This window comes from Cinclus cinclus, chromosome 1, assembly GCF_963662255.1.
Source record: "Cinclus cinclus chromosome 1, bCinCin1.1, whole genome shotgun sequence".
Classification (NCBI taxonomy): Eukaryota; Metazoa; Chordata; class Aves; order Passeriformes; family Cinclidae; genus Cinclus; species Cinclus cinclus.
In genome coordinates, this window is record NC_085046.1 from 36,854,956 (window position 1) to 37,431,671 (window position 576,716).

The 576,716-nt window shown below is 36.6% G+C and overlaps 1 protein-coding gene across 1 annotated transcript; it reads right to left on the minus strand.

Annotated features, from left to right (window-relative positions):
• Positions 1-33,095: 33,095 nt before the first annotated feature.
• ZNF385D (zinc finger protein 385D) lies at positions 33,096-439,945 on the minus strand. Its single transcript, XM_062508742.1, has 9 exons — positions 439,843-439,945; positions 358,367-358,645; positions 163,957-164,099; positions 124,014-124,124; positions 95,441-95,603; positions 41,495-41,728; positions 39,381-39,559; positions 37,928-38,029; positions 33,096-33,782 (listed from the first exon to the last, which is right to left on the minus strand). The coding sequence occupies exons 1-9, from the start codon at positions 439,943-439,945 to the stop codon at positions 33,549-33,551; spliced, it is 1,548 nt and encodes a 515-aa protein (XP_062364726.1). The 3' UTR covers positions 33,096-33,548.
• Between the last annotated feature and the right edge of the window lie 136,771 nt (positions 439,946-576,716).

Sequence of the window (576,716 nt, forward strand, 5' to 3'; positions counted from 1 at the left end):
AAAAAACACCCACCCAACAATTACTGCAGATTTTCAGAGACCTACATCACCCATGAACCATGATAACAGCCAATAAAATGGTGTCAAACTCAGCCAGACCCATGTTCTGCCAAAAAAAAAAAAAAAAAAAAATAAGAACATATATGGATGGCTTCACAGAACATCAAGTCTTAAATTAATGCAGCTATCAGTGCACCCAACAGAGTTGGATCATGCTGCGAGGGACTGGGAAACAGCTCCGCACATCCTGGCTCTGATGTTTACTTGCCTACAGTGAGCTTAAATCCCACTGCTTTAAATTGACAAAGGCTCAAGTCTCAACAGTCATGGAGCCAACTGCTGGAAGCAAAGGAATTTACAAGGCGAGATTTATATGTAATATTTATAGAAATGTATTTGTGTGATATTATAAACATTCATATGTATTTATTTAAAAGGAACCAGGGATTTTAATTCATCTCTTCTCCATGGACAGCAGCAGCAAATGTAAAATAGAAAATCAGGTTACACCATTTGTACTTTTTCACAAAAAATAATCTTGTTGAAACTATGTAATTTTCATCAGCCACAGCCAGATCTAAGGTAAGGAACTCAAGTTTGCTCCTTCTGATAAAAGAAGAAACCACAATAAAAGCAGCTTGCTGGCATAATATATTCAATACTGTTACTAGTATAAGCACATCTACTTAATAATCAGTTGACCTAGTGGTTTTTTTAAAATTAAATATTAAAATTAATTTAATGTCTCTGGAATATGAGAACAGAAACCACTACAAATTAGATCAAGACCACTTTTTTTTTTTTTTAATGTGGTACTGGGTGAAGGAACTGTTATGAATTTAATAAAAAGTCAAAATTAAAAACATAGAAACACATTTCACTGAGCGAATAAATTCCTGAATTTTCTGTATTAAAGAACTGAAAGAGGGATATTTAAAGTCAGAAACAAGAGGTTTACATATTTTATTTCTATAGCATTGACTATGAACTCATGCCTATAGAGAACACAAAAGAAGTCAGTCCCTGCTCTAAATATATTGCAGAAGGTAGTCTTTACCTCTGTAACTGATTGCACATGGCACAATGTGAACAGTTCTGTTTTCAGAACTGAATCAGAACTAGGATACTGAGCATTAACAGAATCTTTAGTTCAGCCAGAAAATTCATAGTAGTTTTAGTGACTTTTGTTTGGTGCATAAAAACTCAAAGTTATTTTCAATAAAGGGTCAAAAGGAAATTAAGTTTGTTTTATGGAAACTAGACCCACAAGAAATTAACACTTTTTCCTAATATTTTTACACAAATTAATGGTCTGCACAATCCTTTTACTCAATCATCTTTTGTCCTGAGACTGTAGCACTAAATTGTAATGCAGGCATAATATTATTATAAGTGCCAGAAAGTTTTAACTATGAATTATTGTAATACATCTCTGTCTAGCAACAAGTTATTGTTCTCTTCTTGTATGATGGTAAAATTTTAAAGCAAAAAAAAAAAATTAAAATCCAAGAAACATGAACTGATATTTACTCTTGCTTTTCCACAGACAAGCTTTTTTTTTCTTTTTTTTTGTTAGTAGGAACTTAAAAAGATTTTTGGAGGGGGAACAACTTGCATAGTGAATACAAAATTTAAAATAAAAAAACAACTTTCAGAATTACAGAAATTTACCTTTCACAACACACTCAATAATAACCTGTGGATATTCAAGGCTCTGTGAGCAGCAGACCTTAAAACAGTTTTGAATAAAGAGAGGTATGAATTAAAACAATTTATTGTCATCACTGTGACCAGATCAAAAAGGAAGAATTCTACATAAATGTGCCTTCAAATTCACAAGTATCAGGGAAAAGAAAGACTTTTTCTTCAATTAATAAAATGTTCATTTCTACTCTCAAATGATCTGTCAAGACCAGCTGCCTTTTGCCTCAGGAGCTAAATTCAGTTCAGCAATAACTGCATTAGGAAAGACTTCCTAATTCATCAGTTACATTTGTAGTCCAAAAAAAGAGAGATAATGGGACCTGACCTAGCTTCCCTAATGTTAAAGGATCAAGCCTGCCTGCTGCACTTGGCTTGAAACTGATCCTCCACTAGTCAAGGCCAGGGCTGCGATCCCTAATTCAGCTTGAAGAATATTCCCATGGAACCCAAATTTCCGCAGGTGGGTGCTGCCTGTGTCCTAAATATGCATAGAAATAGGATCTCGTCTCATGATAGCCTCATACCAGATCTTTGGAAGAACATATGTAGGGGGCACCTTGCAGGGAATTCCCACCCAATGACTCACTCATACTCTTCACTTTCAAATTCTTTAAAGAATCCTGGCTCCTCTAATGGGCTCTGAAATGCTGTGAGGGCCTTAGGCATATGGAAACCATTGGCTATCTCATGATATGTTTTTCCTGCAATTTTTTTTTTTTTTTTTTTTTTTTTTTTTAGTTTCTTCCTGGCACAGCACTTTTAGTAGATCTTTTCCCCTTCTTCATAACCCAGCAAAATAAGTCTTGGTACTATGACACCAGAAGAGGGAAAACAAGGCCAGGGACTGAAATTCATTATCATCAATTATAATATTCTTCCCTTGAGGTCTCAATTAAAAAGAGAAAAAGGTATTACAGGAAAAAAAAAAAAAGAGCAAAAAAGTATCAGAGGAAATATTTAAAGCTGAACTTTATTTTTGGTCTTGCTGTTCTATTCCCAGGTTTGTCACAGATTTTAAAGAAATCCTGCCAGCTAATATTGCTGAAGAATGTTTTATAAATATTATCTAATTCCTTCCCTATTCTTGCCTCTTCCAACACAGCTGGAATAGTACATGTTCTTGTTCATAAATAATTTCTTCTTGTTTTAGAAAATATACTTAAAACATATGTTTATTACTTATTAAAGAAATACAATGGAGCACATAGATAAATAATTACAAACCAAATTATAGTCATATATTGATGTCAATCTCACAGGCTGACTTTGTTCACTGGCCAACCACACTGAAATTAAGGGGGAGAATTGACAGAAATCATCAAGATTTCTTGCCTGGATCTTTCTGAGAAGCACTGAAGCCCTGGCTATGTTCTAAAGCAGGTTCTACAAAGGGGAAAATTTATCATGAGACAATGAGTTTGAAAGTTCTGAGATTTTTTTTACATTTTTCTTCCTCACCTACTCTAACCTCCATTTTGTCTTGCCCTGCCTATTTTTGTGGCTTTTTTTTTTTAGTTTGTCATCAACAACTTCCCCTTCCTTAATAATTTCTTCAGGTCTATAGCATGAACATCACCACCAAGAAAGGCTTTTTTCTTACATTGTCACATCCAGAGGGATATCTTACTGTCAAACATCACAAAAAGAATTGGTCTTTTTTCTCTCTTTCCATGTTTAAACTCTGCTATCATGCATGAAATATCTGTTTGTCTTCAGCATTACTCCATCCATAATTGTTCAAAATGATGCCCAAAACATCACTGCTGTGGTAGGCCTTGAAACTCTGCCGTTCCTCTTGAGTATTCTGCCATAGGGAATATTTGTAATTGGAAGAATCTCACTAGCTATACCAATTTTCCATGGCCCAGAAGATTCAGAGTCTAAATGCATGTCTTGCATAAATTTTGACTGAATGTGAAGAGGTGATTTTGGATTATACAAGCAGTGATTGGATTACGTCATTCTCCCTATGTATTTTTCCTCATGCCTCTCTTCTCTTCTCTTCCACCGAAACTTGTGCACCAATTTCTTCCATAACATATTCATGATACTCCCAGGCATCCTCTAGGCTAAGGGGGACGTTTACGTATGTACTTCTGAAAATGTTTTTCCCTTCTGTGTTTAATGGTGCCTCCACCAATGTTTGCACAAATATTGATTACTCTTAAACAGTAATTAATAGCCTGAACCATAACAAATAAATATTTGTTCCTTTTACCATCTATATGCTAGAGATATCTCTAGCTGATCTTACAACCCTAAATTCACCATGAACAAAGCAGTGGCTTTTTTTTCAATCAGCTGACTATAGATTTCTGTTTCTGTAGCTTGGGGTTAAACTTGAAGTCTGATAACTTTTAAAAATACCCATTTATTTATGCCAAGTTTAGTGATGACATTGGGAGACAGAATATAACCTAAGGAAAGGCATTTTTTTGAATCACAGATAACAGATTGAACTAAGAAAAGACAGTAAAAGGTATATTTCAAAGGTGTGAAACTTGTTCTACAGAATCTGGTCTGGGAGAGAAAGCCACCACAAAGCATGTGGCCAGGAATCAGCCAGAAGCCCAATCCAAACCTGCTCAATCTGAGGTGCCAATGGTGTACTGACTTCTGATTGTGTGAACAACCTCCCTCATACTTAAAATTGGCTGAAGATATGAATGGAGTGGTCAAGACTATGTTATTTCTCATCCATTCAAGGGGAATTTGGCCTGCCTGACATCTACAGGAAAATACTGGTTTTATTTGGTTTTGGTTTTACTTTTAATTTAGAGTTATCAAAACATTTTTTTCTTTCTGAAATCAAACTTTTTTTTGTTTGTTTGTTTTTTCTTCTCAGAAATTAATCCTCAGAGCTGTTAGATACCTGTAGAAATCATGGTTAGTTTTTGGTAACAATTTGACCATTCAAAACATACACTGTTACTACACTTCCATGAAAATGCTGGGAATCCAAATACGTTATTTATAATTCTAATTTTTAATAGGTTAAGCTACACAAAATGACTCTATGATTCTGTTAAAAAAAATAAAAGAGTATATCAATCACGTATCTAAAGGATCATTTGTACTTGAAATTTACTGTGAATAGACCATATTCCTAAAGAATGGCAGTGATTTCTGCAGATCACTGTATCACTTGTAGTTTACTCAGCTGGTTCCATTCCAAATAACCTTTCAGTACTGCTGATTTTAAAAACAGATAACATTTTAAAAGAAAAACAATAGTAACAATAACATTTCTCAATTTCTAAATTTTCAGGTTCCACAAATTCTTTTTCTCGCCTCACACATTGACAGGAATAAAGATTTGCAAAAGCCAGCATAAATGTAGAAAAAAATTATCAAAACAGATTTTTCAAGCTAAATGAAAGAGCAAAATTAAAAGCAAGGAGAACTTATTAGTTGTGCCTCTAGTAAATAATGGAATTGCACAAATGCTATCTATCCACCTTAGCAGCAAAGTTGAAGATATTATTTCCATATCCCTGTTTAATAACACCATCAGGACTCATTTCAGATGCAGATCTTTTCCCTTTGTTTCAGTTTTCCAGACATTGAAAAAGTCTGCTGTTTCTACTTGCAAGAACATGTTTAATTATCCAGCCATTATGTCAACATCACTTTTAATTTAGTTTTATTTTTTTGTATTGTAAGCTTAGGTCTAAGTACTTGCTGACATCAGTCTTAGTCCTTTTCTCACTTCTATTTTTAACATCCACATCGAATGCAATTAATAAAGCCCATCAATAGCTTGTGTAATTTTTCTGAACAACTGTTTAATTCTCTTGAGTTTATCTGGGCTTCCCTGCTAAATTTACTTTCAGTTTCCAAATTCTAGTGACTACTAACAGTTTGCTTTAATATATGATCCCTTCTTGAGAAAGCTTTTCATGGGTTTGTACTGAAATAATCTACTGGCTTTTCCCATTCATCCAGCTTTGCAGTGATTTGTGAGATGAGACACCACAAAGATTGCTTCAGGGATACTACCTTTTCATCCTTCTGCTGGTGAGCATCTGTGAGAATAAAGCCCACGTGAGAACAGATCACAAACCACAAGCTGTCACATGCCCCCTGTGATCTCCATCTGCTGCAGAGTTCATTGCAGCTTTCTCTATTTCTTCCTTAAACAGTGACAAATAATGTGAAATTTTTGTCCATATTTTTTTAATATACGTAAGATGATTTCTCCTATCCTTGATCTCAGCACAAGCTCCCCAGCATCACAGTTTTCTGCCTTTTCAGATTGCACCTAAAAGGCTCAGCTCCTTTCTTACTTTCCACATTGCTACACCAAGTCTTTCCTCTCTTGTCACTCTTGTCACAATATACAGGTTTTGACACAACAATAAGTTCTTGATAGCAGAAGCTCATGATTTGCTGCATTTTAGTTAGCACTCTGCAGAGTGAAGAAGTGCTCCTGTGCTGAGACTTCACAAAACTGAAGTTCCGCATAAGAAAGTTAAAAACTTAACAGGTCTGCCTGCCTCCTAAAACATTTTCTCAAAGACACTGCTTTTATCAGCTCAGCTCAACATGCAAAGATCAGATCAGAGCAGGAACTCAGACTCTCTTCCTGTTACATGTATATGTATATATATATATCTATATATATAGACAGATAGATATAGATATATATATACACAAATATTGAATTCAGATTCATTGTTGTAAATGTGATCTGTTATTCAGTGCATATATAAAATAAACACACAAACATCAATGGATATCAACAGCAATGTCCATAAAAAATTCCACAGAGAAAATACGTGGATTAGACTATTTGTTATGTTTTGCTCTAAAGTTTTCCCCAAGGTCCTTCCCACAATATGCTCAAAGGAATGGATAATTTTCCATTATCCTTCCTTTATCGGACACATTTCACTAAAGCTCTTCATAATTCAATCTTCAGGGATTCTCAAACATTTGATAAGATGCACAGTTTTTCACCATCTCTTCTTTAATTTTTTTTCCTCTTGAATAGAACCAATACGAGCAGTGCTTGTCATTTGTTATTAATGGAATTCAGTGAAACACAAAAGAACAGGATAACTTCCACCATGTTATCAACTTAAGAAATCCATATACCTGACAGGAGATACTAAACATCTGGAAAAAAAGAAAATGTTTTGGAGAAGACCTAATTTCACAATGATTCAGGTGCATATCTGGAGATATGAGCAAACTATTCAATGTATGACACAATATCATACAGTATAATTTCCTGGGGTAGGGTCCCTAAAACCTTTAATTTTAGGCAAAAGATATGCAGACGCGTAGGATACCATTAGACAATTTTTGTTTTCTTGTTTGGTTTTTTTGCTTTGCAGTCACTGGCATTTCTTTTGCATAGGTTTCCTCTAAATTCTGTGGGCTTATCTGCATTTTTTAATATAATCTTAACAACTTCAGAGAAAGGCACAGGTTTTCATTTGCAGTTTTGATGAAGGAGAAATGTGAGAAAAAGGCTTCGTATCATCATCATTATACTTGCTCCAAAGAGCCAGAAAATTCCCCTCTGGATATCTGAGATTTGGAAAGTGCAGTTCTTCCCAGTGGGTAAGCAGGAAACTTGGCAAGTCCCTGCACTAAGCAGTCCTCAGTATCTGTCTCCTGTCTGTGCTCACTGCTCAACTCCCCATCTTTTCTAAAATTGTTCTCATAGGAAAAAAAAATTACACAACAAGAAAAGATTAAGCTCTCAATATCAGGTATGATAAAAGAACCTCAACGAACTATGGAAGATTGCTATTAATATCTTTATGCTAATTTTCTTATGAAACAGCAGGAAATGTAGAAACAATTAAACATCAGCATAATATCAAAAGGGTTAAGTCTACAATATTTGTGCCCAAGCTTACTTTTTCTTTTTTTTTTTAATGAAAAAAAGGTGCCTTATTTTTATATTCACATTTACCAGTAAATAGGCAAATAGATGACAAACCGTATGTTAGACAAAAATATAAAGAAGGCAGAAGTTCCTCCTGAGATGTTAAGGAATACCCAAAGAGCAAAGTCTGGGGACATGCAGCCTTGCCATTATTTTTGACACAACTCTTGAAGCCATCTGTTTGTAGCCAAGTACATGAATACAGCAACAGCTTGGTGACTTCCAGAACAAAGTCCTCAGGTTGGAATCAGCATAACAAGTGACTACAGGCAGAGTGCATATCTAGAAACACAACAAAGGCATGTATTAGAGATGGGACTGGTTTGGTTTCTAAAGTATGCTTACTACTACTCCCAGTCCTCAGATTTTCTTTTTCTAATTAAGGCACCATAATACGCTTTGGATTAACACACGTGTCTCTATAGAGTTGCAGCCATGCTAGGGATTTTAATGCACATATAAGATGTGCAAGGCCTTCCTGTTATATTAAACTTATATAACACACACTAGGAAGTATTTGAAATATATAACTAAATTCTTTTCTCCTCTCCTTGTTTTATTTTTCGAGTTTTCTGGGATAGAGCAGCTGCTTGACTTTTTTAGTTTTGGGTGAATCCCAAGAAAAGGATTACTGCAATATTTAGGAAGAAACTGGTGTAAAAGGCAGTCATTTATGCACTCCTTGGCCCACTCTTAGGGTACTCAGTCACTCAGAGCATCTGACAGATGTGTCATTCAGGTCTTTTTTATGTGCTTTAAAATGCTGAATGAAACACAGGCTGGTCCTGATTGATGCAGAGCAGAACATCCTAAGCAGATACCTCTGTAACAGAGTTAGGCACTCAGCCTAACTCCCCCATCTGTAAGCATAGCCACACTCAGGCATGATAAAAAACAGTACTCAGGATCACACTGAGACCCTCACAGACCCTCCATGAAACAAGGGATTGCCATCCTCTTTTTTTTGGTAATCAGGGTTCTTTTCAAACCTCATAGAAACACACTTTCTTGTTCACATACTGAAGACTTTCAACCTGAACCATAGTTTAAAAATCTTTTTCTTTCCCCCATTTTGAGATTAGTACTTCCCTGTGACTAATTTAAGCAGGATTTACCCATCCTTCCTCTTTAATGGAAGTATCTAAGCTGTTATACCTCACTGTTCATAGATTCCTCTTCTCTGTTCATTTTTATCCCTGCTATGGGAATGCCACCTGTTATTCTTCAAGCAGCTGTGTCTTTTTCCAAACCTGCTCATGAGGATACAGCACATCAGGGTGCAGTATACATGCCATAAGTATGGTTTGAATTACATATCAAAACTCTCATGAGAGAATAATTTGTCAGGAAAACCCTTGTCAGGTCTCACAACTGTCAAGAGGACCACAAAAGTCCACAATTCTAAAGAGTCTAGTGGTAGAAAGATAGATACAGTTCTGTTGACCTGTGGTAGTACTCATTCATCTCTGGACTTATACAACTTACTGCAAAGCAAATAGGGTAAAATAGTATCACAAAATCTTCTTTATGTGATTATGAGAGAGCTCATCTATTCTAGTTGTGCCTTTCCCATCATAAGCTAGCCAGATGCTTGAATAAAAATGTTGATTTCAGATACCATATCAGGTTCATTGATACTGAGTTACTTCATCTAGTAGTATTGGTTTGTGTTGTGGTCACTACTTGAATTTATAGAAGATTTTGCCATGTAAAATCCAAAAACCAATACAGAAGTGCATCCTGTTGCTGAGAGCCCAACAGGACCCAAAAGGTGATTCTGCAGGACTGCATCACTAGGCCTCTGCCTCTGTTTGCACCCATATGGTGCAGCACAGAGGGGCAACCTCCTGACTTCGCAGGTGACCATGCACTGGAAGAGATTTCCCAGAGAGGTGATGGAGTCTCCCTCACTGGAGATATTCAAGAACTATCTGGATATACTCCTGTTCTATGAGCTCTAGGATGACCATGCTTGAGCAGGGATGTTGAAGCAGATGCCCCATTGTGGGTCCCTTCCAACCTGACCCATCCTGTGGGTAGAGCTGATGGTGTCTGTATTGCAACAGGTGCTTGTATCCACAGGCTGTGTGGGTGCAGTCATTTAGCACTTTTGGACTTCTGAAGTCAGTCCTGGTAGAACTTAGAGATTATTTGTTGTAAGTCTTCAGCCATGTCATCTGTCATGTATGCGCACTCAGACCCGCTAACACTGCATTTCTTTATGAAGCAAACTGGGCTCAACAGAAGAAAATAAAAACCAAAACCAAACAAATTATACTTTCCAGTTTTCAGAGAGGTTTTCTCATTTGAATAGATGTGGAGTATGTGGGCAGGAGCCTCCCATCTACTTTTACTGCAGTAGGGAGATGAGCAGGACAGCAGCCATCCCCCACACCCAGGGCTTCAGCTGTGTGGGTTTGGGGCCAGCATTCAAACCACACAGCTGGTGGACTTAAAGGAAGCTGTAATGAGGAGAGCAAGTGTCAGCCCCAGAATAGGGTGCCCCTCTGCAACTTTTTTGGGAGGTAGTTGTAAGTGAAGGATTTCTCACACTCGGATCCTTCCTAAGCTGCGGTGCAGCAGCGTCTCAGCTGGGGTGCAAGGTGTCCATCTAAACCCAGTCCTTGACCTGTGGACCAGCCCCCCAGCCTAGCCACAGGCATGCTTTGTCACTGCAACACGGGCTCTCAGCTGAGCCTGGCAGCCATTCCCAGGCCTGCAGGATTGTGCTTGGCTTCCCACTCCCCTCCCTTTGCAGGATGGTCTGCCGTGCTTCTCGCAGACAGCAGTCTGCAGCACAAAGGTACAAAAGAGCACAGGAGAAGAGATGGGGAATTGCAGGAGCTTTCTATATATTATCACATATTTAAAACAAAAAATTACCATTATCTGATACACTGAATATTTTAGTGCTGGCCAAAAATGAGTGAGACAAGCTCTTTCTATTCATCTGCTAATAAATGCTGCACACTGTTATTCACGAGACCAGAGAGAACACATTTTATACACATAGCCCTTGGGTGATAAAATCACCAGTCACTATGCATGTATAACGCTTGTGAACATCACTGTAACCCCATATGTTCTCAGGTCTTAAAGGCACCATGTGAATAAGCCCTGGGAGGGCTTGGCTGGTCATAGCCAATTATGACCGAGAAGGTCGTAAATCGACACACAAACACAGGTCTATTAAAAAGCTATTAGATCATCTACATCAGCCATTCAGCTGTTCTGAAACTGGACTTGGGCAAACAAGTGTGTAGTCTGATGCCCAAACAATCGTCATTCAGCTGTCCTTTTCCCACAGAGAGATCCTGACCTGCTCCAGAGGCTCTCCAGGGATGGAGCTGTTGCACAACATACAGACGTTGTATGTAGCCTCTCTCCAAGTCATTTACAATTACTCACCCCTCACAACCTTAACCGGAATCTAGAACATGCATATTTCTTCTGCTTTATATCAGGAACATTTTCAGGTGACATTTGAGCAAGTTGCTGTAATCAAACGTTAACTCCCTTATGGACAGAGATAGCAATGATCTGGTACAACACGCCTGGGTCTATAACTTCTCACTAACTAGTATTTTGTAACAGTTTACCTTCCCAGCACTAGACAGAAGAGTGGAGGCAGACCTCCAGGCTAATGAGGTGCAAAGTTGTCTCCTAAATATGAAGTCAAGAGTCCAGAGACCTTCCTTGCACCCTTGCCAGAAGACTAAGTGGAACAGAGAAAAGAAGTACTGATAACATGGGTAGAGCAGCAAATATGGAATGATGGCCCTGGGTTGTGTTCATGCTGCCAGCACCGCAATCACAACTTGATGTCCAAACACTGAACTTGTGCTGCTGCTCTGTGTTGGAACGCCTCATTAAATCTGAACTCTGCCATCCTTTCTGCTGCAAGTCTTTTTGTGAGGACTTTGCTCAGTTCTCAATCATACTGACAAGGTAAAAGTGCCTTCCATTCTCTATAAATTTTTGTAGGTACTGGGTGACTTCCTCTGCTTTTTATATTTTAATTGCTTTGTCAAAAAGAGTAATTCAGGGCCTTTTAGAAAATTCCCAGGGTGGTTTCACCACAGTTCCACACACGACCTCTTCTCCTCTCAGAGAATTGCAAGAGTGACTTTTTTCCTTACAGCACCAAAACACTTGTATGCTTCACCTCTTTCATTCTTGTCTCTGGATGATTGCATGGCCTTGCCTGTGTTCTGTTTGTCCAAGGAGGAAAAGAAAAGGTCACTGTCTCAATCTGTACATCTCAACCTTTTACAAGTATTGAAACTCAAAGCAAAGTATGCTTTTAAAATAATATATTTCTGCAAAGGTGAACAAGAGTCAGCTAGTGCACTTATCCTTTTCCTTTAGTTTCAGGGATTTGAATTCAAATTACTCATTCTGCCACCTTGTCTAGATTAATGAAGCTGAATAGAGAAAACTTTAAGAGAGATTATTAACTTTTTACTGAGAGTGGATGAAGTTCATGGTCCCACACTAGACCTTGCCTTCTGCACTAATGATAGTGATTTATCTCTGATGTTTCATTATTTAAAGAGAGTTTGCCATCCAAATGCATGGCAATGAATTTGAGTGAAAGACTTGACTCTGTAAGACAGAATGTACAACTAGCACCGCTTCAAGAAAATAAACTCAACTTTATAACAGGAAAATATTTAAGGATTTTCTTCTAGTCATTTGTATTGTAGATCAGCAGCTGACTCTGTGTGGGATCCTTGTTTCAGTACATGCTTTAATTGTGCAAGTGCTTTTTAGCTTGACATAAACAGCAGGCTATTAGGAAAGTTTGCAAAAAAATCTTTTAGACCCTATCAAAGTGCTTTCCAAGTTTCAGTTTACTCCTTTTTTCCAAGTCTGAGAAGCAGACCATAGCTAATACCTACGATTTCTTCAAAGTAGCTTTTGGATTTATCCTTTGCTTCTTGTGCCATCCAACAAATTCTTCTCCTTATAAAGTCCACTTCCAATGCAACACGTGTTTGCTATCCCAGGGTGACTTTATGATGCTCATATCCCCAGCTGTCTGTTCTGTTTATTCTGAATATTGAGTTCTGCACCTTTAAAATTAGATCTGAGAGCAAAGTGGAGGGGAGAGAAGGAAGAGCTCTGGAAATTTTTTTGTACCTGTATTCAAAACAAAGAGATAACAGCTTCAGGTCTCTCTCTCGGTACATGTTGTCTGCAGCACAGAGAGGGAGCAGGAGAGAACCCTTTCACTTTTAGTTTTTTTAGGTAGCTGAGGCAGAGAAGTTCCTGGGCTTTGGCTTTCCTTTTCCTTGGAAGTCTTCAATCCTTCTCTGGACTGAATGCCCAGAAGAACACAGAGCTCATGCTTGTGGCCCACCAGGGCTGGGATGTGGCATTTATCAGCCCAGGACAGACCGATAAGAGACTGAGCCAGCCAAGCTACACCCCATGACAAGGACTTTCTGAATTTGCCATCTCTTCAGAACAGAGAGAGGTTCCATTATTAAACATTATTTATTTTTTCATGTTTGTGAGTACTTTGCTTGTTAAATAAACAGGTTTTTTTCACTTTTCTTGAAAGAGATTTAGGTCTCCCAAACCAGTGGAAGGAGGGGCTGCTTGAATTTGCTTTCTATAGGTACCCCATTCAGAGGCTTCCTCCCATATCTGTCCCAAACCAGGACAGCTGCTAAATTTGCCTTCACAGAAGGCTAGGGATGAAGGAGATAAAATCTTGACCTCTATCTGCAAAATGATCTTGTCTTCTCAGGTTAGACCATAAAACTAGACTTCACATACTGCTTTTCACTAACCAGACTTGAAGGCTGGTAGTATGCTCCCTCTCTCAAAAATAAATGAAAAAAGGCTGATCAAGGCTCATTTAGGTTTCCTTTTTACATCTTCCAAAACTAGAAGGTGCTCAGCAAAGTTAATTATTCAAAGGACTGAAGCCACAGAGATAGTTCAGGTGTACATGTAAGTTAGCAACTGCTCAAAAGCATGAGAGGAAATAGTTCTGTCTCTAACAAATATCCCACACTTATACCAAATAATAGTGTAGAAACTACCTCAGTGCATTTGCCTGATACAGGATCACAGAGCATCTTCCCTTCCCTAAGTAAATAACTTTAGCATTTGCATTTCAGTTAAACATTTTCACAGGTCTCGTCTCTTGCACATTCAGAGTAATTATAGAAAGTTTATACAAGCCTGAGCCTAGAGCAGTGGGACTAGAGTTTTACTTACTTAGCTTTAGAGGGTCTTTGCTCCTGCCCCTCTACCTTTCAAGCAGGTGTGAAGCAGTGTGCAGAAGCCTTGTTTCAGGAGCCTGGAGTACTTCATTTGAGCCTCTGTTGACTCAAAAGTGGTTTTACAAGATTGCCAAGGAGTTTTCCAGTTCAGTGTAGCTGCACCTTTGAAAGGTTTAGCCCTAAGTGTCTAAAATACTTATTTTCCTGAATGGTAATATTTTCAATGAGGGGAAATTACCTCTTCTTATGAATAAAAAAAATAGACTTAATTTCTGTCATTTATTTTCCATCTTTTAGCATCTCTAATTGTGCTGTCTTCCAACATCACCACAAAAATTTCTAAAATCCCCTCTGGCTTTTCCCTAGACCTGGAATTTTCAAATTTAAAAATCCCTTTTTGATCCTATATTCCAGTCTGGGACAAGTAAATAACCCTCGGTGAGTAAATGTGGTGCTAAGAGCCAGTCAGCCAGTCCATAGCTTCCCTGCTGTTTCCCACAGGTTCCTGCCAGTGTCTGATATCACCTTATCACCACTGTGATAGATTGAAGCATTGTCTCAGTTGGTGAGAGCATGGTGCTGCTAATGTCAAGATCACACATTTGATCCCCATTCGGGCCATTCACTTAAAGAATTGGACTTCATGATCCTTGTGGGTCCCTTCCAACTCCGAATATTCTGTGATCCTGTGTTATTCCCTGCAGCTTTCCCACCTGTGGTCTAATTTCAAGTTGTCTGAACAGAATAATATCAAACAGAAAATTGAGGGACCCTTGATGCTCATTAGGAAAACATGAATATTTCATTTATTCTCCTCAGTATGCCCTTTTCACTTTACTGAAAGTACATTAGGAACTCATGTGAAGGTTCACAACATCCCTGCTCCAACTGCTGCCCAATCCAGCCACATCTTAATGATTCCCTTTCTCTTACCACCCTGATTCATGCCTTCAGAAACAGTTAATTTAGTTGCCCCAATATATTTTTGTATTTTGCTTTCTTCTCCCCTCCCCTTTCTGCCCTGAATTGACAGGCTTGTGTTCTTGACAGCTGAAGAACAGTTCAAGTTCTACTAGGGAAGGCCACACCTCAAACCCAAACCCCTTGACCATTACAGCATTTTTGTGAAAGCAGGTGACATGAAAGAAATTTGTTGATGTGAGTCCAAGAAGTAAACTGTGTTCCATATATACATATTCTGAGCTATACTTTAAATGTCACATAATTTTAAATTTGTATATAACTGGAATTTTTCTCCCTGCAGTTTATACGTTTGCATTATGCATTTATGTAGAATGCATTTAGCCAGGAATAATCCTTTGAAATTCTCATCTTTATTCCACAGGGGAAAATTATGGACTGGCTTCTACTTACACAAATCTAGAAACAGTCATCTGAGTTACTTTATAATTTAACTCCTTAATTTGAAACTAAACTTTACTCCACGTTCTTACCTTTTTTTAAAGTTTGATTGATGGGTTTAAAATCATCCTGTAACTATTGTTTTTCATTAATATTTTTATTGAATGTCTTTGCATTTTTTCTTTCTTTTTTTTTTTTTCTGATTACACTGTGTGTGTTAATTTTAATTCTGGCTACCTTTTACAAGATGCTACAGAATTACTTTTTTTTAAGTCTCATTCTGTTCAACATCAATTCCTTAAATACTCAACAGCTGCATTTTCTGCAACAGTTTCTCATTTATGATGGCACACTTTCCTCTGCAGGAAATATTTTCCTGAATTTAATACTTACCCCATCTTCGTAAATCTTGAAGTGTGTATTTTCACACTTCTAGTCCATTTGCATACTTGTAATCTACCTTCCAAATTTATGAAATATTTGGTAAATAATCTCATAATATATTTAACTTCTCAGTCTTTGCAAAAATACCAAAACAAAACTGAAATTTACTATTTGTATGCACCAGTAAGATATATATTCTTGTATCTGATACTTCACAAAGGGATGTTCTAACTTTTCTGTGCAGCCAAGTTTCAGCAACTTCACATCTTTTGTGGAAGCATGTTAAAAAAAATAGTAACGAAGCCATCTCCCCATTATTTCCTATGAGGACTTTGGCAAAAGCAGCCCCAGGTATTCAAAACAAACCTGAGGGGTGCAAGCACTATTGACAGGATCAGTGAAAAAAACCCCTGCTTTCAACATACAGTTTGGAAGGAAGAGCTAGAAGTTGAGAAAACCCAGAAACGATTGTATTATTCTAGTTTTCTACATACCATTCCTATCTATTTCTTTCTACCAATTAATTCGTATCTACTTTTATTCCCTATCCAGCTATCCCCTGCTGTTCATGCACACTGCCTCACTACTACCAGCACTTGCAGTTAGACAGCTTGTTGATCTATTTTTGCCACAGGCCATTATTGAATTTCATTTTTACAACTGGCCAACACCCACCAACCCCACCACCAAAAATATTTTTGAAGAAAAGCTATCCAAACAGAAAGCAGCTAAAAATGCTTTCAGCTGATGCTCTCACATCTCCCAGGATATCAGGGATTTCAGCACCAAAGGGACAGGCAGACCACCTGGCCTGTCCTTGCTGTCACAGACATTAAGATATATTACCCAACTAATATAATGTTTTTGAAGGTTTTCAGTGTCCACTAGTACTCATGCTTATTTCCATTTCAGTATTACTGATATAAGGAGAAAAGAACAGTCCTTTTAAGGTGTACACAAAGTAAATAATATGAGATAGTCTTCTCTTGGTTATAGCAGACATGGATCTGTCGTGTATAAGCTTTAATGCACAGGTGTTACAGTGAAGACAGCGCTACTGTCACTGAGGGTGAATCCAACGGGTGAGAAAATAAATCCATCTAACAAATTCATTGTGGTAGCAATGTCCCACAATATTACATCTTCAAAAATACTGACCTTTTTTCCAATCTTCTATTTCTTCCACTGGAGGTAGGCATGTCCTGCTCAGCTCCTGTCTCCCCTGGAACTCAGCTACACAAACCCTCCTGGCCTTCCACGGCCACCAGCAGCCAGTTTAAGCAGTGAGTATTCAACAGCAACCTTTGCTTTATATTTTATCTACCTTTCAGATATTACGGGGGACTTACCAAGAGTGAAAGCTTACAAATATGGAAAAGGGGAAGTGGTACAACTCATTGAACCAAACCTTCTAGAATACACAGGGCTCAGGAGAACAGGGCAGAAAAAAAATGACAGAGAATATCTAACGTTATTTTAAAATTTCATGGTCCTTCACTTGAAGGTCAGAACCATGAACAAATGCTCTCTAGGGCTATAGAGAGTCCCTAATATTTCTTCCACAGAAAATAGACACAATACTTAACAACAACTATTATGGCTTCAAAAGGTGCAGTCCCCTAAGGATCTCTTGCTTTCAAAAACAATTAAACTACTTGATTTTCATTCCTGGCATTGTGCAGCTCCTCAGGAGTTAGGGCAGGTGACCTGTTTTATCTGAGTCACCAGCCTAAATCAATTCCAATCCCACTGATCTGATTTATTCCAAAACTTCTCTTCACAGTACAGATCAACCGCAGGTCTGAATGAAATTCTTTTTTATCAAACTGTCCTGGAAACTCGAAGTAAGGAAGCAAATTTGTATCTACCAGTCTTAAAAACTCCTTCAGGTTCTAAGGTCTGTGGTCATTTAGTCTTATGGCCTTAATGGAACAGAAGATTTTCTGTAAAGTCATAAAATAAAGCACTTTGTATATAAAGTGCACAAAGCCTTCAACAAATTACATCCCTCCTTATCTTCCATCTGTATAAGCTACAATACAATGCTCATTTCCATTTACTAAATGGATATGGCTATAATTTTTTTAAAATGGTACATGGTTTGTTTTTATTTTATCTGTGTGCGAAGTAGGAGTAATTTAATTGACATTAAAACAGCAGTCACTTGCTATCCAGCAAAACAAATTGTACAGCCTATTCCTTGTATACTGCTTATTAGTTTCCTTGGTAACTTGTAATCATTTGCCTTTCTAAAACAGATGAGATGTCAACAAATATGTACTGTAGTAGTGGTTTGATACATCAAAAAAAAAAAAGTGCTGTAATGGCAGCATAGTAAATCTTAACATGAAAACTTAATGGCCACATTAGTGACATAATATCCATAGTTTCGGGTTCATGCTGCTCACCATTGCATACTTGTGCTTCATAGCATGGTTGTGACTTGTAGTAGTACATGAATGTTCACTGGAAGGTACATTCTCCAAATTCACCTCCAGACTAAACATTTAAAAGCAATCATTTAAAAGCAGTGCACTGTTACAGGAACCAGGGCAGTTCACTGACAAGAGAAAAGATCTAGGGAAGTTATTCTCTTCCTTTATTTGCCACTTGTGCAGCCATACCTGGAATGCTTCAACCAGTCTGGGTCCCCACTAACGACAAATATGAGCATACCACAAGGATTTTGGTGTAGGGTGTAGACAACATGGCACACAAGAGAACAAATTTGCTTGGCCTGTAGAAAAGCCTAATGGGGGGTACTGAATTCTTGATACTCAGAGTCAAGATACTCTTTTCAGAAGTGCATAATAAAATGTCAAGAGGCAGTGTATACTGACAGTAAGATATTTTTAAAAGTCTTAAGGAAAAAAAAAATCCAAAAGCACACAATGATTAAGCTCTGAACCAGGTTGTCTAGAGACGCTGTGGACTTTCCAATGCTGGAGACTTCTAAAACTCAGCTGGACAGAGACCCATAAAACTTGATCTAACTTTCAAGATATCCTTGCTTTGAGTTGGACTTGATGACCTACCATGATTCAAACTAAATTATTTTATGATTTCATGGTTGAATATTGGCAACTGCAGATAGGCCTTTGGCATCTTTAGAGTTAAGCAGCAGCTGAAGAGGGATTTTAGTTTGCAGTGATTATGTATGTATGGGGGTGGTAGGGGAAGTGTAACTATGTAATGCCTGTTGGGACCTATGTTTCAGTTTCCAAAATCTTAAGTGATTACTTCAATTGTGCTGCCTTGTACATCTGCTGTGAAAATCACTGCAGGAGTCTGACACGCCTGTAGCACCTGTTACACCTGTAACTAAGATGATGAGGACAAAAGCAGGTTCTAATATCTCTAAATGGCTAACTACTGCATGTTTATCTCAAAATTACACTTGCATCTTACAAATGGCTCATCAGCATTTGAAAGAAGAAAACCATGACTGATCTACAGACCAGATACCTGACTACGTATCCCAATACCTTTCTTTTCCCCAATATTTCAACAAGTAAGGCATTGCTGGCATGTTTTTAGTGATGAACTAGCTGTAGTTTGCAGAAACAAGTGAGACTAGGCAAGCTTCTAGTAGCAACAGCTAAACCAGGAAACACAGAATGAACAGAGGAAAATAAATAATGAGGAAAGGAAGCTAAGGAAATATATTAATTCCAGGGAGACCACCACCAATATCTGATGTGGTTAAGATAGGTCAATATTGGGCAGAATCACATGCTTTTAATTAAATGGGGAAATAACAAGAATAACTTTCCACAGCTACCAGACATGAACTTTCAGTAGTTTATTTAATCCATATTAAATAATTTGCTGCCTTACTTATCTGTGTTTTAAATCTCCATGTTGCCAAAAGTTTAGTGATTTGTGAGCCAAGTGGGATAAAAGCAAGAGCATTTTCTCTGCCTCTGTGCACACAGATGAATTACACACCCACACGTGCCAGTCCCTCTAGGCTTATTTATGGACACCCCTGGGAAGATCATCTGAGACCTCTGAAACTCTGGTCACCCCCTCTGCTCTCTAACACTACTTAGAACAGAACATACAGAGCAGAACACATAACACTGTCAAAACCTCTGGAGATTTTAGCAGCCAGGCCATAATAGTGGGATCCAAGAAAAGGAGCTAAATATTTAGGAGGAGATTTGAGCAGAATTTTGGCAATCCTTAAACAAACAATTTTGATCCCCAAAATTCCTCCTCTCGAGCTCAGCAAATGCTTGAATAATACAAGTGCACGCGTTCCCTCCCGAAAATTATCCTGGCCATTACAGGTGTATTGACAATGTTGATGCATAGTCTTATGCTAATCTATGCTTAAAGCTTTTCCAGATTTCAGAATATTAATTTAAATAAATATAACTTCAATAATATATAAAATATCAAAGTCAAAACAGGAAGAAGCCATATCCATATGCTGGCTAATTCGGCACCTCCTAACACAAATTTTACAACCTAGTGTCTCTCTTGGGAATCAAGAAGTGTACCCCAAATGACATCTTGCTAAGAGCAGAGACACTGCATTTTCAGCCCACTTTTCTTTGGACAGACCCCTAATAAAACACTGTCTATCCTACAAAGAAATTTTTCCTGCTACTGGATTGAATGTTTTCCAGGACAGTACCAGCAAAGAAATTTTTCCTAAGCAGTGGTGTCACCAGCACAGATTATTTAGCTCTGTGATTTTGGAAGAAGGTAAAGAAAGGCACAAACACAAATCAGGAAAATCTAGTTTAGGAAGATGGTAAGGAGTTCTAGGGGCAGCTGGAAAACTGGAATAAATTCTTCAGGGGACAGGGAGTTCCATGACTATGAATGTAAACATTTTCTTTCATGTTATTTGTATGGGAAATATTATTTGGGCAATATTACCAAATGGAAGTATTTTGGTATTTATAGTGGGCTGAGCATGCTAGTCGGTGTATTACTTAAGCCCAGTAACTGGTGGTAAGACATCAGTTTCATGACAGTCTTGTCACCAAATAGGATCTTAAACCAGATCCTAAGCTCCATAGCATTTACTCAGAGCCCATTCTTAGTGACAGAACAACCTTGAGCAATTTCCCAGCATCAGGAACAGTCAACATACAAAGCTGGATCTGCATGGTGCCTACTCTAGGCTAGGATTACTCCACCATAACCTATCACAAAGTGTAACAGACTGGAAAAAGGTGAGGGTAAGAACACACTAACACAGCAATTCAGCTCTGTGACAGCTACAACAGGATGTTCATCCTACCAAAATCAGTATTGGGACACACTACTTTGTGCTTTGGTCACCCCAAGATACTTAGGCCAAATAAGGAAGATTCCATCCACCACACCTCACTCAAGCAAAAACTCAACGCAATTGGTACATCCTGTTTCTATAAAATAGTATTAAGCTATTATAATTTCTTTTAGAACGACACAAAACTCTCAACAGCTACATAGTTTAGAAAATAAGAGTTTTTTGCATGATGAAATTATTTAATTTGTAGGAGTTTGATGTCAAAGCAGAGAAAAGTAGAAATAGCAGTTCTCAGAAAATTTTATAACCACTGTCTCTCTGGTAAGACAGGAGATGTTACAGTAGAATATGACCATTTTTAACATGGGTCATCTCTCTGATTATGATTTTAAAATAACATTTTTATCCCAAACTCTGTGTCAGATCTCAGCCACCAAAAATTGCTATAGGCCTAGAAAAATAATGAGGCTATGCTTATTTAAAACAAGTAAGAGTCTAGCCCTGAGCTTTCAAACCAAACAGCCTCAGCTTTTAGAAGAGACTGAAAAAGCTCCCTACAAAAAATGAAAGCAGTATTTCTATCCAACAGCTCTGTGCAGTGGAAGGAAACACCTGACTTCTGAAAGTTCTAGATAATTGTTTCTCACATCAGGATTTTTTTGAGATGCTGAAAGATAGGATAAACTCTCTTACCTAGGAGACACTGGGTGGTGTTGGAAGAAAGGAGGACATACCACTCTTCTCAGAAAACTTTTATAAGCCAAATATAATTTATACTTCAGATTTGCTCCTATTGTCCTCAACAAACTTCTACATTTGCTTCAGCCTTCTGCTTCTTTATTTTAGCCTGATGATCCCATGCTGCAAATGCTAGTGTTTCACTGAATTGCTGGGTAGGGGGAGAAGGACTCAACCACCTTGGCTCTATCATTCTTTATTAATCTATGTTAACATATACATTATGGCTGGCTGCAACCTTTGGATCCCAGCACCCCCAGCCCTGGGGAGCAGCCCACTCTTCTTGACCTTGCTAAAACAGAGTGGGAGCTTGGAGAGTTTTGGATACCTTAATTTTTGATTAAAATTAAAAAATCAAATCAAAATAAAACAAAACATGCACACCTCCAAAACACCACAAAAAAAAAAAAATCCTCTAATTCAAGCTTTTATCTAATGCGCTTGATCTAATAAAATCTTCATTGCAAAAAAAATTCTTCAATTTAAGGCTGAAACTAAACTTTCTAAGGAATATATTTAGGGGTTTTTTTTCCACCCTCATCTTGCATATGGAAGACTCAGTTCCATCACTGTGCTCTACCACATCCTGGATTTCGTGTAGCTTGCCTCCTGCCCTGAACTAAACAACAACTTGCTTATACAAGATTAATTTATGACATACAACATTTGCTTAAATTTTTGACCAATTTCAGACTCATATAGCACAGATGCCTACCTCTCATTTATGATCCAATGTTTCCTTTGCAGTCTGTGGGGAAAATGAGCACTTTCAGTGTGCAATTCATCTCATCCTATAGTAGACTTTTCATAGAGAGCAGCTCTAAATCTACATGTAGTGAAAGCTGAAGTTAGAGGTGCACACATTTACACCGCTGTGTATAGTAATGAAGGAATCAATTCACCTACCAATAAACCAGAGGCTGGGGAACTGCTTTAGTGTCTACCAGCTTTACCAAAGTCCTAGCACAAGCTCGGGTCTCTAGACAGGGTCAGATGAACTTGAACCTCATATCTCAGATGGCCAGTCTGTCCCTTTCTTTCTCATGACAAATTGCAAAAGCTTCTCAGGCTATGCTGGGATGCAATGAAAATACCTTTAAGACTTGTCTTCTACCATAAAATGAAATTCTTATTTTATGATAACAGAGAGCTTTTAGGCACCAATACAGCAAAAATAAGTAAGAAATGGCCAGGCTGTAAAATAGCCAATTTGTAAAATGGCCAAATTATTAACCATGCTCTGCATAACTCTGAAATACAGTTTTCCATTAACACATGTAATAATCTATAAAGATTTTGAATTTAATTGCTCTTATACTTAAGATGCTCAAATGAAAGATAAAACAGTGGACTAAATAACTGTAAATCTACAAATGTTGCAGTATTTTTTTATTAATAACTCCGTCAGAATTGTATTTAACAATAATTAAGAAGTCAGAAACTAAAAGTGGTTTGGCCTCGGTTGAAATAAAAACAGAAGGCTTACCTTTTTCAGCCAAAACATTTTGGATTACATGTTTGTACTGCAGTCACACAAAGCTTTTAACTCTGTAAAATATTTTGAACATGCTTCATTTGGAAGAACATTCTAAATCAACTAATAACATATTGAACATATTGCTGAGTTGACTCATAGGTTTTGGGGTTTTTTGGCAGAGAGAAGTTGTTTGGTTTTTGTGGTTCTGTTCAGGGATTTTTTTGGTTAATTGCAAAATATGGGATTGAGCAGAGACCAAAAATGTATCTGCAGTGTGGCACAGCATGACACTTATAGCCGGTTCCTTCTTGAAAAGTGTAAATCTGTGACTTTTTGGCAGAGGAAGGCTTGAAAAAGTAAAGGCAGGCAGGTGTCAAGGGGCAATTTATTTACCCAATTAGAAGCTAATCCTGAGTTGAATGTTAAGTGTTAAGAATCACATCACAGACTTGTGCAGTAACTTCAATAAAGTCTGTATTTTTTTGTTGAGCTTTGGAACTCTACAGCTTAACAGAATGGCTTCTTACCCACCTAGTACAGTCATACAACATATAGGCACTCCTACACTGAGGAACACAATTCGCAGGATTCAGCAACCTCAGCAGAGTCTGAAATGAGTGAATAGCTAAAAGGGCTTTATTTTGACTTTACTCCCTTATTCTGATGCAGGGATTTGATCACAGGTATCTGTCTCCCTATGGGATGATCTGCCCTAAAGTCCTAAGTCAGTTGTGGCCCAAAACAAAAGATGAGCAAGTCTTAAGTAGTTGCTAAACTCTGCATGTTTTCATTAATTCAGCGAACTAGACACACATTGTTGCTTTCAGCGCTGTTAAATATTTACACTCATCTGATTTTTTTAAAAGCACGAACTGTGCTTAGCAACTGATTGTGACAGATGTATTTTGACATGAGATTGTCTAGGAAAACTGTACTGACTCCTATTTCAGCAAGGATACTACAGACGCTTTCAGTTGACATGCAGTGTCCAAAAAAACCACCACGAAACATATGTATTTATGCTCAGATTTGGAACAATTTTCTTACTATTATGTGGATACAGAGATAAAATAGACCCTGGGCAATATTCAGAAATCTTTTTCCTATGACATGTCAGCCCCAATGTTTTGTGTATTTCTCTTCCCAACTTATTAAGTCACAAGTAAAGTGCTTAATATATTTTGGGGCAGCACATTCAAGTATGCTCAGAGAGAAAAGGGAACTGACTTGCTGACTAGTGCACTGTGCCCAGTTATCTGCTGCCACAGCAAGTGTGGCACAGAACCTCATTCATAACCAAGAGAGAGCCCATCTGAGGATCACCTCAGCTGACACCTTTACTGTGTTTTAACACTTACAAGTAACTTAATTTCCAGAGAATTTTCACAAGTGAGTTTATAGACATTAATTCAATTATTTATGCTTGAAGACCTTTGTGCCTTGAATAGCTTTCTTCTTTTTACAATGGTTACCACTATTTCCATCCCATCATAGAAGGAGCAACTGGATCTCTTTCACGCTCAGCCTTCCATCCTTATTCTAACCATATAAGTTTTGTTATATTTTTTCTCATCCCTCATGTCTTTTTTGAAAAGATTTAATTACTCTTTATTATAAATCAGTGAAGCTGTCAAAATACAAAATTTTTATTCTGTGGTGGTATAATGTAGAGTATAGCTCAATTAACATTTTTTAAAATTTTATTCTTAACAGCTTTATTAAATTCACAGCTCATTGCCACAAATGGTAATACCTGTACATTGTGCTCTTCAGTTGTTTACAGCTACTTAGTGGTTATTAGAGTCTAAATACATAATTGTCCCTTTCTTATGGAGTTACACCTCCTTTCTATTATATCAGTTCTCAAAGTCGTTCTGTTCTTCTGGAAAATATTATGTTCTTTTCTCTATTGATGATAGCTCCTAATATGCATTATCAAAGAACTTCAAGAGCACTTTTTTAAATTGTGTGCTAAATCAGCAGTGAAGCCAGATGCAACTTAAAACTGCCTTCTACTTTCTCTCCCCACCCTAACACAATTCTTCTAACACTCTAACCCATACAGACTTCAGTTAGCTTCTTTCAAAATTATTTGAACTTACATACCACCAATTTAACAATTTTTATGGATCAGAGTCTCAAATACTTCAGCAAATCTGGAGCAATTAATCTACACTTACCTAATGAAGAAATTACTACAGTTTGATAATTTTATTTCACCTAACTTACCTTTAGAGGACTCCACTGTATTCTAGTCAACTGCCTTTTTCCACATGCTTGATGAATGACCTTTAAAAAGCCCTCAGGAAGCTATCAGGTCTTTCACATAGTAAGGTATAATTGCTCCAGTCACCTCCCTCCACCCTTTTTTAATTAGAGATATTATATTGACTATTTATCAGTCAAAATTACTATTACAAACTACCAGACCATAAAATTTTACTCTGGGACTTATAAAAATGTCATCTAAATTTACACTGTTTTTGAAGTGAGTGGATCAGGGACAGTTTCTGTAAAAGTGTCAGTACTTGATGGTACTACTCACAGTAAATTAGTGTCCAGTAATTTAACTGTGGCTTGCATTACTAAATAAAGGGCTTATGCTGGTTATCTGTAAGCACTGGGAAGTGTATTTCATTACCCTCTTAAATAACTTGGTCTCAGGTTGGAAATCTTTCACTGCAATGTTGGAGATTGTCCATAGCTGGAGGAACATTGTTCAAGAATAGTAACAATCTTCTCCAATTCTCAATAGTTGTAGTGCATTTTGGACGGTTAAACTTGTTCTCACACTTGGGTTCAGAAAGAACCTCCCTACATTTAATTTCCAGAACTATTACCCTCTCTGCCACTTGCTGTTGAACTCACTTGGATGTTCTCCTGAAGATTCTTTGGGACATCATATAAGGTGTGTGCTCTTAATCTCCAGTACTTTTCACTGGGTCCTGGTAGATTTTGAGGTTTTTAAATCCAAATTTAAAGAGTTAAATGAGTTAATGGCATTGAGTAGATGATTTGCATGCTGTTGCTGATTAAATATCTATTGCATGGGATAGTGGTCCATTGCATCCCATCTCAAAGAGCAGAACTGAAGAGTTTTTGAAGTATTTTCTGCCTCTATGAAGTTCCTGACAGTCAAATGGAACATGGGTATCAATAAAACATGAACGGCTAATTTACTTCCCACCCCCCCCCTACTGCTTTTCACAGCTTTCACATAAGGAGGTGAAAAAAGCCCTAGGTTTTTATTCCAAGAATTCATTTCCCATGAAAAATACCCCAGTGGATAACAGAGAGCCTTCTACATTTAGGGAGAAGGCTTAATTATAGCACAACCAACAAAATTGGCTTCAGTGTTCACCATTTAAAGCAGCCAAAGCTGCAATGTGGGACTTAATCCAGGACTTCAGTCACATGGTTCAATTATGCCACTGAAGGGGATAAAGGGGTACTGTATTATACACCCATCTTATACAGACCATAAAGTGGGTGTTTTGGTTTTTCTCTTAAGTGCTTCTTGCAGTGTCCCATGCTGCTGAGTCACAAAATGTGATTTAGCAGAAGGATTGGAGGGAAGTAAATCTGTGTTTGTGCAGAGAGGCAATACATGTGCCAGCATTTGTTGACTACATGGTGGCTTTACTGTGAGTCATTGGATAAAGAACTACAGCTGTTTCCATCTCCTTTCTGAAACTATTAAAACAGCAGAACAAGAAAGAAATAGGTATTTTTCTCTTTGACTGACATGTGGACTTCAGCAAACTGGTAGCACTTGAGAAACTGCAGGAAGAAAACAAGTGACCCAACTTGAGGATCATTACATTTTCATTTTTAATTCCTTTGTTCTCTTTCTGGGTACCAAAACTGACATGAATAGTTTTATTCCAATGGAAAAATCAGATTCAGGTAGCAGTTTGACTGGCAATAATATCATGGCAAGTCTACATTGAAAATATATCTGGAGGAAAGATTACCCTTTTGGGCAGGTAGAGGGGAGGAAATCGTCCCCCACACTGAAGCACTGGTTAAAAACCCTTAATTCAAGACTTCAAATTTACATAGTCTGTGTTATAAATACAACAGAATGACAGCTTTAAGAACCTTTGCCTCTCCCCTTCAAGCCACCAGACAGTTTAGAGAGAGTTCAAACAGGCTGTTACAAAGACATAGCTTTGCCTATATTCTCTCATCTCCCACTTTGTTGTGCCACAAACAAATGTCTGCACTTGACAGATTGTGTTTTGAACTGTCAGTTTTCACCTGATACACGTCTCAGTGAGAACAGTCCCCATGGTAAATGCCAGCCACAAACCACAAGCAGAGAAAGGGCTGACATTGTTAACAAATGCTATAGGCATTTTTAGTGAGATAATGGTTTGTGGGTTTTTTTACTGAGCATAAGAAACAACATTTAAATTAGATTAAAACTTTAAAGGATCTCAAAAGATGAATATTTCAGGAAAGTATGAGAGGATAAAGAGTGTTATAAAACTCTAGATTAAGTAAAGAACGCGGCAGTATAGACATTCTCTCTTCACAACATTTTATCATTACTGTGGCTCTGCTGCTTTAAATTCTTTATTCAATTTATTGACCCTGATTAAATGGCCCAACAGTGGCCTTGATGATTACATACTTCTTAAATGTATATTTAATTTTATGAATTCTGTTCATTCATATGAGAGACAAGACAGTGAATAAATAAACATAGAAGAAAAATCAAATTGCAATAAAACAAAAAAGTATGGACATCCTTCCTGGACACCCAAGTGTTGACAAAACATAGTGATGTCTTGGCTAGTGTGAACAGACCTGAAGACCTGCAATACCAAGGAAAATTATTTTGTCTTTTAATTGAGTGTCCAGTAACCACACAGTGATTATTATTAACTATGCTTGTTTCTAATCATAGGTGTCAAATCCTCGATTTCTGCTGTGAGCAGGAAAAATGTCAGTGTATTGACAGTGTGCCTAGTGTGAAGACCATTGCTACAATGTCACTGTGGTATCTAATCCAAAGAATATCTTCTGAGTTCTTCTTTCTCATCAAGCTTATTTCAAAGTTAAGATCTCATGATCTTCAAGGTCTCCACTTTCTATCCAGGAACTCTTCAATGTCCCAGCTTGTTCATAACTCAGAAGTTCCATTTAAGAACATTGTACAGGGAAAAAGGGTCAAATTATTCTACCAATTTCTTTACATTGACTCTTTCAATTCTTATTTCACCACCCAAACATTGTCCCAGCATGAAGCTGACCACATGAACCAGGCAGCCGTTAATCATGTTTCATGCTCAGCCAAGCTTCTTTATCAAAGTATCAATACTGAATCAGAGTTGAATGACACATAATTGCAGTACACAGCATGACTGCAAAAGGCCTCATCCACTAAGGGCAAAAAATTGCCTCTATTGAAATCAAAGATTTTTGCAACTGCTATCAGGAGTCTCAAAGTTAAGAGCATTATGGTTTTCATTCCATTGTTAATTTTGGTCTGGAGTACAGACTCTTTCTGCTGCTGACATTTCAGGTCAGGCTATGTAATAATCACCTTCCAGATAGTTACATTTACTCCGAAACGGTCCTGAATTTTAATAAACCTGTAGAAGTGAGAGGCCATAAAGCTCTCGTCCTTGGCTAAACCCTTTACTGTGTGTTTGAGATTTCAACTAGTTTAAGATAGGATTTATCAGTATTAATTTCTTTTAGTCACGTACTGATTTCCAGCACAGAATCTTATGTATGATCCATTGGCTCTAAAGGAATGGCTCTTAGAGATAAACAATGAGAACAGGAGAAGATGTGATGTCAAAAAAATACTTAACATTTCACATAGTACAGGCTCACATTTTCACATGCATCCTGATAAACAGGGAGCCCACTCTTATTTTCTTGGGTGCTTTGGGAGGTTAGTGTCTTGAATCCTGACCTGTGCTGAAGTCAGTTTTAGAAATGAAAATTCAGACACCTGTTAGTAAAAAGAACAGATTTCTTATTTTTGTGAGTTAACCCCAAAACCAGGATACTTATAAAGTGGTCTAGGTTCTGACTTCATCTGTTTTCAAAATTATTTGTGCAACCAAATAATTTGAGTGTTTGTGCTTCACATCTACCCAAATAATGTTACAGTTGTGAAAACCTTTTTAGATCTTGCTCCTCAGTGTTGGTCTAATGTTCATAAAATCCTGTTTATTTTTGGTAAAAAAAAAAAAAAAGATATCAAATTAGAAATTCCCCAGGATGCTTTGAAGAGACTCTAAAAAGCTATGTGCTTACTGGGACTAAAAGGCAGAAACAGGGGCTTCTAAGCAGCATGACTTCACTTTTCAGGGAATATGGGGCCAATACACTACTGTATCTTTGGCAATGAAAACAGAAGTGACTAAAGGCAGATCCGTTCAGTTATGGTATTCTTGATGTAAATGGAAGATAATGAAGTGAGACATTAAATTTACCAACAGCATCCTTGCATTGGTTCAACATCTAGGAAGTATTTTAAACTTTTAAAATATAGAGCCAATTGTGTTATTTCAGTACTTAAATGACAGATATAATTCTTCTAGTTATATTAGCTTTATTTAGCTATTCTTAATTTAGTATACTTTTATATAATTTATCTTAAAATAAGGAGGTATACTTTTCAAATACAATATTTCTTGACATGGTCAGTCTTTTTTTTTCATTTTAGATCATCATATTTATTCCATTTGCTTGCTGACCTCCCACGCCAGCTTTTACAGCAGTTTTCAAGAAGGTAACTAATTCAGAGCAATGACCATCCTTCAGAACAAAGGTTTGAAGTCACAGATAGTTGGAAAAATGAAGATAGCATAAAAATATAAATATATATATATATATATATATACCTCCCACAAAAATACCATCTCTTCGGGTCAGAATAGAGTAGTTATTCTTTAACACTTTGAATAGAACTTAAGAAAACATCCCTGAACCTGACTGTTTTTCTGAGTTAATTACCCAGCCACTTCCCCGCAAGGCTGATTTCACACTCTTATTCCAGTGAGTGACTGTGTCTTCGATGCAATGGTCTGCTTCCTTGTGCTTTAGGCTTCCTCTTGGCCCTGGAGTGCTATGGTAATATGAAACATGATGGCATTTTTTCCTTTAATAGTGCTCTCCACACTGGATGCAATGACAAGTAGGTGTAAAGTGTCTTCTGTTTGCTACCTCCTCTGTCATCTGCTGTGGATGTACCTTGACCAGAAGTTCTCTTTGCCCCATCAGATTGCTGTGCCAGTATTTTCCTTAACAGATACATACATACATACATATATATATATATATATGTATGTATATCTATCTATCTATCTATCTATCTATCTATCTATCTATCTATCTATCTATCTAATAGAGTAATAGAACTGTTGTGCTGATGTCCTGGGCATGTTGGCTTGTTACTGACCAAGAGGAGGGTGGAGCAGCAAGGCACAGAAAATCCACTATACATTCTAACATTTAGGCTTTATCCTTTATTAGGTAGTGAGTAAGAGACAAAAAGAACTGAGTTTGTTGTTTACAGCTGAACTTTAAAAGAGATTTGCGTGAACAAAAACTTGTTCCATAGAGCACTGTGACAAAAGAGGTCCAAGAAAACTGAAAGTGTCATTGCAAATTAGCTGATGTAAGTAGTTGGAATGACACTCTTTTACTTCTAGCAAAATTTATATGAGCTCTGCCCTTAGTACTGTGCCTCCATACATGCCACAGGCCATTTTTTGGCAAGGATCAGCCTGTTGATTTTGATGGCATCACAACAACATGGCAGGATGTACAGCAGTTGTCCATGCACCAGAAGGTTGTGCATAAGAGCCTTCAGGATATTTGTCTATCTCTCATTTTCCCATCTGCCTGCTTCCTCATGGGGAAAAGATAGCCTGCCCAGATCTTCCACCTTCCCAAAATGTGGGTACTCCTCTGCTCCTTTAGCAAGAACTTACACAGGCTCTTACAAAAGGCTCTGGAAACAAGAGGTGGTTCATGGAGCACAGTTTTAAAGCTGCTGCCCTTTGCGAGGAGGAATCTGAGTGTAGCTGGCAATGGCACTACAGTTTCTGCAAACAGATGGAAGGTTGAAAGTAGGCTTAAAAGACCAAGTCCACTGCATCTTACTATCTCATGTACCCAAATAAAATGAAACATTTTATAAATTGAGTGTGAGGAGCAGGTTTTGAAGGCTGGCTTATTTGCTGCCTCTTTACTGGGAGCTGTAGAGTAGAGAGCCCTTTTAAATGTCAGCCCCTAGTTATTTAGATGTCTAAACTTGGCTTCAGGAACTTACTCATACTGTTGTTTTGAAAGTTAGGCCAAAGCAATCCAGCTGGTAATTAGCCCTGGAATTACCATAATGTCTTTTTCATGGCTACATAGCTGTGAATTAAATATAAACAAAAGCTCATTTCATTTCAAGGCACAAACGTTTGCAAATAAACTGGATGAAATACAAATACATAATATAGAACTTATTTTCATACTTCTAGATAAATAAATGCATCTCTTTGGAATTCTTTGGACACAGATATCCATGGAACCTCTTCTTTCTCTCTCTTTATATATTTTTTATAAAATCTAAATGAGGAGAGGTTTTAAAAATGGCAAATACGAATGTATATGGAAGGCTCACCAATGAACTGCAAGTCAAAAGTGCTGTATATTCCCATCCTCTATATCTCCCACATGTCTGCATTAACCACAGGCAGCATTATATAACAACCACATGGTCAATATTTTACGTTACTGCCTTTTAATAAAATCTTTCAAACAATTTCCCCATCTAAACTTAAATTATGCTTTTAAATTTTATTCTGCCTAAATGTACAGTAGGCATTTCACTTAGCTACACATCAGAGTGGTTGCATGAGACTCAGCAGCACACTCCAAAATATTAATAGATACTTTTCAGCTCCCTATGGGAAAAAGCAGGCAGCAAGGATCAGATTCAAGAAGTCTATTTTTTTTCTCTGTTGTTTGTTACTTACCACTTAATGACCCACATGTGAAATCAATGGTTATATAATTATTTATATAGTACATTTTCTGTTTATAAGTTATTTTTCTTACTCTAACATATATACAATATATCTATATATACCCCTGATAAATCTTACTTTAAAGGGACACAGTCAACCCCTTTAAGCCTCACAGTAAATACATAAGGCTTTAAGCTGTCCATATATAATGGTCAGCTACAGAATTCAAGGGTCCCTTGAGATCCTAAAAGTTGTATTTGTTCCAAACCCATGATGTGCAGTTATCTCATAATATGTATCTCATGTGTCACTGTTTACATTTTATAGGTATATTAAGACATTTTATATCACATCAGTAGGAAATAAAACAAGGGAGTAAGACTGATGCTAAGACTAAGCCTATTGCAAAAAATATTACCTGCATCTACAGACACTCCCACTGGTGTGATATAAAATAAATATATGCCGTTCTTGGGATGAAATTCTGGCTACACTGCAGTCAGAAGGAACTTTAAACTGACTTAAATGAGACCAGGATTTCTCTTCTGTTTTTCATTTGTCAGTTAAGACTCTGTAACTGATTTGTGTCTTCCCTCTGCTTATCACTGAAGTCTCAAGCGTGTTTCATGACAAGAACATATTTTTGTTTTCACTGTCATGTATTAAACATTGATCTATCCTGTATGTATTACACTCTTTGAATAAACACACAGTGTACACACACATTTTCAGTTAAATAAAGGTTTGACCCATCCTGTGTACAGTATCTGAATTATTTTTCCCCCACTAGCTCTTCTTTATCACTTTCTTTGCCCTAACCTAGATTATTTTCATCCTTTTTTGAGTGAGGAAAACTTTGCTCACTAGGAACAGCTCCACGTTATTATAATAATTTTTGACTACTTACCAAAGTGACATAATTTTGTTCATTTTATCTTTTGCAACTCAGTTAGAAACCTAGTGGCATAGATAGAGACACAATACTACTGTTTTACAAGACATCTATTGTATCTACTTTTGTTCTGATAAATACCCAGTAACTGCTGATTTGGCAGGAGGATTGGTAAGGGTACTACTATTCACAGTGTTTCTTTTTTTTTTTTTCCTTCTTCTTTAATCTACAGAATAAAGTATTTTATATACATTGGAACCAGTTAATGCCCTTTAGACAAATTTGTAAGTTGTTTCATAAAGCAGGAAAGACATTGCAGGGAAATATGTGCCAAAATGCACAGTCAAAAGGCTTTGTAAGTTTTATATGTCACTACAAGTCAATGCTGGAGATCAGTTCTACAACGATCAATGCTCAAGAGAAATGTTCTCATCTGGAGAAAATACTGCCCTTTTCCCCTCTTAGAATTTGTTCAGTTCTCTATCAAAAGTTCTGGCTCTTCATATATACTTTAAACTATAAATAAACACTGCATAGTTCAATGTTCTTTTTTTTTGTTTTGTTTGTTTGTTTCTTTTGATTTGAAAAATTATTGCAGTACAATGAATTCCTGTTTGGAGTTCAGTAAGGAGCAAACAGCACAGGAGTGTGGGTGGTCCTTATAGGCCCAGGAGCTGGTCGTAGGAGTGCTGGAGGAAGTGCTGAAGTCTGGAAAAGGGTGGCTGCTGGGGCTGTGCGAAGACTGAAGGGGGAATTCACAGCCACAGCAGCAGCTGCTGCTGCAGCTGCCAGCGGATTTGGTAAGATTCGTGGGGTCATCGGCTTTGAAGGTTCCTTTGAAAATACTAATTTTACCTGTGGGGAAGAAGAGAAAACAAACAAACAGACACAGATAATTTGTTCACATTAGCTACACGAGAGGGAGCTTGATTTAAGATTATACGTGCAAAATCAAGCAAGAGAGGCCTCGTGGTGTCTACTGACTCAGTGAGCTACGGACTTGTAAACAGGTGATACGACCTCACCTACTGGACAAGGTACAAGGATTTGGTTGGGGACAAAGAGTTCCAGTGTTCACACCTTATTGATGACACTCATAATTTAATATGAGGTTAGAAATCAGAGCAAATCTAAAACGGGCCGAGGGAATCTGCACCTAAGTAAAGCTGCATGTACCCTGCATCAATTAAACAGGAAAAAATCAGATATCAATTAATAGATCTCCATCTGGACATCTTAATGTAGAGACCAGAGCAGAATGAAAATGTATCCTAATCCCTGATTTTACAAAGTACTTTTGTTTTAATCATTAGGATGTGGGTTCTACTTAAAATTAAGATCTCCATATAGCTCCTCTTCATTTACTGCTGCTTCTAATAGCAAGCAAATAAACCAATCTTATCTTTCATGAGTTATGAAAATCTCTCATGTTTCATGTTTTAAATGGGTTTTGCCCCATATAATTTTTCCGCATCTTCAATGTCTTCAACAGTTTTCCACTAAGACAATGTTCATTCTTACAAGGATTATGAAAACCTTGATATTTTGGATATTTTAAAGTACTATTCTGTCAAACTATGATATTTCTGTTCCTGTCACTGAGGTTTCTTAAAAAAAAATTAAAAATCATGACATGATTTTAAATCTTGTGGACTACCAAATACAAATCAAAACCCCCCCTCATTTAGAGTTTCCTTAAAAAGGAAAAAACCCAAACCCTGAAGTTTCTCCAAGACTGAAAATATTCACAAGAGGTCCAGTAATATTTAAGAACATTTACATTTGGGATGCATACATATGACCATCAGAGTAGTCTCAATGGATTTCTGCAGTTTTCAGTGGAATTTCAAGTTTCTGATGAGACGCCAGGAGCCTGAATACCTTTGCAGTCCTGTTTTTTATAACTCTGAGATAAGATTAGAAACTTCATTTACTGACAAAGATAAGTTCCCATTGTCTCTGATGGACTTTTGGTGGGTCTGGGTCCTAGCATGACCTGAGGCCTCTTGCAAAGGGCGAAAACCTGAATACACAGTATTGAATATACAGAATATATGTACTGTGCTGTGGTACATCTCAGTCTTAGTATGGACACTTTCCACTTATAATGAAACACAATTTCTTATTCTTGACTTGAAAGGGATTTTCAAGTAATTAACTTGCACAATATCACTGACATTTTCAACTCAGCAGAACCCTAGTGAGTAAATCATCAGAAAGTAAGGACAGCAGTACTCTGGCATGAACCACAATTGAGTTTCATGATTACACTATCACCATATTCCAAAAGATGTGATGGTTCTTTACTTGCCAGAAGGATAGAGAAGTTTTATTTTTCTGAATACCTGCTGGCAACACTGCTGGCTTCCAGGTCCTTTAAAGTTCTGGAAGAAATTCTCAGATCAAGCCAAATTCTTTAATTCTCTTAACAAAAGATACAATAGAGAGTAGATAGGGAATTTATAAAATTTCCTATAATGTCTATGAAAAGCAATGATCTGATCTTTTCTTTGTTCAGTGTTACACCAACTGATCCAAGCTGTCTTGTTCCTTTGCTGAGCATATGACTTTTTCCTCCCTCCTTATATTTTTTAATGAATACCTTTTACAACCTTATTTAGAACAGAATAAAACCCAAGACCAACCAACCAAACAATACTACAAAACAAAACAGAAAACACCCACCCAAACAAACAACAAAAAAAATACCAAAACAATCCTGAGGAAAATGAAGGAAAAAAAAAAGTAGCCCTGAGTACAAAATACTCTTTGGTCTAGAGTTCCCAGTGAAGGATGTTTTTTGTAATAGCTATTTTATTGTGTAAATTTTGGACTATAAAATGCTTAATAACCTTTTTCTCTCCAGTGCAGTATTTAAAACTTGTTCCACAGTTGTGGCTTGAAAAAACACCAAGTCCCAACACTGCAAAACTTCTTAAAATCTGAAATATCACTGTGGGAATTTATAAAGCGTCTATCTCTGAAGGATGTAAATCTAGAACAGACAGAGAATATAATCTACAAATGATATTGAAAACATGGTAAAAGAAGGTTTTTGGTCTAGAAAAGCTATGAAAATGTAGCATGCTCTTTTTTGAGCTTCTGTAGACAAAATTGGTGATGCCCACACACGTCTTGTGTCATGAAGAACAAAGGTCTCATGTGGCTGTTTTTATTAAAAGGCTAAGGTTTTCTTTCTATTCTTGAAGGAATCAGGTACTTCTAATCTAGTTAGATAGCTTTTCAGTTAACTTATCAACATGGTCCTGGTTTCAAGGTAACTGCAAAACGAATAATATTTAGCATATACAGTACCTTGCACCTTCATTTCTAACTACTAATTAACTCAGATCAACATTAGAGTAAAGTAGCAATTATTTGTTTCATTTCCAATGAAGTAAGATATGTGACAAATAACTTGAAATATAAATGGGTAGCATCCTGGTTTCAGCTAGAGAGAGTGAGTAAAGAAAAATTAAAGAAAGAGCACTAAATTAAAGGTGAACTTAGAATATCTCTGGCTTGTTGCTGTGCCACTTTGCACTTCAAGTGACAACATTTCCCACAGTTTTTATATTCAAAACCAAAAAGGCTACATGGAGAACTGGTGTCTCCTTCCTTATTGAAGCCACAGTTCTACTGCACATATCTGTTCATTTATTCCTAACTCGTTTTCTCCTTCTTAAATATCTTTTGCCTCTTTGATGCCCTCTGGCCTGACCTGTATATTGTGAGCAATTGGGACTGAGGGAGCAGGAAAAGGACACACTGCCGTTTTTATCTTGAACCTTGGCTGGAGTTTTCAGAAATCACCATTACATAAATTGGTAGAGAACTGTGCACAGCAACAACAACAATAATGTAATGGTTGTTTTTATCCCTTGAAAAACAATGAATTTCTTAAAGGAATAATAATCCTGTCAGAAAGGCTTTCCTGATTCCATATCTTACTTACCCCATTATATATTGTCTATTCCTTTCAGTATAGTTTGTATTGGAGACCCTGATGTTTATTGTGGATTACTGAGAACCCCCATGGGGCTATTTCCCTATTAGTGGATCTATCAGAATGGGGCACTACTTTAGTCTACTGAATCCTGCACAGACATGCCACTCATGAGGGCTGCCCCAGCAAGGACCCAGTTTCTGCTATCAAGAGCTTGAACTGAGTAAAGTAATCAGAAATGGATTTTCACAGCTGAAAAATACCCAAACAACCCACCTCCATATTGTGCCTGCATCAGAGAAGAGGGTCAAGGCATAAGAGGCTAATCTCTGTGAGGACAATGAATCAACATCCTCCCTCTGCCAGAAGCATTTATAAACCCTTACAAAGGAGGACGTATAACATTCATGAAGTTTAACTGATGGAGAAGATAAATGGCAGATGTTTCATTATCCCACCCACAATATAAGCTGATTCTTAACTAGTGGTAGCATCCTAGAGGATTTTTTTAATTAAAAAGTAAACCTTTTTCTCAGCTTTTAGAGCTGGTAAGAATAGTGTTTCAGATAGTTTATTCTGTCTGTTGGAAATTTGACCAGAACCATGCTGAAACAGTTGAATGAAAGAAGAGACAGGTCTTGTACTTGTTTCACTTATTATCTCAACAATTCTCTAAATAAGGACAGAATGAATGGTTTATATTTTATAGAGTTCTATTTAGTTATTTCATCACTATTGTCCTTGGTGAAAACTGGAAAAATCCTGTTTGACATCTGGAGGCTTTTTCCATCTCTTGCTCTCTAATGCCCTTTGAAAACAAGCTTCTTTTCTGAGGTTATTTAGAGTAGCTACAAAAGCAAGGGTCCACAGGTTGTAGTAAACACCCTTCAAAGTATATAAAAAATCCCTTGTGTGCTTCCACTGGCTCCTTCATGTATTTGATACCCCAATAGCTTACACTCTTTACTTCTAAACATTTTTCCAGTTATGTTTTCCAAAAATCCTAGTCAATAGGATTCAAATAAAAATGAAATAAAAAGAGTGATTGTCTTACCCCCAGAGGATGTGTTCCCTTTTGGAGTTTGTTGTAAGGGCTGTATTTAGGTTTAGGCGGCTTCCCAGCAGCTCTGTCTTTGTGCCTTCTACTGCTTATGTGCTGTTAAAATATATTTTGGGGTGGGGGAAGAGGGGAAAGAAAACAAAGGGTGATAGTGTCACAACAGATCACTTCAGATTCTGCTTTACACAAGGTTACTGCTCCACTACTAAAGGGTTTTGCTCTAAAACAGCATTACTTTGACTAATGCAATAATGAAAGGGAATAACCTCTCTGGAAATTTGAAGGATCTTTTGTGCACCACATATTGGGACTGTAATTTTCATCAGTCCTAAGTTCAACTCTGCTTCTACTGCAGTTAAATATTTTCCCACCTTTTCTAACTTCAGCAGGATTTGAGTCAGGTTAGACAGAAGCCTTTGAAAAACTCCCCCTAGCTCTATAAAGCATCCGTCAAGTTCAATCCACTGCTGATAGAAAGTTTTTAAATAATATTAGATAGTAAAGCATCCCCTATATGGGGAAGAATATAAGGTCATAAAATTGTTTAAATTCCTAAGCTGCCTGGAGATCCTTCCGAGGTACTTATATATCAAACTAAGTGACAGTGAAAAAAAATGCATGACATCCATTATCTTCTTCATAAGATCCATGAGATTTTAAAGGTATCTTTCTACACAGATTATCTTGCAGTAAATATAGAAGTAAGAGACCTTTTTCAGAATTGTGTTTTTATATTGATTTTCATTTTCAAAAGAATGATCACAATAAAATGACATAGAACTGTTCATGTTTTCCTGAAACCAGAAGAATGGATATTGCATTTGTCCATTATTTAATTCAACTTATTTTTTAAAAAGTTCCTTAACAAGTAGCTAATTCCAATAGGCATATGGAATTAAACCAAGTGTTTTTCAGAAAGCTTTGATCATCCAAAGAATGACTGAACATAACTTAGTGTAATTGCAATTTAGAAGTTATGGTTCTTAGAGCAAAACCTTGATAAAAACATTAGACATCCTCTCCATCCCTCCATCCTCTCCATCTCCATCCATTCTAACTGGTTTACTCAGTGTTCTGTGGAAGTACTGACTGCACCCACCTTCACGTGTTTGTCAAGGCAAATATCATGCAGTACATGAAATGACAGAGTTTATTTGCTCAGGACAATTTAGCAGTCTAAAGACAGATGTAATGCGTTGCAGCTTAGACCTTCTATAACTCTTTACCAAATGCATATAATTGAGAGTTTTTGAGAAGATATATTCCATGCAAAGGAAAATCATAATCAAAAAAAACCCCATACAGCGTGGCCAAATACAATGGACAAAACTGTAAGTTCCATTTGGACACAAACTCTTATATTGACATGTGCTGACTGTATTGGTACTTTACTACCATGAAAACAAAGAACAGCCAAAGATTCTCCCTCTACAATCTGGGTGAGTACCTGTTTCAGTTGTGTCTCAGAGTTTACGTGCACATCACATATTTCACAGTGAAATGTTTTGTTCTGAAGGCCTGTGCTTCCTTTATTCACAGGTCCTTTGCCTTTTACGCCTGCCCGGGGAAAGGCTTTTATGGTTCCACTTCCATTCCGAGCTTCCAGCATAGTTTTGTGCTTAGTCCCTGGAGACAATAGAAATGGGAAACAAAACCAACTTTGGCAATTGGGTTACATTCATTGTTTTATTTTCTTTTTAAAATAAAATCATATGAGCCTCAGCTTTGCGCCATCTGCTCTCCTTGGAATAGATAGACTGTGTTGGTCTGTATCAGAATCATACTAATGTAACAGTGTTTCACACCTGATATTTAGTTACTAAATTACATACCTATAGGTAATGCACTAGAACAAAGCAGCCACACCAGAAAGTAGCAGCACAATCAGATATCCTGATGCGAAGTTAAAAGCGTTTGACTTTTCTCATTAACTCCCGCTGCTAATAAGACCTGAATTGTAGTTGCAAAAGACAAGTAATTTAGCTATTAAAGATGTAGTTGGCTTTGATTTGTAGTCCTCCTGAATAGATTGATAAACAGTAGGTCTAGGCAGCTTACAATTAAATCTGTAATTAACTAATTACTCTCCAAACCAGAAAGGAGCAGAGGTTCCTGGAAGCAACCTATGGATCATTAATGTCCTGGACAGAAACCAAAACATGTGAGAAATATTTATGTGAGAAAAATGCACTTGCTTTTTTTTCTTTTTTTTTTTTTTTCTTTGTAAATAGAGGTTGGGTAAAGAGCAATGATGTTCTGTTGCTGCACCTTTATTCAGACTGAATAATTTCTTACACTCTTGACCCCCACACAGGTAGTTTGTGATGATAATGGAACAACTACTGCTTCCAGAGCCACTGCTCCACTCTAATTGCTGTGTGCCTCCACAGAGACTTTTTTAAAAAAAATGCATGCGTGTGAGCACACACACTGTTTATCAGCACAGGCAGCAAACACTTGGAAGGTTGTGTTTAAATATTCAGAATAGTGTTTAGACTCTCAGCCTGATCAGAATATTTAGAATCTAATTCTCATTAAAAGTGTACTGCTTGAAGTTGAACTTTCACCAGTTGAAGATCTAGTGTATAGTAAACAGCATTCAAACAGCGTGATGGAATTTTGTTTCTCATGAATTCCAAGAATTTATAATTCCATTCTAATTCGAGTTCTATAGATATGCCAAAGTTATTCCTTTTTAAATTGTATCATAAAACCATTGATCACTTTGCTTTAGGTATATTATCACTGTGTCTACATTTCAAGCTAAGGTTCTCTTTCTGTCTCTTAACTCTACTTACCCTTGATAAGAGGTAGCCCCTGACATCCAAAATCAGGAACTTTCTGTAAGATGGCTATAGGTGGTCACTACCACCATATCAAATCCCAAAATCTTTTAACCCCACCCACCACAGAGCCAGTCAATAACATGTGTAAAATAGTGGCTGTGAATGGTGGCTCTCTGCTACTGGAACTTACTGATGCTACTAGCTCTAATGACAAGAAAAATTTAAAACTAAGACAGATGGAGGTAGACATTTACCCGTTCAACTCTCATGCAGCACCTGCTATCTGTTGATGAAAACAAAGGGGAAATATACATAATTTTAACAAATTATTTATTAACAGACAATATGGAGCTAAGAACTCTAACTCCCATAATGGAACTTGACTGATGCTCCCTCTTTCAGCCTTAATTTCTTATATTTCAAACAAACTAATGACATTCATATTCAGTTTGCTAGCTGGCACAAACAAAACTGTGCAAACTCTTAATACCAAAGGTAATGAAGTAGAGTTGTCATTTAGTTTGAGAAGGTTTTGAAGCTGCAAAAGCTAAAATGTAAGAAAATCTGCAACTTGCAATAAATTCCTCTCTTTTTTAAAAAAATCTCTTTGCCTGTAATGTTTATACTTTAATAGTTAATGAATCCCATGTAATCGCCAGTTTTCTGCCACCTCCTTGTCCCCTGCTGCAAGAAATCTAATCTATTCAGGGGAAGATAATTGCAGCACTCTTGAGACAGAAGGAAAAAAAAGGCAGCAAGCACTGCTCCATCTCACCACTGTTGTGCGCCTCCAGCTGTGAGGCAGAGTTGACAGCGACTTTGCATAGTGAACAATACAGCAGTCTTTTTGCTTTTTCTTCCTCAGTCTCAACGGAAGGGCAAGTGCTGCTGCTAGTGGCTGTTGTGGGGATCTTCTCCACTTTAGAGGTGATCTCAGTTGTCATAACACTGCTTTTCCGGATTTCCACGGTTGTCGTCGTTGATATTGCTGGTGTCCCTGTGTTAGTGTCTGTGGGCAAAGAGAGGAGATGGAAAGAAATTAAACCAACCAACCAACCAACCAACCAACCAACCAACCAACCAAAAAAATCGTGTGACCTTTGTGTGTGCTTGTTGACATCCCAATGCTGTGGTGACAGAGAGGCCGATTGTTCTGGTGATGGTTTGACTAATGGTGATGAACTAAACCTGACCTTTTTCTTTGTATTTCTTGTGGTTACAAAATACAGTACTCCCATGTACTGAAAAACCATGTGTTGTCTCCTGCAGACACACAGTTCTGCTCACACAGAACTCATAAACTGAACAAAAAGGTCATTAAGACTATAATGTACAACAGAAGAAAAATGCAATATAAGAAGTAATGTAAATGACCAGCACAACCAGCAGTTAAAATTTATACACACAACTTCAATGCATAAACACCATAGTAACACATAATGCTTATGCTGATTGAGTACCCAAGCTAAAGTTTTAACATCTTGTGCTAATAAAACTAAAATGAAGAAATTGTCCTTTATATCTGGTAAAAAAAATTAAATTGATACTTCACTTGAATTTCCCCAGCACCAACACTAAAGGAATGAAAGTAATTATAAATACACAGTATGCATTGTTATCCATTATTACATAATAATGATACATGCTAATAACAGTAACTAAATAAGCAGTGTTCTACATCTGAGACCTAAACAAACACTAATAAGATTTTTATTCTGCTATCAGTAGTATTTTTTGGAAAGACTAGAAGCAAGAAACATACCTAAATCAGGAAACCTAGTTCTTGCACCTAAGAACTTGTGCTTTTCCTGTAGTTCTCAAATCAAAGGGAGAGAAAACACACAATGATATTGGAGTTTGAATAATTTATGCATGATGTTTTGATATGGCAGCATCATGTGGTTTTTAATACTTAGCAGGGTGGAGGACAGCAAAATCCAGCAGTGAGGGCAGTGAAGAAGATGGCAGGTAGGGGACATGAGAAGGAGACAAAGGACAGGAGCTGTTCTACCTTTGCAGCATTTTATTTTATCATACTAAGCCTACTGAGCATTAGCTTTAATAATAATTTTTAAAAAAAATCTTAGTTACTTTACTGAGATATGCCTGGATTTGGGTACTTTCCAGAATAGCTCATTTTGGTTTCAGACATCACTTGGTGTTAGTGATGCTCTACCTGTACTATGCTTTATTTATTGCCTCCCATCAGAATAGACAAAATAGCAATTCTTTCACTTATAGAGCTAAGTACATACTCTGATGCAGAAGGGACACAACTACCTGATACCACAGTGGTGTAACTAGTACTGTTCAAAAACTTTGTTAATGAAGAATGTTCCTAATAGCTTAGCAGGGAATATCAAACTGGAAGCAAGCCAAACACACTGAGAAACCTGATTCAAAACAAGGTTAACGCCTTGAAGAAACAGTTTAGAAAATCAGATGCTTTTCAGTAAAGACAGTTACAGGAATCCTCACTCAATAGGTTTAATCTGATCTATTAACACAGAATGATGAACAACAAGCTTAGTACTGCATTTGGGTAAGTTTTATTGTTTATTTCATTTTGACTGTTTTCTTTGTTTATTTGCTTGGTCTTCAGAAAAATCTTTCCAGTAGCAGACATGATGAACACAGATCTCTTCTATCATTTGCTGTAAAACAGGTCCCCACAACACTGAAGTACAAAGCAAAAGATTTAGGAGGTATTTCTCCTCCTCTGGTCAGCTCTGGAGGCCCTGTGTCCAGCAATGTCAAAAAAAAAACAAAACCAAAATTACTTGCTTTGCTCTTAATCTAAACATAATACAAATGCAAAGCAACAAGAGAGGGTTTGTGATGGAGAGAGCCAAACTAAATTAGAGGTTTAGAAAACATGAAATGTGAATATGGAAGAAAAAGGGCGAGCACTGAGAATGTTTTTCATATCTGTAGAAGGTAGCTAAAAAAAAGAGAATATACTCTTCTCCCTCATCCCTTCTAGTAGAACAAGGAGTATTGGATTACATCAAGAGAGACTTAGATTAGATGTGAGGAAATTCTTTATATTATGAAGCCTGGGAATAGCCTACCTACACAGATCCAGAAACATTTCCTACCAAGGGACTTGAAGCTGGCTGAACAAATATCTACACAAATATGATTCCCTTTCAGTCAGTGGGAATATGATCCTTTAAGCTCTATTAAGTTCTATACATTGTGTATTTTGCAATGTTTCTACATACTCTCCCAGAGGCTTTTTAAAAATTATCATTCATAAACCCAAGAGAGTAGAGGTTTTAATTTGAATATTCTAGGCATTGACAGGCATTAAAGCATGTAGTAAAAATAAAGTCCCATTCAAGGTCAAATCGCAAAGAGAGCCTGAAGGTTGTCATTTTCTGAAGGTGCTGGGGATGTCAAATATCACTGCAGAAGGAATGGTGTTACCTTGCTGAATAGTCTCTTTTAATTGATGATTTTCTTAAAAATGATGTTTCAAAATAAAAAAAGTATTTTGAAATATTAAGCCTTTTGTTGGGAAACTGATGAAAAGAATAAAGCCCTGTGGAAGACCTGTCCACAAAACTGTAGAGTTAGTCACTCCTTTCCCATTCCAGGGAATCCACTGAATGTTTGCTTTCCTTCAGTCAAGAATTGCTGCAGTGAAATTATTTTCCTCAAAAGCCCACTCCCAGCCCAAACCCAGTTGCTTTATAAGCATCAACACTGCTTTTAAAACATCAGTTTCTGCATCCTGGTATGATTGTGCAGTAGGCTTAGCCAAAGTACTCTCTTGGTGACATGGAAGGCAAAGGACAGATGGCCCGGGGGGGGGGGGGGGGAAGGGACATTAACATTCTCTCAGGATTGGTGGCAAAGTTGGTGCTGATTCTAATCTTTCAGGAAATTAGATAGCTACATCAATCACCACTGCCAGCTTTGCAGTGTAAGGGTCGGTATTTAGCCCTAAGCAAATTATGGATGATAATTTCTTTACTTTCCATAGGAGAACTCGAAGCAATCAATGAAATAAAAAGAAGAAAAAAAAAAGCTGAAATAACAGTAGATTTTATTCTGCTTCAAGTGCTGGCCTTCTGTATGTATGTTGATCTAGTATTTCACCATGTAATTATTTTAAAGCGAAAAGACAATACACTCAATTATACTAGCTGTTTTGGAAATTTTGAGGTTATTTTGATATGCATGAATGAAAGTAGCATAGTATTTAAAAATTAAAAATGGTAAATGTCATCAGCATATTCTTCATCTCAAAAAATAATCAAAGTTCAGTGCATATATTCTGCATTTTTACGAGGTGCCCTATATGAACACACTTTATATTCTACTAATGCAAATACATTGACATTAGAACATAAATAGAAAACCATTGAAGTTCACCATGTAAAATCCATGACACATTTAAAGATGCAAAGCTGCTCATCCTCATATAAAGTTTAGAATTTTCAGCAGAGATTAAGGATAAAACATTTAAAAAGCTGTCAAGTAAGCTTACAAAGAGGCAATTCAATTTCTTTTCTCACAAGAACTTTTAACCTAACCAGCATGGGTGTCTTTGAATATATTAAAATGTTGCTGCCTGTCCACAGTTCATTGCCCTGAATACAGGGTTCAGTATTAAAGGTATAAGGGATTAAAAAAAAAAAAAAACAAAGAAAAACAACACCAAAAGGAAGTCAGAATTCATTTGAGTTCATGCCTTGTAGGCTGAGTCAGCATTTCTTAACACTATATTATGACAGTGCTTTAAGAACTATTTCAATTTTAAATACCCTAAAATTGAGCTGGAAATTCAGCCACAGTCAAATGGAAGATTTGTTTCTGTTGATGCAGGCTTGCAGCACTGTGCTATTTTCATACCAGCAGCTCACAGCAAATATTCATTATTGGAACTCTCACTGCTTGGCTTTGGTATAGAAGTTGATTGCTGATATTGTATGGAACTGGGCTCTAGTAGCAAAAAAAAAAAAAAAAAAAAAAAAAAAAGGAACACTTCAGGATTCACAGTAATCCATTTGTGTTAATGGTCTTAATATAGCAACAGAATAAAAACTACAAATATAAAAATATTACATTACAATCTAAGCTTGGTCGCTGGCAAAATCAAAGGTCTATTTTAACAAGAGACAAAGACAAGAGACAAGGACAAGTGAAGTAATATTCAGTGAGAACTGACTTCTTTGAGTACTACAGATACCATGGTTCAAGTGAAACACTGCATTGTGATTAAGGTTCTTCTAAGTAAGCAGGATTAATTTTATATCCCAGCTATAACATTAATGAACTTTCTTTAGACTGAAGCAAAAAGAAAATTACAGATAATGTTTTTCTTCTGAGCATGTGAAAGTCTCACTCATCAGTTCCTGCTACTAAGCCTAAGAATTTCTTATCCTGAAGCTATAAATAGACCCACTGAGAGAAATGTACTCTGACTTCAAACAAATCACAAATATTTATGACCATGTTTTTTCTTCCGCAATCTCAAGTGGCATACATTTAAATATATCTGATTTAGCATATACCCATGCATTCTAGTCTCATTTAAATCAAACTTTGCCTTTGGCACAAAAGGATTGAGCATTTGGCCCATAATGCTGTTCAGGAAAAATAATAAACAACAAAGCAACCCCAAAAAACCCAACAACTGTGCCCCTGCAAAAGGTAAAAAACACTATTTTTCATGACAAACAGAACTTGATATGAAATATTTCACTATATAAGACCTCTTAGTATTGCAGAAACATCATCAGCTGGCTATCTCATAACAATGATGACTAAGAACTCAGTCCTCGGTTTCCTTGGGCTGCTTTGAAAACCCCATTTTCCAGGACTTCTATGGTAACTACATTTGAAGATAAGACTTAATTCCTTTGAAATCTATAAATATAATAGTGGAGTACACCAAAACCAAAGTACCATTCCCCCAAAATTTATGACTGACAGATATTTTTGTGCTTGCCTGATTTTCTGTTCTCATATATTGAAACATAAACATGTGTGATAACACATCCACTGGCTCCAGAACATAAACAAAATACTGTGAAGAACTTTGACTCAAACATATCAACTTCTTATCCTTTACATGTGCAGAATACAAACTTGCATATTTTGTGGTCGGTGGATATCTGGCCCTTTACAATATATTGTACAAAAAGTTATTTTGGTATCACATTAGCAAAAATCCAGTCATTAGACTTAGTTTTACATTCAAAACCTGGATTCAATCTATTTATTATAGATACACACTTCTCATAATAGTTATTTACTTGGAGAGATATAAGCCTATTTTTAGAAGGGCCATATAAATTTTCTCTAAAAAGATTATTACATCATGATTTAGAGACACGGGTACCAAACATCACAGTGTTTTGTGGTGGTGGGGTTTTTTTTGTTTGCTTTTTTTTTGTTTGTTTGTTTTTTTTGGTTTTTTTGTATAAAAGACCAAAACAATTGACAGCTGTGCAATTCATCACTTTATGGTCACCTTCAGTGGCACAATATGAAATATTGGAAACCATGGTGTTCACCTGATCTTCTACGGGATAGATACCAATTACTAGGCAATAATGGAAGAGTCAAGAGCTCTGAAGTAATAAGCAAAGCTGTGTATGACCAACCAGGAACAGTATTTGAAAATTTTTGATGAGCTGTTAGTTTTGAACTTGTTTCTGTAGACTTTTTTAAATGGCTGTTTACCTTTTTTGTCTCCCTTTCCTTGTAACTACCCTGGCTCGTCAGTACTTTCTCAGTCAAGTTCCTTGCAAACTTTCCTTGTCTAGGTGTCTATCAAAATTAGTTTTATTATCCCAAAAGTGGGAGTCTGAACATGTCTAAGATATTGGCCAAGCTTTTGCTCAAATGTACCAAACAAGCATTACTGAGAAACTGAAAGACTGCAAGGATTCCCAGAATGAGTATGAAAAGCAAATACCAGGAATTTTTTTGCATTGTAATTGGATTAGCAATGACCTTAGTATTTTGACGAGTCCCTGATTTTTAACACTTAAATAAATAATATTATACACAGTGTTCATCACTCAGAAGATGAAGAAACAACTGGCTACACAACAAGTGACTTCATTTTACTGCTGCCTCTAATCCATGCTTCCCAGCGACATGCCTTGGTGGTGATTTGATGGCAGGGAGACAGAAACAGGATGTACAGTGACAAAAGGTGTCCACAGAGAGAGCAATGGTGAAAAGGAAGTCGCAAACTTCATATATTTTATCTGTGGATATTTTCCTCTAGTTAAACTCAATTCTGTCAAGTCCTCAGATGATCTTCTTCATTAATTAGAAGTACAAAATTTTCTAATGAAATTATACCTAATTTTTACTAGCAGTTCTCGTGGTTTATAGCACAGTTCATTCATCTTGAACAGGAGGAACCACAGAGGGACAATTGCATTCCTGTTGAGGTTAATTGAATGGAGCTGGCAGCAACGGCAGCAGCTGGGGGGTATAAGGTCTTTGGAAAGCAAAGGAAGTAGGTGGGGAAATGTCACACTGTGTCTGGGTTTTGGGTTCTTAGGAAAATGTAGCTGAGAAAAACATGACTGGAAGGTAAGGAAATGATTAGGAGAAACCATTTCTTTTTCAGGTCGTTTAAGGGATGTTTGGTGATGACTGAGTTTGGAGACTGAACTGTCCTTATGATTGTATAGATTTTTCCTCAGTGAGGCAGAAGATTGCCTTTCACTAGCTATGAGTTAAAGGGTCCTCGTGCAAAGAGCTGCTGGCCGAAATTACTTTCACAGTTTAATGATTGGGAACTCTGTAGTGAAAATTTGATTTGAAACCAGGACAAAGTGTTTGCTTAAGAGGTGGAGCTCACACTCAAATGGAAAGAGAAGTTTTGCATGCCTGAGGCTATGCTGACAAACTGCTACCAGTTTTACATCTGCATGCACCTCAGTATGCATTTCCCAGCTTTTAAGTAAAAGTAAACATAATAAAAAATATACTTGCAGCTAATCTTAGTGCATAAGTAGAAATTGAGCACCAGTTCAGTTTATCACCACTAAAAACCAAATAACTGGGAAAAGCTAAAAACCCAACAAGAAAAAGGTTTTGTAAGATATCCTACAGTAAAATTAATTTGCCTTGAATGTCTCTTTCTGGAGGCCAATGTGCACAGCAGTCTCCATCTGTATTGTCATCCTCTCTGCTCCTCCAAAGCAGGTCAGCTGCACATGAACTGCCTGTTGCTGCTTGGCTTGTATTGAACACCAGACTTCCCAGGGAATATCTGGGTGATTCAGCTTCATACAGAAGTCATCCAGAGACAGCCACAGCAGTGGAAAGGAATGACTGTATTCCCAGGAACATCCTTGGCACTGTGTGAATAACTAGCACAGACAGTAGTCCAAAATAACGTTTAAAAACAGGGCCTGCATAAGTGCCAAGGTCCAGGTGGCATGAGTTATACCCAGTCAGTACTGGATACAGTATTACCCCAAGGAGAATTCAGGGAGCGACTTTTCTCTGTGTCAGTAACAGCAATGACTTCAAAGTATTGCTTTACTACCCAACAACCCATTAGAGCTTTAACTCACACCATGTACCTGGGAGAGGAGATTGCTCTTACCAAGGTCAATAAGTAACTATGATTTGGTTTCTGACTCCTACTCCTGCTGCCCCACACACTTACCATGCAGACATGGGGAAGGAAGCAGCAGACAAGCTATTCTCTTTCACTTTGCACCGTCAGTGATGCAGTGATGGAAGAGAGTTTTGAAAGGGCCTCTCCTGAATTCCCCTTCTCTTTAACAGGGAAAGCTCAGTCTGGGCTATACACTGCTGGAAACTGAGAGGTATTTTTCACAAAATAAGTAGGCTAGCAAAGCCTATTTAAAACTTGATATCAAAAACAATTTACAGTGGAATGTCTCCCCAGCAATCTGTCACCAAAAACAAAGAAGCATGGAGAAGTATTAATCACCAGCAGAAGAAGAGAAAATACATTGCTTTCATTAATCAGATGGAACAAGGAAAGAATAAGTGAACTGCGCTGCAGATTGTAAAGGATTGCTCTCCATTTTAAGCAGGTAGTTGCTTTTTTTGTTGTTGTTTTTGCATTTTAAGTGTGTTGAATGTCCTCTTTAAAAGCTCCATCTAAATGCTAAGCTTCAAAACACATTTATTGTCAGAGAATTCCTAGTAGTAAATTAAAATAACTGGAATATAACTCAGAATTTCTAAAAAGTCTGACTTCTGACTGCTATTGCAAGTGTAATATCTCATGGCATTCCCCTGTCTTGAATTCAGGAATAATTAAAGCTATCCCTTTTACAGCAGCTTACTTCTTTTACTGGAGAGCACTGAACTAGTAAATCTGATTTTGGCAAAGCATGAAGTTGTGTCTAACATAAGAATTGCCACTTGCAGTACCAGAATCACAATTGTATAACTTTTCTCAGTAGAGAGAAGGCAGGGAGAACAGTGAGAAGAAGTCTTTCAGATATCTGTATTTTAACGCATTTTAAGTAGAGCTCATGGGGGATGTGTTCCACGGACTGATCAGCAATGACTTCACTACAAAACACCTGCACTTCCTGAAGTAGCTGAGATACTGAATGCTCACATTTGGAAGAACAAATTTCACAAGGAATTGAGGAGTACAGGAGATAGTGGTATTATTACCATTACTTAGTCTTTGGGGTAAATAATTGTTTTGATTTTCCTGGTATCCCATTTAGATTTTGTTAGTCTTCTTCAGTCCAATGTTTTTACAAGGAATTCTTCCCTTGACTGATCACATATGGTTGATAGCATATTTTCTAAATTGACAAGAGTACTCTTTCTACAAGAATAGCAAGTGAGTGGTTGAGTGCCAGGGAAAAGAAAACCTTTTACAATTTTCTGTCTCTGGAAGAATCTCTTACTAGTCACAGCTGCAGTTACTACGACTGTCTATTAAACTTGTTCTTATATCTCCACCAGGGTCCATAATCTAAAATAAATTATTTTACTACTGTCTGCATGCCCTCTTCTCCTTCCCCTCTCCAACCCACCACAGGTCACTTCAGGGCTGGGGCTGAAACAAAGGGTTTATGAAACACCCTGTCTCATCATTACAATTAACATTGAATGATGTTTATAGAGGGTTTCACAGACAATACAGACCATAATTTCTAAATAATTTGTCATCACAGTTCTTGGTATAATTTACAGGGTTTGGGTTGTTTTTTTCTTACTTTTTTAAATAAAACAATTATTTTGTATAACATGAGCCATCTACATTGTCTCTCATGTGCCAGTCATTCCTCTGCCTTCAGGCAGACTGCTACCAACTGAACTATTAGTCTAATAATATTAGCTGACAGAAGAAACATATTTAGTAAACCACAGTAAGGCTGGATAAATGGTTCTGGGATAAGGCAAAGACCAACAGAAACCTGTCTACTTCAACATTTAATGAGCTCCCTTTCATCAAATGCTGTCTTTGTCAGAAGGGACTGAATCAACCCTTCTTGTCTCTTCCAGTAGTGCTCCCTGACACCATCCAAACATATCCAACAGAGAGGTTATTAGTACTTTGCTGTTAGGGGTGTTTATCTAGTCAATACAATAATTTTACCAGGCAAGCTCTCCACAGAAGCAAAATGCAAGAAGTGATGTTTTCCTAGCCCAAAGCTGTTCTCATTAATTATATAAAGCCTTCAGCACACAAGAGAACAGTAAAAATCAAAAAGTATTTCCTTGTGGCTCATTTCATAGATATCATTCCTACTTTCAAAGCTTATAGAATCAAATATATATTTGATTTAACCAATTACACACAAAACAATGATGGGTTTGTATTTTAGGATACAAAACTAGCAGAATAGGCTTTACAGGAAATGACTGCTCTTAGTTTACAGTGACAACAGAAGAGAGTAGCTGCATATTAATGGAAATCAGTACCAAAATGGCAGCACAAGACTAGCTGTAGCAAATATTTGAAGGTTCTGGATGAGGTATTTAGTTCTTGCTCTGCTTTGTCCTTTTCATACATATCCTTTTGTAAGGCTGCTATTAAATGCCAATGTTATCTTGAAAATTATACGTGACATACATTAATACTTATAATGACATAATGAATTAGTCAGAAGGTTTGGTCCAGTACTTGCAAAGTAAAGGTAAATGCATTGTAAAAGTGTGGTTCTTAGGCAATTAGCCACAGGCAAAGTGAGTGCTCCAATCTGTTCAGAACAAATATCATGGAGGGATATTTGGAGAAAACAATCTTGAGCAAGAGGATCAGGACTGATAATAATTGAAAACTCTGCTAGTTCTGTTCATTTTTTTTTCCCCAAGCAGGAAAAGGTATTAATGACCATAATTACAGTTTTGACTAATTTCTTCAGTAAACCTAAATTGTCATTCTCTTCATGTGCCACATTTTTCTTTGTATGCAGCTCTTTCCCTAACAACATAACACTGTAGCAACAAAAAGGTTTCAGCTTCCCTTCTAAACGTGGCTGTAAATACTACACCACTTACAAGATCATACCGAAGCTTCCTCTGTTAAATTTTTTCCTTTCTTGTACGTGATAGTTATTCAAACATCACCAGATCTGACATCTTTCAGACCCAGCATTATCTGCTAGAAAAGAGAAGAAGAGGAAATAGAAGTTTTCTTTATCAGGGTAATATACTATTGTGCTAGTTCCTTATTTTTTATTGTCATATCTCTCTCTTATATACGCTAAAATGGAGAAAAATGTACAAATAAGAGTCCATGAAAGAACCAATACAAGCCCAGATATTGGAAAATAGCCCTCATTTGTAGCTATTTTATGAATAATTGTATGTATTTTTCATATTCATGTTTACATGGAGTCTAGGTGAATAGGTGCAATCTGCCTGCCTCAACAGCCTTTAGGCATATAAATATTTGTTAAGGAGCATGTAAATTTGAAGGATTACAGAACTGCAACAATCATCATTCCACAGCCACACCTTCACTCAGTTTAGCACTATGACTTTTCTTTTAAAAGTGGAATTTTTAGTATTTCTATTGACATCAGGTCTTATGTCAAGAAATCCAGTTCAAAGCCCTGCTGAAGAGCAGAATACACCAGGAGCGGGGAAAAGTATTAGCAACTGGATAATACAATTAAGAGCAATAACCCAGAATAATTCTGTGTAAGGTCTGAGGGACTACCAGAGGGATGATGATGTGGAGTGCATTTTACCACCTCTTGCTTACTCCTACTTTAGTATGTAGCAAATAATTTAAAAAAAAATGCAATCAGTTTTTCAAATTTTTCAGAGGAAACCAGCTGCACATAAAACCAAAAAAGTGATTTGGTTGAAAAATACGGAATTAAGGCCTTTGGGGGTTTTTTTGTATTAGCTTTCATAAACCTTGGTTAAAAGTTGCAGTATGACTGCATTAGTAGAGTAACAGCAGCTGCAACAACAAACTTCTGAACACCCTTCACTTTCTGCAGTATCCAATACAAAGACATTTAAACATCTCTGTAGCACTGACAGACTATATTAGATTCTTGAGCTTTTACAGTTGCTACCATTCCATACAGAGAAAATTACAAATGGATTTCTTAGGATCACTTTGCATCACACAGCATTTTAAAAACCTTAGCAGAGGTTATGAATGATAATAGCACTGCTTTTCTGAAACAAAAATTCAGATATGTCATTCTCTGAAATTTCAATATATGCTATGAAATGGAGGTTTCAACCTTTGAGGCAATTCCAGTGTTTTAATTTGCAAAAACTAGAAATGATTATTTGCAATGCAAAGAATTTGGCCAACACTAGCACAACAAGTTTGCTTACATAATGCTTGTGCATTAGTCATTTGGCAGGCAGGTAGGGAGCTTACTTTCCTCTCCTTCAGAAAATCTACATAAATTGTGACCTTGTAAACCGAAGGAGATATGGGTACACATACCTAGAATATTTTTTATTTTTTCATGAGTGGGAGAGAAAGACTGTAAGTTAATCAGAAAAAAAGAATACTGGTTCCTTCCTCTCAAAGCCTCTGAGCTGTAGACCAAGTGAATCTATAGATCAACACATCCCTTAACGCATGACCGTGAGAAAAATGTATACACTTGTACAGCTGTAAGATTTTTGTGAAATGGAAAACGAGAAGGTGGGAAAAAGCTCAAAGCAGCAGCTCCAGGCTTCCACTGCCATACAACCATTAGCAAAAAACCTTGTGGCCTCACTCTTCTCCAAAAGGCTACACATTGGCTCCCCTCCCTCACAAAGTATAATCATACCAGTACAACCCAAATATATTACATTTACAGTATACAGAATTGAAACAAAAGCTTTACCAATAATTTGGAAAATTGAAGGGATTTGAGGCATTTGGCTTCAAAATAAGCCTTCCATCAGTTTTCCCAGAAAGCTACTTTACTGTGCTTCCCAAATTTGTTTACTGTACAACATGCAGATATCTGATACCTTGCATGTCCAGGTAACAGTGAAACCAAGATTTTTAAAGGCTGTGCATTGTTCACAAACATATAGAGCAGAAAGCACCTCTATCTGTCAATCCCATGGCAGGAAATAACTGTGGACAAACACCTTAATATTCACTACTCTAAAATGAATTGTCCTGACAAAAGAGGTGAAGATCAGGGTGGATAAGATAACTCATTCAGTGGGGAAAGTGTTTTGTATCATCAATAAAATTCTGCAGGAATAGAGAGTCCATAAGTCAATCGTAAACATCACAACTCAGAGGTGGCAAGCAGTGCTCCAAAACTATGTTTTTATAAACTTTTTTATATTGCTTTCATACATTTATCATAAGAAATTCAGGTAAAGATTAAGCAGGTAAACAATGTGGCAATCTAGACACAATTCCCATCAAAACAACCCCAAATCCCTTCACTCCTTTTAACCTTAGTTTACATGTGTTTTTAAAGTAAGGTAGAGATTATATTTCAACACTTCAAATGCTGCAGCATGCAGTAGTAGATGCAGTTTTGAGGTCTTATGAGAATCCTTAGAAATACATTACAAAAATTAGATTTCCCAATTTTATATGCTGTGCTAAAATGTCATTGAGGAAGAGTAGAGCTGCCATTAGCTATGAGAACAATGCATTCAGTGCTTTTTAGTATAAGCAGTCCTCAAAGGTAAAAAAATATTTGAAAATACGGCCCAAAAATGTGAAGGCCTAAGGGTCAGTTATAAGTTGCTAACCACCTATAGCAGCACAGGCAGCTTGAAACTAAGTAAGGGTAGTAAAGTCAAAATGGAACCATTAAAGCAAATAACCAGAATGGCTACCTTTCTTTCTAGTTGTAATTTTAATATTTATAGTCTTAAGGGAAATAAATTCTACAGGTTGAGGGTTTTTTCCCCAAAGCTCTTTTTATATATTTCTGTGTGCCCTTTTATGTCTTGTCTGACTACTTTCCTACTTAAGGAAAGCCCAATAAAAATCCTCATATAATAAGCAAACAAGCAACCACCTAAAGTTCACTTACTGTCCATTTCAACAAGTAATCTTTTCTTTGTCTTCATTAGGCTGTAACCTCTTATACTTCATTAACAACAGGACTTAGTGATGCCAGAAAAGATGATCTGGACTAAAATGCCTTCTAGTCTGTGCTCTTTCATGATCTAAAGACACAGCCCACAATAATTGACATTCCAACCCACATTAGGTAAGACTGTCACTATACATGGAATTTCTTCTAACATTCTATCCTAGAAGGAATCTAAGTTCCAAGATGGAACTTGCCCAGCCTTGAGAAAGTTGTGAATACTGGTTTCAGCCTTCCAACCTCCTCTCTTAAATAGTTTGCACCACATCTTACATCTCTAGCTTCATTGCAAGATTGTGAATGGAACTTTTCTCAGGAAAGAGTCATAGCTTTAAGTCATTAAGTGCACAGACTTGAGAGCTACCAAGCAGGGTTTTCTAACATATTAATCACAGATTTGTCAACTCATCAGTGATCTCTCTGCAGTCTTAAGTTTTTCACTATTTTCACAAAAATAAATGTTATTGGACTGGAAAGCGTCCATGTTTGGTAACATCTTTCTTTTTGTGACTTCGGGCTGTAACAGCTGTTTCAAATGTCAGCAGATAGGGCAGAATTAAAAAGGATAGACAATGTGGACAAGGGAATTGCAGATCTAACCTATTTGTGCCTAATGCCAAGAAATCTGCAGATGGGTAGCTGTTTATCAATTCTCTCATCTAAATTTATTAATACTTTTATTATTCCAAATATGCAGCTGCCACAATGCCACATAAGATGAGTCTGATAAAGCAATCTCTGCTGTACAGGGATACTGAAAAAATGTCACATAACAATTGACATCCCAGGAAGAGCAAGTTTTAGCAAAATATTCAGGTAATTGGTGTTTTAAAAAATAACTTTGAAGTTAATTTTCTATGCTATGTAGAGGACACCCATCTAGAATATTTCTCTCGAATACATAGTTAACAAAAAGACCCAGGCTCCTCATTTCATTGCATAGGTGAAAGTCTTTTGTCAGCTGATTGCACCATACTTCTGGCTGCCAAGTTATCCTCTGAACACATTTCATGACCTAAGCCATTCCTTAATTCTAATCACTAAAACTAGACAAGTATTTTTTATGATCTCCCTTTTGCTCAGGTGGCATGATATATTGCTGCAGTGATTTGGCTAAGTTTCCCACTGATAACACTGGTCTAAGACATGACACAATCAATTTCCCTCCAAGTATCATCATGAGTGCTTGCACTCCCCAATCACTACAGGCTGTGTTGCAATATAGAGTTCTGATTACTGTGCTACTTTGTTCAAATGCAGGTTAAGACCACAAAAGAGAACTTTTCTGTAAGTAGCATCAAAAAATAGAAGAAGATAAATTGTTCTTGCAACCACAGATCTATGAAAAAGTCCCAAAAACGGGATGTTGCCATAGATCCCTTCCACAGAAATAGTGTATTTTCATATAGTTTTGTATGTCAGATTATAATTACTGAAACGAACCAGTTCAATTTAAGAGAGTATGACAATACCATTAGGCCTAAATTATGACCAGCTTCTTCTAAAATATAATTTCTCATACCTGTTAGCATGCTTCATGTAGTTCTTTATACATGGAGTTTTTCTCCAAATCAAATACTTCAACAATGTTATCTTCTAAAAGAAGAAAATAAATAATGCCAGCATCCAGACAATAAAAAAACAATCTGCATGCATGATGGAGGGGAACAAATGGTAAATATTCTTTTGCTGTTTCAAGCTCAAGAGGAAATATTTGCAAAAATACAGAAAATCTAATGAGTTTGGAAATTATGCAAAGTATCTCAGCTTTGCTCTTATAAACTGGAAACATGTTTAGCTCAGAACTTTATCTACTCAGCCTTTAAAAAAATTCCATTACTCTTGTCTGGATATACACTGCTTCTTTCCCCTTTGAACTTGAAGGCCTTTAATGCTTCTTTCCTTTTAGATGCTCTTCTTTTTTTCTAGTCTAACAGCTCACAGTAATTCACAGTCTGCTGCTTTATGACCAAAGTCTTGCACTGCACTGGCTTGTATCACCAGTATCAGCAGCTGCTGTTAAATCACCTGTCAAATTTGCAAAATTCTCACTTAATTTACCCAGAATTCCAGACTCGCACTTTTTTGTCTCTGTGTCTGTTCATGTTGTTTACACAAGGATTCTGTTGGGACCACTGGCAAACCAGCTTGAACTTCATGCACAGATGATCCTGTAAAACCAACTGCCTCTTCACTAGGAAAAAGGGAACTGAGGAAAATTCTAGGTTGATGTTTTATGTACTGGGTTGCATAAACCATTGATTCTTGTTTGAAGAAAACTTTGCATTTGGAATATCAAACTGGAAAGCCAACAGTCTGACTTATTGTGTAGATTTTTTACAAATTCATTCATTACTCTGAAATATACTTACCTGTCTTGAAAATTATTTTATCACTTTTCACACATGGAACACAAATTGGTTTACATGAGCACTATGCCAATTTCTATGAAAAATCATTCAATACTGTAGATCAAATAATGATAATAAAATCTTGCAAATTGTGCTTATGGAATTTCAGCCAAAAATGGTGGGTTTTAATGTAATATCTACTCCAGACCAGAATGTCTAGAGAGTCAAAGAGATATAATGGAAACTATTTTCATTAGTTATGGCAGCTATACATGAGGTCTCTTCCGTATTAGCAACAGACCTCTACAATTAGATAATTAGAGGAATACAAGGGATGCTTTGGGTCAGAGATTTTTTTTTCACCCACATGAATAGAAGAGCTGTGTAATCACGTAATTTAATTCTTAAATCACGTAACCAAGTATGTTCTTCTTGGGTACCATTGCTCTAAGAGGTGACTGAAAGCTGAAAATCCTTCAACATTTTCTCAGTTTACTCTCCCTTTAAACATGACTGGATTGAAATCCAGATCTGCCAGACCGAATCAATTATATGAAATTCAAGGTGAAAAGCCTCAGGTTTGGTTTGCAATCGCTACTGTGAGTTCTGAAGATAAATCTTTCAGAATAGTTCACGGAGAAATTGATTAGCTACAAATTCACTCTAGTAAATGCCTATGACAAAGAGCTCTATTGATCTTTAACATCAAGCTATTTGTTTTGAGTGCCCACTCCAGCTGCACAGTCTAGGAAGCTGCATTATTTTATGCACAGGCACAGAAATGTGCATGCCCACACACCTTAATGTTTTAATATTACAGAAAAACTTTTACTGCCTCCCCAGTGCATTTTGTTCTGCAAGGAAGACAGATTTTAACAACTGAGAGTGATTTTCACCTCCACTTTTACATGTTCATGCTAAACCCTCTGCAAAAAAAATGATAGCAAAATGTATAAAGCAACTCCGTTTGTGAATCTGTCTGTTAAGGTCACACCTCACTGCCTAGTCTGTGAAATGTTAAATTGTTTACCTGCATGAAGAAAATACCATTTGTTATTTTAAATAACTATATTTTGTCTGGTTTTATATTAATGGATTAACTTGCCAGTTTTCCTAACTGTTTTACTTTGAGCACTCTTATCCACATGCATGACAGCAAAAATTAACTATTCTATAATTGAATACCCGTAACCTATTAACCTCATTTAGGAAAAAGGTTCAAGCTGACAGAATAGCAGGAGTAGTAATACCCACAACATTTATTTCCTGATTGTTTTTAGAAAGAAGTATTGACTATGATATTACAACTGTAAGCAAAACTAACACAGGTATAGTGCAGTTTGCAATGTCAGTCTCTTTCTGTACTAGCTGTTGAAGGAAGTGGTTTCATTGTTTTTTTAATTCCCAGTGCTCCAGCAGTGGTGAGTCACTTCAGCTCTCGATGACAGAGGGATCTTCTAGCTCATTTTAAGGGACATACTCACTAGACTTTGTGAACTTTAAGTTTCTTGACAAAACTGCATCAAATCTACTTTTTCTAAGGTGTTTTTTGTTTTGTTTGTTTTGTTTTGTTTTGTTTTGTTTTGTTTTGTTTTTTGAGAGTTGATGGCCAGTAGGGGGGTTTCTCATGACTGAAGCACAAAATCTGGGTTCTGTGATTGTGTACCTATAAACAAGTTGTATGAAGTCCGAACAAATACATCTAAAGCTAAGTAAAGACAACCTTTTTATAAAAGGACTTTCCTTGCATGTATACATGATACTTTGGTACTTCACATAAATGTATGTCTGCAGGATTGTGGAAAAAGAAGTCACCATTCCAGCAGGCTTAGATCTTCATTTGCACAGCTTAGTCTGTATTACCAAGCTTGTTTACATGCCTCTGTAGGATTTATGCTGCCCCCTGAGAATATTTAGAAAATGTGGAAGAAGATGTGCTGTGAGCAGTACAGAGTAAAAAATCTGGAAGGCTATTTAAGGGAAGCAGGCTTTATGGAGAGATTTTAAGAGGCAAAGGATATGAGGGTTATCTAGCACATATGAAGAGACAGCTGTTTCAAGAACAGAAGTTAAATAAAAAAGTCAACACAAAAATAGCATGGAACAAGACAAAGGAATTTCCTAGAACACAATTTTCACAGAAGCCTAGGGCTGTAAGCATTCAACAGGCAAGAAAACAAAGACTGAAGACCAATTTAATATTTTTGCTGGAAAACTTTTGATCACAGACTTTAAAAATTACATCTGTATGACAGGAGATCTGTCATTTGTACAACATTGCATCACATGTTTGTCTTCACTATTCAGGGGAGGAATAGAGTAGAGTAGCAGAGTCAAAAATGCGGCTTACTATTGTGTCCAGAGAAGAATGTAAAATACAGGAACTCCACTTTGAGAAAACATTTACATTGCCATTAAAAGAAAAAAAGGAATAAAAAGCCTCCTCCAAACCTTTCATTTATGTTCGTGCATTTCACATACAAAAGTTATCTTAAATCACACTTTCACTTCCATTTTGATTATTACTCAGACACAGTAGTGACTGTATTGTTGGATGTTTCTATATCAACATGTATTGCATGTAGTGCCAGAATGATTTGCCTGATTGAGAAGATATCAATGTCATTAACAATCTTCACCTCTGAATATACAGACATTTTTCTATAAAGAACTTTCATACATCATATAAAGAAGTTGGAGGTATTTGACATTAAATATCAGGTACAGCAGGATAATTTGCTTTCCCAAAGATAAGGTACATGTTTCCTTGAAAATTTATAGAGAAATATGCCAACATTTTGGAGCAACTATTTTTTTTTTAAATTAAGCTCTCAGCTGATAATTTAAATTACTTGTAAAGACAAAATAACAGATGCTTCGATCAATAAGTGAGCAAAGAATTTTCTGCAAAATAACAAATGTTGTAAGGAGAATTTGAAATTAATTTCTCACAGTTTAAAAAAAATATCACAAATGCTTTAATGGTCTATAAATACATTTCTCAGGTGTCTGAAGCTCGAATAAAAAACAGTCATTAATGGGCCACTAAAAAACACCGTAAGTTCTTTATGGTAACAACACTCCGAAAAAATTTTCCTTGAGATTGTACTTCTTCCTTACTGAATACATCAATTATTCTATCTAGGCATCAAATTTGGCTTAATCACCACCTCTTCTCTCAAGCATTGATTTTACTTTGTTTAGAAAAGCGCAAAACTTACTCCTTTGTTACCCAAGAAGCAATCTAGTGGACTTATTGACACAAATTTAATGCAGCAAAATAGAGAATTTTACTCCCTGATCAGTAAAGAAAAAAAAAATAACAAAACAAAAAAATCACCAAACATTTTGGAGTGAGATACAAAAATATTTAAATAGCATCTTAATTTCAGAAAACTGCAAAGATGAAATTATGCACATAATTACAATTTCTAGTTATTTTAAGAAGTGAAAGCTGCTGACGAATTTTGTTAATTTACTCATTCAGAGAGAATTTGGCAATCTGGAGAAATGCTTATTCCTTTATTTAAGCTAGTCCTTTTTGAAATAAGGTGAAAACCAAATCTACTTAAGTACAAAGAGTACAGGGAATTTACAGAAGCAAGGATAATCAAAATACTGCAATAGTATGTTAGTGAATGCAAAGGACATACTTTTGAGTAAGACTCATAGTATTATTGTGAGAAGGATATTCAGGAGGTCTTTTAATTTAGCAAATAAATTATGTATGTCTCAGAAAAGGAAGGATTAAGAGTTATCATAAAGTGACTAGAACACCCTCAAAAATTCCAGTTAAAATTTACTAATACAGGACTCTATATTGCACGTGATCCTTCATATTTTTTTCTAGTCTCATTGGATGATTTTTGTCACACTTATGGGTAGATGTCACTAAACCTTTAAAAAGAAAGTAGAAGGCAAGAAAGAATGCACAGGGAGTTTTCCCACAAGTCTTGCTATTAATATAAATCTGAGTTTGGTTTAGGCATTTGTTCCTGCCCCTTGGAAGCTGATATTCCAGTATCCTTCTTAAGAGTGCTGCCCAATTGAAATCTTTACCCCTTATCATCCATAGAGCTGTGGATGCCCTCTCCACTTCCACTTTAATGGCTAACAGATGTCAAGTTCTTCTCTCTAGACTGCAAGTCTTAAGACAGTGATCATTCTTCTACAAATCCTAAGAAGGGATTTCATGGATCACTCGAGAACACTATTAATAATGACTTGCACATGTTGACTCACTTCTTATTGAATATATTCTAAAGTCCTGTGAAAATCAGTATTTTCAGTCCAATACATTTACGTAAATCATACTTTGAGGTTCATTACGGCCTTACAAACATCTGGACAAGAAAGCATAAACTAATCAGCATTAAAGAGATTCAGAGCATACTACTAATGAAGAACATGCCTAATATATACTTGGAGTGCATATTTTACAGCTGACAATGGGGTTTGACGAGGATAGCATCTTTTCTTTTATGCCAGAAGGACTTACCAGTTACTTTGTTCTCCTGGCAAAACAATTTTAACTTCAAAAGCAGCTATCAATATTTCAATTCTATCTGTATTCCTGCTTGCATGAAGTGACCAAGCTAACTCTGATATTAAAATGCCACTCTTTTCTAGAACCAGTCCTGTGTGTGATGTTACTCTGCCCACGTTATCCACACGTGGGTATTTCAATCACTCACAGATGCAAAGACATTAATTAAGCCAGCTCACTTTTGGCAGAGAGAATGGTCAGATATTACACTGAATTGCAAGATCTGTCAGTGGGTCTTAAAAACAAAATTGGCTCAGTTGAAAATGAAAAATACATTTAACTCCTACATATGTGTTACAATCTGGCTTGCTCGGCCCAGGCATTTGATGGTGGATATAGGAAACAAAATGTTAATCTGTCCTACACAGTGTAGTCATATTCTCAGCCTGGAAGTGTTTGATTGAACATTGTACTTTCCAGCAATCAATCATGACCAAGGAAGTTAAAACTCAGAAGGTAAGATGGTATATACATATATGTATACACACACACACACACACACACACATATGTCTTACATGCTAATACAAGTGATGGAAATATAAACCAATATAAACTGATGTAAAAATACATTTCTGAAAATCTGGCAGTTTTCAACTGAAGCCTGTGGAATGGACTACTTGTTTTTATTACCTGTCCATAGTATACCTGTTCCTGTAATACAATTAATATCAGAGCGGTTCCGGTCATTTTAAAACAAAGCACCATCTGTTCAGTGTAAAGAGACTACAATATCTTTCCTAGACTAAGACTATCTCAACAAGCATGTCAAATCCAAACTATATTTTAAACTTTCAGAAAGATTTACATGGTTCTAGTTCCGGTTATCTCATATTCCCAGTGGGAGGTGCATCACAGCTAGAGGATCAGTCTGGAATTTAGGTTCCGTGACTTTTCATGAGATCATTAAATGTTTGGAGTCTGAGATGAGAAATAATAGTACAAATAGATAATAAGAAGGTTAAAAAGTATAAAATTTTAATGGAAATAATATTATTCAAATATTTATTTTATTTGCTGCAAGAAGAGATCACACTGAGCATATTACATGTATATAGTTAAAACTAATTTTGAAATAACATAAGGATTATTCTCTGTACACCTGTATATAGATAATTAGGTCCTGTATCAGCACTTTCAATATTAGAAATAAGAGAAGCACACTGAACAAATGTTTTACCTCATTTCTGTTATTAGATGATTTTATGGAAGACTTGGCATTAATTCCCATGAACTTTTCACTGTGCAGTCACCTATCATTTTGTCAAAATCACATCTATTATATTATTTCTTTCCCACAATCAAGAAACCTGCTCTAAGTTGAGATAGCCTTTAGACATCTCTGGGGAAGACATACTTTTATGCATTCTAATTTGCTGGACACACACGCTCAGCTATACTGGCAAGCAGCCCTATTGCCTACAAAATTAGAACAACTGAGATATATGCTGCTCCTTCATTTTACACATGGTTAAAGATTTACTTTATGTATGTGAAATTTGCTCTTTATCCAAAATGGGCAAATGAAAGGTAATGTCAATATTGATGTAGTTCAAAGAGGGAGGGAGCAAAGTGGTCAGTACATAAACCTTTTCCTGATGAATTCCTACAGAATTTCTTTTTTTCTGGTGTCTGTCTGGCTGAACTACCTAGGAGTTAGCTTGCTATGGCAAACTAGTCCTTTGGCAGTTTAAACAATTTTGCCATTGACATAAAAAATAATCCTTTTTTTGGATGTTGTTCATAAGAAACATACAAATGTTTACAGCAAGAGGCAGGTGTGCCATTCAGCAGTAATTTCTCAGTGCATTTTTTTAAATGGAGAAGAGACAGCACTTCCCAACACATCTTGTTTGACAGAAGAGAAGCCTTATGAACATTTCTTAAATACTAATTAAATTTTCATTTTCTTTTTGTCTTTGATAGCCACAACTTGACATTTATAATTCTTCAAAGCTATCTGTTACTTCCTTATCATGATCATCCAACAAAAAATGACATTTTAAACATTTTTTAATGCTAAATTGTTGAGGTTTTGGAGACACTTATACAATTGCTTCACTGCTGGCAATTTCTTACTGATATGTTTATTAGAGCACTGTGGTTAAAAATTACTGCATAGCTGAAACATATTTCCTCCCCCCCAGTCTTGGTATAATTTGATTGTTTTGAAAGCTCAGAACAAGTACAGTAAAGTCACTTTCTGATGGGTAATTCTGTCTTCCATGAGTCTGGTTATTTAACAGATTTTTAGTTTCTGATTAAAACTTGAATAAAATTATGTGCTTAGTGAAACTTTACACTGAGCAACATAAGTTTCATCATGGATAGCTGATGATTTATCTTTAATGTAGGCATTTACTTGAAAGAAGACAGAAAAATGCTCATAAAATAAGAGGAAAGAGTAAATTATATTTGTCCAGTCTATATTAAAAGATGTAAGCTCAAGCATACAAATGTGCTAGAGTACAAAGTTGATGAAAAAGTTATGTAATAAGAACAGAAATAAAATGGACTTGTTAATACTTTGATTACAGTGTATGACTGAGTTTCCAAATACCTTTCCTGGAACTCAGGAAGTAAGAGCTGGGCTGTTCTACACATTCAAATTAGATACATTTTGAAATTAAAAATCCCATGGCTCATATGACCCTCATAATAAGCAATAAATATAGTGACTCTGAAATAAACAGGAAATGGGTCTGAGAAAACTTGTAAGCTATTTGCAACGAAGTTTGGAGAGGAAAGATAGTCCTGTAATTCAAGCATTTTGTTCGTTTTTCCAGACAAGATAAAGACAATTACATGAACAGAGCCCCTCTAATAAATTTCAAAAACAGACATTTTTTCTGTAACGAGTGGGGGGAGGGATCTGAGACATAGAGAGACACTCCCCAGAGTTTCTTGCAGCAAACAGCCTGGTTTATTGTATTGTTTCCTCTTTTATAGGAGTCAAAAGTCCCTCATCCAGACACCTGATTGATCTGGTTTTGGTACCTCCTAGCTCCCTGACCAATGGTGTCTGCAGCCCAGGGTGGAACACGATTGGGTGAAATCCCTGTTTGGATTTGAATATAACCTATCATTATGTTATTTAATAGCCAAATTAATTGTCCAGTACAAGCCAGCTTGTACTGCCACATTTTCTTGCACTTTTGATAATCTCATCCCTTTCTCTGTCTGCTTATGTCTCTCACCCAGATCTGTATATAGTATTTAAACTTCTTCAGATCTCCAAAGAGCAATGGTTTGCCAAAATAGTCCCCAAAGAACCACAGCCAGAGATATTTAATTCCATTCTTTCAAATGTGAAACAATGAAATTTCTCCACAAAAATACCCAGTCTAAAATGCAGGAAAGTCAAGAAACAATGAATTTAAAAAACCCATCCTTTCATCACTACTTTGATATAAACAGGAATTTCATACCACTTTAAAAGAACATGTGGTCCACCCAGAGCGATGTTCTGTCTTCAGCAGCAGCTGGCACTTTCAGCATGAAAGCAGAACCAAATAAAAATGCCAAATCAAAACTAAACAAAAAATCTATAGCCCTCAACATTTTGGAACGGAGATCATGATATTGTGCCTAGAAGCTCAATGCTCAAAAATAACTTTTGTTTCAAATCTAGCTAAACTGTTATTAGACAATAGCTTTTAACACATCCAACATGTACTTTTTAAACCTCTTTCAAACAAGTCTTAGGTCTAGCCCCACCATTTTTAAGGTAGTCCCCTGAGGTGCAGCCAGTTCTATAACGAAAAAATTTTGCCTGCATAAATACTTAAAAAAATTGCTCAGCTAAAATAGAAAACTACAACAAGCCAAACTCAAGACTGTGGCTTTAAACTAGTCAGAGCTAGACAGAAAATGTCTTAGCCTTCAACACAATATTTTCATTTAGGATAATTGAGAGAATATAGAGCAAGTAATCTTATGTGACACCATCAGCAAGGCAACACAATTCTATTAAGGAGGACAGCCTCCAGAAGCAGTATAGTTTTTAAACCAGTCTATTCCCAATGAGAAATGAGGCATTGGCAGAATGCTAGAATGCCAGGATGCATAGAGAGCAATAGAGAACTTGAAAGGAGCACGAGACGGTGAGAATTGTCAACTAACAGAAACAAGAATGACACTTTCTGGAATGGGAAAATCTCTTTGTACTAACTAGAAACTAACCAACAATGAGAAAAATCTTCCCTACGTTCACTTCTTATTCCCTTACATCTTATTTCAACTATGGCTGTTATGTTCCATTGCACCCTAATGTAAGGGCATTTACCATCAACTCAGTAAATTTTTAGTGGATTGTAAAGACTAAACAATTATGGAGTTACTGGGTATCCACTTCTTCTGATTCTAAAACAGATTTGTTCCTTGAGTTCCTGGCTCCATTTGCATTCCCTGATTTTACTCCACGGACGGTTCTGAGGAAATGGTGAAGATATGGAGTATAAAATGACTCATCAATGTGGTCTGACCACTGAAATGATAATTCAGATGCAGTTTGGGCGTGAAAGAAGCACATGAAAACATCATAGCTTTTTCTGACAGACTTGAATTTGATTGCTAAAACTTTTAGGTAAAGGAAGTTCTGGTATTTCACATGCTAGGTTGGGGTTGCCTACTATCCATTTCCATCCCACAATACTCGATCAATCTGAGAGTCTGTTCAGGGGCACATGCTCAGAGCAAGCCTCACACACCCCAAAACCTCAGCCAAAATTGGTATGAGGCCTCCACCTCACAGTCCCTTTGAGGGCAGCAGCCTAGGTCCCTAGACCCCATCCATGTTTCCTGAAGGAAATTAGCTACATCAACTCAACACCATTTCACACACACATCTGTTAAATATACAGCTGTACCTGCATAAATCAGCAATGCAGACTGTATTTTCTATAAGTTTCTCACAATGGTGACTCTGTCTGACTCTGTGACTGTTCAGCTTAACCTGCTGAAAAATTATCTTTTCAATAAGACTTTAACTCTTTATGGAAAGGATAAATAATAAGATATTTATATATACACACATATATACAAAAAGTTGCACAATTTCTGAGGATTTTTAGAAGCCATTTTTTCAGACCATTTAAAGCAAAAATGAAAATGATTAAGACAGATTTGTAGCTGAAATACTCTGCATGAAGTAAATTAGGAACCAAATCAAGCCATGTTTACCATTGTTTATAATATTCTGATAGCACTAGATGACCAGGAATTACATTTTAACACTCATCACTTGGTATCTACCCTTTTTACCACAACCTTATCACAGGATTTGAAGTGCCTTTATTTTCACCACCTTAGAAAACTGAAAAATAACTTTGCCCAAAGAGCTTTCTTAGTTTAGTCTTAGTTTCACCAGGCTTTCTGCATATGTGACTCCTCTGAACATGAGTCATTCTAGTTTAGCTTTTTGTGAACCTTTTAAATCTGTCTTTTTAAGGCCATCGATTATGCATGTGCTCAAAATTGCATACAGCTGTCCAAACACAATCTTAAAAGCCCCTTGGAGTATTAAAATAATTTTTCCTGCACTGCACTTTATCCTCCTCTTTAACACTAACAGTGTTCTGTTTGCTTTTTTATCTTCACTTATGTGCAATACTGAGGTTGATTCCTTGATTGTTTACTGTCACATGCAGATATTACTCATTTGTGTTTGGCAGGATGTGCCTGTTAGTGCATATCCTCACTGTTCTAAATCTACTGCTCCTCTCTTTCACAATGACCTGCTTAAAGATACAAATTAAATTTTCTCGCTAAAGTTTCATAATAAAATGATTCTTCAAAAATAATTCTTCTATATTAAAGGCCTGACATAATTGGCCTGACATAGTTTTTGCTTTTTAGAGGAAGTCTTGCTTTGATTTATAGCATTGGACACAACTACTTGTTTTGTTTTATTTGCATGTTACATCATGACGCAAATCAAAAAGTTATTATTTTGGTGTACAACTAAGCTAACAACCACCTTCCTAGAGCAAGTTCCCTCATGCTGCTAAAAATTATTTTAGGCACAAACATTTTGGCAAACATAGGTGCAATGAGCTCAATCAATCAATACAATGAAAGCTTGGAGAAAAGGTTGTGGTTTTTTGCTGTTTGGCTTGGTTGTTTTTTGGCTTGTTTTTTTTTTTTTGTTTTTTTTTTTTCCACCTAAGTATAACCAGTTATGTAATTTTGCAGTTACAAAGGCAGAAGAGGAACACAGAAATGACTGGACATTAGTCTTCAAAGCTGGTATGGGGTTAATTTTGGTGATGATGAGATTTGAAACATAAAGAGGCCTATTTCATCTGGGGAATGAAAATCCCCTTTCAGACTTTAAAAGGCTATTGGGCAAGACACTAACAATTCTTATTAGAATAAATGCAATCCATGATGCAAAGCTTCATTCTAATTATTTGTTTAGTTTAATCATAATTGTTGAAAAATCAGGAATGACAAACATTGCCTAATGTTAGGCTGAAAGATGTACATTTTTTTTCATGAAAACAAAGAGTAAATCACAAAACCCTACAAGTTATTTATCAAAAAGGAAATATAATATTAACTAATTCATTAATCTTGAATTAGTAAATTACTTTCTTCTTCATAACTATAAAAGTGAATAATTTCATTCTGATTTTGATTTTCTTGGAAACGTAAATATGAAACCAGAAGTTTCAAAACTGGTAACACACCATACAACAAATAAAATTAAATGAAAATATATAACTTTAATTTTGCATCTGGATACAGCTTTCTAGAGGCTTACAGAAAACTGTACTGGATTTTAATTTATGTCCAATAAATAATTTTTCATATGTTCTCAACTTAGCTTTCTAAACTTTCATTTTTAAGTGTTCAGAGTTGTGTTAGAGTCTGAAGAGATCTATCTCTGATAAGCTGAGGACAAGAAAAGGGCATGACAGCGGTAAGAGCTGCAGCTGACAATGCAAAAGGAGGATAGTGTATAGCAAATGTGCATGAGAGCACAATGGGAAAAAACTCTTATAGAAATATTTCCTGTAACCCATCTTTGATATCTCTGACCAAAAACACCTTTAAGAGTAGGAGAGAGAAGCAGTGTTCACAAACTCTTTTTAGAAGTGTGATAACTAAGACAAATGGTTCTGCAGTTAGCCATCAACATTAGTATCCTTTCCAAAAAGGATTTTCAATAGCCTAGTGATGACTAATAATGCTACCATGATGCACAAGAAACCATAAGCAACATCATGTGTTCAGATAAAAGGGAAAAGAGAAAGTGGAAGATCAGGAAGGTCTGAGCACCCTTTGCATTCTCTCTGTAGCCCAGAACTACTACTGCTCAGACAAAAGACTGAAACATGGACCTGAATGAACGTATCCTTTCTGTTGCTGGATCACTTCCTTCAGATGCTGATAAATTAAAGGAATCCATACTACTCCTTTGTAATGATTTGTCTCTTTCAAAAATAATTACTAACACCTTTTGACTCACTCTTTGGGGTCTACACCATATGTGGTATATAGCCAAATTAAGACTATCAAATTAATTGACAGAGAAAAGGATGTCAGATTTTTACTCTTTTAGGACCTTTGCTCTCCAGTGACTTGTCAGTTTGAGATGACATGCTGTCAAAAACTTCTAAATCTTCAGTGTTCACTAAAAAAATCCAATAAGGACTGGTGTCTCTCGTGTGCCAGTGAAATAAGTATTCACTTTTAAACAAGCTATCTTAGGAGATAGTTGTGACCATAATATCAACAAATACAGTGGAAAATATGGCCCTGAATTCCAACTTCTAGAGACAGTTATTAACAAAGGAGACAAAATCTAAAATTCAATTTTACTAGGTGCACCTCTGTTCCAGTACTTCTATTTTTTCATGCAGATTTAAATTCAGAATGCAAGGCTTTATCTTTCTGTGGTTCTAATGAGAAAAGCAGACAATCTAGGTCTTCTACATGAATATTTAGTCGAAGAGAAAAGAACTTTTTTTTTCTTTTTATTGTTTTTTAAAGAAATGTCATTCTCACCTTAGAGAGCATCAAATGAGATGCTTACAAGATATGAAACCACAAATTTCAATTGGAAGTTTAATATCTTTTAAAATGCTCCCAATAATAACCCTTTGGCAAAAAACTTACTCCCAGTACAGCTGCATTGGGTTTGTTTGGTTTGTGGTTTTGTGGTTTTTTTCCTCTCCAGATGGTGGGTCATTAGAACTCTCCTGGATAACCTTTTTACAAATTGCATGTTTTCATACTCCCTATTGATCTTTAATGAATAATCATCTAAATGGTCTAGAGACCTACCAAGAACTGCTGTTAGCTCTCTTCATGTCTTTTTCACCATAGAAGTTTAAACATCAAGAGATTTAATTAATGTTAGAAGGATTTCCCCCCCATGGCCTAAAATCTATATGGCTTATTTTCCCTTCTGACTCCCTAGTCCTGGTAGAATGGTTCTGGAAATAACTTACCCTTAGCAATATTTGCATAGTCTGCCAGGAAACTTTCAGCATGAAAGTCATAGAGAGAGAAGAATAATCAATTAACACTTGCTAGGAATACTCTTTCTCCTTTCTCTAGGAGACTGAAGCTGAATCATTACTTGACCATATTCTGTTATATTTACCAAATGCAATTACACAGAGAGAATGCATTCAATTTTTCAAGTATTTTTTGGCCATTTTAGGAAGATATTATTATGAATGTCATAACCAGCCATTACTTATGACATTTTAAATTGCATTGTTCTTTGAATGAGCACTAATAGTTTAGAATGTTAAAGCCAATATACACAGATGAAATAAATTTCAAAGTGAATGGAAACAATATTGTGTTGATGCACCTTGCGGAGAAAAACAAACTGAAAAAGCTACACATCAATAGTAGATTTTTTTTTTTTCCTTTAGAGGACAAGGATATTGGAGTAAAATTATGTATCCAGAACAAGAATATTGGATTAAAAAATGTATTTGTTAAAATGTCAACATTTCAATTTCTGAATGTCTTCAGACAGGTGAGAGGTGAAATGGATTAATCCCTATTTCTACATTTGTTTCATTTTCTTTCTTCCTTTACACTTACTGTGCATATAAATTCTGCATCTGAATAGCATTAATGGCAGCCTTCTTGTATCTAAGCACACTAACACAGGATGATTTCTGAATTCAAGTGAAGACATATTCAGAAGCTGATATTTTTTAGCTGAGGAAATCACAGCCAGAACGTTTCTCTGTAAAAGGAACAAAATAGACAGAAATGGGGCAGAAACCAGCATTAATTTCACACGTATGTCAAAAAAGAATATTTTGCTGTTTTTCTTAGCCCACACAACTTAAACTTGTTGAACCTCTTAGATAAACTGATAATTTTCAGTAATAACCTGTGGTAATCTTGGTGCTTTGAAAGGAGCTGGCAGGCAGGATCATGTGAGATACTGCAGTCTTGCTCTGCTCTTTGGATAAAATGTAAATATGACATCTCAGTAACTACCCTATGGAAAACAGTTTTATGTCAATACAATGGAAATTAAGCACTGCATTAAAGTTTTAATTTTTAACGACGTTTCATAATTTTTCATTTATTATTTGATTTCTCGTGATATTTTAAAAAATATTTTCACTTTCTGTATTGGATTACAGAAGAATATTTAAATGGAGCACCCTTGGTTCTAGAATGCCTTTAGTGAAACATGGAACATCTTATGGTCTTGAAAACTTACACATGGAAAAATAAACATGTTGGTTAAGAATACACTGGCAATAGTCAGAAACAACAGTAAACTCATCCAATCAATATCAAAGCTGTAAGCAATAACCTGGACAGCACTGATGAATACGTTTTCAACAGCAAAAGTCCTAGATCTTGGACGAGAGTAGACTAACTTATTTTATAATAACAGGAAGACAAAAGTCAGTACAGGTTTACAAAAGTCAGTAGAGGTTTCTCACTTTGTTACTGTTTGTAAGGAAGCAACTCTCATGAATGAAATCCACTTTCATTTCCCTGAGAGCATTTTGTTCAGAATAATTCCACTTTTACTGAAGTAAATCAGTAATTCCTGAACTCAAACCAAACCAAAAAAATTCCCCACCCTAAGAAAATTAAAATCAATATCAACAATAACTAGAAAGAAGTGTATATAAGAATGACCAAAAACTGAAGGGAATATCTTTAATGCAGAAGTGTTAGAACAATGATAGTTCCCATGGAACCATTCCAAAAGAAAAAAAAACAGAGGGGAGAAAAAAAGGAGATGGGTTCAGGAGTCCTAATTTATATATCTTAGAGTAAAAAATTATTTATAATTATAATTATAATAATATTTATAATATATAATATATAATATATATTATTTAATAATAATAATAAGAAGAAGAAGAATAAGAAGAAGAAGTGTATTAAAGAGTGACAGTGTCCATAAACATTTCCATAACATGGGAGTAAATCTAATTAATGCACAAGTTTTCATTAAGTCAACTAAGTTAGTAAGAGTTCTGAAGGAACTGGCACCTTTATTTGTATACGTCCATACTCAAAGAAACGAACTAGATACAGAGACTTAAAACCAAATTATACATTCTGCCTACATGCTTTTTTCTCATCCTTCTGTGATATTTTTTATATAGTAAAAATCATAAACAAATTCTTGGCCCTAAGCATTTAAAGTTCTTAGCAAATACAAAATTATAGTTTTCTACTTTTAACATTTTAAGTCACCAAATGGTAAACAGGAACGTTATGAATATAATTAAGAAAGTTCCTGAAGCTATTCAGAGATTACTCTTCTACAGAATCTGCAAGAAAAACTGTTGATTTTGGCTTAGCTGAGAGCTCCCTGTACTTCTTATGTCAAGCTAAAGATAATAGATGAAAAGGCTGCATATGTATACAAGGAGCTTGGGAGGGAAACAGATGCTTTAAATTGGTCTCTCTGAAGCACTAAGAGTGCAGATGGGAAGTACACTATTAAAACATAGCCATTATATTACTTTTACTATCTCTGGTCTGAAAGAAACAGAGGTCAGGTAAGGACTAACTTGTTTGGTGATGCACTCAAAGCAAACATTAACCCACCCAGGGTTAATAAAACATGCTTAGAAACCATTTTACAGTAAAATATACTACATAATAAGCTGAAAATAGCTTGTAACAGCTGTGAAGCATAAGAGGGATAGCAGCCCCTGAACCTGGTGTCCTGGCTGACACTCCAAAAGCAGCATGCTTTCACCACCAAAGCTGGTGGAAGGTAGAGGGTGAAGGCATCTGAAATGAAATATGTATTTCAGGAATAAGAAAGAGGCAGAAATCACACAGACAAAAGCTCAAATTTGATTCTCATTCATATTTAAATTAAACTAACATGGTTATTAAAGCTACAGTAATAGTGTTGGGTTTACTTAAATTAACAGATAAGTGTTTCAATGTCATCAATATTCATTGGAGTAAAAAAATAAGATAAAAAAAACAAACGAAAGCAACCAACCAAAAAAACCCAAACCAAACCAAGCCAAACCAAACCAAACCAAACCAAACCAAACCAAATCAAAAAACCCAAACCAACAATAAAAGCCACAACTGAGTATGTTGTCCATGAACACCTTGTCCATCACCAATTGCCTACATCTGAACATTCTCCCATAGGAGCTGGAAAAAGATGGCAGGTTTATGTGAACTCTTCTGGGGAATTGCATTACAGCGAGATCAAACGCTCCCTAGAAGACATTATTTTATTCAACTGACTACAAAATTTGTTCCCTTCAAAGAAACTCAAATAGTCTCATCTTGGGTAAGATGAATTCAAACACAAGTATGAGATTTACTTGGCATATTTGTGTTGATTATTTTTTCATTCCTTTATTTGTTCTGAAAAAGTAGGGAATTGAATTGTTATATGGATTGAATGGAACATTAAACATGTAAATTGAAACGGACCTTAGATACCAATATGTCACTGCAGTCGACCATTGTCATTTGGCCATTGTTTACCCTTCCATCCTCTTCCCACCTCAAAGCATAAAATCCCATTTATATAGTTACTCTTAGGAAGCTTATAAATACAAGTGTATCTCTCTCTCAAACTATAAGTTCTATTTGGATAAAAATAACATTAGCAACTCTTACAATTTAAAGGACTTTCAGTGAAAATTCACTGAGTATTTGCAGACATGCTGGGCAAAGAGCATTTTAACAGAAATTATTTTCTTATCAGGAAAAATACAGTAAATGCAATATACTTCAAAAACATCCAAAAATTCTTGCATTGTTAGTGAAGTTCATGAATTTCCTGTAAACAATGGTTTTACTCTTCAATAGAGTTAGATAAAAAAGTCAAGAAAAAGTAGAATCTTACCTAGAAAATTCTAAACTACTTTTCCAAATTTTTTTTGCTTAGTATTCCTCAGAACAGTAGGAGACAGACACACACCTACACTGTTAAAATCTTGACATATCTATTCTTCTTCTACATTTACTTCTATAAAAACCTTTGAAAATTATTCTAAAGCAAATTTTTTAACCACCATAACTACATGTCTTGAGGGCTGAATTCTCATTCTTCTATTAACTTCCCTTTAAAATTTAAAAATCTAGAAATCTGAGTAAAATACAGTAAGAAACATTAAAATCTGACTTCACTGAAATAAATTAAAATTTCCACAGAAATACAATATTTTTAATGAAGGTTTTCAGCTTACTTAAAATAGATATTTTGAAATTAACATATTATTCTTATTAATAATTCTCTTCAGGCACAGGTATTTCCATACTGACCACAACTTCATGAAAAATGTAAGCCATGTTTATAGCTTCCTCACCTCACTTACATTTTCTAAATGAAGAACCATTTTTGTGTCCCTGATTATGGGAGATCTATCTACTGATGAAGAATTGAAAAATGCATTATAAACCATTATATTTTCAAGCTTTGCTCACCTTTTGAATACATATTTCATATTTGAAATGTAAAGGTATATGGACCAAGGTAATCTTGAAAAGTAAGTAACTTCAAAATCATACTGGGACTGTAATTGTAGATAAATTGAAGCAGTTGCACAGTCATAAACAGTAATTAACTTATTTCCAATAAGACTATTTGACTTATATATGGATCCATTATAAGCTAAAAATCAGATGCAATATAATAGCATGTTATCAGCATCAATTATAAGAGGTCTGATGAATCTTTAATTGTTTTATTCTGTGAAACACAAGAAAGGGAAAAGGTGATTCTGGCACATGATTCTGAGGAGCTGAGGAATGCTAAAAAACTAGGGTGTCTTTGAAATAGAGATAAAAGATGAAAAAAAGCTTTAAAAATGGTTAAGTTCAGACTTAGGTCCTTAAATATCACAATTCCAAAGTCTAAGTCATGCTACTAGACAGAATTATATTATCAAATTCCATCATGCCATTTGCTCCATACTTGCTCATTTAAAACACAGTTTACAGATTTGTTTCTATTCAGGCATATCCCTACACAGAATAAAAATAACACATCAAAATAACAACCATTTAAAGCTAATTAATGACACTTATTCTAAATAGACATTTGCCAATTTTTGCTTTTATTATAGAAGACGAATCATTAACTATCAAAACACTATGACAATGATAACAACAACAACAACAAAAAAGTCATATGGTAGTTGCTTTTAAAACTCCAGAAGTGAGACTGTCACCACCTATCAAAAGCAAATAAGAAAAATACATTTGTTTTTCAACCTAAACTAGTAGAAATTATGATTTTAGCATTGTTATACCTTACTGGAAACAGTCTTTGTAGTTATTATGTACTTATTAAAATTCTAAATTAGTTTTTTTGGTGCTGAGAAAAAAAGTTCCAAATAAAATCCACTCAGAAAGTCACAATTCCCCTGGAAAATAATTTTCCTGTAAGGATGTTGTTTTGATGTTAGCTGCTAATTAATGCTAACCTGAAACAACTCCTCCCCCCACAACCCAAACAATTCACCACCCCGCCAAAAAAAATAGGAGCAATATATTGGTACAATTATGAAGCCTAGATTCATGTGCATAATATTTAATGTGCAGCACCCATTAAAATTGAGGTCAAGGAAAAAATCTTAACACAAATCCTAGATTAATGCGCATAATATTTAATGTGCAGCACCCATTAAAATTGAGGTCAAGCAAAAACTCCTAACACAAATCCAGATGCATATTTTCAAAATGACACTTAAAAGCAAGAATATTGAATAATAAAGCAAACAAACAAGAAACCCCTGTCATATTCACATCCAAACCAGCCAAAATTTAAATTCATTCATCTTATTTCTGACGTAGACGGGTAATTCTTGTACTTATTCTTTAACTTGACTGTATTGTCATGGATGGCTGAACAGCAGAGAGGTGTTCTGATATGTGAATAGAATATGAGAACAGAGCAGAAAGAGCACAATTGATGAGTGCAAAGACTGTAAACTCATTTTCCTGAATATGACTTTTAATTTAGTTAGACACATGAGCAAAGTACTTGAAAAGTCATATCAATGCTCAGCAACTTTCAGATGATTACCAAGTGGCCTAATTTTGTATTAACATTAGAAAAAGAAATTGATTTACAGTGGAAGACTATTTGCTGTAGCAGTTAATACTAAATTTGCATGCCTCTATAATTTACTTCACTTATGGCTGTCTCTTATATTAATATTCATTATAAAAGTCCTCTGCTAATATTGCTAGATTTGACAGGAATGCATTAGGTATGACAAATGCTTTATAATGTGCTCAGACAATATTAATACAAGCAGAACTTCTGATAATTGCTGTTACTTTAATAGAAAGATTTCCTTTTTTAATTTGAATTTACCCTGTTCTTTCTTCTTCCAATCTTTTTGCTAATGCAAGTTTTGATAACTATACATCAGACAGAATCATTCCAAAGCTCAACTTTGGAGAGCTAGACCACGTGAAAAACTGAACCAATACAGTCCTTTCAGGAATACTAAAGTACAAAAATTACTATGATATTTTGTTTGGAGGAAGGATGTGATCTCTATTTTATGTTAGAGTAAACAAATTTTTCCTCCTTAGGAGATGACTCGATCATGAAAGTTCCTTATCCATATGTGCTCTAAGACAGCAGTCAGAATGTTTACTAGCATAAAGTAGAATGAATCTGGCTGCCAGGTTTTCTACTGTTTTGCACAACTGCTACAATATTTGACTGGAGAAATAGGGCCTGAAGTTTCAGCAACTACATAAATAATGTACTGCCATAAATGACATTCAAATATTGCAACATATGTATATAATCATATTAGTCTGTAAGGTCATACTGCGAAGATACCCATTTAAAAAACACCCCCCAAAACTACCAATATTTACAGTATACTAATGTAACACGGTAGAATCCATAATTCAGCATTTATAAGAAATTATATAATAATCATAGCTCAATTTCAGCAATATGTTCATTAATTCATTCAGAACAAAACAGTAAAAACTAAGTTGTTGCAGAATGGTTCTACCAGTATTTTTTGCTATCATTGCTATTAGTGTACTTTGTCCGCAGGCAGAATTGCCAGAAATTGACACCAAGAACATCAGAATCAACTCTCAATTTCTTGCTTTCTGAGGCACTAGTATGATATATTTTAATAGTCTGAGGTGCCAGAGTTCTCCAGATAAATATTTGCCATGTTCATTTATAAAAAGAGACATAGTTTAAAGCTCTGCTTTCTAAAAACCCAAACTCCAACTCATCTTTGCAACAAATATTCAGGGAAAATATTTTCATTCCTGATATTAATGGATATACTGATATCTGATATCAATATTTCTGCTATTAAAAAGGTAATTAATTGAAGCAATAAATCTGTTTGTCTACCTAAAGTCCAATGTTTGAAATGCAGGATGTATACCTATTGTAGAACTAATATGTTCATGGTGCACAGCAAAGCATTTTGACAGCCTCATAAAAACTCATGAAAACTGAATAGAAGAAAGAAGAATGTTTTTGTAGCACCATTTTAAAGCAGGCAATTCAATTTGCTACACTGTGATACATTAGTTATTTTCTTTGTATAAAAGTTGCCATTGTTGGGATTTGTGAGGGCTGGTAAACCCTCCTTCTCAGAGAGGCCACAGTCCCTTCCTCTATGGAGACAGAAATGTGCATGGTTTGGCAGAAGATATGGCACAGAACCAGTGCCCCAAATCCATTTTGACACAGATCTGTTGGGAGGTATACAAAAAATAGAAATAAAAATACCAGACAGGCAGTTTCTGCACTTTATCTAAATCCTGAAGTACTTCATAGTTTTCCTTTGGTGGTTTCAGTGACTCTGTACAACATAGATACCAAATAGGTAATGTTCCAACCTCCTAACTTATAACAGGAACTTGAGGATTTCCTCCCTCAATTCCACTAGGTTTTCTTCCCACTTTTATATGTGAAAGTGTCCCAGCTTTCTGGGCTTTTATTTCCCACTTTGATAATCCTAGTGCCAATCAATATACTACTAACATAATTTCTTTGAATTGAAATTGGATAACACATTCTATTAGCCCAGAAATTCCCTATTTATTCAACTCATAACATTATGTGAACCAGAGATGATTGGTAAATATACATTTATACAATGGGCACTGCGGAAATTCTCTTTAAACCTCTCCCTGACTTTTTGCTAAATTCTACCAATGGTAATCAAAACTTTTTGATGCACTTAAAACAAACATTCCATTCAGAAACTCTTGATTAAATAAATTTCAGCAGTAAATCTTGGAGGATTCTTCTTCAGGGCACATGCTCCTTACATTTACAAAACTTCACAAGCAGTCTATTAATAATTGTACTCTGATGAGTTTCAGCATTTCTTTTTAAAGCTGGAAGCTATGTGTTTGACATTGTAAATATGTCTGATGTAGAAGACAGGCAAGCTTTTTCCATAAAGTGAGAAAACAATAAAAGAAGCTGTATACGACTGCATTGTTAATAAAGTCCTGTGTAACTTTATCAGAATTTTTCATTTCCTAAGATGAAAGAGGAATCTTCTGTAGATCACACTGTTGCTTCCCTAGTCAGTAGATAAGATAGGGTAAAAATGTGTTCCAAATAATTAATGCAATTTGACTTAGAGAATCACGGAATGGGCAGGTTGGAAAGGACCTTAAAGATCCTCTTGTTCGAACCCCATTACCATGCGTTATTATTTCCCATAAGATTTTTTTTTTCTAAGCTAAAAAAAAAAATAGGTTGGCGAAGAACAACTCTTTTACAAAAGCACAACTGTTCATATCGGAATGAAAAAATTGGGGTATCAGTTTCATTATTCTGACATCAGTCAACCATCCAGTACCACAGAGATGCATCTTCTTTCCCTGTCCACACTGTACAACTTCAAACCAAATTCAGCTTCTGGAAGCCTCTTGGGTGATGATCACACTGAAGTTAAAGTAAACTAAGGAAATTCTTAAACTGTCTGTGAAATGAATACTTAAGTCTCCTAACACTTCTGGTCAATTTATGAACTTTATTTTTCAGACAAGGAGATGAAGCAGGTAGTAATATATTAGGTTAACTACAAATACTAAAAATAAATGTCTTGGCTCATTAGAGACATATGTCTCATTGGAGACATATTAAAAACCAAACCTAAATATGAATTAAATTAAAAAAAAAAAAGCAAAAGCAAAAAAAAAACCCAAAAAAACCCACCCACATCAAATGTACTGCAAAACTTCCTTCCTCTGGTAAGATATTAAATCTTGTCTCTTGATTCAGATGCTGCCTAAGTATATAGTAATGACCTTGAGAATGATAAGCATTCTCTTGAAAGCTGTACTGAAGGACTGGGTAGGTAAAAGGTGGGCTCAGGCACTGGAAAGCACTCCCTGCCAGCCATAAAGCACATGTGCACACAATAGCTGCAGCCCAGAGCATGGTGACACACTGCTAAAGGAAGATAAATGAACTCCCAAATATGTAAGGCTAGGAATGCCAACAATGTATCTCATGAGGTCCAAAATGACAGGTATCTTGACTCATTCAGTGTCCTGTCCACAGCACATGAGGAAGAGAAAATCACTTAAGTTCTAAAGTAGCACAGCTGCATGTAAGTGCAGGAAAAGAGAAACTGTTCTTTCCAACTTTCTGGTTTGGCTGTTGGTTTTTTATGAATTTGTTGAGATTGGCAGCTGCTTGGTTGATTGCCTTTTTTTTTTTCCTCATAAACAGCAGTCAGTAACAAACTCAATTAAAGAAATACAGGCAGAGGCTGAAGATAATGCAAAATATAATGACCCACTCTGCATGAACTAGATTAGTATCCACAACACTTGGATTTTTTTCCCCTGAATATTCTCATTTCAGAGGTTTACTTTGAAGTGTCCTGTAAAGTGAAGTTTTGCATTTTTGAAAATCTCTTTAAAGTACTGCAAAGACTCTTACCTGAAGGAAACAATGAGACAGATTTCCAGTTACAGATGGTTCTTCAAGACTATTACTGATCAACAAAAATGGAGCAGTTGACAACCACACTGTTAGTGCCAATTAGTAGGAGTGGGCTAATTCAAAATTCCATTAATTTTCTTCCTTTGTTTAAAGTGAGCTAGGAATTGTGAAAAGCTTAAACCAAAATGACAGTGGATGACAGTCATGAAGTAAGCTTCACAGTTGTGAAAGAAGACAACCAGGGACCTTTCTTTGGAGCTAGACAAAAATAACTGGATAATTAAAAGGCAGTACAGTAACAACTTGGCATTTGTGAACAGCTATCACAGTGGACAACTTGAAGAATCCCCTGGCACAGGAAAAACAGGATGAGAATCTCAAATTCTGTGCAGTGAGACAAAAGTTAAAACTGAAAAATTATTAACAACAGAAAAGTGTTGACTAATGGATTAAATTTGCAATAGCAGGCTGAGTAAACTTCCTTTAAATTTACCCAAACATATTAGTTAAGTAACTACCAATAGATATATAACTAATTATGTATTGTGAATATTCAGCTAAATGGCTGCTTGCCTTCTAAACACTTCACATAGCCTTACTCAGTCCCCTGACTTTGAATCAAGAAGGCACTCAGATATGTGCAAAAAACTTGAAAAATTGATGGAGCCCTTGTGCAAGTAGAGGATGCCACCCTGAATCTGGTAGTAATTTGTAAGTATGAATTTTACTTCTACTTCAGTAGTTTCCATACTATTCTTCTGTTCATCATGAGTATAATTCACCTTCTCCATGCAGTAATGTGGCTACCACTCTCACTGGTGATACTTGAAGCAGGAGCTTCAGGACCCAGCACACAATACAGACCTAAGGTAGGCAATCTACAGTGAGCAGAAAGCAGCAGGAATGAAAGCCCTTTTATTTTCCCTCTTTATCTTCATAAATAAGTATCTGACCACCCAGGTATCATGCCTGAATTTGCACTTAAACAAAATTATCTACCTGACTTGTGGTGGATCCATCTTATAGAAGGATCTTGTAGATTAGTGTGCATGAATTTTCATGAGGGAAGTGTCGGTCATAAACTCGAGGTAACAAAGCCGATTGTTATTGTTAGAAGTTCCCAAATGTTAGCAGTTTGAAATAAAAGAGCTGATTGGCATTGTGAGATCCTGCCAGCCGTGCTATTGATCTGCACAGAAGCTTTGCCCAGGCAGCATGCTCCCCAGGCTGTGAGCATTGCCACCCCTATGCACACACACACCCCAGATGTGTCCTCAAGACCGATCTATTAAATCGTGCTGCTGAAGTTCACTCACACCAGCCATACTCCGGGAGGGAAATAATGCACTAAGCCTTGCCCAAGCCATTGCCCTTGCCCTGTGTCTGGTGCCATAACAAGAACTAACAACCACAAAGCACATGCAAGAAAAGCATAATAAGGCAAGATCGGCAAAATCCGCCACATATTTCAAACTCCCTATGTATTGTCATCAATAGCTGCTGATACTTTCTTGTATGTCAAAGCAAGAAAAAATAGTGAGGCATTTTCCCTACTGGGAAATACAGGTTTTATTCAGGGCAACTGCTTCAAGCAAATTCAACTGGATAGCCAGTAGTGGGTAATCTATTGATGCAACTTTCAGAAGGATCTGGTAAGACAATGCTAAAAACTTGCAGCCGTTAAATCAGCAGAGCAGAAAATGAACCAGAGATAGTAAAAAGTAAAGTATAGCAAAGGAAGGGATTAAAACTGCATGGCAGCACTCTCAGGAATCTACTGATAAGGTGAATGAATTAAAGAGTTATTTTGAGTGCTCTAATTTAAGAAAATGGTTATTTTCAAGCAGAAAGGAGATAATTTGAAAAGTATGATAAAAAATAGTCTGATTTCTTAAATTTGCTTTCTCTCTAATACTTGGCTGGAAACATGGTTTACTCAAAGTAATGTAACTGCCTGTGCTTTGATCAGTGCAGATCTACTGGATTAAATAACTAAATCCTTCTGAATCATCTAAAATGCTCATTAGAGGTTCTAAAACTAATCAGAGGTGGAACAAGGATGTGGAACAAGTAAGTGAAAGCAGTACTAAATTCTGATTGAAAGTAAGAATGCACAAAAGTTTGCAACTTGGGATTTAAAACATGAATTTTAATTCTCAATTAAAAATTTAGTAATGACAAAAAAAACTCCAAACAAACAAACAAACAAACAAACAAAAAAAACCAAAAAACAAAAACCACCACTGAAGTAGCTATACCAATAGAAAGAAATTAGTCTTCCAGAGTAATTAAACATCTTCAATTATCTGGCGTCAATTTTGTGACATAATTAAGGGTACTGAGACAGGGTACAGTGAGCTTTGCTCCATAAAGCCTTTGTTTTTTTGAAAAAAAACTACACCAACAACTATGTTTTTCTATGGTTTTCTTAATCAAGCACTATTCATTTGTCCAGTCCCGTACAAAAACCAGAAAGATAAAATTGTACGACCTTAGTAGGAGTTATTTTAAAAATCAGTTCTTGAGCTTTGAAAATGTTATGTCGCTTGACTGATGTCAAATTGGTCTCGTATTTCAATTTAAGTACTATAATATTTGCTACTTGGAAGACTTCATTACAGATGGTCTCAAATGTGTAACACACACGATCTGCTGCCTCTAAGCAGCAAAACCTTTTTTTCTGGGTGTGATAATGAAAGCAAAAAAATTCATTTGAAGCCTGAAATACTTATGTCTACAATTTACTATGACATAAACCAGGATATTTTCCAGAGGACTTTCATTATTGATTCCTGAGTTAAACCTAGTAGCTTCATTCAAATGAATACCAGAATCCCACATGAAGTGTTGTATATCTTAGAATCCTTTTGACAATTATGTAAATTTTATCTTGATTGTAGAATAAGGGTAACTATCTCTGGATACTGTCACATCTCCCAAATAATAGGGTTTTTTTTACTGTAAGGTTGTTTTCTTCATGCTAGTTTTTACAGACTGCAATCATAATATTTCTTAAATTCTCTGATAAATACTCAGTTGAATGCATCTATCTCATTAGGTCTTTCACTATTAAACCATTCTTAAGTAGTTGCATTAGATCTTCCTCAAATTTCCATTCTAGTTGATGCCATTCTTTGGGGGGGAAAAAAAATCAATTCATTTACAGTAATAAGATAAGCCAAAATCTTTATAACCCTCCATCATGCTCAAAAAACGTTTTAATTCCACAAGGCTGTCTGGAAATATCAATACACCAGTGGTTCCTATGTAGTAGATATTTAGCCATGTACTCCAAAGTCAACTTTATCTTCACATTAAGTTCCCCCAGCTTTTCAATAAATTCCATATGGTTATTTTCTGTATTAAAACCATTTGATGTACTGAATCTACAGCTCATTTTTTTATTACTTGCCCAAAATTCTAGGTTTTGTGCCATTTGTGAAGACTTTATAATTGCTTGCAGGTAACAGATGATGTAAGATTATATTATAATTAAGATTTTATTCCAAAAGGATTTCAATAGAATATTTCTACACCCATTTGTATTTCAAGATTGCTTTCCAAGGCCTATAATTAGCAGGCTTAAATCCACTTAATGTGTTCCATATTCATTCTGTAGTATTCCAGTATCTTACAAAATTTTTAACTTCTGCGCTTTCTAGAGCCATGAAAACACAAAGCACCCTTTACTTACCTTTTTTCAATCAAATATGTAATCTCATATAAACAATTTTAGGTAGAAAAGTATAGCTTTCTCTCAATTCATATACATTGTCATTATATAATTGATCTAGTTTACTTCAGTACTCTATTTCCCTGCCAGCTGCTGCTTTATTTTTCAGGAGATTAGTGTCAGGCTGATAGACCTATAAGTGCTAGATTCATCCTGTTTACCTTTTGTGAATATTGACACAACATTAGCTTTCTTCTAGTCCTCTGGCTTTTCTACAGTGCCTATAACGAACAGAAAAACAGAAGAGCTTATCCAGAACGCTCTTTATCTGCTTCTTTTAAAACAATACGCAAGTTTTCCTGATCTGTAATTTAGTATTTCTGGTTAAATACACTAGATCTTACCATTAGTATAGAAAGAATTAAAACATAAACATCATCATTAAGTTTACATGAATAAAATGCATTTGTCCCCTCTCAAATTAAATCTAAGACACAGTTCCTTGGTCCAATTACTCTTAAAAGTCCCTTTTTTTTTCCCTTTGATGAATCTCTATTTATTTTTGTAGACATTTTTTCCTATAATATAATTTCCTATAATTTTACAGTTCTTAATTTCAATTTGCATAAATTTTTCTAGCTCCTTTAATTCGAATTAAATTATGGATATGACATAAAACCAGAGCTTTAATACAGAGACTGTTATTAGATATAGCAAAGTGGAGTACAGAATGCACAAAGATGAAATGAGAAGCACAGAATAATTCTTCAAAACATTTGAAACCTTATATGAATCTTGAGAATAAGAGACTGAACATACCTATTCTAAAACTACAGGTGTGGCCTGCCTGAACTTTAACCTATAAGCAAACCACTTGGTGTATGGAAAACTACATTAAGTCTAAGAAATAGAGAGTTCAGGTGCATGAAGACAAACTGCATGTTTGCTTTCCTCCTCAAACAGATTTTACAGCCACAGCCATGCTTTGTCTCAGGATAACTTGACACTTGCTGAAGATATCTTAATAAAGTTTAGCCTAAATTTCAGCTAATTTAGATGAGTTACAAATGCAGTGGTAGCAAACCTTAAAACAACTAGAAGTTAAGTGAATTTTTGTATTTTGCCATGTATTCACTAATTCAAAACATAGTAATTTCTTTTTCTTCAGGGATAAGAGGGAAAATGGCAGGAAGACAGAAATTTGGTCCCGTCGGATATTTACTTTGTTTGACTGGTAGAAAATATAAAATGATTTTTTATGATGTCTAACTCCTTTAATACAGCAGAGTGGAAGGTATATTTTAGCAAAAGAATGACACAGTAGGGAGGAATTTCACCTACAAGAGCTCCCTAACTAAGGAAATAAATCACTGATCAGCACAGACTTGAACACATTATTGAAAATAGTCCAATACCAAATGGAAGAAAGAATAAATAGAATTGTTGCACAATTAAATTGTTCTTCCTGTTCTTACAATAGATTTTAATACTACTTGCTTTAGGCCTTTTTCTGAAAGCACCTACTACATGTACATAGAATAATCTGTTTCTAGAAATTATTTCTGCTGCACTGAGTTCTTGTCACATGAATGGCAAATGAAATGCCAATGACTGGGTAAAGCAGATTTCCCTACATTTATTAATAGAATTCTTGCAGCTACGGCTGTCTTTAGATCCCTCTGGACAGTGCTATGAGGGAATCATGTAACAAAGGCTCCGACATTCAGCACAGTACATTTACCCATATGCTTAACCACACTCTCCAGTTTTCTTGATTTTAGCATGACATGAACATGACATGATCCACAAAAGAAAATAATCTAAGCAAGCTCTAAAGCACCTTTGTAGATTTCATTATTCTTGCCTTAAAAAAAAATCCAGTCCTCAACAGATAACCGACTACCTCCTAATTTTGCCATGTTCAGCCAGTATGATGTCAGCTTGAAACAAGATGGATCACTTGAATGAAGACCTACCTTTTGTTGCACTCAAAACAGACCTTCTCATTTGAAAAATTCCATAGTTGCAAAAACTCACCACCTATCTGAGCACACTGGATCATGAAGTCACTAGTCCATTTCAAATTTGTCCATAAACAAATACTCAATAGCAACAGGCTTCTGAAACTGAGGTTTTGCAGTAAAAACTTGAAAAGAAAGCTAGGACTGCAATGATTTTTTTGAAAGCTTGCTGGCTAGAACTGAGGTGTCTTTGGAAGCCATCCTTCTAGATAGTGTCAATGCCCTTCCCAACATAACAACAAAACACACCATACAGAACATGTCATGCAGCAGCTATGTGCTGTGGCGCTTGATTTGCAGCAGTACTGATGAATAACTTATAAACGGACACCTAGCGAACACAGGATTACTCCCAAGATTTCCAATTGTTACTACTTTGGGCATATGCGGTCAAGCTGACTTTTCCCTTAGATAGAATGAAAGACTCTACTCAATATTACAATAGAAAAAGCTTTTCAGAGCTCTGAACAATACCATTGTCAGTATTGGACTTTGATATGGATTAAATAGGCTGATACAGATGTTGTGACTGACAGCAGTTTCCAACTGCAGCATTATTCAAGCATAAAATTGCTGTGAAGGCAATCACAATCAAAAGCAGCTGGGTCCACACAAAACACATGTTCATATGATGAAGCTCTCAGCATATGTGGATGCAAGCAAAGAAGGATTTTATTTCCCATTCACGATCAATTGAGGCACCCATATAAATTACAGTAATTTTTATATCGTCATTTAGCTACACTCTGAAAGAAAGAAAAAGCTCTAGTTCTACACAGAGATCAAAAGGGAAGCTATTGTCTTCCAAATTACCATCAAGCTCTAATACAAAATTGGTACAACAGTCTGTGGAATGCTGATAACATTTAGTGCTGCAGTTAGCTACAGGTTGTCTGAAGTATGGCAAAGTCAAAGCATAGATGATTTAAAGTGAAAGAAGGTATTGCACAGTTATATTTTGCTGGTTTGGGTTGAATTTTCCAGGCGTGTGTTAAAGACAATCGGTAGTTGTGAAATAGTAATTTCTAATTTCCAAGTAAATGACAAGATAATTAAAAAATAAGAACATCTCTTTCAGACTACAGCTTCTTTTAAAGATTTTTCATTCAAACAAAATTAAAGAAACTATTCAACTTTAGGAACTGGGTGATTGGGAAGTGATCCATGAAGACTGATAGCATGCTTTGAAATTCATCTGTGTTCTGCTAATCACCAATCAATTGCTTTCCTTTATTATTTCACATTTGCAACTTCTGAATGCTCCACGCAAAATAGCATAAACAAGTAAATATGAGGTAAAAACCCCTATAAATTCAAACTTCAAGGTCATTGTTTCATTTTGCTGTGTACTAAAACATTGACTTGCAAAAAAAAAAAAAAAAACAATTTACATCCAGTATCTCTCAAGCCTGAATCCAGAGTTAGCCTGTTAATTTTGTTGTGCCTTAAGCAATGCTCAAATGATCTGAAGAAATCACTTGCTGAAACAAAAGCACACTTTATGATAAAATAAAGCAGATGGAAACAAACCAACTAAGTTAAACAAACAGACTGCACTGAATTGTATTCCTAGATTAAACATCCTTAATATAATAATTGCATATACAAGGGTAACCACAGCCTAAACTGTAAAAGCAAATTGCACACTGGGAGCATACAGTAAATTGTTTCTGTGTACACCAGCAGATTTGGAATAGTATTAAATACTATTTTGAATTTTAAATACAGCTGACATTGGTATTATTGCTAGAAATAGAATTTCTTTTAGTTAGAAAAGATTACAGACAAACCTGCTGCCTATAGAAATGCTAATAAATAGACAATGTTAATATTATAAATACAGCAGTATATCTTCTTAAGCTTTCATTAAGAAATGGAAATTTAGGGTAGTTTGGCATTAGGAAAAAAGGATTAAAGAAGTAACTTGTAGAGAAAAAATATTAAATATAATAATAAAATAGGGTAAGTACACCAAGAAAAAACAGAAATAATCCAGTATTTCTTAATATATGAAAACCATCATAAACGTGAAAGCCTAGCCATTTCCAAAATGTATGTTTATTACAAACAGCTGAATGTAAGGGAGATAAAATTAAATTGAAAATAAAAGGAAAATATGAGATATGAGGAGATATGAGGAAAATTATTTTCATTTTTAATGGGACTTCATTTCTATTACAGATTCTGGAACTGAATCAGGAACTGCACAGATGCATCTGTGTACAGAACTAATGTAACACATTAAAGGATAAAAGTAAACAAGCAAGGTGTGTTAATGCATGGCATTGGAGGCAAAAACAGGTAAGTACTACTCAGAGTAGGGCAAATATTGTAATCAAACATGCAGATACATATTAATATAAATAGTACTAGTCAATTATATGTTGTCCATCTATAAATATTCACACAAACAAGATTTCATTCGAGCACTGTGTTTGAAAACTTTTCCCTACAATTTAGGACAGAAATTCTTAAATAAAGCAGTACCTACTAACAACAAAGAGCCTCTAGACTCTTTACTAGAAACCTGAAAGAGACACAATGGTCTTATAAGGGCAAGGTCATTCACATCACAACCAAACCAACCAAAATCAGGAATCTCTGAACTAGGAGACCAGAATAAAGGAGTATGGAAGGACAACTTTTCCTTGGTCAGAGGAAGTTTGGGTCAGAGAATGCCTAAACAAACTTGACATCCACAAGCCCATGGGCCGTGGCAGGATGTATCCATGGGTGCTGAGAGAGCCAGAGAACACCACAGCTAGGCTGCTCACAATCTTTGAAAAGTCACAGAGAAAAGGAGAGGTGCCTGAAGGCTGGAAGAAAGCAAATGTCACCCTGGTCTTCCAAGAGGGCAAGAAGGGAGACCCAAGGAACTACCAGCCACTCAGCCTCAGGCCAATCTCTGGAAACGTGATGGAGAACCTCAATCTGGAGGCCATCTCTATCCACATGGATGACAAGAAGCTGATCAGGAATAGTCAGTGTATATTCACTGAAGGTAAATAAATCATGCTTGACCAACCTGACTGTTTTCTACAGTATAACAAATAGCTGGGTAAATGAGGGGAGAGCAGCAGTTATTGCCTACCTTGACTTCAGCAAGGCTTCCAACACTTCTCTTGACAACATTCTCATAGACAAACTCAGGAGGAATGGAGCAGATGATTGGACAGGTGTGTGGATTGAGAACTGGCTAAGCCAGAGGGTTATATTCAGTAGGACAGGGTCTGATTGGAGGACTGTCACTACTGGTGTTCCCAAGGTTCACTACTGGCCCCAGTACTGTTTAACTTGTTCATCAATTACTTGGATGAAGGGGGAGATGCTTCCCCAGCAAGATCACTGACAACACAAAGCTGGAAGAAGTGGCCGATACCTCAGAGGGCTGTGCAGCCCTTCAGAAGGACTTATGGGCAGAGAATATTCTGAAATTCAACAAAGGCAAATGCAGCTCCTGCATCAGGGGAAGAATAACCCCATGCACCAGCACAAGCTGAAAAGCGTGCACTGCAAAGATGGACCTGGTGGTCCAGGAGTACAGAAATCTCTCCATGAGCCAACAGTACATCCTGGGAGCCAAGGACACAAATGGTGTCCTGGGGCACATTAGGAAGAGCATTGCCAGCAGAGCAAAGAATGTGATCCTGCCTCTCTACTCAGCCCTGGTGAAGACACATATGAAATTATGTGTTCAGTTCTGGCTCCTCTGTACAAGAGAGACATGGAGCTCCTGGAGAAGGTCCAGAGAAAGGCAGCAAATATGATTTAAGGGACTGGAGCATCTCCCTTATGAGGAACAGCTGAGAGAGTTGGGTCTCTTCATCTTTGAGAAGAGATGACTGAGAGGGGACCTCATCAATGTTTATGTATATCTGAAGGGTGGGTGCCAAGAGGATGGAGCCAGGCTCTTCTTGGTGATGCCAAGCAGTAGGAAAAGAAGCAATGGGCAGAACATGATGCACAGGAGATTCCATCTGAATGTGAGGAAGAACTTTTTCCTGTGCAGGTAACTAATATTGCCCAATATTTTCTAGTCTTCATTTATGACGCAGACAATGGGGCAGAGTGCACCTTCAGCAAGTTTGCCGATGACTGAAAACTGGGATGAGGGCCTGATACACCAGATGGATGGGTTGCCATTCAGAGGGTACTGGACTGATTGGAGAAATTGTACAACAATTTCGAAGTCCCTTGAAATTCAGTGAAGGAAAGCACAAAAGTCCCATAACTGGGAAGCCATAACCCTACACATCAGTCTGGGCTGGAGGCTAAGCATCTGGAAAGCAGCTTTGTGAAGAAGGACTTGGAACCCTGAAGGGCACCGCTTGAAAAATAAACCAGCAGTGTATATAAATAAATACCTGATGAGGTCAGGGAATATAAAATACATAAACTCTTTTAATTGGTGCTCAGTGACAGGAAAAGACACAACAGCCAGAAACTGAAATACAGGACAGTGGACTGAAACACAAGAAAAATTTCTTTGCTCTTCTTTAAGAGTAGTCAAACCAGACGGCTGCCCAGTAAAAGGTTGTGAAGGTACTCAAAACTCAACAGAAAAATATATTCAGCGTCCTGCTGAGGCTGACTCTGCTTTGACCTGTAGGGCGGCCTTGACAATCTTCAGACATCCATAATGATGTCCCTTCACACAAACGCAAAAATTCTGTGATCCTCTGGCATTTTGGCTGCCTAACTCCTACATGTCTTTTTAAACCTTTCCATTTCATACCATCTACATTTCTTCCTCCTGCAAAGTTTACCCTGAACTACCACATCATTTCCGATTGCTTTCTCCCCCTGCCTTCACTTTTATGTCCAAGACCTTGCCTGAATGACTATTCTCTCCCATTCCAACTGCTCTCAATTTCATAGTTCTCCCAATTGGACTGAAATTGCTGTTTCAGGAGTTTCATCTGCTAACCAGAAATATCCTATCACTTCTTAGACAAAAAGAAAAAAAAAGAATTTTAGAGGGGTAACAACAATAAAGAAACCAAAATTTTTTACACAGAAGAATTTTCATATGAGTCAGTGAAAAAAAAGTAAACAAAGAGATCTTATGCCTTTGCCAATACTGCTACCCACACGTTTAATGTGTAGTATCTGAAAAAAACCCAACCCTCTTCCTTTTCCTTATAATCCATCCCTCAGTATTTTCATTTCTTGTGATGCCTTTATCACTCAAACACATTTATGTTACCAGTCCTTTCAACACCTTCCTGTTACATTTACAGTGTCTATTCCTTAAGTTGTTTCTCATCTTATGTGAAGCTGTAAGCTTTTTAGGACAGGCACCAGTGTTTTGTTCTCTGACAGCACAGGGGTCTCTTAGCTGTTAAGGCTGTACTGGTGATAGATGATCTTGACTGTGCCTTGGCACAGGTACACACTTTTCCTGCTCATCACATTTTTGTCTGTTTTTGACAGCTGTTTATTACATTTAAGTACCTAGGATTCAAGGCACAGTGTATAACATACAAAAGCAGCATAAAAGACTTTGCCATATTGATGGCTCCTAATGACATGTTTTTTCCCCTTTGAAAGGTCTATTCCTTCTGTTCCCTTGATACCAAATGATCTAACTGAATTCTCTGCTGAATAAACAAACAAATAAATAAGAAGCAGCCCAAATATTCAAGCCTTAATTTCTGATAATGTGGTCATGGAGTGTCCTGCTTAACTTCACATAGCTTTGGAAAAAATGAATATTTAGACATATGCAACAACTGGAGGGACATAATTTTATATGGATATAATATTGGTGATTCAATCTATTTTCCAAAAATCCAAGTGCAGGACAATGACTTTACTGGACATGTATTTTAATTAGAATGATAGAATGCACTCTATCTAAATATATTTCAGTGCTCTAAAGTATCAGTCCTTACAGCTGAAGATACGAAGTAGCTTTTTGAAGAAAACCTTCCTTTTCAGAAAGGAGGAGCAATTTGCAAAGGTATCAAAGACAGTTTAACAATTTGCTATCAGGGAGTCTGTATGTGCGTGTGCTAATATACAGAATGAAATGCACTTTTACTGTCACATCTGAATTGGAGAATCAAGAAATACTGAAATCTGGTTTGTATAATGCCATAAATTAGGCTTCTCCTTGTAATGCTCATGTTTTATGTTTTTCTGTCCTGACCGCCTGTGTAACATAAAAATTGGTAAATACAGATGAAATAAGTGTGTTAAATAGTAGATATGATAAAAAAGTTCTCACATCTTGAGAATGGCACTGCCATTACATCACTGGCAATATAACTCTTCATGACGTTTTATTGCTCTCAAGGTCTTTTGAGTTCAAGCACTCTAATAATTCTAAAAAGATGGTTAAAAGGGAAGGAAAAAAAAGACTTTTACAGAATGTGCAAAATAATCTCATATTTGTGTGTTTTCTCTTTAACACATAATTTAAACAACAGGAATCATATGTGAGAGGTTTTAAGGAGTTAGATTATACTGTGAGCTGCACAGTGTCAATAACACATGCTGGCACCACACCTAACAAAAAAGTTCCAGAATAAGAAACATAGCAAAACTGCTTTAACCCTTGAATCAGTTTGCATACTATGTGATTTTTTTCACAATCCTTATTGCATAGCAGTACAGATTTCCTGATGGTGTGTGGTCTGCTGTAGCTGCTAAGGGTACACAGAGCCAGTGATCTGAAGTTGTGACCAATGTGCTGTGACTGACATGCAATTCAGCATTTAACCACTGCTGTAGATGCTATATAAGAAGTGATATGTACTTGACCCTATCCTCAGTGCATTTAGGATCAACTATTAATCCTCAGCAGACAGGTTTAAAATGCTGTAGAAAAATCTTTTGTTCCAAATGATCACAAGTACATGAACTTCATAACTTTCTTGTAGTTAGGAAAGATTAGTTTATGATTTATATTAATCAGTACAACTTCTCCCTGAGAACTTACTATCAGGATGTTTGACTTTTACAGTAATAATTTCCAAATGTAGAAACTCACACAGTGCAGTATATTTGGATGTTCAGAATAATTTTGCCCTTAAAAGTTCTATGAAGCAAATACAGGACACAGAACAACCAGAAAGGAAATAAAATCCAATTTATGAAAATTTTGACTTGTCAGAGTCGACAGAAAATTTCATCTTTTTGGCTACCAAACTTTTTTTTCCCTTCACCATGTGTACATGCTTGACAAAGGATAATTTACACCAAGCATTTTATTCTGTTGCCAGTCACATCAACGCTGACCTGCAATAACTGCCTCTGGATGGAACTGCCTGCCTTACTTTGAATACCACTGGTTGAATAGGGCTTTTGGCAGAAGTTGAATATGGCTCTCAATATTTTAAGAAATTGTAAGATTTTTGGTCTTTTGTCAATTAACATCAATATGTATCTTTTAGAACCCCAATTAAGGTCAGTATTTCTAACATAAAATAAATATATGGATATGTATACCTACACATATGTTTACACACATTCTCTGAAATTAATCTAGGAATTCACAACCACTGTGTAAAGCTGAAGAAACTCCAGCATAAGCCATTGCTTATGTGTGCATCTGGATTTCTGATATTTTCTTATTTATGCTGATATAAATCTGATTTGGACTACTGATCTTGGATACAGGTCATGACATGACATATATGACAGTTCATATATCTCTTGTCAGGGATCTAATTCAAAGCTTGATAGAAGAACTCAGATTGGTTTTAAGACACGTTGGAAAATCTTTCGAACTTACACAGTATAAGACAAAACCTTTTGAATAATACAGTTTAAAACTTTAAAAGATCTTTCTTTTCTTCAGTTATTGTCTTCAACCTTTAAATCATATTTGGTAAACAATAAATTACTGTTTTCACACAACATCTTCCTTCCTGTTCTGAATATCTCAACAGCACAAGTAACTTTTAAAAGCATTTATATGTTCAGAAACACATATTTGCCCAAATAACTTTTGGCATCGCTCCTATTCTCCCATACTTAATTTCTTTCATCACACAAAACCTCTAAGAATATTTTCTTTTCTTTTCTTGTGGTAACAAAGACCAAAACAATGTAGCAGATAGTTCTTAAAGTCATCCCATTATAATTAGTGTATAAATATCCATTAAAAAGCATATGCTGTCTATAATAGTGAATTATAACTAAGATAAACATACTTATATAGAAAGATAGACATAATGTTATCTGTCTATAACTAATGTAGTAAAAATTAATCTACAAAAAAGTACCTCACATACCTGCAAGGTACTTTTCTCTTGTATTATAGTTGCTTACTGCACATCCACTTACAATGCTAAACTTACTGGATCATAAATGGTTCCAAATGAGCAGTTTTCAGCATCAGTAGGTACATCTCTGATGTTTCACAGCTTTGACTTTTTTGGTTTTTTCCCATGGTTATTTTTGCCTTGCTTCAGGAGAGGGACTGGTTATGCCTAAATATACAAACAGTATCCCTTCATACAGAAGAGCAGTCATACCTTGTGAGACCCTAGACTACCTCTCAATGACCTTACAATCTTCCTTTGAAATTTCCAACAATAGCTGCACATTTAAAATGCAATGTCAACCAAACCCTGTTGACTTTAAAAGTATGTAGATTTTATTTGCAAAGGGGTAACTTTTACCCACACAATAATTTAAACACTATTATTTCAGTGTGAAGACTCTTTTAAGCAGAATAATTGGCATCAATTGCACTTACCTGATTGTGTGAAATAGAGGTTATACAGCTCTCTTCCATTTCAAAACCATGCAATAGCCATTTTAAAAAAATAATGCAATGTTTGAAATTTATGGAAACTAGGTTTTCACTGAGAATGCTTTCTAAGAGGCTTCTAGACACAAATAGTGCAATTTGTTACACTGCGGTTAAAAGAAATATGCCATATATAATTATTGATAGAGAGATAGTGCATACAGACCAGGAGGTTTAGATCAGTTGATATGTTAATCAAGTAATGAGTATTGCATTCCATTGTAAAAAGAATGTCAAGCCTCTTTTCACTAAGAGAAATCAGCTACATGACTATCAGACTCTCACCGGCCTACTGAAAGAGCTTAAAGAAAACAATATCACACAGAAAGATGGATCAAGCATGAATCAATGTGGCAAGCACATAGGCAAACAGACATGGAATAAAACAAGAGAAAAAAAAAATACAAACTGAACCAAAACCAAAACCAAACAAAACCAACAAAGATTGTCGCTTAACCTGTTTTGTCAGAGCTGGTATTGATGGTATTGGTAGTGATGGAAGTGAAGGTAGTCTTTGCGCTGTCCTTGGTAGTAACAGATTTCTGCTTATTTTTCATGGCTTCCAGTGCTTTGAGCTTCTTGGCATGTTTAGTGCCTTTGTAGTGGGCCGCAGCCTGGCTCTACAAAGGAGAACAAAATGAACCATGCAATCAGGCTCATTTCTAAACTGGCATTCTCTGTATTAGTACAAATACAGACTACCTTTCAATAATGGGTACCACTTACATTATCCAAGAAGTGACCAAACAGAAAATTAAAATTAGAATGATGCTTGGAAAACAATGGATAAAGTACTAGAGCAATGCAAATTCAATAAATACAGTACATCACTGTATAACAGTAGATTACTTTCAGACCAAAATTAGGTTATTTTAGTCTACCTTGCTACCATTAGTTGTTCTATTAAATTTATGTTGCTTCCACATGAAAAAAAAATGATTCTCAGGCAACAGGGAGGATGGCACTCTTCTCCCGGTAGCTTTGTACTTTTCCAGTTTGTATTTCAAACTAGAATTTTTGTCAAAGATTCCTTCAAAGAACAGTTTACTACTAATAGTGGTATCAGCAACTTCTCAGCAAAGACTGACAGTAAAAAACAAACAAAAAATACTCCAGTCCAAAACTAAAGCCCAAACAAAAAAAGTAAAATATAAAACACACCCTTCAAAGCCCATCACTGAAGACTTAACTGAATGTGAGGCAGACATATAATTATCTGGCTTCTTAAAAATAAATAAATGTTGGGTTTTGGTTTTTTTTTTCTTTTTTTACTTGTTTTGTTTTTTTTTTTTTAAGGAGGATTACTTTTGTTCACCTGCTACAAAAGGTAGTGTTTGAAATTCAAAGCCAGGAGCAGCCTTTCAAAGGAGAAAGCTCCCACAAATCTTGTCACATTCCCAATATACAACTATTGTTAAATACTGCTGAAGCAAAAAAAGATTTGTATATGCACTGCTATTAAAATTAATGCATTACTTTGCAAATAACTTTATTATTTCAAGATTTATTAGTAAATTTATTCATTTAATATATGTGCAAGCAAATTTTAAGATTAGTATTTGAACTATTAAATTAAACTTTATACAAAAAAACACTTAACTTTGGATATTCAGAATATCAGATTTTAATTCTTCACTAATTATTTAATGTTTTATAAGAAAGACAATATTTCAGTTGATAAATGTAGAATATGAAAATTTGCTTATATCTTTCCTTTTGAACTTCAAACTTTATGGAAAGCAATTCCTTTACTACTTGGAAGAGAAGTTAAGAGTTTAGAAAAGTAGTCAGTATCTAGCTATTAAAGAATTGAAAAAACAAAAGGCAACAATTATGGGTCAGCTCCAGGACCCATAATAATCAGTACTTTCTTTTTAGAAAACATGAAACAATAGAAGATACTTAGAACATAAAAGAAAGGTAAATGCTTTCTATTGTCCAATCAGAAGAATCAAAACATATATATGGAATTTAGTGGCTACAAACCTAAAATATCGAATAGAATAAAAAGGCACAGTCGTTCCAATCACTAAGGTTCTCATGCAGGTAGAAGAATCCTGCATTATCTGGCATTTATTAGTCATAGACAGTTATTTAATGCTATTTGTTGTACTGAATTTTTGGGAGAGGAGTTCTAGTGACTATCACTCCAAGGTTGGCTAGAGGGAATGATGACTTTCAGCTTACATGAAAAGTCTTGATTCCTTCCAGATGCCTGAGATTTAGAAAGCATAACGTGAGTTGGAGGCGAGTGGGAGACCTTCTCTAAAATCAATTAACAATTTATGTGTAAGTGTATACGTGCATGGATGTATACACACGCACAAACACTCTTGGATATTGAGATGCATCATTCAGTTTGGTTGAAAAGCCAGTTTCTCTATACATAAAATAATGTAAACATTGTATTAGGTACCCTTATTGAAAGAACACTGGACAGTGAAGTTTTTAATTAGAAACAACTTAAACAGAAACAGCACAATCATGCACCTTTTACAATTCTCAACACATAACATTGAGACATACTGTAAGCCAAATACAAACAGTCAGAGGATGTTAATTATAATCCAACAGAAAGACCAGTATTAAGTTACAACGACGCATTAAAAATGACATAATACTGTACACCCTTGTGTTGCTATCATGTCAACTATTTTTAGAGTATGTAGTCAAATTTAATCATCAGTTAACTTCAGATTCTGACTGCACTTTTTTTCCCTAAGTGTCACTATTCAAAAATCTGAAACATATTCATAACATGGTCCCTAATACTGAATTACAAATGCTGATATTAGTTTGATACAAATCTCAACTTTTTTCACAGAATTGTTGGCAGAGGACCCCAAGTTTAATTCTCCTGCATCCAACAGCTCTCTCAAAATTCTCACAGCTATAGTTCCACAAACCTCAAGTTGTATGATGAAGGAATATATAATGAGGGCCTATGTAGAAATCTGTGACCTTTTCATTGCTCTGAAATATAGGAATGAAATTGCTCTAAAGTGGAAACACATTGCTCAAATTTACAGGTATGATTGCAGATATGATGGCTGCTACACAGAGCTGTCCATAACTCACTTCCCACAGAGTACTGCCAGATTACCCAGCCTCTACTTAAATAAAATCTTTAAGTCTTTTTGTTTCAAAGTTTAAATCTCCTTCCTCTGTGGGGACAATGAAGCCATCTGAGCTTGTTTCAATATAACTGCAGCTGGCATGTTAATGAGAGTTATATGTGAGAGCAAACAGATTGCTCCTAAGATGAAGTTTTACAGCTGAACTGGAACCCTAATTAAAAAAAAAAAAAAAAAGTCTGTCATTATCTTTCCTTGCAGGAGTAAGATGTAGGAGATGCAAAAATATCCATAAATATATTTTTCAGCAAAAAATGTAAAATATGATATCTCACTGAATCATTTCTTACAGCCATAAGAGGACCAAAATCATCCCTACTGCTTAAATAGCTTTTACTTGTAGCCTATAAAATTTGTTGCTTAAAGAGTATTTACTTGTAGGATGAATACAAAAACAAGATAGATCATAAAATATAATTATTCCCAACTTTCATGCCAAATAAAGCAATAATAGGAGAAAGTAGAAGAATGAAAAACAAGTTAGTACTAGTTTTCGCTGCTAACCTTGATGCTTAACTGAATGAAGAGACTGTACCCTTTCAGAAAGCTGAGAAGGGTTTCCTCCTGGAGCACTTTTACAAAAGAATACATTAGCAGAATACTTTAGGAAAGAGCTTACTTTCTGCCTTCATCAGAGTTTCCATGTTTGATGTACAGAATTAATCCTAGCACTGGGAAGACAAGTCACTGTTACCTAACATCAGTGATGAAGCATGAGAAATATATGAAATATTGCTGGTGTAATGTTACAGAGAACTTTAGGGAACCATATCTATTCTTAAAAAAAGACATCCAACATGAAAGTAATAATTATTTTATTGTTTATTATAATAATATATAATTATGAAAGCTTTAAATAATATGAAATATAGTGATAAAATTAGATAACTAATATAATTATACAAATATATAATGTAGGAATAATAATTTTTATTTTTAATTTGTATCTATGTCGAAAACTCAAGGATCCTTAAATAAATTCTGAGGACCCTGATTCTGAAAATTACATGTCAACAAACTTTGTTCTGTGGGAACTACTTCAATGAAGTGGCAAGATGTCTACTAGCAAATCACTTTTCAATGCTATTTGTAATGACTTCCTGCCTATTTGAGCAGTACAAGTCAATTTAAACTTCTCCTAATATTTTCCTCTGGTTCCTTGCACCAGTGTTGAATAATTAGGGACCTTTCTAACCCATATATTTTATAACCTTGACAAATTGCTCAAATATAAAAAGGGATTTATCTATAAAATCTGTCTGTATATTTGTTATAACCACCCAGATAAACATACTATAAAAGAATAAAAATATTCTATGCAGATGTGACCAGTTAGAAAATAGAGCTGTAGTATAAACACTCAGCTGTATTCTCTTTGCTTAAGTGCAGTATTGTACCACAATCACCATCAGGACATCATATTACCAAGCAAACTGCAATGTGTAAAATACACTGAGAAAGATGAAATGTTTTAAACAATCCAGACAGTATTCTCTTACAATTACAGTCAACATATCTACATGGAAGTCTTCAACATAAGTTTGTGTGCCTGAGTAATGTATTTCAGTGGATTATATGCCTTCTCACTTATGTTCTTTAGGCATTGGTCCAACAAAAAATCGTGCTTTGTTTTTGCATTGAGACAAAAAAAAGGTCTCGTCCTATTCTCAGAAAGTTTTTAACTTTGCAGTACTGCATCTTCTTTGTGCTATCCCTCCTGATCCACCTCATGTTGCCATTCTTCTTATAGACTGTTTTCCTGCCTTAATCATTCCCTCTAGGCAATGCCTTCATAATGAAAGCCACTTCAAATAAAAGAAACCTTTTGCAAAAGGTGTAGTGAATATGTTCCACTGATTCTTCCTCGCAAAATTAAATCAAACTATGTCTTTCTCATTTCACAATAAATTTTGAAAGATGTTTATTGTGAAGAGTGTCCTCCTGCATCCTTTTATCTGGCTACCTAGCAGCAAGGCTGCAGTCTGTCTCTACCCTAAGAAAGTACAAAACAAGAGTTGAGAGTGCTGGAAAGTCTTTTCTGTCTCTCTGGGACTTCAGAAATTCATGTCATCTTCCCATCTTTTTTTTTTTTTTTTTTTTTTAATTATTAGCTACTGGATGGTAGCTACATCACCCGTGCTATTACTCTCAATACAATAGTAGTAATTTTGGCTAATAGATCTGCAACTGTTCTCAGGATTCCCCATAACAAAAAGCTCTCAAGCAACAACAAAAAAATTAGATTCCCAGTTCAAGCTAATACTGTCAGTGAGCTGGGCAAGAAAGCCTCTGTCCTTGATGAAGTCAGGGAAATTGCTTATGTCTATCACACATCATAATCTCTGAGTACAAATATTTTCCTATAGTTGGCCTGTCAATAAGTATTTGAAAAATAATTTTGCTAATGTCCTAAGCACATAAGAAAGTCATAAAATCCAAATGACCTTTTTATTTTTGGAACAAGCATGTCTTTTTTTTTTTTTTTTTTTCTAGTGACTCCAAAGCCTGGACAGCCAGTGATGACAGCATTGCCCAGGGAAGGTTGCAGTAGGCAGCAGAGACATCTGTATTCTACCAGTTATGTGCCATTCACACGACCAGAGCTGATCTCTATGGAACTTCTCCAGTAAGTAAACTGGAGAACTTTACAGGGAGAAAGTCTAACAGCCCTGAGATACCCAGCACCTGGTTCAGCTTAAAGCAGGGCTCTAACAGTGAGGAACAGCTAAAACATTTTTCAGAGGATTGTGCAGTCCTTTTCACAGAGATGTAGTTATTTAGTAGGTAAGCTTTTACATGAAGCTGTATTAAACTGAAAAAAAAAAAAAACCAAACCAAAAAAACCCAAAAACAAAACCCCCGCTTTCTTACAAGGCCCTCTATTTTGTTTGCCCAGTGATTGCACATGGGAAATTCAGGATTACACACATGTCCTCTACCTACCCAGTAGAAAGCAGAAAAACTCCAGAGACTTTAGCAGTTTCACAGACACTGTACATGAAACAACTAATTACCTATACAAGCCTTTGCAGAATAGTAGATCAAGTGAAAACATGTAAATCTTAAACATGATGTTAACATGATGACATGTTTCATATTGAACGAGTATCCTAATTTCTGCCTGATACATACAAATTCAATCTGCAGTCAATTACGATGCAGATAAACATTGTCTATCATTATTTCTACCTTCTGCTGAGCCTACCTTTATCTTCTGAGTTGTGTCACTTAAATTTTTTTTGCACAGTCTACCACAACATAACTCTGTAATCTAATTACTTCATTCACTCAGACATAATTGTGGTACTAACACCAAGGACATGTGCAATATGACTTCTTTCAGATATGTTCTGAGAGAAAGCTTTTACCTGCTAAACTATGATCAATCAATTCACCCCTTTCTGGAAAACCAAATATGCAATAACAGGTCAAGGACCACAAAGTCTTTTCTGTAGAAAAAAAATGCAAAATGATTATCCATTATTATGGCAGAATAAAATATCCCAATATGTTATTCCCCAGGTATTTATCTTTCTATGTAAAGAAAACTTCCTCTTTCTACTCCCTCTTCTCCTTCCTAAAGCATTTATTCAGTATACTCATGAATGTACCCTGCGACTCACTGATCAGAGTGAATGACTGCTTCCTGAGCTCACTAGCACCCTTGCATAATTAATCTGCTCTACCCCACTCCCTGTTCTTGGGCTTCTTCCAGAGTCATTTCTATAATGGTGAGAGATTGCACCTGGCAAGAGCCTGCATCACATTGTGAAAGACTGGCAACACCATTCTTATGGTAAAATCATCCATACTATAGTAAAATCAATTTCATTTTCATTATAAAATTATGACAAGGAATATAATATTTTCATTATGGAAAGCAAAACTTGTTTTATCTTGGTCATATGAAGAAGGTCAAAATTTCCTACTTAACTTCGCTTTTTCCATAAGGCAGTATTTTTATGACCATACATCTGCTTGTACTGTAAACTGCCATTGAGTGTAGCATTACCTGAAATTATTTAGGCAAAATTGCAAACATTTGCCTGAATACAACACACAGCATTCTGAGACAACATACACTGTGTCAAAATATATATACTGAAGGGAAGATAACTGAAGTAATCAATCAGTTCCCATAACTGGCATTTTTCTTTTAAGGACACCAGTACTTCATACAGCACAACAAAATTTTGTTACGTGCTAAAATACAATAAACAGGCTGTTCATTTTGCCATCTATTTTATCCTTTCTATTGTTAAGAAAGAGAAGTTTTAAGCTTATTTTGACAAGGTTATCAAGTTTTAGAGTCTGGAACTTTATATATTCTCTCTTCCAAAGCAATACGGTTGTTTAGGGGGGTGTTCATGAAATATGGTCCTTTGAAAACTGCTTTCATCAATAAAATTAACTTTTATATTTAATCTCATCTTTACTGCATTAAGTGGCAGCATAATTTATTTTGCCCATAGCAAGTCTTATTGCAGTTAGAGTTCTTAGAGAATATTAAACTAATTTTGTTTTTTTTTCATTTAGATTAACACAGTAATTGATCTCAGATTATATTAGAATGATATACCAAAAAAAGTTAATCTATACACACTGCTATGAGCTATACATATCATTCAATAAAGCATGTATTAATTTGTCTTAGTAAATATTATATACATGCCTCCAATTTTGAATCTGGAACTGACATATTCCAAATTGAGAACTTGTGTAAATGAGATATGCCACTGTTATTTTGTAGAAAAGTACCCCAGCTTCCTTGCACTAGCAGTGCACACCACCACCTATTTTTTATACATTGTATTAATAATGTAAATGTAGTTCAATATTCAAGTTATACAAAAATGATGCTTATTTCAAAACAATGGACGTTGTTAAACTTAACATCAATTTTCTGAATAGTCTTGAAAAGTTCAGGTTTTTTTGGTGTCATCAAAAGAATGACAGCGTTGGGTATGGAGCCAGCATCTGTTTGAATCTGAGTTGGTTCACAACAGCTAATTGGAGTCAAGGGTCCACACATGCACTTACCTGCCCAGACACTCATTTAGCTTAGAAACTTTTCACTGTTTCAACAAAACCCACTTGATTCCCTCAGCATGCATCCTGTGAATTTTATAACTAAAGAAAGTTGAGTAGGTGGGTTTAGAGTACCTTGTCTGAGTGTTTTCACCTGCTTTCTGTTGCCAAGGAAACTATTTCTGTCTGTTTACATTCACAGTAAACATTGAATTCTAAGTTTCTGATATTTTTGGACTGAAGCACAGCATCATGGAACCATAGTGGTCAGACACAGTTACTACAGGAAATTTCATGGAAAACAGGAAAAGTTTAAAAAGTGCATATTTAATTATTAATTCCTTATGATTTGAACTTTATATTTGAAATTGCAAACAAGTTAATTTGACCTCTATATACAAAATCATAGAAGAGAGTACAGAGAGTTATCGTAACTGCTCCTACAAACAATCTTATTGGAATCACTGTTTTTAATACTACAATTACTAGAAGCTTTTCAAGTTTCAGTTTTGTGTTCAGAAAAATGTTGATGCAATTTTCTGATTCTTTCATTAAAATACACAGGTACACAGATTTCAATTTGTATTTCCGTAATTATTTTAATGTAAATATTTCCAATGTCCTTTAAATCAGCTCCTACCCATAAGCAGAAATTCAAAACCCACAATTAGAAGCATAAACGCTCAAATTTACTGATTACAACTCTATTTTATATGTCAGCTTGACTGTAGGTTCCCACGTTAAATCTCCAGCGTTCTTATAGAAGGCTGTAAACATATGTAAAATATGTGAAGTTTTGTGTTCACTGAAACAGAAAAGTTTGCATAGATGTGCCAAGACTGTTAATTTAAGGATGGAAGAGTTTATAGATCCTTTCATTATCTTCATATCTCAAAAGGAACCCAAGCCTTCCTTCTGCAGAAGCATCCATATAGAGGCAAAGTGTTGCCTTGGAATAAAAGAACCCTCAGCCCACTAGCTGTTTGCTTATTTAGACACATTTTGTATATCTAAAAGAATCCTATTCAAGTAATTTGCTCAAAACGTCCCAGTTTAGGTGTATCCATAGGACTTCTGTCTCTCTAGACAGAAATACATGTTACATTAATAAAAAAGGGAAAATAAGTTAAATTAATAAATGCTGTTACCTGCTAGAAACAAAAGTATTTTTTTAATGTAATGAATCAATATAAACAGAACATAAACAGCTAAGTGGCAATAAAATCTGCTGCCATACCATGGAAGTAAATTTGCATCAAAAAGTAGATTTGTCTAAACAATTAGCCAGGGAGAAAATATTTTGAGAAAAAAATTCAAATATCTAGAGGGAACAAAAGTTTATAAGGCATAGGAACTTGAAGATCGGTCTGTCTACAATACAGTTATATTTATTCCTCTACATATTTTTGTTTTGCCTTGTTTTCAATAATCCTTAGGTAATTCTGTGAACACATTCAGGGCCTCAGTGAAGCCCACAAATACTGTATGTACCTACAAGGTTTGTCAGTACACTTCTACCAACTATCACAGGGTCAGAGCCTTAGTGGTTTGAATCATTACCTTAAGACAGAGCACACAGACCTGCTTGTGAAGAAGTAATTAAATCTTCGATTAAAGTTAGTCATTAAATAAATTAATATGTTGGTTCTTAAAGTAATACATACATGTGGATAGATCAAGTTGTTTCAAAAGTAGTGGAGGGTGAAAACTGGGGTTTATTTAAGAGACATGTAGGATGCTGTACTATTATCAATACAGAAATGGCAATGACACATTCCAGTACAAAGCTGACAGGTTAGAATCTTTTACTCCTCTAAGCTGTTAGGTTCCATGTAGGAAGCCACCGTTAATGATATCAAATAGTATGCAAAACTTAATGAGATGTTCTGACATCACTTACTGCTTACACTGCAGTTATATTTTGTCTCCTTCCTACAAACCTTTCTACTTAACTGATGTTACACTGAAATCTGAAAATCAGTTGTTGTTTTTTTTTTTTTCCATTGAACAAAACCAAATATTTATTGAAGCTAAAAGAAACAGGCTACAATCCCACAAATTTTAAAGAATAAGAATAGTCCCTCTGAAATCAACAGGACATTTTAGATGTTGAAGTTTTATAAGACAAGTGTCTCAGAGATGTTCTATATTTCTACACTGGCTTTAATGTTTCATCTCCTCTAGTCAAGCACAGGTTATCAGGTTCAAAACTGGAACAGCTATATGAAACCATAACGTGAATAACATAAAAAATGGTTAAACTAGACATGTATAAAAGCCCTTTCTGATTTTAAAATCTAAGACATATGTTTGGGCAGAGATTACTTACAGAGTGAAAATTCCAAACGGTACAGAAATTTAATGCTGAGACTCCAAAGCCTTTGGAGCAGGCAGACCTCTTCATATCTTTTCACAAAATTAATTAACAAATTTATTTGTTCTTTCTTGTTTTTATGTTGTTCTCACTTATGCTATGGCAGGGCTAAGGAAAAGATAGCATGTCTTCCCTGGTCACTAAAAAATTACTTTCAGAAAACTGATTGCTTTAGTAAAAGCAATTTCTGAAATATTTCTGAAAGTAAACTATTTCTGAATCTTTTTTGAATTAAATGGAAATAGGAATCTTTAACTTCACTTCCAATGATGAACTGAAATGTGAATAGCTCTCAGTTTACATTTGTGACATCTCACTGCTGGGATAATTAGGATACCTCAGAGTGCTTTGCAGCACCCCAAATCTATATGATGGAACACATTGTACTGGAAACTTCCCTCTAAATAAAGACAGAACTTTCAACAAGGAAATCTCCATGCGGGTTTCTAAGCTGGTGGTGTACATTTGGGGTGTATGGATGGTTTGAACTGATTTGGGCTCAGTGAGCTTCAGGATGCTTTATGGAGTTCAATGACCACTGAGTACAGGAGAAGCAGCAATATGGGACACCTATGGTTTTACACCCATAGTGTTATAACTTTTGAAACTGATCCCTAAAAAGTTTCTTAGTATGTTATGATTCACATTATTATTAAAGTTCTTTTTCCCTTGGGTATGTATTAATGACTTACTTTTTGCAAATAAATTGCACAAATATGATTAGCTTTTGCAAATTGCTCCTTATTCTGTTACTGGTAAGTAATTTTTATAATTCTGCAGTGTAAACAGATGCTATTTTCCGCTACATATTCAACCATAATCAGCTAATTCAATGTGTTAAAAACAACAAAAGATCTTCAAGAATGAGCTATTTGCTTCAATATTCCAACTTCCTTTGAAATCTATGTTTAAATCACCCATGATAGGAAGTTGGCAAATTACTGCATAAGCCCTCTTGCAAAAGATGGGCTTTAGTTAATTTATTCAGATCCCAGCTGTGTTCTGTTACCTTCCTAATAGGCATGTTATCCATCATATTGATCCAAAAAGTTATTTTTTGACCAAAGCTAATATGCTTCATTACTTTTCCTGTAACAGAACAATATTTGGGCATGAGTTTTACAACTGTTCAACATTCATGCTTATGAAATCATTATACACCAAAATCTAGAAACAATGAACCATGATATTTTCCTTTCCCTTTGGAAATGGCAAGGACTTCCTTGCTATGAAAAAGAGAAAAACAAAACCAAAACAGAAAGCAAACATGTTAAGTTTAGATTGTGTGGGTGAAATCCTGGCACCACTGAAGTCAACAGAAATGTTGACATTTATTTCACTTGGACTGGCAAGTGCAATACTCCATCTGGACACAGTGTGAAGAGTCTAAAGATGGATGGACAGCCTTTGACTAAGCCAACAAAACCAAATGTATATCACAAAACACATCAGCTGAGGAAAAAAACTTGCGTTTTCACCAAAAAAGTGTCATAAGCAACTTAGTATATGCTAAACACTTATCCTCACTGTAGCATTTGTTTGAGTAATTGCACCATCTTGGTTAACACTGTATACTAATAATCAGATGCTACTGGTGTCTCATGTATAAATACATACAACAAAATAAGGAAAAATAAAAGTTAAGGATGTCATAACAATTTAGCTCAAGTGGAAATGACTTTGTTTGTTTTTCTGCTCTTTTTTACCAGGTTTTACTTAACACTGCTAGAGACGACCCCAGGAATATTGCCCATTTCTTATATATTTTAACAAACCTGTTTGAGGAAGGTAGTTGCATGTTTGTGTATATATATGTTTATATAGTTACATACAGCATGGGAAGGATGCCATCTTACCATAAATATAATATTAGATGGAAAGCTTTCCAGTGTGGAGTACACTTGAGACATATATATATATATACATACATATATGTATGTATCTGTATCTCCAGCAAACATCCAGTTATAACAGACTCACAGTTTTGTCAGAGAGATATAATCCATTGTCCTTTTCCTAGTGGGTTGCAAATAATTTGTGCAGTAGTGTATGGACAGATATAAAGACACAATGCATTTCAGAAGCACCACATAATGATATCTAGGAAGTACAACATCAGAAGAAGGCAGGTAATCATTAGAACTCTCAGTCTTAACTGAACTTGTGAGACTAATTTTCCATTTTAGATAATATCTTACTTTTGATCCCAGAGCTAGATTACATCTGAGTCCATCTCATAATAAAAATACAAGTAAATGTAATAAAAATAAATAGAATTACTTGATTTATCTCCCAAAGACTATGCTTTATAGTATAATTAATTTCAAAAATGTCTGTGATTCTGACATGAATGAACCTTAGACTGAGAAAATGAGGACTCTACCTTGTAAAGACCTTAAGGGTGTGAGTTCAGACTATGGATTTGGAAGGGTAATAGTAGACAGCAAATGTTGTGACTGCAAAAGAAAGGACTTGCAAGTGTAAGCTCCTATGATTTATCAAGTTATGACAAATATTGCCAGTTATATGCAAGTTAGCTGCCTGAGACAAATTAGCTGGCCTGAGATAAGACGACATTCCCAGGGCATCTTCCTGGTTTTCAGAGTTAATGGCTGGAACCATGACATCCCTGTGCCCGTGTATGTCAGTCTCCTCAGAGCCTTGTGAGGCCTCCACTGCCAGCTCTGGATGATGTGCCTCTGGGTGCCACCTACTCCACCAGCCACATCACAGAATTGGAATGGTTTGGGTTGTAAATGATCTTAAAGATCTATTTCCAGCAGCCATGACAAGGCCAGGGACACCTTCCCCTACACCAGATTATGCAAAATCCCATCCAGCCTGGCCTTGAACGCTTCCAGGGATGGGCCATCCACAACTTCTCTATTCAAGTGCATCATCACCCTCAGAGTAAAGGATTTCTTTCTAGTATCTGATCTAAACTTGATTTGTCTCAGTTTAAAGCCACCCTTTCTAGTTCTGTCACTAGGACTTATTCCCTTGTAAATAATCCCTTCCCAGCTCTCTTGTAGGCCCCCTTCTGGCACTGGAAGACTGCAGTAAGGTCCTTCCAGAACCTTCTCTACTCCAGACTGAACAGCCCTAACTCTCTCATCCTGTCTTGATAGGAGAGGTGCTCCAGCTCTCTGAACACTTTCATGGCCCTCCTCTGGACTTACCCACTCCAGCAAGTCCATGTCTTTCTCCTGATGGATGTCCTTCTCCTCTTCTCCCAAAGCTGGACACAGCACTCCACTTAACAGAGTGGACAGAGGGGCAGAATATCGACCTGCTGCCCACCCTGCTTTTGGTACAGCCCAGGATTCAGCGGCCTGCCTAGGCTACAAGTACACATTGAAGAGTCATGCTGAGCTCCTCATCCACCAGGATCCCAATTTTTCTGTATTCCTCACAGGCTACCTGTCCTTCCTTCCACTTTGTAGGCTTCTTTTTTGTGTTTTGCATTTCAAGTACAAACTAGATATTACCTCCAGCTGAGAGGTTTAAGATGCATTAGCACCTTCAGGCTTACAGAAGACAAATCTAGCAGGTTACTTTAGACAAACAACTGGCCAGGAATAAAACTGGGAGCTTTCAGGCTAAGCCAAAGTGTTGACTAGTCCAAATATGGTAGGAGGACAAGCAGTGACCTGCTAACAATGGATTTAATCTATAGCCAAAGTGTTTATTCAGTCATGTGCAAATATCTTTCAGTAAGTCAAACAGGTTTAGGAATATGGGTGCAAACCACACCCCCACCCCCACCCTGACATATTACAGGAGAGAACCTCTACCTCCTTTATCTGATCAGACAGACCACATCATTGGTCCTGCACATTACCACAAGAGGCAGCAACAGAATTTAAACTCTATGTTTGCTGAAAATGTGCAGATGTGGCACTTGGGGATACTGTTTAGTTGGGCTTGATGGTCTTTGAGGTCTTTTCCAGATTTAGTGAATCTAGGATTCTGTGATATTATGTCTGAATGTGTAGCTATTTACAGTGCAAGAATTTCAGAAAATGACTTGATGTTAATGATAAAATCATCATCCCATTGATTTATCCTTTGGTGCTGATAAAAGAGAATTATGCTTCTCCCCAGCCAAAGGTCCTCAAGGGCCAACCCATCACTTAATCGGTTACAAGTTATCATCACTTATCAGGTTGAAAATGCATCTTTGCGCACACCAAAATAGCTTGCAGTGAAACACCAGGAGCCCCTGGCTTGTCCTAAATGTAATTAATGTTCTATTAACAACATACTGAAATGGCACAAGCCGCTGTTACCCAGTCAGCCAAGGCAAATCCTGCTTCATAGCCACAGTTCAAACCCTTCAGTTCGTTGTGAATATAGATACTAAATTAAAAATGCATATTTAGAACTGGTGGGACCTCTTTTTATAGAAAAAAGGAATCATGCCTGCAATATACACAGATTCTTATGGCTGCAGCAATCAGTTTCAATACTTGAATTAAAATTCATCGTCCAATTACTCTAGGTTGCTATACCTCCTCAATGAGAATCAATGTCCTACTATTTGGGTCAGGAGCAGCCGTAACAAATTGCCAACACGAGGACATCAGTAGGGGTGGGGGAAGGGAAGGTAAATATTTTTTGCCTTCACTTTCCCATTCAGGAAATACAGAAATAGACATCTTTTGGATACAAGTAGACTTTCTGAGAAAGATGATATACAATCTTTGCTAATTTTGAAAACCCAGATTTAAATCAGTTATCCATTTAATCTATTCTAGAACCGCTTCTTTCATTATTCCTTACTGCAATACCAGAAAAAGGCTGACAGAATTCACCCACCTCAACTTTTGTATAGGTTTTATTAGTGAGTGAGAAAAAAATATTAATTAAGGCTGACTTTGGAGAGGATCTGAATCTCAAGTAAACCAACTGAAGAATATTTGGGTGACAAACCTCCTCCCAGTTCACAGAAAGAAAATGGCTTGCACTGGCCAGGGTCATGTATTTCAAGTTTCTGTCTTCAAGCCTTTCTACTCTCTGGACTTGGACATAATGTTTTCTTGGATTTCAACCACCACCTTTATGATCATTCAGCATTAGTAGCTCCTGGATGGCTCTAATTGTTCTCCTACTTTGCTGCCTGAAATTTTCCATTTCTCAAATCACCCCTTTCTGTCACTGTATCCCAAATGTTAATCATGAACTATGCCAGACTGAGAGTCTCATTTTTTTTCCACATATTGATCTCCTACTCTGCATCATTGCTCCCATTACTCAATATTTTTATTTGTTTCATCTCCTATATAGCTCCTTCTTCCTCTTGCATGCCTCAGGAAAACACACCTCAGTGTCTGGAACAGAACCTTTGTTCTGCACTGTCACTGCAGTGACACTCCTCATGATCCCTACTGCTGAATGCCACTGCATCTGCTTCTTTCTTCTGAATGTGTGTCCTCTCCTTACTTCTTGCCTTTTTTTTTTTTTTTGATGCAGCACCACCTCCAACAGCACTAATTTAGCACACAAGAAACTAATAAGCCTACAAATATCCCAGTCTTCTCCCTGTGTCTTATTCCTCCCTGGCTTACCTTGCTAGTAAAGGCCCATTTCATCAATCAAAACATAGAGCTCAAACTCTAGAAGAGTAGCCAAAATACTTCTGCACCATTTTTATGCATGATGCACGTTATCTTAGCTTTTCTGTGGAGGAAGTTTCATTCTTACAGGCTTTTCAAGCCCTGAAGAGATACAGATTAGGCATGTCAAATAATTTTGGAATAAAGAAATCCTTGGCCCTGAGAATTACACAAAAGAAAATACTGTTAAACACATAAAAAACCCTCAAAAACTTTATTCCTCCAGTGTCCAAAATGTTAATTATTTCAATATAGTTCATGTTTTCTGACATCTTCAGACATTCTTACTCATTTATTACTGCTTCTCAGAATGTGTTTACATTAGAAATCTACTTTATTACAACCGTTTATCCCTACATATGAATCTGGTATGAAAAACATGCTAGAGAATAAATTGAAGATTGACAGGTAACTTGTGATGGGCTATTTGGCTAGAATTGTGTTAGTGAAAACCCATTAAAAATCTATTCAATAACAAAAAAATAATTTTCTGTCCTGTCATTATAACAAATTATAAGAGTCTTTGAAAAGGCAATGTAGGTCGATGTACCTGTAAAATATAAATTGTACCACGTGCTCAGATTAATTACTAAACCATAAAAATAAACAGCTTGTCACTTTGGAAGAACAACTCCTATGCAAGTGATGAAATTCTGTATTTGGCAAACAAGATATTTAAGCAGACAGAATATAAGGACTGAGGCTTAGTGATTATTTGATTTGCAATTTGACGCTTTTACATTGATTTAAAAAGAAACAAAACATCTGAGCAAATATCCCATAGTTTTAAAATTACTGCACATAGAATTGTCTTATTCAATGATGAGATTTAGACATGTTTTGTATTGTGATGAAGACTAAGGTGAGAGATAATAATGTTGAAGTATCTACAGCTAATGAAAACATAACACCTTGTATTGGGTGGCATGCCTCATGGCAAAAAAGCAATACATCACTGTCCTGAAAATGACCAGCAGGAATAGAAAAATGAGCCATTGCTAATTAAGCCTTTTATGTACAAACATGATTGCTAATCAAATCTTTATTACCCCACACTGTCACATTCTTTCTTCCTCATTTACACTTCATCCTGTAATCCTTGAAGTATCAGCTTTATAATTGTCTTATAGGTTGTGTTTTTCTGATGTGTGAAAGGATTAGCTGGTGACAATGACTATTTAGAAAAGATACCTAAAATAAAAAAGCGACCATAGATGAAAAAAGAATGGTACAATTAAACTACATCTAGTCATTCTGATAGCTAATTAAAAGTCATATTTAAATTACTAGCAAAACATAAGATGCTTCCTCAAGATGAAAGAAATTTCATGTCTTGTGTCATTTGAAAACTACCTTTATTAAAAGGAAAAAAAGTGTTATCCAGTAATGACCACAGTATAAAAATAATTCAGTAAAGAAAGGAATTTAGATTTTAATTATTTAGTTGCTATGAAATTTGCTATACAACCTTCATATAAATTGAATACTGAAGATAAATATTACCCTAACCAAATATTTGATTAAAATCCAACAAAATAAACTTTTCAAAAATTCTGGGCTAGCATATAAGAATACTAAATTTCTACTAATGGAGTACCACATAACAATTCCATTTTTAATTCCAATAATTATAATTATTGCAATATTTTTACAATAAAGTGAGAAAGAACATAAGATATTTGAAACAGAAAAGCATTCCTCTTCTATCATGTAGGGAAAGATCAACTGAACTTATTATTTTTGTCACAGAAATAAAAAAAATCAAAGCAAGCACTGACAATTTCAATACTCTAAATGTAAATTAAAATACTTCAGACAAAAGGCTTGAAGGCAAGTGATTCTCCCACCAAGGGATGATTTTCACTTGTCTCCAGGTGTAACATTATGTGCACTGATGGGCTGATCAACAGAACAGAACATCTCCCCAGCTGTAATCAGGAGTGATTGATGGTTAGGACAAAAAAGTTGATTATCATGACAAGTCCGCTGATGCAGAGAAAATAGGCTATGCCAGGGAAAGGATAAAACCTGTTCAGAAACTACCTTATAAAATCTCCTTTCTACGGGATAAAAAGAAACATTTATACCTATCAAAAATTGCTAATATAAATTAATTCAGTACATTTGCTATGCATTCGTATCTAAAGTTATCCCACCACAACACAGTGATACCTGTCTAAATACCAAACAGACTAAATCCTTGTATTTTTAAAATCATACTTTGTGGTCAGACAATTATGTATATGAATGTATCTGAGTGGTCTACCCATAGACTATTACCTCAGTTTAAATACATGATTTGAATTAATAATTCAAATTTCAAAGTCCATGAGGGACTTAGGTGTAAGTCCCATATTAAAGTCTTTGCTGAAAAGAAGTCAGTCCCTTTTAACCACCTAAAACCTTGAAAGACTTCACTTTCAATTGAAAAAATTGAAAAAAAATAAAAATGCACAAGTGTAGGCAATATGCCCTCAAAAGTATAGTTCAAATGCGTGATTTTTTTCTTCCAATGTAAAGCATTAAAAAGGAGGTATTGGGTTGCACTTCCACTCCTTCAGAGTATAAGGCTCCCAGCTGTTAGCTGTGATGTAAGTAAGTACACACAATAGCAATATCTCTCGAGACTATAAAAGACAAGAGAGGAGTGATAAAAGGACTCAGGAACTGAAAAAGTCAGGCCTGGATGTTCTGAAGTGGAATTTGTTTATGTGAGGGGCAGTTGTGTTTAATAGCAATCCTTTCAAAAAGAAACATTATATTTGCTCCAAGAAGAGGCTGCACAGATACAGTAAAGAAGAATATATTACAGGTATCTAAGGGAGTGCAAATTTACTGACCAAAAAGAGAAAAAAAAACAACGAAAAACTGTGTCCAGAGTCTGTGTAACATTACTTGGAAAGATTTTATGGGTGTTGGAAGAGAGTATCATCAACCAAAGCCAAGTATAAGTGCAACTTTACTCTTAATGCATTTTTAAAAGAAATTATTGCGAGGGTGTGGGAGGGAGAGGGGTGTATTGATAAAATAATAAAATTTGCTGGACATTTTCGTCACTTGCTCTTTCTGTAACCCAGACTGGCATATACTCCTGTCTGTGTGTTGTTGGTTCTTTTTTATGTCCTTATCATTGCCTGAGAATGTGAACCAGGAGTCACTGCTTGGTACCTGGAAGAGGCAATGTTTTGCCACTTCTACAGTGAAATCTGTTACCTTCACCTACTATTAATAATCCAGAATCTCAGGTTCTCCACTGTATTAATTCTTATTTTAAAAAAATAAATGTGAAAGTAAGAACTTAAAACAGACCCAAAAATGCTAGATGAAGATTTCACAACTAAGAGTTTAAATTTTTTCTTTCCTTGAAGTGAGGGCTTGCATATAGAAAGCGGTTTCTGTAAGGGCTCCCCCAGCACGTTTATTCTTAAATTTCAATTGCTTGTTAGAGCTGACTGACTTGGCACATTAACTGAAGAAGGTGACAGGGAAAAAAATGCCTCAAACACAAGTAAGTGTAGGGCAAAAAGTGTAGAGAATTCTCTCCTTGTTGCTTAAACAGGCAGATTTTTCCACAAATGTCACAATACAGAACTGGAAGAGAATTCCTTTTCCCTATTTTATACTATCTTTTCACCTGTTTATACTAATTCCCTCATGTATAAAATGCTATTTTTCAATGTACAGTTAAAAAAATACTAAGCATTGCCTTCTTTCCCACAGTTCAAGCCAAAAACTTGAAAAGCCAAAACAAAGAAGTTCTGGTTAGCCTCTACCTGCCCAACTTTAGCATTTGAATTTCATTCACATATTCCTCCACCAGGCACAAAATCTTTCTGACTCTACTGCAACCCAAAGAATGCAGGCACAGGACCAAATCCATTAAAACAACTGAAAACATATTTGTAATTTGCTTGGAAGTCATCTTGGTGACTAGCAGATAATCCCCTGAAAGCAGATTTTGGAAGATCAATGACCTATTGGACCATTTAGGCCTGCTTGCTTCCTCCCAGTATAATTTTTTCTGATACATGCTTATATATTAATGTAATAATTTCTGAGAGAAAGGAAATTTCTGACAGTAACACACATAGATGTGGAGTCAGGTTGCTTTTATTTCAGACTTTCTGTCTTATTAACTGCTATCACCACTGATAGCAGTGGTGCCTTTCCTTCAGCTTTTTGCAGTTCTGAGATCCATACGCACCTAAAGTTAAAAGTCAGCCCCAAAAGGGCAAATACTGCAACCATTCTCCTCACTGCCACAAGCAGAAACCTTTTAAACTAATTTGACTTCATATTCCACAGTCAGAATGCCGGTCATTAATCTTTTTCAATTTATAAACAGGACTATCAGAGAGAGCAATTGCCTAGTCACATATCACTTCTGGCAAACTCTAGTAATTTAAAAGAGATGTCAAACCTTCTGCACAGTTGACTTGTTTTATCAAAATAAGTAAGAGCTTTTAAAATGAAATAACCTAATAGGACAAGCAGAGGTAGGAAGCAAGAACTGCCAAATGAAAATAAAAAAAAGTTTGTTTGACATAATCTAAGTCCTACACAGCAACACCTGATGATCAGCTGAATGTTTTAATTTCTCCAGGATCATGTTTCTATAGTGATTCTGATATTCAGCTGACATGGACCTTAGACATTTCTCCTTAACCCTGCTTGTTCAGGGACCAGGTAGCTGAAAGCATTAGATTTTCCTTTCTGCTGGATATATAGAGTAGTTTAGGTTAGAAAAGACCTTTAAGATTGTTGAGTCCAACAGTTAACCCATCATTGCCAAGTCCCTAAGTACAACTTATACCCATCTTGACCGTGAAGGATGGTGACCCAACCACTTCCCTTGGGAGCCTGTTCCAGTGCTTCATTTAGACACTCCCTCTTCCACTACCACTGCTGTGTGTGGCTAGAGAGTGAATTTTGAGAGGAAAGTGTAAGTCTTGTAACATGAACGTAGTGAACACCAAAGGCACTCCCTCTTTCCCCACCAGCAACCGCCTAAGAAAACAGCTGACAGTAAGAACATTCTTTCTTAAAATTCAGTTACTTAAAACCTTTTTCTTTCCTACTGCCTTCTTGACCCCAGGCAATGTCCCTGCAGGCTTGACACCCCCAGGCTCCTCCGTGTTCTAGGACAGTACCGATTTTCTAGACCAAAAAAGGAGGCGATGAGGACAAGGAGTATCAAGAGTTTGTGTAGTGAGTTTGTCTAGCAAGCTCCGCAGCTCGCTCACCACACAGAGACCACTCACAGCAGTTACTGAGGGTCACGCAGAATGTTTAGATTGCTGCCAATGCTTAAGAGGTAAAGGAATAGTCACAACCTTATGATATCAGTCAGAGGACTCAGTTCGACACCAAAAGTACTCCAAAAGTACTCTGGAGTTCAAACATCAAAAGTACTTCAAAGCTAGACAAGGTACTCTGTCAGATATGAATAATTTCTGCTTCTAGGTTGTATAGATTCATAAAAGTACTGTATAGAAAGTGAAAATAATGGGACAAGTACTTTAGACAACAAAAAGAAATTATTTATATTTTCTATTTAAGCACTTTAGAAATGCTTTTAGAAAGTGGAGGTTGTGTCAAAATTTATTACTACTCTTAAATTCAGATTATTCTGGATTTCATAATTTATAAATTAAGTTACTTATTTCCTACATGAAAAAGGTTACATATAAGTAAATAAGGATTATTTTCTTTCAAAATTAATATTAAAAAATGAAAATAAAAATCTTAAAAGAAGTTTGAACGCTCTCTATTGGAAAGACCAGAGTTGCACAAGATCTGACTGCAAATCATATTACAATCTTTAAAACTGTGGTCTAGGAAAGAGGAGGTAATGCTTCTAAAATATGCAGGCTAAGCCTATAAAAACAGACTCCACTGAATATCATACCGGGCAGAGGATATAGCAGGTTGTTTTCAAAATTTTTCATGTAAGCAATGCAAATGCATAAGATTCAGTGCTGTTTGGTTAGACTACTGGAATGCCAAAAAATCAAGTAATTAAATACTTTGTTAGCAGTTCTTTACTGTTTCTGCATTGTATTGATGCAAATGCCAGATATCCCATAGAAATCTGCACTCTAATCATTTTCTGTGATTACTTGCTGCTTTTTAGAGTGAATACCACAGACCAATACCTCTGGAAAAACATCCACTTTGAGTATATTTCCATTCTGACTCATATAATGATCTCAAATAAATAGCATGTTCAATTCTGTAACTGGAATCAGTATTTGTTTCTCCCTACTTTAACTCCATAGTACAGGAAAGATGGTGCATTATTAGAAAAAAGTAGCATATATATAGAGAGACAGTTACAGAAATATATAAATTATATATATACATGAATAAGTTTGATCTGGATGAACTTTTATGCTTATTCATGTACAACTGCTGCAATGAATACTGTACCCTTGTATAGTAATACTGATTTTAAGGGGATGCTGAGCATCTGTAAATATTTGCACAAAATAATTTTCCTTATAGAACCATGCTGATTAATTAATATAACACAGGCACATTGGTTTGGAATGACAAAAAATAAAATAGCCCAAGATAATCAATCAGTTGATCGATCAATCAATCAATAAAAGTACTTGATGGCTAATACCTGCCTAAAATGACTTTGCTTAAAAAAGATGAGCACTATAATTCAAGCAGAAATTATTTGGCTTATACCAAACCAGAATTCTAAACCTCTAGCTTAATTATAAATCTGAATCTAACCCATAATTGGAAGGGCAACAAAACATGCAAAGAATAAGACCCTGTGATTATAGCCACAAACAGAACAGGGATTGAGGCAAATAGCACTGATTGCTTCAAATACCTTTTAAGCATATCTCTGCAAATTCACCAACAACAGATCTCAAATCAGAAGGGTGAAATGCTAAATAATTTATAGCATTTAACTGTACCGGTCTTTCGTAGTTCTTAATGGACCAATATTTTAAAGTTCCCCTCTCTTTGCAAAACAGAGGCCACATGCCAGGTGTGAATGTCATTGGGAATGCATGAGGAAATCTCTATTATATCTTCCGAACTACAGAGAGAGATTTGTAAATTAGTCAACCAGATGTCATAATAGTCTCTCTCTCAGGTGTGGGATTACATCCACCATCTCTTGTCCAGCCTCAGAAACAGGTGACTAATTTGTGAATACCCTCTGCCAACAGGCACCCCTCAACTGTCCCAACATTTCCTTCTAGAACTTCACTACCATTACAGGAAAAATTGTTTCACGAAGCAGACCAACAAAAAAATCTTCTATTAAATCAAATTAATCTGAAGAATTAGTCACATTCATTTATCTATCAAAACCAAGGGAAACAAAGACCAATTGGCCACTAAACTATTAATAACTCCCTTTCAGGTATGGAAAGTTAACTATATTTTCCTGGTATTTTTTGATGTACATCTATCCAGTTCTTTCTGCTTTTCCTAGCTGAGTGAATTTTTTTCATGCTTTGTCATACTAGTGGATGTGTTCTAAATTCTGCAACTAATTATGCTTTTGTTGAACTGTGATGACCACTGTAAAAAGTAACTCTTTACCTGAGGCATTGCCAGTTTCAGCTCATATAATCAAACCAGTTTGAGATGAAAGGGACCTTTTAAAGGTCATTTAGTTTAGTACCTCTGCAAGAAGCAGGGATATCTTGAACTAGATCAGGTTGCTCAGAGGTCAGTTCAACCTGACCTTGGATATTTCCAGGAATAAGGCATCAACCTCTTTGGGAAACCTGTTCCAGTGTTCTATCAACATCATTTTAATAAACTTACTTGTTATGCCCAATGTAATTGACCCTCCTTCAGCTTAAAACCATTATCTTTTGTCCAAAAGTTTGTTCCTATCTTTCTTCTAGGCCACAGTGATCTGTACTGCATTCCCTTCTCCAGGATGAACAATTCTAACTCTCTCAGCTTCTCCTCACAGGAGAGATGCTCAAGCCCACTGATCATCCTGGTGTCCCTCCTCTGGAAGTGCTCCAACAGGTCCACGTCTTTCCTGTGCTAAGGATCCCAGTGCTGGACACAATGCTCAAGGTGGGGTTTCACAAGAGTAGAGCAGAGGAGAACCCCTTCCCTTGACCTGCTGCCCACACTGCTTTGGATGCCACCCAAGACTTGTTTGGCTTTCTGGACTGCAGGTGCATATGGTTGGGTCATGTCCAGCCTCTCATCCACAAGCACCTCCCATCCTTCTTGGTAGGGCTGCTCTTGAATATTTGCTGTGGAATACTTACTTATCTCAGATTTGGGGGAAAAAATGTCATGTAGAGGATTAGATGGGTGAGGTTTTTCTTTCTTTTTTTCCGCATTAGCAATCATATTTGGATTATGATTCGTAATGCCATTAAGCTCAACATCTACTCATTTTAGTACTTGTGCCTTTACTTTTTCCAGTCTAAGCACAATAGTTCATGCTTTTATTTACTGCGCTTGTCAGAATTCCAGACTTTTTTCTTCAACTAGAGATAATTTTGGACTGAGATCTGGAACTTACCATCATCCATCAAGAAGCTGCCACCCTTCATCTAGATGTCATCCACAAAACTGGAGTATGTACACTCTATTCTATCAGGCACATTGCTAATGAAAAATTAGAGTAGCAGTTAACATGGAAGAGACTCTTGCAGATCCTGACTTGTTGTGACCTGTTATTTTGACAGGAAACTGTCAGCAGCTACTCTTACTCTTCATACCGTTGTGCAACCAACTTTTAATAATATCACCTGGACCACATTCCCTACTGACTTGACAGGACTGTCACATAGGACTGTATAAACTACTGTTAAAGCCAAAATATGTCACATCTATTTATTCCCTATTATCCATTAGGCCAATTACCCTGTCAAAGGACAAAATTAAATTCATTTGACATGATTTGTTCTTGACAAATTCATGTTGACTCTTTATTATCACCTTATTATACACTAGACCCTTACAAGTTGATACATTAATCTTTTATTCTAGATATCAAGCATATCCTAAATAGCAAATTAGTCCACTGGTCCTGTTTCTTTCCCCATAGAAAGTTATAATGATAGTAAAATACTGCAGTTATATTGCATTCGCATCCTCAAAAAAGTCCTTCACTGTTGTTTTAATGGAAGTCCACCTTTTGAATCCTGACAAATACATATAGAGCTATAGAGATGAAGAAAATAAAGTAGAAAACTAACAAATAAGGAGTGATGAGCATCCCTGATTTGGTGGGAAATATTACTACTGTTGCTATTTAAGTCAAACAACAATTTCTGGCTCATGTAATTGGAAATATTTTTAAAGTGTATCATAAGGGAATTCAAGTCCTGTAAACACATCAGAATGCTGCCCAACCTTTCTTTTCTTTAAAAGCAAACTGGGTCATCACTCAGCCATCTTGTTAAATCAGAGGGAAGAAAAAGGTAATCCCTCTGCAAAATGACGACCTTGTTTACAGATACTGATAACTATATAAATTCATCAAATAATCTCATGGGCAAAAGAAGATCAAATAGTCAAGGCAGGAAAATTCAGTTAGTGCTTTTTTTCTCTTTTTTTCCAGGCCATAAGCAGAAAATTTACTCCTACAGCTACCTATAGGCACCTGAATTATCCTACTGAAATCAGCTAGACTACATTTTACAGATGCTTTTAGATCTTAAAGATATAGATTTAATGTTTACTACAAAGCAAGCATTTACTGCAATGGCTCTCAGCAGCTGCCAACATCTAAGTGGCAACATAGGCACTTGCAGCTAAGCATATATTTAAATGTTTCACCCTAGATTGAATGCACAATATGAGTCTAAATGATATATTTAGATGCCCCTGGAAAAAAAAAAAGGCTTGAAATGGACTACACAAACCTACTTCTGCTGTTCTAATGTTTTTGCTCAGTATGGAGAGACTTTGGTTATTTGCACATTCCTCCCTTCCCTTGTAGGAGGTTTATTTTAAAAAGAAATACTGAACACACAGCTGTTATGAAGATTCATAGATAACTCCTTTACAAAAAAGCTAAATGATTTTAGATTATTTTTTTCTCATATTTTTAAAATGTGATTTTAGTACCATGTAACCAGAAAAAAAGAGCTCTGCTGTTCTTAAAGAAATCTCTATCTAAAGGGAGAAAATTGTATATTCTATGTAAAAAAGAAAAATCCCACGGACCTGTTTTATTGTAAACATTTTCATAATATTGTTGTACACCAGGAAAATGGAATTTCTATTCATTACTCTCTGATAAAACCTATCTCCCACATCTAAAAATAGAGACATATTGGTACAATAGACACAAAACCTAGGTTCCTAGACAGAAAAGTTATTTATTGCTGTTATGGATTTAAATTGTGTTCAACAAAATATGATGAAAATGAAAGGCAGAAATTGAGTAAATGAAAACTTTTTCATGATAATAGGAGAAAGAATTACAATGTGTGTGCTTGCATTCATAGTAGAGTTATCAAAAAATGATAGCTAACAGCTCTTTTTTGTCAAAGCATTTTTTCCTTTGAATCCCAATATTAAATCTTGAGTTTATTATATTTTTCCTTCAGACACAGGTGGACAATTCAAAATTACCTAAGCAATGTAGGAAATAGCTCTGCCTATTCCCCTCACATTGCAGAAAAACATTTTTAAACTGTAGTGGAACTCAAACTAGAGACTATTTCTTGAACAACTCAGCTGATCACTTTGTGATTTTCAGCAGTAATAACTATAAGCACTGGAATAAGAAGACACCATCATAAAGATATCCACAAATTGCTTCTGTGTGGTAGTGAAATGGGGAGAGATATCATTCCAGGTTAATCAATGGGTAGATTTTGGATCATAATCTCTCCATCAATCAACACTGTGGTTGCCTTAAAACTTAGGTGACTAGTAAAAGAGGAAAATGAAACATACTAATCAAGGTCTCCCCATTCTGTAAAGATGATGTTGATCTATTAGAGAGAGAGGAGCATTAAAACAGCCTTCTGAACAGTGTCAGCTATTTGAGTTCAAGACTCTAACACCTGAAGGTGTGAAAGGACAGATAAATATCAACTAGTCTTCCAAGAGTTTCCTGTGAACAGTTTAAATTAATAGATGTCTTCTGAAACCATTTTTTTGGACACTGTAGATGGTTCTGAAAACGGCCTCTGCTTCTTCCCTCTCTCTTCTTTAGAATCCTTTCTAAGAGCTGCAGAAAAGGAGCAGTATGGGATCAGAGTAAACCTTTGGGTAAAAAGTATCTGTGTCCACTTATACTTTGTTTCTGGGTAGAAGGGTTTTTACTTCAAACATTTTATTCTGAAAAAAGGCCTAGACCTTCTCAGCAGGAAAATTTTCCACTCCACATATCAATCCAAGTCGTGCAACTACTGATGACTAAGTAACTTTACTGATGTGTTAATCTTGACTTTTGTCTAGATCTTTTTGCAGACAAACAAATCCTCTTTGAAAGGAGGTGTTTCACTCTGGTATGTAACACTGAAGTATTCGATCTCTCAACTATACTGTGTTCAGTGTGGCATGCTTTTCCCTGAGACAAAGCTGAAAAATTTGATTGATAAATTGAGCTGCTCGGTTGGTAAGATCCACTGTGGCCCAGAAGTCTCCATCATCCCCTCCTCATGAATGACTCAGTATCCACAGTCCTAATTTTGGCATCTGGCTTCTAAATGGAAAAGCCTAATTTGACTCTTCTATTTTTATCTCTGAGGGAAATGACCATTCCAGAGAGAGTACTGTCCCTCCTTGCACCACTCTTTGAGAATTATGTCAGTGTTATAAGAGAAGGTGTCCATTCAGTAAATGAACTAAATAACCTGGAGTAATCAGTTAAATTAAATATGTGATGCTGACTGGTCCAGAAATTGTGACAGAGATATTTTTGAAATTATTACCAAGGGATAAAATGCTGAGGGGAATGAAAAGAGCTGCAATGTTTTCACTCCCAGATGGGAAATCCCTAAAATTAGGCTTCAAGTTTCAATTTAAGTTTCTGACAAGCTCATGGCTTTGATAAATAATCAATAAACTAAAATTAGTACAAACTGTATATAAATAGCTGCCTTTAAAGAGTCAGAAGTACACGAGAATTATTTCACTTCTCCTTATGTCTAGAATTAGGAAGGAACCTCATGGACACTTTTGGTTTGACCTCATTCTAAGTTAAACCATTTTATTACTGACAGAAGTAATTTCCATATTTAAATTATATAGTGAATTAAAGACAGGTGAAGATTAGTTCCCACTAGCAATGCCCGTGTGAAGAAACTTCCTGAAGAGCCTAGAACGGCAGGAAAAAATACATTGTACTATGTCAGGTTTGGTATTCATGCACAGTGATTCTGAGAAGGAAATAGAAGAGCTAAAACCTAGGAGGCTTTTCTGTGACACACCAGGTATTACATGGCAAGGAGCACCACAGCACAGCTCCCTTGGGTAATTATGGGAGACTAGTTTCCTCAGCATATTAGAGACCATCTCCAGTTCAGCTTGTTCTGTTTCGTTGCTGGAAGAGCAAGAGGATGCAAGGCATGAGCCAGCTGAAGGTAAACATAACCAGGACTGCTAGAAGAATTAGAATTCAGCAAATATACCAGTGTTATTAGCAGTAATGGATCAGACAATTTTTCCTGTTTACACTCAGGGCAGCAGAACCAAAGTTGATGGGCTTACAGGGATATATTGGCAGGGAAAATCTGGCTGGGTGTATAATCACTGCCAAGCCATTGTGCTTATTTGAAACATCCTACAGCCTTTTCATCTGCTCAGCAACAAACTGAAATCACAACATTTCATTTAGGTTCAATTTCTGAAAATTATGGCACATCCCAAAAGATAAGTACATATTTCTAATCTTATACAACATGATTGACTTACATCAGAATTGAATCTCAGCTGGCAAATGTTGCATGATATGATTTGCTTTCTTCGATGTGGAAGAGGAACTCCAAATGTATGATTTATTACAGCTTTTTGAATTGGGTCCATCTGTGAAAAGAGAAGACGAAAAATAAAAAGCTTTTGCTGTTCCACCGTGTGCTATGTTATCTAAAATCTCAAAACAGGTTCTGTATCCTGCCATACCATGATCTACAGAAAACTAGTATTTTTCTTCGAAAATGAGTATTTCTTATTCATGCAGTTATACAAAGAGTTTATGCAGAAAGAAACAAAGAAAAGTGTCATTAACTTTCTTGAAAAACATATCTTTAGTTCAATTTTATATGCACCAATCTCCCTTTACTGAAGAAAGTTATAAGCTGCAAATACTGAACAGGTTTACTTATCCAAACACCAATTTGTGATTTTCACATCAGAGAAAAGCTAGCTCAATAAATAAAACAATAATATTTTAAATAAAAACACTAAGAAAAGGATTAATGATAATGTGAAAGAATATTATGCCCATATAATTTCAAAATAGGACACAATACCTCAGTATTATAATATAATAATAATAATAATAATAATAATAATAATAATAATAATAATATTTCATGAACCAATAAATTAATCTCTTCCTTGAAACAACACCTACACAACTTGCAAAATATATGAATCCTCCAAAGATTATTTTCACAGTCATTTGGAGGAAACTATTTTGAATAAACTCTGCTTTAAGGATGAATTTGGACTTCTATGAAAAGCATTATTCTGAGTTAACTTCTACCAGGACACTGATCTGATATTGTCCACAAGTCATGGTCTCTATAAAAAAAAAAGAAAGTACCATTTTGGCAGAGAACTTCACAAAAACTACTTGAGGGACTGCTTTACTTGGAGGATTGAAATCACTTTCCCCAAATTAATTAAACAAAATTCTTCTTATTTCTTTTCACAAAAAACATTTGACATATGCTTTAAAAGTCTGGTAATAGCTTTGCAGCAACTTGGTTAAGCTGCTGATATATCTTTAAATTGTTTTTTTTAAATTCATATATTTTGACTAATTCTGATAACCAGTATTCACAGAGCATAATCAGTGTGTGCCATGAAAAAGACCCCATCTTTCTCCATTCCCATGTCTCCATAATTCACTATTTTCTGGCAAAGGGTTATTTGATAAATAAAGAATCAGAGCTTCTCCTTAGAGTAATCAATTATTCATGAAAGCTGTAATGGTAGAAAGTCATGGCCTGTATTGCAGTGAATCCAGAACAGATCACTACAGAATTTTTCCATCACCTGACAGCTGTTCAGTGTCAAATATAAAGTAGATCTTTAAATTAATTCCCGCCGAAAAGAAAATAAGATTGGTTAAAAAAATAAAAATTAAAAACACAGACACACAGGAACCCCCCCAAACAAACCAAGGAAGACAGCAGAGCTTTACAGAATGGCAAAATGATCTGGAAAAAATTCTCAGTTTAAGCATCTTTAATTTGATGTGAAATACCTCGTACATTTGTGTATTGACCAGCATAAAAGAACACCAAACCCACCTAGAAATGAGGGATGCCACTGTACATAACCCCAAAATAACACTGATGACTAAGGGCAGAGTATATCAAGCTCTGAAAAATGACAGCAAGTCGTGTAAGATTTTCTGCAGTGATCAAACCGTGCTCTAGGAACATTCATTTTACTGAGTAACATGGTCTTGAAAAAGCCTATGATCCAAAAATACTGTGCTATAGATGAAAAAAGACACCCACTACATAGGAAAGTAAATAAATTTTAACAGCTGTTCTTTTTTTAGACTGCTCCACTGAGAGGTGTACACTTATGCCAGCAGAATCGATAGACCTTTATCTTGTTATTTTTAACACTAAAGCATTACACGGTCTTAACTGATGCTAACTCTGTGTTGTTTAAGTTTGGAGAAATTCTGTTCCTTTTGCCACTGCAAAAAAAGGTCTAAAGCAATTAGGGAAACCGGAAGTTCATATACACGGATAAGTGAGCACAGGGTAACAAGAAATTGTGTATTCTGTGATCCAGTGTAACTGTTTGGGTTCATGTTAACCACAGCTGTGAGATTCTTTACAGAGCTTCTCTGTTCACTTCCTCAAGGTGTGGCACTTGTCAGATTATGTGAGATAATGGCCTTCAGTGTTACCATGATAATCTTTTGCCACTATCACAAGAGTGCCCATTATCTCACAGTGACTTGAGAAAGCCAACAACGAAGTGCTCTAAGGGTTAAATAAAAGGTATTATGATGGTGCATAAGATGGAAAGACTAATTTTTTTAAACTGGATTTACTCATCTTCAGAGTAAGTATTCTAGTTCTAAATGAGGTTGGATTTCTGAGGCAACCAATGTATACATATTGAGAATGAGACAAAATATTTTTTAGAATTATAAAGATCATGAATATGTGGAATAGTTGCTCTATGTAATATTTAATTTTGTCTCATGGAAAAAACGTGTGGTTTGTTTCTAATAAGACCACATATTTGCTCTTGTTTATCTGCTGATAGAGTAACCCATCAGCACCCTTCCCTTTGAGCTATTAAAGATGTTGACTTCTAGGTATACAACTGCATGACATTACTGTGAATAGGATGATTTGTATTTGTGGCTCTAAATGAAGACGTGTTCTGGATAGTTATCAAATAAATTAAGAAAATCTACTTCCAAATAATAATCCCTTCTCTGCCAGTTCATAGAATCATAGAATTGTTTGTGTTGGAAAGCACCTCACAGATCATGTATTTTCCAACCCCCTGACATGGGCAGGGACACATTCCACTAGACCAGGTTCTTCAAAGCCCCATCCAGCCTGGCCTTGAACACTTCCAGGGATGGGAGAATTGTTCTTTGCTACTGTAAAGCATAGTTAAAACTTAAAAACTTAGCACCAGATTCTAATAAAGATGGGACAGAACGCTTGAGGTGTATTTAACATAATTATTTTTCCCTGCAGATTTCATTTGGGAAACATCACCAATCCATGAACTCCAAATAAACACCAAAAAAAGCATTAGATAAGCCTCCACAAGTTTTATGCAGGAAATCTGAGAGGCGACAGGATACTTAGGTACAGTGTGATAAGGACTCAGATCTCACAGATACTGGAAAACAGAGAGGAGACCTGCTGAGAGTCAGAGGAATATAGCTAGCTGATTGCAGAAAATAGAGAGCAAGAATTGCAGGGAAATATAAAGAGAGAAATAATATAATATAGGTGAGATAATCAGGAAGCGGTGAGATACTTTAATGCATCTCCAAGTACTTTGAGGCTTACTGAACATTACTAATCACACATATACATTCTATTTCAAATTATGTAAGTGGTGTGCACTTTCAAAATAAAGGTTATTACGAAAAACTTTGACAAAATCTGCTTTTTACTCATTACTAGTGCTATCTAGATTTTATTTCTTAGATGAAACTCATTTATTCTCATTTAAAGTGAAGGACAGAGAAGTTTGCAGTTCACATGAAAGATTATCATTCAGATGTAAAAACTGTGCAGAAGACCAAGGCTGTCAAGATGTCCCTTTACTTCCCCTTGAAAATATATTTGCATTGTAAGTTACAACACAAAGAGAGTTTGCTCTGAGAGCTGCACTGTGTTTGACTTGTCCATCACCTTTTGATTTCTACTCTCCAGCACCAGGAATTTTCTATATGTTACACTATTCCATGTGGTCAGTCTAGGGATAGCACTGTGCTCAAGGTTTACTGCAAACCACAAGATGACTATTAGATTGACCAGTGAAGATAAATATATAAGTTAATTTGACTCATTTTTTTGTTTCAATACATGCACACCAATAACATTGTCTGTGTTTTAATTATTCAAGAAGATATTTGTGGCAAGATGACATGATTCATATTCTTTGATCAAATACTCTACTCCCTTCCCAAAATCTTCAGGAATTTACCATAATTTGGGAAAATCCAGGCTTAAATGAAGGGCATGATAGAACTTGGCCCCTTACTTCATAATCTTAGTTTTGACCCCATCACTATAAGGTGATTTTGCTTGTTTTAAATTCAGTCCTGCCAGACCTATGATATTAGCTGTGTTCCTTGTTCTTGCACTTATTATAGAGAATGAAAATGCTCTTTATTTTGTGGACTGAAGATGAAAGAAGTGTCTGTTGCATGACCTTTTCTGGAGGAAATGCCTACCACAAAATCACCAAGAAGCGGACCTGGGAGAACCCTTGTTATCCTACCTGCCTGGGACACTTTTCCAGAATCACGATAGCTGCTATCCTTGAAGGCTTTCTCTAGCCAAGTCTTCATCTCATTAAATTTTCAGTAAATATCTGTTAATGCAGAACCTGGGATGGTATATTTTACATGCAGAGAAATCTGATCCTTTGGAAAGTAAATCTTACATATTTGCCACAAATAATTTCTGAGTGTTTTTGCATGCATGTGTGTTTTTGTGTGCGTATAGAACTTTTTTATGCTGAAGCTGAAATTCAAACACCGAATTTCAAGAAATTTTTAATATATATAATTTTGCTTACTTTCTTTTCTGTGACTTCTCATCCCAGGGGCATAAGAATATGCTTAAGTTAAAAACAACAACAAAACAAGAGCAAAGGAAAGAATGCAAGTTTGATCCACAAAGGCTCAAATCACAAAAGGGATATAAAACAAAGGGACTTATTTTTTAATTTTGTATTAAAGCTGAAAGGTATGATATGAGCATTTCAGACGCTTGAGGTCTGCAGTAAATTAATTGAAATTCACTAAGGTCTATAAATAAAAGCATCCAGGTCAAAGGATAAGACCATGTGGATACCTAAAACCTGTTCAGAGAATATGGTAGGTCTAAAGCAATCAAATAAGTAAGAAAGTATTTTTACCTCAAGACCAAAGAAATTAGCTGAAAAAGATTGACTCAGATCACTATGGTCTTATAGAAAGTAAGCAGGAAATCATGTCAGGTCATTGAAGCTCTCAGGAAAAAATTGCTGTAGACCATTTTAGAAGTAATTTAAAAAAAAATACTTTCCAAAAGACTGACTTCCATTACTAGAACAGCTAAGTGAATTCAGTGGCACAGGTACCACTACCACCTGCCAGAACCTCTTAAAATACAGATCCTAACATATTTGATAATAATATTACAATTGATATTTGGCTTATTTGGCCCAATGTTATACTTACTAATATATATGTTTGTAGAAATCCAGACCGATGGCAAGAAACCAGTCATAAATATATAATTATATACATATAATTGCAATAATAATATACAATTACTCATAATTCCTTTAATGTTATTTTTATTGTAACATTACACTGTGTTAGGGTTGTAACATTGATAAGAAATAAAGATATCTCAGTGTGGGCTCCTTTCATTCATTCTCTTATGTTCCAACAAACAGTGAAATTATTAAGACCGTTGGAAGCAGTTTAAATCCTGCATCAATCTTTACCATTACCAAGCAAAAATCCCAAAATATCACATCCTCTACGTTATATTTATTGCTCAACCTGACCCATTTTTCAAACTGCATGAGCGATGCAGTTTTAGCACCAACCAGTTTAAACATAAAACTGCCTACTTGATTATTATTGTGCCATACTTATAGAAACACAGAAAAGTTAAGCTATAAGAATGCTCCTCAATGGTGCAGTCACTACCATTCATAGCTCAGGACTCCTAGATCCAGCAATTTTCTCACAGCATTAATTTGACTGTTTTGAATTGAAAACTGATCAGTTCCTCTCTCATCTCAGTGGCATCAAGAATTCAGTCATTTCTTCTGCAGGCATTCAGGTCAATTGGAGAGATGCAGCAACATTATATTAGATACACTACCAAGTAGTATTATTATTTATGCAGAAAGTTAGATATTTTGGAGAACTCCTGGACTTTTAGACTTATATTGGCTGTATAGACTGCCCATGTCATGGGCACTGTGCAGCTGAGTAGGACCTACCACTTCTCCAAGAGATACTTGGGATCTACTGCAGTTGCATTTTCAAGCAGCACAAAGCATGTCCAACAGGTCTAAAAACTTCCAGGAAAAACAAGAAGTACTATGTGTCACATACTGCTGTTCATTTCTGCGTGTGCACAGCAATCCCAACACTCATAAAAATATTTATTAACTATGAACATTAAAAAAAAAAAAAAAGCTCTGTGCAGAACAAGATGCTTTCCAGAAGTGTTAGACCTATAACTTACAACCTACCTGACACATTCTTAATATCCTGGTGACCATGTCAGAAGCAGAACAGTTCAACAACAGCTTAGCAATTTGATCCTAAGTATATTTGACATTCTACATTTCCATACGAAGTAAGTCCCATTGTTAGAGTTGGCACTTCAGGGCTGTTTTTTTCCAAAAAAACCCCAGTAATCTGTGAATAAGAATCTTATAATCTAACTAAAGAACACAATTCAAAAGGAATGATGGGAAAAGTTTAGTAAGCATAATTAAACACACACACACACAAAATGTTCAATATTTTGGTTTCATGTACGAATAAAACAATGTCAAAGAGTTAGAATACACGTTCTAGATGTGCTACCATGCATGGCTTATCCTTTTACAGCCAATTTATTCAGTATTGCCCTAGTAATTATGGTGAATAATTATGCAGAGTTCAACTCAGCACTGCCCATCTTTTCTTAGTACCTACCAATTCTGTTATTGTCAATGAAAGAGGGCAGAACTAACTTGATGCTTTCCATGTACATAAACGGAAGTATTGTTCATCCTTGTTAAATATAACATAATTCATATAAAATACCAATAATGTGCAATACTTACAGAATAATTGCTTTTCTTTTAAAAAGTGGTATCTATTAAAAAGAAAATTGCTGTAACATCCCAAAGAATGCAATGAGTAACTCGAGGAGTGCTTCAGAATGAATTCACAAAGTAAACTTTTTATTCTTTTACTGAAATTGTGTAAGAGTGTTCTTTTTTTCTTTTTCTAAAGGAGCTGTTTAATTCTAGCAGTTGTCTAGTCACCTTTCTGATGTGACTCTAACATTTCTTCCCTTCTTTTTGCTATTTTTTTTTCTTGTAGATTTTTCCACTTGCAAATGAGATGCTGAAGCAGCAGCAGTATTTCTGGCAAGCTGCTTGAATATACAGAAACCAGTCAGAGCAAAAGGATTTGCATTCACAGTGGTACTGCACACAAATACTATAACCACAGAGAGATTATGCAAATCCTTATACTCTGATTGTCTAATAATGGTTGTCAGTCAAAAGACAAGAATTTGCATATGCTAAGGCTAGCGAGAAATAATCACACAGTGATTATGCTAATCAAACACACTAAACAACATGTGAAGGACTGTCAAACTGGAACAAATCTGTGTTTGTGTGCTAAATACAGAAACACACAGGACTAACAGAATATTAAGGTTGCAGATCAAGCCCTTAAAAACATGAAATGCATATAAAGCCTTAATTTGACATATTTATGAATTTATATTTTCAAAATATGTTTACATCTTTTTCTCAAAAAGTTTTGGCTTTGGTCTGCTTAGAAGATGGACAATACACAACTAATGAGCAACTGCTCGATTGCTGTCCTCGTGTTTTGTCCAAGAGGTTCAATGAATAACCCTAAAACTCATACACTATATAAAACTGAAACCTCACTCCCAGTGGGAATTATCAGCCTATTCACTGGCTCTCCTACAGTCGTCATTGGCCCAGGATGTGAGTAGTTCACAAGTATGATTGACTTGTTTTGAAAGCCTTTTTTTTAGATAAGAGATAGTATTTTCTCAGAAATAAAGAACAAAAACTGTACACCAGTTCCAGTTCCTCAACTTAGTATATCGGACAGTACTTACTATTATACTTCCTTTCCTATGCTCCCCACACAGTTCCTGATTCCAGATACATCTGTGAAGGGGCTACACAGACTAAACACAACTTTACAACAGCAAGTTGGACTTAGAATTCATAAAGTTGTCTGGGAAATGCTTAAGTTAAGCAACTTGCTTAACATCTCTCAGAAAAACTCTCTGGGGTGGTATTCAACTGATTTTCTAAAATGGGACAGTCCTTACTTTAGTCCTACCTATTCAAAATATGCTTTCTGGTTTATGCAACAAACAGAGCAAAAAAAGCATGGATAATAATCTTCTCAACTGTGAAATCATGATTGATACTAAGTGCTTATCCAAAGGAAAATTCTACCAGACCGATAAGATTCTTCCAAAGACGAGAAATGAAAGGCAACCAAACGTGGCATGTTTATCATACTGCTCCATTATCTACTGGACAGCACTCCATACAATTGCAGCATAAGAAACAGACCAACATGAAACAGATCACCTTGAAATTGAGAGAATTACTCATTGCACTTCTAGTAGGCATTAACAAAGTAGTATGCAAAGAAAGGGTGGATTTCTTCTTTTATTCTTCTCTTAAGTGAGCAGAGGCAGATGGTAAAAATATGATTAAACCCAAAACAATTGCTTAAAACAAAAAGACATAAATGTTATAGTCTCCCTAAAGATATCGCTAAAGGTACCAATAAAGATAAAAACCTAAGGTTCACAAACATCATTTGTTTTCTGAGACCCACCAAGAACAAAGTAAAAATGAGCTCATGAGAAAAAGCATACATTTTAAAAAGTTAAGGACATTTTCATGTTTGTGTTCAAGAGTTTGGAACAAAAGATTGGCAGAGGGTTGGCAACCCTAATGAGGGTTGCACAACAAATTCCTAATAGCATCATTCATATGTGAATATATCTCAGAAAACTGTACCATGTGTTACAACTGGTACTTAATAATAGTGAGTCTTTCTAATCACAGCAAAAAGAAAAGCTGGATGTGTGCCAGACAGAGAACTGGCACAGAGGCACTTGATTCACTCTTTCAAGTGAATTGCTTACAAGTATCAGGGTGCAAAGTGGTCTCTGAAAACTACTACATCCTTTTCAGAAAAGTGACTGCCTATGTATGTGTTTAAGAACTGAGAAAATTCTGGAATGCAAAATTCCTGTTCATGCTGCTATGCTTTTTTAGCCTATCTAAGCAATTCTTCTTATTTACCATTTTTACTCTGTTCTATAACTGGAAGTTTTAAAGAGATATATTCTTAACCTTAAAAAAATCATGGTATGCTTCAGACACTATTAAAATACTCTATCAAATATATAATTTTATAACATTCCAACATATTTAAAAATCTTAGTTTGTTAAGGTTTAACACTGGGAGTATAAGCCATACTTGAAGAATCAGAAAATAAACTAAAAGGGACCCCAACACATAATTTAATCCATACATCCCATTATAAAAGGAAAAAATTGTTATGGGGACAGAATACTTTTATCCCAGGTTCTGGTGGTCAATACTTGAGTGACCAAGCGTTTTCAGGAAGCAAAGGCTAAAATATAGCAGTTGAATGTTGAAGAGAAAGGTATTTCCCAGATTCTCATTTTATAATTGTTTCAGTGTAAAACACTTCAACATTTCTATTGAAACATTTTACAAAGCTGCTCTGCTTGTTTAGCCACTATAATTCTGACAACCACTTACAACGGAGTAATCAGAAAATTACTGCATTGTTCTCTTGGCTTTTAATAGATGTCTGTCTTTCTTCCAAAGCCGGTACAAGTACTTCAGGTGGAAGCAGAAGTATTTGCTGGCATAATTATTTGACTACAGGAGTGCCTCTGGTTTGCTCTTTTTTTTTTCCCCACTCCCCTCTCTTGAAAAAGTTCTACTCTCCTCTTTACAAAAATTCCAGGATATAAATCCATGTGACCAACTGTTATAATTGTGCCCCACATCTGGGGATTCAAGACAATTTTATTGAAATTAATTGCACCAGCAGCACTCAGTACATGAAAATAATGCTCTTCACACTCTTCACATAAGGATGCTGAAGGGCTATATTTTGCACATGCAGCTGAATACACCCTTACAATAGCTAATGGTTAAGTATGAAGGTAAATTATGTGCATGGCTATATTCATAGCCCTCACACAGATCACTTAAGAGCATTATATCTCCTTGCATGAAAATAATACTTCAACTTTGCTCGGATCGTGGATTATGGACCACAGGAGAAGTCATTAACCTGCTTACTCCCTCCATAACATGATTAGCTCTGAACCCTCCCTGACTTTTTAACCAGGATAAGACTGAGCATTCAGGTTACTCACTTCCACTGAGAAAGAGAAGAATATGAAATTGGAAAATGGAAAAAAATATGCAATTTCTTGATATAGTTTAAGAACTTACATATTAACGTAAACAAATCTTGCTCTTCTTAATAACAATGAATATAAAAACAACATTAGAATTTGGCACTGAGCTGAGCAAGATCCCAAGAAGATGAGGGAAAGAAGATGATCCCAAGTAGAAGAAAGAAGTAGTCAAAGGTGATTTGCATTTTAATAAAGTATTTCTAGCTGAAAAATTAACATCAACCTGATTTCTTCTTCAGATTTTTTAGGAAACAGAAAGCAGGAGAAGATAGAAAGAATTTAGAAATAAATGGATACTATTATATTACTAACCCAACTCCCTACCAAATGAAATACCTCATTTTCTTCAGAATAAAAAAAAAACAAGACTGCCTTCCATTTTGATGAAAAGTATCACACTTATACCTTCAGTGGGTACCCACATTGTGACTGTACTTTTCCAGTAATTTTCCAAAGATTACCGCTGAGATTCATTCCAACTCTCCGGTCAGTCTTAGTGACTAAATCATTAGTGCAATCCGGAGTGCATTGAACAGCTGTGGAGAATATAGTTATGGCTCATTCAGTACTTGAAGTGCTTTAATCCCTTCCTACCCATCTCTGAAATGTGATCCATTAAATAATTCTCAGCATGTTTTTATATCATTTGGAAAAAGATGAAACGTTAACAGTGTACTTTTCCATGCAATTTCATCCTTGAAGTTTTATCCGAGTGATATATCAAAATTAAAATTTAGAAAAAGGTATTGCCAGGGAAGTACCAGTCTGACCCTGAGTTCTGAGTTTTCTGTAGATCAAAACAGAACTAAATGAAACAAAGGAAGGAAGGAAACCTGTTTTTACATGTGTGAATGCAGAAATACCTGCCTACGAGTTCAAGTTACCTTAAAACAGGATTAAAGTGGCAATCTCTCCTCCTTCCAAGAGTCTACTACTGTAAAATAAGTAATAATAATATTAAAATAAAATAAGTAATAATTAACATTACTACAAAGACCAAAGAGCCTGTGGTTTCTGGCACAACTTTGGTAACTTTTGCTTTTGTGAAAGGAAGCTATCACAAGGTGATAGACATTCATTTTTTACTGTCATGGCAGAGTGTACTGGTTTGGACTAGTTCATGAATTTTCTTGAATCCTCTGATTGTTTAAATTTGCTTCATGTTGATTTTGATCTTTATATGATTTTAAGTCAAGCGAACTCCAACTGTATGCCCAAATCAGCTCTGTCTACACTGGTGATATACAGATCCTGACACACAGAAGTTAGTCAGAGGTTCATTGACCAGGTGAGGACTGTGGGCTGTAGTCCAGGGAGTAAGAAGGGATGTTCTGTGTTCCTCCAGGCTGGAATCTCAAATGAGCTAATACATGCAGCTGGCAACCAGAATTTAGATAAACATGCATGGATGAAGCAGCTAAACACTGAGCTGCTGCAGGCAAGCAGCACTGGTAGTTCTTCCATCTCCTCAGCTGACCCCCACCAGCAGGACAGCATCACTTCACATTAAGTGAAACTGTGGTGTCCGTTGAGTCTTTAGAACTGATGAAGCTGAAAAGGATTTTGTGTATGTTATGAACTTAAACACAATAGGAAGTCTCATCTGAGTATCTCCCTTTGCAAAGACCATTTACAGACAGGTAATTAACATGAAAACTGAGCTGTACCAGAACTTTTGGCAAATTCACTTGCTCTTATGCACAGCCTTATGATCTTGCACTAGACAGCACACGCATAATTGATTCAAGATCATCCATGTCTGGAGTATCTATGGATGTGAATACAGGCAATTTCATTGCCTGTGAACTGTGCAGTTGTTGTCTGCAAATGAAGTACTTAAGGACATCTGCACTGCTAGCATATCTTTTCAGAAAAGAAACTCCATGACGCACAAATAGCCCAGCTTTGATTATTTTGAAGGTTTCACTTCTTTTACACTGTTTGAATTTTATGGATATAATAAGGGTGCATTGTGTCCACTTTTATAGTTAAAGTTCTGTCCTGGAGATAACTAAAAGAAAGAATAGGTATGAGGGACCTGATAAGATAACAGAAACTAATGAAAGCACTCTGAAAAAGTGAAGACATAAAAAGTGCAGTGCAAATCTCCACAAGGTTTGCTCCTGTCACTGGTCCTGTTTTCTATTTGATTAATTATCTGTGATTATAAAAACAACATCACCAATGAAAACATCATTCCTACCACTACTGTAAAGTTTTTATACTGATGTAATATTAGAGATGAGTCCTGTACCCCATGACTTACTCCTGCTTATCTTTACACTCTGATGGAACAGGTGCAAACCAAGGCTTGACCTTGGACCACAGCTTTGACATTTATGATTAGATCTTAACACATACTGCACACATTCCCGGACCAGGATTAATCATTAATGATCAGGATCTTTGTGACACACTTAAGAGGCCAGGAAATACTATCCTCATCTTACATATAGGAACTGAGAGTAAGTAATGGTTCAAGGTCACTGTGGAGGTCTGGGCCTGAATGAAGAGCTGAAGCCATCACCTCTTCCATCAGCTCCTTCTTGCTAGAAGCAGAAGAGCAGAGCAGCATTCTTGGTCAACCCTCACTATGCCTTGTGTCTTTTGGTTCTGGTTCCAAAAGACAGTCTGACTTTTACCACAGCAGCTCTCAGAAACAAGCAGTTCTTCTATGGGATAGGATAACTAAAAAAGTACTTCAGAAGCAGCTGCAAACTAGTGCTCCAACCCTTCTTCTTTTCCTGTGTCTTCTTAAAAAGTGCTGCTGCCTTTTTGGGCACTACTGAGAAAATTATGTGTTATCTCCTTGCAATTTGCAGAACAGATTTCCTCTGCAGTGACTGTGCCTGTAGCTTGAAAGAAGTGGAAAGCAGGAGACTCAATACAGAAATAAAACCAAATGTTGATTTGTTATGTTGAAATGGACTTGTGTATGTTTTTCATTCCACACACACTAAATCCATGTAATTAAAAAAGGCATAAATGCAATCACTAATGTGAATTAAAGATTGGAAAGGTTTTTTTTATTCTTTCCCCCTCCACAAAATTTTGGGTCCACACTCACATGAGGAAACACACAGCACATTTGCAGCATGCAGCAGTGTCATCCGACCCCGAAAAATCCAGTATGTTCTTGAGAAACATCATGTTTACAAACACTATTCCTGAACCATTGTTATTCAAAGAACTGCTTTTAGTTTTCCTTTCAGATTTATGATTATTGAAATGGCATTACCAGTGCAAATTTTCTCTCTGTGAGCTCTTGCCTTTCTCATTGTTAACTGCAACTGGAAGTTTAACAACTTAAGTAGCATTATGCACTTACCAGGATGGGGATTTGTCACATCAGTTTTATAAGGATAAGACAATACTACACCAAAGGCACACACTCAACACAGGGTTACATCAACTTTTGCTGATCAAATCCAAAGAAAAACAAGTCAAAAACCCCCATGTGGCAAAAGCTGTTCTGATACCAGGCTGGTCAGGTTTCTCAACTGTTGACATCAGACCTGGACTCAAGTAGAACCTGCTATTTCCTGGCTGATGTCTGCAAAACCAGCAACTTATCTAATCTGCTTCTGTCTGATACTAGTATCTGAATTTGTATTTTTGACTCTATGATTTTAATGTAAAAATCAGAATGACATCTGGCCTCCATAGAAACCAGGCAGAAAATGAATGTGCTTTCCTTAGTATGCTTTGATCACCTCGCTAATGGCGGTCAATTACTATGCAAATATCCAGTAATTGCACCAGTCAAAAGCAAAACATGTTAAAAAAGGCACTTTAAAAAAACCTCAACAAACCACAAACAAAGTAAAACCTAGGAATCCCCAAGTCAAACCAGAAATGAGAAATGACTAGTGCAAGGCACATGTTAATTATTAAGAAACAGGGAAAACTGTTTCAGTCTACATTTTCAAAACCTATGCTGTTTACACTGATGTAAATACAAAAGAGCAAAGCTACAACTTTAAACTGGCACATCGTAAGTCCTATGTTTCTATAATTATGCTTTTGCTGTCTAAGATTAATCAGGGTAGTTAATGATGCAAAAAATTACATTTATAATCCAGTCTGAATACAGCTGTACTGCAAGCTATGATCTAAGTGCCATTAAGGTAAATGGAATTAATGGGCTGTCCCTGGCAATTTTTATATCTATCAGTTACTAATTAACATTCTTCTGCAAAGAGTAATTTATGGGGGAAAAATACAAACAGAAGCAATAATGTTAAAACTTGCAACACAGAGCGGTCACAGGGTAGCTGTGCAGCTGTAATAGACAATGTGTTGTGCTCATTTCAACAGAGAACAAGAAAGTGCCAACTGGCACTGCAATCAGTAAAATCTTTTATGTTAAGTAATTTTATTTTATATTACAGCAAATTATTACTGCCAAGGATGAACTTTTGTGAGAAATCTCAACTTCAGCTAATAATGGAAGGACTGAGCAGAAGCAGCAGTAAAAGCTTGGTAGTTAAATTAGCTACTAAGAAAAATGAGCACTGTGTGTTATTTTTGTAGATAACATAGCACATTTTCTGCTCCCAGCTTGATTACTGATTTTATGCATTCAGCATTTCCATTAGTTTTAAAAGTGTTCCTGTAAAACCTTTACCACAATCTTATTGTAGCTCCCTTGTATTCCTGATGTTATGACACAAAAAGCACTGCATAACTCTTTTGGGTCCCTTTTGAAATCCTCCTTGCCTTCTTTCCTATGAACCTATGCACCATCACGTCACATACCAGGAACAAATAGTAGGGAATAAATCTTATGGTGGACACAAAAAAAAAAAAAAAAAAAAAAAAAGGCCAGAGGATATTACGTGCCTCCTCTTTTTTAAAACAAAACAATTTAAAAAAACCCAAAAACATACTAACAGAAAAACAGCCAAACCCCTCAAAACACTCATCCCCCTGCCTGCAAAAATGCCCCTGGGAAAAGGAAGACACAGAAATGGATGGTAGAATCAAAATCAAAATCTAATGGTGGCTGCTGCCTCTGAAAAGTACTCCCCAAACTAATGACAGTAGCAGTTAGTGGTTTTAAAGGAATATCAAGATATTTAGATTTAGTTACAGGACAAAAACCAACTCATTAATCATTCTGAGTTTATACTTACAAAAATCCAGCTTAGAGTTAATCCTTCAAATCCCTGGTAACAGTATTATTCCAAGTAAACATCATCGAATTAGGCTGATTTTAATCTTCCCAGACCCTTGCCAAAAATGGTATATAACTACAACAAGCTATATTACTACCAAAGATGGTAAAAATAATATTACTGGTATTTATATAAGTGAGATTCATTATGTAATAATGGCATTCCTTCAGTTTCATACTTATTTCTAATGTCAATCACGATGAATCTTGAGTTTATAATACCAGCATGACAATTCACACTAACCACAATTTATTCCCTTCAAATTGAAGTTGCAAAGCAACACTTAAGATATTTGCATTTTATTATAACTTAGTCAGTAAGATGCCAGTGATAAAAAACATTCTAACTTCAGAATTTATGAACAGACACTTTGAACATACTGTAGATAATTATCCAATAAGAATTTAATTAATTCACAAATACTTAGTGCAATTTATCACATGGGGGGAAAAAACCCCTGAATTCTTGAGAGCAGTAATTACACTGCTATCAAAAATATGTTGTACACTGGTAAGAATTCCATTCTAGTGCTGTAGGAATAAGTGCTAAGCATTTTAGCATGCTCTCTTGTGTATAACCTCTCCTCCTTTTGTCACTCCACTATGATGCTCCCAAAATACAGAATTGCCTGTCTGGACTGTGGAGCTTTAGGTAGAAGGGCAAGAGAAGTTTGTTAGAATAAAATATTGATTCAGAAAAGTTGATAAGCTTGCAGAAAAAAAGAAAGAAAAGTCTATAAACCCAGCATCAAAAAACACAACAGACCTAGTGAATTTGCTGCTTCAAGAGCACAAAGAGAAATACATAATTTCTTTTTTTTTTTTTTTCAGAGGGAATTGAATGAGATAATAGATAAATCCCATCAGTATGGATCTGACTGCATTGCAGTAAATGATAAAGTCGGTGTCCAATATTTTCACTACAGAGGCTGGCACATTTGCAATATAACTAAAAATACGACATATAATGTCTATTCAAATCGATGCTTTTAAAAAAATTATTTTAATGCTTTTGATTACAAAGTGTATTCAGATGGAGAAAAACCACAACCACAAAACAAGCCACCACCACACACTTTAAAGCTTTTCTCTGGTGCTCTCTATGCTAGTGCATTAAGCATGTTATTGCAGGGTCTAGCTGTGCTCCTGTAATGAAGGTTTTGGCAGAGTTCCCCACTGTAACCTCTTTGTTTAGGAATTTATTAACATATTGAATGATATGCTTTTGCTCTGGACTTTATAGAAAGGAAAGGAAGCTCCTTTTTAAGGGAGTATTTATTGACCTAAAATCAAAGCAAATGGAAACATCATGTAAAACTATCTTCAAACACCATGTCAAAGACAAATATTTTTGTAATGTAAAAGAAAGATAAGTAAGACAATTACATGATAATATGGTTCAATCGCTTTAGTTATTTGCTTTTAATAGTGAATATTATGTTAGCAATAGGGCTGAACTGACTGTTCTGACAGTGGAGCTCTGTCTTTTAGTCATCTATAATGAAATGTGCTAATTCACCAGAAGTTGCTGCTAGCAGGTCATTGTGCATACCTTTGATGTGCAAATTCATGCTTAAATACTTTGAAGACTTAAGGCCTAAAGTCCAAACTGGATCCTCAGCAATTTATCCATCCTTTGGTGGTTTATCTGAATGTTGTCTTTGAGAACTCTTCCAAGAGCTGGACAAAGTGTAATTCTGTAGTGTATTCAGTGTGAAAAGCAGGTTTTCAGCTAGTGGATAAGCTGGAAAGAGTCTTCATTATCCTTACCTACATTATGGGCTTGTTGCCATGATGTTTCAACCAATGTGAGACAATGAGATCATTGCACTTCCAATGGTTTCACAGTCCTTCGAATGTTGCTATGAACACCTAATTTTTACACTTAATAATCTTAAGTAATTAAATAAGGCATTATCAGTTTGCATTACATATGGTGGTAGACTGATGTTTTATGGCTAATTTGCATTTGTCAAAATAAATTTTAAAAAGTTCATTTTGTGTTACACTACAAAAACATAGATGTAATTGTAGGAGTAAAAACAAATCATAATTCAGCAATAAATCTGCTAAATTAAGCAATTTTATTATGTTAGGATGATAGTTCAAGGTAGTGGCAGCTAAGCACTGGAATGGATGGGTGAAAGAACTCATGGTCAATAAGCCCCAAAAAAGTCCTGTAAAGGATAAAATTCCTCAGGGTATACAAGAGCTTCCATCTCAGACCTACTGTTTATGCATCTACTACTTATTCTTTTACTGAGCTAGAGCTCTGCGTTAGTCATTAAGAAACCAGGGAAACTGTCATTCTATGCATCTAAGTTTGCCTCTTCGAAAAACAGTCTAAAAAAATTATTTCCTCAATATATGTTCCTTGGGGAGAGTTGCAATTACTCATAAATGCACCCCTGAGGTGACAAGCACTTTGGTTTTCACTTTTTTCTGGGTGGGTGCAAATAACTCAAAAAACCTGAATCTCACTGCTGCCATAGCTGTTACACTACACCTATAGATACTGACCAGTTCAAAGTCCTTTCAGGTGCCCATGCCAGAATCCAGTAAGAGGCCTCAAAGAGTTCCTCAACAGCAAAGGGACATCTCTTGACAAAAGGTTCACACAAGTCAAGAGAACCATTCAGCCTACCCAACGTCTGTAGATTTGACTTTTAGGTTTACCTTGGTGCTTCTTAGAGAGTCCAGTTACCTGTTTGGAAGCGATATGTAACCCCAGGTATAACCTGGCAGGCAGCTAAACACCACACAGCTGTTTGCTCCCCCAGTGAGATGGGGGAATGAATAGAAAAAAAAAAACCAAAAACAAAAGAACCCCAAACCAAACAAAAAGCAACCACCAAAAAACCCCAAAACAAAACAAAAAAGCAAACAAAACAGAGGGGCAGAGATATATACAGCTCAACAGGACAGAAAAGGAAGGCCAATTAATAATAAAGGTAAAATAATACACAAAATCAGTGATGCACAATTCATCTGCTGACTGATGCCTAACCTGCCCCCAAGAAGCAAGCTTCCCTGCCCCGAAGAACTCCTCTCAGTTTTGTTGTTCAGAATGATGCCATATGGTATGGAATATCCTTTTGACCAGCTGTGTCAGCTGTCCCAGCTGTGTCCCCTAACTTCTCATGCATCCCCAGCCTCCTTGTTGACACAATGATGTGACAAACTGAAAAATCTCTGACTCAGTGTCAGCACTGCTCTGCAACAACCAAAACATTGGTGCGTCATCAACATTTTTCTCATTCTAAATCCAAAATGCAGCACTGTACTATGAGGAAGAAAATTAGTTCTACCATAGCTGAAACCGGGTCACTGAGCCAGGAGAGAAAAGGTTTCCTCCTGTACTTTTCCTCCTAAACTTTCCCTGACAACGTGTCAAAGTATTTGTTCTCTTTTCCCCGATGTTTTCTCTCTAAGCAGGATTTTTTAATGTCTTAAATATTTTTTTGCTCTTGGATGCTGGCCTTTAACAAGACAAGCATGTTAACTGAGATGGCAATGGGAACATCAATATTTTCTTGTGACAAGCTCATCATTTTTTCTGTCAGAGGCTTCAATATACTTTCTAGAGATAAAGTGTATATCCTTCATTGTTTTCTTCAATGCCTATTCCTCCCTTGAAGCTTCATTTGATTTCATTATTAGCAGCCAGAATAATATCAGGCAGGTAATCTTAAATATAATATTCATACAAAATAACATTGCTTCTCCACAGCCTTATATAAAATTTCCTGTTCCAAAGCATTTGTGATTGATTTCCAGTTGTGCCTTTTTATCTTCCTATTCTTCTTTTTTTTTTTTTAAGCGTTTTTCATAAACTGGGAAGTGTGCATAAACATGTTTAAATGACAACAGATCAAACAATTTTCCAATGCTACTATATTACTGAAGGGTTACTTGGAAAGAAGTGGCACCAACATACTGTATCCTGTGTTTAAATCTGTTTTAGTCACATTTTCTGCTGACAGTTGCTCTTTTTTGCCATCCAGTGTTTACACTGTTGAATGACAGAAGTCCACTTTTGCTACTGCAGGAGACAAATAGTTCCTATTAATATTGAAGTCAGACTTTCTATTCTTCATCAGCAGCTAGCACTTTAGCTCATAGATTTACAGGAAAAATATCACTGAAGAGATCCCAAGGTCTGTGAGTGCAAATACCAATTCCATTTTGAGAGATGTAGAATTCTCCCTATCCCTTCTGACTCACCACCTATAATGATTTGAATATTTAGTATATCTCTCTTCCTCCTGTTTGTCAGCTATGATACCAAAATCAGACAAAATTCAGGGGGCTTTGCTCATTCTGAGCTTGTTCCTGCTGGACAAAGAGTTTTAATTACCTAGAGGGTTGGACAGTGGCACTGTCACATTATTGGTACTGATGAGGTGGAGCCTGGAGGAAGATCTGGTAGACTAGGAACTCATTTTGAAGATGAGGAACTGAAGGGTGTCATATGAAAACATATTAATGAAGTTATTAAGAAGGAAAATGGGCATTCTGCTGTGACATTCAGAAGGAAGAAAGCATAATCCTAGAGCTTCTTAACTGCCTCACAAGAACATAAGAAACCCATAGCTCAGAGGTACAGTACTTCATATGCACAAATGTAGTAAATGTGCAGACTGACAGAAGACTCTCAAGATTTTATTTTAATGTTCTTGGAGGAAGAGGAAAATTGCCTTAGGGTCAGAACTGCCTGTTCCTTCATTCTTCTGTCTACTGTTCTCTATACAGTTTCTTGCAAGGCACCTCTTTTCCAAACAGGCTTTTATCACAATCACCTTGTCTAGTTTACTCGTAATGAAAAATTTAAGAGACACGCATTACTCCTTCCTTTCTCACTTAGATGGCCTGATTGGGGGGGCGTGGGGGAGGGTGGAACTCTGTGATTACATAATTCCCATCTTGTTCTCTCATCTAGCAATGCCTGCATTTATTTCAGTAGAGACCAAGGGATTCTTTTTTTAATAGAAATACAAAGTGGATATAAAATAAATCCAGCTGTACTAATATTAGATCAGAATTCACTCCATATTAGCTTCTGGACAATACATTTGAGCTAAGAAGAAGATGCCATCACAATTTTTTGGTGTAACATCTTTTTGTCCCAACTCATGTTCTCTAAGAACAGTAGATGCATTTAGCCATTTCATGTAACAAAGCAGATGATACGCTGCTTTCTTCAGGGACTAGCATGATAAAGCAAATGCATAATGGTAGCTCAAATGTAAAATACAGTTTGCTGAGTCTCACTTCAGAATGATACACTTAAAATACCTATATCATAATTTCTATACTAATTCTTTCTCAATGAAAGAATTTTCTTGTAATGGGTTCTGCCAAAATAGTATAATTTATGACCCAGCTAGAATATGCCTAATTTATGACACCCTAAACCTAAACTCCAGTAATATTCTGGATAGAAAAGTGTAAACTAGATCCTACAGAATTTATTTGCTGTCAATTCACTATTTTTTCCAGCAAAAAATGATTTGATTAGCTATTTCATTGTTTTCATTCAGTTGTCTTTACTTGGTGCAGCCATTAACAACAGCATTTAACAAATCCTTGTTCCAGAAAAGATGTATGACTTCTGTTTGAGGCTGCAGCAATACTAGGAAGTTATAATGGACACAGATACAAACCTGTAACACTTTAACTACTACATAGTAAAAATATGTACAGTTAAATATAATACCATGCCCTCATTTTCCTCTGGCCACAGGTACTCAGAAATATACTATTTGTTAACAGATTCTGCTAACCTTTTAAAATTAAAAATATATGAAACAGAATATAATTAGTTATAGCCAATATTACTACTAAAAAATTGCTCAGAAATATGTAGTTTGTCTATCTAAACCTTTAGGTCATTTCCAGACTATGTAAGAATATTTGGTATCTCTGAGCAGTGGAGATTATTTAGTTAAATCGCCTCAAAATGATGGGTGCTACATTTGAGGGACTGACAATGACCCATTTTTGGATGTCCACCTCACATCATAGTCTTGTGTTTGAAAGGAAATGGCAGCTCCCTAATCCCACTGCAGAAAAGTGCCTGCAGTAAGCAGATATCACACAGTCTAGAGGAATCCAGGTCAATCTCCCGCTCAAACACTTATCTCCTGTGGGACATGAAATAAATGCCAATGTCTTTCCACCTCAATTAAGCCATCAAAGAGAAAATAAGGTACACATGGTGCTGAAGTATACAGTCATTGAAGACTGAAACCAGAACAACTAGCAACATATTTTGCAAACCAACAGGGAGATGTTTATCCCCATCTCTTTGCAGAAAAATATGTTACAAGAATGGATTCTCCTGGAGACCTTGGCTATTTCTGCCAATGTATTTAGTAATAAAAAGACAAGTAAATTTCTTATCCGAAAGCCTACAGAAAGGGAGAACACAGTTTGTTGCTTGAATTTATATGGCCATGCCAAACTCACACTGTGATAAATTTAAATTTTCTGTGTGGATGGATATCTAAAAAAGGAGGGTATTTGCATCACCCACTGCAGTGGCCTCTACTCCCTAGCCTTGTGCATTAGTCTTTAAACAACCCACTGCTGGGTGCTAAGAGAGCTGATAGGGTTGGCACCTTACAGACACGACAGCCATTTGCAGTGAATAATAACAGCATCAGAAGGGAATATTCTATCAGGGGTTAGGACAACACAACTCAGTTTTACTGTGAAGGAAAATAACAGGAATGCACACCCATACCAATACATAAAAGATAAACCTCCAAAATTTTAATAGCAATGTTATTAAACTGCAGAAAAATAGGTTAATCAAAGGAATTCAATTTCATGCAATGTCAAAAGAAGACATCATTTTGCATCAGATGTTTTGGCAAGCAGAATGCAGACTAAATTCTGAGCTCTAATTGTAAGCTTCTCCCTCACAGTGTGAATTTTCCAAACTGAACATCTCACTGTCTATTTGAAGCATTCAACCAGTATACATTCTGCTCAAGCAACTGTGTGAATGTTAAAAAACTGTATATAAGCATTAGTAATTTATCTTGCTTTCAAGGCACCAAACCATTGGAAATAACTATTCCTCAATTTAATGCTGAAATGTAATTTCAATTACTAAGAAGCAGTCTTTTCTTGATGAAAAAACAATTTTAAATATCCAACAGGGAATAATGTCACAATTTAATATAAACCACAAATTTTCATCCCTACTTTATTGCTACTCCTGTTTTATCACCATACAGAGACACCAACAGGATTTAAATTTCACTCATACATCCAAGTTTGGACAGAACCTACTCAGTGTTCCTAGATCTCAGTCCTAAGGTTCATAACCTCACTTGAGAGCTGTCCTTTGGACAGGAGGCAGTTCAACCCATATGTTTGGTATCTTTTTTTACTCCTGCTTTCCATCCTCCTACATTTGTGTATAAAATTTTAGCCAGAGATGAACCAAGAGTATGAGCACTGGAAATCAGATTTTAGCTCTCTGAAGTAAAATAGCAACAATGAAATAAATACAAACTTAGGAAAAGCATGTCTTAAACACAGATCCACCTTAGAACACCACAGTATATTTTTTATAAAACTTTCTTAATTCTAATCTCATACTTTACTCATTTTGTTTGATCCCTGTGTTCCATCCAGAGCTGAATGCTGAAGGGGATGGTGGGGGGTAGGAATGAGGAGGGGAAGGAGAAAAGGGGAACTGAAGCTTGTTGTTCTAAGACAAAATATTACTTCTCCCTATCAACCTTGCTTTGTTTGAGCCAGAGTATTCAGCAGCATTTCAGGCTGGACAAAATCCTTCTGGCTTTGTTTCTTCAACACCTCCCTTTCATGGTTCCTTATCTCCTCTAAACACAATAGTCTTAGTCTCTGCTTTGCTGTCAAGTCTTTAGAATGCACAAGGGGGTTTAGTTTTAGAAAACATTTCTGGAAGACATCTGTTCCACCTCCTTTGTTCTCAAAGCCATGTTATCCAGCAGCATTGTCCAGACTCTCACACCAGGTTTTGGCCAATGAAATTTTGAGTGTCTTCTGGGATGAAGAGTCCACAGAGGAAAAACAGTATAGTGCTTGACCACAGTTAGTGTGAAAATTTTTTTCCTGAGTTATAACCAGTATTTCCCATGTCAACTGGCTACTTTGAGTTTAGCATTTTAAGACAGCACAGTCGGTATAGAATTTATTGAAGATAAGTGTCTCTTGCAAATGATTAATGTCATCCCTGGTAAGCATCTCAGATGGGATTAGTTGGTTTCTGTGGCTACCCATCGTCTGTGTTACTCTGGGAAGAGCTGAATGGCTATTTCAGATGGGACACTTTGCTTTTAGACATCAATTTCGGTCAGATACGCCTCATCCACTCTAGCTTAAATTTCTGAAAGGTCACAGAATGATTTGTTTATATCCTCCTATGCTAGGGGTTCAGAAGCGTACCTTGACACACGCTTGAACTGTCAAATATGTAGAGATGAAAGAACCAAACCCCACTTCTTTTTGTCTTTATATTGGAATGGTCACAAGTTAAATATCTCAAACCTTATTAAAGTAGTTCAATATACTAATTTGCAGCATTGATCTTTAAAATGGCATTATAATTTTGGCAAATAATTTTATTTAATAGCAGTAAATTTCTAGCTGAAAGTAAAGAAAATTCTGGCAATTTATTTCAACATTATTTTTTCACTCAGAACCAAAACTATATCTCTATTTCTTCCAAGTAAACGCCAGACAAAAACCTATGGCAGTCTAATTGCCTGTTCTTTCTACCATTAAGTTTATTGACCTCTACCACCTTCCTTTTTAAATCATTGCATGAATGTTCATTTGAGGTCTAATACACAATTGAATTAAGCCATTTGTCTTCATAAATCAAATATACTAATTTGCTTCATTGTTTAATTCAGTTCCTTAAAATTGATTAGAAGGCCAAATCTGAATATATTCAAAATAATTCATCTAACCATGCGTCTAAGAAGGAGCCAACAGGCAGTGATTGCAATAAAAGTGAGATATGAAAACCAAGTCAAGAAAATCTCAGTATTTAGAGCCATGTACTTCCAGGGAAAACACTGTAATAGGGGCAAAAATCATAGGAAAGGAGAACTATTCAGGAGAAAAGGAGAAAGGAGAACTAGAAAGACCTGTATATTTCTTTAGTAAATCAATTCCATACAAACTTCTTAAAATTTTAAAATGCTTACTTTAATGCTTTATTTTCACTTGTTTATCCAGAGATGGATGTGTGAGGCTGTGTAACAGATTAAACAATAAAAACAGGATTTACCTCTAATTTTATTTTTTTTTCTTTAATCTGGATAGAGCAAAGAAAAAAATGTCTTTAGGAATTAAGGCACTAATTTTGCCTTAAGCATAGCTGTGATAGATGTTCACATTAAAACAAAAATTAGGTGATAGTATCAAGCAGTCATCACTGTCAAACCCTGACCACCCAATACTGATAAATATTTTGTAGCATTTAGGGAGAAAAGATAAGGGATTAGTAACTCATATCTACATTGGATAGAAGCATAAAAACTTTTATATGGTAGATAACTGTAAACCTTGACACTTTTCAGATTCTTCAGGCACATTTTGTTTCCCAAGCCTTCTGTGAATATTGGCCTTGTTTTCAAAACACAACCAGAGCATGAAAACAGAGCCTTAAGGGCATGTATGCACTATCACTCCCTGTTAGAGAAATGGGAAGTAAATCAGAGCACAAGAAGGGAGAAATCCCTTTCCTACAGTAAGAAAAAGCTTAAACAGGCCCGAGGAATTGTCATTAGCTAATGGGGATGAACAATCTGCAGAACCAGTCAAGAAGCATTTTGCTGAAGTTACTGATCTCTGTCAGCCTGCTTAGATTGTTCACACCAAAGAGTGCAGACACTTTCAGATAAGGGAATCAACTGAAAATTAAGCAAATGACCAATAGTCACAGACCTTCTCAGTAATTTGTAAAGCAGGGACTGGTAGGAATTACATCGTAAGATAAAAGAAGTATGGTAAAGCCAAATTTAAGTTACTCAGGGTTGACCTCTTTTGTGCAAAAATAATGACTAATAAATGAGATTAAATAAAACCTAAGGATGTGTTTTAAAAGACTATAGTGTCAATTTGAACCTTAGGGTTGAAACTTTAGACTAAATGAAACAGACAACAAATAGGCTACTTCAGGCTGAGAAAACATCATGAGAAGAAAAACAGTGTGTGGCTATCCTAGCATCTGGAGTTGGAGCTGGCTACAAACAACATTTAAATTAATTCCCATGATCATTGGAAGTCCACACAATCTCCTGTTACCACACAGAATTTCTTCAAGTTCAAATACCACCTGAATGCTGCTGTCTGTAAGACTGGTAACTTTTATCCAATAAAACACCAATTCCTTTAGGAATCTTCCCTATCAGCCAGATTGTTCTTCCTCAACAAAACCTTGTCTAAGACTTGATGTTTCTCTCTCATCCTATGCTTTGAACGACCAGAAACAAATAATGGAAACCAAAGTTTCATTTTATACTATTACATGACAAAAGCCTAGTAAGACAGTAAGTATTGAGGATAGCTCAGAAGCCTGAAATAATGCAGGCTTATCACCAGCTGTAGCTGTCTAAAAAAAAAAAATCTGCTTAAAACCCTGCATAGGTTAAAGACTTAAATGTTGTCAATGACAGCTAAAGACCAAGGCAGATGATTGCTAATCCTCCTCTTATTTAAAAGAAGCTATAGGCTAAATAATACATTATTTCAGTATTAAGTGGCTATTTGCTCTACTGATTAATCTTCTGTCTTACTGAAGAACTTAACAAACGATATTTAACTACTGAACCCGAAGATGGTCTTCACAACCTTTCTCCTGCTATGTTTTAGTCTGCAGAAGTAATATTTTAAGAAACATAAATATGTTATGCTCCTGTTTTATTGGGAGTCAAACTTGTATTAAGCAGAAATACTAATCAAATCACCAAAGGAGTGAATAAGGATGAGAATCCTAGCACATTTTATACATTGCATATTCTGTGTTTTTGAGTACAGAGTTGGTTATGTTTTGCCCTTTTCTCATTGAACTAAAAGACCAGTTTTAATTTCACAAAAATTTACAATTCCTTGATTGTTTGTATTAAAAGTTAATTATTTGCTTCTATTAATACAAATGCCATTACACAGAGTTTTGTTTTTTGTGCTTTCACCTGAGCTGTTTAAGGGACTCTACATTTAGCATCTCACAGAGAACCCTGTACCATCAGGGTCTGCATCAAATTTATGTGCCATATCAGCACAGCAGCTTCTAAAAAAATTGGAAGGTCTTTTTAAATTGTGGCAGTGGTTTGTGAAGAAATAGCTAAAGGAGATAATTCTGAATGAAATAAAACTTTTCCCAATCAACTGAATGGGGAATGTTGGGTTCTAACAAGTGAATGAAAGCACAAACTTACCTTCAGATCCATAGTTTTTCTGCAATTCATTGTAATCCAAAACAGACATTTCTTCAGGTTTTAGAAACTCAGCCAGTTTGAAGAGAATAGGAGATGTCGTTTTTATGACTTTAAGTAGGAGAGTGGAATACACAGGACTTGCTGAAGTAGACTTTACCTTTATTATTTTGTTTAATGGAAAATGAAGGCAGTTCAGACCCAAAATATATGCTATCTTCTCTAGCACAGGAGTTTATGAAAAAATCCTCCTTTATCAGGGAATCCTTACTGAAGAACAGAGTGAACAGCTGTGCTGCTCTAACATTTTAAAGTATCTAAGGATTTGTTCTTAAAGAAGGATTCTCTCTGATTTCAGACACATGGACTCTTTCTAATTATGTGCTTGCTTATAGTTCAGTTTGAGACATATTTTCAGTAAGCACCAAGGTAATATCTCTCTTTTCATTCAAATTTAGAAGAAAAACATAATTAGATTTCAAATAGCTTCCCTAAAAACAAAAATAGAGATTCAGAGATAACAAACTTGTCTCAAAAACTTTCAGGAGACAATAAGTTCCTAGGAAAAGCTCATAAGTAAAAAGAGAAGACCTGTTCCTGCAAGGAACCAGGACAGAAGGAGTCTTTAAGTATAAACTGGGAATTTAAACTCACTTAGTAGGGTTTCCACCATTACTTTTATGGGGGGGGGGGGGTGTGTGTTCATCCTAAGCAAATGTGTCTTTCAAATACCTGATCTCAGATAGTTCTCTTTTCTTGAAAACCATCCACTCGTCTTCACACCTCTCTTCCTTGCCAAATGCCACAGAGCCAGTATTTGCCAATCCTTTGGAAATGGCAGTCTCCTCTCCTCTCCTCTCCTCTCCTCTCCTCTCCTCTCCTCTCCTCTCCTCTCCTCTCCTCTCCTCTCCTCTCCTCTCCTCTCCTCTCCTCTCCTCTCCTCTCCTCTCCTCTCCTCTCCTCTCCTCTCCTCTCCTCTCCTCTCCTCTCCTCTCCTCTCCTCTCCTCTGTTACTTCCTAACACCAACAACAGCTTTTGCTGCTTCCCAGAGCTGATAGTGCCGTTTGGGAGGGCACTGCTATAATAAACTCAGGCATCACCCCTCTGATTTATCTTGGTCATCTGAGTCCCAGCAACACCAATAATAAAATAGGTTGGATCCATTAACAAATCAGTCCATTACAAATACAAAATATGAGTAAGGCCATGTACATTTTTTTCCTTCATCCACTTCCAGCTCCCACGAGCATAGCACCTTAAAAATAGTACTTAAGCTTCTACTGTTTATAGTTCAAAGTCAAAGTTCATATGTTCTCATCTCTTCCTACTACTTAGATTACCCAAGGAAATTTTCCTCTGCTTGGTTATATTAGGCTCTGTCTGGGGAAGGGAATGAGAAAACTCAAATTAGCACATTAGTAATTAAAATAAACAAACTCTCCTGCTGATTCCATCCAGTTAAGTATGTTACCTCATGGGGGGCTAGCACATGCCAAGACAACACATTTGGCTCAAGAACTTCCTAAAATATACCTCACTGAAGGCACACTCTGGCAAGCATTGCTACTTGTGTTCTCAGCTCTTCTGGTCTTCTGTAACTTGTCAGAGCAGGTACAGATAATGCTTGGCTTGGTCCTGGCATTTTAATTTTTAACAAAACATGGACATGGTGGGCTACAGATAAGCTTAATGAAAACTGGACCTGAACAAAAGAATTAACAGATGCAGATTTACACAGTTTCTATTTTCTTGACAAATATTCCAGAAGTAAATAGATACTGCTCCCCTAAATATTCTTTAAGCATTCCTTTCACAAGCCTACTATGTTCAACTTCAGGAATTCTTTCCATGGTCTCCATTCATTAGAACTAGTCTCTCTGACATTCAAACATCCTGGCAGTTTCACGGTAGTAAATTACTGAAAGAAACTTATCCTGGACAGTTTTGCAGCAGCCTTTACACCATCTCTAAAGGTAATTAAGAACACCTCTTCCCTACATAAATTTATTCTTTTACCTGCCATTCTCCTTCACTTGTAGACTATACAGTCTTCTGTTGTGAGTCATTAAGACAGCTTTTGCATTTAGTTCTAAATATAATTGTTTTTATCATGTAAGGAAGCTGCACAATCTATTTAATTTTTTTTTTTTACATTTTCTTATAAAATGTATAAGTGTAATGTGTCATCTAAAACCTTTTACTTGTGAAATCCCAAAATATTAATTCTGGATAAAATATAACATTTGCTATAAAAATTCTGATTTGTATTCTCTGAAATAGTAGGAATTTCATACTCATCTGTTTTATATAAATCACTTAATTTAAAAGAGAACTGATTTCCTGAGAAATACAAGGTTTTTGTACTCTTCTTTAATGAATTATTTTGATTACTAATTTAATCTATATGAATATTACCACAGTATTACTTTAAGCATGCACTAGAGCCAAAAGGAATGATGCCAGGAAAAACACAATTGCATGAGAATCTGGAATTCTATGTCCAATTTTACAGTATAAGTCCAACACATGAACCCTTGGATGTATTTTCTCTTATCAAAAAATATTAGGATAAAATAAATTAGACAGGACATGGACTTTAGAGAAATATTTTATCAGAGAGAGCAAAATGAAAAGACTCTAGAGAAATGGTTTCTTCAGCATGTGCTTTTTACCAGCCCAAACTACTGAGAGTAAAAAGAATAGAAAAGAGTCTCAAATTTTCCATTATCATAAAGGATAAAAGCATGCATCCTTGTGCCTTAAACAGTACAAGCACTTTTACGACATGCAATGAATAAACAATTAGTGAAGTAATTGTGTTTAGGAGTGCATTGAGTCTGTGTGAAATTGCCTGTCATGGACACCCATGCTTTTTTCAAGATATCTTTGAAATGCCTAACAGCAAATTGGAGGCTGTTTAAAGAAAAAACAGATAGTTATTAATCTATGTTAGAAACACAAGTGTACCTAAGGTTCAAAAAAATTCATGCCTTACTTTAAATGTCTGTCTCATCAACAGAAATAACAGTGGTTTTGGAATTTTATAACTTTTTTCATCCTCAGACTACAGTAATAAAATCATTGCTTTAAGTAATTCCTTTTCACTTTAATTGCAGCTTTTTAAAAACATGCTAATAACCATCCATATTTAAACTGTAGATTTTATGAGTTATACTTATTATGCGAACCATTAAATTTTTATAGTCTTTGCAGAATAAAATAACCATTGATCTTTTTCATCTGAGTGCTATTAAGGCAAAGGGAGTAAACATCAACTGATTAAAACATTATTTAAAATGTTTTACAAAATGCGTTATAAAATTTAGTTTTAAGTCATTTTACTCATCAAGACTTGACAAATCTGAAGAGTACTTCATTTAATTTCCTTTATTAAAATGTTTTGCATTCAAAGGAAAAGCCCGAGGGACCCTCAGCCCCCATAAAAGGCTGGGCTGTTGCCTTTGCTTTGGCTACTATGACTTCCCAACAGCAAGTTGGCTGGCAATGCAGTGCCCCCCAGCAAATGTGTAAGGCAGGACAAGATGACTCAGAAAGTCTATTCTTTCCCTCTTTCTAATCACCAGTTAAACAACTATGAGGTATTTAGATCCTATTGATTGCTTCAGGAACAAGAAAACAATTAAGTGTATTTTAAAAATACACTGAAAACAAAGTTGTATGTCATTTTTGGGTATGTATAGTCCTTTCCCCAGAGATCACTTTCAGCCTGCAACACTGCTTATGAAAATGTCTTCACATTTATATTACATGGCCTACTGTGTGGCCATTTATATAATAGCAGAGTTATGAGCCTGTACAAATGGTGTTTGTGGCTGAGACCTATTTATGGACATGAGAATTGGTGGAGAAAAGTTAGAGGTCCATATATTCTCATGTGACAGGAAGGAGCAGCACAAACATCTTTTCCTCAGAGACAAGGTGCTGAATCACTGGAGAGTCATACACTGTGAAAAAAATCCTGAAAAACTGTGAGCTATCAGAGGATGGAAGTGCATGTACTATAAGGTCATCTTCAGCAACAGCTACATCTTACCTGCACCCAAAAAGTATATACAATCTGCAGGTGGCCAAATGACCACCAGCACTGAGGTGTCCATAAGGACGTTGAATGAGCCCATGGAACAAAACAGAGAGAGATGGTAGGTGCAGAAGGCCAAACAGGCAAGGCTATTTCACACATACTTCCAAAAAAATAAATCTTCAAGATAAATCAAGGCAGATTAACCAAAGACTCACATTACACTCAAAAAACTGGACAGCAACCAGGAAATGGGTATTTTATTTGCATCCACATTACAGTTACAGAGATTATTTCAATGATAGGTATTATAATGTTCAGCAAGGTGAAATGACAAAAAACATAGGCCATCTTAAGACAACCTTAAAATTTGCTTCCCAGGAGAACACACACCCTAGAAACCTGAATTCCTTCAGTAAGGAATCATGGAAGGTCAGAGCACCCTTGATACAAATTTAACTCAAATAAAACTTTAAAATTTATATTTTTAGGGTATCTACACACTTGTACTCTACAAACTCCTTGAAGGTCTCAAGGCTACGGTATTCTATGTGATGGGAAGTGACAACTGCTCACCATAAGCATAGGAGACTGCTGATTCCCTAATTGGAACATAATCCTAAAACTGTTCAAATAAGTTGTGGTAAATCAGAGTGAGAATGGTTTGTGTTGATAGGAACCTGTAAAGATCATCAGGCCCAATCTCCTTCTGCTGGCAAGAACATAATTCACCAGATCAAGTTGTTCAAAGTCCCACCAAACATGACCTTGAACATTTTCAATTATGGGCATCTGCAACTTAATATTGTTAATAATATCTTGATATAAAACAACTTAATATCTTTAAGATCTTCATTAATGACATCGACAGAGGGATTGAGTACACTCTTAGCAAGTTGGCAGATGACACCAATCTGAGTGGTACTGTTGACACACCTGGAGGACAGGGAGACCTAGACAGGATGGAGAAGTGGGCCTATGGGAGTCTCATGAGGTTTAACAAGACCAAGAACAAAGTGCTGCAGCTGGGTCAGGGAAACCCCCAATATCAGCATAGGCTGGGGATGAACAGATCGAGAGCAGCAGTGTTGACAAGGACTTGTGGGTGGTGTGGTGGTTGACAAGAAGCTGGACATGACCCAGCAGCGCGTGCTCAAAGCACTGAGATCCAGTCTTATCCTGGGCTGCATCCAAAACAACGTGGCCAGCAGGGCCAGGGAAGGAATTCTGCCCCTCTGCTCCCCTCTGGTAAGACCCCACCCAGAGCACTGCATCCAGTTCTGGGGTCCTCAGCACGGGAAGGACTTCTTGGAGTGAGTCCAGAGAGGGACACCAAGTTGATCAGAGTCATGGAGCATCTCTCCTGAGAGGAAAGGCTGACAGAATCATGATTGTTCAACCTGGAAAAGAAAAGGCTTCAGGATGACCTAATTGTGGCCTTCCAGGCTTTCCTACTTACAGGAAAGATCAGACAAGACTATTTACAAGAACATATAGTGACAGGACAGGGAGGAATGGGCTCAGAATGAAAGAGGTTTAGATTTGATATTAGGAAAAAAATATTTATTGTAAGGGTGGTGAGGCAATGGATCAGGTTTCCCCATGGGAGTTATTCAAGGCCAAATTTGATGAGGCTCTGAGCAACCTGGTCTAGTTGAAGGTGTTCCTGCCCACAGCAGAAGGGTTAGAACTAGATGATCTTCAAGGTTTCCTTTCAGCCCAATTAATTCTATTATCATATGTCTCTGGACAAATTGTTCCAATGTGTCACCACTCGCATAGTAAACAATTTCTTCCAATGTAAAGCTACCCTCACTCTTTTTAAAAACATTTCTCCTTGTACTAACAGTAAAAACTCTCTCCCCATCTTTCTTGTAAGTATGTTTAAGTAATGTTGGACCACAATAAGGTCACCCCAGAGCTTTTTCTTCTCCAGACTGAGCAATCCCATTTCTCTCAAGTCTTTCCTCATAGGAGAGGTGATCCACTGCCTGATAATTTTCCTGACCCTCCTCAGAACCTGCTTTAATATGTCACAGTCTTTTGTTGGGGACCTTAGAACAGGATGCTGTACTCCATGTGGGGTTGTATGAGAGTAGAATAGAGAACAACCTCCACTGACCTAATGGCCATACTGCTTTTGATGCAGCCCCAGGTAAAATTATCTTTCTGGGCTGCAAGCCCACATTGCCAGGTCATAATCAATTTTTCATGCATCAATACCCCAAAGTTCTTCTCCACTGGGCTGCTCTCAATACTTGGAGACCCCAGTCTGTACTAATATGAGAGACAGTTCTGACCTTGGACTTCGTGAGCTTCACATGGGCCCAATGGAAGCAATTCCAAACACAGACCAGGAGCGCTGCTAAAACATAACATAATTCTAAGAGAAAGATAAGAAAAATTTTGCTGTTTTCTGGCTATAAACTTGCAGATGGCCCAACCACAACTTGCAAATAGAGGAAAAAAAAACTTAAAGGAGTTTGCAAAGGGACTAAGTTCAGATGCTCCTTAACAGTTCATCAAGTCCAGAGAACATAACAGCAACGACTCTGGAGACAGGACCCAGGGACCTGTAACACTACAAACAGAAATAACATCCATGCAGTCACAGGTGACCATGTTTCAGGAACACTCATTTTGACCAGGTCAAAATATAAACTCTTCTCCCTGTGCATGACATAGAGCGTAGACCCTACGTAAGAACAGGCAGAGTATGCCTAGAGACCTGGATCCAGCCTAATTTGACTCAAAACTAGAAAAAGACAAAAAGCTTAATTTCATTATGTCTCCTGAGCTTTAAATCTTTCCTCTGCATCAGGAAATCAGTGTTTTACTGGTATTTCAAACAGAACCCAGGGTGTAGCTTAAGTGTATGGGACATAAATCTGGCCAAATAAAATGACTGAATATTTCATTCTGATGTTGATTCATTCCTCTTTTGCAAGCACCAAATAAAAACATCTGAATTGCCAGGATTTTCTTGTATTTGCTCATTTCCTAATTCCTCTACCTTTCCTACAGACTTAATTAAACATTCTGGGCAGCAATGAAAATGTTATTATAATAAAGAATTCCTGAATCCAGCCATTATTTTTGTATTGTTCCTTATTTTCAATAACATTCAGCTAAATAGCAATAGAAACATAGACTGTAAAGAAGACTATAGCCATCTTACAATTCAACTGCAGTGCTATGTAAGGAAAGGAGAAAGTCAAACCCTTAATTCCTAGATACCTAGAAACAAGCAATTACTCAAAGATTGGTCCCAGAAGCAATAATCCCCTCTGTCTGTCAAATTAAAACTTTGGTGCACTACATTTCTCCACCTGGTAAAGGACCTTCTCATGGAAATAACATTAAAAATCAACACAAACCATATTTTAACTGCCAGTTCTTCTATATAGGCAATATTCCATTTTAATTCACATCAGACTTAGGTCATAGTGTTGTTGCCTGATTATTGTCTTCTGGAAACAAAGCATTCTGACAGCATGTCATCACTACCCAACTTAAAAGGATTTTATACGATAAAGAAAAATAGTATTGTTATGCTACTCTGCTCAATTAAGTCAGAAAGCATAAAACAAAGCCCTTATGTAGTGACATACAAAAACAGACTTTATTTTGTAAATTTCAGGCCAATAATGTTTAAAAAACTAGCATATATTTCGGAGTCCTCCTCCAGTCTTCACTATCCAAATACTACTCCTTATTCATAACATCTAGAAAATTGGCACATCATTTCTGCAGCACATATCTCTCTTTTAGATAAAATAACTACCCAGGACAAGAGCCTAAGGAAAAGATTTTTTAAATCTCTTCTGACAGCTTTCTGACAGGTTTTCTCTGCATTTCCTGACATAATCCTTCCCAGAAGTACTTTTCAGCAAGCAGGTTTTCTACACTGCCCATTTCTATCAGCCATCTGGCCACAACAGGGGAAGACTATACCTGCAAACACAAGCTCCTTCTCTATAAATAGAGAGGGCAGCCTTTTATGCTGCCCTAGAAGCTGCTAGGTTGCTGCACAGGGTGGTTTTCAGGAAGCAAGGAGTGCCACATTGACACTCTAACCCAAGCTGCCACTGGAGCCCCAACATATGGGCAATGGACCCTGTTATCTCCTCCTCCTCCTTTCCCATAACCAGGGGAAGGTGAAGTAGGAAGCTCTTAATGGTACACCTGAGGCTATTAGCATAGAAGAAACAAACAGGAAAACCAGGGAAGCGAACAAGGATTGCAAGGATATGGATCATGAGAAATATATCTGTAGAGTAACAGTTCACTTGCCATCCATGTTTAGTACAACTCTGGCATTGCCACTGTTCTTCCAAGTGATACTTTTCTAGTCAAAATTGTAGTGACGCTTTTTTCCAAAGGATGTTTATTTGGGAAGCTATCTATTAGCAACAATGCTTCCATTTGGAGTTAGGGATGGAGCTTTTCAAGCAACACTCTTTCTGCTTTCAAGTATTTATTCAGATCTTTTACAATGTGTACATTTTCCATTATAGATTATGCTTATAGTACAAAGTGTGATAAACTATTTTTTAGAATTTTTTCAGAAAAATTGTGAGCATAAATTTCAAAGAATAAATAAAGAAGGAGTGCAATGCACTGTCCAATTTTCTACCTTGTAATGGCAAATGTCCTGCATTTTTAACTTCAAATTCTGTCTCCTGCTCAAGAGGCCGAAGTATACAATTCTGAGAGCTTTGGAAACAGGCAAAACTTAAGTTTCTGATGCATCTGTGCTTCGGAGATTGCAAAAAAGGTCTACATGAGATTTTTCTCTGTCATAGGGCCCATCAGCTTAGGGCTGATGCTGATGTCTTGAAAAAATAAGGATCTTCTCTTTCATTAGAGACCCATCAATATTTTTGTACAAGTTAATTAACTTCTAGACTTTGATGCTTTGTGAAATTTCTCTGGAACACACCATCGGCTCATGAACAGCATATGCACATTCACATGCAATGACCAGTACATGTTTAGTACAACTGTTAAAGTTTGCATCTCTACGAACTAATTCTTAGAAATACACAGACTTAAAACTTCTCCCTCTGAAAATGAAATGCAGGAGCATAACAAATGTTTGCTAAATGATCTCAAACAGAAGACTTTCAGAACAATTTAATTATTTTTCTATTCCTCTTAAAATTTTCAAACTATATTTTAAAAAGCTACATAAGCATTTTTTAATAGTCATAATTTCTCTCTGATTAAATAAAATTTAGCCATTTAAAATCCCATCGGTTGATTCATCTTATTAGATCAGATAAACTTGCAGTGAACCTGGAATTCTTCAGGGTCTGCTCCAGTGGGCTGTTTTCAGTTTAAACAGCTGTGTTGTTACAATTTCCTTTTACATGTGACTTGAGGGTACCCATTTGCCTCACAATTAAGAGCATAGCACCTACAAATGTTCAGCTAACCAGATTGTTAATTGCTATGTTTGCTTGACACATTCTTGTATAAATAGAAAATGTTCCTCCTGAAACTGAATGGTTTGAAGGCTCAAACCGTTATCTTCCTGACTTTTCTCAGGTTACTCAGTTTTTAACTTTTCCCTCTACTCTCTCTCCGGGGATATTACTGGTAAAGGCTTGCATACTCCACACTATCTCTTCTAGTCAATGAAAGCTTTTGCCTTTGTAGAAATCAGTGACAAACGTTTTCTTCAGAGGCACCCATTATAAACTGACTTTCTTTTAGAGCAAAGCCATCAGTAACAATAAAGAAATCTTATGTTTGTAATAAACTGAAATAGAGTGAAAAATGTTATAAAATACACTTAACTAGGATTATTTGCAATACTTATTATTATTATTTGGCTTTATTAGTTCTTATGTACATGCCTGACTTTCTCCACTGGTAAGTTGTTTTTGCTTTCACCTCTCCTAATATTTCTATCCAGTTCATCTGAATCCTCAAATTCCCTGAAGATTGTCTTTAGATAAAATTAGAAGCATAAGTGCTTAATAAATGGGAGCATTCCTCTGTAAACATACAATACAATGTCAGCACTTCTGTCATCTGATTTCTGAGTGGAATTCAATGTATAAGCTGTGAATAGCTTATGACCTGTCCCATAATGTGGGATTCATCTAAATGTAGATGCAGCTGAGCCAGTCCCTCATTATAGTCTGAATAGATGAATGAGAACTTTCAGGGTTCACTTCACTTCATGCCAAAGTAGACATACAGCTTGTATTCCAAGCTAGCTTTGTGCATTTTCATCCATGCATAACTTGGAGAAATTGCTGATTTTTCTCCATTATATTTTGTGAAGAAGCTTAGGCTGATTAGCTCAGATGCCTATGTCCATCACAACCAAACTTTTGTGCTAATTAAGATTGACAGAGAGTACTTATTTTCTCTGAAACATGTCTGAACTTTCATTCAAGTTTCCTCTTGGTCACACTGTTCTCAAGTGAAGATGTTGAAAACTGGCCAATAAATGGCCAGAATTCTAGACTTCCCTCTCACCTTTTGGGAAGTAGTCCAGACATGATGCCAAACATGTGTTCCTGTGAAACTGTGTGGGGATCAAGAGGTCTTTAGAAATCCATTTCCTATCAATCTATGACCCTGATGTCTCAGTCAAGGGAAAATGCTAATTTATTGACAATATGAGAGAGAACGTCCAGTCCAGGTGTTCTGTTATGGACCACTTGCTTGACCTGGGTTTAGTAATAGAGCATAAACGATTCTCCTCTGACACTGTGTAGGATTGTCAGTGAAGTCTATGAAGCATCATCAACAGCTGCATTTGATTGTGAAGAGGCATATTTACAAAGATAATTTTTTGATTAAGCACTTTTTTTCTGTCTCATATTCACAGACTGAAGTCCCTGTCAGAAGTTTTAGGTCTAACATGATGTGTGGGTTCCCTTCTTTTTGGGCTGATAACAGTCAGCAGCATATGTGTCCCCACAAGTTTCATTGGCTTTGGAGAGAATTTCTGGAACTGTGCAGAACTACTCAGCTAGTCTATACATTTGGAGGTTGCTGCAAATCATCCCTGGCATACGAGCTAAACATAGCAGCGTTCAATAATGTGCTGTTCACAAAGAAAATGGGAACACGGAGGATGATGCTGCATGTCAGGACGCATGATGAGAAGGCAGAGGTCACTTTGCAAGGCAGGTGACAGAAGGTCTGATGATAACATCCTCACACTCAGGACTGCCAAAGATGGACTTGGTAGATGGTCACACATCACAGGAAGCAGTATTTTGCATGGGACCAGACTTCAGAGTGCTGTTAAAAAGGGCTTCAAATCTCACTCCTGAAAACCAGGCTCACTTTACCAGTGCTCTTGGCAAATTATATGCTTCTAAGATAATGTTCAGGAATAACACGGTTTTGATACGAGTCTATTTTTACTCTCCTACTTCCAAATTAATATGAGCATGACTTATCCACCCCTCCCTCAAAATAATTATAGTAGCAAAGCAGTCTGTGTAAGAAGAAAGAAACTGAAAATTTATAGAGTAACACAGGATTAACAATTATTAACATTCATCATTAAAATTCCATTTCAGTTATATAATGAAACAATTAGCAAAACAATCTGAAGACTCTGAACCATGGAAAATCCTGAGTGAAAAAAATACAAGAAATTCTAATAGATATCTTTTAAAAATTCATCTTGCCTACTGTATTAACTACAAACAGTGATCACAAGGCACAACCAGTTAAAAGACTTCAACTCTAAAGTACACTAAAAAGTCTGAAGTATTCATTTCATTAGGGTTATCAGTAGCTTGGTTAAACTCAGCATACTTTAAAACCCGCAGAATACAAGCATACTTTGTAAACTTAATGAAGTTTACTTGCCATAGTAGTTCATTGATATATTGCTTCTGTGCCTTTTAAGACTTGTAGCTTGTAGTTTCTTTGTTAATGCTGTGAATTTCTTGAATTTAGGATTGCATAAATAGTTTTGACAATTAGCTTATTTGAATTACTTTACAGCAAAATTAACATCTATAAAAGGTAAAAAATAAACATTTAATTACATAAATTGGCTATTGATTGCTATAAATTGTTTCTAGAATGTACATGTTCTTCATGTTATTTTACTACTCTTAATTATTTTAATTAAGATTTCTGCATGTCAATTAGAATTGAAAATGGAAATGGAGAATTCCACTCCCTCTGTGTCTCTCAAAGTAGGTAAGCACATATGTTCTTAAGAGGTTTTTATGTATATTGAGTATCTGTAAATAAGGAAAAGAGCATCCAAAAGTAATTGAAAAGGGGCATAATTCTACAAAGTCAAAATTAACATAAAACCAATGTAGACTTTTTTTTTTCCAGAGCATTAATTATTTCAGCCTGAAACAGGAAAACTGGAACATTGATGACATCTGTCAGTAAAATAATTAAAATACTAAGAAGGAATGGGATTTCTATAATCATACATAGCATGACTAAGTAAAACAAAAAAGAGAGAAAAATTTTCTCCTAGAAAAACTAGGAGAAATCTGTCCTAGTTTAAACCTAAGACATGAGAAATAACACATCTTACCCTGAAAAAAATACCCTGGATTGTTTGCTATTGAATAACTCATACAGCAGATAACACTGTTCTTACTCTTACTTTATTTGCCCCAACAGAGTTTTCTTCTTTAGGCTCTGTAAATTTTTAGTACTTCTCAGGAAGTGTGTTGGAGATGGGATGTGGAGTCCCATTGCTCTGAAACTTTCCCTCTCTGAGAGTTGCAGCGAACTGTAAGTTAGTGAAGCTCTGCACATCCTAAATTACTGTGGGAACTTCACAAGCCCTGGGATGGAATATGGCCTGAAACTTTATTGAGTGTCGCTCGGGATCATATAATTTTTTTTTTCCTTCTACATTTCTTCTGACTAACACTCAAGTGGGCTTCAATTTACGGCCTATCAGCATGTCTGAAAGAGCTATTTGGCCCTCAGTAAGGGAGAGGACATTCCAGGTTTAATGGAGTACATAAAATTCTGCTTTGTGCCCTCTTGAGTCTCCCATGGAAGCTGTTGCTCGGTGTAGCTGTTGGGAGTGTACTTACTGCATTGAAGTTGGGGAAGAGATTCACTGCTGCGGCTGTGTCCAGAGGAAAAGGGAGGAACGGCTTAATATCCAGCGATGGCTGCAAGGGTGGTGCCGGAGGACGCACAAGGGCTGGAAGAGCAGGGCTCTGGCATGTACCACCTACATGTACAGAGAGACAGAAGGCATTCAGCAAGTGATATTATTAGCAGGGGGTGGGATAAAAGCCAGCACGCACACACCCACGCAAACACAACTACAATAAAAAGACAATGTTGGATCAAACAAATACATTTTGACTTGTCCGAAAATGACTGCATTACTGAAAAAAAGCACAGCTGACTCAATTATTGAGTTGGTTATAATTCTTTGCCAGCAACTGCTTCAGGTTTCAGTCTGTCGCGATTAGAATTACCTTATAAACCATTTATTTCCATGGACAAGCTGGAACTACAGTTTACCATATGTCTAACTTCCCTTGAAAGCTTCAGCTAGTCTCATTCTCTTATAATTTCAGTGTTCCATCCCTACCCTGTTGCTCAGCCCTTCAAAGGCAGATTACTCAAAAAGATAAAGAGCAACTTGCTACTCAGCTCAGCAAAAGTCATCTTATTTGAGGACTTCTAATATTTTTATTTAAATGCTCAGTCATGGAGCCAACATCTTCCATTTCAACCAAAACCTCACAAACACAACATACCTTGCTGCCTCAACAGTTGATCAATACGAATCTAAACATAACAGTTTCAGGAGCCACTGAAATTCTGTTTATGGGAAAGTACCGATGAACACTTTCTGCTCTTTGCAAGGGGTGGAGCTGATTCACTCTGTGCAGCAGAAAGCTCCTCCCAGCTAACCACCAGCTCTGTGGGAATGTAATGTAAATGAAGAAATCCTCTTGCATACCAATAAGGCACTACCTTTTTGCAGTGGACCCTATTTTGCTTATTTGTTTGCTCCTGCCCAGAGCCAGCTACAAGCTGGAAGGATCCAAGTTCATTCTCTACTTTCAGTGTCTCCTATATTGGTTGCATTCCAAAATGTCAATTCCATGTTAATTAAAGACTATTTGGATCCTAGGAAACTGTTAAAATGTGCCAGTGTTCTTCTAATCTGAGAGGCAGGCAACAGACTGTAAAGACCTGCTGGTAAGAGTCCAAGAAACATTGAAAAAAAATGAAAGGGGAGTTTTACCCTACTCACTGAGCAGAGACACAGGCAGACAGATCAACAGAGGGAGATACCCAAAATCTCTTTCTTTTTTTCCTCTCATACACACAGATATTTCATTAGAAAAGTTGCACGCATCCTTTAAGTGCACAAATATAAAGTCATCAGAATGATATATGAAACTGCTCCATATTTGGCCAGCAAACCTGCTAACAAGGTTTGTCATGTTACCCCATTGAATTGAGGGCTAAAAACACAGGACTTAATTAACCAGTTGTAGAAGATCATCCAAGCTGTGCTTCTAGGTATAAAATCAGCTGGAGCCAAATTTTGAAGGCTGTATTTTTTGCCAACTTCCCACTCCTCTGTGAAGCGTTTCACTATGAATCACTAGTAAATTAAAGGTAGTGGATTAGGGATCACTGCAATCTTGTGGTAGTTTTTATACCCAAGAATAACTGCCATTTTGGGGGTAGTTTCTACATTGTACCTCAATGTAAGAGTGTATAAGAAATCAAAAGCCTTTGAATGAAGCAGCTGAGGATACAGGCAAAAGCAGAGTGCAAGCAGCATAGAATTATCAAGTATTTGATTGCCATTGCTTTGGCAATTGCCACATTCCCATGACATTATTACAAAAACACTGTAAAAATAAATCTGACAGGTCAGAATGATGACAAGGTAGTGTTAAACATGCCAATCATACTACCTTGGAATAGGAAAGACCCATAAAGGTACTTTTTAAAATGCTGGAAATCCTTAGCTTCTCTTATATAAAACTTTCACACATCATGAAAGGAAGAAGTCACTCTTTGTAAAGAAAATAATACAGATTGCACCTGAGATTGTACAGAATCACAGAAATTTCAAGGTGAGCATTTGCCTGGTAATAGTAAAGAGTTTGAGGCTAATCATTCTGTGACTCACAAATACAAATGCAAACTGGACTGAGAAATGTCACTTGTGCTTGGAGACACAGCTCATTGGGTGTATTATCTCAGTGCTATGGAGAAGAGCTTCACAGGTTCAGATTACCTAAAGCCAGCAGCATTATTGTCCCAAACTCATCTAAGATACCAAGCCATGGAGGATGAAATTTTTCTATTCTTTGATCCTTTTCTGTGGCATGACTCGGCACTCACGCACCTGCTGCTGCCAGCCAGTGAGATGCAAAGCCATCTGGGGACGAGAACAAGCTTTAAATGGAAAAATCCAGCCAGCTCTGCAGGACCTTGGCTGGAACTCAGAGCCTCTGGAACAGACTTTAAAATCTACCACAGTCCTGGCTACAGTGGCACAGAAAATTAGTATGTTGAGGAGCACAGCTGCTCTCTGTTTTTTCAATAGTGTCAGACATGTCCCTAAATGATGGAGCATGTGAGAGGCATCAGGAAATCTGAGCCTTTGCTTAAAAAAAATTCTCTAATGTTTACGGCTGCAAAAATTAACTTCTCTTTCCATTTAACATGCACAGAGTCATAGTCTAGAATCTGCAACAGAAAAACTGAAGCAATGGCAAACATTTTTGTGACTCAGCTTAGCTTGGACAACCTTTGAGAATGCCAGTGTTAACTGTTTCACACCTAAACCATTAGCAGAGGGACAGAGAGGTGTAGAAACCCACTGGGAAGAGATCTTTAAGAGTGCACACAGATAAATTCCTGGTGTTACAGAATGTTGGATTACAGTGAAGGACCATAAAATTTACTTATGACGGTCTTGGTGTTGTGTAGGATAAGTTTCTCCACAAAGACCTCCAAGGCATTCCCTGAGCAGACGCAGCACTGCTGATCAATGCACAGTGAGGGTGAAGGTTCAATATCAGTCTTTCTACAAGCATTCTACCACCAAGGTTTGGATAATATTGACCAATAAAACCAGGATAAAATCCCACAACACTGATAGGTTTTGTCCACAGCCTGTGTTCAGTATTATTTTTATTACCTGAAGTTCACACAGATAACATAGTTTTCATGAGGAGTGTGCTACAATTATTTAAAATGGCAGGATAAAAAAGTATTTTTTTAATTTCAGTCTTACAAGTTAGTGATGTTGGAGTCTCATGTCTTTCTAAAGAGGACGAGAATCAGATTCTAAATGGGAGATAAATGTTCAGACATTTGAGAAATTCATGTCAATATTGTTATACTAATTTTCTTTGTAGGGAGACCAAGAATACCACAACTTGAAAGCTAATTGGCCTAGCATTTCGACCAAGTTTGAAGTAATAATTTGCTTCTTCAATTTTCAGACAATTTAAATCACACAGGCAAGATAATCTCTTGAACAGAGGCACTGGCTATACATCCAAAGTAAGTGTGAGCATAAAAGTTTGGGGAAAAGCTTGCAACAAACCTTTGCCCCTTACTATATCACATGGAAACTGTTTTTGAGAACTCCTCCAATGTGCAATTTTGCACAGGGATCCAGTTCTGTGTCTCCAGCTGGGACTAGACATTTTGCCCTACCACTGGATAATCTGGTTTGCAATACTGGGCACAGGCAGCCCACGTGCTACAAAGCCTTGTGCACAACATGAGGTTCATGCTCTTGGTGACACAGCCCAGTCAAGTGGGTTCTCCTGAAACCACTGGTGACATGAACTACATCACCACAAGACCTTTCTTGCCTGGACCAAGGGAATAAGACAGAAACAGAGGAAGAGATGATTCCCACCCGTTGTGCCTCAAACTGTCCATTCCATAAGGAATTGACACATTTTATTTGTTTTGAGTATGAGTGGGAGCAAATACTGGTGTTGGACCTTTTCCTTGCTTCCCTTCTACCCCATTTTGACTTTAAAGAGCATGTTTCACTATGGAACTGAAATAGATTTTAAAATGAGAATAATTCTTAAAAAAAAAAAAAAAGAACCATGTGTCATTAAAATGCTAAAGTTTTAATCTTATTTTAACAGTTTTTTTGGGGTTTTTTTTGTTTTTTTTTAGTGACAATTCTTTACAAAAAGTTTACACATTCTGGAGGAAATTTTGCTTTCAATGAAACAGCACTGACTGAAAAGAAAGATTCCCACGTAAATTTTTGTGCCCAGTTCACCCAAAACTTTCCTTGGATTGGCGTTAGGTGAAGATTATAAACTGTTGTAAGTACTGACCCTAAAATCTGGATTATGAGAATCACAAAGATTGAATATGCACAAAGGAAACCAAACAAAATAGCCCTAGATTAAGCAGACATCATAAAGCAGGGTGATTTTTAATACAGGATAATAAACAGTAAGTTTCCTTAATGTTTTTCAAGCAGGCCAAGATCCTCACTCTTCAGGTTCCCTAACAAGCAGGTCAACAAGTTTGCAACCACCTATTATTACATTTTGTGACTTAGCTATAGAGAAAGTTATGTTACATCTTTCTTTGCATAGTCCTTCCTCATGCACACCCTCATTCCCAATCCTTCAAGTTTAAACTCAACTGCAGATTTAGTTTCCAGAAAAAGAATTACAAGATGCATTAACAAATAAAAGTCTCTACTAAGGAAGAATCTAGCTCAGTTTTTGCAGACACAAAAATGTAGATAATTTTTTGCAATGCATTTGAAACTTGGAGGAATGTAAACTGGGCAGAAACTCTAAACTAATACCCCATTAATCTAAATCTTTTGCAGTTGTTCCATCACTAGCTATTACCACCATAAACACTGAGTGAAAAAGCAAATCTCTGCAGAATTTTATTTTCATTCCTTCATTACCTTGCAATTTTTTCCTTCTGCCCACGTGCACGACTGTTTTGAATACAGCAACGACACTAAATTAATGTACCCTTTCCCTTCCTTCCTAGAGTCTGAATTGGTTTTCAGGATCATAAAGTGGTTTCTCTAAAATATGGATATTTCCATGTTTTATACCCCATCTAACACCTCTCTTAATATTTCCATGATAACTTGGCTGAGGTCAAAAAAATATACACATTCTGCCTTGGCAAAAGCTCAGAGAACCTTTCACCTGGTATGACTCAGTGGAGAAGCTGGGAAAGCACCACACATTTCCAACTGAAAAACTGACTTCTAGGAGGCTTTAAAAGAACTTCAAAAGCTATCATTAATATTTTTTATATAGGATCATAATATCTACAGTGCACATGCAGTAAGCATTAAAATATATCCTTGAGACCCTGAGACAAAACAGGAACTTTCATAGAAAATTTTCAAGAACACTGACTCAGCTATTTTAAAGTATAAAAGGGAAAGGATATGTGGGTATCTTATGGTCTAGCTTATAAATATTAATAAGCTTACATTTGGATAACTGAATATTAGCTAGAACTTTTAATTTGTTATGAATTAAGTTTGCCAGTGGGCCAAAGAAAAGGTATATTTGGAGGGATTTTTTCAAAAAGGCAATAAAAACACAGGCATTTAAGAACAGCAGGCTATCCATGGTGAAGAATGCTATTTCACGATATAAAATACCAGGTATCACATTTATGTTTTCAGGGAATTTGATAAAATAGGAAATTTCAAGACATCCAAAACCAAATGAATAAACTTCTCTGGGATCTAACAGACAAAACATGACATGAATCGTAGATGTGGCTTTTGAGATTTAGTTTAACTAATTTGTCATGGACCATAGTCACTAGGATACTACTTTTTATCACTGTATTGTAATCTTCATTTTTACTACAGATAATTTTCTCAAAAACTGCTGAATAGTTTCTTTAAAGGTAAATTCAGTTCCATAATGAGTAATAACAGTGATTTAACCTCGCATGGAAAAATGAGCCTCATTTAATCACCAAACTACTTGTTTGAATTCATTGTAATAAAGTGGCTATAATATGAATACAGAAAGTTAGCTAACATGCAACATCTATCTTTTATGTGCATAGAGGTAAACTTTTGATTTTGAATACTTATTTTTAATGTTACATATTATTATATATGAACTGAAAGGAGATTAGGTGCAAACAAATCCTGTCAATTGAGAATTTATTGCTCAGAAAATCTATTTTCTGACCATTTATAGTCTTAGAACCCTCAGCTTCTTGAAAGGGTTTTTTAATCATTTTTAGTGGTTTGTTTATTTTTTAAAATTTATTTATTTTAGAAGGGGAAATGAGAATTCTAAAGTGCTTTTGACTTCTGTATTTTTCAAAGACTTTTTGGAGACTGCTTTCATTATTTAATAATCTCAAAAAAAAAATTAAAAAACACAACAGACATATTTAAACATAGCGCTTTTACAAATAATCATTCTTAGGTCCAGAAAAGAAAGAAAAGACCCAACTGTATTAAATATTTGAAGCCCATTTGAAAAGAAGAACCTTCAAAATGGGAGTCCAATCACACCAGCCTCAATCCTACTGGCTCTTCTGAGACAGCTTGAGGATCAAGTTCACTGTGTGGCCATACAAGCTTCCCTTTCACAGGTGCTGCTGTTAGCAGCGTCACTTTGAAGAGGAAGAATGCAATACTGTCTCAGCTGTGGAAATCTGGGAGTAATCGAGTTTTCAGTTCATTGGCCAAACCAAAAAACCAGAGAAAATTAGGGGGGGGGGGGGGGAGAGGAAACCCCACCACTGTGTCAGCTGAAACTCTTCTTTCACCTAAAATGACACTCTATGGCTCCTACTTAGATACTTAACTGTTTTTATTATTTAAATATTGGCAAATTTCAAACATCCAGATCCAAACAATTCAAAATGACTCATTACAAAAATATTTTCTTCCCTTTATTTTTCCAGATTGGCACAAATCAGTACCCACTGTTTATTTATAGACAGAATTTTTCAGCACATACACTGTTCACCTGGAAAGTTTGAATCAACTCTGGTCATTTGCTGCTATTCAAAGTATTATTTTTTTCTAGAGAAAATATTTATTCTCTGGTTCCTGCAAAGTGGGCTAGTTTAGAAAAATACTTCTTATTAATTTTAGAAGCTTGCAGCTATGCATCATATATTGTTTTTTAAAGTCCTTTCATACATACTGACATTTTGAAACATCTAAGATCATATATCCCAATAATTTTGATTGGAAAATGTACTCCTCTAGGTGTACAGAGGAGTAAATTTTTCTTTTCATTATGCAGAAACCTGTGAAACTACTATTATGATGCTAGACTGGGAAAATGCAGAGACAATTTGCTTGGGTACTCTGATAGCCATTATCTTCTGTCATTATTTCCTTTATTTTATTAAACAAGCTCAGATTTCTGCTCCCATTTTGCTACCCTTTTGCCTCCTCTTCCTTCATCATCTGCATTACAGGAAGGTGGGCCCACATTACAGACAATGAAGCCCAGTCTGACTGAATGGCATTAAAGTGCTCAGCATTGTGCAGACTTTATCCAACACAGGCCACAAGGCTAATTAATGTCAGAGTCCCCATTAACTCCACAAAGTATCACCTCTTTTGCCCCATATCTAAAACATGCTCTGGACCCCAGGAAACACTCTACTGAATAAAATACTGGTGTGTTTTGTTTTGTTTTTACATAAGAGCTACTGAAAAACCATGATCTGAACTTCAGTATTTAACACTGTCAAGCAAGGAATTCATCTAAGTAGGGGCCACATCTTACATGGATTTTAAATTGCACAAGGGCAGATACTTAGCTTTTTATTTTAGCAACATGACCTACCTAATCAAGCTCTTTAGAGTCCTTTGGGCTTTTACTGCAGTTGGTCAGACAAATTTGGATTTTATTTTTTTCCCCATTGGAAACTGTTGGATCACTGAAAGTTAAATGTTCCAGAATGAATGTTCCACTTTCTCTAAAGTTCTGCCTGCTTCTAGTATAAGAAAACAACTAGAAATTTTCTACTTTGGTCAGCATGCTTTTTACCAACTACCCATATCAAGCACCAACCATGCCAAGTACCAGAGAATCAGAAAGCCCATGACTAGAGGTCAAGGCTTTGGAGAAGACAAACTAGAATGCCCATGAACCTCAGCTCTCCTCCCTCTTGAGAATGGAGGAGCTTTTAATGTTTGTTTACCTTATAAAAAAAAAAAAATCAAATATTAAGTACCCAGCAGGCTTGCATTTGTCTCTATGCAATTCCAGAGTTAATTCTCTGGACTCTTCTATCTGGCAGGAGATTATCCCAATTTTTCGGTTAGGAACCTAGGACAGACAGCAAAACTCATCTCAAACCTTACAGGGGAATCTGTGGCAGACAAAGAACTTGACATCTAGGTCCTCAGATTTAGTGCTCTGAGCACTGCAATATCCTCTCCTGGTTGTAGGCCAACAGCAAACTGAACGTGCTTTTGCTTAGACATGAATGATCTCACAGACAATGTCAAAACTTGTTCTTCAGCACCAGAAATGCTAGAGGGAAGAGGAGTTCACCAATGAGTCTACACCTGCACTAATAATTCTCTTTTCTTTTGGAAAACTACGTATCCCCACCTCTATTTTACAGTTTCCTCCTATACTGCTCATGTTTTATAATATTTTCTACTTTCTTGGGTAAGAAAGTTAATCCAAGGAAGTGAAACACCTATCTTGCACAGACTGAGCTAGAAATGCACAGAGACATTTCTGCCACCATGCAGTAATGTCAAGGCAGAAAAGAAGGCTGAGAAAGGACCTCATCAATGTGTTGGAAGGGAGGGTGACAACAGCAGGAAGTTGGGTTCTGCTCAGTGGTGCCAAGTAATAGGACAAGAGGCAATGGGCAGAAGCTGATGCACAAGAAGTTCTAGGTGAACATGAGGAAAAACTTCTTTACTGTTTGGGTGACTGAGCGCTGGAACAGATTTTTCAGAAATTGTGGACTCTCCCTGTGCTCTAGGATGACCCTGCTTGAGTAGGGAGATTGGACCAGATTACTCACTGTGTTCCCTTCTAACCTGACTCATCCTGTGATTCTGTATAAAAACAGGTTTCCCTTTTCTTTTCTTGATGATCTTGGCTAGTTATTCCCACATAAAGCAGCTACCCTAGTGTAACTTCCAGCCTCCAGTAGAAAGATTTAATTTCAAACTCAAGCTAAGGTGGGAAAAGTGGGTGTTTTCAGAGGAATGACGTTAGAGGAAGGGCACAGTGTTGCTACAAATGCACATTACCCCAAAACTGCATGCACAGTGTTTCTCGACACCTTTCAGCCTGTAAACATATTTTGTGACAGTATTGAACAGATTGCATCATTATTTACTGACATAGTGTGGATGTCTCCTAACCAATGGGTCAGTATGTGATTTGTAGCCTCTACTGGAGAGATACTAGATCTTACCAGATCATGTCCAGCAAAAATGTGGCTACAAACTAACTGGATCTAAACATTGAAACACAAGGAAGAAACTGCTGAAGGCCATTAAGATGCATCCCATAGCATGCTCCCCTGAGGTCACAGTCTCCTGCTAGATCCTAACCACAAAGACTCAAAAAACCTCCACCATAAATAAATAAGCTAAACAAAAATACAAGCATAAGCCAAGTATTATAAAAATCGCATTAATTTTAAAGCTTTACACTTTTTGACATTTAAAAATGTCTTTGACCTGGCATATTCTGAAGTTGGACTTTTCTGATGGTTTTATAAAGGTCATGTTTATGGTATAATGAGTGCAAATTTCCAAGGGTTATTAATCAGAGCACTGTATTGCAAACAGATTTTCAAAGAATTTTTCATTTTTATGAATATATTGAATATGATGAATACATTATCAGCTTTAAAAGCGCTATTTTTCAAAAGCATGCTTGAGGAAGAAATAACGATTAACTTCTGGTGTCTTTACTCAAAATGAAACAAGCATATGACTGAGATGAATATGCAACTAATGTCATGAAATGGACACACTCCACTAGTAAACTCTATGAAGATAGTTCTGTGTAGCAGTGCATCTTCTATTTATCACAAACAATTCAATTTAGCATTAATAATTCACTGGAAAGCGTTTTTACACATTTATAACTGCACAGTGCAAAGTAAGTGGAACTTAATGACAAGTTAATGTTTCTAGGGTACCATTTTACTCTTCTGCTAGCTGTCACATCCCTGTTGCTTTACTGAATAACAGGTAGATCAGCTTCAGAAAGTGAAGAACTAAAGGAGAAGGATGGCAGAATCCAAGCCAAAAGAGCAGAGTCAAAGACAGCTGCACAGAGGGAATGGAAGAGAAGGAAAGAGAGAGAGATGCATTGAGAAAAAATTGACAGAAAGCCTGTAGTTTTACAGCTGTGCTTGGCTGTTGGTCTTACAGGTAGCACACACAACTGACATAAAAATACCTCTGTCAACCTGTGCCAGTGTTGCATAGCCTGGACCATGATTCCCTTCTCAATAACAGGTAACTCAGAGTTGCCTGCCTATGTGTGTGTATGTATGTATGTATGTATGTATGTATGTGACAAAAACACATACTTATTGACATAAAAATCACATTTTTCACTTTTCTTTCCTATGAACAAGGGCATAAATGCTTGCACAACACATCAGAAACTACCACAGTCTCAAAAGTTTTGATTCACAAAAATCCCCCAACGCATGTATGTTTAAAACTATTATGCCTATGATTTTAGGCAGGTGAAAGAATAAGTGGAAAAATTAGAATGGAACCAAAAGCACAGAATTTACTTATGCATAGTATCCCCTGCCGCAGTAGATAGAAGTGAGTTTTACAGGACATAAATAACTTTTCAGTTCAGGGTGGTTTGAAAGACACTTAATAAGAAAAATTATAGATCATACCATAATTTCTCCTGTATGTATCTATTCCTTAATTAAAAACACTCCAAGTTATTTGGCTAAGAAACTTTTCCCAACAATGAAATATCTCAACTCCCACTCTGAATGAAATACCTGAAGTTCTTACAGAAAATTAAACCAAAACAGCAACCAGAAATGTTTTTCTATCTCAGGATGCAAAGACAGAAGAAAAGCCTATTAAATCACATGGCCCAGTTGTCTCTAAACTCCAACCCATTACTTTTCATAAAACTTCTACTATACATTATTGAAATCAAACAAGTTCAGTCCTCAGGAGTTACAGCTGTTTGTGCAAAAAAGCAAGAGCCTGAGGCTCTGTGACCAAGAATTTCTGGAAAAAGAAATTGATGCAAAACCGAAATTCTCCTATCAGGCAACCCATGCTTTGTATTAAGAAGCAAAGAAAAAGCAGACAGTGCTTGGCAGTTTGCTGCCCCCACAGAGACAGGGAAAGAGAGGGATAAAATATTTAGTCAAATGTTAAGTTTGAACCTCCCTAGGACAGAATTTTATACCATCTCAAATCACATATGCACTGTGTCAGCCATGACTATACCCCGGATTTTCATCAGCAGGCAATAATAAAAAAAGTCAGTTGTCCCAGGGAGAGAAAAATATCCCTATCTTCTGCTAAGTACCCAAGTACTTGAAGATTAGATTAGAGTCACTCCCTTTAGCATTAAGCAACAGAGATCAGCTTACATCCTAATGGAGTTGTGCCATCAGATGTTGTTTCCTTGCCCCACTGCCAAAAACTTCAGGTTCAAGTTGAACACTCACACAACACAAAAGCGTGACCACAACACAGCAACCTTCCAGCACGAAGAGATGAGGAATTCACCAGGAATTTGCAGATCAACCCTGACTTGCTATAAACTTTTGCTGTCCTGATAAACCAATCCGCCATTCTTCATCTGTCTGAAAAAAGCTAGGGGTGCAAATGATCAGCAGTTCTGCTCTGCAGGACAGGGCTTTGAATTCAGCAAGGGAACTATGAAAGGAGAGCTGCTGCTGATAGAGCACAAAACCCTGAAGACAGTGCTGAGGGCAAGGAGTTCACATCTAATTTGGGAGAGGGAAAAGTGGAGGGGAAAGAAGGGGAAGTAAGATGGCAGAAGGCAAAACAAGACTGGATATAAAAGAATGGGATGTTGGAAATCAATGGGAGAAATTCGAATGTCAGCCAGAATCGATTAAACTGTTGTCTTCTGGAAATTCTATATCCAGTCACAGATTTAATTTTAATGAAGTTTAAATAGGACTTGTTATAGCATACTTAAATAGTAGTAATTGTGTGACTCTACTGTATCGACAAATTACATCTTCGCCAAATATTATTTAGTGGAATCACATGCTGCTCTTGTGCAGTTCAAATGATTTTACCTTTCCCTCCCCCTTTTTAAACAGAGATAAACATGTCATATGATAAGCTGGAACATAGTTAACACAGAATTAGCTGTTAATTCACAGTAAATGCTGGTGAGTAAATGCTTTTATTTCCATTGAAAAACTGTGTAATTGTGCTTCTACATGCATAGCTACAATAAAAAAGGCAAAAAAAAAAAGTAAAAAGGAAGTACAAATTCCAAGGGACTGACGCCATAGCCCAAGCAGGGTACCTTCATTCTCACTAACAGATCCCAGCCATGACCCTTCAGCAGCAGGGAAAACACAAAGCACACTATATTGAATTCACTTTTATAAACCTTTTTATTCCCTGTCATAAAGGACCAGTTTGAAACCATGTTTTAATAATCCTTAAATCAGGCTGTAGGTTTGCACATGCCACTGCAATTACAAAGTTACAGATAATTTATTCTTCTGTGCTAATTTGGCTGGTGCTTTACTTCAAGATGCAATTGCTTGTGGACAAGAAGAGAAAACTGCAAAATTTAAACTTTTTCTGTGTGGCAAAGCTCTGTCAGAATTTATCTTCTCTTCAGATCTACATGGAAGCTACACTTCCACACATAATCTAGAAACAAATTCTGTTTAAAGTTCCCAAAATTGAAAGAAATCAAGATCTGTATTTTAATCAAATGCCCATATTGAAGTCTGCTTTGTAAGTCCTCAGTGCCTCAGGGGAATGTCCCAGTAGCTGGGCTGTTGACTAACTGGGAAGACTTGCACAATGATACTATTTTAGAGCAGTTTAGATTTGTGTAAATGTGTATTCACTTCACGGAGGAATTTAGCTTGTGTTTCCAGCAGCCCACAAAAATCCCTTGACCTCAGGGCTAGTGTTTTTCTGGGGAAGTGAATACGTTCTTTTACAGTGGAGAAGTTCTAACAAAATGGCTATTTATTAAAAAAGGACTATGAAAACTTCAATTCTGGCAAGCTTGTACCTGATGGAGGTGATTTAGGTAAATGTTTTGAGGGCTAGAATATGTGACAGTTATTAGGTTGACTGTCCTTCTTTTCACACTTGGGAAAATACTGGCAGGTCTGTTTTTCAAATTTCTACATAAATATGCCTATAATTAAAAAAAAATAGGTTTTCAAGCAAGAAAAAATTATCTCCTGTCATTCTCTATAGGTGGGGCAAAAACACTTCTGCTTTTGCAGACAAGACACAAAGGACAAAAGAAATTTTTGTCCTATTTTCCAGAAACACAGGCATGTCAAGCCAAATTTATCTAATCCATGACATGTTGGACGCTCCAGGCTGCATCCATGGAAATAGATAAAAGCTTGTCCTCCACAGATTTAATGAATGGGAATCCCTGCCCTTGGCTAATAGAAATCGTTCTTGGTGGTGGATAATTCTATCGATTACAATCCAGTTACATTTACAAAAGTACACATAAGAATTTTCTGTAAAACAGCACAAACTGTGGGCCAAAAAAACGTAAGCTGCAAATGTAAGCTGCAAATGCAAGAGTAATATGTATACATTTCTTTAAGCTGTATGACATTATGATTTTTCAGTTTTTTACATATCCTAATGTTCCTTAAGTATGTTTTACTATCACATGACATAAAATTATTCCATGAAAAATCCACATGTGATTATTCACTCTATTCAGAGCTTTTTCCTCATGCAAAAAGCAAATAAATTTTTATAGGTTCTGACACATATTGTGCTATAAGGTTTCCTGAGTCAAACATACAACTTATATCTGTAAACAGAAGACTCGGACCAGTAGACTGGGTATCTTGGTTACCATTTGATATGGACAAAATTCTAAAATGAAGAAATACCAGCAAACGAAACAAAAACTCCACAAGGAAAACCACCCCCTGCAGGGGTATGAAAGGTGGCAAGGAGAGGTCTGCATACCAATGTGTTGATTTCACTGCTGGCTAGAGATACCAAGGCATGGTCAAAGGGACAAATACTATTCATGTGCATTTTTGCATAATCCAGGAACAGCCTGAATCCCTCTCTAAAGAAAAAGAAATATGATAAACTCTCAAGTGATAGTACCTTTCCTGGACTCTCTTTAGTCAGCCTGCCTATGTTCTGGTCCTCTATCAAGCCTTCTTAAAATTTTATAGCCCCTGTTCCAGGAATCAAACACAGGAAAATATTATAAAATATTTAAATAAGTTTTTAGGGAGAGCCCTGCTTGTCCAAACAATCTCACAACTCAAAATATTTACTTCTAGCACTATATAACTATTAAAATTTTACTGTGTGTGTATCAAAAATCAAATTAGGCATTCAGTGATTTTGCCCTCATAGTTATTAATTGTCTATACTTCAGTATTTCTTGAACTAACTCTAAATATATATTGAAACAGGCCTAGGATAAAAGCAATCCACCTCAAACATTTCAGTTTGTTGTAGTCAAAGATTATTTCTCATCTATCTTCTTCCTACGGTGTTCAAAAAAAATCAAGCCTTGGGCATTAGATGCTAAAAGTTACTCCACAGGAAAAAAGTCTCAGTTGACATGTTTTATTTTATTTTTAAGGCTTTCTCTGCTGGAGAAGCAAAATAAAATAAAAGAAATAACTTTGATTCTGTTGCATTACACAGTTATTTGAGAGATACTAAAGGAAATGTGGGTTTTTGAAAGGCATTTCTACCAAGTCTCATAACCATGATAAAATAGAATACAGTACCAAGAGGAGAAAAATTCCAGTGCACACTTTTCTGATAATGCACATAGATCAGAAGGATCAGGATCTTGCAGCTTCACTATTTTAAGTCAATCTATTATAATTCCAGATGTTGTTGACTTTACTATATATATATATATGTAAATATTTGCTCTGATCCATGTTAAGTGACTGCATTGCTTTGCTTCAATTTTATGAAGACCTAATCAAATTCAACTTCTTTGCACCACAGCATTTGACAAATTTCTAATATTTTCATTACTTTTTCACATTAAAAATGGATGAGTAATGCCTCAATTTAGTCAACAGACTTTTATCCAATTGAATTTTGTGTCAAGTGTTTCAGGTAATTTCCCAATATGGTTTTATGACTCGAGTTAACAAGTCCCGCCTCTACAAAAACTAAAACCTTTGAATTTTAATGAATTTAGGATATTAATCTGATCTGAAGAACCTTAGAAAAACCTAGGAAAGAAGGAGGACAATGCAAGAGCAAAGAGCCTTTAATGGAACCGTGTGTTGACAAGCTAGATGCCTCCTCCCATCCTCCCACTCCACTGCTAAGGAGTGAAGGGAGCCGCACATACTGTAATCATCTTTGCTTTCCATAAGAGGTAATCTTACAATACATTTCCAAGAACGAAATTATATTAAACCAGTGTAGTGAGCCAACCAATTGTCAGATTGCTATAGAAATGCAAGGATTTACTAAGCAACAGACAAACCTCAATCCTACAAATACTTTAGCACATATTTAACTATTACAATCCCTCACATCAGTGCAACAACATCACAAAAGTTAATTATTTTTTAATTCACAAGTGCATGTAGGAGTGGGGTCCATCTCTTATTTGCATGATTCAATCTGACTAAATATTCAAAATGTTCCATAACAGTTTTAAACAAAGAGATCTACTATTTTACTAAAAAGGAATTAAAAATTTACCAAGTGTACTGAATTTGAAGGATGAATCAAAAACCCAAATACTCAATCCACAACACTATATACAAGAGAATTTGCTTGTATAACCCAGAATTTGGCACTGTTTTCTTTAAGAACAAAACAAACACACAAAGTACCAAGATACAGAAGAGAAATGCATGATGAAACTATAAACATCAGATGAAAATGAAAATACTCTAAGTACATTGCCAAAGATGCAAGAAGGCGTCTATCTCTTCTTTCTGGCACTATTAAAGAAAAGTCAGAACAATTCCAGGGGCAGGAACACACTTCCTGTATCTAGAAATGGAACTAAAATATTCCCATATCTTATTAAAAAAACACAGTGTATTGAGAAGAAGCAGCCTCTGTCTCTATATGATTCCAGTGGCTTAAGGAGAGTTACACTGTGCATTAGCTAGAGCTGAACTACTAAAGGGCAATTATTGCAGCACACTGAATCTGCTTAATTAGAGGTATCAGTTCAAGTAATGAGGCAGTTTTGCATGCAAGCCTCTAAGAAACCTGAAACCAAACACAGCTTGCTTGTGTAAGGGTTGCATTCCAGAGCTTAAGCTCAAGCCAGTTCTACAGATCTAGAGTTGCAACTAAACATAAATCACCTGATTCACAGCAGAATGTTTTGGGCTTGTTAACCTGAAACGCTGAGAAAATTTCAGCAACGTTGGCCAAACCATGACAAAATTCAAGATTCTGAACAAACTTTTTCAGCCTTAAACCACAGATGCTGGCACAGTTCTGTTGTCTGCGTATCTGCATTGGGCAGGGACCTCAAGGGTTCTGTTCTTCTAAAGGTGAAGGGGTATCTGTAGCTTCACTGATCTGTTGTCTTTGTTTCTGCTTTACAGAAAGACTAGATTTATCATCTAAGAAAAAATCCCCAAACCTGTATTTCTGGCTATTCTGTTTCACTTGGACAGTATATGCAGTAATCTTGTCTAAATATAGATAAAATTTAAATGGGAGGTGATAAGGTTTCTTTATTACACTCTTCAGACAGCTAAATTATACTTAAAATACATTGACAAAACCTAGAGCACAGACAGCTGTTTCATGTTGCTATGTAGTTCCGTTGCTATCACATGGCAAAAAAATTTACTTTTTTTTCCTTACTTTAACTGACCATTTAAGTTCACAGAAAGCATCAAATGACCAAGGTGTTCATCTGCATGAATATTTACAGTTCCAAAAGTTGCAAAAGTAAAATAAATCTGTGTCCAAGGTCAAGCACCAGCTGTATTAACAGAACTCTTATGAAGTTCTAAAAGTTGCATGCAGAAGAACTTTGCAGCAGGAAAACAAAATAAAATAATGCAGAGTTCATCTTTAGGTTGCTACACGAGGAACTTTTCAACGTATTTTTGTAGAGATTGCCAAGACCAAGCCTGGTCATGCTACTAAACTGGTAAAGTCAGACTACCAAGACTGGTGGAAACCCAAGAACAGCATAAAAAGACTAAAAAAGCCAGTGTAATTCAGTGTCTGACAGCATGAAGTAAGTCGTCTACTTGCTGAGAATTTGGTTCCCACCAAATATCCATTTCTTGCATTTAAAAGATGCTCCAGTGTTTCCCTACAACTTCCTCTACAGATGTAAGCAAGTTGGTTTTAGCCCAAACAAAAAAATAAAATTAAAAAAAACCTACAACCAGAAAGCCCACTGTGTTAGGATTACCACCTCAGATGATTTCAGGACTCTTTCTGCTCATTGGAAGATAGAAAAAGCTGGCATGAGCTGTTTCTTAGAGCGATCACACACTGAAAAACCCATGTAAAGCAGAAAATGCACATTCACACCCAAGGGGACTAGAAAGTCATTTTTTGTTCATGGAAATCTTTTTTTGAGAATATTTTCTTAAGCTTGTGCTCTTGCTCTAACAGCATGGGCAATGGTCATGGACATTGGACATGTTTTTGTACAAGATCTTATCTATTTCCCCCTAAAATTCACTATAAATTCCAAATTTGCTATGTATTATAGTAGTACAATGTTATTTGGCCTTTCCAAAATGACACATTCAAAAGTCAAACTCAAATTCTAATTATAATTTACAGTTTCCTTGTCACTAGAAACTATTACCCATATACAATTTTAATACATGGCCATTCAGTAGCTCCAGATACACAACTGCAAATGTCAGAATCCTGCACACTAGAAATGAACTTCTCCCACATGCAGCTTTTTCTGGCTGAGCTACAAACCCACAGAAATGATAGCTTGATATGATTTGTGGTCAGAAACTTCAACAGAGCTGTATGAGACGATGTTCAAGGAAAAATGTTAAGCCTCTTCTTCTAGTGAGGGGGTGGGGAAGATAAGAAACCCCAGACTTTTCTTTTTGCTGCTCTTCTACTTAACTAATGCTGTCTGTTAACAGAAGTAGAATCACCACAAACTACTAAACTGTTCATTGAATTATCTTGATCTTTCTTAATGGTATTGCCAATACTGTGCCTTAATGAGGCAAAAAAGAGGTCCAAGTTCAACAAGGCATGGGAATGGTTGCCCCCAGGAAACTAAATAAAACTAAAATAAAAATAGGACTATTGTGAATTAAGAAATAATCTACATAACTTGTACATAACCAGGAAAGCTTGCAAGCCACCATCCTACACACATATGTGAATTCCTTGCAAATGTAAACCCAAGAGGGAATTGTTTTGTGCCTAGGAGTGTATAGAACTAAATAGTCCAGTTGACTTAAGAATGTCATACTATCCTTATTGGCATAGATGACACAGTAACAGAAATTAATAAGAACAATAATGACTATATGTGTTTACAGTAGAAAGCTGCATGTTAAGCTTATAGAAAAGAGGGTTTTGGTTTTAAAAGACCTCTTGGAAAAACAAAACAAAAAAGAGGGTAACTTTCCTTGCGTGTTGATGCCTAAGCCTTTGTATGGGAACCATCAAAGCTGAGGTGGACAAGGGAATGATGGAGTCTTGCCCCACAGGTGCTCAGAGTTCCTCTAGCATGGTGAGACCTGCAGGACCCCATTCCCTCCTGCACACGTATCTTCCCATAGGTGGGACTCCCCACACAAGGCCAATATAATTGAAATTATCCAACCACCCAATCTCAGATTTCCATCACATTCATTGCCCCTTCCGGAAGAGGTACAGGGAACAGCTATTTAAAGAGGATCTGCAACCCAAACTAGAGCTAAATCCTTCACTGGATCATGCTGCCTCCACCTCAGACCCACTGCGCAGATGGCTGCCTGAGTTTGACTATGCTGCTGCTGATCAGTTTTAAGATTTTAAAGAGCATTTAACTTGAATTTGAAATGACTGGAGACATTAAACACAACTGTCATATACTATTTGGCAGTCACCTTAATTAGAGTAGGCTTACTTTAATATTTCTAGCACAGCTGAAACTCTGACTTTTCTGGGGGCCATGGAAGTTTCCCAGGATGTTAGGTCCAGTAAATGAAATTGAGTCCAAACAAACCTGTCAGCACAGTCCAACACTTCTCGCAATTCATTACAAATAATAATTTCTTTCTGAAACCTCCTTCTTCTTTATGAATACATCTGACCCAGTAAAAAACAATATCAGTGAGGAAAGCTCAATTTTTTTCCGAAAGATCCTTGAACTTGCAAGAGCTTTTTTTTGATACCTGCTAGAGGTTGCCATCTTTACATTATACCTACAGTTTTCAAAAGATGACAAACTTCTTTCAAACCAAATACTAGCCTTAACTAATTCACTACCACAAGCAGCTCCCTATATTATTTACCAGAACAGAATCTATCTACAGAGACAGAAATCTTGCAAAACTGGAAATCTGCCTATCACAGGCACCTCTCAAAGATTTCTTTAAAAATTAACTTATTTATTATGGTAAATATTCTCTGACAGCATTAACCATCTACTGCTGTGAACATCGAGAAAGGGCTAACAATTTATAATTACCATTATTTCTTCTTATCTTTGTGATTTGGAAGGTATCAGCTCAGCTGGAGTCTCTCAAAAAGATATTTGATATAAAATATTCATAATTCATTTGACTATATACTGAGGTCAGATGGCAATATTTCTGTTTGCAGATGAATCTAAACTGAGCTTTGTATTGCTGAAAATGTGCTGGCATAGCTTTTAACATAAAAACCCTCCTATAATAAAGTACAATAAAGTATCATGCAATTTTTATCTTTGTGAGTGCTTCTGTGAAGAAATGTTCCTACTAGAAATGCACAAAAAACTTATACAAATATTGTTAGAATAAACTGAGGGATATTTTTAGGAATATTAATTGTTAATGTTTTTCAGTGCTAAGTGTCATCAAAGACTGCCTATGTGAGACAGTTCTGTTCTTTTTTTCATCTCTACACTGAATTTTTTGGATGCATTTAGCTTTCTTTTTTTCTAAAAATAGGGCAGAGCAAAGTAAATATAACAATAAAAATAAGAAGCAAAAATAATTTAATGTTCTACACATCTGCATTTTCTTCCTGAAATCTATGGAGTGTTCTGGGTGTCCACAGCGACATAAGGCATCATCTTTCATGGCCTTCAGAATGATAATTTCAGAGTATTTAAATATTTTTTCTTTCCTGTGTGTTGATGATAGCACGTGATGACAATTCTGCTTCAAGCTAATGGAAAAACAGAGCAGTTTTGTTTGGTCGTCTTGAAGAGCTTGTGAAGGGTGGTGCTGTCACTACCATTTTACTGCAGCACCAGCAGGCCACCCCACTTTACCTTCTGCCTGCCTGCCTTCCTCTGCCAGCAGAGTCTACACACATTTCACACGCTCTAAGTCTTTCCACAACCACATGTTGATTGTATCTACGTTGCTGGAGAGATTTGCAGTGTTGCTTTGATTGTTTTTTAATGTGTTTTTCAGCTTTTCCATGTTTGTGCATTACGTTCGGTAAGTTCATTCACGTGAAGGAACATATCTGTAGGGACATTTGGGTAGTAATGTCCTTCTTCAGGGCCACCGATCCTTTCAACCTTGAAAGCCTGCATGCTTTCATGCAGGTAACCTACTGCATGCATTGTTAGTGTGTAGAGCTCAATGCTAATATGGATGGGCTGCTAATTAACATTGAGTAGGTTTGTCAGCTATATCTATGTAAGAATATATATATATGTTCTACAAAAAATACTGCAAATGACTGGGAGAAAAAGAAAAAAAAAAGAAAGACAAAAGGGAAAACCTTTTTTTTTAGGAGTTGATCCAAGTAATGAAATTTTTTTTCCTCAACTGAATTGAAAAAAAGAGACTTGTTATTTTGAAACCTTCCTTAATGAAGAAATAATGGAGAGAGAAAAATCATACTATGTAGAACAATGCAATTTCCAAGTACTCAGGGCTACTAAGATCTAAGCCTAAGAATCTAAATTCGTTGTTAGGAGGCTGTTGCAACTGCCCTAGCCCTGCATGTAGAGAGGAGGACCAAACAACCAGTTTTGCAAAGCAGACAGACTGCGGTCAGGATTGGCGAGACAAATGTTTGTAAATTATTACATCATGTCTTTAGTGCTGAAATCATGTAAGCATATGAGAAATAATACAGTTCAGTGGCTTTATAGTACCCATGTTCATGTGGCTACCATGCCCTCAGTCAGAAGGAAACAAAAAGCAAAAGGATTTAAATATATCCTTACATATGTATTCACAAATTTTTATGGCCTGTTTGGCTTGTTAGAATTTGTCCTTTACAAACACAGCAATTGCAAAGTTAAATAGGAGATTATGTAAAGTTTTAAGTATGTCTGCAAAGTTATTATTTTTTTCTATGCTACCTAAAAGTAGATAAGTCATACAGCTTTCACTGTTGAAAAATCTGCTTCTTACAGCAGCACAACTTACCAGCAATAATAGAAAAAACAGAGAAACAGTGTGCTTGCTACATAATAGTCACATATCTGACAAACTGAATGCACCTGTTACATTGCTGGTTTTGACAGGAGGTGAGTGGATTTGCTATCACAGGTAAATACCAGCAAACAAAACCTAATTTGCTAAACATTGCACTATAGAGACAGTAGACCCTCAGGTCACTACTGAAAAATGACTTGGCTTAGCAAAAAGAGCACTGATACTCCTTGAAGTGCCAAGACTGCCTTCCTCTCCACCTGCTCCTTCCTTTTGCATTCACAGTCGCAGATCTGGTCAAGTTTCTGTGTTTTTTGACTTGGTTTTCTGTGTTTTTTGTTTTGTGGGTTTTTTTTTATTCAGTATTGATCCTTAGCACAACGATGGGCAACAATATTGGAAAACACAGCCATTATCTCCCTCTATCTTCATAACTTACTACACTGCATAGTAAACAAACTGAGTAAACAAGGTCAACAAGAACAAAAGAAGCTCAGGAAATTTTCATGGCTTTCATTTGAATGAATTGTCCATCTGCTTTTTCAATTACAACATAAAAGTAAATAAATAAATAAGAGAACCACTATGAAATAATACTCAAAGAGAAAATTAAGCCTAGCCTTCTTTTGTTCTCAAGAAAGCAGTTTTAATATTCAGAGGGGGTTTTCTAGTATAAATCTGTTTTTTAGTTTCAGTCTTGTTTTCTGATGGAGAGAACTGGGGAAGAGACTGCTGGTTTGCAATGTAATAAAGAGAACACATAAACAACACACAATATAAAAATTACCAGTATGAGCCAAAGCCCTTTGAGACTCTAAGCATACGCTAAAATTTCAAACAGCTACGCCTAGAGTTAGCAGACATTCACAGTCTCCTTTTTGTATCTCCTGCAACTGCTACAGAGATGAAGATACTATACATTATCAAACCCCAGGAGCTTTTCAAGCTTTACTTGAAAAGCAAGTTTTACATTATGGTTTTAAATTCTGAAACCTGCAGGGACTACAAAACAGAGTAAATTAGTTGGCCTGGTAAAAGAGCCAGGACGTTACCCCATAGGGATGAAAGAATTTCTCATGATTTCCAAACAACTCGTTCAGCCAGCTAGCAGAGGTATAAAAAAAAAAATAGATTGATCTAACCCCACTTTTTAAAAATAGATGGGGGTAGGTGGAGAGAAAGAAGAAAAAAGGAGAAAAAAAATGCAGTGAGAGAAAGAGTACTTTTGTTTAAACACCAGATAAGGACTCAAGATGTCTTACCATTTTTTCAAACCTGAAAAAAGTTTTGAATTGGATATTATTTTAAGCATCAAAAGAGACAGAACTGTAGTATCACAGATGTTAATAAGAGGCAAGCGTGTATAGTAATTAAACTTTCATAAGACCTTCCCTTACAATTCCAATCAGAAATTGCAGTCACATTTTCATATTTTACATTTGATCCAGACCCTTGCCAACTACTTTAAGCTGTCACACCATGCTTAAGATTGCAGTAACTCTTTATGTTGCACATATACACAGAAAAAAAAATGTCTAAGAGGAGTATGATCATGAGTGTAAGACTGATGAGCTGAAGGAAGTGGTCAACAAAATGAGCAAGAAGACCTAAGCATATGAGCACATGAGTCAGTAATGCAGTTTTGTGTATTAGATTTTTCACCCTTAAGTAGATGTCTCAAAGAAGTGTTGCTAAAATAACTGAGCATACAGGCTGACCTATAGAATGGGGTTTTGCCATATAATGACTTAGCCCTACAATAGAGGAAAGCTTCTTCCCACTTTCATCCCCCGCAATTTAATTCAAGTGCAATCTCAGCCACTTCAAACTTTGGTATTTCTCTCTTTTACTGCATTTTTTTCTGAATGTTACCAATCATCTGTGCAATTTCAGCTGCAAAACTAATCTTTGCAGTATATTACATGTAATATCTCCTTTTTAAAAACTGAAGCCCTTATGACCTCCATTGTATCTCAAGAACTTTTCATGATCTACTGGCAAATTGAAATATTTCCTTTTCCCAGTCCAAATATATTTCTCCTTTTTCAAATACCACCATCTTCCTTAGTGCAATGAGAGGCAAAATCTTTAAAGGGTTTCCTGTAACCCGATTAACATTTTTGTAATTGCAAGAATTTCTAGAATTGCCACTAGCTTATGAAGCAAAATCAAAATAACATATAAGGATATTTGCACACAGGCACAGAGACAGATCAGCCGTATGACAAATAAAATACAGTCAAAGGCTCTCATTATTTTAAAGTATTTTGTAAAAATGTGTATGTGTTGCCTTTTAGGAAAAAGAAAGAAAACAGATGTATGATATCACAATTCTGTCACTCACAAGAAAAGTTACACTTGGAACGACTTTTTTTTGTCTGTGAAATGGCAAAAGGACCTTTTACTTAAGGCAGCCTACTGGATATATTTAGAGGCATTTCAAATGAACAGTTTCTGTAACAGAAACTAAAAGGGTACAGTCTAGCACAGAGCAGTTTCTGTAAGTTCAAACTTTTTTTTTTGTATTGCTGTTATGTATACATGCATTAATGATTATTCAGTGCTTCAAGATATAAACTTCACTACCCAGGAGGCTGTAATGTTCCAAATATAAACATCAGGCTCATGCAGTTTTCAAGATCCTATACATTGGCTTGCTCAGCTGAATTCTTCTGTCACACACAGCATCCATTATATATTAACTACACTTTCTTATTGCAGATGGTTGGTGATAAAACACAGTTAGTAGTCCAGTATCTGTGCTTCTGGAAACATTTTAAAGGAACAGTCTTATCAACACCAATTCATCCTATTTTAAAGAAAAACAGAAATGGTACTAAAGACCTCCACAGTATCTAACCTAGAAGGAAATATAACCTCCTAAAACAAACCTGGAACTAAATATTTTCATTGAAACAAAGAAAAACAAAACAAAAAAACCCAACCTCTGTTTCAGCAGTTGGTCAGTTGGTTTGTACTATCTATGTTTTCTTTAAAGAGGTGATGAGATTTGGGGCACTGGGGGGGGGGGGTGGGGGGGAAGTATTCTTTTCATTCCATGACTCATTCAGCATGAATCTCTTAAAGAAAGTGCTCCAGAAATAAAAAGTGATATTCAGAATAGTAGCATGTATTCAGATGAACTACTACACTCTGCAACATTGACTGAAAAAACCCTGAAAATTAAAACAGCTGCCACACTAACAGAAATTTTACGGCATTTTGAGGCAAAAACTATTTGTTTGTTTCCCTTAATGTCATATATAGTAATTTCCATGCCAATATATTAATTTCCTGTATAATGTGAAACACTGAGAACAGAAGTTACTTAAAACAGTAATGGGTTCAGAGGAGGCAGGGAGGGAAGGAAAAAAAAAAAAAACAACAGAAAAAAATCAAGGTACAGCATTAATCTTTTTCCCCTCTCCCCTTTTTTTGTAAATTTTAATTTTAGAGTTTTTTGGGTAGTGCTTTTTCAGTAAGGCCAAAGTACGAGGGCAGAGAATTTTTTTTTTTTTTTTTTTTTTTTTTGGTGCTGGGGGTGAAGGATTGTCTTTGCTCTCAGTTCCAGCCAGGTTCCCTGAGCCCTCAGGACCCGTGCTCGCTATCCCAGAACTGCAACATCACTGCGGCATTTCCCTCGGCTCGACGGCCGTGGTGCCTGGAGCGGTGCAGGACACACGGCAGCAGCTCTGCCCCTTCCCTGGCCATGAACACTTCCACCTGCCCTGGCCACACTGGCCACCCGAGCCCCAGGGCCGGCCGCGGGACCACTGCACTCCAGGACAAGCCAGCTCCCGTGGCCGGCTGCGCTGCCAGGCCCGGGAGGCGCAGCCATGGCCAGGTGGCCAAGCCAAGGTGACGGTGGCCAGTGGGGCCATTAAAGGTGGAGGTGCAGGTCTGAGCATTAGCCACAGCAGAGCCCTCACATTGAGCAGGACTAGGGGAGGCTCCCCCTCAGCAGCGTTCAACATCAGCGCCGTGGCACCGAGAGCCATCCACCACTCCGTTCCTCCTCTCGGAACTGCTGAGAATGGTCACGGCTGACGTTTATCTTATGCTAAATTATTAACTTGGCGATAAATGCAGGCACAAGATGCTCTGAGGTACATATGTACGTTCTTAAATGCAAAACGTCTCCGTCTGATAACACTCAACAGAAATTCATTATTTTCATTGGCTTTTGGCTTGCTCTATAAACATACTACATCATTTTGTAGGATTTATTACTATTATTATTAAAATTCCATATTCCTTTTCAATTTGAAATGATGAATGTAAAATCAATACAATAAGTAACAAATGTATCCACGGTGACCAAACAACAAACTCAAAAAGCACAGCACGGTGAGTGAAAATTAGCAGTTCTTAAAACAACTACATCACAAGTCAGTTGCAATGTAAAAGAAAGGCTCATGAATTTAGACGAGTTACAATGAGTTTAATTCTTTGAAGGCTCAGCTCAAATAGTAAAATATTCATAGTAGGATGTAAGATAAAAGTGGAATATCTTCTTGGAGGCTACAGCTTTAAAGAGAGAGAGAAACATGACAAATTCCTGAATTTAGCAACTTCTATCTCTGATAGTTAAAAAACTCCCTTCACTCACTAACACTTGCTCTATAACAATAATACTGTTAGAAGATTAGACCATACTTTCTGTGGTAACTGTTTTCAGTATTTTTTCAGCCTTAATTCTGCACACACACATTCCCACTATGCCGCCTTACATCAGCAGCAATTAGACAAAAAGGCCCAGAAAAGCAAACAAGATGTGCACAAACATACAGAAATGCTTTTTCTTCCCTTTCTATACTTAAGTGGCCCAGTAGTTGCATGTATGGATTAAAATAAACCCAACCCCCAAAAAACCTACAGAATTCTTCATTAATATTTAAAGGAAAGTATATTTTTTTCTTAGAAAAAATAAAATTCCAAAATTGTCTATGTGATGGTTGTAGCTATTTGAAAACAAAGTAAGTGTACAATGTATGCTGTCAAGCTTTCGTCTGGCTCAGTGCGATACTGCTTTGTGCAGTAACAAGAACAGGTGAGATTACAGATGTTCTGGCTTCTCACTGAGAATGTGAGAAAATACCCAGAATAACCACAGGTAAACACTATCCCCCAGCTCATGCGTTCTTTTGCAAAAGACAGGAACAAGAACATTCATTTAAAACAATATTGAAGGAAACTTCAGACTGAACACAGCAGAGAACCTGCCTAGCAGAAACTTTCAGCTCTGCTCTGAGAAGTGAAATTTCCTACAAAGCAGAGAGAAAGCACAGTACAGTTTTTTCCATTTAAAAACCTAGGTTGCACCAAAGAACAAATAAGCATATGATACAGCAATTTTTATTTTTTTTTTCCAAAGGAACACCAAAAAAAAAAGTTTGATCACCATTACATGTTTCTGAAAAATATAGACTGGAAAAAAAATAAAAATTAAATACCATGCAGCTAACATATACCTAGTACCCTAACTCTATAACTTCAGGAAGCTACAACTTCTAATCCCACACAAGAAAATCTGATTGTCCAAAAAAAAGAATAAAATAAAACCCAAAAAACCAAACAAACAGAAGAAAAAAATAAAAACCAGAAACAACACTCCATCTTGCACTTGCAATGCTGTTAAAGGTAGAAAAATACCAGAAAGAAATGAATAACAAATAAACCTGGTTTTTTAATGGTGAAGACACTTAATCTAAATTACTCAAACCTAAAACCATAATGCTTGCCTATTCTTCCTCAGTCTTTTGAAAATGTAGTAAAGCTAAAACACTGAAAATTTATTTTTGAAAGCAATGCTGAATAGTTCTGACAACTTGACCCATTTGTATATTTTTTTTTTCTGCTAGGACAGTTTGCATCTAAATCTATCAGCTTTCAAAACTGATGCATTTCACTGTTAAAGACAAATCATACGTACATACATAATCTTTAATTTTAGGAAAATAAGATAGTGCTTAGCATGGCACAAAGCATAGTACTTTTTGACAGGGCTGAGAATATTACAAAAGTTCTTCTCTTAAAGCTTGAAGTGAACTCCTGATTCAATATTTAATGCAACTGAGAAAGCTGCTGAATGTCCCAGAAATCCTCCGACTCCCTGCTCTCTGTTCATTCCAACTATTATGCTGCTATAAATTAACAGACTAGATGAGATTTCAAGCAGTCAAGAATAGCATTTTTCCATCACACCATGAAAATCTCTATTTTGTTTTCTTTGCTCCTTTACAGCACTAACTTGCAGCATGATATTGCAATTGTACATCCCAGCCCAGTACTGCAGCGTTACGTTGCTTAGACATAGCTCTACACTCCAGCATGTTTTTAGGGTATGCAGCTAGCTCAGCTGTAAGCCGAAGGAAGATTTCCATCAAGCAACAAAACTAAACTCTGCACAAACATTTAACAGCTCCAAGACCCCTAAAGGCTTAAAATAACGTTTAATCTGTGGCACATTACAAGCAAAGTCCACACCGGTGATGTGCACAATGCAGAGTGCTCGGCAATCGCAGCACTGCAAATAAAACATTGCTTCACCTTTGTACCTTTGCATTCTTCAAACTAAAAGCTGAATGAAATACTGAGGTTGCCTGTGCCTCCCCAGCACTGACAGTGCAGTAGCAGCTCGTCCATTACATTAAGTTCGTCTAAAACTTCCCATGCCTCACAAGCATTTCTCATCCCTCTCGGCAGATGAAACACAAGTTCATTTAAAACAAATCTAGCACGAGTTCATCTTATCTAGCTTGTTTTTCAAACCGCTAGAACTACGCAGTAGCCCACTCAAACAGAAAATTTCCCAGACAATGGAATCCTTTCAAACTGCACAGCCGGCAGGATTCCCCAGTTGTCAGTTTTAGGTGCGTGCCAGCACAAAATGTTCTTGAATCTGAAATCTGTAATAATCACTCCTATTGATAATGTGAGCAGAAGCAGAATTACATCACGGTTAACACTTACCAAAATACATTATGTTTCTCATTAATCATGCAGTCAGGATCCCACCGCTGTGTATTCAGCATTAGCTCCTGCACAGGGCTGACATGTAAAACAGAGCTTTTTCATTCTACATTATGTGGAAATTTCCCAGCACGAGAAGCGTGAGAGAGCAGTGTGCCTCCTCAGGATGAGCGCTTTGCAGGCAGTCTTATCCCTGATACAATCCCTGTCTGATTTAGCGTTTACTCCAGCTGCATGCTGCACTGCCCATTCTTACTGTAATCTGACTCCTCCTTCTGATGTCCTTGCTGTGCCTGTGACATCAGGACTAAGAGTACTACAAACAGATCTTTTCTTTAACGGGCTCGCAATGACATGTTCTTATATCCTGGTTAACCTAACTCTGGTTTGCACAAAAAAAAAATTAAGCCCTTCTAAAATTGTACAGGCTTTTTTTTTTTTCTTTCCTTTTCTTGGCAGTAAACGCATTTAGTGACATAACGTGCTCAATTACATAATAGATGGGAAAGACAAAGCGTATATTGTTAGTGCATTTTTCTTTGAAGGGCAGGCTCCAGGAGAAGCTTTGAGTGCCTCAGTACCCCAACTTGAATAGAAGATAAAGATGTTTGGCACTTTGCAAGATCATGTACACCTAAGACTTTTTTTTTAATAGTTCCATTTCAATAACAAATTTCAATCCAAATGTTGGATAAAGACAAGTCTGTTTCTATTTTTAAAAAGCAACTGGCAAATAGGTAGCTCAATTTCAATACAGCTGATTTTTAAACTACAATTTCTTCACCTGAATAACAAAGCGTGAGGACAGGAGATACACAACAACGAGGATCTGTAATGGAGTTTACAACCTTTCACCCTTCAGGTCTCTAGTTGCTTTCTGGCCCAGGTTGATAAGTCATTAGCAGCTGGTAGGTATTTTATTGTTCTGTGGCAAATGGAATGGTCCTAGGTTTGTTGTAAATAGGTCCCCATACAATCCCTGCTGCTATACGAACTAGTAGCAGCTTCAGAGGAAGAAAGACCAAAGAAAAACCACAATAATGTCCACCATGTACATGGCAGTGCCTCAGCATGGGTCGGACTACACACCAGTGCAGCAGTGTGGCAAAGACAATGCGGTCTGTATTTATGCACGTATGTCTCTTCTCTGAATCAATAGAGGACTTTGGTTTCCTGCTGTCAGTCTGGCATGTATCAGTGATAATACACTTATACTAAATAAAGGTAAAAAATAATGGACAGCATGCTGAAGCGTTTATTTCATTATAATAGTATCTAATGGGATGAAGGCTCTCATTCTACAGGAAAGAGGATGACAGGTATAATTCATTTAAAGCTCCGTTTATTTGTAAAACCACCATACAATAAGTACTGTTTCATGAGGTCCAATCACTTTGGACTAAATTATCACAGCAGCACAGCAGCCAAGGAATAGTCCAGTTGCAGTAGCAGAGGTAAGAGCCCTGGTGTGCAGTGCTTCTATGCATCTCAGCAAGTCCTCTGCAGCATTGCCCTCATGAGGTTTCATGCTACCTGTATGAATGCTACTGAGATTAAACACTGAGGGCATACTGGGGCATCAGTTTCAGTCCTGTCCCTCACCAGCAGTCCCACAGCTACACATTTCTGATACCTAGCCTTTCTCAATGCCCTTTCTTATTTCAACTGTCCCTAGGAAGAGGCAAGCCCTGAAACGAGAGGTCCATAGTACACAAAAACTCCAAAATAAGCTTTGCTTCACAACTGAAAAGCACAGTGCAGGAGTGCATTTCGAGGCCATGGTGCACAAGGGAGGAAGATCAAAACTTCTTGTGACCAACAGTGTAAGCTGAGCAAATCTTAAATCACAGTGAAGAAATGTCTAAAAATCCCTGAAGAAAAAAAGAAGCTGTCTAGAAATCATGGCCTATGTTTCAACTATGCAGTGAGGACAGCAAGTAACAGAGGGTATTCACAGCACATTCCTTTCCTTTATTTCATCATTACAATGCTCATTTGCTTCTACAATAGAGGAAAGGACACCTCGCTATAGGGAAAAATACCATCCTCAAAGACTGCTTTAAAATATCTCAGCTGAAACATTCTAATGTTCTCTGAGCTGTAGGTATAAGCTACTATCAGGAGCCTTCTGCAGAACAAGCATTCCCTCCTCTCCCTTCACGGAGAGTAAAAGCTCAGAGAATCAATTCTCTGTGAAATCCTTCAGCTCCTTTTCCAGCTCTGAAGTGCTTTTGCGAAGGCACTGCGTGACGTCCTTTAAGACAGCCTGCACCCAGGCATAGCATTTGCCTGTTAAGCTGCATTTACCCTATTGGAAAAAAAAAAAAAAGCTTGGGGTTATTCTGCCAGGAGTCAGACTCTGGAAGATGTAGGCTAACTCTGGTCTCAACATTCCACCAAACCAATATGCCTCCTGATTCTTGCCAGGTATGTAAGGCTTATGTCTGTGCTATTAGTGCTCAGGCAAGGACCATGCTGCCTTTAAACAGCCCTTCTTGAAATGGCTGTTGTGTTACAATACCTGTACCAGTTTGGTAAGTCAGATCCTCAGGAAATTTAAACACCAAAGATCCACATGTTCTGACTCTCACATTCTCCACTACTTGATTCTGAATGTTACGTCCACTTTTGTTTTGCTCTGTAGGATGTAAAACAAGAAGGACAATCTCCCACCTTTTTGCATCTTGCATGTGTTCTGAGAGTAAGTATACAATTAAAGTAACCAGAGAAAATAAAACAAGAACTTTAATTTCTTTTCATTTCAACTACAGAAATGCAAGGTAGGAGGGAAAATCACTGGGAAACTTTCACAGCCAAAATTCACATCCTCCATGACAAACTCTGCTTTCACTTACACACATACAACACTATTAAGCTGCAATAAGAAGTAGGGTTTCCAAGCTGTCACTGTCAGTGAAAGCAAGGCTTAGTTTAGTAGTTGCAATTCCAAAAGGCTGGTGTTTCAATGTAAGCATTGAGGATTCTGCTGAAAACAGCTGTAGGGAAGTACAGTCACGAGCAGCAAACACTTATGTGTGCCTGGAGATCAGAGTAGGCCCAGGCTGGGCATGCAGGATCATGCAGAATGAATGAGCAAAGTAGTCCATGATGTCAGCATGGTGCAACTCCCAACCATCAACAAGCTGGCACAAGCTAACCAACATTTAACTTTGCTACAGATGCCAGTCAATTGCAAAATTATAATATTTTCATGCATACTTTCATTTAGAAAAACAAAACGCCCCCAAACCCTTGTGATTTAACAATAGCATAAACATAACAAGAAAAAAAATTACCTTCTCCTAAACCAGCAAGCCCTCATCCTTATTTCTAAAAATAGAAGCAACTTCTGATCCTTGAAATCCTCTTTCCAACAGCCTGTTCCTTTTTTTTCATAATAGCATCTCTGCCTTGAGTTCTTCTTCCCTTTCTCACCTTGGTAAAAGCTTTGTCACAAAGGGCAGATTTTCAAAATGCAGAACAACCCACAAGATACCACCTCCTTGGAATAAACAAAAAGCAGGTAGCACACATGGCCCAGAAGTACAGCACATACCCTACATTTCTCCAGACGTGGGAAAGCTGCAGGTTATTACCCACACCTGACTTGGTCTAGAGCCAGAGGGCCACTTCATGAACTAGCTCCTCTGTTCTGTGCTTTCTACTGATTTTTATCTATCCACTGATTTACACAATGCCTCCACAGTAAGTATTAAAGCAACTGAGTCAAGTCTGTTACAGACACTAATTAATATTTAATATTAATGCACCCAGTTAATTCCCTAGGATTCCTGGAAAACCCTCTTCCAGTCTTGAACGTTCCCAGGAGACAACTAATATTAGATTTATACCCAAACTTCTACCAGTTAGCTTTGAGGAATATCAGTTAGTGAGGCTGACCACAGATCATCTCTTGCAAATGCAGAACCAGATCAAGGAACTCTTTGCTGGCAGAAGTGTAATAATGGTCAAAAAATACACTAGTGACACAACATTTTGAGTCGTGTAGTAGGCTAAAAGATCTCATACATCTCAGAGGTTTCCAGATTTTCCTAAAATAGCTTTTGTCTACTGCACAGAGACAGCTATTTAGAACAAAAACTTACTGTGGAAACATTCATTTCTGAAAATAAGATGGGTGAAACAATCCCTATCACACTTGGCCTAATGAGTCATCAAATACATTCCCAAACTAAAAGATTTTTGCAAGTGAAGTGGGTCTAGAATTTCCACATAATTTGGAAATTTATATATTGAAGTTATTTTATTCCTATTAGTGATGACAGTGCAGAAAGAAAGAACAGCAAAACAGCCACGGTTTTGTAAGCCTCTAAAAGTAATTGAAAATGTTTCCAAGCACACATATATTTATGTGCCTCAAATCAAATATACTAAATACATCAGCTAGAAGTTTGGTTTGTTTTTATTTTGAAGCCATCTGGAGCAGTTTAAGACATACTACACAATAATGCAGATTTTGTGATTCATTACTGATCTCCTGAGGTTACACTAAAGGATAAGAAGGGAAGGAGCAAGTTACATTTGTATATTTTAAACAACCACAGAGCCTCATCTTCGGTTTTGAACATTCTTCACAGGCTAAAACTGCCAAATGTGTTTTTTACCCTTGACTCAGAAGTGTCACTTCTGGAAATGTGAAATATTTGTCACCATGAATACCATTTAACTGCAGCAGTACCCGAAGGAACTCTGTACCACAACACGCGAATACAACTGGAGGAACTTAATTAATCTTCCTGTCACTTCCATGATGCTTTTCATTAGTTTAGCTGCTATCTGATCAACTGCTCCTTTCTCTATTGGAAATGGCTAACCAGAACCTCCTATAAAAGCGTTTTCAAGAGGTAAACAGGCTCACTTTTGATTCTGAGTGCCTTTACAAAGCTTTGCCAAGGAGACTTTATCAGTTCAGTAACAGTACTTACAGCACTGCTCTTTTTAAGTAACTGGGATTTTCTACATACACAGCTTAAGAAATATAAATAGAACAATATGTTGTTTTTTTTTAAATACTAGCCTTTTTTCTAAGCTTAAAGCTAATACTTCTGGTATTTTGTAGTCTGAACATAGATAACATATAGCAATTGAAAGGTCATATTCTACTGAATTTCCTTTCCATAGGCATGGATAGTTATTAAACAAAATAAGCAGAATGTAGCAAACAAAACCAAACACACATTTTAGGCACTGTTGCAGCTAATTGTTTCACTGAATGCCCACTCTGGTCATCTTCTGCTCCTAAGCATGGAACAAGATTTAAGTTAATAAATGTGAATGAATACACCACTGGTGCAAAAGCTTCTTTGACTATGTATATTTATAACTATTTTAAATGGAAATACGGTCTTAATTGCAAACAACAAGACAGAGAAGCTTGTTTGAATGCATGTAAAATGTATTTTCAAAAACACCCACAGACAAAATGTAATTTTTTTCACTCAAAAATGAAAACTGGAATTGATGACAACACAATGTCCAACAAGCATAATCCTTCCTTGCTCCCTCTTCCCCTTTTATTTCTGTACTGCTTTGACTAGAATTTGTCAAACACATGGGGTTTGAGCATATCACAAGCAGACAATTCACTCATGTAAGGTGAGCAATTAATTAACGGTTCATATTTTCTGTCCATCTTTCTAACACTTCCTAAAGTCTTGTAGGCTCATCACCACATCCAGATATTGCATTCTCACAATTTAAAAATTTAAGTTTATAAATCCAGATGTTGTACTAAAAAATTTTGTACAGATTTCACACTTGGGATTTTTTTATTTTTGCACTCTGATTTAAAGGATGTGTCTGTTCATTTATGAATGGATGCATTTTGCAGTTCTGATTACACCATCAATTGGCCAAATATATGCACTTCTATTATTTCTATAATAATTTTTATCAATCAACTTTTAAGTCTCAAGTAAAAAGCTAGATAGTATATAGTGAAATAATCTACTTACTCTGCCTGCTTTGCCTGTGTCTGATTACAATAAAATAACAGTTTATTCCATTATTTATTAGAGATCACCTAATTTTTTTTTAAATGATAAAACAATTACTGCACAGGTATCAGCCTATATGTTAAGGTTCGAATGTTTGGGTTTGCTTGTTTGTTTGTTTTTTGGAGGGGTGGTGGGTTCATGGGTGGGGTTTTCGTACCCAAAAAGTTGTTGGGTGCTTTTTTCTTTAACAAGGTGCATCAAAGAACTGGAGACTTCCTCAGCAGACCATTTAGGGCTCTTGTGTGAAAATTGTCCAGGACTATTGGTTTTTAATAGTCTTTAGTCCAAGCCGTTGCTGCTTTACATCTTGCTTTCTTTCCTCCAGGCCTTTCAGAAAGTGCCTTAGCACACTCATTACACGGAGACAGCATCAGGTTTTTTTCAAAATATAGGATAAAAATATTTTTTTTACCACTTATGGTGCTTTCAAACCACCCATAGCAATCTTACTATCTCCATCTAGTGGCTCATATGATTAGAATTTTTGCTATTAATATGCTAAAACCTTTTTATTGTCCTTTGCTTTGCCAACTAGATTTTTCATTTCTTGTTTCCAGCTTTCCCTATAAATTTTCCACACTTCTTACTTCTAATTTATATTGATTAATATTTTATTCCTCTTTTATACTTTTATTCCAAGTTGTGTTTTAATTTCTAGTTGCTCTGCTAATTTTGTGGCTGAACCAGGAAAGAATTTTAATTAAAAGTTTGCCATTTTCTGAACATGAAATAACTTTTTTAGTCATCTAGTGACCTCTAGTTATCTAATGCAGCATCAATTTTCATCCCAAGGTTTTTTAGGTCTTTTCTTCCCAAACATTTCTGCTTCTAATTTTCCTATAAGAAACAAAATATAATGAAACACAAAATCTGTAACAGATTTTATTTGTATTCTGTTTGCTCCTATAGAATACCGGCAAAAAAAAAAAAAAAAACAAAAAACCTCCCTTTCCATACCCTTGAGTTCCTAAATGGATCAATGGGAGCATGGCTGAAGTGTAGACCCGCAGTCAGGAATGGACATGAACAGTGCCAGCTGCACAACATTACAACTTCACTCCTGCTTTGGGGAGCTGAGATTCTTTTGCAGCACCCAAAGCGATTGCAGGTGACAGCATCACATTTGCAACTGAGAAGAGTCAGGAGCTTAAGGCATGTCCTGCTTTAGCTACTTTAAGAGACAGCACCTCAGCTAAAGCACTCAGTGCTACACACACCTGAGGCAGCTCATCCCATGGTAAATTGTAATCTGAGAGGAAGAAATTTCATCTCTAGTGGTATAGAAACAGTTAAACTCATCTCATAGAAAACACTATTGGCTGCACTTGAATTCCTCTTTCATATTCAAGGAAAAGCTGTTTTAGCTGAAACTATCAAAAGAAATGCAAGCCATAGGTGGGTAACAAGCGGTATCTCAGAATGCACCATGCAAAAAGGGGATAGGTCACAATGGCAGCAGGCAAGACACTAATTTGAGGCTATAAAAGGATGCAAGTTATAGCAGAGTATCCAACTTTTTATGAGATTTTTAAAAAATCTGTATTGGATCTATTTGCACCAGCATTGAGTTTAATAGGCCTGTCCAGGTGTAAGCATTTTGTAATTCCACACATGCAAGTTCCACAGCAGAGTGCAAGAAACAACTTGTTAGGAAGTGAAAATATCAGCAATTTCTCGCTTTAGGTGGGATTTGACTCAGAGGTTTTATGTGTCTATATGGGTGCCTACCTGCAATCTGGATGTCTAATTTCTCATCCGAGTCAAAGCAGATCAAACTGATGTAGACAGCAAAGTCAGAAGAGTTACTTATTACATCTGGAAATAGACAACACCTTTGGGTGGCCAAGCAGCTCTCCAAGCTCCATTAACTGTATTGACTGGAGTGTCACCAATCCAAAGGGGAGCTTAGACACTTAGCTCACTCCTGGATACCTACACACAGACCCACACATGTGGACACATACACACTCTGACAGCTGAATCCCAGACAAGGCTTCCAAATCCCTTAAAGGATCTGGCACGCCTGCAGATCACCCATATCCACTGAAATTCAGCTCCATCTTGGATCATCACAGCAACTACCAACTGCACTCAGCAGCACTAAGCAGCACTTCAGAACAGAACATGAGAAACACCTGCAAGTGAAACAAGCATATAATTTATTCAAGAAGAATTGAATTAGCTCCTAAGGAATTAACTATAAATTAGCTTCCTCAGTGAGTGGGGAAATTTCCTGGGCTCTTAAATGACCCCAGAGTGCCTCAGTATTTCACTCTGTGCAAAAAAAATAGAAGCGTGTCTTAAAAATATCAGACAGAAAAAAGTACGATTCTTGAATGACCAAGCTCTCATCCTACAATAATCAGGGTCTGCTAAAATCCCTGTATTTTGACTTAAAATATTTTAACTTAAATTATCCATGCTTACCTTTAAGAAAAAAATGAAAGCACGTCACAAAGTTGTTGTTAGGTGATATAGACATTTAATGTTAACAGTGAACAGAAAAAGAATGTTAAAATCATCCAGAAACTATTTATTTCTTCTAATTTCAAATGCTCCAATACTCTTCTCCCATTTGAAATAGGAGGGTGTAACTGCTTCTTAACATCTTTCCAAGAGTGTTCAAATACAATCCTACCTGCTTTATAATAATTAACAGTAAAAGGAGTGTTTTCATCTCTGTTCCCTTCTTTTGATCTTATTGACAGAGACTTCTGCCACTCTAATATAGAATGTCATGTACAGCAAAGAATTCCTGTCTGTATCTGTTCCTTTCTTGTTACATCTCTTTTCTGTACAGATTCCTTTTGATCTGCCCTACCTCTGAATTAATTCATCAGATTTGAAAACACCCTGCCATAATAGCAGCCTATAAGTAATTCTGTTTCCCACAGCTGAACAAAAACACTGTATCCCAAAGCCATATACTCTCTTGAACATGGACTTTTTGGGGTCTATCTCAATACAAATACTTCACAGTTTATTTATGCCAATGTATTTAGAAAATTAATAACTTTGAAATTCAACAGCTTAAATAGAATATTGTGGCTATTTTTAGATAATTCAGTGATTTTTAGTTTGCTGCTCAGTAATACTTATAATAAACCTAGTTACTCTAGGTGCCTAAATATATAAGTAAGTATATAGAGACAGAAAATTCTGGTCTAAGCCCTTAAAGAATTTTTTTCTTCTCTGCACTATAAAGACAAACAGAATACAACAGATGAAGATGTATCTTATAGCTTCACTTCATATTTCTACAGCTCATTACAGCTGAAAGAATTTCAACTAGGTTTGAAAGCCCCAGCCATATCTCTTCAGTCTCTGTACATATGAGACACCAGTTCCAAGTGTACTGACTGTTTCTGGATCCATCTTATGCAGGAGAACCATGTTATGTCAATACCATAATAGCCTGGAAGCATTAATGGAGGAAGAGCTGGTTGTAGGGGGTCTGTATCTCTGCCCAGCCCTGAGGAAATGTCTGCTGATAGAACAGAAGATTCAGGATGGTGTAGTGGACTTCTACGCTCACTTCTCCTGCAGATCCTGTATTTTCTCGGAATACAGGAAGGTGATTGTCATTTTGTGAACATTTATGTTCTGACTGCTCAGAGTTGACTGCAATGCAAAAGTGACTTCTAGTTCATCTGAGGGTTGCATTAATTTGGCAGTTTAGTTTTGTGCAATGGAAAACTGCATCACTGACAGAAAAGATTTCATAGAAAAGAGTGTAAGAAACAGAAGGCTCAGTAAAATCATTTAATGCAGAAGTCTGCAGTGCCTATTTTATCCCACTAAAGATATTTTATCATGTTCTCTAAGTTTCTGATACTTTTTTGTACCGGTACACTTTTCATTACTTATCTACCACTTCCTTCCTTAATCGCTGTCCACCAGAGCATTTAATTAAGTAATTATTTTTTACCAAGAGTAACTGTCTATACGTTAAAATCCACTGGGCCATGCTCCATCTTCATTTACATCCTTTAAAACCAATGACTTTAAGAACAAATTCAGGAAGTACCGAGCACGAGGTAGTGCACTGTTGCATAAAGCATATATGCATGCTAATATACACACATATTTATATTCAGCCTTGTACACACAGACATTCATGCAGTGTAACAGGACAATGCTAGATGCTTTCTCAAGTGTATAATTAACTTGCTACACAGGTCAAAAGCCACACTAGGATTCCAGTTTCCTCTTTTTTCATGCTCATTCCTCCTCATCAAGGCGATTTATTTTTCATCACTGAATATGAAACCAATCAAAGGGTAGAATTAGGTGTGATAAAATTTGCACTCTATTGTGCTACTTTTTACTTCCTATTCAGTATGCCAGAGACATTTGATTAGAAGAAGTTAAATTATAATGCTGAACATTTTAGCTCATTACAGTATGATAAGTGTTAGGAATTGCTCTTAGTAAAGCCACAGCAGGTTCATGTTCATTGCTGCTCAGCATAAAAAAAGTCATGATTGGCTCTTGCTCTGTCTTCTGGGCCTCATAACTGCTCTGGTCAGATTAGGAATCTATTTTCACTGAATATCCCAAACAATGCATAGGGTAAGAATAAAAGTGAACCATGGTTTTAATGAGGGTCCTCTGAGATGGTCTTCCCCTGGATAAAGGTCCAGTGAAACCATCTGAGAGTTGGGAAGATTAGCTCCAGATACAGTTAGCCAGCAATTCTGCAGGCGATGCAAGACTTGTGCCTTTTATGCAAGTATTACTGTCCACAGTTCCACAGAATGTGCTTTACCTCTCATCATCACCCATTCACCATAGGAATCAGGACCACTGTATCCTAGACACCTGCTGAGTACTTCAAGCTTGTCATTTTATCAGCTTCTGTCTGATGCTGCGAATGTTTTAAATAAGGACTCCATCAGAGTAAACAATAAAAGACAAATCTCCAAGTTAGGTGTCTTAACGTCAATGTGTCACCAAAGATAGGCAAGACCAAAGGAAAAATACTTAGTCTGAATCAAGACAATTAAAACTGTCCCCAACGTCCATGTACTGGTTGCTTGTTTTTTGTTTTTTTTTTCCCAGAGCTAAAAATGCAAGCTCATTATTAGAATACAATTTTTAACTGAGAAAATGTATCACAAAATGGATGTACAGCTTCCTGCTAATAGAAATTTTTGTTATTAGCAATAAGATGGGAGTGTGAGTTATTCATAGGTGCCTCAATAAATGGAAACACAATATATTGATATTTTAAAAAGAATTATTATTGACTTTTCACAGGAGTTATAGATTTTGATATAAAATTAAAAAATTAGAGATTCAGCTAAGTTTGAAGCAATAATAATCACAAAAAAAGCAGTTTTGAAGCTTCAAGGTATCATTCAAATTTCAGGGTTTCTTTAGAAGAAAGATACAAAAAATAATACATAACATCATTCAAATAGCAAACTAAAAAAAAAAAAAAAAAAAAAATTTTTCTTTACATGTTATGTGAGTGCTTAATCTGGTTTCCCAGTTCAGAAACAGAAGAACTGGTGGTTCGGTCCTCCTGTTGCTCATATTACATATTTCATATTTTTTCTGCTATAGTCTTTTGCCCTTTTGTAAAGAGTCATTTTAAACTTTTCATTGAATATTTTCTAAGGGAGGTCAGATCCGAGAGGCTACGAATGGATTAGCCTTTGATCTTCCTTCCTTGACTAACGTGTATTAAAGCCTGCCAGGAGATTTTCTAGAATGACAGATGCAAGACTGACTGAACAAGAAACACCTCTTACTTGAAAGGGGGACTTCACATGAGTTTCAATAGTTTTCACCTAGGAATTGCAAAATTTGTAATATACAGAGCTTTAAGAAAGGCAGATGTTAAGTACTACTACTACAACTACACATATGTACATATTTTTGAATGCACCTAAAAAGCCAAATTATGAGATAATAAGGGCATATTACATGAGTCATCAGAGCATGTACATTCCAAGAGGGATAATTAGTAATTTCTGATGACTAGCTAAATACTATAAATAGCATTTCACTGTCATTTCAGGGTTGCAACATGACACTTATAGAACAAATAAATCCTTAAAAGAGGGACAGTTTAACTGTAAAGTTTCTCCATAGGAAGCATCACTACACAAATAGCTTTCTCCCTTTTTAATCCTAAGTAGACACCCTTTCAACTGAGCAAGGTAAATGACCCTCACTCATCACCAGTAAAATATTTTTTGCCACCTTTTGAGATACTTCCCCCATCAGTGCCAAGATATGCTTCACAGAACTAATCTTTCTGTAACCTGACTGAAGTCCTAATTTACCAGACTTGAGACACTCATAATATAAAAGGATCAAAGGACATAAGCATTTATGATACAATATTAATACTTTCACAAGAGCTGTTGTAGTTTCTATGAGCTGATTTTATGAGACAAGAAATAGTATATCCTTGTTTTGTAGATGAAATGTGGGTTTAAAATATAATAAGAGGGATTAGTTAGTGGCACAAAAAAAGGCTGGATCCCTGGAGTTCTTGGCTCTGTGGCAGCATTTGGCTCATAACATCTCCCATCACATGAACAAAAAGCAACTGTGAGGAAGTGTATATAAAACTTGTACTAATCACTCTTGATGCAGAAAGAGTATATGAAAATGAATTATTATTTTTAAGAAAACACTAACTCACATTTTCCTTGCACTGTATTCACAAGACAAAAATAGGTCATTTTCTCCTCATATAGATTTTGTAGGATTATCAAAGTTACATTGGGGTGAACTTGACCCAAATTGTGTCAGGAACAGGGTTGTGCTGCTAATAAAGGTAAAGGTCTATTCACTATGACACTATTGAGTAGTTTAGAAAAAAGTCTTGTAAACAACTGTTGTCAGCTTTCAAATGTAATTTTATAAAATTCATGTGGCCTTCAGACATGCTACACTTTCATCCTTATCACTACATTAAATCACCCTGCCAATAATGTCTTTTGGAGGAATTTGAATTCTTCAGGCTTGAATTTAATTACATTATATAAACTAGAAAATATCTTCAGCATAGTTTGAGGGAATAACTTATTTTGAAAATTGTTAAGTTCCATTTTGTCTAAAATATTTATATTTTGATAACTTCAATCTGCTGCATATAGCATTTATTGATCTTTCTCAGTAATCCACTTTCAATATAATGCATTCTATTTATTTCCCATAAACCCTTGACTATGTTTGGCTGTATTCCGACACAGCTTTTAAAGAACAAATAAATTAATGTGGTTTTGAGAGCATAAATATTTTCTTTTATAACAATTATAAGATAGAAAAATGCATCCTTACACGTATTTTTTTTTCTTTCTTCTGGACACTACTTTAGTCCACATGTTGGAGCATAGCAGTATTAAAATTTTTCACAGAAAAAATATATTTATGTCGTCTGCTATCTGCATATGGAAGTTTTTTCTTTCTATACTATGACTCATTTACTTCACAATTTGACTCATTCAGTAAATGTTTTGCTCCTGTTTTTTTTTTCTTTTTTTTTTGTTTGGGTTTTTTTTTTGTTTATTTTGTAAGGAATTTGAACGTATTTCCAGGAGCTCTCTTTTTGACTCGTGGCCTGATTTCTGTCTCCTCCTTAGTCTTCCATCCCCAATCATTTTCCCTTCTCTCTCACACTTACACCTATGGCATGTTAACTGCATTTTCAGAAACTATCAAAGTATACTTTTCCCTCTCATATTTTCTTCACAGAACACATCTTTAGATGTGAAAGCTTTTTACAGCCAGTTAAACCAAGATTCCCTTCCACCTGCACTCAAATAAAGCTCTTGAAGTACATGAACATCCAGTTCTAATTAGGAGGGGAGGATTGCAACCAACTATTTAATAGAATTTTATAATCTATCTAATAAAAAAAACCATAATTTAATAAAAAAGTACATATATGTGACAAACGCAGATAGATTTTCACATCCTAATTCCTAAAGTTTGGGAAACCGGATCAGTTTAAAAAAATTTTAAAAAAAAGAAAAAAAGAAAAAAAAAAAAGAAAAAAAAGAAAAATCTTGCTTGATGTTGGCAATGGGTAAATGTTTCCAGCATGCAGTATCTGTGGCAAACTCTCCTGTAAGCATCCAGTGTGCCTACACAAAAACATTGCCATGAGAACTTTTTTCAGTACCATCCCTTATCAAGGCCTGGCTTTAAATTGCATTGTTTCAAGTAAAAGCATCCTGCTAATATTTTGCTATTTTCTAAAGATAATAAATCTCCCCTATCAACACCTCAGCAAATCCCCCAGTCAGATTCCTGGTAGGGTGGATCTCAGCTAAGCAACAGAAATGAAGGTTTACTACACTCTCAGTGTGGGTAATTTTTTCAGCTGGATGTTCCCATGGAGTAAATAGTGTTCAGCTGTACACCACATCTGCTCTGTAACAAACATGTCCAAGAGGGGACATGGGCTTGGCCAGAAAGGGCATGTTTTGAACAGTTTTGGATTCTACTTCATTTCCAATGGCTAAAGTATATGCCAGAGAGTTTTGGAAGCTCCCAGAGAAGTGGAGCATACAGATGAGCAAACATATCAGTATGCCTAATAAACAGATTCCATTGCAAATATTGACATTCAAGTATTCTTTATGCTTTGGGGGATTGTGTTGCTCCATGAAGAGTTTGATAATTTAAAAGAAAATCCCCACTTTCACAGGCTTCAAGCAATTTAAAGGCAAAATCTTCAGTTTCCACAGCATTAAAAATCAAAAAGTCATGTGAAACAAATTCAAATAAATAAAAATAAACTTGCCCTTTAATTTTTTTTCAAGTTTTGTATTTATATTAAATCCTGGATTATGCTTTTACTTTATCTGAGCTAGGTCCTTTTACAGAAGATATGCAATAGCTACTGTTTGAAACATAATTTCAAAGTTTGCAGTCAGAATACACTGTGAAGAAATACAACACAGTCTTGTTTTTGGACAACAGTCTAAAATTGCTTCCAACAGTAAGCAGGGGTATATAATTTTAAGTTTATTTGCATATGAAGACATGAAAGACTCCGTCTCCCCCTTTCTTCAAGAACTTGACTACTTAATTTCTGTTGACAGCCCCCAGAAATGCCCAGGTGGCTTATAACAGCCAAGGCACAGTCTTTGCACATAGATAGTTGCCATGGGAATAACCACAGAATTCTTTGGCAAAGTCTGCCTCAGTCCCTACTTGTACTCTGTGCAAAGAGGGAGCTGATGGCACCCACAAAGTGGCCTGTCACTTCCAAGTAACACAGTTCTTTTGAATAACTAACATATTTGGAAAATAATCATGACACTGAGTTGCAGATTCTCAGTCATGACCTGACTCTCTGTATATGATTGTGGTTTAAACAACTTCAGCAAAATAGTCTTTGTGAGCCTGGGTCAGAAACAAAACCCTCTGAAGGACATCAGCTGCCTTTGGTGGGTCATCTCGTGTCAGGTGCTACAACTCCTGATGGGTTGACACAAGGACTATATCAGCTCCAATGAGGATACAAGCACAAACTTCTGACAAAATCTTTTTAATTAAGAAATGGACTAATGCATGAAAATCATCCTTTAAACGAAACTTACACAAACAAGTCCTTCATTTAAGGTTGCTCAAATGTACAGATTAACCCAACTGTTAGTGGGGGTTTTTTGCCTACCCCCTCTAATTATCATATTAGAAAAATATTTTTGCCATCATCTCAGGTCATTTCAGGTCATATTCACCTTCACTATGACTGGATCTATAAGGTCTCCAAAAAGAATCAATTTGGTATGCATTTTTATAGTGTTTTCAAAGACAGAGAACAGAAACATTGGACTTGCTGCCTTTTTAAACCTCCATGGCTGAAGTCATGCTATTGCATGACCTCTGCCTCTACTTCCAAGTACTCTCCAAGAGCATAGGATATAAAATGTAATTTAAGATATGCAACAAAATGCAAAAATGGACCATAATCTATAATCAAAAATTCCCAGAAGTAATTGTTCAAAGTAGTCAGGAAGGCTCACATAGATGGCTTTTATCCTCATTCTCTAAAAACAAAAACTTTATTAACTGGAGACTGATAAAATAGTATATGCATTGAGTAGCTTCAAAAATTGCTGTTAGTACCAGCAAGTCAATTGGTCAAAAGATATGGGAAAAACTTATGTTTATAGGCTGTGATATATGGAACCAAACATAGAGGACTTGAAAGCAAACAGTGAAATTAACAATAACATGGCGTGTCTGTTTAGTGATGACCACAGAGAGGGATTAACATCCATCACAGACTTCTGCTCTTGTGCAGAACATAGCCAGCAGAGTAATCCAGAGATATGCCTTCCAATAGGAAAAGACATGGAGAGAGAGAGAGCAGGGGGAAAAAAAATGGCAAGCCCAAAAGACTTTCAAATATTGTTTTGGAAAAGGCAGAAAAGACGATTTATTAAATACAAGCACAGATGAGAGTGCCTCCAGGGACCAGATTTATAATAATTACTACCTCTACTGACAGCTTCTTGCCTTTTAAACTTTGAAGAAAAGGATGTGGGAGAAGGTCACACAGAAGAACACATTTGTCATCCAAGATGCTGTCCTCCATTTCTATGATAAAATAATTTCTCTAACAATACATTGCAAAGCAATGGACTTCAGTTCCCAAATTATGTTCTGTTAACATGAATCATACTGGAAAAGTGCACTCATTCATTTCCTCCCCTTTCAGGCTCACAATTGTTTCTACAACTACTTCATTTACATGAATTTTTGTTTTGTGCTCATGTGAAAAAACCCAAAACCCTCAAACCCCCAGAAACAAAAGCACTAGGACAAGCAAGTGAAATACTGTACAAAAAAAATTTGCAACAGCCTCTCTCTATTATGCTTGCTTTCTGTCACAAGCTGTTTGGCAGCATACAGTCAGGACTGTGGTGCTCATGTGCTGCTATTGGAATGATCTCTTTTCTGGCCTTTAGTCTTCTGTCTCAGGAGAGGTGTCTCCCAGGGAAAGTGTCTCACAAAAAATGTTCAGTTTACCATGCATAAATTATACTCAGGTAGACAAATGCCACACTTGCTCTAGGAGCCCAAATTTCCTGGTTTTACTTCCCATTCTCAATTTAACAATAACGCTAATGCTACATCATATTTCACTGTGCTGGATGCAGTTGCTGAAAGAATATCTATTAAATTAGCAGAAACTAAATGATTAACGCAGTATTGATTGAAAAGAAGTTTGTGAGTAGAGAGTTGCCAAGTCCTTGGTTTCCACACCTTATCAACAGTCAGGTCTCAGAGATTCATTTGATGCCTCATACACATCAACTACCTCATTCATACTTAAACAAGACTTAGGGTAGGTTCTTCAAACAGAACAAGGTACTGAGGATAAAATATGTGTCCAGAAAAAGAAATTATTTTTCCCTGTGCTGGAATCTTCCATATAATCACTTGTATTCTGCCCACCTGACCGCACACCAAGAGTTCATTAGCTTTATATGCAATGCTCTTATTCCTATTCATAAAGCTGTGCAAGGATTCAATACAAATACACTTTGTGTGTATGTATAACCCATCTGTAACTCATCTCGAATTTAAGAATCACCTCTGTATTCCCATATGACATCAATGAGCCAGACTGAGCAAACCATTTTAGAGCAGCCATAGGAATGCTTTTAGCTGTGTGATAACGATTAAGAATATAATCCAAAGTGGCTGCCACACTGCAAGACACAGTCGCTTCTGACAACTTTTCTGTTGTTGCTTATATGCAGCCACCACTACTTTCAAACACTCTTTTTCTTAAAAAGGGAAAGAGGAAAAATTTAAAAAAAAAAAAAAAAAAAGAAGAAGAATTAGATCAAACACTTTTTAAATTTCACTTCCAGTCTGGGTCTACCATGAAAGCCCCAGTCAGCTTCAAAGCCACAACCTAAGAAGAATCATCTTTTACCCTGACAAAAGTTAGATATAGGGATATGGACTTGAAGGAATTTTTCAAGGCCACTTTCTATATCTGAGAAGTTAAAGCTGTTCCCGAAATAATTTGATTGACATGCATAGACTGAAAATATAGATGGTAGGCAAGTCTTAGAGAATACATTTTTGCCCCTAGCAGATGTTATAGACCTTGCTATGGACTTATCAGGATTACCAGACTAATTTAGCTGGCAATCTATATCTTTTGTACAGGTGCTTATCAGTCTGGCAGAAGAGTATTATCACTTAGTACAAGTTTGGGTATTAACAGCTAGCAGTTCTTTAGAGCATATTTTTTTCTAGAACCAGGTTGATTTTGGTTTTTCTATCTTATTAAGTAGACAACAACATATAATTTTTTAACATAAATTTCCCAATTGTAAAGTTTCCACTGAATTCTCTTAAATCAGCTTTCCAGAGCATGGCAATTATTTTTAATACTTCTTCTCTAGTTTCTACTTTTTATCTGATACTCTCACCCTGATTAATATAAAGTTGCAAGCAACAGACAAGTAGAGCTAAACTGAAGCTAAGAGTGGGTTTCTTAGTTCCTAATTCAGCTGAGTTTATGAATTTCAACAAATATTCTGAATTGGAAGAGACCCACAAGGATCATCAAAGTCCTGGGCCTGCACAGGACATCCCTAATAATCACTCCATGTGCCTGAGAGCGTTACCCAAACACTTCTTGAACTCTGTCAGGCTTGGTGCTGTGACCACTTCCCTGGGGACCTGTTCCAGTGCCCAGCCACCCTCTGGGGGAAAAATATTTTCTTGATATCCAAACTACACCTTCAGGCCATTCCCTTGGGTGCTGTCACTGGTCACCAGAGAGAAGAGATCAGTGCTTTGAAGAGAGCAAAAAGCTCCTTGTGGTGACAGCAAAAATCCATGCTGAAGATGCACCAGCATTTATCCCTGCCATCTGATATTACGTTATAGCCTGTACAGCTTGTCATGAGTTTCTTTGGAGACTAGAAAGACACTACTTTCAATTTTGAGAAATTCCCAAAGTGTAATGCATGTGTAGCCATATGAGTGCTACTGTTGATACCTGTCGGTGACACACAGCTGAGTTTCTACAGGAAACAGCTGAAATTTCTGCTTCTTCAACCAGGTTTTCATATATCTACCATTATATATATATATTTAAATATATAACTTCAACTCCATTGTTTCTCATCACCAATGGCATTATATTTTATGTACATACACATGCTCATCTATTTATAGATATGAGGAAGTGAAATTCGTATCAAACATGAAGGTAGAACATTTTGGTCTGACCACTGTTCATAGTCGATAAAATGATGTCACTAATCTTTCATTGGTGCTGCCTTAGATTATGAAACAAAAGTCTAATTTCAAAAAACATACAACCTGCCCATTAGACAGATTTTAATGCTTTAATGTGAGAGTCTGCACTTCACCAGATGCCTTAAAAACACTTTCAGCCAGTATATTATCTCAGAATCAAGCTTATCTGGTACACTAATGTGAGGAACAAACCACCGTTTAAAATGCCTCCTATTGTGCAACAGTGGTGTTCTGAAATAGTACTGCAACAGCTACCAGAGAATAATAAGGCTATTTATATCTTTAGTGCTTGATAACTCGTAAAACTAAGTTACATCTAAGTAATTTGGGGGGCATTAAAGCTTTTCAGTGTCTGCAGAATAAAAGTATGCTAATGAACTAAACAATTTTTTTGCATGTAAAAATGAACGTTATCTTTCAAACCAGAACCAAATTCCCTAGCTAAATCTCTGAATATAATTTCCTGAGCTTGTGTGAAGTACTCCTTTATGTATGATTATTATTTTAGTAGCTCTGCTAAAAAAGTAAATCTCTTACATTCATTAAAAACTAATAGTTGCCTTTTAAGCACATTAGTGCAAATGTATTTATCCCTATCACAAGGTATCAGGCTATGCTTTGCCAATTCATTATCAGAAAAGAGTCCAATTTGTCCTTTAAAAAAAAATGAAGTTTTGTTTATTCAGTTATATTTTTAAAATTAACTCCAAGAGCAATTGTAAAATGTAAAGTAAACTTCATGTACTGTTACTTTTGAATCTCCAACAAGCAGAATTTTTAACTGAGTTTTGCATTTTTTAAAGAAAAAAAAGTGATTATCCTCAAATGCACACAGCTTCTGCCCCACAATTCCTTTAGATGCATTAGCATGTATTATTTTCTCCAGCATTTGGACAAACTCCTTTCCTAATTTCTGCCTTTCCAAGCTACCTGGCATTTAGCAAAAGGCCCAAAACCAGCAAAGTACCTCAATGCTTCAAGAATATCAGGAATAGATGTAATACACCTCTATGAAACAGAAAAGCAAAACACCATCTATACTCCACTACAGAATATATTTGAAATATGAACAGAGAAAATGCATAACATCAATTAATTGTTAAAGGAGTCTCTGTGTCAAAGGGCCAGCCTGAAGATGAATATTGGGTATTTTGATCCTCAGACACCAGGTGAGTTGTTGCCCTGACTCCCTTGGGCCGTACTTGAAACTGCTGCACTCCAGACATTTAAAGGGAGTTTCCTTTAGTTATTATAACTTATGAAAACTGAAAGTCGATTATTTTATGACATCTATATAGACTATTTCTTTTAAAACTAAATTCCAGCATGTTACTCAGAACTCTGAACAGATCTACTTTGTTAGCTGTCACCATTAAGAGACACAAGGCAAGCTGAATAATGGCATCAGAAACTGACTCCTTACATTAGGAAAATCAGCGCTTCAGATAAATGTATACAAACATGCAACTAACAAATGTTATGGAGTTTAAATGCACAATTAATGAAATGTTTGATGCCTGGGTTATTCATACCCTGCACAATTTCTATGGAAAGCTATGGATGTGGTACAGACTGTAAAATTAAGAGAACAGTTGTACAATCGATCCTCTTATTGATTTTAGAAGACTGATAGCAGTCTTGAAAAGCTGAGAAGAAGGAAGCCACGGAAGTCAGAGAAATGGACTAACGAAACACAGTAATAATCTGAGAGAAGTCAGTGAAACAGAAAGATTGTGCATCCTCTGATAAGCAGCACAAGACAGGTTACAAGCGCCAAAAGGGGAAGGCAAGGGAACTCTCATCCCTTGTAAATCAATTTACAATAAAGTAAAATGCTTGCTATGCCTGCTGCTCAGAGCAGTGTGGGACCTCCCTTACACAAGTGGCTTCAGGCTTCCACTGTGAGGTCTAGCATCTCACAGAGCAGGGTCTGCCAGCAGTAATGCTCCCCTGGGTCTAAGACCAAGATTTGCCTCAACAATCCTAAGCAACGCAAAGGAAACTATTTCACCTCAGGGAAAATATGTTAAGGCTACCGAGATTGTTTTATTTCTTCATATCACAGATTTTCCCAAATTTGGCAGTCAAGGCTGTAAATTTCTGCTTTGCTTGAATTCAAAGTGTCTAGTTTTTTACCCATAAAACTTGATTAGTGCGAAAAATGAAGACTGCTCAACTGGAAAATACAACAGCTGAAAAATTAACTGGATCAGCTTGTTTCCCAAGAGGCAGAGCACTGTGGACTGACAAACCACAAGAGCCTGAGAGCCAGTCAAAGTCACAGGAATGGCAATATGCTTTCGACCAAGCAGCAGGAATTAGCTTGAGGATGGATTTATCAAGCCCTGAGGAAAGTGTTCCCTACCAGTTGTAGCTTCATCCCTTTGATAACTTTCAAATAAAATGAACCAGACACGCTGAATAAAAAAATTTGCAATGAGGGGACTTGCAGCACCATTACTTTACCTCCTTTGCTCAGGAGGGAAGAGATACAGCATTTTCTAGTTTCTTCACAGTTATAAACACAATTTATTTCTTGTCCCAGCTAACCTCTCCTTATGTCCCCTGTTGGTCCTCCCTAAACTGTATGTTAGGGATAACAATGCTGGAAATGCTGTGCTTCAACTTTAACCCCAACTTTGACAAGTACAGAAAAATTCTATAATGATTCAAGGCATGATCAGAAGGACTTGACTTACCCACTGTGGCAGGATGCCAGATGCCACCAAAGCTGCTCTAACACTCCCCTCCTCAGGTAGATGGGGAGAGAAAATACAGGGAAAGGCTTGTGGTCAAGATAAGGACAGGGAGAGATCACTCACCAGATACTCCCATGGAGGAAACAGACTTGAGTCAGTGACATTAGTTTAACTTATTACCAATCAAACCAGAATAAGACAATAAAACCAAATCATAAAAGACCTTCTCGGGCTTAACTTTACTCCATACTTTCTCTACTTCCTCCAGCCCCAGTGGCACACAGGGAGGGGGAATAAGAGCTGTGGTCAGTTCAGCACACCTTATCTCTGCCACTCCTTCCTGACGGGGAGGACTCCTCACAGTCTTCACCACAAGATGCAGGTGAACCCTCATGTGCCTGGCAGTATCTCCTTCCCTTTCTTCTTCACAGACCTTGATGTCTGCAGAGCTGTTTCTCACACATATTCTCACTCCTCTCTGTGGTTACAGCAGCTCCTGACCAGATTCCCCCCGGGGGAAACTGGGTCTACTGAACACAGGGCAAACTTCTAGCAGCTTCTCAAAGAAGCAACCCCTTTACCCAACCCCACCTTCTCCAGAGAAGCCCAAAACAACCTCTCATTTTCAGGTTTACAGGAAGCAGCTTCATAGGGAATTGCTACTTACAGACAGCACTACTAAGAAGCCTAAGTGTAAGATAACTTTTAAAATGTAATTAATGTCCTTTTGTTTTGTTTTTTTTTTCCTAATCTACATCTTCACAAAGGAGCAAAAATTTAAATGTTGCTATTACTCATTATCTTCAGGTCTGATAATTTGGTTTGTATGAGGAATTTTCTGTATGGTGTGCATTGAATCAAATAACTTGATGATCACCTTGTCTGAGCTTCATTTAGGTAAATGTTAGGAATGCAAAGTTTTAAATTTGCTTTTCTCTAATGATAGCCAGAGACCGTATTTCCACAAGATATTCAAAGCCTAGGGCTTAAACTACCATGAAGTAGAATGAAGAGAGGAAAAAAACAACAAGCAGATATAATAAAAAGTCTTACATATATGACCTTATAGTCCAGTTGAGAGAAAAATTATTTTATTGTTTAGGCCATAAAATAGTCGTCAGTGTGTGATATCTGGGACCCCAATATCAGATTCCATGGCTTATTTGTATTTTTCTTTATATTTCATTCCTTCTTGTTCCTTAATTTGTCACCTGTCTTTGGATATCTATGGAGTATTTCTTGACGTTAAAAATAGAAACAGAAGTCTGCCTGTATTTGGTGTGTTACAACTGAATTCTAACTTGCTCTTTTTCATCAAACTATAAGGTATCAGGAGCAGCAATTCTCATCTGAACAGAAGAATCACTTAAACATCAAGGACATTTGAAGGTGCTGTGGAAGTAATTTTAAAGATAACAGAGAAACTCTTCAGTATTCTCAAATTTTTATTGTGACCCTGAGCCTATTTTAACAGAGAGAAAGAAGAAGGTATCTGTCAATCTAAATGGGAATAGGACAGGACCCCAGGGAGGATTCTAAGTTCTGCATGTTTTTCCTATTGAATCAATTTGAAGTCTTTCATTTCTGTAGTAAGTTACATATATTTTCAAATAGTGTTGCATGTCATACGCACATATACAGAAGATAAGAAACCAAACAAAAAAGTGGACAGACTTATATCTCAAAATGCAACCCGAATAAAATCTCCACTTCCAACATAACTCAGACCAATGACACCTTCATCTGGTAACCAGAATATAGCTGCATTATAAAACTTGGTTTTAAAATAATGGAAGCTTAGTGGACTTGAATTATGCTAAATCAAGGATTTGGGACAAAGTAATTTCATCATCTTATTTTCAAGTTTGAGATTAAATAATATTTGAAACACAGCTAGTATAATTGTTGGATAATTATTAAGACTGGATATTCCAGGAAACCCTGCCAGTAATCAAAGATCAGCATTCTCGTAACACTGAAGTTTTCCAGTATAAATGCTGTAATAAGGATTTCTTTGGCTGGCATAACAGGACTTGGAACAAATGGGTAACTTTACATAGAAAAGAGTACCTCAAAGTTTAATCAGCTTTCCCTCCATTCTCAAGCTTTACTGCTCCTATTTATCCATAATGTCCTATTTGGAAAGTATTTAGTCCAATAAATTCAACAATATTGCACTCAGAAATTATTTATCCCTAATTTACCACACCATTATTTTCTCCTCAGTGCTCCTCTTTGCCCCCACATCTGTGATCACCTTGGCATTTCTAGAAATTGCATTTTACTACATTAATTTAATAAAGAGCAATTCAATTAAGTGATATAGTGAGATTGCTCCTTTTTCTTATACACATGTTAAATATTACCAATAAGAAGTGTTCTGCTGTATTTTATGAGGGTCTACACTTATACCATGAACTCACATAAAAAAAATATAGAAAGATAAAGACTCATGCAATTTGAAAGGCTTGTCCCTTTCTTATATTCCGCTTTGGAAATATTCACCATATTTCTATAGCATAATGATCTACCTGTTTTGCAAGGATTACGAGTTTATTTTCCTTACAGTATGACTTCAAAATGACAGTAACAATTTCAAAATGTCAAATGAAAAAAAAAATAAATCTAAAACGCCCAAAATCATAATTTTTTTAAAATGAAAACTGGAAAATGCTTTAAAGACATCTAAATAAATCTCTAGATCTAAATCTCTAGAGTTAAACATTCTGACATTGTGAAACAAGTAAAAAGGCTTTCCAAGCATTTTTAAACACAGTTTTTCTAAATTAAATTTACAGGCCTTTCATTACCTGTTTTACTGATTCAAACTAATACTAAAATTCTTCTGAGGAAACAATGAGCTTTTCTTGTAGGTTCTGTAGTCCACACCTTGTGCAACTAAGGATCACGACCTTTCCTCTGAATGGTCTCAGTGAAATACTGAGAGCATTGTAAAATTTTTTACTTATTGTGAATAGAAGTGTTCTTAAATTTTATGCTTGCAAAAACTATTAACAGACAGAAATTTCAATAAAACCCAGACCATAGGAATTTTAGGGAACCTTTCATGGAATTAAACCACATTTCCTACTCTAGTTTAGTGATTTTGTCAACTGTTATCCAACTAATATAGAATTCATATGTAGAATCAGGAAACACAACAAGACATTACCCTATCAGAAGAATTCAGTGCAGGACCCACCCAGAGGGAAACTGGCTGAAGACTTTTTATCTTTCTACAGTTCTTGACATTCTGGCTGGACTCCTTAAGAAATATAATTCAAGTATAAATGCCACAAAACCAAGCTTACAGAATTTGCAAGGCTTTTGAAATCTGGGTCTCAAATCATCCTCTGGAGCCTCTCATTAAGTAACACATGGAATAATCTATTATTACATGTTCAAGGCAATTTTATTCAGAATACAGAATCATGTGTTTTAATTTACAAATATTAGATGTCAATCCTTTTCTTAGGAGTCCTTTATATTGCCTAAACAACCAAGGATGGTATAAACATGTTAGATGCTCACTATATAAACGACAGTGGTGAGAAATGAAAGCACAGGCAGCCATGCAACCATTTGTTTAGAAGACTCAATTACCACTTTCATACTGAACTTGATTCAGTACCATTTCTGACAATGTTTCCTATTGTTGCAGCTCAAAATTTATAGGGAAGGAGCTTTCACTTTTCACTAAATGGACCCAAACTTGTAGACCTGCTGTCACTTTAAAATCATGCAGTCAAGGAGAACGTTTAAGCAACAGACACTTTCAAATAAATAATGCAAAGCACTTGAAGCTACCAATGTGGCTGGCAGAGATGGAGTACTGTTTACATAGCCTGTCTGGCCTGACTCAGTGAACATATTAGGCTTTGTATGCAGTACAGACAAATAAAGAACACAAGGAATTGCAGCCCTACCTCAGGAAAGCTATTCTTAGGGAAATACACTTAATTTTTTTTCAGTATTTATTGCTTTTGTAGTTACACCCCCTATCTAATTAAACCATGAGGACAAAATAAAGTTAACTTTGAATTAGTTAAGCTTATGATGAATAATTAGGCTGGTATCACCCCCTCTCTCAAGTCTGCTCTCTTAACCAAATCAAAGGAGGTGATTGTCCCACTCTACTTTGCATTGGTGCAGTCTCACCTCAAGTCCTGTATGCAGTTTTGGGCATCACAATATAAGAAAGATACAAGGCTATTAGAGTGTCCAAAAGGAGGACTACAAAGATGGTGAAGGGTCTGGAGAGGAAGCCATATTACCATAAGGCTACTTGCCTTGGAAAAGAGGAACCTGAGGGGAGACCTAATATATGTCTACAGTATCCTAACAAGTGGAAGCAGAGTAGCAGGCAAGTGACAGGGCCATGCCATGATGCTATGTCAGGGGAGGTTTAGATTGTATTTGAAAAAGGTTCTTCACCCAGAGGGCATTTTTGAGAAAACACAGCAGACCCTGTTTGCCTCAGTACCTCATATGCTATCCTGACAGTGTCTGTTTACTGAATCAGTATGGGAACCCCATACTCTTATTGCCTAAAATGTAACAGGTAAGCTCTTTTAACAAGTCACTTGTGTCTTTAATATTATATGCTCATGTTCATAACACTCACTGAAGCTGCAAATACCCAATGCTTAAATAATACCGTATCATACAGCCTTGAGATGTCATTGTAGATAATATTTTAACATTTTATTTAGCATCACTCACGTTTCAATGCTTTAAAATTGATGATTAAAAAATCAGTATCAAACCACAAGAGCTCTTTGCCTGTGATCTATTCAAGTTCATGTCACATACATGTGTATTCTACTAGATTTTAATGGAATTTTCTCTATTTTAACATATGTGGCTGAAATGTGGAAGGAAAACTAAAACAGAAGTAAGCATTGACTAGTAACCAGTGAGCAACAACAGTGTGAGTAACTGGGACTCTAATAATGTGAATTATTCAAGATCAGAACGTGTGTGCATTAAAAGGCAGCATAACATCTTGCTAATTGTCCAGGAGGCATAAGTTCCAATTTTCTCTAGGCAATACATAAATTTGGTTGGGTCAACAAAAGCTCTGCATGGAAGATGACACATTTAAATTTAGAATTCTTGCTCCATAATTGAAAAGTGAAATGGAATAACAATTCATTTGCCTATAGCCAAGTTTTCTCCCATTTCTAACCCTAGTGAAACTCAAAACTGTCTTCCTTCATGTCACAGGTCAGAGCTTCCCATGACACTTAATAAATTAGGGAAGGATATGCCTATATAGGAATGGGAACAGAGAAAGAATGGTGCATTTCCACAACTGTACCTTTCATACTGTGATCATGTGTGCATGTAAAACCAGATGATCAGAGCGGCCACTTGTAGGACTGGAATCGCACCACAGGGCATGACTTTGAGGAAGGTGATTAGAATTCTGTTAACATTGAGCAAGAAAATCGTGAGCTAACACAAACACTCTATGCCACAGTTTTCCTAAAGCAGAAAAATCTGCCTTTTCACTTTGCTGACTCATGTCATAGCTGAACAGAATAATTACTTCTCTGAAAGCACAGCTGGGATGGAAAAAGGACCTGAAGTCTGATCTAGTCAAATCCATTTCCTGCAAAGCTTTGGCAGCATTCTGGCCTAAGTAGCTGCCTATCCCCAGTATAGTTTCATCTCCATGCTGAGAGAGATCAGTCAAAGCCATGTCACCATGAAAGGAAGCCTTAACAGAAATTTGGAGGTTTTTTGCTCAGAAATTCTTTATTTTCACTATCTCACTTTGTGGAAGTACTGAAAGTATAAAAATTCACTTAGATTGGTACTGAGATGAACACTTGTTGTATGTTTCAACTGCTCAACTCCTACTAACAATAAGAGGAGACATTCCAGTGAGAACTGATACAAAACTACAGTATAATCATAATAAAATAGACTACTGTCAACATGAGTTATTTTTTGATGACAGGTGCCCACAATTCACATTTTTGCCTGCAACAGCAGCAAGGAAACCCTTCCCTCTCTGTGGGACTGCCTCCCACCTAAACCAGGATGAAACTACATGCTGGGAGTTACTACTCTTCTCCTGAAAACTGATTCAGATTCATCCTGCAATAACCTCAATGTCTCATTCAGTTTCAGCATAAGATTAAATATTTTCCTTAGTTAAGGAAAACAAATATTCATAATAAATGTGTTGTGCTCATCCTTGGAGATTTTCAAGGTCTAAAAGCTGTGAGCAACCCAGTCAGATCTCATAGCTTTTTGTCTTTTTAACCTCTCTCTGCTTCAGACCTCTAGAGGCCCTTTCCAACCTGAATTATCCTTAAAAATTGATAGGTCTAATGGATTAAAACTGAATATGGCAGACGTTCTTGGAAACTAAATGAATGATTTTTTAGACAAAGCAGAATCATCAAGGCAACTACAAGTGCTCTTTCTACTCTTTATTCTCATCACGTCTTGCTTTAAATTATTGTAATTGCCTGCAGTAGAAAATTTGTCCTAGTACGTGCATACAAGTCAAATCCCAGTCAGAAACTCCTCTGTACAGCAGATGAATATTCATCATGAATGCATTTATGAAGCAACTCTTCACAAATATTTGTTTCCCAAGGTGAGTTTCCAAAGCCCCCCCAACCACTAAAGTTATGAAATATCTCAGAATCAAGACTTGTTTGTATTGCAGTGCTTGTTAAGGCAGTAGCAGGACCTGCCTCCATAGAGAAGCTATTGCAAAATGCTACTGCTTTCACCACACAGTAACTCTGTTGTGCCAACACTGACCCACATGCAGGATTGTTCATGTGCAACTTAATCTTTGCTCACTCCTAAAGCACCAGGACGTCCTGAGTACCTCCCTGACAAGGCCCTTGCTCCCACCTAAGGGTCAGCACCGATGAGCACCAAGAGGAAAAAATTCAGAAATAAAGAGGAGTTATTTTGTAGTAAACGTTAGCCCAGAAACATAGAAAACTAAATAATTAATGACACATTGTGCATTTACTCTACAGTGAGGTAATACAATAACAGCAAGATGGGAGACAACACATTTAGAGATAGCATTATATACCATTCTGTCTTATGTAAGCCATTTATAGAGGCACATTATTCACAGCTATTTCTCTCTGTGCATTTTTAATTGTTTTGTTTACATGATAAAATGTGACTCGCAGCTTGAACTAAGATAAAAAAGTAATTCTTTATATAAGCCATAATTAAAATGAGCAGAATTTGTGGCAATGACAGTTACCAGTGAAAGGTAATGGTTCAGCAAAAATCAATCAGGTGAAAAATTAGCTAGCTATTAAGAGGAAATAACTTAATGCTATTGCTAAATTCAAAGTAGCAGGTTTGAATAGGAGTTTTCTTTACTACCAAAGGAATAATAAGGAGGAATTTTTCCCATACCAGTCATCAAAGTTACCATCTATTGCTTTGATGCCTGCTCCCTGACTACCATGCCCAATACAAGTCCCCAAAAAAATTTTTACTTGATCCAGTCTGTCAAAACTGTCAAGAGTCTTATGATTCTAGCTATACAAACAGTAAAGCGACAGTTAGAACAAAAAGGACAACTGTAGACTTGCTTCATGTTTTTTCTATTTGGTCTACAACCTACAATACCAGACTCATAAAAGGAAAGTGGATATTAGAGACCTCACAAATTATTTTCATATAGGGTCCTGTGACAGCATAGAGAAAAACATGGTTTTCACACTGAGAATCCTTAGTATTTCCAGTGCCAGTTCTGAATTATGGTTTGAGCTTTGATCTTTTTTTTCTTATCCATAAGAGGACAAAATTTATCTACGTTCACAAAAGCAGTCTGGAAATTTTAATGCAAAGTTATTTTCCAGTGGGAAGAAAAGCCATTTCTGCAAAGCCACCAATTTCAGAAAGACAAGTCTTCTTTCGTGATGGGAGAAACTTAAATCCCAACTATTTCTTACTCTAAACTGGGAGTTGTTAAGGGGGAAAGTGTCACAATTATTTTCTTGGTCATCTACTTGTGAAAAAAAAGAGCTTGTAAATAGGCCAAAAGCCTAGAAAAATTATGTAGAAATTGTCAGATTTCATAAACATAAAAATACATGAATAACAATTCTAGTAACAACCACAGAAGATAAAGTCCACTTAATTGTCTCCTTTTTTCCCCCCCCCCGGTATTCCTTTTATATTGGAGAATCATATTTATCTTTTTTTAATAAATTTGCAAAAGAAAAAAGCAAACAACTCCACATTTTTTAACAGAGCTGGTTTTCTTCTCTGAGTAGTATCAACTATATTATCAGACCTTTCACCAACATTTGACCACAAGAATCACCAGTTGCCCTGAGTTACTTCCACAGAATCTGTCCAAAAGAACAGAAAATGACTGTATAGGCCCCTTTCACTCACATAAATTCTAAAAGTTTATTATTGCCACTTCTCCATCTCTGCAGCTATCAAGTGAGAAGCAGCAAAAAGTTCTGTTCTGTCTTTCTTATTATTCTGCTCTTGGAAGAAGTGGCTAGAAAAGCTGATGAGACAACAGAACTGGAAAACCAGGGGATGACAGAAAATACCTAGACTTATCTTTTGCATAAAAAGAATTTACTCAGTGCCAAGCAAAATGAGAAACTAAAGGAGCTTTGAAACAGGTTTGAAAATACAAAACCAAAACAAAGCAGTAAACCAACCCTCCTCTTACCAAGTAGAAAGAGAACCACATGAAGGGAATTTCCTCCTCCAGAGCATTCCCTAGCAAAAATGAATGTCTGCTCTCAGAACAATAAGACAGTCCATACCTTCAGATGACATTTATGTCACACCACCATTGGTTTGGCACATAATTACAGGTCAAACAAATTTCTGTTTCTGTCTGGGGCTGATCAGATGTTTTTTGCCCCTTATTATAAAACTGGAATTGGCAAGCAATGCTGGCAATCACTGCTTTCCCATTTAATTACTGCAACTCATCTAGGAATGCAGCCACAGATCCTGAAAATGTTCCAACTGGTACAAAAGCCTCCCTGCTTAGCAACAGGGATACAATAAACGGGATCATCTGAGTGCTACACTTTCTGCGCGTGCTCTCTACACAATTAAGGATCCAGCCTGTTCATTTGTGCAAAGACACTCTGGAGACTCTAACTGCCACAAGAGCTGCACCCATGTGATCTTTTTTACAAGGCATAAAAGCTACTTAAGAATTCCTTACTACTTGTGCCTAGTGTTACTTGAATTAACCCTAATTATGCACTTTACTTAAGGCGCCCATCTATAAATCAGCAAATGGATACAAACAAAATTCTCCAAAGCATAACTGTGATCTGCTGCTACTACAGAAAGAAAATATGATTTTCTTCACATTTTATGATGAAGTGTTTGCTGCTGTGTAGGCACAGACACACACCTATGTACGTGTGATTGTCTTAGTATCAGCTATCAAAAAAAAATAAATCCAAGTAAAATAAATAAAAACCAAAACTTACCACTTGTATTTTGTACGTCCAAATGGATTATACTGATGCTCACAGCCAAGAAATTGTTTGCATTTATTTAGTGTGATAAATTCACTCCACTTGCACATAGTTATCTCATAATTTTCTTTTACAAATTGTACAATATTGTAACAGGACATAAGATTACTTGGTAACAGTCAGTATCTGATTAGAACATGGTGAGAAATTGCTGTAAGCAGTTACGAAAGCCTTAGGTTACTTTTATCCACACCTTACTCCCTCCCCCAAAAAACTCCCTTGAAGCCAATTAGGAGCAAATTGCCCATCAAAGCAAGACTCTCCATGCATTTAACTCAGGTGTGTAATTCCTGTCTCCTCTTTCAATATCCTGGCAATCTACTTTTAAATTCCAAGGGAAATGTAAAAAAAAAAAAAATCATCTTTAAGGTCCCAAGAGCTTTTTGTCTCTGCATATGTATAAAGCATTGTTTACAATCCATGCAACTGAATACACATCTTCCTCTGATTTGACACCTTGCAACCATGGATATGGAAGTCCTCTGCTCTATTCAGTAGGAAACATGATCACAAGGCAATAATTTACAAGACCTGAAAATAGATCAGTGAAAGCTATTATTCTCCTAACAGTGTATTCCTAACCGAAAAAGTTACCATGGAGCAAAGGCGTCAATAGAGCATTCAAATACCAAACACCATCTCAAAACAGTGACTGCAGAGACAGCAGACATTATAGCACAATCAAGTTCTTTTCAATCTGCGGTGATTTCCTCAGTCCATTGCTCAGAAAACTCCTCTCTGTTGCTATTTCAAATATCTTAGAGACTTCTATCTTCTTTTTCTCAGTATATTTTCCTATTTTTAGTTTTCAACTCAGGGCCAGGTTTAGCTGTCACTTCCACAACATGCAATAATCCTTAACAAAAAGGGGACACAAACTTATAATGCTGACTGCAACATTTCTATAGTGACCTGGAGCAGAGCACTCTAATTATGACTAAAAATAATGGGCTTATCAAACATTCTCTCATATCTGTAACATCCCCAAGCATTGCCAGTCCCTATATAACCTGTCAGATTTTTGATAATCCAGACAGAACCACTATGAAACCACAGGTTTATTCATGCCATCGAGTGTAAAAGGCACCCACATCAACTCACCTATATCTGTGAAAGAAAAAAATCTAGGGTGGTGGAGGAAGAAAGGCATCCCACAGCCTTCAGATAAGCATAAAAATCTCTTTTGTAAGTTATTTTCGTTCTTGAGTTGAACCATGCCTATGAAAATATTGACCAGTTAATATTCACCCCCAAATAATTACAGCTAGCATTCAGTTCTCTGAAATGCTTGATAAAGTACAGTTTCCATGTACTTTTAAAGACATGTTTCTGGGTCTTAAATAAAATTCCAGGACTGCCAAATTCTTGCTGAAACCTCAGGTCAAGGAAACTGTTCAGTTTTAACTTAACATCTCTTTGAACAATGTCAAGAACATCACAAAGTGCCAAACCAACTAGTGCTGCATGAAGCTGATAAGAAAAAGATAGAACATTCATGCAAAAATCAAGTTAGAAATCAATAGGGGAGCCTGGATTTAAACTGAAAATAATTTCTATAGCTCAGCTGTTAATATCAGTGGGAACCTGGAAGCTTATTGCCATGTGCTTTCTCAGGATAAGCTCTGAGACTCACTTGTTGCATGTCTTCACATCTTCTCCTGGCTTGTACTCAAGAGTGGAGATTATAAGTAATTGTTTTCTTGGACATGGGACCAAGTTTTCCCTCATGCCTTCAGTTACTCTTGTCTAGCTGAAGGCACCAACCAGAACATCAATAGCTTTGGCAGCAACAAAAAGAAAATTCCTCAGGCATGAAAGGCCGGCCAGCAGAGCTCTTTCTCCCATCACCATGCCACAATGGCACCCAGCACATGATGACTCACTCACATATTTCTTCTGCATGTCAGGGGCCAAGCAGTGAGGAGCCAGATCCAGACAACATTTAAGGCACTGCTGAGCATACTCTGAGCTATACAAGAAGTCAAGGTAGAAGAAATAAGAACATTTAGCCTCTTTCGCCCTTGCAGTCCTGTCAAGTATTTCTAGTACATAGAGGGCACAGGTAACGGTAAGAATAATTCATTTCATAATTCTGATTTCCATTATACTATTCTTTAACAAAGTCTACTATTTCAACTCCGTCACAAGATCATCTGGAAATTAGCTGCAGGTTGCAAATAATTTGAAAAATCACTTCAGGGTTTTAGTGAAATACTCGGATACTTAAGCAAGCATGTCTAATGCTTTGGGCAGTTAAAATATTTGGCCCAAGGACATGCATATTTGCAAAGAACTTCATATCATCACTGTGTTTGGTGCTTGTGACAAATCAGCAAAAGTTAGCTCACAGTAAAAAATAAGTAGTATCTCTTTTTGCATCAACATTGGGGACTAACAAATTTCTCCACAGTGCTACTGTCAAAATAATTAAACAGGTTCAAAGCAATTATTAACACAATTACCATTTCCAACAAAGTGAAAATTACTTGGGTTTTCTGTGCAGACCTGTGAGTGTTCATGTATACATTTTCTTTGAAACAAGTTAATGAACTCTTAGGAGTTCAAGGTAAGTGCTGAATCAAATTTATTCAAGCCTGCTCTCTTTTAATTTATTACCTGTGAAAGGACTGAATTTTACTTGGCAGTCATTATTAAACTTTATTACTATTATTATTATTAAATAGAATGTTCCTTTACCTTATAGGATTTTCATATAGACAAGATATAAGAGTGTACCAATGTTACATGTGAGATGGGTATTGTGGAAGACCCACCATAATGGGTTCATCATAATCAATTACAATTGCCCCACAGTCCAAGGAACTGTGTCCATCTACATGTCTGTTGCAGAAGCATTTCTAGACAATGATAATAATAAATTTGCTGACTCCATTTCTGCATTTTGCATGTTGAGCTTGTCCATATGCTCTTTGTTTCAATTCACTTGGTATTACAGCTGTCCTTCTCCAGAGATCAATGCTAGTTCTATGTATATAGATTTATAGATGTATAAAGATTAATTTTCCGCCCCAAGAAAATCAGTTTGCACAGTCAAAAACAATATTCCGGTGCTGAGATAGAAGACTCTATATGGTATCACAACAGAAAGCTCCAAATCCACAGATGGCTTCTTTCCAAAGAGTGGGTTGCAAAATGCACATGAAGAAAACAACACCTATACATGATCTAAAGCAGGTTATCTCACTGCATGACCTAAAGTTGCTACAGTAATCAGTCTAGTCAGTCCCCTGTGGAAGAGTGTTGTTTCCTTTTATTGAAAATCAACTTATGAAAATAGACTCAAGAGAACCATACATCACACCTGCAGTGAAGTTGTCATTCTAATGTGCAATCGTTAGTCATTTCAATACCTCATGATTCATAGTACAAAAAAGTGCAATTTTAGTTGAGGATGCTATGTATGAATTGCATTCCAGTCATTATCAAATGGCATTTTTCTGAACATCAGTGCAAATCATGAAGTGGAAAGTCAGTGACAAAAATTTAAATCCTGGTTATGTTATTATATTGAGGCAGAAGACCTTTCTTGCGCTACATATTTATCTGCATTCCAAATTAAGGCTAAAGATAACTAGAATGCAAAATAATTTCCCAAAACTATCAAACAATATTAAATAGCTATTAGCATTAAATTGACCTAAAAATGGTCACATTAGGAACTGCAATAAAAAGGATAAGTTTACAAATAGAATTTAAATTTTTGTTACAGTCCTTTTTAAAGACACCACACAACACTAGGTTGTGGTTAAAACACAGAAATGATGGGTTCCTCATACTGGACACCATGGTGCTAACATTCAGGACTGCTTGAGAAATTGCCTGGGTGCTTATAGCAAGCAGTAGCAACTATTTGGAGGCAGATGACATGGCACATCAAAGGATGATGGAATACTGTATTCTTTATATGGGTAATGAACTGGCTGAGAAGTGAGATTACAGGTTACAGCTGAGCTCTACATGCACTGATGATACAGGAGATTTGAGTTACCTGCCTAATGTCATCTGGGAAACAGTCATCAGATTCTGAAGTGTATACTAAGTCTCTATACACACACACAAGTATTTTCTTATCATGTTATTTATAGAGTTGGGAATTTTATATTAAGGGTAATGTTAAACCTCTCCCACTGCACAGATTTAGCTCACAAAGCCATATTTGACACTCCATCTGTTTTTCATAAATTATGCTACCTGCTTGTTCTTAGAACTTCTTTCAGCCTGATAAGGAAAACACATCAGCAAGCTGATTAATGACATTCCCCCTTTTAATTTTCCAGTTCCCATGTATTTGAACAATACAGAAAAGGTTGAGCTACAAAACACAACATAAACACATGCTATTCAAAGTAATCCCTCTGTCTTATTTCTGTAAGCTTTCACAATTAAAAACCAACAAAATAAGTCTAAAAGTTTGTTCTGCCTATTGTTGCAAATACTTCTTTGTCAATAATCTTATTACAGAATTATGCTGCCCTTCTTAATTGTTACATTCATCACTAAGATAAACATGGGAAATTATTGTAGCCCAAATGCCACTTTTCTAGGCAGTCTGTTAATTGCTGGCAAGTGTTAATTCTTGTGCCCGTGTACTGCTGAGGTTGGCCCCACACCTGCAGCATCTCTTCAGGTAAAATACTCAGATTCTCTTCTCATGGGAACTGGACACATGGAGGGGACACTAATCTGGGTCCATGTTAGAGTAAATGAGGGGTCAGAAGGCAGAAGCTGCTGTTGCTGCCCACAGGAGGACCCAAGTATTGGGAACACTTCTGGATCTTCCCCATTGCACTCACTCTTCCTGTAACGCAGCTGCTTAAAAGGTCAGCTTTCCCAGGTAAGGGTTCTCAGAACTGTGCTACTACCCTTTCTGTGTCCTGTTTCCTCAGTGTGTCAGAAAAAAATGTTATCTCAAAGTATTTATGCTTTCTCAAATAATTGCAAATCTATGCTTTTTAACTTCTCTTTTCCTCAAAGACTAAGATTTTAGTTCTGGAACATGAGCCAGACCCTTACTTCAAGTTCACTAACAGACTGATCTTCATTGTTTAGGTGTGTGTGAGTGTGTTAATAAGAATTAATAAACTGGGTCTTTATGCTGTCTTTAATGTATTGCCAAGGCAGAAATATGGAAAATGAGACAAGGTAATAATATAATTAATTTAAAATATTATTGTAGACCCAAAAATAGAACCCACATTCCTCTGCCATATAATATAGGAATTGATCTAGCAGGGAATTTTAAAACTGGTTTAAATAACTAGGAATTCATTAGGTATTCTATACTAAATATGACCTTCACAGTACATAAGTGTTTTAGTGTTTATCTTTAAAAGTAGTAATTTTCCTTCCTAATTAATCTATCTTATATTCTGACTTGTTAACGACATACATATATAAATTAGTGAAATTCAGAAGTGTTGGCAATCTCATGGGAAAAAAACCAAAAACAACACCGCTATTTTTTTTTTTTTTTTACTAAACTGTTCAAAGTAAGAAGAGAATGAAAAGTAATTATCATCCAGACAATCTTTACTGAACTGGAAACTTAGAATCTTTTTGATTAGGCAATTACTAGTTATGGACCAGGCACAGTTAATGGTGTGTACATATATATTGGTGTTATCTTTATAGATATATAGAGATATATATATGCATATGCATACATTGATACCTTTTTTGACTTTGAATTTTTTGACTTATTCTTAAAGCCTGTGACATCTCTAGAAAACTCTTTTCCTCTCTTCAATAAAATAGCTTTCATCTGGTAATCTGTGTAATTTACCAAGTAAAAAAAGTCAAACTTATTTTCAACATATTTTGTTGGAAAAATGATGAAAATCAATTCTGCCATCACTTTCTCACACAAACTGCACTGTTCTTGTCACAGATTAAATGTCTGGCCTTTCTGATTGCCAGGTACTAGTTATTCAATGGTAAAATGGCCTTCAGGTCAGCTATGTTGGTCTGCCATTACATCACTTAGCCAAAATATTCAGTGTTTATTCTTGTTTGAATTCCTTTCACACCTGTAAAATACTTTATTTTTAAGTGTTCTGGTTAAATCATTGATAGTCAGTATTTGCTTGACTTGCTAACTTTTTACCCCCCATCCCACTGTGCTTATCAGCTTAGCTAAAATCTGGCAAACATTGTGCTATGGCATCTACTATCAAAGAACAGGAATGTGCTTTTCAGATTTTATGAAGGTATTTCCTCTCCTCCCCCCTCCTCCCTCTGAAGACATTTCTGTCATTTAGTGATTTCTGCCTTCAAGCTTCAAAGAAATTGTGATTCCTCTAAGCTAGTGATAAAAATATCCACATTTACTTTTAGAGGATCTGCACCAAATAGATCTGTAGCATAAAAGCTCCTCAGCAACTGATTAATTTTATTTAACTAAATCCAGATTAGCATTACAGATAAATAAAATAATTACCATGCAAAGTTAAATTCCCTTAGATTAACCCTGATGACACAAAAAAGTTTGTATGATTTCAAAGAAAAACTAAGTCAGATGGGTATGAAATATTGTGAGAGATTTTAAAATGATTATTTTTTTAAAAACTGTAGGTTTTCTTAAAGATGTAATTTTAAAAATACACTAACAAACAGCAGGAATACAGTTATTTACAAATAATTGATTATATCACTATTCAATATTTGTGAGATTAAGGCCAGAGTTTTGGGCTCTATTTTTCTTTATTGTGCAGAAAACTGGTCCAGGTCAGCCATTATATTAATACATAAAAACATGCAAAGCAAAGCTTTGCATACAAAAAAGCCCACTTTTGCATCTTTCTGGAAGATGTCTGTTTTGTCCTGTCTGTTCAGGACAAAAAAGAAAATAAAGAAAAGAAAACTGTGCAAAAATGAAATCTCTTAAACAATTTCACATTGACTGAATTTCAGAATGCAATAAGGAACACAATACTAATCACAGAGAAAGCACTTTCCCAAAATAAAAGCTCATTTAAATGAACTATTCTTTGAATTAATAAAATTTTAAGATAACCTTTTCCTTGTTAAATAAAAGGCTAGAATCTTATTGTTTATTTGCTTGTTTGTGTGCTTCATTATGAAGTAAATACTGTGTGTGTGGAAAAAAACTAAATGGATCTTTAAGTAAAGTAAAGGAAATTTGACAGCTAAATAACATTTTAAACTGAAATCTCTTATTTGAGCAATAATCTGAACATTAGGAAGATATATTTTCTCCAGCTCCTTTCCAGCTTCATTAGGAAATCTTTTGGGCACATTATAATAAGGAGGGATTTTCTTCACAGCTTTGGGAGGTTTTTTCCCACCAGGCTGCTATCAAGATTTCCCAGGAAAATACACACATTAGGAAGGACTCTGTGTGCATTGCTCTGGCTATTGCTACAGGTGAGGTCTTATTCCAGTGCTGTGATTTTGTTTCCTCTTATTCCCCATATCCACACTCTTTAGAATGGAAAGCAAAAGTTCTCAGTCCTCTTCCCACTGCAGTGAAATTGAGCTTATTGCTAAGGAAATTAGAAACCTTCAAAATATACTCTCAAAATGAAGACCAGTTTAATCCTGCCAGGAGAACCCCATTAGGTAGGACATGCAGCAAGGACTTCAGAGGAATAAGAACTAAAATATCAAGCATACAAAAATGAGCTTAATGACACAAGTAAACAGGAATATTAAATCACATTTCCACTTTTCATCATAGCATCTTCATATCTCTTTCTAAAAACTATTTTGGAAAGTGCAAGCATTACTACTTTTAGGTAACATGCTGCAGCATGTAACATCTTATGCCCATAATTTTTATATGTTCTTAAACAAATAAACAGATATTATATGTGTGTGTATATGCATAAAATCAATAGAAAAGAGACCCTATCTGAAATTTATTTTTTAAAAAGTAAACAAAATATGACTCAATAAATTTGCTACCAGCAGTGGTAAATAGCTGGCTTGACAGAACTATGAAGTTGCTTAAGGGCAAAGCTTACCAGTTACTTGTACTTCTCAGAGAGACTTTACCATTACAACTTTAAGTAGGTAGTATATAAAACAAAGTCCTTTCCAAACCGAGCATGATTTTTTTCCTTTCACCTTTGGGTAAAGAGGGAATAGGCTTAGTCTCCAACGTAAATCTGAGAGTCATATAGGGTTTTTTTCCCAGCCAAGAAGCCACACTGGTTACCACTCACACATTTTCCTTACTATGGCTATGATCCCTTTTTAAAATGAAGCATCCCTTGCAGGCTTAAAAGAAGGATATAACCAAGTGTTCATAAGGCTGTGGAAACTGCATCACTGTTTAAGTCATTTATGTGTTAAAGCATTTTAATGCTCAAATACCTGTAAGCTTTATTAAAAGTCAATGCAATTTCCTGTGATATCCTGACCACTGTTCAGAATTATTTATATATAGGTGTCTGTGGATATGTATTTATGTATTTTTGTAGGCTCACAGAAGACTCTTACTGTACTGCTAAGCAGCTGTTGGCCACTCATGTTAGTAACAAAGATTTGTCTTCTTTTTTTCTTCACTGTATTATCATACAAAGTGGAGAAGATTTGTTCCTAAGTTAAAAAAGAAATTCCTAAGTAAAAATTCCTGGTTATTGCACTTTAATTAGCCCAAGCTGATGATTTGAAAAAGGAGAAGCAGTACAACAACAGATTGGTATAGAGGTAGAAATCTTAAAAATATCTTCAAAGTACTTAAATTAGATGTAAGAAAGTCAGGAATTACTACAATTTTTATTACACTGAAAATGCTGTAAGTGGGAACAATATACATTATCCGTTAAAATATTGACTCTAGACTATATACCAATGAATACAAAAGAGAGTAAAAAACCCCCATGTGTTAGTTGTGCAGCCTGAAGGACTGTGTCCTAAATATTTTGCAACTATGAACAGTGAATCAATTCAAGGTTCTATAGTTAAAAACTGGTTTTGTTAATTCCAAGATATGGATTCCTCATGATTTTTCACAATGAAGAGATTATACAAAACCAGTGATATGCTCACGTCCATTCATCCTTGGAGAGATACTGTAGTAGTGGTCTCATAACAGCTCAAAAATTTATCATGAAAAATGACAGCCCAGCTGGTAATTTCAGAGAAAAATAAAGCAGTATATCACTATGAAAGTTAAATCCTTTTTTGTCGATGATGAAGATCAAAATCCTATTCAGGACTATGGATCACTACCTTCTTAGTTTATTCATTGCTAGCACATTTAGTATATAGAAAATAAGATCATAAAATAATCTTCTATTTCAAGTCACATTAGCTTATTTAATCCAATGTCATTTTGCCTAGTGGAAAGAGGATTTCTTTTTTTCAAGACCATAGCAGAAACTGGTGGTGACTTCCATAACTTCACCTTAATACATTTTATATGAGGATATTAAAGTTGAAATCCCAAAACTTTCATTTAGATATAGACTTTTTGCAACAAAAGTTGCATTCTTTTTGTAATTTTGTTTTGAAAGATTACAATATTATCCTGAAATAACCATGAAACCTTTCCAAGTCTGAAAAGTTCTAGCTAAAATTTTAAACTCACTACCTATTTAACTAATACCTCTAACTGTAAATAAGAGATGGAGTTTTAACTTTTTTTTTTCTTAAAGGGTATATCTTCTTCTCTTGCTTTATACTTGTTAATATTTACCCATAGCATAAAATCATTAATCCACTAAGGTTATTCATGAAACCTATGTGCTGATCTAAATAATAAAACACAGCTACCCACCTGCTCTTTGGCTGATTTGGGGGAATTTCTAGGTATTGGGTTTCTTCAACTGGAAAAGTCGCTAGCTGAAATAGAATTCAGCTGCCTGTGATGAAAAATAAGTGTGTTTGGAGATTTAAGCTGTTCCTGACAGACTCTTTACACAAAGATAGTACTTCTTGTGTAATGGGCAATAATAAGCATAATGGTTCTAACGTGTCATGAACTCAAACATAAAAGCCCCAAATACAGTGTCTCTAACACTAGGACTACCATTTTATTCGGGCTTTTTTTTTTTTCACTATTACTATTATCTTAAAAATTATTCTTTCAGCTCAAAACACCACTGCCTAATGGATAGATTGCCTTATTAAGCCAATGTAAATTTGTGTGATAGTGGGATCACATTGTTATAAAATTAAATGGACAAAAGTACATGTGCCACATCAATTTTATGTCTATATCTAACTGAATTTTAATGCATACATATATGCATGAAAAAGATAGGTGAATGAACCAAGCTACAGAACATCCTGATCATACCAAGATTCCGAACAGGAAAAATGTTCTCCTTATTCTCTTACAATAAGGAGAATTTTTCCTCTTTTCTGAGATGCTAATTCTTCTAGCTCAGATGAAAGTCGTTGTTCAAGCACATAACTCACTGGGATTCCAGTATACTGGGTATTAATCCTGGTTTACCTATGCACTTAACACACTTGTGCCTAAATTTATCATCTCTGCCATGCTTGCACAACATGGCATTTCTTATCTGCCTCACAGCACTGTTGCAGGGATTAATTAGCCATGTTTAAAATTATTCCAGTGCTTAAAATCTCTACTGAGGGCAAGTGGCAACTGCAACCACTAATTATCCATACAAACATGCACTGTTTTTTAATTTTCACCTGAAAATTTCTCAGCTTCAGTAGGCTGACAGCTTTTTCTGTCCAGAAAGTATATACCAATAAACCTATAGAAGTCTTTCAAATATAATGTATTATAATTTATTGAAATAAGGTAAAAAAAACCCCTCTCCTCTAACATTACAGCCCATCATAGCAAGTAAATACATTTCATTGTCTTCTTTATGATATATTTGATGCTGTGCATAATGATGATAAAACCCTCAAATAACCCAATAACCACACCAACCTGAAACACTAAAGAAAACAAAGAATACCCAAAGTTCTATTTTTGAGATCAAAATTGAGACCAAGAATTTAGCATATTTGACTTTTGGAAGGGGCAAAATGCATGATTTTTTTTTTCACCCAGACACATTTCAATGTGGTTTAGTGTGGTCTAAATACAAAAGTAGATGAATGTTTCCTATTCTGGGTATATCCAAACATCTCTCTGCCTCAAACGCTAAAAATCTTAACAATTATCTGTTGATTTCACAATCTTGTAATGAATGCATAAAATCATAGCACAAGTAAAGGCCATATCAGATCCTGACAGCAAGCAGTTTTCCAACTGAAACACAAGCAGTATCATTACAGTTTTTCTGCTTGAAAGCTATAAAAGTATTCCTCAAGAGAAAATAACATTACCAAAGTGAAGATAATCCCTCAGAAACGCTAAACAGCCAGTTGCCAGTTGCCTAGAATGCTTTTTGCATAAATTATCAGAATCTATGCTGTCTGTACACATCAAAGTTTTTTTTAAGTTCTACTATGTGGGCATTTTTTTAGTGGTCCCATATGCACAGGAGTATTTTTCTGCAAATGGATGCAAGATCTGGTCTCCCAGATGCAATATATCTTTTCTAGTCTGGTATGCCTCTGGGTAAAGGTGATACTCTACAGCTGGTACTGTACCACCCTTCTCTTTCCCGTCTCATAAGGCATAAAAATAGATAAAAAACATCCATATGTGCTAAAAAGATACTTACATAAAAGCTTGCAGAAAGAGCACAGACCAACTGGACAGAATAGAAATTTGGCAGGCATTAAGTGGTCTTCTTGCATGTGCACTTTGCTCATTCCCTGTGCTATTTCCGGGCTTCTGATTTGGTGGAGAAAACACGGGTAACAATGAAAATCTCACTAAGAAATATTTTTAATGGTTGGGGCACACAGACCATCAGAGGCCCTCTCTAGGCTACCGGTGTTCTTACATGTGTGTTCAACACGTCCTTATTTTAATTATCACAGCAAGACAAACAGCTTGATTTTACAAGCCTACACACACATGAGTTGTGCATCCAAATAATGATACAAGACTAATTACTTAAATTTAGTTTTCAAAAACATACTTGTTGTTCATAAACAGAAAAAAATTCTTTCACCGCAGACTGAATAAAGAGATTGTGTCTCAATTATTTATATGCTTTGGATTTATCATATTTTTACCTTAATAATTTATCAGATTTCCACCAAATCTATATTTATACGGGTTAACCTTACTTTGCAATGAGTCCCTCCTCTGTTTCTGAATGTCTCATTTCTCTCCTCTTTATTAATCCCTTTTACTACTAAAGTTTGGGATGCTCAAAGTGGAGTAATTCCAGATATAAATCCAATATCATGGTTCAGTTACAACACAGCATGTCCAAGTGTAATTTATTTGCTTTACTGTGTGTCCATTTCATGTTAATTCTCTTTTATCTAAACATTTATAGAAAGAGGGGGCTTGGACCTTTTCTTATTTTTTTTAATTTTTATTTTGTGACCTAACAAATTTCAAATGTATTTGCAGTTCTCAATTAACCTTCCCCTAGAAATAGGTGCTTATTAGATAATCATATTCCTCCCCATTGCCACAATTACCTTTAGAACTTTCTAATTTATCAAAAATATTTTTCAGGTTTTTATCTTGGGAAATAGATTATTCTAATTATCTGCCTTCTGCATTTCTCTAAGCAGTTTTTATGCCACTTCAATTTTAAGTCATATAAACAAAATGGGTGGAGTCTACTTACAGCAACTCTGCCATGATCTTATGTTTAAATCAGTGTGAATAGTGAAAGAAAAAGTAATATAAATTTTTAAGAGTCAATACTTTCAAAGCATTTTTCCTATGTGTGCATTTAAAATTTTAGAAGATTAAGCCATAAGAAGAGCTTTCCCAATACTTTATTACACATTGGTTTATTCCTTCTGTCAATAACCTGTAAAAGTGGTTAATCTAAGAGTCTTATCCTATTTTATTGTCCTGAAGGAATGGAAGAAAAAAAAAAAAGTTATGCATTTCAAAGATTTAAAATCCTAGTCCTTAAGAAAAACATTTTTAAGAGAAACCAGTGCCCACCTGCAGCTTGTATTTACATTTGTTTGAATAATAAAAATAGCACCACGACCATATCCAGTCTCTACACTTGAGAGCTCACTCACTTTTACAGTGAATATACTGCAACACTAACACAGACAACAGATCTATGAAAAGATGTACTACAAAGGAAATTTTAGTTCACAAATGGCCTGACTCCTGAAGGTAAACAAGCTTTATAAAAGGAAGAGAAGCAGGAAAAATTCCTATTGTATTAAAAGGTACACAAAAGTACTGGCATACACATTCTATAATGCCAAGAGGAAACAATGACATTCAGAAGAAAAAGACAGCTTAAACAGCACACCAGTGATCTGGCCACAAAACAACAAAAAAACAAAAAACAAAACAAAACAAAAAAAAAACAACAAAAAAACCAAAAAACCAAAACAACAACAACAAAAAACAAGCAACAACAAAAAAAAACCCAAAACAAACAAAAAGAAACAAAACAAGAAAAAAAACCCGAACAAAATAAAAAGCTGAACACATTTCCATTAGTGCAGTAATCTATGTAATTTTACAGCATATGCTGAGGTTGCAGCTGAAGCACTGTGTTTGTCAACTTTATGTCTGGCAGCTTTTCTGGTTTCCTTCTGTGTAGTTATAGGTGCTGACCCTACTGCTGGAAGAAGAAGATAAGGAAAATGTTTTAATCCGAACATTAATTATTAAAATTTGTACCGTAAACAAATATTTTAGGAAACTAAGTTTTCCAAACAGATTCTTTTCTTTGCCCTTACTCCCCAGTTATGCCACTTAAAGCAGTCAATGACTGTGCATTGTTTCTAATGCAAGGCAACTTTTTAAGGCAAAAACCTTGCATTATGCATGGATACTGCAATGGGACACTGCATAGTTACATTTCATGAGCTGGGGAGATGGTAGAGTAAGACCATACAAAACTGCAGAACAGAAAAGCAAATATACTTTTTCTAGAAATACCTTTGTGAAGGTACAGTTGGATCAACTGTCATTTAATTTTTGTGCATCCTCTTCAGCCTTTCCTCAAGGGAAATTGATGCAGTAATAAGGAAAGAAAATTACATGGCAGTAGGCAAAAATATGTAAAACGCACATTATAAACAACAGTGGTGGCCACCCAGTGTCAGAACAGCAGATCTCAACCCCAAGCACCTTGTCAAGCAGCAAAGAAAAGCCATTATGATAATATTTTGCTGCTGGAAACAGTGACCTAAGGTGTTTAGTGTCAATGATACAAGGATATTTATAAACCAAAGAAGCCTTCAACCTAGTTCTCTAATCTTCAAGGAATATTGAGTGATGTTATTATATTCCCAAAGGAGAATTCGCCTTATCCTGTAATTTTGCTTTACATTTATTCCTTCAAAAAAATTATTTTCAGGTAAAAACTATTGAAAAGACATTTCCATAAAACCTCATGGGGTGAAAATATTGTCCCAAGCATTACTGAAAACAAAGTGAGTGAGGTAATAGAATTATTATGGTCATTCCTGTACTTCTATAAGAAATGGACAGTGTTCACTTCAGCCATATGAGGAATAATTGCACTGAAGTTCAGGTGTTTTCACAGACATAAGGAGGGGGCAGGAACAAAAACAAGCAGAAAAAGATACCACCAAGAAAAGCCCCCACAACCAAGCCTAAGAAACCGACCTTGTCTTCTTTGCCATACTAAGATGACAGAAGTACAACCTGTCAGTAGTGCTTGTTCTCCCCTTCTCTTAAATCACAGTGGATCTGTACTTTACCCCTTGTTAAGGTGCAGGGACTCCACAGCTGTGGCATGTTCCAGCCATCCATGTGTTCCATTAATCCGTAATATCCATTAAAATCTAGCCATATGGGTCAATATTTAACCCATCATTTTATCGTTCTCCATTGAAATCTCTTCCCACATCCTTATTGTCTCATGGCTGTGTTCCAGAGCTTTCTTGCTTTCTTCTGTGCTCCGATTTCTTGGCTTCTCCAGCTGGCCACATCCCAGCTCTGATCCCATATAGCTCAGCATTTAGTATTTAATTCCTGCTTTTTGTGCTTTCCCCCTCAGGTGAACATGCTACAGTATTTGATCTGCCCTCCTTTACATCATCAAGGATCAAGAGTTCAGATCTCCTCTCACTTACATCAGAGGACATTACTAACAATGGATCTAACTGAATCTCACTCCTGTCTATTTAATATGTACATTAAATTTTAGCTTACAAGACCCACAGAGGCAGGCTGTAGACTAATTTATGTTTAATTAAAACTTTTTTACCACTACAGAGTTAATACATGGTGGAAGATTATTAACTGAAAGATTATAAACTGAAAAAAATGGTGCTACGTCCATTTTCTTAAACTTGAAATTTATTTCAAACACCCAAAGCAGCTGCAGGAACATGCACTGTCAATATATGAATAGCAGTGATCATGATCAGAATGTTGGGAATTTGCAAAAGGAAAAAACAAAAATAAAGCTTGCCAAGCAAGATCTTTGGAGTTAAATTAGCAGTATTTTTTTTTTTTTTTACAAGAAAACAGAGGAATTACAGAGCCACGAGACAGGTTAGAAAGCAATATTCCCTTTTCATTAATGATGTGATGCTTGTCAGATCAGCTTTGTTCCCATCTCCCATGAAAAACCTATTTCACAGTCTAGTATTTAAGAGCATTCTAGACATTATCAACATCAGGACTTTGCAGTTTTGCTGGCTAAAAAGAGAAATGAATGCAGCAAGTCCAGGCAGCCTACATATATGGTATCCTGAAAGGGAAAAAAATTCAACTAAATTTTATTCAAAAAATTCCATACAAATGGCATATTATCTATTCAGGCATCCACCTATCAGAGCAATAACCCTCTTCTCCGTTTTTCCATGTGCTATCATCATAGCATCTTGTGTGTATTTAAATTTGAAGCTTGCATGACTGTTTTTCCATAAACTCTCTGCCAAAAAAAAGATTCAGTCCAGCAACATGACCCTTTCTTTTTCTTATCTGAACTTTAGAATGGCTATTCAAACCAACATCCTTCATATGAAATTTCCAAGCCAGACAAGAGGTTTAAGACAAAGGAAAACACAACACAGTATGAACATTTTAATGGCTGCTAAAAAGGGAAGATCAGCAGTGTCTCAAGCTGCTATGCTACAAGAAGATAGCAAGTAATATGAATTGAAACTACACTGTAATATAATGTTCCTGTGGCTCCATCCCACTTTAACTGTTTCTGCCATACAAGGAAATTGTGATCCATCTGTTGGATAGACACTTAAGGAAAATGACTCCTTGCAGGAATCAGAGACTATTTGTATGGGTGGTATTTAAGGTCCTACAGCTTTAGCTGGGTGTGTTGACACAAAATGACATTTTAAAGGAGTAATATTAGCCTAGCAGGAGTTACATAAAACAAAGTATTCTTCATCTTTTTATCACTGTTTCAGTATGCAGTAAAAAACAAATTAAACAGATATTTTTAGTACCTTTTGTGTGATGCATAACAATGATAGAAGCAGATTTATACTAACTCATAAGGACAAGATTAAGGCAACAAAAACAGACTATTAGACCTATAATATCAAGACTTACTACCACTGTTTGTGGGTAAATCTATTTCTACCAGGACTAGGGTCAGTGTAAAAATAGTAATGCAAACACATAGCTTCATACAGCCTTCAACAGCCCTGTTCTAAAATAAGTTCCAACAATTTAAAACATATCAGCTACAAAATAGATTTGAATGTCATGGTTTCTTAACCACAATGTCCTACAAATGGTTTCACACGCCATGAAATCCTAAATTGCTTTAACATACACAAAATAGGTAAGCACACCTTTCAGCTTATGAGGGCCAATTCAGACAGCCTTCTAAATTTGGATAGAAATTGTAAAGTAATTTATTCTTGAATTAGATAGAATTAGCTACAAGAAGCTGAAAGCTACCTCAGATACCTACCCTAAAACACTACTCTTGCTCTGGGTTATGGTTGTGGTGTTTTTTAAAACATTGATGCTTGCCTGTAAAAAATCCAGCATCTGTCATTTCCCCACTTTCCAAATATGAACATTCTCCTGTCTGTCTTTTTATTTCTGTGGGGCTCTGAACTTACAGGGACTTAAATACATTTCCAAGCTGTGTAGGCAGGGACCTGCTGCACTCGATACAACCCTCACTTCAACAAGTAATTTGTGCTGTATACAGCCAGATATCCTCCACCTTATATATGCACCATTAAACAGAAACTTAATTAATCAATATTGTTATAATAAACATGGTGCCATTTCAAAACACGGAGATAACCACTGCTTTAATGAAGCATTAGAAATGCTCAAAAGCAATACAAGTTTGCTTACTTTATTATCACAAGTAGTGTTAAAACCAAAGGAAAACAAGAATTTGTTCCAGTTTGCACTTCATAAATTAATTAATAATATTAAGCATTAGTCTGAACACAAAAGAGCAATCCTTATTTTAAAAGATTTTATTTTTTTTCTGTACAACACAGAATTCAGAAAAAACAAATTCAGATTTTGAAGTGTTCTGTGATCTGAGATAAACTTGTACAAAACTTTCCAACACCAGATTGTTATTAGGTTCCTGTAGCAAATCAAAGCATCAATAAAATTACTACTTCTCCTTAAAAAGTGATTAAAAGTAAAGCAGATCAAAGATCTAGAGTAGCAGATACCTCATGCATTTTAAGGAAGCTGATCCAGAGGTTTTGTCTCAGTCAAGGACATCAAGATAAAATAAGTCCCTTTGCTAACTTTAATAGAAATTGAACCATATGATTAAAACCATACATATTTTTAGATTTTGAACTGACCTTTTCTTTTATTCATCTGTTTCAACACAGCAGATCTGCCAGGGTAACCTCCAATCTCACCAGCCTTGTCTGACTCACCTTTAGAACCATCTTTATGTAGCCATCCCAATGAATGACTTTATCTAGCAGGAGCCCTCTGGGCTTCTTCTTCAGACAAACAAAAGTATTCTTGAGTACAACCAGGTCTCCTAGGTTTTTTTCCTGAGGCCAGAGACAGTTCTGGAGTTTCCTCTGCAGATGCCCACTCCCCCTTTTCCTAACTAAATCACAAGATTAAAAACCTGGCTAAAAACCTACTCACAGAGATGAGTACTCACCAATTACAGTAGTTAACAATATGCAGGCACCCATTTAACACATCAACACACATACATAACCCTTCCCACCCCATTTCTTTGTACTTTAAAGTAAAATATTTTAAAACGTTTTCCTCTTTCATCTGCTTGCCAGCTTTTGGTGGCTCTTGAAAATGCAATATCACAGATATCTAGGGAAAAGTTTAATTCTATCCACAACTAAAGCAGTTTCAATTTTACACTACTGAAGAAACAAAAAACTTGCCAGGTGTTGCATCTTAACAGATTACATTTTGCTTTTAAATCCACTTTTTTGATTAATTGAACGGAGCCCTCTGCATAAGCAGAAATGTAACTCCACAGATACTACGGCCATATCTGATTTCAGAGACAAATTATTGCTTCTAGCAATTTATCATAAAGGCACTGATGGCAGCGTCATATTTAAGGTCACATTGAGGCTTATATATTTCTTTTTCAAAAGTTGAAGATTGAATTCTGGTTTAATATTTAACGCAATACATTCAGAACACAGATCGATCTTCTGTAATGTTTGCTTATTAGGGTGCTTCCTTTCATGCTTAGGAAATGCATTAAAATAAAATATATCTTTAAAAGCCATTTCATTAAAATGTCAGTGTTCATGTCAGTCTCAATAGCTAATGAACTACAGACTACGAGTTCCAGACAGCTGGACAAATATTTTTAGGCAGAGCGCTCTTGCAAATTTTAAGCACAGAGAAGGGCTTCATTTTCTAAAGAGAAACTACCCAATTATTTCCATCATTTGATGCTGCCTTCTTAGCTCCAAACCTCTTATGCCAGTGATTTTTGACCTCAGATGGTTTTTTACTCTCTTCTTACCCAGATCTCAGCAGTATTTCTCCAAATGAACCAGCACAGAAATATTTAAAAGATGCTGGGGTGAAAGCTGCTAAGGAGCAGAACTGCAAGAAGGTCCCCTGCAGTCACTCCTTCTACTCACTTATGTCCCACTGCCAGTTTTTATTTCCTAATTAGAGTTTTTCCATTCCTTACAGACTATGTTTATTTCCACATTTCATGTTTACACCAGGAAACATTGGAAAGATGAGGCAAATGACAGACTGTGAATAGAAGATGGGGATGAAGGGAGAGAAATGCTGGGAAAGCACAGGTGGACTGTGTGGAAATTTCCAAGGCAATGAGATTTCTGGTAGTAAAGAGAGATTTTTGAAAACTGCATCAAAGATCTATATAATAGCAACTCATGAACAGAATGGAGCTGATGCATCACAGCCAGAAAAGCAGGGGAAGGAAGAAAGATATATCTGAGGGCCAGTGCTATTATAACAATAATAAAATTACAAAGAACAGCTGACTCACAAAAATGACATTATCTAAACATAAACAGCAAAATCCATGCCAGCCTTTATTTCCTTAGTTTCCTTCACCTAACGCTTTCAACTGACTCATTTAGCAAACCTCAGCTGACTCCCAGTTTCAAAATGAGAGACACCTCCACCAAAATCACATCAAAATAACAACACTAATCTTCCACCTTCCCATTTTCTGAACTACTGTCACATAGGTACCTTCTGCTGATCCCATATCCTCATTTCTAGTCAGAATTACAGTAGAAGCCTACAATTCTTTTTAATAGAACATATAATTGTAAATAAAAATGCTCAAGAACAAAATATATGCTCTCTGTTAAAGAACATATAACCACACCAGGCCAACAATCCTTCCACCTGGAGATCTGATTGCCTTTTATGGTTGTTTACAGAAAATGCACATTTAGACACTCCAAGTTAGCTTGCAGAAGAGCCATATGTACTGTTAATTAATATTACATTCCCTCCTGCCTTCTGAATGTCACACCCAGCTCTGTAATGAGATTCATAACAAGTAAACAAATATAACATACAAGAAGAAATGGCCGAACATGCTCTTTTAGTCAGAATTTTTCCAGGTGCAAAGGCTAGTCTTGGAATGAAATGTTCTTTTGCAGCTTTCCAAAACCAGAGGAGGCATTTTCAAAGCCGTGCCCATCAGTTGCCTCTCTCAACCATGGTACCACACCTCTGCTAAACCCAACCCAGCTCTAGAGGCAGCTGGAGGGGAGTGGAACTGGCAGCTGCCTGCCTTCAGCTGGCAGGGAATCAAGAGAGCTGCTGAAACCATTTTGATGCAATTTCAGTGAAAAAGTACAGTAGTGTAGCTTTTTCCCCAACTGGTAAGTATTGGGGAAAATATATTTTCCCCAAGAGGAAAGCCAAGAGAGAAGCAAAGAAAAAGCAAAACAAGCAAAAAAACCCAGCTCTAATATTTGCCCTGTATGTAACATGTATACCCCAATATTGTAAAAGCAGAAGAACTTATTACACAACAGACCAAAACCAATAAATATATTTCTTTCAATATTGAGTGAACACATCACTTATTGCACTTCCCTGGTCAAAGAAACCTGCAGACAATAAAGCAAGTCAATCTTAATATTATTCCCCTATGAATACCAACAACCTTCTGATATGTTTTCTAAGACAGTGCTCAAATTTTTGTCTTTCTACAGCTTTAACTAAACAAAATTCCCAATTAATGAATTTGGCATATGTCAGCATTATTTCTTTTCTGCCTTTTGACACCTAGCATATACAACTTTATATATCAGTAGTCTGGTCCCCTTTATTATGCCATGGAAAGAAATGCTGGTTACACTTCAAATTTTAGCAAATGGTTTTTGGATACCAGTATGGTGAAACTACTGTAATGGTTCAAGTCAAAAACTTTCCCTAAAGCACTAATTAAATGTCATTACTCCTTCCTCAGAAAACAAAAATAATAAAAGCTGCATGTAGAGTGCTCTTAAAGTTAGTTCTCTGGGTTTATAATGAATCCATAAGAGTTCTTTTGCAAAAGTTATAATATGAATACCAAAAGCAAATCACAGGATGTGAGCATGTGAGCCATCACCCTGATCAACAAAAGAAAAAAGTGTCTGAAAGTGAGATGTGATTCATAACCCAAAGACAAATCCTAAGGGAGCTCAAGATGTCCTAATAATGGTATAAAGTGTTTGCAGCCCATTATGAAGAACCTCTTCTAATATTAAAGCTTTGATCTGTGAGATGTTAATTCAGTGAAAATAGCTTTTACACTGCCCTGACAGCAGAATGTCTGACAACTGCATCAGCAAGATGTGCTAAAGATTACATATGATGTGTACAAGGGAGGCAGAGACAGTGGTAGTGACTTACTTTTATCAGCATTAATTTAGGATAACAAACTTTCTCTGCATCTAAGACCTAACAGCTGAATGAGTACTGTGGCATTTGCTCAGAAACTTCAGTATCCTCCACCAGAAGCAATTTCAAGCTAAGGAAATGAAGTATAGAGGACAGTTACAGGAGCTAAAGGCAAAAGCTGAAAAATTAAACGAAAAGGCTAATTACCAGTGTCCAGCAGTCTTATTAGAAAGGTGTCTCGAAACAGCTTTCGCTGGGAAGCCTCACCAGGGAACAAGAAAAAGTATACATTTACAATGTCAGCAGCTCCAAAACAAGAGAAACTGCAACTTCTCCTGTGGAATGGGTAGAGGGAGAATAAAATCACAATTCCAAATGGTTTTGTCAAACTGAAGTCACACCCTGAAATCAACAAGCCATTCAGCAAAAGCGTGTTTGAGGAGATCAGTTTTTCTGGAGAAGACAAACGCACAAGCACCAAATGCCAAAAAATGAGTAGTTACTGCAGTTTCACAGTAAGCAGTATATGAATGCAAATCAGTAATGCAACACTGTTCCAAAAAATGCAAACCTGATTTTTTGGATTTATCAATGGGCATGGAATTCATGACAACTGGAATGAAATCTGTAAACTTTGTTGGTTACTGATGGAATTCTTTATCTAAAACAGGGATCTACAATAGAACTCCTGAGAAGGAATTAAGGTTTTAGAACTTGCAAACACTTAAATGATCTTGGAAAGACATGACCATTTATCTCCTCATCATAAAATCTTATGAGAAATATCATGAGATCTTTCTTCATGTCAGAGCCATTTCCACATGTCAGTCTACAGAAGCAGGAAAAGAATAATTGTTTACATCTGGCAAAAAGACCTAGGGTTAATACCAGGAGTATCTTTCTAATGATTACAGCAATTAAAAACTGCAGCATGGCAAAGCACTACTTTGGAATCTACTCAGCCACAGGTACTTAAGAACAGCACAGTGAGCTCCTGAAACAGATGGTGTCATTATACTTTCTTCAGTCTGAACACAAGGGATTGAGCTAGGTGAACCTCATGGCCATTCTAAATCTGCACTCTCAGTCCTGCAGGCCAGCCAGGAAAACAGACTTCTGACACTGTCTGAGGTTACCTTAATTCCTGAGGCTCTTTCATTGCATCAAGAGCATGCATAGAAGATAGGAAAATGCCTATAATACTAGCAAGTAGCTTCCAGTAAGACCACACAGGTCCCCTATCTGGATATCGTAGCTAATATAACTATTCACAGATGTGCTTATTGTGAATAATGGATCTTAGCAAACTTTTGTATTCTGACAAGACTTACTTATTTTTATGAGTGTAAACAAACGGTACAGAAAAGTGCAAATGAGACAAGTTAAAGTGGTATGGCTGGGATGCAGGTTTTATTGATACAAAATGTTTGAGCCTCTTTCCTTCTCTCCAACACGACACAAAAAAACATAAGAGAGTTCTTCAGTGATATGTCGATTGGATATTTCCAATCAGCTACTACATTTATTTATTTATTTATTTACTTGGGGGAAAGTAAATGTAATTACATAATAAACAACCTTTTACTGCAGATAGCAAGGCAACCATCATGCTCTTCAAAACACAGGACAAAAAGTAGTCTCACTATGCCAAAAAGCTCTAGTTTTTGTTTGCCTCCCTTTAAGCAAAAACTAAGCAAGAAACTAATTAGCCTCTGTGCAGTCATTTATACTCTCACTCCCATCTACATTTACATACACCATCAATACAGTACTATACTCTGAAAACTGGGGTGTCAGCTTTTCATTCTTTCTGGGATATTTTTTTTTCCACTTCCTTTCCTTTTACATAAAAATATATCACTTTTAAAACATGTCAAAACGTTCTCATTTGGCTCATGCAAAGTGGCACTAACAAGACAGTCATCTGATGGGGTAATTTGCTCCTTAGCTGATTAAAAAAACATATCACAAATACAATAGAAAAAAAACACCACATTTTGCTGCCTGCCAAGACCTATCACTTAAATGAATACAGTCCTTTTGACACAGAATAGTTAATTTTCATAAATTATTACTGACTGAATGTAGAGTTACCCCAGTGACAGAATGTACTGTCATGAGAAAACACAAGGGATCCATTTATTGCTATCTTTGTATTTACATTGCTAACTTTCTGCTACCTTTGCAACTGTTGCTGCCTTCACAGTTAATATAACAGTTTTACAATGAAAAGCATGGATTAACATAGTACAAAGTTAAAAGGGAAGTGGCCTGTATTTTATTCTTATTTAATACTCAAGAATCTTGACTAGTTAGTCAGAACACCATTACTGAAATGAGTTAATGTTTTATAGTCTTTATATAGGAATTATTGGTTATAGATAGAAATCTCAGATATAACTTTCTATATTGAAAAATCCTTCAGTAGCCACTGCAGTAATGCAGCACTGTTTTAATTTTAAAAAGTCCATCTTTATATAAGAAAAACAGATATATTTTTTCAAATTTGCTTTTATATAAGTAACTTTGTGACAATCCCACAAAGTAGTAAAAAATACCAAACTTCATAAACCATTCCTTTTCATGCTCAGTCTTTAATCCTGATCTTCATAGAAATCACCACGATAAAACAGGATTTGACAATCTCAGCATACTTCACCTACTAAGAGGATGACTGAGAACAATTACAGAAAGGAACACAATCTCCTCTTCCTCAGGTCCTTTATCTAGTCTGTTTTCATACTGTTGAGAGCCATAATAAAGTATTAATCCCCCAAATATGTTGTGCTATTGAGTCACTCTGTTAACATAGCCCTGTATGGCAGTGGTAAGATTCAAAAGTGTAAGATGTACAAGTCAGTCAAAAACCAACTGCAGCAGGAACAGCAAGGGACATCACACAACATGTGATATATTAACCACTTCGAAAGAATTGAAAAAAAAATGTACAAGACCAAAAATTAGGAAAATATTAACAGCATTTATTGCCAAGAAATTATACTTTAAAGCCATTTAGGCAGTCATATTTTTAAAATACATTAATATGAATATTTCTGTATATTTGCTATTTGGATTCATTATCAAGAATTCTTCATTATTTAGATGTGCATGCTTTTGTAGATCTGCAAAAATTCCACACCTATTTATTTTTGTATATGTGAGGACTAAGGGCATGAGGAATAAGACAGGAATAGTAGATAGCAAGTAGACCCTTGTCACAATAGCTGCATTTGCTGTTTGTCTTCATTTGACTTATATCAGCCATGTCAGGGAATTTTACACAATTTTTTTATATTAAAACCTATCCTCATTAAAAGTGCATTCTGAAAACGTTATTGAAGGTAGTCTGGAAGTGACTGATGAGCTCTTCATTTCCTACAATATTAAAGAAATGCCAGCAGAACACCCTATGTATCATCAGCAGATTAAACTGTAAGTAGATAAGGATGATTTCCTAATCCATATGGTTAGATTTATGTCGCTGATTTGAAAATATAAGATATCTTTCCTGCAAAAAATCCTATTACTTACTGCTTAATGATATAACAAAATGGCTAGGCTATGGGAAAAGATATTGAATCACTTTTAAATCCTCTGATGCTGCAGATGTATTTCTCTCGCGTTTTAAAAAAATGATGTATTTTGTGGTTTCATTCTTAATTCTCGGGTTTGTAATGTTTTTTCATTGTGCTGCTACTTGGGTAGAGAGGATGCATTCTCTTGATGTGTCAAGAGTCACGGCAATGACACAGTAGGACTTTTCTTGAAGATTTCTTATTGCTGTTATTCATGGTTAAAGTACCCCAGGACCAAAATCATCCCAGAGGAGCATAGAAATTATGAGTTCCTGCCTACAGTGGGTGCCAAAGTTACTATGCTGTTGGCTGTGAAGACTCCAGCTTCCTACTTTGTGTTCTCAATAGCAAAGGGTTGAAGGAGTAATGGGGAAATTTGAGAAAAGGACTTATTCTGAGAAAAGCCACCACCGTTTAATCATGTGGACACCCTGAAAATACAAAGAAACTACAGAAAAATGTTATTGGTACTTCCAGCAGAATAAATCACACAATTCTTTAAAGTAAAGCAGTTTGAACTGTTTGGAGTGAAAAAATTTCAGATATGTTTATTTTAATACTGTTTCCATTTTGGTGACTTTTTTAATGCTGCTATAAATTGACCATTTTTACAGTAAAAGTAAACCCACTTTACCATTACCTGCTTCAGTTCTTTTAAATGAACAGTAGGGGGGAAGAAGCTACCAAACAAAAAGTAACAGTTTTTTCCACATAGAAACTATGTGCTTTGTTTAACTTTCTGTACTTTCCCTCTCTGCTCTGTTTCTATGCAAAGCAATCACACTAATTCAGCAACAAACTGCATTTCTGTAAAATGAGGCAATCTCACATCCCCATTTCCCAACATCCTCTCCAAGTACTAAGCCTTACTGCCTCCCTTGCTCTGGTGTTCACATTCATCACATCTCTTGCCCAGATGGAATGGAAAATTTATAAACCCTGAAACTACAAAAGATCTGTTCATTTTCTACCAAATCTGTTCCCTGATCCAATTCACCACGGGACTGCACAAAACCTGGTGTCTGTACATAATACCTAGCTGAAGTAGATAAGCAAAAGGAAGGTCAAACCATTTCTGTCCATAGAAGAGTTCTTTCTTATAATATTTGCTACACTCTCCATAATGGTCTTGTTCTGGTGGGACCTAGATCACCAAGTGCTGTAATCTAAATGAAGTTTCTGGACTAAGTAGGCATCTTAATAATGTCATAAAACCAAATTATTATTTTTATTCTGGTATAATGTGATAAATGCTTTAGAATAGCCACACAGTTAAAGCATGCACTCTAATTTAGCAATAACAACATTTTTTTAGCCACAAAACGTATTTCTACTCTCTAATTAATTATTCCAAAAACCTAGATAAGGAAAAGGGAGAGTAAAGTTATATTTCCCCTGTTGAGGGAAAAGTTATATTTTGAGTGAGTCTGTGGACAAAAGGCCAGATTGACTTCTGCCTCTATCCTTCTGCATCACTTCTGTGAAGGGCATAGATTACAGCAAGGTGCAAAACTCCACTGTGTGGGTGAAAGGATGAGTTGATGGCCCCAGCTACTGAGGGACAGGGGTACTCAGTGACAAATCCCTTCTGCTTTGGCACGTCTATAGTGGTATTTGTGAATACCTAAGGAAACAGATTTTTGTTTGTTTTGTTATTATTATTATAATTATAAAATATCTGCATTGCAGTGCCAAAGAAATGAATAAGCGGATATTTTGTAAAGGAAGGGAAAGGCTTTGTTAGTCTGCTAATAAGCAAGCCATACAGCTGTCATTTATGCTTCAGTCTTTCTAAAGATCCATATGCTTAAAAGTTTCTATTATCTTATTGCTGCTTTGAAGAAGACTTATTTTCATGAAGTTAAATATCCAAAACCTTAATTTCACACTTTAATTTGTTTTCTTTCTTTAAAATAGAACACCATAATAATTTCCTCAATTAAATACTTACTTAATTGTCACAAAGCTTTCCAAATTGTATAAAGCTTTCCAAACCTTTAAGCAACATCGACTTTGTTTTGTTTAATCATCTAGATAGCAAACAGCCATTTCTTATCACTTAATAGGGTTAGCTTGTAAATCACAGTTGGTACTCTAAAGGGTTCAAACTCTATTAAAATAGTTCAATGTTAGCCATTAAAGTATGTCCTGCAGATGGCTGAGTAATTTGTTTTTCCATTTTGTTCTTCTGGTACATAACTTTTAATTTGTTTACTTTTCCTCCCTCTTGAAATTTAGAAAAACATATTCACACATTCTCAACACTAGTTTAAGCAACCACTTTTTCACATAATTTATTATAATGCTTTCTATTTTTAGAAACAATTCAGTTAAAATACATTTCCAAATGTTAATTTAGCTTCATCTATGAAAAAGACAGATTTTTTTTTTTTTACAAAACTCAGAGACAAAGGTTATGACCTGCCTCACGGCATGCCTGCTATACTCACTGATATAGCCAGCAACGAAACCAAAGAATCTTTTCATTATAATTTCAAGAAAATTTCCTGCCACTTAGACAGTCTATTAAAAGTTCTCAGGCCATTTCAATGTAATCCCAAACAAACCACTGCATTCTCCTTTATTTCAAATTTCCCTTCGAGATCAGCTTGCCACACCACATCCTTTAGTACAGGCCCTAAGCGATTTTTTTTTTAAATACATATTCTGTTAAAACTTGATTATTTTATGCTTTTTCTGTAACAAGCTCTTCCGAGGGTTTAAAAAAGGTCTCAAAAATATACTATGCTCAAATATGAATTTTATATCATGTGCGAAGTGCTGCATTTCACAAGGCACCAAAAGTTTTCAAGTGCACTTGTTATCTTGTGTCAGGTGCAACCTCTTCTGAGAAACAAAAATGAAACATCTTTTACCTTTACAATAGAGACACTTTAGACCGTGCAGATGTATAGGGTTCATAAAGTCCCTTCAGCAAAAATCACGGGGGAATTTTGAAAATGCATTCCTCCCTCTTCTCTTGTGCAACCAAGCTCAACCTCGTCTAATTTGAAGTGCTGAAGTGTAAATGAATGGATTGTCATGAGACATGCATAGATTCTTAGTTTTAATAAGAAAATCTCAGCACTTTTGTAATTTTCTTAAAAAGCTAATCTATTTAACAACATCTGGAATTACAAAAAAACTATAAATCCCATATTTCAAATTATAAATGTCTGGAATTTGTGTTTTTTGAATGCTATAATTATATTTGCCAACTAGAACAACAGAAAAAAAAACCAAACCAAACCAAACCAAACCAAAAAAACAAAAAGAACAACAACAAAAAAGCAACAATAACCACAGAACTATTACAAGCACAGGTGATAGCTATCTTTCCTTTATCTTCAAATAATATTTGATACTAGCAAAGAATGTCTGGGTCTAGAAGAAAACACTAAAAGTTGATAAATAAAAATCTGATAAAAAGCCTTAGTCTTTTGCAATATGAACACAGTTTCTCAAGGATCTATCAACTGTAAAAGAAAAAAAAAAGTGAATTTTTGGGAGGATAGGACATAAGCCTGGACAGAATATTTCTGTTCAGGTGACTCAACTAATTAACATTCATTTACTGTGAGAGCACCGTATTTAGAATATATGGTCCCTACAGTACACTCCTTTCCTGTTCTTGTGAAATGAAAAGTTTCTTCAATCTCTTTTGTTTTTGTCTTTTGTTTCTTTCAGCTTTTCTTCTCTTCCTGCTCAGAAGATGAAAGTTCAATTTGGCACCAGATGAGAAGTTGAGCAAGGATTTAATTTTTTAAACACTGCATGCATTAGAAATAGAGATTTGATGTAAGCTTTCTTTTGAATTGGCATGGGTAATCCTTTTCCTTGCTCTACACAGATTTTTTTCTAGAAAATAGGAAAAAAATAATACATCACATTTCTGGTAGGAAAAAAATGGTCATTAATTAGCTCAATCAGGAATATCTGGAATATCTAGTTTGGGGTCAAGGTCACAGAGGCCTCTCCTGTATCTCCTCTCTGAAGAATTACCATTCCTTGTACACCGTCTGCTTTTTCAGATCTCATCTCTTTTTTCAATTTGGAACTGATGTTATGATAAAATACTTGTGTAGTAAGGATACAAACAATAGAGAAAACAGTGCCAGTACTGATTTTCTATATATCCACTAAGGAAAGAAGAACCAAAAGCACTACTGAGATGGAGTAACATGATTTACTTTAAGAAAATAAATGAGATTTTAGAGATATAAAGACCTAGCAACCTTAAGCAAGTTTATCTCATGATTTTCCACAATATATTAGGATGCAGAGTTGGCACCAACACATGCAGACTAATGAATTAAGCTGAATCAGGGTTCTGGAAATACTATTTTTGATTTGGACTTTCTTCAGCTGTTTAATTCAGTTTCTCTACCTGGTCCTAACAAAAAAAAAAAAAATACAAACAAACAAACGAACAAACAAAAAAAAGAGTAAAACAAACCCACTAAAAACCAAAACCCACAAAACCAAAAAAAGCCTCTTTAGCTGAACTGCTTAAAATGCCTACATCAAAAGAACTCTACAGAAGCCAAACACTCCATTTACTTCACTTTAAATTTCATTGAAGAACTCTAATGGGTATAAATATACCTGATAGAAAGAAGAGGCCAGCAAGCTGTTTGAAAATGGAATTCCTTTGAATCTAAGAACATATTCAAAGCAGCAAAACTTCAAACTGTGCAAACAGAAGAGGAACAATCTAAAGCCATTGTTTACCTTGAATACAATGAAACATTTAGAAACTTTCTATGGCAATTCTTATGATAACTTATTTTGTTTTTAATTAAGATACAGTCTATTTTTCTTTATCTCCTATTTTGCCAATTTTCATCATTAAATTTTACAGTTCATCCCATTGCATGTTTTCTGGAACAAACTATCAAGAATAAATGAAATTATTTGCTTATAATGTGTCATAATAAACTTTTCAAGAAAAATCTCTGATTTGACACTACACAATGATAGTATCTAAAGCATATCTATGACCTCAATTCAGTGTGGTTTGGCAAGATAGTAATTCATCTTTGATCTCTGATACACTTCAGTATCTTCATTTTATTGCATTTGCTTTATTTTCTTTCATGTTATTACAGCTTTTTTTGAAACACATTCAGAAAAGTATAATACTCAAGCTAAATTCAGTCACCAGTGTGGAAGACACACGTGCAAATCCACAAACCCTAATGCTAGCAAGACCACATTCCATTTACACACATAAAGGACAGACTAAAAACAAAAATAAGAACAAACAAAGAGGGAGATTCCATTTCAAATATCAAGATGAGAAATGCTTCATGATTAATTGAAAATGCAAAACTTGATGCTGCAGAATCGGTAGGAAATTAATTTTTCTGCTATAAACTCTTGCTAGTGTTTATGATGTCACTGCTAAAGGCAAGGACATTCTGACCTGTCCCATGTTCTCAAAAAATGATTCTTTAAAATATTCAACAAATCAATATCAATTTAATTATGGAAACAGAAAGCTCTTTTAGACTTATGCAGTTTACTTTTAAAGTATCTCCTGTGATAAATATAAATCAATGTATGTTTTTCTTCTGACCTATTTCAAATATTTGAAAAAAAAACTACCTGGCAAAGCAAATTTAAATTCTTAAAATATATGTTGAGAGAAGATCTTTTAGTTCAATCATCTCCATAAGCCTCAATTCACCTGAATTTTCTCTAAAAATGTTAAACAAAACTAGCAGATGCAACTTCATTATGTCCCACATCTTCTTCTAATTAAAAAACAAAAGAGGAAATGTTTATCTTTTAAAAAGAGGAAATGTTTATGTTTCTTCATCCACCAAAGTCTTTGTGATACAAGATCTCACTTCATCATGTTATCTGAATTATAGCACTATCTCTCCCTGCTGGGACTCTGGTGTGGAACAACAATGTCAGCATGAACCCTTTACTGAGTTTAGCTTTCTGGTCATGTTATCACAAATTGGTTTGAGTACACAGCCTGAAAAAATGGAGAATGACAAATCAAACAACCCTCAAGGGAGCGGAAAGCTTTAGTAGCTTCTTGCCTGTCAACCAGTTATTATAAGATGATGACAAACAGCACTACATTGGTAACTTTCCTAGACTTTTGAACCATGCTTTGGAACAGATTAACTAGGGATAGTATTTTAAAAGTCAGAGGTCTCAAAAGATAAAAATCATACTAACAAGTCCACTAAGATTAGAAGATAATTGCTTTTATGAAAAATGAAAATTAATGATAGTCAAAGACTTCCAAAACAAGTTGAAGGCTCTGCTAGCTCTGGAGCAACAATGATCTTTCGGTCTGGTTGTGCATTTCCTTACCCCAGTGTTAAAACTAAGGCAATAATTATTTTTCTTCCAAACTATCTCTTTTTTGAAAAAAAATATATTCAAGCGGACAACTGCTTTTCTGACTTTTGAGTTTTAATTTTCATATTACATGGAAGTAATAAAAATGCACAGTAAAGATAACAGAAATTCTGCATACGTGCAAAGTCAACACCAGGAGAAATGTATTCTATTGTAGAAACATTTTCTTTTCCTTTTAAAATTTTAATCCTTTTTTTTTTTTCCTACAGCAGCTATGGAATATGGGCTCCCTCCAGTGGCAAAATTAACATTTAAAAATCTTCACACTTGTTTATGTGTTTAATTGTATAGCCTAATAAACAAAATAACAGCACACACATCGCAGGCTGAGAGTTCAAAGCCTTTTTAGGATAGGGGGATTAATTTACTTTTCTTTTTTTCTTTCCAATAATATAATATATAGGCAGCATTTTTAATCACTATATTAATGCCTACAAAGATACAACATCTGTGTAGATACAAAATCTACATGTTCCAAAGAACACTTTTCAAGATTTTAGTTTCAAAACAAACTATTCCCTCCATAAAACTTAGCTGTTCAGCCAGGCTAGACTTTCTGGGAATTTGGGAAATTTATGAGCCTTATATTTTATCATTTGCATTTTTAAAAAAAATCTACATAGTATCATGTTATACAGGGTATGATTAGCATCTCAGAAAGGTGTATTACAAATTGACAAAATGAATTTTTTAGTGAAGAGGGGGACATATCTTCCAGTTTTGGCTCAGATCTGCTCTGTTCCTAACCATCCCAGAATGCACAGCACACTTTCATTCTTAGAGCAGTATCAATTCAAGATACTGTGTTTAATTTACATGAAGGTTGTTAGGTTTTATTCCAGAGACAAAGCAGCTTACAGTAAAGCTGCTACCTTTGGCTACACTTGCCTGATTTGCTCACTATGAAATGCTTCTATTTATGTGTTTTGCTGCATCATGGCTACATTTTCCATTCCAATTTATTTTGTGATGTTTACTGTTCTCTCTACACTACACAATATCATATCCCTAGCAAAGATAGTGACTGAAATAAGCCAACTTGGTGAATGTCTGACTGCTTGGAACCACAGAGGAGTTAAGCCAGTAGGGAGTTAATCACTTACATGTATTCTCAATTTTAAATCATCTTACTTAAGGACAACCTCAGCTCAGAACTACTAGATTTTTAACCTCATAACTGTGGGCTGGACTAAATAAATTTCAACGGTCCCTTCTAACCCAAAGTGTTCTATGATTGTAAATATAAAAGACTGGAACAGATATTCATTAAAACTCATCACAAGACTCCCATATAGGTGAAATCATTAAGTCATGAAAATTAGCGCTAACTTGTCACAATCAGGTTGCGTCTCCAGGGAGTCCTCTCCTGCAAAAGAACCTCAATGCTGAAATGGTACTTTTCATACAAGGAAATGGAAACCTTGAAGATACAACTTCCTTTAATCTTACAGTCTGTTTTTTGGCTACTATGAAGCAAAATTCTTGGGGAAAAACAATTAAACGTGTATTGGCATGACGAAGTATCTGTATAAGAGAATAAACTAAATACAGGTGAGTAAAGCAAGATACGGGTAGACCTAATCTGTCTAAATTCTAAAGAATCATAAATTCAAGAATTCCAGCATTCCTTGCAGAATAATGTCACCTCAGTTGTGACTTGTTTTGTTGCATTGTTCCAAATAATTTAGCTATTTGCTAAGGGGGAAGAGAACAAAATGTCAATACATACAGAATGAATGTATCAGGAAACCAGCAGGGAGCCCTTTTATGTTGCTCTCTTTTCCTGAGAATCCTTTTTGGCTTCTGCTCTGCAAGGCATGTCCAGTAACTCCCTCACCAGCCTTTGAAATCAGTGCTCAAAAATCACTCATAGGAGACAAATCTGAGAGCTGGCATTTGTTGGACCATTCTCCCAAACTTTCCCACAATGGCAGACCCAATGCCACATAGCAACTGCAGCAACACAAGGTCTGAATGATCCTCTCCCACACCAAGTCAGATTTCAAAATTATTTTGCCAGAGGGCTCCAAATTACCAGCTGGGTGATGCACAGTCAAGCAGAAAAATGAAGGTCCTCAGAAACTTTGTGAGGAGCGTATGTTATCGTCCACCTTTCCTTAGAACAATAAGCACGTGGAAGCTTCTGCAAGACTCTGGGGGAAAAAAAAAGAAACTATACCAGGAGCTAACTGCAGAGATGGAGTTGGGTTTCCCCTGCAAACCACAGACAAGGCACAGGAGGTTAAAATGTAGCAACATTCCTCCAGACAAGCACAAGGATGAAGCTCAGAGAATAAAAGCACAGGATGATGCTGAAGCTCTCCAACCACAAATCACAAATGGTCAAGTATGGATCACTGAAAAATCAAAGCTTGGTGTCTGGCTAAAACTGGTTTTAGAGCAACACAGAGAGAACAAAAAATTGGTATATGATATATGTAAAATACCCTAAATGCTGTGAAAATAACAAGAAGGTATAAGACTGTACAAAGAATAAAAAGAAAGAAAGAAAGAACAGAAAGGAAGGAATGGCTTCAAACACACCCTCCAGTAAAGAAACACCATACTTGCTTTATTTGTGAATGTCTTTCCTCGCCATCAGAAAAGGACAATATCTACTTTTTAATTTGCCATTTAGCACGTTTTTTTCACTGCAGGACAATGCTCATCATTAATGTACCCTTTTTTTGTATAGTATTGGACTAATCACATAAGAACTTTAAAAATAGGTGAATATACATGTTTCTATTTTGCTCCTGTCTTCCCATCCTGATTGGTTTCCCAACACCAAGTTACATTACACTTCAGCACAGCAAGAGATTTAATGAGAGCACAAATGCATTCATTCATTTGTGAAATACTTGGAGGTACCATGAGACTTCTCTTTTTTTTCCCCTTGGTTTCCTTTCTAGGGGTGAGATACCACCCGTCACTTATAAATCTCAGTCTGCTGCTGGGACTCCATTAACATGCCCTTGAAAGAAGGACTGGTATTAGGAGGCCTTGTATTTAGGAAATAACTTCCTGTAATTCCACTTTCAATTTCTTTGCAACATGGCCTGAATGCTTCATGCTTTATGGACTCAGGACGTGGAGAGCTGCAATTGGATTATGTTTCCTGTAGCTCCCTACTACTTTCCTATAGCTTGATTGGAAGACTCAACCAGGAAAAAAACAGTGATGATATACAACGAGTTTCTGTGACCAGAAAATAAAACCACTGGCTCATAGGAAAGACAGGGAAAGAATAGTCCATGAGATATATCTACCTGTGTAATTCACATGAAATCAGTGAGTCAAGTAATGTAAAATTGCAAAAGGCTATAGTGCTTTATGGCCTTTAATATAATTTGTTCTGTATGCTTAAGTAACAAATGCACAATCTATTCTTCAGAACAAAATATTATTTCATTTTCATACATTTTCTACTATTATGATTTTTTATCTGAATTGAAGCTCTTTGGTTTTTTGCTTTAGGTGCATTTTTTGGGGTTTTGATGGCGAGTGGATTGTTTCTCTTTTTTTGTTTTTTTTTTTGCAATGAAAAAGCGAAACTCTATGAACTTTGTGCCAAAATTCAGTTTTACCTCCATGAACTACCTTCATTAATTTATACTGAATTCTTGATTTGCCTTAGTTACTCCCCAAAATACAACAAACAAGAACTCAAATACCCATATGTTACCTAGCATCCTGATGGCTTAAGCACTTCTCTAATAAGCAGAAGACTACATTTTTTTTCCTCAGAAGCAGTACAGTACACAAACAATCAAATAAACAAGTTAGAATAAGATTTGGTGTGCAGTCATGTTAACTGTCATCCTCAATAAAGATTACTAAGGATGCACCTTGTTTTTCATTCATTAATTAAAATCGATAATTACTAACTTCTTCCTACATCACAGAAGGACTAAAAGAAATTTTGGAAGTCAAAATACAATTTTGTACTTCTTTCTTCACACAGGAACAACGGAGATATTGTATTAATACAGTGTTGCTAGAACAGAGACTAGCACTCTTTGTAGTGATTACAGTTATCAGTGAGGAAAATCTGCTTTGAGTCAAATGAGCATTTAAGTATCATATGCATAGCAGATTGGCTTTAGAATTGGAATTGCAGGTGCTTTATTGCAACAGTGCCCAGTATTAAAAACGCATTGAAGACATTATACCCTCAGGTCTCTCGGGGGTAGAAGCAGAGAAACTCTTAGATGATGAATTCTCAGCACATGTAGGGGGAGAGAGGTCACTACATGCTCTGGCTGTGGGCACTTAAGGGACAGTGTAGAGAAACCCTGTACATGAATTTGTTCTGCACGTGCTCTATCCAGCCAGAAGCTATGTTGCCCCATCAACACCTGATTCAGTACATCTCACTTATTACCTTGGGCTTTACTTCTATGCAAACTATGGCTATGACTTCTGTTTGACTCTAAAAATAAGTAGAACAACTTTCTATCTATTTGCATTCAAAACCATCACAGGGGCATCCTACTTGGCTCCTAAAGCTTTGAGAACTCTGCTTCATACAAGAAAGTTTCTTTTAGTTTCACTGAAACAAAGAGCTCAATAATCTGATGAAACTTCTCTTTCTTTCAGCATATAGAACTGAAAAAAATCGGTATTAATATTAATGTAACAGTCCATACATGAAGAGAAGGTACGAAGGGAGAGCATTCAATGAGAAAATATAGGTCACTGTTCTCACTGTATTTTAATCATCTAATGGTTATTATCTCTTGACTATTTAAGACATAAAATTTTACAAATGTCTTACAAATAAAGCACTCATTAAATGGTATTTATTTTTCTGTGATAAAATTCAACTGATTAAAAGATGCAAAATTTTGAGTAGACAAGAAATATTATGAAACAGATTCTTTAGGTTTAAGAAATTTAAGAAATTAAGTCAACATACCTACCATTCTTACTTTCAAATGTTATAATCTATAGCTATATAAAACTATAGAAAAAGAATCAGTAAGTAACTAATAGTTAGGGTAGATTACATTTCAATAGTGTATGATCTATTTTACTGAGACATGTACCACATCACATATTTCATCCTTGTACACAAATCAATGGGTGTTCATAGATTTTTTTCTAAAAAAAATATAAAGGGTATTGGTATTCCATGAAAGCCACCTATTAATCCAAGTTAAAACCTCAAATATTTGCCTTTCTGCCCAGAGATTAGAATGCATTCTTCATGGGGATTAGTAATTCTGCTTTTTTCTTTGATCACAATGTAAATTCATTGTAGACTTATACCTCATAATGATCTGTCTGTTAAGTTTTTCTCTTCAGTAGCTGTTAAAATTAAGAGAGGATTTGTTGGTGGGTTATTTTTATTCACAACCACATTAATGCAAGTCCTAAACTAATCAATTTGCATTATGTAGCCTTTCATGCAGTTTGCACAGATTTGCAGCTTGGTTGCTTTATCTAGTCTCATGCCCGTGAGACAGCTGTTAGGCATTTAGCTAATCTAATTCTAATCCCCAGGGGATTCTGCTGTGTCCATGGAAAGTTAGATGCATGGACCACAGTTTACCGTCTGAAGTAGCTAAAAATGTCACTCCTATTTAATTTTTTCTTTATGATTTTGGATTCAAAATTTTTCTGAAGAGGTTCATTAGAGCTGTCTGAATAATCACAGTGTAACAGCTATTGGCTCAGCTTTGTTTCTCATTTTGATTTTCGCATGGGCGCGTTTAAAATCTCTTGCATCTTTCAAACCTATCATGCCGATTTCAAGGGGTAGTAAGCAAAGATTTTTTAGAGTATATTCAACCTACGCAAAAGCGATAAAGCACTTTCTGCACAGTTGTTTTGTTTCTCCTGTCATTTAATTTTTTTCCTCTTCTCTTTCTTATGATACTTAGAGAAATAAGGGGAGAAGAAAGGATTATACCTTTCCTTGTGATTGTGTTCCTGCCAACAGATTTTATCTGCAAAAGACCATTCAGCTTTCTCATTTAAATTCACAGCCCCTAGATGACTAAACTTAATTGGCAAGAAGTCAAGAAACATAATTGTTTAAATTATGAACATTTCTAAAAACAGTGCATTATGATGAAAGTCATCTATTTATATTGTGCCATTTCATTATGATTGTACTTTCAATGGATATTTTATCTCGTTAAAAAAAGTAAAGTAAAAGCCTGACAAAAATGAAGCAGATTAATCTGCTGAATACTAAAAATTTCCAAAGCAAATTTATTTTTAACATAGGAAGTAAATTTCGATTTTTAACAGTTAAATGCATTTTTTCCTAATGCTATTTATATACTTGAATGCATGGCTGCTTGACAGATAATAAACAAACTTATATTTATACAAGAGGCCAAGATAAAGAACGAGCTCTATAATGATCGATAAAAATTCTGCCTCTGATCTTCAGTGAACAGCTTGCTTTAATAATGAAATCACAAACTATAAATGATAAAGATCATAGGCTGGCAGAAGATTGTGCTCCCACTTAAATTAATGACAAAACTGTCCAGACCATCTCTGGCCCCATCTAGCTGGGTCACAGCCTGGCCTTAATCAAATCTCACTTTTATGAAATAGCTGGCTTGAGCTGACCTCACACATTTTCCTTTGTAATCCAATGTGCCTAGCAAAGGTTGATGTCAGTCTCTCACTGGTTAGTGAGGTTCTTAAGATGTGTATACTTGTTGTACACCCTTGCTCAGACTCGTTCAGCTTTGGGCATGAATTTAGCAGTGAGTCATAGAGAGAGGGCGATTTCACTCCCCTCTGCACCACTGGGCAAGGGCAGAGAGCCATGTCTGTGCTGCTGGGCTGCAACATATCTATGCTGATTAGACCCTTGGAAAAAGGTTTAAGAGGATGAGGAAAAAGCAGAAATGAACCAGACAGAAGGAGCACCAACTTTATCTGTCTCTTTCCCACAGGGACTTGTCTTTGTTTATATTTTCAACCCTAGTTTGTATGGAAATCAGACTCTGATGTGGAGAGCTGCAGGAGCCCAGAACAAAGCTTTCCTTAAACAGTCTAATCCATGTTTTCTCTTCTACCAGTTTGGACAAAGTCTTCTTCCCATTTTCAAATACAGGCCAGAAAAATAACTGACCTTCAGTTAGTTGAACAATAATCTGGATGCCCTCAGTGTTAGTGGATGAATTCAGAAGTGGTACTCCGCATGTCCTGTGTATATGGGCTTCAACGATCAACATCTGCTTGGGACTGTTAAATATTCCTACAGCTGCCTCCACTATCAGCGAGAATTTCTTACACCTGTGAAGATCTTCACTGTTTCTGAAACACTGAATGTACCCACCCCTGGACCATGCCAGTCTGCTCTGCTTCCTAACAAGACACAGGGCCAGCCAAACAACATATGCTACTTCTGTCCTGCTAGTATTTGCTAACCAGATGGTATTCAAAGAATGCAAGTAAGTGATGATTTCTGTTCATCCATCTGTCCTGAAATTCTCACAGATTGAAATGAGTACACTTTCCATCTCTAAGCATTAGCATTCAGTGAAGTATAAGTTAGCTCTTCCAAAATAATTTTACGGTCAGGAATACACCCTATAAGCAAGAATACTCACAGAAAAGTAAATAAATATTCCCCTCCTATACTTGATTTATTTCCTTGCAATACAGCTGCTTTGCAGCATTACTTAGAATTCTGAGGTCAGCTGGATACTGTTGGTACTAGATTGCTATTTACAATTTTACTCTGCTGGTCTTATTCAAAACAAGTAAAACCATCAAAATTATTTTCAAAGTAAGCCATTATGACTAATATTTCAAACACTAAAACATTTTATCTCAGTTTTACTTCCCCCTTTATATTGCTTAAATACTTCAATTAGGAGAAAGCCAGGAATATCCATGCAAAACATAGAATTTTATTTAAAAAAATGGACACATGGACATCCTTCAGCTGGGCTTTAATCTCTGTCCTTTATATCTGTTAAATATTACAGAAAACATATCCCTCTTCCAAGGTCAGCGTCTTCTACAAAAACTTTAGCTGATTCATATTTGGATTTACAATTGAAATTATTTATTTTAATAAACTTATTCCAATCAAATTTGTAAATCAATAGTCAACTAATAGCAGAGATCTTCACACAACAGCTGATTAACTGCTTTCATTTTATAGGTACGAGTTCCCAATGCCTGCTTGAATTGCCACCTAATCCTAACTGATCTTTGTCTTTGCAGAGCTTGGATTTGAAATTGTTTTAATGAAAAGATGGAGCTGTTCAGCTTCCTTTTTCAACACTTATATTAATTTTCCTTTTCCGCCTTCCTTGGATCCAAAATAGATTTATGGGAAGAGAAACTAATAAATAAATGTTACCTTTAAAAATTGCTTCAGCAATTTCTTGGCTCTTAATTTTTAGTGATTTTGTTCCAAGTCTCCATCAAAAAAGTGGTTTTCTCTTACATTTTTAAGCTTTGCATAGTCTCTAAGGCAATTTCATGAATTTTCAATTGTCAAAACAAATTAAATATCTAAATATTCAGCTTAATATGCATGAGATACATTCTGGTGCTTTTCACTTTTTTAGTTCTTTGAAGTTTTTTACTTTCCCACTTTTGTTTGGAAAGATGTGGTATACCATCCCCCAGGAACATAAACAGAATAAGAATGGGTTTTATATCAGTCTGAGCATTAGAATATCAGAAAAATAATTTTAGGAAGAACAAATTAAAGAATTGGCTTTTTCTTTTTTTTCTGAGCTTATACAATTACTTTCCATTATTTAATGCAGCTGTGAAAATTTGCCATCATAGTAGGGAAAATATTTCATCCTTCTGAATTGTCAGTGGGTCAATTAAAATTTGAAAAAGTCCTTCTGAAATTGGAATTTTAGTAAATACTATTCTAAGAGTTACTGTACTCACATGTAGGCATATAAAATATATGTAATTTCTATACTATCTTAAAAGTCAAATATTTCTTCTTTACCATCTTTATGCTTTTACTTCCAACTATACTTGCAAAGCTAATTGACTGGTATACTAATCTTTATTCTTTGGCTGAACAAACACAAAGATGAAGAAAAGACCTAAGGAACAACATTTTACTCCAATGAGGTTCTCTTTTCACTCTCTTCTTCAGCTCATCTTGTCATTAGAGTCCTTTATATGGATAAAAATAGCACATTTATACATGGAAAAATAAACACATCTTTTACTAGAAATTATAAAACTTCTGGTGTCTAAAATGTTTAAAGATTAAAACTTATTTTATTTTATGCATGGAAAAAATGGAAATTAAGATTACAGTTAATAATTAATATGTAGAGAGCTACAATCAACATAAATTAATTTTTAATTATTAGATTTTTATATATAATTTTCTTAAAATTGCCATTACAGCAGTCTGTCTGACAAACTGTTACCACTTCAAATTCTTTACTATTTAACCATTGCTTAGTTATTAAAAGAAAATCAGTTTGATGCTTTAATTTGGGTATCCATTGGACAAGCAACAAAACTATCTCTAAACTGAATTCCACAACTCTCTGCACCTGGTAGTAACTGGGAACTATTAACCAATGGACACTGAATAGTTCATACCTCTAGAGACAGCTTTACCCACTCTACAGAATTCTCTTTCCTGTGGTATCAACAATTAACACTGATCATTTCAAAAATCATGAAATTCAATCAAAACTCCATATGCAACAAAGTGCTCAAGTGCAGAGAACATTAAACTGGAGTATGCTAGAGTACACTTAAGAGTCTCAAGCAAATGGAATACATTTTTCCTGACAGCCCAGTGAGTGTAACAGGCAGATTTTCAAACACTTTAGCAGGTCACACAATGGTTTCATAAGAGGAGATTCAAAGCAAAAATTTTATAAATGCATTTTAATAGGTGCTCCAAAATACAGATAAATGTTTTGTGTAATTAGCAAAAGGAGATAAGTTTGATGTAAACTGAAAATCAGCTCCTTTTTTAATTTTCAAAGCAGCTAGGTGTCCTTCATAGCCCAAAGGTGGATCTTTGAGCATCCAAATAACTTTTAAAATCTGGCAAAGTACCCAAGTCTGCCACTCTTTCATAAAATTAAGAAGTGAGGAGTTTCCAAATGCTTTTCCTTTCCACAGGTTGTAAGATATGAAATAATCACAATCTGAGAATTTAAATGCCCTGGGTACCCATCTCCTCTGTTGGTAATTTAGCACAACCTTTTTGAAAGGATATCAGGCAATGGATACTAGGCAAAGATAAAGGATACTTTTTCCTCTCAGTGCAGTAAGAGCCCACCTTTGTATTCTTGCAACAAGGAGAGTACATGTTAAGCACCAGGAAAAACTTTGTTTTCTCATGATGTAAGAAAGAATTAACTGTTTTTGAGCCTTAAATGAGGTGGCTATACCTTGAAACTCTCTGCAGGGAGGTAGCTACCCAGTAAGTGCACAGTAGGCATACTGCTGCTCAGGATGTTTCAATGTCATTGCTGGAAGTGGTAATGATATATGATGATGTATCTGGGCTGGCAGCTGAGGAATAGAGACAAATACTTGTCTGTACAATTCCTGTGCATGCACAACCTATGGCACTATATTATACATCAAATGCTTTGGCCTGAGCCAAATTGAGAATGATATACAGCAAGTATTGATGATACCTGACAGTTCAGCAAATCTGTATTTTGGTCCTTTAAGAAAACTGAGAGCAGTTTCTAAGATCCTGCACCAGAATTCAAGAAAAAGGTTTATTCACTAGCAGCTAACATTACCATTATGAAAAACAATAAGTAATTATAGAGTATACTTGGTGTTTTCAGGGAAAAGTGTACCAGAAAATTTAGCCAACAAGGGCAACAAACCTTTCAACACTTACAAAAATAATTAAATGTTTGGAAAAAATCTCATTGCTTTGCCCTAGCAGAGCTTTTCCAAATATTTCTGCCTAATGCTGAATATAACATGGGACTGAGGCTCACATATTTTCATACATTTAAATTTAAGTAGATTTTGTCTTGATAGAGAAGGTGAGGGAAGGAGATCCAAAAACAATTTAAATCAGATGAAGATAGACATTATATGAGATTTTCAAAATCTACTTTAAGCTCATGTATGCACCCCTCAATATATTTGAATTTGAAATAAAAATACTCCAGTGATGCAACTAGCTTACATGATTAACTAAATTTTATGCAAAATACACAGCTCTACTTGAGGGTAAAAAATAAGCTGGAAAATGTCAAGAAGGCAGCTTCTGTCAGATAATTGTAGGTCTGCTGCTTAACCAGCAGAATAAAAAATTCAGGGCAAATCATATGTCTTCATATTTGAAACGCTATTTAGGTCTTTGATGTTATCGCAGGAGTAAACAGGATGCTTTTATTTCATTGGCAAAGTATACACTTGTCCTTAACAACAACAGAAATATTAACCTTGCATTTTAAATATTAAATAAAAATATGCAAACACAAGGTATTTTTCTCCTATGAAAAGACAGACAATGTTCTTGCACGTAAATTGGACTTTTTCTGATGAAGAATATTTCTACAGAGATAAACACTAGGAGTGATAAGACTCCAATAAAATCCTATTTTACAGATCTTAATAAAGAAATTTCATTTTGTAAATCTATTCTTTTAATCAGAACATCCTCAAAATTACAAAGCTTTTGTTTGTTTTCACAAAAGTTCATAGTTTTGTATATTTGACTGGAAGTTTCATGTAAATTATTTTTTTAATATGGGAAATTAAGAGATACAGGAACTGTACAAACACAGGTCTATCACAGATCTACCCAACAGGATTTAAATTATGAATTGCAAGAACATTTTTATACTAGAGGAAGTGACAAAGTGATTGATTTGACATGCATTTATAAAAAGATAGAGGGAAATTTCCACGCCTAATGTCATGTTCCAGAGAAACTGAAGACTTCATAGCATCGCTCTCTTTACAGTCAGCTTGAACAACACTTTTCTAGTCAAGATAAGAGACTATGAATTTTAAAGGAAAAAGAATAAAAATGCCCCACAAATCTCACTGTCTCTTGGGAGGATTTTCCTAAACTTCTATAACTTTAGTTATGACTATTCCTTGGTGTTTTTAAGTTTCATATTTTGTTATCTCTCTTTCTTGAATTGAACAATAGGATAAACTCTACAAGTTGAAAGGCATGATCTTAATATAAAGGGTCACATAAGCAAATCAAGTCAAAAAGTGAAGCAAGAGTCTGTCATTGATATTAAAAAAAAATCAACACTGTTGCAAGTACTTAGAGGGCTTCTTAATTTTAAAATATTTTATTTGGAAGATAATGACATTTTATGCATTCAGGGCAACATTATTGACATTTTGGTACATTGATAACTAGTTATAGTATTGTGAAAAGGAGAATATTTGGGATGCTATTTTCCATCATCAACACCTTCTAATGCCAGGTTCTCAATGAACAAAATGCATTGCTGCTTTGCAGTTATATAGTTTTCAGAATACAGTCAACAATTCCATGGTGAAGAAGGTGTATTTCATTTCATTTACAAACTCTCTGAGCTGCCACACCCGGATAAATCAAAATTTGTCCCGTTCTGCTGTTTGGGTGGGCATTTACTTCTTAAGGGATAAAAATAAGCCTTTCAAGCACACAGTGAGGAGTGTAAGCCAATACCACATTCTGCCTTACTGAACTCATCAACTGTTCTCTCAGCTCAAGTAAAAAGGTCCTCTAATAGCTTAAATAACTCTATGACATATTCTCCCACAACATCCTTCTCTGTAAATTGGAAAGAGATGGATTCAATGAGTGGACTGTTAGATGGACAAAGGTGCTGGTTGCACAGTCACATCCTTAGGGTAGTGGTCAACAGTTCAGAGCCCCAGTGGACACCAGCAACAAGCAGTGTCCCTCACGGGTCCTTATTGGGAACAGTGTTATTTAATACCTTCAATAATGACAGAGATAAAGGGATCAAATGCACCCTCCACAAATTTCCAGATGACACAAATATAAGTGCTGTCATTGGGACACCTAAAGGATGGAATGACATCCAGAGGGATTTGGATAAATGAGAAATGGCAAGGTGCTGTACCTACACTTATATTTTAAGTACTGGTAGTGGAGGAGTCATGATCTTAAACTTTAACCTACAGCCCTTAAAACTCTAGCATTCAGTCTTTAGGAGAACTGGTTTAAGCTAGAGTTCTTAAGACTAAACACATCATGCAAAATTAGTTATAACCAATTTTCATATAAAAAGTGGCATCACGAATATTACTTACAACCCTTAAGACTGTTATAAATTAGCTGAAATTATGATTGTAGCTATTATTGGTAGGATTAAATTTCCCTGCCTTAAATCCTTTTTATGTGTGGTCCATCATCTGTGCAAAGATCAACAATAATTAAATAATGATCTAAGAGTTCATTGTGGTCTGTAATCTATATTACCTGTAAAGAGCAGTTAGAGCAAGTACTTAAAAAAGAGAGTCAGTTGATAATCATGGATATTTGACTGACTCCCACAACGTCTAAACGCAAGCTCCGATTGCCAGCTCCATCTCACAGCCAGTTTCTGATGTAAATAACAGGTCGGGGACAGTGTTCTGCTTCGAACTGAGCAACAGGAAGCTAGATACTTGTGCCCAAAACATCACCTGACCAGCTAAGCTGTAGTATCACTATGCAGGTTCAAAAAGATAAATAAAAACATATTTTAAAGATTCATAAGAAAAGCGGGCTTCTCGAAAAATTACAAATTAGGGTGGGGATCTTCTTCTTATTTTATTAGGCTTCAAAAGGAAATAAAATATCATGGCAGAAACATAAATCGGGCATAAAGAGATAACCACTTATTTCAGGAATTGAGGATAGATTTTGTCAGATAAATTTCTCAGTGGTTCATTTCCATGAAAAAGGTTATCTTTCAATAAGTTAATGACTAGGCATTGGAAGGACTGCATTATTATTCCTTACTCAGGTGATAATGTGAGAGTCCTTTGTGAATTCCTAGACTTAGGACAACTCGTAATATGTACAGCGCACTTTCAGAAAGAAAGAACAAAATAAAACACTCATCAAGATCAGAAACCAATATCCAATTTATTTTCTACATCAAAATGGAAAAGTAGGTATTTAAATATAAGCCTTAATACCTAGGTATTAAGAGACTGTTTTTTCCTGAATTTATATCAGCACCACTGGTGTCTTTTTTCATACTTCTACAGGCCCAGACCCTAAAGCTTTGTGTTATACAGATCATTTTTCCATATGAAGAATGGTCAGTCTAGTATTGCAAGATTCTCTGTAACTAACACAAGAAAAGAAGCCTATCAATCCCAGAGAGCATGATTTGATAAATTCTAAATGTTAGAAGCATCTGGGCAATTACAGAGCAAAAGATTTGTATTAGCATATGTGCTTCCTGCTCATGCCAAGGATTTTTTGAAGACGCAAATGTCAAGTGGAGGTTTGATGATAGCTGGGAATGTCTTTAGGACACTGTCATAGCTGTCACACGGTTTAAAAATATAAAGGTACCACAGACAGGATAGGCAAAGTTGTTGATCTTGGAAGCATGGAGTTCTCTCCTAAGTATTATAGGTATGATCTGTCAGTCTCCTATCCACATCTGAAACAGTTATCAGGGATTCAGTTTATCCTGTGAGGACCTATTTAAGTATGGGAATGGAACCTAAGGCTGTGAAGTGTTCATTTGGTCAGAGAGAAGGAGGCTGCCAAGAGATGAGGTGCTGCAGGAAATCATGAAGAATGAATGGCTGTGAGTAAGGAGCAGGCCTGAGGGAATTGGTTTGTGGATCAATCTGCTTCAATATTTCATCTATTTTAATCTGTAGCAGCCATTTCCTTATTAAACACATTAATTAAATAGGGGTTCCTGGTTTCAGCATCACAGAATTTTGGAACTACAGTAGAATGTGTCAAGAGCTTGGAGCATCTGATCTCTACAGGAGTGTAAACTTCACTCATTTCTGTTTCTGTTCCTTCTTACACTTACTCATGGAAGAATACAGTCTGCACCAACATATTTTTACTCCTTTTCCTCCAAGAAAGAAATCAAATGAAGGACTTAAGCACACAGATTTTCCCACATGTGAGTAAATGCATTTCATCCCTGTGATTCTAAACCTATTCCAAACAGACACCAGCCAAAGATATCAGCCTTTACAAAGATAAAGAGCGGCCAAGGCAAGGGATGCCAAAATAAAAATCTTTCACTATCATTGAATTACAATTTGTTAAAATGAAACTATTTCACAAAAACAAGCCTAAAATTAAACAACATTAATTGCAAATCCACCTGGCTTCTTATAGAATTACTTAACTTCTTTCCATGCTTCCATAGGCCTATGCAAGGCATGTGAGGAATCTCTCCAAGATTGTTGTGTCCCAGAACCAGCTCTCTCCCAAGTTCACATCTTCACAGGTAGCTGGCTCCTAATTTACATTAAAACATTTTGATTCTACAGAGTCACAGACCATTACCAGAATCCTATCACATATGGAACATAATGCATCTTCATATATAAAATGGTATTATTTATATTTATGCAATGCACATAAATAAGAAATAACCTGATACTGTGATTGTAGCATGGCTTAAAATAAACTGAGTTGCATGGATTTCAACCAGTACCAGGCAGTGCAAAAGTGGTGTCAGAAACCCAAGGAAGCAGTAGAGCACACTGCACTTGAATTAAAAAACAAGGAAAAACCAGAGATCAAGCAGGTAGAATGTCTAGAAAAAAAAACTGTCATTACTTCATACATTGCAACCACTTTCCTGAAAATACCTGCATGATTTGTATAAATCCATGAAGAGAAAACACATAATTTGCTGCCAGGAAAATAACATTTTGATATAATTTGATAAAATTTTGAAGTATCAGGAATTTTTTTTTTTTTTTTTTAGGAGCAGTGCAAAATTTTACAAGGGATAGGGGGACAAAGTTCACTTCTGTCTACACCATAGTAATCAAAATGCATTTGTATCTGTTTTCAGTACAACCCCTCCATATCCAGTACCACATTAAATACTGGTTTATATATATATATATATACATATATATGTGTGTGTATAAATTGATAGATAGTAACTAATGGATCTGCAGTTTGGAAGTACATACTCCTTAGTAATGTAAAACACAGGGCCAGAGACAAGAACAACAGAAATCTTGTAGAAGTAATGGAAGGATTATGACTGCATAAAGACCATTAGAGGCAGACAGAAACAAGTAACCAACATATTTATTCAGCCATTCAATGGCTTTATTGGACACAATGAATTGAGGTGAACTCAGAGATCACTATGAGGATGTCCTGTCCTATGGTTAGCATTCATCTAGTTTTCCTATACTCCAGCTCTCCCTGAAATCCTGATCCTAGAATATTTTGAAAATACACATTTGTTCAGAGTATCAAAAAATCAGATACCCTTGAAAAACTGATGCTCCTGCATGACAATCAGTTTTGGACATGACCCCAGCACACACAGCCAGGACCTCGTGGTGCAGGACAACTACTGTACATGGACTTGATGCACACACATGAATGACAATGCCAAGAGTTTCAGGTCTGTTAGTAATCCCAGGCAGTTTTATGGGAGCCAGTCACAAAGCACAAAACCTGGCAACCTCTGCAGAGTATTCAGGGGACCCTTTGATGCACTGTGCGTGTGGGGGGAAACAAATGGAAGATGGAACAGAGACCACAGCAGAAGAAGGTGATGGATCCATTACTGTCACCATTCTTCACCAATAATTTTGGGTTTGCATAAGCAAAATATTTTGTGTCTTTTCTTTTCTGGTCACAAATTTTTCTCCTTAATTTCTCTATTTACAGGTGTTTCAGAGCACCCTTATGACCACAGAATATATTCAGAAGTTTGCAAACAGATATTTCTGCTTTCCTTCCATTGCCACTTGCAAATGTCAGGCATTGAGACCATCTGGTACAAATTCTGTTAACAATCATCAATGGCTTTGATTACCAGTAACTGCAGAGGCTCAATGTGAGTTAAAAGAATAACTGAAGTTCTCTTCAAGATCACTGATTTTGAGGATGCTTGAGAAACAATATATCTTAGTAATGTATCCAATTCGAGATGTAGGCTGAATGGTTGAGATTTTTTTTTTTTTAATGCCATGATCTGAAATACATTTGAGATGATACTCTAATCAAGGCTCAGAAAATAACTTAATCAAATGCCTTTCTTAGAAAATAAAACTAACAAAAGATGAGATTGATTAAATTTTAGAGACTCTGTTGAAAATTAAGGCTATTCAAAGTAATTTGGAGACAGAACTCTTGAGATTGTAAATGTTAGTTTAAGAAAAGTTTCTGTTGCTAAGAGACTAACAACAAGATGTCTATGTAATAAAAGTATCTCTGATATATCAAGAATAAAATGGCTTGATTAAATTAAAAATGAATGCTAATTAATATACCTAACATCAAATAAAGTTAGATTAATTCAAGAGTTGTAACAGTGCCAGAAACTTGTCCTGATGGCAAGATAGTTGCAGTCTTAGTTTTCTTCAGAGCACATTCTCTAGCTGCCTTTCATTCCCACCCCCAGTAAGCTAACCACTTGTTCATATATATATGTACATATAAAGGTCATCCTTCTCCTCTGCCAGACAAGAAAGCTCTCATATAATTGTTTTCAGGAGACTAATTTATATTCCAAAATAATACTTGGAAGAAATTTCAGAACATGCAAAGAAATTATGCTCTTTTGTTACAGCTGCAAGATATTTTGAATTTTATCTATCTCAGAACTGTGAGTAGATAACAGCCTTTCCTTCAATTTATCAGCTTTATCCTCTGTAGCACCAAAAACCTTGGGCAGTGAAACTGATAGAAACCAAGTAATTCTTTCCTAGCACACGTCACATTTAAAGCCAGGAAATAAACTGTGAGAGGATTCAGTTCCTTGACATTCCAAATTCATTCAATTCCTGGAATTCCAAATCTAATTACTATGAACCTATTTCGATGTATAGGAAGATAGGTGTTTAAAATGGTAGATAAAAAAAATCTTTCCCCAAATTTAAGAATGTTATTTAAGATGTCAATTTCAGTGTACACTTTGAGTACATACACATACAGTTGACTACTTACACACCAGCATTTACTGGTCCAGCAGTAACGAAGTTGAGCCACAGGAATGCTAGTAATTTTTATATCTCCCACATCTTATAGACTTCTTTAGATGAGTGTCCTAATTTTAAAAGGTCAGCCAACAATTATATATTACAACAAATTTGTGCTATCATGTGAAGCAGGTGAAATAGTCAATTTTTTTGTGTGTTGAAATGTCAATGAAGAGAGAGTATTAAAACCAGGGAAATGTTTATTAAAGACATGAATTAAAACAGATGCCTATTAACTGTTTGTCTGTTCATATACACTTGCCAACCCCATGGACAGAAGCATTCTCAAGTGATTCCAGCACATCAGTCCTTTTTTCAATTACTGTTATTGATTTAAAGGGTACTTCTATACAGGTTAAAGATTTATACAGCTGTATCATGCAAGAGGTGCTGAACCAAGTCAGTCTAATGACAGGGACCCTGAAATGTCTTTTGTGTTAATGGATATCATTCCAGTACTCTGCTTTTGAAAAACCATAAAATAAAACCCTATACAGTGACATAAAAGATGGACTTTGATAAAAAGGATATCATGTCTAGTATGAACAGATATATAGAGCATGCCAAATGGACCGTAAAATGTACCCATTCAGGTCCAGCCTATGGAAACTCCACAAGAAAATGGGCATATCATATTGCATTACTCTCAGTCAGCACAAGTAAAAGTACCATAGACTACACTTGGCTCCTCCATTTGTTCTTCACAGAAAGAAAACTGATCAATGAACTACTTATCAATCCTGAACAATATAAATCTGCTGAATTCAACAGAGCTGTTGTGAAAGACTCTCGAATAGGACAAATGACGGAGATAAAGATTTACTGGCTGGTCATCAAGGACCTCCCATATCAGAAGCAATAGTGACTTATCACAGATAAACACCTTGCTAAAATGTTTCAAGTAAGCCTGTGAGAGAACTGTCTGTTGATATGGGAACTATGCTTTATGCAACTAGAGCTGTAATGCAGCTCAACATAATAGTGCTTTGAATTCAAGTTCTCAACAGGCCCCATGAAACCAACTATCAAGACCTGTCAGATCTAACTGTAATGGTTTTCTACAAAGTGAAGTTCTCTACAGAATTTTATCCATGTGAGAACACCTACTCTTAGAGAGCAATTTTATGTATATAAAACATAAATGATGAGACACATACATTCTTTACATGAGATATATATAATACACCTACACATAATTTTTGTTATTTTCGTCTCATGTAAAGGACTCAAGTTCATAAGGGACATATTTTAGTTTTGATTTTGGTGCTGACTGACATTCCCTTTTGTTTGAAACACATATTACTCCTTTGCATTCCCATTTGTATTTGCACTGTTTCTGTCATGTGGTAAAGTAAATAAGAGAGGAGCCTGATTGCAAATGTTAAGACTATAAACCATGTCTCTGGGTTATTTATGCTACCCGCAGTGCATGGCAGTGCATGAGGAGAATGTGCAACAACAACTGCTCTAATATGCAGCACCAGAGGAATGAAAAGGAGACAGGAACAACTGTCTGGGGAATAAATGCTGGAGGAAGCATTAAGAAATAAGAAGATAGAGAAGAAATAAGGAAGAAATAAGGATAGAGAAAAAGATAAGCAGAATATACGTAGAAAGAGTAGTCTCCAGATGGAGTTAAAAACAAATCACAGATTGCATAGTCCTGCTCATAAAAGCAACAAACATCCTCTATGTTACACTACTGCTAAGAGTAGGCCAGGAAGAGCTCTGAAACAGAAACCTCAGTGCAGATCACAAGCTGATTATGCCGTTATTAGGGCAAGATGAGACTACATGAAAAGAAGATGTATAAAGAACTTTCATAGTTTCAAAGGTCAAGTCAGCATCCCAATAATATGCTGGAGTAATTTAGCTTTTTGCAGTATTCTCTTCTAATCACAAAGGCGCAGAATGTCCCAAAGTAAGCAAATATATATGCAAGAGCTCTTTCTCTTCAATACAGTGCTGTACAACTCAACAAGCATCACAGATGTAATGCCTTTAATTATAGAGGTTTCCACTAAATCTCTTACACATGGTCTGGAAAATTTATTCCACAATGAAATTTTTCTTTATACAGCAAGTTCCTTCCATGTATTTGGTATTTCCACTACCTCCAAAGGCAATGAATCATATCACAATCATTAAAACTCTAGTTTTCAATTTTTCTTAACCTAGGAAACGTTATGGAGATATATGGTACTCTTAACTAGCATTCCTTTTCAGCACCCTACCTACCTTTCAGCAACCCACACAGACTCCTCAATAAAAAAGCAATTTATCACCTTCTCTTCCTTACAAAACAGTTCCCTGAGTTGTCCAAGTCATAAAATGCAGTCTTGCAAGAGTATCCAACAGATGGGTAGAGAGTTCTTGATAGAAGCAAATTTGAAATCTGAGTATTGGCCTGTTCATGTTGTAGTTGAAAATTATAGCTGTATATTAGGTACTCTCCCAAGTTACTTCTCAACTTCTTGATTATTCTGTGCCTTAAAAGATGTGGTACCATCTGATGGGTAGTTCTTAGTTCACTGTGCAACTGAGGACCGTTATAGGGAGAAGAAAAATCCTATATACATATTTCAAAAATCAAGAGTAAGATTCAATAGCATGTGTAGAATCAGAAATTAATGTAAAGTGATGTTAACCAAATTTAATCTCTTTTAATCATGTGGAGAGAGACAGTGAAGCATTAATATTTCATTATTTATTATGTAAAATAAAGGTTTTACCCAGTGCTATGTAGCCTGGAGCCACACTGACAAAATAACAAATAGCTCTAAAATTGTAGATGCTATCTTTTTTGGCACCCAGATACCACTTAAAATCTTAGTTGTCTTCTGTGTGTAATATCCAGGTTTTTAATTCCCTTATGAAAATACCAAATATTTGCTTGCATTTGAATAAGCTAGCTCTATTCAACATTCCTTACTCGTTATTTTAATCATGAAAAAGCCTATTGAACTCAATGGGTGTTTGAGTGAAGAATGCTGATCAGAGTCCTTGGAAACAGTTAAAAAGGTCTCTACAAAAAAATAATTACAAGTTATACTCTGCTGAAAGGCTATGCCAAAGATTGTTTTTCTACTAATATAAAACATCTTCTAAAAAAACTTTATGTAGCAAGGACCTTTAAAAGAAAAAAAAAGGCCCACATTATTGCTTGCAGCAGCAGAAATACACCTATCATATTTATTAGTTTACAAATGGCATCCTCAAGGTACGTCACTGCATTTTAAAGATAAATACTTTTCAAAATATTTGAAATGTGGAGTGAGGCAAAGTGAATCTGAATTATGCTGAATACCTTTTGCGTATGAGCACCTCTGTGTTACTGCCCACTACTGCAGGGTATGACTTCAAAACATCAAGCGTGGATCATTGTAGAAATTTTTCCCTTCCTCTGATTTCCTCACTGTAGGTGGTGTATTACATGAAGTTCATACTGTGATAAGTTGACTCTATTCAAGAGCTAAATGTCAATACTGACTTCAGTGATGTGAGAATTTTTTCTCATGCTTACCACGGGATAAAACTTCTAATGAGGATAGATCTATGCACACAAGGCAAGAAAGTGGAATAAGAAAGTCAATGGCTCTGAGCCTTAATGCTGCTTCATTAGGAGAGCAACAGATTAATCACATTAAATGTGTTCATGTGTTGCTTGTAGGTATGTTTGCTCACATACGCTGTACTGAGACGTTCTGATTATTATGCCCGGGAACAAGACCTTGGGGATATCTGGTAGAATTTGATCAACTGTGAGTACCACCACAATTAGACTTTCAGATTTGGCAAGAAGCTCTCCTTTTGAAATCACCAAGCTATTGTAGGCAAAAAACAAAATACCAGCATGATCAACTATGGGAAAAGACATAATTTCTGGGCAAAACTATACAACTTCCACTGAGTAAGGGTAATTTTTAGGCTGTGATCTATGCTAGCCTCCTCTGTCTTAAAAAAGCTTCAGAAACAGAACACAATTAAACCATCAAGCTGTGACTGTAGTTATCTGAGGGCTGGACAACTGTGTCTGATGATATGTAGTAATGGGCATGCAAATAAAAATAAAACAGGATAAATATTTTCTTGATTAATTATATCACATACTGATAATGCTTCAAGCTAAGGGTCTTGGGAATCAAAAGAGCAGAGTTGTTGACAAGTGTGGCTGGAGTTAATGTGATTCTATAAATATGAAATGGTGCTGAGTTACATCTATCAACAGTTATCTCTGCTTGAATATTTCAGAATGTCAAAGAGTATACTAGTAACTGTAGGTGAAAAAAAAGCAATAAAACTTGGCATTGAAAAAGCTCACACACTATCTGTCCATATTTCACTAAGAATTGCTTTAGAAATCTTGAACTACTGGTCTACCATGCAGAGAACTGTTGTGCCTACCCTTTAATAAATAAAAAAATAAATAAAAGAGAATTCCCAGAACTGCTCCAGCTGAGTTACCAGCGTTTTCCCTAAGTCATTATTGTATTCCTTATATCCCAGAGGACAAGTATGTGTCTGGGGACATGCATAATAGATAAGACAACAAAAAATTTGAAGTAGACTACATTATCTGATGACAAGCAGCAATGATTAGAAAGTTCAGAGATCTAGCATACAGTAATCATTTAATGACTGTTATAATTTCCCATCCTCTTCATCTTCATATATGAAACATACATGTCCTGCATGAGTTACTATTCATCAATCCACCAGATACAAATTTAAACTGCAAAAAGGCTATCTCTAAGTCTAATTTACTATTTACTATTTATTCTGGAGTGTTTAGAGCAAATACTATGAACCCAGACTTTTCTGAATCATTATAACATTAAGGATGGTATAGTCTTGTTTAAAAAAAAATGCTATTCTGTATATGTATCCATAATAATATGTGACATTAACTGTCACAACACAAAAAAAGCTATCAAAATGCTGAGAGTCAAATTTACTCTGATGCAAATAGCTAGTGTTTACTAAAGAAAGTATAAATCCATTTGCTAAACTTGGGGCTTTCTCAACAAACATGCTTAATTTTCTTTAAAGTAAATGTTCAGAATGAATAAAATAGTTTAATGGCAATTTAAGCACAGAATGCTAGTGCAATATAGTGGTCAAAGTAAGGCTCGCAGACTGATGCATTTTGTTCCACACAGATTTACAAGGATATCATTAAATATTATTTCATTTCATGACAGGAAGCATGATAATGTTGAAAATTCAATCAGGTTTCTTTGTCAAATAAACAAGAATTTTAACATGCTGCTGCCAAAAATCAGTGAAGCATAGTATTGCACTCAGCAAACAGCTAGATTCTAATGTTCTGTCTGGCTGAGAACAACAGAAAATATCTCAAATGTCACATTACCTGTTTTTTTCACTGCACCCCATACAGAATAAATCAAGAAAAATGACATTAAAAATGTATTAATGAAGAAAACCCACCCTTTTTCCAAATTCCTGCACTTTTCCTTTTATAGTCTCACACATTAACTTACCCAACAGCATTGCACTCACTGCTAATGAAAAGAAAGCAGGCAGTACAAATCTTCTTAAGCCTCCCGTGGCAAGAAAACTATTACAGAATGAACAGAAGAAAGTCTCTGGAGCCTTTCCGTTGTCTGCTTGTTCTACAAAAGGCAGTAAGGATCACGCTGAGAAGTGTCAAAGCTGAATAAACCACTAGCAATTGGGTTTAAACCCTTTGGGTTGTTGGTCCTTCTTAGATGAAGGACCAAAAAACAGTATGTGAGAAACAATGCACAATCTACCAGAGGCTGTAGCCAAGCTTGCAATATAGACAAAGAAACAGTTTGCTTCTAAAGGTTTGCAAGGGAGGGCTTGTCACAGGACATTAATTCAAGCAAGCTGCTGTTGCATCAAACCAGTGCATCTATATAGAGTTAATCCAAAGCTTTTCATGTTGCATTTGAGGTGTTTGGCTGCTGTGGACTGGAGACCCTGGGTTTGGTGTCACTGAAGAACAGGAGAGATCTCTTCTCTTCCCTTTTACATTAAAATGCATAGTTAGCATCTAGAAACCACGTGGTAAATGGTGGGATCTTTTTCTCAAGCTTTATTATGATATGCAAATGACATCTAATACGGCACATTTGAATAAAACTACTCTCCTTGCCTTTGCTGTAGGTAAACTTACATATAAAGGAGTTTTAAATGAGAAAATATAGAGGACTTTCTTCTAAAACCATCACAAACAGTAGGGGGAGGACTTGACCATAAGTAGGCAACACTGGATTTTAATGACTATTTTAGGAAATAATCAAGAAGAATGATGGTAAATCCATATTTCTTTCATTATTTTTCCATAACCTTGTAGTCAATGTTGATAGCTGAAGAAAAAAACTGATTTATAGAATTAGTATTTGTCTTTGACAATCTACTGTATAGAAATATTGAGCATCTTATGTTCTTTTGAACTATGCAATTGTAACTTTTTATAAAAGCTTAAACCTTTACTGGCAATGCTTTAGAACTTCCTTTGTAACAGGACTTTACTTTTTCAAATAAAGGCTTTGTTTATTCAAAAACAAATTATGGATAACTATGAAAATGAATACAATACAGCCTATATATTATTAACAAGTCTTAACTTGTTAGAAATGAGTTTTACCCTAGTCACGTATTTTCATTTTTTCTCCTCAAAGGTACATATATTTTGTTTGTAATCTAACATGGTGCGATTTGAACCGATGATGATATTAACTAGAACAGTCCATATTTTCCTCCCAGCTTATCATAAAAGACACTGAAAAGACACTTCTTAGTGTTAGGCTAGACTCTTCCTGTGCCTATCGCCTGCTGTGCATTACTCTCAGCTATTCATGTAATACATTCTATTGATCCTAATTGTATTTGCCTGTGCAAATAATCACGGCACTATTCACAATTTCCATTTCTGTTCATTCTTTGACATGCCTATAGAACAAGACTGTGCCTTTACCTGCCACACTGTCTTACCACAAAACCACATCTTACCATGGTTTTATGAATATTTAGAGAAAGACCAGGAGCAGAAACTGGGTCATGCATGGATATTTTTCTAATTTAGCACTGGCCTCTCTGTAGGTTCTTTACAATAGGTCTCATCTTGCAAAGTTTTGACATTATTGATTCTTTGATTTTTAGTCAATTATGCTACATAAGATGAAACAGAGAAATAGAGAGGAATGAGTTTCTCCAGTACACAATGGCAAGAACAATTAGCTAGTTGCTAGCAAGATGAAGAAGAGGACTACCGCTCTGGCCCACGCGAACACCACAGCAAGAAACAGCATTAATATTAACCCAAATATTGGTTAAAATGTCAATTAGTGCAAGAATATTTTGTGATGACAACTGATGGACTACAAATAGGAAAACCTTCCATCATAAATCACAGCCAACTGAGTGCCAGTCAAACAGTAATTAAGTTTCAGTCATTATTTAATGTCTTCATAGCAGAGCGTGAATGGCAGACCTTATTGCAAAGGAAGTTGAACTATGCTGTTCTACAGCAGAACGTGCTAGGGAGTGGATTCCACCACCTTTGCACTGTTAAAATAGCAATTTACTCTAAGCTATACTAGTCACTTAAGCCGTTCAAAGCAGATCACTTGTGACTGTATCTCCTGGGTGCTAGAATATCACAAATCCCTTTCTGATATTTTTCTACCTAACTCCTTGTGATGGACGATCTACAGAATGCATATTCCCTGGTGATATCAGATAATAAAAACGTTGAGGAGAATATATAGAATAAGTCAATCATGCTGCTTTGTTACATTAAATGCAATTAAATAAACAACGTATTGCACCACAAATGTCCTTAACTGAAAAAAAATCAGCTTAAAATGCAAATAAACATATAAAAAAATACAAATTTTGTCATCATTTCATGCCACTGAACTTGACTTAATTTGGATGCAATTTTAGTTTGGAAACGAAGAACATTTTAGGCCTTATTCTTCCTTAGTGTAAATAACAACAATATGCATACAAGTAGGAGCATACAAGTAGGGGTGGGGAAGTCCTTCTAACACTATTCAACCAGATAGAACAAGGCTTGAAAGAACTATGAGAAGATGCTTTTATTAGGACTTAAAAAAACCCCAAATACTAATTATTTGTCTCTTAACCTATTACTGATGGTAGCCTGATGAAACAATAAACTAATTCATATGCCTTTTTCTTTCAATCTTCCTGTAGTTAATTCATTCTGGATGCTAGCTTCCCAAAAGTAGTACAGTGACACTCCAAGAAGGACTCATTCTTGTAAACCTAAAGCTCCATGTTCTTAGTGGCTGAACTACTGCCCCCGGTCTTTGCAGTAGGAAGATTTAGATCCTTCCTTGAGCAATATGCTAAACTCCAACTGTTCTGCTGTTTGGAAAAGAGCCCATAAGGATACTGGGGGCAAGAAAAAAAGAAAGGACAGGGACAAAAAATATTAGAAAACAGATTAAGTGCTTTTCATTATTACTACATCCATTATTGTGAGCAGGGCTTGCACGGTTGGCATCAAAGCCTTTTCTGCTCCTCACACCACCCCACCTGCAACTGGGCTGGGGGTGTGCAAGAAACCAGGAGGGGACAGGGCAGGGACAGCTGCCTCCAACTGACCCAAGGGACATTCCGTACCATACAGCTTCATGCTCAGTATATATAAGCTGGGGGAAAAGGAGGATGGGAGGTTCATTCAGAGTAATTGCTTTTGCCTTCCAAGTAGCCACTACATGTGATGGAGTCCTGCTCTCCTGGAGATGGCTGAATATCAGCCTGCCCAAAGCTTATTTTTCTTTGCTTTACTTATGTGTGCAGGTTTTGCTTTACCTATAAAACTGTCTTTATTTCAGCCCATGAGTTTTCTCACTGATATTCTTCTGATCCTCTCCAGCAGCTGTGAAGTGCTTATCTGCCCCCTGGGGTTAAACCACCATATTTAGCAAGATGTTTGTAGTACAGTGAAGGTAAAGGCTCATGGGAAATTTGCTATTGTGTGTAATTTTTGTTTGCACATGTATGAACTTCTTTTTAGTGTAGACATGCAGAACTTACTTGACTTAAATCCGTATGTAGGAAATTCATTATACTTGTCAGCAGGTGATACCACATGCTTAGACTTACTTTTGAGATCTTTGAACTCTCAGATCAGTAATACAGTTAGTGCATAGACTCTCTGTACCACTAAGGAGGAACACAACTATAATTTAGCATTATATTTAAAACTGGAATCAAAATTTGGGAATCCAATCATTGAAGAAGCCTTTTCCCACACAAAACTCTGACAGGATATTCAGTCCAGCAGCTACATTTTAAAATGTGCAAACCATGCTTGGAATAATGCATTTAATCTCACACATTGAGATTCATTGTCTCTAGTCCACATATCAATAGATTTCCATTATTCACCCATCACTTATATATTCAAAGATGTACTGAATTTTCTAGTAAGGGCTATATACAAAAAACAAATAGTTAAACACAATCATCAAACAGAAATCCATAGAGGGCCAGATAATCAACTGATTAAAATAGGTGGGGAGTATTAAATCAGCAAACCTGCTATTCTCTTTGAACATATTTATCCAAAGTAACAAAAATATCCCTTCACAGCCAGCACCACTAAACAGAAAGCTAATGGGACTTAAAAAGCAAGCCTCTCCTGTTTTAAAAAGGCAAATAATTTGCCAGCAGTTAGAGATGGAACACTATATTTCCAAGATGGATCTCATACAGGATGAATTAAATAGATGCTTTTGTCTGCATTGAACAGTCAGAATTTTACATTCAGTACGTATTTATCAAAATTAAGGAAGAGTTTGAATAATGATTTGAGAGAGAAAGGTCTGGCTAAAAATCAACATTGGTTCTCTAATGAAGACTTAAAGGAAATTACAAATTACATCCTTTTGCAATTTTAAATCACCTTTCATGGGAAAAAACAACATGAATAAAAACAGTTTTGAGACAATTCCTATATAAGTGTTAACCTTCAGATTATATATTTGCTATACATTTCTTGGAATGCACTAATCAATGCATTTTCATCTATAAGACTCTCAAGAAATCCAGCCTGCTTTCTAGAAATCAACTAGATAATGAATCAAGTCCTCACAGCTTTTAGCAACTTGAAACTATTGTAGAGCAGCTGTTAGAACATGCCATTTCTTTGATCTTACACACACAGACAAAAGACGAGTGAACAAAAGAAGCAATATCAAATTAATATTTAAAATATGTGTATATTGCCCAGCTCAAGCTGCTATTGGGACTTTTTTGTCCCAGTTATAATTTTAGGACAATGGCTAAGAGGAAAGTGGTTTCTTCACTGTGAGAACATTCCATCACAAAATGTAGTTTCCAGACCTTTCACTTTACTTATTATACTCTAAATTAACAGCAAAACTAAAACTTGTCTTCTGGTAAAGTGACCAAGTCAATGGAGATGGTAAAGATGACATAGCTTTGACTAAATCCCAAAAACTCTTATGTGTATTTTGGCCTAATATTTACGCTGATATTCTTGATGCTCTCAAGTCTTGGAAGATAATTTTTTTTAAAGTTTCAGAAAAGACACACCAATCACTTTCAATCACAAGGGTTGTTAGTTCACTGAAATAATTTGACTATTTCTTTCCTCAAACTATATCTACTTTCTTGTATTCTGATTGACTATACATGTCTGATTTGCACAAGTTAATTTTTAAATAACTGCATAATGTGCTATTCCCTTTACTGTGATTGCCTAAAACCTATCATTAGCCAATCAAAGAGCAAGGATCTGCACAATCACTCTGGGATATTTTTCAGTAACTGCTCTGTGAATATGCAATTTTCCTTCACTATGCAAATTTCACAAACATATTCCTAAGGCTCTGATTGGACCTGTGGTTCAGAATTTTAAAGTTCTTATCCATGGTTCCGTAGAAACTTTCCTATTCCTCAAAATTCTAGATGCTTCAGAATATGCAAAAAAGAGAAAAATAACCGGGAAAAAACAAACAAACAAACAAACAAAAAAACAACAAAACAAAACATAAAAAGAAGACTTCCATGCTTAAATATGAGAAGACTCTGTTAGAAGAACTCTAGGTTCAGGCTCTCAGTTACAAAGGATAATCACCATAGTGCCTGCAAAATAATCACTAGTGCATGCACATGAAAGAACAGAACACAACCCCTCCTAATGCCAATTATCTTAACAATAAAAACAAAAGAAAAATTAAAACAATCTATAGAGAAACATATTTTTTAAACATCTGAGGTCTCTCTCAGGTCCAAAATGTATGTAGACTTTGCCAATGACTTAAACAGAAAGATTGCTATAGCTTTTCCTTCAGTTTCTTTACTCTACAAATCAGCTACCTAGCTGGCCCAAAGCAACTGTCCAACTATGTTGACTTACTGAATTTTTAACAGAATATATGAAACTATGTGGCAACAATTTACTTATTTTTATCTAGTAGAGAGAATATCTCTAATACCATTCTGTCAGCTGTTAGCAGATTTTGTCATGACTATGGACACTGACTAGAACTTAAAAGCAATATTATTTTGGTACTGGGCAGTTGTATAAATTTGACAAAAATCTCATACTTCCTTGGATGCAAATATTTTACTGAAGTATACATAGCATCACATATTTTTATAGCATGTTTAATTTGACATTATCCTAAACTTACTTTGAAACTATTTATGAGACAGGTGGTTTGAAAAAATGATGGAAGAAATAGATAGGAAACCCTGATTATTAATGCCAGTGTTGACATCCACAATGGAACAAGCTGATAAAAACCTATGGAATAATAACTCCAGATCTCCTGGGGATTTTACAGCTAGTACCTGGTATATACAGTGACAACATTAACAGTTGGAAATAAGTGAGCATGAGCATTTTCATGTCCAGCCATATGCATTTTGAGCACTGTTTACAGGAAACACCATGACAACCTAGAGTACTGCAGTAACTGTTCCCAAAGGCATGGTAATCATGCCATTTCATGGGGAGAGCATCCAAACTGAAAGAGTGCTATAAATCATAGTACTTTTAAGATAAAAATAATGAAAAAACATATTCCTGGTTTTATGAGATATTCTCCTTTCAGAACTAAGAACAAACATAATCTATTACACCTCAGAGCCACAAACACTGACAAATGTGCAAGAATTTTGGAGGTAAATATCACAACAGATACATCCACCCTAGCAACAAAAAAATGCCTGTTTTCATTCGTGGTGAGCACTTAGTCCAGATGAAATACCAACAAGAAGCCTCAAAGGATGAAGAGAAAAGGTCTGAGAATAAATTCAAAGTTTTTTGATTATTAATGCAAAGCTAGAAATTGCAGCTCAGCCTAAATATATCTCATCTTAGAAAAAAAGAAAGATGGACCCCTTAGATTATTATAACAGATCAGTACATAGGTATGTTGATAGAAATGTCTTAATTTGAAAGTTTTTACAGGTCTGAAGGGAATTCATTGATAATATTTAATAACCATCCCATATGTTGCCAGCCACTGAAAATGAAGACAGAAGGTTTTGACCTACACAGAGAAGAATGAATTGCTAGAAAATTTCAAAATTGTTTGTGTTAATTTCTTCTCCAGCTGAAACATTATGGCTAAAACAGACTTGGAATACTCATTAATTTTCTATGGAATGTATTTTAGACTCTAATTTCATTCTAATCTGGAATCCAGCATTTACACCCTGATTTTTTTTCTATGAAATAGAATTTGTGGTTTTCATCCAGGTCTCACATGATTCTGCTTCCTTAGGGACTGTCCAAAACAATGCTGTTCATTATGGAAGAGTCAAGTGACTCAAAGTCAAGTTAAACTGGCAGTTATGTCATTTAAATAATTGCATCTTTAACTCACTGAAATAGTCTATTTATTGGGATTTAAAATGAAAAACAAAAAAAAAGTTATTTTTACAATTTTTTAACAGGAAATCAATTTAACAGCTTTGCTCACACCAGCTGTGGTTATAATTTTTCATATCTTAAGTTTCTCAAAAAAGGAACTATTCATCATGCTGGCTATATATATCTGCTTAAAACACCACTTTTGCAGAATGTCTGCAAGATACAACACAGCCTTTACACACTTTTGTCTGTCTTAAACTTCATCAAGTTTTCTAGTGAAATGCGATTTAATAAGATTGACGTTGCACAGAAATAGAAGAAAACGTGTTTCAAATTTTTCAAACAAGTTTTTGCGAGATATCTTGCACATCATGTTAAATAAGGAATAGACTCTGAGTAACAATTTTGAGCTTTATTACTTAGATAAAGAATTTGTATGTTTGCTTAGCCTCCATTTGGCACACAGGGCCAGAGGCTGACTAACATCATAGTTAAAATAGTTATTCAAGAGCCCTGTTGGTACAGTCAAAAAACCTTACACAAGATAAAACCTGTATGTCAGGATTATAATTATTAACATTTTGAAAGAGAACGGAGAAAAACCCACAGTCTTGAAATCTTTTGCAGCAAAGTCTTAACTACTTGCCATGGTAACGGCTCAAAAGGAGAGAAAAAATGTGTTCAGTTTTGGGCCCCTCAGTACAAGAAAGACTTTGAGGTGTTGAGGTGTGTCCAAAGAGAGCAATGGAGGTGGTGAAGGGTATGGAGCACAAGTTTTATGAAAAGTGGATGAGGGAGGTTAAGCCTGGAGGAATGGAGGCTTAGTGGGGACCTCACTGCTCTGTGCAACAGTCTGAAAGGAGGGTGTAGAAGATGGGGATTAGTACCTTCCCTAAAGTAACAAGAAGTAGGACAAGAAGGAATGACCTCAAGCTGTGCCAGGTTTAGACTGAATATTAGGAAAATGTCCTTCACTGAACAGGTTGTCAATCATTGGAACAGCCTGCCCTGGGAAGTGGTTGAGTCGCCATCCCTGGAAGTTCAAAAAACACCATGTAGCACTTAGGGATGTGGACTTGGCAGTGGTCTTAGAGGTCTTTGAGAACTTCAAGGATTCAGATTTTATGAAAATAAGGCAGCACTACCGTGTGAATTGAAGTGCAGTGCTTACACTGCACACATTGCTAAAAACATTTGGATTGGTCAATTACTTTTATGTAAGCTTTTCTGATACTCATGAAAAATTACATTCTTTATGGTGTTCACAAACCACAGCAAAGCTCTTGTAATGTGTACCCTAACTACACAGTACGCAGAGGCTTCACCAGTGATACTTTTATTTACATCTCTAAGAGCATGAAAGACTTTTTCTTTTAATCACTGCAGGTGGGTAAGCTCCCAATATCAAAGGCAGAAAATATGCTGGCACATAATACAAGAACACAAGTAATATTTAGACCAAATGCAAAATAAAACACCAAACAGCAAGGAAAATTCTTCTTTTCCTCTAGTAAAAAGCTGAAATAAATTTATTTTAAGGCAGAGGGATACGGTAGAGGAGGTGACCTCATGTTCTGACAATGATAATACATAGAATAACATCAGAGGTCTTTTCTATTATATTTTGTGTAGTCATCTGTCCTGTTTCATAACCTCATCTGGTCTGCAAGGTTAATGGTAGCCTATCTAATTCATCCCATTGCATCCTCCAGCCAGATTCAGTCTGAACTTGAGTTCACAGCATGTAAAATTCACTTTACTATTTTTAATGTAAATGGAAAAGTGTGCCTATTCTGGAAAAGAAAGTTACTCTTAGGACTTGATCAAAAACATAAACTAGAAATCTTGCCAACAACACTAGCAGCATTCTATCACTGGATAAACTAAAGTAAACATTAGGCCATCATGTATTTTATCTCCTCCAATAGATTTGCTGATTTATAAAAGGTGGAAATTTATATTTTCTCTCTTTTTATGTTACTATAATTATTCAGATCCTATTTAGAAAAACTGAAAATCCTGCAACTGTGTCAAAACAATATTACTAGATTTTAAAACTATGCGATCCCAAAGAAAATTTAAGAAACAACCATCTTTGCAATTTTTTTTTCTTTCAAATATGAGTCTAATATTCTCTGCCAAATTGGCAAAAACATGACATGAACTCAGCAGTGCAAATTTGTTATAAAATAAAATGCTTTCTTTCTTTTAGCTATGCTACATTGCCTTCACTATTATTGCTTAAATAATAATGAACATTTCTCCCTTTTCTGTCTCATCTCTAGTCACTTCTTGTGATGAAACCTGTCAAACTTCTCAAACGTGTTTTTGCTGACACTGATACCAGAAAAAGCATTTGCTGGTTTAGTCAGAATATTACAAATGACCTTTCAGGTATCTGATGGAATTATATTCAGATTTTTATCTCTTAATTTCCTTTTCAAATTCAAAATGATTTGCAGAGGTTAAGTACTGAAGCATTAACAAAATGCACTGTAATCTGTCACTCTGCACTATGCTGCAATTTTCTCTGCCAATACGCTATCTTAAAATTGCTACTTTGGATTTTTTTTCTTTTTCAAATCTGACCAATACTCTCCTCTCCTGCATCGGTGCTACAAACATTATAGCACCTCCTGTGTAAAAACCACTCCCATTGCAATATGACAGGTCTACTAGAATGTGATTTTTCAGGCCCTGCAAGTTTATCTGAAAACAAAAAGAAAATCAAGACGCCTCTTTCCTGTGATGTCATGAAGAGTTCTGCCAGGTCCAGTCAGGAGTTCAATAGGCTGAAGAAAGCTCAAATCATTGCAGGACTGACTATGTAATGTGGCAGAAAGAAAAAGTACAAGAGAATGTCTGCAGAGTAGATTCTTCCCTCTAAGAAGCTGTTTCAGGACTTTCACTTTAATTGCAATTAGCATTTATATTGCTGTACTGTCCAGTGTCTTTAATCAAGGCTGCAGCTCTCTTGAGAATGAATCTCTAAATAAAGTCAGTCTCTGTCCTGAACAAATTATCTAATTTGAGATAAAGCATCAACAAGGGAGTGACAGAGAGAAGTATGACAGCACAGCACTGTGACTGTATAGAACAGTAACAGAGCTACAAGTTCATTTTGATGATTTACAAATGTTTGAATGTTCAACTGTTATTCTTTGAAAAAAAACTTCTTATAAACAAGCCTCTCTATCTCCAAAAGACTGCAAAATTTAGACATCTTCCTGGTAGTCAACTAATTTCAGAATTCCAGATGGTGTTAGAGAAAAAGATGGAGGAGGATCAGAGTAAATGTTGCAATTCTACTTCAAGCTGAAGCACCTTTTGCAACTGGATGCAGATGTAAGTCTAAAATTGATGGAGGGAGGCACCCTAGGTGAGTAGAACTTATGCAAATGAATAGGCAAATAACAGACAAGAACAGATACACAATAATCATATCTAATTGTTAAAAAGTCTCCATAATGAAGATGAAGTGCAGGAACAGGAATAAGACCAGGAAGTCAGGTTCTTGTTTAAAATAGAGGAAGAATGTGGAGCAGCTGAAGGAAGTGGCATTAATTCTTGTAACTAGAAATTAAAGAGTTGCAATAATAAATTAAAATATAATAAGGAATGTATGTAGGGACAGAAATAGAGGCCAGAATTTAGAATCCTTAGGTCAGAAACCAGATAGTCAAATAGTCTCAAAGTATATACAGTAAGCATGCAATAACAGTGAATATTTAGGGAACAGAAAAAAATTTCCAAGCATCATGTACATTCTCACTGTGCAGCTCTGCTGGAGAGATGATTTAGGGTCAAATCAACATAGAGGAGTAGAGAAGGACAAAATTTCAATATATATTTAATGAATTTATGTCATAACTTCCTATTTAATTTGTGCCTGAAATGTGCCAGCACTTTCTTGATTTAAACAAGCCTAGGATGCAATGTATTTGGTGTAGGATTCTTAATTTGTCCCAAGATACTTTCGGGAAAGTGTTTGTCTCCAAGCCTCTCCAAACTCCCTTCCTTCTGCTCCCACTTGATGGATCATGCATTACTGCAATGTCTCAGGAGACAAATAAAGCCCTGGAGCTGAGGACATATAGTCTACCAAATTTAAAGTCTTTATCTTCTGTATCCCCTTTTTGATGTGCCGTGTCTTTGTAAAAAGGTGAATACATTTTCATACTAGAACATGTTCATGCTAGAACATGGTCTGTTATGGACATTACCATACACAAACAATAATATTGCATGCATTTGCTGATTATTCTGATTTTTCCTTTCAACAGGAACTTTGTAACTTTTAGCCCAATTATTATCTCTGTCTCACTGCTACCCTATTTTTTTTAATATTAAATTGGATCTGTCTATGTGTGTGGTGCATGTTGATATTTAACAAAAAATTTATGACTTAAGCAGAGGAAGCAAGCAGAGATTTATCAACTTCTACCATGAAAAAATAACCTACTTACTTAAAGAAATAAAGAGATAAGCCCCTGATCCTCCTTTCCAGAACAGTGTGTCACACCAAATGACTAGATACCAACTAACAAATTGTTTCATTGGGTAGACTGAATTTAGTACATTAATTACTCTATCAAGGCCAGTACAGATAGTGCTGAAGACTTGATGATCACAAAGTACGATATAGATAAAAATTATTAAAACACAAATATTGTCATTTCATTAAAACTTTCAATTAAAATGTAAAACATTCAGTGCCAAACAAGCTTGCATAGGAAAATGTAAATATTATAATTTATTTTTGAAGGTCCATTTTTTTTGTTCTTTAGTGCCTTATGAACAGGTGTCCAGGGTAGATATGGATGAATATCATATCAAAGTTTAGAAAGGAATAGTGGTCCATTTATTAGAGTTCATGCATTAAAATATTTTAGAATTTAAACATTTTAGAACATAGGTTCCAAACTTCTTTAAGTGACAGCACTGTGTTCAGGCAAGGAGTATGACAAGTACCTCTATCAGAAGCACAGTAAATACAATGATAAATTGCTCCACGTGGTTTGTTGCAACTTAACCACTCCTAATTTTTACCACTGTGGTTACAATTAAATTCTCAAGTGTCATTTATGGTACATGGAGATATTTATGCTCCTAACCTGTGAATATTTTTAAAACATTTATTGGTATATAAATGTCAGGTGCCTCCTTTACAGTTTCAACTATCAACCATTTCACAAACTATTTAAAGGAAGAGGCTAAATTTTGAAAAATACTTTCTTCAGTTTGAGTGGGCTATTGGCACAGTTGTACTTACTTGCAGCTGTAAGGATGACTCAATTATTTTCAAAAGAGCATTTATACATAGATTCACAATTACTGTGCTATAAATAATATCATCCTAATGGGCTGTTTAGCACTGCTTTCTCATTCATTGAAGGTGGTGGACAGAAGAACAGACAAGTTAATGGAACACTTAGTTCTGCAGCTGAAATAGTTTAGATAACGCTTAAATTATAATACATTTTCATTGAAAGAAAAATTTTAAAAACTATATGGCTCATTTGAAAAGGCTAAATAATTCCTCACAACAGCAAATCAAATTCTTCTTTCAACAGCACTAATTTTTTTTTCACTCCCCACAAAGCACAAGAATAAAAGAGATAAGGAAATATGTCTAGTATAATATTAAAGAGAAAATCCAAGTAAATTACACTAGGAGCCCTAAAGAAAGCAGGCCATTTAAACAGAAAGTTCGTGAAGTTCTTCTGAGAAAATGCACAATATGATTTTACTTTTTGCATTAAGATGCAGTTCATCTAACAAAAAGAAAATCTCCCTCTTTTTCCAAAGTACCAGATATTCTACTTGATTTCCCAGTATGGACTTGTTAAGGGTTTAAATCACCAGGAGTTTTGTATTTTTTTAAATGGAATTATATCACACATTTCTTTTTTATGATTGCACAAGGGGACCTCTTTTGCCCTTCATTACTCAAATAGACTGTATGATTTGAGGTTGTGCAAGCTTCAACATCGATATAATATTTAAAAATATTTCAAAGAAGACTGCAAATCAACCCTATTTTTGAAGAAAACTATTTCATACTATTTGAAAGACATAAACTGTCACATATATTAATTATTGATTTTTGTGCATCATTAAATCTGCCATTTTAGTTACAGTAAATATAATTTTTCACCCACCACAAAACAATACCTAAAAGGACTGCAATATTTTCAACAGAAATACTTGGGTTTGCCTTTATAATACAACTGTCTACATGACCATGGTAATATAATACTGCCATAAATTCTGAAGCTGTCAGCATTCACAAGTGAAATATTAGGCCCTGTCACTAAGTGGTTTTAAACACCTTTTTTTTTTTTTTTGATGCAATCTAATCTGAAGATTCTGCATATCTCTGTGAGCTTTTTAATTTTTTTTTTTTTTGTCCTGGCATATTGTCCTAGATATGCTGATTGTGACTGCTGATCTGGCTTGTTTACCAGAAACACATTTGTATTATTAATTTTCTTCTCAAAAGAATTGCATGCAAAATAATTTGAAATTCTGAGATATTAAAACTGAAATGATTTCAAGAAAGCCTTACTTTAAGTTTTGTATATCAGTAGCTGGAATATTTCAAAGCTAAATAAACTATCTCAGCCTTGCCAGATAATCACATCACGTCTAAAGCCCTCTCTGAACAAGAAATTGTCAAGGATTTCTCATCTCTGCTTTTCTTCTTGTTTTATTTTCCTTCTACACTTCCTCCCTATTTTCTAAATCTGGGCCAAAAATTTTACTAATATTTTAACACTGCTTTTTAAATTAAGAACCACAGCCAAAAAAAAAAAAAAAGGAATGTTATATTCTCCATAAAGCAGCCAAAAAGCACACTAGCTTAAATAAACATTAAACATTTATCAGAGTTTCAGCATACGATGATGAAAAATTAGAAATTTCAAAGTCATTCTAAAAATAAATAAGGCATTTAATTCACTCTATCAATTATTTTTCTCCTTCTATCAGCTAGCTGAGGGGTTGGATTCTTTTCAGTTACACACCTTAAAAAGCAAATGGCATATATTCCACTTCCCAATTGGCACAGTTACAGTAATTGCGCAGCAATTTGATAAGAAAAGATCATTTATGTGGTGTGGGTTATAATGAAAATAACCTCATTTAAAGTATTTTCAAACACAAAAGAGAGAAAATAAATTAACTCTAATTTATGGTGGAAATGTAGTACTGCTGATTATCAAGAGTAATGTGACTTTAGAAAATTGGGCAAACAGAACACCCTGTTCTTCTAGGAAACCTCCTCATCTTAAATGTCATTCTCTAGCCACAAACAGAAGTCCAGCCCTTTAGTGCAGCTGATACCAAAAGATTTGCCAGTGTACACACCTCAAAACCCAAGCTGAAGATATGGACAAGACTTTTGTAACACCCTAACATGGCTGCTCAGATCACTTCTCACTATGGATTAATTCCAGTTTACATGCTGCAAGAACTCATTTTTGGTCACTTCCTAACGGGCTCCAAGAAGTGCACCTTCAAATATATATTTAGTGATTTCTCCTGAAAGTCTTTCTAATGCATTTTGTATTTTCACTTGATGTGTGTTTATAAGTGAGATAGAATTTACAAGAAAGCTTAAGAGTGACCTCAGCAGTTACAGAGGAAATTATTTTCCCCATTATCAATGATCACATTGCTACACAACAGCAATTTTGCCAAATAGGAATCGGTTTGATTGACGTGAGCTATCCCGGATTATTGGGTCATTCATCCAACTCCATCCACTGCTCCGTACCTTTTGGAAATTACTCTAATGTTTCTAAATGGCTAAAAAGCGTTCCAAAAGTGTCACACTCTCAACTCAAAGCAAAAATACACTGACTTCCAGAGCAAGGCTCTGTCATTTGCTTAAACATGGCTTTCTAACCAAATACTTTAACACCTTTCATGGCTCCTTTGCCGGTAAACATATGTGAAATCTGTCATTGTCAATTCTGCTGAAGATTTGGAGAGAAAACTGAGTTCAGTTAAACAGCAGGAAGATTTGGGACAGGACCAGTTGAATTTTTTGTCTCTGTTCTCCCACAAACTGCACTAGACCCCATAGCACTGGGCTGCTGTGGTGCCCATTCATCTTCACCAAACAACCTGCTGACTTTTTCCTTGTGACCTGACTTCTTGACAGCAAGACTACATGTTTTACTTATTAGTCTCTCATGCTTCCTCTGTGACAACTACGTATAATTCTGACATGCCATAATGCAAAGAATTCCTTGTCTAAAACACTATATTTTTGTTAAAATTTCAATCATATCCTACAATTTTTTCAGTGTGTTTTGTCCTTATCTAAAACCATATAGGTATTTTTAGGAGGTTATCACAGTAACCAGTGCACATAGGTGTCTTTTTTAACTTGGATATAAAATCATGATAGCCCTTTTACATGTTACAGGAAAAAAAACTTGTTTTTTGATACCAAATATTTACATAAAATATGGGACGTGCACATGTGTGTAAAGGTTAGGACACATGCATATACCACAAATATTCTATGATAAATGCGTCATACCACGTAGACTTTAAACAAAGTATTGACATTCACACCACCAGTAAATGTATACATTCTTACCACCAGTACATAATAAGATTAGAGCAAATATACAGGTTTACATACAATAGTTACTATGACAACATCTAAAATGAATTTAGCCATATGAGCCAGGAAAATACTCTTATAGAAAGATCTACTTTTTCAACATTTTATGTTTAAATTTGGCATCTACAATCACTTCTGCACCACTAATTCTGAAAGTTTCTCTGAGGCAGTATCAGCAAGATAGGAAATTAAACTTCTAGAATATATTAATTGCTCTAGAGTTTGAATATTTTTAAACAATTGAATAGTTGTTTAGTTTTACTTTAGACTTTTATAGAAAAATCACAGAACTATATTAAAAACCCAGCTGAAATAAATTAGTATCCAAGGATAATTCAGTACAAGCCCTGACTGAGGCAGACACAGTGGTGAAAATATGAATCCCCAAGTACCAGTATGAATGCTAATTAATAGTGTGGAGGGGAAAAAAAATCTCATGTCTCTTTCCTACTCTGGCTTTTTTACCGTTTTTTTATATGTCAGTGGCATATCACTACATTCAAGATCATTTCATTTGTTTGCTGAGAATGCCTGCTCCAGCACTAAGAACATCTATATACACCATTCTAAATTGCAGCTTGTGATGTTCTCCTCATGTCTAACTCAAAAAAAAACCAAAAAAAAAAAAAAAACCAAAAAAAAAAAAGGTTTTGTATACAGGACCATATTTAAGCACATCCCTTATAGAGCAAGAATTCCAATACTGTTTCTGTAGCATCAAAGCCTTTTAATTCACATGTCCTAGTCCTGAGAATGTTTTGTTTTACAGCCTCAGCACTGCATAGGTCATATCCTTTATACCAAATCCTGCATGATTGCAAACTGTTTTATTTCCACTGATTCCAAGAAAGGTAGATTAATAAGCACCAGCCCAGATCTCAACTTTTGCCCTTAGGGGTTAGAAAATCTATTAATACTATGACTATAAGACTTTCTAGTCCAAATGGGAGTAACAGCCAAGCACAGGAGGGAAGACACCAAGTTAAAAATGCGTTCCCTGGGTACATTATAAACAAGGTAGTCATCTACAGATGAATAACTTCGGTTTTAACATATGACATCTATTTCCAGTGAGTCAGAATTTTGTTTTCTGTCTTTCTTTTTAAAAGGAAAGTATTTGTACCTTTATAAAAGGTAAAAGGGGATAGAAATGTTGAATAGAGTATTTCTGTTTCAAAATTGCACTAAGAAAGGTTTAGTCACCAGTGCAGTCATGATACTTTGTTTTCCACAGGTTTTGACAGTGAATCACATCCTAATTGTTCCCGGGAGCACACTAAATATTTTTCACGTTTTGATTTATTCTCACTGGTAACTGCTATAATTTATGATAGATTCCATTTTGTCTATCCATGCTATAAAACAAGCTCATGTAAGCAAAAAAAATCCAAGACAGAACATCGCAGTGGGAAAACAATTTGGAAAAGACAGCTATTTTATAATGGCTAAACTTGGTGAAGGATGAAAGAATATTACAAGAAAGAGAAAAATACATGTATTGCAGTTACTATTCGAGTCCTCATTTTTGTCTTACTGTCACACGGTCTAGTAACACCAGATAGTGGAAATGTTCTTCAACTTGAGAGCCCAAATTTCTTCAAATGAGGTCACCAGTAAAACAACTTCACAGCAGAAGGTACATACATGCTGAATTTGTCAGTCAGCATGAGCTAGGACAAGAGATCTTTAATGCAGTAGTTAGCAAAAGAAGAAGAGAAGGATTTTCTTTAAATAAGGCAGATGGGAGATCCAGAAAGTAAGGAGGGAGATAGGAAATCCACAGGATTGCCTATAGGAAACAGGGAGATGGGAAATCAAGAAAGTAAGACAAAGCTTCAGATGAAACAATAACCATTATTGAGGTCCATATGGATTGTCTTCATTCTGCCAATGCAAAATGAAGTGCATTAAGTCTCTACCTCAACACCACATGTCAGACCTTCATGTGATTTGACTTGCACACAGGGGAGCACAGCTCCATCATTGACTGAAATAGAAGCTTTCTCACAAAAATTCACCCCATACAGCTCACCCTTCTTCAATCCATAGTATTTGGCAGTGTACTTGGTATACTACACTACAACACAGGTTGCCATCAACATCCGTCTCTCTCTATTCCATGTGCTAACACAAAGCTAATAATCAGAATCATGGCATTGCTGATGTTGAAAAACTCTTCTAAATAGTTGATTCCAACAAGATTAAGCTGGGGTTAACACAGAATTTAGAAAAATACCTGTTCCACACCTGTGAGCACAGTGCTTTTCCTGACTAATGACCAAAGTATAGAAAAGTTATTTACTTATAATACAAGATTCTTTCTGATATCCTCCAGGAATTGCCACCTGTCAGTTCTCTTTTGCATCTGACTTACCAGGGTACTAAACAGCCTACTGAGCAAGGCTTTGAAGGAAGCTCCAAAAATGGAAGAAAAATGGCAGAGGAACATAAGTGCCCCCCAGATCCATGGGCTGCAGAGAAAAAGTGAGTAACAAACCCAAGTGCCCAAGTTGATCTGTCTATGCAGGAACAATCTCCCCATCCAAAACTGCAGTTAGCACAATGTCCAACACTAAGTAGCTAAAATCAGCTGGCTACTTCTCCAGTGCAGAAGGAGCAGGAAGAGAAGCGACAGTCCCTTACACCAAAAAAAACCCCAGACACCTTCCCCCAGCATAGGAAAAGAAACTCTAATGGATGAAAGAAATTTTTCCACACATTCTTTCATAAGTATCAGTTACACTTCTCAGCCATCCAGAAAGCAAGAAATCAGGAAAAGTTATGACCAAGCTTTAGCATTTCTTTGTGTCCTGAATCATTATGAAATGATGATCTCAAAACACAAGCAAGAAAGAAAAAGGACACTCAGAAAAGGGAAATCATCTGGGATACAAGTCCATGATTCAATGTTTGAAACATTTTGGATTTGATTTAGCTTCTTTCTGCCATCATTTCTCTTGTAAAATTCAGATTTCAGCAGACAGAGGAAGCTTTACTCTGTCTTCAGTGGCTTGAGGATTGTTTTTCCGTTGTTTTCCTGTGGATCAGGAACGGCCCACAGACCAAGTCCCACAAGCCTAGGAGGTCAATTTTTTGGGGGGGCTTTGAGACAAATAAATGTTCTTTGATTTTCAAGAGGATAAAGATGAGATCAGAATCTCCAGCTGGCATGCAGGTATAGATCTCAGCTCCAGTTCACATATGGAGATGGCAAGTTTTTTGCCTCCTTCCTCAATTTCATTGGAATAAATTAAAATATTTTCTGACAACAACATTCACTTGACTAATTGATGTGAAAAACACATTCAGGAAAGAATCACTGGGGTTTAAAACAAGATTTTCTGGCATTCTGCAGAAAAGAGACAAAACCTATCTTAATCTCTATAAGATAAAAAAATTAGGAGAACAGCAAATTCCTTGCATGGATTTCTATTTGTAAAAACACATAAATACTGGGTAAGGCTTTCCTAGCTTTTGTAAATAAGGTATGGCTCTTGTACATATACATATATAAGTATTTAGATATACACACACACAAAATATAGATATGTGCTTCATATATACATAGATCTCCCTTACAAAAAAAAAATAAAATAGTTTAAAACATTTGTCTGAGAGATGAGAAAGGAAAATGCTTTTAATATTCAGTCATGCATCCTGACACGAACTTTGCCAGAGCACCTGGCAGAGTACAACAAGCCCTGTGTGATCAAGTAGTGATAATGAAGCCTGGATTTAGAGATCCACTGCAAGAAATTATTAGCCTGTATGGAATACACAGTTCTTAACTGTTGCTTCTATTATTTTTTCTTTTTCATTTGTTACAAAGTACCTTGTAAATAAAAACACTGATTCTGATTATAAATTAAAAAAAATTAGAACCTGAAGAACTATTTTCAAAAGTGCATTTAGATGACAAGTTGAACTTTGTATTTCCATCTGTTTCACAGCACTTAGAAGTTATTTTCTGTAGAAACCATATCAGTGGATCACTGACAGTGTTGTCAGGGAAAGATGCAGACTCACACATATGTATGTCTTTCAAATTCATTAACCTGCATTTAAATTATCATAACTATTTTTATTGTGACCACCTTCATTTGTGTTTTTTTTTTAACTCGCTTTTAAAATTTCAATTACATTGCTCAGCTGTTCTTTATTACACTGAAAACAAAATAGCACCTCTGTCAAATGGACTTACAAGCTCAGAAGATTTCCATCATTGTAAACGTTGTCCTGTTCTCACCCAAAAAAATAAAGTAAGAGATGTATTAGCAGGAATTTTACAAAGAGTATCTTCAAAAGTCCCACACAGAAAAGTTATCTATAACATATCAGTATTTCTACTTGAGAAACAGTAAGTCTTTGTTTGGGGAAGGGGGAGGGTGGTGGTGGAACAACAAAAAAATCAAGATTCATTGTATCCCTTTTATTTGTAAATCCTATTTGGAGCAAACGTTTCAGAAACATTAATTATAATTTTACAATACGTTTGTACTCAGACCAAGAAATATCATGGCTGGATAGCCTTGAGTGATTTCTCCAATCAAAGCCTTTTTGGTTTTCTTTTCTATTTTTTGACAGAAATCTGTGGCATAAAAAAAGGATGCAGTCAAGCACAACACTAATAACAAGAGAAAAGAAAACCAAAAAAGTGAAGGATGTGGGAGAAGACTCATTCAATAACCCTCCAAATGAATATGGTGCTCCAGGAAGAAGAAAATACCAGAAAAAGAGAGGAAGAAATAAGAAAACTTCAGTTCAAATCAATCTAAAACAAAAGTCCTTCCAACTTTTATTTCGGTGAAAAAAAAGAGTTTCAGATCAGATTACTTATTTGACCTAAAATGTAACATTTCATACTTGACACCTGTATTAAGAGCAGAGAAAATAGAGGAATAAATTCACATTACTGCTAGAAGAATGAGAGACCATCTTCTCTCCTTCTATCAAAAGATATAAGGCAGGTTGCTCTCAATTTCTTAACTTTCAACTTTAACTAAAAGCTGTTCTGCCTTGATTGGAAATGTGATCTATGGAGCAAGAGAAGAAAAACAGAACATCGCTGTATATAACATTTTATCCTTCCTCAATGTGGAGCCATAACAGAATCACAAACTCCTATTTTAGCTGTTTTTTTCTCTTGCTGCAACAAAAACACTTACTGATTTTTGAGTGGCTCAGAGGACTTGTGTCAGATTCTGTGAAAATTAGCTTGCATACAGTTTTGCCAGTATTTTTCATTGGCTCCTAGCTGGGGAGAGAAGGACAATAGGAACTTTCATTCCAATCCCTTTTTAAGTAGAATGATTAAAAAAACTTGTTAAGAAAGAGAATTGCAAGTAATTATGTATGTGCATATCCATGACTCAGTTTTGAATCATTTTTCAATCAAGTTACTGGTAAATTGCATGATGAAGATGGCACAAATTGTTGTTTGCAAAAGCAATACATAGATTATAATTCCAAAGATATTATATTCAATACTCTAGAAGGACTGAAAGAAAATCAGTGCACTATAGCAACCATACTTCCAAAGAGCTGACAAAACAAAAACTTATTTATTCACACTGCTAGCATGATTCATCTTTCCAAATATATGAACCTTCAAGTGTTTTATAAAACAACCCAATGGACTCTCATGATCAAAAAAGCTTCAAATTCCATCATCAAGCAGAGTACTTCAGAGTAGTCATCTTCCTCACAGTTCTAGACTCGGAGGAATTCTTTCATTATATTATATGCATCTTTGATATAGTCTTCTATAAAATCCACAGTGGAACAAATGGGAGTTTTTGTAATTTCACAGTATATATAGAATAAAGCTTATATACTAAGAAAACATATATTTAGTTGACCCAACTACATCCAAAGTTTAAATCCAACATGTTTTCTGCATTGTAGATAGTTGAGATCCTAACAGTGCTATATTACAAATAGGCTAATCAAAATATTTCAGGTTATCTTGATACTTCTACAAACTACTAGGTAATTTCTTCTGCTGAAAGCCACTCAAGTTCAATCATTGCAAATGCTATAAAAACCTTGCTGATTTATTTCTCTGCTGCAAAATTCAATAAAGTGACCTACAACTTGACATTTAACACATCACTCAGCCAAGAAACTAAAATCCTGACAACCACTCATTTAAATCCTGAAGGTCTAACTTGTAGAGATATCTGCTGAGAAACACTGTGCTTCTGGACTTACTATTAAGTTTTTTAAATTAAATAAATAAATAAATAAAAAGGCATGAAAACCATCATGAATAGAACAGGACAGGACTGTACCAGCCTGGGGCAGTGATCACCTCTTCAAAAAGACTGTTCCAGTGTTTAACTATTCCGTTTGATTTACTCTAGTAAAGGAATCCTTCCTCACGTCCATTCTGAACCTCCCCTAGCACAGCTTTATACTGCTCCCATGTGTTCTCTCCATGAATCCCAAAGAGGAGGAGTCAGTACCTTCCCCTCTACAGGAATCTGTATAGACCAATGGGGTCACCCTTCAGCTTCTGACTCTCTAAACCAGAAAATTTCAAAGTACTCAGCTGCTCCTCATAGGACACTCCTTACAGGTCTTTCACCAGCTTTGTTGATCACCTCTAGATGTATTCAAAGACCTTCACAACTTTACTAAATTGTGGGTTCCAGAACTGCATGCAGTGTCCATGGTGAGGCCGTACCAATGCTGAACACAGTGGGATGGTCACCTCTGACTGGCTGGTGATGCTGTGTCTGATGCACCCCAGGATGGGGATTACCTGCTGGGCTCACTGCCAACCAGCACCCCCAGACCATTTCCTGCAGAGCTGCTCTCCAGCCCCTCATCTCACAACTTCTTGCTCCATGTAACTGTCCCAGGTGTCTAATACAGCATTTGGACATCATGATTTCATCCTAATTATCACTTTCCAGTGCTCCAATTTAACTATAATCCTCTTCAAGTCATTTTGTCCCTCAAGAAAGGAAATAGAGCCTTATGATATGGTGTCATCAGCAAATTGTTAACGGTGCTTTCAACTATTTAATCCAGATTGGTAATAAATGTATTAAAAAAAACTGGCCCTAGAATTCAACGCTGGGAAATACATAAATTTCTATGTGCATCTGAGTATGAATTCATATGTGCATTTATATGACTATGTATTATTACATCAAATATATGAAATTAATTCATATATTCATTTTCCAATACATGAATATAATGCAGATATCAATTAAGTTTATATTTTAATGCTTACATGATGGTTAGACATTTTCATACATAAAGCTCCTATCATTATACAGAAGCTAAGAATGTTTTTATTCTAATATCTGCCACACTCAGTTTAAAGACTGAGCAAAATATGCATTTTCCTGGTTAGAATTCAGCAGAAAACTGTATGGACTGTTCAAAATCTGACTTGTCTGCCTATACAGAATTCTGCGCTGCATGACATAAAACTACTCCTGAAAGACAAAGTTTTGTGCAGAAAAAGGCTGGGCAGACTCAGGAGTAAGGTGGAGATATAGAGTTCATTATTCCAGTATCCTTGTGCAGTTTCACTAGCTGATGTCTAATAATACATTTTTCTAGTTTTGAATCTTAATTTTTAATAGCCTTAAGTAACTATATTAATTATTATTTATCCTGACTAATTATTTTATAACCATAATTAGTAAACTTTTTTGAATAAAACATATGAAATTTATGCTTTAACAGAAGTTAAATGCACTGTTTTAATTTACCCTGAATTTGTTTCAACTTAGTAACAATCTGTTAGCTAGAAAAGCAGTATTTGAAGACTCCTTATAAAAGGCTTACAATGTAATATGCTCATTATGTGGTAGACAGAAGAAAAAGCATATGTGTGCATTTACACAAAACCTGAACACAAGCACTGCTTCACGGGGATATGGGATGCGTCAAACTCAAATGCATTCTAGCATTGTTCCAGGGAAAGAATACAAATTTAAGGTCAAGATCTGGGAAGGTAGTAAACATATTTTCAGAGAGCTGAGAATGACCTTTTTTGCTTTAAGTCAGTGTACAGTAAGGAATTTTTTGGGACGAAATTACTAATTAATATAAAATTGATTCAGGTTATATTAAATACTTATTCTGATTCAAAATCAAAATGCTCAAATTTTTTTGGTTTTGTTTGTTTGTTTTTGTTTCATTCGGGTAACTAAATATAGACAGTGGGGGAAAGCTTTCTTTTCCTGATTATGTATTCCCCCCTTATATCTTTGATGACCCTATTTAAAATCACAAGACAAAACCGTTCATTGTTTTTCAGCCACAGGTATATGGCAAATTCTACACAAATTTATAAACATATTCAGTGAACCTGAAACAATATCTTTGGACAACTAAATAATTTGTTTAAGGAATTACATAGTCAGCCCTCATCTTTATTGGTGCATCAATATTTCCTGCATAATCCTTGCTTTTACCTTTTAAAATTATAAAATGCAGATCAGAGTCTGGTTTCTGATCATTAGAGACACTTTTTATACCTGTTTTTCATCCCTTTCTCTTTCTGCTATCAGATTAAATGCTAAGTTTTTCTTCTTTCTTTTTTTTCTTTTAAGATACACTTATGGTTCTTTCTATATTATCATTTCCTATTCAATGATGACAGAAATATACCTGTTTTTCATCTTCAAGTGATGGTTTTCTTCTTCATCCACTGCTTTTAACTAGAAACATACACCTTTGTCACCTTAGTATGCTCAGATTTCAAATTACTACTTGTACTCTCTTTTAATACCTAAAACACTGTTACTTGATCAACTTGTGTGCTGAGCCACAAGGTGATCCTTACATGTATCTTACAGGGAGCATTACTTTCAAGTGTTGTTCCCTTTATTCCTATAGAATAGCTTCCTGTTAAGAAGGTCTTAGGGGAGTTATGGTAATTTCTCTAGATTTCATAAAACAACATATGTGAAATACACTGATAGAAGAACAGCATAGATCCTTTCCCTTAAGTACAGAGGCAGATCAAATATTGAAAGTGAAACATTTTTCACCATCTATCAGGCAGAACACCTCTGGGGAGAAGACTAATGCATCATTTTTAAGAAAAAAATGCAATTTGTGGTTTCTGTCTTCCACTGCTAGAAGTATAAATAATGTGTTGTTATATATTCCATTGTAACAGGAAAAATATTTCTTTCATGGTCACTTTGTGGCCAAAAATAACCCAAGAGACTTTTCTGAGGATGTACAACCCTAATGCCTAAAGAGATTCAAAATCTAAAGATATTTTGCTTGAGAAAATGGATTAGGAAAACACAGCCATATTTTTAGAGATCTTTAAAAAAAATCAGATATGCTGATAAAGCTATGCATAAAAAGGCAAATGTGTGAAAGAGCTCAACCCAAGAAACACATTATAACAGCAAAGTAAAGGTAGATTGCAGTGAGACTGAGAACTGTAGTCAAAGAAAATCAGGAATATGAAGGCTCTCTGCAATAGCAAAATGATACAGACACAAGTTAATTTTGCTCACCACAAAGAATTTTCATTATTATAAAGAGCTAATCAAGCAGCCTCAAGCTCATGCTCTTCAGTATTATAACAAAAAAAAAAAAAAGAAAAGAAAAAAAAAAAAAAAGAAAAAAGAAAAAAAAGTATATTTCCAGAGAAGCTCTTTCCACATCTTACAAATGCAAACACAGGGAACCAATCTTGTTCATACGGAACCGGTACTCACATAAACTCTGTGTCAATCCTGAAGGAAGCAGTTTTGTTCTTTCAATCCCATTGGATGAAGATTCATGCCTTTATTTATAGGAAGCCCAGGTCTGCTAAAACTCAACTACCTTGGCCATCTGTAGTCTGACATGCAATTCTTCTGTCACTCATTACTTCTGACAACAAAAAAATTGGGTTTTTTTTCAAATGCTCTCAAGTAAAAGATGTAATTCTGATACCACAGAAATAAAATTAGGAAAAGTCTGAGGCAAAGTAAGCAAGATGGATCTCTGTAACTTCCTACCTCCCCCTTAAGGTTGTCTTTATAAATGGAAATATAGAATATAATTTTCTTTCATTATAATTTTGGTAGAGGTTTCACTAACTTTAGACATCTAAAATATATGTTCTCAGCTGCTACCATGGGTCCCTTCCATTTACAAGGATGGTCCACACAGCTTTTTAATCAACAGCTTAACATTATTAATTGCATAGCTTATTAAAAGAGCCATTTCCAGCAGTGACCCCCTTCTTAGTTTTAATTACTAAGGCATAGTTTTAATGTTCTGCCCTGAAGTAGACTTTGAGAAATTTTTTCACAAGCATCCATTTTTCTCACACTAAAGGAACCCTAGGAAATGTTACCAAAATCTTAAAATTGCTATAGAAAAAATTAGCAGTTTCAGACATGCAGACTATGGACTGGCAATGATGATATTCCCATTCATCCTCCAATACTTTCTCCTTAGAATCTCAGAATAGTTTGGGTTGAAAGGGACCTTTAAATGTCTTCTATTCCAACCCCCCTGCAACAAACTGGTACTACCAAAATTGTCTGGGACTTTGTCATTTCAGAAAGGGTCAGAACAGTTTCTTGCCTGCTGTCCAATGTATTATTTTTGAGATATACTACACTGCGTTACCATCATTATCTAAATCCACAATCAATACTGCTGCTACTGACAGTAATACTTTAGGAGATCTGCTATGCACCAGAGAATGAAGTTCTGCATTTTCAAATTATTTTTTCCATTCAAATATAAACATACTAACTAATAAAATACATCAGCCAATGTCCCCCTCATAAGCCACTGTAATGAGCTATGTTGTGTACTATGGGTTTCTGCAAGGTTTAGCTGAGCAGAATGAATGACCCTGAGTGATGGCTGAAAGACAGCCCATTTCATTTTCTCAAGAAGTGAATCTTCAGACCTTGAGAAGTCTAAACTTTTCCTTATCTTTTGAGATTTTAATTAACAGTGAGCTTCTCTAAGGAAACTTCATTCCTTCTGTACAAATTTCCTGAAGCAAGGACTAATGTAGTCTACAGCTATTACTGTTCCTGATGGCTGTGACAGTAATAACCATCCACTGGTGATATCCTCTGCCTGCCAGAGCTCCTGGCCTTAGCTGGAAAGCCTCCTACTGAGAGAAGAAAAAAGAAGTGAGTAGTTCTGGCAGCATGATACTTACCATAAGGAAAGCAAGAACACTTACTAATATTTAGAACACGATATGGAAGTGCACATGTAATTAAAACTCTCACTCTATTTTCCTGCTTGCCTCTTGCAAGTGGGACAGCAAGATGGCTTCAAAGTAGACTGCCAGCCATTTTTTTTCCAGCTGCTCCTGCAAACTTCATACATTTCATAAACTTCATATTTTTAATCAATTAAGATAGCAGGAAAGATAACTGTAATCTGAATCAATTTTCATACCTTAGGTGAGAACAGAGACAGTTTTTAGAACTGTTGCGCCTCGGGAAGAAAAACAATGAAGGAGGACACTTTAGTGACTAAATACGGCTGAGCTAGCATCTGTTACTAAAATAATTATCAGCCTTGGTAGAGAAAGCAGGGAAACTAGTGAGAGGGTGAGTTACCACTGGCAAAAGAAAGTCTTATGGAATGTAAGGATGAACAATCTTGATGAAAACAGAAACATCAGTTAGGACCCCAAGGAAGAAATGGAGACAAAAATGCTAAGAACAACTCAATATTCCAGTGAACAAAGCAATTTTTATAATATTGCTGTGGACTACTACAAGGAGTCTTTTTCTAACCAAGTCGACTTTTTTTCTAATGAACATTTATTCTTCCCCACAGGATTTCTCTGCTCTCATTTTCTCCTTTTCTCAGAAGCCTTTTCAGAAGCCCTGCAGGAAACAACACTGAAGTCTATTTGAAACAAACTTTGATACTGCACAAATACAATATTCACTGCTAACACAGACTATTAAGTGAAAAATTAAGAAATCCTCCTGCAAGATCAATCTGTTGAATTGAATTTGCTCTACATGGTTTCATTATATTCTTCAGTGAAAATAAGGCTGTTTGATATTTTTGAAAATATCTAGGAAGTCCATCAATTACTGCTAATTTGATTACTGATTCTAAATAATTTGTTATTCCAAAAGCATTTCAGCTGCCATAAAACCAATAAAATAATTTTTGATTCATGCCTAGCTTGCAAAAAAAAAAAAGCTAATCTTATATTTTTTGTCCTGAAAAATTTACTGAAATTTTAATGAAAAATAAATATAATTTGGAAGAACTGGCATCTATCTTTTTAAAATGTGTGGAGGGAAATTGCTAAAGAATAGAACTACTCTACACACTGAGAGAGTTTATGAATACTGGCTATTTGTAACAATCCTAAGTATAGTTAGATTTATGTTTAAGTAGCAAATAGCAATAGATAAAGCAACACAAATCATCAGCTATTATTAAATTATTAAACTAAAAGCAAGAGTTACTAACACGCAATACAATACTGGTAAAAATCAAAGAGATTTAATTAACCAGAAAGAAGGGTCAAGGATTTGAATGAGGATTTGGCCTGCAGCAAAAGAAATTCAGAGTTTAGCACAAGCAATTATCTCAAGCTCAGAAGCTTTATTATCCAATTAGTGGATAGTGAATTTTTCTACACTTCTCCGAATACGGAGCAGATGTTCCAGCACCAGAAACTGCGTGAATTAGTAATGAAACACATCTTGTGACATATTGCACCCAAGGGCACAGAATTCTTTTGATTAAGCAAGCATTTTTACAGCAGCTGTGCAGCAGGCAGACTAAAAGAGTCTTCACCAAGTCCCACAAAAATATCTTAATTTGTCATGATTTGGAAGAAGTCAAGAAGTCAATGACCAAGTAGTAAACTAAATTTCAAGGAATGTGGACAAAAAAAAAAAAAACCTGCAAAAAACTCCAAACCTTCCAGTTTAGATACAGTCTAAAATATGTTGCTAAAAATAATAGTAAGAGAATTCATATTTAAGAAAAAGTATCACAGTATCACTCTAGTTATAGTTGGTAATTTATCTGAGGTGAAATAATGTACAGACCATTTGTAGTTTGGACCATGTAGTTTTTAGCTGGATCTTTTTGAAATGGATATGGAAAATCTTTCAAAACCAACTCCCTTAAAAATTGTGTTCAAAAAGCAGTATTTACAAATATTTACCAAGAAATGGTGTCACAAATTGACCAATCTAATGCAAGGTATTTTCAAATGGGTAATCTCAAATTCTTCCACAAGACCACAAACAGCCAGTAACCACGATATTCTCTTAATTTAATTTTGCTTGATCAAAACAAACATTGCTGATCCTAAATTACACACTGGCCATGAATACAAGTATTCATTTCAAGGTGCATGAATTATCAATGATTATTAAAAAGATGAAACATATTTTGGTGCTTCTGACCTTTCCTTCTTATTAAGGCTATTTCTGATTTACACATACTTTTCAAAATCTATAATTAAAAAAGGTTTCAGTAGACAGAACAATCTCATGGGGAGTCATCACATTCGTCTTAAGAGCAGATTGGTGGAAAAGAAGCCATGAAGACAAAAGGTGCTATAAATGCAAGGAAATCACAAACATTGGCCACACCATTATACCTAAGTAAAACCTACAGCGTTTCATCAAGATCAATGATGCCCATGAACAAAAATGTTCCATCCCCATTTAGCATCCTTATAACCTTAATATAAATCAAAGCACTAGACACGTTATGAAAGCAAAGATCATATTCAGAGGCAGTGTCTAATGTGACTTAAGAAACATTTTATGCATTGAATTACTCTTTTTATGTTTTTCCTTTGCAATTTACTCTGATAGAAGCTGTTAAAGTAATGGCAAACGTGTTGGCATATAGAAAGATTCTTGGCAAGGAACAATGTATGAGTTTTTTTATATCTATCTTACTTCCTCCTGCATTTAGATCATGATTTTAAAATTTATCTCTTTCCTTTCTTTTTTGTTTAGGGACATTAATGCCATTCTATCAGTGTTTTACAAATAAACCCAGTGGCATTCAATAATATCTGCAAACAATCTTTAATAGAGGTCTACAACTCAAGTGGATAGCAAGAAGATAAAATGCTTAATATTACTGATAGGTTACACAATACAACAGTTTATTTTAGCTCGTCTAAGCAATAGCACAGCACAGATAATACCACTCTCTGTATCCTTAGTCATAGTTTTAGAACTTGTAACACTATCAAAGTTGGTTTTAGTATCTTCTTCTAAGACTTCACAAGAGAAAACTGCCTTTTCCTTCTCCTTTTAACCATCTATGAAGCTCAAGCAAGCATTATAGGCTTAGAAATTAGTTCACCATAAATTTGTATTTCATTTTTTCAGCCTTTATAGACTCTCTCAGGGGGGGTTGGTCAACAGTTGACTGAACATGAGCCAGCAGTATGCCCAGGTGGTCAAGAAAGCCAGTGAAGTCCTGGCTTTTATCAGAAATAGCATGGCCAGCAAGATCAGGGCAGTGATCATTCCTCTCTACTCAGCATTGTTGAGCTCAAATCCTGTGTTCAGATTTTGGTCCCTCACTACAAGAAAGATTTTGAGGTACTCGGGCATGTCCCAAAAGGAGGCAATTAGGGTGGTGATGGCTCTGGGGTGCAAATCATATGAGGAGTAGCTGTGGGAGCTGGGACTGTTCAGCCTGGAGAGAAGGAGGCTGAGGAGGACCTGATTGCTCTCTATGACTGCCTGAAAGAAGGCTGGAGTGAGGTGGGAGTCAGTCACCCAAGTAATAAGCAATAAACAACAGGAGACAAACTCATCTTGCACCAGTGAAGGTTTAGATTGGATACTAGGAAAAAATTCTTCACAGAAAGTGTTGCCAAGCCAGGCTGCCCAGGGAAGTGAGTCCCCATCCCTGAAGGCATTTAAAAGCTATGTAGGTATGGTACTTAGGGACATGGTTTAGTGGTGGGCTGACAGTTGGATTCAAGGGTCTTATAGGTCTTTTCAACCTAAATGATTCTATAATTCTATAACATTGCATGCTTGTGCTATGCATGGGAAAATGAGAAAAATCACAAGGCTTAAGCATCTCCAATTCATTTTGCCTGAATTGCATATATCCTTCAGCCAGAAGATTTACTAGCAAAGACAGTGAAATGATAGATATTTAACATGTTTGCCAGCAAAAACATCTCTGTACAACTAAGATTCATGATGACTTGATTGAATGCACAAACACGTAGTGGGATGTATTATACGGGTACGGTAAAATATTCTTCAAAACTAGTTTTGATAGGCTGAAAAGCTGCTCTGTCACAAATCGCCTCAGCCTTTACAGTGTCTTCCACAGAAAACGATTACCAGAATTTAGATACAATCAGAAGTTTACTAGGGAATTTGAAAGTGGAAACAGTATATTATAGGTTTCACAGGAGAAATATTTTCTTTGAAGAGCCAACACTGTGCTACATTCTGTAGTCCTCCCTGGAAACTTGCTGAATCTTAGAAAAGGGGAAAAAATCAAGCGAATGGAACTTCAGCAAATCTTCTGAAAGCTCTCATTCATGACTTGTTCAAGGAATGAACTGAAGGATTTAACCTCAGAGTAATGTGTCACATATTTCTGCACAGATAAAGAACTGTTGATACACTGCCAACACCATGAAGAATTCCAAGATATACTAAGCATGAAAGAAACAAGCAACAATTTTCAAGACCCATTAGTGATTTGGGTACCTCAGTTTCTATCATCTCTGCATACATCAGCTAGAAAGAAAACAGGGTTCAGAAAAGTTGTGTCACACAATTTCACAGTCACATGATTTTTCTTTAGTTAATAATTTACTTCAAAACAATATTTGCTAAATAATTCAGATAAATACAAAGGTAAAATTAATATCTGAAGTGTAAGATTCCTTTTGCTGTATCAGAAACATAGCATTCCCATGTTTTGGCAATGGCTTCATGGAAATGACCACAAAATTGGGCAACAGAAATAATGTCTATACCTGATAGCTGGTGCTCAGACACATCTCCAAAACACTTAGGGCAGTCCTTGGGGATGTCAGAATCATCAGTTCAGAGAAATCCTGTTGCTGGGTTGTCAAGGCTGCTGGAAGAATTCTACAACCACTGAACTACGTACAGCCCATGGTGAAACGGGCACTCCTTTCAGCACAGACCCCTAGAATGAGCTCATTACAAGTGTTTTGACATTCAGTGACTGAAAGATGGGAGTGAGCAACCTCGTCACAAGGCTACAGAATTGTTCTCTGATCAAAGAAAATATTAACGTAAGATTAGAAAAACCCACAAAGTTTCAAATTATTTTTAAGACTCTCTTTTGAACTAGAGACAAGTTTTTTACAATCTTTCAGATAAGCAGCTAAAAGGAAATTAAATTAAATACTCCAGTACAGCTTGGTCAATATTTTTGATGGGAAATTCTTTAGATAGCTGAGTGAAATTTGAAGCTTGACTTTGTAAATATTTTCTAAAAACTAGTATGAAATGCACTGTAAATGTTACAAATGAATTTTGAAATGATGCGGATGTGCCAGGTGGGTTAACCTTGTCTAGATGCCAGGCACTCACCAAAGCTTCTCTATCATTCCCCTACTGAGCTGGACAGGGGAGAGAAAATGTTACAAATGGTTCTGTCAGATATGGGATAGCTTCTAGCAAATCCTCCTGGAAGACACCCTTATAGACTGCCCACTACCAAAACCTTGTCACGCAAACCTAATAGAATGTGGCCCTTAGGAACATGGTTTAGTGGTGGATTTCACGGTATTGGATGTCTGATCAGACTCAATTATCTCAAAAGTCTTCCAACTTATATGTTTCTATGAAAAGCAGAATTTTCTTTTAAAAGACAATATAGTGTCCCACGGCAATACTGCATTAATGTGGTGGCTCGCCAGAGAAAGCCCAAGTCTTCCTCCTTCTCATAAAAAGATAAAAGACCTTCTCTATATGTTAAGGTTTCTTGGCTATGACAGAAGGATATTATATCAAAACTATTCTCCTTTAAATTCAACTGTAGTGTCCTTATGTACTGTTGAAAAACTAATATTATATGACAGTCATGAACCTCAACAGAGAATGTGGTTGACATTTCCTTTCAGCAGCATACTCTGAAAAATTACAGAAACTGAATTTGAAGGACCAGCCACTGAGGCTGAAATGCCTTGGAGGGAGAGAAGAAAAGCACTCATGGTAAAATTATTAGAGGAAAATATCTTCTGATTTTTAAGGCTTTAGACTGCCCAAGATCAAGGACATGATCAAATACCTAATTACTACCCACGCACAAGGAAAATGCTAAAAAATAAAATCTTGTTAAATAGTGTCTCTCTGATTGATTTAGCAGTTATTAGAAACTGCGACTGCTCTCTTCACAAAAAGCAATGTACAAGGAATTAACTCCGACTATTTTTAATTATTACCTTCTCTGGAGTATTTCATGAAGCTTTTCATTTCTATGTCAAGAGTACCCTTGCATGCATGAGGAAGTGCTCATTCTACAAATTTAAATTGCTGCGGTCTGTAGATGCAGGACTGGTTACTATATTCTTCCTCTAACCTCTCAGAGATGTTTTTTCTAATCTTAGAAAATTCATGCTCCTCACCAATCCTCAAAAATACAGTGTCAGCCTTTGGGAGATAATCAAATTCCTTTACTTTGAGACCCTGGCTTCCTGTAAGCAGACTGCAGTGTCCTTTCATGACAGACTGAAAGGAAATGTATTAGCAGTTTTTCTTAAGGCATCCATGGCCAGCAGTGGCACAGAAACACTGAACAATCTTCTGCTACTTCTGTACCATTTAAAAATGATACTGATAAAATAATAGTAGATCTTTAGAAAACTGTATGTTTTTATCAATGAAACTTTTAGGTGAACCTACTCTAGCTAATAATTGTAACAGGCTGAAATACTATTCCTTCTATAAGTCTGTCATTTTTCTTTCTACCAGTCAGCCCTTCTGGAACTGCTCTTTAATCCAGTACAACTCTCATTTTGCCCATTTGACAGCTTCTGCAGACTAGAACAGTTCTGTTGACTAGAACAGAAAAGGAAAGCTCCTTTTTAAATCTTGGACACAAGTTCGTTTTCTTTCTCTGGCCTGTATTGCTTAGGAATACTGTGAACTTTGTAAGCATTTCTCTCAATACTAGCCCATGATATCTCTCTCTTAGTTTCTGCTCTGTTGGATAGGATAGTCTGAATCAATCCATTTGCAGCTAGCACCTAACCAAAATATATAACTTAGCATTATACTAAGGTAGAAAAATTTAAAATACATTAAATTTAGGCCTATTATATAACCTACTATCCCTACTTAATAATTTCCTAATTATTCTTTCCTTGTGAATACTTAAAGTACCTCCTCCTTCTTATGTCATGAGTGTCCTTACATACAAGCTTGCATTCATTCTACCTTGGGCAGCCATTTACTTATATAACTGCAAACAACTTTTTTTTGTGATTCCTACATGTGCAACTTCTTTAGTATAACACCATTTTCCAAATATTTATACAACAGTCAGTATTTAGGCAAAGTCACTCTAACACAATGTTCTCAATAAGCTCTATTTTAAACTCATAATTTTATATGCCAAAAATATACAGCTTCTTCTACGACTTGTATAGCTGTGCAAGGATTTTTAAGAACCACCTATTTATGTTTCTTCAGAAACAAAACTCGGAGCTGTACATGCTGAAAAGGGAACAAATAACCACAGGTGTAAACCAACTAAAACTCTCTTACAATTAAGAGAGTTACAATTAACTACAGCAGTTACTGTTATTTCTACTAAAATCTGATTTTGAATAACAAAAGCTGAACATAGGACTAAATCGTCTATGCCACAAGTTATTTAGGAATCCAAGTCCTTATGAACTTAGAAAAAAGGTCTTCAAGCATATCAGATTACCTCAGAAACTGGCCAGATACCTGGACATTTTAAAAGTATTTTTAAAAATTAGACCAGTGGAAAAGATGAGCTATCCATAGAACAAGTTCTTTATTAAAAGAATATAATAGTTTTTTTTTTTTTTCCTATTCAAAAGAGATTATTGTTTCTGAGTGCTCCTTATCTATTGCAGGACGCAGATATTGCTTCAGTTATGCTGGGGGTACCCTGAGAAAGAAATGGCTTGGGGACCAATGCAGAACTATGCTTCCAAATGGGAATGTATCTTACAAAAGTCAAGAAGCCTTTCTCTGCACCCAAGACAAAGGATGATCCACTATTTCACATGCTACTCTGATATCCCAGAGCTGGGTGTTAACTTTCTTCTGCAGTACAGCCTGTTACTTTCAGCAAGATACTCAATGGCCAAATAAGACATTAGTATTTAGAAATCTAAAATGAGAAGATGAGAGAATAAAATAATTGTGTGCTTTTGGAAAGTGTATTGACTTATCATCATTATTATAATCATTATTATCATTATAATCATTATTATCTGGGTCGCCAGGCATCTTAAAAGGTGTGACACAACGTTTCTCTGCTTCTACTTAATAAAACCTTAATTAATAGAGATGTTGCAAGGACATCAGTATTGATAAAGGATTATTTATCTCTCTTCCTATCCCAGGTATCCAAGGTACAACTTATGAACACATTTAGGAAATCTTGTCCTTCCTAAAAACTGTGCTAGAAGTTTAACTGCATCTTCCAACACAAATATTAAGACCTTTCAAAGGAAACAAGCAACAATATTGAATGAAATAAAATGGCTCCTCATACAACACAGAGTTAAGCAGTTGAAATTCTTGGCCTGGAAGTGTTGTGGATGCTTAAGGATTTCATAGGTTCAAAGGGAGACTGAAAAGACCAACAGGGAAGAAAAAAAAAAAACTCCTCTGAAAGATGCTATACACCACAGAAAATAACTCTGGCTGTGACAGTCCCTGAGCTGCAAAGTGTTTGAGGATGAAAGCTTGTTGTGTTTTCCAATGCATTTGTTTTCATTCAATCAAACACTACAGTCCCATATACAGTACCAACACCTATGTATCTGCACAGAATCATTAATCATTAAAGTAACATGAATTAAGAATCTTTTCTGCTTCGGCCAATTCAACTTCCATTTTAAACTTCTACTTCAATGTGCCAAATAAAACCACTTTTGGACTCTTTTCATTATTTGGACAAACCCAAGTGCTGCCACATCCACTTCTTGGCATGGCTGCAATAAGCACACTAAAATTAGGATACAAGATAAAATTAAGCACTTTGGCAATCGAAGTTGGATTATCTCAACACTGAATTCATTGCCAGCAATGGACACAGCAGGAAAAAACAGTGTGAAATGCTTGCAACTGAGTTCACAAAAGTACAAGCAGCTGTCCACATGCAGAGCATCCTCTGTTGTATCTCAAAATACAAGGAGTAGAGTACCTTTATTGTGGCAGGGCAACAACAATAAAGTAACTGACAAAAACAGGAATATTAGGGGGAAAACAAAGAGTAATATTAGGAAAATTATGCAGAATCGTGTCTCCCCACACCATTACAAAACCTGTTGTACCACCATTTCTCAAAGCCATGAAAGACAAAACTGAAAAAAAAAAAACAAAAAACAATGAAATCAAGGAAAGGATACTAAACCATAATTAAGTTATTCATTTTGATAGCTTTACTTTGAATTTAATGATCCAGATACACATACATAAGAATAAAACTAATGGATTTTCCACTTGCAAATGTCAGATAGAATTACTTTAGTCCTTTTGGAGGCACTTCTCCATGAAACCACTACTCATTTTGCTACTTCCCCATGAATGCTACTTGTATACCTAAACTCTGGGAACATGATCTAAAGATGTTGTATGAGTGTTGAGACTAGTGGAAATAATCTCATAGGTAAAATAGTAAAATACATACATATAATAGAGGAGCTCAATAGAAGGCTAAACAGACAGGCCTCTAGTTCTCTAATCCTCAGTAAGATATGGGCAATTCTACACAAAAATGACAAAAATAATAGACGAGCACAATGACCACATACAAATATATTTTATATCTGGTTTAATAGGAATATTCTTAAGAGTTAAGATTCAGAGATATGAGGTACAAATAAGTAGGAGAACTCAGAATTTCTGAGGTCCTAATTCATATGGATAGTTTTCCACAGCCCACTAAAACTCACAGGGAAAAAAACATTTCAGCAAGATTTTTTAAATCATTGCTAAGTCACCTTTTCTCCTAAGTTATTTAAACAAAATTTTATTGTAGTCTGTCTTTCAGGCAAAAATTATTTTTAAAGAATACTATCTCAAGCAAGTTTAGTCCATTGCCAGTGGGTTACGATTCCTCTTCAAACATTTTGACTGCAAAATTCTCATAGGAGAAGACTTCATTTCAGCTTTCAGTGCCAGCTTATCCTTGTTATACCAGAACTGAAGCTATAACCATTCCTCCATTTATTTCCTACGGGAAGACAAGAAGATCAAAGAGGGCTGGGGAATGAAGCCTTGAGGTAAACATACAGGTTTCAGGTCAGGAATAAGAAAGTATCACATCCTAATCTTAAACTACTGAACAATGAAAATCAAATTGGACCTATGCAAATAATGCACTGAAGGATTTTCACCCAGACCATTTCTATCTTTTTGCTTCCACAAGATATAAAAAACTTCTCAAGAAATCACAGGCTCTAAGTGTTTCCAAAGAATAGTGGTGGGTGGAAGAGTCAGAGCTGATGATGACGGTAAAAGCAGTTATTTCCACATTTCTCATCTGTAGGCTCCATTAACCTCAGGCAGCTTTTGAATTTTTGTCTAGTCCCTTTTTATTTTGTATATATTTTAAGAGAAATCAGCAATTTAATGCTATTAGTGATGTACCCTCCTAAGCATCTCACCTGGCATGATGCCAATTTAGAGACTCAATTATTTGGAGGACAAGTTGAAAAGAAAGTAAGTGTTCAGAAGCTGCAGGAAACATGGTACGTTACCCTGACCATGCTGCTTTACAGTTTGATGCTGATTTGAGGCTCAGGGGAACTCCTGCAGGCTGTGTCAAACACTGTGCTGAATTCAGCAGTCACCAGAAGGAGGCACAGTCTGGACTCACCTCCTGAACAGTTTCAAAACACTTCTGTTGTTTTCAACAGTCATATAGCACATAAGCTTTGAAATACAAATTGAACCGTAAAACTACGCAGCAGTCTAAGAGAGCTCAGCACAAGCCAGTGCAAGATGACTGAGGCAGGTACCTGGGGAAAGCATACTTTTATACGATTTTATGTGCATGGAGTAAATGAGGAGATATTTAAGCTCCAGTTAAATTCAGATCCTTTCCTCTAGATCTTGAAATCTCTGTCTAACAAAATTTTACTTCCATTTAAGTTATAAGTACACTGCAGGTGAAAATAAGATCTACAATATTAATCATACAAATTTGGGAGCACTTCAGAGTGCCTGCCCTGGCCAAGCAAGCAGCAGGGCAGGGACTACAAATTATTCCAAGAAACTGTGTAGGGCTTTTTCTGCATTTCAGCAAAAATATACTGGATTTGCTGTTTGTGTATATTCCAGGAAATAAAAGGGTGTTTTCAAAGATTTGTCTCAAATATTACTTCTCTCCTTTTCATGGGATATAAACCTACTATGCCACAGAAAACTGCTGCCAATCAATATTAGTAAAAAGCAATTATTCAAGGATATTATAGCTACTTAGACTACAGATCCAGTTGGATCAAGGTGCCTTTGAACAAAATATATATACACATACAACAAAATATGGTGGTGGACACTTCAAAGAATTAACAGTCTAAATTACTGACCTAAAAGATGGGTAAACATGTGACAAACAGCAGGAAAAAATTATGAGCTATGTTACAAGTTCAAGATAACATGAGAGGCTCCACAGTTTTGTCACTGTACATGAACGTAAGAAATACGAGATTTGCTTATGATGTCAGGAAGAGAAGTTTTGCTCTTGCTCACCAATCAAGTATTGGATTCAACCTCTGTGTCAAAGGCAAGGCATTTGCACATGGTCTTGGATGGTATATTGCAAGGTTAACTCACAGAAGGAAGCAGGCACATAGGAGCCTGGAGGGACAGAACATAACATTAACCTTACTGATTTGCTCTAAACCTCTTCATGCAGCTGTTAATGAACAAGTCTCCAACACACACAGGTAAAAACAGTCTGAAGCAGGATTTGGTGACACATGGATTTTCCTTCCAGCAACAGGATTTGGTACCTATTAACAAGTTTAATGCATTTATTTATTTATTGTGAATAGACTGTCCCCAGAGATATTTGAAAAATATTTTTTTCTTTTTATTTTCAGGCTGTACACTATTGTTTTGCACACTTTTAAAAACTCAACTTAGTCATGCTTCTGTGCATGAAGACCTTGAGAGCCACTCCTTTTTATGATATGTTTGTGTGCTACCAAGATATGTCATTATTAAATGCCCAAACTGTTTGACATACTCTGTCAGTGGCTGCTTAGGGACTTTTTATGTAGTGCTAACAGACTCATCAATGCTTTTGCTATACATAGTCTAAACTTGAATACTAAGCTTGAAATGCTGGTGTTAATTTGATAGCCTACAAAAGAAAAGTTTTCTTCATAGAAATAATTCTGGGTTTTCCCTTCCAAGTTTCTGAAGACACTGATAACTTACATTAGAGTCATCTTAAAATCTAAGTGTTGCCAGCATGCTGTTTTCCATTAAACATTGGCATCTGAGCTATGGCATAAATAGCAGCATAACAGCTATTATCTTCATGTTATAAGGAAGTCTAGCCCTGAAAAGCATTTCTGTGCAAACTACTGGTCTGGGGAATCTCTATGATACTGATCTCTCACGGATATACCACAGATAATATTGGCATACACAGAACCAATGTGTATTCCTGCTTTAAGATTGAAGATTATATTTTTAAATGCTGTTACATGGCCTGAGCACCCTATGCCCTTCTGACACTTTCAGATGCCATTTGTGTTCACACAGCGTCTCATCCTCTGAAACTGTAGAAAGGGAGAAGAGCTATAAAACAGGCTTGAGAGTTGACTGAAACATGTCAGGCAGAGGGATCTGCTGACAAGGATCACCACCATCTAGAGAGCAAAGTTCCTGGCCTGCTGGACTAGCTCCTGCCCATTTTGGCTTCTGAGGAAGCTCCTCCTTCTTTGGAGGAGCCTGCAGAAAGAAATCTGAATTCTCAGGTGACCGTGACAGAGTGTCATTTTTCAAGTTTGTTGCAACGTTAGCACCTGTTCTTTTATTTCTATCTAATTGTGTTGTTCAGCCTTCTGATTTCTAATACTTACTGTTATAGAAATGACACAGTGCCTTAATCCTTTTATGAAATAAGCTTTGATTAGTACATAAATATAAAATAACACTGACCTTGGAGTTAGACACATCACTCCTTTAAAAAATATTATCATTTCCCACTCCCACATTAAGAGATATTTGGTTAATGTCCAGTGATATTAGAGGGTTTCGGCAGCCATTTTTCTTTTCCTGGAATATCAGTGGGCCAAATTATCCACTGGCATAATTTCAACAGTCAAGCAGATGATTCCAACAGGGAATTAAGGCAGGGACACCACAAGACAAATACTTTCCATCACTGAGCCACAAACCAGAGCAGATTGTTAACATTGCTTCCCCGAAGTTCTATCCAAATAATTTAGGACTTAATGCAAACCAAAAACCATCCTAAAAATAATCAGTACTACAACATTTAATCACTTGAGAAATGAGCAGTTCATTTCCTTGGACTGATAGGATGCTTTGTGATTTCCTGTGTTATTTATTAATAAACATTGTGTGTTCTCCTTTAGTAACAAGGAATAATTACTGAACATTATTTTAAGTAAAAAAAGGAAGAATTATCCCCTTCAGAAAATACATATGAAATACAACAAAAGACATGAAGAAATAAGCTCTGCTTGAAATCATCATTTTAAACACGCTAAAATTACTCTTGAGGACTCCAAGTGAAAATAAAAACAAACCCAACCAACAAAACAAACTTAATATAACCCAAATCATAAAACCAAAACCCTCAAAAAAAACCAAACAAACAAAAAAACCAAAAACAAAACAAAAAAAACCAAAAAAACCCACTCAAACAACAACCAGAAATTCAAAGCATGTTTAATAGCATGGTCAACTATGATTGTTCTATATTGGATCCACAATGTAATTTACTCATAATTTATAAAGAAAAAGTATGCAAGTCACCTGTTCACTGAAATGTGAGCAGCCCTGAGAGAAAGTGCACAGCTCTGCCAAAAATAAAAGCAGACTTTGAAAGCTGCTTGTTAAGAAAAGGGTGAAAGGACATTTGCAAATAAATCTTCCTAGACAAACTTCTTCAGACAGCCACATACAACTGCTGTAACATATTTATAGAAGGTTGCTTCATGGTCACTGAAATACTAAGTATGCTAACCACTGGCAAAACATTGCTCTGACACTTAAGCCAAATGAACTCTGACAAAGATGGAAGTATTCAGGCATACAATTCTGCAGAAGACTACCAGTTTGATTAGTGTGTCAGAATTAAACCAAACTTAAAAGGGGAATATGAAAGAATTTCTTTCTGCCTACTTCCCCCATCTCTCTCCCAACAACCAACTATTTCTAGAGAAGCCACTAAAGCCTTTCTTTCGTCTTTGAGAAATGAGACAAAAGAAAAAGCATTAAAACATCCCTAGAAGAAAGGCAAGGCAGTAGTCAGGAGAATAGGGCAAGATTTAGAAGACTAAGGTTTGTAACTCAGTAGTCTACCATGGACCTCTTGTGAGTTCTTCGCATCAGATGGCCATTTTCAAAAGGATATTTAAGTGCCTATCTCCCTGTGAAATCGATGGGATTCAGATAGTAGGATCCTTTTGAAGAACTATGTTCCAGATACACCTGGTGCAGGTAGCTGGGCTCACAAACTGCAGATTGGGATGCAGACTGAAATGCAGAGCTCTGGGTGAGAGCCTGAGACAGGGGGCCATGAACTGCCCACCCTTTGGAATAACAAAGGGAATGAAGATACATTCAGCCATGTGAATGGACACAGAGATACTGCAGGAGCTGGAAATTGCCAAAAATTATTTTGGACAACAAAGTAGATGAAGACCAGTGACACCAGCAAGGTGGATGGACATGGAGCAGGGCAGGAGCCAAAGACTCAGAGGAAGAGTGAGGCTGGAGCACAGAGAAACAGTGAGGAAATAAAATCCTTGGGTTTCTTTGTTGAGGGTCCTGCCCAAAGGCACCAGCTGGGGCTCTTTCTGGGTTGCTGCACCATGAATAAATGTCTTTATGGAAAGAGCCATCTGAGGCTCTGCTCTGGGAAAGCTGGGGTGGATCACGTAGGGAAAGCTGGACTGACTGTGTGAGTGTGGGGTGTGCAGGGAGTCAAGGGGGCACCTGTTGGGTCACTGGAGCAACCCACAGGGAAAGGGCTTCGGTCCCAGCAGTGAAAGTCTCTGAGCTGGGAGTGTGACTGCCAGAGAGTCCAGTGAATGGCAGACTCAGGAGCTTCCTTAACAGTGAGTTCTCAATTTCTTTGTGCCTCATTCCTTTACCTGTAAAAAAGAGGAAATACAGCTTTCCAACCTGACTCATATGTTGCAATTTATGTTCTGCAAAGAATTCAGACACACTACATCTGATAATTACAACAAGGAAGGATTATGTACTGAACCAGATATCTCTACTTTCACATGCATAAAAATGTGAAACATACTCAACAGAGAAATCATGATTTAGGAAGAAATCACCAAAAAAAACCCATGGAAACATAACTGAACAATATCTAAAAACACTGTCCAGAATCATAATTACTTAGCACTCAAGCATTCACTTGGTAGAAATGACAGATTTTTTTGCACAGTCAAGGCATCCCCTTCAAAATGCCTAGAAGAAAATTTTAAAAGGCAATAATTTTCCTTTTATAAATTTCAAAAAGTGAATTTTTTCCCTTTTTCATAAATTAAAAAAAAAAAAAAGAAATAATGAGCTTTTGCAGAATACAGTAAAAAATATATACAATCTCTTCTTATGGTATTCCTCCTTCCAAAAATCTAAGTAACTTTTAAGGCTACATTAGTTTGTTTGGGTGGGGGTTTTTTCACACACGGAATAATCTTGCTCTTGATCCCATGCCATACAAACTAAGTTTTCTTCAACTCTTTCTGAGAGAGAGAGAAAAATATGTTTTCTAAAACCTATTTTGCTTATTACTGTTCCAGGTTCCTGTAGAGCCTGAATTTTCTTCTCCAAGCAAAAGAGTAATGTCTGGCTTCTCCAGTCCACCCGCCTTTTCAGATGCTAACAGCCTGAGTATCTAGAGATGTCCACAGTTTAATTTCTCTTTACCTGGAGCAGTGAGTTCCTCTTCAAATAAACTCAAACTAGGAGATAATCCCTTGGCACAAACATAGAAAAGTGAGCAGGCAAACAAGTACCAGTCCAAAATAACTCTAAAGATTACACTGGTAGTTGAAGGCACTTGCCATTGCCATCATGCTTACATGTAACCAAGTGAAACTGCAAAAGCTAGTGCTGCACTGAGAACTGCACCATTTTAACTCTGAGGGATAATTGTCCCAGTTAAACAGTGCAATATGATGAAAAAACTATTCATTGAGCCCCTTCAGATTGTTCCTTCTCAGCAAGGGAATTTTCTCTGAAGAAATTTACTTTTCTCCTCACAGACACTCTTAGCACTGAGCAATTAAAGTCTCAACAGCCATCTTTTTATGCTGGTTTCTTCCTAAAATTGTTTAAAAATTCTTCCTCAGGAGAACAGTGACCAAAAGAAATTTCAACCTGAAACTTATGTATATATCATTCTAATATATTACAAGCAATACTCATCTTTAAAAATCTCTGTATTATATTGCAACAATACAGCATGCTGCATTTCAATGAAAAGAAAGCTAAAAAAACTACAAATAAAAGTTGAAAAGAATCAGTCTAATTGGCTTCCATTCACCTTTGAATTTAACCAATAATCTTGAATTCCGTCTTACACTTCCATTCAATTATGACAAGCAATGCTTTGACATATTTAGTGCAAAAGATGTGAGGGATATATTTCATGTTCTCTTCTCATTTCATCTTAGATCATCATCTCTTGTATTTCAATACGTGTTTAGTCCCTTGTGGAATTAGAGAGGCTGAACAAACATTCCACATCCTGTTGGCTGTTTCTATCCAAGCTTTGCTAATGATAACAAACGCTTTGAAGTTACTATAGCTCTGGGAGAGACAGACGGCCTTTATGGAAAAGAAAGCATTTCAGAAAAAAAAAGAAAAATCTTGACTGGAGCCAAATTACAAAACAAATTCCTGATTTAAATCTGCTGGTTATCCTCCAGTACCTCAAACACCAAGTTTTTACCATGGACAACCCTGGGCACTACTGCAGTGCAAGTAAAGCTCAGGTTGAAATGTCAAGGGGATGTACTGGGATGTACTGGATGAGACTCTATTCCTGTAAGAATGAGCGTGCACTTAATATCCTGTTGAAAAAAATGCAAAATCAAATTTTATAAAACTCCCTGCTCATTTTTTATATGTAGATCCAATAAATAATAACTTATCAGCAGCAGTCATCTATTCCATTCTGCCAATTTAAGATTTGTGCCTTAGTATATTTTTCAGTTTTATCTAATTCTTATCTAATTTAAATATTTTCATCAATTTCCACTAATACTATCACAGAACTAAATACATTTTAGTCCATCTAAGCTTTACCTTAAGTCCATGTTATCTGCACATCTCAATCATTCACATTTGAAAATGTAATCTTAAAGGCTCTTCTGAACTTTTTTCAAACTTTAGCTGCTCAGATAAAATCATTGATGGAATTTTATTTCCTTCCTTCACTTTTCTGCATTATTCTGCTTGGACAGGATTCAAAACTCAAAGCCAGTAATCTGCTCCACAATTACAACAGCAGGCTATGCTGAGACAGACAATACTCAAAGCACAACTCCTGAGTGCTTCACAGACACTGACTGAGTTAAGACAATCTCACAACACTTTGTGGAAACAGTTTTCATTTTACAAGAATGCTGATTAATTGGGAGGCACCTATATCAAAGACTGCACTACTGCAATTCATATTCACAATGTACCACACTGTTGGGCTGTGCAGGATGAAAGTACTGTGAAAAAGGTGCATGCAAAACTGAAGTAGAACAGTCTGAACAGAAAAAGGAACCATGAAGTAAACCACTAGAATACATAAAAGCAAGCCAAAGATTCTAGGCCAAAACTGGTAACCTTTTTCTGCCATTAAATAAACTATGATGTTGGAAATATTCTAGCTTAAGGAAGAGGTTATGTACCGTCTTACACATAAGAGTACAAGTGCTTATTCTTAAAATCAAGACAAGTCCAGCTTGGTTGCAGTGAGCTATATGCAGAAATATTTTGCCCCGCTCTCTACAGCACTAAGAGCACAAGAGCATCAACATACAGAGGAAAATAATGGGAGACCCCTGACCTTTATTCTGTTGCCCTACTGTTTTTCCTTCTCCCTACCCAAAGCCTGATGGTATTACTTGAGGAGTCCCTTTGCAAGTTAACAATCCACTCTCTGCATGGACTGTGAAAGGCACCATGGGGTGGGATGCAGGTGCAGCTCTGGATACCCTCTCACCCTGCTCTACAGTCAGCAATCACACGCAGAGTAATAATCCTGTGCTCTTCTATCTCACAGCTTCAGCACCTTTCATGCAGCTGTGCCTTCCCTACTCAGTGCAAATACTTGCCAGCCTCTGCAGAGAAACAAGGCTTAAATGGTTTGAGGACAAAATTGCTTCCTTATATTCTGCACTGAGTCCTGCTAGGCTGAGTTCTGAGGAACTAAGAGAGATTTCAAACTCCTGCTGTCAGAAACATTCGCTTTTGACGGGTAAATAAGATTCCGGAGCTGTCAATTTGGCACCTCTTGCCAGCATGGAGTTTATTTCTTAGGACAGTTGTAACAAATGTAATGTAATAAGGTACTAAATCAATCATCCATATTTTTGGCTCCTGTTGTTCACATGTTAAGCTGTTATAAGATAGCTGGTTATATAACTACAATTTTAACCCTTAAATTCCAAATGAGACCAACCACAGAGACACCTGAATAATCAGGTCTGAAGTACAATGTCTTAAGCCATACTGCCAGTCTAATTCTACAAATTACATTTATTTTTCATGTTTCTTGCCAAGTGGAAGGAGTTATCCATGGGAAACAACTTAAACATTAACTTCCTTTCAAAGTCCCTTAGATTTTTTAAAAACTCCTCAATTATTTTGCATTGGATCTTAACATCTTTATCCCCTTCCTGCCTGTTTCTCTTACTTCTACATCAAAAAGCAGAAGTGCCATGCTTTGAAGAAAATGCAGGTACGTAAGACAGAGAAGGACATTGAGAAACAAAAATGAAAGAGGTTAACAACTCCAAAATATTGTGTCCCCCCTTTTTTTACTGTTATTGAAGTTTACTAATAGAGGCTGACATCCTATTAATAGCATGGGTAATAGAAGCTAGTCAGTGAAGGAGCAGAGACCAAAGGTAAGCATCCAAACTAGGAGAGAGAGACCAATGATGAACACAAGTGTGCTTGGAGCCTCCTCAGCTGTACCCATCTCCTCATGAAAGAGCATCAGCTCTCAACAACTTCCAGTGATTTCTTCACTATAAAGATGTAGGAAGGAATATTAAAGCACCTAGGACTTTTACCACTTCTGCAGACACAAAGAAATGCAGCACAAGGTGTTATAAACATGGAAACGTTCTCTGCTCAACCCATTCTGATTGCTACTGGTATCTTCCCCTTGCTCCTCAACTAAAATCAGCCATAATTCACCCTCTGCCTTATCAATTGAAAGCAGAAATTGCAACAAAAATTATAGAAGTCAGCATGAGGGTATCTGGTGTCCAGTGAAGCCCATTATAGCTTCCTCATGATGTCTTTAATTTCTTTTGTTGTCATAACAGCTGGAAACCCTTGGCATCAACAGCCTACTTAATATATTTACACCGCAAATTGACCATAGTGAAATGTAATTTGTTTCTCATAAGCCAACACAATGAATTGAGCCCATTCATCATGAATTTCGTTTCTACTGTAAGCTCACAGACACAACAAAACTTACTACGATACGAGTTCAAATCAGTTAAAGGTGAGAAATAAATGTGATTTGATCTTGATATTGTCATCAGGTTTGGAATTTAAAAATGTCTGAAATATATTGCTAAGTGTGTTAATTTAAAATACTATCATGTCCAGTGGGGAAAAACAGAGAGTTTAGTTCCTTTTTCAATATAAGCACTGCTTATCCTGCTACTCTGAAGGAGGCAAAGACCCTTTGTAAAAACAGAACAAACTACAGGCTCGTGAAATTAAGATTTAGCATCATATAATTAATTTCAATGAGGCACATGTTACAAGCTGTCAACAGCTGTGTTTTATGAACTTTTAAGGTTGACCTAAGAGCTCATACTTATTACAAATCTAAAATTTGCTGCACATCAAATGGCTGCATTGATTTGCTTCCTACACATCATGCATACGCTTGCATTTGGGTTTTTAACTAAATCTGTGTACTTTTTTATACCCAAAATTGTTAAAGTGAGCTATTACTATTGTCACAGCACTGGTTCTGAGTTGATGTTTTCTCTGCTTTATTACTAGCAGCCTCCCCTTATAAAAAAACCCCAAAATTCATGTAAATTGAGGTGTATATATGTGATCATTTTAAAGATATTTTTAGAGGAGATCAATTGCCACAATTTTTTATTGATTAAATCTGTGTTTACTGCTTGACTCCAAAGTTTTTATACCATTAATAGACTGAATGTGTTTATGGACAGGCATGCATTGAGTTAAAAAGAAACACTAGAATCAAATTAAAAATCAGACTTTGCAGAATTTATGTCTGATTTAAACTGATCATTACTTCTGGTATTAAAGTTAAATGGAGAGTCAGTTACACTCTGACATGTCATTATAGCAATGAAAGCAGCTTCAAAGTAAAAATATTATGTCTAAGAGTCAAACAGAAAACAACCTATATAAATTCATAATTCATTCAAGTCAATATGAGAAGCAAACACAGAAAGACCTTCTTTTTGGGTATTAGGCTATCCATTTAAGAGTAGATTATCCTATCACAAGATTAAAGGAGATGAAGGGTTTCTGTCTACAGACAAAAACAGAGGGATTTGTTCCACTCTAAATAATTTTCATATATCAAATACTTGGTTACAACTGCTCTTTCTAGATGTATTCTACTTGGCAAAAGTTAATAAAAAAAACATGAAACAGATTCAAACAAATCAGAGAGAATAAAGTATAATTTTTAAAAATGTATCAGCAACTACATGCATGAAAAACAGTCAAGTGATATTTTGGTTTTCATCCTCTAAGAAAAAAAGAAAAAAATTGCAATAACCAACAAATTCTTCTCCTGTATCTAGGTTAGCTTGAGATCTGGGGGTTGATACATTTGTTCTCTGGAGTGCTCTTGAAAGGGTAAACTGCTGGGGACATATCTAAATCAATTCCACTACCCTCTCACAGCAAGATGCAATGCTTTTGTCCTCTTTATCACTTCAGCTTTTGGACTCACCACTGGGTGATGGCAGGACCTCTGAACTCACAGCACATTGCACTTCCCAGGCAATCTCATGGCTGTATTTCTGCCAGCCCATAAAGCAGTTTCAACTTGCTGTTACCATGAAATACCAGGGCTTTGCAGGACTTTCTACACTAATGAAGAGCCTGGGAACACTTAAGAAAAATTCTCCCAAATATGTTCCTGGGTTTGGGGTTTTTTAAGAGAAAAGAATAGTGTTGTCCCAAATCTAATGCCTAACATTGCTCTCAGATAAGCATCCCAGCACTTTAAACACCACAGAAGAACAGGAGCAGGAGCACAGCAATACTGCTGCAATAGGTGCAGAGTAAAATCAGGGGCAGAGCAAAAAAGCAGACCACAGATACAACTGACAAAATACTGAGTTACAGATCATTGATACCAAATAGACTAGAACTGGATCAAATAATAAATGGAACTCTTGCCACACATAGGAATAGAGAAACTCAAGAGGGAGTTTGCACTCCACAGTCATGCTGAAACAAGACGGCAATAACAAAAATCATACTATAGGGCTATAGGTAAACTCAGAGTGTTTTCTTTGCCACTGAGAACTTGACTTCCTTTCACCTTCATGCAGAAGGGAAATGCAAAGTTATTTCTCCTGAGTATGAAGGGTCTTTTATACTCAGTATAAACATACAATTACTCCTTGAATTTAAGAAACCAAGCCATTTAACAGGCAGAGAATGGAAAAACACATGCCCAACTGTTTTATAGCATTTTTGTGGGAAAATATTATCTTAATCATTTTGCTAGAACACTAAGGAAAGGAAAGTTCCACATATCTGTCAGTTGTACTAAGAAATCCCTAAGCTTAATTAAATGGTTAACTGAGATAAGCTCTAATACTGTAGATGTGCAGCAAGCACCCTTAAAGACTTCTCTAAATATTGAATCTACATGTTTAACATAGAAATGGAGCTGTTATTACACATAAATATATTTCAGAATATTAAAACAAAAATTAAGAATGTCATTTTGGACAAGAAAGAACAAATAAGTTACAAAACTATCACATGCTAATTTAATTTTCCAATAATATAGAGTCCCATATACAGTCACTATCAGTGGTATAAGGTCTAAATTATATTACACTAGGAAAATAACTTCTGAATTCAGACTTGGGAATAGAAAGATCTCAACAGCCTTTTGACAGGAAGAAACCCACTTAATCAAAGCCTCTTTGTCAGAAGAGTGGTCAAAAGCTGGTGTTAATACTGAAAGTCAAGAAATCAAATTAGACTATTCTTCAAAGATAAAAAGAATGCATATATTTACCCCAAAAAATCCAATGACAGCAAAGGGATTGTATTATGTAAAATAACACACTTCTCCAGTCTAGGCATGAGTGTAGGAACTCAAACATGAATAAATGAAATTCTGCTTAACAGAGACATGTTTATTGCATCCCTAGGGTATTTGTCTTGTTTTCCCTTTCATCAAAACTGCTGTTGTGCTGGTTTTGGCTGGGATAGTGTTAATTTTCTTCATGGTGAGTGTTGAGCAGGGCTCATTCAGAGCCAAGGCCTTTTCTGCTTTTTGTACTGCTGCTGGGAAGGAGACTGGGACTGAACTTATAAAGGGAAACACCTGGGACAGGTGATCCCAATTGACCAAAGGGATATTTCTGACCTTACAGCATGGTGCTCACTCTGTGAAGCGGGGGCAAGTCCTTCTTGGGCACATTTGGAGTGCTGGCAGTTGTCTCCCCAGGCCACCATTACATGTGATGGGGCCCTGCTCTCCTGGAGATGGCTGCTTTCCCAAGGGAACCAGTGAATTCATTCCTTGCTTTGCGTTCATATACAGATTTTGTTTTCTCTATTAAAGTGTCTTTATTTCAACTCATGGATTTCCCAGCTTTTACCTTTCCAATTCTCTCCCAGATCCCACTGGTGGGGGAGAGAGTGAGCTGCTGCATGTATTTGGTTGCTGGCTGGGGTTAAACCATGATAGCCATTTAGCTGGGGGAAATTAGTGATTTCATGATGTAGAATATCTGAGTCGAAGTGATAACTGAATCCAGAAATTATTTTACCACTAACTCATAACTGTGGGTAAGTTGCAGAGAGGGTATACAAAGTAGACCATGACAGGTAAACAAGATCATTTGTGTGAGATAAAAGTTCTGTATAGTAATATGAAATATTTCCAGTTTAAACAGCTAGAAGTATAAGCATAAACTCCTTGATAGCTGGGCAGTATCATTCATGGACTTTGCAACTAGAGGAAAAAAAAATGTTACTAAAACAGGAACTGAAGTATTAATTTTTATAGCAGCTATCCCACTCTAAGGACAGTCAGAATTTGATGCTAATTTTAAAAATATAAATTGCATTCTGGATTGTAGAAGGATCTTGATGGGAGGCAAAGACGTGACCTTCTGCATAATATCCTTTCTGAAAACATAACTGCTTCCACAGACATAGTGTGAAGTGCTGCTTGTCAGGATCTTGGTTTCAACACCATGCCATAAATTCCCCATGTCCCATTAGGGACACTCACTCCATTTTCCTTTAACCAGAATGAAGCAGTTATGATATTAAATCCTTTCACATTTAAAGTGAAAATAAAAACAAAATAGCCTTTCCCCTTTTAATTTTTCCTCTCTGGCAACTACTCCTTAGCCACATGGCTCTGCATATGAGCCATTGTCAAGAGGCTGTTCTGAAGACAATGTTCTGAATGCCACACTCAACAAAGCAATCCATGCTAAGTGTTAGAGGCACATTAGAGAACTCACCTTATTTCCCTTCCTTTCCCAGAATTACTGACATGCTAGAACTGACAGCTGCTTATAACATTTTAATCTACTTCCTTAAAATGTGTTAAGCAGTGATACAAAGCCTTCAATTTTTAGTTTTTATGCTGTGAATTGTGGAACTGCAGCCACTTCTTCCCTTTTAAAAGAGTCCTTTGTACGCTCAAATCTTACAAAGAGTAAGGCATCAAATTTAGAAGAACAGCTGAAAATGTCTCGTCTGATTTACTGAAGTTGTCACTGAAACTCATCAGCATTCTAGAGAACACTGTATTATAATTTAAAAAGCCCTGCAGCAGCACTAACAAAACACCTCTAGGGTATCCTTCCTCAATTGAACTATATGACAGGTCATAGAGAAATCCAGCTCTTACAGCAAGACAGTCACAGTCAGCTGTTCCTCCATATTCCCAATGTAATAACAGTCCACAGAAATCAAAAGAGAAATGGACATGGGAAATCTATTTGCAGGGAACAAAACCAAAAAAAAAAAAAAAAAAAGAAAAAAAGAAAAAAAAACAAAGAAAAAACCACAAACAAACCACAAAATAAGAGAAAACCCACCTCTCCAAGCCTCACCAGTCAATTCTTAGAACTAAGAAGGAAGAAACAGAAAGAAGTTCAAATCTACAAGTGGGTGACTAAACCTGTGTGGGGGAAGGTGAAAGCAGCCTCACATCCTTCTGGTGGGGATGGTCACAGCTGTGAGACACACGCTGTGCTGCTTTTAAATGCAGCTGTCTTGCCCTGATCACTCCACATGGGATTATAAAATTTCCGTTTCAAAACAGTGCATGAAACTCCTCTGAGTGCATGAAGCTCCTCATCTTTTGGATGACTTTGAAAGAGGCTGTGAATTCCTAGTTCATTGGGGTAAGAAAAGCATCTTTAGAGGAATATGTTTCCTTCTTGCAGTTAATACAAATTAGCTATTTTACCAAAAGAAATACCAAAATATTATCCCATTACAATGATAGGCAGTAACATAATATTTCAGATTTTTCAGGTAATTACCGTAAATAGTTCCTGCTGTGCCCAAATTAATATAAACACATGAGGAAAATTAACTGGCTGGAACCAAGCAAGAGTGGCACTATGCACAACAAACACAGACATTGTTTCACCTCTTGAGAGACAATAATAAGATTTTTGGGCTTTCATGGCAGTTTACTAAGTCTGCCAAAGGACTGTGAGTCTGAGGGTAGGTATCAGTCAATTTTATTAAATTAAGCTAATAGTAGTAATAACACAATTTCCAGTATTTTTACACAGATCTCTGTTTTATACTACAGAGTACCACTGAACAGGTACTATTACAGCTCTAATAGAATTCATAAAATCATATTAATAAAAGTTATCCAAAACAGTAGAGTTAAATCCTGCAAACATTCCGTTTCTGTGTCACCTTCTTAATGGAATCATGAATTTTCTTTCAGACAGCATGAGTGCTGATCTATCTTAACATTTTAAGAATCCATTTCTGCTCCCCGGTGATAAACTGGTTATTGAAACAGTTGGGTTGGTGTGTAAATAACACTCTGATGTTAGATATCCTGCCAGGTCTTGAAAACATGGAAGCCCTTTAAGCTTCAGCACTTTAACATATTCTCTGGAGAGCTAATATAGGAAATCACCAGGAAAAAAAAAATATCTGTGTACTGGCTTCATTTTCACCCCAGCAGAAATTTTTAAAGACCCGCAGTATGGAAACTGATTGTGTCTGGTGTTGCTCTGGCAGCCCCTTGGGGGCTGGGGACATGATATGTTTAATTTGCCCACATAGAAAAACTAGTTCTACAGGTGCTGTTATAATTTAAACTTATAGTGTCTGAATTTTAGCTTTTGATTTTAAGACTGCTTTGATTCAGAAGGAATAAGGAAGAGTGAAAATCACTATTTTATTCTGCCTATCAATGAATTAATGGAAAAAAAAAGTGGGGTGGATGGGGAGCATTTAATGTTTCATTTCCTTTCACTCCTATAAATGTACCCCACTCCAAATTTGTCATGGTAAGAAACTATATATATGTTCCTAAATATTGTCAGTGTCTAGCAATACAAAAAAAGGCAATAATAAACCTGTATAATCTTCTGGTTTTAATTTTTGCAAAATTTGTCTCAACATAATAGAGCTGTGAAGTCTCCACATACTTTCACTCTTTCATATTTCACAACAAATAAAAGTCTCTGCCCTTGGTTTTGGAATTTAATAACGCAGGATACTTAGTAGATTTTTCTTCGGCTATGTCTGTAAAGCCATGCTGCTTCCCTCAGCCTCTCCATGCAGCTCTTCTCCACATCTGTACCACAAGCTGCAGTGCCCTCACATGGACACGAAACACCTAACAGGGGAAGGAGTGAAACCACCCAAACCTGGGCGAGCACATCATTGCACCCAAGACCCATCAGGTCAGACAGAAAGCCACGACAAAGGAAGATCTCATAAAGGCAGCTGACCTGACATCACTCATTAGTACAAATGTTCAACATCCTGACCACAGTCATTACTGAAATCACAGAATTTCAGATAAATATTTTAGATAAAGGCAACATTCCAAAACAGTTCTGGGGTAGTGATTCAGGGCCAAAGCTTCCTCTCAAAAACTTCAGTTCGGCTAATGCCTTTAAAGAAAACTTGAAGTTTAATAATAAGCCTAGAACATAATGAAGTTATAGTTTCATAAAAACTTGCAAACTTAAAGTGGCAGACAAGCACAGGTTTGGCCTCTTCCCTAAACTGCAAATGTTGCACCTGCCACGAACCACCAGGATATCAACAGAACAGGGTCATCTTTTATGAACATTAAAGTGTTTCAGTCCAGTTTGGTAATAATTCAATAACAGTTGTTTAGGAGCTCAGAATTTGAAAGTAATAATTTTCAACATAAACAAACAAACAAACAAAAAACACCAACCAAACTTAGTTACAAAATGCTTAAAGGCATCAAAGCACTTAACAAAACAAAGGCAGAGCACTAACATAAGTGTACACTGAAAATCAAACTGAATGCTTTATGAACCAACTATTACAATTCTTGACATAAGTAATAAACTGTCAGTAGAAGTGCAAATGACAAATCAGTTTTATGTAATTCATCACTTTTCCTGTGATCTCCATTTTTATTAAAAACAGGAACAACTGGGTAGCCCTGCAGGTGGAAAAAAGGTGATCTGTTATACAACAGCAAGTCAATTATTTGGATCATATTTTAAATGCAGTACATTTAAAGCACCTCTCATTATACTCAGAATTAGAAATATTTTTAGGAATAGGTTTTGGAAACTGAAAGTTTCTGACATGATAAGAGAAATGCATTTAATTATTCTACTGGTTAAATAGAGCATCTGGGACTTGGCTGACTAAATTCAAGCCATGTGAGCAGGCTGTAAAAGCATAAACAGCTGCAAAAGCACAGGATATTTTGATCACAGCATAGGCTACTCTAGGGGAGCAGTACACAAAAATTCAGGTACAGTTATAATATGTGCTATTTTCCATTTTTTGTTTTGGCATAGAGCAACACATATATACAGAGGTATTCCATTTATACCTATATGCATGTGCATGTATGTGTATACACGCATATAATGTGCAAAATATGTTAACATTAGCAAAATTTTTCAGAACAAGGAGCAAAATACTCCCACTCTGAGCCAGAGAGTTGTTCGTCTTCACTTCCAGACTCAATCAAAAACAGGGCAAATAAATCTCACCTTTAAACTTGTTTATTTATGGACACCGATTGTGTTTCCTTTCAACATATATTTTGCAAACTAATCAGACACACAGAAACTTAACTGTGACTTGCTAGTAAAAAGTTTATATTACAAAGTGGGACAATATGAAGCACTAATATTTTGGAGAAAATAACTTAAAATCTAGTAAAAAATTACCTCAGTGTGGGGAAATTACAACTAATGCTCTGGCATTATTATTTTCTTTTTATGCACTGATTCTGTTTTCTACATTAAAATGCAAAATGTCTACAGCAGGTGTTAATTATAAAAATAAGCAAAATTTAGTAAAGAAGTTAAAATGAAGATTTTAATTTAATTCTATATTCAGGAGCCAAAACCAGATTCACTAATTGCAATTAAAAGATCTCTTTCTCCTTTGCATGGAAATGAACTCTTCTTGAAAACAGTCTTAGGGAAGGTGGCAAAAGTTCAGATAAGAAAAGTACACTTAGAGTAGCCAAGTTGAGTAGAAATATATTTAACTAACTGGAAAAAAATACTAAGATAATGCTCTGCCATACACACACTTGGAAGACAAAACACTATACAGTTTTCCTTTTCATCTACCAAAAGCATAAAATGTTAATATGAAATTATAGAAAGCACTGTAAGATTAACTAATGCATAAAACATGCATAAAACCTAAACATGCGGTACCTATGTAAGTTTTCATTCCTTTGATCTGAGATTCTTCAAACCACTTTAAGGAAGTCCCAATGAATTGCAAGAGGAACCTTATTAGATTTGAAAGTTTACAGAATATGAGGTAACAGCTAGACAATTATGAAAGAGAAAGATAAAGAATGCTTTACAGTCCAAAGAGATATTAATTCTGCTCTTTAAGTATCTTCCACGTACAGCATTTACTCAGAGGTGGCACTGACAGAAAGATCAGATTTCTAGCACAGGACAACAGATTGAAACCTGTGGCGCATATTGGAGCTCATCTGGTTCTCCATAAGACTCTAAATCCTAAGGAAAACATTTCTCACAAGCAGACAGGAAACCACATCAGACATCAAATGTCTAATAAGTGACATGGGGGTTCATCATGTGGGAACAGAGTAGTAAAGATATTACTCTAGCATCTGCATCTAATTAAATTTGGATTTGAAATTAAAGAGAACAGCAACATTTACGAAAAAAGCTGGTCAGTTGGCACTTATTAAGTGTGAAATTTAGTTGAGAAAGAGAAATGGACTTGGATTTTAGGTCATGAAAAGATTATATCCAGTAGACTCATCAGGAGACTGCAAACATTTTGTAAGACTCTTCAGATTTAACATGTCCCCCTAATTTCCCCTTGATGCAAATTAAATCTGCATTTCTCAGAATAACATAATCTCACTAGATTAACATTTTCATCCCCACTGAAAGCATTCAAGGTAAATGTTACACTGTGGCATAAAAAATAACTTTGAAAACACCTTCAAGTATACAGAGCAAGTGATACTCCAGAAAAACCTCTCAAGTATTCCATGGAAAGACAGTATCAAGTGACTTCTCATAAACCATGACCTAGCCCTCACATGCTCCTCATATTGAAGATGTCCTGAAAAACAAATCAGGCAAGGCAGTTCAGCATGGAGTCCCTCTTACCTTTCAAAATCTGATGCAGAGATCAATTCTTTAGCCTGAACCCATTTCTGTAGTGTATCTTATAAGAATCACTGTGATACATGAAGAAATATTCTGGAAATGTCACTAGTTTAAAATGCTCAGATAAGGGGGTTTGAGTGTTGGGTTTTTTTATTGATTGTTCAGATGGAAGGGTTTTGGTGTGTTTATTTTTTAAACTAAGTGCTATCTCTGGGAATTTTGACATTCACAATTCTGTTAACTACACACAAGAAAGTAGTTCTTAAATGTATACTTTTGGGAAGGTAGTTTCCAAATGTACAACATGAAATCTGATCTTTCTGTAAGTGCCACCTCTGAGTAAATGCTGTAAGTGGAAGATACTTAAAGAGCAGAATTAATATCTCCTTGGGCTGTAAAACGTTCTTTACTCTCTTTCATGTTGTTTCCAAATATACAACCACTTAGCAAAGACATAAGTATAGCCTTTATTTCAGAAAAGCCTTTTCTTAAAACATCAGCAATAAAAGAATATTAACAAGAAAGCATAGGAATTTAGCAGGAATAACTATCTACAAAATGTGAATGGATCCTGTCACAAGATCAAAGTATGGTTCAAGACAAAAATCATCTTATGTATCTATGCATCCATTTCTACAACCCCTAGAGCAGAGGTCTGTGCTAGTGAGCAAAATAAAGCTCCTAAACTGCACTATTTATTCTTACATAATCTTTGAAACTTGGAAAGGCAAATATTAATGCCGTATTCCCCCCAAAAAAGCACACTTTGAATTAAACCACACAGGGTAGATCTTTATGGAATAGTGCAAAAATGTGTGGGACTCCCATGAACTCACCCACTCGGTGCTGCTGTTAGAGATCACTGGCAGCAGGAGAAGATGGCAATCTCTGCCAAGGAAGGTTATTAGATTCCTCTGTAACCAGGAGTAATGCTGGCCAGGAAGCATTAGCATATGGGTCATCAAAGGCTGTCTTTGGAAGGGATTAACATTTTTGCTACATAAGCCAAAGCCAGCCAAGACAGCATTTTCAAGCTCTTATCTTTTACTCCAGAAAATGCATCTCCTATTCTACTATTAGCCTTTCAAATAATGTTTCAGCAAGGAAGTCTTATTCTCTCTGGTTTTGTCATGGATTATTTGGCTTTAGATGATGTGAAAACAGACAGTTTTCTCCTCAAAGAAACATACTGCTAAGTTTTAGGCTATCAAGTTTCTTTTGATCCTTTCAAAAATTAAGACAAGAAAGTAGAACTGTGTAAGCACTCCACCTATCAAAAAAAAAACTAGACTTGTATTTCATTTTAATGTTGTCTGGCTGGTACCTTAATATATCTGTAAATCCCCAAGCAATTCAGGTCAGGCTAGAAGAAGCACTACAAGTTAGCATCTAATAGAAGCAATGCTGCAAAGTCACATTTAGAAAAACAACCAACCCTTGCTTCAGTGTTGATGTTCACTATCTACACTTGGGAATATTAAGTTAAGAAAAGTGGCAGCATCTGATGGTATATTCAACAAGATATCCTGCCACAATACTTGTTTGGCTTTCAGAGAGATACAAGATCTCCTGTGGAGTAAACAGGCCATATGACTTGAAAGGAAGAATTTTCATTCTTTTTTTCTTTTGGCTAGCAGTAAAAATAAAAAGTACTAAATCCAGCAGCTTTATTACAATAGTATTGAGAAAAGAAACAGGGAAGTTGTTTCAGCTGCAGAAGTACAATGCCAGTCAGAGTCATCATGGCTGTACCTTAAAAAGCTGAGCTGTAAAACAGCATTCTCTTCTTCCCCTTACTCTGTCTGTAGTGCTGCCATTTAAACCAGCTGCTTAACCAGAATGCACAGTCACAGGATTAATTCTGAAACTCAAACATCACAGAAATGTCCCGGTTTTTCACATTTGTAAAGCCACGTCCCTAAGACTGACTTGTACTTTTAACCAGTCAGCACATTGAAGGTAGTGGAAGAAAAACCTATATTCTCATCTCAAAACATAATCTCCATTTAAAGCATCATATGCTATACAGAGAGTTTGTTCCCAGACATGATGTTTTCCTTATATCACAGTGTAGAAGACACACAGTCCTGTTCAAACACCTAAGATGAAAAGCCTGTCCATGAAGTGATCTTACCACACTTCTTGCCTTTCCAGAAGAAGAATTTACAAAGCAGTGAACTATTCAGAAATTCCTAAAACCAAAAGAAAAATGCTAGAACATCAAATAATATGTAAACAATAGTCTGACAAAATGGTGAGAAATGAAGAAGGATCAATATAACCCTACTGGCAGAAATGCCAAACCTCCTTACAAAGACAAGAAACTATGGATTTCAATTTTTTTCCCTATTACTAACTGCCTTAATTAGAATCAATTTAGCTTGTAACATCAAGAACTAATTTAACTGACATAATTATCACTAAATTATGAAGGTTTTTAATTGAAAATGTTATATTATTCCTCACCACAGTATAAATGGGAACTGGATTGATTAAACTACCTAAAAATATTAGATGAAAGAAAAGAATAAAAAACTTGTCACTTGTTAGGAATGTTAACCAAAGACTTGTACAGCTACTAGAGCATGGGAATCCTGTTTCAGTCCAAGAGGAATGACTCTTGTGGAAGAAAAGTTGCTGCTGAAAATATCCAAACTTCCAGACTTCTCCTTTCCTTATATACTGTCATTATGAAGACTACAACAAAGTTATTTTTTTCTCTTGGGGAGTCCTGCCTCTAGTTAAAAGAGCTGAAAATTGACAACACTGTATTGCAGATGTCTAGAAAAACAATAATTTCAAAGAAAACTACCAAAATTCATTCTAGAATGCAAAAATGGGCAAATATATTCTATTGCTTCAAACATATGTAGCACCATTATTTTCAGCCAGCTGTTTTTAAAGTGGTCACTGATTTTTCCTGCATATCCCAAGTTTTAGCAACATTAACTGAAGGCATTTCCAACAGAACAGAAGAGAAATGCACATCATGCAAAACAATTCTCCATGAATGTGTAAATGTAACAGTAATCTCTAACCATTAAAACCCATATACCTCTCAAGTTTGTGTAATCCTTTTAAATAATCAGAAATTATTTCTATTACCTAGATATAGACATCATACATCAAGCAGTAATCAAGGAGAAAACACACTATATGACTGCCGAGGAAGTTGTTAAAACGCAAGAGTATTTTTAAATCTCCCAATAAACATAGGCTGAGTACAACTTTTGCAGTAAATAATTTCTTTTATTTGCCAGAAGAACACACACACACACAATTAAAGTAAAAATAGGGAGATATTATAGTAACACTCAAACCTCTGGTTAGCTCGTGACACAAATACCACTAAAATAAGCTGTGTTGATTTTAAATTGCTGACACAGAATGTACACTAAGTACTTTCTCTTAAAATTCAACTACTTCACTGGACATTTGCAAAGTCTTTAAATTTATGACTGTCATTTTCTGATAGTCAAATATTACCTAAAAGAAGCAAAAAACAAATGTTACTTTAAAATTAAATAAAAAGGAAATAAATCAAAAATAGTTCTGCTCAAACAGCTGTTACCAAAAGCTTGTGGAAATACACACAGTGAAAAATTATATTAATAGCAGCTACAGATGATTTTAAAATCCATCCATCCATTACAGCTAAATGGGCAACGTAAAACTGACGATAACATCAAACAGCAAGAAGTCACTACAGTGACAGAAGCCTCCATGCAGCAGCAGCTCCATGCAGCAGATCCTCAGAGACCAAAGCTCTGGATGGTTGATGGAAGTGAGTGGAACCACAGCTCGTTGGCGTGAGCCTGACTATTGGACCATGACCCTTCACATGCACTTCAGCCTCAGATGAGTTCAACTACATTTCAGAGGAGTAAAATAATTTATGAATAGGGCTGGTATTGAAAACTTGTGAAGCTTCCAGTTCATAACCCTATCTTTACATCTCATAAATAGAGCATTATAAGAAATGATGCAACTATAAATCTCTGTTCTTGTGCTCTGTTGAATTACTTATAATTTTATGTTATTATCCTTATCACAATGTACATAGCCTAAAATAACATTTATGCTGTAAGTTATTCTAATGTCCTAAGAGGAGTAAAATACTTAATTTTTACCACATTAAAAAAAAAAAAAAGAAAAGAAATCCTTAACTATAGTGTGGGGTTTGTCCAGTTTGGGGTTGGAATAGATATATGTGTTTGTTTCGTTGGTTGTAATTTGATTTTCTTTGTTTGGGTTTTTGTTGTTGTTGGTTTTTTTTATTGTTTTAAAAACAAGAAAACCCTCAAACTAAAATTCACATAAAAATTAGCTTAAGTAGACATGCAGGTTTTCCAATGAACCATTCATGTGTCAAGGTTTGGGGAAGGAAACATAACTGACTATTCCATTTGCAATTCTAGAAGCATATCAATATAACCGTAGTTCTCTTCAGAATTTTACGACAGAAGATCTGCTAAGAAGACAAAGTTAAAATATATTATGAGCCAAACAGTCAGAAACCAGATGAAACTTATTAAAGGATAAAAGTCCCTGAACAAAACCAAGTTTTTCACCACTGCTTTTCAAAATACTTCATTAAATATATAATTGATTCTCATTAGGGAGCTGTGGATAAAGAAAGAGAAGCACCACAGTTTTTGATGAAAATACTTAGACTGCTGAAAATGAAAAAGTGAATTACCTGTCAGATTTGGAGTAGAAATGTCAGAGAGGCAAGCAATGACAACTGACACCTGAATCATATCCTCAAGTTCTGGTTGCCAGAAACTCATTGCAAGTTTTTGAGTGAGTGAAGACACATGAATGTTTCATATTTCACACCTGCATTTGGGCTGGCTGAGAAATTTTATTTATTTATTTATTTCCCTATTGGTATTATAAATAGGTGAAAATTCCTGCTGGACTACTGAATATTTTGCCAGATGAGAGGCTGATATAAGCTATTTTTTACAGCAGAATGCTGAGTTCCTGCAGTCCCCACTGCCACAGTGCTCTCCCATAAAGCAGATGAATAAACAGTTCATAGGTAAACAACTTAAAATGTACTAAAGTTTTTAAGTGATTTCACTGTAATCATTGGTGTATTAGAAATGTCAAGGCAGCCAAAAAGCCATGATAATTAGCCATCAAAACCAGGTTAATTTAAATGCAGTTATTAAATGTTGGGAAAATTAATTAAGCTTAAATGTTAAATATTAGAACCTAAGTCTCTAATCAAGAAACAGAAACTTGTGTTTCAGTCTGTAAGCTTTGCAATAAGAGAGACAAATTGGGTTTTGTGAAGGTTTCAGCTCCTGAAGAACATGGCTTTATCTTGTTTCCTCGAATTTACTTTAAAAAAAAAAAAAAAAGGAATGGTTGTAACATCCAGAGTCCTTAGATATTAAGACTAAATCCAATAAGTTGTGAAAGAGAATTATCCAGGCTCTTCTGCACATGATTTTTAAATGGGCCATTCATCAGTATAAATCTCTATGACTTGCAAGTTAAATGCTAGTTTAAACACGTTTCTTTCACAGACGATTTCTATTTACTGCTATGGTCAATTCTATTAAGAAATGTAATTGCTAAGAAGCAGACATTCATCAGCAACATGGAGCACTCTACAGCAAAAAAAACTTGATGTGATCAAAACCTTATTGTGTTTGGAAAGAAGCCATTTAACACTTTATGAAACAGCAAACTTCCAGATTTAGAAAACCCCTACCTCAAAGTTATCCAGATTTTAAGTCACCTTTTCTTCAGGTTTTATTTTTATTCCACCTTGAACATGTTTTGTTTGTTTGTTTTCAGATTTAGCTAGGAACCTGCAGTGTAAGGACAGATTGTTGTGCAGGCTGATATGTCAACTTCATGTTTAAATAACCCAAAAAAGCACAGTGAAATACCTTCCTGGTCACAAAAAACACTGCTTATTCTTTTAAATCATTAGGCAAACAGAGTTGGAGAACTCACAATGTATAAAGTTACTGAGGCAGAGACATACTTAGAACTGCTGGACAGAGATTTGGTCCATTAAGAACAGAAAATAAATACATAAATAAAAATCAAGTTTCAGACTCACTGCTATCCTTTTTCCTAGCACCAGAGTGTTTTAAATAAACTTGCTCAATCGTTTACTTAGTAGCTGGTAAGAATTAGACCATATTGTATCACCTGTTCTTTAGGTTATATATATCAGTAAATTAAGAAGTTTAACATCAAACTGGTACAAGTCAGGAGTCCTTTCCAATGCCCTTTTTGTGCTCTTGGGAGAGGCCAAGATATCAGTGCAAGTCCACTGTTTCCTTTCACTGCACTCTTTGATCTGAGCCCTTTAATCTGAACTGAAAAGGTAAGCAGCATCTCACAAGATCTGACCCAAAATGTTTTCCTAACCTCCATCCATCCAAGAGTTTACTCATGCTATGAATGCTGATTTGAGTTAGACTTTTCCAGCTCCAGGAAAGAGGGTCTAACCAGATTTGGCAAGAATTTTGAGAAGCATTACAGTTTAATTAGCCTATTTATTTTCACTTATAGCTCCACATGAGACCAAAACATGCAGTAAAGTAAGATAGACAAAAATCTTCTACCAAATGATTCATCATCAGCACTTTCTAATGGGAATATTTTCAAAAATAACATTTCAAAAGTTAAGCACATTTACCAGAAAATAACGACCACTCCTCCAAATCTTTATACTAATAATACAGGAACTATGCCTAATATTACAAGCAGGAAAGAAGAAATGCATCTAGGTGTTATTGTCCAAAAGCTACTTAGTTGTCTTTGATAAAATAGCATGTTTATTATAATACCAAAACACCAAAACTAAGCTGGTTTAGAAAAGAACAGTCAGAAAAAGCCTTGCACAGAAAGGGGAAGGATTTGTACTCTGAAGAAAGGCTCACATAATGGAGATGTAGAAGAGAAATAATGAAGAGAATTATCTTGGAGAGTAAGATAGGATGGGAAGAAAACAAGGGAAGAAGAAGAAATAAAAAACATTGTTAAAAGAATTTACATTCAAGGCTAATATCACACATTTTTCTGTATTTATCTTAGCATAGTTTTCAAATTTGTGCTAATTTGCATAGGCTGAAAATGCAGAATTAAATGTCTCCTCAGCACATTTTCTTTCAATCTCCCTCCCAAAGTACTCTGCCTCCCTAAGTGCACTCTGAACAAAACTGAAGAAAATTCTTTGATGTGCAGGAGGGAAAATGCCAAAAGGTCAAGAGGCAGCTTCATTGTAAGTACTTCAAAGACCATTATGTTTCTGTGTTTTCTTTTACAACATAATATTGCTTTAATACTACATTTGTCTTTCAGAAATGGGCCATTCAGCATAGTGACTGCAAAGCATCTACTGAGTAATGGGGAAAGATGGTACTGTGAGTTCCTGTGTATTTATAAAACAATGAGCATCTATAACCCTTTACATCCAAGATTCTGGACTACGAATTCTGTAAGGAACATGGGAAAAAAAAAAAAAAAAAGCGTTGAGAGTATTTGACAAAAATCCAGGATATGTTTCAAATCCTTACACCCCATTCAGCAGATAAATTCAACTATGTTCCATTATAAGCCTGAAAATCTGATACAATGGCCTTCTCCATAAACCCAGAATAAATAAATCCCTTATTGTGGATCTTTCCTGCCCTTCCTTTGCCCCCAAATAATTGCCTTCTTTAATGCTCTCTTTACCAAAAATAAATAGAGACTCAGCTTAAGATGAAATAGAATCTGAACATGGTTTGAATCTCTTTTTTTTCCTCCTCCCCCCCAAGCTCATCCAGAGTTCCTGTGGTAGAGCCCATTAGCAGTGCATGAAAGCAGATAGCTCAAAGCCCACATAGTTATTCCTGGATTTAAATACAGATTGGAAATGAATGTCCTGTGGATAAATGTCTGTGAAAAACACAGAGGAGAATAAGTGCTTGGGAGATTAAGAGATTTACTGTAACCTCTGTGAAAGCTGAACATTCAAAGGGCAGGAATTCTTCATTTTTCAATCAGCAAATTTAAAGGGGCAGAGATTTATATATTATCTCAGCAACTAATTAAAATCTGTATGTGTGCACATGTGCACGTGTATACATACTTTTATAAATCAGTGGATGTATATTACTAACAGATTATGGGACTATTCTGGTCAGCAACATTAATATAAATGTTAGATTTAATAATTTCTTTAAATGGCACTTGGGCTAGTTCTTAAAATCATTACAGTTGCTAAAGACCTTTAAGATCATTGAGTCCAACAATTCTCTGTAATTGATCAAGATCCCTGGCTGAATTGAAGGTAAATAATTTGTTCTTATTACTAGAACAATACATCCTGAGTAAAAAAAAAAATCAGCTACAATTTGATTTTACAATTCTTCCCTCTTTATGCTGGCTTGATCATTTTTATTACCTTTTACTTATGGGAAACCTAAAAGTAGACATGCTAAGGAACGGCTATGACAAGCCTGCCAGATGTTATTGCTATTTTCTTGTCCTATTTTTCCCTTTAAAGCAGGAAAAATGAAACAACACAGAAGTTCAAGTGTCCAGATAACAAAGATTTGCTTCACACCAAAGGTTAAATATAATAGTCACATGCCTGAAGATCCTGCCCTCCAAATAAGATGAGGCCATGCACAGACAGCAACATACACTGAATCCATATGTTGAATGATTAATCCTGGCTGTGCATTGCTGTTTTGGAAATTATGAACATTCAGGAACTGTAATGCACAAACAAACCTCTGAAGTGGAAATGTGACTGCTGAATATTGCTCACTCTCCTATTTTGCTTGAGTGCTATGCATCAGAAAGGGTATCCAGATCTATGAGACTCTCAACATTCTCTATGACCAGAGTCACCAGCTTGCCTACCCTTCATCTGTCCCTGCCCTACATTGCTCCCTTTCAAACTGTAGCCAAGGGCAATATTCTCATAAATATCTTTGATGCAGCAAATCCCTAAGGATTCTAGCAGTGGGATTCATGTAAAAAATAAACACAATCACATTCTTATGCATCTGATCTCACCTCCCAAAGGCATTTTAAAAATCACAGATCAAGCCCCCAAGCATTTACTCAGAAAAAAAGCTCTTCCAGAATTTGCCAGCAGCAGCTTCAAACACCAATGCACTGCCAGGTAAATTAAATACTCACCAGGGCTTTTTTACTAACTGCAAAAAGCCAAGGATGTTAGAATCTACTATACCTGTGGGAATATTAGGTCTCGTATGTTAACAATGGCTGAACAATAAAAACTTGTTACTTTGATCTTCACAAAGAAGAAAAGGTATAAAAAAAAAATGCTGTAAACTTCTGAGCAATTCTACGAACATCATGAAAATACAGCTGCCAACACTTTCAGTATTTATACAAGGAGTTTGTAATGAAGCTGAATGGGAGCATCTGAGGGAATTATTTCTTTGTAATTTAATTTGATAGAAAGTTATGTCTGAATGCCAAGGTTCATCAACAAAGAAAAGCAGAAGAAAAATGGCTGCATATTACAAAGTGAATTTAGGAAGAAAAAAAACCCAAAAAACCCAAAGCAATAAACCTTAATTTTAATTTTTGACGCTAATGGTATTTTGTGCTATTCATAGTATTATTCTAGGGTCTTCACATTCCTTCTGCCTTACATAGTGATAAGGGTAACAGAATCCCGATCTCGAGGACTGCCAACATAGCAAATATAATATTACCATATGGTATTAAAAAATTCCATACACATCATGATCTAATTAAACTAGTGATAGAAGAAGAACTGATGATACTGCAACACAATAAATATGCTATGGGTCTTTTTATACTCTATGAATTTTTTTTTTCCTAGTAAGGTATCAAGAGTGAGGTATGTTTTATGTTTCTCTGAGGAAAATTACAAGGCTCACCCAAGGCTTTCTGTGCAAGGAGACCTGGATTCTTCAGAGGAAATGTGTGATTCATTTTTCAGTACTTAAGCGTTACAAAAATATATTAAATTGGGATAAATCTGTCTTGTGCTGAGTCAGGTGGGAAGGTTGGTTTTGCATTGTGTTGTCTTGCTACTATTTATACAGGGTAAAAAATACAGTGCAGAAATGTCTTTTTTTTTTGAAACATAGTTCCAGTTACTTAGATTTTTTTTAAACTTGTATAGCACAGAAGCATCATTTTTAAAGTCTGGATTAATAATAATTAAAAAAAAAAAGGCAGAAAAGTAAAATATCATTGAATCCAGGAAGTTGAGAAATGCCACAGTTGAACTTTGAAGTTTTTAACCTGCTAAAAATCAAGCAGTCTTCAGATAAGCATTTCACTGAAGTTTCCCTCCCATTCCCAAGGACTATGATTTTTTTTTTCCCAGGGTTCTTTGAGGAAGAAGGAGGAAGAAATGAGAGAGTGGCAGATCTGGGGACAGTATTGGGTTTGTGCATATGTCTTTCACCTTGTCAGCTTACAATGAAAGAATATTCCAACTTCTGCTGGGTAATTTACACCAACCTGCCAGTGTCTGGCAGGAGGAACCCACCATATGAGTAGGAAATGTATGCACCAGGCACTCAAATTAATGAGACATATGAATTCTATGGAAATTTATGCTAATTTCCTTAATGGCTTCAAGATGGTCAGGAAACAAAATAGATTCTATGTTTTGTCAGATTGTCAATTACTTCAATATGCAAGACAAACAGTTCCCTTCCCTATTCTATAGCCATCCCCACAGTTGCTCATTTAGTCATTGCAATAATTTCCTATATTTGTTTTTGCCTCTGCTAGTTAATCCTATCCTATAAAAACGAATCTTCATTACTCATTTTCCCATCGAATCAGGGAAAAAGCACTGACCAAACCCCATCCAAATCCTACTATCCCCTCATCACCAGTCTCCTCATGTCGCAGCATTGATTCCTTTTCATTCTCAAAGTTTGTTCAGGGGTTCATGCCACTGTTCACAGGGTGCTGTGTAGGGCATTTTACTGCCAAAGAGAGCACTTATCCACAGGAGCCAAGCCTTCTAAAATTTCCTGTGAGATTAAACAGTATAAGCCTAACCTCACATATTGTTACAGCAAAATGGTCTCGTAGGAAGCTGCTGTTGGATTAGTGCCCTGGGTATGGGTAATATGCTGTCTTTCCCATAGGGCTTCTTTGGGTCACAGTGGGTATTTTCCAACCTTACACAGTATGAAGAGAAAAGGAGATTTAGGCTCATTTTTACACAAAATAAACAAACTGAGCACATTTCAAAATCCTGCTATGCTTTGTGTGTATATTTCTGTCTGCATTGATTTCATGAATGTTGCGAAATGCTTTATTATCAAAGGAATATAAAGGATGAAGCAGATATCATTTGTTTTCATCCCCTCCTTGTCTTTCTGAAGAAAGTCTTCTATTAACTCACCAACACTGCCATTTTGTGTTTGCACATGCTGCTTCAGCCAGCACATTTGAACATAACATCTATAGCAGGTGAACTGCAGAGCATGGAGAGTTCTGTCAGAACACATTAACCAGAAATCCACAAAGAGTAAGTCAGGGTGACAAGTCTCTTTCTCGGTAACTTTGGGGACCAGATAAGGTTGAATACTCAAGCTTTCCATGATGACACTTCATAAAATATCCACAGTTACTTATTAAAAGAAGAAAGCAATATTATGAATATCATTCTCCAAAGAAATTTAAAAAGAGTGATGTGTTCTTTTTAAAAATGAATACAAATTGTTATAAACAATATAGCAGGGATATCTTAATAGCACTGCATAGTAACTATACCACTCCATATTCCATGAGGAAAAAAAAAGTGTCTTGCATATAGATATGTTTCATTAACCCTATCAACAACTAATATAATTCTAGACATCTGTCAGAAGTACTTCCTTTTCTTGCTAAGTGTTGATTTATATCAGCTGTATCATAATATGAATACTAATGTGTGAAGAGCTTTCTTTACTGAATAGAAGAACATAAATATTTAAGAAAGAAAAAACCTTACACATCACACTGTGAAAGAGCAGGTTATCTGGACTATAAAATTTGCATATGAATAAAAATACTAAAAACTGAGTTAAAAGAAATGTAACTCATCTTTCTGGACCATTTAAAAATTTCTATTCCTACTGAGGTTCGCTTGAAATCATCATGAATATGATTTCTGATTTGACAAAACAAACACATACTATTTGGAAAATCCTTAAAATCATAGATTACTGCAAACCTTCAGAAAAAAAATTAAAATCAATAATCACAAAAACCCCACAAAACAACAAACAAAAAAATAACAACAAAAAAAAAAAAGGAGGAAAAAAACCACCCAGATTATTTCCCTTACAGCAAATTTTGCAGACATGTAACAGTTTGAACAATTGGACAAAAAAAAACTATAACATACATACAGCCCCACAGAGATAGAATTTGGAGTCAATCTGTTGAAATAAACTCTTCTGGTTTGCAAAGAAACTAAAGCATTGATAAAGCAAAAATATTTCTTTTATGAATAGTACTGAAACTTCTATGCCAGCTATAAGCTAATTTAGTTGTTCTTTCTTTAGCCATAAAAGATTGTGGAAACAAATAATGTTAATTTTGAGTGCTCCTAAGACCAGAGAGGCTTGCCACTGTTCTTGAAAGAATTTATTTCACCGTGAAAAGTCTTTAAATGACAACACTGCGATTCTGAAAAATATATATTTCTTAAAGCCTGATATTTTCAGGATCTTTTCTTTAGCTTTCTAAAGCATATTTCCTCTGGTTTTAACAAGGGCCACTGGCATCAAAAGAGTCAGTGATAAAGTCAAATACAATACAGTGAATTACTGCGGCAGTGCTTTATTCTTAAATATTTCAAGATTCCAAAACATTAGGAATATTCTTTTACTGATCTGTAAACAGAAAACCACATTTCCCTTAGAGTACAAAAATTAGTTTTAAATCAAGAATAATTTAATTACATGATGAAATGTGATTGGTCAGAAAATAAAACACCACACAAAACAAAAATAAATAAATAAATAAATAAATAAAACAAATTTAATGTCAGTTTCTGGATAATTTTTCTAAGGAGTTGTTAGATCACTCCAGTGTTTCCATGACAGAATCTACTGCTGAAATCTGCAATGGTTTAGATTAAAAGCTAATTTATTTCAAGAAAAACAAAGTTTGAAAAGTTAGTTGTATTGGCCTTTATATTACTTATATTGCTATGAAGAGCACATAGTTAAACAAGATGGTATCTGATGTTCTTTACTGCATCCTACTCTTCCCTCAGTCACCTCTAAAGACAGAAATAAATGTCTAAAAACAAGATCCATGTATGCTAGTAGCTTTGCTCCTAGATTTCTTCTTTTAGAGGACAAGAATTTTATTATATAATCTCAAACTAGACAGACCGTAACATGGATCAACAAAAGTTCTGAGTTTATGCTACAGGCAAGCTGATAAAAAAATAAAGGTGGGAAAAAAAGGCTTCAACAGCTCATTTTACGTCTCAGAGCCTTTCAAAGAATACAGAATTTAATGTATTTGTTTTACTTCTGCCAAATACCATCAGCACCCTGACATTCTGAGTGGAACTTTCTTGGTTATTTTTTCCTTTTTAAATACACAGCTATGAAGAAAAATCTAAGCCTTTTGCTATATATATATATATATATATACATATATATCTTGGTCATGCTTAATGTAAATTAAGCAGGTAGGCCTCTGAACCTTTGAAATTGAAGTTTTCACAGTATTTTCCACAGAACCTTAGAAAAATTCAGGTGGAAAGGTATCTCTGGAATTTACTTAACCTCTCAGCCAAAGCAGAAATAATTTCAAGGTTAGATCAGGCCAAGTTCTTAAAATCTCCAGAGAATAATTTCCACGTCCTCTCTGGTCAATTTATTCCTGTGCTGACCCACTTCTACACTGAAGTTCTGAATGATTGTATCCATATATCTAAACAGAATTTTCCTTGCTGCAATTTGTGATGCTCCTCTCTTGCCCTTTCATAGACATCCATCTTCTACCTAAAAACCCCCTCAAGGAAGTTGAAGACTGCAAAAGGATCCCCCACGAGTCCTCCTTTTCTTCACAGTAAATAAAACCAGCCCTGTCAACCTTTCCTTGTGAGTCACACGTTCAGGTAACCTGACCATCCTGTGATGCTCTTCCACACCCACTCCCTTACAGTGATGTCTCTTTTGCACCGGGGGTCCAAAACTGGGCACGGTACTGTCCCAGTGTGTAGTTCATTAATCCCATTTGACTTTTTGTCCTCAAGGACATCCAAGTCTTTTTTTCACATAGCTGGCGCATCAAATGTGAGGGAAATGGAGCTAAGTAATGTAATGATAGGTTTTCTTCCATTTGATGATGAAATTAAAATATAAAATAAATAAATAAAGTTGAAAATCTTAAAAAAAATCATAATAATTTAAAAATAAGGTGCAAATCAAAACAATATCCTACCAAAAAAACAGGACATGATCAGACTAGGTAAGACCATGGACCAAGAAAAAAAACAAAACTCTATTCTGTTTGCCAAGTGGAAAAAAAAACCCATTCACAATGCAACTTGTCAAGGTTCAAACTTCTGCTGAGTTTGAGAACAGAAATGAAAGTGGAAGAAGGAAATTTTTATTCACTTTTAAACAATATTTTTACTTCTTTTGGGATGGAATGAGAATTAATCAAAGACAGGAATGGAGTTCTCCAAGCCAAAGAGGGACAGATGAGTTGTTAAGCGTTCCCAAATGGGACAGGTTCAACAGACGAAAACTCCATTTCTGAATAATCTTTAATAAAATTACTAACCAAAGGGAGCCAAAATACCAAAGTGAATTATTTCTACATTTCTAGTTTTTCCTCACACTGTACTTCACTAGGAATGAAATGGCTTAAAGATCACAAAATGTACATTCACAAAATTATTGTTCATTAACTTTCTTTTTTACTTCTACAGCATTTCAGATTTCAGCACAGAGAGAGACTCTGTCTAGGTTTTGGTTCTAATCTAATAGTCATTATGCTGCTAAAGCCTATAAAAAAGAAACATTCAATACTGCTTTTATAATCAAAAAGCTGTTATATTCTGTATAATAAATTATACAACATCCCCACCAGGGAGGGCTTGCATTTAAAAACATATTATCCTGACAAAGTTTCTAGAGGAGTATTTTAAAAATCTGAGGTTTTGTCACAGAACAAAGTATTACTAAACAGTAATACTTACAAAGTTTTACCAAACATTAAGTGAGCTTCTTTGCTTACAATTAGTGTATCTTTCCTGCTCTCTCATTTCATATTTATGGAAAAACTTGGCGAGAAATCTTGATTATGTCTATATACCTATAACACTGTCTGCATGAGGACTCCAGCCAGGCTAACCTACAGGCATTAATGTGAGAAACAAAGGAAAGACACCACAAAGGTTAACTTGTTCCCACAGTAGCAGAACTGTAGATTACAATCAGTGTTTCCTTGATGATTTATACTGAGCTACCATAGCTATCATTAATTAATTGCCTGAAGAGAGAAAAAAACTTGCCTCCTCCTCTTTAAATCTTCACTAGCACTGGTCTTAAATATCTGATCTTGATATCCATTTCCCCTACTGAGAAATATGTCAGAGGATAAGAAGTTACCCAAAGATTTCAATGACATGACTATCAGGAAGACAGTGAATTTTGAATCAGAGGGTATAAAAAAGAAAGCCATGAATAATTAAAAGTTAGCACTAGTGAAATTTGTCCCGCATTTAATATTTGCTTTTTTTTTTTCTTCTACTCAGATATAGCTCAAAAATTCTGCATTAATTCTGTTGAATCCTAAAAAAATTAAAAATAAATGCTGCATGAGACATACAAAATTATCATTTTATAGCTTCATGGAAGACTGAAGACCTATATTTGAAGTAAGAAAGCAAATGATTATGGGAAAAGCTAGCACTTAGGAAATTAATACCAGGAGGTGTTGATAAACTTTGTGCGTTGCCATGACTCATAGAAGATCTGTTGCCTACCAGATGCCAGCACAGGGAAAAAAAAAACCCCACCATATTAAAAGAAGATGAGTTAGTGAGAAGGTCTGGATGGAAGCCATGGTCATCATAATCTATATTGGACCTAGTGATTTAAGCAGAACTAAATGGAGAGCCTGCAAAACAGGTTTCAACAGTCTTTTATCTGTACACACAAGATCAAATGCCAGAGTTATCAGAAATGAGAATGGTGCCACACTCAGGGAGAATCAAAGAATGGCAGACCAATACCTCACACAGTTCAGGAACAACACAGATGGGCAAACCCTGCATTCAGAGTACCTGATTTTTATCCAGCTAATTTAGCATTGATTATCAATATTCCTGCTACAGTTAAAACATGAAGATATCACTTGCCTAAAACAATATAAACTTCTCAGGGGGGAGAAAAACTGGTTCAGATAAATAGACTGTATGGCAGGTCCTAGCCTAAAAATTAAAAAGAGAAAAAAGTAATTTGAAAGATGCTGTGTTGATGCAAAGTAGAATTTCAAAGAGAAAGATGTCCTATTTTTTTCAAGTGTATTTTAAACACAAATTTGAGGACATAAAGGGCAGTTATTTTTCAATATGGGAGAAATAGTTGCACACCTAGGAGCAACATGAACATCTGAAAACATGAGGTTATAAATGTCTAAAAAGGACAAGCAAACTGCGACAGAACAATATTTGAAATATGCAGAGTAAGATCTGTGAGTATGGATGCTTAAATGTAGCAAGCATGCACACAGTGGATGAAGATTTTGTACTCTCTAAACTCCACATGTTGTGTCTTCAACAAAAAACATAAGTACATCGTTAAATGCACTTCATAATACGGAACTACAAAAAATACTATAAGTATATTTAGATATAAATTTCTACTTGACCCCCAATTTCTGAAGAATTACCCATAATTAAAAATCACAGTTATATAGGCTTCTATACTTTGTAAAAAATTTTGTCATGCTTTTCATGGACCAATTGCCAGACAGACCACATGAAAAATTATTTAAGTCCTATGGATTTTTCCCCCCAGATCCAAAAGGATGTTTTGTGAATTGCTAAAATATATTTTATCTGTGTGACTGCAAGCCGTTATTGAAGCTGTTCCATGTGCACTCAATAAACTTTCCCCACAGCCTTCCCACAACTTGTTAGAGTGCCAGCTTTACCTGTGACTGGTGTGTATTAAAATCTAGCAATGTCCATTTGCACTTATTTGTAATAGCAGAGAACTAACTACAACAAGTCCACATGGATATTGGTACACATGTGGAGAGTTTTCCACATTTACCATCCATTCATCCTTGTTATACACTCACAAAGCCAAGTAGATCCTATGATGCTTATTAGAGGAAATATCAACACCATGCATGTGGCTAGTGTGAGCTGGCAATTAAGATCCTTTCATTCACCTTGTGATAAAACTTTGTCGTGAACCATGACATCCTATATGGTGATATTATCTTTCTGAATAAAATAAAGATTCTGTAAATACAAGTGGTGGTTTAAAAGCATGCTTTGCTTGCAAAAGTGCTCTTAAAAGCAGAAACTGTTAATAGTTTACTAACTGAAAGAGGAATATGATGAAGATAGACAAGTTCTATGAAATAAAGAGGAAGATGTACATTTGAAAGCAATGGAAGTAACAAAACACTGCCCTTAGCCAGCCCTACTTGTTCAGATATCTACAGCTTCGACATTTTGGAGATCTTACAAATACCCAGAAGGAACCTGCTGTGATGCTTTACAAGATAGTGGCATCTATGACCCACAAACCAGAAGCTTAAAACAAGAGGAAAGTACATATTGGACTTGCTGTTAATTGGACATGAAGCTCTCCGCCTCAGAATAGGACTTAAAAAAACCCAAAATGTTTGCTAGATATGTGACTTCCAGGGACATCTCAAACTGATGTGACAATTCTTACATGCCAGCAAAATAATATAAAATCACCTGTTCCAAAGGAAAATATATTTTGCCTGAAGAATTCCTCTTTTCTCCAATGTTCCATCCAATCCTATTCATCTGAAAGGAGGGCTAACATTAAAAAAGCAGATGACACCACTTCCTTGAAAGCCCTGACTTGGTGGTTTACCACCTAAAAGTAGGTGTCTATCCCAAAGCCATCAGTTTTTCATGATCACAAAACACGAGAGCAGAGGTGTAAAATGCAACGGCAGAGACAGAAAATAAACAGCAACACAAAAGTGCAAGGACAAAAACTCCGCGAGCAATTTGGATAAATTACCTGGATTTCCTACCTGCAGATTAATAAAAATAAGGATTTAGATGCAAAAGAAAAGTTGCAAAAGAACAAACATTTTCTCTGAGCAGTGTGCAAAAAAATGATTGTGTAGATTTAAGGAAACTGCCATCTCAAGAGTTATTATAGGAAACTACATTCACTGAACAAGGTTGAAAAAATAATAAAATGTGGTAAATGAACATTCCTTCTAGTGCATATTTCATAATACTCACTACCATAAAATAAAAGTTTTATTCATTCTAAACCAATATTAATTGTTAAGGGATTTGCTTTTTGAAATTAGTAAGAAAAAAAAATATACTCAATTCTGATCCTTTTTGCTTCTTTTTTTTCCATGCACACAACGTCCTTGTTGGCACTATAATAAAATTTTACCTTAATGAAATTTTAGTGAAAATAAAGTTGTAGCCAGGTTTAGTTTAAAAGATAGACTATCCAATTTAGTATGTTTTATTTACTTTGGTCTCTGTTACAAATTTAGAGAGCTAGATAAATAAACTACCACCAAATACCTCACTGCCTCCTATGTTTCAATAGAATATTGGTTCAGAAATCAGTTTTTAAGTGTAAGGAATTCTATCAATCTTGTGACATTGTTCACCTTCTTCATTATTTTCCCAATTCTTCTCTAATATATTGTAGGAAGTCTTGCAGAGGAAAGCAATTTTAGGTTTTGTCCTAACCATGTCTCATTCACTCCCAATGATTCAGCAATTTCACGAAAGAATTCACAGAAGAAATTCTGTTTCACATAGAATTTTATAAACATCAGCTTTCTCACTGGTGCTGCTATACATTTGCATCCACAGTTAGTTTTCCATTCTGTTAGTAGGAATGTGAGTTTTGCTTCTGTCAGTTAGAATAAACAGTTTCCCACAAGGGGTCACCTCTTCCCACAGTGCCCAGGTGGATTTTGAGAGAAGTGCTGCAATGTCAGCAGACCAGATAGGAACTGCATCTTGCCCTCTTTTAATCCCAAAACAAACTCAAAATTTCCACTGACTTTCTCGTCACCTTTCCACTGCACGCATGAGAGCAGAAAGACAAAAAAAAACACCAGTTAGAAGAATATTTTCCAGGGTGCAATGAGGAAAGTGTGAGAAGCCTTTTTAAGATACATAAAAGGCAATTATTAGCAGGAAGGTACACAAAGCTGTGCTGCTCCCAAGTACATACAGTTCAGTAACAGAAGTGCTGATGTCTCACTATGTCCTGTTAAGTCATCACAAACCACTGTACCAAGCAATCACACAATAAACGTTGGATTCACATCCCTTTTTGTGGCTGCACAGTGTGCTGTTCTGAGGTTGCTCTGCCCCAGGAAGGAACCACATGGGTATCATACAGTAAAGTTGCCAAGCAGACACATAAGTAACTAACAAAGCTTTTCAGAGTATATCTGGTTATTCAAATACAGTCCAGATACCAACAGACCAGCAAAGAAACTTTTAACCCCACAATACACATTCTTTACTGATTACTGATTTGCAGATATTAACAGGCTTTGTGCATAAGCAACTTACCTTAAGAAATTAGGCAGAGATATTCAAGTACAGTAAATGCTCTGTTATTCACATCCAACAGACAAAAGCTACTTCACACAGCTAGAAATTGATGATTGCAGCATGACAGCTCTAATTACACAGTCAAATACTAATACAGCTGAACCCTACCTCTGTTCATCAATCCATTGCAAGTTATTTTGGAACAAGATACGGGCTTTTGTGTCATATGAATCAATCCCCCCCTTTCTATTATCCCCTCATGATACAGAACACACAAACCTATCCTGCTTCAAGGGAATAATTTGGAGATGAAACAAGAAAACATAACTCCAATATTTTTCGTGTATGTTAGTTCCAAATTAACATCCAGCATTGCAAAGACCTATAGAACAGAGCACAGTTCATGGAACACTGTATTTAGAAATTAAGTTTCCTTGTGCATAGTACAGATACTTCACTCATGTGTTGAGACATAGTAACTATAATGACAAATCCTTAGAAGAGAATGCATCAAGCAGAACATGTACATACTTTTAATTTATAAAAGAATTCAGTCTCTAAAATTATTATGTCACTAATGAGAACATCAAGCATAGCATCTGTCTTTTGTGACAATCAGACTTCCACATTTAAATAAAGTATCCTTCTGACATACATTGAAAAAACAAATGTGCATGTGTAACAGTTACATCGATGACCTTCAAAAGCACTATTTGCATGTACAAGATAAACTGCAATGGTCTGGTCGTAATTTGTTTAGTCAGGGTCATATGTCTCTTGAGCTTGCTGGGGCCTCATCAACAAAACAATAATTTGTCAGAAGAATACTGCCCATATTTTAGATATACAAGTTACAACAAAACCTACTATGGTAAAAGGACTCTCACGTTCTGATTTCTACTTATCTTAGAAAAGGCATCTCAGTGTCTCTATTCAAACTCAAATATTCAGTTCTAATTCAGTTCTAACTTCTAACAAGAAATATTTTAGAATGATCTCTCTAATTTATAACGCTCAGTTGAGGAGACCTGAACTTGGTGATACATGAAAAATCCCTTCCTTATACACTACCTTACATTATTTTCTCAATGAAGTTCTATTTTTTGATGATATTCAAAGATCTGCCATATTTATAAATCCTTAAATTTCACATAAATCCCCAAAATAATTGCTCTTTGAAACAAAGACCTAGATAGTCAGTCAGCTATTTTCTGACTACTAATGGATACAGCTACACACAACATAGGATACTTTTAAGGAGGAAATAGCAAATATGCTGCTGCACTGCTAGTTTGTGCCTCTCCAGAAAATAAATACTGAATAACGACTGAAGCTCTTTGATGCTAATTTCAACATTACTTAATTACTAATTCTTTCATTATCATGGATTAAAGCATAAAAATGAACTGCAGAAAAAAATATTTCTATCATTAGCAAAACTGTTGTGCTAATAATAACAATTCCTCCTTAACCAAAGGTAGCAAAAAATTACACTGTGTTTATCTGGTTTTGTAGAGAATGCATTTGTGGATAACCTTTAATCAATTAGGCAATCAATCTTTCTTTATGCATTTCCACAGCTCCTACTAATAGTAGTAGCATTTCTAAGCCTGAATTCTGAACATTGTCAAATACTACAGTTCCACCTGCCACTTAAAGACAAAGTTAAGTGTATTGTTGAATATTTTAGGGGGATTTTATTTGTTTTATTGTTGTGTTTTACAGAAATGAGCAGCACCTCATGCAGAGAAAAGCACTCACAGCCAACATACTTAAGCAAAATATCAATGTTATTACCCACTCTTAAAGTGGGAACAAAGCAGAGACTATTAAAACAGTAATATGAAGGTCTGTCTAAGGATTGTTGTTTTGCATATCCTTCTGCAGGTGGGGCAGAAAGCAACTTAAGGCACCAAATACTAATATGTGTGATATGGAGAAAGTCTGAAAGTCCTATGTACAACATAGGACATACAACATATTGTATTGTATATCTCCTACAACATATTAAGACATTTTTTTCTCTGACGTGGTACACAGAAGCAAATAGAAAAATGCAATATAATTCTATGCATAGTACAGAAAAGTTGAGTACTACCTGTTATTAAAATGAGAAAATTGCAACTTGGCAATTTGTTTTTTCTTGTCAGGGAATATCATTTGCCTCTATTATCTAATCTGTCTCAGTACAAAAAGCCACAAGTGTGTTTTTCTTTGGGGATCACACTTTTCACTCTGATGATTGAAGAGTATGTCACCTATTACAAAATACTTTGCCTAAAGCTGTCAATGAAATCGATTAAAGTCAAAATAAGTTTTGTTCCATCTGTGTTTCGCTTCAGCCATGATCTTTAAACAAACGTATGCTAGCTGTGGGATGAACTCAGAATAAGCAAGCTAAAGCAAAAGGAGTGTAGGAATGTATTTCTGTGTAATGTAGTTGCTTCAATTTATTTCACAACCATCTAACATTCATTAAAAGCAAGCGTATCCCTAACAAGGATAACCTTTCTAGCAAACTGTGAAATAGGGAATATCACTGATTATGCTAAAAACCATCAAAATGCAAATGATATGAGAAATAATCTGAATCAACATCAGTGTGTAAACAAAATATAAAATGAAAACTCTTGTAATAACATAGATGGTATATGTTTAGCTATTTGCCAGATGCTCATGCTAGGGTTGACCTCCAGCACCGTGAGGTCACCAAGAGCCTTTGCTTTAACTTCAAAGTATTTGTTGTCTGAATAAAACAGTTTATATTCATATATGTCAACATAGCACATTGCTGCAATTCTCAGATCAAAATATTGCAAGGATCTATATATTATAATGCTTACCACTATCGCTTTTGAGATTTCCATTGCTGAGCTGTTTCAACCTCTTCTGGTGGGATTTGCCATTGTAGTGGATTTGTGCCTGAGCAGCAGAGTTTAGCTGAATGTTACAGACACTACACAAAGTGAAATTGGTGTGTTTCTTTTCCCTCTCCTTCTTTTCTTCAGCGCCATCAGGTGCTAATTCTCTCTCACCTTCCCGGTCTGGGAGAGATGTGAAATCTGAATTGTATGACTGGTTATCAACTGGTAAATCGGGGCTCCAAGGCTTCTTCATATTCTCTGAGAAGAAAAAAAAAACACATGAGAGAAAATTGATGAGAACACAAAATAATGCAGACAAGATAGCAACATCTGCAAACCTCTAAAAGGCAGGGGGAAAAAAAGTATGCATTTTATTTTAACATTATATTTCCACTCATATATTTTGCTTTCTGTTCAAGTCTTTCAATTCTTCTATGTAACTTGACTAACTTCACAGCCAAGTGCCCAAAGCTGAGCCCATCAGATGTGGATGTGGCACCTCCTGTGATAACTTACCTAAGAAATGCTAAAAACACTACAGGAGCTGAGAAAAAAAAAAAAAATGAGACAAAACAACCGTTCAGTCAATGGAAAAAAAAAAGGGGGAGCAGGTATAATTAACTAAATAACCACCCACCCATGTAATTAGTTCAATAAGCCTAAATGCACAGACCTCACCCTTGAGTTTATTAAATATTTAGTAAACCAAGTCATCCTCTCCCCACTTCCTGTGTTTGCTTTCAAGCCTAAGTCTCATACCTTTCTCCTTTAGAGTAGCTCAAAGACAAATAAACATGTTTTAGTTTCTTATCTTATCCACCCAGAATTATAATTGAAGGATAGCTATCTTAGATTCAGCTAATACCAGACAGCAACAACTACAGAAATGAGAAGATAATCCCATCTGCAGAACTTCAAGTGAAACCGACGTAACTGCGAGCTTCCACGACTAAATGTGAGCAGAAATGGCAGAGATGAAGAAATGCACTGAAAATCTAATTCACTATTCAAGGAATGCAAAATATTATACCAACTTAGCATTTTGATGAGACCTTTATATACCATATAAATCTTTAAAGCACTTGTTCACCCAGACTTAGTGAATAAATGAAGGTCTAGACAAAGAATCAAATCTATACTTTGAGAAAATTACTGCAGCCTTAAATATGATGATAGTCTTTGGTTTCTAATTGACAAATCTATCAACCTAGAGAAAAAAAAAAAAAGATTATTGCAGCTACACAAGAAAATGGGTCTTTAATGCCAGATCCAGAAAAGTTTCAGTGTCTAAAATAAATATAAACAAGCCTCCAGATCTGGGTCTGATTACAACAAAATGCTCCAAATCGTTTTTTAGATAGCTTCAAATGTCTTAAATGTCATTGGCTTAACTTTTTGCCAAATCTCCCAAGGATTTAAAGACAATTATTGCCTTCAAATCAAATCACAAAGACAAATTTATCTAAAGGAGCAAATCTAAAGTTTATCAATACCAAAATCAGTTTCAATCTCAGTTTTCAGATTTGCTTGTTGTGTAATTAGCATTGTGGGGTTTTTTATGCTAAACCCCATTTCTTTTAAGGAAGCACAGACCCAGATCTGAGAGGACCTCTGAGTTTGCTGTAGATTTAAACCTCACTCAACTAGATCTGTCAGTGCTATTTCAGCTTCTGTGTACAGCCAACTCTTATCTAGGATTGTAGCTGTGGAGAGCATGAGATGAGAAAGCAGGCTGAACAATCCATTCCAAAGCAAAAGACAATGCGAGACTGTAGAAGCTTAGAAGAAAACCTGATGTTTTTCAATATCAGACCTATGGCATATTTCTCTTAATGGAAGGACAAGTTTTCTCTTGAGGAAGAAGCATAAATCTATTGACCTCTCAAGCCCTTCTGGAGTTTGCTAGAGGTACTGTTCACTCCAAAGATTCATCTATCTAAGATATTTTTGAATTAGTAAATTCAGTCTTTAATCAAAGCAGCATAAGGATTAAAATGCTATCACAATAGAACTAGTTTTACTAAATTGGTCTAGATGCCAGTAACAGCTCAGTATTCCCAGTTTACAAACATGTTGATATATATGCTGTAAGTGAATATATATATAAATATATATAATCAATTGCACTGAAAGCATTCCCCACTAGAGAGCAGTATGAATTTAAAATTACAAGAACAATATATTTCTAGACCTACAATACTAGCCAGATAGGTATAAGATTACTATAACAAAACAGATTTTTCAACCAAGACGTAAAATTCTGTAAGCAAATATAATCTAGTAAATTAAACATGGTATGCTATGTGCATGCATGTCTCATTCTTTTTGAAACATTTGCGCACACAAGCTGGAAGCCTAATAAAATGTATTAGCATGCTATGAAATCCTTCTAATATTCCAGTAAAAACAGTGTAATCCATGACAGTCTTATTTTTGGCATATAGAATCTCTCTTGCATTATAATCTCATTCCAGAAAAGAAAATTACAAAATGCACACTCAAAAATGGCAAAATAAAATAATAAGTGAAATTCCACTTTGGAAATAAGTGACTTGTACATCTACCATGTACTTTCCTTAGAAAACCCTGTGACCCCATTATAGCTGCAATACATTTTTGTGTATGTCCATGTCACTCTCAAATCCGGAGGAAGGGGATAATTTTTATCTGGAGTTTAAGTATCAGCTGGGAAAACAGAATTTTCAGAAACATATTACACTACAGCCCATCACCATTTTCATTACAGATACACAGTGATTTGTGAATATATATTGGCACTACTAAAAAGTGGCATACTACAAACCAGAGCAAAATGATCCATTTAAGAAAAAATTGAAAATGTGAATAAAAAATTATTTTCAAAACATAAACAGTTTCTTATTAAAACATTCTGAGTCATTCTTATTCAATATTTTTTAATGGACAAGAAAATAAAGACAGCAAGTGATGTAGAAGAGAGAGATATTTGAGCATAATTTGCTGACATACTTTTAAAATACACTTTACCACTCCAAACAGTATTTTTAAAGAAATGAGGGGGAAAAAACCAATTTCTTAAAATCTTGTAAAAATCCACCAGTGTTTAAACCAACACACATTCAGTCTCACTCATGAAAGCAACATGCATTAAGCTCATGCATGCATCATTGCATACTTCCATTTCCTGGAGTAAAAATGTTTCAGCAGCAATTTTGATTGGTGAGGAAAAGAATGCTTAGTTCATCCTATTGGAAAATTACATGGGATATGGTTAGAAAAAACTTAACTTTAAAAGGAATTTTTACTTGTTATCAGTGTATTATATTATTGGCTTGATAATACACAGATAGGCTTTAAATGAGAATCCTCTTTCACTGCCATCATATTATAGTGTTCATGCCAATTGTACCAGTTACATATCTTTTAAAGGCATCAGTTTTGCAGAAAACTATTTTTTCCCCATAAAGGAAAGCTAGCTTCACGATTTTAGGAGCCCTAATGAAGCCTGCAGACCACTAGAAATGAGTGAACTAGGCAACCAAGGTCCCAAAATTTCATGCCAATTTAAATAGCACTCTGGATAAATGCTTACATTTATTTTCCCTGGGGCTCTGAACTCAATTTTGGCTCACTGATGCTTGCCACTAAAATGAACTTTGCATGCCATCATAGCTTTTTGAAGTAGAAAACTGTCCCTTATGGAAAACCAGCATAACTACAATTTGTGGTGTTTGCTGGCTTAGATAACATAGCTACTTTTCCTGGGGATTTCTCTTCTTAAATGTGCTTGAAAGGGATTAGAAATCTCATCTTTCCCTGAAACAATCCTTACCTTCTTAGCTGCTAGCCAATGGCGTACTTTCTATTCAAGAAGATCGAAAGGAAATTCTATTTGTTTGCACTACAACTAATTATTGTTTCCAGACGACCTTATCAGCATAGAACTGTATCAATCACTGTGACTTTGGCTCTGTGTACATAATACTCAAATGTGCTGGGCACATTCATGAGGTCAACAGAGTACATGAATCCCAGAGACCACACTGTACCTAAATCTGTTGTATTCAATGCAGACCTCTTGACACTGATGAATGATCCAGTTCAGCCTGGAGAAGAGAAGGCTTCAGGGTGACCTTAGAGAAACCTTCCAGTACCTGAAGGGGCTTACAAGAAGGCTGGAGAGGGACTTTTCACAAGGGCCTGTAGTGATAAAACAAGGAGGAATGGCCTCACGGTAAAGGAGGATGTGTTTAGATTTGATATTAGGGGGAAAAGTTCCTCATTACAAGTGTGAGGCACTAGAACAGGTTACCCAGAGAAGCAGTGGACTCCCCATCCCCGGACATGTTCGAGTCCAAATTGGACGGAGTTTTTCATAATTTGGGCTAGTGAAAGATTGCCATCCTACGGCGGCATATTTGGAATTAGGTTTTCTTTAATGTCACTTCCAACCCATACCCTCCAATGATTCTACAAATCTTAAACCACATCTCCTTGTCTACTTTCCAACAGGTTGTTGCAATAAATACATTCCTTTAATAGCTGGAGGATAGAAAAGACAGACATGGCATTAAGGAAAGAGTCCACTTATTACAATATTCAGGGACTTCTAATATTTCTTTTCAAAGCTGTGAAAAACATTAAAGAAGCAATCATCAAAGATGCAGATGTTTGCATCTCAGTTACTCATTCCCAGATGCTACTCTATTCCTAGAAACTTTTAATTTCACCAAGAAGCCCTATGGAGAGTCATCTCACTATGAAGGAGATTAAAGCATAAACTCATAAACAAAACTAGGAGTTTTGTTGTCAGAAAAAAGTATTTTTCATTTGCAGATGTCTATGCTATAGATCTCAAATTAGATGGGATGAATCTTGCTCTGCCAGTGATAATGTCTCTCTAAACATTAAAAGGGCTGAACTTTCACAGGTAATAATAATACTCATTTTCTGAGATGTCAACAGATAAAAAATATTGAGAGATACCAGATGCTTTCAAGAAACTGTTGTTAATGCAATGTTTAAAAAAGAACATAAAAATAATAAAAGAAAAAAAAGAAAGAGATTGATCACTTATCAGTATCCTCACCTTGTCAGTTTTCACATATTTAGTAGATGCTACTGGCACACTACACAAAAGGACCTCTGGTATTAACTGAAGTCTTCTTATGCTTTCAAACTTCATTGTTCATTTGTTGCTTTATCTTTTCAGGTATAGGACATCACCAGTTGATGTAAGTCACTGTAGCACATTGACTTTTGCATTAGGCTTTTAAGAATCTTCTTCACACTGTGAGTGAAACTATGTGCCAGAACCCTTTCCAAAACCAGTATCTGTCTGCTAAAGTTTTCCCGTTTATGTTATGCTCCTTGAAGCTCCCTGCTGCATTGGGTACTTGTGATGCTTCTACCAAAAAGCCCATGAGTGCTAACTGGCCTTTGCAAACTTTAATTGAGCTCACTGAATAAAATGCATACTAGAAATGTATTCCTGGGAGAAGCCTAAAATAATCACATTACCATCTATTTTAAACATGGATGGTGGGGGCAGGGCAGCCTGGGGGAAGGATCAGGAATACAAAAATAAAATATCCTTGGCTTCTTCCACTCCCCCATTATCACTGGATGATCCCAACACTCTAGCTTTCTGGTTTTGGTCGCAGTTGCACCTGCTCCTGGTTTAGAGCCCAGAGTGATTTAGGTCATGAACGGCCTATTTTGCACATCACAGCTGTGGCAGAACAAACACACAACAAAAAGGACTAAGCAGCAAATCGGTGAAAGGTCACTCACGGTGAAAGCACTGTGAAACACAGATCCCTCCCAAATGAACTGAGTAACCTTCAGGGTGTGCTGCAGGACTCATCTGTTTATGATGGAGGGAGGGATGGAGGGATGGAGGGATGAAGGGATGGAGGGATGAATGAACATTATTTCAGTGGAAGAGCTACTGTAGAATGGGAATCTACTGGCATCTGAAATGCTTTTTAGAAACCAACCAATTTTTCAGGCCCTCCTTTGTCTGAGCCTTTCAGATTAAATTTAAATACCAAATAGCACAAAATACAATGAAATTTGATGTGAAAATCTGAAAAATATATGCATTAAGTAATTTTACACTGTAGGAAGGCTTTTCTACTATGAGTTTTTGTAGCAAGAATAATCACTGGCTTCTAAAAAAATCAAGGAGAAGTTTGTCAGGTCATACACCCAAGAGCTAAATTACTAGTCAGCGATAAAACTCAGTACATCTTCTTTCCATGTGCCTAATACAGCTCAGATCAAATCACATTTGAAGCCAATATTTACCAAATCTTCTCTTAAATTCCACACAAAATACAGTAAAAGAAGTGTCTTAGCGGGAGGGGCATGAAAAGTCAGGGAGAGAAACTTATTTTCATGTTTATTATTTCTCTCTATCCTACCAGCTCCTCCCAGTCTGAGCACTGCTGCTAGCTGCTACACCACTTCAATCATCCATGGGAATAATAAGAAGATCATAATCATCATCATCTCAGGTGTTTTTGTGAAGTCTAAAAGGAAAATAATCTCTTAAGCAAAAACTGCATCAAGCAGAAGAAATAAAGGCAGGTTTTCCACACATGTTTAGTGCTCAGGGGGAATGAGGCAAAATGAGACTGAAGTTATTTGGGGTTGGAGGGCCTTATAATTTTATGTCTCTGTCCTAGGACTCCTCCCAAGAAATGCATCTCTGCCAACTGAACCCTAGAAGGATAGATACTCACCCATTTGAAATAGGCTCATTGTATATTTGTATACCTCAAGCAATAGCACAGAATATAAAAGCCTGGGCTTTTGTTTTGCTTTGCTGGGAGAGCACTTAAATCTTTCAGGAAAGGCTGCATTTCAATACTGCAGAAAATGAACAAACCCCAGCCTATCTCCCATCACAGCCACGTGCACCAAGAGATCCTAAAGGAACTTATAGATGGACTAAAGAGAAAAAGTTCTTTTCTTGGTTCAGCAGATTCCTCATGCCAGAAGCAACCAACAGACATCTCAGTCTCAAAATATACTGCAGTCAGTTTTTTAATTGAGTTCTATAAAAAGAGCTAAGCACTAATCAACACCATATGTTATTCAATTAGCTAGTAATACATATCTATTTCTCGAGCCTGTGCTAACATAATGGAGCACTTTGGGTGGTTTGGAACTATTTAAAGGCCAAGTAATTAATTTGCAAACATCAGCTTCTAAAATCTGAGAAGCACTACTGTGATGACTTGCAAGCCATGAAAATTCCCTCATTTGCTTTTTATTCAATCTGTTTTCAGAAATGGTCCTTTGAAAACAAAGATTTCTGCATAGAACAGGGCCAGAAAAAGGCACGGGTTCAGCTATGTGTGCTACCCAGGCCCAGAGGGATGCTCTTCCCATGCAGGTAAAAGTGAGCAGATTGTGTTTTGTCACTTCTCTCTCCACCAGCAGTATATTGTGGTACAGACCTCGTACCTGAGGCAGCAATTAACACAACAAATGGTAGAGACTAGCAAAGCTATGCAGGCTCTGCCTACCAAGAAAATTTGTTGCTGTCAAGCAACCTGAAGTGAATTATTTTTTCCATATTCTTGATTTTTGCATACAGAAATTGTGCTCACAGCGTCAAAACTCCTGTCAATGGCAGTCAGGGTTGACTGAGCTCAAAAAAAAAGGGACAGAAACACCCAGCTGCAATTCAGGCTGGCTCTGCTGGACAAAATCTTGGGTTTAGCAATATTTCTGAGAAGGTAGGCAGTCAGGACAGGTTTTAAAGGGAAAGTAAAAAATAAAATAGGGAATTATAACCATAAAATCTTTTAGGTTGATACATATCTTTAAGATCATCAAGTCCAACGGTTAACCCAGCACTTCCAAGTCCACCTCTACACCACATCCCCAAGAGCCACATCTACATGTCTTTTAATATTCGCAGGAATGACAACTCCATCAGTTTCCTGGGCAGCCAGTTCAAGTGCTTAACGATCTTTTTGCTGAAGAAATTCTTCCAAATATCCAATCTAAGCCTCTGCTAGCACAACTTGAGGGCATCTCCTATCACTAGTTACCAGGGACAAGAGACCGACCTGGCTACACCCTCCTGTCAGGTATCTGCAGAGAGCAATAAGGTCCTGAGTCTCCTTTTCTCCAGACTAAAAAAATCCCAGCTCCCTCAGCTGCTCCTCCTCATTTGTGCTCCAGACCCTTCAGCAGCTTTATTGCCATTCTCTGGACACATTCCAGCCCCTCAATGTCCCTCTTGTAGCAACAGTCCCAAAACTGAGCACAGGATTTGAGGTGTCCCTCACCAGTGCCAAGTACAGGGGGACAATCACTGCCCTGGTCCTGCTGGCCACACTGTTGCTGATACAAGATTACTTTTGATTTCATAGATGAAAATCACTTTTTACAGTCTCTCTGGATCAACTCCCATATGTGAAGTCGGCCTACAACCTGTCATTCAGATATCGTAAAAGTGCCATTTTCCACCTTAAATATCTTTGGTTTTCCCAGTACTTAAATATCCAATCAAAACTTGATCTCAGCAAAAAGCAAGAGCATGAACAGCTGTTCAGGCATAACAAGCAACTCATTTTTGCAGATGAGAAAGTTCCATTTTTAACACTCCAATACAATCACTAACTACCACGGTATCCAAGTAAGCAATATTTAAAATTAAGTTTCAGTCAGTGTTTGTGACAAATAGATAGATTGTCTCCTTAGATACACAAGAATTTTTTTTTTCTTTTGTGATTAAATTTTTCAGAAATAAGTATTTTGACAATCTGTTGATGAAAATACATCTATAAAGTGAAACAGGGTAAGAATTAAAAAGGCAGGCCACATGAATAAGCTCTGTGAGAATTCTGTTTTAAGAAAATAAACTACCACCACTATCCTGTAAAACACCCAAACATTTCAGAATAAAGAATAATAATTTTTAGAAAGAGAGTTCAACCCCTAAAGTCTTCATTATGCATAAAAAATTACAACCATTAGACATGAAATGAAATAAAATAAACTGGCAATAAAGGTAGAAACAGTGAGGAAGAGCAAGTTAAAGGCTACAAGCAAGAAATAACTAAAAGTTCAGGAAAAATGCCAGAAATTTGTGGGGTTTTTTACTTTTTTTTAAATCTAAGCAATTTTTGGAATTATTATTTGTTGCCATTTTAAAGATAATTCCCAAAGATTATCATAATTTTATGGTTTGAATTTTCAAGCTTTTAAGGTCCTAGTAAATAGCAGTACTTATATTTACCTCATATGAAAACAACCAAAAGACAATCGACCCCTCCGTTTTGTTATACTTTTGTTTTAGGGAATTGCTCTGTCAGTATTTTCTAACAAAAGACCCTGAAAACACAGGAACCATAAAAAAACAAAAGAGAGCAATTTTAATGCTGTGATCAGTTACCTTTTGGAAGATATTTCAAAATCAAACAAAAAGTTCTACTTTTGCCTTTCTCTAAATGTATTTCTATAAACACCTCCGTTAAAAAGAAGAAAAAAAAAAGCTTTGAGGACAAGGTCTTATGTTTGAATATTATCATTTATACTTTCACAGCAGGACCATTTTTTCAGATTATCTGCTCATTATAAAACATTCAGATAGCTCTGGCAGCATTTACAAGTATACAGAATTTTTTTTATTATGTTATTGCTTCATTACACCCACTGGGCCATTTAGTGTTGAATTTAATGGAGAGCAGATCATTTTCCAGGCAATGCAAACACATCAAGGTGAAAGTCTGTTGTGTTTGGAAAGGTTAGCAGATGTTTTTGCAAGTGCTTGTGAAAGTTTTATTGTTGTTTGTCTTACTCTTGAACCTCTGGACTGCATTTTCTTTAAATACTGCATTCACCCCTGCATTCTTGGTAACACAAATATAATTTCTGCTAGGTTAGAGCATGTGGGTTTTTGGGTAGCTGTTACAGTTTTAGCAGAGAAGTATAAACATACTGTGTGGAACTTAAAAAGCATATTCTCTATCATGGCTTGACAGACAATGCCTTTGCTATTGTCTCCACGGCTGATGTAATTTTTCTGCATGTCAACTATGTAGTTATTTGGATCTCATCATCACTACTAAGGATCTAAAAATAATGTTGAGCAAATCAGATATCCTGGATATGTATTGGTAAAAAAAATATGAAAGACAAATTTTGGGACCTGGACCCATTTATGTATCCTTAGGATGACACAGTGTCCCAGAGCAGCAGCTAAAATCTTCTGCTACAGTCACACAAGGCCAATGCAGAGCTTCCCTTATGCCACCAGGGAATTATTTTAACACAAGGACTATCTGTCTGTGTCACATTTCTAATAACCTTTTCATCACAGTACCCAGATGTAATCCATTTATAGAAATGCTTATGCATCAAAAAATAAAAATGTGCAAAGGGAATCTAATTACTGAATACAGAAAGTGGGATGATTTATTTTTTATTTGGGATAAATTCAGGTGATTCACTATTAGTGAATTTGAATATATTTTCAGGGCACGATTGCTATAATCCCACAGGGTGAATGAATGTGCCAGTGTATATTCAAGAAAATGCATCATAAAATATCAGGACCTAAAAGGACGTCCTGGGCAATGAAATATTTATTGCACTAGCTTTTTCCTTGCATTACTTTGCCACTAGTGTAATTCACTCCTCTGTTGAATTGTGTGGAAAATGAAGGCAGTGCATATTATGGAGAATTTACTTATATTTTTTATAAGACACACATATGAAAAAACCTTTCAAGTTAAGTGTAAGAAGGGGGTTCAAAATTATGTCTGCAAGTGTTTCTTGATGCACGATCTCTGAAATACATTGCCTATTTGGAATTTGGACATATATAGTTCCTCAATAAAAGTATGGAAATGCAGGAAAACATGAACAAACTAGAGAACACAGCCCATACCTCCCCTCCAAAGCAGGAACTGCTGCTTCACTCTGCTTCTAAAAGTCAGACCCTGTTTAACATTACTGACTGCACAGTATAGTCCAGGAGCATCTTCCAAAACTTAAAGCCTATCAGAGAGGCCCAGGAGCTAACTGAACACAATAATCAATGATGGTGCCTTATTAATGTTAAAACACAAATTAGGCTACAAAAATAGGAAATATTTTCCCAGTTTAGCAGAAATCTGTATATTTTTATACATCTTTTCCATGCAAAGTTGTGTTGGACCACCACCTTCAGGATTCCACCACCATGTCATTTTTTTTGTTGGGCATTATACAGCATGCAATGCTATTAATTAAAAAGGATCAGTGGTTCTTTCTGAAACATCCTCTGATGATTTTATATATTTCTGGAAAAGAATCATGGAAAGAATGGGAATAACACCACACACAGAGAGAGAAAATAAAACGGCTGATGCATTCCAGCTTTCACTGGGAGACTTTCATGGCAGCACTTCTCTGCAGCATGTGCTCATAGCACAGACCCCAAGCTGTTGTTTTCCAGAAGCCTGAGCACTTTGCTCAGCCACTGTGATCTGCAAAAACGACTGCTGCTGAGTGTGTAAAAATCTTTCGAGCTCTGCTGGCCATCTGCAACGTCTCTCAACCCGTCGGGCAGGCTGAAAATGCTGAAAAGCCCTGAGAAGTCATGCATGGTAGAATTCAAAGCCCTGGAAGTCCTATGAAGTTCCTTTCTTCAAGCACGCTGATTTAGATGAAGCAGCTTATAAACTCTATTATACATAGAACAAGTTTATAAAAATCCCTGGGATTTGCTCAACTACTTACTTCTTCAGAATGACTCAAACTTTGCATTAAAACATTTGTTATCAGTAAAAGCCATTTAAGACTACTGATAAAATATATATGCAATTTTCAAGATTAATTTAATTTTTAAAATAATTTTATGACAAAAGGTCAGAATACTGGACAAAATATTAAACTGCCTGATATTGCAAGGTTTTTTTTCTCAGAATTACCTTCTCCAATTCACTACATAATCTAAAACACTGCAGGTTGCTGGACACGTACATAGCTTTGATCTAAACGAACTTTTTTAGAGAAGTTAGAGAAAAGTAAAATACAATGGTAGTAGTGACCTTTAGTTATAGACAGGGTTTTACAACGTGATGCTCTTCCCACTAAAAACCCAGACACCTAACTGGATCAGTTTTCCTGTAATGGCAAGATATAGATGTAGATTCTACACAGATGCAGGTCAGGTTGAAGGCCACTGAAGTCAGTGGCATTACACTGACATAAAAACAGTGCAAGAAAAGCAGAATCAGATCCCCACTTTCCTTTTAACTAAAGGAAATTCACAGTAATTTCAGCATCTCAGCAGTCACCATAATTTCTGCTGTTCCTGCTAAGTTTTATAGAAACCGTCACTTTTTAAATTTATGGTATCTTTTACAGCTTGGGTTAAAGAACACTCAAAACACTTTAAGTTTTATATACCTGTAGTCTAGAAGAATAGAAATGAGATTACTTAATTAATTTAGACCTAGACCACCAGACTATTCACACTAGCAGTCTCAGTGAATTTTAATGGGATTACCTGCATAAGTAAGAATTTATATGACAAAAATTAGAAAAGGGAAACCTTTAATGAATATAAAGCACAAAGATTACAATAGCTAAAACTTCACTGTTGAGTGTATGACTCACCAAGCTTCAATTCATTAAACTAATAGTCAATGTATATGTGACCAATCAAAGAAGCTCTATAAGGTAAAAACATCCAAACAGTGTTAAATTAACCCTTCAATTGTAAACCTATGTATTATTTCTTCAACAGAAGAAAAACTATTGAATTATGGGCAGCCAAGTTTAAAAAATTAATGTTAACCTGTCAAACACATTAATTTTTTGCTTCATTTTAATGGCAATTAATTTGAAGCCTTAATCATATTTTCATATTGTCACAGAGGCATATGAAGAGAGAACACTGCATGTAAGCAAAGCCATCAAAACCACAGCCTAAAACCAAACAACTGAACAAGCAACCTTCCCCTAAGTCACACAAGAGACTACTCTATCCTATCCCTCATTACCCTAGTTTAGACAAAATCTTCATTATTTTACTTAGCACTATTTAAATCCAGCCAAATAATGCCATTTGTAATCAACTTGAACTGTCAGGATGAAAATAGGAATTGGTGTATATCATGGTGTATAGAAGTATTATCCACTATAGCATGCCTTGCTCCTACAGCAAACATCTGGAACCAACATGCACCCACTGTCATCAACTGCTTTTCACAAATCACTCACTTATTGACCACTACACTTATCACTCTTCATTGACTGAACTTCATTCCACATTACCAATCTCTTGCTGCTTCAGCAAATTCTGAAACTTTCATCACAAGGAGAATTCATACACACAAACAAAAGCAGCGATCACCTATACTGCATACTTCTTATATCAAGCATTTCTGCAGGGGTCTTCATTTATGAACTAATAAAAATAAGTGATAGCAGTTTTGCAAATTTCCTCGCACAAACTTAAGCATTAATGAGAAAGATGAGCAACAGCCTCTGAGGCCTAAAGCTTAAGCAGCACTAAGTCACTGTATTTCAAATTTTGTTCTGTACAGAAATGTGGGGTTCATGATTGACAGATGACGGACGCACAAACGTCTTGTGCCGGTCACACGACTGGAGCGCGAGTGAAATGTGCCAGGCATGTGTCTGACACGTTTGTCATGCAATTGCCATATGCTGGACACCTGAATGACATGTGATGGCCACCTGGTATGTGCTTGATTACAGCCAAGTATCACAGTCAGTAGCCCAATCACCTTCTAACAGGTGTTATGGTAGGGAACAAAGCAGCTGCCACTCCTCCTGCTGTCACCACATGAACCATCAAGAGAAACACCAGAAGGTGGATAGGTCTCCTCTAAGGGAAAACTGACTAGAAGCACAAGTGTCCCAGTGGTGAAATATGAAATGAATGAGGGTAGCCAACACTCAAGGTATGGGTAGTATTCACAGTGGCATAATATTTTCTCATCACTTTGAAGATAGTACAGGATTTTCATATCCTGAGAGAGCATTTTTTTTAACAGTGGGATTAGCTGACAAATGATGCTCCAAGAGCCTTTTATTCTGCCTGCAGGAGCCTTCTGCTCACCAGAGAGATAAAAACCAGCAACTCTGACAAAATGTACAACCAAACATGGTAAATTCTGGCATAAAGTAATGTAACAAAACCAAGCTATTCCAACCCTGAGCTATCCTCTCATGCTGACTTTACCAGAGTTTGTCCTTCAGATATGAACTTTTGGGCTCCACTAATTTGCAGGAGTAATGAAAGAAGCAAAGGAAGGAAGCCAACTAATGTTACCTACCTCCATAAACAGTCACAATTCTGAGCATGCATGAAAAATCTGTTTTCACCATACAGAACAAGAACCCACTCTACTAATAGTTCATCAGTGAAGAAAAAAAAAAGGAAAAAAGATTTTAAAAGGGGGGGATGGGGAGAGATATATAGAGAGATAAATATATATATATATTTGTAATTAAATTAGGGTATCCACTTTGATATCATAGATGTTAGCTTGGTAAGGTCTCTGGTGTCCATTTTAATAACAGTAACTGTGTACAGTGTTGGACACTGAGAACTTTAAACCACATTGCAGTACTATTCCAAGGAGCAAACAGAAAGGAGAGCATCATAAGACTGACCTTCAGGAAACTCATGGAGTCAAAACTCCTATTTTCTTGGCAGTCTTGTGGTCTGCCTCCTTGCAGGTTTTCATTTTGATTCCGATTTCTTCTCTCTAAGCAGCTCTGAATTAAACTTTACTACAACATCCAGTCCACATTTTTAACAAAATAATCCCTCTAGCTATGCAATACACCAAAATTCATTAGCTTCTCACATTTGTTTTCACACTCACTTCGACATTTGTTCCTCACTCTCCTTTGACATGATTTCCACTAGGATGACTTGTTTGTCCCAACTCAGTGTTGCTAATCACTCACAAACTTGCCCATAAAGCACTGCAAAAACTGCAAAGACAGCTTTGTTCCTGGAGGACTTATTTCATGCTTCCTCCCAGTTCCTCTTTTGGACATGACTATTTACATTAAGTTGCAGAGCAGTCCTGTCCCATCATGCTTCCAATTACTCCAACAACATGAACTGCTTCCATACCTTGAGATACAATCCCCCTTCACCAAGCACATTCATTACACAGAAATTTTCACCACAGAATCACAAAGGTGCCTTCTTCAAAGATGAACAGTCTTATTAAGAAATATTCATAACTTTAAAATTTGTATCAGCAGAGAGGAACAAAAGAAGCAGCAACAAAAGAATATTCAGCTAAAATTGCATTACTATGAAGCCCAAAGATCTTTTATTGCCATTGCAAAAGGTATTGTTTTCTCAAAATACACTGAAAGAAACATGCATCATATTAAAAAAAAAAAATGGGTTGGAAAGATTGCCTACAGGGACACAAAAGAAACCAAATTTTTCTGAGCTTACAAATATTGCAGAAATATTTTAAATTAAATTAAATTATATGGCCAAGATGTATAAAACATCTCCATTTTAGTACTGGAAATAGCAGTGAAGTTGGGAAAATTAGATACATGTACTATGATATTTTCTTTATTACCGGTAGGAGCTTGAAAAAATACATTACAGAACAACACTCATTGCTGACAGCAGCAACCTTGTTGAAAGCCTTTTACTGCATCTGTAAATCTTGTACAATTCCTGTCTGCATCAGTACAGAAAAAACTTTATTCAGTCATGCAGCTGCCAAGTGAAACTTGAATTCATGCTTTCAGGTCTCCTAACTTAGCACAGACTCTAACACTAACAGCCAATTTCTCTGCTCTTTTTTCATCCTTCCTCTTCTTTGCTTCTTTTCCTTTTCTACACAAATTTTTTCAGAGGTTACTGAAGTTAAAAACCGAAAAATAAAACTTTTGGTTTTTTGACTATCAGAGGGATATTTATTAGCATCATATTATGTCTAGCGTAAGGAGAGGTTCAGCAGCATTTTTCATAGCCTCTTGTTCCCTTTTGATTGCTATTTAGAGAGAAAACCCATTAAAAGAACATTTGATTTTCAGCCACTTGAGAATTCAGTAGGAAAAAATACCACAAATAGCCCAGAGAAACAGCAGATAATTGCATGATCATTGTAATCCAGTGTTTTCTATAAGAAGAGCAAAAAAAATAATGGGAATATCCCAAACACAAAAGGCAAGTGCTTAGAAAGGCACTAGCCTAAAGACATTGGCTAATGCTTGAATTTTGGATAGAATATTTTAGAAATTGAAAGTATGACACAAAAGGGAATGCTTCTGAAAAGGTGATTTACTGCTCAATCTCCGTGGTCTTTCCCAAGAAACTGCTGAAAAACTGCTATGACTAATATTATTTTGTACAGTGTCTATATCTGCTGAAAAGAACTTTTTTAGGTCATTAATAAGGCTTTGACACAATGGCTGTATTTTTTGGTACCATCTTTTCTAAAGGGATAAGATGTTCAAAATTATGCCCAAACTGAGCCTGAAAACAAAATACATGTAATTAGTATACTTTGTTGATTGTTCTAGCCTAATTTACATGGGTATTTCTGCAATTTCTAAAAGAAGCAATCACTGCATAATAATTAAAGTACTATTCCACTATAGAAACATCATTAGATAAGGAAACACACAATTTTCAGTAGTCACATGGACTTTTTAAAAAAAATCATTGCCCTGTTGACCATTTTGTGCCATGAAGTCCAGTCATAAATGTGAAATTATCAGATTAATACATTTATCCAAATCCTCTCACACAATACAATGCATCTTCTAAATCTGCTAAAGACACTTGAAATCCATATATTACTACTCTATTATGTGCTAAGCAGTCTTCTGCATTGATGAAAATATACCTTGTTCTTTCAATTACTCGATTAATTAGCCATTATTTTTTTTATACTTTGAACTTGTAATATTTTCCAAAACAGCTGAATGCTATTACCAAAACAAGAGTGGGACAGTTGTTGCAGGCTGCAGGTAGATGTATCTTTCCACATGTTTAAGAATTACCCAACAAATGAGAAGTTAGTTGCATCTGAGTAACAGATTGAATACAGGTACTTGGCAGGAAATGCTCTTCTGTGAGAATTATAGTTCAAAATTTAAAAGCTAGTTAATTTATTTCTTCTAGACTTTTTCCCCAGATTTTGTTTCACTGGTTAAATTCAGGAAAATATTGTATTGTGTTTGAGGCGGACTGAATTTTTAAGATGTTTCTTAACCCAGCTGAGGGACAGCTGTGTTTGTCTCGGTAAGCACAGAGCATGTAGAAAACCTGAGTGGCCTGCACGGGAACCAAAGTTAAGATCAGGATTTGCTAGCTCAGGCAGCACTATGAAAAGGACAATCCTGACACCTGAAAACTAAGATCAGTGGACAGAGACATTAACCAAAGCTCTTGCTGGATCTAATCGGTGTCCGGCGGCACAACGGGAATGCGATCTCTGGCACCCACGCATGTCAGTCTTTCCCCACCATGCACCACTGCCGCCCCAGGCAGAAGCTGAGTGCAAATGAATCATTCCCTGACCTCTCCATCCTTTCCATGGTGCACTGAACTCTGCTTGCAATGCTGTCAATGTCATCTACCAGAGACCAACACATGCTCCCACACGTACACAGAGCATATATCCTAGTGATAACAACACCATCAGGAGCTTCCCCAGTCTGAATTACTTTAGGCCTGCAATAGAAATAAAGTTACTTTTACAAATTAATGTTTATTGTTTGTACACGAGAAAAGAAGTTGAATTAGGCTCATGTTAATTGTATTTTGTACGCAGTATTTACAGCGTGTGCTGTCTGAACTCCACATAAATCAATACCACCAGTGATTTTAGCATGATCTAGTCTAAAAATAGCATCTCTGCTCACTTCTAGAGAGACTGTTACCTGACAGAAGAGGATGACATGCAGGTTACCCAGCACAGGCATAAAGCCCAAATCTCCTGGGAAAGGGTGAGAAGAGAGGGACATGGATTTACAGCAGCAAGTGGATAGTCTGACATGCCAGCTTCCTAACTCTTGGTTTTATATAACAAAAACGCATCTCCATAGGCAAGGACTTAGGAACAAAGGCACTTTTTCAACAGCTCACAATCTCCAAGTTTATGCAATTCTTCACCTAGAATTCAGTAACAAAATTTTACCAGATATGTGAAGATCTCCAACCAGATCATGGAGAAAAAGCCCAGAACTGGTGAACACCAACCCTCTACAGAAATTGAAACTCAGGACTTCAGGGTACACTGTGTATTTATCTTTAATTTCTATGTGTTCACATCCTCAGGGTTTTTATTTGATTTGCATACTCTTTCAATTAAAAACATAAAGGAGAAGTGAAAGAAAGCCTAATAAATTCAGTCCTGTTCACGAACCTCGTTAAACTTCTGCTTGCCTTAATTTATGTTGAAATGCAATTCACTCGTTCTAATATTTCATTATCAAAGTCCTCAATGAGCATGCTCTGAATTCAGCAATTTGTCTTAAAACATATTAAATTCACACAATTGGGTGCCAAAAAGAAACAAAATAAATTGAAGTCATATTGTTCAGATGTTAAAGACATCCAACACACCTTAGTAAACATCAGCTCTTCTTTGTCAATAACAGCAATCAGAGCACCCATTTCATACATCTTCATGATCACAAAGAGCATTCAAAGCAGGAAGTTTCAAGGAGAGATATTTCCTCCTCTGCCTTGTTATTGTAGATTTAAGGATCACATCAAACAGGGACCCTTTTCTGACCTTTTAGAAGGCATTTCCAGTAATTATTTACCAACCAACCTTTACCAAAAAGAGCAAGAACGGCTTTTCTCTCAAATCATAATTTCAAATGAAATCATATTAAATCTGACAAAAGCAATCTATAAAAATAAGAGACAATTCCTAAGATTTGGGAATATGTAGCTGTATATCACAGTATAATCCTGCAGCTATAGATGGGATGTGAGTTCTCCTGCAACAAAGAGTTTGCTTGGTTGTTTAATTCAAGTTCCCTATTTTACTGAAAATAATACGGTTACTTGAGACATAGGTCTGGGTTCCATTGTTCCTATTTCTGACAATTATTCACAGTTCTTCCTCTTTTTGAGAGAACATGAAGTGATATTAATGTGGGAACAGTGATCCAGAGAGTACAATATTACCCATGTTCCCATGAAACACATTCACCTAAGGAGTATAAAATTTGTACTAGCACAATATTTCCTGAAGTGTGCAACACCCTACACCTTTTCAGGAAAACTTGTAATCGCATGTAACATTTAATCAAAGATCCACTCTACTGTAAAACATCAATTTCTCTTCAATTTTCCACTTAGCAATTCAAAAACTCTTTTGAATGTCAGTGCTGGCAATTTTCATGCTGGCTACAACTTGGTCAGAACTTAAAAAAAAATTCATTAGCATGTTAATAACTTAGCGCCTCTGAGGAACACTTAGTTGGTCCTACATCAGAAAAAAAATCATATTTTTCAGCCCTATTCTTAATTACAATGTAATTATAATTTACCACAATTTCCTAGTTTCTTTCACTTCAATTTGTGGAGGAGTGTTTCTCAATGGGCAGCATGCAGTACTGTCATAGTTCTAAGGAGAGCATCTAACTGAGAAATTTTCACACCCATTAAGGTGCAGAAAGGAAAGCTGAGAACATACACATGCAAATAAGGAAGTGGAAATTTTCTAAACAGAACTGCAAGAAAAAGTTCCACAGGCAAAACTGAGTTCCTTGTAATAAAATATAGGTAGGTGTTGGTAAGTTCTCTAGAATTTATAACATATTATAATCAAATGAGATTATTCATCAAATTTCATGCAGTATCTCAGTATTTTTTTTGACCTTAGCAAAGTTTAAGACAAAGAACACTAACATCCATATTTTTGCACAATTACACATATACACATTTTCATGGGTGTCACTTGTCACAAGAAAATGAAAGGCATGTTCATAATCAAGGTTTTGTTATTTCTTGGGTTTGCTATTTTCTGCTATTAAGAAATGCATCACCAAGATTACATCTAACAGAATAAAAGTGAATACTTAGGATTAATAATAATGGTTTCAGTGTCTTGCTTTATTTGAAGGAGCTACATCCAAATGCAGAATTTTGTACAAAACTTCTAACGTAGCAGATTTTGAAGTATTGCTTCTTCTCCCCCCCCCCCCCCCCCCCCCTTTTTTTTTGATCCTTGTGAAGGATTTTTTAGTAATTTGCAAGTCTTCTGCATTAATACATGTTTTCTGGGACAGAAGCAAGGTGTTAAAAGGCCACTTTCAGCGCAGACAACATGCAACCTCTCACCCTCGTTAGGGAGCAGTATACTATACCTGTTTCAGCAGAGAACTCAATAAATTCAGCTAATATTTGGAGTAGAAAATACTCAAATGCTTACCGAAGTTGTCCACATTCTTCATTACTTTACCCAAAGGTATGTTCCTGTATTCATGCAATTTGCTCAGTTTACATAAGAAAATGCCCCAGTCATGGAGTTTTGACTCACCTTAGTACCTCACATTTACCTTGCAAGAAAGCAAACTGCTTCTAGCAAACTCTCAGCAAGGAAAAAATTAAATACTAACCACAAATGTATAGTTTTGTTTTTTACAAAAACTAAAAAAGCCAGTCTTGAAAAAGACCAATAGCCAGGAAAAACGCAAAGGATTAGAAAACTGGACACTGAATTAATCTCCACAGTTAAATAAATAGTATGCTCATTTGCTTCAATAATTGACCTAGTTCACTTGGGAAAAATTAAAAACAGGAGAGAAAGGAACCTGAATTTTGTGTGTCCTTTTTACTGTGGGACATTCAAATGAGGACTTTGAAAACAGAAGAGCTTGTCCCCAAAGCACTTAGCGCAGACTCTGAACCCTACGATGGGACCGGCATGTTTGAAACAGGCTGAAGTAAGGAATCATCTCCAGCTAAGAAAGACAATCCAGGCACAGCAAAACCATACAAGTGTGCACTGCAGGGGGATTCAGAGCAGTTTACACACTGGTACTCATCTCTTTATGAGTCTCATATCCCTTGCTCTGAGCCCTCGATACTTGTAAATTATTGTGGATCCGAGCCATGCCACCCCTTGGCCCTGGAGGATCTTCAGCACATCCCTGCACCAACTAAAGCAGGCTTGAAAGGCAATAAACAAACTTGTGGGGAGGCTTCCATAGGGATTTGCATTGACATCACATAGGAGGCACAACTAAGTTTTAATCAGCCTCAGTCTGTATAGAGAGAATATTTATACAGTGAAAATATATTTAGCAATTATCATAACACTACAGCAATCCCATGCCTGTGACAGTCTGAAAACTCCTCCTTAGAAAGAGTGCAACAAAATGTTCCTTCACTTGCAGAGAAACTATGGAAGCAGCTGAGCTGAGCTTTTCCACTAAACAAACTTGCTTAGCTCTCCTTACCACCACAGCTTGTGTGTCTAAGTATTACAAGGAAACAAATGTCTGCAGTTTCATTTCAGTTCTTCACTATTATGTCCAAAAATAAGAGTGGGAGAAAAAAACCTTGGAGTCAGGATGAATTTGACCCATATGCAACACTCCTAGGGTACAAACACCACAAGATTATTTGCTGTCTGCTGTCAGCAAAGCTCTGGAATGGTTAAAAATCCCAAACAAACAAAACAATAATGAAAACAGAAACAAACAAAAGACAGCCAAGTAACAAAAAGCCCCAAAACAATCCAGCAGACTGAGTTCTCATTTTTCTTTGAGAATTCAAAGAGGGCAGCTAAATTGTAAGAAAACCAAGAAAAGGCAAATACAAAGTCTGCCTCAAAAAGCTAGAACTGAGGAAACTATGGGAAATTATGGCATTACAGGGAAACTAGTTTAATTTCAATTTGTGGAAAAATACCAAATAATTAAGCTTTGTACCTAAAATGTATCAAAAAGTTGATTAAGACCCAGCATGAAAGAGTTGAAAACAGTCATGCAAAAACACCTCAAGCCCTCTTTTGGCAATGTAAAGGGCCTCATGGAGAGAAGAAAAGCATACACTAACTCTGAAAGCTGTTTGATAAAATTTTTGATAATTTTTCCCAAGCAAACTTTGTAAAAAATACCCTAAGTGAAACTTTCATGAGAATAATGCTTAAGTTATAAGAAAACTGACCAAGCTGTAACTGTCAATGATTTCTCCAAATGAGAAATAGGTATTAACAGGCTGTACTGGGATGTGTCCTCTGTCCAATATTTTTCATTAGTTTCATTAACAATTGGATGGTAGAATGCAGCATAAAATGGCAGATTAATTAAGAATGAAGGGACAGAAAGCACATCAGAGGAAAAGATTAAATTCAAAATTAAATTGACACAGTGAAGAATGGTCCTGTTTAGAAGATCCCATAAGACAGGAATATTAATCACCATCTATACAAGGTGAGGAAAAACAAGTTACGTTGAAGTTTTAGGGCAAAAACTATAAATGTTGAAATAGTTCCCAAGATGAACACGTAATTAGCACACTAAATGAAAGAATGACAGTATTTCAGAAAATGCCAAAGATGAAAGGCTAATCCACAGTCAAGAATAATTTTTTTTCTGTTTTTAATTGCTAAGAAAGAGTATTTTGTGCCTTTCCTCACAGTGCTTTTCTTCTATTTCTGTTCCAGCTCAGGGTCACATTAAGTCTCCTTGCTTCAAACTTCTGTCAGGGATCACTAGAACTGGACTGTATTATGGGTTATATCTTGAATGCCTCTAGTTTTATAAATGCCACCTACCATACTATTAAGGTTATATGTTCATGCTCGAGATTTCCAAAATAGATTTACCTCCCTTTTCTCTTTGGCAGTCAGTCACTCAAAAAATAGACACTATCAATCAAAAAACCCTTCAGATTTCCTTGTTAAGTTTTTGTGACAAATGAGCTTAGCCTTGCACTGAAAACAGAAAGAATTTTGAAAGCAAGAACCCATTTACAGAATGTATGGAAGTTAAGCCTCTCCCAACAGTTATATTTAATTTAGGGCTGCTACACTGAAACAGAGTCATGAAACAACATAAATTTGACAAGGAAGGTCAAATAACAAAATAAAATTAAAAAGAAAAACCACAAAAAAACTCCAACAAAACTAACACAACACCCAAACCCTCCACCCACATAAAACTTTTTTAATGACTGCAAAAAGGTGTTTCCTTTTGTATGATGTTCCTTTTTTTTTAAGGGCTTACATCAGCAAGGAACTCTCACCTTTCTTCTGCATCTTAATAGGACATGCTTTCACCACAGCTGGGTACTAAAATCATACACAGGCATTCAACAGTGATACAGGTTTTGGAAAGTGTAAAGTCTGAGCATGACAGCTCCAGCATCTGGTATGGGATGAGCAGAAGAAAAGAACAAGCAGCAAAAAAACCCAACCAACCAAAAAAAAAAAAAAGGAAAAAAAAAAAAAGCCTCAAGACATGAGAGTGACAGTAATGTGGCTACTGCACACCATGCCTGGAGATTTCCCATTTCTCCAGTGTGCACTACAGTACTCTGTGCAAGGAGCACCATGCTTGAACAATTAAAAAGGACATGACAGTAAGAACCAGGTATTATGTTTAAATTTAATCTGACAGCTGAGTGACTGGTTTATTATTTAATTTTTTTTTTTTATTTTTTAGTACTTACTCATAGATTTTCTGGATAATATTTTGGTAACTATCTCTATACTTGCCCAAAATTTTCACGTTGTGAATATAATTAGCACCAAAGATAAACATTTTAGAAAATAAAGGTGGTTTGCTTTGGGTTACCCAAAGCCAATCTTTCAAGGGTATTTCTTTCCAACCCATAAAAATCACTGAGATTTCAAAATATTACTTCATATTCTGAATCTGAGGAGAGCTACTCAAGAAATGAATAAAATGCATTTTCACAGACAGCGGTTAGTAAGAACTGAAGCTACACTGGTCTAAGTTCCACCAGAACAGTGAGCGCAGAGGAAATCTGACAGAGAAACATACTGCAGCCTATGAATAAATCAGCCACTCCTCATCAGGGCAGTGAACCCAAAAGAACTGAGAGTCAACTTAGATGTCATGTAAAGCCAGACCCCAGAAGTATTTGATCATGAGTTTTTCTAGACAGCAACAACTCCAACCAGTTGTGTGATTTACAGTGATCCCTGGGCAAATTATCAAATGAGTGAGTGAAAATTGATTTGCAAAAAACAAGCAAACAAAAACCCCAAAAATCAACCAAACAAACCAAAATCATGATTACTGGTGTACATATCCTATCAACCTGTGCAAGGAAGCAGTACTACAGAAGTGCATAAAATTAAAATACAAGCCATTGTGCACGTTGCTTTATGTAGAGATTCATAATATATTTGCTACAGTACACAGTTATAATTACAATTTTGCTTGCTGACAGAATCTCTAAGACAAAAACTATATTCATAAATTTCTTCAGGACTAATTTCAGTGCCTACAAAAAGGCTGATGTGTCATCATGCTTGAACACACTCGCTGAAGTTTTAAGATTCTTCCAATGAAGCTTCAGGAATCCAAAACAGAAGCAAGAATAAAATCTCTCAGGCACTACAGAGTTCCTACTTAGCCTTTGCAATTCCTTTCTCAAGGAATTTTTAACAACATTATGCATTATGTGCTCTCTTTTCCCCCTTTCACTCCCCAACAGGTGCCAGTATTTTTAATGATGGGACCTTAAAACTATTCCTGGTGCTCTTGGCAAGGCAGACAGAGACACATCCTTTTGAATGGAAGAAATAAACACCCATTTTATTATTGCTTTTGCTTTCCGTATGGATGAGTTCTAAGTTTGGGAGAGTGGGCTTCTGATGAAGAGGCAGTTCAAATATAAATTGCATTTGACCATCTCATAAATAACTGCTAAGAAATCTTTCTTGCATTCATCTTAATTTTTGCTTCAACTCTTTCTAACTCACATAGAGTGTGATCCAATGGTCCTCAATGAGAGATGGACAAATCTACCACTGATCTGGTAATTTAAAAGGGGCCCATCACATGGTTCATTCAGCATCATTTACATAAATACAACAAAAATACAGTGTTCTTGAAGTGACTTACAGGATTAAAGCTCAATCTCTGACAGCTAGACAGCTCCTTCAAATTTTTCTTTTTTCAGTATGAATGATTTCAGTATTGTTATCCATGTTGCTGCTATTCACTGATTGATGTTTACAGGAACCTGAAGATGCTGTTATCTGTCAATCCAGAATTTAATTTTCCATTATATATCCATAAGAAAGTTCTCAAAACTATTCCTCAAAATCTCCACATATCAAAGGCATGGGATCATCAGGTACCAAAGTTTTACTGCAAGAAAAGTGGCCACAAATGAGCAAAGGAAATTGAGAAGGCTTAGGGGAGATGTCATCAATCTGTATGAATACCTGACTGGGGTGGGATCGAGGGAGACTTGCAACCCCAGGTATGCTGTGAGCTGCACAACACATTTCAGGCATATAGCAGTAGTATTGTGACAGTCAGAATTTAAAATTGTTATAACTGAAACCCATACGGCATTTCAAAATTATTTTGATTCTGCTCCTATGCTGGTTTTATGAAGAACTTACCACAGAGAAATTACTCTCATTAAAGACCACTGCAGAATAGAATATTTTGGAAATGGAGTAAAATGTATTTTGAATCCTGCTTTTAGATACTGGTTCATTTTACTAAATTACATTACTGTGCAGAAGAAACAAGGAATACATAAAGAATTTATATCAAAGCTGGATACAGTAATTACAGGTATCTCAGCCACTTACAATAATCCATTTGCAATGACATTTTCACTGCAAATTCAGTAGATTTAAGGCAGACAGATGTTCTACAACGAAAATTATAAACATCCATGAATAGAATTCCTGTCAAAATATTTCTCTGAACAGCTAGATAATTTTAAAGTGCCTAAAATATTCTCTTCAGATTAGACGAACAAAGTAAGAAGCATTCAATGAAAATTATATAATTTACTTATTTTACATTTGTACTTTATACTTTTCTTATAGAAAAACTAATACCGAACAGGTTTTTTTGAGTAAAACTTTGTTTTGCAGCTAAATAAAATTACTACACAAAATATGTAATTTCTTTCTTGTTACAAACCTTCAGCACATTTTTCCTTTTTTTATCAAAAATATATGATGGTTCACATATACTTAGGTTCTCAGCTGGCAAGTGTTATATTAGAATATGCTAAGAATTGTGATTTTCTCATTAGAAGAACGTTAATGCCCACTGTCACTCTCCATTTCTTTGCAAGCTGGAATCATAGAATATCTGAAGTTGAAAGAGACCCATCAAGATCAAGTCTTCCTCCCTGACCCTCACAGGACTACCTAAAACTAAACCATATGGCTACCACATGCTTGAACTCTGACAGGTTTGAAGGCATGATCACTTCCCTGGGAGCTCTGTTCCAGTGATCAGTTGCTCTCTGGGTGAAGGCCTTTTTCCTAATGTGCAACATGAACTTGCCTCAGCAGTGCTTTATTCCTTTTTCTCTTACCCGGAAAAAAAAAAAAAGAGAAAAAAAATTTATCCATTTATGTAACTTCAACTGAAAGAATGAGTAAAGAAAAAAAGGAAAAAATACTTATTAGTTCCATAAGGTCTAAAAGCCTAAGTATTATATAAAAGCATACAAGAAAAATAATTGTCTTTTGAATTTGGATCAGTTGAAGGTTTCTGGGGTTTTTTAATTTAAAAAAGAAAAAGGGAAATCCCATCAGCTTGGTGGACAATCATCCCATGCTATGCAAGAGATTCACCCAATAACACGTTCATGATGTACTGTTCTAATATTATGTTAGTGCAAAAATAAACGAACTAAATTGTAACAAGGTGCAATTAATATATCCAAGAACCAGGCTCAGTCTTTGAAGGATTAATCTATGTAATTATTTCTGCACATTTCTTCAGAGCTTGGGCGGGTGTGGGGAGAAGTACAGCAAGATGGTCACAACATCAGATTACAAGAACAGAACATGTTAGGCATTTACTCTTCCTCTGGTCAACAACTCAGGATTTCTATCTTAAAACATAAATATCAGGAGCTATTCCATATGGAAATATTTTCAAAATACACACATACTGGCAAGTCAGGAAAGCAATTGGGAAGATTATCTTGTGTTGAGAACAAGATATTTTCTTGATAAACTACTATAGTTCAGAATGCAATCAATGGAAACATCTAAATATAAGTCTAGCGAATATAAGTTAATCATATCAAACCTTTTAAGATCATGGGGGGAAAATCATTAAAGTTTTATATTAAATAAAATCTCAAAAACCTGCTGCCTAGAGATTTATTTGAATTGAGTAAATTCTCAGGAGATTGCTCTGCTGAAAAAATCTGCACATTCAGAAGAGTACCTGAAAGTAAGCTGATAATGCTAAAGAGAACGATGAATTGCAAAATAAAAGTAATTTCCTTTTCCCTTTATTTATTGTTAATGAAAAATATATTGACGTATTTGAAAGTGCATCCTTGCTAAATCAATTACATCCCTCTTCACTCGCACGCCACTTGAGTGATACAAGCAATAAAAAAAATCTCCACGTACAGTACTGACTTAGGAACAAACTGAAGAGCCAGCTGTATTATCTCACAACTCTTCCCCATTCCAGACCAACTGAATAGCACTTACTCTCTTTATCCTAAAAGGTGTCATGGGAGTGTGGGCAAGGTAAAAAAGATCTGATTTCTTTTAGCAGCTTCACTGCTATTTGCCTAACCAACACAACCATTTACTCAATCTGGTTAAATTTTCAAGGCAATTTTAAAATCGCCTTCCCGCCTGAGCAGAAGGCTGTATCAAATTCTCCTCTCCACCTGACCCTGCCAAGTGTGGTCATGCAGCAGCCACAAATTATCATTCTGAGGGGAAAGCAACACCACCAGAACGGAAGAGCAGAAGCAGATAAATATTAGTCTCACACACAACTCAACCTCATGCTTCATTTGTTTTATTTTAAGAATAAAGCTACGTAAATTGATGCAGTTTTCAATTTGGCCCTTTCCTTCCTCTTCCTAATCCTATTTCAAATAATCATAAATTCAAAGATTCAGAATGACTATGGCATCCTTCAGTGGTCAGCAACCACAAAGCTGGCATGAAGCAGAACCGGCATGGCTGCTTCAAAGGCACCTCCCTGGATCAGTCCCCTTTAAAATATGTCTCTCTCTGTGTCCATCACCATTTGCCAACAAAGAAGGACAATTTTTTTCAGAAGAATACTGACTGCCTTCATAAACAGACACCATTTATTTAACTAAAAGAACAATCAATTTAAAAAAGAAAAAAAAAACATAGCCACACAACACTATTCCTTCACAGTGCTGCATTTGAACTCATAGTGCAGGGATAATGCAGAATATAGGAGGTGAAGAAGAGGAGTACATATGCATAAAAATTTATGGTTTAACCTGTAAAAGTGTTTCAGTGCCCTAATCTTCCTTCAGATATGCAATGTTCATTACATACAAAGGCATTTTCTAAGGTAGCTATTATTACCATCATTTCAGAAAGGATGAATCTTTTTTAAAGAAATTATTCTTAACTTCACTGTGTGGATATCTATCTCCCCAGTACTCAGCTGAAAGTTTAAGTCAGTAGAAGATTGAGGTCTAGAATATGAGCTGGAGGACAATTCAGCACATAAATATAGAGAACCTTCATAAACATCAAGAATCTGGTTTGTCAATTTTTACCAAGCAATGCACAGAAATCTATCAAAAAAAAAAACAAACACCACCTTATAAAAGGGCTTTACACCCACTTAAGCCTCTCCCTCCCCATATCAGCTGCTACTTGGTAATAGCTCAGAAGCACAGAAAAAAGTTGAATTATACGAGCAAAAATTACTTCTGAAACTTTCAGCAGAGGCATTTTGGCCCTTCATCTCCCCTCTATCAAAACTGGCCAAACCATTCCTTCATAAATACATTAAAATGGGAAATATGAAAATGTAAAAACAAAATTTACTGGACAACCAATATTTATCTGACACAAATATAAAAGATCTGAATCATATTCCTGCTACTCACTTCCACAGGAACTTCAGGGTAAAAGATTTCAGACTCACAGTAAGTACAAATGACACAATGTAGACAAAGAAGAGAGATAGAAAAAAAGGTAATGTGACCTTTATTACTATGTAAAATAGTGAATTTTACATTAGTCATGAAGAAAAGTGGAAGAACTAAATTATTTTCTTTTCCACCCTTGTATGATAAGTATGACCTTAGTTATCTATCTCTGGAGTGATCAATGTCACCTGGAATTTATAGAACCTGGGAGAAAAATTGCCAAGCAAGAATTTGAAGAAAGATAAAATCAAAAAACTGGGGAAAATATGGGCTTAGAAATACTGCATTTATGTTGACCTATTAAAAGATAACTTGAATAACACAAAGTCAATGTTTCCCTGAAGAAAGATTTTATGAGTAGATGGGTGGCTATCTTTCCTGATTCTATACACTGTCCATCTGATCCTGCACGTCTTTGAAAATGAGAACACACACTGCAACCCCAAATGAGCCAGAAAACAGAAAATTCCAGAAGGAAGCAGTAGACAGCACTGAAACTTCCCAGAAACTTCCTTCTCTACACCATGGGACAGGCTATGCACTCAAGCCCAATGTCAACGTGGCAGATGGGTGGCCTCAGCAAGCCCTGTGGGCCCTATTTCCTCACACAGGGATTCATGGATTCCTATGCCAGATCTCCTTCAAGTGACGCGACAGCCCCAGCAGCCTCCTCAGTTAATGTTTTTGTGTGCTATAGATCCGTGCCATTGTATCCCAAAGAAATCTTTTCTGACGTGTGCTTTTCCAAATACCAGCTCCTCAAGATTAAAAGGAGGCAAACTCATGAATTATCCAAATTAGCCGCACCAAATTATATGCAACTGTCAACAGATCTAACTAAACAAGAACTGTCAGGTAATAGTTTTGATGAAGTTAATGCCGATGGAAATGTGATTACAACGTGGTCACTTTTCTGTATTCTAAGTTAACAGCAACTGATCACAAAAGAAATCCTGCACATAAACTTCCGGAAATTAGAATTCCTACTTTACGCTAAACCTGAAATCTAAAAACAATTTTCATACATGACTTGGAAATGAGATTCTGCTTTTATTTGAATTAGTTATTTCATCATAATCTTACTAATTTCACAAAAGGTACGGTGAGGGCAAAAATACTCTACCTCTGAACTGAGTACTTTCTTGCAAAACTGGCAGAAAACCATAGTCAGACCTGTCTTCTGCTGCAAGGCTAACCATAATGTATTTGGAACATGGGATAAGAGCTCATTATTGCTGTGATTACAGGCTTAAAAATTATATATAATTCTGATTTCAGTACCAAAAAGAAAAAGAGAAAACCAAAAATTTTTGCAACAATCAGCTCGTCTGTTTATAGTCAATAAGATGAATGCCCTCTTCAGTCACATTACATTTTTGACATACTTGAAATTTCATTACCTGAGAATACCTATTTATTTTTAAATGAACTTGCGTCATACACAACAAATTTGATACCCATGGAAGTCTACCTTATAAAAACAGGAGGTGAAAAGGGTGTTTAATGTCTAGCTGCTTTGTGCTACTGCATCACATGGACATGTTTGCAGAGCTACTCTGTGGGATTACACTTTACAAAAGGGGATTGCCCAATTGCTCTTTCCGATTTATGTGAAAAAACACTCAGTTGCACACCAGTGTCTATCAGCATGATAAGCCCTTGTCTCCGGCACACAGAAGGCCAATTCTTCATTGAAACTGACACAGAGAACTACTTTAACCAATTAATAATCACTCAAAATTACATCCAGGAAAATCCCTCTAGCTCCAGTATTTAGATTAAATGTCAAGGTTCAATCTGAACTTCTTATGAAGAAGGCAACTTCTCTTAAAACAAATCTCTGTTAAGTTGATAAGAGTTAATGTACCTGGCAGCTTCTCAGCAGATGGCAGGTTTAGGTGCAGAATGCTGATGACACTGGAGCTTTGTGCTGCCAATAGAAGTCATTAAGGTGAAAAAACTTTCAAATGAGTCTCTTCTGTAAATTATTAAAAGAAAATTACTCATAGGATAAAGTGTTTTAGCTCAAGAACTAAAGGATGCTTGATGAAGCACCTTTTGTTTGCTTTTGACATATATGAAATATATTATTCACCTGTGCATTAGATTGTTTTTCATGAATCTAGGCACACAGCTTCAAAAACACACTGTGAAACAAGAAGCTTTATATGGTTTTTGCTAGATCTCAGCCAGGCTGAATAACCAGACCAATTAACAAAACATATGATTAATTTAGTAAACTTCCACTTCAAGTACATAAACACAAACTCACAGCATCTATAGATACAAAAAAAAAAAAAAAAAAAAAAAAAAAAAAGCAATGAAAATTGTCTTGTTTAAACAGGAAAACAAAATAATTCTTTGCTGTCTGATCTACAAAGAAGCCTGTGGAGATGCCATCTTGAAGTGGAAGAGAAGCCTAAATACTGCAGGGTGTAGGGCTAAACTACAGCTGACACCAGGCATGTGCATATCCACAGTAACAACTCACCTGTGGACATCTGCTGACTGCCTGACCATCCTGCCCTCTGCCACTGGCTAAAAGACTTGCTAACAATAGCACTAAAGGATTTTTTTGTCTTGTAGAGCCTTAAAATAACATTCTTATTACAGAGCCACACTCTGTCCTTTGCAATTAGAAGGATGCTTATTTATGCAATAAAGCAAGTAAAGCTTCCAAGATAATAAACCACCTTTCTTGAATTTAATGCATTTTTTGCTTTATTTCACACAAGTAAGTAAAAGCACATACTACACTTACACATAAACGAAAGAAACTGCTGTTCCTTCAGTCATTTGCCTTGTTCTGATTAAATTATATTTACAAAGAGTTCAAATTGTTCGGAGAATAAATTTTGGATACGCCAATACCCATCTTCCCCAATCTATTGTTTTCTGTCAAGCAAGCTATAGACCTAAACCCTTATTCCAAAGAGTTCACTCTGGCTGAAAAGATTTCCAATGTAGCTTTTCTCAGGAAAAAGTTCATACCCTCCTGCCAACACAGATAATCTGGCATAACTGTTCTTTTAGATTCAACTAAATTAAACCTAGAGCATTTGCATGTTGTGTTAATTGATCTTACCTAAGAAAATAATGGCACTGTGCCAGCAGAAATCCAATTACTGGAACATGTTGCAACTGCCTAACAGCGTGGAGCTGCAAAATACCTATAGCAGAGATATTTTATAATGTCAAGACAAAACACGCCCCAGCAATAAAAAAAACCAAAATTCTGCTTGGCCTGCGTTGAAGTCTGATGACTGACCTTCCCTTGGCCAGAACTTGTGCACAATTTCAGTCCTTGACACTGTCCTCATTTGAGCAAAAATCATGTTTGAGGAAATATATATTTCTGAATTTTCCTACTGTATTTATTTCACTGACATTAAACTACTGCTGAGGAAATTATTACATGATTACAAACTTATCTAAGAAAGGCAGTGATTCAACCAGAAAAGCAATATTCTGTCTTTAACAAGGCACAAGAGCTTACTGAGGGTAACAGAAAACAGTACAGCTCACATGAGAAAAAAGACAAGTTATGAGAGTTCTGGGAATCATTATTCCAAACTTACTCACTCTATGTGTGTAAATTTCAGCAGTAATGTCACATTAATGTAGTTGTTCAAATTTAACACACTCACGTTCATTAAAGGAAAAAAAGCCACCACAATGCCAAACCATTCTCTGAGTTACACTCAGGGTAAATAAATGTCAAGCAGCAGGAAAAATTTAAGTTACACAATATCACAGATGTGCACTATAAGCAATTTTTTATTTTGCCTTGTACCATAAAAAAAGCCTCTTGGGAAGGAACCAGTCAGTCCTTTTTATAGCAGAGATGATTTCTATATACATAGCTCAAGGCACTCAGTAGGAACCTATAAATAACTAAAACTCTAAACAGGACCCACTGTCAGTCAATTGTTTATCTTAAAATATAACTAAATACTTTTATTTTTTAAAAACTTGCAATGTTGTTTTTGTAGATAAACTCTTTCAATAAATCACACAGGATACTAATACTTTCCATGAGCAAAGTACAGAATACTTTGTCCTTTTGTTATCCCTGGAAGGTGACCAGGAGATTGTCTCTTGCACAATCTGCTGGGTTGCCTTCTTATCAAATAGTCCTTGCACCAGAGCTTTGCAAAGAGGCCAGTTTCAACAATGTCATGAGTTATGCTACTCACACCTAGACATTAGCAACATTGGAAAATTATTTTCAGAGCATCTCCCTTTAAAACCTCCTTGAGAACTTTAGGGTTTCCTTGCTAAATGCCTCTATGAGTTTGCTGGAGGGGGAAAAAAAAAAAAAAATCTTTTTCCCAGTAACAATATAAGTGCTGTTTAAGAGATTTCTTTATGTATAGTGACAGAGCATGCCAGAAAAAGGGGAAGAAAAATGGCACTATTAAGCTCCTTCACCAAGTGTTACTTAAAAGTAGGGATCATACAAATGGAATATATGGAACCAATTGCCTTCTTACCAAAAAATATATACTCTTTAAAATGTACTTTCTTTGCACCATTACATTTATAGTTTTTACTTCAAAATATATATACACAGAAAATTAAACCACAAAGCCTTAAAAAATGTCATAAATCTCAAAACAGATTTCTGCGTATTTTCATATGAGTAGCAAGAATTTTGTCACAATTATAAGTGCAGAACTTGGGAAACCAGTTTCCTATTCCAGCATACTACTTTAAACTGAACTACAGTGAACAAAACTTTTAGGTATCTTTAGATATGTATATACAGAAATACTTCACCAAGTATTATTTTAAAATAAAATATCTTAAAATAAGTTTCTTCCACCTACTAATCTACTGGCAGACCCTGAGAACAACAGACAACCCATGTCCACTTATGATGTCTACAAGAACAAAAGTCAATTGGAGTGATGGAAGAGTTTCAAAATGGAACAAGTATATAGCATGAATGCCTAGAATATCTTCAGTCTCCAAGTTGGTGGATTTTCAAAACTGAGCACTGAGGTTTCCTTCAGAGACTGTTTTTTAGTTTATTTTATTGTTTGGGGGGGGCGGGGAGATGCTCTGAAACTTTTTGTTTTGTTTTAAAACAGTGCTTCAAAGATTTTTTTTCTTTTAAATTCTCCAACCATAATTTACATCCATGTCAATTTTTATTTGAAGCTTCCTGCAGCAAATCTGGTTTACGCACTGAACGCTTGTTCTTTTCTTGGATGAGACAGTGAACATTTCTTCTCTATTAATTTTCTCCATGCCACTTATGATTTTAGAGAGTTCTAAAATAAGCTCCCTTTTTCAGGATAAAGAGTTCCAGCAAATTTAGACCTTCCCTGGACAGATGTCATTGCTTACCCTTGATCACATTTGCTGCTCTTTATAGAGTCTGCTCCAACTCTACTGCATGATTTTTGAGAGATGGAGCCTAGATTCAAATACTGAATGCACGTAGACACACCATGGAATCAGTGTCACCCTGATGCTCTCTCTGCTTTCTACTTCTTAAAAATTCCTACCCTCGTATTGGATTTTTTAGAAAACAGTGCTGGGAAGTCAGCTCCTAAATGACAAGATACTTCATAAGCCATAGAGTATGAACCTTCTGGAGGAAAATTCAACAGCTTGTCACTTTCTTATGGAGTAGCACAGGTCAAACACTGCTTTTTTTCATTCATGTGAAAAAACTTGATTTAATTTGATAAATTAAATCCTGATATTCAGGACATACATTTATTTCTTTTTATTGGTAGAGTTTCATGAAATAATGCAATCAACATCCCTAATGAACAGGCTTAGTACAAAGACACATAGATAATACAAGAATATCCCAGAGATATTTTTTTGAAAAATGTAATGGTTAATGACTCTATGAGATAATGAAGAAAATTTTCTGCAAAAATTAAAGGGAGGTGGGGGGCATTTGCAGACAGGCACTCAAAAAATGCAGTTAAAATATACAGGGACAATACATTGCAATAAAGTATTTCTGACTCACATCCCAATAAAACTAACTATATATGTAATATCCTGGCAACATGAATGTAAGAAGACTGAGAAGGGTGCAGCTGTGTAGCTGTCAGTAAAGAACTTCCATGCACTACTTGTGTCAGTGATATATAAATAAATATTGCTGAAATACTAAAAGTATTGCACTGTACCTTGCTGTATCTGTGTATTCTCAACAGTTAAATTAGTACTATATAGTGGGATGTTTTCAGGAGAAGGATGAAGAATAGGAAAATGGAGTAAGGATAGCAGCAGAGCAAGGTTTTAACTTGAAGAGCACTTCAAAACAATGGGTAAGCAACCAAGGGACTCCAAGATAGTACCAGGCCACACAGGAATTCAAAAGTGCCACGTTCCTACAATTAGTACAGACACAGATCTATGATATGAACAGTCAAACCTATTTCCTAAAATAAATTTTGTTACCAGACTTATCAAGCTATTCTCATCACTGCTCTCCTCCTCCAAATTTCCAGCATCAGTCTCAGTTCTGGGTTTTATTCATGGAATTAAAACAGCTATACTTAATAAACAAACACAAAGATAAAATACTGTCTCACTTTTCATCTGAATTAATATTTAACATTTTTCCTCAATGTAGCATGGAAAAATATAAGAAAAGTATATTGAATAGGGAAAAGGGAAAGTAGATTATATTGTAACACCTAGAAGCAGAGTGGGAAAAAAATAGATATATCATTCTGTTAGATGCCCAAGCAAAAGGCAGGTCTCAAGATGAAAAGGCCTGAATAGGAACCATCTGATTTATTTCAAAAGCATTTCTCTATTTGATAGAATATTAAAAATCATTAAAATCTGCCTTGAATTTTAGGTATAGACTTCAAGTATTTATCATATTTATAAACTCAGATGTACTTAAATAACTTCAGAAGATATTTTAGATACGAGAGAGAGAGACGTACACAGGCCAAGGCTTCGAAGAGGATCTGTCTTTGGGAGCTAACACTTCTAGAAGAATAAAATCAGAACAGCTGAAAAAAATGCAAAGCCAAAATTAAATAGAAGCTGTTTCTCTTCTAGAAGCATGGGAAACCTCAAAAGTCCTGTATGGACATTTGCATGACTGGATTTACAAAACACAGTAAGCTATGGAATTTTACAATAAGATAGCAATAATAGTAATAATCATAAAAATTGAGCAATTTTCAAGACAAGCAACCACAAGAGTATCTGTTTGGCTAAGCCCATTTTGCTGGTATGTAAACTTTAATCTTAGTCTCTTTACTCTCCAGAATGAGCCAAGACTCTGAAGGTAGTATAAACTAGAATTATAGCTCTCCCCATTTATCTGCCTTTACTGTGAGAGTATTTTAATTCACAGATTAACTATTAAAAAGAAAAAAATCTAGACACACCTATTGCTTCAAATAAATGCCTACTGGCTGAATTCCTAACTACAAATTTATGTTTCAGAAAGCCTGAGACTGTTTTCCCCTTCATTCTGTTGCTTAACATTGAACATGAATTAGTGGATATTTCCCCAAACACAATAAAAATAAAAAAAAAATTAAAAATAATTTGTTTTGTCTTACTTTATTAAAAAATATATAGCCTACAATTCTTATCTTCACACTAACTGCAGCTATGACATAGTTCTTAGTTTCTCTTCATTTTGCCAGAATCATCTCTTATTGTAGTCAGATGCGCTTTTTTCTCCACATGAATTTCCCTTCCTACTGTGATGCATAAGGATATTCTATCTAGCACCGAGTGGAAAAAGAAATCACTGTTTTTCTCCACCACTCTTACCAAATGTTCTCCAATTCTTTTTTTATTACATTCTGCACTCATTTTTTCCTTTATAGTTTTTGGGGGTTTTTTTTAACTTGTATTTACTTGCCTTCATTTCATTTCTTTATATATAAATTAATTTTTTGGACTAAAAAAATCAAGGCACGTCAGGCTTTATTATTAACTGCAAAATATTGCCAGGGAAATAAAATACATATCCAACTTCAAATATCCATTTAAATAGCCCACATAATCAGCTTGCTCAAAGCATAATAACTTAATTAGCAATGACTTGTCACTTTCACCATAGTTGCTCACTAAATTTCAGATTTGCTGAGAACACAGAGGTCAAAAACATCAGGTTCATCATCAGGCACATAAAATTTACTTTTTTAAAAACTTTTATAAAACTTACAACTAATAATCTGACATTTAGGTTATTTGTCTAAAAGCCTTAAATCTGAATAGAAGGCAAAATTTATGAAGTGCTGTTCATTAACAACACTACAGGTTAGACATGATGCAGAGATCTAATTAATCTAATTATGTGAATCTTTACATACCTATAAAAATAATTCAGTTTTGCCAAAGTCTCTTAAAACAGCTAAATTGAGAATTTCAAGTACAGAAATGAAAATAATGGAGATGAAATGGGAAAGAGGAATAGCAAATCTAAGCACTCACATAGAAACACAGAAAACTGGATGTGTTATCATAAAACTTAATTATGAAAGGGAAGAAAAAAAAAAAAAAAAGAAACCCAAACAAACCCCAAACACTTGCAAATACCAGGAAAAGCTTTTCCTACTCAAATGTCAGGAAAGTCAAAGCCCATTTAATACAGTCAGTCAAAATGAAAACTGGGGAAAACTAAAGGCAGTTATTTAATGAAATTACCAAGAAATCTCACTAAGAATCCCAAAGGCATCTTGATGAAATGTATTTTAAAATTACTGAAATCTCAGCTGCCCAGAGATGGTGCTGGAGCAGGAAACAGCTGAAATATTAAAAGAGAGTAAATATTTACCACAATAACCTTGCTTCAAACCATAGTTCAAGAACACTCACAGCCTTCATTTTTTCAGGGCTTCCTTGAATAAACAATAACACATTATTTGGGCAAAACTCTTCAATTTCCAAGGAACAACTGGAGAGGGGATTTTGTTACCCGTCATCTGTCACTTCTCATCTTCAGTCTCCAGTTTTCATCAGACTTCCAAAATTATCCTCCTGCACCAATGTGTCCCAGTGGAGCACATCCAGCAATAGGCTACAGGCAGGTACAAGAGGGTACATGGGAGCTGGGAGACCACGGAAGTGGGGGCAGCTCACTGCAAACCTCCAACAGCATCCTCAGCCTGTCCACAGGTTGGTATGGCTCTCCCGAGGATACACTGCAGTGCCCAGGGAGAGAAAAGAGCCATTCAGTCACCCCACGTGGACATAACTGGACAGGCCTGTTCTTGTATTTCTAAGTTCTTATCTCGGTTGGAAGAGGAAACCACCCAGTCTGACACTGGGTGTCACTTAGCTGAGAGAACCCAGCTCAGCTGCAGCACTGTCAAGGTCATCCTGTGAGATGCCCTGGACATCTCTGAATCGCCTCAGCACTATCAAGCAGCATGGCCAGAAAATAATATTCCACAGGGAAAAAGCACTGCAGCAGGCCTATGCATTTTTCTTCTCCATTTAGAACTAAGTAAACAAGAGTAAATCTGCCATGCAACCATGATTATATTTTCATATCGACACAAGCAAGAAAATAGAGCAGACAAATATCTGAGGTAACAGAATTTGCCAATGTAGTAGCTCAGAAATATGTAGTAAATTTTTCTGCTCAATGTATCAGTGATACAAATTAATACAGCTATCCCTAATTATCCCTAATCACTCTGACACTACCTGAAACCAAGCTCTGGAACTAGAAGCTTGAAGAGTTCATCTACACGTGGTTGGTTGGGAGATTTATCATGCAACTTAAGAATGTTGTTTGATTTCAGTGTCACTATTCTAAAACACAAATCTGGGTAGATTTGGCAGAGGTAGGAAAGTTTTTTTAAAAAATTAGCCTAAGAAATAATTTTATTCCCCTCATCTTTTAGCAGCATCCTTCAAGTAACAGCAGCAGAGAAATGCAGATGAGCAGAAGCATGCAAGAGGCAATAAAACTCACATTTCTATTCTCACATGTTTCTACTATTTGGCAGAATCTATAAAATAAAGTAATTTATAATATTTGCATTAACATCTCCTTTTTGCCATTTAACTCGGCTCCAGTGCTTCAAGTCACAAGCAGTCAAGCCACAGAATAACAAATTCAACTCCACACAGCTTGATGACCTTAGCCCCACACAGTATGCCATGCAGAGGCACTTGAGGAATTATACTCTTCAGCCAGAGAAGGCAATGGGCCACCACTTTGTGCAATATAACCATGCCTATGATACAGCCTGTGATAAATGAAGCCATCCTTCTGTACCTGTAGTGGCAAGTGTTGGCCACTAAGTGCTTCCGTAGAGTTGGTCTCCATCACAGCCTAGAAGCAGAGAATTCACCAAAGCTATTGAAAGGAGATGCTTGAAAGAAGGCCACTATTAAAAAAGTCTTTTTGTGATAGCTCCTTGACTTTCAGCAGAATATCATGGGTAAAATTCATATTTAGATTTGTCACTTAGATCTATTTTCAGAATTCAGTTTCTCAGGTTACTGATGTCGCTTGAGATCTCAGTAATTTTTTCCACTTCTTAGAGACATTTAACACCTTTGGTGCAAGTCAACAGTAATGCTACAGCACTATTCACTACATGTTGAAATCTAATGCACTTTGCTCTAATTATGAGGTAATTATTAGCATGCACAAAGGCATGTAATCGATTAGAAACAACATACTTCTTGATAAATAATGTACTTAGGAAGCATGCCTTAGATAACAACCCAATAACATGCCATTTAAAAAAAAGCTTATTAGTCCATGAATTATAGCATCTCTCAGAAAAAAAAAAAACACAGGTGTTCAATAGTTACAACTCAAGTAGGCAAAATATCTAAAGCAATAAATCCCAAGTATTTTGTGCAAGAAAATATTGTATATATATTTATATATAAAATGTATAATTTATCCATCATAAAAAACAACCACTTTCAGATCTTTCTGGCTTTGGCTAAAGATGACGCCAAAATATTTCAGTCCTGTGGTTGTACAGCATGAGCAAAACACTTCCAAGTCAGTGATGACATGCAGCTTCACTACAGAGGACCAAACCAGAGTGAGTTTTTTCTTGTCCTTATTCTGTGGAAAGATTAGGTTGTCTAGGATTTTCAGGCCTCAAATCCTCCCAGATTTTCTCTACATGCCTGCCTTGTCCCCATTACATGGGGAACAGCTCCAAGTCTTCACTCTATGCTGAGGGTCAAAACCTGAGTGCAGCAATCTGAGGACAATCTAGCTTCCTTATTCATAAAATGTGACTCTTGAAAAGCGCCTCAAACCCAAGCTAGCCAGTTGAAAAACCCTTCCATTGCCATAATGATGCAGGTGACTGAAGTGTACTGTGCATCCACTTTCCTCTGAGCTACAATAAAATGCCATCTCTTTCCTGAACCCCCGCGGAGTTTTCTGAGGTCAGTCTGCTTGCTAGTGGGCCATCTTCAGGATGAACACAGCTGAATGCAATCATACTTATTTTTATAGTAAATGTTAACAATCTAATTACTGTGAATCACAATTCAGGGCTGGATTCAAATTCTAAAATCTCCCTAATATTCCCTTCCCTCAGAGTAAGCCACTGAGTTAATACTGAAAACCAAAACATTCAGATTGGTAACCTTTACAACCTCATTTGCACTCACTTCTCACTGTAAACAAAATATATTTGAATGCCACAGTGAAGTTCATTAGAAATTAGCAAATGCATACTAAAAGCTCTTCTCCCAGATACAAAATTTCCTATTAATGAAACTCAGCTTTAAAAGTCTTAACACTTAAGTCACAGAAACATTATTACACTTGTAAATTTTAAGCATCACCAATAAAAATAATGCTTATCAAAGGGAGCATTTGTAGATGCTGTCATTCTTCTCATCCGTTTTACATTAGGTTGTCTCAGCAAGATAAAAGCATTCTCATCACTTCTCTCAATGAAAAATGCAGCAACCAAGTCTGCATATTAAAATATGCAGGAGCAGAAAAGGTCTCTTTAAAATAGCTCATGTACATTAGAACTAAACAGCCTGCAAAACATAGGCCTTGTTTCAGATTCAAGAACTCAGCTGCAACAGGCAGTCATGCTGCAGGTGAGGAAGGAGAAGATGGGACCTACAGCCTGGTACCCTGAGTAGCTACAGCATAACCTACGTAACACTTCTGTAAAGGTTGTGTCAATTCATCTCAGAAGAGCCACTATCAGTCTGATTCCAGTTTTTGATTTGGAGAGAAATTATCACTGGCAGCAGCTTCATGCATAAACTCCTGCAGTTTTAGACAGGGGTAGGTAATAAAATCCCAGACGTTTCAGCAGTTCTGTCAAGATGTACTTTACAAATCAATAATAACCCCTACCTATTAGATAATAATAGTCAATAATACCTACCTACCTATTAGTTTGAGAGGCCTATCTGAGCACACTGCATCCTGCTGCTCTCCTAACCTGTAATCACTGAAACATGAAGTATCAGAAGGAGAGGGGCAGATTTTTCCACATTCATCTTTCTTCACTGATGAACCATCTCAGCCTTTTGTTTGTAACTCTGTTCTTGCTTTCAAAAAAGCATAATTAATCTCCCCATTTATCAGCCTGTGTGCTGAGGAAGGGCTGCAAGCAACAACAGTGATTTCAGCTGAATTGCAGCTGTGATCAGGCATTGTGTATTCCCAGTACAAGGTCCCTGTGCAGCCTCTCCAATACTGACCAGCTACCACTGTTCCTAGATATTGGGTATTCCTAGATCCAACAAACTAGGACATGAGCTTATTTGGGATCCCCAGATGTGACTTCTTCACTACCCTCAGAGGACTGAGATCTACAGCATCAGCTAACCCAAAGGACTGTGTTTCCCTCCTTTGCAGTCCATCTGTTTGAACAAGACCTGTTATGTTTAATACCAGTTTTTCTCTTATTCTTTTTTGCCTGAAAGTCCCATACAAATGAAAATTACTAACCATAACACACCAGATCAAGGATTTCACTGAATCTCAGAATGGCTGAGGTTGGAAAGGATCTCTGGACATCATTTAGCTCACATTCCCTCTCAAGCAGGGTCACATACAACCAGTTGCCCAGGACCCTGTTGAGATGACTTTTGAATATATCCAAAGATGAAGAATCCACAAGCTCACTGGGTAACTTGTTCTGATGCTCCATCACCTTTGCTGTGAAGAAGTGATTCTTGATATCCAGACAGAACCTCCTGTGTATCAGTTTGTGCCCAGTGCCTCTCCTCCAGCCACTGGGCACATCTGAAAAGAGACTGACTTTACCCTTACATCCTCTCGTATATATAAACGCTGGCGAGAGACACCTGAGCTTTCTCTTCTCCAGGCTGAACAGTCCCAGTTCTCCTAGCCTGTCCTCATAGGAGAGATGCTTGCTAACCAGGAAAATGTCCCACATTTGAGAAGGGTGCCCAAAAAATATGACCTTGTACTATCCTGTTAAATATGTACTGTGGCGTCTATGTTTGGCAATCCGTGATACTTGGATAACAGGAGAAGCTCTGCAATTCTAGTGCAATCTAACCACAGAGATGCAAAAATAAAATAAGAGCAAAACTGTGTAAATTTGGAACAACATTTTCCAGTGAGGGAGGTTGTTGGGGACAAATGTTATTCTTTACTCATCAGTACAGTTATTTTCAGGATTTGCCAGTGCTGCATTGCATATAGCTCTCCTACATGTTTTCATTGGACAGTGAGGTGGGGGCAGCACTCTCAATAGCCCAGCAAGGGACAGATGAAGAGGGAAGATGTTCCAATAGAGCTGGGAGCTCCTAATTCCAGCCCCTAGGAGCCCCACTGGTCACATCCGGCTCATTCAGAGGCACAGAGCTTCAAAGATCACAGCTAAGCACAGAGACACAGACTCACATCACTGCCTACGAACGAACACAGAATCACAGAACATTCCAAGTTGGAAGGCATCACAAGGTCCATTGAGTCCAACTCAGTGTAAGTAAATGGCCTGGACAGGGATCAAACCCACGACATCACTGTTATCAGCACTATGCTCTAACCAGCTGAGCTAATCTCAGAAGCAGCCATTGCTGCATTCTAAAGCTATGTCAAAATAGATCCACAAATATTTCTAAGTATCAACAGATTTTTTTCCATTTACTGAATGAGAGGAGAAGGAATCTCACATGGCCTCTACTGTATGCTTTAAATTATTTGAACATTAATAAAAACATCCACAGGGGTTCCATATCTAAGAACCCAGGAAAATGTTTTTGTATTCATACATTCCTTTTCACATAAAAAGGTAATATCTTTGATGGAATATTGTTAAATATTGCATGCAGGAGTCCTTAATGTTTAAAACCAGTAACTTATTTGGATTTCATTTTTATTTAAAGGCTTCTGATAATTTTAACAGTTGAAATAATGCAAACAAACCATCAACTTAGAGTCATTTGCCTTCCTGTGTTCCCATATACTCTCAAAACAAGATAATCCTCAAGGGACGAGTCACATGCAAATTTATTTTGCAGTTTGGGATTGTGCTAAATAATTACTAACAAAAATATATTATTTAGCTCCAGGCCATCTCGGTGCATTAGAATTAAATGGCAACTATTTGCTCTTTCACTTGTGGCAAGAACTACTGGGCTGATGTCAGCATCATTTTGAATGCCATTACCGCAGTCTCTGGCTCTTTAGAAGGAGCAGGCAGATTTATTTACAACCTAGTGAGTGTCTCACATTTCTTTGAGCATGACACCATAGAAAATATCCTTCTTATTCTAAATTACCAGGAGTATATTAATATTATTAAAAGCTATCCTTTTATCAAGAAGGTTGCTATGATATTCCCATCTCTGTGGAAAAATTCATTATCACATCCCATGTGTGCACCAGTAGGCAACTGCACATATTTACTGCAAGGGAAATGCCAGAAAGCAGAAAACACTTTTGAATGTTTGCCAAAGAGCCATGTGACACATGCCCAGATCTGGTGTTAAGGGTTGTGGAGGTTTTAATTCCAATTTTTTTTTTTCCTCAGAAATACTAATGAGAGCAAGTAACAAGACACTGCACAAGTCTGAATCCCAGCTGTTCTGCTCTTTGGAAAGATCCCAAAAGCATCAGCACTGTATAAATCCCACTGACAAAGAATAGGCTGAAAAAAATAAGAGGGCTGAACCACAGAATTTTTTCTCATGGTCATGACACTGACCATGAGTGAAAAGATCCAGAACTTGCCACACTTGTAGACACTACTGACTCACAGTGAGAATATCCTTTCTGTGTCTTTCCTTCCATGGGGAAATGTTTGCAGCCTCAGCCATTTGGGCAGAATCTTTCCATAATATCCTACTCCATCTGTCAGCATAAGTGTCACAATGTGGCCATAAATTACTAGTTTCTAAGGCTTAATTGAGCATATATAAAGACACACACTCCTCTGTCTCTGTCTTAACCAATGCCATCCTCTTTTTTGTGTCCTTTTGTGGCCATATTTACGATGGAAATATTACAACAATGCATTCAAAACACATTGCAAACTAAATATTCGTGAAGTCAAACAAATACTCCTACAGAAATATCCTCTTATGGATTCATAGCGAAAGGGGGTTTGTTTCAGTGCTTGGCAATATACTTTTCCTCTAAGCCTTGGCTTAGCAGCAGTCACTCTCTCCACTCTCTCCTTGTTTCCAAGGTTTATCTTGAGACAGACTGAACCCAAAAGACCATTGGTCTAGCACTACCATAAAATCAAAGCATCCAAACTTCGCTCTATATAGAATCCTTTATGGACAAGCGAGGCAAAAAGTAATCAAAGTTCATGAATCTGAACACCATCTTTAGCAAAGACTTCCTCAGTCAGAGCGCAGAACAAGATCAGTTTCCTTCTGAAATTTCATTAGTAGTTTTGTCATGCCTTTCTCTGTCCTATTCAACATAGGAGGGTCACCTGACTCTAAAATAAAGAGCAAAATATAAATACACCCACATGGCTTGAATCTTTAATTCAAAGATTTAACTTCGGCTCACCATTCTACCTAGACACATACTACAGAAAAGAGGGGGAAAAAAATAGGACTGCTCAACACCATCAACATTGAAATGTGTCCTTTTATTCTACATGTTCATTTCCTAGAGAAGGCCTGCAAGCAGTATAATATTTAAACCTGAGCTACCTCAGGCAGAGGCAAGTGAAGGCTACCACTACTCCAGTACTGAAGTTCCTACCTTTTAAAATTATGGCTTTTCATGATCCACAAGCCAAAGACTTGCTTTTAGAAGGTGACACATAAAGAGCAATAATCATAATATTTATCATTCAGCTCTGCTTCCAGGTTTTTTTATTATTTTGGCAAATACATGGTCAGTATGTGTTGGTTTTCAAAGCACACATTTTGCTACAGCTGATATCAAACCTACTTGAAGCAGATGGATATACATCCACTTCCCTACTTGTTAGATAAACAAATGGAACACATTCACATTTTGGTATCATTACCATCTCAATTATGCTTTCAGACTCCAACTACAAATACTTTATTTTTACTTGGACAGTATTCCACCAGTTACCATTTCAAATATTGCCAGGCAACCGACAAGTGAAGACATGGAGCCATCTAAGAGGTCAAGACACAACATTTTTAAAGTGGAAATTAAATATTGATTAAACAATAATTAAAATGCTACTTTATGCTTTTAAAGGTGAACCAAACACTAATTAATGTAATAAAGTCCTTTGAACTCTCCATTTAAACAAGTTCTCTGACAAAAGGACAGTTTGGTCTCTTATATCTTCAGCAGATGCTTCATTTGACTTTGGTTCCAGTAATGTATACAATATAGTAAATGGAAAGCAGATAGAAAGCATACCTTAATCCTTGGTTTATTTACCTGAATGGACTTGAACACAGAGCAGAGATGTCCCTACAGATTCATAACACAGAGAAAGAATTATTAATAAATAAACCTTCAGATAAGCAAATAACTCTAATAGGTTTGCAGGAACCACTTCCTCTTTTTAATATAATCCGGGCTCAGCAATGCAGCCTGAACATCACAAATGAGCAAATATAAATGAAACAACATAAGCACTACAAAAGAAGTGGCAAAGCACTGTCCACTTCTCACCAGAAAAAAGACAAATATAATGATAAACTTCAACATAGGAAGCAAGTTTTGACAATTTCACTAGGAGAGAGAATTTTACAATCAAAAGAAAAAGGAAACACAAAATGGCTAAAAAAGTCTTCTTCTGTGAAGACAAGGAAACTCCCACTGCTCCAAGTAGCAGTGCCTATCAAAGGTGCAAAGAAAAACCCCACACCACTGGTGACAATGCTTCACATGTCAGCATGTTCTCAGAGAAACTTATCCTGAAACACTAAATACTAAAAATAGTGTTTCTACACTGTCAGGACATGCCTTCCCCCCCCCCCCCCCCCAAAAAAAAAAAAAAAAAAAAAAAAAGAAAATAAAGAGCAGATTAAAAAAAAGAAAATCCTACAAAAGGGACATCCCAAGGGAAGTTCCAAGACTCAAAACTGAAACAATCAGCTGAGGAGTCAGGACATTGTTTTCACACTTTCACTCTTGACTAGGTAAAGCAGCAGGCACCAGGGACACCAGTTCAAGTGCAGCCCTTAACAGCAAGCACTGCAGCATCTGCTCCTGAGTTTTCTCCCCTCCCTGGTACTTCTGGAGAGGCTGTAGCTGCCTCATACTTAGCCCTGCATTAAACTGGCAGTATTAAGCAGATCCTCCTACATCCTCACCCTCAAAAATAGTTGTAACTTTAAGTCGAAAACCATAAACATGTCACATTTGATTTTCATAAGTGATTAGTATATTACTAATCAAATAGAGAAGCTGATTAGCAAACTGAATATCTGATTAGCTCCTTCCACGATGCAAAGAATTAGATATTAATCATGAAGATAAGCACTGCCATCCTTACACTCAAACCAAGCACCTGCAATCCAGAGGGGGAAAAATAATGATTATTAAAACCAATTAATTGTGGTTCTTTGATTAGTTCTAGATACTTTTCCCTCATCCAATCAAGGTAATTATACAATGATCCTTTTAAAATATATGCTGTATTTAACAAAGCAGGCCTGATACATTTTTCCTCAATAAAGACTTCCCACAGTGCTTCTCCAGCTAGCTAATATCCTCTTTTGCGAGATGACCTACCACTACAAAATTCTATTCCAACAGCTGCTGACTGCTTTACTAATATTGGTACGAGCAAATAACACATGATGTTGTACAAAAACTGAGTTTGTTCCACAGATGATAGAAAGCAGCTCATAAGGTGGCTTAAAGCGTGAGGAGAGGAAAGGGAAGAAGTATCTGTTGGTGTCAAGAAAATTTCCTGGCAGAATTCAGCAAGAGAACAGCTTTTTGATTAGCTGTGCTTTCATGGGACTTGCTTCAAGCTAGCTTCCAAATTCGATTTATCAATAACAAACTTTAAATATACTCTACCCAGATTGATCCCAATGCAGAGCTAGGTTGGTAGTGCCTAATTGGTTTGAGTTTGGATTTTGTTTGTTGGGGTTTTTTAATTTAAACTTGAGTAATCACTATCTGTCTACATTAAATCTTTTTATCCCTCAAGGATTTTTATTCTATCAATGTTATGACAACAATAAACAAAGAATTTGGCTTTTTGTTTCTTAAATGTTTCCAAGTAACCATACTTTAATAGTTTCCTGCTTGTCATAAGTTTTTTTCCAAAGAAAATTGTAGTTAACTTTAACCATGGTATAAATTCTTTCTCCCATGAAAATTAAAAACCTTAATTAATTCCTCTCTGCCTACAGCCAGCAAATACATTTCAACTAAATTTATCATCCTCTGCATCAGCTATTGGATAAAACACATTAGCTATTGCTCAATTGCTGTGTCTTGCCTGCCCAAGAGAGCCAAAGGATTTCATTTAGATCCCACTTAATGAGCTGAATTATCAAAGACAACAAATGTTAGTCCTCAAACTTGCCTTCAGTTGCCATCAGTATTAAAATCTGGGCCATTACACTTTCTTCTGTTTTTTTCCTCTTTTTCTCCTTATGCTAGGAAAACTTCCACCCATTAAAATGTGATCACTCATCAATATTCCTATGCTGTCAGAACTGCTTTTGTTTCTGAATGGCCCAAAGCATTGTTGCAAGAATCTTTATAAAATATATCTTGAGTAGACTCTATTAAATTGGGTTCTACAATCCTTTCCATCTTAAATAAAAACAACAAAACCAAGAAGGAAAACTAGGAAGTGTTCACCTATTACCATAACAAAAATCACCATATCTGTATTCAGTGGTGACAATAACATGAATAATTAAACACAAACCTATTGACTTGCAAGTTATATAATATTCAGGATTGGGAATTGTGTTTCATACAAAATTTTAAACATGAGGATGATTAACAACTTTAGTCAAAATCACTGTTATCAGAACAGCAAACATCCACATATTCCTTTGGTGTTTTCTCTAGGCACCAAATTGTTACATTTCGCTTTTGAAAGCAAAACGTTAAAAAGAAACGAAAAAAAATAGAAAAGGAGTTTAAAAAAAAATATGCAGTACCATCCAAATGATGTATATTAGATTTTGTCACATATGTGACACCAAAATATACTGTGAACTACACACAGCCTGAGCAGTGACTAAAGGAAAATAAATCACAATTTTGAGTACCAAAATACAGAAGTCTTTACTACTAGGACAGAATAAATGCCTCACTGTCCACTGGTGAAGAACAAGAATGTACAAATATAATTAATGCATTTTCATAGAAAATGTAATATTACACAGAGATACAAATCCAGAATTCTTCAAACTCTGTTATGGTATTTAACAAAGCTGTAGCAGCTTCTTCATCTTTGCCATCTGAAACTTGCCTGGAATAGTTTCATTCCTAAAGAAAACAGCTGTGGGAGTGCTACATGTAACATTTCTGAAGCAAACTGGAACAGTTGGTGAGATACTGCAACTCAAACTGACTGAACACATTAAAGCAGTTCATGGAAAACAGCAAATGTGATATTTCTCTATCTTGTGCTATTACACAGCAGCCAAAGATAATTTCAGTATGTGCATTCATAAAACACAAGGACACCCACACTTAGTGCTGCAGAGCAGAAAACATGATGCACTTGCCTAGAGAGTCCACAGCAGGTTAGGCACTTACTGATACTTCCCCGAACACCTAATGTACCTGGCCTGGCTTTGATGCAGTGCCCTCCAAATGTTCTGTTAAAAACAATGAACTTCAGCATCCTTAAAACAGCTGCCCCTGCTGTGTAAAGTAGCCCAAATGTGATCCTCATACAAAACTGTTTTTTTTTTTTTTTTTTCTGCAGAACACACTTCAGTGTATTATACAGCCTGCACTCTGTTGACGTAAAGGATGCTCAAGGAGCACTGGATCACTGGTATCCCATTGGGTCTCTCAAGAATACAAATTTCACACCTCAGGAGGCTGCTCCTTCGAGAAGATTTTAAATACATACACTTGGAAATTATTTCACAGCTGGGCTTAACTCTCCGACCAAACTGGAAGACCATACGGACTTATAAGAGTAAAGCCTTGGTATCCAAATGTGCCATGAAAAACAGACTTTTGCTGTACTCTCCCCTGCTTTTTGGAGTTCAAACAATTACTACTACACATTTCAGTCTTTCTCGGTTTATTTTATTTTAAGCCACTGTAAGAACATTTCAATAGGAGAACAGAACACAATCAGCATGCCTCCAGACAGCAATTTGAACTTTGTGGAGCTTCTGTCTGGTAGCTTTGAATACCACCTTTCTAAAGTAAGGTACAATTTTCTCCCTACTCCCTCCTAGCAAATGGTTAGGACAACACACCTGTGGAGAGAAAATATATCCTCCTACTGCCCCATTTTTCTACTTTAATAAAAATAATTGTTAAACTTAGAACAGTTACAGGCAGACTGGGCTGTGAGCTCCTGCTGGAACTTACAGGCTACATCCCTACAAGTCCCAGAGTACATTTCTGACGGGCCATACAACCTCAAATCATCTTTCTAAATATTTAATGAAGTGGTGCAGGTGGCACAAAAGGAAAAAAAGAAGAAAAAAATAAAACACCAAACCACCATTACCATTGATTAAACCATCATTAATGGTGGTTTATCATCATTAATTCATCTTTGCAAAACCCACCTTCTGAAATTCATTTCACCTGGAGAAACACAAGCAGATGTCATGCCCATAATCATTCTCTTGTCACCCCTTGAGACCTGTATTTTGCCTGGATACCCAGTCCTCATGGCTTTGTTGCCTTTTTGTTTATTTAGTTTCATACTTCCAAGAAAGACCCCCATTCAGGGAAGCAAAACCAGCTTAACACAGGGCAACATAGACTTGGAACAGCCTGCAACATGGTAGAAATTGCTGCAGATATTTTATAAAGTCTCATACCTAGAAATAACAATGTAAATTAATACTTTAATACTCCATCATTTCTGCAGAAATGGCTGGTGCTTATTCTAGCACCCCCAAACTGTTTCCAAAATGTTATATATGCCAGAAACCCTGTTTTTTTCCAAATGGTCTGAGTTTACTGCTGTTAGTATTTTTGACCATACCTCAGGTGTGGTCAAAAGAAAAAATTTCAACAACTCAAAATCTAATGGGGAAGGCAAAATAGGATTCAATATCAAAATGGGTAACATCATTAATGCCAGCCTCTAAGCTCAGTTTGGTTATTTAATTAAAAGCTAAGGAAAAAAAATAAAAAGATAGAAGGGGGGAAAAGAAAAGCCACAAAAAATTAAGCTGCTGCAACAGAATTTGAATGAACAATATTCTGCATAACCAAATTTTGCCACATAGTTTAGATGTAGATTGCTCACCTCCATCAAATTTCAGCTACACCAAGAGAACTGAAATATCAAATTATCAAAACAAACATTTGCTTGATTTCAGTATAGTTTAACAAGGAAATTAATACCTGGATAGAAGAGAGAGATCTAACTGAGCTCCTGGCTGAATGAAAGATTGCAGACTGATGTTATCTACTGTCTGCTCTTACTGGTGTGACTGCCAGGGCTGCAAGTGCACCTGTATAGGCAGCAACTGCTCTGAAGAGTCTCACCAGGGATCTCACCTATCCCCCACAAACTCCTTCGCCAGAATGGAGATAAGCCTAGCAAATGAGATTCTCAAATACAAAAGGATGCCTGAGCACAAATGTAAGGTCATCCACAGTTTCTGCAGCCATGAAATCAAATATTAAAGAAGCCCTTGTTCAGACCAAAAAAGAGTAAGTAGAAAACAGCTTTTTCACTCTTAATTATCTGTGGAATCAAAGGGTTTTCAAGGAAAAATATTTCTTCTAAAGTATACCACTTGCAAGTGCAAGGCATAAAATTTACCTCATTCAGATATTAGTACTTAACTTGCATGCATTTACAAAGAATCTTTTTCTTTAGGCATAGATACCCATGTGTTCAGACACATCAGAATTCCAAACTGAAAACCCTATTTAATATTAAGCAATCATATTTGCACACCAAGACCACTGCAAAAAAGTCTAGGTAATTAGCAAACACATACATCTACTGTGTATCAGAAAAATCATAAGAACCCCTAAATGAAAGTGACACTTTATATCAGGAGACATGCATACTAGACTGGATGTCCAGTATTTGAAACAGGTGTTCTAAGTAGGTCTTGATTTTCATCCCACCTCAACAAACAACATGCTTTGTGCTGAGACAGAAAGAAAAGGGAATGCTTGTAAATGCTATTTTATTCCCTGCCAGAAGGGCTAAGTATTAATGATGCATAAATGTTACCAGAAAAAAATAAAAAAATCTTAAAAAAGATTGGAGACCATATGTTATCCTCACAGCTACACTAAAGAATAGAAATATGGCTTTATTTGTGTTTTGCTGGAGTAACACCCAACTCCACACCTAATTAAGATTTCATTAATATTTCCACATTGACAAAATCTGTCCGAGCCTCTACCTGCTAAGCCTGCCAACAGAAGTTTTAGTGGTAGTTCCTTTTGCCCACATATCCCTGTTTACCACCAGTGTAAATATAAATATATATACCTCCTATTTTCTGGCACTGAAAAAAACCTCCAAATTATGACTTATGAGTCAGCTCAAAACTACAATGCTTATGACAGAGAAAGTTCAAATAGTCTCTTCATGTGATTATCTCTGACTATCACCCAGTGAAATAATAATTAAACCCAAAGCCCAGTGGACTCAGAGAAAAGACAGGAAGAAAAAGGAAAGACTTAAGTGACTTCAGTGGGAGAAGCAGGCACCTTGTTCCACTTATTTCAGATTTGAATATGGCCATTTATTAATGAGTTTCAACAATACTAAGAGAAAAAGTAAACATCAAATTGGGCACAAAACAAAATTAACTATATCTACCTGAAAATATATAATGAAGAACCCATAAATCCTTTCTGTTGTAATCAATTGATTTAAACTAAAATCAAAACAAGTAAACCCTCCCCCCTCCCAAAAAAAACCCAAAAAACAAACAGTTGCTAAAATAAAGGTACAGTAGACATCAGTCTGCCCATTCAAGAAACCTGGAACTGCTGTGCATTATGAAAATCTTGACTATATCCAAGTTCTGCAATATTTAATGTTTACTTAAAATCTATTTTTTATCATGTTTTCTGAAGATTGTCAAAATCTGCAGCTCTTGGGTAAATAAAATGTTTCCAGGCCACTGGAGTATGATTGCAAGTGCAAATTTGTTCACTGAAGTTTGAATTGAAGGTCTCATCTTGTTTTACCCAGGAAAATGGTTTGGATTTATTGTTCATCTGCTTAACCACATGTTACTTAAATTTGTTTAAATGTTTCCAAGCTCATGCATAAAATAAAGTTTACTAAAATATTATAATTTTCGAAAAGTAAAGAAGGAGAGGTATTATTGTTAGTTTCTCCTTTCCCCAGTAACTGTCATGCCCCAATGGCATGGACAGGTTCATTCCATCTGACAAGTGCAAGTGTGAGCATGACCTTCTGGTGGAGTCAGCTCTCACATGCTAACAGACACCAGGTAGCAGGAGATGCCCACGTGCCCACTGGCAGCAACACACAGGGATCTCATCCAGAAGAGGAAGCCTACAGGCCACAGCAGCATGAATAACTACGTGGCAGCCTCAGTGAGCTGCAACTTCCCAATGATTTCAGCCAACATCTGCTGGAAGCCCAGTGAAGCTTCTCTAACCTGCAGCAAGCTGGCAGTCAAGTCAGTCTGAGAAGAGAGACAGAATGAGAACAAACCACAGAAGAGAAAGGAGAACTGATTCTGAACTCTTTGTATATAAAAATGAGGCTGGAAAAAATGATCAGTGTTCCAAGAGAAAAAGAAGAAATATCATTGTTTAGTAGTAGTAATAATAATAAATTATAAGTTTTGATAACTCAAACAACACCAGGCAAAACTTACTCCGTTTGAAATACCATGGGATGTGGTGATATCAGAGTAGTGCTATGCCAAGAAAAAACAAGCAGCATGAAGTGTTCATGTCACACACTAGCAGGGGGCCATGTGCCACAGAGAGCCAACACTGTGAGTGTGTGTGTACATAAACACTTGGTCCACAATAACCTGCACTACAAATCTGACACATATGCAGTTTTCCCTCATTCACAGTATTATCACAAGAACATCAGCAAGCTTAATTAATCATCCAGCTTGCATATCATTTGGGAAAAAATACTTTAACACTTGCAAGTGTTCTATAAGAAAATCTCTGATTTAATAGCCCAAATAAAGCATGGCTATTAATTCCAGGTCACATTGTATAATTGAGCATAATTAATCTAAACTGTGATAATAGATTTGAGTGCTTCCCCAAAATGTAAGCACTTACCTTTGTACTTTCCACAAAGGTTGAAAAAGAAACAAAATGGAAAAGCAAAACAGAGAACAAATGACATCACAAGAAGCCGGAATCTCAGGCAGCACAAGCTGCTCTGCTAATTGACTTGGAAAACATTTCAAGATGAGGTTTCAAGCTGAGGTTTCTCTCTTTAGCATTCATCCAAATCCCATTATACAGAGGTATTTTTCCTTTGGACTTCAGTGGACTTTATGTCTGGTTACCTTTCACTGTTCAGTCAAAGAACTTAAGAGACCATTTAACCTCTGTGACTTGAGTGTCAAGAGGTCATCTTCGATAAATATTCTGTAATCCATAAGAAAATAATTTCTCTAATCACTTATTAATATCCTATCACTACACAGCTATTTGAAATTAATATTTTTAAAATAATAAGGGGGGGAGCACACAGACAATACTAATTTACAAATGTAATGAACAAAACCCTTGCAAGAACTTTTGAAGCCCAAGAAATGCCTTGGCCTTTAACTTAAATCTTCACAGGCCTTGATGGTGTCTAAATGGACAATGTTATCATCACTTTCCCAACAGTTTCCCAAGGAATACATAAACAAAATATTAGCTGTGGATCTTTGAATCAATGATTCCAAAACAAATCCGTGGCAAAATTCCCAGTTATCATGAAATGCTTTTATGCAGGGTGTGGAATATGAATAAATTGAAGCCCAGTTATGTTGAACTGAGAGGCACTGTTACTGCCCTTTCCAGTGCATTTGCTGACTCCAAGTCAGTAAACTTGACTTGTTTGACCTTCCTGAGGGATGTGAATAAATAACAAACACAGATGAAAAACTTTCATGCTATATTGCCTATGGACACCATTTCTCTAGCATGATCATTTTCTAGTTTAATTACTCTAAATGTTAACACTAGTAATAGAGAGTCTAAACCATTCACCTTTTATTTCAATGAAAGGGTGAATACAAGACCATAAGATTTAGATCCCTCACAAGAACTTGTATAACATAAGTTATTTAAACTGTAACATCTCTTACACCAGCAAATAACAAAAGTGGATAAGTAAGCATTTTTGTGAAAAGGTTTTCCTAAGTCAAATCAAATATGAAACAAAACCGTCAACAGTTTCTCCAAAGAAATATGCAAAAACAAAATAGCACATTGCTGTAAATCAGAGAAATAAACATGCTGAATGCAGACTACATAATAACTCTATATTAAATGTTAAAGTCACAGGAAATAGAACATTTCATCTTGCATCCTGTCAATTTCCAAATACAATAATTCTGGCCAAATAAAACCTCAGAATTCCTTAAATTAGATCAGAAAATATATACAAAATTCATCAGTTAATTTTTCTTTACCTCTTACCAAAGATACAAGAAAATTTGCAACTTTCTCTACAAATTGCACATATTTCTGCTTGGGACTAAATTTGCAGATCAAATCACACCTCTAATAAGGTCGATACTATGTAAAAATGGCACAGGACATAGATAGAATGTGCATATGGAGGCCAAAACATTTAATCTCTTTATTTGAAAACTGTATGAAGTTAAAGATATTCTAAAGTATTTCAGAATGATATATTTCTCAGCTATAATGTTTAGAAAAGATAAAATAGTTTCATGGCTCTCAGAGCTTCTAACACTTTCTCGTTAAAAGTACTAATAATTGCTATGACCCCTCACTATTACTCTGCGGGTCAGCTTGCATTTAAAGCAAGCCTAGAAACTGAGAAACTTATAACTAAAATCTCAAATCTTTGTGACATTTACAAAAGTACATCATCTTTAGTTTAAGTGCTTGCATGTCTTTCTCTATTTTTGTGGTGGCACTTGCCTACCTATCTTTACTTTTTCCTTTGTATTACAATGAAGCAAGTTCCAAAAATAACCAGGAAAACAGGCACTTTTTTTCAGAACAATGTACAGCTTAAAAGCTCAGCATTCACAAACTGATGTTAATAAAAAACACAGAAATTTCAGCAACCATTAGTACATTTAAACACATTTTAGTGTAGTCTTTCCCTTTTAAAATTAGTTTATCCAAATTTTAATCTCCTCAGGTGTGTCCTTGAGGCTCCAGGTAAAAGCAGCATATGCAGGGAAGAGGGAATTAGTCTCTGAAGCCTATCAAAACAGAGCTTTAATTCACTTATTTGCCATTAGAACCTGGAGATACCCTGGAGTACTGCATTTCTGGTAAAAAAAAAAAAGTCTGTAACAATAATATATTACGAGATGTTTAAAAGTTCTGTGAACTTCATTTTAATATTAGTATGAAAAGATTGGATTTTTTTTTTTAATCTTATTTTGGTTTGTTTTATGAGATAGAGAAAAAAAAATGAGAACTCCCACATTTAGAAGTTAGACCAAGATGAAATGAGTTAAAACAGTCCAGTACAGAAATTCAAGGGTAATTCACTACATATTGCTATGTAAAGTCCACTGCAACAGAGTATTAAAAAGTAAGATCCAAAGTGCAGCTAATTCAGATGGTAAAATTACTATTTTAATGGCGTTTTGTTCTGATTACCAAATACCAGCATCCTAATCCTAAATCCCTGAGAATAATTAGTTTCCTAGTCTCCTCCCTCCTAAACTTAAATTTACTTATCTGAACCATATCTTAGAGATGAATGGACCTTCCCCTTATTTGGGTTAAGGGATGAAGGGACCTTCCCCTTATTTGGGTTAAGGAATGCCTTCAGATCCTGACTGTATTCTGGAGATCTGAGCATAAACCCTGCTTCAGAATCAGATATTTTTGAAGGGAAAAGGTGGAACAGAAACCAGGTGTATTTTGACAGGGATAAAGTTTTGGGGATTTTCCCTCATGTTGCTCCTGTTTTCCTACAACAGAATTGAATAATGCAAGAACATAATTTTCCTTTACTTGTGCCTGTTTCTCTCTTGCTCAGAGGGAGCCTACTTGGCTACTTTGACCTACAGGCTGAAGCTTTAGCTGCATCAAGAGGAGATGAAATTAATCCCTCCCTAACTCATCTGTCTTTACAACCTTCAAAAACCTTTACAACCTCCAACTACTGACCAGGTGAGACAAGGACAAGAAATAAGAGTGTGTTAAGAACAGCTGAAGTAGCATTTGCAGAGACAGTATCTTTTTTTTCTTGTATCAGCAGATTAAGAGATATTGGAGGAAATAAAAGCTTTTTGACACTCAAAGCCCTTATTGGACTTGAAAAGCTACAGAAACATGAATCTAAATACCTAATCACAAACACCAGGTTTCTGTCATTGGCTTTGTTCTAGAACAATTAGACAAATGTTAGAAAATAATTTTTTTCTACAGAGCAGAAAAAGCTTTTGGCAGGGCTAGAAGTAGTAACTCATAACATGTTTCCCAGGCATGAGACATAAATGTCTAGATATCTAAAATATGTAAATATCTATCTAAATATCTATTAGCACCAAGAGAACAGCTGAAAGTTAAAGGTGATTCTGAGGGAAAACAATATATGCCATAACACCAATGTCTCCATTGCTCTTAGTATCTAATGAGCTTTTTCTTTCAGCATGGATGTTAATTTTTAAAGGATTTTTTGCACATTTCTTGAAAGATAAGACAATTAGCAGCTTCCTTTCTTAAGGAAATTGCTCTTTTTCTGAGTTATTTTGTCCATTACTCATTGCCTGTGTAAGTTCAGGCTGGTATACATTTTTCCCACTCCAACAGCACTCAATGTGCTGAATAAAGCACACGACATGTTGAAATTTTCAGATACAGAAGTGTCAAAAGATTCCATGCAACACTGCAAATGGAGACACATCTTACAGTTCTTAGTCCAAAAAAGCCCAAAGAAGGTTTTCATCTTAGGATGAGTTTGCACATGTTAGGGAGTAGGAGGAACAGCTAGGAAACTTATAGCTTTTGCAGGTGTTAGGGAAGAGTTGGAAAACTTCTTTGAAGAAATGATCTGTCTTATTTGAAGACCAAGTAGCCTATGATATATTGTGTGTGCAACACAGCATGTAGCCATATCATATAGTCAAAGAAAGTCTTCCAACCCTCCTTTGGGTTGGAAGGGACCTCAAATGACCACATATTGCGAGAGACAATAAACAAACCAAAAATAGCAACCCATGCTGGCTTGTTTCTTGAAACTAGAGTCCATGTACTGGTCATGTTACTCTTCCAAATAAAGAGCCTTCGTTTTTTGAGAGCCATCCTTAGACTGGTCATGTGTTGTGTCTCCTCAGACCACACAGAGATAAATTTGAGAGCTTTAGCTTTCTAATGGCTTGAACTAAAATAAATCAGGAAATACACCCAATCACCAAGTCCTCAAAGCTAAAAACAAAATGTATCACCACCTTCTGTGGTAATTATGCTACATACAGCCAGAACAAGCTGGATAGCATGGCACGTAAAATCAAGTGGCTAAGTGGTAATTGCCATTTATTCCTATATATCAAGGATGTCAAGTATCCCTCACACAGAACAAAAACATTCTGAGTTTGTAATTTATCTCCCTCTATATAGGAATCACAGTTTCTTTAACACTTCACTCAAAGATATTATTACCATATCCAGCAATTTAGAAAGAGCAATAAAACAACAGAAAGACTTAGGATACATTACTTTAATACTATAATTAAGATCTCTCCCATTTTCAATTAGTTCCATAAAGTCCTTTGATTCAATTACTGCAGAATATTTTATCAATATGTGAGATACTTATCTTTTTAAAATATCATCTTAGGACATATACAACATCAATAATCGATACGAGTGTTTTGGCAGTTATTTGTAATTAATTTCCTGAAGATCACAGAGTCACAGAACGGATAAGGTTGGAAAAGACTACGATGGGTCATCTAGTCCAACCTCCCTCCTCAAGCAGGGTCAGTCTACAGCACATCACACAGGAATGTGTCCAGATGGTTCCCAAATATCTGCAGTGAAGAATATCTTTGGAAAATCTGTTCCAGTGCTCCATCACTCTCACAATAAAGTTCTTCCTCATGTTCAGGTAGAACTTCCTGTGTCTCAGTTTCTGCCTGTTTCCTCTTCTCCTATAGTTTGGCACTACCAAGAAGATCCTGGCTCCATCCTCTTGGCACTGTCCCTTCAGATACTTACATTGATGAGGTCCCTCTCAGTCTTCTCCAGGCTAAACAGGCCCAGCTCAGACTTTCCCAAGAGAGGTGCTCTGGTCCCCTACCCATCACAGCCCCTTGCCCCAAGAACTCCATGTCTCTCCTATACTGAGTGCCCAGAACTGGACACAGCACTCCAGATATGGCCTCACTAAGACTCAATAGTTGAGCAGAGGGGCAGGATCACTTCCCTCGACCTTCTGGCAACGCTCTTCCTAATGCACCCCAGGTTTCCCTCGGCCTTCTTGGTCTCCAGGGCACATTGCTGGCTCATGGACAACTTGTTTTCCTCCAGGACCCCCAGGTCCCTCTCTGCAGACCTGCTTTCCAGCAGGTCAGACCCTAGCTTTTACTGGTACATGGGGTTATTCTTCCCCAGATGCAGAACTCTGCACTTGGCTTTGTTGCATTTCAAAAAGTTTTTCTCTGCCCATCTGAGAAACCCTTGGGATTACACGTGCAGCTAACCTCCTAGCCTCATCAGAGCAAATGTTTTGCCAAAGTCACAGCTTCTCCAAAACACTTAAATACTAAGCAGAGTTCAATATCACACATATGTATCACCTCTGAAATCAAATGCAACAACACTTGAGATTAGTTGCAAGGCAGAAAACAGCATAAAATAACAGATAATACAAACTCTTCACAGAATTCAGAATAAGGTAGCACATGCCTCTCTACGTGAATCTTAATTCAGAAATTCAATATTTTAGCATTTCTAACTAAATAAACTATTCTCATATTTCTCAAATAGGAAAAAAAAAGGTGGGGGTATTTATTTCATGGAAGATATAAACAGGCAGGCTGTACAACTACAATCGTTCCATGGAATTACACGCCTAACAACCTCTTCTTGTGACTGACAGTTCTCATAGACTCAGCTGAAGGCTAATTTTAATGAAACCCCCATTTCCCAGGGTGAGACCATTATGCTAGAATTATTTTTGTCCTCAACTTTCAGCACAAAAAGGTCTCTCCTTTTCTGCTCCACCCTCAATATAATTTTAAATTGAAATACCAAACTCTTTTTACACAAATTGGTCTACTGACTTTCAGTCAGCTTTGCAAAAGATATTTTCTTCAGCTTATGTAAAGCCAGCATGATAGATCATTTTGAATAAAATAGGCCTTGGACAATTTCTAAAATAGACTGCTCTGTTCAAATGAATAGCATATATTGGTCACAAGACCTGCCATCTAGAAGCATTCCACTTGGTATGTCAGATCCAAACAGACATTCAAATCCCAGCAAATCCCAGTCTTCCTCTTTAAAGTAAAGATAAGTTTTAGATGATGACCAATTAGAAAACCAACTTGAAAAGCATTTCAAACCCACATGAAACGTTAACCAAGAAGTCACTGCACTTCTGAGCCTTCAGACAGCAACTTCAGAACCAACACTACTGAGTTCACACAGAGACATTAAAAAGCCCAGCATCAGCTAGTTGAGCCTTAACCTCTTTAGATTACATGGCTGTGACACTTCTGTAGAGATTTAAGTGGGAAACAAAGAATGAGCTGAGTATCCTGTGTCAGCAAACTGGACACATACCCTTGCTGAAATCCCAGGTTACAGAGACCATCAGGTGCCAGGGGTGTGGGAGCACGCACAAGAGAATGCCCACTCCCAGATGCCTCAGCCCACTGAAAAATTTTTTCATCCCAGCGAGCTAAGGCTGTTCCAGCAAACAGCAAATAATGTATTAAAATGCAGCAAAAGAAGAAGGGATGAAGCATGCTGAGGTTTAAGACAAATGAGCAGTCTCTTATGTGTCAGAAGCCATCTTAAAGGAGTCCGTGAGGAAATACAGCTGTCTCATTATTAAAGGGTGAAAGATGACTCTGATGTCAATGAAACAGAAAGACTATGACACACAAGTAGGATTTAAGAAATGATTCTTTACCAAGTCCTGTGTATTTATCTGCTATTCATCAAACAGCCCTTACTTGAAATTAACCATTTCCTCTAAACCTTTAGAAAATGCAGGGCTGCAGGTTCAAGCCTTTTGTGCACTGTCGTGCAGGTTAAAACAAGATTGGGAAAATCTGCACTACAGCTGCATATTGGGCATCCACAGCAGAGATTTGGTAACAGGGTTGCAGAGGTGCCCTGTGTGGCAGGTAGTCCTGAGATGACTACAGCAGGTTCCAGGTGCCTCTGAAACCAACATAAACAGCCCATCAACCCCAAAAAACTTCAGGCAGGTTTAAAAGAGATTTCGAGGTGCCTGTGCCAGCCACAAGAGCCAGGACACACAGCACTGGAAACGTGGTTGGGAACAGCTTTGGGCAGGAGGGGCTGCAGCCATGGGTGACCCATCCTGAGGCAACAACACCCCCAAGGGACTGCAGCTGTGAGGATCCCACGCCAGGGTAGCTGCATCCCCAAGGGCACCTTGGCCTGTGGATCCTTCTCTAGAGCAGGATGTGAAGAAAGAGAAAAGTGAGAAAAACAGTAAAATGAAGAGGAGCAAAAATATATATTTATTGCACATGACCCCACCTCCTGCACTTCTGTTCAGCTTCCCCAAGGCAATGGGGAACACTGAACCTAAACTGAAGTGAAAACAAGGGAAACCAAGACTAGGGAGGGATTAAAACAGGTATTTTGGTTAAACTGAGCCTTGGGAAGGGGAAGGAAAGCACCTATTTTAATTGTTTGTATTCTTTATTATTTACTTCCCCTTCAATACCCAAATCCATGATCAGACATTTTTCCTAAATGATAAAAAATTAAATTCAACAAAGGTTCCCAAGTCACAATTATTTTGCCCATAACAAACCACAATACCAAAGCAACAGAGGCTATTTCTCTAGATTTCACACAAAGTATAAAAATATTAGCCCTTAGCCCATTTGTCTCAATACTTGAACAAATCATCATTGGTACAATTATGGCAGCAGTGTATTCAAAAGCCTGGGTAAGTACAAGCAGATTGCAGTAACATCCCATTAGGTTATCTTTCAACATATGTCTGAGCTAAATAGAGTTGAAAGTTCATCAAAACAGATTTCTTCAGACTGACCAGAATTAGGTCCATATCATTACCCTACTTAGGAAGCACTGACATTGTAATTACTTCAGGCACCCATCTGGCACAAATCACAACATGATTTCATTTCAGATGGTCTCAGCTTTGTTTTTCTCTCAGCTAGACTGTGCTACGAATGTGTGAATCTCACAACTTACAACACAAGGGTATAATAGGGATTTCTGCCTCATGACTCTGAAAAGCCCTGGCAGCTGCTAATGTCAGGAGATTTACTTCAAAATTCAAATCATGTTTTAATTGACAGTGAACTGGACCTGTAGTTCTTTGCCTTCTCTTCAATGACCTCACTGTAGCTCATAAGTGTTTCATATTTACTGATAATGATTGGCATACTGCTTGGTGGATGTCAAATTCTGATTGAATTTAATCCAAAAGGCTGAAGTTCTTAGTTCCCTAAATTAGGTCAAACAATCTAGAACAGTGCAGTGCATTTAGCTTTTCATTTTTTCAAGTTTTTCCACTGGGAGATTATGATAGTTTTTAAATTTATTATTATGAAGGATTGGGGGAAAAGAAAAAATAAATTAAAGCAAATAATTCTTGAATTACAGACTCTTAAAAGAAAACACTTGATCTTGAATTCAAAATATTACCTAGTTCTTAGTCAAAGGTGTTAGCTTTCTGACAACTCAGGGTAGTAAACCTATACACTATTGTTTTTTCTAAAAGCCAGACAGTTGCCACATGTTCATTTAAATTTTAAAAGGAAAATTTCATTAAAAATTCACCTAAACGCATACATATCTGAGAGGCATTACAAAAAAACCCTTTGAATATTAGCATAAGTTACTTGTGTTGACATTAAGTGGCACAGGTTAAATACTAAATATCTGTAAAAGGCTTTCCCTTTCCTTACAGCACACATTTCTTTAAAATCAGCACACTACTGCGCACCAGTTTTCCAATGTGCATCACACTGCTGACTATCATTAAGTAATCAATTAGTCTGTTCCTCACAGTTATGTAGTTACATTGGTTATAAAAACAAGGAACCCTATGGGAGGTAAGAATCAAAAGGCGTATTTTCCAAATTTTCATAGATCAACTTTAGCAGTCATCAACAGTTTGAGTCTTGATAAGCTAGAAAGGGTCTGTTGGCAAAATTAACATTCTCCATCTTTGATCGTCCGTGGCAACACAAAAACACACAAACCAAAAACCATTCCTCTAGGTATCTCCTTCATTCAAAATACTCCAACATGTGAGAGCTCTTTTTTAACCTTGTGCTTAACAGAGTCATTGCCATCTGGTATGATACTGAAATGCAGCTAACTAGTTTTACTCTGATACGTGAAATCATGTGAGTTTTCCAGATTTGCTTGAACACTAACATCTTTCATTAGCCTATTCCCTGGGCTTCTGAGGCCAAAACCAGTGAGGTCTTGGTCTTCCCCCATGCAATCACAGCCTGACTAAATAGTCTATATTAGCCTGGAGCACGAGAGCAGTGAAGTCACTTAGGCCAGGATCTTTGCAAACACAGCTCCACTTCCTCCTAATGAAGAGAACAAGTTACTTGTAAGACTGAATGAGAACTGGAGGTGACAAGGATGAATGCCTGTAAGCAGCAGCTGTTTCTGTCATACACATCAGCTGAGTTCTGCTTTAATCTGTGCACTTATATCTGAGAACCTCTTTAATGGACTGGGGGGAAAAGCTAAAGAGATTTTATTGATGCTACAAAGAGTGGAAAAGGGTGTTTCTAAAAGGTAGTCCAGATGGCAGGTGAATCTGGGTCAGAGATGCATCATATGGTCCCAGCTGGAATCTAGAGGATGAAGGCAGGAAAAAGTATTATTTACTGTAAGAAAATTAATGCTCTGCCTTTACATAAACAAGTTACCAGGAATTTATATCATTAAGAGGAAGCTGCATTGCAGAGAGATGGCCCTAACATGTTTTTCAAAATAGAAATGTTTCTTAATTGACTATAAACAGTAAAATAGATCTGTAGCAGAACATGTTGAAGTTCAGATGGGTTGTAAGTTAGTTCAATAGGTTATAAATTGTAAAGGTCAAGTCTCTCCTAGGCAGTAAAATGCTACAGGATAAATGTGATAGTTCAGTGATCTCTAATTGTCCTCCTGTCCTCATCACAGCCCACAGTACTTCATTTTCTAGGAATATTCATCATCATTACAGTCTCCTGAAGAGTTCTTTCTGTGTTTCTTCACATGCCTTTACCTACATGACCCTGCCTTTTTCAAGGTATTTCCCTCAGCTAATGCACTTTCTTGACCTTCTCCTGGTATTTACTCTAGAGATCAAAAACACGCATTCTTTACCCTTTCCCAGCCCATAGAAATGTCTCAGATTCTCAGCAGCTGTTTAAGATTTTTCTCCATAATAGCCATGCTACCCTAAACTCTTTTAAGACACTCTAAGCAAAACTTTTTTTTTTTTTCAATTCAAGCCTCCACACCATCATCAAGAAACGCTCTGTAGTTTTCCTCCTTTTTGTATCTGATGACATTCCTATGTCACCTTATGAGCACTTGGGTGATCACAAAGCCTTTTCATACAGAGCCCAGTACAGTACCTGGCATGTTCTGGATTGAAAGAGCAGGTAACAGAGGATATAATATATTGTGCAACTCCACACACAGCCATTATACTGCTCAGAGCTATGCCTCCAAAAGGCTTAAACTGGAAAAGAGTAAAAAAAAGGTGATATGGCAATGGGAAAAGGAAAATATGGCATAAACATTGCCTAATGCTGTTGCTCTATTTTCAACTGCAGGACAGTGACTTGTCACCTAATGTTGTATGCCTGAATCAGTCCAAGAAAGTCTAACTGTGGCTGCCAAGCCTGCATTTTTGTCCCAACTGTGCATTCCCATTCTCACTCTGGCACATATCTGACCATGGTATGAATCGTTTCATCTTGTTAGACCAGCAAAACAGGAAAACCTTACTTCCTAAGAGAGGTTCTTCATCTCCATTTTCAGCTCCTCTCCAGTCAGCCTTTATGAGAGATTTCTAATGCCAGGGTGGTCATAGTGCTGGCAGGCTCACCCTGATGCTCCTTTTCAAATTTGGTCCCACCTGCCTCAAATTTTTGTAAATTATCCCAGCTGTGGTGGGCTGACCCTGGCTTGATGCCAGATCCCCACCTAAGCTGCTCCATCAGTCCCTCCTCAGCTGGACAGGGGAGAAAAAATTACATCAGAAGGCTCAAGAATGGAGATAAATACAGGGAAAGCTCATTCACCAATTACTGTCATAATCAAAACAGATTCAGCTCAAGGAAACGAACTAATTTATTACCAATCAGATCAGAGTAGGAACATGAGAAATAAAACCAAATTCTAAAACATCTTCCCACCCAGCCCTACCTTCTTCCCAGGCTCAAATTCACTCCGCATTTTCTCTACCACAGTAAGACATGAAACAGGACCTGGGGTCAATTCATCATGCACTATCGCTGCTATTCCTTCCTCCACAGAGAAGAACTCTTCACACTCTTCCCCCGCTCCAGGGTGGGGTTAAGGGAGACAGCTCTGCATGAACCATCCTTCCCACAGGCTGCAGTTCTTCACAAACTGCTTCAGTGTGGCTCCTTCCCCAGCGTCACAAATCCTGCCAGCAAACCTGGTCCAGTGTGGGCTTCTCTCTCTCCATGGGTCCACAAGTCCTGCCAGGACCCTGCTCCAGAGCAGGCTTCCCATGGGGTCGCAGTCTATTCCAGGCACATCCACCTGCTCTCATGTGGGTTCATCCGCAGGCTGCAGGAAGATCTCTGCACTCCCGTGGACCTCCAGGGGCTGCAGAGGCAGAGCTGCTTCGGCATGGTTTTCACATTTTCTGTCCTCTTACAGATACTACTAAAACAAGTTGCTCATTTGGTTATCCTAATAGCTAATAAATCTAAGGATTTCAACTTTATGTGAGACAGCTGTCCTCACTGTTTTCCTTCACATTTTACAAATTTGATAAATGTACAAACATGCAACTGTTTCACTGTATGAATTATGTTTTTCATAAATCATCATATTAGTACTTGGAGACCTGTCAGTTCCTGCAGGCAGAGCAGAGATACCCAAAGACTTTTTAGCTCAGGATTCTTCTTTGCTTCCTAGCTTTGATTAAGGGAAAACTAAAACAGTCTCTCTCTGTTGTTTTATTCTGTTATTAAGATGTTTATCAAGTGTTTTCTCAACTGATGAACTGAAATGATCATTATTGCTGACCACTGTACATTATACTCTTTGCTTTTGGCCCAGTTAAGTATTCCTTCTTTTCCACATCTCATTTTTAAACATACTGCACCTTGTGCAGGCTCAGTTGTAGAATGTTCTTTATCTGGAAATAAAACCTTGTGTGTGAAGTTTTGCTGTCCTAATTCTACTGTTTTGTTAATCAAAGTCTTTGCTATCACCCTCCTTATCACTGCTATGATATTTCTTATTTCATCACTTCACAATATTCCACACTTGCTCCACAAGTAAATTGTTTGCTCAATAATCCATTGATAAGCAATTTTGCAAAGTACCAGCAACATTCAAGCCCTGTGCATTCAGATTTGGTCACATGATACCTTTCCCCAGAGTACATATATCTTTCTGCACACTCAAAACCTATTAACCTACCTCAGTAAACTCCTTGGATACCTGTTCCCATTTCTCAAATGCAAATAACCACTGTGCAGACATTGCCTATAGGTCCCTGTATGTTTAAATCATTAAATTCAGCTCATCACTCACTGCCAGAAAACCACTTCTAACTGGTTGAGTCAGGCGTTGCTGCATCCTCTCTCATATGGAGTTGTGCACATTATTTTCCACAACCGGAACTCTATTCTTAAACATCAATATTTATATATGGATAAGACACATATAAAGTATCTATTATATAGAATTTAAGTTTTTAATAGGAATTGTGTCAGTTTCTGTAATAATCTCTGCAAAATACTCAAGCAATTTATTTTCAGCTGACAAAATCTTTACCATTTTTCACCTAAACCAGCAAAGCATAATTCCAAGTTAATTAAAAGTCAGCCACATGCTGGCATGAACAATGATGGTTATCACTTTTGCCTGACTGTTGAATTATTTGCAACTTGTGCCCATTTGTTGAACACTACCTCAGCTTTGTATTTGCCCATACAAATTGCAATTCCCAATTAGCAGAAGATTTTCTTCTGGCCCATGGGCCATTTGATGCTATCGTGCACTGGTAGGACCAGCTCAGTCAATGTGTTCAGCTTCAGTGAGGGACAGATGTAGTTTCTCACTCCCACATCAAATAATTTGGCTGTCAAAGCATACAAAATTAATTCTAAGTGCAGGGGAAGAAATATACTCTCTGAAGTTGAAAAGCTTGCCAAAGGGAAAAGTAGCATTAATAAGGAGCTTGTACTGCTCATTTACTGCATGCAACTTTTCAATCTGTTTCTCAAAGTTCTGTAACAGCCTGTCCAGAAAGAACTGAAATGCAGCTGGATAAAGCTGTCAGAAGCAATGATCCAATAAAAAAGGTTCCTATCATTTCCCAGTGATGAGCACCAATGCAGTCCTTCCCTACCTCCACAAAATCTGTGGGAATGTCCTAAATCAGATTCTCCCTTTCTGTCAGCAATTTCCAAAGGTCTCTAACTCATATGTACCCAAAACAACAAAGACCTCTTCCTACAGCAACATCAAGGAAAACAGCAGATTCCAAAGAGAACAATCATCACCAGCACTTCTCTGTACAGCAGGTGCTTGGAGTTTGGGTTTGAAGCATTTAGTTAGGAGTTTGGTTTCCTCAGAATCTTCTGTTCCACCCACCTCTAAAGTTGTACCCAAAAAGTTTATGATGTTTCATCTTCATGAAGTTATTGGCATAAAATCAAAAATGATAAAGCAGAGAAAGTACACATGAAAATTACAGTGCTTATTATACAAGCAAGTATGGAATTTGGAGCTCATTGGGCTGACAAATTGGACTCGTATTACAATTGTGAATAAAAAAACTGAATAATTTCAGATACAAGTGAACCACCACAAATTTATTTAAGAAAACATATATATATGTATATATATAAACACACAGACATATATATAATTAGAAAACTCTGTAGTATGCCAGATGGACATTTGAATACACAGGTGATAGGAGCACCAAATCCTTTCCAAAAAAGGAAAGGCAAGGGCTTAAGCAGGAGGGGAAATAAAACACATTTAAATTCTTGTCTCTGACAGTGAACCTCAGATTTAACTGAGGTTATGGGAACTGAATAAAGGGGGAAGAATTTTTTGGAACAGTAAAGACATGGAAATTCATGTATCATGAAAAGAAGAGTAAGAGAAAGAAATAAAATATGACCGTGTATTTAGAGTATTTTTCCTCCCAAGATTAAGTATAGGCAGACAGACTACAATGGGATAATGCAAAAATTATCAGTAAGAATGTAAAAGTAAACAAGAGACACAACCAGGTAAAATTATTCAAGAAAAAAAACTTTATTGAAATGAAACATGACTAATTACAGTTTGAACAAAATTGCTTTATTCCATGGGCATGGCTTGCACTGAAGCTGGGTATGCTTGTCATTTTGTGTATAACTCCAACCTTCTATTTTGGATATTTTTACCATTACTTTGACCTGTAAGACTGTGCAGAGGATGGCTTAAAAAGCAAAGAGAAAGGATTTTTCCACTTTGATAGAAAGCAAAACAAATGCAGAAATTATGCAGCTTACACATGTATACAAAACAATGAGAAAAACCCCAAACCATGAGCAGGCTTTTTGCTAAATGCAACTATTAAACACATTTTCATTCACTTAATGATAAGGTTTTTATTGACAGCACTAAAATGATTCCAGAATGGCTTTATTTAGGAATGAAAATTATTATCGATATGTCAAGTAACAATTATTTTAGATCTTATTTGGAAAAGTACCTTATCATCCTCTGGGGAAACAGAATAATTAGTCAAGCTGACATCAAATTCAGGTTCAGAAATATTAAGAAGCCGGTCACAAATAAGCATTTTGTCTTTTTGAGAGGGAAAAAATAATAAACACCTCACTTGTTAACAGATCCACCTGAAAATGGTCCAAAACTAGGCAGCTTTATGCTTCAAAGTTACTCACACTTCACAAAAAAAAATTTACCTCATCAAGGAGTAAGGAGAGAAACAACAGTTCTACTTTGTTATTGACTTTTATATCAAGTATTTACTGCCATCCTATCACTGTCAAATCTGATTATAAAGCACGGATCAGCAGTCAGGAGATTAAAGGCTCATCTGAGAAGATGGAAAAAATTAAATTAATGAAATCTGTCCAGACTCTGTCAGTTTCACAGGAACAACCATCCAGATGGAGGGACTACTGGAATATTGGGATTACATATGAGTATTCTCAGTCTCTCTCTGCCTTTGAAATGTAAATGAAATCTGCTGGAATTGTTGAACAGATGTAGATATATAAATATATATTAGATATTGATTATATAGGTGATATAGGCATATATTAGATATAGATATATATTAGATATAGATATATATTAGATATAGATATATATTAGATATAGATATATATTAGATATAGATATATATTGAGATAGATATAGAAGATATAGATATAGAGAGATGATAGAGATATAGTTAGAGTCACAGTTATATAGATATATGTATAGATATAGATAGATATACAGATATAGAGATAGATGATAGAGAGATAGATTAGATATAGATTATATAGATAGATATATAGATTATACAGATACTGATGATACAGATGACATAGATAGATAGTGTAAGCCTCCTCACATTAATCAGCTTTGTGGAGCACAGGATCAGCATTATATTAAATGGAGAGCCTTGCTGATCCTTGGGCTTTCTCTGCTCTTATTGGAGAATTTTTTTCTCCATAGGCACTATATGCATTCAGTTTTTGTTCTCTAAGAAAAGGAAGTACTTATTGCTGTGCTGTCTGGCACACAGGTACTTAAGTTGCTACATGAGCACTAAGGTCATTTGAGTGTTTGTCTAACTGAAGCTGCTTTTGAGAAGCAACAGCCCAAAAAAATAAACTGGGCAGATACAAAAGACTAGAAATAAAGGTTTATGTACATAATCTCTAATGGATCAATGGCTGAAGGGTTAAAGAGCAAGATTTTATTACTCAACAAGAAAAATGAGTGTGTGGGGTTCTCAATACCATCCAACAAAAAAAAAAAAAAAAATCACAGTGCACTCTTTCAGATGCCACAATTTGCATTTCCCAGTTACTTCCTACTGATTTCACAGTCCAGCACCCAACTATGTTGTGAACATGACATGATGCAAGATGAAAATGAACATCCTTCAACTGCCTGATTATCTCTGAGACCATGGGTATTTCTGAGCACTTATAAATCTATTACAGAACAGAAAGTTGTCTCAACCCCTATAAGCAAACAAAGTGGTATGTTTTAACTCTTCCCCTTCCCTGAACAATGCTGCAGAGCAGAGGCAGACCCACACAGAGGCACTCCATACACTGCTTAATTCTAATTTGGGGGCTATGTTGGCCCAAACCCATGTTTGTTCCTTCCTGTACAAGAGCAGGTGCAAGTACAGTCAGGGCACTGTCTCTTATAGCAAGCAAGAGTCTCTCCCAGAAATGTGCTGGGTGTAGGAGTAGTGGATCATCAGGACAGAGCAAGTCTAATTTCATTCTCTGTGAACTGCAAATGCAATTTCTTTTGCTGCATCCTGGGAAAAGTACAGCAGCAAAACTATCCTCCCACGGTGGATTTACTAAAGTGATTTTTTAAAAATGAATGGAAAGAGAGAAAAAGAAACCTCATGCAGAATAAAACTCCATTACTTGTATATATTTTCAATTATACTGTCTAAAATGGAAGTTCTACTGCGACATCTTAAAAGAACTTATTTTCTTTCAGCTATCAGTAAAGATTTAAAAAAAAAAGTTCGGGGGGGGGTGGTGGGGGGGGGTGGGTGGTGTATCGCTACACGGAAAGCCAAAATAATCACTTTCCCTGTCTTCCCTATCCTCCCACATTTTCCTTTATGGGTTATTCAGCTTTTACTGCCTACATTCTTCACCTGAAGTCAAACCCTCTGTTTATAGCATCACAGTGGTTGCTGTGGAGGCTATTACAATGTACAAAGCCAAAAGTGATGAATTCAAGTGTGGAATGAGCAGTAGTATCTCATGAAATGTTTCTGAAGGAGCAGGAGATATTAAAGTAAAACAAAACAAAACAAAAAAAATAATAAATAGAAAACATATATTGAGAACACATTAATTAACTTCATCAATGACTGTTTGCTATCAACTTTAATTATCACAACTGTTTCCAGATATATTACTCCAATGGTTGTAGAGACTAAGTGCTAAACTATACATATGGAAGCAAGCACACAACAGGAACAGGCAGCGCTAACACAGATGGCAGCAGAGTTCCCAGCCACGCTGCTCAGTGGTGCCTGCTGCGATTGCTGTCGTCTTCTGCAGCAAAAACATAAGAACAACCTAGTGTGGTAAACACAGGCATGCACTGTGCAGTGCTGCTCTGACAATGAGAGCTCTTCGTGGCACCCTTCACTCTGCCCGTCCCTCTGAGCCAGATTCAAGGCTCCATAAGTTATGGCCAGAGAACACACATCCCTGAAAAAGCCATTCGTTCATTGCTATTCCTTGTACTGCATGGATTGCATTCACACAGTCTCTCTCGAACATAGAGACATTTTAAAAAACAACTGTTGAAGAACAAATGCTAGTTCTCACGAAACACGTAAAATATTAGAAACAGGAGAAATCCATCTCGGGATTTGCATCATGAAGTCCACCACTGCCAAATTTTCACAACATTGGTAGCAGATAGAGTCCTTATTTTTCCCCTACCTTAGGAAAATCATAAAATACTTCTATTTACCAAACTAGTTTCTCGATCATTTTTGCCCCTAGCTTTGACACCTGAAGTATTACCAGGAGTGTAGGCTTCAAGGAAAACCATTGATCAAAGATTTCTGAATCATATCTGTACTGACAGAAGTTTTTACCCATCTACTTGTTAAAAACAAAACCTGTGAAGAGAAGTGGAACAAAGATAAAATGAGATGTCAGATTTAAAGAAAACAAAAAACAAACACTTGAGGACAAGACAAAGAAGAGAAATGTTTCAAAAATAAGACTTTAATGGCCACAGAGCTCAATGAAAGGCCTTATTAAAATATTATTAAGCAAAGAAGTGAGTCTCTAAACAATCTTTTAACATGAGTGCCTTGAGACTGCTGGTGGACCAAAGTATCTTATTACATGACTGCAGAAGCATTAACAAATTAATTATACCAAATAGCTGAATTAATTAGGATATGTGGGACAATGGCAGCTAATACCAAAAGTTACAGTGTGCTTTGTAAAGAAAAACAGTACTGTTTTTTATCAGGAAAATATACCACCAGCAGGTTGTACTACTGCATGCAAGCTATGTTGTATGGAGATTTCTTTCACAGGACTACTGATGGAAAATTGCAAAAATTTACACGTATACTTGTACATAAGAAGATACCAGGATATAAAGATGCAGTGGAGCTGCTGGTCCTTTGTCAAAATCCTTAAGCAAGACAAAGAGGACATCCAGAGAAATCCACCCACCCTGTGGACAGGGTGTCAAGTGGAACATCAGAACAAGCAGCCTCATTACTGTCCCAAAGCTGGGACCTTGTGGGGGATTAAAAAAAAAAAAAAAACAGAACAAACCCAAACAGAACAAAACACAAAAGAGCACACACCCCACACAACCTCTCTTTCCCCATCAAAAAAAAAAAAAAGAAGAAGAAAATAAATAAAAACAGCAAAGCATTTTCTTTCAGACTCTTTCCATAATGACACTGGAATATTTCAGTTACTCAGGTTGCCAAGACCCTTCTCGTCACAAACTCTTACCTTCACTTGTCATTTATGCATGTAGTTGAAGGGCCAGACAGCTGCTGTACTCCTCTGTATTTCTCAAAAAGTTAACTAAGTTTCTAGGTGAACTCAGATAAGGGGTTGCAAGCCTAGCTATAACTAGAACTATTTTTATTCAGAACACTATGGACTTAGCACATCATTAGCTTTCCATAGTATCTTTTCTGGAATATCCTAAAATAAGGCAGCTTTCATTACATTTTGCAAGTGGTACTTCAGATCATCAGTGGAATCACTTCAGCATCATTTTAGTACCACTTACTCTCAGAATTATTTCTAGGAAGATGCCCATTATCTAGAACTCCCACTTTTCCAAAATTATCAGACCCTCTTTGGCTTTTTGATGTGAAAAAGTAACCCATTGCCAGACTTTGTGCACTCCTTCCTTGGATGTTTTCAAGGATTGAAGAAAGCCCTGAACAACCTGATCTGCTCTCACAGGTGACACAGAGCAGGAAACTGGACTAGAGATGTTCCTTAGGATCCTTCCCACCTGAATAATTCTGTGTATTCAACAGGTTTCCACTAGATATGCTGAATAAAATCAGAACTTATTTGATCTAAATATTTTAGATCTAAAAAAACCAAACAAATAAACAAACCCCCATCACCACTAAGCAGTCATATACAGTCAAAATACATCAATAATTAATTTTGTCACTTTCCTCTTTTTAAGCTAAGAAAAATCATAAAACAGAGTTTGAGTCCGAAGAATACAGAAGTCTTGGGCTAAAAATGTCCATCTGCCATCAAACTGGCATCATGTTGGTGCAGAACCAAGACAGAAAATAAGCTAGTCAAGGATGTAGCTCCAGCTTAACCCTCCCTGCAACAGAACAACTGCTCAATGCTAAGAACTCTGAAAAACTCTCAGGTGTCACTTAATCATCTCTTCTGTGAGATCATTTGTGTGCTCACTCCCTGGAACAAGTGCCAAAACAGAAGAATTCAGAAAGCCTGAAAAATCAGCTCCCTGATGTGGTGCATACAGCAAGCAGCTACAGCCCACAGGATCAAACCTTTCCAAGATCAGAATTTCACTGCAGTCACTGCAGTTTCTGTAAGTTGATCCTTTTCCCACTTTTACACTTGCAATATAGTCCTCTCCCAAAAATTAAAGTAATAGAGCTGGGACTAGCTTTCGAGCCTGGTCATTAAGAAAACAAAGACTACCCAGCAAACAAAAACCCCAACACTATTTGCTTCTGTTCTAACCAGATTATTAGCACTTCTCAGTGAAAAAATAACAATAAATCCTCCACAAAACGTCCACAATGAATAAAAACAGTGGTAAAATCTTTTTCTCTTCATTAGAACTTGCCTTTGTAGGCCAAGTGCTCGAAGCAATTTAGGCTGCACCCAGCAGAACCATTAACACAAACAACTGACCACCCCTCAGGCAGCTTCAGTGTTAACTGAAATCAATACCTGGACTGGGAGCAGTCCTGCCATAGAGAATGTACAGATGTCCAACGTCATCAGGACTGCAAAAGATTGTGTTCCCCTAAAACATAAATTGTGATATTAAAAAACCACTTTCTTTCAGTTTTTAAATGGATTTACAGGCTGGAATATACCTTGGAATTCCAAGTAGCTAGAAAGCAAAAAATTCACACCTCTAAGTTAAATAAAAATTGAACATTGTGTTCCCATTACCTCTAGTTCAGGTTTGAACATTGTAAAGAATACCTTAATGATGTCAGGACTTGATTATGAAGATGTCTTATATTTATAAACCATGCAGAAGTCTTGAAACATTCTGCCCATTCCAGAACGCCTCGTTTAGTCTCTTTTGCAGTCCTGCTGATATGAACATAACACGGGGGTCCCTTGATCTCTCTGCGTACAGCTTCTCATTACAGAACCTCCTCTCTCTTACCTCCTAAAAAATTTTACTCACACCCACTTCTTGTCTAGCAGCAACCATGACCTCCCACATGAAACCACAGTGACTATCAGCCAAAGAGATGAAACTGATGAGGACATCTGGTTACACTACATGAATTTACTCAATCCAACTTCTGGAGAAGGAGTATCTCTTCTCAACCTCCCATTCCTCCCCCTCACTACAAATGCCAGCAGTTTAGACAGCTCTGTAGTTTCAGAGCTTCAGAGAGATAAGTATTGAACCAAATACTGGAATGGTTTGTACAGCAAAGCGCAATGCAGACATTGACAATAACAACTCCTTTTTTCTTGCCTTTTTCCACAGGCTCTTGGGTTCATTATCACTAACTATTCAGTTCTGCTTTGATTTACCTGCAGGAGAAGGTTCTACCCACTAATTCTTACTCCTCATTTCTACTTTTTGATGCTTTCCACAGGAATGTGTCATCAACAGCTCAATGAAAATTGGTCATAGAGAGCACACAAAAGATATTCTTATCTATCACAGTGCACAAGACAAGACCACAAAGCCATCTTGAAAAGAACATATTTTACACATTATTTTGGGCTTATTTATTAAGTAGATCCTTCAGCATTTACCTTCCAAACACAATAAAGATTTTTTTAAAATGGAAATACAGAAAATAATGGTACTACTACATCGTTAAAGCAAATGCTATTTAATGAGTCAAGAAACTGCCAGTGTAATGCCTTTTTAATAAAAGGGCACTTATTTTCGAAATGCTGCCTAAATAGCAACAAGAGTGCTATCTTCAAGCCCACTCACAAGGCAAGAGGTACAAATTTGCTTTTGCTGGCACAACCTCTCTGCCCTGTAGGCCCTTCCTTTATACCATTCTTCACTAAATTCTTCATTCTTCATTCGTCACTTCTCTAAATTATTCAAAGAATACCAGTATAGTTTTGTTTTACTTGCTATTTAATGCTTCAATATTTTAATCAGCACCAATTTAAAATCCATCAACAAAACAATGTATCAAAGTGAAGCTACAATAACAATATTCCTTGCTCAACTGTTACAGGAAATATTACATTTTCTACACAATGTTATAAAGACAGAAAATGAAAATGCTGCCTTACAGTTTAATGAGAATGACAAGTTAAATCCTTAGAGGGTAAAGACATTCCAAGTCTGGGGATGGCTTTTGCTTCTACTGCTCAGAACAGCACTGGGAATAGCCCAAATCCATATGGGAAAGCAGTCAGGAGTTGCCACAGTTCCAATCAATTATTAAGGCAACATGACAAAACAAATTCAGCGCATAAACAGACATTCCAACTGTAGTTAATGGATAAGATGATTCATTGTTTTAACATGGCAAGGCAAAATGGAAAGACAAAGGCAGTGATGTTAAACTGAACACTAGAACTGGAAACTTCCAGAAGCAAGTATAAAATGCCCCAGAGCCAGGGTTACTCAAAATATGAAATATTTTAGAATGTAATGAAATTGGACAGTTTCTATAGTTCTGTCAGAGTAATCATTTCACCTAGCTTCAGAATCCTCAAGAGCAAAAGCCAAATGATCAAGAAAGCGATTATTTCTTTTTTCCTTTCAGATCACACCTTGTACTTCCCAGGAAGGTGACTTGAGACTCTGTTTGACAAAAACTACCCACATAGTCCATAAAAAATGGCAGGAAAAGTACATCTGGTTATGAAATGGAAAGGAAGTCTTTGTTTTTTTAACTGCATTTCTGTGGGAAAATTAGATTTAAATAAATATCATAGAAGTGTATTTGGAGCCTGCTTCTAAGATCTAGAGGGTGGGTTTTTCATACTATCATAAATTAAAATTTAGAATAATCTGTGGATTTTTAGCTCAGATTACTTATCTCTAATTGAGGATGTTATAACGCTAGATTTTATCAGTATCATAAATATCCTCTTCTGTGAACTAGGCATCCACCAGGGTATTACCTTTTTTACAGTGAATTAATTTGAAAAACAAAACAAAAGAAACAAACCAATAATTTCTCACAAACAAAAAGCCAGAAACAACCGCAGAAAGAGGTAACAGCTAGCTAGCACTTACATCAAAGGAAAAAGGGAATGGCTAATCAAGTTAAAATATGTTTGGCAAACCAACCTCTCTGGTTCTTCAGGCCAAAACCCTTACCCATCCATTTGTTTGGAAAGACATGCCTGCAGAGCAAGGTCTGCATTACACAGTAAATAAACTCCCTTACTAATGAGACCCCAAAAGTGGCTGAGGCATCAAAGTGTCAGTAGATGGAAATAACATCAATGTTCACACATTCTGAACATATAAGCTAGGAAAATGTTGCAATGTTTAAAATCTACCCGCAGATTATTCTAACTGATCACAGAAAAGGTGTTTACTTGCTTCAAGAATACACACACACATAGGTATATATGTATACAAATACATTAATTTCAGACATTTACTTGCACAGATGCAACAATAAGGCACATATAGAAAGTGAGGTGAGAGAAGCACACCCCAAGCAAAACAGAAGATCTGGTTATGACTGCCTCAATGCGACCAACAACGTTATTTCCCAGGAGACAGAGAAGGAAGAAAAGGAAAAGCCAACAGAAAATACTGAAGCACATTTTTGAATATTTCAAGAAGAAATGTACAAAGATAAGAACATTGAAAGTGGAAAGCTCAAGCACAATTTAATTTCCTTACTGCTAACTGTGGAATTGGTCCAGTCCAGGAGCAACCTGGATGTTTGCACATGTGCATACAACTAAGCTTATTCAAGAGGAGAACAATGAACAGGTTTGCAGGGTTTTTTATCCCTCTCTCTCTATTCTCCCAGCAGTTCGAAGAGACCACATCTCTGCAGCAATAATATGTTGACTTCTACCCTTCCCACACTACAACCTTTGTATTACAGCAAACAGACATGGCAACAACAGTTTTTGTCTTATTCTGTGCATCTCTGGTCAGGTGAAGACTAAAATTAGTCAGCAGATCCAGGTGAAAAAGCTGTCTGTGTTGTTAGAGCTCATATTCATTTATCCAGCCTACCTGGGTAAAATTCAACATACTGTCAAAAAAATATCTGATTTCATTGTGCTGGCTGAAGCACAGAGGACTTGCACTTCCCAGTCTAAATATGGAACATTCTCTGAGTTCTTAAAAAAAAAAAAAAAAATCAAATCAATTGAAAGTAATTGTTTTCTGTCTAAAACTTCACCCCTGTGGACATATACGCTCCTATACATACATCCAGCACTATTTACTTGTGCTGTTTTTCCCTGGTGTTTTTATACTAACTTTCACATAGCTTTAAAAGGGGTATAAAACATTTCTTTCTCTCCAGAAGTTATTTCTAGTGGTACTAAGTAATTTAAAACTTATTTCTGTTTCATAGCTTTTAGTTACAATCTTTCCATATCTACTCCTCAAGGCAGGAGGCTTTCTTATACAAATATGTTGAAGTTTTCTTAAGCAATACACTAAAATATTACTTTATTTATATATTTTTCATTATGTTACTTCTTAACATCTTCTGCCTAAAGAGAATCTGTAATAGAATTCTGGCTGTAGTTGTCAGTTTTCAAGATTTTTGGAGATTTTATATGTAAGTTGCCAATGATAACCCAACATTAAATCATTTATAAAAGAGACTTTTTACAAGACTGTTAACATTCATTATTTCAACAGGATCTTGAACTTTTTGCTGGAATCTTGACAAGACTTCATTTACTGTATAGACCATAGTGGGTAGAAATGCTAGTTCTGATTTATATTGCTTTACATAGTATAAAAACACAAAACCTGTAAGACAAGAACTTTTACATGTAAGGCCACAGGGAAATTTTCATGTTTGTATTTTTAAATATTAGAAAAGTATAAAAAAGTCTCCCTAATTCCTCATGTAAAAGGTAAGAAGAATGTCAAAGTTGGAAAATATTTGTAACTTGACTCAGTTAAATGGCAGGTTTGCTCAGCTGCAATTCAATATGCACCCTGCCAATTTAGACCCTTAAGTGATGCCCAAATAAACATATCTTAATCCAAACAAACACAGAAATATTGTGCATGGTCTTCAGATGGTGTCAATCATAACAGTGCTGTTGAGATCCATAGAGCTATGACACTTTTCACCAAGGCAGGACAGTGGCCCATTGAAATAGGTTTGTAGTAAAAACAGAGATTAGGAAGAAATATTTCTTCCCAAATTTGAAAGTATTTCATACAGCTCTCTTGTGAGCAGTTCTCACCTCACTTTGATAACCGAATGCATATAAGGTATAAACGAGCCAGACCTGTCAGACTATTTGCTAGTTAAAAATTGTTGGCAGTTCACATACTACAGTTTTACTTTTTGGTATACCTTACTTATAAATCCTCTAATGCTTTAGCTTGAAGATTTTTAAGTAAATTATTTGTTCCTGCATGATGAATTGATCAATACTGGTCACAAAAGCTGAAATTTACTTAAAAGTCCGTTCTTGAAAAAGAGAGTGTTTCCATAACCTTGAAAATTTTGTAAACATACTAAAGTAAAATCACGCCTCTGATTTTTGCCCTGAATATTTTCCTATAACACACAATCAGTATTAGGGACATGCAAATGACTCTAATTTCATTTTTACCTTACATTTGAAGCTGTCAAAAATTAGTAAATGATCTGGTAACTAAGTCTAGTTCACTTTGCAAAGTTAATATAAGAGAGTATTTATTTTTAAATTATAGTTGAAATGTAATTGGGATGCAAAGTGTATGAACTTCAGTGTAATTCAGTGTTCTGTGTTGTTGCAGCAACAACTTAAATGTGAATTCAGTGTCATATGATACTTTAGGAAACATATATAAGAAGCAATCTTGATAGACTGAAGCATACCACACCTTTTTTCTTAAGGTAAATTACAACCAAGTTATTTAATAACTCCATAATTTAACTAATTGAGGGTAGATTTTTTATGATGATATATTAATCACAGCAGCATATTCAGGATTATAAACTTTGCCACAGTTGCACAGCTGAATCAGCCAAATGTTTTCAGTTTGGCCTGGCACCTCACACTACACAGTCTGTGGATTCAATTCTGGCTCTTCTTAGGTCAGTGGCAAAATTCCCACTGAATTCACAGCATCCAGAATTTTGGTCCATGTGCCTAGCTACTGTGTAATACCCACAAATAACAACTGAAAGGAATCCCATGAACATGTGAGTCCCTACTACCAGCATTACACTCAGAATTAATAGGATAAATATTTGCAGTTACTTTAAAACAACCACTTTTCTTCTCTAAATTGATAACACTCCCCCCCCCCCCCCCCCCCCCCCCGGAATTTATTTTAGAGGGTTTTTGACATCCACAGACAAAATCTTTGCTCCGACTTTTAGTCTGCCTCCTCTTTTGGCTTGTGAAAGGGGCACAAAGAAGCACAATAGAAAAGGAGATGTTGCTGCAAAGCACTCCAGCTCAGAAATATCCAGGTGACAGACAGTCAGTGGTAGAAACACTGAGTTTTCTTTCATTTCAGACCTGTGTTTGAGTCTATTACTTTCTTAGCAAGCATTTTCTCAAAATGCCATCACCTGAAGTGCCAGGCTCCTCATCATCTCAACATCTTTGTCATCAAGATTACTGAATGAGGTACAGCAACCTCTGGACTTGTAAAGACTACAAATTACACCTTCAATCAAATTAGTTTCTCAGGAAAAGACACTAAATTACTTTGGGGACTAACAAAACAACAACAAACACAAATCGATGCAGAACTCAAGCACAACTTAAGCTTTTACCCTTGAAGGATTAGGTCAGAGACTTCTGCAAACCCACTTACCCGAACAGTGGCTTTAAAACCCAAAGGGGATCACACAGCTAAAACAAATTCTAGTGAGATTTCCAGACATTGCAACCAGATCCACAAACAGTTGGGTTTGTTCCTCAAAGCAGAGAACGGTGACGGCCAAGCAGTACAGTAAGGAAACCGCACATGACAGACTTGGCTCTGGGTAAACTGCATTCAATGTTTAGCACACAAGGCTCATGAACCTCAACACTTGTTTTCAATGGTTCGTGGAACACCACTCCGTTCCATGTCTTCAAAGTCAGGATCTGATCTTGGGAGAACCGTCTGTGTGCTGTTTAGCCTTCAAAGGGAGCAAGAACAAGTCTTGCTTCCCCGAACAAGTAAGGGAGGAGGAGACAACAGCACACAGGGCAACATTTTTAACAGTGCTTTCCGGGCATTAAGATCGTGAAAGCCAAAAGAGATTTCGGAGACTCTTCTCAGGTTCACTGGCATTTGCAGACTGCTCTCTGCAAAAACAATCAAAGAAGCCGCTATCAAAGCAAGATGCCAAAACGCGCGCGAACACTGTTTCGCCTCGGCAAATAAAAGACATGAGGCGCAGCTCGGCGGAATTTGGGAGCAGGGAGCTCCTCTCCCTCCGCACCCGCTGGAGGGGAAAGGAGAGAAGGCTCCCCCTGCCCCAGAGGAGCCGAGCGGCTAAAACAAGTCACAGGCAAGTTGTCCTCCAGGCTGCCCCGCGCGGACCTCGGGGCTCCCGTCCCAGCTCGGTGGGCTCCCCGCCGAGCCCCGCCGCGGCCGCCCCCTTACCGTGCCGGGGCTGGGGCTTGGCGCCCGGCGCCTTCTCCTTCCTGCCGCCCGCCGCGCTCCGCATCCGCCAGCACGCCGCCCCCCTGCCCAGCGCGCCGGCCATGCCGGGGGCGGCAGGCACCGCGATCCCGCCGGGAGAGCGCGGGGGCGGCGGCGGAGCGCGGGACGCGCTGCCCGGCGGCGGCGGCGGCGGGCGGGAGCAGCGCGGTCCCCGCGGACCCGCCTCCGCCCGGGCCGGTGTCAATCAGAGCGGGCGGGCAGCGCCCAGCCCGGGCAGCGCCGCCCCGCGCCCCCCGCCCCGCTGGGAGCAGCCCTGGGGACGGCGCCCGCCCCGTGCCGGGTCCGTTCGTACCGTAAGGAGGGAGAGCATCGGCGGCGGCGATGGGCTCCCGGGATCAGAAGAATTCGGGGCTAGGGAAATGACAGCCCTCGGCACGAACCTCCTCCTGCCCGCCGGCAAGTCCTCCTACAGCACCTTCCCTGAAAAACATGTGTACGTTACCTCCTGCCATCAAAATCATTGGTTGTGCGCACTCCTGACTCCGTACCGATGAGTAACTCAACCTGAGATTCCCACTTCCCACAAGACCATGTGTGCTGAGGCAACAGCCTCCCTCCCTCCCTCACCTCCCTGGAGCACCCTCTTCTTCCTCGCTAGGGTCCCGGGGACTCCTCCGCCCATCGAGTTCCTCCCCTGGCTTTGGCGAGGGGCCGCCAAAATTTCTGAAGAAGGATTATTGCAGTGCAAGAAACGTAACGCATATAACTTTTGTTTGCAATCTTAGTAAAAGATCCACGTGCATATCAAATTATAGTAGTCACTGCAGCAACACTGCAAAGTTATTCCATGGCTGATTTTCAATTTTTCATACACACACACACACATATATGTGTGTGTGATCAGCACTTCCACAAAATGTATCCTTTCTATATGGACACTGAAACACTGAGAAAATGCATGCAGAATTTGCACTGATTGAAAGAGGAGGTGAGGTGGGGGAGAGAAGAAGAATAAACCCTTCTTCATGTGCCGTTATATTCCATCTCTGTTTCCTTGACTTCAAGAAACTTGTGGAGAAAAATAATTAGGATCTGTTACTGTAACTTTAAAATCTAATTATTTGGAAACTAACTCAGATCCAGGTTGTGATTTTTAATTACTATTTCATTTTGAAAGACTCTTCAGCTTTGAAACTCAAACAGCCAAGGAGTAAAGGAGCCATGGCCGGCCCACAGCAGCACTGTTTTATCCTTCAGTTAAAAATTATCCTTCTTTTCAATGCCAATCTCCACCAACAGCCCCCGTTAAGGTCTCATCCATCCCAAGCCTCGAATGTCCCCCACCACAGCTGTTCTGCCTCACCTGTGAATTCTGGCTCGCAGAAGTGAGTCAGGAGTGGCAGAAGTCCGCCGAAGCTGTCGGTGTTCCAACATGCTGCATCAGGGGTGATTTCCATTAGCGCTGAGAATGATTCATGTGAACAAGGATCACTGACCTTGACCTCACATGCACAGATACGCCCTGTGGTGATGAATGTAATAGAATAAACAGTTAGATACAACTGCTTACTCCCTCTTGCAGTGTTGTTCTTGCCCAGCTCTATTGCTCCAGAATACAAATAATGACTCATTTGCTTACCCTCATAACATCACATTTAGAAACCTGCTATTCATCTCCGCTTGAAGGGTCTTGAATAAATTTACTCCCAAAACGGCTGATTTAAATCACATATATTTTTATCACTTGACACTGTTTCTGTTGTTATTGATAAAGACTACACAAGTGGGTGTGTGGTGTATCATGTCACTGCTCAGGAAGTTTTTTATAGCAAATGGTCTTTTGTTAAACCTACTTTTATAAGAGTATTTACACAGGGGACAAGGAAGAAAGAAAGAGAAACAAAAGAAAATACATCTGGGGATCTTCCTCCTTTTGCCAAGAATAAGAAAACCCTACAGCAATTATTTGGGATGCAAATGAAAAATAGAGTATAAAAGTGTTTTGTAGAGAGCAATATTTTTAAATTATGTAAAAATATATTCCATATAAAACAAAGTATCAGTGAGGAAGATAATCTGCAGTAGCCATATACAGATTTAATATTCCAGAACAGCTTTAATAAATCGGGGGAGAAGGAAAGAGAAAAAGAAAAAAATAAGACTTGTAGCAATTTTGCATACTTAATTTGTCACTGTGAAAAGAGGTAACTTTGCAGAAATTTCCACAGCTGAAAAAATATATATTCTACTCTTCCTTGAAAGATTGATTTTTTTTCTATTATCAACATTATTTCTTTTTTTTTTTTTTAAAGAGGGAAAGAGACAGGATTCTTTGTAAATATTATTGTTCAGTATACTACCTGTGATTTGACAGGCCATCACACTTCATCATTTGCCAACAAAAGGTGGAATTGATAATATGAGAAGCCTCTGTTGAAAAGAAAAGGTGCAGATATAATAAAATGATAATACTGAAGAGCTACTTCTGTGTTTCATACTGCCATTTCTTTGCCATGGTGTCATAGATTTCAAGCTAATTTTTCTTTAATCTTGTTTATGTTTCCTGTTCATTTAGCACTGGAGATGTACAACTGTTTTCATGTATTAACTTGGGGCTGTTTTTCCACTGGCAAATGAGTATTTGGGTGTCATATCTCTCTGTTTAGCATGTTCTTTGCACTTAAGCACAAAACAGACTGGTGGTTTGAATACGTGTTCTAAATTTTGCTTTTGCTGAGCAGACTTATTCAGACCTTCACAAACAGGAGCACTGCCATACTTGCTTTTTTGCTTAGGCATCTGTTGTTTTACCTAAGAACATTATGGAACCATTTTCAGTCATACCAGTTCTCAGTGCTGAAATTAGTGTACTTGTTTCCTTTGGGGAAGGAAATATACAGTGCATGCTGTCTTGTCAGACTCTCTGAGGATATGACCTCAAATTGGGAAGGCTTCAGCTGAGACCAGGATACCAATATACCAATTCACCTCTAATCCAGAAGCCTTGGACTATTCTGTCCCTTCCCACCTTCCAGTCCAATACTTGGTGCCAACATCCTCATAATTTACCATTATCATGAATTTTCTCTTAGTGTTATTTTTGTTCTGATGACACTTATTTCTCCTAACCTGGTCAAATAGAGAAAAGCTAATTGAACAGAAAAGCAGTTCACAAAATTACACTGATTCTTTTCAGGCCACCACTTGATATTCCATATGGGAATCTGTGCCCCTCCAGAAGATGCCTCGAGGTTATGAAGCACTAAAAGAGATTTTGTACAATGCACACAGAAGCTGAATAACAAACAGCACATCTTATGCTTTTTTAATTTTTTTTTTTTTGTACTGCACTAACTTAACCTGTCTGCAGCTGCCCTACTCCGCTCTGTGCAGGTGCAGAGCTGAAACAAAGCAGCTGAGCTGGCACTCATTCCTCAGGTTGCTCTTTCACAGCAACCTCAGCTGTTTTCAAGCATTGTTTTGTGTCATCCAGTGTAGGTTCCTCTTGTCCTGAAGGAATTGGAAAACCAGCAGGGTGTCTTTGGTTGTACCTGCAACAGGAGGCACAGAGCGGGAGTTAGGCTGTGGTGGCTCTGGCCTTGACAATAGCAGTGTTCACCCCTACCACAAATTTATAATCTTCTGTCTAATCTATCTGAGTCTTATTTCTTCCACGTGCCAGGGGCAGCTTTGCACACACAAGTACAGCAAGGATACTGTGCCTGCACAGAGGGCAGCAAGGATCCCCACCAGCCCAAAATCATAATAAGACTGCTGCTGGCCAGAGCTGTTTGAGGCAGACTTTAATGCCAATGCTTGCCAAGTAAGTCATACTTTCGGCTTCTTGTGCTCAGAATTATTTCACAAACCTGGGGGTAGGTTTAATGGGCTAGCTAGAATCATAAAAATGAACATGCAATGATGACAGATCTTAGTACCAGAAGTCTGACCAAAAAAAAAAGACAGCCACTAAAATCACACTTAATGAAGCAGAAATAGTGATTTATCTTCATATCTACAAAGTAGAAATTTTAGGTTACATATTCAAAAATTAAAGCACACTTGAAGTCCCAGAATCTTCCTTTTAAGTGTAATGTTGTTTCTCCTACTCCTAGAAACTAGAGAAAAAATAGGTAACTTTGAAACAATGTCATACTGCAAAGCAACATTTTTGTTCCCTATGCCCTTGCCTGTGCTTCATTTTAGGCATCTCTGTTCCTTTAGCTATTACTCCTAACACCAGAAAAGTTGTTTCCCAGCAAGTGGAAGTGAGGGGGTACATTACCAATGGGCAATACAGAAGATACGATTCATAAACTGCACCTACACGTTTCATGCTGCATAGACTTTGATCCAGTTGACTGCAAAAAGCAATCAAGGATCTGCCCAAAGAATCTGGGGGTGTTGGATAGATGCACCAGGCAGATAAATATGGAAATTTAGAAAGCCCACAGGATACAGCTTTGACCTTAGGGCATTTAAACTACTATTCTAGAAGCACAAATTTTAAAATGATCCTAGTACATACTGAATGTCCTGCCAAAAGTCCATTTTTTCCAAACTTCTACACATATCTGACCAGAGGGACTTCCTTGAATTGCAGCCCTGTCTCTGAAAGTTCTGTTGTTGCAGGACAGATTTGTCTGTGTGACTTTTGTCTTTCCATCCAATATGGAGAAAAACTACAAGATTTGTAATCTCTAATTCCTTTATCTCAGTATTGATGCATGAGATATTTCAATACTTCACTACATAACTTAGAGCAGGCTGGTGAAACTACATGTACAAATACATCACTAATACAACGAGCAAACATTTAGAGATAAAAGTATGTATTTCCATGTACCATAACTTAGTAGCTTACAAATGAACTGGGAGGTTTCTGAATGAAATAAAAGTTGTAAAAGTATGAAGTATAAAGAAAAACTGAGTCTTTACTGCTTTTTCAGGTCAGCCATGTTTCAGTGACTGAAAAATAAATCTTATGCAAAAGAAATTTCTGCTTTCAAAGCTATGGAATTCTTGCAGGGCTGCCTCTTGTTCCCTCATGTTAGCTAATGAAACAGGAAGGCTACTAAAGAGCTGGAGCAAAAGACAAATGATACTTAGGATGCACAAGAGTCAGGATCCCAAGAGCACACACTGCTCTCAGGTATTTATTTGGGCTTCTCCTCTGGATACCCTGAGGAATAGGATTTTAAATAAATATAGAGCAAAGTTATGCCCAGGGATCTTTGAGAGAAGAATTAGAAGGTCAATCATAAAAGGCTAAATTCAGCTTTTAATTACTACAGAATTTAAGAAAGAAATAGGTATGCTAAAAAAATTTAAAGAGTTCTTCCTTTCTTCTTCTTTCCAAACTTAAACTAAATTCGGTTTAATATCACTGAATATCACAATAGAATCATCTGAACTAAGAATTTAGTTCTTACAGTTGTAAGCAGAAATGGACATGTCCTATCCTAACTAGAATGAAACCTTTGTCCTGCAGTGGGAACTCACCCTAAAGAGAAGAAAAAGAAGAAAAAAAGAATAGGCAAGCTCTTTTTCACCTGTCTCCTTCTTAAAGGTTCAGTGAGTCAGACACAGCTTTAGTTTCTATTTGCAGCTCTGTAGGAAACTGCAGAAAACCTATTGCCAGGGGCTGCAAGAGGAACATGCTGAATGAAGCATTACCTCTCCTGGCTGTGCATCTCCCTGCCACCAGCCACAATATCTGTAGCATCCCTTCAGCATATGGCAGGTTGCAGGAGCTTGCAGGAAACCTCATCCAGGTTTTATGGTACTAGAAGCTGTGAATAATTTGTTTGTTCTTTGTTTCTATGACCATAATTCAGGGTTTCACTCTGTCTTCCATGGGCATTATGCTCGAATTTGATGTCTGGGTTTGAGCCTAACTGCAGTAGCCAAAAGAGCATCAAACACAGCCTATGCTACATACTGAGTAGCATGATAATGTAACCAAACTCATGCAGTATTGTAGCTCTAATTACCCATTAAATTCACCACAACTGCATTATATGGCTTTCCCCTGGCTTTTAGTCAAAAAAAGTGTTGCTTTGGATAAAGAGAACAGAATAAGACAGATTTCCAACTCTTAAAGGTGTGTCTCAGAATTATATAATTTGGCCTGAATTTCCCTCGCTACTTCAATAACCACCTAATTCTTGAAAGAATTGCTACATCAATATTTAAATTGTAAATAGATATCTAAAATCTACTTTAATAAAACATTCTGTGCACTGCTTCTATGTAACATCAAAGAAAAATATGGAATGAAAATAAGGAAATTCCTTTGGAATTAGGTGTACAGGACATCCCCAATCATTAGTACTGGTTCTTTTTCCTTTCGTTGGTTCCTGATAGCAAATAACTTCTTAAGTTTATAGTTGCCTTCATCATTCTTCAAGTTTCTTTGGTGATTCATTAGTCCCTAATGGAACCTTTTCTGTTCGGAAGTTTTTCTCTATTCCTTTTCATTTTGGACTCCAACAGTATCCAGGGATCTTTTAGAGTTGAGGGGATGGGCACAACTCTGTCACATTCAGTAGCAGGATTCCAGGACATTGTCACTGATGGTCTGACCATCCAACAGAGCATGCTGGGTCATTGCAACATTACTTCATGACACCTCTGTCTCACTGCTTCCTTCTTTAATGGGCTGTAGAAAGAACTATCGTGCCACAATACAATATTTAACCTCCTTGAAACCTATTTGCTCTGAATAATAGAGTTTTTGCTACTTTGCTCTTTTGGCCTGCAGAAGAAAAGGTTCAGAGGTGGAAGAAGGAGTTCTGCCTCCCAGGAGACTGACCAATGTGCTCCCCTTTCTCTGTGAAAGCTTTGTCTTCGTATGCATACCAGAAAAACAATCTCATCTTGGAGTCAGAAGCTAATGTTCACAATTATGATGCATGCCAGGTCGTGTGCTGTCTAGTTGATTGGCACATCTCAAAGCTGACAGAGACCAGAACTGTGTGAAATGTGAGATGAGGGCTGTTGTCAGCACTCCTTCCCTGCTGCCTCTGCAGCAACAGGGGCTTTTCCACCAGGGACAGTTCTGATGGATGCATTTTGGCCTTACCTATCTGATCTTTCAGTCTTGGTCAAAATCAACATTTTCACAGTACTGCATGAATACAGAAAAGGAAAACAGGAAATGGGGACAGGAGACAAGAAACAGTTTCTAATTTACCCAGTGCAAAGCCGAGCTGTGTAGCACACTGCTCCCAGGAGCCAGTGCCCAGTTCATGACCAAAGGAAAGCAACATTCCTCTCCAGGGTTGCTTTAGGCTGTCACAACCGGACTCTGCCTTTCCTACAGACTAAAGATAAAAAACCAATTTAATGTTTGACACCTTCTGAGCTCCCAATACATTTTTTTCAAGTTCAGCTTTAATAGCCACAGGAATGAGGGATATGGAAATACATGACCAGTTGGATACATACCATGGAACTACTTGACTTTTAGAAACCAAAAAACCACAATTAGAGTTGGAATAATGATTCGTGTCTTGCTATTTTTTTCTGTTTAACTTTCCTAGTAAAACTAGGAATGGCTATGCACATAACTGTTTCAAATCTGTCTCTGCTATTTTTATCACATAATCTTCAACAGGAATACATTGTATCTTTCAGGATTTCATAATCCTATATCTCTCAGAGGCATTCCCTATATAGATACGGAGTTATATTCGTCATGTGTAACTTGTTTCTTAAATAGTTGGTAGTTCGTCTCCACTTTAGTTATTCCTTGGTTTATGCTAATAAACCAAGCAACAATTCCTATTAGTAATCAGGAAGTTAAAACTTGTTAAAACAGTTGTTCTTAAGTTTTTTTTAATCCCATGGGATACCTCTGGTATTTGTTAGGTATAATGGCAGAAAAGATCATTCTAGGTTGCCCCAGACCTCAAAATACAGGAATAATAAGCTAGTTTTGCAAAAACCATTTATATAAAACATATACACGAGGCTATGCTTTTTTTTTCAGAAATAAAACTCAAGAAACATTTCAGCACACACTCACCCACTCAAAAGTAAATAAATATTGATAATTCAAATCTACATACCTAGAGTCCCTCTTGCTCTATTGAATAACTCTGTACAGCACTGTTCTTAGAGACCTAAGATAAAAATCTGAATATTAAAAGCTGCACCAGTTCAATGCAACAATGCAACCTCCTCTTAGACTTAGGTGCACCCTGTACTACAATAATTTCTTTCACTCATACTTTAAAAGCAATATTAAGTACTCATCCACAGGGAAGGAAATATTTTCTGTATTTATATGTATATGATATGTAAAATATATATTTTCATAAATCAGAGTTTGATCTACATTTACATAATTTGCAACGGAGTAAAACAAAAAAAAGCTATTTGAAATATTGCACCTGATAAAGTCAAATGACTTCAAAGGATTTGGGAATATTTAAAAAATATTTTGAACAATATAATACTGAGGTTCACTCAACATTAGATGAATATATGTAAAGGGCCTAGTAAGAATATGGTAAACCCAAGGCACATGAAATATTAGCTAATGTTCCCATCCCCTGGACTGGGTTAATATCTTCTATATCCTAATATCAAATATAGAGAAACTCAGTTTTGACCAAAGCTCAACTCACCTTATTTAATTTCTGTTCCTGACTCTGTCAACAGGAAACCTGCCTCAGTAAAGACAAAGGAGAAAATCTTAATGCATTGGACATATAAAACACAAAGCACAATTACCTAATATTAGCAAATATGATGTCTAAATTATAAATGTTTCCCAACCAAAAGAGTAATGCCATGCTATGTGTCTATGGGCAGACCTACCTTTGAGGTGGGTCAAAGTGAACTCTGTGAAGAATTAGAACTGACAGTTCACAAAGCTATTTAAAGACTCCTATACATAAAGTAGATGAATACTGCGGGGAGTAGAGGGAAAAATTGTCACAGGTCTTCCTAATGAAGTGGTGCTGACTATTTTTATTTCTACAACACAAATATGTCAATTATTTATCATGCAAGAATTTATATACCTATAATAATTATTATCTATAATCAACTGAAATATCCATTCCTAAAATGCAGGTAGTTTTAATTTTTAAATGGCAGTAAAGGATTTTGAACCAGAGTTTGCCATTTTCTACTTAAGTATTTTATCCAATAGAAAAGCTATGGACTAAAAGGGAAATTTCCTACTTCAGCCTTTTATAAAATTTGAAATTAAATTTAAAATAGTGGCCCAAGCTACATTTGTGAAGCAGACACCTCTTTATTACTCTCTAGACATGCTCCCAAGAGATCCTGCTAAATCGTTTCTTTTAAACAGGCATACTAACTGGGTCTGGATTCTGGCTGAGCTCAAATACAAATCACGTGCCAAGTTGGGTGCCTGCACTCTAAACCCCTGATTTTGCCCAGCTTCCAGAAAACTCAGAAAGAACTTCAGGATTTTCAGGTCAATCCTGTAAGTGCTTGTTCTTGCAAGCAAGGGATTTGTGGGAAAAGTCCTGTAACTTTTCATGTTCCAAGTTTCAAGTAGCACAAAAATATTAATAGACCATTCTGTGGTTTTGAGATCATACTGAATAAGAATGGAGTGCCAGCAGTTTTTAAATTATTTCCTTCACTATTAGACATAACAGTGATGGTGGAAGTTTGAGCTAAAACTTGCTTCCTTGATTAAATACTATCCCCTTGCCATTCTGAACTACAGCCTATAAGGAAAGCCCTGGAGTACATGCTTAAGCATGCATATAGTCCCATTAGCTTCAGTGAGCATAATGAGAAAACCAAATGAGAGTTTAGGCTTAAATTATTATTTTAACATTGTTCAGAAGGCCTGAACTATTAAATGTTTTTTCAGAGAGATATACTGAAGACATTGTTCTCAATCACGTTTCTTTTCAGCAAAGGTAAATTCTGTCTGATTAATGGCAAATTGGGAGTTTTCACAGATATGGGAATTGTTGAAATTACATGGATTTATAGGAAGCTGTTGAGGGTCTTGGAAACTTGAACTTTAAAAAAAAAATCCTTATGTGTTGATCTATAAACAATATCACATTTAAGTTTTTATTATTAAAATTTCTCTTTCTTATCTGGGAGCATTTGAAAAATGAAGAACATGGATAAAAGTGCTTGTAGTCTTAACATTTCCATAGATTCAGTAACTGATACCCAGGAAATGTTATTTAAAGTCTGCCTTATTTTTTCAATCTAGGGAAAAAACACCAGTTATCCACTTGCAAAGTCCTGTGGCATCAGATGATTAACCCTTTACACCATGCCAGAAACACATGTATAGCAAAACTTCTTCATCTAATTAGCTGGAAACATAATATATACCTGCCAAGGTAATTAAATGTATACCAATGAGATAATAAAAGAGAAAATATTATGGTTTTGGGGTTTGATGGGCAATATTTTACTGGTCTATAACTTGTGAAATTGTTGCACAGAATTTCATTCAGAAGTCAAACATCTGACCACATGGTAGCAATACAGCTTACAAAAATACAAGATGAAATGCATCTTTTTAAACCCTTTGGTTTTTCACTTATAGAAAATACCATACAAATTCAAGTTGAGAATTTGCATATTTATTATTAGTCATTAAGAATAACAAAACATTCAGTTGCTGTCTGTTTTCACATTTAGGTACTGGTTTAAGACAATTTTTGTTTCCCCCCTCAAAAAATCAGGTTGATCAATTTGCACTGAACATATTATAATTAACTTCTAAGTACTTCTTTCTAAGTTCTACAGCCAGGCATAGAAAAAAACTCTGTTTTGTGTTATATAACTCCAGAAAGATCTCCAAGTGAAACAATTTTTTGTGTGTCTTAGCAGCAAACCTACAGGTAGATGTTGCAGCTACACATATAATGAATCATTATTTCAACTTAAAGACAAATTTCTTTAAACTGCTGATACTTACAAAGCAGCTGTTTCATAGTAGGGGAAAAAAGTATCTTAGAAATTATTTTAAACAAAATGGTTATCATATTTAGAAAGGATTCTTTTCCCCTCATCACCTCACTTGAGCTTGGGAATCTTAGACTGTTTGTGCCAACTTTGCTTCAGTGACTCATTTTAATTAAGCTTTTGGATTTGTTGTTTGTGTCGTTCTTTATTTTTCATGGTGCTGTGCTATTTTGAGAGCACAAATTGTATTTTTCTTAATAAAATGGGATGTATAGGGTCCTTCAATCATATAAGATTACTCAGCATCCCTCTGGTCTTGTACAGAAACCTAAAATGAACTGTTTAAAAAGTGGGGGTGGATCAAGAAAGCAATTAAATTGGATTAATTGACATGATTCTGGACTCAAACGTGTTCACTTGGCTCTGAGTCCTGCGATTAATGAAGTATTTGTTTGCACAATCCATCTGTGTGTAAGTGCTTGAGAGAAAAAAAAACAGACAAAGTATAAACACAGCTTTTAATAGATCCATTAACAAATAGATAAGCTGACATTTATCTTTGATATGTCAGCTACAGATTAATATCATTACTACATTTACATGTGTCCCCATAAATTTCCCATAAGCACATAAGGCTTTTTTTAGTGCACTTGTTTTCTTAGACCCAACTTGTCAGTAACAGTACAATCTCCAGCTGTAGAAATAGGAAATCCTAAAACAGAAGCTGTAAGAAAATTTTCTTACAGCCAAAAAGAAAAAAAATTTCCTTATCCTCTCATGTCTGTTGACAGGATGCCCTAACATCAGTCACAAATATGGTTATCCTTGGATATCCCTATGGAAGAAACAAATTCCTTTCTTGGATGAGTAAGTGCTTCATCTTTTCAATTGTGTGGTGAAAATACACTCTGTCTGTGCATTCTGCCATTCTTGTGAACAATGAAAACCCACATAAAGTGGTGTCCTTGCAATATTCATGTGGAATGTGCAAAAGGCACCCAGAAGTGCACATTTTCTGCATTGTCACAGAACTTCACAACTGCAGATTTTGCCAGGCCTTTCAGCTCCCAAAGTCTTTCTCTACCTTGCATGCTGTGTCACTTGGGATTCATTTGGTAGTATCCTTGGAGAGATGGTGAAAGAATATAGATACAATTAGTGGTCTATAAACTCCCCTCATTTTCAGAAACCCTTTTATTCTTCTGAGACTCAGACATTCACTGCACAGGGGAACTGAGGCTACTGTCACATGGTGCTTCTCACATAAATCTTTGGTTGCAAATTTGACTTTGGCCTTTGTGCAAAATTCACCTTTTGCAAAAAGGCACCTTTTGCCTTTAGGTGGTTAGTCCAAACATACATTTCAATGTTAGCCACTTTTCCTAGGTATGATGCCCAGAGAGAGGGATTTTGCTATTCTCTTGGTTCATGATGTGTGTTAACCAAATCTTTAAAATTTCTGCACAGCAATGCTATTCATTGCAATACCTCTATCCTTTCCCTTATCCTAGCCTTCATCTTACCTTGTACAGTTTAATGCACTGCTCTGTGATTCACTGTGAAGCTCTGTCTGCCTTCTGCCTAGTAACTGGGGATTCCTTTTACATTAAATTACTCTTTATTTTGCACAGTCTAAACATAGGTGTCACTTCCATGACTTCACAAATACCAGGTCTAATACTGAATTATCAAGGAGTATGTTTAGTCCAAGATTCCAGAGAATGTATATTCCTTATCAGGCATCCAAGAAACCCTCACCCTTGCAAACTGTGATATTTCCATCCAAAATCTGCTGTAGGTACCATGTCTAAAACATTTGTATGTGTGAGCAGCAAGTGCAGACACATCCATCTGAACAACACTCTCAGCTCTTTTGGAATATTCCTAAAACAGGTAACCAGCCTTGGCCTAAATAAGGCTACACATTAATCTCTTGCAAGTTTGCAAGGATGTTTCAATGAGCTTCAACTCACCCAACTTCAGTCTTTGCCAATTTCTTCAAGCCAAAGCATGTTTTTCAGCAAAGAGAAACCTCCTCTGGAATACACTGGCAGAGAGAGAATCTTTTTATGACAAGATTTAGAGGAATCCCCCTGTTTTAAAGTGTTTATAGGTTGACATGAGGCCTATATGACCGGTATGTATTTTTAATTATACTGCACAGTGAAGTTAGTACAAGTGTTCTGCAAAGATAATTTTGCTGTAGGATATGGAAGACACGTATTGAACATGGCTTTGTTCAACAGCAAACAAGATTTTATATAGGTTTGGTAGGTTCCTACTTTTTACGTAGGTTTGGAGCAGGTAGATGAGCTAGAGCTGACCTGAGCTGGTGTCACATCCACTAGTCAGGAGCAATAAGGAATTTGAGACCAAGCCTAGCAGCTTATGAGGCAGTGCTGTGCAAACAGCTTTTGTGCCAGCGTGCTGGTGAAATGCTGCACTGTACATCTTTATCTATTCAAACCTACTTTGGTTCAAGGAGATCGGCATCAGGCTCCAGTGCTCAGGGTTAACGTGTCCTTAAGGAAAACAGAGATAATTTCATCTGTTCTCCCACTGCTTGCAAAATAAAAGTGAAAGAGGTCATACAAATGCAGTACAAAACATAGGACCAGAGAAAAATGGGCTCAGTAGAGAGGAAAAAATTAAAATTACACTTGCTAATGGAGAACAATCTGCAAGCACTGACTGTTTAATCAAAATAAATAAACTAATCAAACTAAATAAATATAAAAAGCAAATTTAAAAAAAAAAAGTTTTCTGTGGAAATCCAATCACACAAGCTAGTCTATCTTTTCCCAGTGGGTCTTCATTTGCAAATTAGATGTTTACTGTTAGCTGGGTTGGCTTTTTTCCTCATAATTATCATATTGGACTACATATTCTCCTCTTCACACACAATGTCAAAGTACACCCCTTAATGTAATGATAATGTATGCTATGCATCTTCAAAAACTGTGGCAATGACAATTATTGCCCTTAAAGTAAAGCAGAAATACTAAAATGCTACTTATTTCTATTAAAAAAAATGCTCCACTTACAGCTAGAGAAATGAATATGCAATTATCATTATGCAAAAATAATGATAATTCTGTACTGGATGTCACAGATTCTGTATGTATTTTCACACACACACACACAGATGAATAACAGTTAGAAATGTTGGAATTTTTCTTACATTTTTGTACTTTCCTATTGATGCATTCTAAAAAATAACTGTAATTTGTAAGAATCTCAATGAGATATTCTCCTAGGCTTTTAAAATGAAGTGTGGTCCACACCCTTTAGGCTACATTTTTCTTTGAAGAGAGGTTCAATTATATAGAAATTTTCACTTCTAAACCAAACTAATATTGGTAATTTACCAATGTAAATTACATATTGTTACTAGATGGCTTTTAAATTCTAGAATTTTTATTTCAATATTTAAGACAGCAAACAAGGTTTTCAGCTTCATTAACACCAATTTTGACTACAAATTACTAATCTATGTTAGCTGAACTATTTCAAAGCAAATTTGAAAAGCAACATCAAGCCAATGTTCTTTTTTAAATTCTTTTCAGTTACAAAATCCTGTATTTGCTCTGATAGAGAAAAAATAGACCAGATTTGTTTCTATTTTTTTTTTCACTGAGACCAATAGAAATTACATCACAGCCAAAATGAGCTCAGATTGATCGAGTCTGTAGCACAACATCACATCTATGTGTATGTACACCTTAATGTGTACACTGAAAGCTGATTGTTCCACTTCTGTGCCACAGTATGGATCTGACCCTGACGCAGTCATAAGGGAAAAAAAAACAACCAAACAACACTGGAATACATGACCTAATTTAAAGCAAATATCTCATTGATTTCAGGCTCATGGCCCAAGGGCAAAAGGTTCAGCACTGCTGCCAGTGAAGTCAGTGGCAAAAGTTCTACTGGGGGTGATGTAAGCTGTTGGTTATTGTGTCAAACCTGCATCAGGACATTGAGGGAAATATTGGCCCTATCACTGTCAATGGGATTTTTGCCATTTGCCAAGGAGGAGGAGGACCAAGACTGCATTTGTTACGTTGGCAAAACTAGAGCCAAATAGTTACTGTCTCTTCCTTCCTGGATGGATTTTGCTGGCACTGACTGCTAGTGACATTTTACAGAATGATTTTCTTACTCTTAAAGATTTTTTTATCTGCAAGGGTTACAAGTAACTTTTCCCTTTTTTTCTTTTTTTCTCAACCTCTCTTACTCCAACCAGTGTGATTTTGGAGTCACACAGGTAACACAGATATATTTATAGTTCAGGGGATTTAAGAAACTGAAAGACATAGGGAAAAACTGTATTTCATTATTCAGAGGACAAAATCATATTAGGACAATATTTTTAAGTGTCCAAAACTTTAAAAATGCTTTTGATTAGTTTAGAAGGTAGTCATTAGCTACTGTTATAAGTACTACTTATATTTTTCAGCTCACCTGTAGGTTTTTCCTGTCCTTAAGTATCAGTAGTCTATTATTTCCTTAATATCTTGTTCATTTCTACACCAGTGATAAAATTAGAACAGAACCATTTTTTAAGGATCCCCCAATAGGTTCTAGAGAAGAATAAATGTACAGTTATAATATTGAGGCATATCTTGCTTTCCAAACATTTAGCATAACTTTCTATCAAAATCTGTGGTATCATGAAATGACACTAACACAGGTAAACATATTCAGTGATGAGACAAGAAACCAAAATACTATATAGTCATGAGATAATGATCAAAGTTTAATATCTAATAATTCATTATTAATCCTACAGCATGTTTACAATCTCCTTTTCTAAGTATCTGAAGGGAAAAATAGATTTTTAAAGATAAATTATATAAGGATTTAATATTCCTGAAACTCTTTAATGCTGTTAAAATGACACATATGCTGTAAATTTTCCTTCACTCATTAAAATTATTCTTTGATCAATGAGTTTGTTTTGTCTGCTTATGGAATGTTAACATATTATTCCATTTAATACAGCACTATTTCAAAGACCAAAATGACAGTAAGGGCCATTTCCTTCTATCTTTCCTCCTTCATGTTGACATCCTTTGGAAGAATGGAAATTAAAAACTTGAAGTTTCACAGGGATTTTAAAACTTTTTCTTAAATATGCAATTCACAAAGAAATTTCTAGTTATCCAAAGGCCAAAAGCAAAGTCAGAAAGATGCCATAATAACCGCTCAATTCTAGCCATGATGAGGATTATATTTTCCTAACATAAATAGACTTTTTAAAATTGTAATTCCAATCTAAAAAATTTCAAACAATATGAAAAGAGTAATCAGGTTGTAAGCATGAGGTTTACCCTCATATCCTCACTTCACACCTCAGATACCTATACAAAGTGGTAACGTGCAGGATAGAATACAGTCTAGGAAGGAGAGAGACATTAGACATTCAGTGAAGGAATGAGAACAAAAGAAAGTTTTGAACCATTTATAATTCATCAATATTCAAAACCTTCTTGTTTCACATCTAAGGAAATAGAACGCAGAAGGAGTCACCTCCAGAACCAGCTCTGTAGATGGAGAAAAAGTGACTAAGACCAATGTTCAGCCTGGCAGTCCAAGCTATCTGTTGTCTCCTCATCAAAGCTTAGAAAAGCAACATCTGTGCAGCATATTTCTACAAGTATAAAGGAAACATCACTACTTTAACTATCTGAGGTTATCTATATTTCCCTGGCATACTAAGTAGAAAGACCAAAAATTTTGCTTACGTGGGGATTACCTGGTATTTCAATTCATTATTCAATTGAACAGTCATTTACGGCCTACAGTTGGTGTTTTTATGTAGAATTATGCATGTATTAGAGGTTTAAGTTTATTACGCAAGTAAAAGAGGATTAAAATGCTCGCAGGTGAACAACGTCTTTAAAAAGTTGTTGAGATAGGAAAATGATCAAATACCAGGCAAGGTTTTATACCTAGTGAACACTTTATATCAGTGTTTCAATACTTCTGCAAAGCAATAAATCTGGAAATACAGAGAAGTATTTCTTAAATTGAGTAGAGTAGAAAAAAATGCAATTTTAGTCAAGATTCCAGCCCAACATATAATGTCAATGAAACCTACGCAGTTTGAACACTATACTCAGTCCTGAGTGAAAATAGACAGTTAAATTCATCCCTAATGTTAATGTTGAAATCATTGGAATTGTGCCTGCTTACATTAGGTTGGATTTTTTTTAGCTACTATGCCTTAAAGTATTTATTATCAGCTTCATAAAATACACCATTTAAGAACATATGGCTTGGCAAAACATCGCCCTTTGCTTTAATGTTTCTGGAGCTCTAGTTTATAAAGGCTGTTTAACCGCTAAAGGAAAAAAATAGCTGAAGAGTGAAATCACCAGAACTGCTTGAGATATGAAAACATTCTTACAAGAAACAGGCTTTTAAAGACAGTCAGAGTACTATTAAAAAGACTGGTAATAGCAGCAGCAAGTCAAGCATATACATACCAGTTAATGTCTGCTTGGGTAGTTCAGAGACTTCCACTCATCAAATTAGAGAATTTTTTGCTTTGATGACTATGTTTCAGTCTTTGAGACAAAACTGACCCTGCATAGGCACTTCTTCATTTTCTTCTTCATCCTTGGAGATGAAAAAGTGCACTTTCATGTAAGTCGTTAGGTGCTGGAAAGACATTTGTAAACAATCTTATTTTAAAAGGACAAGTCATGAACCTCAATGCCAATTTTGTTAAAGGAGTTATTTGATAAGCTTAAAGTGAGATTCAGAGGGACAGAAGAAAGAACACAGTCACTGCCAGGATATAATTTAGTGCTTAAAAAGGAACTTAGGAGCAGATCACAGCTATAATTCAGGCTAATGTTACATTTCATTCTAAAGGGAGTCATTAGAAAATGCTTTGAAGCATAAGAATGTCTGCCTACTGGGCTTCGACTGATCTAGGATGGGACGATCTCAAACAATTTAATAGAAAGTTATGTAAAGATCCAGACTTCAAGATAAAAATAGACAATGTACTATGCAGAAAATTATCATCATTTCTGATGCCCTTGGGTTTTGCCCTGAAAGTGCTTACTCACTAAAAAAAAAAAAAAATAAATCATAATGTCTCCAAAGCCCCACTTACTTTCTGATTAGAGTATCATAGCTTACATGAGTAAGCATTTCCAGGATAAGAGCTTTTGCAAACAGTCTGAAAGAGGCCAGCAAGTGAATGAGCACTGGAATGGAATGATCCGTTTAGCTGTTCAGGAAGCTTGGGTATAACCGAGTCCTGCCCTGCAGGCAGTAAATTACCTTTCTGTGAGTAAGCAGGGCTTGTAATCAGCAAGAGGAGAACTACATTTGCTTGTGCAACTACCATAACTCTAAATAAATAAATAGCTGTAGCTGTCTGACAGCACTTTGGGGATCTGAAGGTCTCAGGTAGCTAAGCATAAGTAAAGTGATGGATTCAACTGGTTTGGAGTTGGGAGGTGCAAAGAAGCTTCCACATAAAGGCTAAGGTGTGCTATACCAAGAGGCACCTCAAGAGAGAAAAGGCTGTATCCTTCACATTCCTAGTAAATCCACATTTGTATCCAAGAATCTGATAGATGTCTTCATCATACTCAAACTAATTTGCATGACAAACATGAAAAGCAAAAGAAGAGAAAAACACGTATCAATCATCAAGAATACAAAGTCAGCTATTTGAAAATCCAGAATTTACTACAATATATGCCCTGAGAAAGAAGAGGGGAACAGGAACAACAAAAGACTGTAACTCTCCAGTAATGATACATTTGTTAGAAGGTCAGTATTTCTGAGATAAGACATTTTGCTTTCAACCCAAAAATGTGAAGTTTGGCATTTCACAGCATCACAGAACAGCTGAGGTTAGAAGGGGGCTGGGGAGGCCATCTTGCTCAAACCCCCTGCTCAAGCAAGGCCACTTAAAGCAGGGCAACCCAGAACCCTCTTCAGACAGCTTTTGAATATCTCCAAGGATAGAGACTCCAAAAACTCCCTGGGAAATCTGCACTGGCACTCCATCATCCTCAGTGGTTTTTTTAATGTTCAAAGGGAATCTCTTGTGTTTCATTTTGTGACTATTGACTCTTGTCACTGGGCACATCTGAAAAGAGCCTAACTCTGTTGTCTTTGTGCCCTCCCTTCAAGTATTTACACACATTTATAAGATGCTCCTAAGCCTTATTCTCTCCAGGGTGAACAGTCACAGTTGTCTTAGCCTTTAGTCGTATGAGAGCAGCTCCAATTCCTTCATCATATTAGTGACATTTTGATGGATTTTCTCCTGCAGTTCCATCTCTCTGTTGTATTGGGGAACCCAGAACATGATCCAGCAGTGCTTCACAAATGCTGAAAGAGAGTATCTTTACTTTACTAAAAGATACCTTAAAATAAATATCTGACAGAAAAGGGCAATTTTTCACAATTTAAAGATATGTATGTGGGAAATTTTTCAGTACTAAATATTAACTAACAGGGAAGGGGAGAGTCTGTCATTATAAAATTGCTGGCATGTAGTAATAACTTTAAAAAAAAACACCGCCAGAAAAAAAAAAAAACAAACAAAATAAAAATAGGTCAGATAAGCAAAACAACATGAAAAAAGAAAGTTGCCTAGGATTAATCTCTTCTAGCTGAAGTATATATTTTCTATAGGTAGTAGCTCTTACAGAGCTGAAGTACCCAACCAAAAGACCACTGCAAATCAGAACAGAGTGTCAACACTTATCTGCAGAGAAACCCACAGACATTAATGCATGCAAGAGAAAATTATCATTGTACTGTCAAATTGAAGTATTTCCTTCCTCAACATGGGCATTCCAGCTTCATCATTTATTATCAGATCATGGCAAAATCCTCAAGTACTAAGTCTTAGATGGAATCTCTTATACAACGTTAATGTATAAAAAAGTTCTGCTCAAATTAACTTATAATTTCCTGTTGAAATCAGGGAAGAATGATAACCACATTAAGAGAGGGTTACTGAATTCATTATGAAAATTATTCTGAAAACTGTGCAAGAAAATTCTCAATGCACACTGCATTCAGTACCCAAGTTTAGACACAAAATGAGGAATTTCAGAAGCCAGATGCAGAAACAGTGCTGCTTTGAAAATGTTTTTTTTCTGTATGTTTGATACAGAAGTGACTTGTGAATTCAAGCACTTTCTATGAGACACCAAGTCTTTTTCTCCTTCAAAATAGAACTTTCCAGATTGTTCTACTTACCAGATCATGTTGCACTCTACTCATATCTCATATACATGAAGATGCCATTGCTTTCAGTGCTATTCGAACAATTTAGGGTCTTTAATTCAGATGGTAGGCACATTTGTGACTTTCAAGATTTATTCTTGATGGAGCAGCATATGAGTCAAGTGAGATCATCCTATGCATGATCCCTCAGGATTTTACCTTAGTCCTCTCCTACTGTGCAAAGCTCAGAGACACTGATTTTCCAGCTGAAAAATGAACATTATTTGCTGTTTGTGGAAAATACATGACATTTCAAACACCTAACCAGCTTTTGTTGAGACCAATTCCTAATGAGGAAGATTTTCACAAGTTCAATCAATATTCATCCTATGGCTCAGTAAGCATCTCTTACAAGTAAAAGGCTGGCTGGGAGAACTTCTGCGAATTGATGGCTCCCACTCACCATGTAGGATACATAAAAAATTCACTTTGGCAGTTCCAAGAGTTTGAGGAGAAATCCAGATGCCACTTCTAACAAGAGCCAGAGCTGTAGTGCTCTACAGATCTAAGGAGGTGTGTGATGACTCTACTGAGCCGTTCAAACCATGCCCACACCCCCAAATGTGGAAAGATGCAGGGGAAGAGTTCAGGGGCTCCTGCTGACACCAGCACTGTATTCATCCCACACAGCATCTGCTTAAACTGCACACAGGGAAAAGATAAAAGTTCCACAGTGTCAAAGGCATTACTAAAGTCCAGGTAGACAACATTCACAGTCTCTTCCTCATCCACTAAGAGGGTCGCCTTGCCACAGAAAGACATCAAGTTAGTCAAACAGGAGCTGTCTTTCATAGACCCATGCTGGCTGGGACTGATCTCCTGGTTGTCTTGCACATGTCTCATAGTGGCACTCGTGATGATTTGCCTCATGACCTTCTCTGGTACCAAGGTCAGGTTGGCAGGCATGTAGTATCTGCAGATCATCCCTCCTACTAAAATGAGACTGTGGATATGGAGGAGGAAAGAAAGATCCATGTCTTTTTTCTTTCTTTTTTTTCTTTTTCCTTTTTATGAGATAAAAACCATAGCTGAGCTCAACCAAAAACATCATTTTCTCACTCTGTACTGGGAGCAAGACCACATATGCAATGCCCTTCATCAAAAATTCTTAACTCATTATTATTATGCTCACATAGCTATAAGTAAATAGCCACACTTGTACAAAAAGTATGAGTGCTTATTCACTCTGTCAAGCAGAGTGTCTTAATGGGCAGCTAGCAGACTGTCTTTCTTAACACAATGTGAACCAGGAGTCTGGGAGGCATTTTCTTAACAAAATCATCTGTTTAACATGGAAAATACTCTATGAGCTCAGAGAAGTCAAAGTATTCAAACTACATCTGGATTCCCAGTGCTTTCTATCATTTGCAGCGGGAATTAACATATTTGCAAGGCTGGCTCCAATTCCCCAGCGACATCAATAATGCCAATAGATTCACAAGCATTAATTCTCTACAATAAATGGAAAAAGGAAAATATAGTTGCCAATGTCTAAAGGTGCTAACTAAAGGACTTCCAGGATGCATCATTCTTCAGTGTTTTATAACTATCCTACTTTGCTAATCTATGTCACCAACAGCAGCTTGCTGCTCAACTAATACAGAAGTAAAAGAAACAAATCTTTACAAAAACAGAAGATGCTACAGCTTTAGCAAAAAACCTGATCTGTTAAGAAAGCTTTTTTCAAGTGACTTTCAACAGGCCTTGGGGGCTGCTAAGTTTGGCAAAAATGAGCATGTCAGGTTTCATTGAAAATCACTGCCTGGCTAAAATGGGATTTTGAAAGATGAGCCACCTGCTTTATTAATAACATCACAAGATTTTCTTGTTGGTTTGCTTTATAGACGCAAATCTGTGTTCCACAGATAATTTTAAAATGTGAACAAGTTTTAAAAACAACTGGAGGTATTTTTTAAGGATCTTCCCCCTCCCTGTCATCATAAGCCTCATAAACATAAGACTTTTGCAGCAAAAATTTTCCCCTTCCTTCTGTTTTGGCCCCAGGGGATATCTACAGAAAAATAAAACTAAATCTAGAGTATGAGGGAATCTAAACTGTAAAATGTGAGCAGCATTACTGAAAGACCAGGCACAAATCTCACTGGGGGCAAGATGACAGGTACATTAACTCATCTGCACACTGTTTTAAAGCTGAGAAAAGGCACAGCATAGTGTAGAGCCAGATGGCAGAAGTCCATAAGCTTAATGGTCACTACTTTAACATTGGTGACACCTGGTAACCTGCACTCCAGCCCAGTCAGTGGCAGGATGCAGTTGACCACAGGGAGGCATGCACTCCTTCGTTACAGCACACAGCATTTCTTGTCACTTTTGAGGTTTCTGTCCCAAACCCACCAGACACTGAGAAGTCAAACCTGGTATAGCAAGACCTTTAAACACTACTCAAAGCAGCTGCCTCTGAGCTGGACCAAAACTAGTTGTTTATGACTGTAGAGTAGCACCGATATCTTCAGACTAGGTAAAAAAAGGGAATAAATCTTGTGTTCAGCTGGGATGTGGTGGGGCATTTCACAGGCAGAGGTATCACAGAGATAATACTGACTGGATGGAGAGTGTCGGGAAACTCACAGGCAATGTTTCCACCTCCACATTTTCTTTTCTAAAACCTGTGGAAAACATATTTGAAATCTGTATGAATATGAATACTAGATGTAGCACATTCATAGCACGAAGCAGAATTAATATTGAGAAAAAGCAAAATGGTTGACCTCGCTTTGTCTGTTAAGTTTGCAACAATTAGTTCTTGTGACTGACTACCATTCACAGCAGTTTTCTCCACTCATTCATGAAATTAAAAAACATATGCAATCTCTTTTACAGCTATTTAAAATGTGTAAAACCCAGCAAAATAATATTTCCAGCAACTGCTTTCTTAGAAGTATAATGGGCTAAGAAAAAGCTGTGTTCTGTCTCCTTTTTCAAATTCCTTCTTGTTTTTCAGTTTCTAAACTATCAAAAATACTAATTACTTTATGAAGCATTTCTTTGTAATTCATATTTCAGTGCCTAATATATATGTATAGTCACTTAATTCAAGTCAGTATTGAGGACAATAATCTGACAGAAAAAGAGAAGGCTACACTCTAGATAGACATATGGGAAAAGGCATTTTCCATATTAGTCTATTTTACCAGTAGAGAAATAAGGTGTGCACCCAGAGTGACATTCATTCACCCCTCCACCATTCAGAATACCAATATTACATGACAACATCTTCATTCTGTTTGTCCAGAACAGTTATCTCAACCCCGCAGCACACACAGTACAGGGGACAAGACACAGGGCACTGTCATCACCCAGAACATGATATTTTATAAAAAGCATTGGGGTTGGTTGTAAGGGATGCACCACCCAAATTGGTCAAATTGCACTCAGCTAAATTGTTAGAATTTAGCAAAAGCTAATCTCATCATCTTTAGACCACACTCCAGCAATGCATTTCAGCAGTTTGGGTTTTCACTTCAGTCAGTATTGGCTGCCAGCAATGGCACTAATAAATTTAAGTCTAGCAGCCTTTTGACTGATACTGACTTCAGCCTAGTAGAAACACATGGATCTAGAATTGTCTTTAAATGTGATGTGTAGTTTGAGAGGTTGAGAGGCTGCTCATTATTGTTTGGAAGTTGCTAATTTGTCAGAATTGTTTTATGAAGTCACAGATTCCTGTGAAGCTTGTTCAGAGCTGAGGTAGATTTCAAACACATCCTATTTGCCATTTATGGTCCCTGCTCAGCTCCTTTGCAGCATGTCAGAGTACCTGGAATTTGGCAAAACTCAGGGTCTCCAACTGGCTGCTTTCCATCTGGCATATCCTACATATAAAGCTTCTGCCTCTTTCAGGGGAAAAAAAAATAATGAAACTGAACCTCATAAAAATTCTCAGTAGAGTGAGTTGTGTTTCTGCCTACTGATATCACAAGATATTGTAAAATTAAAACCATTCAGCCTTTCATTTACCGTGTCATTTTAGTAAGTAAAATAAGCTTGGTGATGACTCAGCATGAGTAAGTGACAAAAGAGACTGTAGCTGGGATGGATGAAAGTTCTCTTCTCTGTAATTCCCCCTTTACCAAGCACCTTGGCAACATGGCTCACTTCAACCATTTATGATCTTTATGTCAATCTCCTTTTATAATTTCTGTTTTAACTGGATTATTACTTTACCTGAAAAACCTGCACCTGTTCTGGATTTGTTCCCCATCTTCACCACCTTGAGATCTGGGTTGCGGTCCTCTCTCATATTTCCCTGTTGATTCTTTGTTCCAGCTACTTCCCCAGACTGCTCTGTACTTGATTATTATTTCCTGCTTCGTGGCTGCCTTGCCCCTTCTTCTTCCCATACACAACAGTAAGAAGGTTGTTTTGCCCACAAATATCTCAATCCTCATGCCACCAACTCCTCTAACTTAGCCACTGGCATCCTAAGCATTGTATGGTCTAATGGTTTAATCCACAGACCACTAATATGGTCTGGCAACTGCAGTTTGGAGCATTTGATGTTGGCAATTAACCAATCTCATCAGCAATTTCAAAAAATATGGAAAACCTTCCTTTAACTGTCTTTAGCCAACTGATCCCCAAGGTGGAGACTGCTGTTGGAACTTCACACTTGCTCACAGTTCATTACTCCTCTGACAGTGCCAGCACTTTGCAGGGACTGACTTTACAAATAAAAAAAATTCTCTTCATCTATAAAGAGACACTACAGAAGAGGAACAAGTATGTTTTTAGCATCTTCATTTAAAACTTCCTGAAAAGCAGAAAAATAACTAATCAGATACCCAAAAAAAGACACACAGGTCTTTTCTTTTATTCTATGTTATTTTCTTGGCACAGACCAAGTCTTGTTAATAGCACTTGGACTTGTAAGGGTTCCTCAGGTTGGTTCCATTGCTATTCCATTTTTTCCTTTATTTCCTGTTTGGCATTGATGTTATTCTTCCTCCTGATTTCAGAGAGCAGAGTGTAAAACAAGATTTCCTATTGGAAATATCATTTTTATGTTGTTCCCCTGACACCAATAAACAGTTCACATAGACTTAAAGGTCATTGATATTGCTCTTCTTATTTATTAGTGGTCCACCATGACTAGCAAAAATGCAGAACAAAACCCAACAAACAAGATGGCATAATATTTTTCTATCACTTTATAGTTGCAGTCACAGCTGTGCAGCACACAACTTACTGACCTGAAAGCTGGGACAGAATTTATGATATTCACCATCACATAACTGATAATTGTAATTGTTACTTAACGGTATAGGAAAATATTTTGAGTACTCACAGACTATGACAAGAAAAAAAAAAGTTTAAATAATTGTCAAGAATTAAACACTGGCTTTACATGAAGGAAGACTGCCATCTTATTTTTGGATATGATGTATCATCCTCAGTTCAAGCCCTTTTATTGTGCATGTGTCTGGCATTTCAGCTGATAACACATCCCATTGAATTCTTTCTTCCTTACCTTTCTTTAATACCTCTCATGACAAAATCTGTCATAGCTGTTTGGAACATGCTGTAGTCTGATGATTAAAACATGGCACAGCATGTTTGGATCTCAGAAAGCCTCTGATGAAAGTCTGATGTAACAAGCCCCTCTCATCTGAGAGGTGTTGAGCTGCACTATAGCAGACATTGTTTACAGAACCAACTAAAATACAGACAAGCTGACACTGTTCATAAGTAAATCTGCTATGAAAAAACAACTAATAATGGCTAGGAGGAGAGTGATTTTATTTGACTCATCCCTTATGAATGCCTTCACCTTTTTATGCTTTTTCTCTCCTTCCTTTTGTTTCTTCATATGGATCTTTTTTAACCAGATCTCACAGAAACCTTATTTCCTCCTGTCACCTAAAAAGTAATTAACAATAAGCTATTTTTCTTAATACCAATCCAGTTTGTTCAGCTTCTCAAAAAAAATTCAGAAGAAATGAAGCACTAGGAATGAGCTAATCAAAGTAGACACTGGGATAGAGAAGCACCAACAAATAAAGGTTTCACTAGGAATATAATTATGGAAAATCTAGATCTATTTTACTGCAAATCAACATAGAGTACTAGGATATACATGGTAAAAATGAAACAAAAGGAATATAATTAAAAGTAGGAGAATTTCAAGTAAATATTAGTAGCACTATAAAGGAAAGGAATTAAGTAATCTAACATGAATTATTTGAAACAGGTTTATTTTGCTTTTACTATTTGGGACAAATCTTTCTTCCTATTACATTCAAAGACTTCTAAACAAATTTGTCTCATTTTTTACTATTTAAATTAACTTTATGCTTTTAATTAAAGTGATGGGGCGTGCTACAGGCAGAAAGCACTGTATACACAGTAATTACAACATATGGTTACTTTAAAAAAAAAAATCAAGACAAAGCAGCAAATCTGTTCCCAAGATGTTAATTAGCTTCCACATAAGAAAAATTACTCATGATGGATTTAAAGGCATGCAATGTGTCAAAGAGGGGAATGGATAGACACTGTGGAAAATAGGAAACTAACTCAGAACTTTTCATCCTTGTTTGAAGTAAAGCAATGCAGTAAGCTGCATCATGTGCATAAACGTAGTATCTCAGGATAGATAGGAATGATGGTATTTAAATTTTTAAAAAACAAAGAGATATTGAGGAGGGGGGAAAAATCCCACAACGCATATGAAGAATGACCTCAGTTCCTGTGCTCAAAATGTCCCATTGTATTAGTGCAGAGAAGTTGCAGCTTTGGCAATCAGATTCTTGTCTAATGCAGATATCACAGTAAAGCTAAGGCTGATATAGTATCAAAGATCAGCACACAACAATTGAAGCCATTTTGTGAGAGCACAGGATCCACAACACGGACAAGTACTCCAGTTAGACAATCTAAAAATGATAATGAAGGCTGATGTGATGGGATTGCCTCACACAAGTGTATTGTTTTGTGCAAGTCCCATCCCCTGAATAAACATGTTCAAGGAGAACTACAAATTGAGAATTTCAATCAGCCAGCGTTACAGCAACAAAGAGATTGCAAAAAGCACACACACTGGTAGAATACAAGGATAAATGAAAGCAGGCACCAGGGAGATTATTTTTATCAGAAAAAAAAAGAAAAGAATCTTATCTGAATTATCACACACTTCAGTACTCTTTCTTGTCATAAAAGCTTTCAGACATTTAGCCATTTCTTGTGCAATGATCATTTCACTTTTCTGCCTAGACATATCCTGAATGCTCTGCTTAGTCTGACATGCATCATATTACTGCTTTGACTGCCTCCACATGAACTTCAGAATAAGTATCAGGAAGTTTTGATTATTCATTCAAACCTGTCCACTTGCATTAATGCTCCTGGTAATTACAAATTACATGAGGAACTCTTCAGCAGTACTTAGAGGATGTAAGAAGGGCACAACAGCCTTAACTGTTCCATAATAATATGACTGCACTAAATTCTGGTGATGTTGCATAAAACTGTATCACTATGAATACCTGTGCAATGAAGATTAATAATTAAACTTGCCGTTTTATGCATTCTAGGTGGGTGAAAGCCCTAGGCTCTTTCTGAAGTCACACCCAAGCCTCCATAGTCAGGCAGATTTTTGAAAAATTAGCTTAATTAGGTATTGGACCTCTTTTCCTAATTTCAAGGCCAACTAAATGTAATATGTATTAAGAATCAGAGCTTTTGTTTTTGGAATTCTTCTCTAAGGAGAAAGGAATCCTAAATAATAGACTATATTTTGGCAAAGTTTTTGGGGAAAATATTTTGATTCAGCAACCCTGAACCAAATAATTTATGAAAGATTTGTTGACAAAGATTAATTTTTGTTTTAACTTCTATTCAGAACTGTCTCTGCTTGGCAGTTGCTAGCCTTGGTGTTTTTCCAGCTGCCAAATTTCAGTAAAACTGAAACCCTTGGATTAGTTTTTACTCCTTATATTTAATAAATGGCTTCAGTAGTAATTAAACTTGCACTGAACCTGGAAGAAGGCATCAGTTGCAAACAAAGGAAAAACATTAAAAGCCACTTTTATTACATTATTGGCCTACAAGGGAAGAAGTAGCATTTGATTAAAAATAAGTGCTCCAGCAGAATTATGCTTAGTGGCATCCAAGGATGTTGCCCTACAACGGTCTTTTTATTTGATCCATTTTGCATAGTTATTTCATATAATATTTGACTTAGTCCTCAGGGACACCTGAGCCAAAATCAATAAACAGGGCATCAGTAATTCCAGGTGCCCTACCAATCACTGAGTTCCCACAAGGGTTCATTAACCCCTGTCTCCAAAGCACATGTCCCAAATTCTGTGAAACACAGCTGCAGAAATCTGGGCACCCCCAACATAAGTGCTCATCCACCCACATTGCTTAGAGAGTGTGTACACTGAAACAGAGTTTGGAGTCTGTCTGGCACTCCTGGTGTAGGGAATGGCCCCAGCTCCATGGTGGGCACCCTCTGTTATCTGGCAGAGAAAAGCTGAGTGTGTCTCCTGTGCATTTCCATGAGAGATGTGGCACCCATCTGCTTGGAAGGTCAGACATCCCTGAAGTATGGGATTCAAGGTGAAATTTGCAGATGCAATGAAAGAGGGTAGGCATTTCCTTCTACTTACTTTCTTATCTTTTGCCAGCTAGATCATGGTCCTTGCTGTCAGGAGTTTGGGGGAATCAGTATCTTATCTACAGTAGATGCACATTCATTAGAAGCAACACATTTTAATCAAAGTCAAACCATTGAAATCAATGGAGTTAAGGCAGATTTAGACCACTCAGTTTGCAAACAGGATCTAGTCCTTAACTTGCTTACCATACTATTTTTATACTGTGACCTATTTTGTAGTCATCTTTGGAATGTTTAAGTAAAGAACATGGTAAAAAAAAGTGTCTCATTTACATGCTTTACACACTATTTCATTTATTGAACATATATATATGCATTTGTTCAATTGAATAACTATTGTAAAAATAGATTGAAAACTGCCTTAAAAAAGCTAAAATTTTAATTAAAAATTTATTGAGTTTTATCTAAAGTTATCAAAACAGGTTTAGAGATTCTGTTGTATTAAAGTTCAAGTTTGCTTTATCTACATGTCTTCAGTGTAATTTAATCCCTACTTACCATTTCATTTGTAAGGTGAAAGGCTTCAGATAACTTAGAATATACAAATAAGTTCATACAAGACATTACAAAAAATAGCTCACGTGTCAAAATGTGTTGAATAAACTATTTTAAAAAATAAAAAGCTGAATAAAAAGTGCACCTCGAGAAAGATCTAGGTTTTTATATGTAAGTAAATGAAAAAAAAACTTAAAATAATTGAAAATAAACCACAATTATTATTCTGTTATATATATTTTTCAACACACCCCCTCCCCCCCTTTATTTAAAGACTAAGAAGAAAGGGAAATAACATTAAATGTAAAAACACTTCAATATTCAACCTAATCTGCATAAGCAAGAGGTAGATCAAGTAGGATTTTGGTTTAGTTGCTCTGAAAATGCAGATTGCCTTTATGCTTTGTGATATGTCACGGGGAAAAAAATAACCTGCACTTTTCAATCCTATTTTAAACAGGATCTATGAATAATATCTGGACTCATCCATCCATGTCGGACCTAAGCCTTGTGATTTCTTCCAAAATAGCCCAGTCCACACCAGCATGGTCTCCAGGCCTGCATTTCACATAACTGCTGTACTCCAGCTGCAATACTCTCCTTACACACACCTGCTAACAGCATCACCTCTCAGCAGCTAGTTCTGATCATTTCCAAAGGCAAATACAAGTAAAGATATTTTGAGGTTTTATGTCAGCATTTAGCCCATTTCTTCCTGCCCACAATCTATGCTAATATCTGATTTTTGTCAGCAGCCCAGAGTGCCTCACGTGCACGCCTCTGGCAGGTTCTTTGCTGTGCCTGCCTGACAAACTCTTCTCCAGAAGAGCGACATTAACACAAAAATCTTATTGATACTCATATGCTCATTTTGCACATCACTGCATTCATTTTCTTACCAAGATTAAAATATTTATCAGGATTTGTTAGAGCCAGCTGTATTTGACTGGGTTATGTTTAGAAGCAAGGAGTTTGATCCAGATGTCATTCTTCATAGTCCATCTGCTAGTTCTTCTAAAGGAATTTTAAATATATATGCTTTTCACATTTTAAAGAGTGTTTTCAGTTCATTCTTCCCTCACCCAGAATATATAATGGTCAAGCGATTTTTACAGTTTGCTTGCTGGATCTAAAAAAGCATCTCATGCTTTTTTGCTTTGTAAAATGCTCTAAATGTTTTATATAATTTTCACGAGTTTGTAGGAGAACTCCATTTTTAAATCTTTTACACAGAAACATTAAAAGATTTTTTAATCTGCCTTCTTTCCTTCTCATACTAAACTCAAACTAAAATTTCTTTGTTCTTTGCTAAATGGCTTCTGCATTTCAATAAGGTAGGTACAATCAGAGTTTATATATTATTGGAAGAGAGAACTAAAGATTACAGAATATTGCTCAAGTTTCAGTATCTGTTTATTTTTAAAAGGTGGGAAAGAATACAGCCTGAAAAACGTAAAGAAAAAAGAAGCAGTGGCTCCATTTCAAATCTAGAATTGTTCCTTTAGAAAATCAACAATGAAAAATGTATTTCTGTAAACCAAAAATAAGGATTATCTTGATATTATGAACTGGCTTACTTATTGTTTATTCTGGACCTTGCTGAATATGCAAATGAAACTCAGAATCAACTGTTCTTTCAGACTGCTCCCTGGTTGTTGTTTTATGAAGGTGGTGGCTGGAGAGGGGATTAATTTCTTGGAGTTTTCTAACTCACTAAACATGATCAGCTGAACAGATATGATCCACAATCCAAATATATTTATCTGCTTACAACTTTTATCCTTCTGGTGGTTATTGAGAAATAATCATCATGGAAAAATTACGATATCTTAGTCCTCAAAATATTTGTGCTGTGTGCCTAGGTGAGATCCTTGTTTCCTGCGTCTCTGGTGATGAAGAAAAATAGAAGAGCCTCAATTCCAGACTGGATCTGATGCCTTCTGTAATGACTACTCTCTAATATTGTTTAATTGCCTGTGAAGATGCAAACAGGCCTAAAATCCATAATAATTAGTTTAAGATAACTGGCTGAGGTTCAGGCAAATCATCCAATATCAGCATTACTGGTTACTTTGGAGAGTGAAAAGGAGAAAATTAAGAGGGATAATCAGTGAATGCAGCAGAAGGGGGAAAATAAAGGCTTACTTTCTAAGAATATGTGTTTCTAGCACACCATTTAACTTTTCCTATATGGTGCAGACAGTAAACATAAGGCCATATAAGATATAGTCAAAATCTACACAATGAAATTCATATTTACAGGCTAGCTATGAGCCAAAATTTGCAAGGAGAGAAAGAAACTACTGAGAAAGACACAAGAAAGACATGCAGTAACAAATAACTCCTGCCTCTCTATCAGTTAGAAAGAGAAAATATCTGTAGCCTTCAAAATTTTCCACTTTTTTTTTTTTTTAGGTCAATGAACCACTTACACTTTGTTTTGTATTAAATGGCATTCTTCAAGTGATACAGTACATTTAATATCACCAGTTGCTGTTGCATTCTAGAGGACAAACTAGCTGAAATGGGAGCATACTACTGTTTATCAATCCACCTGAACACACACTTCTCAAGGTTTGAAATTGCTGCTGTTTTCACATTGCACCAAGAAATTCATATCAAACCAGTGAGCTTGCTGCATGAAAAGAGGTCACAGTGGAAGCATATGCTAGCTAGAAACCAGCACACCATTTCCATATATGTGGGGGTATAATTGAGTCTGTAATTAAAAACTTGCCCTACTCTAGGAAATAAAAAAGTAATATAGTAAAAAAAAAAAAAGAAACAAAACAAAAAACAAAGCAGCAACAAAACCCCCACCAAACTTCAGATAAAAAGCCTAGACAGTATTGTCTCTATTTATGGCTAACAGGAAAAAGTTGGATGTTTTTACTTTTACATCTTCTCTAACCTGCCTCCAATAAATGAGTTTATGCATATCCAGATGAGATTAAGAATACCCTGGAACCTGTGGTTTAAGCAGAAAAATTGCAGAGAAAAAAAAATACAGTGTAGGAGATAAATAACAAGTATATTCATTTCTCTCTTTCATGTCATTGCTGTGGACAATAATAATATGGTGGTTGTTTTCCACCAACATCTTTATTCCAGTCTTGAATATTTCAGTGAACATTCTGCTTGGCTGCAAAGAAGAGAAAACAGATAGAAGCAGTAACATGAGCAGCAGGTCTTTAAAAGAACATTTCAGAAATTTGAGAGTATGCACAGGTGTTTATATCTTCACATATATTTTTAACATTTTTTCAAACTTGCTGAAAATATTTTTTTCTAAAATTTTGGTGTTGCAAACACTGATATTAGAAAATATTTTTAACCATCTTATAACTTCGAAAAAAAAAAAAATCCTATTAATGCCTGGCAGCCAGGTCTAAAAAATTGCTGGAGGCTAGGATTATGATTCATTATTGAACTTCTTTCACATTTTTCTTCAATGATTCAGAGAAAAATTAATTTTATCTCAAGCTCTTTAAATTACTGTAACCAAGTACATATGCATACATAACATACTGTAATATTTTAGTTTAAATAAAACAGTTGATAAATTAGCCATGGTCACATACCTATTTGCCTTCCTCACAAAGTTATATAGATGAAAGTATGATTGGAGAAACTACAGCAATACCTTTTAAAGTAACAATATCCTTATCTGCTTTCAGAAATTTCAATTTATTTGGAAAGACAGGGGAATAACATTTACTATGTTTAGGTGAAGTACTGAACTTGTATTCCATTGTTTTAAATTAATTATTTTGCCTGTAAAATTAGCATCAATGCTGCTTCTCCTGAGATTAATGGTAAAACAACCACTACATGAGCAGGGTTGGATCTCACTCATGCCTTAAAATATCTATTTATATATCAATTTATATATGATTCTTCAAAAGAATGCAATTATACACAGAAGCGAAGTGCTGCTCATTTTCCTCCCCACATTTCAGAGAAAAGAATGCACTGACTAAACATCAGGGGGCTACACAAGAAACTTGCAATGAGCTCTTAGTTCTGACCAGCTTTCTCTGAAAATAAACATTTCAAAATCTATGTATGAAATGCACACAAAATTTCCATTTTTTCTGACCATTCCAAATCACAATTCAATATGCATGAGCTGGGCTTCTGTCAACATAATTGGTTACAGCAGTCAGATTTTCAGATGGGCTTAACTTCAGCTTTGCCACCAAAACAAATAAGATTATCAGAACAAGCACTGCATACAAGACACTGACTTCTTTGAGAAATCTGTGCACAAGTGTCATGGTTGGAGCTGCTTAGTGCTGGTCTCTTCTGAACATTTGACCTTCATCTAAGACCCAGAGTGGTGCCAAATCCTCTTTAGAGAGCCCTGCTCCCCTGTCTGCCTTTTCTCCCTGTAAAAATCCACTCTACTGCATCTGCAGGATTAGCAGAATAAAATAGGATATGGAAGGGATACCATATGTAGTCCAAACATTTTGGTTTTTAATAATTATTCTTGCTGCTTACTGCTTGATTCCATGGAAATATTTATTTTAATTATTAAAAGTGGATAAAAGAGAAAAGGCCTTCTGAACTAATGTGTCTGCTCCTATAAATTTCTCAAGATGGCCTAGCCTAAGGAAAGAGCTTCTAGACATCAATGTAAATTCGCATTTTGATGGATTTTGTATTGATTACCAATGTCAATGTTAAAGCATGTGTTATTTGGACCTAAAGAAAGCATTCTCTAAAAGTAGACATCCAGATGCCTAGTGGGCTTGAATTCAGTGTTGACAGTGTATTCTGTTTAATTGCAATTTCTTTTGTCCTACCATATATATTTTTATCTACTTATATATTTCACTTTTTATTATATCCAGAGACTTCTACAAGTATTCCAACTTCTGTCCATTTTAGAACCATATAAATGCTGCTATATTAATAAATATAGGATATATTTAGATAAATATTCCATGGGGAGGTTTCATTTTTTACTGATTGTGATCAACATGAACACAAAACTGATGGGTTTGTTCACAGAAACTAAGAAAAAATGAAATTTTATAAGCATCCTCTGTGGCCTTTTAAGAACGGGAGCTCTGAGGATTTTTCAGAATCATGTTCCCTTTTCATTTATTACCATGTCCCAGTGGGAGCAAGAAGTTGGAAAAGAAAAAATTAGAAGCATAGAAGTACAGACAGAATAAGTTTATATTTTAATGGTAGACTATTCACAAATGCCAGAGAACAGCATAGCTATGACATAGCTGTGGCCTAACTTTATCATCAGTATTCCCAGATCAGTTGGATGATGTAATAAAATGAAACTTCTGATGTGATATTTCCTGTAAACACAGATGTGAACCAGAACTTTTAACTGGGACGATCAACAGTTCTGCAACTTCAGCTATACCAAAATGACCACACTCTACAAAAGGGGACTAAAGGCAAGACAGCACACAAGATTAACTGAAGATGAAGATCTCAGAGTCCTTCTGGAACATATGAAGTACAATACAAAATTTATACCAGAGAAGAAAGGGTAAGGAATAGCTAAAATCAACCAGAATATCTGGTTGAAAATCAGTGCTCTAATTCTTGTTGGGGGGTTTTCCCACACAGGGAAAGTCTCTTTGTTAAAGCTGATCATAACTTGGGATGGATGCACAGTACAGTATAAAATAATAGCAACATTATATACAAGGAAAAAAACACAGCAGGGTAGAGACCTAGGATTTATTATGACCTTCATTAATTTGACTATGGTTCAACTTAACTAGATTCTATGCATTACAAATGTACATTGTGGTTTTCCAGACAGGATGCTGTAGAGGAGTGAAAAAAAACAGAACAAGAAGGGAAATAAAATAAGGCAACTAAGGGGAATACACTGTCCAGAGAAAAGGTTTTGCCTGAGCACAGGAAGAATACAAAAGAATTTTCTCTCTGACTCGATCACATTTATTTGAAAACACAGCCTCAAGAAGGAGCATTTGAGACTTTGACCAGAATTAATAATTTATTTTGTGACAAGCAGCAAGAAGATTTGTTAAGCATTTTAATGCTGCTCTATTTTCCTAATGTGTTTCGCTTTCACATTTTACTTGTTTAGAAACAGTTAAACACATATTAAAATTAAATCTAGTATTTGATTTTTTTTGTTGAACATTCCACTCAGTCTGAAATCAACCTACAGTTTGGGGGTTTGTTTAAACTTTCTGGAAAATAAAAAATAAAGATACATTTTCCTTTGGCATTGTCCCTTAAGAGTCTTGGTTTTGTTCCTTGGGCAAGTTCATATTAAAAAGAAAAAAAAATTGAGTTCCAATCATTTACAGAACTCTACTCCTGCCACAAATTCTTGTGCCATTACTGGTCTGTCAGTAAGGTGATGTTGGTAAGAAAAATCACTCTTTCTCAAGTGCTCGTTTAAGAAACTATTTCTGAACCTTCTTTGGGCTCTTTTCTTTTTCAAACATTACTTTAAAGGTTTTGCTACTGTTGCTTATGACAGCAGCATACAATAAATTAGGACAGCATTGTAAAATCTGCAAGATGTCATGATTTATTACATTATATCATAGGGGAAGAGATGGAGCTTGGTATCTTAAGGATAATAGTTACAAAACAGTCAAGCAGAAACAAGTTTAGTACAGAATAACTGCAAGTAACTTGCACTCTGCCAGGTGAAATCATGCTGCTCCTGAGATCAGGGATGCTTTTGCAGGCTTTGCCACCAACTGCAGCAGACTAAGTACCCATCCTTATCTCCAACAAGGAATTCCTCAGCTAAATAACCACAGTCAACCCTCACACAGAGATTAAGAGACTAATCATATCTTGTTTAACCATATAAATCCCAGTTCAGCCCTTATAAGTGTCCTGATTCTGTTATCAGAGTGACTTAATATTGCTGACCCAGTTCAATAAGGTGGCAAGAGGTGATAAAGGGAAGTATTTATCCCAATAAGGTTAACACACTTTCAGTGAAACAAAACTGACTCCTGTGATCACTTGAAGGGACCTAGGCTACTCTTCCATCCTCAATCACCTCAGAAAAGCAGCAGAGGCTCACCTCCCCCTGTGCAAGCTGTCTGTTTTCCCCAGCATTCACTGATGTGGTAGAGAGCATCTAGAAGGTATCTGCTCTGTGGATACCCCACTGCTCTGTGGGCAGGAAAAAAAAAAGCTGTTACAACTCTCCCTACAGATGAACTCTTTTGGTAGTTTAACAATAATATACATATAAAATACCTTTAAACCTCTAGGAATGTGCTGCAGAAGATAAAAATGCAAAATAGCAGAAATAAAGGGAGGCAAAGGTAAAACAAAGGATGGCTTCAGCCTATCCAAATATTCCTTTACCAGAGTGTTCATTAGATGGCTATTCTAGCTATTTTGTCAGACATTCTAACTTCTTTTCCACACTGTTTTCTTTGTTGTGACTGTTCTTATTGTTTGAGAGTTGAGAAGCATTTCAAATGAAGGAGTCACATTTTCAATAATACATCAAACAATCTAAGCACATTCAGAAATGATGGGGCCCATAGCAAATTGCATGTTGCAAAGCCTCATCAGCTGAAGCTATTACTTCATTCCTTCAAGTCATTTTAAAAGAGCTAAGAAACTGATGCTATTTACATCCTGTATATAAATAACATGTATCTCATATTTATATAAAAAGTGTGAGATTGGTGAACATTACTGCAAGTGTTCATTTGAATTTTAACTTGAATTCATACTACCAGTGATTGCACAATGGAGACAATGATTGTACCCAACCCCTTTTGAATTTTCTCTCCACAGGATTTCAATGAGTCTCTGCTTTTTTTGCATGAGCTTTCTCAGAGGCAAGGGCTTGTGATGACAAATGGAGTCTTTACAGAGAACACTATTTCAAAAAATCATTTCAGGAGTGCTCCTAAAAATCAGCCATCTGAAGACAAACTCATTGTCTTATGAAGGGGAAGGGAAAAGAGGGGGAAAAGGGGGGGAAAGGGGAGAAAAGGGGGAGGGGAAGAAAGGGGGGGGGAAGAGGGAAAAAGGGGGGAAAAGTAGGATAAAGGGGGCAAAAAGAGGAAAAGGGGGAGAAAGGGGTGAAAAGGGGGGAAAGGGGAAGAAAAACGGCAGAAGGGAGAAAGAAGGGAGAAAGAAGGGAGAAAGAAGGGAGAAAGAAGGGAGAAAGAAGGGAGAAAGAAGGGAGAAAGAAGGGAGAAAGAAGGGAGAAAGAAGGGAGAAAGAAGGGAGAAAGAAGGGAGAAAGAAGGGAGAAAGAAGGGAGAAAGAAGGGAGAAAGAAGGGAGAAAGAAGGGAGAAAGAAGGGAAATTGAGACACTTTTGGTAGTTTGGAGTTTGATTTCAGTTAAAATGTATGTATAAGTAGTATATACTTAAAACCTGATTTGATAGATTTTCAAAGTGTTTATCAAAGACAAGGAGCACTTTTCAGCAAACTGTTTCCATCCTGAGATAAATCAGAGACATATGAGAGTGTATTTTTCCTTTCATGCATGCTAGTACAACTGGTATAGACAAGTATTTTTGCAAAAAAATGCAGTTAATGATATAACAGTAGATTATATAGCACAGTTGGTTTGGCAAACAACAGTGCTCCACATTTCAAGTGGGTAACACCTCCAACATCCCACAGAGGGAAAAACAATGAGCCACCTACACAAGGCCCTGAAGCACCTCAGAGAAAATAAGTTTACTTTGCTAATGAAAGCTTTGTAACCTATTAATCTCACCTAGCTGGTATTATTTTACAAAGTGTTATGGGAAAATTCATTACAGGATGTCCTTATTCCCAAAATTCCTCACCAGAGCCCTCAAGGCCAGTAAAATAACATGTCAGAGGGCAAATGTGAATGTGGATTTCACCTGTCAGAACTCTGGAAATGGAAGAAAAAAATATTAAAGAGCTGTGCTCATTCATTCAGGGAGTGAAAATAACATTTTGTTGATGACTGAAGAGTTTGGCTATAATTCCAAATACTGCTTTAACTTTCCCACCACAAATATAATACAGAAGATTTCTGGCAAAACCCAGATAGATCAAAAAAGTAGCATGAATGAGCTACTTTTTTCAATTATGTTTACCTCCTAGATTGGAAGATACTTTCCAACTTCTGTAAAGACATGCTTTTTACTAAAATGCCATTTAAGATTAGTTGGGACTGTTGTGACTAAAAACAGCAATGGCTGAAGGACCTAATCATTATGAAGATTGAGGTGACTTCCTAAAAGGCTATTTCCACAAGCTATGATGTCATGAACATTTCAAAAACTATTACAAAATTAATCAATGAAATCTCACACTCACTTGACATACAGAAGCACTTCTAGTCACATTTAACACTTTGGAGTCTGGACTTTGAGTGTCCAGAAAGTTAAAATCCTGCTGATATTTTTGGTGTTGTAATTTGCATTTAATTGGGACTGATTTTTTCAGCGTTTCAGAGTGCTGCTAGTCTATGATGGACAACTAAATAAAAGGCAAATAAATCAGTTTCTGAAAAAAAAAAAAAAAAACGGGCCTTAAAGAATTTTTCTGCAGGAAAAACCCAATATGTCATAAAAATACAGTGAGGCACAGACATTTCTATTCCAGTAGCTGAGTCCCAAGGCAACTTTTTAGTTAATATGCAAATGACAGAAGCAGCTGTGTATAGTGGCTTTTTACAGCTTGGATACATAATATAACAAAGAAAGTTTCATTCTTTTATTCACATTTGCCCCTATATAAGACTAGCTGAAAGAGCAGTCAGTCTCTGGCACTATACATTCAAAGACAAGGCTGCAATGTAGTACGGCCCTGGAGCCAACAGGTGTTTGGCTCTGGATTTTGAAGGAAGTTTGTGTGAAGAACAGAAAAAAATAGGAAGAAAACCCCACAACTACACTAACTTTGCATTCAAGCTCTTCCTGTAGTGCATGAAGAGAGGAGAAATTTTAACTATGCCAAGACAAGAGAAGGAAACAAGACTGTAACACATTCAGAGTCAGGCCAAAACAGCAACAATTCCAAGGAAGGAAAGAGATTCTGAGGGCTCTTTGCAAATGAAAATTGGCAATTGGCACTGAGCCACTTTTGCAGTGAGTTAGAGCTGAGGTTGCTACTACAGCCAGTGCTTTGCCACTCCTGAGTAATAAGCTTTGTTTGGGGGATGTCAGCTCAATTTATTATACATAGATTAAATTTGATTTTCTACTGAATTGACAAATTATATACAGACAAGCTTATGAAAACCTCCTCTGCTGTTAACATACGTTTGTTCATATTTCTTATACCTGCAGTTCAAAAAAGGCTGAGATCCACCACAATTGTTGGATGATTACTGGTTACTATTACACTTGTAAGATAACAGAAACCAATATTGTAAAATATGCTAATTGCTAAGTGCTTGATTTTCACTGCATTTGAAAAAATATCTAAACACTTAAAATACACACTCTATAAAACAACTCAGAAAAAAACCCCCACCGTATTTACGTGCAAGTCTTATTAAAAAGTACAAAGATTTTCAATATTCCAATGTTAGGCAAGATTTATGTGTTCAGCTAAAATGAAAGTAGTCAATAGGTCGTTTACTTAGCCTCTCACACACTATAAATAACATCTAACTAAACTAAATTAACTTACTAGCCAGGGTAACACAAGGAGCAAAAGAATGATAACAAAAATAAGTGCCATTTCACAGGGAAGAAACACATCAGACAGATTCCCCACAAGACACTGAATCCTCCTAAGAATGCTGACTCTGACATGTACAAAATGCAGTGTTTAACTTGTCAGTATGCTTGCAGCTCTTCTCCTCTCCTCAGCCAAATATTCAGCATTTTGAAACTTTAAAATACTCAATTTGCACAAGATTTCCTGTTAGAGTTTTGTCTGTTTTTGCAGTGTGATAGTGCTTCTCGTTTGTGCCCACCTACATATTTGTCACCCTCAATAAATATTGAGAACACTAACTTATTTGAACCGACTTTGAAAGACTGAGATCAGAGAAAGAACTGTCAGGTCCTAACAACTCCATGAGAAGCAGAGAAACCCTGGAAATGCCCACATGAGAAGGCAACTCCTCACAAATCGTCACATTAAGGGAAAGCTTACATTTCCTTAGACAACATAACCAAAGAGAAAAATCATAGAATCATGGCAAAACAGATTTCATTCTTTTTTACAGCTATGGAAACACTGTTAATTAAATGCCTGTGAGATGAAAGACCTACAGAGAAGTGTCATATTCCACATCCACAGATGCATTAAAGACACTGCCTCAGTAGAGTCTCTTATAGAAATGTAGCTTGGGTATCACGTGGCTCCATCCATACTACTTCTCCAGTCCTTTTCTTTAACATCAGATGAAACAGTATTTCAGAGGGAGCAGGGAAGTCCATCCACCACAAAACTCTAGCCAGGTCAAAATTCACTTTGTGTCTTTTCAGCAGTTCAAAATAATCCTATCAACCCAAAGAACACACAGTGAAACCACTTGTCTTTTCTCTACCTGAAAGGGCCTCCCCTTTCTACTCATGAGACCCATGTGCTGATGCTCCTGCTAACTTCTCTATCTCTACTTCCCTCTGTTCTTCAGGATCACAGAATTGCAAAAACAGTGACATTTCAAAGATGAGTGGATAGCTTGGACAAAATCTTATGAAAGTCTCAAATGTAAAAATACTTGAAGAAAACAGAAATTTTTACCAAAAAGAAAAAAGAGCAAATTGTGGAGCACTTTCTGGCAGTAAAGCAGCTGCAAACTAGTTGTTTTATAATCCCGCTTAATCTATGGAAAGAAACAGAGATATAACGTCTAAGGAAATTACAAGTCCCTGTGTTCAAACTGAAGTTAAATGAATGCAATGAATGCATGAGCAGGGACTTGTTCCTTTTTCCTTTTATCCCTCTCTTTTTCAATATAGGTTTTTGAAGAAGCTCACCAGCATGGAACAGGAAGGTCCTCACAAGTGAAATGAGGATGTGTTTCTCAATGTCACTTCAGGGAAAAAAAATTTTGTTGAAATATCCAATTGGTCTTTATGGATGACTGCTACCATGAAACAAGGCATAGAGATGTCCCTTTTGCAGAAAACAGAAATTATGAAATGGTGTTGTGCCAGAGACTAAAAGTGGGTTTTGTTTGAGAGAAAATATTTCCAAGCACACTTTCATGGCAGCTGAAATGGGGACAAGACAATCCTTAACACAGAAAAATTAACAAATGCAAGTTCTGAGTGTTTTTCACTGAATATCAGTATAGCTGAATATTTCCCCTGTAGATGAAATCAAGGATGTCTGAAGAGGTTTAAAGTACACACACTACAAGAAGCAAAAAGTCTTAAAGTTTAAAGCTGACAGCTTAGAGGAGACTAGAACACAAGCATCTGGCTGCATCTGTTTCTCCTTTTAAGAGGCAGCAGTTCAATGATACCTGTTTCCTGCCTTGCTGTCCTCTTACTCTGACAGCAAGACTGAAATGATAATCATGTTTGGGAGATCTGAGGTAACATTCAGTGAAAGAACAAGCAGTAAAAGAAATAGGAGAAACACAACGTTAGATTGTTCTTTCAGTGTATTTATCTGTAAGATCTTTGTTCATGTCACATGTGATTGCTTTAAGTATTGGTTTAGAATCCGCTCTCCAATATTGGTAATTCTTCAAATACAAGTTTTGATTTCAGTAAACTTCATGTTCCGAGGTAAAGACTGCTGCTTTGTTCCCAGGAGAGACACAAGTGTTCTATAATATCTGCTCTTTAAGGTATTTGCTTTTTGCCATCACCTTGCTCTTTTCCCATGTTACTGGAAGAATGATAATTCTGTTCTGAAATAAAATTTTAGTATACATTGAACACATTTTGAACAGCACCTAAGTACAGGAACACAGACAATACACAATTTTTTATCTCTAAATTGATTAAAAAACCTATAAAAATATGAAATTTGTGACTTATATTTACACAGAACAGTTTCATCTTCACCTTTGATTCAAGATTGGGGATTTTTGACACACATGGACAGCAACTAAAGGAGGGTAAAAAAGTGCTGATGTCCTACTACTAAAGACAGCCTCTTTTGAGCAGAACACAGAAGGTCATCTAGGTAGTTTCTATTTATTTTGTTTCATTTAATAGCTGAATAAATATTTCTGAATGCAAATTTATCTCACCTGCAAAAAACCCCTTACATTCCTTAATGAATGGCCACTTACGGGAAAACAATTCTTATACATTTCCAATCCAAGACCATTTGACTATCTAAAAATTAGATTTTTCTTTGGCATACCACAAAGACAAGTCAGGCTGAACATTTACATCTCTATTAATCTATTAATACACCATCACTTAATTTATAAGGTAGACTTTTATTAACACACCATTTTTTCTCCTTGGAAGACTACTTTGTTAGAGTTCTAAATCAAGCCCTTGCTTTCTAGTGAGCATTCTTAGTTTCCCAGCACATGTACTGTAGCTACATTCTGGATGTACTTGAAGTCTTGATGGTGGGAAACCTGGAAAAAAAATTGTTTTTCAAAGGTACCGGTGCTACATAATGAAGCTCAGGTGTCCTTATAAGGATGGGTCTATTCCCTTTCAAGTACAGGAAGCTCTTTTTGAATACTAAGCATTTTCAGCAATAGCATACAATTTAAATATAATTTTCAATTAGACACTGTCTTGGTTTGAAAGACAGGTTAAGAAAGGCAGAAGCCTCTTTTTGAACTGAAAAAGGTGATTCTTCTTTATAAATTATTATAATTTTGGAATTAAGGGAACTTTTACGTAAAGAGATGGGGATAGGAATATCAGTTTGTACTAATATATCTAACAAGAAAAACAAAAACAACAACAGTTATGAAATTAGCTACAAACAGAGCAGTAACTTAGTTTTATAGTTTTTTTTGGCTGTAGGTACCGTTTTTTTGAGCTGCAGTTCCCGGCGCTGGGGGCAAGCAGGTCCCGCAGAGCCGCAGGAGGGCTGGGGGTGATGGCAGAGCTGTCCCGGGGGAGAGAGAGAGAGATGGAGAGAGCCCTCCACTCACGGTGTGGCTCCTTGTGCTCAGCAGAGTGCTGGATGGTGGCAGGTTACAGCGAGAAGGCAGCAGGGCAGGGTCCGACAGCAGTGAGGATGGCTCCTGGCACTGGGATGGCAGGGATGGATTGGAGGTGGTGATCGTCCTTCTTGTCAGAACTCCGCGGGGGAAATGGGCTGATCCAGAGCCTTTCGTCTGCTCTTCTGGATGTTTGGATATCGAGGGGTTTCCCTCTTCCCTCCCCTTTCCCCTGCCATGTGGGCCTAATCAACAGGTATCTTAGCATGACAATGGGGAAAATTCCACAGAGGGAAAAGGGAAAGAACCAACCCCCTAATATTAGCCACTCTGAATTTTCCCATACCATCATGCTACATTAAATTAAAATTTTTAAATTATATACATGCATGCAGTTACAGATACAGGCACATTATTATAGATAGTTTACTCCAAACCAAGGAATTTTTGGGGTATGCATTGGGTCTTTTCCTTCCTTTGCATCACCTACCAGGTACAACCTGTTTTTTGAGCAAAAACCATCTTATAAATTGGATTTTCATTGCTGGAGGTAGAGTTTACTTAAACAGGGTTTTTTTGCATACTTTTTATGTGCACTACTGGAACCTTATTTTTAGTTGGTGTTCTTACAGGCTTAGACTGGGCAGGGCCTGCTCGATTAGTGGAACCTGGAGTGTTTACTATGTGGCTTTTGGTAGATTAATCTTTTAGTTCTTGAAAGTCTCTCTACCCAGTGCTTTTAAGATGGTTTTAAGCAGGCCATTACACTGTTTAACTTCTTCAGTTGTTGGTGTGTGATAAGGAATGTGGTACACCTACTGAATCCTATGTTTTCTGGCTTAGGTGCTTATGAAGCTATTCTTGAAATGAGCCTTATTGTCCGATTCAATATTTTTAGGGGTACTGTGCCTCTAAAGGACTTGCTTTTCCAGGCCCAGGACGGTGTTGTGGGCAGTGGCGTGAGGCACAGGGTAGGTCTTGAACCATTCAGTGGTGGCTTTCACTGTGGTCAGCACATTGTGCTTGCCTTCACAGGTTTGAGGCAGTGTGATGTAATTAATTTGTCAGGCCTCCTCATACTTGTATTTGGACCATCGCCCCCTATACTAGAAGGGCTTTATTTGCTTGGCTTGTTTGATGGCAGCACATGTTTTACAGTCACGGATAACTTGGGAAATCCTGTTTATGGTTAGATCCACCTTTTGGTCTTATTCCCACTTATAGGTAGCATTTTTGCTTTGATGACCTGAGGCATCATGGGCCTATTGAGTTAGGAACAATTTTTCTTTGTGTTGCCAATTTAAGTTTATTTGTGACACTTCTATTTTTGTAGTTCAATTTACTTGCTTGTTGTGTTGGTGCTTTTTTATTACCTCTACATTTGGGGACATGGGTATTCACATGACAGACTTTTACGGGTAGCTTTTCTACCTGAGTGGCAATGTTTTTCCCCTTATTAGCAGTTTAGATTGTTTTTTCCCTACATTGCTAGTTAGCCTTTTTTTATCTTTCCAGCTAACTTGACAGAGCATTAGCTATCATTTACGAATTAGTGTAAAAGTAGAGCTTTGGCTATTTTATTTTTTTAGCAATGTTTAGGGCTAGTTGAATGGCTTTCAGTTTAGTAAGTTGACTTGATTCACTTTGTTTTTTGGTAGCTTGGGCAAGTTGTCGTGTGGGGCTTCATACAGCTGCTTTTCACTTCTGGTTCATCTTTTTGATGTGACAGGAATCATCAGTGAAAAGAACATAGCGTGTTTGATCTGCTGGCAGTTGGTTGTACGGTGGGGCTTCATCAGCCCAGGTCACTTGTTCTTGCTCATTTTCATTGGCAAGACTAAAGTTTTCACTTTTTGGCTAGTTTGTAATTATTTTCAAAATTTAAGGGCGATTCAAGTTTTTGATATGGGCGCACTGTGTGATGAGGGCGACTTACTTGTTTCATGTGGCATCGGTGGCTTGGTGGGTAGAGGGAACTTTTTTTTAAACATCCACCTTAGTACTGGTAGTCGGGTTGCTAGGAAGAGCTGTGTTTTTGTACTAATCACTTCTGAGGCAGTTTGAACTTTTTTACAGGCAGTTAAGATCTCTTTTTTTTTTGTTGGAGTGTAGTTGGCTTTAGACCTTTGGTAACTTTGGCTTCAGAATCTTAGAAGTTTGCTTCGGGTCTTATTAGGTACCTTTTGCCAAAGACTTCAGGATCAATCCTTGTTTCCGGCTGCAGAGTAAAGCACATTCTTTACCTTTGGTCTCGTCTTGACTGGGCTAAGGGCTACTGCATGAGCAATTTTTTGCTTGATTTGGGCAAAGGCTTGCTGCTGCTTAGGGCTTCAGTGGAAATTGTTTCTTTCTGGGTGATTAGGTAGAGAGGGCTCACAATCTGGCTGTACTTAGGAATGTGCATTCTTCAAAAGCCTATGGCACTTAGAAAAGCTTGTGTTTTCTTTTTTTGTTGGTGGCATCATTGTGGTGATCTTATTGATAACCTTAGTGGGGATTTGGTGTGTCTGTCTTGCTACCTTACTTCCAGGAACTGGATTTTTTGGGCAGGACCTTTGACTTTGCTCCTTTTGATGGTGAAACTGGCTTCCAGCAGAATTTGGATGATTTTCTTTCCTTTTCTGAATACTTCCATTGCTGTGTTTCTCTACACAATGATGTCATTAATGTACTGTAGATGTTTTGGAGCTTTAGTCTTTTTTAGTGCAGCCTGGATCAGTCTATGGAAGATGGTGGGGCTGTGTTTCTACCTCTGGGGCAGTTGGTTCCAGGTGTACTGCACACCCTTTCAGGTGAAAGCAAACTGAGGCCAGCACTTTGTTGTTAGAGGAATGGAGAAAAATGCATTGGCAATGTCAATGGTGGCGTACCACTTTGCTGCCTTGGACTCCAGCTCGTACTGTAGTTCCAGCATGTCCGGCACGGCAGCGCTCAGCGGTGGAGTCTCTTCATTCAATGCACGATAGTCCACAGTCAATCTCCATTCTCCGTCAGGCTTGCGCACAGGCCAGATGGGGCTGTTGAAGGGTGAGTGGGTTTTGCTGACCACCCCTTGGCTCTTTAGCTTACAGATTATTTTGTGGATGGGGATCACGGCATCTCAATTTGTCCTGTAATGCCGGTGGTGCACTGTCGAGGTGGCAATTGGCATTTGCTACTCCTTCACTTTTAGGAGTTTCACTGCAGATAGGTTCTCTGACAGTTCAAGCAAGGTGTTCAACTGCTTAATGCTCTTTGCCTTTACAGCAGCTATTCTAAAAGCCTACTTGAGTTTCTTTGGGTCTTTGTTACAACTATTTTTGAGGAAGTCTATGCTTAGAATACACGATGCCTCTGGGCCAGTCACAATTGGATGCTTCTGCCACTCCTTCCCAGTCAGGCTCACCTCAGCCTCCAGCAAAGTCAATTCCTGTGATCACCCTGTTACCTTAGCAATGGAAACAGGTTTTTCCCGCACATGTCCCGACGGTATTAGGGTACACTGTAAACTAGTATTAACTAATGCTTTATGTTTTTGTGGCTTTGATGTATCAGGCCATCGGATCCACACCGTCCAAAAGACCCAGTTTTCCTGTGCCTCTCACTGGCTAGAGGCAGAGCCCCTCTAGCCCTGGTTATTATTTCCTTCCTGGGCATACATATTGGAGGTTCCCTCAAGGGGATCTGGCAAATCATCCTTCCTTCTGTAACACCTTGCTCTTTGGTTATGGGAAGTTGAGGCTACTTTCACTTTAATGGAACTTCTTTGGTTAGTGTTTCCTTCCCTGAGCTGACGCACCCGCGCTGCCAGGGCAGAAGTGGGTTTTTCATCCCACTTTCCCATGTCTTTCTCATGGTCACGTAGAAAGAACCACAGGTCAGCTCGTGGGGTGTACCTTCTCTCTCCGTAGCTGGACGACATTGGGCTTTAACTTTGGGATATGTGACTTGCACTGATGCTGCATTGACTTTCTTCATCTTCTGCGTCATCCCTCTCATCTCTTCTTTGAGTTCTCTACTCACAGCAGAGACTTGAGCCTGCATTGGGCCATTGATCATACTCACAAAATTTCTGAGCTTATTGGTAACAATTGTCTTTTTGTTGCTGTTAGTATTAATGGCTGCAATGGATGTGGCATATTGAAATGGCCCCAGGTGTGCCAGATTCCACAACATCTGCCTTGTGTACTTGACCTTGTTGGGGTCATTGCCATGTTGTCCACCCCTTCTAAAGAGTACCTCCAGTACTGCCACTTTCTTCATTGGATCCCTTCCTTAAGGGTCTTCCAGCGCATTCTATGGTGGTGCTCCTGCATTCTCTCTCTATGGACAAACCTCTCTCTTACACTCATTAAAAGCCGCTCCCAGAGGGAAAGGGGGCCTGGTTCCCTTACGAATACGTGATCCACACCTGAGTCCTGGGTCAGGGGCCCCAAATTCCTTGCTTCAGTACCATCCAGCTGTACACCTGTACTCATAAGGTCCCAGACCTGCAATAATCAAGTTGTAAAAGCCTTACGGCCCCGTTGTACAATGTTTTTTCACAGATTACGAAGACTTTCGTATGACAGGGACTTGGTGATGATTTCAACCTCTGGCTTCTTTGCTGGTTGTGAGGGCCCTGCTTTCTGATCCTTATTATCTAGGTGCTTTGTTTTCACCTTACACTTTCTAGTTTCCACAGGGGCAACTGCCGCTGGCTGTGAGTGCCCTTGCAGTTCAACTGGAACCTGGACCGATGTTATATTTGTGGGTTCCACTGTTGCACCACTAGGTTTTACTTTTTTAAGGCAGGGGGAGAGTTTCTCAAGAGCTGGGGAAAGGTACTCCTTTAGCATCTGGCCCATCTCCTTCACTAGAAACCCCACCCACTCTGGGTGGTTCCTCTCTGAGGTAGGCTCAGGGGCAACATCCTTAACCTCTGGGGCAGAATCCTTAGTCTCTGGGGCAGGGTCAGGCTCAGGGGCAGCATCCTTAGTCTCTGGGGCAGAATCCCTACTTCTTGGGGGATGTATCAGAGTTGTCATCCAAGTCAATCTCCCCTCATCTCGGAATGTTAAATAGAACAGATTTACAAGGCCTATTAGCAATGTCAGTCACTGTATGATATCATTACCACTTAGAAGAGATTTGAACTCTTCCAAAACTGGTGGAGCAGACCCAAAAAACTGAGTAAGGAGTTGGGACAAAAATTATTCCTGGTGTCATATCCTCACAGTATGTACCATTATTAAAATAACCCCAAAAACATACAGTTAGAGTGTGATAGCCCTGAATCCGTGTGCCCACCTTCCAGAGGAAGTTAAAAATCCATGAATTTCTCACTTTATCAGGCCACAAAATGAACTGGATAATAGTTACAGCAGCCTGAGTTATAGGACCCATGTTCAAGTAAGGGATTGCAAATGGGAGAGATAAAGCAATGGCCACATGGAGCCCAAAACACAGTAAGCTGGACAACATGATGCCACCTAACACAAAACTGAGGTAACTCAAGAACTGTTGTTCCTCTTTCACCCTTCCCTCTCAATGCCCTCGGGCCCCATGATGTGCACCAAAATCTTTCTTGGTTTGAAAGACAGGTATTTGTTAAGAAAGGCAGAAGCCTCTTTTTGAACTGAAAAATGAGATTCTTCTTCTTTATAAATTATTATAATTTTGGAATTAAGGGAACTTTTACGTAAAGAGATGGGGATAGGAATATCAGTTTGTACTAATATATCTGACAAGACAAACAAAAACAACAACAGTTATGAAATTAGCTACAAACAGAGCAGTAACTTAATTTTAGTCCTTTTTGGCTGTAGGTACAGTTTTTTAGAGCTGCAGTTCCCGGTGCTGGGGATGGGCAGGTCCCGCAGAGCTGCAGGAGGGCTGGGGGTGATGGCAGAGCTGTCCCAGGGGGAGAGAGAGATGGAGAGAGCCCTCCACTCACAGTGTGGGTCCTAGTGCTCACCAGAGTGCTGGATGGTGGCAGGTTACAGCGAGAAGGCAGCAGGGCAGGGTCTGACAGCAGTGAGGATGGCTCCTGGCACTGGGATGGCAGGGATGGATTGGAGGTGGTGATCGTCCTTCTTGTCCGAACTCCGCAGGCGAAATGGGCCGAGTCAGTCTTTTCTTTAGGCTGTTTGAATCTTGTGAGGTTTCCCTTTTTCCTCCCATCCCCCTCTTTCCCCCAGCCATGAGGGTCTAGCATGACAATGGGGAAAATTCCACAAAGGGAAAAGGGAAAGAACTAACCCCCTAACAGACACCTTCCACAGTAAAGGCTTGTTAATGGACTTCAAAGAAAAAATATCATAAGAATATGGGAAGGATATCTTGGGTGACAAAAGTGATTCTCAGCCTGATCCCTAGCATTCACATTAGGAGGCTCTAAAGCACATTTTCCTTCCTCAACATTAAGAACACGCTGAATTGCTGTATCAAGAAGAATCAGCTCAACTGCCAGTGCAATTGCCACAGGGAATTGTCTCCATCAGTGCAACACAACAGATTTGCCTGGGTATATCACACTAACTAGCTATTTCACTACATTTAGCAGAAGAGACTGCCAAATTACTGTCTAACTCAGTGAAGATACAGATCTAGCAGTCCATTAGAGTCTTTGCTTTGACTTATAGTCTGATTTTAAGTGACAATTCAAATCTGCTCTTGTAGAACCATAAAATAATAGGATATTAATAATACAGGTTATGCATTTCATGTCAAGCTTAATTTTAAGCTTATTATCAAGATGAAATGAAATATTTAAAAATTCAAGTGAAATGATAAATGAGGAGGCTGGAGAAAGGTAACTAAATCATACAAGTTTTATACTGTCCTTTTCCTGTGTACATTGTCAAACTTTGTTATGGGTAAATGCAGTGGAACAGCCACTTTTTACATCTCGATATTAACAAAAAATAGTATCCAAGCCATGACAGATCACTTGCAGATTTTTTACCCTGTGTATTTCAAGGGCAGTGCCAAACACTGTGTCCTTCCAAGCCTTGAGAGCAGATCCTGAAACAAAGGCAAGAATATTAAAGAGATTATTCAAAAATAGAGATGTCACAAATTCTAAGTGCTCCAATGCTCCCATATGAGAATATGAAACCTTCATAAAGATATTAATACACTTAAGAAATGGAAGAAGGGCAAATGAATGAAACAATGTCTCCCAGAAACAACGAAGGGAAAAAAACATGAGAGAGAATTTGGGGGCTGGAAGAAACACACACGCAAGTATGAATGCAAGCAACTTTTGAACAGCATTTAAATCCAAGCCTTGATTCAAAACCAGAGCCAGAAGTATTCCTTGTACTAAGAACACCCTCATTTTGCATTTTTCCCAAGTGTATTTGGCAATAAGGATTTTTTCCTGGGCAGCCAATAGACAGACAAAAATCTTTATTATTACACAAGCTAGATGGCCAGTGCAGAAGATTAGACCCAAGAGCATTTATGGGAAGAACCAAGTCAATCCTTAGGATGGGATAAGATAGGACTAGTACTATCAGTAGTTATCAACCTTCCAGATTCTGCTCTGTTTGAGTCTAACATTGACCTATATGTCTTTAAGGTATAAATTTACCTTCTACAACATATTAACAGAAAACTGATCAGACATTTCCTCTCCTGAGGGCAGTTCATTCTTTTTCCCCTGCATCATCCCTCCTTGATCCTATTAGAAAGTAAAACTTAATGGGAAACTGAGTTTGAGAAATAAGAATCTTCTGCCTGCTATGAAATACAAATCTTTGTGCTCAACAGCAGTCAGATTGTGAGCCTTGAACTGAGTCAGCTTTTAGAGAGCTCGAGTTTTGTTCCTCAATATGTACCATGTGGGGATACCTTTTTCAATAAGAGAGCATATACTGATGCCACAGCTATGACTACTAGCTATGATTTTTATTAAAGGAGAGTAAATGTTTAATACAAAATGAATCTTTAAAATCTATGCAAATGAGATTGCAAAACTCTTGTTGAACCAGGAAAGCTCTTTCTTTCATATTGCAGACATATGTTGTGACTACTGCAAATGTCAGAGCATCAAAGATCTCCTTACAGTGCCCAGATTTGAATACATAAAAACTTTCACCACTTTCTCTGAATGAGAGCCAATTTAATAAATCACTGAAATTTATCCTCAGAAAGCTGCTTCAAACCTGTCCTGCTTAAAGCATCCAGTCAAAGCTCTATGAATAAATTTGATGTTTGCGAATTTGCACTTATTGAGTTTAACACAATTTATTCAATATATTATAAACATTTCAATACCCCTACATTTCCTAGGCCTGATTTTCCATTCTCTAAACTGGCAAACTCTCAGGTCAAGGAGTTTTTATGACACATTTTGCAACACTAAATTATTCGAAAACAAGTAGAGTTTTCAAAATGTATGGTTATGATTAAAAGTGGCAGTTCCTACAAACTATGTGAAAAACATACTGTATTTAGATAGTCCTATAACCCTCTGCTATTTTATTAATATACCATTATAACAATTGTTTAATTTTTATTGAAAATTTATTACAGCTAGGTGCAATTTTTAGCTTAAGGGGGAAATTTAAAATAATGGTGTTAATTCCAATGCAAAAGCAATAGGTTGAATATCCAGTGCTTTTGTTTAAAACGCATGTGGCATATAGTTGATCATAAAAGACGTAGAGTTTTTTTGGGTTTTTTTTTGATTTTTTTTTTAACGGGGGCTTTCTAGGGATGTATATTAGAGTTATTTGTTATAGAAATCTGTTAGCCTATCAAGATTTTAACAACAGAACAAAATTGAAGGAAAGAAATATAAAAAAAAGATCAGTTCAAGCTTCCCCATAATGTGAAGCTCACTCAAAAGCAGTAGTATAAATAGCTCCCATACAAAATCTCTGGATAGAAATCAGTCATTTACTTCAAGCCACTTAATTTCTGTGTACCAACCCTGTGCAATAATATCCCTTCATGTGTACCACCTTCTGCGAAGTAAACTTTATAAAGGTGCTATCATATACCATACAGACAAACAAACCAAGTTCTGGAAATGTAATTGTGTAAGTAACTAAAATTAAGAAACAAATTAGAAACAGAGGTAAGAATAGGATACACACCCTCTGCTTCTTGTACTTCTGGTTGCAGTGCTCAGTAGATGCGTGTCTTCATCAACTCATGCTACTCCAGGGATGCACACACAAGTAGACTCCACCTAAAAAAAAGTAATCTCAAATTTCCACTCAAAACACAATGAAATCCTTTCTAGCTGCACGGAATTCAACAATGCCCTGCTGATTTCAGTCTTTCATCAGACTTTCTGGAGTCAGGGTGGTCTGATATACCAGGTGCTCCGGGGCAGAGGGAGGGGTTTCCTGCTGCTTATTCAGTAGAAGGGGGTCTGAAGTAGCACTGGATTTCAAGGAGTGTTTCCAAACCAAACTGGGATTTTTCCCAGGAAAACTTTGCACAGTGCTCTCTGTGCCACCCTCACCTTCTCCACCCCCCAAACACCTGGAAACCATCTTTTACTTCCCAGAACTCATTTCTTTAACCTCGCTTCCTAATCAGCAGTGCCTTCCTTCAAGTGAGATTTTCCATTGTCTCTAAGGAGCTGTGCTTCATTCCAAATTTCAGCTCCAGATGTTTTTTTCTGTCCTCACATTCAATTCTGATACTCATTTGCATCACTATTGGAAAACAAAAGTGCAGAACATGGTGAATATTTCTTTCATCTTCTACTTGGTTGTTTTCATGGGTGTACTCCATTTACAGTTCAGGCACAGGAGATTCATAGCTGCCAATCACCTTGAGGTTTGGCAAACAAGAAACCTTCAGGAGGACTCAGTACTCAGAATTACATCATTGAGGTTTATCTACAGTGAGAGGTATATAGGTATATTTTCCCCAACAATACAAAGATTGAACACTGAAATAGAGGAGTTTCCATGCCATTTCACAGTCTGGCAGAGGCCATTCTTAGACATACATGATGTAATAGGAACATGAATGCAATAGGAATGTGCATTTTTACTATCTCTACCACACCCTACAGAAACTCAAATTATTCTTGAAGACTTCTGTATACCACTCCAGATGATCCACAGGATGATATTTCCTCTTGCTTCTGTTGAGGGACTGGCAGTGAAACTTCTTGTTCTGTCATCTCCTTCACAGCCACAGAAAAGATAAAGACAATTCCCCTAATAAGCTACATGTTATTTTTGTTGAAACAACACTATGCAATGAAAAAAATGAAATCCAAATAGGTTAAAGCTAGGGAGAAGTCAAAAACCATTACATATGCTGTCTCCAGAGGGAGTGGCATTGGCAGTCTGCAGCTATGCAACATTTCTGGTTGCTCAGCAAGAGAAAAAAGATTATGTTTATTTTATTTTCAAACAGATTCCTTAAAAGCAGTTTTCTAATACCTTATTCTACTGAAAATTGAAACACTGTGAAGTCTCCAAAGATGTTGAAATTAAGGCATCATTAAAACAAGAAAATTAAGAAACAAAATGGAAGTATTTTCTGCCAGACTTCCTTAAAGGTTTTATTATTTTTATAACACTGTTTTAAACATAACTAAGTTTTTTAAAAAATGTTTCTGTCAAAATATACTCAGTTATTTAAGAACACAGACCTACAAAAGCCTTCAGGAGGGAAGATACAACCCCCAAACATTTCTTAAAACCAGGACAACACAACTGTCCTTGCCACAACAAAGGGTAATGGTATCCGGGGCTGCATTAGGAGGAGTGTTGGCAGCAGAGTGAGGAAGGTGACCCTTCCCTTCTACTCAGCATTGGTGAGACAACTGCAGTGCTTGGGGTCCTGTTGTGGGTCCTCAATGCATGTGAGACTTGCTAGAGAAAGTCCAAAGAAGGGCTTGAACATGAGGAAGAGACTAAAGTACCTCAACCATGAGAAAAGGCTGAGAAGCTCTGACTGCGCAGCCTGGAGAAGGAAAAACTCAGGATCTTATTAAAGCATATGAATACCTGCAGGGAAAGTACAAAGACAACAGAGCCAGGCTCTTTTCACTGGTGCACAGTGATAAAGGACAAGAAGTGATGAACACAAACAAAAACACAAGAGGTTCCCTTTGAACATTAGATAGCATTTTTTCACTGTAAGGGTAACCAAGAACTGGCATCCATTGCCCAAGGAATTCTATTCTCATAGATATTAAAAAGCCATCCAGCTACAGGCTAGAATTGGTTCTAGGTGAACTTGCTTGAGCAGGGAGATTGAGTAAGATCACCTGCAGAGGTCCCTTCCAACCTCAATCCTTATATGAGTTTGCAACCATGATATTTCTTTATCATAAAAGGGAGTTAAACTCACAAGATCATTAAAAAATTCAGTGGTTTAAAAGACATCTTTAAAGGGGGACTGTGGGATTCCACTAAATGAAGCTCAACAGTAAGTTCCTAAAAGATGAAGCAAATCAAAGACAGATGAAGCAAATCTCCAGAAAAAAAGCCCTCCCAAACAACTGGAGCACTGGAGTGAAAACAGTGTTGGCATCAAGTCTCTAAAGTCCTAAATTCCATCCCAGTCCTCTCACAAATGCCTTATGGAAGCTGGTTAAAGAAATTTTAACTCTCCAAGTTTTAACTACAACCTTACCTCCTAGGAGATTTATGCATAAAAATTAAAGCAAGATGTTTAGACATGGACATGGGGAAAAAGAAATGCAAGGGGTTGTAAGAACAAAAAGAAATAAACTGATCAAAGGAACTGCATTCATTCACTTGCCAGTACAAAATCCCAGGACGCTTTTACAGATGCTGCCTGTCCTGCAAACTGATCCTCCACATGCAGTACTTTGATCTGACTGTACAATGCTGAGCTTGCAACTCATGGAGCAAACAGCACACCCAGCTCACAAGAGGTGACCTGCACCAGCTTGGCACAAGGTTAGTGACTTGCCCATGCTAAAGAAGCTCCACACAGCATAATTTCTTCTTGAGACTTATTCTGTTGTCTTCCATGTAGAGCTGCACAAAATACGGACTGAATTGTGATGACTTATGGCAGAACATGGATGACAAAAATGAAAGATTCAGTCCAGAAAATCTGAGCCAGAGGTCAGTACACCTCACAACACTGTGTATGCAAGAGATGATTCTGCTATGGATTTCAGAGGAGCACCATAAAATTTTGAATGCACACAAGCCTCATTCCCTGAAGCATGCTGGTGAGAAACACAGCCATACAAATGCTTTAAGAATATAGCTTTCCATTTCAGTGCTGATGAACTCTGTTTTCTTGCTTAATATTTCTGGTTTTGCTACATAGAACTGGTTCCTTTCCTTGGAGTGGGGAACACTGAGTTAGTCCAGGTGGGCCTGTAACACTCTGTTTCTGTCTACTATCACTATCCTTTAAGATCAGCTGCCATGTGGGTCATAGGGAGACTGTCTGGGTGTCACTTCAAAAAACCTCAGCATTTGAGCCCATCTCAGGCACACATAAGATAGCTATTAGTCTTTCTCAGGGCCCATTTCTTGGTCAACCACAGCAGCAGAGCTGGGAGACTCCTGAAGCTGCCCCGTCACAACAATTGAATCATCTTTGATGCCACAAGGCTTTTATAATAAGTGCATGTAGACGGCTAGAGAGCTAAAAATTCAGTTTGCCTTTGGGAAAAATCACTTTGCGTCCCTGTGAGCAAGCTAACAGGAAGACAGAAAAAACTTCAAGCTAACATTTAGAAAATGGTTGAAGCTCTGGAAGGCTATGACAAGAAATTAGATAATCAGTTTGGAGAAAAGTGGCTAAGCCATCATCGCAATGTGCCAGTCAAACAGCAGGGAAGAACCCATTGGCCCAAACAAATGGAAACCAATGAAAAACACTCTCTCTAATTGCTAAAAATGATTGTACACAAGGGAGGCAAAGGAAATCTATTGGGAAGGCACTGCACCGGCCTCATTAAGTACCGGGACCATAAGGCCAATAAAACATAACAGAATCCTTAAGGAACTGAGAAACTCTCCTTAGTGGAAAAGGTATTAAATTAACCAAAAGAAATCAGACTTCTGGTGGGACAAGAACAGCTTATCCCACTGGAACAAAAAGACAGAAAATGCCATTAGTAGCTGAGAGGGAACAACAAAATAAGAGATTAATATAGCTGAAGCTCTAGGGAAGCTCAGACTCTGAGTTCTTCTGTCTGAACAGAACAAAAAAAACCCCAAAACAAACAAACAAAAGCCATAAAAGAAAACATTCCCAGTATATTACTAAAAAGCCATGCAGCATAAAATGAAATCACTAACAGTAAGTTGCTGGAAGATACCAGAGGGCTATAGCTAATGTTTCTGGAAAACGAAATCAAAGGTTTTCTCAAAGTATGTCATTCAGAATGACCCAGAAAAATATCATGCAGTTAATACACTTTCTAATATAAATTCACTCACTCTCATTTATGACTGAGTTTGTTATTCAATGGACAGATCACTACTAGGACACTCAGGTCAGAGCCATGTGAGCTTCCCCAAAGCTGTACCCCAACCCCCTGCTTTCACCAACATCCAGGTCATCAGCTTCAGTGCTGACATTTACCCCTCTCATTGCTTTCTTTTTAAGACATGAAGTTATTGAAACCATGGGGAAAAAAAATGACATGTCAGTAAGATTATACTACTGTTGACAAAAATCTTGCAATTGGACTCCAAGAGAAATTGAAAAAGAACAAGAGACATGGGACAGCAAGCCCAGACCAAGACAGCCTCTTCCCAGTCACAAAATAATGAGGCAGTGAAGGACACAAAATCTGAATGGAGAAAAAAGATAACATTTCACCTCTCTCTAACTTGTGGGCCTAGGCATCTTCTCAGAAGTAAAGGGGTCGTGTGTGCCTAGTACCAACCTCACAGAGCTATGACCTCTAGATGCAACACAAATACAGAAAGACAGAAGCAGTGAGTCACTTAGGCATTAATCAGGTTGTAAATGTTGCCTGAATTCCACAAGTAACCACTTCTGCCTACCTCCTAATTGGAGATAGTTCAGGAAATAAAAAAAAGTCTCTGTCAGGATATTTTAAATGCTTCTTTCAGAGAAAAGAAGTCGAAACCTGGGAGAAGTATGTGACAATTGAAAATAGAGCACACAAACTGAACAGAAGTATTTCAACCTTCTAAACAGTGCCTTGATTTTGGGCACGTCTCTATAGATTTTTATAGGTGGAAGTAGTGTCATGTCATGCTGCGAAATAGATCTTTACTTACCCAGCAGATGGTACACAGACACTAAGTTAGTTTTCTCTGCAGACATTAAGATGACAAATGTGTCAAAGGACATCGGACAAATACACAAAAGGGAGGGGAAACCTCGAGGGCTGCTAAATCCCTCACTTGAGCAAATGGTTTTAAGCTGCCAAGACTGGAATTGAATATGGCACAGCTTAGTCATTCCCTAAAAAATACTCTCTTGAAAGTGCTCAGTTCCACCAATTCCTAAACCAAGGTTTTCCTGAAAGGTCTAGTGAGGCTAGTAACCAAGAGCAGCGGACATTATCTTGGCAAGGAGTTATTTCTTTGCCTTAAGCCTTCTAAGAAAGGAGTTTTGTTTTGTAATAAGGAATATTCATTCCCCAAGAACCTGGAGTGCTTGTAAGTCTAGCTCCTCTCTTAAAGACCATTCCTGCTGTGCCACTGAAATTGGTGGCAGCACTGAAACTGCCACTTCCTCAGCACCCGCTGCTTCTGCAAATGCATGCAAGATTTTGTGTTTTAGGAGCTTTTTGAGAAAACTGTGCAGGCTGAAGTCTCAAGAGAAAAAAAAAAAACTAAGTCCGCATAATACAATGCAGGAAGCTATTGAAAGAACAGAGGCTTTTAATATAGTAGGCTCCAAGGGTCATCCCTTTAACCTGTTTGAATTCTGCACCATAAACTTGAGTTAGATTTTTGGTCTGCAGACCCTTTACGACACATAAAGATCATAAAACTCCAGTCTACAAACAAGCAGGAGGCATTTGCAGGTTATATCTGTTCTATACAATGTATTTCTTCAGCTGTCTCAAAGCTGCTTATATATCCCAGCAGAAGCAACAATAGGCCTCCATTAGGTCTCACCAGCTGAAGGAAGACACAGACTGGGGCCATTTTGCCTCTATTTTCTTTCCCCTTTTGGCCCAAACCAGGTATGGAGATGACCAGATCAGTTTCATTCTTGTACTGACTGCAAGAAACAACTAAAAAAATATATTCAGCACAGCCCTTTCCATTTTCTGTATGCTAAGGCTGCCATTCCCATTTCCCAGAAAGTCTTTTAGTGTCATACAGAGCAAGCTACCTAACAACCCGCACTCCTTGAGTGCTTGTAAGCACTGTTGATGATCCTGTGTCAACAAAACAAACTAAAACCTCACATTCCAGCAGCCACCTAACTGCACAGTCCCAGAGAGATAAAATGTGCTTACACATTCAGAATCATGACTCTCCAGGGACCAGAATATTTACCTGCTGTGGTCCAAGTATTAGATATAAAGAAATTACTTCTCTGTTTTGGTCCCTGTAGGATCTCATTGTTTAAGACAACTCACAGCATGCCCATTACATAAAGACTACCTGCAGTCCAACACTAAGCACAGCAGTTCAGGAAGCTTCCATTAAATTCATAATGACTTTAATACTCTCTTTTTACGAGTGTCTTTACCCAGGAATCAAAGGATCAAAATCAAAAGTTGTCTTTTCAGACCAGTTGTAACACCACAAAGTGCTTACTTTTGGTGGGGAGATAATTTCACCTCACTTTAAACATCTACCTAACCATTTTGGTTAATGGCACTAAAAGGAACATCTAAAATAGATCAGAAACTGTGAGACAAAAGTGTCTGTTCCATTCCTTGGGCATACAGGGGCGTCTAGACAACTAACCAAAACCATAATCCTGTGTAGGGTTTTATGTTTCAGAGCTCTGGCATGAGGGTTGCTCAGCTTCATTGTTCATCTCTGGCTCCAGTTGTAACAGAATTTTTAAGACATTCTCCTGCATAATGTTTTCTATCAGATTAGGTTTTTGCAGCACCTAGGATTTTCTATGTGCTATTGGTAGTCTGGCAAGGTCAGGTGGCAGCAGATCATTTATTGGAGAGAGAAGGCCAGCCTAAGCTGGAGAGGACATGGTGAATTTTGTTAATGCCCACTCCTAATTTTTCCCCTACTCCTATTGCAACCTGTTAAAGGTGAAGGAGGAGACTAAAGTACTGATAAATTCACTCCCTCAATACCACTTGAGATCTTCAGAAGAAATGCCTAATGTAAGTGCAGAGAAGCTGTGTCATTATGGCTCTTTCAAGTATAAATTACAACCATTTCAGAAAAAAGTTTGACATCATCTTATATGTCTTTATATCACTTTCTGCCCTCTTAGTATTTACTTCCAAGACCATTGGTCATGCTGGAATGACTGAGGGGGGGGGGGGCACTTACTGTGTCTTGTTCCTTGGCTGGCTTTTCTTGTAATTGTTTGGGAATTAGAGGCAGGCTGAAACTTGGAAATTTCTGCTGAGTGAAAGGCAAATGTAACTTTGCTGACTATGTTTTGGGGAGCTATTTCAATAGAAACCAGCAGGGTCAGTCTTTCCGTGAAGAGTACTGAAAGAGTACTGATTTCTCAAGGCAGAAAATTAAGCCTGACCAAGATAAACAAAAATAGTCTTGTAAAATCATTTCACAAATTGATTTTTTTATAGCATTATCAAACTATCTGCTATTATCAATATCTTTCTGTGTATAAGAACAGACCCTACTGTATTTGAGATTTTAAGTGCCCAAGAGACTCTAAGCCTAGATTTTTTTCCAAATAGGAATTTTAATTAGATTTATAAGCACTTTTACATTCCCAAGTGAAAAAACTACTATGTTTTAGCAAGGAATTAAGCCCTAGCATGCTAATTATAATGTGGAGTTAGGTTGTCTGTGTCAGGTTGGATTATTCCAGGCTACAGATTTTCACTACTGACACTGACCTACTGATACACAGCAGTTCTAGCATAGACAGGAGCTGTAATGTAATCCTGAGGCTGACCCTAAGAAGCCATTCCTTGATAGAAATGAATGTTAAGTCTGATGCAGTAGAGATATCAAATTTACAGTGCTAAATAACCTTGTTATGTTCAATTAATCCAAAAAGGTAAAAAAAGTTACTTGGTAAGCTACTTGGTTTAAAAAGTGCAAGTAAAAAAAAAAAAAAGAAAATAAAAGAAAGACTAACATTCTAAATGGATCCTTAACCACACATAGTTTTTGCTTCTGGTTTGGCCTTAAAATTTGACTGATGCCAACTAGGAGCTCTTTCCAACCCAACCTTCCACCAGTTGAGCACCATCTTCAAGGTGCAGTTCCACAGATACACAGATTCTTCTAAAAGTGTCTACAGATAGTTGAATGCCCAGGTCCCACAATATTCCAGTTTTTCATCTTCCTTCTGTGCAAAGACAAGACACAAAACAACCCCACAACAACCTGTTCTCAGGTGTAGATAGTACATCTGCAACTGCTTGTCTGACTGTCTACAAATTTGATGGCAAGAGAAAGGAGAGATTGGGGAGGCATTTCATCTTACATAGAGCAACGTGCTAATGAATAGAAAGTGCACCAATGTTGCATTTTTAAATTAGTTCAAACCCACAGCAGTCTTCATCAGAGCTCATGACAAACACTGCTAAAATAGATTTTTTTTTCACTTTTCATTTCTCCATGCTGTATCCAGCTGCAGTGTCCAATTAGTGGATATGAGGGGGGGGGAAATTCTCAAAATTCTGAAAAGTAAAGTATGTGAAGCTTAGGAGAAAGCATCCATTTCAAAGAGGAATGCTTAATGCTTCCTAGTATGTGATGTGTTATTTCAGCAAAGAACCATTCTGAACCACACAACAGTGATACAAATTTACCAGTTAGGATATCTTCCAGCAATGAAATCAGACATGCTATTGGTGTCTTGCAGAGCCAGAAGCCTGTTAAAATTCATACTAAATTGTCCTAAGAGCAGTCATTAGGATTGAAGACTTGAAGCTACTTTCATGCTACTATATATGCTTAACATAAAGCAATAAAATGCCCAGTTCTTTCAGCTCTCAAAAGTTCATATTCCCTCCTGTGTTGCAAGGGGCTGGTACCCTCTGTCACAGATGTCAACAGCAACTTTCTCTAAGGTTTTTAGCTCTCCTCAGCACCACTAAAACAAACCAAAATTGATTTAAAGACTACAGCGACAGAACAGCTGTAACATTTCAGCTCCAGTAACTTTCCTTTGAATGTCCTGCATTCTTCATTTTACGCAGATTCTCAAGTGACAAATCAAGGAGGAGGGCAAGAGGCCAGGATAACAAAGTAAGGAAGCATCCACCAAAAAGGACTTCCAGAAACAGCCGTTGTTTATAAGTGGCCTCAGATACTGAAATTACTTACATATGAGTTTTCTGGAAAGCAACATCCTCTGGCAGAAACCACCTTTTCAGAGCAGGGGTTCCAGAAGCACAGCCCATGGGTCAGTTTGCAGACCACAAAGCATTGCCATGTAGTCCATGCTGGAGCTTTTTTACATAGCTGCTTCTGATGGATGCAGAGCTATAGCAACTAAGGAATCTGTGTCCACTGTGCTAATATTTACTTCTAGGGACTCCAGAAGGTAAAGCCCAAGGAAGAGTCATCCCACAAGACTGTGGACAGCACCCATGTCATACAACCAGGTCCTTTATACTCCCCCAGTTACACCTATTGCTTCACTTGGCAGGCAGAAGCTGTTGCATTAAACTTTTCCAGGAGTATTTATGGCTTTTGGGAAAAAATGGAGTGTCCAGCTCTGCAAGGACAGAAAAAGAAAAGAAGTCCTCTCCTGACATGCTGACAGGAAAGCAGATTGAGGAAATTTAGTTCTCCTCTAAACTAACTTTTATGATTTGCTCCTGACTGATAAAGTTCTAGGTGGTGATCATGTATCTTTTCCAGCAAAAAAGAGCAATTTACTTATGGGTGAGTTGGACTCAGCTATAAAGTACTGGTAGTCTGGTCTTTAAATGTGTTAACATTATCTTCTTGCACTCTTTATGCTAATGCTTGCTATCAACAAGTAACCATGAAATCAGCCTTTCCCTCACTAGTTTTCCCAAAAAAATAAAATAATAAAATAATTGTTATGGGCCTTGTTTGGGGTACTTTCCCTGACTTGCTAGCTCTGCATGCTTTAACTATAAGCATGATAAAAAAATTATCCACAAGGAAGAATTGTGTTGTCTCACAAAGTATGTCTGAGACATGGCTGTCTGAAAAAAATCAGAAACCCTTTCATCTTTAACAAGCAGTATATATCGTGTAAAAATAGCTTATCTCAAGTTTATCTATCAAGCTGAATTGCATAAAATTGGCCCTTGAACAGGAGTACATCAACTCTCACTGCACTTAATGCAAACTCTTCAAACATCCAAGTGTTGCTTCGTATTTTCCAATCCTTCTAAATGCCTGCATCATAAGTTCCCTAATTCATATCTGTTAATAACAATATAAATTATTCTTTCAACTGTGTATCATCGAGGTTATCCCAGGAGCAGAAACTTTTGGAACCTATGATGGAGTTCCTGGTGCCTGCCAGGGACAGCAGTTCAGGCTGATCATATGCAAAGCCTTAATGAGAGTGGTCCAAAACACACCTTGAAGTCAGATCACTCATTGTCTAGATTTTTATTTTGATATAACTTTAAATCACAAAGGAAAAAGAAACCCGGAATGAAGCGTTTATAGCATTTTGCATCACAAAAAGGAGCACAAGTGAAGCCAAGGTGAAGACAACCTGTACATTTAACACAATCCAGTACCTGGCTACACAAGTAGGAGACAAAAGCCAGTTACTTTTTAATATCATGGGGTTTAATAACAAAAACAATAAGATACCTGGAAAATAATTCAGATTCTGGGCCACCAGAATTTTGCTAACATACAGAGCAAAAGAACGGGAGAATAGATTTTTTTATACTTATAGATTTATAAATCTCACAAGGCTTCTGCTTCCTGAACTCTGTCTCTCACTTTGTTCCAACACATATTCCAATGTGTAACGTAGCACGCAGAGGGTCTGAACCCTCTGCTGTCACACTGTATTACCCTATTAGATTTGTTCTGCATTAGATGTGACACCTTGTCTTTGCTAGTTAAAGATATCTCTATACAGTGCTCCTCATAATTATACTGCTGTTTGATATCACTACAGAAGAAAATGAAAGCTACATCCTGCAGAATTATTTGTGACATATTTCCTTAGTTATGCAGATATATGCACTGCACTGAAAAACAATTTGTGTTGATCCGGCCTGGAAACAAATATTTTCTCAAGACTAAAGGACATGAATATACTGATGAGACATCTATGGGCTATCCAACAAAACAATATCTTTTAGCAGAATGGTATTCTGCTGAGATGGACCCATAGCAAGAAACAATTTAGAACAACATACATTTCTTGTATATGGTCATATGGAAGTTAAACCAGAAATACCATCATTTCTTTGTCCTATGCCCTTTGTAGCAACAAAGCCACACAAAATGCAACTTGGCCACTTATTTGCTGCAGCTGAACAGCATAGATAAGCTGTAAAATTTGCACAATAATTAATAACTATATGCTCTATCTTCTTGATAAAGAATTAATTCCCTTTTCTTTTAGAATTCTTTGTCTATAGGGAAAACAAGCAAAACATTGGCAAAAAATATTTTCTCTTCTGTTCTTTCCTTATGTGCAAAATGAAATTAGGTGAGAAAAATATAATTCCCTTGGGGAAAAAAAAGCCTGCAAGTGAAAGGTAAGAAAGAAAAAAAATCATATAAAATATTTTAATTATATTTCAATTTCTTCTGAAATGCATTCTGGGCTCATTTCTGTTCCCACTTTATTAGATTGGAACTGTATCTTGTTTATCTTCAACAGAACCCTCATAACCATGAAAATAACTGCTACAATGCTATATTGAATACAAAGTCACCCCCATGTTGCTCTAATGCCAACACAGCTGAAGTCAACATAATATCTACTAACTGTTGCAATAAGAGAAGGACTAATCAGAGAGACAATTGATAATAACCACATTGGTACAAGGCAGAATTGCCTGCTACAAGCCATCTCCTTGGAAAGAACAAAGCCATTTGTGAGGAACCACCCTGCCCCGTGCAGGCAGGTGGCAGAGCATCGCCAAGGGCTGGAGAGATGCCTGCCTTGCAATGAGATTTTACATTCCCTAAAATCAATAGCAATTCAGCTGCAAGAGTACAATCCAGTTATGTTCTATCATCCTGCCTTATTACCATCATTCTTGAAAGCACCTAAAGTTTTTCTCAGTCTTCTGTTTGACATCTGGCTAAAAGAATGAGAGCTACAGCAGGCAGAAAAATTAGTCCCTCCAGCATTGCTCACCCTCTGAAATAGGACACACACAAACCAACTTTATTTCTCATCTTGTTAGAAGCAAGATAAATAAGGAAGCCCTTTTAAATGAATGAGATTAATACTTGGGGCATCTTTTCACATTCTGGAATGAGTATGGGAGCTTTACATAATTTCCTAGCAGTTGGTACATCATTTTTACATAATTTTTTAATAGTTGCAACATAAATTGGAAGGAGTACACCAAAGAGCAGCACCCATCCTTGCATTGCAGACTACATTTAGCATTAAACACAAGATAAAGACAAATAGCATACCTTTCCCTCTGGGAATCTGAACTGCAAAAGTAAAAAAAAAAAAATGCACGCAAAGGAAAAAATTGACTTTTTGCTGCTCTCTGGTCTTACAATTGTACTATTCTGCATTGTATGGATAGTAATACACAGCAGAAAAGAAATTTGACTAACTGGAAATAAGAATTTAATAAAATAAAACCAAACAAAATAAATTATAAAAAGCATGTACAGTATGCTTTGTTTGCCTGTTTTATGAATTAAATTGCCTGAAGAAGACCCAAAGGGTGAAACAAGCGCTGTAAGTGAATTCAGAAAGCCAAGAATGTCTTGTAGGGAGGATGCTGAGTGATGGCTGTGGTTTTGAGGTGTGCTTTCAAGAGTGGCTCAGTACACAGACTAGAGACGTGACGTTGCCACATACTGTGTTCCTGCCTGACACCAGCCTAAACTCATTATCAGCCACACGCTGGGCAGTGTGAGATATGTGACATAAATTAGTAATATCTACTCCATGCACTAGAGACTAAGCAAGCATAATAGGAACTCATGCGATAATGATTTTTATTTGGCAGCTAAAGTGGATTGTATTTATTTAGCAAAAGTAAATTCTGCTTGAGCTGATGCCTGGAGATGATTTTACCACCACAGGATATGAGCAACTTCCTCAGTTTGATTAATGGTTATTCTCATGTGTTAGAAATATGAAAATATAACCTCATAAGAATAAAGTTTATATATGTAAATATCCCCACTGATTTGATTTTCCTGGGGAATTGACTGTTTGTCGTTCTGGTTTTTGGTTTCTCTCAGACTTTTTTTCTCAGAGCCCATTCCTCCCACATGTCCACTCAGAACCAAGGAACTCACTCATTGATTACAGCCACTACTTTTCTCACTCTTTTAATGGGTTTCATTTCCTCTCCAGCCCTGTGTCCACTTGTGGTCACACTCACTCCTCAGACCTGTAGAAATTTGTCTTACAAATTTCAGACCTTATAAATACAGCTTCCAGTAATTCTATATTCTGAACACCAAACTTGGTTATGAACCACAGTTAAAAATCCAGAGGTTTTGTTAAATAAGAATAAAATTAGGCATGAAAACTCAAGAGTGAGAAGTCCATTTGCACCTTGGGCCGTGTGACATCTCCCCTCTTTATCAAATTCTCACAGATTCACATTCTGACAAATTTGAAGGTCTTAATTTCACCAAAACAAAACATAACAAATTCCAAATCCACAAAAAAAAAGCCACAAAACAAAAACAAACAAACAAAACTAAAACGAAAAAAAAACACCACAGAAAAAATTTCCTTGTGCAATAAAACAAAAGAATAATGCACTGTGCTTGTTTTTACACCCCTATGGACTTGAAATAATTGAACCTTAAAACTTTATAGAATTTTTGAAATTTCTAATATACATATTGATTTGAAACAAACATTTGCAATTAAAAGCATCATCACAAAATCTACAGCTTGTTCCATAAGGAGAAGGCACACTTTGCATATCTTTTTTCCACTCACAAAAAGCAAGATTAATATCTTCATTCTTCAGTGCCCTGACACATTGTATAAATAACTTTGTGATCAGTTTTTGACTGTAGAATTTTCTCTGGACTGGACTGTGTCACATCAATCAGGTTGCCTTTTTCAGCCAGAGAAAGCTAGTGATGCTAACTGATATTGCCAGCAGTTACCAAAGAAGAAGAAGAATTGAACAAAGCAAAATCTGACAATATTTGTATTTAACTTTTCATACATTCTTAATTGCTAAAACAATTTCACCAAATGGTTAGTAGCATGAAACTGGCTTAAGCAGGAGGAAAGTTTCCTCTTTGTAAAGTCAGATATATGTCTTTTATGAAGTTTGGTCCAATGCAAAAATCAATGACAAAACTCTCATTAACTTTGTGGCATTAGGATCAATTATTGTACACTTTATCTATTCCTTAATTACCTATAATTAACTTCCACTGAAACTTCTCTCACACAAGTACCATTTTATTGACCATGTTCTCCAATTAATGTAAATAGCTAAGTATGTTTCAATTTGGAAATTTTAAAATCTGACAGATAAACAATTTTAAATATTTCCAGCAAACGCCTCAAAACCAAAGATTAATGTTTGCTTTGCTTGAAGCTCATTATCTTCTCTCCAGGGCAGTTCCATTAATAAAATCTGAGCACCTGAATATTCACATGATGAATGTGAAGGATCAGTGTACTAGAGTAGTGGGATTCTGCTGGCCAGCCCATGAAGAGATTACATAGATATCCATCTAAAGCTGCTAAAGCTGTGCTGATTTGCTGCAGCAGGCAGCAATAACAAAATAACACAAAATAGATGAAGAGATTATATCTAGTCTTTAGAATAAATGAAGATCTATGAGAGAAGAGGCCTGCAAGAAACAGCCAAAGCACAAGAAAGAGACTTAGTTAAAAAAAAAAAAAAAAAAAAAAAGAGAGAGAGAGAAATTCTGTTTTCACTGTGCATGTGCTCCTGCTCATCTAGCACTAATTGCTTAATGATTGGGTATCAGATCTCATTCAAACATCTCTGTGAAGCCAAAGGACTGAAAGACAAGTCCAAGGCCAGGTGGGCAGAGTTCTACCAGCCAGGGCGTGTCCACCACCCTGAGCTGTGGAGCAGGACAGATCCCAACACAGCATCCAGGTCCAGTTGAGGGTCCAAGTCATACAGTAATGCCATGGAAATAAGGCAGGTCCAAGTTCAAGCCAAGCTGCCAGTGCACAGATTGGGCTCTGCAAAAATGGAATTTCTGGGCAGGCAGGGTATCCCTGTAGCTGTTCTGGAGACCAGTTCTTTCCCACTGTATCCCAGGGCAGGAGGATAAACACACTAATACTGGATGTTCCAGGCAAGGTTGGTCACCAAGGTCTATTAGTGTCCTCAGGGCCCCAGCACAAATACAGCCTTCCACAGATTTAAACAGACCTGAATTTTAGCCAGTAATCCATTTCAACACACACAAATGAGGTAAGGCACTTATCTCTTACGGATTGCACCTTTAAACAAATCTAGTCCCAGTATTAAAAATAATCTCAGCATTTCAAAGTAGTCTAATACTTACCTATTTTACACAATCAAGGGTTTTAACAGAACTGCTCCACATTTCTCCTTCCATTTCTGACTACTCATCCATAGCTATGTATTAAATCAACTTGACTCTTCTATCTATTCCAAGTTTGAGGTAGTGTGGGAAAATTGGCTCAGATGTTCTATAATAATTAAACAGAACAAGACTTTATTGATCATATGGCTCTCCTGAGTGATGAGTCCCAACTGAATTACACGTTAACAAATAATCACAGTAGTGATTATTCTCTTGTAGTTACAATTTTCTGCTTTTCTAAACTGACATGAATTTGCTAAATCTTTCAGTATAGACTGGAATTTGTTCTCATTTTTAAGCTCCAAAAACAAAGACTCGAGGATTTCTTTTTTCCTTTTAGGTGAGGACACCAATTTTCCTAACCCAAAATACATCTGCCTAAGTTTTCCAACATGTTTCATCTGACAACCAAGACATTACTGCATACATTGTGGTCAGCCAAGTTCTGGTGCCATTTTCCCTTCCTTAAATTCCCAGAAAGTCCAGTGGGTTTTCATGCATAAACAGAAGAACTATTTGCTGCAAGTGGCATATTCAAAACCAGTAAGACTACATTCAAACAGTGATAAAATGTGGCATTTAGTTTCAGGCAAAGATACCTGTATTAATTCTATTTTATTTTTTGCTTCCCAGTAGCATTAGCAATAGGCCATTTACTTACCAAATAGAGAGGGTCAATCCATCCTTGTATTTCAATGTGTTGTTCTCATTCAGCTAATTACATCGTGTTTAATTAGCTAATCCATTCTTGTTCTGAATAATGTCCTTCATGTAGGTATGGTTTACAACAATAAGCTTATTTGTTTTATTACTATAATCACTTCTATCAGGAAAAGAGAGTGAGAGTCTCAAGAATATTTTTAAGACTAGAAACTTCAAATTAATTTCTTTCAACCAGCATAAAAACAGTTGAAGAAACAGTTCTGTCAATTCCTTTTAAATATTCTGGTCCAATCCAAAGTGTATTTTAATAGTCTTTGGTCAACCAAAATCTTGTTTAAATATGACAGCAATTAACTAAGACAATTCAGTGAAGAATAACTCCAAATTACTGAAGTGATTGACATTTAAAGGAATTTCAGGGCTTTTAATTCAGTGAATTCCATGAATGGAACTTACCTAAAGATAAAAGAAATTTCCACACAGTCTTTCATCTATAAAAGCTAACTAATGAGCTTTCAGCTAGAGAAAAGGTTAACATGAAGTTACAACACTGGTCCTGGTCATGACTCAGATCCTCAGAGTCTAATCCTACCACCATGACAATACTGAAGCACAATTTTCAGTGCTATCTAAAGAAATATTAATAATATCTAGAATGAAATAAAAACAGGGGTTGATTTATCAACTGTTGTTTGCAGCACTTGGGATGGGGAACAGTAGAAAGATAAGAACTGGTAAAGTCATTGCTGCAAAACACATTATAGTGAATCAGAGCCTCAAAAATAATCTCTCCTAATCCTTTTGAGTCTTCCTTTTGGATATAATGTCTTACAAGTGTTTAGTCTTTTTTTTTTTTCTTTCTAAATAATTTAGATGTGCTGAGTAGAACAGTCACAGGGAGAATGGGCTGTTCTAGGCAGCAGTTCTCCTCAGACACCTGACACATCTACTTTGGGCTGCTCCTTTTCTAATCAGTTTGTGGAATAAAGACCAGAAGAAATGTCTGTAGTTCATTCAGCAGAACAAACACCTCAGGCTGAGTCCCAGTAAGTGCGTCAGTCCAATCAAGCCTTAGAAACCCAGTCACAAATATTTTGAGGTTTTCCTCAAATATTGGAGCCTACTTACAGAATGCCAGTATATCCAGGAAAGCAACAGTGCTGTAAACTGCATATCTTGCAGCACAGCAAGAAGAGCAACAGGAGCTGAAAACTGCAGAGACAGATGTTCTTGAGAGTGAAAGGCTGAGCCAGGAGGACACAGACATCCTGGACTCAGCTCACAGCCTTGCTGCCGGCTTCCTGCCAGGGTTGTGGCAAATCAGCAAAATGCTGTAAGCCCAGCTCCCCACCTACACAACAGGGTCATTTCTTCCTTTCTCCCACACGCATTCTGTCTCCCTCAATAACAGCTGAAGGCTCAGTAACAGCACTGCTCCTGCCACAAAACCCCTCTGCACCAGCCTCCCTGAAGGGGGACAAGGGACCCACACATGTGGATGGAGGGACCATCATCTCAAAACCGTGTGCCATGAGATGACAGTCATGAGTGACACGGAATCTCCCAGGAACTGGTAAATTTAAGACAAAAGGCTGATGAATGTTCCCATGGACCAGTGATGGGATTACTGACCCTGCCAAAAGAGGAAATGAGCTGCTGCATGCTGAGAGGGACTAAAAGCATGACACACACTCCTGATTGCAGGTGCCTCAAAGGAGTTTCCAAACACCTTGCTAGAAAACACAGTTGTGCCCAGGAAGACCATTCACTTCTGAGCAAATGTACTGCAGCATTTGTCTCTCACTGCTGCTCCAGCTGTGTGCAGATGCACAACCTGCACAAAAGAGTAAGTGAATTAATTGAGGAAATAGCTTTCCACCATGAACATTTCAAACTAATAAACATTTCAACTAAAAAAAAAAAATTTATAAGAGGTGCTCTAACAAGTCGTGTTGTGCTGTGTTCCCACACCAGTCCTGATCCCCTATCAGGGAAATTCACAACACTTCCTCAGGTGTATTTGCAGTATGCAACACAGTATGGTCATAACTCTTTCAAGACCTTAAAGAAGCTAGTTTTACCTTGTAGTCACTGTATTTTTATTATAATTATTACTACTATTATTATTATTCTCAGTAGCAAGAAAGCGTTGTACTTCAGATACAAGTAGCAGTCTCAGCTTCAATTTACTATCTTGATTTATACTGAGTGTAATCTACTTCACTTGTAAACAAGGGTTTGTTCTGAGCTTTTATACAAGGGCAGTGAAACACTATAAGCCAGTATAATGATGTAGACAAATAGGAGAACAGAGCTGGGTTGAACAAGCATTTACAGATTGATGAATTATTTGTTTCTCCTTTAACAAAGGTACTTGAGCCATTACAGTTATAAAAAAGACATTCCTTCATTTTCTTTAAAAAAAAAAAATCATATGGGTGTATTCTTTGTAACAGGTATTAAATGAAGTCAAGAGGTTTTAGGGGGGTTTAAATTTACTGCACTGATGCCAAGGACTGAAACCAATTAAGACTAAAATAAAAATCTAGTAAGGAAAAAGTCATTCATTTTGATGAACCTACCTTCAAAATGCAGATCTCTCAGACAGCAGCTTGTCTCTGGACTGTCCTGAGGTGTCCAAGCAAGATCTGCAAGGGACGTGACAGCAACAAAAGGAGCACCTGGAGTCTTGAAGGTAGATCTGAAACTTTGTTCATCTATAGAATTGAATGCTGATCTATGAAATTCACATACTCGAAATAATAAAATAACAGATTCACATTTGACATTTCATTTTTTTGGGGTATGTTCACAAGCTAAAAATACTTTTTAAATCAACAATGTACATTTGTTTGAGAAAACAAAACCTTTAGTACTTTTGTAGCCAGTAAGAAGCTGATGGTTTAGATAGGATATCCTGAAGTAACTTAATGCCCAGAAGTGCTTCCAGTACTGGTTCTAATAGACCAGGAGAGAATTCTTCAATACAAAAATTGTATACATCAAATAAAAATTTGTATCTTCAAAAATAAGTTTGGTTCTGATGCACAATTCTAGATTTTCAGGGGAAATAATTCTTACTGCCCCCTGATCTCCACCAACTAATGCCATTCACAAAGTCCAGCAGGACAGTCAACCCCGAAACCTGGTTTCAGTTTTCATTCCTTTGCTGATTTTTCATATTTAGGTCAAAGGATTATGCTAATGCAAAATCATGGCAGAGAAATTAAATACAGGAAGGAATTCTAACAAGTAGCAATGCACTTCCCCAGGTTCTCTGTGTTACTGACACAATGAACAGCTAATATCTGTACCTAAAAATGCCTTCACTGTCACTTGTCTACAGCAGCAGGAGGAATTTCCTGGTTTCTTTACACCCACAACCATATATGCTACCAGGCTGCCTTCTCACACATAATGCTCATATGGGTTTGATTATAATTACAGATCATAATGTCCAACTTCCAAGTAACATTTTTCTGCAGTGTATTTCAAAGCATGTCAGAAAGCCAGACAGCATTTTTATTCTCCTTTTAATGTGGGAGAAGAGATTCAGAATAGAAAAGTGACTTATACCAGGATTCTTCACCCACCAGCACAGCACCCAAAATGGTACACAGTCTATAAAGCAAAGTTTTGCCATAACTGCTTAGCTGTTATACACAATTGTTAAAAATCATAGAGGAAACACTTGCATATTGGAAAGAGTGAAACACTTCCTCTTTTCTGAAAGCAGGAGAAGTATTTCTGTGTCTTTGCCCACCAAATTGATATAAGACATTGCCTAGCTAAGGGCAGCAGCATTTTTTAACCAGCAGACAGATTATCTGACAGGGGTCTCCATACTGCTCCATCTAAAAGTAAATTGGAAGAGAAAATGGGAACTTTTAGCAGTACAGAGACAGATAAAGCCAGGAAAAATCCAGGCAGATGAAGCAAAAAATAAAACAGTGTGATCAGCAACACCAAAGGGCAATATGAATCATAAGGCAACTGAGTAATAAATTCAGCTGTGAGACTGTCCAATGAGGCACATTTCCCTGACAAGCAGAGTCAAATAAAAGACCTCCAAATCCAGACCCTTCTCCCAGGGAACTTCTCTCAGGCCTAGGGCCAGCCACTCTCTGGTAGGGCTTGTCAAGACCATGATTTGGTCCTTGAGTCTCTAACATACAATAATACCAGAGCACATCACTATAAAGCCTGATTCATCCATCCATTATCTTTCATGCAGCTGCCTGGATTTTTTAAATATTCCTTTTTTTTTTTTAATGTAGCAGTATAGAAAGTGCCAAAGATGAGGCCACCAAGCATGTCTAGGCTCAGGTAATGAGTCTAAAAAGACTATCCAGAAATCAGTTCCTGGCTGAATGAGCCAGCAATTCACATGTAGGAGCAGTGGGAGTCACCCAGGTCTGGTCCACAGTACCTGTAGATTACACAAAACCATGCACACATCTGGCCTGATTACATGCCTGGGAAGAGCAACAGAGTGAATTATGCAGCTGGGAGTGAGCATCTCTTGCATATAGTACTAAGGCAGAAGGCAACTAGGAATAGTGTTTTTCTAAATCCTGTTGGCACAGCTCATCCTCCCAGACAGTCAGGTACCAGAACAGTAGCTAAAGGAATAGTAGGCTGAACACACCAGCCCTGATTTGAAATCTGATTGCATCAATGGAAGCACTGCATCTGGAATCAAGGTGTTTTTGGATCACACCCAATATCAATAGCAGCTTTGAACTGGAACAAACTTTCATCATTACACTGATCTTCCTTGCGCTCCATCTTTTCCAGTTTTATTTAACACAGAATGACAACCCCTTTACAAATTAAACAGCTGGGGAACAAATTAGCCAGATCTACTTACTGTGTAGAAAATTAGGAACGTAAGTCAGATTTCTTGCAGTATCAGTGACAAAGCTCTGGAAGTCTTCAAATTAAATTAAAGTTAAAATTCACCCAATGAGCCAGGCTCACTGCTTTTCTCAGTGTGTTCACACCTCCTAGCACACTGATCTCTAGGCATAGCAAGAGTACAGAATACAGACCAGCAATGCTCCTTGAATCTGCAAGGGTTTTATTCCAGTTGCTGCCACATAAACAGAGTAACATTTTCCAAAGGCATAAACTAATTTAAGAGACCACAGAAAAAGTCAGTTTATTAAAAAGATAGAGGGAAAGGATGGAGAACACATGAGGCAAGAGTGAAAGGAACATTTAGTTTCACAGGAGTTGCACACAAAATTAGCATGCTCACATGCATTTAGTAAAATATGAACTTGAACATATTTAGTGAATATGTGAACTTGAAGAATACCAACTCTATTTTTTGTCTCCACTTTTTTTTCTGGACAGCATCTTCCAAAAGATCTTTCTAACATCTTAAATTCACCTATTAACTTCACCTATTATGAGTCTTAAAAAACTCAGCACATCTTTAATTGAAATAAAGAAGAACCCCCACTGGAAATTTGAAATAAAGAAGAACAACCCCCACTGGAAATCCCAAAACACATGGCATCACAAAAGGAACTGCAAGACAAACATATGGGAGACAGCTGATTTTGTAACAGTCTGCAAGGGCTCCCCTTAGCCCCTCCTTCAAAAGTTTACTTCCAAACATATTGTCGTGCAGAAATCAGTTCTCTGCACCTTAGGGTAAGTACATATAAAATGTCATGTGGATTTTGTCACTGTTGCTCCTTAGACTCTCATTTTTCTTGGCCAACAGCAAGATATAAGACATCAGAGTAAAAAAAAAAAAAAAAAAAAAAAAAAAAAAAAAAAAAAGTAGACAGAGACATTTGGGAGTGAAGGTGAAGTAAGAATGTGAGGCAAGGAAATGTTTCGGATGGGGTGGAAGTGAGAAGTATGGAAGGCTAAAGCAAGGAATGACCGGGTGAGAAAACTATCTGGAAGGACAAATGTGATAAGAGAGACACAGTAAGGAAAGACAATACCAGGAGAGAAAAAGGCAGTACGTGAAAAAATAGTTGCTTATCCCTTCAAAATGGTCATAGTCTATAGACAGAGCAGGACTGAACTAAAGATTCACTATCAACATTCATTCTACCATTGCCTAATTTTTATTTTTTATTTTTTGGCAGGCACTTAACTTTGCAAATTTCATGTCCTTTTAATTTTCTTTTTGAGAACTTGTAACACCTCATCTGAGAGGCTGAGACTTACCCATCACAATTGCAGTTTTCAGATTTAAATGCTTCTGAGGCAACCAGAGCATAAAAGTGTGTCAAAACAATCCTTTTTCACACCCAGCACACTTGGAGCTAAAATGGTCTTCTTTGAAATCCTTTGAAAAAAAAACCTCACTTCTGAGAATAGCACAAGCATGAAGAAGTAATTTGGGGGGAATGTTATAAACCATGCACAAAGACACATTAGAATGAAAGACACATCCTGTCTGTTCTGTCTAAATTGCGTGGTACCCCCATAAATGCAAGGTGTTTGCCAATAATCCTCAGGGAAGATAAATCCAAAAAAGATATTTCATTTACATGGTTTAAAGAGAACTTTCACAATGCAATCCATGGTTTGGAATTCTTAAGACTTAGGAATTGCACAACATCCCTTGTTATGGATGGCATCCAAACATGAGACATTTTACTTAGCATCAAAGACCTCCAGTGCTTGGCATGGTAAGATGCATTCCTGGATGTATCCCTGCAGATGCCTTTGAAGGATGCTGCGGCTGAAAAACTACTGCAAATAATTTGGGTGCGAAGAAACTAAGTACTGCCTCCAGTGGAAGCATTTAAAACTTGCAAAAAAATGCAAGACCTTAAGGAGGCCGTTTCATTATTTATTTACCACAACTCATCCTTATAGATTTGGCAAAGTAGACAAGAATTTCCAAATTCTTCTTATAAAACAGACTTATATGACGGCGTTTGAGATACTTTCTTGGAAGTACATATGATCTATTTTGCTTGATTTTCAGCCTCCTAAGCAAATATTATTTATAACACTAGATCTTTGATGCTAAGTGAGATGCTTCATGTTTGGATGCACTCCATAAAGAGGGATGTAGTATAATTCCCAAGAACTCCAAACCACGGATCCCAGATCCGAAATAAGAGAGCAGACAGAAATTTTCAGAACATGTGGGAGCACTGAGCAATGCATGCCTTGGCGCAAAGATCCTCTGGTAACCTTCAAGATCCTTTTTGAGAGCCCTCCACTCCCTCAACCAATGGCCCTGAGTAGTTACCTAGTTATAGCCATTAGGCAACACTGTAACATTTCTCTAATAAAACTGATGGAGAAAGAAAGGTAGCAGCTCACTACTTCAGACTATAACAACCTAATATCTGTAGCCCTTCCATTTTAATTGCTCTAAATCCTACCTTCATTTATGTTAATTTTCAATAGAGAAGTGCAATGCAGTGCTTTCATTGCCACAGTCCTCATTCGTTACCCTGGAAGAAAGCTGCACTAACTAAATATTTAGCCTCGTATGCAGGTTTATTTGAATACAGGCCTTCATGGTTTAGCCAATATGAACTAAGTCACTCAGTGCCACCAAGAGTAGGCATTCAGTGGGTAAACAGCATCTGTTACTTATGTGAGGTGAAGGTTTTCCTTTGCTGCTTTTAATAAACTTCTGCATTGTAGGCATCTCAGACTATTGCTAGAGCTTTCTACCACATCTGCTCTTCATGAGATACAAGACAAGAATCCACAATTAGAACTTTTTAAATAGGCTTTATGACATGTTTTTAATTTCATTTCTGCAAGCTCACATAATTTTAAACTTGTTTCATTCGAGTATTTCTTAAGTTTTGAGCAGCCAAAAGGGGAAATGCAAAATAAGCCCTTTTAATTTTCATGCTATTAAAAAGCAGCTTGTCAGGATTGGCTGGAGCAATTTAGATTAAAAGAAGCATCTGTATCTTAATGAGATATTTCCAATATTGCCCTAGCACCACACCCAAATAGATGGAATTTTCTGTCTTTTTATCACTTTCAGTCATCTCCAAATCCTACATTATCTTGCAAAAGATTCATGGCTCGGGCTGATACATTGCTGCCTCTGCAAGACTGCAATTCAGCCAAACAGCAGCATCAGTAAATGTAATGTCCTATTCAATTCATTGTTCCAAGATAGAATTTTCAAAGCCTAGCAGGGCTACTTATAAAACAATGATATTAAAAAGCCATTTTTATCTTTCTCCATATATTTGTATTTACTAGGGAAAGGAAAATAACTATGAAGACCACTAGTGCCATTTTGAAGAGTAATAAATTAGAGCCTAAAACACAGGAAATGAAAATACTGTGGTCCTTCTATGACACTGAGTACAGAATAATATTGGCTGCATATTTAAACAATCTAACTGAAAATTAAGGCTACCACATATACAGGATAATGGAAGTAAGGAAGTCACATCAAAATGAAGAGAGTGCCCTGATTCTTCATTTCCTGGTTCTTTTCCTATATATCTATTTGCAAGCTTGAAGTTTCCTTGGTATGCATTTTAGTTTTAACATCTGTGCATGAACATAGACAAAGCATATAAATACATATATATCTATATTTAATATTTTATATATTTCTGAAGGAAAGCATATACAGAATACTAATACTGCTGTTTCTTTCCCAGAAAGAGCTGTGAGTTCCAGGAGTCTGGCCATATCTCAAGGATGACATATTTCAGTCTCGTAGGTGAAAAGAGGCAAGGAGATAGCCAGCTGGCTTGTGTGAAGTTAAATCTGTGCCAGCTGGACAAGCAGTAGCATTGCTGTTAGCTTTGGAGGCTGCTGTCTGCCTACTAACTACAGGAAGACCAGAAGAGTTAAGAAGCAAAACCTACATGCAAACAATTTTCCATCCCATATGGAGTTGTCATTATCCCTCTGAGTGTAATTAGGTTTGCCAGATTTACAGTGCTGTAATGCAGCGATACCCCGAGTCAGACTGCTCAGCTGCTTGCCACTCACACAGCATTTCCAAGTCAGGCCTCGTTACTCTCCTGGCAGTGAACAATGAGGAGGAGAAGACACATTAGTGTTGCTGATCCTAGAGTGAAGCTGAAAAACTCTTGAAAGAAGAAAGGAATAAGATGCTCAACAAAAGTGGAATATGGACCTGCTCCTAATCCTTCTGATTCCTAAATTCCAGACACCTGATTATAGTCTTTCACTTCAGGTGCAGCTGGTGTGTCTGCCACAAGATAAGACTTTCTGCAAATAACCTTAAAAAATCCATTTTCACTGATTCTCAGCTGCTGAACTTGAAGGAACATACATAATATAATTTCTTTTATCTTTCACTGACTTAGTACAATAATTACATTTTTGCAACAGTGCCAAAAACACCTGAATATGTCACTTAGTTTGAAACCCCTGAGGCAGAGGGCATGGCTAAACTCAAACTAAGTTGTCAGGGATTGTTAAATTGATTATGTGTATGTAAGTTTTATAGACAAAGGAACTAAAGGGCAGAATCTGACTCACACTTGTCCTGCAGATCTGTGTCAGAAATGAGAACAGGGCACATATGCCTTGACCTCAATCTTGCATGTAAGCCAAGCACACTGTCTCTTGATTTAACCTGTAAATTTAGTGAAGAGACAGCTGTGAGAGTTATGGTATCTCCTGTTAACCAAGACCACTAACACACTGGATATTTGGAGCAGCTGTTTCCACAGTTACGCAGCAAATACTAAGTATAATCTCCAAGGAAGAAGTCGGCTTGCTCAAATGAAATAAACTTAATTCCAAATCTTTGTCCCAGATGTAAACAGACACCTCCAAGAAACGCCACCTGTACTTACTCTATTACTCCAGTCAAGCTCAGAAACACAAAGAAAAAAAAAGAAAATGCATTGACTGAGGTAGATTTAAAATTATTCTGTATCAAGCCAGCAATAATAGAGAACTATCCCACTCAGTGTTTCACCCACACTTCTGTTTCATGAGGATGGGAGCACTCATCTAAATCATATCAAGCTGCTTACTGTTGTGAACATAAGAAATTGTACTGATGACACAATAGGGTGACATTAGAAACATGGAGAGCATGAGATAAATTCAGTATAATTGATAAAATAACTCACTAAATAAGAATAGGCATTCCAGACTCTGCAGCCTACAGCCCTGTCACAGTCAAGAACATGACCAAGTGCACTGCATCTCTTCCTATCCAGTAGGGCTTGCTCCCATTTCAGCTGGGAAAGGAAAGGCAACTTCAGGTCTCATCAGACAGAAAGTCTTGGCACATGGCAAAACTTTCTACCGAAGACTACCAAGGGATGTCGATCATAGAGTCAATCCCAGAGTTCAGTAGCTGGAAATGCCCAGTAACACAGACTCCAATGACAATGAACAATAAATATAGACACAAAAAAGACAAATGCAATGACATGGAACCACACATTGTAGAAGTCAAAGTATCATGTATTACCTCTGTAAGACTTTATTTAGAATTAAGCTTACAAATTCCAGTTACATGTTTTTTGTTGCATTAGGACTACTAGTCTTAGGGCTAAGATGATCAGAGAAATGAATGTTATCTTACATAAAAAGCACAAAATCCAGAAAAACAAAAGAGACAAATGTCAGCAGTCTTTGGACAGCTGTATATGAATTCACTGGGTTAAGGACACTGGAGGAAGAAAACAGCTGTTGAAATGCAGTGCAGACTGAAGAGTCAATGTGTACAACCAGACTATAAATAAGCATAGAGTGAACTCTCCATAAGACAAACGCATATCCAGGATGTTCCGCCTGTGCGGGTAAAAGGAGAAGACATCTGAACCAATTTTGGTGGTGCTGGTGCATTTATAAATAGGCTGATATTCCAGTATGCTTAGCACAGCAGCTTGGACTTGACGATCTATGAAATCCTTTTTACTTCTGTCATCACATTTTTTGCTAAGTGATTACTGTAGTGATTGAATTATGAAAATTCCTGTATCACTACAACAAAACCCATCACGGGCTGCTGCTGAACAAAGCAGATCATTTCAGAATGTTTAGAGTGTTTTGCTGGGGGCAAAGGGTTGCATTGTGTGTCCAAAAATCTTTATTTTTTAAACTATATAAAGTATACCTGTAAAAAATACTTGGTTTACTCAAATTTTACCAGGCTGATAAACTTTATCCCTTGGTCTCTAAGCCCATCTAATACTCATCCCATGAAAAGCTGGATGATACCAAAATCTATAATTTTATTCCTTGAGGTCATTTATAACAACATCAACTATCTGCCTGCCCTTAGAGTGGCATAGCACAAGACACGAATGCAAATTGAAAGTGAGACATTTGTCACCACAGCAGAAACAATTTCATTCCAGATAACATGTGTGATATACAATCATTCCTCATATTTTAGTTCTCCTTGTTTGCCTTTATTTATGGGCCATAAAACTCTAATTCAGCAGTGAAGAATGAAGCACTTTATTGAACTTCTATAGAGTATTTACACTTCTTGCATCAGATGTCACTTTTTCATAGTAATGGGATGCAACAGGAATCCCAGAGCAATGAAAATTTATGAACCTCTGGACTGCACTGGCAGAAGTTCAGAGCACCATGAGCAGACTCTCATAATAAGCCCAAACTAGTAAACTTTCATGTTAATTAGAAATCTCTGGAGGATTTATAGATAGCAGCTTAAGTTAATGGGAACTTCATTCTCTGTCATCCATCATTCTTTTATGGACAGTATTAAAGTAGGAAAATTGAAAAAAAAATAATTTAAAATAATGAATGTCTGACAAAGGAATTTTGAAATATTGCAATCCTTTTAATTTACAGGTTTTTGCCAGAAGTTTGGCCTCCCTGAATTCATTATTAGGTCAGTTGCTAATACTTTTTTAATACCAGTGACATTTCTAAGAGAAAGAGCAATTTAATTTTAAATAAATAAATAACAATAAAGGAAACCAGAAGGAGTCAGTGAACTGATAAGTCAAACTTGTTGTTTGCAGAATATTGTGAGTGGCTCAGGTAAAACTTAAGCCAGTTTCTTGTGGGAATTTGGGTATAACCTTACCCTTATGCATGGGCAGCTCCATTTAGGATAGCCATGCCACTTGATACAAGTCAGATTAAGCCCAGGCCTCTATCTCTAGGGGGCACAGCCTTAGCTATACCAGAAAAAAGACTTATGATTTTACAGAGGATCCAGAGTATTAAGTCCATCGGCTGCACTAAGCTTTGTTCTGACAGATGGAAGCAATGGCAAAAAAAGTGCCTCCAAACACAAATCACCACAAAAAGACAGATGACTGCTTTCAACAGGTGGTTTTAGTCAATGCTAGGTGAAACCAACAGGATTTAAAAATACATTTAGGAATAAGACTTCGGGAATCATCTCTCAGATTTTTCAGAGATTGACTGAATCGTACCTAGATTCTCAAGAGAGTCACCAATAAATTAATTTCTATGCTCTGATTCAAAAATTGTGAGTATTTTATTTTATCCCTCTGTTTTAGTAAAAAAGGACAATCCTTGTGCAAAATTTCATGTCATGTCAATTCTGTGAGAGAACTCATTTGCTCAGATGAAAATTGTAAATTTTAGTTGGACTGTTTTAAGAGTCACAGAACATGAGAATGTATTATGCGGATGCATCTTGAAGCAACTTCATCTGTGCATGTCTAACTGAAATTGCTTAATGAGGAGAAATCCAAGCTGTTTGGCTTTCCAAGCCAGGTGCCACACAGTGTTATTTTGCTGTACCTACCCACTATCAAAACAGAGTAACAGGAGTGAATTACGAAAAAAAAAAATCAGAGAAGTTAGCTCATTATCCTGTTAGCAACCTTTACCCCAGAATCAAGCTCCATGAGATTTGGACTCTTTCCAGGCTGCAGATTAAGATAGGGAGCATATGTCAAGAGCAGCTGAAACAAAACCAAAGTGTATTTTACCTAGAGCCTTGTCAGCACACCAGAAGTAGCAATAAACAGTTGTTTGGCTGGCCCATCTTGCCTCAGTTCTGTTGAAAGGCTAATAATGATGGCAAAATAAAAAACATCATCGTTTATTAATGCACGAGTGCATTTGTTTCCTTTTACCATGAGAGCACTGTGAGAGAGAAAAAGCAAGCTTTGACATAATAGAGGCAAAAGGAAAACAGCAATAGATCAATTCAGAGATCTAAATATTTCCAAGCTATATGGATCGTGTATTGTAAACACCACTGAAGATAAACTTCAGCTACGTGAGCCTCGCTCAGTCTGTTCACAGATAAATACTTTCCTAAAGATTTACACTGAGGATTATTTTATTTGTTTTTCTAGACGAGTTATTAGGACCAGAATTATATTCACATAATTAAGAGTCAAGGAATTGTGTCTGCATTACCAAAATTGCATAGAGAAATGACACACAGCTGGACTAGGGTTAATGATTGTCTCTCAAGAAAAACTCTAGGGTGGGACCACCATGTAATTTGCTTGTACAACTCAGAAAATTATGCAATTAAAAGAAGCAAAATTATAAGTTAAATAGTGATTAAATATGATTGTTGAGATACTCCAGCTTCTAAAAAAATAACAGCTACCTAATTTAGACCTTTTTTTCCCAAGGAAACCTTTAGTCACAAATGGGACCTCTCACAATGCAGTTAATATCAGCCCCAAAATTTTTAGTTCTTCAAATTGAAGCATGTTTTAGGGTGCGTCTTAGGTAAAAAAGAGATCTCTCCTTTAGAGATAGAAAATGAAATCTCACTAACCTATTGAACATGTTTTCACTTATTATAGAAAGCCTAATCAATTGTTAACACCAAATATCTGTGTTGCACCTGAGTGGTACCTGGTGATACATCAGTGCCATGAATCAGATAAACAAAAGTGTATCTGAATTTATGGGCAAGACAGCCACTCACTAATAAGCTTATTACACTCCAACCAAGTCTTATTATTTGTCCAAAATATCAGTTTGAACTACAGCATCTCTACAGGGCTATGTTTTAAGCAAACTTAATTCATACAGACTTTACCTGCTACAAGGTATAATCACTTTTGAAGTTTCACTTACAATATGATAATTTTGACTCAGCTTCCTGATGGAGTTTCATAATTTCAGTCAGAACAATGTGGCCATTGCTGTGCTGGGAAGGTATGAGGTTTTTTGTCAACTTTCATGCCATGTTGTGGAATCTATTATTTCTGGGCTTTCTCACCTATCTGCTTGCTGCTTCCTTGCACAGGAAAACAGGATATTCATCTTCACCTCATGAATAAGTAGTCTATTAGTGCTGAGACAGAGTAATTTGTCAATATTGTAGTAGCAGTAACTTCTCAGAGCATCTTTAGAGTTCCTCTTGCAATGCTAAACAGGAGATATTCCTGAAATATCCTTCAGATTCATCAAATTTAATAAGAATCAATACTGTTTCAAATAAAGGTTTATTCCTTCTGTTCTTAAGCCTCTCAAGCTCTCCAAACTTAATTACCTCTTAAAGGGTTCTTTGAATTTGAATATGGTATCATAACTTATGAATAGACCTTAGAGAGGTACTACTTTAAGTTTCACACAGAAATGTGTGAGGCTTTGTCAGATCAATTCACTCCACAGAATATATGTTCAAATTACTTTTCATATTAGTAACTAGTTGTGACATGAAATAAACCTACTGTATTGTACCTAACTCCTCTCACTGTTCAGGTAAGGAGCAAAGAGAAGTATTATCTGACAGCTCATACTAAGATATGTCTGCAGCACAGGTCCAATACAGGAAATTTGTTCTGATTGGAAGCGTGCTTAATCATTTTCTTCAATTTGCTGCAGTCAAGGGACCATAAATATGTGCTTTCAGTGCTTTCCCAAATGGATATGGACTGTCAACTAAAGCTTACCAATGACTTAAGTCATTGCCAAGCAAAGGTTATTGTGGCTTAAATATTTTGCCTTGGCTGGACAGTGCTCAGTATGAACCAGTTAACAATGCTTGATAAATTACTTTGAAAATATGCAGTATTTTTCCTTATTATTCCCTTATCTTGTTCAGTGTGTCAACTTTCAGAGTGCAAATAGAAAGTTGCCTCCAAAAACTGCAAAATTATAACAGGAAAGAAAGGAGCAAGGGTGGAAAAACACCTCATTGCCTTGCTAGCTCTTTTGGTACCTTGGTTTTTCAGGATCTTCAGTTGTCCATTGCAATTAGGAGACAATTATGGGACAATCAGGAGTAAAGCAAGGACAGCAACTTGACAAAAAAAGTTTTGTTGGAGCATGCAAATACACAAATGTAACAATCGGCTATTCCAGGCTTAAAACACAGGGCTTTGCCAGCAGCCAGCCAAGGCGACCAAACAACTTCCTGCAGGGGAAAAGGATTATTAAAAATGCCATCAATTCTCACTCCAAATGCAAATCACTCTTTTTCTCTCTGTCTTGCTTCCCATAAGCAGATAACAGTCTTACCAAAACAAAGCACTCCTACCAAGTCCCTAGTGCTTCAGACAGGGAAGGGATGAGGCAGATACAAGCAATGCTAGTCACTGTAAACTTGCTAGGTGCTCATATACTTCATATACAATGAAAGCAAAATGAGAACCTACATAAAACAGAATGGCATACAAGAGCAGGGCACGAGGAGACTGACAAGGATATCATTACTGGGAGAGCAGGATACAAAAAAAAAAAAAAAAGCTACTGAAGACATGCTGCTGCAGCTGAATTATGTAGAGCTCTGAAAGAGACCAAGCTTGAATTTAACACACTGATTTATTCCTTGTTTCTGTTTCCTCACTTATGACGTAATCATTAATCAGCAACTTTTACAGTGAGAAAAAACTGGGTTTTGATTAAATTAATTGTGAATACATTCCAGAAATAGTTCCCTGCAAGTATTCTTTTGAGCAAACATTTTACTCCACAGCTTTTTAGAAAAAGCTCCATAGTTGATAAAATAAGTACAAACATGATGTAAGCAAAACTCTATTTAGCAATTATCAAAACACTAGTGAGTAGATTTCCTTATTATTCACTCATCTCTGCTGGTATCTTCCCAGTCAGGGTGCAGATGAGAACCCTATACTGCAAAGCAACAAAGGCAGGAGGGAAAGAAAAATTTCTAGCTGGGCTGGAAACCTCTCTCCTCACCTTGGCACTAGGTACGTCTGAAATTCAGGGCCAGAATTGTTTCTGGCAGCTCTCGAACGGCAGAGAGGGAGATTGCAAGCCAAAGAATGGCTTTTTGAAACAAGAACAGAGCTCCTGCAAAAGCCATTTCCTTGCCTACAATCACTCTTTCATCTCAGGCCATCTGTCTGATGGAAGCTGCCTGACCTATCAATACTAAATAACATTACAAGGGCAGTTCTGTTCAGTGAGACTTAACGGTTTCAGCTTGTCTCTAGATTAAAATCACTCTTCTGGAAGGACTTGTGAACAAAACTAGGAACAGGAGTCATGTGCCCAGAGAATATAAATGCATTGCCCTTTGAGCTGAAATTGTAGCTCCTTAGTGCAAGAGGCTCTACCACTGGACTAACATTAATGCTCATTATATTAATTACACATTCAGATAAAACACCTGGTTTACAAACACAATGACAATATGTTATATGTGTTTAAAAGTGAGAACAAAGCCCACTGACTGAAAGATCTGAGGATTTGCCTGGAGGCTTGTGCATAACAGCCACTTTGAACAATTCTAAATTTAACCAGAATGCCATAAAAATAAAATGCACAGCACTTCATATACTTGTCACTAGTACTAATTTAAACCACACTGTGGAATAAGCTATTAAATGGGCTTGTTGACCTACTTTTTAATCCCAGCTTTTAGGGAAGAAAAGAAGTAATAACTTAGAAGGTTGTTATTTCCTATAAATCATATTTTTGTATGACTCTTACCATGCAGTATTTTATTTTATGAGGACTTTTTTTTTTCCACTGAATTCAGGTATAGATTAAGCTGCAGAATGTTAGGAGTCAGAAAAGTGTTTTCATTCATTATTGCATTGAAGTGATCCTAATTTGTCTGGCATTTTGACAAACTTCTTGCCTATAATTTGTTTGTTTTCCCTGTCCTCTCATTCACTTCCATTTGAGAAGGATGAGATCATCTTGAACAAGGAGAGGATCTTGTCACCATACAAAACCATTTACAAAGAGCAATAAAGGGACTTTGATTTAGTTAATTTTCATAAAAATTCTTTCCTCAAGATCATGCCAAAAAACTATTCACTTCTGTTTAATGTTTGCCCCAAGAATGTATTTTTTGGGTCTCCACTGTTCTACTCTACCCCCTACATGTAAGCTCAATTCCAAGACATTTTTTCTTAGACTAATTAGTAATTGTTCTGTATGTTTTTGAATAGTGTCCAAGTTACAGAGTAAAGTAAAATAGGTCAGAAAAATCAAAATCTACCATGTATTTCTTGCCAATACCTTATATGTGGAAGCTGATGAACCAAGGTAACAGAACAACTTATGGGTGAAAGCAAGCATTTGCGTTTTTGCAGGCATGTAACTAGAAACTAACAACAAAAGTGTGTCTCTATGCTTTGGTACTAGACAAGCAAAAGATTCAAAATAAGAAAAAATTACAACAGGTTTCTAATAAGGGAAAGCTGTGCATCTCACATGTCTCCCTGGCATCTGTAGGCAGCTCTCAGCAGGAAAGTGAACAATAAAGTCCCTATTAAAGTCCCAATCTGCAAGCTGGATGTACATGAAAAACAAAATCTATCATGTTTATACCTTGGTTTGAGGTACAAGAGACCAAAAAACATACCTGGGACCTAGTAAAAAAATGGCATTGAACTACTTATTCTATTAGGCATTTAGCTATGGCAAACTGGACTTGGTCATGTCCCAGCTGATCATACTTCAGGATGTTCATCCACTGCTCTGTCTAGGTGACACAAATCACAAAAAAGTCACTTGAAGACTTACCAGAGTAGAACAATCCTTTTCCTTTAAGAGATCAGCAGAAAGAGAAGGAACCTAAAAGTAAAGGGGGAAAAAAGGTGAAAGCAATTTGAGCATTTTGGTGTCATGCACATCAAATGTAGCTGTTAACACCTGTATAGAAGAGGCCACTGGACCTGTGCACATTCACAGAAATGAAGGTTTCATCTGAGCATTAAATAACACATTGTCAATCTAAATTTTTCTAGAAATCTATATTCAGTAAAGAAGGAACATGTCCTGCTTTCCCTGGGACATGTGAATTTTTTAGTGATGTATGTGCTTGCAATTGACAGGAATAGAGAATTCTGAAGACAAGCTTATCTCACTCAGCAGAACAAGGGTGGTACTTTTAGCTTTAATCAAAGTGAAGTAGCAGTAAGGCAATCAAAAAAAAAGCAAGAGGTACAGGAATGATAGGTTTAAATCAATAAACATTAATAAGACTAGGAAAATCACAGCACAAAACAATTTATGTAGGAGCTGGCAAAGAAAGATGGAATGAGGGAAATTTATACCTTTTTCTTTTGCCTAGTCTCTAAATGGAAGAAAATAAAAAGTGCCAATAATTGCATAGCAGCAAAAATGCTGTTAAAAACAAAACGAATAATTAGGCCTAAAGAACGTAGACTATATTTATGTATGCAAAGTAGTCAAAAAATTATCAGCTAAAAAGGTCACAGAAGAGATACAAATAAGAGATACACGAAAGAGACATAAATAGATACCTGGAGAGAACAGTACAAATGTAGAATTCCAGTCCTATTTAAGAGGAAGTAGATGGGAATATACAGAAAAGTAGAGACTGTACAATCACAAACCTGGAAACCAAACAACTCCCTCACAATTTAGTAGCAGTTAAAGTACAATGAGATACTTAAAGAGAAGTCTACTCACCCTCCATCCTTGTTTTTCATTTTCTGCAAACCTTTAGTTAGTTGAAGACCCAGGCACATCTCCTATTTTTAGGGAGGGGAGAAAAAAAGAAAAATTATTCTAAGTCAGATTTATTTCAGCTAAACATAGCCTCAAAAATCATCTTGCCAGGAGATTCTTTTCTGACTGAATGACAGGGTTGTGTTTGGATTTTTGCACACTTGTGATGTTAAAATCATATACAAAAACCTGACAGGAAGCACAAAACAGATTTTTACTTACATTGTAAGAAATATACTGTGATTCAAGGTACATATTCAGAGTTAAGGGGACATTTCAAATGGATACAAACTGCATGCAAAAGCAACTGAGATTACTTTCCAAGAACCTAGTAACAGTAGAAGCCTGGAAAAACCTCTAAGTGCTCTTTAGAAGAAGAGTGGTACTGAGGATTAAAAGGAATATTTAGAAAAATAGATTGACTTATATTGTAAGTTTATTAGTATCTAACAAAGTACCTTTCAGAAGACTTTCAGATCATCAGTTTGCTTTAAAATACTGCATGTCAACATTTTAACCACTGTCTCTATGCTTCAATAAACCAGAGCACCAACCATTCTCTTTTCAGCAGGCAGTATGTCTCACATTATTGCAGAGTTGTGGGCAGCAGAGCAAATCCAGGGGCTCTGCTGGCTTTTTTTTTAGCATATTTCCATGTGCCTCTGGATACAGGGAAGAAGGTATCTTCAATCAAACCAAACATTTCCAAGACAGTGGAGAGACAAAGGAGAAGTGGAAGATTTATGGTGGAGAGTGTGAGGCTGTGTCTCCTTCACTCTCTGCTCTATGAATGCTGTCCCAGTGCCACATGCTCCACATCACCTACAAGGCTACAGACTGGCCCTTTCTTTCAACTCACAGATTAGGTGTGCTATCTCCACGGAACATTGCTGACTTCAGGTCCAAAATGTGCAGCATTTTCCAGCAGATTCATGTTAAGTAAACAGAAGTTATAAACCTGAAGCCCAAAAGCTCCTCAGGGCCTTTGAGCTCCTGCCACATTTCCCCCTTCGGAGCCATCCTTCAGGGCATAAAATACGTGTCTCTTCCCTCAGCCAAGGCTCATGCAACATAAAGGCTTACCTTTCTTCAAAATGCTTGGGCTTCTTTGAACACACCTCAGTTGCATGATTACCACATTTTTGCCAGCTGAACTGCCCAGCACCACACACACTTACCAGCTTACATTTCTTTAAAATAATATGGACTGGAATAATTAAGTTACCATTGGTATTCCAAGGTATTCCCAGGACAAATTAGTTTTAATGGAAAGGTTTATAACCATAAATATGTTTCATCATACATCATATACATTTGTAAAATACACATGCATGGTAGTTTTGATATTCATTTTTCACAGCATTCCTTTGTTAGGATTTTTCTAAAGCCTAAAGGCCATCCTCAAAGCTAGTGGAAGGTAGAAATTCAGTGCCTTTAAGGCTATATTTTCTCACCCTAGACAGGAAAAAATCTGAACCTACAACTAGGAATACAGATGTGACACCTGGCATCATCCAAATTCTCCACATATCCCAAATCAAAACCTTACAGCAATATAAAAATATCCCAAAAAGCACAAGAAAAGAGAAGGCAAAGGAAATCATACAGGTCGTGACTTAATTCAGAGGACTTAATGAGTCAAAGGGCCAAAGACCTGATTGGGATTTCTCTTGTCAGGAAAGGGAGTAAATGCAGAGGACATAATTCTGTCTTTGACCTGTGTGAAGCAGTACAAGTTGTTTAAGATTTCCTGCTAAAATTAAGTGGTATACAACAAAGACAAAAGGGTCAGGTCAGGAGAGTGTTTAGCCACATGGGCAATGAGCCCAGACAGGGACAGCCAGGTCTGAGAACAGCTTATAGCTGTTCCTCAAAGATGATGAAAATCCAAGAAAGCAAAGCAAGTAGGAACTGACTTTTGGACTTCCTGCAGGAGGTCACACAATTATCAAAGGGCAGATTTTAGGCAGAGCTATTAGCTAGTCCCCAAGTCAATAAAAATCATTACATAACTTGACCATCTCCCCTCATTCTTGTGTTTTTCGCTCAGGTCAGATCATACATGTCCCCTCCTAAAGCTGAGAAAACATACACAACTGATTTATTTTTCACAAACTCAAAATTTTTTTGTGATAATTATGACACATTTCACTGACACAGAGTAGAGGTGCAAAGTAGGAAGACACACAGCACAGAACATGTTCAAACCTAATCTAAATTTTCCCCACAAGATTTAAATACTCTACTGTTGCAACTTTTGTGCAGTATGGATTTCTAACACACTCACCACACAACCCATGTCCACCCACTATGCATGTTCCTATTGCTGTATGCTGTGTTTCCTTTTGGCAACCATACCTAACCTACTTCCAAAGGAGAACTAAAGCTGTACACCAAGTCAAGAGCAGCACAGTGTCGATCAGAGAACCCTATCACAAGAGGAAAAGATGTAGCTTATAATACAAAAACAGAGAGAGACAGAGTGCAATTCTAGAGCAGTAGCTTTTAAGATTGTATACTTTTTTGATATATTTTACTTCTTGTGGATGAAATCAATGGGCCTGCACTATTTTTCAAAATCTAAAGTAGACAAGTCCCTTTTTTATGGCTTAAAAACATAATTTAGCCTTTGCTGAACAGACTTATTTCTACACACAAAGGATGTCAGTCAATTACATCGAAACAATTTCATTCAGGTCACTAAACATCAGTAGGTAGCATGATTTAGTGCCAGCAGTGTATTATACAAAAGAACAGCAATTTTGAGGTTTGGAATTGAAATGGAAATTGCAATGTGGATGAATATTGATGGTAAGAACATAGAGCAGCAGGGAGCATCCTGCACTACCTCATGACCAACCCATTCCTGACAAGGAATCCTTCTCCCACACCATAAAACAGCAGCATTGTATTTTCTTAATTCCAGTTAATTTCTATTATTTGCATGCAAACTCCTGTACAAGTACTCAAGTCACATGCATAAAGTTAAAAAAAATATATTATTACAATTAGTTTCATAGTTCTAGGTTCATAAAAGCTATTTTATTTCCTTGCATAATTGAATGTTTTTATTTACAACTCACATTTTATAATATTAAATATTCCTGGTTGTGCTTTTTCTCTGAGAAAGAACTAAGATTGGTGATGACTTACGTTTATTGATCCAAAAATTACAACTTCCTTTCTAACTTAGTGAAAGATACTGTGGTTTGGCCACTATTCATAAAGGCCAAACTTCTAATACATGTCAGAAAAAGGATTTTGACATTTTTTTAATACAAATTTAAAAAACGCACACCAGCTTCTTGCAACTAGAGGCAATTTTAATTGCCCACTTTATTTGTGGGCATGCAGTTATAGGATATGGGGTGATGGCTTTAAAATGAGAGTAGATTTGGATTAGATTTTAGGAAGAAATTCTTTATTGTGAGGCTGGTGAGGTACTGGAAGAGGTTGCCCAGAGAAGTTGTGGATGTTCTACCTCTGGACGTGTTAAGGCCAGGTTGGATAGGGGGTCTGAGCAACCTGGTACGGTGGAAAAGGTCACTAGCCACAGAAGGGTGGTTGAAACTCGAAGATTTTTAAGATCCCTTCCAACTTAAACCACATGAATTACTTATTTAAAGAAAATTGACCTGAAGTCATATCCTCTGCAATACACAGTATGTTTCTGTACACACTATATGGCTCCTACTACCAACTTTGAAAAATGAGTTCTAATTTTAAAAACAAACTAAAATCAACTGTTCCAACCATCACAACTTATCTAATTCAAAATTGGAATGGTCTCTTGACCAGAAGGCAGTAGATAATTCTTCCAAGTACTACATTTCTTTGTTCAAAGAAACAATTTATTCTTTACTACTAACAAAAAATCATCTCAAAGAATGAGCGCTATTTCCTAGCTGTGATTATTACACCTCTTGGCTCATATACTCTGACAACCAGAGGTACTACACTATGAAATTATTTTTCCACATGATGGATTTCATCAACTGCTCTCTAGCAGTATCTAAACTATCACCTTATACCAACCAAAGATCATCTTTACTCTGAAAGATTTGGAATTATGAAAAGATTTTATTAAAAAAATTGGCATCATTTAAAAAGCAGTTAAATGCAGTTCATTGCCCTCACACTGCTGCTTTTCTCCTCTACACACTGATAACACAGGATCACATGTTGATATACAAAGGCAAAAATCAAAGAACCAAACACTTTCCAGTATTGTTCTAGCCCAAATTCAAAAGGGAAAACAAATGGCCCACATTTTGGGGAACATAAAGCAAAACAAAAAGGAACAACTGCAGCCTGCTCCAAAAGCAGTGACTTCCCTACGTTGAAACCAGCACAAATCCTGTGTGTTAAATGGATGAGGATTACAAAAATGTTTCTTCCCAACTCCTTGTTAACCTAAATCTCTCACTTTCCCAACTCGGTCCTTCATTAGGAATGGAAAACAAAGAAAATATGCCTCAAAATCTATAAAACTTGTTAGAAAGCTTATTCTGCTGATATAGAAAGACACTTGAATGGAAACACCTTGGTTTACTAACAAAAGTCTCTGATGGCAAATAGTTAATCAAAATAGAATCGACATCATATCAATCACTGAAGAGCTTTAGGCAGTAGCATCCAAAACAACTGTCACAAATTGCGACAATGAACATTTCAGTAGAGAGGCTTTTATCATCACTATCTTGAGCTTTGCACAGCTAAAGCATATTTTACCAACTAGAATATATTTTACTAGTTGATAATATATAGTAAATCAAAGAGAATTATGTATTCTCTGACTGTAGCCATGTGCTCCTTATACCTGTGAAATAGTGTGCAGGATCATCTTAGAAAGTCTGAAGGTATAGATCTATGTCGTCCAAGAGCCTGACTCGGCTCTAACTTTTTCCATGAAATTTGAATTAGACAATATCACTGGCTTTGAGAATTAAGTACAACAGGCAAAACCCATCTCTTAATGCAGTAACAACAGATTCACTCAAGTAAAAAAATAAAAATAACTAAACTAAAAACCACATTGATGTTGGCACTTAGCAACTGTTTAATATAGACACAATTTACAAATCATAACAAATAATGACTCATTAGTGGAGACATATAAGCAAAACAAGTTCATATTTTAACCCTCCATAATGTAAGAATTCTGTGATCATTTTTTTATTGCAATTACATTATTTCTGGGCTCAAATATAATAGCTTAAAAAACCTTTCCATCTGTATAGACATTTACCTACATTATTAATTTCTAAAACCGACTGTCAATTTAATAACACATCCACTTCCTAATAACACAAAACTGCATTCCTAAACATTCTCAAAATAAGTCACAGACTTTCATCCATGGTTTTAAAAGCAGGAAGTTTCATAGTATTATGATTCTGAAGTATAGGAGCAGACTACAAGAACATGCCTAAATAGCAGCACAGTGTTAATATTTCTACAGACACACACTATTGAGAGCTGATTAGATATTAGACTTGATTCCTGTTTGGTGGCACTTTTTCTGTATTTTGCTTTATAGCCTACAGAAATCTGAGTCTGCACCACACACTCATAAGAGTCTCACAGCAAAACAGGAACTGGACAAGGAAAAGAAAGAAGATGAAAATGGTATATTCCACATTCCAACCTCACCCTGCCAGAAAATAGGATGCTGCAAAGATCAATTATTTTCTTTCCTAAGGGTTCCCCCCATTGTGAAATCTGCCATTGGGTAAAGGAGAGAAACAAGGCCAAAAATTGTAGCTCAATAACACACATTAGGTACTTGAAGATTATCTCCCAATGGATCAACAAACAAGTTCTTAGTAATACACATCTTCCCTATGAGCACTGACAAAATTAAAATGTGTCTACTTGCCATCTCCAGATGACAAAGCCTCCTCTTATTTTGCCATTTAAACAATTTCTGCTGTGCTGACTTGATTTTTTATGCCGCTGTTTGGTATGGTGTTCCTGTTACTGTTTCAAGTAGATGTGCCTCTTCCAGAAGGGTAATTATCAGGGTAACAAGGCTGTCAGTGTCTCCCAGTATGCCAGGGGCACTTTACAGACTGACAAAGGAGCTAAGAAAAAGGAACAGAAATAATCTTCAAGTCCTGACGTGTCTGAGATAGAGCACATCACACATCAGATGCAAATGAAGACCATACACTTGAATTAGCTTTTATTTTGTAGCAGGGCAAGAGATTGTAAAAATAAACAAATTTCTTTCTACGGGCACCCCGAGGCACTTGGACAAGCTGTTACTAACCATTCATTTCTCTGCTTTCCCACCCCCCAACATGCTATATATTCTCTAACTTTAAGCATGTATTTAAAACTGATTTACCATTTTAGCTACTCCACAGGATAGATTAGGATCTTTCGTAAGACCTTTTCATTTACTGAACAATCAAACAAACTAAAAGGTTAATAGTTCAAGGATAGCTACAAGGAAAATGGACCAAAAGTCATTCCTGGTATAACCTCATTACTTCATAGACTTAGCTTTTACTGCCTGTTTTATACATAGCATCACTGAAGTAAACAAAGCATAAGGCCTTTCATGAGATGCTACCCATTAAAGTGAAACGTATTAGAACAATTCCTTTTTTTTTTAAGCACATTCCTCTGTCTCAACTTCATGATTTAAATAGGACACAGTAAAGAGTAAACAATATATATTAAAAAAGTAATAGTCTGGCTTGCTTCCTTTGAGCATAGGTGACATTAGGTTAATTGGTTGTAATGATGGGGTGAGATTTCTCTATTAACTTCTGTTCTTGTTTTTGGTATTATATCCCTGCATTTACTGTAATACAATTTTCTGAATTAAGAAAACTATTGAAAAAATCTGAATTAGCTAGATTTTCCTGTGTGGGAAGAGGAAGGTCAAAGACACAGCAAGTGATGCTGCAAGCCTTCAGGGCAGCCAGGAATAGAAGCTGCATTCCATTATGACAAAACAAAAGTAGAAAAAAACCAACAAAAACAAACAAAAAAAAACAAACAAACAAACAAAAAAAATCCCCAAACACCACTTTGGGCAAGCTATACAGCTCTGTGAAAAGATAAGAGAGAGCTGGAGTCAGACCTTGCTTGCCAGCAGGCAAAGTTCAAGTGCTCACTGATGTAAGGTCATATTGAAATACATTGCATTTGAGATGGAATTTTTAGTGATTTAGTTGAACTTTATGTTCCAGATGTCTTCATGTAAAGGTGCACTTCTGTAACACTTAGAAGCTGTGACAGACATTTTATAACCCCTGTGTCTCTGTAAAGGCCCTTACAGGGAAGGATTTACCACAATGGAGATTTTTCCCATATTTTCACATTCGCTGTAGAGTTGCTCTTAGACATATTTATTCAATAAGCAGGCACACCTGTCACATTTAAATGCAAGAAAACAGGGTTTATTTCCAAGAACCCACTGCACTGACAAAAGGTTAGTTAGACAAATCAGTTTGACAAACAGCAAAACTCATGAAGCCTGATATCCTTTACATAACGTCCTGTGTGATGTGTTTCATTCTTACAAAGTGCTGCAGATGGGATGAGCACTTTTGTGACATTTGGACAATCAATATAGTTCAGAAGGGAAATGTGGGGCAAGAAATAGTCAGATGGTATTATTTACAAGGGTTTATCACAAGAAACTTCTCCCAAACATGTTGTCTCTGAGAGGTACAGGTTGTGGTTCCTGCCCTATTTTTACAAAACACTGCTGTGTCTTAATATTTAGAATGCCTATATTTATTAACTGAGGGCTTTGGGCATCTGCATTTAAGCAGCTCTCATTCAGACAAAAATTTATTAACTTCAGCTTACAGCATCCTAGCATCTCCCTGCTAGTCCTTACAGGAGCAGTACTATCACATTTTCTCATCATGTAGGTAGTTTGATCAGGATATCATCACAGGGAGGATATAGACACAAATTTTTTTATCTTCTACATAGAGAAGATCAGAAGATATTACAAATCTGAGATGTAATAATGAAGGGTATCTACCCAAAACCCCTTTGTTATAGTTTTCATTACAGAGCATGTGAGGAACAATTAAAAAGCAGCTTTATATTTCTTTGTTCTACTGACATAAACAGTAAAGTAGGATAGGAATTTTATAAAGCAGGATAATTTGCAGGACATTCAACTATGTTAATGAAAATAAATTTAAAGTAGGAAATTTTAGGCTAAATATTATAAAACACTGCCAGTTGGTCATACCTGTTTTACAGAAGAACTCTGTTGTTTGGGATATGTAAACTAGCACACATATGCCACCAAGCATTTGTGCAAACACAGGTATGAATTAGATTATTTAATACTTTTAGAATAACCTCAATTCTTAGACCACATGAAAATGGAAACAGGGCCCTGTTAGCAGCACCAATGTTTCTAACACTTGCCATTCTTTTTGCAACCAGCTCAGTTTGGAAAGTTGAGGTCCTCTGAATACAGACAACACTATTAATCATATCTTGTACCTTGAGATGGATATCCATCCCTTCTCTCCTTCACACAGGTTGAGAAACTATTAAAGAGAACAAAGCAGAAAGGCACAGCCTGTCAAACTGCACAGCACTAAAAAGAATATCACCCTACTTTTGCCCGCTTCTGTCTTTTCCAGCCTGTATGACAGATGAAAAATTTCATTTTTGTGACAAAAGTGGTAATGAGGATAGAAAACGGCACAACATGAATCCAGCTTTCTGACAGGGCTCATAATGAGAATCAGAATTGTGCAAAGTTAATCTAATCCCATCACAGCATTAGAGCTCAACTCACAGGGGAACTTGCTTATACCTATCATTTCCTTTGTGTTCTCTAGGACCACAAAGTTTATGTAGAAAAAAGACACAAGAGCAGAATTTTGGAACTAAAATGGGCTACACTAACTTAAAATAATGTGGAGATTCTGACAGAAGATCAAGTTCAAGGCTCAGCATTGTAAATGCTTCCGATTACACCCTCATAAGTGAATGCATACTACTACAAACATTTTCTTCGTGTACTCAGGTGACAAAACACAATTGAAAGGTCAATTTCCTCAATCTAGAAGATGGACTGTAAACTAGCTTTACCATTTGAAGACAGATGCACTAGTATCCATTTGGTAACTTTGCTCCTGTTAGACAGTACTGCTGTGTGGTATTCCTTAAATAGCAATATACCATTTTTAAACTATTATTTTAAAAGTTATGCAGGCTTTCCAGTTTACCTTTGAGTTTTTAGAAACTGTTTTCAGAACTATCACCATTTTTTATTTCCCAATCAGCTGATGTAAATGAGATCTCAAAATTTTAAATACATAAAAACCAATTCTCTAAAGAATGTTTAGTTTCTAAGCAGTGTATACAGAAAGAACTGTAAACAAAACTCAAAATTAGCTGGCAAACACATCACTAGGCCTAGAAATGTTATTTTGTGGAATAGTCCCAGTTATCACTGGAGGAATTCCATCTCATATGCATCTCCCAATATGGGAACCGTTTGCTTCAGATGTGTAAAAATACCTAGGATAAAATACTTTCCTTCTCATTACTTTCCCTCAGCCTCATTATTCAACTGATACTGAAAACGTGCCCGGGATTACAAATTGATCCCTTCTTAGTTAAAAAAAAAAAAAAGGGGGGGGGGGGTGCAGAACACTAGGTTTACCTTGCATACTAGCGAGCTGTATCAGGCAGAGGTAAATATTATTAAGACTGCACAACAAAACAGGTAGCAGGAAAGTTTGACTCCTACTGACAAAAGCAGCTTATTAGCCTGGAGTGAAAGTTTAACAGATTCACCCAGTTTCTCAGAAAGAAACCACACAGGGCTTGTTTGGAAGCATAAGTGGGCCACTTCCACTTAGCACATTCTTCACATGTGAAAAGAGCTGCTACTTCAACGGATTGCAGAATCCTAAGCATTATCATTGAAATATATAATTTTATAGACAATAAAAAAAATCAAAATTCTGTAAGATGAGACAGAGAGGATCTATGCTGGAACATATCTAAACATTTGGAGGCATATATATAAGACAAGATTTTTTCATTACTAAGTTACGACAAGACCAAGAATAACTCCTTGTTTCATGATCAAGCACAATTCATATTGCCATATTTTACTTTTGTAAAATTTATCACTATACAGATAAAATGTTGTTGAAGAAAGCATTTAACTTAATGCAGAAGATTTAGTTTAGGAGATACATTATTAGGAAAAGAAAATAATATCAAATTATTTTTAACAGGTTTTTTAATCCCTTATTTGCCTATTGTGACAATCACTGAAGTAAACATAATATATTTTCAAAATCTAGTGTGGCTTTCCTCTTCTAAGACCACCACACCCCTAATGCAAGATAATAGCTTTTTCTTCAGAGAATAACATTTCTCTAAATAAAAAAAAAAAAAAAAAAAAAAACAACCAAACAAGTTCAAAATACCATACTTTCAGTTATTTTGCTCTACTTCAGAAGACATTCTTTCTGTGGCACCTCCCCAAACCATAGTCACTCATACATTTTAAGGTTCCAAGCTACCAGAAAAGCCAACTCACTGGCACAAAACACCTTTACAAATAAGGAGGATTCAAATTCTGTTAGAAATATAAACACTGGTTTTAAAGTTATGGTGGATATATCCTTGGAAAAAAGTAGGAAGCACAAGGAGTGACAGCAAATGGCTTATTTACAACCCTATTGTAAGGTTAACAAATCATTCTCTCGACTGTATTGTCCAAGTTTTGAGCATCTCATTAATTTTTGCAGCAGTAGAAGCTCCAAAAAACAATAAAAGTAACAGATGAGTAAGGAAGAACTTAACATTATATGATATGGCAATGATATTATGTGTGCGATTAACATTTCTCTGAAGACCTAGAAGCCAGTTGCAGTCATATGGCTGGGAAGACTCAGGTGCAGAGGAAATCTCACCAGAAGCCATACGGAGAAGATGCCTGACCTAGCACCCCATCACACCACTACTTCAACTAATGGAGAAACAAGCTATACAGTACCCTTACAACTGTTTGAAACTTTTATTTGCCTCCTTACATATTTTGCTTGCCCTTGTACAATCAAGGAGCTGAACTCTTATGTTCTAGGATACAGCAGTAGCAGGGAGGTGATTTGTTTAAAATCTTCCTAAAAAAAGGATGATAAAGTTAATTTTAAAAAGCATGAGGAGTGCTAATTTTTTCCACATTAACTCGTTTGAACCTCAGGAAAAGTTTTTAGATACCTTTAATAAGTTTGCTGGACTTGTTGACAGTCCTACAAAGGGACTGCAGGGAAAGCATTTCATATGGAAATGGATGCGGAGTTATTAAAGTCTGGAAGCAACAGTTTCCAAAACATGAAAGAGGCTGTAAACCAAACTAACTCTATTGGCCTTGGAGAAAGAGGCAAGCACTGAAAAGATAACCTGTATCACTATTCAGTGCTTCTTGAGGTTTACAAGAAGCACCTAGCACAGTACCAGTACAATAAGACAAATCTTCAAATACCCTACCCTAAACATATGGGATTTTTTTTTTTAACTTTTACCTTCCAAGATATTAAGCAACTGGTCATTGTAGCAAGATCTCATCTTCTAGGATTCCTACACCAAGTCAGTGGTATTTTTGTATCCAAGAATACTACATGCTGAGCAAAGAGAAACTTATATTAAAAGGTTAAGAGCTATACTACACAGATGTACACAAAACTGGAGAGTTCTGTTTAGTGTTACTCAGAGTATCCAGATTCTGTTATTATGATTTAGTTAGTTCAAGAGAGAAACACAGTAGTTTGAGGTGAAAGGGGCTGTAGGTAAGCTCCACATCATATGTGTCATGCACACCCTCAGCTTGGCATTTCACTGGAGTGAATGGTGGAACATATACAGCATCCCTGACACAACCACACTGGGACAGTTGCCAACCAAGCCAGATGGTGAATTTAGGGCTGCCCCAGCCCTAGATTCCAGGGGAAGTTCCACACCTCATACTGTCCAATCTCTTCTAGGAACAAGAAATGTTTATAAGTACAAAAAAATACACACTCATAAATGTATAAAAATCTTGTTCTGCTAAATAAGTTTGTATGCAGTGTCATCTGTGCATACATACGCAAAGATAAAAATTAAATTTCTAAAACTGTAGGTATAAAGTGTATAAGACATCCTTTAATAAGAGTAACATATTAATGAAAGCATAAATTCAAGTATCAAACCATCATGGATACCTCCACACACACTTTCCAGTGTTGCTTAAGTATCCCTAAAATTGTTTGAGGAAGGTGAGTTGATGTAGAACTTCAAAAACAGGAATTTAAGAAGAAGAGCAAACAAGTCAAAACATGTCTGAGGGTTATAGGGCTCATCCTAGGGGACCCACACAGGGCCCCCCACAAATGTGCAAGGGGAAGGACAGTCCTGTAAGCCAGGCAGAGACCTCATCCTGTGGCTCTTGCCACAAAGAATGACCCTGCAGTAAAATCACTGCATACAAAGGGCAACAGGGACAAAAAACGCACTTTCAGAAGAAGATGCATGCATGGATGGGTCAAGGAAAATTGTAGAAGACTTTAAAAAAACCCAACATACAGCTCCACATGGGTTTAGAAAGGATGAAGGGTTGTGTATAGATGTTTTCATACTATTTTGCAGACTGATGTCTTCCTCCTCATACTGTGAAGTCAAAAGCAGTGAACAACAGTAATTTCTGATGATAAATGTGTTCCTGGAACACCATATATAGAAGCCAGCATAACATTCAGTCAACTTATTTCTTCCAGCTTTCATGATGCACTATGCAATAAAATATGAAAACTCAATGTCCTAGGGTGGAGGACATTATGGAGCTGGTATCCCCCTCATTTGGGGTTTTTTTGCCTAGAAATAGCTTTAAGATAGGCCCAGAGAGAGAGAGGGCAAAGGGTGGGGAGAAGCAGCACGCAGATTGTCTGCAGCAATCTAGTCCATTACTACTAGAAGCTACTACTACTAGCTTCTAGTCCATTAGCCAAGACAAAAAGTTTTTCTCCAGACCGTAGCTTCTTCAGAGAAACTGTTCAGCTCTGCTCTGGTCCAGAAATCCAGCACTGGGAGTCCAAGCCAGCACACCCCTTGGACACTGCCCCATCCAGCTCCTAGCTCAAGGAAAGTCATTCCTACAGAAAGGACTTCAGACTCTGCAACTCTGAATCTACTGTTTCTTCAGAACTACAAGAGGTTCCGCTGTTTAATATTATTAATTTTTTTAATGCTTGTGAATACTTTGCTTGTTAAATAAGTAGGTTTTTCCTCTTTTCTCCAAGGATATTTTTTTCCCAAACTGGTTGGGGGATGTGTCAGTGAAATCTGCTTTTTCAAGGAGACCCCTGTGGAGGTTTCCTCCCAAAATTTGCCCTAAACCAGGACACTCAGTAACTCAAGTACTTATATTTTTGAGCAGTTTAGATTATATGCATACGGTTTAGTAATGGGAAATTTTATACTTCTTAGAAAAAATTCCACCTTTTCCCAGAAATAAATATTCAATATATATGAAAAGCATCTGAAACTTCACTTTGCCAGTCACTGAAGACAACAGGAACAACAGAATGTAACGTACCAGCCTATAAACCCAGAGTATCTCATCTGGCCTTAGTGCTTTTTACTGCAACTCTTCCCATGGTCCTCAACTACAAATCCAGCCTCAAAGCACTCACTCTTTTCTTTTTTCTAAACACAATAAGACTTTGAGCAGCACTAAAACCCAAGTGGTGCTATATCACTAAATACCTTAACCTTGATTTCGTATGTTGGTAGACTAATTGAAAACAAATTTCTTCCCCTGTTTGTCACAAACCAAATTGCTCACCTCATTATCTTTACTTCTGCTACTTAGTATCACATTTGACTACAAAAGAAACAGTGAGTCCATAGGCTATTTCTGACCATCTGCTACTATACTGCATTAAGAGCAAGTGCTCACAAGTTTTGGACTCCTGCCCAAAATCTCTCATAAAAAAAAAAAATTAAAAAATAAATGAAAGAAAAAAAAAAATCACAGAATACATAGAAGCACTTAGTTTGATTATATTTTGCAAAGTCAATGTGAACGTGCATTTGTGTTGATGAATGAACATTTATACAAACAATTTATGCTTGCTATATACAAAATTCGTGGAGGAAAAGAAAGGTTTAGGATTAGGGAGAGGAAAGAAGAAGAAGACCTAGGATAGGAAACATAAGAGAAAAACAGCTGCCTGTACAGGAGCACCTTCCTTCTCCCTCCAGTTTCTGCTGCCCTTCTATGCTTTAAGGAGGATTAGGCTGCTGATCTGCCTCGATTTTCTCTTCAGGTTTACATAGTTCCCTGTACTGAACATATTGGTGTGGGGCAATATGACTGAAGTACTTCTGGAGACCTCCCCAGCCACTACATCAGTGCCTGCTCCACTAAGTAGTGGATGTCACACCCACAAGAAATGCTAACATTTTCATAGCAAGAATCGAAGCAAATAAAGTCTTATTAAGCTTCTCCTCCCTCAAGGTTACTATCTCAGGCTAATGACAATAGATGAGATAAGTACTGTCAACCCCTGCAAGACACATTCAATTCCAGTTAAATACCGATTAGATGAGTACTGCAAAAATCATAGTTATAAAGGGTTCATCCCTTTATCTATCTGGCATCCACTGCAAGGCCAGAGCAACAGCAGGTGCTTCTGTTAAAAGATATACAGCAGCAAGCAAGGTTTAGATGAAGGTCACATTTCTCACAGTATCCATTCAGGGGGAAAAAAAATCAGATTGGATGACTAAGAACAAAGAAAAGAACCCCAAAAACCAAACAAACAAAAAACAAACAAAAAAACCCCACACACACAAAAAAAAAAACAACAAAAAAACCCCCAGAAACAATAAAAAAATCCATTAGATACAGAAAAAAGTTGAATAAGAAGAATGTTTTATAGAGAAGGACATGAAAAATTATATTAATAGTCTTCATATTCAATTGTTATAATTTTCTGCAAATACAACCAGGCATAACCCACAGTTGCCACAACCATGATGGATTTTTCAGAGTGTGCTGCTGAGGGAGTAGATGGAGAGTCACCCTTTAAAGGCAGCAAGAAAAATATTGGACATTCCTGAACACACTTAAAACTGGTAAGTCAAGTAAACCCGATCACAGGAGTGATGAAGTGTTAGCGCTACTATCTGTCTGTAAAAGGAAAACATGCTCTTGGTCAGAACTGGTGATTGAATTGCTCAGACTGGCAGCAGAGTCTTAGAGAAAAGCATGAAACAAAAAAAAAAATTATACACTTACCTTAGCTGAAGGTTCCCCTAAGTTCCAGGACATAAATTGCCACTAGAGTCTCCAAACTCTATGGTGCAAACAAGTTAGAAAAGTGTTCTGAAAAATGAAGACAACCTACATGGAAAAACTTACAGGAGAGAAATATCACTACCAACACAAATACAGTTAATTTCTTTCTGTAAGGCCACTGTGCATTTTTAGCACAGAAGCTTAAATACGTCCAGAAAAATCTAAATATTTTCTATATAACCATTTTAAGATAATTTTACTTGATATCTGTACTTGGATTTTTAGATGCACTCTACTCTTTCATTTTTCTTTTTGGGAAAATTGAGGGAGAAAGACATATTGGAGCACCAGTATTTTTTTCTCCTTTCCCCTCATTTCATACCTACTGTGTTCATCATTCAACAATACACAAAAGCAGATGGTCTACTTCTGTCAATTAATGTATTACTACTAAGTCCATTCATCAACCACACAATGCTCAAGACAACAACTCTCTATTATTAACTAACCAGCTTCTGTCAAATTATTTTACTAGAATTGCTAAATTCACTCTGATTTTCTTCCACATGAAAGACTGCACCAGCAACTAAACAAGGAACATGCCTGCTGGTGAAACTGTTCTTGAGGGGAGAGAACCATGCACATGTAGAACAGCAGTGCCATTCATGCACCACAAGGCAACAGATCAGTAAAAAAAACGCTCAGAAGAGACAAATCCTTGCGTGCAGTAATTAACCTGTAGCTGGTGACTTATTTAGAGCAGTAAAATCACTGACTTGCATAGAAAAACTCTGATTAGGGTACAAGAATCTTCCAACTAGTTTAAACATACTAACTAGATCCTCCACCACTGCTGAGGTTTCTGTAAATATTTCTTTCCTATCCCACCCATAATCCTATAAAGTCATAGGCAGGTTAGACTTGTAACATGAATGAGACTATAGGTACAGTTTCTCTGCTGTGATTTATAACCCCACATAGGATGATATAAAATTATAGAGAATTTTAAACCTGTCGGAGCTCTTCAATTTGAAATGGAAAAAGACTGAAAGTAACTTCATTAGTGTGCCAGTTTGCAGGTATGACATTTTATTTCAGATCACTGCATGGAGCTGTAGCAGAAGAGATGTGGAAGCTGCAGAGACTAGCACTAATCTGGTCTTTGGAGCTGATCTGTACATTTAAGACACAACATAAAAAAAAAAAAAGCCAAGTGAACCCATTAAACCAGGAAATAAGCAGCAATAATTAATCACAAAATAGCATATCATATTCCTCTTCTCCCTACTATTTCCCCCCAGTTCCCCACAAAGAGTTACCCTCACAAAAAAAAAAAAAAAAAAAAAAAAAAAAAGGGTTTAACAGCATTTCACACCATTAAACCAAAGTTTGATCCAGCTCATGGTCCTCTACGTTTTCATATTGAGGATAAGAAAAAAAAAAAAACAAACCTTTTGCAACTGAAAAAGTTCCAGGAACATTTATGGACCTGTAGGTAAAACCCAGCATCTTGCATTACATCCAGAAAAGTCTCAGGCTCCACAGGTACCAAAGTAATTTTTCATTAACTTGAGGCTGATTTAAGAGGTTTAGTCCAGAGCACAGCATGTGTATTACATTTAATCAAATCTGGACATGAAAGGCAGGCATTGGAGTTCAGGCTTGTGTGCAGAAGGAAACCTTTCCTCCTCCTTATTTCAGAGGAAGAAAGGCAAGTTGCAGTGGCCACTGGAGGGCCAACAAGGACCTTGGGATAGCTAGGGAGGACTGTGCCTGCTCATATCATCCTTGCTAAAATAAACCTGGGCAATACATGTGTCTCAACACGTTCATTAAAAAGTGAATATCAAAGAAATACTTTCCTCTTATTTTTGAAAAACAAAATTATACTGGACTGAAATTAGACTTTTAAGTGTAAACCTTAGATATTTTGGAAGATTACTCAATTTATGTTACAAAAAATCAAGCGTAGCTTTATCTTAGATAAATTCAGACAGCTGATTGCACCACTTGTACAAGCAGCATCAGTTTGGACATTTATGCAGCCTGCTACAGCTCAGAGCAATCCCCTGAAGGCCATGGAGACAGTGGGCACTGTTAGAAGTCGTGGTACTTCTACTACATCCCATCATAGCTCGAGTGGAGAGAGAATCAAGAAAACTGGTACAGACAAGAACCTTGGCTGGCGCCAGACCTTGCTTATGAGAACCACCAAGAATTAGGAAGCAAAGAGCTTGTGTATCTGCTTACAATGTCCTTAGGTATTAACGCACAAGCTTAATGTAACTGAGAAGTCAGTACCTCTTCTCACAGCTGTTTTGGATGCAGATAGTACCACTCTCACTTCTATTTTCTTTTTTTAAGCCTGAAGTAACCTTTACTGTGGTTGCATCTCACATTAGCTAGGTTCACAGATTAAGAATACATTTTACTAGCAGCTCTTAGCAACTACTAGATTGCATTGACTAACTGTGATAACAAACAGCTCATTGCACCCCTTACAATAATTTAACTAGGAATAAGTGTTCCAATTTTTTTGGTGTAATAGAACTGTTCTTGAAAGTTTAAGCTGCTTTTATCAACATCAGCTTATTAAAATAAATTTCTAGGCTTGCCCCTAAAATGTAACTTTTTCTCCCTCTGAAAAGATATTATGGGAATTGTGACCTTCATCTGAACTGGAACTGAACTAAATTCTGGAAATATGTGGTAAGCCCAGGAGTAAGGCAAAGCCTGTCTTTCAAAGCCTACATTTTACTGCCATCTCTCTTATGTATACCAAAGAGTACCTTACATTACCCACTATTGTTAATGTATTTCCCTGCATTCTAAGTATTGTTTTAGATTTGCTCTCTTCTGTGAAAAATTATCAATAGTACATTTTTGTACTTACTACTCTTTTCCAACCCTTTCCAGTATTGTATTTTTAAATTTATCCAATATACTGACAGAGGCGTTAGCCATGAAAAAAATCAGTCAAAGGAAAATTCTGAAGAAAAAAAAAATGGGGTATTAAAACATTTTGATTTTGTAAAGAGAGATCTGGACAGATGGGTGGATGGCATAATAATTTTGCTCCTGAGATCTTTCTTACATGTTTACCTTATCCACATACAGTGTTAAATATCCACTTAAAATTCTCCCTATATACTAGTTTGTACATGTACATACAACTCACCATTTGCAAAAATACCAGAGTCCAGTTTTCTGTCGTCTTGCTCTTAATATAAACTTTTTGGGGTTTTTCTGAGTTTTTGTAGAAGTCATTCATGCATAGAAAATAAGCAGTAACACATAACAGCTCTTCCCTTGCCATTTTTCTAATTACAACAGGCTTTCAGAAGCATTTCGTTACCCTTTCTGATCAGAGAAATAAAAAAAAAAAAAATTAAAAGTCTTAGATGGTTATTTCATATAAAAGAGAGAAAAACCGCAATGAAATTGAATCTATTTGGTACAATCCTATTTACTGACACAGCGTTGCTTTCTGAGAACAGAGAACCATCTGAAGTTACCCAGCTTGCATTTTCACACATCCTTTAGCCAAATGTAACTGAAAAGTCTTTTCTATAATCTTCCAATCCTCTTCAGTCCTCCAATACTGCTGTTGAGGGGTTTATTTCTCCCCTTTCAATGATTCAGAGACATCCATCTGCATTTTGGAAATGGATAAAGTTCCAAGCTTATTTTTTCCTTTAAAGAAGGACTCAAGTTGCCTCAAACAAAAAAATCCTCATATATCTGATACAAATTCAATGGGATATAAAGGTTTAAAATCCCAGAAGAAAATAAGTGCAGCACAAATTTGGGATGGCTTTGTGGGATACGGTAAATAAGCTGAGTCTCATATCAGGTCATCTTCCACTGGGTAGCAGTTTCATGGTCTTGGCTTGGAAGTCATAAAAAGCAGAGCACATCTCTAACTTTGCCCAATATGTCTGAACTCTAGAGTGAAAAAGGCAAAGTTTCAGAAAGCCTTTCCACTTATTCAAACACTGTAAGTGTTACAGCGAGATAAGATATACCATAACACTGAAGCATGCCCAAGCATCTTTACAGAATAGTTTTTATAGCACTTAGTCAAATAATAAGCCCACTTTTCTTGAGAAAACACTGTCTCCAAACAGTCCAGCGTACTGCTGCTCTTACTCATTACATAATTTCAATGTGTGGCCACCTGGAGCTGAGTAGTTTGCAGTAAGAGCTGATGTAGTGTGGCTCCAGGTTACAGGCATAACTTGCAGCAGATCCTGCATAACTCTCCTGCAGTACATACAGACTGTGTAAATTACTTCTTAAACTGGCTCCTCTCATATTTCTTGGACTAATTGGAACACTTCAAAAAACCATGGCCAGAAGAGGCAATCTCAGAACACAAGACCAGCCACCAGCCCTCCCAATGTTTTTTTTCTTGGCTTCTCATAAAACATTCAAGGCTCAGGTACACAACCCATTTTTGCATAGCAGAGAAGTAAACCTCGTGTTGTTCTAAACCACCTTTCATACCCCCACGATGTTGCCTGAAGCCTGGACCAACACTGCCAAAACTGTCTATTAATTACTGTTACAATTTATGCAGCAGTTCTGGGCTCCTAGCAACATCTCTCACAAGAGCACACAACCTACATGTGATTGCACTGCTTCACAACTTCCACAACATTCATGGTGGAGTGCTTCTTCAGAAAAGAAAATTCTAGGATACAAGACTGTAACGACTATGGCTTCAAAGAGTAAACCAAATATTCCCTTTTCCTTGGCACACACTGCAGTGCTAAAGTCAGCACAGTCAACTGATTCAATACGTAAGTGGAAGTGAAGCATTTTCTTGAATTAAAATGTCATCCTTCCACAGTTTTCAAACACTATTTTCCAAGGAATCACTCTAAAGAAAGACTGGCAGGTTTTTCTCATTGAGGTCCTTGAAGATAGCAAAAAGCAATATTTTGTGGTCCATAGGGAGCTTAAGCACCAATCCACTTTGTGTATATACAGTCTCACAGATTGAAGTGCCAAACATGAAAGTAAATTTCTGATAAGGCCCTGTTCCTCAGTCCCTCTTGGAGTTTCTGAACTGCCCAGCTGTGCACCTCATGGAGAGATGCAAATACAGATTTGACTTTAAAGGCTGACTTTGCTGGAAGCCAAAGTCACAGACCTTCAGTCTTATGTTGTTTAATTTATTCTTAATATTCCTGAGTGGCCTCTAAAGATTTATTTCAAAGACACAGTTTAAGATTTAACGTACTAAACAAATATGGAAGACTGAGTATGAAATGTCAGCTTTGCTGTTTTCAATTGAATGTACTGCAAAGAAACATAAGTCCAGAATGCAGCATCCATACAGTAATTGTGCAAAGGGCATTTGAAGCAGTTGACATCACTCATCAGATGACAGCAGGAGACTTGTATCACATCTGAAAAGCCTTCAAGTGTTCAAAACTAAAGGGCTTCCACAGCAAAGCTATTGTTTAAGAGTTAAAAACAAAAAACTATGGTAATATTAATGTGCCATGCAGTTGGATTAATGCAGGGTACTCACTATATTTGCCATTATGCATAACCCAACATATACTTCTGGGACCAAACTATTTCTTCTTGGCTCACTGCCGCTAAAATAATTTACAGCTACAGAAATAAAAGGTGTAAATGTGGTTTTGACAGAGTAATACAACATTAAGCTCTCTGTGGCAGGAACTGGAGATGTTGAATATGTCTTAACATATTGAAAGTGATTCTGATCACTGGATCTGTAATGTTGCTCAATTATTAAATGACAGTCATGAAATCTTTATTTCTCCTTGAGTTTTATTCACTATGAAGCATAGCTTAATTTGGTTCAGGGTTTCTTGGGTAAGGGTTTTCACTTTATATGCTTACCTTCGACCAAAACAGGAATTAACTCTGAATTTTCTGGAAGCAAAACCAAAATTCTTTTGTCTGCACTTTTACCTACTTCATTCATGGAGATGAAATATTCGCTCCTTCAGTCAAGAGACCAAAATATGTAAGTGGTTTTTATTATTTCAGATGTCTTGAGACACATTACATCAGATACAATAAGACCATCACACACACTTCAATCCACTCTGCTAATAGAAATCATTAATTTATTAAATGTTACAGAATACAGCAATTTTTTTCAGCATATGGGCAAAATACGAAGTACAAGGATTTCAAGTATATCAGAAGCACAGCTACTCTGGAACATGTCCTGTTGATCTGTACTGCTCTGCACCCTCTATTCTGACTATCAGAGCTCCAGTTTACTCTGTCACATCAGCACAGATTACTGCTGCCAGGAATAAAAATAATTCAGGAAGGAAGTTAATTAAAATGGATAACCCTCTTGCCAGACAGCAGAACATGCATGAACAAACATACAGTGGCCATAGTCCTTAATTCCTAGGCTCAGTTCAGGAACATTCCTCTGCAAGTCTTGGCAAAAGGCATCACAAAACTGACCTCTCCTCACACACTATGAAGATTTGTAATAGAGAAGTTTTATCCCACTCTCCTACATCAGCCAAGTGCATGCTCAAAAATAAAATTGCCAAACCAAGTTCAAACGAGAATGTTTCATCCTAAAAGTATTCCTTATTAGTAATATTTGTAGCAAAAGGAATAATAAAAAAAATGTTCCTGCTTCTCCAATCACTTATGCATATAAGCAGTCTTCAAAGTCCAAAAAGAAGAAAGAGGTAGTAGTATGCAAGTTTTCTTGCATACTTGCTTTACCAGCTGACTAACAGCATAGGGATAAATCTTGGCTGAGTGTTTGACCTCACAGATATTCTCTCTCCAATGTAATATTAAATAATCTCCCAGCCAAACTCACTTTGAAAGGTTCATGGTACAACATGCCTTTCTAGGGTTTTTTTGTTTGATTTTGTAGTTTTACTTCTTTTCAGTTAGGTTATATTATGTATCCTTCTTTTCCTGTCTTCATTTGTAGTTAGAGATCCTTACTCTGAGGAGTAGAATGTTTCTGGAAACAAGATTCTTATTGCAATTTTTCCCTCCAGGCAGTAAAAGAATGTTTTACAGCAAGTTAGTCAAGTCAAGCTGTATCAATATTTTATAAAACCATATTTTTTCCCCTTCTAAAGCAGAAATCCATTTTTAAAATCATGTGTAGTTTCACATATTGGATCAGCTATAATTCTGTCCACTAATCTGAAATCCAGCCTGCACTCAAACATTGTACATTTTGTATATTACTGTAAAAAAAGGTCTTATGTTAGACTACTAGGACTTCCATTTCATAGTTCATTTAGATAAAGATCTATTTATGGATCCCACTGCAATTCAGCAGACAGGATACTGTCCAGACTATTTGTTCACATGTAGTCCCTTTCCATCACTTGGTCTTTTACTGTACTCTTACCCCTACTAACCCAATGACACAGTAATTGGCATTTAAAATCTTATTTTTTAAATAGTCCTACTGTGCAAGCACTGGAACTCTTCGTTAAATGTGTGCAGTTATAAACAGATGTCAGAGAAGCGTATACCTAGGTGAGGAACAGTCTCAACAAAAGATTGAATTGTATGGACATCTGTCCAAGTGATTGATGATTTGGGTTTGTTTTTAAACAAGATGGGGTTAGCAACAAAAAACATCCAATGCTGTTAAGATTTGATACAGAAAAATTATATAAGCCCTTTTTAATGAACATGTTGAAGACTAATAAGCTATGTTTACTACTCGAGCTCTTTACACACATACTCTGTGCAGACACTGCCTGGAAGATACACGTGCTTTGTTTACCATGGAGCACTTAACCTTCACACCTAAATCTTAGGACAGGCACCATAATATAGGATTGGAACAGGTCATGTCATTTGTTCTCTGCTTTCTGACCTTGTAGCTGTCCCAAAACAATAGAGGGGTTTGCGTAAGGCTGCTCTGCAAGGTTTGAGTGTAGAGAATTGATTGCACATCTGTACTGCTCCAGAATAGCAGTTTTCTGGTAGCTGACAGCTTTTCCATCTGCTCTGCCTTCCCTGCTGACCGCTACTAGTGCTTCCCAAGTTGCCACAGGGTATCCCCAAGTTTGTCACCTGTCTGTGTAAACAAGGAATACACCCATTTACCATCCCAACTCCTTTAAGTTTTGTTTTGAAGACAAAATATTCCTACATCCTGCTGAATCCCAGTTGGGGCCAACACCGAGGAAAACACTTGTCAAACAATTCAGAACTACAGTTTGAGGCAGACTTCACAAGCACGAGCACTATAGCTGAACCCCTCAAGACCTACCAGAAGAAAGTGGATTAGTCTTCCTCATCACAACACTTCATTTTCTGTATATAGTCTACACGGGCATAAGAAATCTCATCTTGAGGCACACATTTTCCACGTGGGCCTGCCATGCCCGTGCTAATGCAAGACACTTAGGCTACAGAATATAATTTCCTCTTCCAGCTTCTGAAGGCCTACATCACCATCTTGCCCTTAAAAATCAATCCATTACTCCTGCAATATAATTCCTTGGGAAAACAGGCACCTTTTCCTTCTTAGTGGCTAGTCTAATAGGTACATGTTTTTCTCAATTATGTCTTATGAAACATTCTCTTTATCTTGGTGTTTTATGCTTTACAAACTGTATTTCTGCAACCAGAGTCCCAGTGCTTAAGAGTACTGCGTGACCTCATCTCCCAGTAAGCACAGGAACAAGTTCTTAATAGATTTGGGTATTTTGGAAAGACTCAAGACAATGCTGAGAAATGAACCATGCCACACAGCTCTCAATTAGCCAACTAAATCCGGGTGCTTCTGCACAGAAGTATTTGTGACTAAGCTGAGTGGCTACATTTACTGCTCAGTGCTGTGCATTTCACACAGCCCCTTAAAGATTTTGTTTTCTAAAGAAAGAAAAGCCTACTATAGGAAAAGAGAAAAAAGTGCCAGCCAAAATCATAGATCCAAGGGACTGTGTAATAAGCAATAACAAGGTTCTGTGTAAGCCATTCTGAAAGTGTTTAAGGCAGCACAACACAACTGTCAATCTACTGAATAGAAACTTCACAGACTGTAGCAAAAGAGACTGGTTTCTCAACACTTTATGCTATGTTCCATTATCTTCAGCCTCCACCCTCCTGATCCTCCCTTCCCCATCTTTGGTAATCAACTTTCAGCTCATTTTCTAGCCTGAAGTGCTATCATCACAAATGAAAAAGAAAAGGACATTTAGATGACTTGTATCCCAAGTTTTGTTTTTTGCTTTCTTAACCTTCTGGCAAGTTGTTTTACTATGAAAATCTCATTAAAGTCTCTATTAAATTCAGAATGGTAGATGTCAAGGAAGACAATTTATTTTGAGGGCATTAATAACTACAGAGAAGGCAATACATTAATGCTGTATCAAAACAGCAAAGGCAATAATAGCTTTCTGCATTATGGGGCACCTTTTCTCCCTTACATAAGGGAGAGTGCTCTTTTAGATTATTAGTCATTTCTTCATATGTAAAATTAATCTACAATGATTCCATTGAGCCAATGAGGTACAATGCTATGGGAATAAGATCTTGGCATAAAACCCTCAAAGCCATAGCATATAGAGAAATGGGTACTTATCACATGGTCTGATCAACTGTAAAAGGAAACTAGCTGGAATCTGTGCTTTTATTTCTTTTTCTATCCCTGCAGAGACTATTTCTCTTTCCAGAATTAATAGCAGCAATATTTCTGACCCACCTGTCACAGTCATATATGGTTTTCTCCATATGTCTTACTCAAGACTTCCCACAGCCAGGCAACAATTTCCAATTGCCTTTCACATTAAACAGGTGTGAAACTGCAAATTCTTTATGAGACTCCTTGAAGCCTTACTTTTCCTTTCCAAAACAAAACATTGTCTGAGGTACTTGTCTATCTTTCTCTTGTAGGGAAGGTCTCTAGGGAGTAAGTCCAGACAGGAGCATTGACTTGCAGGACCACAGTAGCAAAGCCAGTGAGTGTCCTGTATAACGTTACGTACTACACAAAAACACTTGCAGCACCACATAGGGCACTATAACCACCACCAAATTAAGCTTGTACAAAAAGTGATTTGTGTGCCCACTTTCAGGAAGCAAACAGAAGCTATGCCTGCTCTGCACCTGAAGAAAAGTCTCTCAGTGCATCTTGCATCCACACAGTTAAACTGTGCTCCCTTTTCAGTAGGGCAGCTCTGTCCACAGAGCGTAGTTTATTAATTGAGACATAGCCCTAAAGGCCAGAACGTCAGTAGAGCACATATTGTAATATACAGGGCATATGTCAGCAAAAGTGACATTTGCAAGGTCAGGGCTGCAGAATGCAGGGATACTCCATTTCAAACAAAGTAGAATATATAAGTGGAAAACATTGACAATGACATACAAAATAGCTCCCAATCTTTTAGCTGTTCTAGTGGAATCTGGAAAAAAGTGCTGAGATAAGATGCTCAATATTTTACTAAAAATGCTGCACTTCAACATTTTCAACAGTAATATACAATTTTAAAGTGTATTTTAAAAAATCTAAGAAAACCTAAGACCTAAAAGAGGCAACCTGAGTTCAGGGATTTAGGTTAAGAAAAAAAAGTGAGGCACAATAAATCCCTCCAAAAAGCCCCCCAAATATATCAAAACCAAAACCCCAAAAAAAATATTATTCAAATGGGTTATTCTAGGTAGCTGGTAGAACTGGCGCTCAGCACAATAATGATCAAAGGTTATATAAACAGGACAACTGCAAAGTACGTATGACAAAGACTCCATTTTGATCAGGAGTTCATACATCAAGTGGCAAGTTTAAAAAGTCATTGTGTACAGCACATGCACTGTTTATATAAAGTGACAATGTTATGGGAGCAGCAAAGCAGACAATGTTCCATTAATGGGCTGAGAAGGTTATCCATGCATTTGTACCCAGAAGTCAAGGTCACAAATTTTCCAGAAATACAAAGGATATCTGCTCTTTACAAGGAATGATGGAGATGGGGGAAGGATGTAAAACTGTCTCCCATTTTGTTATTTTTGTTTTGTATTTTTTCCCCCACATCTATTATCAACAATGGAATACATAGTGCTATTTTCACACATGAAAGCTGCTGTTTATTACACTAAAACTAAAGCACATGTACTAAACCATGTTCCACTAGCCAAACTTGATACTTGTAGACCCTGGGCTCAACACTTCCACTCTGTTCCTTGATTTATTGATCATGGACACAAGGCTAACCAGGAAGTGCGCAGACTGAGCAGGACACATGGTGTGGCAGGCCAATTGTCATGACTAGTACTGAGCAGAAACAGTTACTGGATCAATAAATTTAAGTTGTCCACATTTCATTTTAAAATTTTGAAGGGAGGCCAATAACGAAGGCTTAATAAATTACTGCAGCCTAGAGAAAAACCTTGTATTTCTTCACAGGAAACAAGGGGTGAAGGGAAAAGAAATCTTTCCCAAGCTTTTGCGGGAATCAAAACAAAGGAAAGCTTAATTTTTTAAAAAAGTAGAGATAAAGGTTGATGAATAAATGAGTTAATGAAAAATAAATTAATCCTCCTAAGTAATAGCCCACCAACTCAGAGTCAGAAGAACAAATAGAGAAATAAAACTTAAGAAGCAACTTTACTGTGGAAGAGATTTGGAACAGTCACTAACTAAAAATCAAGAACACCCAAAATATTCTGAACATATAAAATTGCTTTTGGGAAAATAAAGCAAAATAAAGGCATCCAAAGTAACCTAGCATGAGGTTTTTAAACAAAATCTTTGTGTATGTGATATCACTTCTTCAGTTATCTTTACCTAGGAAAAAGATGTTGACCATATAAAGGCCAATTCCTGAAAAACCAGCTGACTAGTTCCTCTGCACAAAAAACACCAACACAAAAAGCCAAACCACACACATCTGTAACAACACAACTCCAGGTAATACTAACTGGAAGATTTAACTGAAAGCATGTTAAGAAAAAGAAAAATATTTTTTAATCAGTCTTCAAACTTTTGTGACAATAAGACAATGCAGTGGTACTAAAATATTTTCAGTTTTAAAAAGTTCACATAACTCAAGACAAACTCTTACTTCATCCTTTCTGTCCTTATCAGTAAGCTCAGCCAGACAAGCAAAGCAGAGTTAGAGTAGAACAATTTGTCTACCCCCATTTTTAAGGGGTTTGTTTATTTGTTTTCCCAGAAACCAAGTAATCCCTCTGGGGAATTTCCAAAGAGTAACATCTCCCAGAATCACATTTTGGCCAGAAATCCTGTAACTACGTAAGTAGTAACAAGCAACTTTGTCACAGTGACACGGTAACAGGTGTTTGGACCACCAAGACTCAAATTATAAATACTTAAATTGAAACTGGGCTGACACAGTGTGGAAACCATATACATGGCACATCAAGAAACCAGGATTTGTTTTTGCTTTAATACACATGCATGTAATATCTAGAAGCATTCAGAATTTGAGGCATAAATGTTACCAAAATAGATACAGCACATGTTTGAGATGTGAAAGTATGAAACCAACGGTCTTTCCTGGTATTCTGTTGATACCAAAGCACTTAGCCTAGAGGCAGAGGAATAAAAACTTATTTTGGAAGGTTTCCCTGAAAGGCTCTGAAAAGTTTTATGGCAACAAAGTCCTGTAGTGTGTCTAAAGAGCTAGAACACTTTAAAATTGGTCAGAAAATACTAGAGCACTTATTTCATGTGGATAATCTTTGTTACATGGCCAGGGCTGTATCCAGGTTCAGAGTATTCCCTTGGGCATGCTCTAACCCAGTACCTAATGACTCCAGGAGAGCCTCCAAGAATCCCATATCAGAAGCAGTAGCAAAGCCAACAGAAATAAGCAAGCCATGGCCTGTCACATTAGTTAGGAACAGAACTTTGAGAGCAAAACATTTTAATGATATCTATTTCAATGACCAATATAATGCTATATAGCATATATGACAATTAATGTTCCAGTATTTCAAAGGATCAAATTATAGCACCATGCAGAAGTACCATATTTTGTGTCATGCAAGAATATCACCTGTTAAGGGATAACTACTTCTCTCTAGGAAACTATTCTGAAGCAGCTAAATTCTTCTCCTGAGACTGTTTTAAGACAACACAGTAAGATGCAGACAAAATCCTGCAGCAGACCAGAGTGATTTAAACAAAGACAAACTGCCTTTTCTCTGCTTTGCAGAAATACTTTTCAGTGGCTAATTTCATTTGGGGTTTTATTTTCTCCAGTTTGTCCATTCACTTCCATTAGCTAAATGGTCACAAGACTGACATACAGCTGATTAATTTTAGTAGGTGTGTGTAATCATTCCTTCAGAACAGAACATTTCATAAAAGAAAACTTTGATCTTCTCTGTTAGATTCTCACTCTGCCATTAAGTTCACTCAGAAAGTCTGTCCTAAGCATATTTCACCTCTAATTAGAAATACTACTTCCGTAAACTACTATGCCAATTTCCCTACCTATTAAGTTATCAAAAGCAATGCATTTCATTTAAAACTTCCTTCTCAAGTCAGGTCACCCCATATATCTGGGTCAAAATTTGAAAGCTTTTTTGGGAGTTAAAAAATCCCAACTCTCCTAGAATAAGAACTTGATACTTTAGCACTTAATGGTACTATAAGTTTAATTATCTATAAGACTTATCACTAGATTTTTCCTAAATCTGTTGGCATTCTTTTCACCTCTGCCTCATGTTTAAGGTTCAAACTCTCAGAAGCAGGTTTTTAATTAGGTGGTGGGGAAAAGTGAGACCTTCTGTATAAGAACCTGAGAATTCCTATTCATTGTCTGTATTGAATATCTGACTCTGAAGGCAATACTGAAAGAAGATAAAGCTCTCTCTGATAAGGTTGCTGGTGGAATAGACCAGATAAATCACTTGACCTGAAATATTGCCCTGGACATTATCTCCAGTGCAGAAAGCTAAGCATATTACTCATGACTGAACCGTTGATAGTTTGGTGGAAACTCAGAGGAGACCCTGCATAAAGAGTGCTGCTGGATGGAAGCAAAAGGAGAAAACCACAATCAAGTTAAACTTCCCCTTTTGGTATTACTCAAACATATTTATACATCTCTTTACCCTCATATGGGGGTAGCGGAAATTTTCACAGTAAAAAAGGGAAAATTGGCCTTTGTCTAAATTTATTGTTTCTTGCAAGGAATAACATTACATGACTCGCTTATTTACCTGATAATATAAACTTAGAGAAAACATTATAAATTTGCAAAACTATTTTTTCTACTGAAACACTTCACTGAACTGTTTACAGAATGGGACAATGATATGAAATTGCTCTGAAAAAAAAACAAAAATATTTTTACTTAGAAGGGAAGAAATTAGCATTATCCATAGCACATTAAGCAGCACCAGGTCTGTACTTCTTGCTTATAGTTACTTTTTGCAAAGAACATCAAATCCTCCTTGCTCAAGCCAGCAGTCCTTTCAAAACTACTGGAGTGAAATGTTTTCTTACATCCAGCTTGAGACACAGTCCTTGATGGCAAGAGGCCGGGGCAAGAGCAGTGCCCATCACCAGATGCCACACTACAATGACCATGCCAAAAGGTGGTGAATCTCAGCAGCACTCAGGCACTTGCATTGGGTGGGGAAGGAACAGAGTGGAAAAGCAGAAGGTAATAGAAGAAGGTTGTGTCTCTGAGGTGATTTGGGTCAAGTTGCTGAACAGCTACCAAGAGAGATTTTTGTTCCTAATTCATCACCTGGCGCATCTGGTCTTAAAGACTTCAGCCTGGAAATCAAGTAAAAGGAGAAATGGCATTTGGAAGGGACATAATGGCCAGGGTGGCCTTGAAGGAAAGAAACCAGAACCTGAGACTCCACTTAGATTACTTCTAAGCACTTCATACATACTCTGCAGCATGGTACTCATAGCTGATGTTACTTTCCCAGGGGGTTGGCTTCCTGGTTTTCCTACCCATTTAATCATCACCTAGTCATAAACTAGGACGGTTACACAAACTTCTGTCATCTGGCTTTTTTTTTTTTTTAAACCAATGGTTTATTTTGAAAAAAGAGGCAGCAATGCAGTTTCAGGATTTCACAAACTAGATTTTCTCTCTCTTGCCTGTAGGTTATCAAGAGAAATTCCATCTAGAAGGACCACTTCTGGGCAATCTTGCCCATTCTTGGATAAAAGCCTGGTCTTAAAAAAACAAGCTAAGAATTCTCAACAAAAATTCTATTGAGTTTTAGTGGGTCAAAATATCTAATTCCTCTTAGTCACCATCGACTTAATTTTCTATTTGAAATTTAATATTTTTAGTGCATTTTAATTTAGCAGCTGGTAGTAAAAATCTTTGACTTAAACAGTGGGAATTTTAATATGCTTCCCAGAGAAAGCTGTAACAGGGTCATCATCCTACATTAAAGGATAAGTGTGCAACTACATACACTTGCCTTACAGTGTTTATAAGATTGCTTGAGCACTATTTTTGTCAAGAACATTGGAAAGATTAAGCTTATTAAACAGTATTTCCCTCAAGAAGCCCTAATTCAATAAAACGTACATAACCAGAAATGTAGAGGGACAAAATTCTAAACAGAATTAAGTAAGGCTTGTCATTAACTTGAGTTAGAGAGGCAGAGATAAGTTCCTTAGAAAAGCAATAAGCAGCACTTTGACATGGATTCCCTTGTCTGAGAACACCCATTTCCTTGCACTGAGCAGCAAGAACTACTCTGCAAATAATAGTAGCCTGCCTGAGCAAAAGCAGCTCATCCCTCAATCTCAGACTGGCCATTTTTCATGGTCTGGATGATGCAGTTTTGCAACTCCTCTTGGAAAGAAATGTCAATCCCACTTCTGCAAAAATCATCCAGTAACAAAACAGAGTATCACGCTTTTAAAACAAGAAGAAAAGAAGAAGAGATAAGCCTGCTGCTATCTGCTGTTTGCCTTTGGGTTAGTTTTAGGGCAGCTTTCCTTTTAGACAGCTTCAGGTTAGAAAGTCCTACAAGAACTATTAAATGTGAAGAAATGGATACAACCTTTGACTTGGCAAGTCCTTGAGCCACAGATTGCTGAAAGCAATTGATGGAGTGGGAAAAGCTTCACTTAATGCCTGCCTACTCTCATATTCTTTCCTTAAACCTCAAGAACTGGAAGCTCTCCAATCCACAAGAAGTTTGACCTGTTAAAGTGATATATATATATATATATATATATATATATATATACACACACACACCCCCCCTTGATGTTTCTTCCACTCTCATATTTTTTAATTCAAGTATTTTATGCTATCAAGCATGTCCAACCAAAATTATGATTTCTCAAGGTAATGCACAAGGAAAGTTAGTGGTAAAGCTCTATAGTAATGAACCATTTCAGCAGCATATTTTCAAAGTAAAACCTTTTAAATCTCACTGCTTCTTGTATTTTACCAGCCACAATATCTTTTTCACTAAATACAATGAAGGGCTTCTTCCATTGTACTTAGGTTGCTCAGGCAAAAAATATATATATGTGAAAAATAGCTATTACAATAGCTTTTTTTTTTTTAGTTAAACAAGAAAAAAAACAAAACAAAAAAACTGCATTAACTTTATATTTTCTCTAGGGCTCATCACTACAGAATACTTATTGTCCTTGAGAGTACAGATTATTTACATGAAACCAATCCACACTCTCGGGTAAGATAGGCAAGTCACTTTAGAAAAGTACTGTTTCAGAGATGCATGATCGAAGAAATAAGAAAATTGAAGAGTCTTCAAAAAATCCAGTACTTTTAAAAACAAAATCCTTCCTTTCCCTCCCTAAATATATGGCTACCTTTGGGCCACAAATCTTCAGGTGGTTTGTTTTGTTTTCGGGGTTTTTTTGCAAAAAGCAGAACTGGAAAATGGTGAAGACTTCTCTTGATCAGTCTAAGTTCCTACAAGTTTCAACTGTTAGTCATATATTCCTACCAGAAGCATAGGAGTTCCAGCAGGGGTAATTCCAGTTGTAGCCAAGAGAGTATCTGAGATTTTTTTTACTTTGTTAATATGCCAGCTCCCAAGAAATGCCTAAGTTTGCTTTACATAAAGCATGAACTCTGTCTGAAGAGCAACTTCAGAAAGGAATTTTGCTAACTCTATAAGATAAATTTAGCAAAAAGTCTTATTCAAGGTATTAAGCAATATTTTTCAGCATGCAGGTTAGAAATATTTCTTTGTAATTCCATCTGTATTAGAATGTTTAATGAGTTGTATGACATAAAATTGGCTACACGTCTTGAGCACAACATCCAGAATCAAATCTGAATTTCCAGACTAAAAGAAACTGAGTCTGTTCTTAAGTTAAACTTCAGTCACTCTCAAGGAGAGCTACCTATTATGTACTTCTATACCTTCTAATACCTGAAACAGATAAAGGCTTCTAGAGCAAATACATATTTATAAAGAACATGTGTGGCTTCTTCCTAGAATAAGATGGTTAACAATGCATATACAGGATTAAAACTGGCTGCATTTTTCTACTTTTGACTTCTATTTTGGCTTTAACAAGAAATCCAAAATAAAACCAATAAGCAGTAATATTAGTTAAATTATGAAGCTCAAATTATCTGGGGCAAACAACAAAAAGCCATCTCTTGCCAGAACCTTTGCAGGTTTTAGAGTTACACATTTCCAAAAGAAAAGTAGCTCTTGGGACAAGTTACACAGAAGAAATTATCCCATTGGGAAGGGAACCCATCAGTGAAGTGGAGGCAGTGAAAAGGGGCCCTTGTTTCGAGAGAGTCCATTCAGCAGGCTTTCAGCTCCAACACTTCTGCCCTAGCTCAGATAACACTGTCTGTTATGGGTTTGTTATGGGATTCCTTTCCAGGTGAGTCGAGCCAGACTCTCTCTCATGAACCTGCATCAAGAGGAAGAAGGGCCTGAGAGGCACCTTGCATCTCTGAGTTTCAGTTGAATCCCTTCTCCAGGGGAGAAGCAGCACCTGCCATCAGTCTAGCAGGAGCAGAGCATGTGACCTCGTTGAAACGCCATTGATCTTGAGCAACTGTGTGCTACAAAATCCATTTTGTCCAAATCTACAAAGTATGTATGACTAAAAGATCTGTTATCCTTTAACATCCTGCCCCTTACAACATACTTGCCAATCCCTTCAATTTCTGCCTCAAATATGCAAGAGTTCAAGATATTAAAAGATGAAAACATTTGGTAGACGGTACCTATACTGGCAATATAAGAGGGATGATGACTCCCTCCCCTCTCTTCAGGGAGCAGAACAGAGCTACAGCTAAACTCACAATACAAAGTCTTCAGAAGAGCATCTTCCTGAGCAGCAAGGTACAAATCACATTACAGGCAGCTTTGCTGCCTTTCTTTAATGAACAAGTAAATTGGTGTCAGTGAAACTCCTCATAACCTCAAATATTAGAAGTTACACAGTAAAAAAAAAAAAATAAAAAACTCAAAGTCAACTAAAAATCCTTTTTTAGTACAACTTGGCTGTGTCTATTAATTTTGTTCATTAACAAATTAATAAAAGGCAGAAAAATTGTTAAGCTCATCTAAAGCAAAGCAGCAAGCTTGTAGAGATATTTGATGCTTCTTCTGAAATTATCTTTTCAGCAGTTTTTCAATTATCTTTTATTTATAATACAAACCAATACCCAATAATGTCAAACTGAGTGAGCCACCCTTCTTTGCCATTCTCACTGCCAGTAAACCCCCTTAAATTTAATTGAAATCTTTGTTTTAAACTGAATATAGCAGGTACAAACCTCACATTTAATCCACTTATCCCTCTCCAAGGAAGACATAATTAATTTATTTCCTCTGAATCAGAAGAATTACCAAAATATATTTCAAAAAATTTAGTCAAGAAAGCATGCTAACTTCTATGGCTACTTTAACTAGCTATTATTACATAATACCAAAAAAACCCCTTCATCTAAAATATTATGAAAACACAATTTCAAAGAAAATTTCCAGCATTCTCCAAATGAAACAAGGAATGCAAATGTTGCTGAGTTTTCTCCTGAACATTTTTCAAGAATGCACTGTCTCTCCTCAAAGAAAAAAAAAAAAACAAAAACAAAAACACATTTTTCAGCAAGGACTTGACGATATCAACTTTATTCCTCCCCATCCCCCCAGTGATGCCTAGGGAAACATCTGTGGAAACAAAGCTCCACATCAAATTTATTTCAGTCTTGTTTGACACTTCTCTAGAATTAAACAGGTAGAAATATCATACCTTGCATTTACCTGTAGTCTTCAAACTAAATTAAAAAACTGCTGTGCACCAGACTGTAAACTTCACGTTTTGGCATTTCAGCAAACAGTAAGGGTACCAATCTCCAGGTAACACAATTTCTTCCAAGTTTAAGTGTTTCCAGTTCCAAGTAGGCAATTGTAAAACTAGATTACAGGAAAATTACTGAAAAAAACCCTCAAAATACGGCACACTAAGACCAAAGCTTTGCATTAGCATTTAGAACATGAAAAAAAAAAAAGCAATAAAAAAATGCAAGTACAACATTTATAGTTACATGTCACAAGGGCACTTCCTTTCCTCAGTTGTATGCATTCCAAAGTACGACTAATGATACAGCACACACTTAGTGAGACTGCGGGTGATAATGAACTGGGAGGTGCTGTTGAGACCCTGGAGGGACAACATGCCTTGCAGAGGGATACAGAGATTTATCATTAACAGTATGAAATTTAACAAGTGGAAATGTTGGATTCTGCACATGGGACATTAGCACAGGCTACAAATATAAACTGGGAGGTGGGTGGCTGGAGAGAAGCCTTGCAGGAAATGGTCTGGGGGTGCTGGTTGGCAGTGAGCCCAGCAGGTAATCCCCATCCTGGGGTGCATCAGACACAGCATCACCAGCCAGTCAGAGGTGACCATCCCACTGTGTTCAGCATTGGTACGGCCTCACCATGGACACTGCATGCAGTCCATCATTTAAGTAGGATTTGGAGGTCCCTGAATGTGTCCAAAGGAGGGCAACAAAGCTGGTGACAGGGCTGGAAGGGATGTCCTGTGAGAAGCAGCTGAGGACTTTGGGATTGTTTAGTTTGGAGAGTTGGAAGCCACTGCTCTCTGCAGCTTCCTGAGGAGGGGAAGTGGGGAGAGAGTAGCTGATAGGACACGTGGGAACAGCTCAAATCTGTACCAGGAGAAGTTCAGACTGTACATGAGGAAGCAGTCGTTTACTGAAGGGGTGGTCATAAAGGTTTTGGTTTGCCAATTTGAGATTTCCCAGCCAATGCACCAATTTAACATAGTGGGTCTAGTGCTGGCCAAATCATCAACTCACCTACTAGAATTATTTACTCATCTTTGTGCTGTGATATAGGATGAGAAGGAAGGCAAAACAGGGTCAAACACTGGAACGGGTTTTCTAGAGAGGTGGTTGATGCCCCATGCCTTCCAGTGTTTAGCTAGCATTGGGAAAATTACAGTAATACTGTGCTTTAACTTCCAGTTAGCCCTGCAATGGTCAGGGAGTTGGACCAGGTCGCATCCAACTGGATCTACTCAATTAGCTCCATTAAGACGATTTAATAATTAAGAAAAAATCCGCCAGCCAGTGACTTAGACACCAGAAAACACCAACGTTTTTCCCATGCAGACCTACCTTTGAACCCTAGGTCTGTGCGCTATACAACATGATTAATTTGCCTGAACTCATATTGTACAAGATGAAAGAGATCATGGTCCCATTTCAGAATGGAGAAAGTACAGTGGATAATTTTCTTTTTTTTAAAGCTATGGTATCTTCTGCATTCAGGATTAAATCATTCTGCTAATTGGCGATTTAGAAAGGAACATGTAACTAAAGGAGAAATCCTCATATTTACAAGGCTCACTCAGCTACCCAAGAAGAGACTGTAACTAATTATAGTCAGCCCTTTGACATATTCAGGATGAGAAAGGAAATCAAACACAGTGAAATGTTAGTCATTCATACACCTCTCTTTTTCTGAGCTCATCTAATCCTTTTTTCTTATTTTTCCTGCGTGCATTGACCCTCCACACATTTAACCATTTTTCTTGCTGCCTTGCTACTCTGTTTTTAGCTATTTAAATGTCTTTTTTAAAAAAAAAAATATGCTATGCAGCAAAATCTGACAGCAAAACAGCAGCCAAGAAAGTCTGGGGGACCAGTGCTGTAGTCAGTGGTGACAGAGTTAAAAGAAAACTGTTCCTTGCTGTTTCCCAACTGGAGAGATGCAATAGATGCACACAAAGGCTTCGCCAGAGTAACTGAAGTGGCAGAAAAAAGCTGCTGAGTAACTCTCAATTGGAGAGTGTGTTCTACCCCCGGCAGTGGCACAAGACCAACAGATAGAAAGCTCAGCAGTGGTGGTAGCTTGATGCAGAAAACTTGCAGTAGAGTTCAGCTAAAGGGTGCTCGCCACCACAAAGCAAAAGAAACTCAGAGGTTTGCAAATAAGATCTTTTTAACATCTTTCAATTACTGAAATCAAAACTGTGAGATTAGATACTTGCATGAAAATGAGCAAGTTTTACACGGCCTACTAGAACAAATCACGCTCAACAAATCAGGATTACTTTCACTTCTATTTAAGGTATTTTTTGTTCAAATCAGGAGTTCCTGGCCTTTCACTGACACAATATTAGAGTACTAAAAACTGAACCCTCTTTTACTGAGTGGAATAACATGGACAACTTTGGAAGAATTAAGATAAAACAAACCTCATATATACTCCAATATCACTCTGCTGAAAGTCAAGCATTTGGCAAATTGGCTAACTGATGAGAGGCCAAAATATTTCTCTTGAATAGCATGCAGAAGGAAAGCATTAGACAACATTAATCTATTTTTTTTATTTACAGGCAGGTGGGGGCACTGAGCCAGATCCTCTGTCCACATAAGTTTCAGTTGTGTTGTGGCCAACTACATTTTTGTACCATAAAGGTTTCAAGTCTCTGATGAATGGCAGGAAATTAATCATAAGCAGGCCACTATTTTTCATGACCTAATAGCCATACTTGCAATAAAGCACAAAGAGCTTAAGCACAAATGAATAGCAATGCAAAGGAGGACTCCTGAATGCCTCAGTGTCTCAAACATAGATCAAGTAGAGATATATTACAGCCCACATGATCAAGGAAATAAATCCTTAGTTATGCACGCTTTCTGTTGAGGTTTCCCATTCTGCTGTTCTGAAAGTAAGCAGATCTCTTTAAGAGCACACCTCCAGCCTTTCACAGCTTGCTCTCACACCCTGCACTGCACAGGGCTTGCTTAAAGAACCTACCGAGCACTGGTTTGATTCCCAAGGCTGATTCAGAAGTCAAACATCAAACCAGCCTCTAAGATTTGTTCTCCTTATAACACTGTGTGCTACTGGCATGATCCAAAGAATATGAGCATTCCCATTCCTTCTGATCCACACCAGCCTTCACATCAGCCTCTTCATGCTGGCCTACCAGATACAATGGGAGTATCACATCAAGAGCTATACCTGGATCTAGGGTAAAGCACAGGCTGTCATCCCCATTCTAGCTTTGGAACAAAGGTGTTTTCCTGGCTCAGTTGAAAGCAATGCTGTTGCATTTCTAGGTCAGGGAATTTGTAGAAATAAATCTCAGGTCTGAAATTCAGTTAGATTCCTCCACGGCAATTTTAAATTTAGTTATTTAAAAGAACTCTATAAGCTTGCAAGGATCCCTGAAGCAATCATCAATATTATTTACCCATACAAAGTATATCTACCATTAAGTATTTATAGGTTCAAAGGATATTTTATTGACAAGGTTAATTTGTCTTAGTTTATGCCTTCACTGACTAAAATTCCTGTGCAAAGAACTTAGAAAATATTTATTTGAAAAATTCCCTGCTTGAAATACACAGTCCTGTAGCCTTCCAGAGTCCATTAAAAATGTAAGACCCTGGAATTCCCAAGTGTCAGGAAAACACTGCCAAACACCATTAAGACAGGAAAGATTCTTCAGAGTTAAAAAACTTACACTCAATTTCTTGAAATGATCCTGTTAATCTGATGAGATAGGACACCTTTTACAGCCATTAAAAAAAGTAATACTTTGTCTACCTATTATGCAATGCCTTCCTCAAGCACTTTCAAGAGGAGTTCACCTGCAGACTTTTAGTCCACAGCTCATGATAAACCGGTTTTGCACAAATCAAGATGTTTGATGTCAATCCAAGTAAGCAAATGCTTTTGTTCTGTAAGGCAGGTAATCACACAGCACTTTATACCGTTAAATACCAGTTCAGATAATGTCTACTAAAAACAAATACAGGTTTCAGGGGAAGGTAAGGGGTACATTTCAGCTCTAAGAGGATTACTTTTATTTTTTCCTTGTGTTATAGTTTAGGTTTGCCAACTTAAATATATTTACCTTTTGTCATGAAATAGAATTAGGAGTAAAAGCAAAGCAGACCTAAAACTTAACAGGGAATAAAGAAAAACTTTATTAACAACACAAAGGAAAATAATAAATTCAGAATGGATCTTCAGACCACTCCCTTCTTCCTCTTCTTCATATCTTAACATACTGAGACACTTCAATCAATTCCTTACTTAAATAATATTTTTCAGTTCACTTTAGGGAGAGAAGTTTCTTCTTTTCAGCTATAGGGAACTTTTTAAGAGAGGGGGGAAACAAAAAACAAACAAACAAAAAAAAAAAAAAACAGTTCCCTCCTGACTAAATTTTCTTTTCCCACGAAAAGCAGCTGCCCTGGATCTGCCATCATGAAACTCCTCCCACATTCACAGCCTTCCCAGAGCTGTGCTTGTGGGCCATGTCAAAGTTATGGGATATTACTTTTAAGGATGAGCACTCAAAGGCAAAAGTTCTCTTCAGCTCACTTCTCTCTGTTCACGCTTCATTCCCAGGAACAGAATAACCCTAACCCCTTTTTCCCTTGGGGCAAAGGATCTTCCAAACATCTTACAACTCACACCTCTGCCCCCCATGTCTTTCTCCGTGGTTTAAAGGACTTTTTTTAGTGTGGTACAGTCCATCCCTATTAACTTACAAAAAGACTTTCCAGCCAACCTTCATGGCATCTCCTCATTCTCCTTCCATCTAGAAACTTAGCTTCTGCTTCATTGACTTTGGTGTATCCTTTCACCCAAGGAAGTATGTAAGTCTTATCTGAGTACTGGAAAAGTTAAAATCCCCCACAGAAGTTGCAGGGGCTGTGCCAGGCCATGCCGGAGCTGTGTCAGGATCTCAGGGTGCCCGGGCCACGCTGGAGGGGCAGGACGAGAACTGCAAAGTGCACGCAGAGGAGAAATGGGTGCCAAGGCCGTGTGTCCATGGCTTTCCCCCGGCGCTGCCCGCCCCCAGCTCCAGCCGCAGCCCGGGGGTTCTCCCTCTGCCCTGCCCAGCACACAAAGCCCTGGGGGCTCTCCCGAACCGGGCCCGGCTGCCTCCCCCCAGCCCGTGAGGGCGGCCGGGCGGGCTCGGCCACCCCAGGGCTGCTCCGAGCCGGGGCAGGGCAGGGCAGGGCCCCCCGAGCCACGGACACACCGGGAAAAGGGCCAGGATCTCAGCAATGGGCTCGGCTTCTTTTGGTTATCGGGGCTCCTGGTTGGAAACGGGGCCCGGCAGCCTCCCGAGCCCAGCCCTGCCTGGCCCCACATGAGGGGCCCGGGCCAGGTCGGTGTTACCTTGTGAGAGGATGGAAATGTAAGAGCTTTCCCAGGGTTTACTTGTTTCAAATGTGATTCACAGAGCAAACCGACTTTTCAAATAGCTTTCTCAGGCTGTCAACAACTAAACCAGCCTCCAAGTGGTCCCATCAAGCCACAGAGGAAGTTTTCATGGAGAAAAAGTTCCTAGTGTGCCCTCCCCCAAGGTGCCTTCAAGGTACAACCAGCACACCTTGCAATAGATGGAACATAAGATCTCATTTTTACACTTACAGTACAAAATCCTAGCAGAGCATTTCAGATGGATGTGACAGATTTAGATCCTGCAATCACACTAGGTACAGCTCTCTTTATTGTCATCAAGGAAAACACTTTCTCCATACCTTGGGATCCCCATTTGTAAAAAAGAGAATTATGACATTTGCCTCCATTATAATTTATTGAGAGCTGTTGACAGAAAAGTAGTAAGAATACAGGAACATTTTTAGGAAGAAGTTTAAGTAGGTTCTTTTTAAAGTGTGAGCTATGTGCATCAAATTTGTTTTAAATACTGATTTTAAAATAACTACCCTACTTCTTTTCTTGGATTTTAATCTTGTCAAACCACAGTAAAACGAGACTTGGTCACCACTCAGCAGTGATATTTCAGTATGCACATGAAATAAAACCCAAAAGGAGATTTGGCTTTCTTTCTAAAAATGGACTTGCCAAAGTTCCCCTGTAAAATTTAACACCACTCACATTAGAAGTTCATTTCCTCTTTTGCCTCCCAGACCCCAGTAGCTATGAGCCCTCTAATATTTGATGATGAGGATGGCTATCTCGAGAGATTTATTTCCTACTGAACACATAATCATTTTCAAACTTGAATAACTGTGTCTTAAACACAGAGCCATATAGCACCAAAGCAGGAGCTTATTTCTGAAAACCTGTGTTGAAGAAGGTCCCTTCAGAGCACTAAAACTTACACTAGGTAATAAGTAGCTTCATTCTAAAGCTATGATCTCATACTGAAAGGCTCTGCTTCTCATTACCAGGTCTGGGGTTCATCCATCCATATTCATGAACTGTACCAAAAAAAAAAAAAAAAACAAAAAACCTCAAAGAAACAAACCAACAAAAAAACAAAAAGGAAAAAACCAACCAACCAAAAAAAAAGACCAGAACAAAAAAAACCCCTGAAGAATACAGCTTTTTAATGGCTGCTGTAGGTGCTAGGTTTTTCTGACAATGCTAACAGCATTTACATAGAGTTGTGTATTATGTTTCTCCTATTCATGGCATGAAACACCTGCAGACTCCAGCAGCACTTCTGGCAGGCTCTCACAAGATCCTGTTTTCAGTATCAAAGTAGCAACACACCAAATACCCACACATCCACATGCACAAATGACCATTTAATGAATACCATGAACTAATAGACCTCAATAGAAACCCTTTCATTTATGCAGAAATAAATCCAAAAGACAAATAGGACCACAGGTTGCTGCATCAATCCATCCTCCTTAGATGCTGAAGGAAAACATCCATTATCTGGATGCACCAAAATGTCATGACTCTTGAGAAGAGCAGAGTAGGGTACAGCTGAGAGTCACTGCTCTCAGAGCCCGGACCTAGACATGAAAACACACAGTCCTGCTCTCCAAGGAAAACTACCATTTAAAACAAGCTGACAGCAGCCACAGAAAAATCAGAGCAGAAAAGTTTGATTTTGAAAAGTTTTCAAATAGCTTGTGAACAGGACTTGTACAAGTTGCAGACAGCCAGCCCTGAGCTTCAGACATACACATGCAGTGTTTTGTACCTCTGCTCTGAAGTAAGGCTGCTGAGCCAAAGTAAATTCTCCAGTGATAATGCTGGAACTTTGTACTTTAATCTCCAGGTCCACACTCTCTGGAAGAATTCAAGCTGCACACAAACAAAATCATGTGCAAAATAGTTTAGAAATATCTTACTGTTTGATCCATAATGAAGTCTACTACTAATGTGAACGCTAATAAATCAGGCTACACACAAGTTCCAGCTGGCCCTCAGAGACAGTCATATCTGGTTGCTATACCAGCACAAATTCAGTGACTCCAGACACACTTAAAACAGAGTGCAGAATTCATTCCAGAAAGTTTAGGAATCTGTATCAAGACTGTGACATTTCCAAGATTATTGTCTCCCAGTTACCACCAAGAGACTAGCAATGAGCACTCAAAAGATAACAAACTGAGTGCCATGGGTAAACTCAATCAGAAATTGTTTCACAATACATGACTTGCTCTTAAAATATGAACCTCGTTAAGCAAATTAAAGACTTTCTGAAGTGTTTTCCAAATGTTTGCAATAATAAACAGAAAATCCCTTATGGTCTATTAAGGGGGAAAAACTGTATTATATTAATAATACCCTTTGTTTAAAATAAAAGCGGATAAAACATCCAAGAACTAAGTTTAAAACAGATGCAAAGGTGACTTTTATCACTTTAGGAAGACAAAGACTGATGATCTATATGCACGTGATTTTACCTGTTAATAAATTCTCACCAAAAGAGTAAATTCAGGGGGAAAAAAGTTTCCAAAGAACCAGCAGAATGGACAGATATAGTCACCAAACACCCTCAGCATTTTGAAGTACTTCTAAAGAAAAACAAAAAGGAGACCTATGAAAAACTGAGACTGATATTAAGATTTCCCACCTAAAATTTTATCTTCACACTTCGAAGATTTTCTCCCAGATAGATCTGGTTGCCTTCTTTTCTTTAAGGTTAAAATGGCTGAATAATCTCAAAACAGAGGAAAATATTACATTGTCCTGATCAGAAATTTTCTCGAGATGAAATATTAATAACTGACACTCACTGACATAGGGTGCTGCCTAGGGCCAGGCAATATATGACAACTGCAGCAGCACCCAGGGACTGCCAAATCCCCATGTCCTGTGTGAGCTTGGCTCCTTTTCCTCCTCTCATGAGTCATGCAAAATAAGGAGAACACGAGTTAACCCTACATTTCTCTCTCCTGTGCCCGAGTACGACAGATCTTAGCAGAGGGCTGCCTCCTTTCTTCACCTAGCTAGCACTTCACACTGCAAGGATTCTCATTAAAACCTCAGGAGGCTTTTCAGCAATTATCACAGTGGGAATGGTAGTAATCAGCCTGCAGTGGGGTCGTGCAACAGCCTATTTGCCCACAGGAACACAATACAATTGCAATCATTAGTAGAAAGATTTGGAAAAGCTTGAAAGCTTTCCAAGTCACTCATAATACTGCGATTGTGTGCAGCTCCTGGCTAGGAATCCCTACAAAGCTGCATAGCACCTGAGCTGGCCTGTTAAAGCATCACCAGGAGCAAACATGAAACATATTAACCTCTAATGTACTAGCTGCAAACAATTACCAAGAGGCTCTCATCACCTTTAAGAGACCTCATGCAAGGCCAAGTTTCCCCTGTATCTGTTTTCATCTATATCAGCATGAAAGAGGTTAGCTTCCGGCATGTATTTTATCCTCAGTCTTTATTTGCAAACATCAGATTTTGAACAGGGACTCATCATGTGTTGGGATTTATTTTTCTTTTTTCCTTAGAATGTTCAAAAACCAAGCCCTGAGGAAATACGTGGAAGTAAGGGGGGTTTAGATGTACCTATACTGAAAACATTTATCAGAAAGTTTTCAATAGTGTAATAACAAGAAAATAGTTGCTTTGTACCTACCATTTCAAAGTTTTGGAAAATAGGAAAGGTATTTTTTCAACTGATTTCAAAGGGAATATAAATCATAATTGTTGCAAAAGGAGGAGAAAAAGATTGTATTTCCCAAAGTCAGGCTTATTGATTAGACTTCTAAGTACATTATAGAGCTAAAAGCTGTATCCAACAGCTTCCACACATTTGCTGACTCTGCAGGTCGTTTCAGACAGCACTGCTTATATCTCTACCATAGAAGGGCCCATTTTCAAGGTCACTGAAACTACTTTTTGCTGAACTCTAATACTGCATCTGCACGTGTTAAATCCTGGATATTACACTATTGACTTAATGAAAAATTACTTTTTCAGCTTGACTACATCACGCTCACTGAAATCTATGTGCTCTGCTTCAGTGCCCTTATTGGAGCTACTCAAACAAGGATGAAAGTTCTGGATGAGTTTTGAAAGCACCTACTTGTACAATCAAGCACAACTTCCCTCATGTGCATTCCAGCTGCTTTTCTGTGCCAGGTATGGAATTATCAGAGCAAAGCTGCTTCACAAGGTCACTCCCAAGCTTGACTCTCCACTGTCCCCAAGGACACATAGAGGGACAAGTTTTCACCAGGCAGTGCTACACTTAAAACACAAACAAGATTGTTACTATTACCTGAGGAACTCAAGTGGCTGGCTCCACCACATTCTGCATTTGAAGAAAACTGGAGCAAATCCCCAGGGAGCTATAACTATTTCCTGCATTTCCCCACGTCCACAGCACTCATAAGAATAAAGGATGATCTAACCAAAACCTTTCCACAGCACCAACTAAATACACTCCCACTAAATACAATTTAAATCCAAGCACCTGAGGATGTCTGTAGGCTGTGATTGCCCTGAGTGGCCTCAGTTGGGGTCACTACCTGCACATGCTTTGCCCACTACCCAGGGCTCCATTTAGACTCAAACACAGCAGCTAGGTCTGGCCTGGGTGATGTTATAGGTATATCTGTCTCCTGCTTGGAACATAATCTTCCCCATCCAGAGCTGTTGATAACCCCAGTCACAGCAACCAGTTCTACCCTGCTTGAGTGTAGCCCTCTGACTGATTTAGGGGGGGAAGGGGGAGGGGAAAGGCCTGTATTCTAACCATTAAAACTCAATCTCTTTAACCAGCTAAAGTGAAGTGTCACTGCTTTGTGTGAATGCTTGAGGACTGATCGAATCCTTATTTTTCTTTTTGGTAGCCACACAGTGACTTTTTGAGACTCTTACTTTAATAATTCTGCCTAGACCTTCATAACAGGGGCTATTATGGACTTCTGAAATAGAAACATATGTTCCTCCCTAGAGGAGGTGAGAAAAGATTAAAAAGCTTACTATGAGGACCACTTTCAACAAAATTACATACAGGCTTTTCCTCCATTATCTGCTCCATTCCTGTGAGCTGGTACAATCTCCTGTGGGCAGGTACAATCAGGATTTTTTTTTTCAGCTCCACAGTGTAAATGATGGGGCAGAAATGGGATGTATGTTGACTTGAAAACACTAAGTTTGGTCCAGGCATGTGATCTGCGCAGCACTAAACAGCCCTCAACTCTTTCCCTGTTCCCTAGCTCAAGATTGCATTTGCACCTATCCTGTACAGACATTTCTCTGGGCCTAAGACATTTTATATCACTGGCTGATATATAATACACTGTCAAATGGCAGCAATTTGGCTATTTTGCCTGAAGTCAAGTTGGTTACAAAGACTGCTCTGCTTCAGAAAATTCTTGACACACCAATTTGCTATCTCATTATGCTCCTACTCTTTAGAGATAATACAGTCACATTAAATGCTCATTAGTATAGCGATTAAGAAAAAAATTAACCCCTCATGCTACATTTTTCTCTGTTCCTTAAACAGCTCATGTCCTAAATACTTTGATTTTTATCTCATGTACATGCCAACTAATCATCTTTGCCTGGGTAGTAAGGAATACTGAATAATGTATCTGATAAAGTTTATTAAATAGATGGGCTTTCCCTTGGGAGATACTACACAGAAATACTTACTTTATAAAATGTACCATTTTTTAATAAGAAGAAAAGAATGGAAGAGGAGCAGGGGAAAAAATAGCAATATTAGGAAAAGAATTAGTGATCAGCCATGTGCCAAATTTTCCAATAAATCTGAGTCTAATAGAGCCACAGGGGTTACAAACTTCATTTAGTTGTGGCTTTTGTGGGGAGACCAGTCACAGGTACATGTGCATTTTTTGTTACCAAGAGATGCACATAGCCCTGGGAAGAAACTACAGCAGGTTGATCTGAGTTTAGGAGGGAGATTTTTTTCAAGAAAAACTTTGTATACGTACGTTTCTATAGCTTCTCTTCTTCATGCCAAATAACTTTGTCAACTTCTTCACCTCATTTCCAATGTGCCAATCAATCTTTTCTAGTAAATGCTAAGTACTCTCAAACATTTATATGCTGGAGGTGCTGCTTCATGCATACCAGGTGAGCCTTAAAATCCTTAATTCAGCAGAGCACAAACACGTGTTTAACTTTATGTACAGGAAGTAAAAATTAACATTATCTTTAGGATATTTTGTGTGTGTGAGGGAGGTGCAGTAAGGAAAAACCATTTGCACAATTCCTAGTTGCTTTGAACTGCATTGGGTTAACAACTCAAAAATTATTATATAGCTAAGCATAAGCATCAGGTTTTACATAGAACAACATCAGGAACTCTACTATGAACTCTAATAGGCTTGGAATAGTACATTGCCTTCCCAGAATTTATTTTTTGCCTGCCAAATGACTGCCTACATAATGAATTACATTCACAAGGAATAAAACAATGTAAACATAACCATCTATCCAAAGAGCACTCAAACACATGAAAAATTTCAGCATGAAGTATTGAGCAGTTTAATTTTCCAAAGTCTTCGTTTTGGAGGGAAAATGTCCCCGATCACCTAATCAGACAGCAAGCTCACTGCTATTGAAGGATGAAGTGCTGGAGTTAAGCCCTCACGGTATTTGCTCATGAAAGCCTGGGGATGAGGAAGAGAGGACAGGAAATGATGGGGGAAAGTCTCCTCTGGGCTACATAGCAGAGGCATCTGCCAAAGTAATAGAAGTTCGTATTTGTAACAATTGCTGCCCAAGATTAGCACAGAGGAGCAAGCAGTTAATTGAGCTGCCCTTACCAGTCTGGTATTTCACAGCAGCAAAAGTTAGAAGCAGAGTAAAGAGGCACTGAAGGACCAATTCTTCTGGAACCACATATCAGGGTCCTTCCAGAATAACTCAATATGATCTTCAGCCAGGTGCAATGGCGCAGGAAGGGAAATGTGGCCCCGTCATCAAGAACAGACATGCAGATACTTTTATCTGAGCAGCAGTCTGGTTCGTGTTATGGAGGAAGGGTTCATGGACAGGTCTCAGAGCATCCACTCTGAGCCTTTTCAGGCATAGTATATTTTATAGTAGGCCACAGATACAAATAAGCCAAACAGGGAGATTAGAAAGCAAGTTATCTGTTTGGCACAGATTTTCATTGGTGTGAGGCCCTGAGGACTAGCAAGGATTTGCTACAATAGGCTGCTGACAGCTTTTCTTCTGCAGTATATTGTCCTGGCTCAATAGCACAAGGTCAGACTGAATGCCGTTTTGCCGCCTTTCTGCTTCTCCTGGGAAGCAATTGCTTAGAAAAATGTCCCTTTACTTGACAAGTTTGTAACACAAACAAAAAAAATCCATCCTCGTTGTGGTTATTGAACTGACTTCTTAGGAATCAAACAGTGTAAGACTAATAGTGTCATAGAGCCACCAACCACACCAATGTAAACTTAAATGCACATGAGTGATAGCTGAGTGGGGAGAGCCTGGTACAATAAGTAAAACTTTTTTTTTCCTCTTATACAGACACCTCATTTTACAATTAGCAATTAATTGCTTTCCCATGCAGAAAGTAAGTCAGGAAAACTAACTATAAGAATTTCATTCACACAACCCTGTATGCAAAATCTCAAGTCATTCTGCAGAACAAAATTTACAGTGAATGTGACAGAAGGAGAGGCAGTTGCTTGGAAATTATAAAAATGTTGACAAATTACAGCTATCTTTGTGCATTCTCAAGATGAATACTTTAAGGTTGACACTTCTGTGTATACAAAAAAAGGGGATGATATGGGGGAGGTACTGACATACCGAGGCTAAGAAAGAACATCACTACATTAAAATAGTCCCTATAGACGTAGTAATCCCCTTTTAGGATATATCTGGAAACAAATGAAATAGATACAGGAATTTCACAGAGGTCTTCCCTAATGCTCTGGTCTCTTGAGCTCAAGAGGAAGATCCAAACCCCATAGCTGTCTGCTCCATAAAAGACATCTCCTGAGCAAGCAGCCATGCCCTCAGTATGTCTAGGCATCACGGCTTCACAAAATATCACAAATCAACTGTGTTCAAATACAGTGCATTTTTTGAGATCACCAGCACAAACCCTGTGCACCCTAATCCCACAAGTGTACATAAATTACCATTTTAAATAATATGCGCTTTATTAATACACCACCAAGCAAAACTTCAATTTGGATATTATTATAAGTATCCTATATATCTATTTAAGCATTATTATTAGCAGACTGACAGAGAAGGCCAGATAGTGTGTCTGAAGCAGCAGCCCACTCTTCCTGAAGGTCCAGCTCACCACGCACTGGCTTGCCTCCCCAAAAAAAGCCTTTACAGTACATCATGATTTATGTGGTGTTGGTGAGGAAGGCTGTTCTCGCTGAAGCTGCAGAGCTTAAACAGTGCAGCTGATCTCCTGAAGGACACCTACCCAAGGCAACCTTGCAGGACACGCTGCCCCACCAGTGCTGTCATGTGCAATCTGAGTAGAGTCAGCTCCACTGTCCTCCCAGCCTGCTCCTGACACCACAGGGAGGTCTGAGAGGATAAGGGATGCTTGCCCACATCTTAGCCACAGTTGGTCCGGTACTCTTTCAGGCTCCGTCTAGCAGATGGAGCGAAGCCTGCAGGGGAGGAGCACTGACAGCAGCACAGCAGCAGCACTCCTTGAGAGACAAGAAAGCAGAAGAGGCAAGAGCCAGGCTGCAGGAGGAGGGGCTTGGGGCACACCACAGTGCCATACCACACCATGGGGAGTACCCACAAAGAGCCAGCTGGGAGCCCGTGATGATGGTCATCTGCACAATCTACAGTCCCAGAGGTGCTTTTCCTGAGGAGACTTGTCTTCAGTTTTAAATACCATTAGATTTGTAGTAAAATAGATATTGTTAAAGGGACTTCTGCCATGTCTTCTGCCTTTTTAAGCAGAGTTCACATAGTCCATTACATCCTACTGTATTTCATACTACATTATATCCTACTATATTTTGCAAGATGCAAAATGAAGTTAATTAAAGAAAGATGAATGTTAGCCTCTTTACATACATTTGAAATTATCTCTGTGACAGAGCTTCTGCTATTGATACCCAATGTCGATAACAGAATTAGGACATGAATATAAAAACATTATCTTTGCAAATGCATGTCAGCTTCTCCTCTTGTTTTCTTATATTAATGACAAACATTCTGCAGATGCTGTTTTAGAGATAAACACACAAGCATTATTGTTATTTCCCCATGAAACCAAGGGCACAGGCAATTTATGAC

What these genes read in the sequence shown, in the direction of transcription:
- ZNF385D (XM_062508742.1), bottom strand. Translation starts at nt 439,945, where the DNA reads ATGGCCGGCGCGCTGGGCAGGGGGGCGGCGTGCTGGCGGATGCGGAGC. An exon ending in TCTTCCCCAACTTCAATGCA is followed by an intron (nt 124,125 to 163,956) that starts GTAAGTACACTC and finishes CTCTTTTCACAG; the next exon opens with ATGGACCCAATTCAAAAAGC. An exon ending in AGCTGAGATTCAATTCTGAT is followed by an intron (nt 95,604 to 124,013) that starts GTAAGTCAATCA and finishes TCTCCTTTGTAG; the next exon opens with AGCCAGGCTGCGGCCCACTA.